The sequence below is a fragment of the Accipiter gentilis genome, chromosome 14 (genome assembly GCF_929443795.1).
Source record: "Accipiter gentilis chromosome 14, bAccGen1.1, whole genome shotgun sequence".
Taxonomy (NCBI): Eukaryota; Metazoa; Chordata; class Aves; order Accipitriformes; family Accipitridae; genus Astur; species Astur gentilis.
Window position 1 is genome coordinate 2,689,051 of NC_064893.1, and position 478,251 is coordinate 3,167,301.

Here is a 478,251-nt window from a genome sequence, read left to right on the forward strand (position 1 = left end):
TTTTGTTGTTCTTATTAATAACTTTGATTGGCATCTGAAGGACAGCTTTCCTTTGGGAACGACCTGAAATGTTTTGCTGCAGTAACATATGTTTGGGGCAGCAGGGGGGAGGTATTTGCTATCGACTATATGATGGGAGAATGCTAGACAGTAAAACAAGTTATAAAGAGCTATGCCAGAAGGAACAAAAACTTTAAACAGATTATTTAGGTATCCCTTTGGTGAGATTTGAGATGACTCAAATCACATTGGGAAATTGTATGTTTGGAGTGTTTGATATTGGGGAGTCTCTTATAGGCTGAAGGCATTTGGTCTGAAATATTAATTTTCTTCAGAAGTAGTTTTTTGGAGAGGTGAAAGAGCTATCGAAATAATTCACTCTCCAAGTGCAAAAGGAAAGACACAGAGGTTAAGATTAAAAAAAACCCACAACCAAACTGGTCTCCTCAGTCTTCCTTATTCTGTTCTAAGACGGATGACAGCTGACTTACATGGAAATGGGAATTTTTTTCCTACTTATGTGGAAATAGGAATTTTTAATTATTATTATTATTATTGCAGCCACTGAAACAAAACGAAAAGAGTTCCCTTAGGAAGCCAGAGGAGTTCTCTGGTGCCATAGCTCATCTGAAGAATTTCCCTTGCTGATGGAAGCCAGTTGAAAGCCATGAAGATGTACAAACATTTGCTCTGCCCCAGACCTAATGTCCATCTTGCCCACCATCCTGTCTCCAACACTGTCTAGGGGCAGACATACAGAAAAAAAGAGCAGGTAAGTGGGGACTGACATTTCCCCAGTACACTCATTGTGCCTCCAGTGCAGAAATCACTGGGATTTCCTGAGCCAGAGATGGTCTATTTTCTTTTAATAAGCATTAGTGGATTTTTCTTTTATATGTCAGTTGGTTTCACATTGAAAGCAAAATCAATGAGGTAAAGTCTGAGTATCTTCCTGTGTATTCTTCATACCCTGGACCTGTCCCAGTTTACATATACATGCCCTAACCACTGAGACCAGGCCTGTTCTGCCGGTAGAAAGGTGCATACATTACTTCTTCATGAGAATGGTAGGATTCTGTACTGTTGTAAAAGCAGTTTAATCCATCTAGAATTCTCCATACCAGGTGTTACAGAAACATCTCTAAAAAATCTATAGCTATAAATATAATAAATATATAAATGCAAAGCTGCATTTAAATCAGAGTCATAGAGGTCTTAGTTAATTGAAAAGTCATTGAACTAGAACAGTTCGAAGGGACCTACGATGATCATCTAGTCCCACTGAGTTAGTAAATGGCACTTAAGCAATTTCCAAAAGCCTTAGACTAAACCCAATGCTACTCTTCCAAGGAATAACACCATCAAGAATTAACTAGTGAAAGAGATTAAAACAGAAAGAAATAACTCCAGATTCTTTCATGGTACTTAGCCTACACCATTCTTTCCTTAGAAAATCTGTGGGCTTTAGGACCCATTGACACTTTGACCATTTTGTTTTCCATTTTATTGAAGAAAAGGTTATTCCAAACAGAAATGTTTGATAACAGTGTCCCCTTCATAGTATATGTCAGCTCCTGTTACCTGTTGCCAAAATAAGGCATTATTTTTAAAAACACTGCTAAGATATTTCACCCTGTTGTAAGACTATGTTCTCTGTAGGGTACGCCAGCACTCAGAAGCACGTGACAGCTATTCTATTTAGAAAATTACCCAAACAAATAAATTAAAATAACATTTCTGGTGCATACTAAGATAAATTAGGCAGCATTCAGAGAGAGAAAGAGGAACAGAACGTTCAACAGGCAACATGCTCATATGCCAATCTAAACCCTACTGCACACACACAAAAAGGGCCATCTTAAACGAGCACCTACTGAAGGTGACTTCAGCACATCAAGTACCAAATACCTGTGTGGTTGTGAACTTTCAGATAGGCAACATCTGGGGAGATATTTATCTTGTTAAATAAAACATGCACCTGGCCCCTTAATTATCAGCTATAATTGACAACTTTACCATCTCAGAGCACTTTTTTTCTGCCCATGCCTCATTGCTGAAAGTAATTAGACAATAATTAATGGTGCTTTAAGTGCGTGATATCTTAGGAAAGTCTCCAAGCATAAATAAGACCAGTGGGTGTTTTGGTTGCCTAGCATGTGGTCAGCAATACCTGGGAACTTTCTGATGAAAATACTCACTGAAGTTAAACCACTTTATGCATTTTTATATCAGTTTCAGTTACTTTCTGTCAAAATACAGCCAGAGTCTCCCATGGAGAACATCTCTGATTCCCTTCCAGCTCACCTAGCAGGAAGGCATACTCTGAAGATCTACAGCTCCAGACACAGCCATGGGATGGTTCCCTTCATCTTATAAGAACCTTCTTCATGGGGCATCTACAATATTTGGGTTCCAGACTCCACAAAATGGTAGATTAAAAGGTCTACAGAAAGGTCATTTGTGCTAGGGTTTTCAATGTCCCTAATCGTTCAAGACATCACGTAGAGAGCTGGTAACCTTCATGGAGCCAGAGGAGCCAGTCTTATGTACAGGTGATGTACAAGGCATTGGACAAGGAATTTGGTACCTCACCTGGAAAACAGGGTCTTCTTCTGGTCACCTATATTCAAGAAAGATCAACTCAGAAGAGGAAGGAAGGAAGGGATCTATTTAAATTAAAAGAACTTGTTGGCAAGAGAACAAATTGGGATGAAAGTGACCATTAACAGCACCATCAAAATGAGATGCTAGAATAGTCTTTTAGCAAGAATATTAAAGAAATGAAATTTAACTGGTTCTACCGGACTTTGTTCAGTTAGTTCGTGAAAGGAAATATATGGAGTAGCTGCTAATGAAAATAGGAGACTGGACTTGAGGACCTTCCAATTCCATGCTCCTGATTGCATTTCAGAATTTCCAAACAGAATGTTTACATTATTCTGAAGGGCTGAGGCTTTGGCAGGCTTGGCCGTTTCATATGATTTGTCCGCTTCCAAAATAAGTTTCAGTCATATACATGTCTATCTATCTACCTATCTATCTGCCTATTTACCTACCTACCTCAGATTTCACATTCATTAGTGTTTTGGAAGGTGCACTTCAACCTCGCTAATAGGTTAGATGAAAAGGAAACTGAGGAAAGGACCACAGTGCCCGACACAACCCCCCCAAGGCCCCGGAACTACTGATGTAGTTGGGAAAACTGCCAAGTTTTCAGGAAAAATCTTTCTTTGGGTCTGAAACAAAAGCGACATATTTCAAACTAATTGGAAGTTGGGAAAAAGCACTTAAATTTAAGTTAACCCTTTTATTCAGACAAATGAGAGAAAAGGGTAATAACACTTATGAAGCAGAGGAGAAACTTAAGAGGAGGCCAGGTGAAAAAGTTGGTCGTGTCTGTAGGATGGGAGTGAGACTGAGACAAGAACAGCTGAGCAGGCAGTGGAGTATGGTACAAGGTTATCGTAGGACGACATGCGCCACCTGGTCAAGGTGAAGCACGGGTCTCTTCTTTGATGAAGCCATGTCATGGACACAGTCTTGAGCTAAGAAACAGGGCAACGCACTACCTTGATATTGGCATTTGGCAATCTCAAATTGTATTTTCTTACATTGTAAGATGCAGTGTCTCATGCCCCACCCTGAAAATGAAAATGGAGAAAAGTATTTTACTCCATTTCTATCATCTTCTATCCAACCCTATATATAGACTTCATGAATTTAATACTGAGCAGGTGTTCTGATCTCTTACTAGGTAATCACTTCATTGCCAGCTTCCTATTCTGTGCCATTCTCCTAAAATCAACACAGCAAAACACATAATAGGAATTTTAGCCATCAGCCTGATTATTCAAGTTGGATAAAGGTAAGGGGGCAGATTGTGTCAAGTTCTTAATTGTCCCATCTCTATTGAGAGACTGATGTAGGACAGACTATATCCTTTCTATGAAGTGGTCTCTTTGCTGAATAAAGTGATCACTTTTTTACTATTCCTTTTCTCTTTCTGAATATAGCACAGAGCAGCATCATTAGGATTGAATTACACAGCTCTCAGATAGCAAACCCAGAGGAATACTGTTTAAATGACAGAAATTACTGTACATTACCACTTATGCAGATTAGTGCAAAGCTTGTCTCATGATGTGTATCCTTCAGCTTCAAGGGAGCCTGTTTGAGTCCCTTCTCACTTGTGTTAGTATAAATCTAGAATAATTTCATGAAAGTCAATACATCATATCTGAATACATGTCTGCAGCAGGGAAATCTCTGCTCAGGGTTACTACTTCATTAATTTCTGATTCTTTACAGCTGTTGAACTGCTGGTTAACTTACCAAAACATAGCACATCTAGAAGTTCAGGCATTAAAACGACACTAACCACATCAAAAGCAAAGGAGAAATGAACTGGAAATCCATGAATTAATCCTTTCCGACAGTCACAGGAAATTATAGCATGGCTAAGACATGAAAAACTAATTTCCATTGCTCTTTTGTTAAGATGATTCATTTCTCCACTATCATGCTTTACTTCTGTCAAAACCACTTGCAAATAAAATCTCCATTTGCAGCCATTTAAAATGTTGAAACCTTGGATGTGCAGGAGCGAGCAGTTGTATGACTTTAAATCTGTGCATTTGAATCTTCACAAAATAGCTGGTTTTGTTGTATTTTAATTCTGGTAGCAAGCCAACCGGGGCCAGGGGACCATAAGATCTACTTTGCATCTTTAATGACTCCCATGACACTCTCCTTAGTCATTCTGGGATGCAATTATCTAGTGTGCTACGGGCACTCAAAATTTTAATCAAATCAAAACATCATACCTAGGACGACTCAGGTCAGTATCCACCCCACTATACCCCAAAAGTGTGGGAAAAAGTCATTTCTCTCTTTCTCGTGGGGCATTTCACTACTAAAGGAAAAAGATCTAGCAGAGGAGCTCCCGTGACATCTGATGCTAAGAGCAGGCCAATGGCCAGCATAGGAAGCCAAAATGTCAGACCAACTCCAGCCCTACACAAGAGCCAGGCTGAGCAGCACGCTAACAAATGAGCTGTTTTTCCCAGGGTGAAAGAACATCTTCTTTTTCTCAAATTTTGATCTAGTTTTCATCTAGTTCTTCCCTTCTTGGTGAAACCGGAAGAAACAAACCTGCAAAGGTTTTGGGTTTGTTTTCTGAAACAAAGCCACGTCATCGTAGAAGTCCTAAGAGGTTCTTAAAAGCTGCTTAGGAGGAAGACAACACACAAAATCGTGCAATGTACAGGCTGCTGTTCTCTGCTCATTAAAAAGAAGAAAGGTGAGCGAGCCCCGCAGAGGGCAGAGTGAGCTCAGCAAGCCTGGGACAGCCACTGCCTGCTGCCACACTCGCACTCGTACGGTAACAAAAAGGTACTAGTACTGCCCTGGTTTCGTCTGGGATAGAGTTAATTTTCTTTCTAGTAGCTGGTATAGTGTATGTCTTGGATTCAGTATGAGAAGAATGTTGATAACACACTGATGTTTTTAGCTGTTGCTAAGTAGTGTTTAGACCAAGTCAAGGATTTTTCAGCTTCTCATGCCCAGCCAGAGACAAGGCTGGAGGGGCACAAGAAGTCAGGAAGGGACACAGCCAGGACAGCTGACCCAAACTGGCCAACAGGGTATTCCATACCATGTGATGTCAATGCCCAGTATATAAACTGGGGGGAGTTGGCCTGGGGGGGGATCACTGCTCCGGAACTAACCGGGCATCAGTCAGCATCAGTGGTGGGCAATTGCATTGTGCATCCCTTGTTTTGTATATTCCAATCCTTTTATTAGTATTGCCATTTTATTATTATTATCATTATTAGTTTCTTCCTTTCTGTTCTATTAAACTTTTTATCTCAACCCATGAGTTTCACCTTTTTCCGTCCGATTCTCTCCCCCACCCCACTTGGGTAGGGGGGGAAGTGAGTGAGCGGCTGCGTGATGCTTAGTCGCTGGCTGGGGTTAGACCACAACAAGTACATCTAAAAGTTTCTGGTTATTATTTTAGCTGATGCTGCACTAAAGCTTCCACTAAGGTCTAAAAGCAAACTGTGCATCGTACTCCTCTCGGCATCCTCCTCCTCCTATTTTCCTACCACTTTTGCCCAACAATGTTTTCTTTCCCCTGAAGGAAGCTTTCCTGACTGAGAACATTTGCTTTTACTTTGAAGGGTGCTACCTACATGCCAGGACCCACATCTGCTTGGAGCTTTCCTAATGCCTTTGGCTTTGTGGTACACAAAGCCATGGTCTTCCACCGGTGCAAACTTGCTCTGAGTCACAGGTTAGGTCCTAACTCTGCCCAGCCTGTTCGTAGATATTTATTTAGCTGACAGCCTAACACAGAGAAAATAGACTGTTTCCGTATGGCTGGAGAACATTTAAACACTTAGACAAAGGGTCTCCACAAAAAGCAGAGAAAGGAGCTGAAGATGAGGAAAGGGAGAGCCTGAAATTTCAGGTTCAGTTTTTTGGTTTTGTTTTAGAATGAAGGTTCAGGTCAGTTCACATTTTACCACAGGGATTTCGCCCATCCTCAAAATGATGAGAAAACTTTGATGGGACCTCTAATGGTTATTAGAAATACAGAGAGGTACGCCACAGCCATAGAAATCAATCAGCTTTTTTTTACTGCTTCTATCCAGCTTCTACTCTGACAAAGTAAGCATGGGGATGCATGGAGTTGAAGAAAATCTTTCAAATGTATTATTTAGCTACTCATGGACTATAAATCCTTGCAGAAAAAAATGCATGAAGCTGAATAATTTGACTTTCACTCAAACTCATACAGACTGAAACAGAACTCAAGTTATACATGTTGACATTCTCATCACAGGGCAGTATCACCACCATGTGGGGTTTTACATCATGTTGATAGAGCAATACTGTTGAAATATAAATAATTCCTACTAGTATTTTATTTCCATGGTTTTACAACATTGTAGTCAAGCTATTTAAACTCTTAGTCTCAATAGCTTGATTTTATACAAGTCACAGAATTACGATAAAGTTGTCCATTATCCACACGCAGATAAACACATGCACATACCATTTAATTCAAACATACATGAGAAATCGTCTCACCCGATTAATGGAAAAATACTTGAGCTGGACAGGGACAATAAGTGACCAAATGATATTATTAGGATAAATTTGCAGCCACTCTTTATTCCAAAAAGTTGTATTTCTGTAAACCTGACATTTCCAAAACAGTGCAAGTGAATTAGAATACAGGTGAACACAAGCTTCTAAATACAGGTGACATCAATAAGAGTGAACACATTCTTCCAACCACAAGTTCACAAAAAGTAACATACAATTTTACAATACATTAGGAGTGACATTCTAAGAAAGAGGAGTGACAATGGTGCAGGTACCCTACTGGTATGCAAACCATGCTCCAAAAGCAATTATAGTCTTCATGCCAGTTTAATCAATGTACACTAAATGAACCAAATCCTACTTTCATTTATAGCCAAGAAATGCAAGCAAGTGGATGAGCTTGGACAAAGGTAGAAATTAGTTCCATGACTCCCTTTATCCTCCAGTGGAAGCAATACTGCATGTTCCCACGCCACACGGATACTATGCTTGACACTTGTGCAAGACTGCAAAACGTGTCTATGAACAGAAGACATTCAAGAACGTTGATACTAAATATTGCCGAAAACCATCTTTGTGCAACTGTTGCTTTCAGCAACCTGAGTCACCTGCACATCACTAATTTCTACATAGGGTCCTTCCCATTCATGTACTGAGGCAGAGAGGGTTGTCCTCACTGGTATGCTCGACTTTGCAAAAGCCTTTGCCACTTTGAGATGAAAGGATTGCTTAAGTGGTTTACAGGGTTGGGGTTCACATCAAGCACAATTTCTCTCTCACATAACCCAAGTGATTTGTGAGGTGACTTCAATTCAGAGGCTACTCCAGTGTTTTCTACAGTTTGCTGACTTCCTCATTGTAATTGGGCAAATGAAAAACTAGGTTTATTCAGAAGAACATAGCTAGTATTTTTGTTAGCTACGATGGCCAAATACTAGAGCATACTAGTGACGGCCTCAGAGTACACCAGCCCTGCTGCTCCTTGGGGTGAACTGATGGAAATTCACCTCCAAGAGCAGACCTTTGGTTTTCAAATGAAATGGTCACAAAACACGCTGTGAATAGTGGCAAATACTTCCAGCTCTTGGGAAGTGAAATTCACCCCTGTGCTGTGGGCCACCAAAACTCTGAAATGACTGTGATCTTCTTGATGTCAAGCTGGAAATTAAATGGGGTTGCAACAGCATGGGCTCTGCATTAAGTGATTTTTTTCCATAATTATTTTCCCCCTTTCTTCCTGATCATATTTTTCTGAAATTGTTTTCTTCCTACCCTAAAAGCAACTTCAAGGGTGTCCTGGTTTCAGCTGGGATAGAGTTAACTGTCTTCCTAGTAGCTGGTACAGTGCTATGTTTTGAGTTCAGTATGCAAAGAATGTTCTTAACACTGATGTTTTCAGTTGTTGCTCAGTAGTGTTTAGACTAAAGTCAAGGATTTTTCAGCTTCTCATCCCCAGCCAGGGCACAAGAAGCTGGCACAGGACACAACCAGGGCACCTGACCCAAACTGGCCAACGGTGTATTCCATACCATGGGACGTCCCATCTAGTATAGGAACTGGGAGGTAGGGAGGCAGGGAATCGCCGCTCGGGGACTGGCTGGGTGTCGGTTGGCGGGTGGCGAGCAATTGCCCTGCGCATCATTTGTACATTCCAATCCTTTTATTACTACTGTTGTCATTTTATTAGTGTTATCATTATCATTATTAGTTTCTTCTTTTCTGTTCTATTAAACCGTTCTTATCTCAACCCAGGAGTTTTACTTTTTTTTCCCCGATTTCCTCCCCCATCCCACTGGATGGGGGGGAGTGATTAAGCAGCTGCGTGGTGCTTAGTTGCTGGCTGGGGTTAAACCACGACAAAGTGTACTATCTGTAAGAAGACACCCTGCACATTGCAAGCTTCAGGGCTTAATCAAAAGATCTCTTAGGTGCCAGATAATGCATTTAAAAATGCTACTGCCCCACTTCTAAGCTTCCACTTGCATATCTTAAAGCCAGTGCAAAGTGACCCCGCCGCATAAAAAAAATGCAATGCCAATTCAGCAAACCTTTCAATGAAGTTATCCAAGACAATTGACGACTTTGTCCCAAAATGGATTAACTGGAGAGAACTGGTAAAATGACTTCCCCCAGCTCTGCTGTGCAAGCAGTACAGCACAAAGGAACTAACATGCAGCTGACAGATGGGAACTTCCAGAGCCCTAGAAGCAATTTCCAATGTAACCACATCTCTAGATTTTGACACAATTACATTTATTACGATTTCTTAGTTTAAAAAAACCCAGCAGATCTATAGCACAGCTATTTTCTACACATTCTTGAAGTATCTTACGGTTTCATAAGATTTTTGGGTTAGAAACTGATTGCAACCAACTGATATTAGTGGGTTTTTTTGTTTGGCTTGTTTGGTTGCTTTTTAAAGAGAAGAAAGGTGCATCTACAGGATTTTAATACTAAGTATTGACATGTTTCATTGTCAAGTCTGACTATCTTAACTGGAAACAAGCAAGAGCCACAATGGAATTTGACCAAAAAAAAAAAGACAAAAAAAAAAAAAAAAAGACAAAAATTATGAAGAGTTATACATATAAAAACAAAACCACCTGTGACAACAGAACTACTGAGTACCTAACAGTGATGATACTAAGAATTAATGGATTATTTCAAGAACATGTCACTAATCTGGCCAACAACTAGATTCTCACTGAGTTGACGACTTGTGCTGGATCAATAGTAGGCAATTCAAGGCAGGTATCAAAAAAGTCCAGTGTGGGATCACTCAAATGGGGTTTACTTTTTTTTTTTTACTTTAACCAAAAAAAAGAAAAACATTTTTGCCTTGAGACAAAAAGAAAAAAAAAATTGTCCAACACAATATGAAATGCTTAATGGGTATTTTACTTTAAAAAAAGTCAGTTAAAAAACCCTCTTTTCTTCATATATTTTAAAAAGACGTTTCAGAGGAATAACTAATGTTGATTTTTAAAATATTGTAAAGAAGCAGTTTTGACAGATCTGAAAGTAAATTTTTATTTAAAAAGTGGAAATGAGGCATTTCCACTTTTCAAATGGAATTTCCTCCTTTTTTGGATGGAAACTTTCAAATTCAGTTAAATTCACAAATAATTTCATTTGTCCCCTGAATTATTTTTTCACCATTTTTAAATAATTTTGGAGGGGCTCAGTTTTAGAGAGGACAGATACTGAAAATTCTTACAGCTAAATAAATGGAATTCTTTTTTTTTCAGCAAGTATTCTAAGCAATTTCATATTCAATGCATAGTTGTGAATCAACCTCATGTCCAACTTCTATCTGTCAGTCTTAGGTATTTTTCAACAACAGAAAAAATAGATACTTTCAGTTTAAATACTAGCAAAACTAACTGATGTCAGAAATATCCTACTGTGAGGAATTCAATAGCCTCTAATATAACAGTGCAGTCAAAGGCCATCAGTCTTTTGTTTTTGCACTCTGATGAAAAATCTGCAGTCCACTATATGTGGTTATAACAGGATTTTGCCTCAGCAGTTTTTTTCAGATTCTGGCTTTAATGACCATTTGTTATTTGAAATCTGTCAAATCACCAATGATTGTTTTAAGAAAGATAACTGAATAGACTAATAGCTTTTCTTGTCAAATGTTGAATCAACACACTTCATTCACTTAAAAACCATCTTCTGCCTAATGGGTGCAGATAGTTAAGTTAATAAATATTGATCAATACCATAGTAACAGCAGGCACTTAATGCCAGTGAAGGAAAAAAGCAAACAGGAATATGGACGTGGTAAATTTTTTAAAGTTTGAAGCTATAATGAATTTGGCAAGCAAGAGCAAGAATAAGACCTGTTCTCATGCAGATATCCAAAGTTCCAGCAGTTCTTTTACCTTACCCTTATGGAAGGAGACATCTTGCAGCCATTCATTCCTGTTTCTCCTTCACCTTCTACCACAGAGCTCGACCCTTCTTTCCCTTACATGGATTTTATACCAATGTGACATTTACTTCTTATTTACACAAGGTGCAAAGTACAAGTAGAATCTAAACCCAAGTCTTACAGAGTTCCACCATTTCTATTCAGACATCCAAGAGCTTTTTGAAGAAACATGGTTGAATTTATTACAACTAAGTTTCTTCTAATTCAACAAGTGATTCGCTAAGGAATTACCAGGGAACAAAGTGGCAGTCTGAGATCCAGTAACATCTGCACCTTGACTAAACTTCCTTCTTGATGCTTGAGGAAGGATGACATTCAGTACTTAGAACACACGGATATGGAATCTCAAGATCCAAACATTTTAACCCTTGCATCTACTTATCTGTCTTAAAATTATCATATAAACAAACTGATGACTCGTGTATAAAACTCACAAGGCAGGCATACTGCTCATAGCTTGTAGCAATTTATCACTTGCTTTGATAGCAACAGATCACAATCATTAACAGTAGCTTAAAAACTATCCTTCTTAACATTAATATGGCTCCATTTCTTTTTTTTTTTTTTTAATTCCAAGGAATTTGTCAATGCCATAGTCGTTGGCCCAATGATATCCTTCTGGTATCTCAGTTGTATAGTCCTAGACCATTATCAAACTACTAGAGACTGCAGGAGAAAAATTCCCAAAGGACAACATTCTGTGATGCTTTCTTCAGTGAGCCAAAGTAAGCTACAAGTCTTGCTACATGTCCCCGAGGAAGTGTTTTCATCCTCTCCCATTCAGGCCAGCAAAGGATAGACTCAGATACAGAATATCACATCTGTGTAATATTTTAGGTTCATTAGTTTATAAATCAAACACCAAATTAAACTCAAAAAAAGAGATAATGAAAAGACTTTGGCTTATTGCCATTAAATGGTCTATATACAACATTACCAAGCCTTGTGAATTAAGCATATGAGGATTTCAGCTACTTTAATCTGCAAATGTCTCTCTTCTCTCTTGCATTGAAGTTTAAAAGTACAATAGGATTTATATACAAATATGTATTTCCAAGGATTTAGCCAGGTATCAGTGCTTGAGTGAACTATATAGCTATTCAATAGAAACTATAAAACATTGATACAAATATAAAGACATAATCAATATAAAAAGCTTATATTTATAAAAAATATTTTTAGGTAACAGTCTTCCCCTGAGGGTATACCACATAGTTGGATTCATAAATATTGCTCTGCACTGCAGCTTGGTTACCAAAGTTCAAAGTTCAGCTCTTAAATGAAGTGTAAATTGCTCCAGTCACCTGACATGGCTGCAGTGGATGCCTCAGGATATGTTCCCTAGCTTGTTGGAGTGATAAAGACACAGCATCAATGGGGTCTCCGAAAAATCTGGAGAAGATTCCTTCTTCCACATATGGAAGATACGAGAGCAGGACCTATAGGCTAGCAAGCGCGTGTCACATGACTGGGCTTTAGTTTTCATGGGCAGTTCACTGATTTTTCTGGACCCAGTCCCAACTATCTTCATTCTCCTTTCTGCTCTTTTCAGCCTCAATAATTTCTTTGTACCTCCGGCGGAAGAAACCCATCTGCAAATCAAGAAGAGATGACAGTGGTAAGTAACAGTATCATTAAATTGAAACTTACTTTGTCAGAAAATGGCATGCAAAAAACAACAGCACAGGTGTTAATATCGAATTTCTCCTAGTGCCAATCTGGAATTATAGCTCCTTGTTTACATGAATAGAAATGAGATCAAACTGGGTCCCAAATCTTCATGAGTACTCTGCTCCTTATAGATGAACTACTCTGAGAGAAGAGTCCTCTTATATGAAACATGATTAAAAAAAAAAAAAAAAAAGCACATAAGGCACTTCTAATAAACACAGACCAGAAGAGGCAGATACAGGTTTATTGGTTTCAAATATAGACTAAGGTGAAACCTGGATCTGAACCTAAAGCCAGGCTAGCACTTGGGTCCTGAGTAAATGCTGCCAGAGTTTTAGGAACTGTGCTCTCAGTGTCCACAACTGCACAAAACAAGAGATCAGAGGAATACAGTATGCCCACCTCCCAGCATCCAAATTCCAATTATCAGCCTTTTTTGTAAGAAACCCTCTTCCAGAAAAGCCAGCACTGTCTATTATCTATTGCCGGTGCTCCACCACCATGCTGAAGAGCTTTGCTGCCATTTCGCATGCCTGTCCCCACAAGTATCAGCCCATTGCTGTGCACCCACAGGTACTTCTCTTCCTGCTGGTAATCACTCTAAGGTCAGGTCTCAAATTTTCTATTTAAGGGTCATTTATGTTAACATGCTTTGGATGAAACTGATAGGCACAGACTCTTCTTTTTGCTAAATGATTTATATTGTCCCATTGCTACCAGTTGTGTAATCTGCAGTTCAGAAGGCAAAATACAAGCCTGATCCTACAAAATGCAGAGCATCAACAATAATTCCTCCAGAAGCTTTCAAGATGGTGCAGGGCTGATTATCACTTTTGCATATCTTCTTGTTTCCTAAACCCTTGTACTTAGTTAAAGTAACGCAAATGGTTTTCATTTCAGTTTGGATAAAAACCTCTCATATCTCTGGCTTTTTAAGTCTTTCAAATAAACAAAAGTGATTTTAATAACAGACTTTGGTAAGCATTCAAGAATAACTCCTCAAACTTAGCAGTGCACTATTGAGACCATTGAATCAATATTTTGTTTATCATAATTAAACATTTATGTAATTCCTACCACTCTAAACCTGTTTTCTTACTCCTGCTGGGTAAAACATGATGCTTTAGTCTTCCTTTATCAACCAGTTATTGCCATCCTTTATTCCCAAACTGGCTATATGTAGGAATATTTTGTGCTGTTTTATCACTACTAAGTTTCTGTTAAGTTAGGCTTTTTAGTTTGAGTTCTTTAGCAACTTTAATTTTCTTCAGGTACATTTTTACTCACAGGGGTCTGAAAGGCAGCTTGTCCAAACTGCCAAGGGTGCTTTGCCAGCAGAGCTTCCTAAAACCCAGGTCCTTGCCAGCGCCCCCAGCTACATCCTGAATTCATGGCAACATGAGACCAGACACACACCATCCTCTCACCACCCCATACCTCCGCTGCCTGGCTTCTGCGCAAAGGACACAGAAGCTGCTGCATGCTCTAACAAGCCCCTTTTTTGGGTAACTGTGGACCACAGCCCTGGGGCATGCCATTAATCTAGAGATAGGTGTACCCTCCTGAGTGCAGAGATGTACATTACATACACACCTATAACCACTTTGTGGTTTTGCGTAGACGTACACATAAAAGCCTATGATCTCAATTTTACAGAGGTCCCATGACCTTCTGGAGGCCCCCCTCACTAACTAGAATTAGACCTTAAAAGTCATTTGTTCACAGTCTTGTGCACAGACTATAGACATAGTCTTCTCCCCATCTATCCTAAGCAAAGCTTTATCTGCTGCTCAATACATGCAAATGTATGGATAATGGTGGTTCTGTTCTGAAACCACCTCACAAAAGGGACACTATTGAATTTTGGAGGGCCATGTCTCCCTTGCCTCCTACCATCTTTCAGAACCATGTATGCAAAGGATTCCGAAAAAGAGAATTAAAGAAGTGTTTTCTCTAGTTCCCTATTCTTCAAACTTGCTCTAGAAGTCTAATCAAGTTCTTCCTTTAGCAGAAAAATATCATTACTAGTTATTTTTGTACTTGTACCTACAAGCTATACCAGCGCGAAGGATGCGCTTTGAGAAGAGATCCTCAAGATAGCACGATCATAAAATCCCAGTGAAATTTCACCATTGATATCAACATACTTCAGCTCAATGGAAACTTGAAGCCAATAGCACAAGTTTGCCTAGATTTTCACAGTCTAAAAGGGAGGTGAATTATTTTATTGATAATGAAAAAAAACCCCAAACCAAAAAAGTATAAGAACCTACTACTCCTCCATTGTTCTGCCCCAGTAGGATTAATTGTAGGTACTTATTTTAGTCAGAGAAATCTGCAGATACTCCTTACATATGCTCAGGGAGCAGAGGGTTGAAGAAGCCATTTTTGTATTACCAGTTTTTATAACAGGCCTACATGGGCTGCACTTTAGAAAAGAAAATTGCCACAGGACTTTGTTTCCTGAGATTAACATGAGAAGTTCAATTTGTAGCTTTTAAAAACAGGTTTTAAACCCTTAAGGTTTCCATCCTTCATGCAACCACATCCTTGGTACAATAAAATTCTCTCTTGAAGTTATAATCAAAATTATAGAAAGGCTTTTTAATTTCCTCGAGGGCCAAACAAACAAAAGCAAACTCCTTCCCACTGTTATTTTAATAAAAATTGTCTGTTTGTGAACATCTGCTTCAGGAATTATCTTTAAAAGTTGGTTATGATAGTGTTGGTATTTTACTATTTTGTTAGTGGATACAGAATGCTTTTGTATAACTTTTCAGTAGGGCAAAAAGTGAGCTGAAGACTTTAATAAATATTACTGAAGCATGAAATCCTACATCTAGAGGTGACTCCACTACAAAGTTATGTATGTTTACTTGCTGTAAATGATGTGGATAATCTAAAATTATGTGGAGGACTTAATTTAAGTGCAAGCAGAAGGAGAAACTGGAACTTAAGGAGTTGGGTTTTTTTTACATTTTTTAAAATAGTGGTCAGGGATTATATATATATATATATATATATATCTATCTTTCCCATCCCTGAAAGGCAAGGGTGTGCTTTGTTATGAGGTACTGTTCCTTAGTGTTAACAGTGCATATTCCCACTTAACGTGATAGAGTCCCTGCCATCACCAGAAAGGGTTTTTTTGGTAATGGCTGTGAAGAAATCACAACATAGTCATTGTCTCACAAGAGACCACACAACCCACATATCCACTTCCTTACCATAAACTGATTTCATTAAAAATGACAGCAATATTAACCCATATGGTGAGGGCTGATAAGTGCCTGTGGCAAGCTGGAGAGAAAAGTGAATTTAACATACAGTGAGGAGATAGAGGGCACTTGGAGCAAAGCAGGAGAATTGATGCAACATGGGGCCGAGTAGATACTGGCTCTGTTGTCACTGGGGCAGAAGCGACACCACAAGATCTCTTTTCTGTGGCTAATGCAAAGCCCTTAATAGAACTCAGAAAACCCAGTGAGGACAGCACTGCTGGGACTCAGTCCTGGATTTCAAGCAGGGAGAGGAGGAGAGATCTTCAGCTTTAACAAGAGTATGGTCGTGATGTCACTTGTGGAATGGGTGTTTACAGTGGGCCAATGGTCTCCAACCCATGTTTCATGGGCAATGAGTCTCTAATATTGTTCAATTCTCCCAAACTTTGCTTTCCATATACAGACATATAAATCTGTGTGTGTATGTACACACACAGCTGTATGGATATGGCAAAGGAATACCCAAGTCCAGAGCCGTGATCCCATCATGCAGTCTGTGAGTTCACACCACCACATCCAAGGAAAGGACTTATGACAATATTTTGATCAGTAAACCTCTGCCTGGGGAAGGCACTCATGAGAGGAAGAGCAACAGGGGAACATATTTACAGGCGGCAAGGAGAGATTACCATGGGAAGCAGAAGGGTTATAATGGAAGAAGAGGCATCAGCCAACAAAGACAATGCGGGAAATGAGAAAAGCGAACTACAGTCAGCATTTCGCAGTTGGGTGAAAATTATTTGGGAAGGCTGAGGAGGGCCTCTTGAGTTATGGGCCTTTCAGGTCTGTGTGGCTGAAAGCAAGGTCTCAGGAGCAGGACACTGCTCAGCATACACCATGCTTTATTCTTAACCTTGGCAGACCTTACCAGAGGGGAACTGCTACGCCACGGGTACCACGTCTTACTTCATTTCTTCCGTGTGCAAACACAGAGGAGAAAGACAGCCATTGAAGACTTTGGGAATATAGGGATAGTCCCAAAATCCTGGGGCTATCAGTGTCACTTACAATGGATTCACGCCCCACGCCAGGGAGAGAGTGTCTGAACTGTCTGTGAATTCACAAGCTGTCACGTTTCACATCTGCTATGATAAACTGCAAAGATGTCTGCTTGCTTTTAAACAAATCCAAACAAATTCAGGCAGAACCAAACAAAATTAAAAGAAAAAGCTGGCCTGGTCTTTACCAGAAGTGACAAACAATAACCAGTTCTTTCTGGAGGTGCTTCAAGTAAGTATTAGAGCTGCTCTAAATAGGTGGCTTAGATTCAAAACTGAAACACCCCATAGGTGTTACACACATTCTTTAATTTAGTTCTTCCAGCCCATGCACCCTCTTCTAGCATAGCCTTACTGCCATCTACAGTATACACTGAGCAGAAAGCATGTTCCTGGCAAAACTGAACAGTGGAACAACAGAAATTCTGTGTTACTTGTAGGCTGGGGAATTATACCTGTTATTGTGCAGTTATTTCTTGCCATGCGACAGCACTGTCAAGTCCTCTATTCAATCTTGAGTATTTAAAGTCTCTTTCACTAGCTCACACAACTTACTTTAGCTGTCATGCCAGGTTTAAATCCCGTAAATATCACAGATAAGTCATATCTAACAACACTGACATAAAATTGCATTCAAGCACTCGCACAAACTGAAAACTTCAAAGTGTTGAATTAACAACACAATAAATTGTCTTTTTTTCTGCTGCTATTTTCTGCACATCCAAGGGCTGATCACTGAATTACTGGACTTTATATTTTTCTAAACTGCAAAAGTATAAACATTTAGCCAGCATTTCCTGCAGTACCATCCTGTGGCTATCTCTCTAGGGTCACAATTATAAGTATGTTTGAAGAGTGACGATATTACAAAATAAAACTTAATCCGCAGTTAGGAAAAAACAAAGCTGATCTGAGGGCAAGCAATATCACTGCCTTTGTTATTTTCATCGTTGGGTAAATATCTAAAGCATTTTTATCATGCCCAGTGAGGCTTATTCTCCCAATCAAATAAAACCAGATATAGTTTGAAATGTGGATTGTAGAAGAATGGTTATGTTTTGTATTTCTTTAAAGAGTCTTTTTCCCAATAACATCATCCATTAAGAAACAAGAAAAAAACTGATAAGAACAGTTGCACACTGCTGTAAAAAAAAAAAAAATTATGTCTTGATTTACAGTAGTGTTTCAAGACTATAACTGAGCTAGGAATAGAGTTTTGTGAATGACAATGTTCAAACAGAATCCAAAACTGTATCGGACACTTTTGCCACTTTTTGTACAATTTTTTAATTAAGTTTCTCTAGTATATATACTGAGGTACTAAGCTGCACACAAAAAGTATTGATTTTTATCAGTATGGCTCTGCTGACAAATGTCTTCTAATGGAAGTCACTGACCACAGTACAAGCCAACAATTAAAAAGAAGAGAGTGAATTAAGTACTGACATAGGCGTAAGTAAAAAATAACCCCAAATTTAAGAACCACTGAAGAAATATCCCACTGAACTAGGCTTTGACAAGATACTTTGGGTTCAGTGCCTTAATCACAAGCTGTCTTTCCTCTATTATACAGCTCCTTCATCTACTGTAAGCACTATCCAGCCATACCTGATGAACAGTCTGGACTTACATCATGAATCTTTTACTGCCATATCTCTTTAATCTAGGCAAAGGTCCCTAGCCATTCGCCTTGTGGCCCTTCAGAAAGAATTAGCATACTCTTCTCCTCACCTTTTTTGGGTGCGTGCCCTTTGGGCACTTCTCCCTTCTCATAAATAGTACCACAGCTGGAAAAATATGCACCTTATCATGGCTCAAAGCAGGGCCAGGAACCTCACCCCAAGCAAGATGCCACCAGTCGGCAGAGCAGCAACACCCCCTATCTCTGCAAAGCAGTGCTACCGAGATGGAAAGCATGGAGTGTTTCCCCCTGCAGAGATTGATCACTGGTTATTAAGTGCATCTTACTTTACTACTGCCAAGAAGGCAGGAAAAAATACCTTGCACTTGGGTTCACGTGGCCCTGGATAATTCTGGCAAGCCACCAGCTCCAAGAGGATGCACTATTTCCTTCCTCCCAATTAAAGGACCCTTGCCACAGTACAGAGGGGTCACAAACAGATATTGTGTATCAGCTTTTCCATAGAGGACTGGCAAACTGCCACAGTCTGGGCCCCCCTGTAAGGAAAAGGCATGTTTGGAAAGAAGCCACGTTGTCCTGCCTGTAGTTAAAGGAGAAACTGTATATTTAGGAGGAAGGATGATAGTGTGGCTAAGGTAAGCTCATGAGGACTAGAGTGGTCTGTTTTTGATTATTCAGTCTTTTCATTGACTTTTTGAGAGGCAAATCCCTTAACTTTGCTGTAATGTAGGTCCTCATTTGCTCAATGAAATACGTACAAGAAGATAAATACATATGCTTCAACCATCACCGTTCCACAAATGGCTGGTGTATGTGTGTATGTATAAACATACAATATATACTTTGTATATATACACAATGCTTATGCAGCTGGGGAACTGAGACAAAGAGAAGTTCAGCAGCTTGCTCAAAGATAGTTCTCCTCTACAAACACTTTGTTTAGCTACTATGGAGGAATTTGATACCTAGCATCTGTATCTGATCCCAATGTATCGCAACAGATAGACATTGCTATGGCAGAAAAGAATTAGTAATGTACACAAAATTGCACTTAACTTTTAAGTTACTTTCATATAGCTGGGCTAAGTGACTTAAGATACTACTGTTGGTACCTAGGGTGAAGATCTGTAGTCCTCCATAGATTTTAGAAGGACTTTTATTTTACATGCTGTAGTAGTAAAACAAGCATAGTTTTTAAACACACATTTTATTAGGCAGTTACTTTGTAATGTTGAAATAATATGAAAAATCTTTAAGTGCTCTTTTTTTGCTAAGAACAGTCAGTCAATTCCTAAACTTAGCTTAAGTGGTAATTAAATAAACTGTTAATTTAACCAAATGCTATATATCTATCTCAAGGGCCAAATTTTAAAAAAACAGTCATGAAGGCTAGGTACCTCAAAGTACATACACAATTCAGACTAGCAGCACGCATGGAAAAGATGCATTTAAGTGTGTGAAAGAGAGAACTACACACAGAGATGGACATTGGTACGGACAATCTAATTTAGTACTTCAGTTTTTTTTAATGTAACATGCCTTGCTGTTTTCACTGTTGCTCGAGTGTCACACCACTCTAAACAAAAAGCTTAGTCATCATTAATTTCTTCTTCTAGCCACATCTCATGCGACTTTTCTCCAGGAGTTGTTCAGTTGGCTTCAATGGACCTCCCTGCGATTGCAGTGAATAAAGCTGGTAGTTCTGGTGTCTACCTTTGGAATATCTTTACCATGTAGCTAAGATCTAGTTTGCCTCAGACAAGACTCATTCACCTAGCACTTGATTTATTTGTGCATACATAATATATTTCGTTAAGGACTTAGTACTTACACTACTTTAGAAATGAAGACAACTCCAGTGACTGGACTTTTAAAGTTCTTTCAGTGCTGAGTTCTGGTAACTTGAGTTTAATGAATGCATGAACTTCTTGTAGGACGGTAACTATGTACAGTAACTTGCATGACAGATGTTACCAGTATACTTGTAAGTGCAATCAAAAAGCGAATTAGCCAACATTAAAACTTATAAACACTTCCACATAGTTTAAAGATTTTTTCGTATTGCAAAATTTTACTAAGTAGTTTGTTTTTTAAAACGTCATGGAATGAACACAGCCATCATCCAAAGTTTATCTCTGATTATCAGTCTCAAAAATTAGAAAGAACACAATGTCTACTGCAGATATGTCTAGACAAATTACTATATACTGATTTCTTAAATCTCCACAGGGAATAGGACAGTAATTAGATATATCATTCCTGTAACTGCAATTAATTTAAGACACATCTCAGTCCATATTTTCCATTTCCTCTCCAAAGAAAAAAAGAAAAAACTACTGAAATATTTCTGGCTTTGTTTGAAAACCAGAGACTAAACATTACAGACTATTTCTGGAATCAATAAAAAGTAACTTTACAATCGTATTTTGATATATTTGACCTGCCAAAAATATTTGAATGAAAGTTGTACTGTGTCCATAATTATCAGAATAAGTTACTTTCATGGGTTTGGCTGAACCAGGAGGAAACGGCTATGGCTGGTCTAAGTCATAATACAGCATTTCCCACTGTGACACCAAGCCTAAAGAGAGAATTCAGACTATGTAAGTCACGCTTTCTCTGCTATTGGCATTTGGGTCTGAGGGATGCTAATGACTTCCAATAAATACACGTTGTGTTCTGGCAGTGGGGAACCTTGGAATCTTAGGTACTTATTTGTAGTTTTTCAGACTACACACGTATTCGTTTTCTGGTTTGGGGTCCTGAAAATGACAGCTATCTTTCTTCTTTTCAGAAAGATGTTTTGAACCGGAACCTGACCTCTCTCTTGCCAGTGGATTCAATTTGTTCACATGGTGCTGGGATGAGAGCAACAGAGCTGCAATGACTGTGACGTTCTCAAAGTGCCCTGGCATGCACAGCTCCCATTTGGAGGACACTGAGACCTGAGAGAACCCTCAGCCACAACATTACTGTTGTACATTTACATAGCTCATTTTATCCAGAAAGATAACAAAGGCATTTCACAAGTGCTGGACACATACCACCACTGAAATGTTGCCAACCTTGCTCTTGAGGGTGGTGAGCAAATATTACATGGCAGCCAGCAAACTCACTGGGGAAGGCAGTGCTTTGGCTACAATAGCAGCATTACCCATTTACGTGTGTAAGAACAAATAAAAGATGCCCAAACTCAATCTTCCTGTAACATTCAGACAGAGTTCAAAAAGCACAGCAAGTCACCCAAATAATCTACTGTAGAAAACCCAACATGTGAGTGACTTGCAGGAATACAAACCTTTTTGGTCTTGGGAAGCCAAGGGTCTACAAACATTTTGTGATGCTCACTTTGGTCCAGGAAAAGGAAAAAATGAAACACAGTTTTGACTGTTCTTTAAGAAAATAAGCAGACTTCAAATGATCCACCTGACTTCTGCCTGGTGAAAACATCGTTATTTATACAGACAACCAACCACTTCCACTGCCCCATTGCCTTCTCAATGTTTCCTAGCTGCTATACATAATGAAGATCTATCCACGTTTGGGAGATAATATGCGTTTCGTTTTGAATCACAGAAGTTAATTATCACTGGACCGCATTTTTATTATTTGTAACAGGATAATATTGAAAAAGCCTAATTCTAGGCCTACTGAACCTAGAATCTGTGTCAAAAAAGTAGTACCTCTGAGAAGCCTACACATGAGATAACAAGTAACAGCTTACTTGAAGCAACTATATAAATGGGTAACAAAAGCAACAGAATTAAAAGTTTATCAGAAAAACTCTACAGAATGCAATGATTTGAGGACTACAGAAAGAGGAATTTCAGAGAACACAAATGAAGCCACAGTTTTTGCAGTTTTGATGGACAGACAGGACAGGCATGGGCTATGTAGTTCCTACAGGTAGGGATCATACTTCTGTAAGTGAGACCAGCTGAAAAACGAGAGGACAAAGCTGGGCAGGAACTTGGACAAAAGTGCGGGAAACTAGTGTTGACATGGTTTTAAACTGAGGAGAGATGGTGGAGGGAAAAAAAAAAAAAAGAAAAAGGAGAAGTATAGACTTATTCTGAGGCAGCTGGTACATCCATCTACATCTCTACAGGGAAGACCTTTGTGAGCTGTGAAATCCACCCTTCCCATCACTAGCCCCTAGTAAGTGCTCTCACAGCAAGTTGAGCCAACTGCCTTGTTTATCTGAACATTAACTATGATTCTTATTTTTAAACCATCACCATAGTAAATAATGGTTTATTCTTGGAATTACATGTACAGAAAGGAAGAAGCATGTGAACTCTGAATAGGCACAACAACTTTTCATCAAAGACACGAAATGCCACTCAGTTTCAACAGGTTTCTCTCTCCCCACCTCTAAACCCAATATTTGAAGCTAGACAGCTGTGATAATGGGTGTGTTACACTCAACTGGGACACTTTTTAATTGAAAAGTGTTCTTCCTGGAAAGATTGTATATATAAATAGATTACAGATAGATACATATAGATTATAGATATATAGAGACAACATAGAGAGGGAGAGAGAGAGAGAGAAAAAAAAGCCGGACTTCTCCCCTACACTGAAATCCAGAGAGGTTTTGTGCCATAACTGTATGTGCCTATGCACCTCTGGCGGGGAGGGGAGAGGGGAAGCAGTTTCATTTCATTGCAGAGCTACTACTCCAAAATGCGGCCACCAGGAAAGGGGGTCGGTACAAGGACTGGCCAGGAAATGGTAGCTAGCCACTGCCACCTGAGCTGTAGAAAAAAGGGAGAGAAAGTATTTTGGGGCTTGTAACACAGGATACAGAGCAACCACTGGCAAAGAATACGCACAGAGGGTTTGGTTTTTTTTCTTTTCCTCCGCTGGAAAATGGTGAGCTGTATGTTTTGGCCCATTCTAAAAAGACTTTATGTTTGAGGCCCTAAGTCTCCTTCCAAAATGGGGAAAACAGTGGGTTTTGCTACATAGGTGAATTTCAAGTTAGCTTTAGCCTTGGTTAGCTTCAGATATTTTCTGAATGCTGAAACAATATGTGAGGCAATGGCAACTAGTGCATGTAGGGGACATACACGTGTTCTTTCAAAGACACTTGTGCAGTCACAGAAAAAAGTCATAAGGCTTTTCCAAGCAAGAAGCCCAAATGCACCTTGAAACCCAGAGATCAGTTCTTTGTCCCAGGAATCCAAAAGCTATAAAACAGTGCTAGAAACCTCATTTTAGACAAGGCAGACCTTGGATACCACAGGCACAGGCTCGGTTCAGAAAGAAGCTTGATGTCCAGATAAATAAGAAGTTTAGATAAAAGTCCGACTCCTGTGTTAAACATATCGCAAAGAAACAAAATAATGCTACTGCAACAAATATAAAATCTTTGTTTTGCAAATCATTTCCACAACTGGCTCCACAGATCACACAGCTGCCCAAATGTCCAGACTGGTGCTTGCTTACACATCCCCTCTTTGACATCCTCTGGCCTCAAACCATTTTTTTTTCCTTTCTCTGCATTTTATCTAAAATGATATGGATTGAATAATTCACTCCACAACTCAAGCCAGTCCAAATGCAGAAACTTCAATCCAAAGCATTGTAAAACACTACTATTATTAATAGAATATTTATTGTGTTGTAATAGAATATTTATTGCATGGTGAATGCCAATTCTCCCCTGGTTTACACGTGTATAAATCCACTATGCCTGAAGTGGACCTTGTCCCCATGCACGGCTGCAGTCCTGACAGCTGAGGGAAGTGTATGTGAGACTCCCCAGAATAATCCAGCCATGACCCCCTTTCCCTCTTGAACTGTTGCCAGTGCTTGTGAAACCACCGGCTTGTCTAGCACATGGGTAGTTGGCCTGAAGCAAAGTGACCTCCTCCCCTGCTCCACTCTCCACAAGCATCTGGAGGCCACCAAAGAGGTGCAGGCCAATCTCTGCAGTAAAAAGCAAGATGTATTGCTGTGGGCAACAGCAGGAGAGCCCCTCCTGCTCCTCTTGCACATGGGAGATCACAGGCGAGGCGCGAGCGGGGAGAGCGAGCTGCGCTGCAGAGGAACCGGCTAGAGTGGGAGCACCTTCCCATCAATGCATGCGCAAAGGCGTCCAGAGGAGATGAACAAGATACGAATAGCCACAAGTGTCTGGGTAAAACTGGGCTATCCAACAAAATAGGCAAAATTGGGGTAACTCTTGCCAGTCTGCCTTACGTGGAAGTCAGGGAAAACTGCTCACCCCCTCTGAATCTGTATGCTCTTAAACCAGAGGAAACACAGTGTCTACATGAAATACTAAAATAAACAGAGAAGCAAAGCCAGTCAAAAACGGATCAAGCTCAAGCTAAAAAGCTTGTTATGTGTGTTCTTGCATGTGAATAAATAAGCTCTTATTTGAAGTGAAACAACCAGGTATTTAACATCACTTTCATTGACATGGATGCCTTAAACTGTGCAATTTTAGATCTACAAATAATGAAATAATTACCATCCTCATCTTATTGTATGCACACTAACCTTATTCTGATTCAAAATAGGATTTTGGGCTGGAATATCCCTGAGATCTCAGTCCTGCCATTCATTCTAGCAGTGTGCAATGTGAAATATTTACGTGTTTTCTAGTATTTTTCGGCAACATTAAGGAGCTGCTTACTCTGTCTGCAAAATACCAGTGTGTTCGAGGATTTGCCTGTTGTGTTGCAGCACTCACAGTGCAGCTGTGCACACAGTGAGAGTGTACCTTCCACACAGGGCTGAGACACAGGCGCTGCCAGTGCTCAATTCCCTTGTAATGAGTTTGATCCAGCTCCTGCTCTGTTTTGTGCAAACAGCTGCCTTCCAGGACCACACTTCAACTCTAATTAATTTCTTAATAAAAATATAACTTAGTTTATACTCTAGTCCTAATATTTGGGTTATTTCTAGTTCTCACTAGTGGTTCTAAGATGCCCCAAATTCCCATCTAATTCAAATCTGTTCTATCACTTCACAGCTAAAGACTAAAACACTTCTAATATAAGTGGGGTTTTTTTTCTTCTTCACACACAAACTTTAGGAATGACTATAGGATATACTTGGCCAATTTTGTCTAACAAATATTAACAATCAGACAATTAAGATTCCTTTCTAGGACTGCAACTTTCCCATGTCAGTTTTATCTCAGACAACTTTAATATTGCCAGTAACGTTAATAAATATAGCAACTAGTGAGTGCAAAGTATTACTTATGTATGTTTACGTTCCAGACTAAGACTTAAATAAAAATACTGGCTGATATTAGCAGCTACACATTTTTAATCACTTTTCTCTAAAACAAAACCTTAAGTTATCAGTTCCTTTAGTAATCATGCAACTCTGTGGATAAAGCACTGGAGTGCAGCTGACAAAGCCTGGCTTTTGCTGCCATCTCTGCCACAGGACTCTGGACAAGGCATCTCACCTTGCTTTGCCTCAGCACTTTTAACATCTGTGTGCAGAAAGGACTATACAAGCCTGGTGTTAATGACAATTATTTGTTGCTGTCACTCAGAATTTTCCTCAAGGTTTCATGCAACAAAACAGCAGCTTCTGCATGTGTATGTGAATGATCCCTATAAAATTTAAAAGAGCTCAAGTTTCAAGATTAAGCCAGGAAGCAAATGACTCTATTAATTTCAATAGAGACCGAGACTTGAACTTGTGTCAGATTCTCATGGAGACTCACAATGAAAGGTGCTATTCCTCTTATCTTGCACATTTTCCAACAGTTCATCTACTGCCTTTTTACTTTCAGGAAATGAGCCATATCAAATCAGTCATATAGGTATTAGCAGCAGTAACTCCTTTTTCAAAACTGTGTGTCATTGGGACATAAACCCTGGGCCTCTTCCAATCTCACATTTTCCGTTCTTATGGTTATTCTACGATCTTAATTGCACAGACTTTTTTTTTTTTTTCTTTACTCTTTCTGACACATAAAGCAAAAGCATTTCCCGCATGCCAGAAAAACAGAACAGAAATTATAAGATATTCTAAACTGTGGTCAAACATTGTTTTCCAAATGGAAAGCACAGTCAATTTTGACCTGGCCATTATATGCTTAAAAATCTTCAAAACTGACTATAAAAATACTTTACATCTATAACCCATATAAAATTCACATAATCTATGAAGTAGAGGTATAATCTATAAGAAAGCTATACACACATCTGTATAATCTATAACAAGAATTGCATGGCCAGTTTTTGGCCTAGGTTTGTAAATCCATTTTACAGCCTCGCGACCTGCAGCGATATGTCCTTTCGCAGCACATCGGGGCTGCGACCTCCAGTCCCGGCACAGCCGGCGAGCAGAGCCTGCAGCGCACATGCTGCTAAACAGTGCAAATCGGGCTGCTGGACCTCCGCCACGGGAAGCAAAATGAGGTTGGATTTGTTCCCATGTGTGCATTTGAAATGTACTTCTCTCAAAGACAGTCCCTGACCTTGACCATGGCCTTTTAAATTTATGGATTGGTAACAGGGAACTGAGGAATGAAAACACTTGAAGCTCCTTACCCTTCATATTTACCACACCAGATGGCTGCTGCTAAGTGTCAGCATCAGCCCAGTTCTACCATGTAACAGTGTCTGGGTACAAGAATTGTATCTTATCTTAGATGGTGTGAAGGCTGGCTTTTAACGGGTCCTGGCACTTCTTGCTCTGGTAATGCATTTTACTCATCTGGAACTCTTTCTTTGAGGGATCTGAAGAATTTATTGCTGGATACTCCTATCCCCCAGGCATTTACCTCTTGAAAACAGTAGCTACTGACTGTTTGTTGCTAGGCAGGCACCCAATCTTTTAGCTGGTCAAGCAAAGTTGACCTGATTTTCAGGAAACACTGTTGAAATCCGTGAGCCTCAGTCATCAGAAAACCATAGAGATGTACCAAGTATCTAAGTGTGAGAGAACAGCAGGTTTCTAAGAGGGATCCTCATTTGTCCTGAAATGGTATCAGAGGTTTCAACTTTTAATAACCAGGCCCTAAAAAAATTTCCACTTTTCCACTTCTTCTCTACACCATGAGTCTCTCCCTGACCCTCACAAAAGCCTGTATATGAAAATATTTTTGCTGGCTGACAGCTTTTGTAATGGAGTGGACAATTATTTGGTTCCTAAAGCAAATGGATGTTAAATAGAAGGATAAATTCAAATTTTTTTCCTGGGACTAGCCTCGGTGTTTATGTTGCATCTGTTACCTTACCTTCCATAAGAGCACAGCCAGCAACAGGAAGATGAGAATTCCCACCAGCAAACTGATGGCAATGATCCATCCGACAACATACCCACGAGGCTCCAGATTGTGCAAAGCCTCAAAGACCACCTACAAAGCAATTAGAAAAAGATCTTTTTATGATTGGAAGTTGTATTGTTTTCTCTTGTACTCATCTTATTAAACACATTGCATGGTGGCCTCAATGATCATATTTCATCTGTCAAACAAATATGGAACGCGTCCTTAATTTTGTGCTTTCCATCTATTTTTCGCAAGGGATTTAAAGCTTTCAAGTGGAATTTGAGTAGCCATGCACTGGATCCAAAGGATATCAGCTTCCACTCCAAAATAACTCTTGCCCTGCCAAACCCGCACCCCACCTCAGACACTGAGCTTGTTCTGGTGCTGGGCCACCAAAGGTGCACAAAGGTTTGCATGAAAAACGCCATCCCTTGGGCATTGGCAAGGATTGCCATGACATCTTGCGTGATTTGTCTCACTCATCATGTTTCTGGCCCTGCCAAACACCCCGATGCTTCCCACGAAACACTCATGTACGCTGAGCTTGTCAACTTTTTTTCACAAAAAATGGGACAACTCACATACAGCCCTATTGAATACAAATTGTCCCTGCTGTGCTGCACAAGACACATTGTGTGAAAGAGGGAAGGGCACGTGCAGGCATGGGCTCTTCTGGGAAGGCAGAAAGCAGTCCCCTGCTGTTCTCTTCACTCTTTTTGTATAGCATGTACGGCAGGGAAATACATCCTACAAAGAGCTTTCCTTAACTGTCTCCCTTAAGAAGAAAATGGGAGCAAATTATACCACTCGTATACACTATGTGAATTTCCAGTCTCTTATTTCAATCAAAACCAGTTCCTCAGTGGAAAACTCAAAACCAGTTCTCCTCAGTGAGAGCTATTTCTATGTTAAATTTTGCAATTTAATATCCACCAAATGCAGAGAGGAAACAGAGATTTTTTTAAAGGTAATACGTTTGCTTTGTCTGGCTTTGTTTTGGAAGGCAAAGTAGTGAGTTTTCCTCCCTCCTTCACAAACCACTTTCATCATCTTTGCTTAAAAATGTCAAAACTCTTTTCTAGATATGAATTGTTAAATCAATCTTCTAAACAAAACAAAAAAAATTGGTAGCTAAAAGTGGGCGAAAATCTGGGAGTTTGAGTCAGATACAATTACACAACCCTGAGATACTCATCTTTAAGAGGCCCATGGAAGATCCATGAAATACCTCTACTCACTGGAGACACCATTCAAACAGCATCGTTTATGAGACAGCAAAGGGAATGCGTACCACACAGCCCATATGGATGTTGAAGGTGGGCATTCAGGAAAAGGTTGCCACAGGGATGTGATGGCCGCACTGGAAAAGGGGCCAAAGAGCATCTGGGTTCTCCATCCTTGCAGGTTTCCTTTGTCCTCAGACAAAGCCATGGGGATCCTGAACCAGTGCAGGTAACAGTCCTGCTTGGAGTGGGAAACCAGACAGGACAGCCTCCCAAGATCCCACTAATGAACATTTCTCTGTTTCCGTCAGTATATGCAGCCTCAGCAAACACCCACAAAAATCACAGGCACAGATGAGAGAAAGCAGGTTAGTAGGGCTATATTTTGACATGGTGTTCCCATAAAGAAGTACTCAAAGATCCTTTGTCTCAGTTTCACAGGCTAACACTGGTTAAGACCACAGCTTTTGTGGAGGAAGAATTTGAGTACAGCTGATTTACACACGCTGTTTTTTAATATTGATGAGATATTATCAGGCATTTGATGACGAGACATGAAAACAACAAATGGACAGGAATGAAGCTATACAGAGGTAGCGTTATCCAAACACATTCCCATAACTAGTGTCACAATGCTCAAAATAGCTCTTGAACATGGACCAGTTCTTCACCCAAGAAAAAAAATAATTTTAGCATTTCAGACATTAGCACAAAGCCTTTGTCAGACTTTTTAAGACATCTTGCTGAACAGAGAAAGTTTCCTAAGGAGCAGAGCATCCCTCATAGCCAAGATGAGTGTAAGGGAAATACCAGAAAAGAGAGATCAAACACAAATCTTGTGCCTTTTTCATATTTCTGAGCCAGCTTGGAAAGATGATCTGATGTGGCAGTCCATTTCTCAAGGAGGCTATGGTTAGCATCCATCTTGCAGACACAAGTCAGATGACTATTTCTTAGATGATAAGGCACTGATGTTATTTTCCTTTCTGACTCTAAAACAAAAAACCTCCCAACATTTTAAGTATCGCCAACTTCAGCGAAGAGACCTTTCAAGCAGTCCCTGGATGCAAAATGAGGTGGTACCTTCTCTCCACTACTCAGAGAGTGAAAGTTAACACAACCTCCAGCACAATAGATCTGTGTGTCCTTCAAGCTGCCAAAAGACAGAGCCAGGAATAGCTGCAGAGATCAAATTATACATCATCTCTACACCAAGAGCCCCACATTTCAGGTTTGAAGCACGCTGGCTAGAATAGCTTGGCTGTAGGTTTTGCAGGCACAGCTCAAGCTGTAAGGGTAGAGAGCAACAACAGCTTCTTATCTATCCAGTTTCTTCTAGCAGTCTGGAATCAACATACAAGCATAAACCCCCCCTGTTCATGGCTTTGTGGTTTGGAGAGGAGCAGACAAGTTGCACATGTTAATGTCCTTATCCCTCTCAAGCCCTCAAAGTCTGCCTGCATTAATACGCAGCCACTGCAACGAGTTTCGGTGAAGAAGCAACCGATAACAAAAAACCCGAGCCAAACCCCAATCAAACCAGCCTGAGCAGACAGTCAGTGTACATCACACATCAGGAGTATCAGCAAGAACCAGTACAGTAATTGGTGGGAGGCCAGGGAAGCAAGTCATCCTAGGGGGGAGGTTCGAGGCAGAGGGTGACGTTACTAAAGAGAAGTGTGCTATCAGCCGCCGGCCGCTTGACCTGCTGGCCATTGCGCAGTCTCTGAAAGCCAATCTCAAGCGAACCTGGAACCCCTCGCCCCATCCACCCCAGCAGCACAGCCCCTATAGGGCAGCCAACACACTGGGGAGCACAAGGCAGCCCCCAGCCCAGGGCACTTCCCACAGCCCTGACTGATACAGAAGACAGGAGTGACAAGGGTGACTGATACAGAAGATAAGGGAGGGGGGGGGGGACGGGAAAGCATCCCGGCGTGGGGGGGTGGCAGCTGTCTGATTCAGAGAAAGCACATGCAAACGGAGTGGATTACAGGCTTGTTTTCAGACTCTGATGAAACACCAGCCAAAGGCCACGAAAAAGACAGTTGTCTTGACAATGTATGAGGAGTTTTAGTTTCGTATTTATCTTTTGCATTTCACACTGTACTTGTGCGATCTGAAAGTGGGAAAACCTGGGAGTCAGCATAGCTTGTAGTTTAGTTGTTTGTAGCTCACATGTCAATCAGGTCTTACACAATGTAACTGCCTTTCTGTAAAATAAGAGAGATCTGCACCCTACCACTGATTTCTGAAATATTGAACCCACATGGACAAGGGCACCTACCAGTTCCTCTTCCACCTGTACGAAACACTTGCTAATATTCTGATAGTCTTAGTGAACAGATTGAAAAGAATCAGAATTTTATATTTTTTTAATGCTTTTAAAACACCCTATTTCAGTAAAGTGTGTAGGCAAGAAGTTAAGAAGTTGACCGAGTAGGAATTTTGCAAATACTTAGAAGTTCATAGTGTGCTGAAGCCCTTTGCAGAATAGGTACATGCTGCTGCACTGGGACTCAGAAAGACAAGAAACATACTTCAGCAAAATCTGGTGAGGAATACATAATTGCAAAATTTTAATTTCTGTTTGCTTACTCACACTAAATGAATTTTATGCACTTGTATCATGAACCACAGCACCATGGAAGGCACGGGCTTATAAAAAGATCCTATTTTATTTCTGTATTATTGCCCAGAATATTTCTGGTGTTTCAAACAACATTGCACTGCTGGCTGACTTGTCCATTCAAGTGCTGTTATACTTGGGGGGACTTGCAGTAAAGACACTATTCTCCTATACATCTGTACACATATGTATATGCACCCCTTTTTATATATATGCATTTATTTACATATACTAAGAAAAACCTTAGAAGTTCTTGAAAACTACAAACCTGAGGTATCCACGCTACCTGCTTGTCTCTATCCCTGGGAAATTAACTGTATTTTATTGCTGTTGTGTATTGATCTATTCCTTTACCCAAGCGTGTGTTCCTACCTGCCAGACTGGACTGTAAAGACAAGAAAATCTATAAAGGGATTGTTACAGCAACAGATGGAAAGGTAAAACAACGAAATGAAAAACAAAATGTGGTGAAAAAAATAAGGTAGCAAACAACCCACTGGAAAGGAGGCCGCAAAGCTGCTGGAGGAAGCATGCATCTGGCTCCAGCCAGGCTAGGATGTTGCGCCCATCTCAAAGGTAAGCTGGAGAGAACAAGTGGCTTAAAATGCTAAGTGTTTCTAAAAGGCAAGAGGTGGGGTGGGGTAGGTTGCTGAGTGGAAGAGATATTCCCACATGCATTAAAAAAAGGCTGGGACATCATGAGCACTGTCTAGTACCACAGGCTGCTCCTTCCAACGCAGACATGGAGAACAGGTCAAAGTCAGGAATCCTCTGCGCTGCAGGCAGATGGCTAAAAGCTTAGGCATGTGAATATGCATTTGAATCTCTCTGCATATAAATATGCATATAAAGACCTCTCAAAAACACCTTGTAGGTCTTTGCAACAATAAACTTAATTTTTTAAGTTTTTCTTTTGTTGTTGTTTTCCCCCAAATATATTTGTTTATCATCACAAACACAAACATACCTAAATCCTGAGCAAAAAACCCCAACCCTGTAGGGCAACTACTTGCCTGTGTGGAATGAAACCTGGTGTGACTGGGCTGAAAATGAGAAAACAGTGATCTCTACCCAGGAGGAGGGAAGGGTTCAAAGGCTTGATGAAGCCTACCTGTGCTGACCTGACAGCACCAGACAGCTATACGGCAGCCTTCAGCTTTACAGGGCACTTTGTTGCAGGAGCTGTGTGCATTTTATCTGGAGTTCCTCTTTCATCTATTCAGCTTTGCATTTCCTCACTTTCAAGACAGGGAGACTCAGAGGCATTCAGCTGGTTTTGACACAGTGAAATCCAGCCTCTTCTTCCCTCCACATTGGCACTCACAGAGGAAAGTCCTTTTGCTCCGAAAGAGCACTCCGCCTGCTGCACACGAGCAGCGAGCACGGAATGCGAATCCTTGGATCTGGTATTTGACCACTGGTCTCATGGAGCTTATTGCTGGTTTTGCCTCACATGCAGAGAAGAAGGGAGCCAAACCTTCAGAGAAACCCATATGCTAAAGAAAAGAAAGTATGCTTCCTGAAAATACCACGCCATAAGTTTCAGCCAATATACACTCATGTTAATACAACTGTCACCACAGAGCCAAATCCAAACTCTGCTCACCTTCTTCATGTGATTTGTCCAATATAAGAGTTCAAACAGTGTATTGTAACCAGAGACAGAAAATATATCATTCCAAGTCACATGAAACCATATCCAAATCCAGACAAATGATTTCTGAAAATTGCATAAATGCTTCTTTTTAAAAAATGGGTTCATTTCAAAGACAGCCTGCTACCCAACTTAGAGATATTTACATAAGCTTTTGCATCTCCCTTACAAATCATCTACTGGAGTTTCTGACATAACTGATATTTATGTGGGTGGTCCTGCCACCGCTGGTACTCTTACACTAGCATCACAAATATCAATCTTCCTTTTCCTTTTGTCCTCTTTATAGATAGTTTGCACTTTGATATTGTACACCATATTGCAAAAGTGCCCAGTGAATTAAGGGCACCTGCTTCTAAAGAACCATTTAAACGTGCTAATAAGTCTACATTTAGCTGTAGAAAGCAAAAAGGCCTTTTCAAATTTACCATGATAAAGTGTCTAAGAAAATGTTTTTCATTGTTAGGGAACGCTTTCATAAACTCATCGACTCAAAGGAAATCCATGCACAACTGTTCAGAAGGAGCTGTTATCCAAACAGATATGATACAGCAGTCCATGGTCAACGAAAAGTACACAGGATGAGCTTTAAAAAGGAAAGGAGGAGTATGAACAAAGATATTTTCTCTCTCCTGTCTCTGCATCCAGCTGAATAGCTGTGGCTTGCAACAAGTACTATTCCCTTCTGCATTCCACAAGAAAAGAGAAGGGGGAGAAAATGAATACCTTGAGCCAAACCACATGTCTTAAATTTTTCCCTCAACATGACCCTATGCAAAACATACAGCAATGGTGAAGCCAACAGACATATGAGAATAGCATAAAGGAGAGAGAAAATGGCACTCACATTAGAAAAGACTTGAAATTACAAATTGTTGTTACATGGCTACAACGTCAGGCATGCTCCTTTATAGCTAGGGCTTCCCAGGAATTAGGAGCAAGCTCTTTTTTGAAGATTTATATACACAGTGTACTTTATAATCATTGCAACTTAAGGCTTGATGAAAGGCTTTCTGGGAACAAGAAAAGGACAAAGTTGGGATTTTTTTTTTTTTCTCCAAGCACTAGATAACAATTAAATACAGCAATGCTTGCATTCCTAGATAAAAGCATTTCTAAATTTTGAACATTAAAAAATAGTAATCCCATGCATTTTACATTGTGCCTATCATTCTGAGAGATTCTAAACCCCTTTACAGATCAAAATATTTGGCAGAGAGATCCTGGCTTCTTCTGTTTCAGTTGAGGCAGGGGTATCACAGTCAGGTGTTAATTCAGTCATTAATGAAATTTTGCCATAAAATTGCAAGGATTTGCTCTGTGCAAGCTGTAGAACTAAAGAGAGATCAAGTAATGTATTAACAATCAGGGCTGCAGGTCCCTTATAAGGCACATTCCCAGGGGAGGCTAGCTATGTTTTTTATTTCAGCTGCCAAGACTATTTTTTAATGCTCTTCAGAATGGTCCAGAAACCTGACAAAGAAAATAAAACAGAAGGGAAAAAATGGGGTCCTGTCATATAAAAGAATTTCTTTTTCTGACAGGTCCAATAAAATAGAAAGTTAAGTCTAGGGTCGGAGACATGATGGTGGAGAAGACGGTACTGTCCTGGTGTCTCTACTTTCAGACTGAAGGTAGCAAGTAGATGCAAGTTCAATTCTTTCTTTGCCCGTAGGGTTTTAAATCCTGTATCTCTGAGATGAGCGCTTTAATTTGGGACATCAGTGTCTTCCAAAAGTGTGTTGGACTAAATGCTCTCACACTCAAACCTCAATAGCACTCACTGAAACAGAGTCAATGAAAGAATAGTTGCGTGGGCTAGTGGTGATGACAGTCAGGGATAAAAAGATAACTGAGAAATGGGATCTAGATCAAGTTCCAAAAATATACAGCAAGAGGAGAAATTGAAAGTATTCCAGATTACCTTTGATTCTCATGTGAGAGAGAAATAAGAAATGAAATTTTAAAATTTCACCAGGCAAAAAGAAAGCTGAATTTGGGTGTGGCCCCCTGTTCAATTTTCATGTGTAAGTATTGGGCAACTTGGTAGTAGGAAACCAAAGACATCACCTCCTTGTTCTCCAGTAGACTGTACTTACAGCCAAAACTATACAGTGAATTCACCTTGAACTTTAATATTTCCCCTTCAATTTTCAATCCAGCCTCACGGAGATCAACACAAAATGCAGTATCAGATCATACATGAATTCCACCAGCTCAGCACAACTGAACAGTTAAATGAACCTCTGAAAGTTTAGACCTCCTTGCCCATTTTCACAGCTCCCAAAATATCATTAACACTTCTAAATATTTCATACTGGCACATCTGAAAAGACTTTGCTGGGGTTTCAAGTCTCTGCTAGGTTTTCAAGGAAAATCTGAATTAGATTAAAGCGGACGTTGACCCTAGAATGGGAAGCTAAACCTAATTTTTGCACAAATACCTCAAGGGTATTACAATTTTGGCTAGTACAACACAGAACCTCCTGCTCCACATAACATCATTCACTGTGATGGCATGGTTATCACAGACAGCAAAATCACAGAAGCACAGTTCACAGCACTGCTAGTCTAGCCAAAGTCTGAGCACTCTCATGGGCTAGCCCAGACCAAGCCCAGCCACAAATTCCAGTTTGCGTATGATCTCCAGCCCACTGGCATCAGGAAACCTTTCTCTTCAGGTTCATTTACTTACTGGTTTTTCTTCTGGGCTCCCATTGGGCACCTCCACAACTCTGAGGTCAGGGTCCACCTGTACCCTCGCTCTTGTGACAAACTGGATGACCGATGAGCTGTCCTGAGAAGTAAAAAGAGGAAGAATTGGATTTGAGGGTGCAAACAGAAGCACCAAAAATACCCCAAACAAAAACATCAAACATTTGCCAGTGTAATAAACACACTTAGACAATGCCCAGTGGAGCTTGGGCTGAGAGTTAAGTACTATCCTGGTTAAAACCCTGCTTTGAAAAAGATAGCTTACGCTCATAACAAACAAAACCGAGCACATTATCTCAGAATAAAACAAAATCAGGTATGTTGGACTCTAAACACACCATTTGTATTTGGCCTGTTAATGTTTCCCACATGTACCGCAGACGCAAAAGACAGAACATTGCCCATCAACACAGGTAGGCTCAATATTAACCATCAAAGAAAAGTTCCTATTTGTTTTTCAAGTGAAGAGAAAAAAGATATACAAAACCTGGGATAAACTCAAGTATTTCCCAAGGTGAAAACATCTTGATTAGTTGAATCTGTACACTGCAAATATCTTAAATATTCAATCTACACCTCCCCTTATTAATATATGTTTCTCCTATATTTTACACAGTGCATTTTAATAGGCACATTCCAATAAACTGCCATTTCAACTTATAGGTTAGTCATTTGTATGCTGTTCACCATGGGGAGGGTAGGACATAAGTAGCAAATGGTATGCATTGGTGATACTGACCCAAAGACTCGTGTAAGCACTGTATGTCTCTTAAAGGAATGTTGCTAATGGTCATCTTGGAAAGGACCCAGCAGACAGGATGAATCCTGGCTTTTCCCAGGACTGAGTTTCGCAGAAGCACATTTTGTGTGCACTTAGTTACTTGCTTACATATTTCAGCATTTCTATAAGCATGTAACAAACCCCTGAAACTTCTGGCCTTGCCTATATTTCCTGTTTTCAGAGATGAACAAACATTAGCAGATTGGTTGGTTTCATCTGGAAAAGCTCAGGGCTATCAATTGCTTTAGGAACTGCTTTCTAATAAGGGCTCTCTCCAATGCTTTCAATCTAGAAGCTATCAAAGACAGGTTTATTTAGTAGGCTCATGCTACCAGCTTTCTCCTCTGATTATCTTACACCCTCATAATCTTATAGCATCTTGCCACAATTACACAGTCAGCATCTTTTAAGTAAAGGAAAACAGGGCAAAATGCAGTAAATCACTAGAAATTTAAAAGATTTGCTGTCTCATTCAGTGGCTTCAGAGAAGACAGGAATTAACTTGCAACCATTTGTTTCTTGTCACAAATGTCAAGCTCAGCATTAATATGGTTGTGATGCATCTTCTTTGAATAATAATAATTTGAAGTAAAAAAATTACAAAAAACTGCCACGTCTCTGTTTACATGGAAGGAATGATAGATAGTTGGTCACAGTTTACATGCACTTACTCTACTTTTCATTTTTCAGAATGAAAACTTCCAGAAATCAATTTAACTTTCAGGAGTCTCTAGCCTTAACACCATGCATAAAATTAGGGGCCTCATTTGTTGTTTCTCAATGTATAAATTTCTGAACTTAATTTATTTCTGTCTTAATGGGTAATGGGTAAGAACTAGGATTAACACCTCCATACATGCTGTTGATAAATAGATCTGTTTTCTTTGACACCATGATTTTTTTTAACACACTAGTAAAGAGAGGAACGAATGCAAGTTTTGAGTCCATTGGTGCACATAAGCATAGTTAAATTGGCATTTAAGACAAATTACAAAGGAAGCACATACCTTCTTCAGTATCTCAGTATTCAGCAGCGTGTAGATACTTATATCACAGGACTCTGCTTTGGCTAGTGAGCTTAAGTTGCAGCGTATAATTAAGCAGGACCTGCCTGGTCTTTCACAGTCCTACAGGAAATACAGAAAAAGCTGTTAGGCAAAGGAGGAAAAAATTCAGTGACAAGTTGTGTAATAGCAAACACACCAGCTGACCAAGTTACATAGTAAACTGCTAAAATACAGCACTCCTGCATTGAAATAGCAGCAACTTTCAAGACCTGGAGACAGCTAGAGAGACCTGCATGAAAGCAAGCCAGGTAAAATGCAGCCCTCTACAGAGCCACGGAGCCAGGTGAGTGCCCGGGGCTGGGAGGAGCAGGGCTGCTGCTGCTGCACATCAGTCCTCGGCGGGAGTCAGGCACCCAGCACGGTGCAGGGCCCCGCTGCCCCACGTGCCTTTGAAAAAACATGGGAGCGAGGGCTCTGGTCACCACGTGTGCGCTGCCATGTCAGGCAACTCCCTCCCTGCTGCACTTCCTGAAACTTCTTATTTCTGTTTAAAAATCAGATAATTAAAATCACTAAATACCCCCCACAGCACAACATCAGTATCAGTATACATGCACCAAACAGCTGCTGTATAATGAACTATATGCTTGAGTACTTCATGCTAAGCCACACAAAATCTTTTGTAAGATACAATGCATGTTCAAGTTTGCCATAAGTGGACTTTCTTACCAATACTTTTCTGCCAGACTTTGTGAAAAAAGCAAATATTGTGTGGAAAATATTTTCATTCTCTTGAGGAACAACGCATGGGCTGGGGTTTCTGTGAAAAGAACAGCTTCCTTTGTCCTGACCAACCTGCAAGCACAAATATAAATCACAATTATTATTCTGAATTAAACTAAATGACACAAGAAGGTGGCATTAGCCTGTCCATAAAAATACACCTACATCTGAGCGGGCCGTCTGGACTCCCTTTAACAGTCAAAAGAGAGAAACGAGCACTTCAGGAGTCAAATAATCCTAAAGAAGTATCTAAAGTAAGCCAGACAGACCACAGTCTGGAAATGCTTGTCTCTCTTGACTGGATATGATATGAATGTATCTAACCTAGCTCACAGGTAGGTGTCTGTGTTCTACAAGTCTGGAGACAGAGACAGAGGAGAAAAATCTCAGCAAAAGATATAGATCACCACATAGCATTTTAAGTCAATAGTGTTACCCTGTGTATTACCTTTTTGGTAACTATTATTTGGTGCTTTGGCCAACTTGGCTGTTTCACATTTTATATCAGAACTAATGAGATAAATGAAATCTTTGTGTAAATGCACAAGCCTGGACTCTAAAACTTCTTTTACCTTCACCATAAATAGTACAAAAATAATCTTTTTGTATCATTAGCTTCTTCAGTTGTGCAGAGAAGTAGATGCTTGAAGCAAGTGAAATGTACCAAGCTTTGATAAAATGTTCTTCAGTCAAGACAACCTCGCACAAGAAAACCCTTATCACTTTTTGCAGCTTATGAATATTCACTGAAGAAAATCTATTGGCATTTAATACAAACTATGACAACAAAGTATCAGCAAATTCATCCTGCCACCATCCTTAAAACCTGTAAGAGTGAGAGAGAGGGAGATTTTCCCCCAAACCACCAAGTGACGTTCTTACACATCCTGCTGTTGACCTCCCTACATCCTCTACTCTGAGAAGATGAAAACTTGTACCTTATTCAAATCACAAATCCTTGAAAGAGGGAGAAAAAAAGTTGCTATAGATATGAAATTACTGCATGCCCTGAGTCTGATTCTGCATTAAACAGTTTATAGCTGAGTTAACCAACGTATTTCCAAAAAAGGCAAAGGTCTATCTGGATGTTAAATGCTTCTTCCAGACAAGTGACGATGATGTCTCTTCATAAGATACATCTTTTCTGCGTCACTGGCCCACAAGCTCTTCATAATCTGTTCTTTGAAGTACATATTCATAACCTGTCTACATGATCTGTCCTTACATTCCCAACAGATACAGGCACAGGTAGCTACCCACAGTTTACAGTTTCCTTGGGATCAACTGAAAATTAAGACTATCATGTTCTCCATTTGTCCAGATCACCTGGAATGAGTTTTCATTATTTATTGTAGGTAAGAGATTAACAAAGCCCACTGACATTTATTTTCTTTGAACTTTCACATGGGAATTAGATCCAGATCAACCAGAAGGTTTACGTTAAATCAAGAACAGCAGAGTCAAGATCTATTCAGTACTTGCTCTTTCTTCCTGAAAGTTTGAATTACCAGACATTTGGACAGATGTCATTAGATACATGCAAGAGATACAGAAAGGAGCTTCTGCGCTATCCCAGCTTTTGGTGTACTCTCCAAGTAGTCCTGCTTTACATCCTGTACAAATACGATGTAAGAACAAACCAAAGCAGAAATATCTCACAAGACTAAAAGGAATTACCTGGCATGAAGCAACATAAATCTGGTCCTTTCTTCTCCAAATGATCATCTTTTCTTAAACTGAAGCTTGGCTACATCTTGTCCTTTTTAAAACACTTTCGCTGAAACAGAGAAAGGCACCTCCAGAGGACTAAGTCTGAACTTGGAAATACCCTTTCCTCTCTGCCAATTGTGCAGCAATCCCACACAATGCGGCTACTAAATTCAGCGTTAGGAGGGACACGTGCAAGGACTGATCACCTCCTGTCACCTGCACTGCTCTGAACAGACCATCAGGTCACCTATAGCTTGTTTTAGTAGCCAAAGGAAGATGCCACTTCCTAGAAGAAAGCAGAAACTGCTACTTGGCCTGCAGAATTTGGGGGAATTCAACCAGGCAGAAATTAGGTTGTATTCATCTGTGTATCTGTGATCTATGAATGTATGCTGACAGCCGGTAGGCAGGAAAGGATGCAAGACAGCTGAGAAGCACTCAAGTTTCTTTTAGCACTCTAAGAAGCAGCAGAGCCACTAAACTCAGAAAAAAGTAACAAGAAAACTCTGAAATGGATCGATCATACTGAGATAGAAGAAAATCCAGCCTTTCCAAAGGCCACAGTTGGGTTTTAGGGTTTTTTTTTGTTTATTTGTTTTGTTAGGGTGACTGTCAGACACACACCATCTTTTATTTTCCTCAATTTTTACATGCATAAAGGGAAGATTCAGCCAACCAGTCAGACAAGACTATGGTAACTTTTCATTAAGCTTTGTTTTCAATGAAAAATTCAGCTGTAAAAAATCAACCTGCTAAATAAAATCTTAGCACAAAGCTCCTGCCTGCATTATGCTGAGACTGAACTACGTCTGAAATCCAAATCAGAATTTGGCCTCATGTGTGACCCTCTCCTTGTTCAAACATGGTGCTACCCCAGCCACCTGTTTTTCTCCTTGTGACCAACCCCATAATCTGGTACACAGAGAAGAAAGTTTCTGGCAAAGTTTAAGGGCTTTGCATGAGCAAACACAATTTACAGATGCAAGAACTGTGCAAATCTTTGAAATGGAGTAGGTAGCCAGGCTCTATGACAAAGTCTTGGAGTTTCAGGGTACGTGACATACTAGAGCTTTTTGGAAATTTCCATGTGGTCTCAGCAGCCTATAAACAGAAAAGGACTACCCCCAAAGCGATCTTCCCAGGACCTGGGTTCTCACATCTCACAGAAATAGCAGAAGAGAGCTTTTGGAGCAGTGCAGAGGATGTGGAAAGAGATGTGCATTGCTTTTGTACTCCATACAAGGACTACACAGAAGCCACAAAGAAAAATCAACGTCCAACTGCTAACACAAACAAACCAACAAAACTGGGGCAGAGGGAACAGGAACAGAAGGCAGGCTCTCTTAAATCCTGCATTAAGACTGCAGCTTGGGAAATAAAAACCCTGTCCTGAGTGAGGTACCAAGCAGGATCAGCCCTGCAGCATCCCAAGGAGAGGCTTCCAAGGAGCTGCGTTGGAGCTGTTTCTGCTGAGGGTTGTTTCATTTTGTTTTCCAGAAAGTACTTACCCATTTTCAGTCCTTGCGTAAAATCATCTGCGATCTGGTGCGCTGGCAATACAGTTAAACCTCCTGTACTGGAAGTGTACCTAAAATCTGTACCCAGACAGATGTAGACAAAGTCTACATTAGCACATAATGTAGGCCAAATAAAAAAGTGAACCAGGCTAACTGCATGGCATCCTCAGCGCCTGATGTCCATAGTACCTACTTTTCTAACTTGCTCTGACTCTGGTCCTGTGGCGTGAATGTGCTGCAGCCACAAGTAAGTGTTAAGTGCGCTCTTCAAGTGCTCCTTTGTGTTTCTTTTGCCCCAAAAGGAATCCAGTTTGTGCACTTTACGATGTGAACCACAGCTCCCTGCATAGGGAGGGTTGAGGATTTTGCTTTAAAAGCTCACTTCTGGACTGAACTATGACGCTAGTAAAGAAGCACTCTAAGGCACACTTTGATCTTCAGTCCAGCAAAACTTCTGCAAAGGGTGATGACCCTGAAGGTGCACAAAATACACCTTAAGCATGCTTGCTAAGAACAAGTTTACAATTTTTTCACCCACAAGTGTGGATATTACATTAACTCCTATAAGCAGGACTCCTGGAATTCATATTGTTTCTTATGTACAAGAATGGTTACATTTCTACATAAGCAAACCCTTCTGGAACAAAAAAGCTACAATCAGTCTTGACCAAACAAAATTCCTCCAAACTAGAATGTGTATATATATATATATATATATGACCTAGCAGATTTCATTGAACAGCTTTACGTTGCAGAAAAAATGGCATAAAAATCATTTCAAAGGTTTTAAATTATTTTCTACTTTTTCATCTTCTCTATATACAATAGTCTATGCTCTCACATATAGTCAAGACTACTACATATGTAATGATTTTTTTCAGGATAACAGGTAAAATATTTCTAACATAGAACAAAATATTACCAGCTACTGATCCTAGCCTTCAACTCCTGGAAAACCTTTTCCATTAAAAAAATAAAATCAACTTTTTGCAAAGAAATTACATTTTCAGATTTTCAATTCTAAACTGAAAAATTCATAAGGGAGTGGTTTTCTGATGGAAACCCAAACAATTTTGAAAAATTTATTATGATTTGTCATTGTTCTAATTAGAATGAAGCATGCTTTGACCATCTTGAATAATGCCCTCAACTTTCATGTGAGGCAAACCAACATCAAGAACAAAAGTAAAATTTTCCCACACAACTTTTTACTGACAATGGTTTCTTTTTACCAGGCTATCCGTATGTAGGGATGTTCCCATTCTCTAGGAACATCTTGTCATAGACTGCAAAACACCTAATATCAACGCATCATGTGTATTATTTTTTTCTAGTTTTTATCTCAAGTTCAAAGGCACTTTTTGTCAAACTTTAGCCCCAAGGTGAAGAGAGGTAAATAAAAATCACTCTGATATTCCCACCATGGAATACCAGAGTGATTAAAGCTAGCACAGCCTGCATTTGGATCTCACCTGCATTCTTGAACATCACTGGATGCCAGAATAGCCATCTACAATTTTCAGTAGTGAGATGTTATTGTTGGGTGCCTCACTTCGACACCTAACAGGCCTGCTTCCAGAAGGTGGACATGTGACACTTAGAAATCACCGTCTTTTAGAGAGTTTTAGCTGGACATCCAAAATCTAAGGGACTGAAAATCATTACTCACTCATGAACATATATACATGTATTCTCCTATTGTATTCAACACGTGTGCATATACATGCAACATGCATAAACACATATAAGCCAGAACATTTGTACTACACAGACTGTAAATGTCACCTTGCATAACAGGCCTCTAGGCCTCTAAAGGTCACCGTAACTTTGCAAAGGCTAATAGTATTACTAATCTGTCATCATGCAGAAAGGCAGAATATCCCTTATGCTGCCTACCTCACCCATAAATGGCCACATGTTCAGAGACAAGTTTGTCTCTAGCTTTGTTAATTTACTGGAAGTTGTCCCCTTTAAGAGCCCATAAACATGCTTGAGAGACAATGTTTAAATAGGACAGCCTATACAATGGGTTACTCTGCTAACTTCTTGTCGTCAGCACAAACCACTAAGCTTCTCAGAGACAAGACGTAACCACTGGAGAAAGCACATGCATTACTTCATGCTTTAAAAATGCTGTATCTGCAACAAGGAAGAAATTCCACAGGACAGCTTTAGTGGACGCTGAATATTTGAAAAGTCCTATGGAGCAGGGCAAATCCATAAAGTAGCAATGAGTTTTAATATTGGATAACACCACCCTTAAGGAAAAGGGGAGGAGAGCATTTCAGATTGAAACAGTTGTATGTAAAACATCATGTACACTCCACACATTACATCCTAAAAAACTGCAGCATATTTAATAGGGCTGTATGGGAATAGCATGCTGGATTTACTATGTACACAGGGATCATCTTCTCTGACTTTCCCTGCACATGTATGGATTTATGAGAATACTTGGGCTGGGCTTGGCACTGCAACAAGGTGGTACCAGTGCCAGGGGGACAATCACCACACATTCCCCTGGGAACACAGAGGATAACCCCAGGCTGCCAATGAAATACTTCTTGCATTTCTAATCCAGGTCAGCCATGGGTTTAGGGGGTTTGGAGTTTCTAGGAGAAATAATACACCTACTGCCTAAGCACATTCCCCTTCTACTATCAGCTCTGTCCCCCACCTTCAGGGCACTTGTAACAACAATCCTGCTCATCCGTAGCTCTTCTCAGAACGTGGTAATTTCTAGCAAGCCTTTGGGGCCTTTAAGAAATTGCTGCGCTTTGTTAGCAAACATTTTAAGGTTTCCTGCCTGTAACATAAACTTCCCAAGTGGACTGAAAGACAGTGGCCCCTTCTAGACTTAACCTCAACCTGTTTAACATGCATCAAAAGTGAGAGCCTCCATTTTTTCAGAGCCCTGTATCCTGCACAAGATGTCAACCTGGGAGAGGGAAATGAAATACTGCGAGAGCATAATAATGGACTCAATGACAGATCAATATGATCATAGTTGAAGACCCTTTACTAGAGCATCAGACATCATTTTTATACATTGGTTTCCTCCGTACATGCGTTTAGCTATTTTACTATCGGTTACACGCATTATTCACGCATTGTCCACACGCCTAGTTACATTTAATGATTGGTTGTATCAACTCTGTACACGCGCATAAACATACGACATAACTGGTTATACCAACTAAAACATGCGAAACTTGTCTCAGTCTAATTGGTCAAGATAAACTGCCGAATTGAGGTTCTTTGTGCCAAGTTCCCTTTATCGTGGAATGCGTACCTGTGTTCTTCTAATTGGTATCTTTCTTTTTTTGTCTTCTTGTTTATTCTCTTCAAGGTCGCCTAAAGGCGTCTGGAATGCTCTTGCAACTGTTAGCTAAATATGTGTCCACAAAATACAATTTCCAAATAGGGGGCTGGGAAGGTCAGCTGAGGACCAAGCACAGGGAATTGGAAATTAGCACTTGGCATGGGGTTAAATAGGTGCATGTGATAGGAGTCTCTTGGAAGAAAGAGACTGAAATCAAGAGAAAACTAGCTGTTGCTTCCAACGAAGCATTAAGTACAATCTCCCTGCTGCATTGCTGCATATAAGAAGCCGAGGGCTAATCCCATATTTAATGATTGGCATTTTACAAGATAAACAAGCGAGCAAATGCGTATCTTCAGCTCATTCCTTATAGACAACATTAGACTCCCACTAATGCAGAAGAGTTCATTATGGTACTAAAACTTACACGTTTCCAGGCTCTTCCAGTAAGCCTGATTCCCCTCTTGAGCTAAATCATCACATCACCAGTTATTATTGACAGCCTGTAAGCGAGCAGAAGCAAGCATGAAGGTGGAATCCAGCCATGATTGCTTGTGATGGAATCAAACCCACGTCCGATCACAGAAAAAAGTGCAGGGGCAAGCTTAGGGAAAACATCATGAGACACAAGGTATTTGGAACAGCAATTTTAGCTTCAGGAAACACGCTCAAGGTCTGAACACAGGTCAGTCTTTTCACAAAATTGTTAACATTGTTCAACTCCGAAATGGAAGCCTTTCTCATCAGACCTGGGGTATGCTGGCTCCAAGGCACAGGGCCGTAGGCTTCCTAAAACTGCTGGCAGATAGTTTTTACATATTTCTCCTTTCTTATTAGTTTTTTTAAATTGTTTTATTTATGTACGCATGCCTAACGAGTGGTTCAAGTTTGCAAACTGGATAATAAATAACAGATGCACTTTTGTTTGTCTTTGTTGCTAACCATAACACATTCATCCTAATATTAGGGAAAAAACGTATACGTGTGTCCTGATTCAAAGACACTGATTCACCCTTCAGCAGGTGAATTGATAGGCATGGTTAATCTAACATGTCAAACTGAGAAAAAAAGAGTACTGACAAGAAATTCCAGACAAGGTCAGACTTTCAACAGTAGACAAGTAAGTTATGTAAATATGTTATCTGAGTACTTGGTCCATATGCCAAAAATGTTTAGTATTCACAGATAATGAAACATGTTTGAATCAGAGCAGTTTTGTTGATTCTGGCAATAAATTTAAGAGCCACTGAAACAACAGAAAAGAATTTAAAATATTAACCCATTTTACACACCCCCTGAAAATTTTCGACTAAAACCAGTTATTAGTTACCGTAGTGCTGAAAAGCCAGCTGTGCTTGCATTGCAAAACCAACTGTAGACCTACTACTGACCAGCAAGCATAACATCAAGGGGCACCATGCCTCTTTCAAGAAATCACTCTCTTATGCTCTGCTGAAAAGCTTCAGTAAGCCAACTTTCCGGTATAGAAAAGGAAAGTTCTAACAGGAAAAAAGTATCAAAGGCAGGCCAATGCTGGTAAGGAAAACCAGTACTCCATAGATCCAATAGGTAAACTTACATGGCCATGAGGAGATGCAAGATTTAAACAGCAAATTGGAGATGCTGAAGCATTAAATCAATGTAGAGAAGAACTCCACTGTAGCTCTGGCTTGTGCCGAAAGGAGAACACCAGATGCATGTTTGGCATAAATCTATGCTAACCTGGTTGCAATGCCTGTAGATGTTTTTCTGATGCACTTATCCCTACAGTTTAATTAAATAACCTGTTAACCAGGTTTGATCAGCATAATCCTGCAACATTTGCCTGGTCTTGGCCCTGCAACCACTTTGCACGTACTTAGCAGCAATCCCCAGAAGTACTACCCTCAAGAACTAGTGCTGCTTACCCAGTTTAGTAAGAAAAGTGAAGGTCTTCTGATTTAAAGTTCCTGACTTACAAGACAGCAGCTTCGTCCCTAGACAGAGAGCACTGCCACATGTACACATTGAGAAAAAAGACTGACCACTCCTATGATTTAACTGCGAGGTTCACAGAAGGTTCAGGCCTCAGAATGAACGAACACCACCTTGCATGGAAACCAGTTCCCCTCTAACATTCATGTGCTCCTTATATATCAGCCATTAACATTTGAAATCCAAGACAGAGTCACAGACAGGTACATTTCCTCTCCCTATGAAGAACCATGAAATGCTTAATCAACACATGAGGTGGCAATTAGATCTCAAGGTACGTCGCTATTTAAAGAGCTGCTGAGATCACTTGGAGTTCAACACTCCTTCAGCTAGGTTCCAGCACATCCCCTTCTACAGCCTTTTCTATGGTGCATAAAACACAAGTAAGCCCATGGTTTTTCTTTATCTAATTGTTAGACATTCCTCGTGGGCTATGTTGATGTTAGAATGAAAAGTTCTGAAGACCGTGCAGATAAATACATTCCCTGTAGGGCTCAAACAATTTGGGTGGGACGTTTCGCTAAAGCAGATATTTGAATGGATCGGAAAGGTATCCAAGATCAGCTCTAAGATCTAAGCTCTCTTTAGAGGCAGTGGAGAGAAGGTAGGACCTCCAAGAGGATGATTTTGCTGACCTATTGTAGACACTTGAAGATTAAATAAGTCATCCTCATTAAAAAATCCCTCCCGAGTGTGGTGTGGTGGTGGGATATTTTAAGTTAGGCAGAAGATGTCCTTTGTTTCCAGGACATCCTCAGACTTCTCATTCCCCCAAGGAATGGTTTATTGATAATTTTGATACTGCCTGGTACCTTACACAAGAGTGGAGTGATGTACTTTCAAAGTCAGGAGAGAAATCCAACAGAAGATGCTTATTTCCACTCTGACACAGGAACAGGGGGGTAAACCCTTCTTCCATCAAATGGGAGCTAGAGTTTATACTCTTCCTTTCTTGGTTTACTGGATTTACATTTAAACCACAAATCCTGTATGTTATTTATAGAAGAAAAAGAGTAGTTTATGAATCAGAATTTAAAAGAGGCATGTATGTTGAAAGAATTAATCAATCACCTCTTTCCTGAATTTTCTTCTTCATTGTTTTTTAGCAGGAACAGCTTCACCAATGGGAAAATGGTGAAAGGATGCAATTCTTACACTCCTTCAAAAAGAAATAAAATAAAAAATTAAAAAAAATCATTTATAGACTCTCTTCTTTTCTCATTCAGTAGTTCCTTCACCAGGAGGAGCTTCCTTCTCTGGTTGGGAAGCTTACAAAAAGTCTACTTTATGGTTTTTTCTGTATCTCAGTAAAGCTCCTGATTACTGTGGTATCTACCAAACCTCCTTCTTCCTTCATGAATCTGATAAGAGCTTATGTGTATACCCAATTCACTTCATAAGACTTCTTTCTTTATCTGAAATTCACTTTTATAAAAAGGCAAATCAACTATCTTTTTCAAAATTGAAATTTCACATATTCAGCCGAGAAAACAGGAACTATGGGCAGTTCACAAAGTAGCAACGTTTTCAGTTGACCCAAAATATTAATCAGACTACCACATCATATTGACAGGTCATGAGTTCTAGGGGGAGAGAGTGTTGGAAAATTTCAATAACTAATTAATTTGACAAACTTCACTTCTTTAGTTTAGAATCTAATTGTGAGCAGGCCACAAGTGAACAGGTTAAGTGTTGCCATGGTCTGATTTAATACATAGGTCACAGTGCATTTTTCCCATGTTTTGATGGCCTTGATTTTTATAGTACTAGTCTTTTTTGAAAGATTAGAAAATCACTTTTCTACATTCAAAATGTATTTTCCATGAACATTCTCATTAGCATTTTCAAAAAAAAATCACTGCTTATGCAAATACTACAGCACTCTCATTGCTAGATTTGGTCAAAACAAATAGAAAACATCAGAGGAGTTGTTCAAATCTGGTTTCACCTAAAAATCCAGACTAGGAAGTCATAGAAAACTTTCTGCCATGTTAAGTTTTGCTTTATCCTCAAGGCAATATTCAGCAATGCCTGAAGAGATTATTTTGAAACACTGTAAATGCAGTGAACTCTAACCAAGGCACAGCTTTTGTATAGTGATTCAGATGGCTCCTGTAAAGCAAAAATGCCATGATTTTTTTTCCACTTTGGATTTATTTTAAGGTCCCAACTCAGGAAAGAACTTAATTTTATGGCCAGGCAGCCTTTCCTGTATAACTATGAAAACTTAAATGACAGCTAAGTTCCTCTTCACTGAAAGAGCTTCAGTTTATCATGCTGATATTAGGAAGAAGTTCATGAGAGCTCTTTCTGAGCTCTGGGATCTTTCTGCTTTGGGATCCTGCTTCCCAGGTCTAGAGGTGACTGTGCCATGCTGCACCACGGCATACAATCCTTACTCCCCTCATGGCCATCCTGGGACCAGGCAGATGCACCAGTTTCTCCTGCAAGTTGACAGGGCTTCCACACAAAGCCAGATTCAGTTGCCATCACAGAGATGCTCTAGACTGGGGGTGGGAAGAACACCTCCAACTGCCTAAGCAAAATGTTTTGGAACAGCCATTTAAAGAAGCAATTAAAGTGAAAGAGGCAGGAAGGTCAGCAAGGTTCTGTACAATACACTCCCTGGAATGAATAATTTCCTCCAGCAATCTAGCTATGCCTTTAAATATGGTGCCAAAATATGTGTGTGTCAGCATGTGTGTAACAATCACTGAAATGAAGAGACTACGGGGGGATGACTAGTACAAAGAGCTAAAATAAATCTTGCTGAAAGTCCAAAATGTTCCTATACAATCCTTCTATCAATGGTGGCAACCAGCAGCAGCATAAATCGTTGCTGGAGAAAAATTTTGCTACATCAAGTACTATCAGCAAACATTTATATCTTCACATGCTGGGACTGTGTATATATGTTTTCAGAGCCAAGACTTGAAACATCAAAAGACAGAAACTAAACAATTTTAAACTAGCTACCAACAAACGAGGGGTTTTCCGCATAATGATAACGATATACAGGTTTGCTTCTCTATGTGGAGTATGCAATAGTAAGCCGACCATCTTAACATATGCTTCAAGGAGCACTCACACACTACCAGCACTTTAGAGAGCTTTGACAGTCCTCCTTTGCTTACAGTTTTAAACATTAGCAGTGCAGTAGCCAAAGCATCTTATTCCTATTCTGGAGGATAACAACCTACAGATAATAAGCAGAAATTACATTAAGGTTTTAAAATTGCAAAGATTCCTTTTCCATTATACAAGTGAAAAAAACCCTCAAGGATCCTGGGACCTTCCATGGGGCAAGACAGCAAGCTTTAACTCTTCCTCTTAACGTCTTTCTGCTCCTTACAGACATTACTTGTGCAAATGTCAGGAAGAAAAATGACATGAGTGCTACACAAAACTGGCCTTAAAAATGTAACCTGTCATCAGCCAGAAAGACTCGTGGCTTGGGGACTGACCCTATTTTACTTTTTCTGTTTCAACCTTCACAGGAAGAGAATAATGTTTATTTCAACAGTTTTCCTTATTGAACATGACAAGCTTTTCTACGGTCTCATGCTCAGGCAGCCATTAACTTAAAAGGCAACTTGGAAAAGGAAATTCTCTTCAACTCCTCCATGCTGTTAATTCATTTCCAATTCAGCTTTTCCTTAGTTTTTTAAATCTTAATGGCACCCAGCTTTCATAAAGGCACAATCCAGGTCTCACTCACTCAGACAGAAGAAAGAAGTGTGAACTGAATGCACCAAGCGTAACAGGACAACTGGAGGACTTCTGTTTGTCCTTCCAACAAAAGGACTTCTATCCTGCTTCCTAACCAAAAAGTGATGGGAACCCTGGACCAGGAACTAGGGGCTTGAACTAACTGGCACACTCAAGGTTATTGCGAACAGGACTCACAAGACTGAGATTTAACCCGTTTTTCACTCTCTGGAGATAATTCTCAAAGTCTAACCTTAGACACCTAGGGAAACTCAGGGAGACTAGGTGGCTTTTGTATTGTCAGTGGAGACTGGCAAGTTCTTCTCCGGAGTTGCTTCTATGCCTCCCGCTCTCCATTAATTACTAGAGTAAGAGGACATAGTAATTTAAAAATATTCTATTACTAGTAATTACTAAACCAGTAATTACTATGCTTAGATTTCAAAAGTTACATGCAGGGAGGGAGTTTCTCATCAGAAAATTGAGGACAGTATTTCCTTCCTTCTCCCTCCTTCCTCCGAATTTCCTTTTATTTCATCACCTAGACTGCAAATTCTTTGAAGAGACTGTCTTGCAAGATGTGCATCTCACTTTCCAACAAGATTCTTATCTCACTGATGATACAAAACACAGTTCTTTATATCCTCAGTATTAATTCACCTAAGCAGACTTAAAAAATGCCAGTGCTTGCTGGCCTGCACAATGCATGCAATAGAAGAAGCAATAGCTCCTTCCAAAAGCCCACAAGTGTGCATGGTACTTGATCTGGGTTAACACTGTGCATCTTTGATTCTGGTGACAACTGTCTGACTGGAGTCTAAACAACTTGGCAGCCCTGCAGAGCTCGGTCCCTCCAGAGGAGGGGTGAGGATCATCTGCTTGCACTGCAGTTGGCTTCCAGTTCAAACAGACAAACTCAGTTTCCAACTGTTAGCCCCTCGTTCCTCTTAACTGTGTTTACCTTTGCTGGAAATAAAATAAATAAGAAGGTAACAATCTGATCCAGTTCCATAAAGCCAGCATCAGAGTAATCCTGGACACATTGCTAATTTATCAACAGCTTCAGGAAATACCCTGGTTAATTTGGTAGGAACTCCCATTGTGAAAATCTTTTTGGATGCCCCGGAAAGCAGCTCCTTGGCTGGCAAGTCAAGTAGCGCTTCCCTTGCCCTCCAAATTAGCTGGATACCCAAAGGAAATTACTAATCTTTCAGTTCAAAACCAAAACACACACAAGTATAATGAGCACTGTTTTCCTTTGTGGAAGAATGTATAATCAATGGCTTGAAGAGTGGAGAATACACATTTCTGTTAACACTAACTCTACTGTACTCTGTTTGGGTGAAGCTCTTCTATGTCGTCACCTATACTGTTCCTATCACAACACTTTTACCAACAAGCTGAAGTATTTATTTATTATGTTTTTAACCTGGCTTGAAGTCTCTGCAAGAAAGCAAATATAAAAATACATAAAACCAAACAAGTACTAATTTGTCTTATCTGCTTCCAAAATATAATTTACGACTGCAGAATTTGAATGTCTGCTATGTAAAATCAACGTCAATGGTGAAATTCCCTGGTTAAAATAACTTTTAAAATTTCTAGCATTTCCTTTTGGTTTAAAGTTTCTGATAGGAAGGGAGTTCACTTCCCCCCCCCCCCCTAGTTTTCTTTCAATTATCCATTTTCTTTTACTTCTGGCTTTTACTGTTGACTTGTTTCCTTTATATATTGGGGGTTTTGCTGGGGGAAGTGCTGCAGAAACTCCCAAGACCCCTTGAAGAGCATCTGAATATCTCTAAGGCAGAACTCCAAATGTCAAAACATCTCTGTGACCTGAATTTCTCTGGAAGAAAATCTTAAAGCAGTTTCTGCAATAAAGCCAAAAGCTTAGAGCAACAGGAACAGAGGAAGCATGAGGGCTGTCATTTCCTCTAAAAGCAGTAAGATAGTAGTTCCTATTAACACCTCCCAGAGATACAGACCGTTCCAGTGGGCCATATGTGACTCTCTTCCTTTTATTATTTTTTGTGCCTGAAAGACTAAATCAGTCAATATGAAGGAATTAGCTCCTGGCACTATCCTGTGTGGTATAGAGACACAAACTCTAGAGTTTTTACTATGCATTTTCACCCATAAATTTCACTGCTGCATTGTATATCAGAGAAGTGGCAAAAGAATTCTTGGCTTTAAAAAACCAAAACCATGATGTAATCAAATCCCAAATGCTGTATCAACAGTTTCAGTTACAGATAAATGACAATTCCTAATCCTCTGTATTAATGACAGCTATTCTGAAAGGTCCAGCAATGCTGACACCTAGAATGGCTGGATTATAGGTATGAAGGTATAATTACAGAAACACCTGCACTGCCTGAAAGGATACTATCACCTTTACCGCAGTCAAGATTCTGGAAAGCTCAAAATAGGCAGAAGCTGGAAGTATTTAATGACTATGCTCACAAAAATGCTCTTGAAAAGCAGCTGTTCTAACCCGTTTTCCAAAGTCCATTCCAATCTGCGGCTTTTAGGTTTTGTTTGTGTGTTTGTTTGTTTAAATATATTTGGTCTGTGAAAAGATGAAAAGTTCCATGATTTTAGTTCCCTTTTCAGTCAATAAAAACTCAGTGGGAGAGGGGCAGGAGGAAAGAGAGGAGGATGCTTTTCCTTTTACAGTAGTAAGACTTGGGAGACATGGGTTCAGTGCCTGGCTCTGACACAGATTTCCTGTATGACCTCAGGCAAACCATTTGGTGTTTCAAATATTTATCTGTAAAGCAGGGATAACCACTATTCCAGACAGGATTTGCTTGGATAACATTTATTAACATGTCAGAGGTGTTAAAAAAGTCATGTATTAGACTCCTGCTGACCATATACCCAAAATCAGTGGTTGGAATGACACCCAGAGTATGCCAGTGTATCATGCAGACATCCCTCATAAAACCATACTTGCCTACTACCACTCTCCAGCCTGCAATGCAAATAGGTCTCACAACAGCAGTTTGAAATTTTTACAAAGACAAACTGCAAAATAGAAGAAAGATGTCAAATAATGTGGGGGGAAACGCAACCTATTGTTGGGGAAAAGGGATACAAACCTGCAAGTATTTATTAGCACAGTGCCTAAGACCACACTACCCAGCTGGACTTTCTTTAAGTAAGCCATCAGAGGTACAACAGCAATGAAAAACAAGTGAAGTGCAAGGTTCAAGGTTTTTGCCTTGTTTTTCTAACAGCTATTCAAAACCACATAGCCCATCCCATCCTTGTTAGTGTAACTTAGGGTCTTGTGTAGAAATGATGACAAACTATGCCTGGAAATTAGCCCTTGCCCACTTGGTGGGTAGTGTACACCTCCGCTAATTCAAGCATGCAAACCAGGTGTCTTGTCTAAGACAATTTGCCCAGACTTCTGGAACAGTCAACACAGAGAAACAAGCAATGCCTAGAATGAATTCATCACACCCTAAGTTAGATGGGCTGAGTTTTCTATTCCTCTCTTCGCCATATAGGAATACATAGGATGACTGACTTTGGAGAAGGCACCAACATCTGGGCAGACCAAATCTCTTAAGGAGACTCCCACCTCTCTGCTGCTGCTGTGAACAGATGCACACCCTCTCCCACAGCACACAGAGACCAGGGAAGGGACAAGGAAATGGGTCATGATCCTTTGACAGGCAATGTCTCGAAGGAAAGGTGATCTTCTGCGTGTAAGGTTGGGCTAAATAAAACATTAAAATATGAGGCCATGGAAAGTGAGACATAGGCTGGAGAATTAATTCAGTCTCGTTGGAGAATTGACTCAGTCTCTACAATACTAGTGCCTCATACAATATCCCAAATCTGTTTCTCAGTGATTCTGTCTTTAGTGGCCATCTATAAGCCATATATATATATTTATCTCATACCTTTCAACAGCACAAATCTTGGAAACCTGCTTAGAAAGGTCTTATTGCATCTATATTTACACAGATTCAGTGACACCATTACCCGCGTATGAGGGATGGTAATACTTTTCAGCCAAAAGGCTAGAAAACTAGCTAACAAGAAAGAAAGTATACTTCTTTTCAAGTAGCCTCACAAAGCCAGATTAGTCTGAATTTCAGCAATAAATTTACCTCAGTATTGAGGTTTCCCTCACTTGGCCACCACAGTATAAATGATGGTATTTTAGTGGTTTAACAAAAGCTTTGAAAGTAATGATTAAATATTCAAAATGAAATCTAAGAATGTGTCTCCTTTACCACAATTCATTTGGATTTTCTTTGTAGTTGACACAAAATCATCTTTTGAAAAACACTGCATTGAAAGAATAAATTTCTCTGTTACTTACATTTGTTAAAAGAACAATCAAAAAGAGCAAATTATAAGAAAATATCTATAGAATAATAGATATTGATAATGTATTCAAACCTAGCTAGCATTTTTGCAGATAACCACAGAAAAAAACAGGGAATGTGAGTCAGCTTGGTAACACATCCTGCTGATATTACATACACCATTTATTCAGGGAGGACTGATTAAGACTCAATCCTCTTTGGAGGTGTGACTCAGGGAAGTGTTCTCAACATTTCCTTCAGGATTAGCCTGACCTAATTTCACACTGCATTGTAGGAAACCAGGAACACACAACCAGCTGCTGGCCCTAGGTGAGGAACAGCAGTCAACAGTTGGAGGGGCTCAGCTACTTATAATGATCTGGCCACAGATACAAAGGACCTTTTATTATCTAAAAAAGCAACTGACTCATCTAGTTCTGCTGGACTTCTTTTGTTTCAGTCATCAATAGCTCTCAGTGCCTCTCTGGGCTCAGAACACATCATAACGTACTCACCATCATTTGCTGAACATGAAATATTTCAGCTCCAGTGGCAGAGAGGCGGTTTGGAAATGAAATGTCAACAAAAGCTCCAGGGAGACTGCTTGGTCCAGCATTGTAAACCTATACAACAAAGTTGAATATAAATGTATAAAAAAGAAATAAAAATAAAATTACATATATGACTGCTCATAAATGGGAAACTACTATAGAACCAGAGCTAGGAGTATAGGTAAATCTGAAACAAATTCAAATACTATGCAAGCTTTTCAATATCTTCAGACTAAGACTTCTTCTGTAAGGATCAGGATGAAGTCAAAGGTTTAGCTTATCTAACAGTCTTTAGGCACAGCTCATATATCAAGTGAGAAGCAGTTTTGCAGGGTAATTGCCAGTCATCAATACAAATAGCATGAGACTACTACCTTATATACAGAGACACTGTTAGTACTCTTTGAGTGTTTTGGTAATACCATCCAGAAGACTCTAAGAAATATTGCTGTCTCAGTTAACATTCTCATTTCCATCTGGTAACCACTGCATTAAATTCTGCATATGTTTTCCTTATGGAGCAGAAGCCAAAGTAATGATGATTGTGACTACCGGACTGCGGGTTTGCTGAGTGAGTTGCCAGGAAATGCATGTGAACAACTTTCATTCAAATTCTGGGGTTTCCAATTAAATGAAACTCTTAGTGGGAAATATTGGCTTTCTATCACCCCCCGCCCCCCAAATTTTCAACAAAAACTCAAAGAATTTCTAGTCCACCACTGAAGTATATCAGGTGAAAAATCAAAAATTTGTGGGTTTTGCTGAAAAGAAACAATCCATGGAAAAATTTCAATGAAAATAAGTTTTCATGTCTATCTACATTTTTTTATTAGGAAAAATATTTCCTGGTTGTTTCTAAGAACACATATATAAGTGCATACAGTAAAAACATTAAGCCCATTACTCAGACAGTCTGTCAAAAGTTGTAGCAATCAGTTGTTAATTAGGTAAGGTACAAATATTAAAACCAACAGGTTTTAATTCTCCAAACACTGTTTAAATTTGAAGAAATGCCTGACTCATAAAGGCAATCGGTTCACAATGCCAAATCCTTACAAAAACCCTAAGGCTCCAGACAGGGGAAGAAATCCTACTACAATGGAGCATGATAAACGCTGCGTGAAATACTAATACAATGTTGCGTGTTAGACATTTAAAAAAACTTGATTATCTCACTGAGATCAGATATAAGAGTTAATGCAGAAAAGACATTTTCATTGCACATCTTGTTACTTTCCCAAAATCATGCATAGATCTGTTTCCTTATTAACACTGGACCTGGTATAAATTTTCACATATAAAAACTGCTATAAAGCCCCATATTTTTGTAAATCATCTCTTTTTCTTGGTTAAGAAACTACTACTTTTCTCTGCTGGAGAAGTTTAATAAATGACAGGCAAATCATTAAAAACAATTAAGCAGTGATACAACCCATGCTTTGCCCATTATGAAACTCTACCCTTTCTCTCTGACACACACAGTTATGAGGTTTACCACGTTACTGAAGAGCAGATCTGTGACTTGTTACAGTATAATTTTCTACTTCTATATGGAAAAAAAATCATTAATGTTGCAACTTGTAAGGGTGTGCATGAGACAAGAGGATGGGGCAGGACAAATGGTGGCTCTGCCAATATAGAGATTCTCTCTCCCTTATATGTTATCACTTTGTTTTATTGAAAATATGCATCTAGTCAAAGCATCAGTACCTGTGTTCTTTATCTGTTTTTAACCAATAACTGGCTATGAGGGGGAGGGAGGGGAAGACTTACAAACCCTCAAGAACAAAATCAGAATCACAAGAATTAATAGCCTGGTTCACAAAAGCTTTAATGTCCCGAAATCCTGCTTTCACTCCTTTTCGGTAAATAGCTAAGGGCACTGCATGACAGTGGGGGCTTAATTGCTCTGGACCACAGCCTGTCCACGGAGGCAGACATGTGTTATTCATTATGAGCTGAGTGGCATCCATGCCTAGGAGAACAGAAAGGGGGAAAAAGGCGAAAGACTATTTTTCACAATAAATGATTCCCCCACCACTGCATGATTTATCATTCCCTAGTTCCATCTAGCGGTCAGAAAGGATTTGAAGCGCTTGCAATAGAGTCATGGTAGTGAGACAAGTTCATTTTGGCTGCATCACAAGAGTTTTTTATAATAAATCATCCATCTATTTTGCCACGTCAGGAACCCATCTAACTGCCATGTGAAGTGTAATCTATAGATAATACTTGAATAATACTGAGATCTATGAGACATTTAATGAAACCTTCTCACACCTGTCTTTTTAGTGTCACAGTCTCTTGCCTGTACTGTACTCTTATCATTAGTGCTATAAACGTTTTCATACCAGGGCATTTAGCAAGTCTGAAACCCTTGCACGGGTATGTGTTTGTTCTCATGGATAAAAGCTGCCACTCCTCTGCTCAATGACCATGCCACTGAAAAGAATTACTCCTCCCTTTTGAACTTGTGACTGCATCCAAGATGTGGCACTTGAATAACTAGAGCTCTTTACTTAGCATGTGATGAAAGGTAAAAGAGAAACAAATGGTAGCAGTTTCATTCCTATGGAGGTGAGATGTCCTATTTGCAATTCTTGTTATAATATATTCAGATAAGGAAATATATACTATCCCTGCATGCTGTAAATATGGCATCCAATCAAGAATGCATTGCACAGCGTACTGTGATTCAGAAACATGCGCCAAAGCCCATACCACACTCAGAATAAAAGAGATAGAAAACCAGAATGTGCTGTCAGGCAGGAAAGCAGTCAAAATAAGCACCAGTTTTACCTGCAGTGTGAAGTTGAGAGACTGGAAAAGGCATTCGTGGTTTTCCAACTGAACAAAGTTGGATGCTTCCACAGAATCACCGTAGAAAAATGAAGTAGGGAAGACTTCTCTGAAAGATCAAGACACAGATTTAGTAAGCTGCATTTGTCACCAAAATTAAATATATTTATGGCAAGCTGAATTGCACCCCTTGCTTTCTGGTCATGTGAGATTCTATGGAACCTATTACTTGTGATTTGATTTCCTCTTGACAGCACTAGACTATACAAGCAGCATCTCAACTGACCCGGGTTAACATCGCATCTTTGAAATAGACTTCTTTCGATTACTTATCTTATTTCTTTTTCTCCTTTCCTATCACAAAACCTCTTCTCCAGGGCCCCCTGCCATGGATGATTTGTGCAAGTCCTATAGCTTGTGTAACACAGGAAATCATTGCACTTCCAAGTTAATCTGAAGGAACAGTTACTAATAGGAATACTTTCAGTTACATATTCACTAAAGTAACATTTCAATTTTATCTACCATTTACAGAGCATTGCAGGAATAAACACTTCTTTAATTATCTGAGCTTTACTACCTTTATGATTAGCAGATGGTTGAAGGGAAGAGTAGAGAGGGATATAACGTGCTTTCAACTACAGTGGCACAGGCCAAGTCTCCTTGACTACTCTTATCACAAAGTAAAATGCAGTAAGGTTTTATCAGAAAGACTTGGAAGCACAACACAGTACCTGGAAATTCTGCAGAAGAGGACTAAGAGTGCTTTAAGCATCCTTTGTGCCTCCTTCTAATCTCAGGCTGCTCCACTGGCTGGAAAGGGTCCTGGTGTAATTTCAGACAAACCTTGGTGAGGGACTGCCTAAAACTCTGCTTCCTTCCCAGTCTGTCCTTTTGAGTCAAAGTTTTTTGAGACAGGATTTTAAGCCTGTTAGGGTTATATATATCCTATACACACATACACATCCTTTTTTCCCGCCTGCCTCCTATGCCAGGGATTGCTAGGGGGAAACAGTGAGAGACAGATTTATTTCTCCCATTTACAGCGTTGTGCCAGAAGGCTCCTCCCAAACATGGTACAAGCCCTTCCAAGCTATTTATGACTAAGGATGAAGTTTGCTCTTGTAGACTCAAATGCAGGATAGCTAATAAAAATCAGCCTTAAAAATACACTGTCCAAAAAAGAGTATTACTAATATTACCATGCCTGGGAATGTTGTGCCCTCCAATAAACCCAATTTTTCCTTGGTAGTTGGACATTTCTGTGAACTTGAATTAACTAAGCCTTTTCTATAAGAAAGAAAAAATAATCCACATAGTCAGTTGGGTGGAGCTTATAAATTCAGAGACCTTGTGCTTAAAAAAGTACATTCTGAAGAGAAAGAAAAGAGCCCAATTTTTATCAGTTTTTTTGGCATGCAGTATTCTGTAGGTGACAAACAGAGATCTAAAGACAGAGAGGAAAGCCTTAGTATCTGTAAAGCTGTACAAAAATCCATCTGTATCAAAGCATCAAGAAGCAAGGGATACAGAGTTAAATTTCTACACTATCTGTAACAATGAAAGCATTCAGAAACTTCCAGAACACACTGTTGAGACTGTACTCTCAATATAGAGGAGACTTTTGTCCTTGCTAGTCAACTTGTGAGGTCTGACAGTGCTCTCCTCTGAGCAGGCTCAAGCATATCTTCTACCGGTTCCAACTATTGTGGCAGTAATTAAGAGATTTTATTTCTATGCAACAAGAGGGGAAGTCAGCCTTATGTGGTAAAACCCAGACTAGGCCATGCATCTGAGTTCACCCAGCTCTTCTTCAGCCAAATCACACGTCAGTGCAGGTAACTTTGTTCCTACACGTGTAGCATGCTGGTCAAGGGCATCTTTGACTTCTACTGATGCCAACCTGCACTGGTCGTTTAGACAAAATGTATTCCCTGGGGGTTGCCATAAATGGTGGCTAAAACAGACACTGACCTCTTGGGGACACTGCTGATGAGTTTTTGCTTCCCCAGCTCAGGAATGAATGTCAACTTTTCAGTCTACACGGATGCTAATTCACCTCCAGTAACCAGGTCCCCCAATTGCAACTCCAGCACTGTCTATGCTAGAGGATGGTCTGTCTGGTGGGACTGACCACAAATCTTTCATTCTAGACTTAATATTGTAATGCAGAAGTGGAAGGGAAGACCCCTGGGTACAAAGGCAGGAACTTGCACATGTGCAGCCCCAGGGAGAGGACCACATCTATGTGTTAAACAAGTATGCCAGTCAAAGTGTGAGTGATGTTCCTCAGTTGGTATTCAGACTCCTTGCAGATGAGGGAGCAGAGGGAGTGGGAAAATGAACAGAAGCAGAAGCGAATTCTGATTGTGAAATTAAACAGAAAGGCAAACAGCTAGACTCCACCAAGCTCCTTAAAATCCCAGAACATTTGACCCTGACCTTTGGCCCGGTGATTCTCAAACATATCCTTAAAGACATACCCTAAGGAACAAGATGTGATTTCTCTTTTTATTTTAAGTTCCATCATATCTACAGAATCACGTGCATTCCAATATGATCACTAAAATACCTACTATAAATGTGATGGTAACTAATTAGCATTAGCTAGACAGGAGTGAGAAAGAGGTACAGTGTTGGAATGAAAGGCATGACAAATAAAATTCCCAGATAATAAAGGAGGCTGTCTGTATTTCCGGAGTCTGGGAAACAGGGAAAAAGCAACAGTCTGGCTACATGTAAACAAAGAGAAGAATTCAGTTTTTCACTGGAAGAGACTCAAATGTTATTGTTAGGTTTATTATTATTTGTGTTGTTTTCATTTGGTGACTGGTACTTACCCATTGATAGATGAGTCCACTTCATGCATCAGGGGCACCGAGAGGGTTAGAGTATTATCATGCAGAGATTCAGCGTGTTCTAGGTTTCCACTGTGCCAGAAAGGAAAAATAAACATGCTGTAAATTGACAGCCTTTGCAATATATCACACAGTTTCACAGCTACCATCTCTCTGCCTTGCACTCTTAGCCTCTCTATTTGAGTGATGTCAGCTCTCCTTAAGAAGCCTCTTAAAGATTAAGAGTTACATTTGTTCACCCACATCGGAGAGGGCACACACATAAAGCATGTGTTTTGTGGCTGCTCCTCTGTGGCTGTGACATGAGCAGGCTCACACCAAAAAACCTATCTTGGAGCAATGTATGAATTCAAACGGCAGTGCAAAACTACAGCAGCCATCATACGTAGTGGAGAGAAAGAAGGACATTTAGACTCCAATGCAAGGGTTCATTTTCTCCCAGCCTGACTGTACATCAGTTTGGGAGGGATACGCACGACCCACAGAGCGTCTTGACTCAGTAAATGAAACTGTGCTTTCATTGTACCTGCATTGTACCACAGCACCAACTTGGTGCCACTACAAGCAGCTTTTTGGGTGAGACCCTCCTACTGAACTGGCCATAACCTCTCAGCAGTTGCAGCCCCTCTTCCTCTACTTAGTTGACAAAATGAAACGACTTCTACTTTACATTTTCAAAGGCAGTTGCCTCAACTGGTCAAAAGCAGAAGGAGGAAAGAAAAGTGAGCAATCATCTCATTTGAGTCAATTTATTTCAGTGTGAAAACTTATGTACGAAGTCTGGGAAAGGTTCCTGAAATGCATGTCCAACACGCAAACTTGTAATTATTCTAATTCTGATATGGTGAGTCTGCTTGGAGGGTGACAGCTCAGAAGACCAATTCTGAAGGATATGTTACATAAATTTCCAATTTCTGCAGCAGTGACTCTGGAATCACTTTTGCCTTGCAGTTCATTGGATTTACTCACAAATCAAACTGGCAAAACAAAAGAGAGGACCCTATTGATTTAAGGACAGTATCACTGAGGCAACAGCAGGCAGTGACATCCCAAGTGATACCATGCAGATGATGAGTTACTCAGATTACAAAATCAGAGCCGGCTGGCTACATACATGCATAGATACAGCTCAGCTTTCTGCAACTGACACATTGGCCATGTCTGCTAATAAAACTATGGCCCAAATGGAAAAAACCACAAACTTTCAGTCCCAGGAAAAAAATGCTTAATAAAAGCTTTTCCTCTGAATAGGCTCAAAGAAGAGTCCAAAATGGAGATGTTTCTCATCCAACACAAATACTAAGATACCACAGTGGCAAGCAGAATAAGCAAGTAGATTCTGTACAGGGTTCATGGGTATGTGCTTATCTGATTCAAATGGAGCAAAGGTACTGTCAGAAAAGGGGAATATAGCTCAGTGAACCTAGCTGTAGAAAAACAGTTCATGCCAGGAAGCACAGAAGGTTTGTTGGGGTTTTTTTGTAAACAAAAAGACTAAACGTAACATAATGTTTAGTTCTTTCTCCAATTGATCTCTCCCACTACTGAACCAGTCTCTTGTTACAGATGCTACTGCCAAGTTTGCAGCTTCAAGGGACAGGCTTAAGTGGCCACTTGAAGGGCAATACTTACTTTCCCATGACAGCATGGCATAGCTTCTCTGCATCCAGCCATTTCTGCCAAACTAGCTCCAGTTTTGTGTGGAAACAATGTGCCCACTCATTGCAGTCTGGCCACAGCACAGACATTTCCTCTGCATTTCCTTATCACTCGCTTTACCCCAGGGCTTCCTGCAACTCTTGTGGTAGAAAGATTTTATTACACTTACTTGACAGCGAGGGAATTGAGCAATTTGCCCAAAGTCACAGAGAAAATGAGGGAAATCAGCACTGGGACCTGCACGGTTGTCTTTGGAGGTTCAGCTAAATCCTTCAAAACACAACTGTCCTCCCACCCATCCTTCTGAAATGAGAAACTTTCTCTTAACTCCTCTGAGCATTCGTACTACGTGTACAAACTACTATTTATTTCTTTGCTCCATCTAAAGGCATTGACTAACCCTTCTCACTGGTAGGGCACAGAAATCTGGGGAGTGAGGTTACAGAGGAAAGCCCTGTGCTATCCATGGCAGGGAAATGAGTGGTACAATCTGGAAAACACTGGCCGGACAAGTTTAAAGTGGTGCTGACCCATCTTTGCACCAGCTAGCATTCACCTAGCAGATACTGATGCATCTTCCTGACCTAGAAGCATCATGGAATCATGTGAACACACAATGAACTTCTCCTGGAGAATAGAACTTCTCTAACATGCAAGACATGGTCTTGCCTCTGTGATGCGAGATCTCACTTTCAGCCTTTCATACCAGCCCCACATGCTGCAGGATCTTGTTCCCACCTACAGCTGTTACTGCAGGGGAGGACTATGCCTTATGAGACCAGTCACTCAGCAACTGCTGCATCTTGTCTCTCATATCCAGCCAGTCAGTGAGGTGTGGTCAAATTGGGAAGGAGAATTCAGGCTAGAGATCCTGACTTTGACACGGGAGGGTATGAAGTTGGCCCACTTACACAGTAAGTGGAATCGGGAACCAGTCACCCCCCCAGCATGTCAGAGCAGCAGTTCATGGCCCAGGTTAATGCAGCTGTGCTACCGTCAGTTCCCATACACACCCTGACACTGCTTGTGACTGAATCACCTGCGGAGTCTGCTTCTTTTTGGCACATCATCTTAGGAGGCACAGAGCACGCGTCACACCTTCTACTCTGCCCGAGATAAAATCCCTGTGCATGCATATTTGGCATCACCCTACTTCAATGCCTGCTCCAAGTGCCCTTGGGGAAGTACCCTATTCAGCTGTTTCACGCAGTCTGTCAGCTCACTGAAGATCCAGAGGAGGCAAAAATAGACATGCAACTTTGGAAACTGTCAGTGAGATCCCTGACCATCTGATGAAAGCATTTCTCTTTTTTGGTTTGCATCCAAGCACGCTTATTTCATTCAAATGCTGGAACAAATGGGTCTGCCTGGTGCTGACTGTCAACTGCAGCTGAGCTGAGCTTGATACGGGGCCCAAAGGGATGGGCACAGAAACACAAGGGCCTTCCAACTGAGAACACAAAATGCTCCTTCAGAATTGCAATTGCCTGGCAAAGAAAGCCTAAGTATCATCCTACCTCATTTTTCAGGAAGCTGGATCACATGGTTCCTCTGTATTACCAAAATATATGCATTTAGCCCCAGTAACTTAACCTCATTTACTACACATACACCTGTCTACAACTAATACCACATCACTGTCAAGCATATGCAATGCCCACTTCATACGACAAAGAATATCCAAGTCATCAAGACATACAAAGGTTCCCTTACCTTTGGGCAGTGACAAGGAAGGTAAGCGTTTCTTCTTGCCCAGACAAGTGGCTTGTGTCAAAGATCACACTGAACTCATACTGCGCAAAGAAAAAGCGGTATTTAGAGACACTGTATATTGCTTTAAAATGTATTTATTCTGAAACTTCACATATATTTTACTGGCTTAGCTGTACAAAAGTAGGGTATTTTGATACATGCTAGAGAGCTTCCTCTACTGTAGAGTAGCTTTTAAATCTTTACAATTGTGTCTCTGTTCAAATACTGGAGAGTCCAATTTTTCATTGTGAAAAGGCCTTTAGTAGAATTGCCATTCAAAGATTTTCTTGAGGAGATTATCTGCCAGGGGAAGAGGCTTCCAGTATAATGGGATCACTACCTAAAACTACCTCAGCACCAATCTGTGTGTTACTTGCTGGTGAAGAGATCGTTTGGAGGAATAAAGATCACACCATAAACCTGCACAGAGACTTGGAGCAACCAGCACAAGCTAAAGCAGCATTCAGGCCACCCATCATAATGGATAAAATCAGGTCCTAATTTTGAAAAGAGAATTTCCTTTGATGACCACTGTAGCACTACATTAACTTCTCCATGAAACAACTTTTCTACCTAACTCCAAAACAGTTTTTGGCCAAGTGAAACAGTTTCCAAATTCATGCTAATTTCAATGGCTTGCTGAAAAAAACCTGAAGATAACCCAATGATGTTATTCTGAAGCAAAACTCTGAAATTCTTACATTACAGATACTATTTTGCTACTGCATTTATTTTTCCATTCCATTTAAAATCTTTTTAAATATTTCAAAAAAGCATGTTACAGTCAATAAAACACATAAACCAAAAAATTTTATGTCAGGTCAAAGGATATGTGAATTCAAATGAAAAGGATTAGTTTTTGAAATTGAAATTTTCTGAAAAATTTCAGACTCATTGTGTTCAGATCATCCTGAAGTTATTCCTCATCTTCTCACCTTTCTGGGTTGGTCATTTGTACAGCTCAGTTTAGTGACAGACAGAACCCAGCTGGATTTCTAAAAATTATGAGAGAGTTCATCTTCTATTAGTGAACAAAATCGTCTTTAAAAGCTACCAGGAGACCATAATATGAAAAAGTCATTGAGACATTTTCATTGTAATTTGTACAAATTCAGTTGCACTTTATGTGACAGAAGACAAAAATAAAACCAGAATAAGGCAACATAAATAAGACAGAGAGCCCTTTTCTAATTTTCTGCAGAGGAAATATGTAAGTTTTTCGTAGCTGCAACTCTTGCATCATTTTTCAAGAGCATTGTATTTCAGTGCACAGGGTACTGTCATTGGCTCTATCTGGTGAGAAAGAGGACAGCTACTTTCTGTAACTGTGAAAGGCTTGGATATCTGGGCTAGAAAGCTACAGAAAGTATCACAGACGTTTAACAGAGCAGTTGCCTTTCCAGCCACTCCTTGGAGACAGAGATGAACGGACCATCACTCTTCAAATGCAAGTATCACAACATTACCCTAGATTTCGATCTCATGAAAGGAAATCCCACACTGCACTTGAGGAAGTCTGACTCCAGCAACTCACAGGCAATGCCCAGCTCCTCCTGTAAGAAAATAAAGACGACCATGAGATGATAGATTTGGGGAGAAAAAGGGGATTACTAAGAAATACCATTGTGACAAAGTGTCGTAGAAAACTAAACATTTCCCACCATAGCACTGTTATTTCCAGAAAACTAGTACTCATTGAGTAAGGAAAAGTGCAGTGTTGTACTTCCTTACTCCACCTCAGTCAGACCAGCACTGCAAAGAAGACAACCATCAGAACATTGCTCCAAGAGACAGACCACAGGGAAATACTGCATGACTAAACACATTAGAGTCAGGGGATCAGCCCAAGTTCTTGGATAACTCAGACCATCAGTTGCTCCCTCTGTTTATTAAAAGACAGCTTTCAAATGGTCCAAAATACAGGTTCTCCAAGGTAGTTTTTCCAGGTACCAGTATCATAAAGAGAGAACTGTGGTGGGTGACGGTGACCAAACCATGCCATGCACAGATGCTGGAGAAAGCGTTACTCTGGTCCTGGTGTCATTCACTGCCCTGATCTCTTTCTCTGGTCCAGAGGATGAGCCACTTTGGTATGGATCCCATCTTTCTTTAGTGATACAATGGTGGCATAGATGAAGTAGAGGGATGAGCCTCTCCTCATGCTAAACATTGACAGATTAAGAACACTGTCATTAATAGAAATGAAAAAGGCTAGAGCAGCCCTATCCTGCTCAACTGGTGACTCCACTACAACAACAGAAATACTTCTGTTGAATGGAGAGTGTTTCATTGCTCCACAAAACAAATGTCTGGCTCCAGGTTAGCACGTTCTCATCTCCAGATTATCAGGGAACATTTTTATAGTCTGTCACTGTGGACAAGTTCATCTCACTAAACTTTAGGAATGGGATTCAGCTCTTGAATCTGATATGCACTTTTAGTTGCCTACACAGAAAGTGATTGCTATGTGATCTAGGTGTCACTGTTCCCATCATAGTCAATGGATGTAGAAAATGTTTCAGCAGACCAAATGCAGATGTTTCATTTAGACTGGGCTGAATACCTCTCCAGGCCCTGGTATTGACTAGATCATCACTGAAGCTATGGTATTGATGTTATGCAGCTACAATATGAATGCCTAAATTTAGACATCTGAATCTAGAAATTAACTCTACTCTTAAACATGTAGCTGAGAATCTCTTAGCTACAGGACGTATGATTTATTTGACCTGTTTTCAGTATCTACAGCAGTTTGCGAAGGCCAGGCTCTGTCTCCTTACGTACATTTCCCAAATCACTTCAAATATGAGTTCTGCTTTAAGTATGCACTTAAAATTTACATGAGTACCATTCTCAACTGGAACAAGCACATGTGGAAGTAGCTTCCTAAACCATGAACTCACTGTAAGCATCTCCAGGAAATGCCCCTCTGCCTTTCACATTCTGACCCAAGCACAACATTAGTGCTCTATAGACGTTACTATTACCCTAATTATGAGTCTGACAGCATTCAGATTCTTGATCTTTTAACTGTTTCCTGTGATTTCTGAAAGACAAGGTCTCCTTTATCTTCAAAATCATCGTTCAAAATCAGGTTCAAATTTCATTTATAGAAAATTATAGACCTAAAGCTACCTTTCTTATCTGACTCAGACAGTATTTCACTGGTTTCATATGAAAAGAAAATAACGTTAAGGAGAAAATTAATGCATGCTTGGAGATGCTTGATGGCATGATATTACTCCAGTACTACTCAAATACCAGAGCAGTTGCCTCCACATTCAGCTTTTTTATGGATTTGTTTCCTTGCAATCTTCAGTAGGCTTCTATTTCCAGAAATACAAAAGATGGCACTGCCCAGCAAATCAAACATCTAGCTTCAGTTGTACAAAGCTGCTGTTCTCATATGCTGTGTTAGATTTTCTCCTCCATTTAACACAAAACAGCAGAACAAGTGCTTCATGGGTGAAGCATTGCCTTCACTTGATTTTTCCTCTTGGCAATCTGGGAGGTTCTCCAGTTTTATGAGAGTGATCAAGTGAACACAAACTCTGAGCAGCTGCGTAACCAAATGAAAAATTTCATAGCTGTTTCCTCTGGGAACATTCTTGGTTCTGTGTTGTTCAAATGTCCCTTGCTGTCTAACTGTGGCAACCTATGAACTCTCTTTCATCAACTCACAGCCTCTGTTCATTCAAGAGGGGTTTCTATTTACATAGCTGTCTGGTGGTGACGGTGACCAGACAGACCCAAGAGGCTGCCTCCTCTCCTCAAGGCCATATCCCTTCAGAGATCTCAAAAAACCAGGATAATAGAAAGAACTCTCATCTTGATAATGGAAGAAGTGCAGTACTTCTTCATTTTGCATGTTGCCGGCTGCCGCTGCCTGCCTTTGCAGCCCTGATAGCAGGCAGGCAGATGGCAGTTGTTTTATAATGGGCTGTTAAGGAAATGACAGATAATGTTGCATTGGCTGGTTTTGCTGTTGTTGCTTGCAACAGCTTAATGGACACAGTAAGATTGACTTGAACGACCTTCTGGCTTCATTAGCATACATTCAGTTTAATGACTAATATTAATACAACATTATTGAAGTTTGGATTGGACATTAGGAAAAGGTTCTTCACCGAGAGGATGGTTGGTCACTGGAACAGGCTCCTGAGGGAAACCTGTCAGAGTTCAAGGAGCATCTGGACAATGCTCTTAGTCATATGATTTAGTTTTAGGTAGTCCTGCAAGGAGCAAGCAGTTGGATTCAATGATCCTTATAGGTCCCTTCCAACTTGAGATATTTTGTGATTCCATTAATGCTGCAAAGTCAAATTGTTCAATGCTAGGGAACAGCAGAAATAGGTTTGCCTGCACCACACTGGTTCAGCCTTCCACACATTTCTAAATTACACAGGCTACCCAGAAAACTTTTCCCATGGACCCCTTGCCTTGCTCTGTGATTAGGATGGAGAAGCTCAGCTAACGAGTAAACATTTTGTTTTTCCTTCACTGCTCACTGTCTGGCTTCAGGCTAATTTATTTGCAGCACGCACTGTTTGAGAGAGAGAAAAAATTGTTTCTTCATGGGGTTTCCTATGGTGTTCAGCTCTGTAACATGTGGGCACTCTGTAAGCACTAAATAAATTCAATCTTCACACTATTCCAGCAGGCTTAAGGGTTGGTGCTGTCTTATCTAACAAATAGGGAACAGAAACAGCGCAACTCAGGGCTTACAGAAATTTTGGATGCCACTTCTCACTGATGTTAGGTAACACTTTTAGTGTGCAATGATTCTCTATGACAATATAACCCAGCTGAGAACCCAGCTTATTGCATGAGTTTCCATAGCATTTTCTAGTCTGCTTAGAAAACATAGCCAAAGGGGTTGAAATCTTCCCTTCCAATGAGACAGCGCGAAGCTTTATCTGGAAAACTGTTTTCTTTCTGAAACATTTCACAGCATTTCATATTCTTAGGAGAGTCAATCAGATAAATAGCCAGCTAATTAGCCAAATAGCTGTTCTATTACTGCATAACAAATGCAGACCTGGGTATGAGAAACATGAAGCTCAGGCTGGCTCACAGTCTGTTTCTCAAAGTCCTTTATCACAGAAAGAAAAGTTCCTGATAATTATAACACGAGCAATGAAACAGTCAAGTTTGAACTCCATTATAAGGGACACATGGGAAACAACTCAACCCAAATTCTGCAGCATAATCCTGTCAAACATAATCTCTGGCGTATGTGATTGGGGGTATAAGCAGAGATGTAACAAAATGGGCTTACTTCCAGACATAAGTGTTTTGAAATGTAAATATTATGCATGGTTTCAACCAAGTAGTGCAGGAAGTTGGTAATGATCATATTAATATAGTGCCTAGAAGCAGCAACCTGGGAATGTTGCTATTTGCTAACTTTGAGACTTGAGAGAGGAGAAATTTCAGCAATGGTCATGTTCTTCCCCAGTTCTTCCCATCTCTCTGCTCTTTCAGATATTCACCTGGTGCACCACACAGTCTGCACTGGGGGACACCAGTTGTTTCCTCCATGGGCAAATTTGGTCAGTAACTGTCTCAGCAGAAGCAGGCAGCTGCTGAACACGGGAGCTCTAGGTATATCTGACTACAGGCTGACAACATGGGATGTGCCTAGGAGCAATGTCTCCCCTTATTCTTGTCCCTAACCCACACACTACATGATGTCAAGTCCTTACTGCCCAAAACAAGTCAGATACCTGCCAGAAGAAAGTAAGGTGCTCACAGACTAATTTTTTTAATAAAGGTAAACAAGCTAGATCAAGCTGAATGCTTAAAACAATGCATTCGGCTTGGTCTAGAAAGCATTTCAAAATGAGTAAAGCATTTTAACATGGATGGAGTGCTGGATTATGGGATCGTTATCTTACCCTGGAATAACTCACGGGCAGTACCCTTTTGCTGGCTTCACCTAGCTGATTATCTGGGGATATAAAACATTGAACTACTCCAGATTTTGCTCTTTTCCTATCACAGAGATCATGACTGGACTGCAATTGAACCACACGTTTTTCAGGCCACATAAGGTAGGTCATCAGTAAGAAAATAGCTTGTCAGCACTAGAACAGGTCATACCATGTAAGTCTTTCACTGCATGTATTTTGGCATTTAAAAAGCCTGTCTTCCCTTAATAGCATTTGATGGGCCCAATTTTCTCATGGTACAAGGGCAGGACCAGTGCCAGCTGGAGCACTAGACTAGATTACTTCAGGTATGATCCTGTAAAAGGCCCCTTATTTGAGCTGAACCCTGCTCCAAAACAGCTGCTTTTTGTTGCCCCTCCTCCTGAAACAAATATTTTTAGAAGATTTCTTAAATATCATTTACTATGACCTTGAAGGGTCCTTTTCAACTTGGTTAACTGTCAAATCTAAGACTTAAGAAGGAAAAGAGAATGTCTTAAGAAAACAGTAAGCAAGAACTGCTGGTGGAAGAAAGGTTGCCTGGCTCTGGGTCAAACACAAGTCACAGGTCAGAGACTCTGCCTCTGGGAAGAGTGTTCATGTTGACATACCTATGCAACATGTTGCTCCTAATTGAGCTCCCTCTTCCTGAATGCAGATGACCAAGAACGGCCACCATCTGTGAAATGGCATGGCCCAAAGAAGGACATTGAAACTTCCTCAGCTTCACCTTGACTTCACCTGATTTTCAAATCAGATCACATATGTTTTTTTTCCCAAGGGAGTCTTGCATAGCTTGTATGTGATGACAATGATCAGCCGATACACCCGAACCCTTCTCTGCCTCACTTATGTCCAGCCAAAACCCTCCAACCTTCCTGAGCCTGCTCTGGCAGCTCATATAATCATGTTCTGTTTTTATTTTTCCCCACCCTTAGGGTCATTCATTTCTTCCCCAAAGGTAGAACAGCTCTTCTGAACTGATGCTGGCGTCAACCCAGAGTCATCAATACGCTTCCTTAACTTGCTCCCACCCCTCATCTCCACCCATGACTGGTTGCAAGCTCCTTGCCTCAAGCATCTCCTTAAGTAATCTCCCCCAGCCTGTTAACTCCCCGTCAACAATCTCCAGTACCAAGCTTTTATCTATCTGACAACTCTTCTATCAAATTATGACTATCAGCAAAAGCAAACTAATATAAAAGTATAGGTCACTTGTTAATTTTGCACTCACCAGTGCGCTCTCAGAGAAGGTGTTAATTCAACTATCCTAACACTCATTTATGGCCTGCTAGCTCTCTGCTTTTCTAAGCACATAAGCTACTAGCAGATACTACATCTGAAATGTCAACAGGGAGATGCAAAAGAGCAATACTAAACTTGCAAAAGGATGTGTCAGATATGGCTCTAACTTAATTTTTTAAAATAAATTCATACCAAGATAGTCAACAGAAAGTTATATTAACTTCTGAACTTGGGGTAAGTTCAGTACTGCTCTCAATACTGTTGATGATGTGTGCCAGAGTTGACTTCACCCTTTTAAATACTCTTCTGATTAGCTGTTATTTTTGAATGGATTAAAACCACCAACGAAAGGCACTGAAAATATCTTCATTGCAGAATCACTAAGATAATCTCTCTATTTTTTTACAAGGAAAAAACCCCAACTTGTTAGAAAACACATTTACCAGCAGTTTATATTTCTCTTTTCTTTGCTATACTCAAATTAAAGGTTTTTGTTACTGTTTAGACAGAAAAAAGTCTCCCCTGCAAATCCTGGCTACTAGCACATATACGCCAGAACAGAGGAGAAAATGTCCTGGAAGCCCTGATAATATGTTGGCAGAACACTCCTGTTTTGAAGATGTTGAGAATTTATTCAACTTTTTTTTTTTTTTTTAACACTGCTTCACATTTTCCAAAGGGTACAAAAGAATAACGACAGGAGTGAAAACTGAGGAACCCTGCACTTGTTGCCAGAGCCCATACTCTTGTTATTGCTTTTCTTGTTACTGGTTTTCTTGTTCTGTAACGCCTGTCTGTGAACTATTACACTTGACATTACAGGGGACCATGAACAGTATCCTCATCTGAGATGTCCTAAAACAAAAACACTAAGAAAATATCTCAAAGGAGGGCTACCTGCACTGTCCACTTCATGCTATGCTAAGTCTCAAAAGTTAGATACTATGCATCTATCTACTATATACTCTCCAGTATATAGAGTTTACAACTAATTCTCCCCTCTAGTTAATTGGAAATGTGGGTTCTCTGACCTGCACCAGGGTTAGAGACTTACATCAGGCACTGGGAAAAATACAGTTTTGCTAAATTTGTACAGTTTTTCATTCTCATCATGGACTCTGACTTCAAGCACATACTTCTGTCTCAGTAATTCCAATTTGTACTTTTGGTGAAGAGGGACACTTTCCCAAATGAGAGTTTAGATGAACATCTGGATGTTTTGTTCCACCCAACAGGACAATTACATAGACCTGACCTGCATTTTAAGAGCTTCTTACTTTTGGGAGATATCATTGAACGTATGTCTGTTCACAGCTGGTAATCTGCTTCCTACACACTTAGCTAGCGCAGCCGGGTAGCACAAACACCTCCCATGTCAGGAATCTAAAATTAAGGCTCACCTCTTTAATGATGATTGAGGTGTCTTCTTCAAATCACTCTTCATAACGTTGGTCTAAGCCCTTCAGTCATACTAGCAACAACTTGTGGGTTTCCCTAGGGTTTTGAGAGCATAATTTTTATTTTGCTTGTACCCTTATCTCTCCCTGCCTTATAATCCTCTTAATGCCTTCACTGAGGCTTCAAGGATATGAAGATTTGTCAATTCATTTAATAGCCACCCCTTGAGCACACCGAGGTGCTTTCTTTCCGCAGCAACTGAAGTCACTAAAGAATGTGGGTCAGTTACCCACACATACAGAGCAATTAGGAATGCCTGAGCTCATGAAAGCTTGGGGAATTTTTTTCAAATAAAAAGACTGGCTCAGGCTGAGTTTCCCTATGACTGAGAGCAAGTGCAGCTCAGAGTAATTTAATCTTGGAGGCCCCTTCTTGTGCATACAACAGCTTGGTTTTTCTATTTCTAACAGAAAATTCCACAGATACCACACTTTCCTCCAAAATGGGGCTTCACTGGGTATTTTAAAGCTGCAAGAACACAAAGAGGATCAGTGGTATTACTGACTGGAAACTCTTCCTGGCACTGTACAATAATTCAAGTAAAAATAATCTGAAATTACTGAAATGGTGGGTGTGGTCTACCTTAGAAAACTCTTAAAAGTTGCTCTGATTATCATCCTTGAAAGCCCTTTGGGCCTCTGTTTTCTTTGTATAACAAGCAGTCTGATGTCTGCTTTGCCTCTTTGTCAGCAGTACTCTCTGTTCGCTGAACAGACAGCTAATATTTCCTCTGTGTTTCTGGGCCAGACCCTGCCAGGCACAGACCTTCCCCAACTCCTTCAGCCCACAGCCAACACCGAAGGCATCAGCAACTCGCTCACGTTTGGAAATCTCAGTATCTCACAAACTGAGCCCGCAGGTTTAGGGTTTGGCTTTCCTTTTTTTGCTCACGCACTTCAGGAGTTACAAACGCATAAAGCATTCAAACACCCATTGTCATCAACGCCCGGCTCCCAACACTGCACAAACCAGGGGTCGGACAGAGGAAGGCACAGGGAAAGCTGGTGTGGTGGCAGAATGCACTGCTTCCCTGACGCCAGCTTCCCAGGCAGCAGTGGTGCCACACAGTGGTGGCTCTGGGCCACCTGGGAAGGCCACAGGGCCTCTCGTGAGCTGCAAGTGTGCAATGCAACCTGAGGGGAAAAAAAAAATCCTGTTACTTATAGTAGCTTTGAAAATGGACCACAGTGGTCTGGCACAGGTGGCCACGGCTTCAAAAGCAATCAAAGGTCCAGGAAAAATTCTCTTGTGCATTTAAGGGAGTTTCTACTCTCAAGAGGAAAAATCTCATGAGTTTTATTCCTTTTTTTTTGAAATGTAGTTTACTTGGCAACTTCAAGCCAACACCTTGCATTCAGAAACTCTTCTGCGTGCACTTCTCCACTTGCCAAAGCAAAGTGTGTGACAGAGACACTCATAAGGAGGAAAAAGATGTTCATGATGGAAAGAAATTAAGATGGCTTTACTCTTCTAACATAACAGCTCTGTTGCGTGAGTTTCACAGGTTTCTTCTGCTGTAAATAATTTCCAAACACAGGTGGAATGCAAGTGACAATGTGAAAAACATGAAGGACAAGTCAATGATAAATCAGGAGCAACAGCAACTATAGCGTGAAAATTATTGTTAATCATTACCTGCTAGGAAAGATATTAGAGAGGGAGATACAGCCTCAATATGGACTTGCCCAGCCAGACATTGTCATGAAACTAGCATCTATCTAACCTCTTGAACGCAATGATTGAAGAATATTGGATATCCAACCAAACTATACAGTGGAATAAACGGATTTTGTGTGTGCATTGTGAAAGTCTGTTTTAAAGATGTCACAGGGACTGAAAGTTTTCCTTTACTTTTCAAACACACAGATATTCCCCTAACAAACCAAATCAGCAAATATGAAAGTTGCACATCATAAATTCTGCAGCTCCACAAATTGCTGTTTCACCGGTAAAGACCCTCATCATCTCAGCGCTTACATGAGCAAGCAAAACAACATACCTGAGCACGCTGACATGCACACAGCAAAATGTGCATATGAGGATCTGGAGGCATGGGGTGTTTGATCTGAATCAATCTTTTGATTCATTATCAGAAAATAAGCTTGAAAGGGAGTTGGGGAACCTCAACAGTTGTTTCATAAAAAGAACTAGGGGGAAAAAGAAAGTTTTCTTTGGCATTAGGGAGAGATTTCCTGTCCTATTCCATGATCTCACTAGCAAATGCTGTAGGCACACCCCACCCCCAAGCCCAGAGAGGCTGGCTTCAAACATCTTGGAGTTGCTGCTTATTTTGTGAAAACAACTATTTCTATATAATTAATTAGAGTCTCCTGCCTCTTCCCTCTCCTCCCTGGATGGAACCTATTTATAGATCATGAGCTCACCAATCCCAGCCGACACAGCAAATCTTTGAGTAAAAAGGGAGAAAAAAGACAAAAACTTTTCTATTTACTGGCTGTTCCCAACATTCTTATTTCTTCTTTCTCTCATAAACATTTATCTTAACTGATGAAAAGCTAGTGCAGCAGATTTTTAAAGCACACTGTCTCAGAGGCTGAAGAAGCAGCAGAAATTGCTCACATAAGTGATTAAGCCCCAAAACAATTTCAGAACCGGTCAACAAAACTGATTGTGTTTTTGCTTCTCCCATCTTTTAAGGGACATGCAGGGCAGGTGGATGAAGCTATAAAGAGAAAGGAGCATTTGGTGCCACGCTGAGAAGTTCCACCTCCTTTGCTGCCATACTAACTCTCATTTTTAATAGACCAACTAAACTTACATCAGCTTTCACTGTACTACACAAGCTAAATCTTTCTTTTCCCTGATTGCTGAGAACCGCTGAACTTAATTTCTTCAAGGTATAGGAAATAATCCAGGGAACATCACCAAGATCCACCGTCCCCATAGAGCTGTAAGGTCAGCTGTCCCTCACTCATCGTGACGTTGGCCACATTTCAGCTATGCTGTTTGGTCAGGCCTGACGGTATGACCCTTTTCCATATGTGTTAATGTATGGCTACACACACTCCGCCAGCAGAGCAGGAGCAGCTTCAAGGTCAGACTTCCACCTGGCCACACAGCAACACTCATCCACTGGAGCACTCTCGGGCATGACCTGGGTGTTATTAATAACATAAGGAATCCCCTTTAAATTTGGGCACAGTAGGTCATATGACTAAGTTGCGTAGACCTTGTTATTTAGGATAAACTAACAGAGTGCCCCCAAGTACAAGATGGTAGCCTATTTTACAGTGGTGGATGACCAGTGTCCCCAGCAGAGTTGTCCAGGCCAGTAACAGCTGGACACACCAGACTTTCCCTGTGATGTCTTTATTATGTCTCATAAAAATTTGGAAGAGAAATGAGAACCTTATTCTTCCTTTTATATCCTTTCCACAGACAGTGGTACAAAAGCAGTCAGAGGAAAATAGTTCTCAGCAGAGCAAATATGTATTTTTTGGAATCTGGCTCTTAATGACAAGTTTGCATTTCTGAGGCCACTCCTCTCCCTACAGCAGCAATTAGCCTCTGAGAAGTGACTTCATTGCTGACACCATCAGTCTGGGAACTCATGCTGGGGCTCTGGCCCCCGCAGCTACCTCTGTGCCCCAGGGAAGACGCGTTAGCTGAGGCTTGGCACTTGTGCCTCTTTTCCCAGCGCAGGGGTCTGCCGATCCAGTCAGGATAACCTCAGGCTCCTGAAGGCCTTTCTAACTCCTGAACACAACCCAAACCAAACGTTTTCCCAAGGCCAGAAAGCTCAAGCTGCCCTTTCCCTCCCATTCTCATGAGCCTCTAACGCTTCCTAGATCCCACTGGGGAGGAACCACCTGAGCTGAAAGGCTGCAAGAAGACCAGCAGCTACCTTGACTGCAGGCACTGGAACCTTCCCAAGGAAGCCTCTTGTCATGCCATTTTCTGGCTGTTTTGCTATCTGAGGCTTTGGAAGAACACTCAAGGGCTTGAGAGCTTCCCCTAACCACTTTCTGCCAAGGCTCTTCCTTGCTTTTAACACCTCTCTCTGGCTGGGAGCGGCTTTGGGATGGGATTTGCCTCCTTCCACAGAAGAATGATCCAGGCAATGTTGGAGGAAAATCAGTACCAGCCCCAAAGTCAGTTCATTCATTTTCTACCAAAAAAGGAAGCACGTTCTTTTCACGGGAAGGATTCAGATGAAATCCTCTGTCCCTTGCAGTATTTAAGCAAAATCTGTCTTGAGCAGGTCGTGGCAGGGTGCTCCACTTGCACTTGCATCCCTTTTTGTTTTCTCCTCTTGCATATTGACCTTTTCTTTCATTCTTTCTTCCTTTAAAGGATGCTAAGCAATGACAAGGTACTTTTAACAAGGCAACTTCATTTAAGACTGTATTATGATCAGCTGTCTCTCGAAAGTGTCCTTTCTTGTTCACTATGTCTCTTCCCCTCTTTAGAGAACCAACAAAAGCAAGGACAAAAAGGCAGCCTGCTTGTAGGATGGGGCAGTTACTCCTACTCCACAATTAAAAAACTACTAAAAATGCAAAGTAGTGAAGGATCAAGTTTGGAATACAAGAAAGTTTCACAAGCTCGAATTACCTACTCAGTAGTTTAAGGTAATTCATGCCTATCATTACCAAGAAATTACTACATTTCTAAGCCTGTATGAATTAATGTTTAATAAAACCAAACAAAAGCCAGTGATCCAGTTTTCACCTGTCCTTTGTAATCCTCATTAAAGAATCAGGCTCATACCTTCTGTTGAGACACAAATGCCTTTCACATAGCAAGTACTTTCTATAGTGGAAAAATGTAATTATTGGTTGGAATAGAAACAGAAAGAATTCCTAGCTTGGAACTCTCTGGCTTAAAACAATAAACAGGCCCCTTTGCTCTTGCTTTTCTTTGCATGCAGCATTTCAAAACTATGTACAGTCACTGGGAAAGCAAGAAAGCAAGAAAGAAAGCAAGAAAGAAAGCAAGAAAGAAAGAAAGCAAGAAAGCAAGAAAGAAAGAAAGAAAGAAAGAAAGAAAAAAAGAAAAAAAGGAAAAAAGCTAACATCAAACATCACTTGAGGTCTACTGCTCATACTATTTTCCAGCTGAGGCAGACAGGCAAAAGTATACTGGTTTCAAACTGGGATTAACCCATTGGCTCCACTCATGGTGATAACCTAATCATTTTTATTTTCTCCTCTATAGGCAGTTCAGATGAGAAATGGGAGAAAGGACATCATGATTGTATCAAAGCTGGTAAGATATCACACTATGTCAGGTACCTTCGCAGATATCTAACCCTGCAGATATTTCCAAAATATGTGTTGCTCCTATTGCTATACTCCTTGCCCTGTAAATACATATGGATAGATTTATGGCTGCTGCATTAAAAGACAAAAAGACAGTAAAAAAAAAAAAAAAGACAAAAATCAAAGAGGATAATAATAAAGCTAAGACTTCTTTTTCCTCTTGGATCAAAGAGCTGACACAACTGGAAACACCAATCATTCAACTTCCGGAAGTTCTGACTATTCCATCAATTGCACTGAAAGTTTATTTTTTATTAATAAGACTGCTCTGCCTTAGTTGGAGAAGGATTAGGGACATACAGAATCCCTGAGTTGACTCAGTGTTGTCAGAAGTATTTATATTTTTGGTGTATTCATATTGTACCATTTTTTGAACAAATTCAGCCGCTTTCTTCCACACATTCACACATCCATGCACACATACATAGCCCCATTCATTAGCAAGGCACAAGGCAAAATAAAAAGGTAACTGTATACTTGCAGCCAAGCAAAAGAAACTGTTTCCTAGAGCCAAAATCAGTAACACACACACAAACACTTCAAATGACCCAAACACAGCCACTTTACAGCAGGTATTTTGTACCCCACAGGTTATTACCATCAGTAGATATTATAGCTGAGCAGCCAAGCACATGCAGGTTATGCTTACGTTTGCAGTGCCTTTTTAGCAGGTTTTTATACATGCCATTTACTTTTGCATGAGTTTTACAGCTCGATGTTGGAAACAATGGCAACCATCACTTCTAACATGAATTCTAATCACACAGATCATTTCATATTCTTGTTTTTCAGGACCAGTGGCATGGGTTGCACAGACCAGACATGGTGCGAAGCAGCCCTTTCTTTTGTTTGCTTTCTACCATAGACAGCAGGATAGCAGAAAAAATTCATTGCCCTCCTAAATCCACCCAGCTGATTTACTAGATGCCTTCCCCAGCTACTGTCTTAGGTAGCCACCTTGGAAAACAAATCTTTTGTTACCATCACTTGAAATACTGTTTTTCATTTATTCCAAGAGATGTAGAGCTCTCCCTTCTAAAGGCACACTGTCATGTCCTGGCCTGATGCGGGCAACAGCCTTTTGCATCCAACAACAGGACAAGTAAACAGGAACAAAATAACTGGGAAGCAAGCTGGCCAGCTGAACTCCCACCATGCACAAGGCAAATGGAAAATGGATGCAGCAACCTTCTCTCTGTTTGGAGCACTGGTCTGGACACTGCTCTCCAAGCAGGATCCCAGTGCTGGCTGTAAGTGCCACAGCATCAGGAACAGTCCCTGAGATACTAATGCAGCCAAATACAAAGCTGGAAATGTGGACTAAATCTAATCCAAACTCCATTTTCCCCATGTACTTGCACCTTATTTTAGAATTTGTACCTTGACTGGTCTGGTCCAATGATTCTGCCAAGCAGCCAGAGGCCCATGTGTGGATGACCACTAGATGGTGAGCCAACTGTGACAGGAAATTCAACACAGACCACACCTTGCAAAAGAGACACTTAAAAACAGTTAACATGACATACATCTGTTTCCTCTCTGCATCCCTGGATTACAAGTCTCATCTTACAAAAGAAACCTGCAACAGGTAACCCAGTACACAACTGCCAGTCTTATGAATCATGCATTGCCACAACATTTTTCAAGTTGGACCAAAGATTTCATGAAAAATGAAGACTTAGGTGCAGAATGGGAAAAATCCATGATCCACACTGTGATGGGTTGACCCTGGCTGAACACCAGGTGCCCACCAAAGCCATTCTATCACTCCCCCATCCTCAGCTGGATAGGGGAGAGAAAATATAACAAAAGGCTCGCGGGTCGAGATAAGGACAGGAGGGATCATTCACTATTACCGTCACGGGCAAAACAGACTCAATTTGCAAAACATACTCAATTTATTACAAATCAACCAGAGCAAGGTAATGAGAAGTAAAACGAAATCTCAGAACACCTTCCCACCACCCCTCCGTTCTTCCCGGGCACAACTACCCTCCCGGATTTCACCACCAAGCCCCCCCAGCGGCACAGGGGGACAGGGATGGGGTTTATGGTCATCACACGTTATTTTCTGCCGCTTCACCTCCTCAGGACGAGGGCTGATCACACTCTTCCCCTGCTCCAGCGTGGGGTCCCACCCACGGGAGACAGTCCTCCACGAACTCCTCCAACGTGGGCCATTCCCACGGGCTGCAGTTCTTCACGAACTGCTCCAGCATGGGTCCATTCCACGGTGTGCAGTCCTTCAGGAGCACACTGCTCCAGCGCGGGTCCCCCACGGGGTCACAAGTCCTGCCAGAAAGCCTGCTCCGTGGGCTCCTCTCTCCACAGATCCGCAGGTCCTGCCAGGAACCTGCTCCAGCGCGGGGTTCCCACGGGGTCACAGCCTCCTTCGGGAACCCACCTGCTCCGGCGTGGGGTCCTCCACGGGCTACAGGTGGAGATCTGCTCCACCGTGGACCTCCCTGGACTGCAGGGGGACAGCCTGCCTCACCAGGGTCTTCACCACGGGCTGCAGGGGAATCTTCGCTCCGGCGCCTGGAGCATCTCCTCCCCCTCCTTCTTCACTGACCTTGGTGTCCGCAGGCTTGTTTCTCTTACATGTTCTCACTCCTCACTCCGGCGGCAGTTTTTCTCCGTCCCAACTTTTTCCTTCTTAAAAATGTTATCACAGAGGCGTTACCACTATCACTGATTGGCTCGGCCTTGGCCGGCGGCGGGTCCGTCTCAGAGCCGGCTAATATGGGCTCGCTCTCTCTTGAACACAGGGGAAGCTTCCAGCAGTTTCTTACAGAAGCCACCCCTGTAACCCCCCCCCGCTACCAAAACCTTGCCAAACAAAACCAATACACACACATACCAAAGCATTACAAAATGGAGCCTACTTAGTAATGCACTATCAGTTTGCCAACCAAGATAAAACCTTTGCTCATAAAAATGTGAAGACACACCTTTTGAAAACACTACATTGGCTAGTATGTACACTAATATACTACTAAGCCTAAGGCAACTTGTAGATACTCGCCATGTCTTTCAAGTTCCACATAAAAAAAACATAGTAAAACCCTGAGGAAAATGAAGAGTAAGGGAAAATCAGGTTTCTGACTCCACAGTGATACATTTAAAAAGCAACCACAAAAACTATTACACAAAATATCTCTGACACACATTCAGCTAAATTCAGCAGTAATTAAGATTGTGCTATTCCCCCCCAAAAGCTTTTCTCTATAAAACTGCAGAAACTTGGTTGGATTGAATGCCTATCCAGACACAATGCAATTACCCAGAAAAGGAAATTCAGTCTCGAGAGTCAAAAAACCCTCCTTACTTCATATTTCTTACCATTACATGTACATCCAAACTACATATGCTGTTGTAATCTGTCAGCAGTGTATTGCATTTGATTATACCTTTATTTCAAAAAAAACCTGTGGATGAACACGTATCTTTTTATCTTTATTATTCCCTCATGATCTGTGCACAGGAAAATTAGGATAAGCTTAATAACAGCAGTGCATTCTCATGCATATGAGTCCATGCTCTGCAATAACCTAGGGAAAAATCAGAGACAAGGAAGCCATTGGGAGGAGAAAGGGCTCTGGGGTAAGCTTTCCTTCATCTCACTTCACATGTAGATGTATGTATATTTGTGCTCACACACACATGCATCTCACATTACTAAATCATGGTTGCATGGTAACATTAACAGGGGAATTGTTTTTTAATTATTATAGATAACCCATGGGTTATACACATTATTATTGTATAATAACAAAAAACATATCTTCAAAACATGGTCCTCCCAAAAGCAGAAAAAAAAAAAAAAAAAGTGGCAGAAATCGGATAAATGAATCAACATTCATTTCCTAGAGGTATTTCTGAAAGCATGGATAAAGTATGCCTACATATACTGTAAGACAACCTTCTGTGTGTAAGTTATTAATTATACTGAATATTGGTGTATTCAACTGCAACACAGCTCTTCACTCTTAGTATTATAATGAAATGTTTAAATTAATAATGAATTCAGGAAATAAATTCAAATGTCGTCAACTACACATAGTTCAATAAAAAAGCAAACGGAAAACCTCACAGATAATAATAAAGAAAAAAATTAAAACCAAACTGGATGAGGAAACACAATCACTAAAACCAAGCCTTACCCCCGCTCTCCCTCTTCTTCCCTGGTGGTAATTTTCAAGTGTAAAGAATAATATTAAGGTAATAGCAATAATAATGAGTTTGGCACTGGGTATTTTTCCTGGAATTAATAAACCTTAGCTCATCCTACAATCCCCATCAATCAAAGCCAAATCTGAAACCCCAGGAAATGCCTTCTGCAAACACATACAGCTTTGGGGGTTTTGGTCTTGCTCTTTCAGAAACTCAAATACAAGGCGCATCAGGACTTCTTCACAGAAAAACTTGATGACATGATAAATACTACATAACCTAGGAACACTGCTGAAATGCAAAGGTGTAATCCATTACCTACTGCACCGGGAGAGAGAAACAGGGTTTTTTTAATATATGCAATTTCTTTTTTTAAAACAGAAGTTTAGCAGTTCACTTGTAAGGCTTTACTTTAAGGGGTGCCGCTCTACTTCATAGAGCAGCTTGTTAGTGCATTCCTCCTTTTTCCCTTGCTAAGTGGAAATCACTGCGTTACTCTTCTGCAGATGGTTACGGCCAAAAGTCAAGCACAGTTTTTCTGGCCTCCTCCCAAAGGCAGGCTGCGAAATTGCTGCCGGCTGGGAACGCGCCTGGCTCGGCGTCCCCTGCAGCCTGCCTGGGCGGGGGGGTCCGCTGAGACGGCCCGGACAGGGGGTCCCCGCTCACCCCTGGAGCCTGCAAGAGAGCCAGCTGAAACGCTTCTTGCTCTTCCTCCCTGCCTTGCTCAATGACTCTGGTTTTGATGAAACGCCCCAGGAAGCTCCCTCTCTGAAAAAAACTGAGATTTGGGGCCCACAGGCCTCCTTTGAAGGGGGGGTTAGCGTGCCTGCTTCTGCTAATAGGAAGGCAGACGGGTGCCAGCTGAACCTAGGGTTACGTCGCTGGCTGTCAGCTGCTCTGGGAGGAGGGAGCCTGCCTCACCTAGTTCCCTAGAAGAAATCGAGGCTCTCCTGAAAGCTCTTCCGTCATGTTTTTGGAGGAAGGGAGAGAGCAAAGAATGAGCAAGAAAGAGGAAGAGGTAACTGAAAGGGAAAAAAAAGGCTGTGACTTTCCTTTCACACCAGAAGAAACCAGGGAGTTCACGAGAGTCAGAAATTCCCAGAGCTCCAGTGTCAAACTCAAGGAAAGGAAAGCTTGTGATTTCTTCACCAGCGCTGGCCCCTCCTTGGGTTTTCAAGCTAAAAACTCTTCACACTCTTACTCATCTTTTTGACTGTGCAGCTGGACTTTTTTAAGTCTTTCTACAGACAAAACTGCTGTTGACTTCAGAGAGGCTATGCCTGAAGTATAACTGCAGGATCATGCCTTGCACTTAATAGGATTAATTAAAAGGGGCTTTGTTTTTATTTATAGTTCCTATCAGCACCACAGGAGAAATCTGAACAACTACGTGAAAGTGAGCAATTGCCACCACTTCCAGCCACACAGCACTGTGACTACAACATCCCACAGGACTTGTATGCATGTATATTACACATATCATGTAAAAATATATTTTTTTGTTTATATAGAGAGTAAACATATTTACATTTGTTTACAATTCTATTAGATTTTCTGCTCAGGGTATCATTTATCTTCTGGCACCACCTGCAGCTGCCTGTCTTAAAAGCGACCAAAAGAAACTTCTGCCAGAATAGAATTAACCTTTCATACCAGAAACTTGATAAACTTTAAGCTTCAAGTTACAACAAAAACAAACCCCCATTTCTTGCTGTAATGAAAGCCACTGAAAGCCATGCAAATCAATTCTTGAATCTTTTGCAGAGGATGTCAAAGTGCAAACAATTTTAAGCCTCATCCTAAGACCACAGGAGACAAACCCTGTCCCATAGATTTCTCACCTCAAACGTTGGCAAGTCTCTCTCCACTGAGTTTAAGAGCAAAATATGATAATGAAGAGAGACACTGAGACACAGGAAAGTCTCAGTGGTGCTCTTTCCATAGTGACAGCATAGCCTTTAAATAAGCACATCCAAGATAAGTGTATTGAGCTTGCTGTATACTAGGCTCTACCCTCTGCGAAGGGTTTTTCCCTTTCTCCTAGCAATGCAGTTTATCAAGGTGTCCTGGTTTCAGCTGGGATAGAGTTGATTGTCTTCCTAGTAGCTGGTACAGTGCTATGTTTTGAGTTTAGTATGAGAAGAATATTGATAACACACTGATGTTTTCAGCTGTTGATCAGTAGTGTCAAGACTAAGTCAAGGATTTTTCAGCTTCTCATGCCCAGCCAGCAAGAAAGCCGGAGGGGCACAAGAAGTTGGCACAGGACACAGCCAGGGCACCTGACCCAAACTGGCCAAAGGGGTATTCCACACCCTGTGACGCCACATCTAGTGTATAAACTGGGGGGAGTGGGGGCAGGGGATTGCTGCTCGGAGATTAACTGGGCATCGATCGGCAGGTGGTGAGCAATCGCACTGTGCATCATTTGTATATTCCAATCCTTTTATTATTACTGCTGTCATTTTATTAGTGTTATCACTATCATTATTAGTTTCTTCTTTTCTGTTCTATTAAACTGTTCTTATCTCAGCCCACGAGTTTTACTTCTTTTCCCGATTTTCTCCCCCATCCCACTGGGTGGGAGGAAAGTGAGTAAGCGGCTGCGTGGTGCTTAGTTGCTGGCTGGGCTTAAACCACGACACAAGGTAACAGTCTGGATTGGGGTGGCTGGATCTCAGCAACCAAGGCAGCCAAATCCCTTTTCCAAAGCCCTCTTCCATGGCCAACACTGATGTGACCATGGCAGTGGCTCCCAGCTCTGCACAGCTCCTGAAGATGTGCAGGGGGAAGCAGCTCAGCCAGTGAGCTATGGGCCACACAAGGACTGAAACGGGGTGGGCAGCTACCACCTGCAGCCCAGGGAGCCCTTCTCCACCCCCTCAAGCAAGTCTCATAATTTCAGTGCTTTGGATCTCCTTTTCCCTCCCTCACCTGCATGGAAACCATGACCTCTGCTGGTGCCCAGTCATGGTGAAACCCCAGCTTGGCTGGTACACCAGCAGGTAGGTCAGGATTTGCTGTAAATGGGCTTTGCTATAGCACAGAATGCCTTCTAGCCCCTACAAAAAAATACGTCTCACGTGACTGTATTCATCCGTCCAGCTGTTCTTCCTTTAGAAAACCATTCCCCTCGCAGCCCCAAGGGAAGAGCAGGGCTAGGCAGTCAAACAAAACCTCCCTTAATAATCTGAGCCAAACAAAGCATCCCAGGCTATTCCTCAAAACCGCTATGTATATATACGTAAACAGTCAGTCAGATTAAGAGTCATGATGAGCTACTTCCAGGACACTTTCCACATCATGTAACCCAGAGCACAGCCCCACCTGATCAGCATAAAACTTCTTAATGTATCTGGTCGCATATGTTATTCCAGGACCATCAAGTCCTTAAAAACAGAGATGTTTTGTAACAGCTTCCTAATCGCAAGCTGTTTAAAAACAACCAATCAACTTTGCCCTTCTCAAATCCTCACAAAAATTTATATGACATTTTTGTACTGCAAAATAAATTTTTACTCTGCCTAACCTCACCCAACAGAAACAGGGATATCATCAAAAGCCCTGTCTTCTTGAATCTGAAGTTTCTGCTGCTTTCTGTGGAAATGCTTAGGGCGATCCCCCACTGCAACTCATTGTTTCCCTGCAAGTATGCAAAAACTTGGATTTTTAAAGCTCGTTAGAGTTAGCTGCATTCAGTTTTGCAAGGCTAGAGTCTTTTAGGCTTTTGGAACCTTATACGCTATCAGTCTCCAGTGAGATTTCTAAGCGTTAAGCTGCTCCTGAAAACAGGATTTAACAATCAAACTCACATAGTTTCTTTCAACAGTGAGCAGAACAAGATCTGAAGTCCTGCAAAATCACAGCTTCTGAATCATTTATTCCAATCCGGAATTTGCCAAAAGACTTTAGAGATTTTTCATTCTATTAATCAAATTAATTTGTTGGGAAAAATAACAAAGACTTCTTTCAGATATACATCATAAATCAGAGTATTGGAGAAAAATTTACAAGACTCCGATCAGTACTAATTACACAACTAAACCCAGTCTCCAATGCCCATTCCCTGAACGTGGGAGTGATACATGAAACCCAAGTAGAAAGTTTGGATCAAAGGTTTAGCCTTCAATTCCTACCTGCTAAGAGCTGGGGGATATTAGATGGCTCTAACGGCCCCTGGCCTGAAAAAGGTGCTGCTCCTTACTTACCCCTAGAGAAGCATAAAAGCTGAGGTTTTCATTGGGCATTCACAGAAAAAGAAAATTAAAATAAACAATGAAGTCAGATAGCTTAAACTGCAGGTATTTTTTTCTTCCCAATTAAGAAATTGGGCAATTTTACTCAGGGATGCAAAACATTTTGGTGCACTCTGGAGAAAAGTTAAGCATTAGATTTGCAAAAATGGAGAGGCAGCATGTGGTGTGGTTACTACCACACTACTCATATTCCCAAGCCCTGGCTATAAAAGCTCTCCTGGAAAAAGGGTTTAGATCCCTTCATGTAAGTGATATATGGCTTGGGCAATCTTCTGGGTGCCCTTGTATCAGCGCAAGGGGTCACAGCTTCCATGCTACTTGGCATCAGTCCCCTCTGACCCTCTGGCAGAGTGGCTTACACAAGCAAGTCCAACTCACTCCATGCAAAATCAGCTGGATTAAATCAAACCACTAATTTCAAAGGTTTCTTCTAACCAGCTGGATGTGAATTGAGACTCATCAGGTTAACTTGTCTGCCAGCGGATCCAAAGAGGTAGTAACTGCTGGAAAAAGAGACATAATGAATACCAAGGAGGTAAATTTTCTTCCAATGGCACAGCTGGATCCAAAAGAGGGCATGTGTCTTTGGTGTTTGTGCCCTATCAGTATCCTGCCCCTGCCAGCCTTAAGACTCTTAGAAAGTATGAGCTGTATGGGAAACCGGGGTAAGGGAATTTCCAGTTTGGAAAAAATTAAACTCTGCCTGTGACTGTTGCTCTTCTGGGCAATCCTAGTCAAGAGATGCCAGCAAGTGCTCTGGGAGTGAGGAAGAAAGAGTTCATATCCAAATTGCACAACCTCCCCGCTAATGCTGAAAGAGACGGTACTGCAATACTCCTCAGAAGAAAAACTCCAGAGCCTGTGAGCAGCATGACTCTGGCTATTGGCAATATTCATACTCGACACCAAAGTTTCAGGTACCTGCTCGCAAAGGAATCATGGGAAATTACTGCACCTGAGGAAACCATAACCTCGCTGTTCACCCTGCCCTGGCCCGGCCCCGCTAACTTCACTCAGCTGTTGCCTGCGAAAGCTGCTGTGAGAAGCAGCAGGAATGTTACACATAACTGGCTTTGGATACTGGGAGCCTGTCTGAAATTTAGAAACAATCCACAGCTGGAAATGATGGCCAGCGATGGGATTTCCTGACCTACTCTCTCCATAACCAGTGCTGAAACGGGGTTAGCTGATAGATTCCCGCCAGCCCTTGCACGGCAGTGATAGATTAATGCTATATATATTGGGTTATTGCTGTTGTTTTTACTATTATTATGTTACATATGCTATTTTTATACTATTACCATAAAATCTCATGCCATGGCCGAGCTGATTTAACGAAGATATGGCTCTGCCCTACACCACATTAACTGCCACTGCCAGCAAGCTTACAGTGCTTTTTCTGCAATAGTACTGAAAATACCCCTCTGCGCTGAACACCAGCTGACAAACGGTAAGCAAAGTGCCTATTGCTAATAAGCATTTTCAGCAAAACATCACAAGCCAGGAGGCAATTCCAATAGATGCAGAATGGTGTAGAAATTAGTAGCAATAGCTTTTTATTCTTTTTCCAGACTCAGCACACAGCAGTACTCTACGTTCTTCTGTAGGAAAATAGTATCACCTTTGTTAAGTGGATTTTTCAGACTCTGAAATAGGATGCTTTCCTGAAGCTGAATTAAGATTATGGGACAATAATCTTTAAGATTTAAAAAAATAATAATAATAAAAATCTACTCTACACAGAAGAGGGGACCAAGATTTCTTTGTCAACATAATAAAGAAAAAATCTAAGAAGACAGGTGAGGTGTCTTTCCCTCTGTCTTCTTTCTTTTTTAAAGAGAACATGATTAAATCTTTCTGTATTTCAAAAGGAACATTTTTCTTAGTGGACACATTTTGAACTTCACTGCAGTGCAGTACTTTCATGCCCCTGTAAAACAACCCGCTCTCACAGAGTGAGAGCTTTAAACTTTGCACAGGAGTTGTATCAATCGATCTTCACCAATCGCTCAAAACCACACATAGCCGCAGCCCAGCCCTGAAAGGACTTTGTCATTTTAGCTGAATGATTTTTTTAAATAAGCAATGTGAGTTGTAACTGGCTTCTAAAATCTCATCTCAAACAGTTTAACCCCACCAAATTTAGGAGTTGAAAAATAAGGTTCATAACAAAAGTGTTGTAATGCCCAATAAGAGGTACAGTAATTGGCATAACCGTCAGGCAGTAAATGTAACATAAAGGAAAAGAATATGCACAGTAAGCTACTGGAGACAAACCCCACAGCTGTATCCTAAGTCTTCAGGAATTTCGCCACTTAAAAAAATTTGATATTTTACAGTTACATGAGCATTTCCCCAGAAAAGTCCACCTGTATTTAAAAAGGGTGAAGGGTTCCTTTGAGTGCAGAAGGACAGTGACACCTTGGTGAAGACAGCCCCTTCAAAGGGCAGTAGTGGTGAGAGAGTTAAAAGCACTACAGGGAGCACAGGCAGGAATGAGAAGTCAGCCCATGCCACATATTGTGCCTCTCAAGAGAAGGACTGTCTGTCAGAGCTATGGAAAGAAAACGCTGCGTTTTGTCCATGGAGACGGGGAGGACTGGCAGCAGGACAACAGGAAAATCAGACAGTGGAATAGGTGGAGTCTCCTAAATATCAGTTGGTGAATGCTTTTTCACCTCGCAAAGATGCGGCAGAGCCTTGCCACGTATCACAGAATTATAGAATACCATGTTGGAAGGGACCTCAAGGATCATCTGGTTCAAGCTTTCTTGGTAAAAGCACGGTCTAGACAAGATGGCCCAGCACCCTGTGTAGCTGAATCTTAAAAGTGTCCAGTGTTGGGGAATCCACCACTTCCCTGGGGAGATTATTCCTATGGCTGATTGTCCTCTAGATAGCATCTCTATCCACCACGTCTCATGAAATCTCAGTCTCCAAAAAGGAAAGAGGGGCTAGCCGCACTCAGACCCTTCAGGGAGTGCTACCGTCGTCATCCCTGAGCTAGGCTACCCCATTTGTTTTCAAACACAAGATGTAGCATTTTGTCTCAATAACTCTGTTGAAAAAAACCAGCACTAAACTTTTGCGCTGTCAGGTCTCATTGTAACCGATCCATAGAAAGAAACAAAACCGCACTGAATCTCCTCGAAATGTCCCTAGTGGGGACACAGGGAAAAAATACAGGGTACTCACAGCATCTTGAAAGGACTCCAGAGATGGGTTATGAAAGCCCACCACGCGATCATCATTCTCAGAGTCACCTTGCAGCAAAAGGATCAGGCAACCCCATGAAGAGACCATTCTCTTCCACTTTAGCGTTATTCATTAAAAGGCAGTTTCTGCTGAAAGTTTCCCACAGCAAGAAGCTCTTTTGATTCCAAAATTCCTCCACTAAGGGAAATCTTAGGAGCCGTCATTTTTATTCTGGCTTTACATTCTGGATTTTTGCCTGGGCAACGTTCAACCAGGAACAAAATCTATTTAAAGTACATGCATAGTACATATTATGCATAGATGTCAAGGGATTGGAGTAGGTTATGAAACATGGAGGCTGTGATATTTTACAAGAAAATCATTGTTCAAAGAGCTTAGGGAAAATGCAACACTGTAATCGACCCTATGAGGTCGTAATCCAGTTTCCCAACTGGACAAATGGTGAGGCCAACAATATATTAGTTTGTCCTAAAGCAAAAGCTGACTGAGAGGAAGCAAAATAGCCCAATACAACCCTGTGAATCGTTTTTTCAAAACTGTTACTAAAATAATTATCAGGAAAAAACCCCAAACCCTATCAAACCAATCACAAGAACAGTGGAACAGCAGGAATAATAGCAGTCTATAACCTGATCCTGTTTGCAAGAGCTGAGGAAGAAATAAGCCTATGCTTCCTTGATGTGTGTGGGTTTTTTCTGGGGCTTTTTTTAAAGATATCCTAACTTCTATTAGCAGAAGACACACTGAGTAGTGAGATAACCCTACAACAATGTCATCTGCTTCCAGAAACTGCTCCTTCTAGGCAGCATTCAGCACAGATGTTTCAAGTCTGCTGTAGACCCTGGCTCAAGGTGAAATACCAAGGGAAACAGCACATCATCTTCAGCTTGTTCCCTCACAGTGTTGGCCAAGAAGAACAACGAAGGCAACTGGTGTTCCAGTTAATCCATGTGTGTAAAATACTCAACATGTAAGCACAGAAGAAAAAAACCCCACACCACAGCAACCTTTTAAAAGAGCATGCATTAAGCTTTGTTTCTTTTCCAGTGCAAAGGAATGGAAACCCTCTCACTGACTTCAACGGGAGCTGGGCCAGACCCTGAAAGTCTTCACATAAAACTTCCATTAGGGCAAAGTTGCATATTGGCATAGGGCATTTCTATTTTATCCCCTGCTTTTTTCCTCTTGATAAACGGCACACTTGCAGCACATAATATCTGAAAATGAAGTTTATCATACAAAGGCAACTTTCCGAGGCTTGCAATTGTATTAAACATAATAGTCAAAACTGAACACTAAGAGAATTAACGTATAAGAAATTATCATATTTTCTTTTATTATGTAATGAGTTAATTTAAGAGGTTTATACTAACCAAAATCTTACCATAAACCATAGCAAATAATGGCAAAATGTCATTGGTTCAATGGAGCAAGTTAATCCCATACTTTGCAACAGTTGTATTACTGGTTTTAATACTACTCTTACAGCTTACAAAGCAAAGCAAAGCTCCAGCAGAGAGACAAACAACTGTGAAAAGCAGGAAGAAACAGACAGAATGTTGTTACGATTGTACAGCTCCTATTTTGCACAATTATTTTCACATTACTCACAAGCAGACATCTTTTGCAGCCATCAGTTTGCAGAAAGCTCAATTCAGTGTTTGTATTTCAACACCTTTATCTCTAAATGAATTCATAGTAATGAAAACATCCAAGTATTTCAATCTAAATGTAAAGAGACTAAACCTCAAAATATTCACCTAACTCCATGCAGGAGAAATTAAAAGCACTTTTGAGCTCTTGGATTTAGTGATGTGCCTTGGCTACAACCCAAACTTGCACCAGGACACGAGCAAAGAAAAGCCTTGTATCTTGGTTTCAATGAGGAGCTCAAACTAGAGGCATCTTTTGTATTTCAGCACCATTTGGTACCCTACTGGTTTCCAAACCAGTCTCCCTCTACCTCTTAATACCTCAAACAAACAGTCTTTCTTTTTCATTAGTGCACCCCAAATAACAGTGCTGTGTCTTCTCAGAAACACAAGGGGTGTAATTTACGTAATTTACACAGATCAAAGCCACAAAAGAAAAAAACTCAGTACATGTAGAGCCTGGAAGAAATTCAAGCCCAGCATAACCAGAAAAAACTTCCAAATGTCTTAGCAGTGTGGACCAGGCCACCCCCTGTCGCTACATCTTGCAATTATGTTGGCTTAAAGTTAAAAGACTTGCTCACAGCAAGATTGGCCTTTCTTACCTTTTGCCACATTTTGATGAAGAAGAGCTCCCCGGAAAAATTGAAGAAAACATTGGTGTCGTAGGCGTCATCCCCAATGTTAGAGATGGAAATGTTAAGTGAGATGTTCCTCACCGCTCCCAGGGCCAGGTAGGCAGTTCTGTCATCAACACTGTAGGCAGAAACAGTTACACCAGTTTAACTCTGGGCAAGTTTCATACTCTGGTCCTTCTTTCTGTCTGCTACACAAGTGTCACAACTCAACTGCTTAAAAGCTCAGCAGTTGGTAATTCAGGAATGTGCTGTACGGCCAATGGATGGATGGGGGGGGGGCATACTGGGAATGAGCAGCTCCCTAGTCCTGGTTCTGACACTGGGTTTTGTGACTGTAAGGAAACCCCATGATCCTTGTGTGGAACTATTTCATGTGACTTATCGTTAGTGTGGTTTTAGTGAGAATAAAATAGTTGAAGACTGTAAAGTAACTGGACAGGAGAAACGCACCAAGTGCAAGATATTAAGCCCGCATTCAAATACACAAACTATTTCAGTTTCTCTCTCAATAATTCAAAGTTATTCTAACATTCTAGTAACTTTCTGAAAAATCTTCTTAGAGCTATGCTATGGATAGAAAAAATGGAAAAGAGGCTCAAATAAAATCCAGAAAGTGGGGTAAGTGGAAAAATGTAGGAAAATTACAACAAATGTTCACGGAATGTGACTAATCTTTCTTCAGGTGTTTATGCTGGACTTAATATGATGGGGTCATCTTCTCCAAGTGGAATACCAAGGGAATGGTTGAATTAAAATAACAACTATATATCATGAATCAATACACTATTATACTATGGCATCACAGACTATGAACAAACACAGACATGCACACACAAAGGCAAATATAAATATTCATACACACACATTTATTATTTGATTTTTAACCATACTAGGCTGTCCAGAAGATGAGCTAACAAGTAGGAATAAAGGCTAAAGATAAATCACAAGAAAATACAATATCAACGCACAGATCTGCAGATCTAGGAACTAAAACTACAATAAAAGGTAATATTATACCAAGTATAAATGTAAAAATAAGCAAATATAGACAACATATAAAATTTGCTACAGTTATCATAATGGAATCTAAGACCATTCATACATGCCAGTGAAACAGAGACAGTGACACAGAGAAAACACTAAGTAGTTGGTCAGAAAAGGGTGAGACCTCCAGCCACACAGCAGGTAGATTCTCTCAATTATTTCCTCTAGGGGACAGCCAGCTGTCCAGGTTTTGGCTGGGATAGTGTTAATTTTCTTCTTAGTAGCTGGTGCAGTGTGTTTTGGATTTAGTGTGAGAATAATGTTGATCACACACTGATGTTTTAGTTGTTGCTAAGTAGAGCTTATCCTGTTAAGGATTTTTCAGTTTCCCATGCTCTGCCAGCAAGCAGATGCACAAGAAGCTGGGAGGAAGCATAGCCAGGACAGCTGACCCGAACTAGCCAAAGCGATATCCCATAACATAGAACACCATGTTCAGTATATAAACGGGGGAAGTTGGCCGGGAGGGGTCGATTGCTGCTCGGGCATTGGTCAGCGGGTGGTGAGCAATTTGCACTGTGCATCACTTGTCTTTTCTTGTTTTCAGGGTTTTGGGGGGGGTATTGGGTTTTTTTGGTTTTTTATTACATTCTTTTTCATTACTATTATTATCACTATATTTTATTATTTTTAGTATTACATTTTAGTTTACTTTAGTTATTAAATCATTCTTATCTCAACCCATGAGTTTTACTTTTTTTCCCCCAATTCTCCTCCCCATCCCACCGAGGGGGGCAAGGTGAATGAGCAGCTGCATGGTGCCTAGTTGCTGGTTGGGCTTAAACCACAACACCAGCCCAAAAGTAAGAAGGAACCACCTCTGAGGACACGTACTGTTGCGCCACCCGCCCTGCCAGACGTGGCTGCACAACACATGTGCACACAGCAGCATGCAACGGCACGGAGAAATCCGTGGCCAACCAAGCCGCCTTTCATTTACCCAATTTCCGTGAAGGGTAAGGCTGTGCGAGGGACATACACGTTGGCACACACTGCTCCTCTACATATCAACAACTCTCTGAAAATGGCTGGGGTGCAGGATGTGAGCTGTGTTTAGAGGTAGCCTGTCCCTCCATTGCTGCCAGCCCTCCTCTGCCAGCCTCACTCATGGTACCACAGGCAGAGCACCTGCAAAAAAGTGAGGCTTCTGAGACCACGGTGCTTATTAACCCTTCAGCATCTTCTGCCAACCACAGCCATAGCAGACCTCCAAAGGCAGAGCTTGCTGGGCTCCATCTCCCTGTGTTTGCCAAGAAGTTTCTAGACCTGGGTTTCTCAAGGTACGTACCAAAGCAGCCAGGGGCTCTGGTGAGTGAGAAGTTAGGAGGAAAATGGTCTAGACTCAGGCTTTAAAGCTGATGGCTGCGGACTGCGAGTGTAACTCTTCCATGTAACGCAGACCGTATTTATAGCATATTTGTTTCCTGTACTTAATTCATTTATGATGATCTTCATTTATTAAGCCCAAAATTACAGCTTACAGTTCAATGACAGCTTCTTATGAGGCAGATATAAGTCTCCAGGAAATGAGCCTGCTTTCTCACTCTTACCATCAACTGCAGACACCAACCAATCCTACCGATAATTGGACACTTCACTTTCTAAATGTTGTAGTTTACTCTCATGGTCAACTATCAGTGCAAATAAACATTTGCAAAAGTGTATGCAGCACAGGATCAACTGCAAAACTAGTTTGAGAGGTCCAAGTCATTTGAGCTGTTGCTCCTTATATACCAAATTAACGGCACAACTATATGAGAGTACTTGGAAGCATTTAACCTTTTGGCCCCAACTTCAACGCTTACTGTTGAAAAGCAGGCAAATTATGAAAATGCGAAACAATCTTCTGGGATTTTCTAATGATCAAAAGTACATATTTGGAAACAAATTAATAAAACAACCATTTATTACTGTGAATTATTTCTCATTAACTTTATAATCTCACTTCTTGCAATCACTTCAAAACTTAATCAGCATCTATCAAACCCATTAGCAAAATCTGGAGGTATCTCTTCAGTAAGCAAAAGAACATTACAAGATACTTATTTTATGCAGCGTTGATACTAAATGCAATGCACACTACACAATCCTCTCTGAATCGGTAGTAGCAGCACTTTTAGATGTAACACAAAGTCAAGATAATCAAGAATACTCTCCTTCCTACTGAATAATAAAAAATACTCAGAATCAAATCCTATTTAAAACTAAACCCACAAAAGATACTGTCAAAATAAACACCATTGGGTTATGTTACTCCTTTCTAAAGCTATCACTCCTCTGTTAAAAGTGCATCATACCAAAATGATGTTTATAACATTTTCTTCAGCAGAGAAAGAAAACCCGCTTTCTAAAAGCACACTGTAGTTGCTCTTACACAAAGTTCACACGCTAATAAACTCTGAAAAACCTCGCTGATTTTAGGCTGGCAGAGGAATTCTGTTCTTCCTCTGAAAGGCTATATGAGATTGTGCTGTAAGTCCCATTTTAAGAGAGCAGCTTTCTGAGTCATTAAATCTGTGTACATCTGGAATGAATCAGGTTCACTTGCAGTGAGAAGAGGATTAGGAATCTCCCCGTTCACAGGGGAGCTCCCAGGCCCTGTTTGCTTGCTTGAGAGAGTAACGTCATGGGGTGTGGACAGCCTGCTGCGGTGCTGGAGCAGCTCTGCTGCCAACATGGTGCCATCCTCCTCCAGCGCCTGCCGCACATGAAGCGACCTAGCTGCCAAGTCAAAATATGTCAAGTAAAGAACTGTTGTCACCTGCCAGAAGCAAGAAAACAAACTAAAGCCACCCCTTCATCTTGACATGGTATGTCAAACAATTTAAGAAATGTAATCAAGCAATGGATTTCAGTTTATGTTTTGTTGGATGAGAACTATAAAGCTGCCAAATCCTCACCACAGTCCTTGTAACTTTGCTTATATCAAGGAAGAGAGGCTAAAAATAAAAACAGACGAAAAAAAAGGAAAAAAAAAAGAGAAAGAAAAGAAGGGGAAAAAATATCAAGATATAATCACTTAATTGGACCAAACACCACCATCTCATTACCTCGGGTACTACACAAAAACAATGAATTGAGTAAAAGTTCTAGGTAGACTGTTGACATATATATACATTATATATAGGCAACCACATTTGTACACACATACGTACAGGCACATGAAGGATCTCACAAGCTATCAATGTTTGCATGGAAAGGGAAAGAAGTTTGACATTTGGAAGTACTAAATACCTGCAGCTTTCATTCACATGACCCGCACTTGCAGGTAACAAGCAATTCTGAAAATCAGGCTCCAAATTTCTGCCACAGTTGAATTCATTGGTCATGGTACTACACATCAAATGTAAATAGAAATATTTAACGTTTTCCCCTTAAGTGATTAAGAAAAGTAAACTAAATTCCAGGATGAAACAAGTATAATGTTTTTTGCATGTTTTAATGTTCTTTGTTAATGTCTGTGGCACATCATTGCACTATGGTCAGTAAGGGAAGAAAGACCAGCTGGGAAAGGCAAACTGAAAAGATCTGCTATTTTCATTTCCCCACCCCCCAAGATGCTGGTGTTTTTATTAACGTGGGTCAGGGGAGACATAATTTGCATTCCAAAAGGTATGCAGGGACATATTTCTCTATTTCATGTGCTAGAGAGAATTTTTTAAAAAATTGAAAAAGCATTTAGCACTTCCTCTCAGCCTGTGGAGATCATACATAGGGCAAGGAATGTGACAGGATCGCACTTACCCTGTTAGTCTGGGTCACCAACTTTTCCTTTTATATTAGGAGCCTTTCTTTCCTTAGAGCAAATCAGCACCTACCTGGATAACTCACTGCTACTGCTCGATGGAGAGTGGAAGTTACAGCTGGGGTCAGTTAGACTGCAAGTGGGCAAAAATGCTTCAAATAACTGAAGTCTAATCTGTCCTCCATCTCCCTCCGATGAAATCAGTGTCCCACCTTTTGCTTTTAAATCAGTAAAAGGTATAAGTGACTCAACAACACTGGTCCTGTGACAGATCCAAACAGATTTCTACCTTCACCAACCAGTGTTGCAGTTGATCTTCATAGTTACTATGATATTTGAATATGAATTTTGTCTCCACAGACTCTTTACATCAATGCTGAAAACCTTTCTCCTGTTGCATTTTTATCACAGGCTCCAGGGTCAGTTGAACTTTGGAAGGAGTTTTGCAAATTCTTAAACCTCAAGGGCAAATGAAAAGCTGAAACCCTCAGCTGATCTGGGAATTCATTTGACATCTCGGTGCAAAACTGAGAGGTAGCAGCCCCATAAACAAATCCAAGCCAAGTAAAAATTTTAAACACCCATAGGGAGCAAAGCCATTGGATTGTACATTGCTTGGTTACACTGTCCTGCCATCGCCTGTGTGTCCAAGGTCAATGCTCTCTGCAAAGTTCACAGCCAATCTAGACTAAGGACTCAGCCAAACGCTCAACGTTATCACGGCTTATTCTGCGTTAGCTGAGCTGCTGCCTTCCCCCTCTTGCACTGAAGACTATGCTAGCAAAGGCATTACGAGACCTCATGCAGCTGATGACCACAGCCTATCTGAGATGCACTAAGGCAGCTATGGTAAACTAGTTGTGAGTCCATCAGATATTTCATTAATGATCTTTTCTACTTCTATTTCTCAAGTGGAAACTTTCCAGTGTGCTCTGAGTAGCAGATAACATGAAGTGATGGGAAAAACATAATAGAGAACTCAAGGAGTGGTCAGCCAAGGTTCTGTGTCAGCAAAGCACAGTTTGGGAGTAATATCATACCAATATTGCTCCCTAATGAAGACTGAGTAACAATGTGCCCGGGTCTCTTCATAGGAAGGGACTAAATGCCCTGTATGAAAAACGCACTTACTGCAGTAAGCCCAGGGCCAAGGAGGTGGAACTGCTCGTGCCGGTACCATTCCGGAGCAGAGCTGTCATCTCTGGCGCTTCAGTTCCCATATATATATTGCAATTCAGGAACATGGCACAGGGTGTTACCTTTTCCATCTTTCCTACACTTTCATTTTAAAAATGAATGCATTTGAGTACTAAACAATGGGGGGAAAAAACCACTCTAGGAAATAGTTTTTGCTCTTTATTATGGTAGTGAAACAACAGAGTGATTTCTAGTTACAGCTAGTTACCATATATTCAAAGCTTCTCTGGAAATCGTCCTCTTTTCCCCAAATGCAGTTTCTCCACATAATCCCCCATAAATACACAATAGATATAACTCCCAGCCACCTATGTTTTCAAACTTTTAAGTAAAATGGACAGAGCAGGGCACAACATCCACATAAAAATACCCCTTATCTTATCACCCTACAGAAATCTGGTGCCTTTTATCAGTAATTTCAATTGTACCTAGATGTTCACAGCCCTTTATAAACAGGAGAATCAATGGGGAAGGAGCCACCTCTGTTTTCACACAGTGTTTACTCCAGGGAGCAGCTTTCGATTTGAATGGAGCTGCCCTGGTTTATGGAACTGCCACGTGAAAGCAAGATGAGGCACATGCACAGAAGCTTTAATCTAATCTTTCACCCTTGCAGACACGCATACAAACCAAAATCTTTTATAACCACAAGCAGTGTCCTTGAAATCAATGGTACTGTGTCCCCACGACTAAGTTATCCCTGCATGCGTGTGTAAGACAGCATCCTAAGGTTGGAACACAAACAAAAACTAGTTACTAGTGGCAGAAAGAAATGCAAAAGATAAATGGTACCGGGCAAGTAGATGAAAGTTGCATGCACCAGCCTGATATGAAAGAAAAAAACCCCCTCTGTTTTCCCTGTTTGTTAAAATACTTGAAGAATTCTGTTAAAATAGGTGATCGTTGACCATAGATCTGACCCTGAAAATTGAGGATGAATCAGTAGCACTTTCTAACGTGCTGTTTCTAGGCATTAGATCATTAACAAAGTCATCATGCAAATCATGTATTTACCATAGAAATTATGCGTTCAGAAATAGATCTCCTATTATTAGATAGCTTTTATTGCTTGTCCTGCTTCTGGGATGCTGGGGTACAAGATGTCATTTAAAAAGCACAGTCTACAGAGCATCGATGAGGGAGAAAAAGACCAGTGCCCTATCCAGCAATCACATTCAGAGGTCAATAAAAAGACAGTTAATCAGAGATGAAACATTAGAAACAGTACAGGTATGTTACTTTAGGAAATTTCTTTTGCAGTAACAGGTGTTATACATCAGGAGTAAGCTATGTCTAAATGTCAAACATGATAATCAACATATACCCATATCAGCACATTTCCTCTATAGCTCATGGAAAACCAGCAAGACGATTTACCCGGTGACCTGTGAAGAAACCTCAGCCTTACCAGACTTTGTAATTGCAGGACATACTACAGAAAAAGTTCATGTAGCTGCATCATAAAAGAGTATGTATATAAGTATGCGTATATATATACACATACATGCATGTATGCATCAGCCAAGATATATTCTGCAAATACAAAACAACGGTGCATCTGCATCTCATTGTGGTCTGTACAGTATCAATAACTTCCACCTCCAGAGGCAGCTAATGTATGGCAACGCTGCCTGAGGTTAAGCTTTTGTTTTGTTACCTTTATATTTTGGTTGCTAGAGCAAGAAGCAATATGGTGACTTGAACTATCTTAGGTCCATAAAATACTGATGTTGAGATGTTCACAGGGAGGGCCAGGTTAGACATCAGTTCAGCAATGGATTCAAACTATATGAAAGAATATCTCTTTAGGGTCTAGTTTAAAAAACAAACAGCAAAATCCTACTCCAGTAGATAGAGTCAAGTGATTCTTACAAAACAAAACCAGTGTTTAAGAAATGACAAGACTGGTTTGTACAGTACTCCTGACTGATCATCAGTGGTCCATTACCAGAAAACAGAGATTGGGAATCTGTATACTTGCATGAGATGTGTACTACAAGAGGTTTGTTACCACTCATCACTTGATGGCTCTATTACCATCCATATGTGTTCAATCACCGTAAGTTCAAAAGGAACAGGACTGCCCACTGCTATCAAACTGGACTTATTTATTTTGGGAGAGATTTATGAAGCTCTGAGTGCAACTAACCAGATGGAAACCAAGAAACCATTCCTTCATCCTCATTCAGCCTTAACAAGGGAAAACATTCACTTGTTCCTGAGATGATGCTCCCACTGCAATTTGTACTACATCCTGATTAATTGCGGGCTCTGCTGGGCAGCCCTTTCAGGAAACTGCAAATCCGATCCTGGATGAGCTACAACAAAGTTTTCCATGGGCCTCACAAACGCAGCATTCAATACACTAACAACTGTCTGTAGGTAAAAGATAAATAAAGTAAATATAAATTAGAAACCAGAATTCTGCTTCCTGGATTCACAGAAAAGAATAAATTCCAAACAGAATAACAAATGTACTAATATACATGAGATGGTATAAGCATTTTTTACAGTGCAGCAAATGACTTTGAAATAACATTAAACTACACTATAATTTCTGAAATCACTTAAATCACAGTGTGAAACTTGGTATGACTTTTTGAGAAAACAAAAAGCAATCTTCTCATATCCATTTTCCCAATATTTTGTCATTCCTTTCCTCCTGGAAATAACTCTTTTGGTACTTTAAAAGATCATGAGTTAGGATAGCACCAGGGTATGACCAAGTAACCAGCAGGCAGTACATGACTGCAGTCGGGTCAGTCATGGCTCTGTATTTGTGCCTTGGGAGCCGGGAATAGCCATGTTGGTGCACACAGCTTTATAGACACAAGGTCTTGACCGAAAGCTCAAGACCACTAGAAATGCTAAACCATACCATTTGCTCATTTTTCTTTGGTTGTTTTTTGTAAAGCAGAAAATTAGCTCCATCTGAGCAGCTCGGCTATTTAGGGTAGCCTGTCTAGGGTAAACAGAACACCAAAAATATTTTTGAAAAAAGTGTTTGTTCAGTGAAAGATAAAATAAGTGAAAACAAATTCTCATCTGCTATGAATGAAGAGGAAGGGAAAAACAGATATTATCAGAGCATGTAATTAAGCTCCAAATGAAAGGATATTGTTTTTCCTCATCATGACTGTTTTGTTAAGATGCACTTCAGGGGCATAAAACCGCAATGGGCATGCCATGAAACGTGAGGCCTCTCTGGAAACAAATCCCTGTTGTGTGATAAAAGGAAGATAAGTGCTGAGGCGTGAGCCTGGTCAAATTTATGAAACAACTTTGCTTCCCACATTAAAACACAGGCTTGCAGCAATTCTCCATGGGTTTGTGAAAGCCTACGATCAGTGAAAACCTTTATTGATTTTTTTATAAACCACTATATATTAATGAGATATGCTCCAAAAGTTTTGAACTTTCTGATCAAAATTTTGTGTTATTGCTCCTTCCTTCAGAAGATACTGACTTTCTGCACTGTTACTGCACTAACCTATATTCTGTGCCATTACATCTTGTGCTGGTGAAAAGCAAATTGGACAAATCTGTCATAACACATGTTTCTATCGATGATTTCTGGATTCCTTCAGTTCAGGTTCTGTAACAATTTGACAAGCCAATATGAAACTGCTGAGGTTCATTTTTCAAATTCAGGTGCCTAACATCTGATGATATGGTCAGTGAACCAGAGGGAGTCCTTCCACTGATTTTAATAGGTCCATGAGCATATTCGTTCTTCAATCTATACATAGCATTTGCAAAACCACCAGTTTTGCAGTTGCACAGCTAGTCACCTATGTGAAATTATTCACTCTTCACTAATACAAATGACATGGTTATAAACTTCAGAGTTGTAAGCTCAACGGCTGGGGCCGGGGGGGGGAACGACGCACAGGGTGGTGGTGCACACTCTCCCTTGTCTTTTCAGTGAGGCCTGCCTTAAGTACTTTGAGATTACATCCCAAAACATCACATCAAATCATTCACCTGCCTATCAAATACAGAGCCATGCATAAGACAAAAGAGATCACAGAAACAAAAGGAGTGTTGGCAGAAAATGTGTTAATCCTTTAGTAAGTCACAGAAGGAATATATTTGGAAAAAAAATAGCCTTCTGTGGAGCTGACCAGAAGATACTGGAAAACACTTTTTCCTCATAAATTACCTTTTCATTAAAATGAAACATTTCAAACTCAGTGAAATTTTTGACAGACTAGGGTTTTGTCCATTCCCTGGCTAACTCCAGAGGGACCAACAGAAGCAGAAACAGCCCACGTCACAAACTTGACCTTTCAACTAGAAAAGGGCATTTCTCAAAAATCCCACTTTACAAGAGAACTTTTGAAATCATTGACTCCAACTCAACCCCACAATTTGAAAAACCTTGAAAATTTCTGCAAAATGCACCTGTCACCTCTTTGACTTTCTATGACTTTTGTTTCCAATTTCACATTTCCAAAATAAACAATTTGCAGCAGTATGGGAACCCCAGCCAGTCGGTAGGGGAAGAACATAAATTTGAGGCTAACGAATGGTGGCCATTAAGGATGCTCTCAACCAACACATAAAAGCAAGCCGCTTATTCCAAATAGCCAAACATACACTCAGAAGCACTCCAATGGGTGAGTAATTCTGTTTCTAATGACAGATGAAGGGTAACCTCACATCACATAAATATATGGAAGACAGACTTCCTCCTGGAACCTTCTCAGGAATAGGAATATTTATTACAGCATTTTCTATTGCTATAATGTTTATTACAGCAGTATTTATTACTGCATTTTCTATCCAAGGGGGCTCATAGTCCTGCGCTTACAACCTGATTTACATACCACGCACACAGCTTGTGCTGGAACACAGCAGCTACATGACATGCCGCTACATCATCTTTCTTCTTGTATTGTTTGTTTTCAGTAAAGCTGCTCTATCCACTGCGACACACAGGCTGTCAGTATATTTACACAGCCATACAGGATTTCCTTCGTGGCTACATCTCGCAGGGAAGCCACCACCCATTCTGCTTTGGTCTTTTTAGCTGGTTTATTATAAGCTGGAAGAAAGTCTGCTTTTTCAAACACCCTCACTGTTACTCAAATGTCTTCTCCATGGTTTTCACTTGGTTCCCATTACAGCATAAACAGGGCTTGATAACTACTGTTGCCTTTGCAGAGTGCCAATCAGACAGATAAGCATCAGCTCAGGACCTGAAACTGCCTTTGTATGTCAGACATGTGTGTTCCTGTCAACCCTTCTCCCTCAGTACTTTCAGGTTCTTCCTAAAAGACCAGAGCACTTTTCTCCCATATAAAGTACAAGAGGAATGGATTAGCAGATTTTAAAGGCTAGGGAGGTCTAATCTTCTACACAATACCTACTTCAGAGTTTCCTCCAGCACATCTCGAGGAAACAGATGCAGTTCAGCTTCTAAACAAGTAGCTGCGGAGAGGCTCAATAAAAATGTGCTATTTGCTCAGAAACCTGATGGAAAAGACATTTGCTGTGCTGAGAAAACAGCAAGACATTGAAGTCAAGCATGAAATGTATGAATATGTAATAAATATATTTTTAATATTAAATAATATTTGAAAATAATAGCTAACAGAACAATTTAATTGCATTTTGCTTTTCAGTATTGGATTGCTGGAAAGGAAAACTGGTTTCCTATTGCTGTCCCAAAGCTATGGCCATAAAAATAAAGTTTATTGCAAAATATTCTATTCCTATTTCTCTTATGGTTTCACGTTGTGTCATTAAAGTCACCCACATGCAATACCTAAATACCCTCTTTACACTAAGGTACTTTTAAGTGTCTTCCTTTAGAGATACCCCCTCCCCAACAGGGCATTACTGCATGGATAGGGCCAGATTTTGCTGTTCTCCTATGACAGCTGCAAGATTTAACACTGGAGACTCTTTGAAGGGGAGGCAATGAGTAGTCTCTCTGCTCTGTGCTGCCACAACCTCACGTGTTTATTCTTTAAGAAAAATCGATCTGAAAACAGTCATGACTGGAAAGATGAAACGCCTCTCTTCTGCTCCTTCAGTTTCTCCCAACGCTGCCTTCACCAAGTCCCCAGTACACTCCATGGCTCCATTTTTCTTACTCTTAAGTTGTAATCTGTAGTTTTAGGCTAACAACACTCATAGTCCTACGAGCAAGTCCAGGCCAACCACTAAAAAGACCATTTGTAGTAATACTAGCACACACCACTGTAGCTGTTTCTGCACGCTATCTCATAATGTCTGCCGTAGAAAGTTAAATCCCCACAGTTTGCTTTGCCAGGTCTAGCCTTCGATATTACTGTCCCCTCTTGTGATGCTGCACGTTCTCGCTGGCAGAGGTTGGTGTCAGCGCGAGGCGAGGAGTCCCACAGGCAGGTTTCCAGCCACAGCACTGCAAGACACTCATAACCATCCTAGGCAGGTGTTTCCATGTTGGTGAAGAACTGTTTTTTGTTGAGCCAATTTTGCTAAGGTTACAGAGAGGATTTACCTCGAGATGAGTCAGAAAACTGCAGAAAAGTTGGTTGGAAGGGACTTCTAGAGGTTGTACAATCCATCCTCATCCTCCTTCACACAGAACTATTGCCAGCAACAGATGAGGTCAGCAGGGACCTTATCTAGCCAAGTCCTGAAACCCAGGATGGCAGAGCACCCTGTCTCTGCACACCTCACTCCTGTGCAGCATGAACTGCCTACACAAGAAGGTTTTTCCAAATCTCTGGTCAGAACCTGCCAAGCCACAGTCCATGACTCTTGCCTCTCTTGCCATCTGCCACAAGGAGGAAGAGTTTGGCTCCTTCGTCCCACAATCCCTTCAGGAAATTGGGATGGGTTTACATGCAAATTGATGTCAATGAAGGTGGATGAGCCTTAAAGAGATTAATCTGTTAACTGAAAACAAACCTTTTTCTTTCCAGAATAAATGCATTCTAACTCTTCTTCACTCCACACAGCATGTTACCCGCATGTTACCCTGGTCTTCAGCCCAAGTCTCCAAGGACTTTCACTATAACGGAAGTATTCAAAAAAAAACAGAATACAGGAATCACCATCGCATCCCCCCTCCCCCTCCCCCCCAAATCTTTGCAAAAGCTTCCAGATAGAGTTAGAAGGCTTTAAGGTTTTTTATCATTGCCCAATTTCAAGCAGTCCTACCCTGCCCTCTTCTCCAACTTCACAGTGGAGGGTTTCAGCTTGCCCAGCAGCACTGTTTCCACATGCTGCAGCACCTCGACAACTGCAAATAACGAGGCAAACCCAATCATACCTGATCAGAACAGCAGTGAAGTTTCTAACTTACACATACAGATTTGCTTGGTTCAAGCATTTTGATATATGGCCATATATTAGGTCATTACCAAGACTGAGTGTTAATATCCCGGGCTGTCTGTTTGTTATTTATCAAAGTGCAGTACTCCCAATTTGAGGGCACATGAGTAAGTTTTCAGAAGAGAAGGAGGATCCCCAAAAAAGAAAAATCAGAGCAGACCTCGTTAGCTCTTGCCAGCACAGGCTGGTTTTCCTATTAGTCATTTGGTATGTGGGTTTGGCATCTTTAAAGCTGGGTGCAATCTTTTAACTGGGTAATTCTAGTAATTCAAATGCATCCCAGGTGAAATCTGTATCAGAGTAGCTTGTACAGTTCCTGAGCTCATAAGAGTGACCTCAACAAGCAATTCTCTTGATGATAATGTAATCTTAGCTAACTTCCTATGCACATATACGCTCTAACCAGCACACATTTGAAAGCATGTTATATATAGTGATGGACAAAACTATGTCTTACAATATATAGCTCTCTGCACAGCTTTTGGCTCTAACATGTTACAAATTCATGAAAAGTGTGTAGCCAAACCAAGACGGCCCATCTAGCAGAGAGCCCTGTATCCAACCATGTCTACAAGCAAGAGACCTATGGAAGAACAAGGCAAGCACAGAGTGTTATTTTGTTGATATATTTCTGCAGCTTCCAGCATTCTTATTTGCCATTTCTCTACCATGTAAACTCTCAGCATTTACAACATCCCCAACAGTAAAATTCACAGAGTAATCACATGCTTCATGAAAACATACCTCCTCGTTTGTTCTTTTCATTGCTTTGAATAGTTTAGTATGATTAGCAAACTTTATCACCTTGCACTATTCATTTCTAGCAGATTATTTCCCTAATCATTTATGAATATGCTGAATACCACTGGTCCCAGCACAAGCACTTGTGGACATTATTCAACCAGGAAAACAAACTATTTACTCCTCCTCTCTGTTGACTAGCTTTTAATTAGGCAGTAATGCTTAGGTACCATTCCTCTCAGATCTGGGCAACTTACTTTCTTTGTGAACCTTTGCTGAGAAATCTTAATAGAAGTTTTTTGCAAGCCCAGGTAGATGATCTTAACTGGATCACCCTATCCACATGTCCAGTGACATCTTCAAAGAGCTGCAGCAGATCTGAGAGACAGCACTTACCACTGCCTTCCCATAAACATCCTGTTTATTTCAATCCAATGTATCGTTGTGTCATTAATTGCATTCTTTCCAATAATAAGTCCACCGAATTTAGTCAGACATGATTATTTAGACAAAGGCATTGCCATAACCTTGCTAACAATGAAGTCAATTGTTTACTGCAGACAGTAATAAACAAGTCACCTTTTTTGCTCTTTCTACAAAAAAACCTGCTTTCTACACAGACTTAGCATAAACAGGAATAATGTGGAAAAATGCTGATAGGGTTCTTTAGCACAAAACACATGGGGCTGGAAAAATTACCATATTCTTCAAGACCAGCACTTCTTTAAAATCAGAATCCATGTCATGTTTTTGTAGTTTTACATGCAAAAATAATAATAATAAAAAAATCTTGTTTTCTTTAGAGATCCCCATTGCATTATGTTTCTTAATAACTGAAGCTTACACAGCTCGTTAGCTAAAGAAAACCCATTCTGTGCAGACTTGATGGATTTGACGACTTCCTGTTTATTTCAAGCAGGAGTTCAGAGTGTCACTGGATAAAGAAGATTTGAGAGCATTTGTTCAACATTTTGCTATACAAATGTAGAAACTGTATTTGAATATCCTAAGTGGTTTTGACAGTTGTGGCTTTTAAATTACCAAGATAACATAAATAACAGCCATAAAAATAAATAGTCTGATGCTCCAATTGCAAATACAGCTTTTACTGCTGTGATTACTATACACTGACTGACAAGTTTTTAGGACTTGTCCCTTGCTTTTTATTGATTATTCCTCAACCGCAGGACAAAATCCCTTGCTGGCTTCCCTAGTCTGCACAGACACATCTCCAGCTCTCAACAGATTTTGCTCACCACAAAGATCGAGAGAAAGGTCAAAAATCCAGACTAATCGCAGTCAAAGCTCGGACTCTGCAACCTGAGACCTAACCCTGCTCCCAGCCAATCCCCCGAAACATTCCTGTGGACTTCAGTCGTGTCTGGAGAAGTCCATAACTTCTCAGACTTGACTCTGGTTCAGTTTTGTCTCCAAGTACGGTTACAGCATGCTGTAGAGTTATATAATATGTGTGTATATCTCCTGATTATTACTTCTTCCTTTTTTTTTTTTTCTCCCCTAAAGCAGGGGAGTCTCTTCCCCTCTCTTTCCTGACATGAAAGCAAAGCATTTCACAGAAAGCATCTCCATTGAACAGCAAAACCTCTGGCACACAATTAAATAACTTGCATCAGCACTTCCATCTCTAAAAATGTGCTAAAAATGCTGATAAAAAGGAAACAGAAGTGATGTGTAAAGTTCACCTTTAGCTTGATTTATCCCAAAATTGAATAACTACATCCTGGCAAAACAATAGGCATTTTCCTAGGATCACCAGTGACAAGGGATAGAACATAACCTTAATCTCTGGTCTATTTGATGAGGTGTATTATCCCAGAAGAAAATGAAATCAGACACCCCTCCACAAGTTACTAACAAGAAGAACCTGACAAAGGAGAGCAGTATTTCAGGAAAGTTAGCAAAACTAAAAGTTCAGAAACAGAAAAAGATAATTTGAAGAAGATAATTAGCCACGTGCTGAGGGGTTTTTTTAACCTTCCATGTGACATTTTTTCTGGACAAAACTGCTTTTCTGCAGACAGTTTTACTCCTACCATGTCATAAACAGTATTTTGTTGTCTTTGAAAAATTACATGGTCCATATTGGTACTTGATTTGGGCACACATATTTACTTTCCCTGCTCCTCTCTGCTATGCTATTTTTTTCTCCAGTTTTGTCTATTGTGATTGGGAAGGTGAAAGTGTCTTGTCCTGTGCATGCACAGAGCCCACCACCACAGGAGTTCAGATTCTGTGTACATCTCAAGACCTTTCTGCACTAAAGATGATATCACTGTTGTCATCCTTCCAGTCTGGATATAAGACATCTGTATTTGTATTTTGATTTTTCAATGCCATCTTACATAAAATGAATGGCATACTAGCATATAAGAAAGAAGAGAGAGGAAAAAAAAAAAGTTCACCTACTCACCTAGACAGCAATAATTTACCCTGAAGTTTCAAATCGGCAGCACAGTCATCAGATTGACAGTTCCTCTCAAAAACAGTCTGTGAAAAACAGAGAAAAGAACTGTTACAGCATGAAAAGAGTAAGATCAAAATTAAAAGAAGGATGAAATAAAAAAACACCAAAATCTGTGATACAGGAATATATGGTGTGAGTGTTATGAAAATTCAAGGGCAGGCAAATCTCATCATTATCAGAGCCATTTTTATTCTCTTCTAACTGAATAAGCAGCTTCACCAAAACCAGACTCTCTCAGAGGTTTTCCTCAATCCATTCCCACTTCTCATCTGACAAGAATTACTGCTCACACAATATTTCTGGCACTCTTATTTCTCTTACGAATGCATGTGCATGAAAATGAAACAGAAAATAAACTATTTATGAAACTATTTTCAGACCTAAGAATTGCAAGCAAGGAAATAATGAATCACATATTCACTAGCCTATATTAAATATAAGGAATTAAACCTTTTTTCTTTTTTTTTTTTTTTTTTTTAGATTTTATGCATGGTAGGAAACATTTCTGCCATCCTGCAAGCAACAGAAAATTATAAAGACTGTTATGTACCAGTGATACCTGGTTTGATACCTTCAAACAATGGAACCACTGTCAATCTTGTGAACTCTGGTAAAGACTATCATTTAGGAAATTTAACTTATTGATAAAGCTAGGAACTGTGAAAAGACAACACACCACTAGACACGGGCATGCTATTTAAGCAGCAAAAAGAAGGGGAATACATGAGAAGTCTATGAGCCTATGCAAATCTCTATAGTAGTTTGTCATGGCTAAACAAGGCAGCCACCAGTGAGTGAAAGAGGAGGACAGGAACATGTTCCTGGCATCCAAGAAACCCAGATGCTGTCAAGATCATGATTACTTTCCCCTGCTGTTAAGAATAGAGACCAATACCTTTCTGAACTAGACTCTTCAGGCTGGAGGATTCATTCTTTCAGAGTTGTAATGCTCTTTCAGCTTACCAAATATTCAAAGGACAAATACCCCAAATGAGGGTTGCCAACAGTGTTCAGCTAGGAAACCTGTCAATCCACTGATTTCTTCATTTAGTATGAATGTTCCTTTCTACAGGCTTGGCTTCATGACTTTTATTACCAAAGTAAATACATTTCAATCATAAATGCAAAGACAGAGCAAATCTGTGCAGGACACACATAATGGTCAGATAGGGTTGGAGAGACTCAGTGGGGGGAGAAGATACAGACTTAATACATTTTTTAAGAGCTCTGCCCAACTGTATCAGGACTGGAGAAAGACTTTGAATCTTAAGCCCAGAGGGCATAGATATTTCTAGTCCGTGTCTCTCCAGGAAGATTCTTGGCTAAGGAGGCAGCTTGCTTTCCTATTTCAATATTGTCAGAGCTCTCCAAAAAGTAGGGACCTCTATGAAGTTAATTGGTGTTGGACTAGCAGATATCGAACTATGCTGTAGGCTGCACTGATTTGCAAAAAAAAGAAAGATGGGAGGTGGCCAGTTCATTTGGGGCTATTTACTTCATCCTTCCACTTTCCTTTTCCACCTGTTGCTTTCTCAGAATCTCAGAAGTGGAAATTGTTGAGGATTTAAACACAAGGGCTGAACTTACCCTTCCTCCTTAATAAAGACTACCACACCAAAGGACAAGAATAGCCCTGAGACAGGAACCAGCACAAGGTATCCCTCTCAAAACATGGCACATTTCAGAGGTATAGTCTCAAAAGTCCTCAGAATTAATCCTTAACCACTTAGTAGCTATATATAGGAAAGACCGTTTGACCTTCAGAGAAAGAAAAATAAACTGTAAAAATATTCTTGCCTGACAGTTTCCCTATTTGCATTGCAGAAGTCTTGGCAAAGAGAAGAGTGATCAAAGGTATGATCCGCACGTTTCAAAGAATAAAGTACTGTAAGTACATTTAAGTAACTACCTAATAATCCTGGAATTTTATTACTAAATCTATAGTTGTGGTTCTTCAGAAAGAACGAACAAATACCTCCTTTTCTAAAATTACTGAGCATGTATCTCTTCCAACATATCATGCACTAGACAGCAAGCTACTTTGAAATACATCGGGAGTATTTTGTTATGTCATAGAAAGGCAAGTTCCTACACAGCACTGGGATGGGAGAAAGAAATTAGGATCATGAGTCCCCAGATGCATCACTGTGTAGGAGTGAACCCTTTGCTTCTGTGGAGGGTGTTGAACCTGTTCAGGTTTGGAGGAAGAAAGGATTTCCAGTCCAGCCAGCTGCTAGGACCTATTGATGCTGCCCTGGGTGGTTCAGCGGCCCACTTCCATCGCAAGCTAATGACATCTGTGGATTATTTTGCTATTTTCTGCTATTTCCCTGGTCGGGCTAGATGTTGCCATAACTCTACCTCCCCTTTTTGTGTGCCTGCTAGAGCCTCAACCCTGTAGCTTCTCACGGTCAACCTACTTGGTCCATTTTCCTCTCTGCTATCTTGAGCCTTCCCTTCCCCAACCTATTGCTTCTTCTGCCTTTCCAGTTGACCAATTCCTGCCTGTTGGAAACCCTTCTAAAGAATTAAGGGGTAAACACACTTTAAGTTGTCATAACATTTGTGAACACTGCTTATATATTCTGTTACTTATATATTCTGCTTATATATTCTGCCACTTATATATTCTGCTTATATATTCTGCCCTACTTGGTCTACTTGGGCTGTGATTTCTTTGGGCCAATAACTGTACTTACCTCAACACTGCATGTTATTAGAGCAGGAGTCCATTCCTGGGATATGCACAGGCCCTACTACAATATAATCACTAATTTTAACTCCAAGCAATCTTTAAAGTGGTTTCAGCTTTACAATACTAGGTTTAGGGATTTACAGAGCTCTTTAAATATTAAAAGCATTGAGCAACGTAACCAATGGGCTGTATGTATTATCCAGAACTGGAAAAAGGGAAGCAGGACAAAACAAATTCATTGCACTGTGGAAACACTTAATGATTTTTGCAGTTACTGTTACCCAAAGTGAAGAGGAACAATTCTGCACACTGGTTTTACTGAAGTCCAAGTGATTCTTACTGGATTGCACTTATATTGTACCAAGTACCTCACAGCTTTGAACATGTGTATCAGAGATGGTCAGGAAGCTGCTTTACATAAGAAATACATACAAGAAAAAATTCAAGGGGCAAGGGTGGGAGAGCACGGGGAAGGGGCAAAAAATTGTCCTGAATAAAAACCACAGCTGCATCTCTTATCTCAAGTCCACCACACTTTTGTCTGGCATTTCCAGGAGAAAAACAGGTGTTCGTGTGCTCAGCAGCAGGGACAGGATAACCTCAGTGTTTCTAGGACACATCTTTACTGTACAAACACAAAGCTAATGTAAAGTGCACGCACAGCGAGTCTGTCAGACTTCCTGCAATCACCAGATCTACAGCAAAGCATAGAGCAAATCCAGTGTTTCCAGGGTTCACAATTCCTTTTTGTGCTCTCCAGGTCACCAAGCTTCCCAGAAAAACGGTTTTCTCAAATTCTGTGTGGCAACTTTTCTGGGCAGAAAAGATGATGCTTCTTGGGAGGTCAAGGAATGTGGCAGATATACCCTGAAAGGTTTGCAGAGATGGATGTTGCCCATGTCCTCCAAAGGGTAAGTCAAAAAGCCTACTTTAAGATATACTAATTATAAAGAGTGAATATACACATCTGTACACAATTAAATGTACAGCAAGGAAAGACCTAGAGCCAGCTGATAAGGAAGGGGATATGTCTAGACAGGAACTCAGATCAGGGCCTCAAAGCAAGTACCTTTGTGTCCACTCTGCCTCATGAAGAGAGGTAGTGGACTAAATTCCACACTTGGTGGTAAAGGCCAGGGGTAAATTGTACAGTCCTGTGCCTCAGGAAGTAGAAGGAGGATGAATCCCTAGTTCCTGCATCCTAAGGCATCCTAAGCACAAAGCTGCTGGCTGTTGGGTGTGAAGATATTCTCCTTTTCCTTCCTGTTGAAGGTGGATGCTAAAGAATGCTGCTAGGAGGTAAAACAAGCAAGAAGGAGCCTGACTTCAGCCTAATGGTCAGAGCTCTCTGCTCAGAGGAAAGTGATCTGGGATTTCGAACCTATCTCACTAAATTGCTTCACTTCCTTTCAATGGCTATCTAAAATTAAACACATCTATGCTTCTGGGAGTAGGGAAGAGAACAGGAAACAGAGAAAACCAAACAAACCTGTCTTTATGCCACTTCTGCCCATAGAAAATAGAGGAAATCATCCAATAAACAAAGAAAAACCCCAGTATTTCAAGACATTCAACTTCCCAAAACTCAGGGAAGTATATGGAAATTCCAGGTTGTAGCCAAAACGTGCAATCAAGACTTTGAGAGGTTGCCAGTACTGTGTTCCAGTAAGAGTTGTGCCCATCCTTTCATACAAAAGGGAAGATGACAGCTGAAGGACAATGCTTGAAGAAAAGGGGGAGAAATGAGATTCTCAAAAGAACCCTTGAAAACAAGTTGGGTTTTGGTCTGGATAAGAGAAGTGGTTCACTCTGGATCAGGCCTTTAACTACTTCCTCACACATCAGTCTACAAAAGGTTCAGATAGCACCTCTTAAAAGGCGGCAGGGCTGGCCTTTGGTAACTGAGTATCCATTCCTTTAACTTCATAAACTGTACTTCAGCAGCATAATTTAGGTTATGCAAAATAATCTGGGTTAAGAATACAGTATTCCAATGCCTACATCAATTTCTTGTAAATTGTCACCATACCCTATAGTATGTGCAGCGATGACTTAGTGATTACATCATGCTAGTAACACAAAAGCAATTCTGTTTAAAGGATGCAGGATAAGGGGGCTTGTCAGTCTAATAATTTTTTACTTTTTAGATCTTGATGCCATTACCATGGCATTACCATGGCCATTACTTATGGCCATTACCATGTTATCTGGTGAAGCTGAGTTCCTGGGTCCTTATTTAGGGACCAGGATATGTGATCCAATTTTCAAAAGTACTGATCTGTAAGCAAATCTCACTGCCTTTTCTAGGAACTATTTCCTGTTCTACAGCTTTACAAATCAATCACTTAGATATTAATGTGCCTAAATATAGATATGGGAGCCTGATTTTAGACCTTTATTTATTTTGTCTTTAAATTTTCAAGCTTCCTGCAAAATAAAGCTATTACTTACAGATCTATTGACCACAGAAATAGAAATAGTGACTGACTCTCCCCAGACATCCTATGCTTCCCTATGCTACTTATGGAAATGGTCCATTTGTATACCCTACTGAGCCAAGTACAAAATGGCTGATTTAAATTCCCACTAGAAAAACAGTTAATATTGTGAAAAACTATGCAGGATTTCATCAGATGTGCTGGCTAAAATGAGAACGCATGATTTCCACAATACCCCTAATGAGAGGTGGAGCAAACACATGACGAAGGCAGGAATACCGAGGGAGCGATAAGCATTCAGTAGAATCTTACTACGAAGCCAAAGAGCCATGCCGGTACTGCATGGTGCAGGGGACCAAGGTTAGCTAGCAAGCTCCCTCAGCTCCATGTAGACTTCATTAGAACATGTCTTCATGCAAAGAAAACAGATGCTCATTTATAGTGCATTAGCATAAGAAAACAGAAACTGGCCAGTAATAATTATTTTACTACACTTGTAAGGGCTTAACCATGTAAATCGAAGTTCTCCAGGTGGGGAAGGCTACAGGGAAATTCATCACTTTATTGAGTTGAAGACTCTGGGCCTATGGCTCATGACTAGCACATTGCCACTTGTCAAGCCATCTAAGGCCAAATGCAATCATTTTTCCTCTATTTCAGCTGCATCCTGCTTTCATTAAGTGTTAAAAACTGGGCTTAAGTACCAAGCTAAAAAGGAGAGAGGACACTCAAATATAAGAGGAACAGGAATTCCCAAATGAAGTCAGCTGTTTAGAAAAGATCAGGCATGAAACCTGTTAGCTATTGAAGGCAAGCATAAATTAATAAACATATGTATTAGTTATTCCTCACAGCAGTGAGTGGATTTAACAACGCAGTCTTTTGTCCTCATATTCTCCTGGGGTGAAGAATTACAATTGGTGGCAACAGAAATACGCCCCCAGCCTTTCAGACCTTTATTAGATTTCTGGTCTGACTCACTCATTTTTCAGGCTGAGGCAATTTTTTCTTTTTTAAATCATTAACAGTTCAAATCATCCAAATAGTGTTCTCATTTTACAAGACTTCAGACTTTATAAATTCATAGAACAATAGATGGGAAAGACCTATCGGGTTAATTGTCCCATCTCCCCATACCATTATAGGATGGATTTCTGCAACACATTTCTCAATATATTTTCCTGTCTTGTCTTAAATGGTCTTCCATTTATTTTGGATGACTACAGAATAATTCAATTATATCCTCTCAGGAGGGTTCTTTAAAGATATTCAAGAACATTTTCTACTCTAAAGCTCCTTATTCCTACTAATAAAAGTGGAACTGTGTAAGATGAATCTTTTTCACGCAGGATGCTTTCATACTTAAACATTTTAACACAAGAGTCAAAACCTTTGTTACTCATCACACAATTGTGTAATTAAAAATATAAAAGCATAATAACAATGACAAATGAAAAACAGATGTGGCAGCTGTTTTGCCAGCTGGAAACACACAAAAAAATCTTCAAATCATCAGGTATGCAATTTATGTCTATCTTTAGCTCATTTAGACCCCCAAGGATATGTGAAAGTCCTCTCCTATAATCCACCTGCACTTCAGTGCTTTTGCATTTATGAATGCTACTCTGAACTGACAAGGATTTTGTGGCACTGAGGTACTCTGAACTGAATGAACTAATACTATCATATTATCTCCTCTCAAGATGCTAGGTATTCCAATTAAGCTATACTGATCCTTCATACAACTGCTGAAAAGATACGAACAGAGCTAATGGAGCCTGGCTTCCTGAAGTCTGTCAACTGTCTCTGTGGCTTTTTAAGAATATTACAATTTTCTTTTACAGCTCCACACATAAGCAGAACTCCCCCTTTCTTACAATTACAATTCTCCATCCACAGAGGAATTTGGAAATGAAATGCATGCTGTTATGCTGAACGGCAGAAAGTACCCAGTAGGATTTTAAGTTAGGTTCAGCTTGCAAATGCTTATGTGATCATCTCTCCTTTCTCTACCTATTTATTTGAAGAACCTGTAAAGTAAATCAGATAATTCATGTCCTATCACCTAAGAGAGGATCACCCTGTAGTCTGACCCTCCCCTAGCACATATACCAAGACATGAAGGTCTATATATCTGTGTTCATGTGCATATTAGCATATGATATTGACTATTGTTCTTTAGGAAGCCCATGAGATCTAAACCTGGGGATTAATCCACGTCTTACACATTCTCAGTTGTGTTGTTTTTAATCTGTTGTTAAACAGGATTATGAACAAGTTGGACAATTACTGGCCAAGCCTGTCATTGCTTAAGAACGAGCATATAGAAACGCATACCATCTGAGGCACTGATTTCCACTCGTTCTTACTTCAGCGAGTTTGCTAATTATAAACATTTCAGAGGTACAATACATCTGGACACCTGCTGTTCTTGTTCAGTTCTGAATCTCTTCCAGACTTGTAAATCTTTCCTCTTTATTGCCATTCAACAACAACAACAACAACAGCAACAACAAAAAAGGCAAGCAAATGTAATACTCAGCCTAATTCAGTACATGCTCAGGGTGGGATCTTTCCAGATTTCCTGGCACAAACAGCACCCAGTCCCTGCCAGTTTAGCACCGATTCTGACCAAACTTGTCTAGAGCAAAAGACAGACACCACTGAAGGGATGGCAGAGGAAGGAGTAAAAATCATCACTTTCAGCAATCCCACTCCAACCAAAGGGTAAACAATGGCAATTAAACAGGAAGAGTGGCACATGGTGGATCTCTGCAAGAATAAATGCAGACGATAATTTGGGAGCTTGCCCTGCCCAAGGAGCAAAGAGTTTAGTGGCAAGACATTTCATCTGAAACATGGCAATTATGCTGACTCCTGCAGTCTCCCAAAGACTTCCTATGTGCCTGGGTTTAAGTCAATTAATCTTCAAACTTTCCACCTATCCAGCTACTGACAGGTATATACTAAGGTACTGAGGCTTCAGCTGTACCAGTAAATTAAACTGCCCTCGCCTCTAAGACAAGAACGTCCTAACTCTTGACCCATGCCTGGGAATGGTTTGCAGTAGTTGGCACAGGCTAAAAACATGCCAAGAACCATTCCAGCAGCTTACCATGATACAGATGTCACTCTAATGCCTAGAAATGCCCCAGGCACAGCTCAGCTTGCTGGCAGAGGTGTGACCTGACTCAAGCAGACACACAATGATCTCTGCTCTGGAGAAGGCATCACTGACAATCCTGGACCACACTATGTGTATGGACACTACATTTCAGCCTGCCTAGATCTGTCATTGCTTTGTCCCAGTATGAGACTGGGGGAGGATGTGCATATTTTAAAATAGAGAATGGCATTATTTGTGCAGCAAACCAAAATCACTAAAGGTTTTCAGAATTCAGCTCCATAAAAATCCTCCTATACTTTTGCATACCTGTCAACTAAGCTAATTTATGTGCAAATACTTAACCAGCTTTTCCAACACAAGTATTTCCAAACAATATTCCTCTGCTTTAAAAAGGTGAAGTTTATCCCAGAGACTCGCAGCCTCAGTCACCTGGAGGTGCAGCACTGTACGCAAATTCTCACTGCAAGTCAGTAGCATAGCTCAGAACAGAACGTTCTAAACGTTTTCTGTCTCTTCTTATAACTTACAAGCAGTTTTATGGCAGACCATTCACGAAGTCCTGAAGACACTGACGCAATTAAATCTCCTGAGAACATTTTCCTATAACAAAATGGTGTCTCCATCCACATAACAGCAGGTGATTTTATTACAGTATTTAGAACAGGCAGAATTCTAGCATACCACATTTTGAACTCTAAGATATATTGTTGGATACTACTAGGAACAAATCCCCACTGTATTTGGCAGGAGATCTTTCTCCTCCTTGGTTGATATGCATTTATACAGTGGGTATACAAAAATAAATGTTATAGTACAAACCACTCACGACGAACTAAGCCAAACCAAGTTCTAAATACACATGAATTTCCCTGAAAAAGACTTACTAGTTTTTTCCAGTGGATGGAGGTAGCAACTGGATTTGGGAGGCAACAAAGAAACTAATGGAAAGTCATCCTCAGGGTGGGAAGTTTTAAAGTTCATAATACACACTCAAAAAGTAGAATCTTTTTTTCCCCCACCCAATCTTGACCCATCAGAGATTTTCTGTTTGAGCAAAACTGAGCTGGCTAGCTGCTTACAACTTGGAAAACTGTAATCTTCTCCACACAACCAGTCTCCACCCAACAATTGTACAAGTTGCCAAGGCATCCATCAATAGACACGTACATATAAACGTTAAGTATTTGCTTTTCCTACCACAAAAAATTACACCAATCTATAGCACCCATCGTTTCTGGTAAGCATATACAAGAACCAAGAAAATAATTAAGTCTATGAGAAACCAACTGTTACTGCATCCTGGGCCAAATAGTCCCTCAGACCAGTTTAATGACATTATTACTTAATTTTTAAGTATCAGAGCCTCTTTCCTTACAAAAAATGGCCAATACATCAAGTCCCAAAATTGCCTGTCTTTCATTAGGAAATTTCAGTTAAGATCCTTTTCTTCAAATCAATCAGATGTTCAAATTATTTATCATGTTTTTATTGTTTCAAGAACAGTTCATTAGGGCAGGCTCCTTCACTGAAGAGTCAACATTTGGTTTTGTTTTATTTTTAAACACAAGCATTTTGCACTGCCTTACAGTAAAGCTGCATTCTTTTAAAATACAGGTGAGCAATAAATAAAATTAAATAAATAAAATAAATAAATAAATAAAAGCATTTTGAATGATATCCCACATCCATCCAATCCTTTACTACTGTAGCTCTGCTTTGGTTTAAGTGATTATTACAAGACCAGACTGTTCTCTCACATATAATGTAATACTGATTTAAAGGATGAATATCCAACAAAATCCTTTTCTGTGATTATATCATTAGGGAGATGTCACTTCTGGTGGTGGGTGTCCATGAACAGTATTTCCAAGCTGACTCCTTAATGCATTAGAGCAAAGCACCATGAAGAACTTCATATGCTCAATATAATCTTCAATTCTCATGTCAAAAGGCCTCTTGATGGCTTTCCTACCTCCTTGTTTGTGAGCCATAGGGCTGTATACTCTTGTTGGGAAGTCATGCATGCATGCAGGGAACATCTGGTTCATGAAAAACAAACTAAAATCCCAGTGAAAGTGATCACTTCAGCTTTAACATCACTTTAGTTTAAATAAAAATCATATCTAGGTGACTATAAAACCCACATGTTTGCAACATGTGTGGCTTTTCAAGTAGGTCTAGCAGAACTTGATCTTGAAAGAAGTCTACCCCTTTCCTGCCCAATCACAGCTCCCTCCCATTTCTTCAGCTATTCACTACTTCCAGCTTCTTCTCCTGCATTCATTCACAAAAACCAGCCACCTGGGCTTTTTAGAGAAGTGTCAGTCTCTTAACAGTATCTTAATGGTGCCTTGAAGCAACAGATGCAATATTTCTGATTTCAAAATGCCACTTCTTACCAGATCAAAAGGATCTAGGGCTTTTGAAAACCACACACAACTAGCTATATTTAAAGACTTCAGTACTAGCACTAACACTAAGCTTGTCTACCTGCCCTCACCCGTGCTATCTTCTGAAAACAGAGCCCGCTAAATCTGTGTTGAATTGGACTTCCAGTATGTAGAGTCCCTCCATAATCATTAAATTCTTTGAAAATGTAAATCCTTTATTATATAAACTTTGCTTTTTGCTATCCCCCTTGGGCTTTTAAAACAATTTCTACTTGTGAGATAAGAAGAATCCCAAACAAGAACACTACGTCCTGATTTTCCCATGAAATCAGTCTTTGAGGACCCAGCCACCATGCCTCGAGGCTACTCTGTCAGGGCTTTGCCACCATGACTGCCACACTAACTCTGAAGCTCTTCCCACTTCCTTAGCTGAAAGCACACTTGCAGGCACACCCCATGTCAAAATCCTTTTCTTACTAAGCTAAGTGAACAACATCTGGAAAGCAAATGGAAAGGGATTGTTAAACTGGCTCCATCTCATCCAAATTACACAAGAAAACAAGTCAGGGAAATTCCCAACATATTTTGTTTCTGCTCTATAATCTCAGCATTTAGGTATTTTAATATTGATCCAAGACTATGCCTGCAGGGCAAGATGTGACCTTTTGAGTTTAAATCCAGTGGTAAAGCATTCAAGCACTTTCATTCATGTAATGCTTAGCATGCTGCTCAAGTGCTCAAGTTCCAAAGTTCTCCACAAATTCCCGTCATATTGTTGCAACAATACAACATTCAGAAATGTAACAGCCACACAATCCCTCTTCATAAAAATAAATACTTCTTAGATGCATCTTTCATTCATACATTTATAAAAATAAACCATACTTGAATAAATACTCATGTCTCTAAGTACAATGACTATAGTCAAATACAGTTCAAAACACTTGGATACATGACAAAGCAAATCTCTTTAAACATTTTAGTGACTTTTTTTTTTTAGTAGTTGTAGCATTCAGGGACCTGCAATTTCAACAAAATAACATATCCTTATGAGCAGCATCAGAAAGTAATGTTACAGATGATGATGCAAGCATCACTTAATACACATGAACTTCCCAGGATTAAAAACCAGATCTAACAAATGACTGCTAAAAGCCTCAGACTCCAGACAGACTTTTCACAGCTAAGTTTCCTATTCACAAGCAATGCCAGCTCATAATTCTGTAAGCACGCTTTGGAAAATAAACTTGACTGGATGCAACCCCAAGCAACTCAATCTAACTTTTAAGTTGGCTCTGCTTTGAGCAAGGAACTGGATCTACAAAGCTCCCTTCCAGCCTAAATTATCCTGCAATTTTGACATACAAGAAGTTTTGCAAGCCACAGAAGAGGTCTGATTTCCCTGTGGAGCCTCAAGTTTCATGGTTGGATGCTCTGGTGCCAGCACGGTGGGAGGCTGAATTGTCCTGCAGGCTCCTTCCTTGGCAGATTGTCCTGCACCTACAAGAACCACGCTCAAACTGGAGTCTTTCAAAAGGTCACTAACAGGGTCTCTCTCCTCCACATGAGTGCCTGCTTCATGAACCCTGAAGGTGTTTAATACCTTCATAAGCACTTTCTTGATCGTTCCTGTCAAAACTTGCCAAAATTGGCCAGCATTTTCCAAAGATACTAGTGAGGTCGAGACAGACAAACAAGAGAGGCGGGATAATCACATACACTTCAACTCTTTTGGGAACAATTTTGAAGAAAAAGACAAAGAAAGAAAAAAAGAAAAAAAAAAGATCTCTCTCAACGAGAAGTGTTTCAAAATTAAGGGAATTCTCTTGCTCTCGCCAAAATTAAAGACAAGAAGGTTTTCTGCACTGCAGTGGAACAAAATAGGATCCTAACAAGTACATAGCTTCACTTACTACGCTCTACTTTCTCTGAAAGAAAACCATCCTATTTCAGCATGGCATGTCCTGCAATAACAGCAGGGGCAGGTTTCTCTTGCCACATGACGAGCCCTCAAGAAAACAGGGCAGTTGGGCCATGCAGATTTTTTTTATTCTCTTCACCATTCTCCCCTCATGCAGAGGGCCAAGTTCCCGTGTGCCCTCCTCGAGCCAGCCTTGTCCCTCTGGCACTAAGAAAGGCTCAGCCTGGAAAGAAGGCCAGGGACAAGCCTTCAAAAGAACCTCCTACAGAAAGGGAAGAACCAGAAGGAGCAGAGTCTTTCTCATCCTTTCTCTTATTCAGTCTCCTTCTTCCCAGCACAAACACCCTAAAACAATAAAGTAACCTCACCTTGCCCAACCTTGTCAGCACAAGTCTTTACTATGTCATGGAGAAGCACTGGTGTCAGCAACAGTAGTTATTGTACAAAAAGTCTACTGTGTGCAAATGACCCAGGGCTTGGCAGTCCCCTTTTATGTCCACTTCTGCTGTCAGTTCACCCACAGGCCTTCTAGGGAAAGAACAGAGTCCAAATCTGACCTGATTCCTTTGTGCTATCTTTTGTCCTTTCTTCCAGCGGAGAATGGGCTTGAGAGCAGGTAGTTCTTTGCCCTCTTTTCCTCTTTCTATCATGTGTTCCCCAAGGCTGTATGCAGCTTCAAATACAATTGGAGATATGACATCTTTGACTCTTTTCTGTAAAAGAAAACAAACAGCTATTTCACCTATGCATATAGGAAAGCAGATTTTTATATGCAACAATTATATATAAAATTAAAGTAGATTTTTATATTCAACACTGCTGGCAGGAAGCAGGCTTCTCTACTTCCTTTATTCTTCTCTGTGCCAAATGGGAATAAGCACATTATACCAAAACAAGTTAGAAGATTAAAAAAAAAAAGTCAAGAAAAAACCTAGTTATTCTTTTGGGACCTACTCTTGGTTCCACAGAAGCAGGGGCATATTTGGCACACCTATAAATCAAGTGTTTTTCAATAAAACCAAGATGTTTTCTTAAAACATAAAATAAATTAGGAAGTCTTTCCACTAGAAGCAAAGAGCAAATCATCTTCATCTCTGGGGTTTCTAAATCCTAGACTTCGACCAAGGTGATCTACAGTGTGCTGCACTCATTAAAAGAAAAAAACCACTCCATCTTGCCTTGTTGCTTTGCAATATCAATGAAATGAATGGATGGGTAAAGATACCAACATGGCTATAAAACAAGATTACAGACATGCAGGGGCAAGACAAGCCATCTTCCAGCACAGTTCTGAAAGCAAAACTCACAGCTCCACACCCCCACCCCACCCCCCCACCCCCCCCCACCCCGCCTCAGCACAGTTAACACTTGGAGTATGTAAAGAAAATAAGTTTTTCAGTTTCTTTATTTGCTATATTCTAGGCTTCATACCAGATGTATTAAATGGTGCCACATTATTGGTCTGAAGGGACGAAAGGATTGTGTTTTCTTGTTGTTGGAGACCAAGCCACAAAACTCATACCATTTGTCAGAACATGTGATGCCTAAATCCAGTTTGCTGTATGAGGACAAAATGTTCATTGTGCTCTGTTCAGTCCTGACTTCCAAAATCCAATTTACCAGAAAACAGAAGTGGCAAATGCTCTACCTTTTCATAGGCAAAGATTCCTCTTAAATTTTACTTACTTAAAAAATTAGCTCAGATGAAATTGAGGCAATAAATACCATAAGTAAGCACAACAAATCTTCAAATGGACCAACTCTCAACTTCGCCTTGCATCAGTTAGCAGGCTTCTCTGAACACAACCTGCCAACCACAACAAGTAATTGAGATGCAATGCAACTTAAATTGCATCTTCCAGATGTGGGAAACCTGGGCACTAACTGGCTTTCTGACCACCTTGTCTGATCTGTTTCATGGCAACTGTTTGCTATCTCTAATACGTTCACTGGCCACAGGTCTCTGAAGTCAGACAAAGATGATTGGCTAACCAAATGCCCAAATCATCGGTTAGCCGGGTGAATAATAGCAAAGACCAGGTTGGATGACATTTACCCTCCTGCATCTTGAAGCCTCCAGGCAGCCCGTGAATTCCCTTCCCCGTTATCGATGTCTGCCATGGCCCCGTGCCCAGCAGCAGCCCAGAGCACCCGAAATTTTAGACTGTGCATTGCTTAGAGCAGTTTGTGTGTTCTTGGTAATGGACACCGATTGACAGCGGACATAGTGGCAGTAGTAATGGCAGCTCTATGACCTCTTCCCCATCCCATAAAAAGGACCATGCACACTCTGGGGCACTGCTAATCCCCTCAGCAGAAGAGACACTGATGCCTTCAGCCCCCTCCATAGTCCCACCCTCGAGGTAGGAGTTGTACCATACTGAGATTACTAAATAACAATACTACAACTCACAGAAGCTACTAGCTTTGCTCTCACAGAACATCACATGTATTAACTTAAGCATACAAGACCACGTATACAGAGAAACAAAACTATAGAAGAGCATGCCATGCAGCAACAGTCAAACACAATAAATCATCAGGCAAATCGCCACCTAATCCAACTGTATGCAACCACTGTGTAAACATGGAACTATTAAAAATGTAGGGAGTGGGTTAAATCAAAATCCACCTATAGTTTTTCCAGCTCTGCTATTGCAGTATGGCAAGAATAAGTGCTTAATGACTTCTAAGTGTTTTAATATGATCTTGCAGGGTTTGGTCCCATGCCCTTTGAAGTCAAAAGACAAGTTTCCCATTGACTTCAATGAATATTGGAGCGTGCCCATATTGTTCACTGGTGTCTCTTTCTGCTTCATTTTAGTGGTAAAATTGTGACTTCCAGCAGCTAGATTAATTACATGTGTGGATATTCCCTCACCACAGCCCTGGGGAAATACATTTCACATGCCCACTTGTCTTTAATTAAGGATGAAAGCATGAATGCTACCCAGTTATTAATTTTGCCACATGTTCAGTCCCTTCTGCTCACAATCCTACAAACACGAAGGCAGCAGTCTGTGGGATTTGTCCTCAGTAAGACAGTTCTGCCTCGCAGGTACACCACAGACTGTCTGGGATGTGAGCACGTAAAGAGAATAATGAGTATTTGCCCAAACACAATCTGGAAAAGTACTATTTTAGGTTGGAAATACACCCAGTTTCTTTCTCTTTCAGTCTACCTAAACGTACCACTTCCAGTCATTGAATCATATAGTGATGACACAGCCCACAGATTGCTTTTAAATATTCCTGATTTCTAAAAGGAAGTCAAAAGATTCAATGACAATCAGGTTTGAGATAGACTGAAAAATCCTTCGAGTCAAGGAAACTGTATGTGTTGCTTTTTGTATCTGTTACATGGCCCTAACGAAGCAGATTTGCCAAGGGAAAATTTCCACAAACGGCTTTTATATGTATTCAATGTTTTTCACCATGACGCTGCTATGCTGAGGAAGTGTCAAAAGTTAAAGACACTTCTGCATCATGAGAAAGCATCCTTGGCAAATCATAGCACACAGACAGCACAGCTTCATTAATGGAAAAAATGTCTGGAGGACATTAAAACAAGTGTAATATCCAAGGAGTTAACATTATCAACAGAAACAACCATGTAACACGGGTTCAGTGAGTAACAGCAGTAAATATCCAGTCTGTACAGATTGGATGTCACTAGACTGCTGCAAGTTTTCTTTCACTGTGCCTGAATTAGATTGGGGACCTGAAGCTGGGTTTCCCACAAGCCATGAGCTATCCCATGTAGTTTTCTTGTTCTTACAAGCAGTTTCTCTAGGGTGGTGGGCTTTTTTCTTTCTCTCTCTTTCAGACCAGATTTCATTCAGGACATAAGAAACTTTTGCAGCAAGGCTTTTGCAGAAATCAATAGACTTCAGTCCCAGTAAATTACCCTTCTGCCAGTATCCCTTCATGCAATGGAAACAGCCCTAGTCAGCTGTATTGTTTCATTGGGATCTTTTATCTTTTCCTGTGAGGCATGTTGTGTGACATGACCCTGAATTGAAAAAAAAGCTGGTTTTGTATGAACAAGCTGGGGTTTTATCAAGGGTATTACAGGATGATCCCTCACTACTATCTAGCAAAGGCAAAGAACTCCATGTCCAAAACCCCACACTTTTAAGAATATCTAAGAAAGCAATAAGGCACTGAGGGATGTTTCAAAAGACACCATGGTCCTGAAAGCTCACCCTAACAAAGAGCAGGCTTGCCACCTCCTCCCCCAAAACAATCACCTCAAAGAAATATGCATTTTTTAAATGCTGTGGTAGAAGCTGGGCATAGCCACATATTTCTTCCTTTTTGTTTTCTGGCATAGCAGGGGAGAAGAAACCAAGCGAGCAAAACCTCTGCCAGATTTATGACTGCATTTCTATTTGGCTCTAGTAGCAAAAAGTCCTAAAAATCTGAAAAGTAATCACAGAGCAATGATCAAATGTCGGACCTGTGATTCTGAACATAATTTCCAATTCCCTCTCGAAGATGGAGTTTATTGTAAGAAATCATTTTCTGCGGTTCTCGTAGGCACAGCCTAAGGCACACCATGACAACACAAACACAGGCACAGATTCGAACATCCTAAAGGCACGCTGACTTGGCAGGCAGCCGCTGCCTTCTCCAACCTTAACTTTGTGCTACCAAGAACCCACACACATCAGGAACTTGGGCAAATTTGGATGGAACAAGAAAGGGTTTTAGTCAAGGGATTGGATTTACTCTGTTCATGGTGTGAGTGGTTGCCAGAGAGGACTGGATATCATTTCAGCTTTCTTTCAGCTCAGTGCCATGGTACAGTCAGGGGACTGTACATAAGCCCAATAAATCATCACATATAATCCACTTTCTTCTACAAGGTGAAAGTCTCCAGCAGGGGCTCTGGAGAGTGCCAAATTCCATTTTTGATTACGGCCGATGGGCTGAAAAATAAATTGAGATGTAAATAATCCCCGCAATGTACTGCAAGAGTCCTGCAGGATAAAGGATGAAATGTGGTCCTTTAAAACAATAACTATGAAGTAATTTTCAACAGCTTCAAGTGAGGAAATACAAGTAACCCTCAGGGTGACTTCTATGGCTGCCCTTTGCTTTCATCCTTGTTCATGTCCTTCTGGAATTTCTCTCCTTCTTCTCTGTGGGAAAGTTCTCTGATATGTCGGGCCTTTTTTCTACTCCCTCTGACTTGATCTTGAGGACATCAACCCATGCATAGATTCCAGAACTTTTAGTGGATTCAGCACAGCGTTTCAGTACTTCTGAGAACAAGCTCTGTTGAGTTTGATGACTAAGAATGAATTCAAGAACCTAGCTTTTAAAACACTCGACTTGAAACTTTTAGTCTAAACATATTTATTTCAAGTTTTAAACAAGCACTAATAATAGACTATATGAATTTTTAAAGCCTTAAAACACAAAATAAATTTGACAATCCTGATTTAATAAATAAAATATTAACACTCCAAAATGTATAAAAGCCATTGTGCTAATGCTAATCCAGCATAACACTTTAATCAGCTCTCAGGTCACTACCACATAAATCCTCAACTCATTGCAAAGATATAAATAGTTCCCTGTTCAGTAATATAAAAAATGACTCAAATGTCCACCAGCCTTCAGAGACAAAGGCCACTACTTCCACAATTTATCAAATGAAATATCAGCTGTAGGTCTTAATAAACGTACATTATAGCTTATGAATCAATAAGATGACAGCGCTTGACTTCAAAATTAGTTACCTTCTCCTATTATCTCAGCCTCCCTCCCTAAACCGTGAGTCATTCAGGACGCAAGGTTTAAGTACCATGCAGTTCAATGAAAATATCAATTAGACAAATTGGCTTTAAACTGGAAGACAGATTTCCATTCATTTCAGATGAATTACTGTACACATATCATTCTTGTACCTGAAAATGAGTAAGGAGCAACTTAACTTCCTTGCTCTGTTCCTTGCAACACTTTCTGAGTCCAAGTTTAAATCCCCTGGTGTCAATTCCCAGTGCAAGTTAATACTTTCAACCCTCTACTAATCCTGTGCAAAAGAAAACCACCTCTGTCCTCATGAGAGCTTTCCTCTGTCCTGCATTTACTTTGATAAAGATATTCTGGAATTTGTAGTAATTTATTTCAGGTTGGCACAATTTTAGCATTGGTATCTCCCCACTGCAAAGGCAGACAAAACATGGTCATGCCAAAATTGTCTAGAAAAGATCTAGTTTCCATTCCACACACAAGCTGGTTTTTTAAAATATATTATTTTTTAAAATTTTTTTTTTTAAGATGTTACTGTAGTTAAAGGGGGGCAAAAACCCAACTGCAAACTCTTTTCCAGAGAAGAGGCAGAACTACAAGTTTACTTGGTTGGTAAAAGCTCATCTACAACATTATTGGTGATTTTTTTTGGTCAAATTAATAGCATATGAATGCAATCAGAGGCCTGATGTTTCAATAATACATGCTTCTGTTTTCTTTTAAGATCTTGTGACAGCTACAATTCAACAAGTAGGCAAATACTCTTTGTTGCTAAACTTCAAACATTACAAGGCTTCTGAAGAATCCTGAAGTTTAGAGCAGGGGAAAAAAAAAAGAGCAAAGGATTTGCAGGGTGTCACACCCTTGAGTATTCTTTAGGGTTAGAGTTTGAAAGAATGGGAGTGCTTCTTTTGTCCTATTCCTAAACTCATTACTCCAGCACACAACTGTTTCTATCAGGCCAGCAACCCCTCTTGGCAAACACCGATAACTGTAAAGATGTTGTGGGAGAAAAAAAGCAAATCCTGGGGGAATCTGGTGTTAAATAAACACCAGGCACCCATGAGCCTGCGTGCATTAAGAGGACACCCTGAGACAGCGAGGGAAGAGCTGCGAGTCCAAACCCCAGCTGGGTAGAGTCACACTCTGAGTTTAAATAAGTGCTCAGCATCCCTGTGTATCTGGCTTCCTGCTATCAGCTGTGGAGTGATAAAGGTATTACTGATGTCGGCACGGGAGAGATTGCGATCAATAGCATAAATATTCCATGTCAAAGGTTACAAAGGCTTAGCAGTAATGTATCACTGATCCTTTCATGGTAATCAGTAAAAAAATGTCACTACATGCCACCCAAATATGATATTATGTATTAGTGAGCTCAGACCTTGATCTTTCAGCTCAGTACTAAAATGCATTATGACAATATTGTTTCACATCCTATGTATACATTTGAACATTGAGTCTTTTATTGGACCAAACGTTTTCAGTTAGTTTTTATCACACATTCCCCTTCTGTCTTTTATAGTTCACTTTCAGTCTTGCATGGGTTTTTTTTAGATGAAAAGTAAGGAAAATTCCTCAACTATCTGAAATCATGTTACTCCTCTCTGAAGAAAATATCCCTGCCAGGCTGAGTTGCCCAGCTTTTTCCTGGTACCAGGCCAGACACAACCAATCTCCGTAACATATGACTGGATACCTGCAATACCAACAGTACAGAAATACAAACAGTTAGAAAGTCCGGGAGCTGATGGGTATTTCTGAAATGAACACCTGAACTTAGGTGACAAAGAGAACCCAAGAAGGAAGAACAGGGGTAATAATTCAAACATTTATTTATTTTACTCTCTTTCTGAAAATATGATCTATTTCAGCAGGGAATTACACACAGAATAGAGACAATAATTAAATCCAGACTCTTCCTGCACATATGTAATTCTATCACATACTTTTCCACTGGAGTTACCACATTTCATATTCTGCTGATACGAGATTTTATCAAAACCAAGCTTTAAAGAGATTTGTGTCTTAAAATTCATTGGGTCCAGAATATGAGTTAATTCAACGACCTGCTGGCCTTTATACAGCACTCCCTCCAACGCTGGTGCAGAAGCAGAACACAGGGCTCTCTGTGTATGAAGCCGTTCGAGAAGGAGTTTAAGACCCTTGGCTCCTGGGTCATCGTATATGCTAACAGGTCTGCTAAAAGTTTGACACGTCCATGGACCTGGGGGAGGGGTGTTTGGTCAAAACATCACGGTTAGCTTTCGGGTTCATATACTGTATTTGCTTGCTCATTCTCTTGCTTTCTTCCTGTATATGGACATCTAGCTAGGGATAAAAACAGCTGTGTGTATGTGTCATCCAACAAACTTCCAGTGCAAAATCTCACCCACAAGCTGTCCTTAGAGACAGTGACCCCCCCAGCCCCTTCCCAAAACCACAGCCTGTCACAGGGGTGCTCATGAGCCCTTCTTGCTGGTCCTATACCCCTTTTGCTGTGTGTGGCAGCTCAGACTGGAAGCACAGTGCAGCCTTGCAGCTGACGGTAGCTGGTCGGGGGATCCTCCAAGGCACTGTGCCCCTTGGTCTTTGCATGAGCTCAGCCTGCTTCTACACAGCTGTGAGTAAACCCCTGAGCTGCTCTATAAGAGAAAGCAGCCATCTCTCCCTCATTCCCTTGCTCTCCAGACAGATTTTCTTCCTCCTTTTGTAAAAAAATGGCAGAAGCACCTTTCCGAGTGCATCCTAAGAGGCAACGGTGAAGTAATCAAAAGGCTTCTCCCAAAATCTCTGTAGAGGACACAGAAGCCACAGGGAGGGCTAAGACATAGGACACGTTCCTCTCCTCAGCATTTCCCACTGACCATCCCACAGTGGCTGACTAAATTCCTGCTCCCATTTGGAGGTGCCTGTCACTTCTCAAGGGGAGTAAGCATCTTACACAGGTTTATGTGAATTGGGACAGGATCCACACCCCTTCTTGGATCTGGGTCCTAGGGTACATTTTATCTCACACTGTCATAAAGTATGTCTATCTCGTATATAGCAGGTCACCTTATTATCAGTAAGTCAAACATCTACGGGCTGAATGAGATTATCCTGCTGCATTCCCTAGATTTGCAGTGGATTTGTTTGAGAAAAGCATTGGTCTATACCAACTGGCAGATGTCCAGATGTCCCCTCAGTTCTAACCCTGGTATCTCAAATGGTCAAGGTGCCTGAATATCTGCTAGAAGAGTCAGGACAGAAGACAGAAAGCCTGGATGGCTATGAAACATCACAATAGCAGTGGAAAAAATATTTTGATGGATACTTCATTTTAAGGTGCCTAGAATTGAAGGCCTGACAATACACTGTTATGATCCTTTCAACGCTGTTGTGACAAAAAGCATTTCATCAATACAGCTTTATAGGAAACACATGTATGGAACAAAGAAATGTTCTGCTTAAGCCCAGTATCCTACAAAAAACAGCTAAAGGGGAAAAATAGGAGCACTGTGTCAGGATTGAAAGTAAGCAGAAACATCCTCAGTAAAAGAGGATAGATAGAGATGAAAGAAGGTTATCATTGACATTTTTACTGACAGTATTTTAATTCAATTGATCGGAGCTGATAGAAGCGGTCCTTGGAAGTCTTGCAAAGCAAGCAATGCACTACTCAGCCTGCCCGCCCGCATGCATGCATCTGAGAGAAAGGCTGAGTGCGTGAAGAATGGTGTTCATTTACTTTCACTGACATACTATTGAGAGGAGAACAGTTTACTTAAGAAATCTGGCGGTATTTACACACAAAAATATAAATCCTTCCTTCAGTCATGGGAGAATGGATAGCTCCACAACGTGGGCCTGGGATGAGTGTTGCAATAATGTGACCCAAGCCTATTCTTCCACTAGTAAATAGAGGAGGTAGTATTTATTAGCCTAATTCTCTTGACAGCAGGATTTAAAATCAATAGGGGTAAAAGGAAAAAGTGTTATGATTGTCTACTTTGCCACATGAATTTAAAAATGTGAACGGAGCTCCTCTGTGACATCTACTTCTGTTTAATATCAATTCACGTTTCACATGCTAGGTACCTGCTAGAAATCTTCTGAAACCAGGACCCTCTTTACTCCCCTGCGCTATGGCTTCTATATGCACATGAGCTGTGATATCTGAAGAGGGTGAGGGAAGCATATTGTTCTGGCAACAATGAAATCTCTAAGGATGACAAATTCCCATTCACTATTCTGTAACAACCTAATTAATATTAATTAATATTATTAACCAAGTAATGTTGAGGAGAAGAGCTGAAGGAAACTTATCCATTATATAGCACAAGCATTACGGATGACTCCAAGGACACGTCATTAGCTTCTAGGTCTCCCATCCTGCACATACCTACATATAAGCACACCGATGACCACGCTGCCTCTGCGTCATCTCCCTCCCCACCACTTTCCTCCCACCATTCTCCTCTGATCATTCAGACACCACTTCACTAACACCCTCGTCTCTTGAGGCTCCCAGCATCTGCTCACAACCAACACAAAACCAAAAGGAAGAAGAGGAAGGAATCAGGACATATTTCAGGAACCTCACAGTCATTTTAGACATTTACATTTGAAATCATGACTGAATGGAAAGCTCGCCATTCATTTCACCAAGGATAAGGCTTTTCCCCTTGTTTCACTGGTCATTCACAAAGAGGCAGAGCCTCCCACTCAGCAACAACATCAGCGGATACGGCTGCCCGGCTCTCAGACATGGCTGGGCTGGAGGATATTGTACGATGACAAAGGGCAATTGTTTAAACCCCCGGACGGGAGCAGGATGAATGTGTGTTTCTCAGGGGAACCAAGGAAAAACAAAACTTCCCCTTCAAGTTCCACTGGCTTTAAAAACAAACAAGGCAAATGTTTCTGCAAATAAGTGCAAACCATACAGTTCCTCAGATTCAAGCTGAGCGCCCTACTCTGAAGCTGGAGGTGCGTTCATACGGGATAGAAAAAATGGCCCTTTACAATGGCAATACTGCATTTACTGTAATAAGCTTTAAACCGAATATGAAGTGGCAGGTATTGCCACTTCACAAATCTGCAGCCTGCATATGATTACTTTTGATTATTTTATACATTAGCCAGTGGGACAAGAGTGCTTATCCTAACAGCAGCACTTCCTCAAAGCCCCGTCTCTCATTTCCACAACATATAACATTTTGGTGGCAACAGAAATTTATGGCCTACGCAGAAGACTACTCTAGACGATATGCAATGACTCTAAGTAGATAACTGGAATATGCTGTGGTTTGGGACAAGGGAAGAGATGCCAGCAAAGCTGGCAAAGGGCAGAGTTAGCCCCTACCCAGCTGCAGGCTCTAGCAGCTAAATACACACAAATCCTTGGGGAGAGGTCTAAAAGAGATGATAACCAATGGGAGTAATAAGGGACAAAGTATCAGGGGGGGCGCGGGCAGTTGGGGATTGGCTTTTTTAAAAATTCTGGGTTTAGGAAGACATAGTGTAAGAAAAATTCATAAAAACACAAGTTTATCTGCACTAGATATTGCCTTGTATTGTAGAGCTGTAAAATAATCTTCATCTGTCCAGATTATTCTTTTGAATGGAAGCATCTTCCTCTTACCTAAGCCAACCAGACTCACCCTGAGAGCTGATTGTTTTGTGTGTGTGTGTGTGTTCAGCACATCAGACTGAGATACAAAACTACACAAATGCCAGAATGGAGAGAGGGTGAAATGTTGTCTTTATCAGTCAACAAAAACCACTTCCAATGCCAAAGACAGCAACTTTGTCTGACTTCCCAACCACTTCATCTGTGAACAGCTCCCAGTATACCTAAAAGCACATACAGGTAATAGCTGCCAGCACCCAAGGAGCAGAAATAGCTTGTGCTGTATTTCAGCAACATTCAAACTGTTGGAGGCTCGGTGGCTCGGTGGTTTCACCTGCTAATTCTACTTTTTTCACAGAATAAAGTAACTTCACATTAATCTCAACGAGACATGACAGCACACTGCACTGTGTGACATTCTCAGGAAACTCATCTCTTCTGCTCTTCCTCTTTTTGGCTAGCTGCTCTCCTGGGGTGTCCCAGAAATAACCACTGCTTTCCTCCCTGTCATCATCATTTGCGTGGTACCCTGACCACACTGTACACTTTTTGTAAAGGCTTGTGATACAAAATTACCTGCTCCACAAATGGCAATCCATTAAAAACCAAGAGCCAATACTGTGGAGAAAGGCATCTTTCCAGGGCTCAGGCATAAGCCAACTGGAACCAGTTATGTGGTGGGGGCCAATAACACCTCTGACACTGACCATGGCAGACCTCTGCCAGGAGGTAGCTTTCAACATCACCAGCCAAAGAGGTACCGCTTCAACCCTCGTTTGCAGCTCCAAAGGGAACGAGAGCTCTTCACTGCCCTGCAGTTTGGGAGTATGTAGCACAGCATCACTGCCCTTGGGCAGCTCACCTTTCAAAGGCTGCATGCTCGGCAGCACCAGGCTTGGAAGTGGCTTTGTTACAGCACACAGCACCAACAGCAATAAATGTGCTTGCCCTAGGTATGAAACTAGGTCAAAACTGAGGTTGTTTCATTTTAAGGGGTGAAGCTTTTCTTTAATTTTCTTACTGCATGAACTTTTGGAACATCTTTTTCCACGGTCTGTTCATTTCCAAATTGGCTGGGATGCAGCGCTGAAGTAAGAGCAGATCAGAGAACAGTAAGCGTGTCGGAGGAAAAACATCAGACAGTGCAAGGAGCAACTGTGGAGGCCAGGGAGTACTTGGAGAGAGCTGCAAGCACATCAGAAGCATGGCACTCAGAGCTTGGGAAAGACAAAGCGAAGGGGAGATGGAGAAGAAAAGGAAACCAAAGTCACAGGCCAGGATGGCAAAGCTCCAACCCTAAAAACAGCACATCCTAAAAATCACCACCAGCCACCTCTAAATGCTTAGTGATAGCTAAAGAAAACAGAAGAAAAACAGCTGTGGAGGAACCTTCAGTGGTCAGATTCAAGACACAAAGAGAGTCACAAAACAGTCACAGGTGAGAAGCATGCATCAGACTCCCAGCACAGCCTGCTCAAGCACCAACTCATGTTGCATGACTTTGCCTAGACTTGGACATTTACTGGCAGCATGTTATATTCACAGAACTACGCTGAGAATGTATTAAATACACACCCACTGCACTGGCAAAATGTAATATTTTTACCTTTATCTTAACTTCTGTATTACTTGTTCAGTAATTGTATCTTCAAATCCAGACACCTTGCTCTTTTTTATCCCACTGACTGTGGGATTTTGTCCTATCTCTCTGCTGTGGTAGTGTTTCAAGAATCCAGTACAGAGAAACTGATATTGCTTTGTTATAATTTGTCACTGTTTTATCAACAGGAAACTCTTATAAACAAACACTGGGATACTAATGATGCTCCTAGAAATTCTCCTTTTTGTAAAAATAAATGATCTTAAGAAGCAGTAATAGACTGTATCATTTAGTCTGCGTACTTGTATAGCCCAGACATTACATTTCATTTGTTAACCTTCCACTACATTAAATCATTTGTTTAGTTACAGCATATATTCCAGAAATGTATGTAGTTAGGTCCTATAGTAATCCCTCTTGAACTTAACAAGTCCTGGGTCTGGTTTTTAAATGCATGTGGCATCACCTGTCAGTCACAGGTTTTTGTCACGCTTTTCTCTGCTAGATTACAAGTAATTTCTTAGGTGCCTCTTGGCCTTCATTAAAATAAACACTGAATAGTTCAGATTTCTAAGTGAGACCTTCGCTTGGACACTTGAACAGGTTTTACAGTTGTTTACAACTTCATCTAAACAGAAAGCATCTCATCAGTGAACACACAACTCTAGCCCTGGCCAAAGCAGCGATCTACACAGAAGAATCACTCCAAGTTACCATTCTCTCTGTTTGTATACCCAGACAATGCATTACTCCTTTTTGCCAACCATCATGCTGGCAAGTCATGTTAAATTGTTGGTCTGCTATGACCCTGAAATCCTTCTCAAGGCCCCCGGCTTTCCAGCAGACAAGCCCCTTCCCCCTTCGTAGGTGTGACCTGCATTCTTCATTCCTGGATGTATGACCTCACACTTAGCTGGATTAAAATAAACTTTGCTTGAGTGGCTCAGTTTAGTAGCTCATCCAAAGCACTTTATAAAAAATCCCCTATCCTCCCCTTTTAACCAAGTATTTTTGTATTACTTGCAAAATGTAGAAGTAATTTTGTATTTATTTTCAGATCTTTAATGACTATATTAATTTTAAGCTTTCTGTTGATCCCTGAGGAATGTCACTAGAACTAACCCCACTTAATAACCCTACACTGACATCTCCTTTTCAGATCAGTCTGCTGCCCAGGTATTAACTTTTATATATACAGATTTTGTACAATCCTTTTTTTTTTTTTTAAATCATAGTGCCTAAAACACCAAGTAAAATTGCAAGCCCGTAAACCTCTGTTACATCTTCACAGCTATCTTCACTGAGCAAACTCATTACTTCATTACTCAGGGGTTGTTTTTTTTTTCTTTTTTTAATCAAACTGTATTTGTTCCTTTAATTTCTTGAGCAATGACATGACATATTTGCATTTCCATTATATTGCTTATATGGTGATGTCAATCTACAGCCCTTCAGATCAGCTTTCCTACCCTTTTTTGGTATATTGAGACTTTAAAACCCTTAATGCTTGCTGGAATTTCCCTTGCATTGCAAGAATTGGGAAAAGTTAACAATATGGAGCCAGAGAGCTCTTCAGCTGGTCTTTGGGACTTTTAAGTTTCCAGACCATTTTAATGTGTTTATTTCTAGTAAACAGTATTTGACTCATCCATATTTACAAATGCATTAAAAGCACAGTATAAACTTCATGAAATATGTATGAGTGCATTCTCCTCCTCCTTTACAAAATGTGTAAGTATTTAATGAACCACTTTTGCCTTTGTGTATGAACAGTTTTATTACCATCATCAAATGATTGGCCAATATTATTGCCAGGATTTATTCCATTAATGCATCACAACTTTATTCTGAAGAGGCTATAATCACAGAGGAAAGACTCCCACATAAATTCTGAAGGGACAAAGTACAGCTGCTCTACCACAAGTAATGATGGCCCTGTTACTGATGCCATGGAGTAGCCAGGCAATAGGCCAGAAATGTTTTATCATCTTAGAGAACAACATAGGAAGGGACGTGAGTTGAGAAACCTCTCTAAATAAATGCACTGCATCTCTTCCTTTTCTCTATAAAGATATATGTATGTGTCCAAACAACTACTCTCAGCTTCCTCACCGTCCAGACTGATTTCAAGTGTGACAGCTTGAAATCTCTGTAACCTGAAATCATGAAAACACCCACAAATAACAGCATGAAGGCAAATTTATACCCTAGACTGACTGGTATAGTACGGTTCAATAGACACAAAGCTTTTTAGTAAGAATGGAAAAATGTCCTGTAAAAAGCTCCATGCAACACAGTAGATGTTTAAACCTAGATGGCAGAAATGATTTACGGCCACCCACAGGTGATCTGATTCCTTTTAAAAAGACTTCAGTCAGGCAAGGAAGAATAAAATGAGACATCACAAGTGACAGGATGAAAAGAAAAGGCTTACTTAGCTCTGTTTTGTTAAAAATATGGAACGATTTTTAGGTTTTCCTTTTATTTAAAGTGGGTGGAATTCTCTTTCCACAGCAACCTGTTTTTACCACTACTCATCAGTAAAGAAGAGGCTTCTCTCAGCGTATGACATTTAAAAAGGAAACAAAAAGGGAAAAATAAAGATCATGTTACGGTAGTAGGTATCCTCCTCCAGCAAGTTTTTCCAAGGCCTCTGAGAGGAAAACCCTTTCCGTTATGTAGAAATAGCCTCAATTGACTTTTCCACTCCTTTAACTGCTGGTCTGCAGCACATATAATCTCGAAGGTCCACCTTTAGAACTGACCAAATTAACAACCACATCGTTTCCTTGGAAAGGGCATTTAAAAAAATAAACAAAAAGCCCAAAACAACATAAAAATATATTACAAATCCTCCTGAGGATCTGAAAGTAACAAGTGTTCACTGCCAGCAATTCCCCAGTGCGTTGTAAATGGATGAAACATTTTACTAAAACTTTAACTACTTGGACAAGACAGATACACAGTGCTGTTAAGCCTTAATGCTTTAGGAAATAATAATTGAGATATTTGGTATTCTCTGTATACTACATAAACAACAATAATGTTATCTGCTTTGCAAAGATGAAATTATATTAAGACTGAAGGTTTGCCAGTTTACATTTTCGGCCAATGTAAATGGAATTTAAAATGAAAATTGGCTACCCAGGAGAGGCCACGACTACCCTCGGATTCAGAATAAGAGTTATGAAGGTTTGATAATCTCCTTCCCTGGAAACCTGAAGAGAGGAAAATTGTCCTTTTCAAACAAAATCTGTGTTTCTCAATGCAAAAAGTCCAGAAATCATTTCTATTGCAAAAAAGGCAAAGAAAGAAGTGAAAATCTGTACACTTAATTGATGAAACCATTGCCTCAGAGTTGAAGTGCAGGTCAACACCACTGTCCCACTGCAGCTGTGCAGTCCTGAAACACACTTGTGACATGTCACAACCAAAACTTACACACTTTGAAAGTGGTATTTTACACATCCTTCATTCCCTTTCACCTTTAATACTTATTTTTAAAGCACTTGGTCAAAGAAAACTTTTTTATACTTTCCAACTTGATGGATAGAAATTTACAAAACTCCTCAAATAATGCCTCCTGCAACAAGAGTTTTCATATTGATGTCTCGGATTACAGTCTTCAAAGCAGTACTGTGACACTCAAACATTGAGCCGAACCACTAGTCAAAATCAGTTTTCTCTGAAAATCCCTGCCTAAATGGCACCTGCCCATTTGCATTCTCCTTGGACCTCTGGGTACATGAGTGTGCAGCCTGACACGTAAATCAAATTATTACTCTTCCAGCTGAGCATGCATATAGCTATTATTTTGTTCTTACATGAAGGCAGATGAAGTTTGCATCCACAGTTTTCAAAATCTGCCCTTGGTCTCATCATTTCTCCGCACTGAAAAATCCTGGGTAGTATCCTCAGCTCCCACTCAGCCTCCAGCCAACAGAACAAGTTATAAAAAGTTTAACAGTTCAAAACAGGCCGCTGTTTTTCTTTCCATTTAATAGAACTGTAATACATGCTGCTTCTCTTCACTGTGTTTTACAGTGTACTGTAACGTACTAACCATTTATTACAAAAACCTGACACCTGGAAGTTTCTGGAAGACCTCTACTCTATTATCAATCATATTCAAACTTCAAGCTTAGCCCCATTAGGCTTGCTTCAAAACTGCTTCTTAAACACACACACATACACACAGATCCCACATACAATTCAAATTGGCTTTCTATCAAGACAGACATAGCATATGGTTTGAATGTAAGGTATTACTTAGGAATTGATTTAGGCAATCCCCCAGAGAGTAAACAGCATATTACCAAACAGACCCCCAAATGCATGATAACCTAAAAATACAGACCATCTGAAAATGATGGGATGGGAAGGGAGAATATCTTAGCTGGTGACAGTGAAGACTAGATATATTTCTAACTAATAGTCCTAAAACCAAAATATCCATTCCACATCTGTTAGGAGCTGAGACTGAAGATGCAGTCAGGAACTCCTGTTTTCACATGTAGAGTATACACAAAACCCCACTTCTCTGAATATGGCAGTAACATACAGCAAGAAACCATTTTCAAGCTCCTCTCCACAGCACTGCTTGCCTCCAAGCTCTTTCAGTTTATTCTTACAGTAGACTTCAGACCTTCCAGCGGTCTATGGTGCTTCCCTGCCACCACTGCTGCCACTGCCTGCTGTGAGCCCCTTACCGGACCCTCTGACTACACTGCTCAGGTTTGTGTATAACCTAGACCTGTCACAGAGACTCATCTTTACATCCAACACTGCCACTTGAATAAAATGCAGCCACAATATCCAAGAATTTTAAGAAGGCAAAATGAAATTCCTACCCTTGTATACTTTTGGGGGGTAAGAATATATGTACACTCTTAAGAGCAGAGTGTGGGCTATACCAGTCCATCCCATAGTACCTCAACCCACTCTTTGTTCATCAGCTCGGATCTTGCAGACCTCACTGGAGAGAAGTGAGTGTCAGGAGGCCTTGATGAGGTGTGCCATGGAAGGGAAAGAGACCCAGAGACAGCTGTGGGAAAGGCAGACCAATGCCATTTTTGCTTTATAAAACTTCTGTGGCACTTCTGGCTTAATGAAAGCACTTGGCCTTTGGTCAGCCTGAAGAACACCTCCACAGCCATTTACAACAACGCTATCAGAAGTCGTTTATATACAAAGCAGTCAGACATACACCGCATAACTTTTAAACCAAAAAAGGGAGACACTATGCATTCTCGCTTTGGAAGTTATTCTTAAAAACTCTTGGTGCCGTTTTTAACTCTCCTTACTTTCTACCCATCTGCTTGCTGGAAAATTAATATATTCACCCTCCCCCCACCCTCCTCCTCGCCCTGCCAGAAGGAGGACATAAAGCAGTCTAAAACTAGATCACTGGTCTCTTAACTAAGTGTAAAGTATACCCTTGCTTTCCTAAACCTACCTATTTCTATTAATACAATACAAATATCTGGCTAGCCAGATAACAAACAAATACAAAGTGCAATGGAGGAAACAACTGGTTTTGGAGAGAGGACAAGTGGAGGCAGTGCATGTGAAAAACCCAGCATGAAAAGCAAAAGCAGCTTTCTCAACAAACTTGAAGAGCAGCCCCAGAGCCCCCAGCATGGAACCCTGCTGCAGACCATCCAGGCACCGTGCAGACAAATCATACCCCTCTGACCACGGCAGCTGTATTTCCATGCTACACAACATCTGGCTGTAACATTGGTATAACTCTTACATCCAGGGCCACTCTCCTGGCTGTGCTGGCATGGCTCGTAGCGCAGCCAGGCTTTAGGGCGGGCTCAGCTGCCTTCTAGGTAAAAAGTTCATTTTTATGATCTAGTTCAGAGTCCTGCATAATAGAGGGTACAACGTGCAATGGTGTAAGAGTAGAAATAGGGCTACGGCCCAGGTACCTGGTCTGTGAATCGAGCACAGATTATGCCAACTAATTCCAGCTGCGTGAATAATGAATCAAATACTTTTTATCTAGCCACAGGTTTCCCGAATCTTTCACCTCACCACCACCTCGGGGGTAACTGCGTATGGGGAAAAAGCAAATACACAAATGGGATTCTGCTTCTAAGAAGCAGCACTCTTGGTAATTGCCTTGTTCTGCTTTTGTTGTAGTTATAAAGTATACCTGCTCCACCATCCTTCTCTGGTGGTAATACCTGAAGATTCCAACTCAGGCAAAAAAAGCTCAGATTAACGTCCTGGTAGGCCTTCCAAGCTGTAAACAATTGGAAAGAGTATGTTCAATAGGTGACGCCTGCAGGAAACCACCATCTTCACATTCAGTCTATGTGCTGCGAGCAATACAGAATGCACTGGCAGTCACAACACTACGAAGCCACTCTGGAGGAGGACAGGTTTGTATCTCCAGATTCACCTTTTAGTCTAAGCTGGATGTGTACTCCTTCTCATTAATCTCACAGTCAATTACCAGTCTCACCGTGAGTCAGTTTAAAGACCTCGATCTCTTCAAAAACCAACTACCGGCACTTTACAATCTTAGTTGGGCAATGAGGATTTAAAACAAACACACAAACAAACAAAAATCAAGCAAAAGGATCCCTTAAAAAAAACATCCCAAAGGCCCCATAAAAGCTCATGCACGGCACTGTATGCCATCTCTACTTCCCAGTCAGACCCACTGAAGTAGTGCTGGGTATTGAGCTCTCAGCTTCAGCCTCAAGTCAGGACAGTGTGCTTGGCCTTGGGGCTTGCCCCGACTTTGGGTGATGGATTTCCGAAGGGCAAGTTCCCCAGGTGTGCTGTCATGCAAAGCTGCAATGCACCCCTCAACAGGGCAGTGGGCTTCCCCACAGGAGCTCCATGTGCCAGGATAAATCCCTGTTCTGAGGACAGCCTGTTATCAGGGATGGAGGGACAGCTTACCTGGGAATTAAGCATCAAGATGTTAACTCTTGCTTTCTTCTCAGATACTTTTCCTTTTAAAATACATATTTTATGATCTACAGTTACCACTTCCCCACCCCTGACAGAATGGGTGCTTACTGCAGCTGCTATTCAAAGGTTGAAGGATTTTACTCCACTGTGGTATCTTCATCTCTTTCACAGATATTCCCCAAATCCCAACAGGATGGCAGCTCTCTGCTGATTTAGAAGAAGATATGGCTGTCTCTTCCCACCGCCCTGTCCCTGGGGCGTCCTCATTGCGTGGTGTCAGTCCCTAACTACAGTTGGTCACAAAAAGGACTTTTCAGGCTGTGATTGTAAAAGTCCTTCCCTTGAGAGCACTAAAAAACCTTTTAGACCTTTATTTTATTACTATGAGCTCACTAGTAAGCACTTTCATTTTTCAAACTTTTAAAATATACTCCTTGAGAAAGACTATTTTTGTCTTCAGCAGTTGCATCTACACATCACGTCAAATGCAAGCTGTCTGTGTAGACATTAAAAAGACCAAAAAATAAAATGGCTCAAGCATGTATTTTTCCAGTCTTGCCTAAACCCAAGGACTAGTAGAGAAAGTCCCATTTTTTCTACTTCTCACAGCCATGCCACATGGAAAATTTCATTCCCCAAAAAGCAGTCTACCAAAAAGGTATGATAGTGTGAAAAAAGGGTGCTATAACTGAAATCCTTTTGCAGCTGTAATTATAGCAGTTGCTGTGAAGCCAAGGCTGTAATTTTTGCAAGCCAAACTAAAGCAAAAGGAACAAAAGTACTGTAATTGTTTTGGAAAGCTATGAGGGAGGTTTTCTTTCCTTTCCTGCTGTTTAATCAAAGTACTGAAGGGTGGGGTCATGAAGACACATGAAAGCCATATTAATGTTCTCCGCTGGGATCCAGGCCTCTCAGTTTTTTTGCAACATAATGCAATTAGAGGATATTTGTAAATTATCTGGAACATTACCCAGATTGAATCCTCTTTCTTCCTAGTTAAATAATCAATGACCTTAAAAAAAAAAAAAAAAAAAAAAAAAAAAAAAAAGGCAAGTCCCAATCCTGCAATTGGCTCCATAATGGATTATATTCCTATGGCCACAGCTATTAGTTTACATAAAGTACATCAGAAGAGTGTCGCAAGTTAATGGAAAAGAGAAGAAGCAGGCGCAAGAACTCCACCCAAGTCAGTCAGGCCAACCACAGCTGCAAGGGAATGTCCTCACTGAAAAATACAGGCTGAAGGATGCATACAACCAACCTGACCTCCCAGACCTCCATTACGGTCTAGAGAAACCCAGCAACTCAGCTAAAAATCAAACATTTGGAGAGGAAAATAGTTTTTGCTTTGTTTGGCTACTGAATGTACACTGATCTGCTTTTTTTCTAAGATTTCATTGTTGATTTTCAACACAATAAATAGAGCACCAAGAAAATTCCTGGAAATAATTTGACAAGGTTCCAGTCCTTCTTAGGGTGAGGGGATATACTAGTAATCCAAAAACCTCCGGCTGTAAACAAGTTATCCATGTCTGTATTACCCAGTTTCAAAAAGGACATGTTTTAGCTCCCGTATTATACACTGACAGAGATCAGAGGGTATGGGATATGCTCAGCTCAAGCAGAAGCAGAATTCAGGGAAGGGCTTGGTCTCATGTTTCTGCTTGCAGCTAAAGCGAGCGGGATCAACTATTTGCCCAGAATTCAGCACTGCTGCAAGATCAGGTAGCATTTTAAATTTGAATAGCATTCATTCAGCTTCTGAGCTCTGAGGATTCCCAGTTGTCAAAATGGCAATCATATGGAAACATCACACATGATCATACTTACTTGAAACAATGTTTTTTAAATGTACTACCTTAGTTGTTCATGTACCTTCTGCAGCTGGTTAGACAGTTTGTGGTTTGGGTTTGTTTTGGTTTGTTTGGTTTTTTTTCTTTTTCAAACTATAAAAATTCTATACAAAGAGAATGTGTTTTATTTTTCCTGTATTTGAGATAAATTTCTGGTTTAGCGAACAAATAAACCTTCGTAAAAGCATCCATGTGTTACTTCGTACCATGGCCAAGCATCCATTTTGCAAAAGCAGCAAAGTACAAGTTATCTTTCTGTCCACATTGACAAGAGAATAAAGAGTGCTATTTTTGGTCACTTGAACTTTAAAATATTACTGCAAAGAACTGGTTGACCTCTTCCAAACCACTTAATTATCAGCCAGCTACTTAAATACAAAGCCTATATTCCTTGCTTCCATAGCTTCTCATTTCCCTTTTTAAACCAATTTTCTTTGAGATAAAAGGTTACTACAGATTATCGCTGTAATTAAAGATAAGCAGAACTCTGCAGACTGCTTCTCTTTCTCTTGTGATAGAAAGATAAAAGTTGTTATATTCAAGATTCAGAAAAATCTTCTGCTAAACGGGAAGAGAAAAATTGTGAGTTCTTTTGGTGGCAAAAAAAATCTCAAAACTCTTTGTGACTCTAAGGTAAAGTTTGAAAGGACTTACAAAATTAAAAAAAACCCAAACCCTCTATTTAGAAATAATTAATGCTGAATTGGAGGGGACAAAAGTGGAAATAAAAATTAGGAACATTTCACAACCATTTCCCATAGAAATTACTACCCCAAAGAGAAAAACACTTTGAGCATAAGGTGATGAAAAAAACCCACCAAGTTGAAGGACCACAAAACAACCCTTTTGTTCTAGACTGTCTCTTCCCACGTAAGCATACAAACAGAAAAAAAAATATGCTTTCTAATGTTGTAGCATGAAACATCCAAAGCTTGAAAAAGTGAATTTTTCTGATCTTCAAACTTCTGGGTATTTATGTAACTTTATAAAAAGCCTATCTTTTCCACTTCTACATAGTGTCTGTTCTCAAGACCACGTCAATGTCTGCATATAACTTGTTCTTTCCTGGAAACCCCAGTCACTCTATTCCCTGTACCTTTTAGGCATAACGTCTCAACTTTGCTACACTACAATTTTCCTCTCCCCTTGCAAACAACATTCACCACACGGAATATAACTTGACTCAGCTTCCATTTCTGATAACCATAGAAAAAATTCTAACCCAAAGTTAAATGTTACGATGGATAAACATTTTTAAAGTGTATTTCAGGAGTTGTAGAAATTCACAGCAGAATTTCATATGGAAACGCATTAGTGCTTATTGGCAGTAAAAGTGACCGCTTACTTGCACTTGTTCAGAGTTTACATAGCTTTACTAGACTGTGAAATTCCTCCTTCCAGGGGTCTGAAAGATGAGAAAATGCTTATTTCGATTACAGCAACTTGTTCAATCAAACCAAGCCCATTTTTACCCAAACTAAGTGTCTATAGAAAAAAAGCTTTCTTTACAAAAAGTAGTACTAGAGTTTCTTTACATCTCTTCCTCATGCAAATCCATTTACACAGAATCATCCCACTACTACCAGAAATTTCCTGCTATTTTAAGCCATACAAATGTCTGCCTCACACATTTGATTATTCTTGTCCCCAAAGCAAAAACTGCCATGCAATGCATCTTACACAGCAGAGTAAGAAAAAACACATTTTCTTGTTTGTGCCAAACTGACCACTATGGGACACCGATTCGATTTTTTTTTTTTTTTGTATGCCACCATTCTTGCCACCAAAGCTTGTGTTTAAATCACAATGTTATCCCACCAAAAAGTCGCCCAACCACCCAATGCTGATCGATCCAAATGACATAAAGATTGCTCCCAAAGTCATCAGATGGACAGGACACACAAAGGGCTTGGGTTTGGGATAGTTTCTCCAATTTATGTTTTTTTAATTCTTCAAGCACATTCCTGGGTACAGTCTTGGCTGCTGCCAGCTTCTAGAAGGGATGCACAAATCTTGATTTATTGACTGAAAGAATCATATATTATCTCAATAAACCCATCCCATCAAAGAAGGACACACTGCACTGCAGGGACACGCTTGTATCAGCACTCTTTCCACTACTGTCCTTCCCCTCTAAAATTATCAAAAGGTCATTGCAGTCTTCCACCCTGAAAGCCTCAAAATGCACAGACCCAAAGCTTCCCAGGGACTCCTTTCCTGCCCAAGGATAAATGGTGGTATCTGCACTTTATTAATCCCTAATCTCCACCAGGTCTCTGGGGACTGCGCACTACCTATATGTCCCCTGAGGATTATTAAACCGGTTGGAGGTTTAAATTAGCGCCAAGTGCAGCTCCACGGACAGGGGTGGCTTTCAGAAACTGTGCAGCAGAGGGGTTTCACATGCAGCACCAACACGTGGAGGGGACCCCGTTGCCCGATGCCACTGGGGGTCTGCTGTGGACAATGGAGTGCCTCCCTTCTGGGTGCAGCTCCATGCTGGGACGAGGGCTGGGTGGAACTGCTTGTGGAAAAATGGGTTTGCTAAAATGGAAAAAAGACTTTCACATGTGATCTGGAGTAGCTCCAGACAGCCTCCCCTGAATGGAAAAACACAACTTGGGAAAATGCTCCTGCTTTAATGACCAACCTCACCTACAGTATTATAAATAAAGAATCCAAATGCAGCCAGACACTGAAAACGAGTTCCCCTGAGAGGGGTAGAGGGTTTCCCTGCACTGGAGGAAGAGGGGACAGAGGGAAAAATCAGTGTGGGAGGCCACAGGCCTTTGAGTCCCCACATGGATGCAGGTGGGCACCCTTGCAAACCACCTCAGCTATGTTACCAGCCTTCGCAGACCTGCCAAATCCAAACCAAAACGCTCCACTGATAAATGCATCTCTGTAAATTCTCTGCGCCTGAGGCTGTCACACACCGTGGCTGCATGTGCCTTGGGACCACGTAGAGCAAGCTGCAGTGCCAGTGTCGCGCCAGTGTTTGGCTGCAGGGAGCACATGCCATTTCTGCTTCCCTTCCCGCCGCCCCCTTCTTTTTTAACTGCAAGGGTGCACAAACAAAATCAGTCCCCCAGGACTCCTGTAGCTGTCTGAGCTTCTGTTGGGGAATCATGGTATGGTTTGGGGGAAGTTTGACAGAGAAAAGGAGACGGCAGAGTGTCTGCTAATGCTGTTCCCAGTGTGAAATGCCCCACAGGCTGACATGGAGGCTCCTCTGGGGCTAAGTCACCAGCAGAGATAGTATAATGACTAGTTTTAAACTTGATGCCTAATTTAAAAAAAAATAAAAAATTAAAAAAATCACTTCAGAATGAGCCTGGATCTCTGAAAGAGCTATTTTTAAGAAAAATCAATAACAGAAGTAGAGCTTTTAATCCCTTTAAATATCCTTAATAGGCCAAATTCATCCCTGCTCTAACTCTAGAGGCTGAGCAGCCCCCCCGGAGAAGTCAGATAAGACCACAAGCAAACACATCTGGCAACTCTCTTCCCTCCCAGCCTCATGCACGCGACCCACACCGGGAGCTGTTTGCAGCACACACCAGCTCCCAAAGTCTGCCTGGGAATCATCGAAGATGGCTAGTTTGGTCCAAAACCATGCCAGGAGCTATGCTACACTGTGGCACCACAGGTGACTGAACCACAGCAGCCAGTAGAGCTTCCTAGTGATGCTTAATTCAGTAGTATGGGCACAGCCATAAAAACTAAGCCCTATGCTTAAATTCATAAATATTTATACATCAATCTCCAGCTACGCAAACCGCCTCAAGGCTGGGAACCTTGATCTGCAAGGCAGCCAATGCTGAGAAGAGGATGATACACCTTTGTAGTCACCATCTCTTTCCAGCGACACTTGCCATTTTCATTTAAAACTGGAACAAAACCAAGTTTCAACATACCAAAGGTATCGCACATGAAGTAGTTCTCTACCAACACCTACCAAAACCTACTGACTGGAGGCAGCCTACACCAAGGAGAAAGGCAGCCACAGGAAGCTTCCAAGTCTGGGCAAAATACTTCACTGTGTTCTCTCCTTGTCTGGTTTTGCTTTCAAACCTAGACTCCAATTTCTTCAGCAGTCTAGTAAAGAACAAGAAAACTGAGAAGAAAGGTCAAAAATTACTTCCTTCAAGAGATCTGTACAGTTCTGGAGGTTACATAGCCTCTTTGTCATGTCTAAATGGCTCAGACAAATGCCAAACAGAAAACTCCTGCAACAAAGAAATTCCACTACATCCAACTAACAAACATTTCAAGTAAATAAATATAACTGATTCTCATACAGATTACCTCTGATGAACCCACCACTGGGGACCTTGGTGCTCGGGTGCAGCTTGCACAAGGCGTGATGAGGCCAAGGTCCCCCCATTCACCACCTGATCTGGCCCTGTTGGACCTTACCTGAAACGAAGCCAAACCTACATAGTTTTAATCCCAGGGTTTTGACACTTATTTCCTTGGTGGTTTTGAGCAAATGATTTTGTCTCGCTACCTCACTTTCCCATCTGTAAAACAGAGATAATGCTATTCACCTATCTTAAAGGAACTTGCTTGAGACTTATTAATTAATGTCTGCAAGGCAGCCTGAAGAAAAACACTTTACAAATACAAAGCAAAACATTTCTCAATCTAAATTCCTATGGCCATCCTGTTTATTAGCAAGAGGAAAACTTCTGAGCTAGAAACAAGGCACAAGGCTATTGTTTCCCATGAGGCTCACAGAAACACTAAATTGTCTCCAGGGTAATCACACGTCATTTAACTCGTATCACAAAAAAAAAAGAGCAAACTGCACTAATAAAAACATGGCATTTGAGTGAATAACACGCAACCCCGCTATATATTCAGCACCACATGCTTCAGAGGCAACACCTGACCAGTAGAAAAATGGTCTTGGCTCTTGGACATCGGTCCGCTGTGTCCTAACGGCACCGCTACCAGTACAGCTGACTTACTGAAACCCAGGTGCAGGCTGTTTCAGGAGATGGGAAATAGGATATGGGTTCCCCCCATCCCCATGCAATGTGTTGTCATTTCACAGCAACCCTGCAAAGGCAGGGAGGAGGTTAACTAGGACTTACTCCTGATTTAAAGTTGTGGGGGTTCAAGGTGCAAATCTTAAATGTAGTTAGCGCAGTAACTGCAGACAGGCTGTGCAATGATGACACAGAGCAGCAGGGCACTGAAGGAGACCTTGCACTTCCAGAGCCTGTGCTGTACTAGAGGATTTCATCCTGCAAGATTTCCCAGACCAAGAGTTTTCAGAAATACTGCAGCTCCCATTAAAAAGAGGCCCAGAAGTCCAATGATGCCAGTTTCAGATTCAGCTGCATAATGGATGATGCAATGTTGGCACAAGATTTGAGTGCTGCTATAGAGCACAGGAAAATCACCGAGATAAAAAGCAGCTAAACTAGAATGGTTACTAAATAAGGCAGACAATTCCAAATTAGAGTTGCAATGGGACATTAGATCAGAAAGAAACATAGGACTTTCACCAGATCATCAGCACTGTTGCTAACATGAGTGGAAAGAGCATTTCTACAGGATGGGTTGTGTTGGGGGTTTTTTTAATACAAAAAACCAGAAAACATTTCAGATGAAAAAGACACAGTTAGGAAAGATTACAAGTTTCATGAGAAACACACCTTTGATATTTTTGCCGTTGAGATCAGAAGCTAGTCAACAGCAAGGTTTAAGAAATACAATAGCTACTGATATCCTTTTTTTGTCCAAAAACCTGAAAGAATTATTTTAATTGTATTAAATATTTGCAGTTCTACAAATCATCCATCTCCCATTGACTTCTTCAGTTTATTTCATCTAAACAAGAAGCAAGTTGAATGGTTAAAAGCACAGTAGCAGTAGTTAGATTTGTCCCAGTGTTACCTAAAGTTAACGAAAATCAATGAGCTCCAGTATACTCTGTGAACTTTCTATAGTCAAACACGGAAATGACTGCATGTAGCAAACTCTGGTTTACATGACTGGGGACTATGGACTATTCAATTTTGTAATGTTTGACTCTTGATGCAGTGCTTTAATTTGCTAATTCACAATGTCTTTTGAGTTACGAACCCTGTGCTTGATCCGAACCTCAGGTGAGAAAGGGGCTTCATGTTGCATCTGCATCCTGCAGAGAGTTGGCATCTGACCTTAGTCTCAGGAAAAGCAGTGTACAAGCATGTAAGTTCAGTGACTGAATGCTGTGATAGGACTGCATAGTCCTTGTAGCACTGTTTAAATCAAAAAATAAAAATAAAAAGGGGAGTGTTGTGGTTTAACCCCAGCTAGCAACTAAACACCATGCAGCTGTTCACTAACTCCCCCCACCCAGTGGGATGTAGAAAGGTAAAACTCATGGGTTGAGATAAAGGCAGTTTAATAGGACAGAAAAGGAAAAAGTAATGATAATAATAATAGAATATACAAAACAAGTGATGCACATGCAATCGCTCACCACCCACCAACCGATACCCACTCAGTTCCTGAGCAGCGGTCCCCGGCCAGCTTTCCCCCCAGTTTATATACTGGGCATGATGTCATATGGTACAGAACATGCCTTTGGCCAGTTTAGGTCAGCTATCGTGACTGTGTACCCTCCCAATTTCTTATGACCCTCCAGCCTTCTTGCTGGCAGGGCATGAGAAGCTAATATAAACACTATTTAGCAACAACTGAAAACATCAGTGTGTTATCAAAATTCTTCTCCTACTGCATCAAACCCACAACACTATACCAGCTAAAAGAAAAAAGAAAGAGAAAAGAAAATAAGTATATTAACTGCAAAATTAGCAGATGAAAACCCAATTGTTTCATTTTAGAATGCATCCAGAAGCGTGTTCCATCACCCCCTCATCTTGAGACTTGGTCTTTTAACCAAAAGTTTGACATTTTTAAATTCCTGGCACAAAGACACTACCTCTCTGTTATCTCCAAATTCCAGTAAATCAAATTCTTATTAGCTAGATGTTATTTGCTTTGGACTGCAAACAGCAAGTTCTATCCCAAATGTCAGAGGAAGCATAAGGATAGCAATATAGAAGTGACTGCTCTTTTTGCTCAGTAGCCTTGCAATTTCCAAGCATCACCTTGTCTGGTAGCTGGCCAAATCAGTACCGAGCACCAAACTAACGGACCTTCATCTAAAAAACATGTCAATACTTCAATTATCAAGGCAAATGGGTAAAAATGCATCATGTAAGACAGCAGGTGGAATCCCAGGACAGTAGCAAGGAGACTGGACATCTATAATGTCAGTTTAAATGCAAAACTGAAGTTAAATGGAGCACATTTTCTTGACTGCATTTACAGCATCTTTCTTTCCCAGTGGACTTACTGCATTTCATCAGAAGAGGCGGATGTTAACCAGTAGCAGCCTAAAACCAACCCAGTGAGTCCTCACATCAGACTGGGGCTTTTTTAGTAGCAAAGTCATTAAGGGAGTATATCTTCATCCTTCTTTCGTTTGTTTCCACTGAAAAGAACCAAAGCACCAAGACCACCATAGGACTTCATTACCAAATCAAAATATATAGCAGTGAAACCCCGGGGGCACGATCTGTTTCAATTGTAAAGTTTTCCCACTTGACAATTTTTGGAAGACTTTAAACAACCGTGTTCTTTTGTGTAAAAGAGGGGCTGAGTCATCTTGTGTAGGAGTAACTATAAATACTTAATGCCAAGACTTCTGCGCAAAAACTGCAGCACTTGATATACAGTATTTTGGAGACACCAGAACGCTGGAGAAAGAGTACAGCATGTCCTTTTTAGGAAGGAACATCTGTTGCAGTCACTGAAGAGCAGTTGGCGTGACCTCCCGTCCCCTAAATAATGTCAACTCACCGGTGTTACTTTTTACAAGCAGTGTCGCAAGATTTCCTCACAGTTTGAGGGGGGAAAAAAGTGTTTGGAATGGAAAAAGAAGCTGCCGCCAGAGCATTTGTTCAGCCACTAAAACTTTGTTCCTTTCAGTAAAACATAGTTATTACATTATCTCATAATGATGCAAATATCTGGTTCTCTTTATTCTGACATTATATTCTGCAGTTCATCTTGATACAGAAGTGAAACACACAAAGTCTATTTGCAACCCAGCTGTCACCGTGCTGCATTCCCACTCCCACTCTCCCATAGTATTTTCCTGAATTCAGTGCATCTAGAGATTAGCAAATACGAAAGCAGCTATTTTTATACACACCAGCGAAAACCCACATATGTGAGTTTAATTCGATGTTAAGATTATCTTTCCCTGCCATGAGCAGGTGTAGGAGTACAACCTAACAAGACAGGCCTGAATCAAAGCATGAGACCAAAACAGTACCCAGCCCTGGAAGTCTCATTTGCTTTACAGCTGATACTACAGATAGGTAACAAAGCCTTCTGGCTCCGTCTTTTTCTTTTCTTCTGTAGCCAGCTCTGCCAGTTCCTGAATATGTTTGTATCAATGAGTTCTGCTGTGTGGCTCTACTGTAAAGTTCCAACACTGGTTTTATAAAGTTAATATTTGTAACTACCTCAAGCAAGGGCCTGAGAACTTCCTACCCCCTGCAGATAAAGCAAAGAATCTACTCTGAAATCCCCTGCCAAATACTACAACCATATTTCATGCCTGCAATGTCAACGGACGGTTGGAATAGGGCTTGGGTCTTCACATACATACCCACTTTTCCCTTTCACACGCACACTGGGGATTTTTTGTAAACAAAACTTAGCTTTCTACTAGTTTAGTTTGCTAACTGTTTCATTTTGGATCCGTAATTAAGATCTTTAAGAACATGTTACCAGGCTTTTTTTGTTTGGTTGGTTTGGGGATTTTTTTGTTTTGGTTTGGTTTGTTTTTTCATTTGGTTGGTTTTTGGTTTGTTTCCCCCTCTCCTTTAAAAGACCATAAACAAACGTGAGCTCCTTAGCATGTTCTGCCAGGACTGTGACAAGCATCACAAGAGAAGACTAGATGAACAAATCAGTATGAAAACCTCTGAGAAGCAATGAAGTCTTAGATACAAAGTAGGAACTCTTTCCTGTGACCAAGAGTGGTAGCCAATTACCTTCCAACACATAGAAATTAGAGGGAACACTCACAAGTATTTGCACAGATTTTTTGTTCCTCCCCGTTAGGTTTATAAAGCACTCAACGCTGCAGTGCTCTGTAGCCTCCTGGGGATCAGTCGGTCCCAAGGCACGATTTCCTAAACCTTTCCTGTGACGGTGCTTTGCTTGCACAAAATACACGGGCCCTCCTAACTGCCTTTGAGGGGGTCTGACAGTGACTATGGGCCCTTTGCCTCAAGCCGGGATGTGCCAAGGAGCGCAAAGACCCTACCGTAAAAAGGGTGAAACAAGCTGTCACTATCTTGCTATGAATTCAACAGGAATACTTTTTTTCAGCCAAAACTACTAAGGGAAATCTCAAACTGCTCCCCCAACCTCCTCTCTCACGAAGTACCCCTATTTCTGACACAGGGCAAGAGTAACTTTAGCAAGCCAGGTTTACACCCACTCTCAGCCTGATTCAGGGCACAGCGTCAAGTTCGTGATTTAACTGTCAGGTTTAAGCTTACTTTTTTGCCCAAAGATTACAACACTTGATAGGAAGTGAAATAGCATTACTGGACTGCAAAGCCCAGACCAAAACAGCACAGAGCCAGCCTTGTGATGAGGGTCCTCCCATAGCCATTGAGAAATGCAGCTTCAACTAGGAGCCCAGACTAGCTGTACAGGATCAAACCAACCAGGAGGTATGGCATATACAGGAATCAATAAAGGACAGTGAGGGGGAGACTACAAGAGCCGAGACAAGACAGAACACCACTATTCCTGCTATATACTCCCAAATTCAGACCCTTAATTTTTTACCTAAAATTTTTGTTATTAACCCTTCATGACTTTTCTTCCTTGAATTTGCCCAGTCACCTTCTGAAGTAATCACGCTCCTCTAACTATCCTGATTTCTCTATACTTCTTCTAGCTTTTTCTGAAAGCAGAGAAAGATGACAGTGCCCAGGATATGCACACACCACAGAGATATCCTGAATATAAATGAATTTTCAGTTTGGCTCTCTACTTCTCTGCTAATAAATTCTAATCAAGAATTTACTTTCTGGCTGCCACTTGCTCTGATGTTTTCAAAGAGCTAGTCATAATGTTTTCAAAATTTTTATATTGAATTGTAGTAACCAGTTTAAACCCTATAATTGTTTGTATACATTTACAGCTGGCTTATGCCATGCGAATTTAATCTGCCATTTTATTGCCCATTCACTGAGAAACCTTTCTGCAAACCTGGAATAAAATATTTTGGGTTTTCTACCCTACTACCATACTATTGGCAATTTTTTTCCTACCCTGGATACTATTGTATCATCAGCAAACTTTTGTCACCTCATCATTCATCCCTTTTCTGTACCACTTATGAAGCATGGGCCTAACACAGTTCTCCATGACACCCCAGTAATCTTCTTCAACTACAAAACCAGACTATTTATTCTCACTCTTCAATCAGCTCCTAATTCACAACAGTACCTTCCTTCTTGAGGGCTTCATTTCTACAAGGCTACCTAATGAAAGAGCTCGTAAAACCTTTTTAGAAATTTATTTACACCATATCCAGAATAGTATCTTCACTGACCGTTTCTAACGAACACAAAGATTTGTGAGAAATGGATAACCCCCTAAGAGAATCACACTGATTTTTCCTCATTCTATCATATGATTTATGGATATAATAATTCTATTATTTTTATACTTTCTATCAGTTTCCCTAGTATGTAAGGAAGACAAACAGTGTATCAGCTTTGTGTGGCAAAAGTTTTGGTAGCGGGGGGGGTTACAGGGGTGGCTTCTGTGAGAAGCTGCTGGAAGCTTCCCCTGTGTCTGATGGAGCCCATACCAGCCGGCTCTAAGATGGACCCGCCGCTGGCCAAGGCCGAGCCAATCAGCGACAGTGGTAATGCCTCTGTGATAACATATTTAAGAAGGAAAAAAGTTGTGGGGCACATAGAAACAGCAGCGGAGAGAGGAGTGAGAACATGTAAGAGAAACAAGTCAGTGAAGAAGGAGGGGAAAGAGGTGCTCCAAGCATTGGAGCAGAGATTCCCCTGTAGCCCCTGGTGAAGACCCTGGTGAGGCAGACTGTCCCCCTGCAGCCTATGGAGGTCCACGGTGGAGCAGATATCCACCTGCACTCCAAGGAGGACCCCACGCCGGAGCAGGTGGGTGCCCAAAGGAGGCTGTGACCCCGTGGGAAGCCCGCGCTGGAGCAGGCTCCTGGCAGGATCTGCGTATCTGTGGAGAGAGGAGCCCACGGAGCAGGTTTCCTGGCAGGGGAACCCACGCTGGAGCAGTGTGCTCCTGAAGGACTGCACGCCGTGGAAAGGACCCATGCTGGAGCAGTTCGTGAAGAACTACAGCCCATGGAAAGGACCCACATTGGAGAAGTTCGTGGAGTACTGTCTGCTGTGGGAGGGACCCCACGCTGGAGCAGGGGAAGAGTGTGATGAGTCCTGCCCCTGAAGAGGATGAAGCAGCAGAGATAACGTGTGATGAACTGACCGTAAACCCCATTCCCTGTCCCCCTCTGCCACTGGTGGGGGTAGGTAGAGAATCTGGGAGTGAAGTTGTGCCTGGGAGGAAGGGAGGGGTGGAGGGAAGGTGTTTTGAGATTTGGTTTTATTTCTCATTACCCTACTCTGGTTGATTGGTAATAAATTGAGTTAATTTTCCCCAAGTTGAGTCTGTTTTGCCCGTGACAGTAATTGGTGAGTGATCTCTCCAGTCTTTATCTCGACCCATGAGCCCTTAGTTATATCTTCTCTCCCCTGTCCAGCTGGGGGTGGGGGGCCGTAGGTGATAGAATGGCTTTAGTGGGCACCTGGCATCCAGCCAGGATCAACCTACCACAAACAGTATTTAGTCTCCATGAAGTCCATTAAATTTGTATCACATTTGCCATTGTTCTGATACCAAAAAGCAAATTAAGTGAATGGGAGTTGATAGTTTGCTATTTCCTATTTGAGTTCCCTCAGAACTGTTGGTGAAAATCAGCTGGTCCTGGAAATGCAAACACAATTACTCACTGCATCACTTTGTCACACAACCTCTTCCACTGCCACTTCAGGGGAGACAACTCACCTGTCTCCCATAATGAAAGGATCATGTAGGAAGCCTTCTAAGCATTTTGAGAAGGAACTTAAATGGAAAGAATTAACAGATTTTTCTGCCGTGGCTTTGCTATCTGTGAATCCTCATTTGAGGGCCTGCTCCTCTACAGATCTTTCAGTTTCTCACCTAGGCTCCTTCTTCTCCTCAGGCAGAGGGACACTAATACTCCTTTCATATCCAGGATGAATATCCTACTCACTGTCTTGGTTAGCAGCTGTTACCACCAGCCCACCACCTACCTCTGTTTTCACTGGTTTTATAAATGCTTTTGAAGTTTAATTCTTTGTTTCTACTACTTCCCTTCTGTAAAAAAGCCTTTCTAAAATGGAAAAGAAACAACCATTTCTTTCACCAGAATGAAATATTTAACTTGAAAGTGTCTGAGGTTTGTCTTTGGGGGTTTTTTGTGTTTGTTTTTTTTTTTTTTTCCTTTGGACAGTTTTGTCAAGAACACTCCTGTTCAATCCAACCTTTGTTCTCCCTTTTAGTTTTCTTTCCCCTTTACTTCCTACTTTTTCCAGTGTAGGCCTGAGCCACAACTCATTTAGTATTCACATAGCCTTTAATTAATCAATGCTCATGAGATAAGGAAATGACATACCACTGTAAGTATTGTTTTGCAAATGAATCAGAAAACCAAAGTCTTCATTAAAGCCATAGAGCGCTTCCTCTCTGCCCCTGAATAGGTCCTAATGGGCTGTCCAAATCCCAGCCAGCCTCCACCTCTGCCTATTTATGTTGTTCTGGCATCCTTTCTGCTTCCAGCCATCGCTCTTCAAGCCTGGTAAAAGTTAGCTGCCTCTTTTCAGAGCAGCCCCTTGTTTCAGCCCCTATACTTTGTATATGGCTACAAAGAATCAGTCCCCTTGGGACTCAAAGCCTATACAGCATTTAGAAATGGTAGATACCATCATTGGGTAGGACACCTCTTTATTTTGGAAGGTGCAATTTCTGTGATGTGGAAGGATGCAACAGTGATGACTCCAGGCTACAAAACTACTAAGATCTCATATCTTCCTCCCCTGTGGCACTGTACTTCTTGAAATAACCTCTGGAAGATTCACCACTGCTCTTTGCTCATTTCACACACCCCCCCTTCAAACTGACCACACAGAATCAAACTAGTGTTCTTCATCTGCTGTCAGGCACACTTGCCCGAGTTGAGGGAAAATGCCCCCATGACTTTTGCCAGGGTAGACCTACAAAATTTCAGATGAATGCATTGCGAGTTACATGGGCCAAAGAGCCCCCACAGATGCTCTCGGGATTCCACAGATGAAAATAATCAAAGCAGTCTGAATCCCTAAGATACTGGCATCTGTGTTTCTGTGTATACCAGGAAAGGAGAACATTAATAATTTTAGCGTAATCCAAGAGGGGACCAAACACTCCCAGATGTTTGAGCATTGCCAACTGTCACTGTATTTCTTCCCTTCTAAGAAGTAGATGAACATAGCTGTCAGCTGTAGCTGCTCATTGCTGTCCCATATAAAAATCACATTTTCTACAGCACTTCTCAGCTGCCTGACCCACCACACAATGCATCTGCCAGGGCTTAATGATATCATCTGTAATCACACAATCTTCCCCAGGCCAGTCACTTCCCCTGGAGTTCAGGTTTTCTCCTTATTTTTGAAAATGCTAGATACTAAACCACAAAAGGCTTCCAAAGTTGCTTCAACCTCTCTTTGGGACCCTTTCTTTCCCCTTTCATTAAATCACAGGGCTGCTTTTAGATCCAGCAATAGAAAAGACTTTGTTTGGTTTGTCAAGGAACCTGTTGACCAGACACAAACACAGCCTCTATTTTTAAAACTAAAAATAAAATCGGAGAACAGCTTACATATTTGTTCATTCTTTTGACAATTGCCAAGATATTCAACCTGGGCCTCTGCAACAATAAATTGGAGAAGAAAAAAAAAAAATTAAAACAAGAGGTGGTAGAGGAAGAAGAGTTTTCAAGCCAGCTTCACTTTCATGTCACTTGCAACCTTATGAAATACTTGCTGCCTACTGGGTTAATAAGAGCACTTCCAGCTGATTATGGAAACAGGAAGCAGTGCAAAAAGCTGATTTCTTAAAAACAAACAGTGATAAAAACTAGGATTGTTTAATTACAATGTAGTCAATTTAGAACCTTTCCCTCCTCCCTCATGGTATCTGGGAACAAATACACACCTGCAAAGGAAGACTGCAGAACTGTTTGCCACCACCTTCTTTTTATTATATATGACATTTATAGAAAACTGGGAGGGACAACTACAGTAAGAGCAAATGTCCTTTCAAATAGCCTTCTGGCTTTAACTCATTCATCCTGACACCTCACATCCCATTGACAATTACTTCTCTGGGCTATAAAACTCTTTTATTCCTTCCTCAGGTTATAGCACAGATTCTGTCTCTTCTCCCAGCTCAGCCCCTGGCCCTTCTGATGCCAGAGCCTACCTGTTTGCAGGTTATCCTGCCTGTAATGTGCCTACAGGCACAGCTTTTCTGTATCTTTCTACTTGTCACTGTAAAATGCTTTGGGTGCAGCCTTGGATGAAGATACTACTTGTGCAACCAGTTACTGAAAAATGGCTGTCAGCCATCTGAAGCACCAGCAGACATGTTAAATTCATTAAAACCCTGTTTAAGGATCTCCTATGACCCTGGTATTTCACCTATAACTTAAAATATTCACAAGGATGAGAATATGTGGTAAGAGTACTGGGTAAGACCAGGGGACTGTCTCAGTCTGTGCCCATTCCCAACCATGGCCAATGGCAAATCCTGTCAGAGAAGAATAAGCAAAGGCCAAGCATGCAGTGATACCCCCCAACACACTGTCCCAGCTTCCAGGAATACGTAAAGGCCCCCTGAGTCCAGGGCTGTATCTTTGCATTTATCTTTGAAGTATTATGCCATGGATTCATGTGATCACTTTTTGAACCCAGGTAAACTTTTGGCATCCACAAAGAACTCAATTCCAGCCAGCTACCTTCTGCCATACTCAGGAGCTCTGATTTTCCCAAAACACATCCCCCAGGTTACTGAGAGTCATTCAGAGAAAAAGCTGTGAGATACATGCCTCCCAGGCTCATCGTTTAACCAAAACCTCATCTCTGCCTCCCTTGGTTGTTCTCTGGGGCTAAGCTGGTGCCAGCTGCTGGAGGCAAGGAAGAGCAAATGAAATATTGGCTCTACCAACATCTGTGATACTGATATCTCCTGAAAAGTAGGCCTGAGATATCCCAAGGTCAACACCTTCAGATGAGACTCATGACTGCATGCTTAGGTGTCTTCTCTGTCTTTTACACTCTCTCTGGTCACCAAAACCCAAAGTCACCTGCCTCCTGGAGGTATCTGCCTCCCTCATTTAGCAACACAGCCAGACTGCACCAATGAGGCCATCACTTTACAACAGTTAACTGCCTTAAGTTGGAAAGGATAATCTAAGCCTGAAGTTTTTTCGTCCATTTGAAATAACAGCAGGTTGTATCATACTGGGCAACTGGCTCATCAGTAAGTCAGCCAAAACACAAAGCCCCATACCCACTGTGCTACAGCTTGTCAATCTTCAAGTTTTCCCACGCAGTTTCCCAGCTTGTTAGGCCTTGTTTTTCTAAGAAGATCTATCAAGGTCACAGCTTGAGGTGTTACAGCTTGAGGCCCTCAGTGCAATTCTTTGCTATCAACAGGCCAAATAACAGCTTATTCTGCTTTTGCTGGAAAAACATCAACAGATATTTGTAACAGGGCACACAAGGTTTAAACTGTGGCTGTATGAACTGCTAAAAACCATTTGAGTGGAACAGCCTAACAGAAGGTGCCAAATTGAGAACACGATTAAAAGTATTGTGAAAAATATATTTACAGAATGAGACTGATGTAGCCCAGCTAGCAGATATGTGCACACACACAAAATGTGTGGAAGATAAGAAGAATTTTAAAGCAAACAACCAATGCCTCCAACTTAAAAGCAACTCTGTGATCTACTGCCTTGGCCCCTGACCTTGGAGTGCTCCGTCTCTTACAACACTGTTGGCAGTTGTGAGTAACCAATCTGCACACTTTCACCCAAGCTCTCCACACTGCAGTGTATGGCAGCGAGATCTGGCAATGTTTGCCTTTGCCAAAACACCCAAAGGAAGGGAAAATACCAGAGTGCAAAGGAAAAAGAAAAAAACCAAAATGCAAATTAATTTGTCTGGCAGAACCGCACTGAATTCTGAGCTGGATTCAGAGAATTAGTGTTCCAGTAATACACAAATACATAAACCAAGTGATCACCATAGGAACTGTAATCAAGTTACAGACTGTCCTCAAAGTGCAAAAAGCCTGTGGAGCAAACAGGCATGATGACTCAAGGGCAAGAGAGGAGGGGGACATAAAGATCAGAAACTGAAAGAAAAATTCTAAGTGCCTTCCCAACTTCACACTAGATTACTGCTTTACAGCTGAGAATTCAACTCAGACTTCTGAACTCCCAGCCCAGGACTTCAAACATACAACAATATTTCCTCTTAGGGAAACAATGACAGCTCCAAACAAAGCTCTCTAGGACATGCCAAGTTGGGTGGTTTTGGTGGTGGTGCAAGGGCCTGGGTTTTTTTTAAACTCTCTGGATTATTTAAACAACAAACTGGGTGGTCAGGAGTGCTTGTCATACACTGGCTAGTTGCTGGCTGGTTCACAAAGGAGATGGTGACTGCTAATGGCAGCAGCTAATAAAGTGATCCCTTCAGTTCAAATGGTAGGGATGCATGCCTTGGAGATCAAACACCAGGATTTCTTTGCTGGAGATGGTAACTACCCAGACATGTTTAGTATTGCATTTGTCAAACAGGGGATGCTTGGAATGTTACTGTCTGTCTCATGGGGGGCCCATGGAGGGACCACTGAACACTTCGGAATCTATTTTTATGCTGAGGGAGACCAGGCAAAGAACCAGACCAGACCTGAATTAACCCAAAACACGGAGACAAGCAGACACTTCCTATCTTCAGATGTTCAACAATGGCATTTCAGTGCTTCCAAAGTAATTTATAAAGCATGGAATATGTTTGAGAGGAGGAAAAGGTGATTATTACACCATTTCCTTTTAAGAAAGTAACTTCTTTGTTAAAAAAAAAAAAAAAAAAAATCTTAAAACTTAAGCCTTTACCTGTACCTCTTGCCTTTTTATTGGCAGACTTTTGGTTTTGGTGGGGGAAGGTTAATGAGGGCAAATTCCTAGTGATGTGATACTGTTTCTAAAAGCTTTAATTTCTATAACTTCCATGCTCCAGGCACTGTCTTTTGCATGAACATTTTCCTTCCCCAGATGATTCAAGTCACAATTTTTATCACGTTAAACCATTAATAGAAGTGACATAGCAAAAGGTTAAGAGTGCAGTCTGGCATTCAAAGAGTAAGGACACTGTTTAATGCAATTTTAAATGATTGGGAAAAATAAGCACGCACTGAAGAGGCAAGTGATGCCGAATTATTAAGTTTAGCCAAAACTAGAAAAGACCATGATGAAATTCAGAAAATATAGAGAATGGAAAAGATAGCCAGGGCACATGAAATCTAATTTTGATAAAGCTAGGGTAATAACCACTTTAGAGAAATGATTTGATTTATATTGTTGGGTACCATTCAAGAGAAATAGGTGAGTAGCCCTATGGACAGTTCAGACAGACCCACCTCTCGCGGCATGCAAGGCAGTAACCTGAAAAAAGACACTTGAATTAAATGTTCAGATTCTGTTAGATATGAAAAGCACAGATGCTTTTATCTAACATGAACCAGTTTGCTCTGCTGTGTGGAATGAAACTGGCTAATACAGTCTTCTAGCTGAAGAGCTGGCCAAGGCTTCAGCAGTGAAGCATGCATTATGGCTCTGGCTCTGGAACAGAGAGAAAGTAGTCCTGCCTCAAATGTCCATGCTCGGGGAAGTTTTGGTTCAGACCTAATTTCATGTAATTCTTACAAGGTTTCCTGCACTACTTGGTAAAGTATTTTTATACCTGAGAGAGCTTATGACCTTCCCTATATCCTTAGCTTCATGGTCTCTGCCACAGAAGGATTAATTTTTAGGGCTGTGGATCACATCACCCGAGGGAAGCACTGGAAACCCTAATAAAAATAAACCCATACAGCAACATGGCTACTGGCTATGAATATACTGACTCAGGACTTCCAAAACTACATTAAACATCCCCCGTAGCCCAACATAATGAAAGATTTATGAAAAGCGAGAGCAGCTTCTTTGGGGTAGATGAAGCAATGAATTAAAGTTTGGGTATTTCATCCAGAAGGTCTTTTTTCCCCACCACACTTTGAGATACAAGCAGGAGTTACTTAGTGTGTTCTGGAAAGCTTTTCTTTTCAGTGTATTTCTTATTTGGTAAACAAACAACCAAACAAGAGTTCCACATGTCCTAAAGCTCACATTCCTGAAAAGACAAATTCATTTACTTGATGAATAGGCATTTTCAGCAAAATAATAGAGCACCATTTTCAGAAATTATTTCAGACGCATCATCTGTGCTGTTTCTGATCAAAACTGTACTAACACTGAGCAAACACCACTGCCACATTTCTTTACACACAATGCCCACCTTTGAAGCCTTTTAAAAATTCCATGCCTCGAAAATAAGGCAATGGATGGGCAAGCTCCTCAGAGAGCCCACTCAATAGCCCAGGAAAAGTAAAAGGCTTTTCTGGAACACAAGAAGAAAATTAGAGACCAAGAATGGTTTCTAGAAAAGGGAGCGCTCTGGAGTCTTCAACATACTATCTGCACACGTATACAACCAAGATTCCTGCAGAAAGATAAAAACTGTTTCATTTACAAACCACCACTGAGTTATAGATGTGAAAAATACTGAAAGCATTTATCCACATGGTACATACAAAAATTACAGTGTTGTGTAGATGGACTCACTTGAAGTTCGACCCGATCACACTGAAAACCACCCACAGAAACAAACCCCGGAATAAGTGCCCAGCAGAAACACAACCTTGCCCATTGATTTTCATGCAGAATTCCCCATATATGCTCATTTTGACTCTTCTGTAAGGGGAAGCAGCAGGCTGGCTACTTTCCTGAAATTTTCTTGGAACTTGACTTTCTACCTAAAGCAAAGTTCAGGTTCCCACAAAAATCCATGGGGGGAAGGATCATAACCCATCGCTGACATCTGGAAGCAGGTCTGCTCTGCTGAAAAGATGCAGGCCAATCCACACTGAGCAACATGTTGCTGCCTGCAGTTGTATCATCTCCTGTGAACAGTTCATGCCAACACTGCTCTGACCTGACTGAGCAGCCCCCTCAGCTTTTAAGCACCTGGCTCACTGCTTCTCCCACCCATCTCAGCATTCAAATCTCCTGTGCATCTTCCCCTTTCAGAAATTCATTCAAATCAAACCTTTCTTTCGACCCACGTACACGGCAGCATGACTGAAATCTTTCTTAATCAAGTAGAACAATTAACGTAGTTTCTTTAGAATGGATACTTCATCCATCATCTACTTCTAAATGACAAGAAGCTGAAGTTATAGGTGTGCTACTCCTATGCAGTCAGAGCATCCTTGTGTGTCCCCTTATCTTCTGATGCAGAAAACCCCCTCTTTGGTATGTCTAGAGTGCATCCCCAAATTGACATCTGTAAGTCTAAAGCCAACATTAAGCATAACAACAAGAACCTGTGTCTGCAGCTCAAAACTAAAATCAGACACCTGAGGTCACAAAAGGAATGACCTGCACTAATTCCAAAAACAAGTGAATTTTTTTTGTTGAAAAAGCTATGTTAGCAAAAGACTAGCTGAAGAGGTGCCTGGCCAGGGCTCGCAGTTATTTTATGTCCTGAGTCATACTGTTTACACTATGTTGGAATACGGTGGACTATGTGCAGTATGCCCACGGGATTCAAAGGAAAACATGCTGTGTAATTAAATCCCCAAATGTATTAGTTTTGTGTGGCAAGGTTTTGGTAGCGGGGGGGGGGGGAGGGGGGGGGGGTTACAGGGATGGCTTCTGTAAGAAGCTGCTGGAAGCTTCCCCTGTGTTCGAGGGAGAGAGCGAGCCCATACCAGCCAGCTCTAAGACGGACCCGCCGCCGGCCAAGGCCGAGCCAATCAGTGATAGTGGTAACGCCTCTGTGATAACATTTTTAAGAAGGAAAAAAAAGTTGGGACAAGGAGAAACAGCCGCCGGAGAGAGGAGTGAGAAAAGGTAAGAGAAACAAGCCTGCGGACACCCAGGTCAGTGAAGAGGGAGGGGGAGGAGATGCTCCAGGCGCCGGAGCAGAGATTCCCCTGCAGCCCGTTGGTGAAGACCCTGGTGAGGCAGGCTGTGCCCCTGCAGCCCAGGGAGGTCCACGGTGGAGCAGATCTCCACCTGCAGCTCGTGGAGGACCCCATGCCGGAGCAGGTGGGTTCCCGAAGGAGGCTGTGACCCCGTGGGAAGCCCGCGCTGGAGCAGGTTCCTGGCAGGACCTGCGGATCTGTGGAGAGAGGAACCCACGGAGCAGGTTTTCTGGCAGGACTTGTGACCCCGTGGGGGACTCACGCTGGAGCAGTGTGCTCCTGAAGGACTGCACACCGCGGAATGGACCCATGCTGGAGCAGTTCGTGAAGAACTGCAGCCCGTGGGAATGGCCCATGTTGGAGGAGTTCGTGGAGGACTGTCTCCCGTGGGTGGGACCCCACGCTGGAGCAGGGGAAGAGTGTGATCAGCCCTCGCCCTGAGGAGGTGAAGCGGCAGAAAATAACGTGTGATGACCATAAACCCCATCCCTGTCCCCCTGTGCCGCTGGGGGGGGCTTGGTGGAGAAATCCGGGAGTGAAGTTGTGCCCGGGAAGAAGGGAGGGGTGGAGGGAAGGTGTTCTGAGATTTCATTTTACTTCTCATTACCTTGCTCTAGTTGATTTGTAATAAATTGAGTTAACTTTCCCTAATTGAGTCTGTTTTGCCCATGATGGTAATTAGTGAATGGTCTCTCCTGTCCTTATCTCGACCCACAAGCTTTTTGTTATAATTTTCTCTCCCCTATCCAGCTGAGGATGGGGAAGTGATAGAATGGCTTTGGTGGGCACCTGGTGTTCAGCCAGGGTCAACCCATCACACCAGAATACTCTTGACCCTGACGAAGTAAACTCTGATGAAAATGAAGAATTGAGAAAGCAAATGCATTCTCTGCCACTGGTGGCTCAGGACATACAGACACATGGCCAGGATTAGATCATTGAGCAAGATTTTACCTCTGCCTATCCAAATGTGATGTATAGATTTTCTTTTTATGAGAGTGGCATTTTTCTTCACCATGTATTAACACAAGTAGAGAATTTTGAGACAGTTTTCACCTTTGTCTGGAGCACTGGCTAAAAATTATCTCTGCTAGTATTACATAGGAATATGGCACAGTCTATAATTACTATAACTGAAATGCAACAGATGAGAGGAGCAGTGGAACAAAAGGAGAAGGGTCGACTTTCTGGTCTTACATTTCTCATTATTTCTTTTTAATTCAGTACCTTAGGCTCTTAGGAATTCTCCTAGAGTAACAGAGTTTAAAAAAAAAAAAAAGTAAGCACTTAACTGTTACTAAATATGTCCAAAAAAAAAAAAAAAAAAAAGCATCTTTAACTCTTTTTTCTGGGCAATGCAGAAACTGGGCATCACCACAGGATACAGAATCTCATTTATAGTAAAAGAAATGATGCTGTCCTAACACAAACAAGGAAGACAGCCCCTGTGCCAAAAGCACAAAATTTAACTGAAGAAAAAATGGTAAGTAGATGATGGTAGTTCTTGGAAATAGCAGAACATAGTATTGTGCTTGTCTCTTTAAGAAAGGTGCTGAAGTAATTTGTAAGGTCTCCTGACTTGACCTGCTAGCTAAATCTATGAGCATGGAAGATAACTTCACATAGCTTTATATATGTTATTGCACAATAGCAGTCCATGATTTCAAGAAAGCCACATAAAGCAAAGCTTAGACATAAGGAAAAGTGCTTCTGATTACACTGTCGTCTTTGTTACATAATACTATCAGGACTGTGCTCCTAGATAACGGGACATAAAACTATTCTTCTGCAACATTACACATGGTGGCATAAAATGGTTAATGAATGTCAGAGAAATCATATGACAGACTGTGAGTTTGTTCAGTCATTAAACAAGGCATTTTCTAAGCTCCTGCCTAAGGAGGACTGGTGACAGACCAGACACAGCAGCCACATACTGTGAGAAAGCAGCAATGCCATAAAAACATCAAAGATCAGATCCTCTGTGGCTCTTGTGGAGAAAAAGAGGAACAAAAAGAAGGGCTGTGAGAAAGCAGCACAAACAGACCTGCAGTAGAAAGCAGAGGAAGATGAAGCCTGGGGCAAGGAGAGCTGCATCTAACACACATAGGGATCCCCCAACTGATAGCTTCTATCGTACCTCATAAGAGTCAAAATACAATCCTATACAGTATGTTTGAGCATCTTGGAGAGCCCAGACTCCCTACAACATCCTTTTCATACCCTGGGTGATACTGGTAGGTAGAATTAGCTGGGTACAGGCAATGCAACCCACCACACTGCTTTATGAAAAAATATGAAAGAGGTCTATTTTCTTCCCCTCAGGGGCCAGGGAAATAGCAGGTCTGCCATCAGAAACCTTCAGGGACAGTTTTGCCTTTTACAAGCTACCTTATGCCACAGGTTATCACTGAACACAAAGTTGTGTGACTGCAAGGGCTGTAGTTGCAGGCATCCAAGTTTATCTCTCAGCTTCCTGCTCTGTCGAGGTTTCCTTCACACACTGATGCAACTCTGGTACCTAAAATGTCATCGTGCTAATCCGGAGGAATGTTTATTACACAGCTATAGATCTTCACACAAAAACGTGAACTCCTTGGTTAGAAGCCATGGGAGGAGGTTTCCTCACCTTACCTGCGCATACAGCTACGCTCCCTTCAGCAAGGTTACATGCAAGAGTAGCAGAGAGCAGAGCTCAAGTTACTTTAGTAAACTATATCGTAGAAATGACAGTCCAGTGCCTGGAGATAATTTGTTTAAATTAACAAATTCCCTGTCACATTTTAATCCTAAACTAGAATGTTTGGATTATTCTATGGTTTGGGGGGATTGTCTGCATTTTTTTGACTATCACTTGGACACTGCTCCCTAAGCTTCCCTTCCTGTGAGTGCTGGCCTAGAAATCAATGACTGTGCTTTCTCATCACCACTTTTCACGCTCACAGGTGTTGACAGCCTGCGGAAACCTGCCCCACTGAGCCTACTACCACCAGTTCAACTCCCCCTCCCACTTTCCTACAAAGTTACATGGCAGCATGTGAATCCCAGACCCTGTAGCAGTGGGGTGGCCTCAGACTGGAAGGAGAGGAGGAAGGAGAAGGTGGGAGAGCCACAGCCATGCTACAGCAGCTGCACCATGCAGTGAGGTGCAAGCCAGATGCATGTGGGTGAGCAGAAGCATGGGTCTTGCAGGACAGTTGCGGAGCCAGCAACCACACAGCACCTCACTGCAGTGAACAAGGGTGGCCAGACCACCCTAGGGGGACCAGGGATGAACAACGTGGTGAGGGCCACCCTGTGCCAGCCAGCCCAGGAGAAAGGGGGCATCCCTGCAACAGATCTCGGAGAATAACGTAGCACGAGCAGCATCTTCAGTAATGTCCCTTCTCCCCTAGGAGTCCTACTCTGCAGCCCCAAGGCAGCTTGCTGCAGCAGTATTATTTGCGATGCCTGGTTTACAGATCAGATGAGGGCTACAAAATTTTACCAGCAGGGAAACATCAGCCACTTCCTGACACTATAAAGCTTTATTTAGTTTGTGTACGGTTTTGTGTTGTGTTTGGGGTTTGGTTTTTGGTTTTGTTTTTTTGGGGATGGGGGGTTGGTTTTGGGTTTTGTTTTAAAAAAAGTAAAGTTCCCACTATTTTATTTTTATTTCCTAAGAAAACGGTTAAAACATTCATTCACATGGCAACATGCCATGGCCGATGAACTATTTTATTCCGTCTTATTCTGCTGGTAAGTCTAACAAAGGGGAAAAGAAACATCTCCAAGGTGTGAGTTGAAACCCCGGAATAAGGCCAAAGCCCAGAGGCAGAAGGGGAGCCTGCTGTCATGATTAGGACCCAACTCCCACAAGAGCATCTCTAACATGCTGAAACACTTCTCCCCACGTCTCCATGTGCAGGTCTGGCATTTCCTGGCTGCTATGAAAGTACTTACAAGAAGTGCTAATTCTGGCAGGTTTTCTGGGCAACCATTAGGAACGAAGAGCCATCCCCACAGGCAGCAGGCAGGAAGGCCCTGCAGGCAGGAACCAGGACAGGTCAGCTAGCTCCCTGCTTTGTCAGAAGCTGCTGGTATCTGACTGGGCCTGGTATTACCTTCATTCCTCTCAGTTAGCACATCCCTACCTTACAGGCTGCACCCAGCTGGCTACATGGCAAGCAGGCAGAGCAAAAAAGACCTCTGAGGCTCAGTTTCCCTCACCTGCAGACAGAGGCCACAAGTCCTCACTGATGTCAGCAAGGATGCAGTGAGGATAAACTAACTCACCAGTAGGAACAGAGTCATCTCGGATGATGCAAGGTCAGTTGTTCTAAAGCGAAGTTTAAGTCGAGTAACTACATGTAATTCAGAAAGTTTTGAGTTTACTAACATTAAGGTGCTGATCTGAACTTCATCCCACAAATAACTACAAGTATTTTTTCCAGGTTTAGAGGAAATAATCGCTACAACCTGAACTAACTCTCCCTTGTGTAGTGTGTTACAGGAATAGCATCCCAATAAGCAGCAGTGAGGGTCTCTTAAAAAATTAATCTCCTCTCTGCAATGCAGCCAGGGATCAAGATCCTATAGCTTAATCATGCTGATGATGCTAAAATGAAGCAGAGATCTCTAAAAGGAAAAGCACAAAAGATCATTTCAGTGCTAAGAAAGGAGAAGGAATTGTTCTTACGTTATAAGAAGCAGTGTTTACCATAGAAAGGAAAGAGTGAAAATAAACTCTGAAAGTCTTCACGCTACACACAAATTCAGGCTTTTAAATACACCATACTGTGAGGCCAACTCTGCTTCTCCTTCATTTTACTTTTCTGTAGACTAACTAAAAATAAGTGACATTATTGAGATGAAGTTTTCCATTCACAAGGTGGCAAATTACAACTGTTACGTGTGCAGTGGTGGCCATATAAACACAGAGTACACTTTGCTTAAACACAAGCTGCTACTGGGAGGAATGGGCACGTTCCCTTACCAGCTCCGCTACATCCTCTGTCATCACTACCTAATCCCTGCAGATTAAAATGTCCTTTTGTTAGCAGGAAAACTGCTTGACTTTTCTTGACTGCTGACACATTCTTCACCTGACCACTTGTTTCCTTTGAAGTTTTCCTCGCTGTTCATTTAAGGCAGGAAACACAATACTAATTCAGCAAAAGCAGCAGCTTGGAGAAAGTTTTAAGTTTCATTAGAGAAGCCAAAGGGTTACAGAAATAAAAATTGAAAGTGCCATCATTTTCCACCGAAAGCAGTGCTTGAGCAGCAGAAAGGTAATTATTTTTATCATGGCAGCCTGGCCTTGAAAGAAGCTGGCACAGAAGGAGAGAAACTCCATCTCTGCCTCTCTGCACTTCTAAAGCTTTTAAGATGAACATTGTTGGGAAGGAAAGAAACAGAGAGCATGTTTTAACAACTTCCTTATGGTGCATACAGGAAGTTAAGCAAACAGGACAGGTTGAAGTCAGCCAAAGTCAAGTGAACTTTTCCAGGAGTCATTTTCACATCTGCTACCCAGTGATGGAAATGCCAGGTCTGTGAACGACGGGGACTGCATGACCCCTCTGCCAGGGGCCCCACAGGTAGGGGATGCTCTCTCCAGGGAAGCGGAGAGGAGCCTGAGAGCACACAAGCTGTGCAGCGCTGCAAGTACATGGGTCCTCAGAGATGGTGGGCAGAGATGGTGCTCATCACTGGCAGATTGGTAACCACTAAGGCAGCAGATTGGTCCCTCCTTATATTGCTGATAACCTAAAATCTAGGCTGTTGCAGATCTGTAGTTTGGACCAGGGTGCATGGGATGGTAGCCATAGTAGGAACATACTTGCCTAGACCAGAAGACGCTGCTGCAGCTTATTTATTATTTTGCTCGCCTACTGACAGCAAGAACAACTGCTCTCCAGGCCTCTCTTCCAGCTCTCTTCCTTCCTCTTCTCCCCTCTTCCCACAGTCAAGGCAACCTAGACTTTCATTTATGGGGCAAGAAAACTTGAGAAAGAGACTGAAGTACATCTGTTGCAGCAAAAATGTAATTTCTCAGCAAAAGTGTTGTTTGCTATAGAACAGCAATGATTTCTCATTACTGCCCATAATGCCTTCCTCTCCACCACCAAGTACCACCACTTTGTAACAGTACTCAGCAAACACCCTTTCAGATTAGTACAACTCTTTCCACTGACTTCAGTACACTTTGGATCAACACTGCAGCTTTTAAGAGACAAGCCCCGCATGTTCTTTTGCCTACACATGTAGTACCAATATTACTTCGGTCTTCTGTAGGTGTTTTAATAGTTACTCATTTCAACTCAACAAAGGAGGTGACAATGATTCAACAAGAGGGTAAGTAAAAACTTTACTGGGAAAAAGAGTGGATTTTGTGCAATAATGTTTACTTTCCATGGAAAACTGAAAATTTCCATGAAGAAAAGCAATAAACTGGCTGAATGCTAAGTTTTCTACAAGGAACTAATATTTTTCATGAACATAATTTACTTATTTATTTATTTTAATCTACAGAGCAGGTAAGCTAGGCATTCTCCAAGTCCCTACTACATGCTTCTGTACAGACAGTCATTTCCTACCATAGTAAATAAAGGTCATATCACTGTTTCTCCCACTCCAGGAACCTCTCTCTCAAACTAGAGTTTGGTCTGCCAGAGGGACGATGCTGCTCTCTATGTTCCAATCTCTTTCTAACAGCAGATCTAAAATTAGATGGTAAACTGTTCAGGGACAGATTAAGTGAGTTTCATGATTTATTATGTCATGAATCTAGTTAATTATCAGGCAGTAAGAATAACCTAAAACAATTAGACCCAACCAGAACTTTTTAAAAAATCCAAATAAGGGGGGAGAAGAGAAGAATTTTCTATGGCTCTACTTAATAATTCTCATTCACATGTTTTAGCTTTTTTCACTATTTTCCCATGACTGAAGACAGAGATCTGAAAGATCTTAGCAGTAAATCCTATAAAGCAAGTGAGTCAGCAAAATCTTGACATAAAATCTCAACTCAAATGTTTAACACTGCAACATGAGAACAGACATTTCATCAACACCTTATTTCTTGAGGGGCCAAGAAAGTGTAATGCAACTTTCTAGAGATTTATCTAATCACACAGCAACAGAGAGAGAAGAATAAATCTATTCATTAGTTCTCAAAGCCACACTATGTATCAGTTATGAAAATCCCAAACACCCTGTGTGTGTTTTCACCTCTTGCTTAAGCCTTACATTACCCGCCCCCGCCCCCCCAAAAAAAACCCAAACACACACACACACACACACACCCCCCCCAAAGGTTTTATTCCCATCTGGGAGGAAAAAGGGTTTTCACAGAAGAATAAAAGAAATGTATCCCTCTCCATACCAAGCTGGAAGCATCTTTGAATGCTTAAAGCAGAAGTAATGCCTGAATTTATTGTGCCTGCAGTCCTACAGGTTTGTTCGCAAAAGTGTTTAATACAGCTGTGGACATTGCTAAGAAGAAAAAGCTGGTGGCACTTGTGGCACTTGATCCTGGCAGAGTCTGAACACAAACCTCAGCCAGCCCCTTGCCTTAACATTCCCATGCCACACTGTCTGCCTTCTACACTCCACAATCTGATCTCCAAACTCCTAAGTGATGACAAAAATTGTAAGAGAGCTGTACTATTGAATTGATGTACATCTCATTTCCAACAAAGCATATTTTACCCATATCCCCACTCAATTTTCAAAAGATGAGGTGTAAAATATGACTGGCTTCAAACACAAGGTAACTTTACAGGCATTTCAAACATGAAGAAGAAGTAGACCATAACGATGCTACCTCTAAGCTCTTCAGTGAGAGTAACATAAACTATTTAAAACCATTTAGCTAACATCTTTCACAGCTGTTGGGTTGTTCACTGGGGCTCTGGTCCAACTGTTACTACAACTACCAATAGAAAGGCTATGACAAGGTCCCACACGTGTTGGTTGCCATTTTAAAAGCAAGGTGGGATACCCAGCTGTAATAAAGGAATACAAGTTTGCTCATTATGGATAGCCATCACATCATATTTCAGTGAAGCCGAAGAAAATTAGTAGGATTTGGACATATAAAAGACTCCTATATCTTTTACCCCATGAGCAGCAGACAGAAAAGATAGGAACACAGGACAGCAGTTGTGGTCTGCTCACTTTCATTTCTTTTCACTCAACTAGACCTTGTATGTCCCATGTAGAGTTCAGATTTGTAGCTGAAAAGCCTGATTTTTTTTTGTTATTTGAGTGTGAGCAGTGGGGGAGTGGAAAGTGGGGTTTTGACTGTACCACTTCTCTATTCCAGTCCTTTGGCTAAAATTCAATCTGATTTACTTAATAAATAGAATATTGGAAACAGATCAGTGCATTGTTACCAGCTAAACATTTTTCCTTCTTAACTTGCAAATAATGTCAGACAAGGCTGGACTGGATTGAGTGGGATTAATTTCACTAAATGTAGACATCTGGAATACAGATGTCTACCTCCAATGAGTTGCCCTTGGCTTTCTTGTGAGCCAGTGGAGACCTAGTCAATGGAGTCTGACTTGTCTCACCCCAACACACACATGTGGAGTGGGCCAACTGAATCGTGCCCTAAAAATGCTTATTTCTTACCATTAATTGTAAGGGCAACCAAAGGTGAATAGCTACACACATGGAAAGTGTGACAAGATGAGTATCACCCAGTCATGCACATCAGCCTCCTTTATGCCAGTGCTGCAGTCACTTTTTCTCTCAGATGACCACTGTTGGCATCTCATTCCAGAAGAACTCCTCAAAAGTGTCTTGGGTCATGCTACCTTCCCCTGCAGTAGAATCATTTATTTCTTCCAGGGGGCCTAAAGTGCTATGGAGTAACAAGCTGTAATGACTGAGTTGGAATGAAATATGCTCTTCATCATAGCTTAGTCCCTTTGCATTAAACGGTAAAGAGATTACATGGAAAAAAGCACTTTCTTGTATGCAAAAAAGGAAAATTGCATTTGTTTTCAGTGCTTCAACAAAAACCTGACAATTGTCAACTGAAAAGATCCATTTGCAAATGCAGCATTAAAACATCACCTTTTTTTTTTTTTAAGTCACAAAAACATACAGAACGTAACAAAGTTGCAATCAGCTGTAGGTATAGACTTAACTGATTAAACAAAATTCATCCACAGGTATTCTCCAGCTACAACAGGTCCTGTGGTAAACTCTGCAGCTGCCCTCTCGCTGAAGGGCAGCGCGGACTCCCAACGCCATGCTCACCTTTTTGCTCACCACTGCCTCCATAGGAAAGGGCCTGCTACGTTGTTTTTGCATGTGGTAGTAAACACTTCTAGGGGGTATGCGCTAGCGCCACTGGCTGCTAAAAATCATGGATATTTATCCCTTTACCCCTTGCAATTGTGTTCATAAAACCCAGGCCTGAAAGAGATCTAGCCTAGATAAGTATGGAATATAACACACAGTATGCAAGAGCTGAAGCCATTTCTCATTCCCTTCAGTAACTTCTCCTTTGTATTACCCAGCAGCAATTCCCAAGCAAAAGGGGTAAGAGCAGTCCTGACAGCTTATCACATCTGGAGGGTAAAGGACTGTTCCTAAATGTGCTTTTGTTCATGACTAGCACAGTAAAAGTTCATGTCTTGTTAGGAATTTGTAGACACTACTATAATATATCCTTACTGGTTTTTCTTTTCCTAGGAAAGATGTCTTACAAGCTTCCTTCTAAACAGGCCTTTTTTCCAAACAAATTTTGATTAGGGGTGGTTTCTGTAAATATGATTAACATGAAAACCAGCATCACACTCCCTCTTTTTTCATATGAACAAGACTGCTCCAAAGTAAGGGAACAGGAAAGGAAAACAGCAGAAGGCTTAGTTATGCAAATGACTGGAATTTATTCCAGCTCATTACTCAGAAATATATGGTCTGTATAGAATGAAGCATAAGCTGAAAATGCATACTAAGAAGTTGCAAATATTAGTCAAAATATTAGTAAATTAGTGGTAATAATAGTAAAGTAAAAATAAAAATTTGTTTGTAAAGACATTTTATGACCCAAAGGCCTTTCCTAAGGGCATGAAATAAACTTGCATATTTTTAGTTAGTTTCATCCATCTGTCTAGTGAAGTAATCTTGTGGGTCAAGACTTCCATCATCTGTGTTTACTGTATACATAAGATAATAATTTGCAGCCCACAGCTTGATGTAGTCCTGTCTTTCATACCCAGATTCAGTAGTAATCATCCACAAAAATAACTTCTTGCAACACCTCAAAAGGTGAAACTTTTCTGAGAGTGAAGCACAGATCAAATGGTGAGGACGAAGCTGAATAAGGATATTCCACCTGCTCAAAATTGCAAGTGGTACACGAATGAGCAAAACCTGATCATACCTCTCCTTAACTATGTTATTACCAACTAAATACCCATTAAGGAAATTAGCACACTCATCTGAAACACTGCAAGCTGTAGTTACAGACACAGTTTTGACAGTTGTCAGCTGACAAGAAGGTTTTAAAAGAGAAGAAGCAGTTTACAATAGAGGTACACTAAATTCCTCTGCCAAAGCCTAAAGTCAGCTGTAGGTCCAGCACAGACCAGTGAGCTCCTAGGTGGAGTGTAAGTTTGGCAGTACGCTTCTTGGCAATCTAAGCTAACCTACATGCCATGCTCTCCAGGAATCATAAATCAAGCTCTCTTTGGATAATGCTGAGCTGTTGGCAAAGGAGAACTGCTACACAATGCTTGTCTCATGGCCTACACCTACCATCCAGCCTGGCACTGGAGGAATGCATTCAGCAGAACGAGAAGAAATTTAGTAGTAGGAAAACCAACACGCTAAAAAACATGTTTTGTTGTGAAGAAGATTCCCAGGTATCAATCTATTATATTTTGAAACGTGTCCTTTGCAAAATACATGGCAAAACGTAAGCATTTATCTGGCTGACTAGACTTCCCTCTACCTCACAGTAACAAAGATCTCCAAGTTCTCCAAACCTACACACAGAGAATGTGGGTGGAAAAAAAAAAATTAAGCTGAAGAGGAAGATGAGAGAAGTATGACAATTAGGAACACATCATCATATCCTAAATTAATTTAAATAGTCCTTGCATATTGACATTAGAAGTATATGAGCTATATATATATTTAAATATATACATCACTGATGCTCTTCATTTCTTCTTCATACCCACTTATTTCATTCCCTGCTTCTCAGCCACCAGCAGAATACTGCACTTCTCAGATGGCAAAAACTGTAGCTATATCAAAAAGAAAACACATATACAAAGCTTTACATGAGCCTTTTCAAGGTTTGGATTGTTTTTTCTTTTTCTTAATAAGATACTAATTATTTCTGACCTTTCTTTTCTTTCTGCTTCAGACTGGAACTAGAAGGATGAGAGCACATACATTCCCAGAAATGCCCCTACGAAGCATCTACAGACAAACAAGAACTGGGAAGTGTAAGAGAGAAAAACCTTCTCTGATGGGACCTCCAGCCTAAACTTTGCTTTCTCAAAAGCTTTAGACAGCTTATATACTATTTTGGATTATTTTGGGGTTGTCTATTTTAAGAAAACAGCTCCTCAAATATCCATACCTTTTAAGTTGCTCATCCATCACGGTGACTGTCTCCCTGGCTGTTTATAGCCATGACTACTGCTGCTGCTTATAAAAGGGTCTGTAGCAAAGGTGGTTCCTGATCCTGACTGCTCGCAATCCAAAATCCTGGACTGATGCAACCAGTCACTAAAGAGACAAATAGGTCTTTGGAGGTATCATCATTAAAGGCAGATGTGTTGCTGTGCTTCAGTAATCCCATTGACTTTGTAGGACAAAGTCAATGAGGAATCGTGGCGGTTTCTGTGCCTCTGACACAGGTGGGAGCAGTGGCTCCCAAACAGTACTGGTAGTCAGAAAAGCAATAGGAGGAGATCTACAGAAGCTTATTAAGCAGCTTTTTACCTTTATTGCCTTTGCAACATTTTCAAAGGTGACAATAAGAACCACTGCATTAAAGAATTAGGGACAGACGTAAGGTAAACGCTTAAAAGAGTAAGAGATTAACAGTAATGATACATAAGTATTAAGCGTTAAGCTGCCTGCCCACCATGCAGCTCTCCAGAGCCGCACTCGGGAATATTCCTTTCAAGATGAAAAAGACAGTGTTAACACCAAAAGTAAGATACATACATATTATGCAGCCAGAAAAGTTAGATTTTTAGATAGCTGTCTTGGTGGGTAGGAGGAGATACAGCAGAAGCCCTGTAAATACATTCTGCTCGTTCCCTGAAACAAGCAACCTTGGGTTGAATCCACCAGCCTTCAGTCAACACAGGACATTAGATCATTTAGTTACAGAAGGAGAGAGAACCAATGTAAAAAAAGACCAACAGAAACAATGTAGGGCAAAATTAAGACTGTTCCCAAAATAGTAAGGAAAGAAGAATGAGCCATCACAAATATTTAAGTTGCTTATATAAAGTTCAAAAATAAATTCTGGCATTTGTCCAAGTTCTTGGAAGGGACAAATAAAAACCAGCACTTTGGATAATATTTATTGCTTGCAATTGCTATGGTGTCACAGCACAGTTTCACGCAGTATCTCCGTTTCAGGGATGCATTTTGCCACAAATGACTACATATGGACTGGTCAAACAGAGATACAGGCAGCACAACCCGCCCCAGTGCATTTAGCAGGAATGGAAATACCAGAGGTGGAAGCACAATCCCAAATGGCTTAAACACTCACCCATTCCCCCATGCCAGAAATATTTAGTGGGTTCAGGAAAGGCTTTGAAAACGTTGTCTCGTGAGTAGGGTCTGCTCTGGCCTCCAGGTGAGGTCCTCACCCCTCGCTGAAGCCTGGGATAGTTTTTGCCATTGATTTCTATTCCCAAGGTTGCAGTGCTTGTGTTTTCTCGGCACAGACTGCGGACTGGGCTCCCAAACCTGGCTGCACTCCAGGGCTCAGCCTCTCAAAGCCAGCTCATGATTTTTGCTGCTGCAGTTCAAGAGTGGACAGGGGCAGCTTTCATCGAAATGATCACATGGGTAATATAAGAAAATGGAAACCACCTCCTCCAGCTCCCTTCCTGCAATCGAGCAGTGGATTGGATGAATGTTTGCGTGTGCCAGGGCCCCCACCAACATCTCCAAGTCACAGGGAGCTCATGGGTTGCCAATTACAGCTGGAGGGCTCAAGCCTCCTCTTTCACCATGTACTGCGGAGCTCACTGAATGGGGGCAAACCAGCAGCTTTGCCTGGGCAAGCTCCTTCTGACACGGCGGGGGAGGTCATGCACTACAAATGGGAACTGGACTCGCTCACTTTCACAGGGGTAATATTTTTCATACAAAATTGGTTTTGTTACCATGTGAATTTGTCAGGCTTTTGTACTTTACCAGGGCATGAAGCAATGGTTTTCCCCAGTGGCACATAACCAAAAGAGTGATTCAGAACCACCCAATTCAATGATTTAAAAGGAGTAGTTTATAGCTATTACAGTTGCACAAAACCACCTGCTTTCTCTGAATAAAGAAAATCCTCATGAGAAAACAATAACAAAAAAGGTTCCACTTCACAATTTTTCATGCTGGTCTCAAAGACTTTGTGCCTGAAAGACAGAGCAGAGCTTGAAGAGCAAAAATCAAAGTTTACAGGTTGTGCTGCTCCAATAAGGTTGCTGCTTCTGCACTTGCAGGAACATTATTTTTTTATTATTATAATTTAAGCACTGAAAACCTCAATGGTTCCTAAAAACATTCAAGGTATCTTACAGACAACCTCAGCTATCCAATCAGTTCTCAAAGCATCCATGATCCACCACTGCCTGTCTCCAGTGAAGTGGGGAGATGCAGGAGGGTAAAAACTTTACATATATTTCAACAGGGGTTTTTTTTGTTTTCTGGGGTTTTTTTCTTTCCTCTTTAGAGCATGACGAGGTTTCTGGCTTTTCAATTTTCACATGCTTTCTAGCTCCCAGAGCAAGAGCACAGAAGCCAAATTTGCATGCAGAGTAATAGAGCTTAGTCTCTTACAAGGAAGGGATTTTAAAGGCCTTTCCATCAGACCGTTGTCCCTATACACTTGGACTTCACCAAACCCACTTTTTCATGGCTGATAGTACATTTCACTTGGTGCTTTCTATACCCTAGCAGGTCAAAAATATGTGAAAGAGGTTATAATTTATATAAGACATACCCTGTATTAACTTACATTCTTTGTTAGTCGTTTCTACTTTTTACACTCTTTTCTTCTCACCAAAGTTACATTAATGTCAGTTCCTTTATAGTCAGTCTTGCCAAATGAGAAGCTGCGTGTCCACTAATAGAATAAAAACTACTAAGTCATGACAAGTTTAACCAGTTATATTTTTAACTTATTTTGTCATCTAAGGAAGTCTTAAGTGATGCGGCATGTGCGCCAAAAGAAGGAAGTAGTAAATCTACTTTACTCTCACATTAAATTCCTTTAGATTTACAGCTAACTCTTCACATTTCAGTCTAGAATTTAACACTGGCCAGGGTCTTCTCCCAGGACAAAAAAAAAACCCCAACAATATAAACTATTGCAGGATTTTCTTCATTCTCATTATTACTTGTTATTAAAGTCAGGCTATCACTCAGTCCTAGCCTCATGGTATTAGGGGCATTCACATATCACAGAGTAAGACATATTTGGTGCCTTGAAACCTACACATAAATGGAGATTAAAAATGGCTAGACTGACAAGATAGCAATAAAATAATACAACTTGAAAAAAAAGCATGCAAAAGCCATTCATTGTTAGGTATTTTTCTGCTTTTCACAGAGAAGATAAATGTTCACAAATAGTTTCAAGGAGGACTTTAATTACAGGAAAATGCTCATGTTACACACATGAGAAATGAACACCAATAGGTACAACTTACGCAGAAAAAGCGGTCAATAACTTGACAATAAAGGCAGAGTAGAAGATCCTCTGGTAAAATTTTCTGTGAAACAAGTGAAGTTGCTACGTTATGTTCTTGGCAGAATTTGATCAGAGAAACCTCTCTGGTGCAGTAACACTGAGGTTTTGCTTAAGAATCAATCAGTTAATTATGTTCTATGCAGCCTTTACAATATCCCCTTCTGAAAATTGTTCTTTTAAAGCTGTGTAATTCACATGCAGCAATACAAAATTAACACCAGATGAAAACAAATAGCACATTACACTGTGAGCCAGCCAACGGAAGAAAAAAACCCCTCAAAATTAAATTGCACATATTCCTAAAATCTTACTACTTCACTGCTTTGAGAATAGCTTTCAAAACTACACTTAGTTTCAAAGATGATCCTTTTTTTTCAAAGCAAAAATGACCACTGAAAGCAAGCACAGTGGCCACAACCATTTGATGGGAGGGAAGACCATTGTAAAATCATGACACGCCAAAGTGGAGAAGTGCAAGCTAATTTGCCTAATTATCCAATCCATAAGAACATCTTGTATATAAAGTCAGAAAACCATCTTAAGCATATGCTAGCAGGTCAAAGACATTGTGGGCAAGTGGAAAACAACTTGAACTCCTGGACAACTACCTATTTCAAATCTCCGGAGGTGCATAGGTAGCATATGACAACATGCAGGTTCCAAGTACAGAATGCTAAACATTCCCTATAATAACCGGGACTCCAGGAGAAGTCACAGAGCTCTACAAAGGGAATCAATAATTAAAATTACGCAACAAACTGGAAGCCTATGACCAGGAATGTAACTTTTGATCACCAGCACAACAATAACATCTGTAACAACCTCATTGCATATGGAAATGCCAGCGGGTGCATGGGGGTGAGGGTAATAGCACAGGGCCTTTCCTTAATTGTTTCTGGACCTCAGGTGTTCAAGATTAATTAAGTTCTACAAGTGAAGTTATATAGTGGGGGAGAAAAGGCATTTTCTGCCAAAAAAGCTCTATCCCTGCAACCTGTTAGTCCCACATTTCTTCAAGGATATTGTCAGGTGCTTTTGATATGAATTAGGGCACTGGATTAGCGTTATGTGTTGCCATCCAAACCAAACCAAACACAGCATCTGTAAGAGTCTCCCAGGAGACTCAAGTTTGTTCTGACTATGAGGAGGTTATAGGTTTGGAACACACCCAGAAACCACAGCCAGCAAAATTAATTGTTTTCTTTTTAGCCTAGAGAGGAGTTTTCTATTGGAAGTTGCCTCCAATGTTTCCTGATGAAGTGCCCTGCTCTTTCCTTCCTAAAGGTAGCAAAATGAAAGCGTGATAATTTTAGGCACTCCCCAGTTTGGACAGGATAAGCTGACCGTGTACACGTGTGTGTCTGAGATTACCGCACAGACTGATATTCCTCCATGTGTTATAAACAGGAAAACCACTAAGACAAACAAGCTGTTCCCTATTGTAATTTTCTGCAGCAATACTCTAGCATTAAGCGTATTCCCCCTAAGTGTAAATTTGTCCCAAAGAAGTACTAATAAACTTTTACGGCACAATTTGCCATCATGTGTTTAGTTTATATCACTCTGTACAAAAAACAAGCTTAGAAAATTTCTAAAATGGTAGTGTTGCCTTCTTTGTTGCTTTTTTTCCACCTGAGAAAACAAGCTCTTTGGTTAACCAGGAGTGCCAGAGAAAGCAAAAATATTCCTATATATCCTTACCTGCCTTTTGAAATGACTTTTCCTAGCACAAAGTGCAGCACTTCTTATCTCTGTTTGGCCATTCACTTCCTAAAAGTGCCATCACTGGGAAAGACAATGACTCTTCTCAGATAAAAGCCCCATGGACAGACTCTCCAAAACGGTGGGTTCTGGTATCCTCCTCCCTAAAAGAGCCATGCTCCGTCCAGGCCTAAATCTGTCCCTCCTCGGTCTCCAAAAGGTTTAGTCTACAAATGAAATATCTTTTTTTTTGAGGAACTACAGTATCAGACAAATGTATCGGTGGCCAGACAGTAAAGCCAGGCATATACCTGCTACTGAATGTCTAAGAGCAGCAGTGAAGTGTCACACTTCATTAAGACCCTACATGCAATAAAAGTAATTCTCAACCCTGTTAAAAGTTAAGAACTCTACTTGAAAAATAAATTGTATTTCTTTCCCATTACAGAATATTTCAAAGGGACAGGTTTATCAAAGGGCTCAAGATTAAAGATTTGGATCCCTTTAGGGTTTAACAGGGAACATTACAGTTTAAAAAAGGCAGGTAAAAAGAAATACAAGGCAGGCAAAGCAGAAATTCAGCAGCCACTGTGCTGTAAGCCTACTGACTGAGTCTCACTCAAGATTATATTTATTTCATTTGGGGAGCATAAAAATCTCTCTCCTTGGATTCATGAATATGGTTAACCAGGCACCTTGTCTGACAGCAGCTCCACCGGAGCAACCAAGTTTCTGCCTGTGCCATAAACAACATACTTGGCCTTTTTCATGCATGCTGGCAAAAGTCAAAAAGCAACAGTGAACTAAAGTAAAATTAGTTACCTTGCTAAAACTTGAAATGGGATGACGTTTTTTGCTTCATTATTTTTATAATGGACAAGCGTTGTACACAGCAGAAAGCACTCAAAGATGCTCTCCAACCAGAAGGGAGGAGTCATTTGCCAGATAGTTATCTATCAGTGTAAGGGGGGGGGAAAAAGTGATTTCTTTGAATACCTGGGAAGATGGCCAGAGGAGGAAATCTGGACAAAACCTCTGCCTTCAGCTTACAGCTGAAAACCTCCCACTGGCCTCAGGACACAAGACCCTTCAGGTTACCAAACAGCCCTACTAGCTACACTGCCTAGTAAAACACTTCCATACAGTTAATAGCACAATATCTGCTACAATTTGCTCTCCCATGTAGCTGCACTACCAGCCCTCCCAGATCTTACAGCACTTAACTACTTGCAGCACAGACCCCCTGAAAGGATGCTAGCGCCAGGTGTATTTGCACCTTCATTTTAGCCACACTGTGTAGGACAGTTTCGAACTTAAGTATAAGCTCATCCTTGAAAGACAATCTTACTTGCTCTCGGTGAACCTTGCAAAAACCTTTGGAAAAGCCAAAGGCAACTCCATGGTCATTAATAGTATTTAAGTCTTGATACAGTTAAAGCTCAGCTGAAAGACGTCAGTCTTCCCACCAACTCCTAATACTCTTTCTGGTACATCTAAATCCCTGTACTTAAGAGGCAATGAAAAGGAACCCAGAGTTACGCAGCTAACAACTGTTCTTCCCTTGCCCATATGAGCTACTCCGGAAAAAATGCAGCTTCTTTTCTCCCTGTCTTATTTTTCAAGGTGAGACAGCTCTACACAGTGCTGGCCAGGGTGTATCTGAAAGGAGAGGGCTGATCACTTTACAACTGAGTAAGGCAACAGAAAACACTGTATTTATTTTGCTAAGATTATATTTATATTGCTCTGCTGGAGGGGAGACAGCCTGTGCTAATAGATTATGAGCACACTTTGCGCAGTTTTGGAAAACAGAATTGTTCCAGAAAGTATGCTTCTGTAAATAAACTTCTGCGCTTCATGATCACCCAACCTATCCCAGAGCCCTTTAAAGCTGAACTTATGCTATGACTGCATCTGGCTCAGCCTCACAGTTTCTCCAGTTGGCTCATTAAAAGGGGGAAGAAAAAAAAAAAAAAAAAAAAAAAGATATGAAACTATGAAACAACAAAAAGGAACAAACCCAAAGATATCAACTCTGCTCTTGGTCTTAGTGCTGAATCTCACTGCAGTCATCATTCCTGGCAAAACTACACAGCAGCTTTCGTCTTTCTTGCAGCAACTATAAACTTCCTGCTGCAAGCTGGAAAAGGTCACTACTCACTTTGCCCAGTGGTCCAAACCTTGTGAAATTCTAGATAACTGTGACTAAGTTTTCATAGCTGTTGCTGCTGTGGAAGGAGTCTCTGATTCAAGTGTTAGCCGCTGACTTGCTCTGATTTCTCTCCTCTCCCAAGGAGAGGTGAGCAGAACCAGATAGGTCACTACCAAGAGGAACTGCCCCTGCTGAGGGACTGGTTTTCACCTCTTCCTCCTCAAAGCAGTGGTTATTGTCCATGTCCAATTCGCGATCCATCACTTGCAGCACCAAATCCCAGGAAAGACCTCGCCAAATGTGAGCAACCAAATTTGAGTGCTTCAACAGTAAGCTCTGCTAATAACCCCTCCCCTCCAAAAGGCTCCGCATTGACAGTATGGGAGAAACGAGCCCCATTTAAAAAAAAAACCAACAACCCAACAACCCGAAACCCCACAAAAAAACAACCCCACACTTCATAATAAGCTCTGGAGCATCTCTGGCTGTCTCTTTTTATCCTGTAACACCACCAGCCAAACCTTAACATAGACATACTAATTCACAGGCAGACAACTTTCAGAAGAAAGTTCATCTTGCAAATGATCAAAATGATACCATCTCTGCATCACATGTGATGGTGAGACTGAATGCTTTGCTACCCAGACTCTAGAAAAAAACAGGTTACTATAATACTAGATACTAGAATAAAAGACTTCAATACACACATCCCCCTCAGATAAGAGCAAACAGCTACAGAGGCAGAAACAATCGCAACCACAGACAGTGACTAAAATTGACAAGCACTAGAGATGAAGTTGTGTAAGATCAGCAGCCCAGAGCATCTTTACACACCTGAGGTAACAGTGATGCACAGCAGACAAAGGCCAGAAACGTACTTATAAAAAGGCAAAATTTTGGCTACAGAATTCAGCAGCGAACAGAACATAGCTGTGCAATTTCTGCTGAAAAAGCGGCATTTTATTCCAAACCTGCCTGTACAAACACAGCATGAGCTTCTCACCTACACACAGTTATGAAAAGTCTTTGGTATCACCACTCCTCTGTTGCTTCTCAGCACCATCCTCCCCATAAGCTATGACTGGATCCATTAAGAGTTAATACGATGAGCAACATGAGACTGCTTAAAACAACCAGACAGTCACCAAGATAAAGATCTCTGGAAAATATAAATGCTGTGTCTGGTTTAATCATGTGCCAGGACTGCTGATGGTGTTTGAAGCTATTACAGCATTCACTCTGCACACAAACAGCAGTGACTGGTAGCAACAGGCAGCCCAGCTGGCTGGCCCACAGTGGGGTAAGAAACCAGGCAGTGCTTCTTTAATAAATGCAGGAATCGTACAATGGGCTTTCACTATCATCACCATTACACCTTTGTGATAAATCAAGGAAGACAAGATATGACCCTGCATAAGTCTGCAGGCACAAGGTGCTTTGCTGTCTGCATCAAATTCTCTCATCCTATCCACAGGCAAATCTTTCATAAATATTAGGGGAGCCCACATGAGCAGGAAACAACCAGGGCAGTTACTGGAAATGGGAAACTATTTCCTCAGAGCTGATGCCCTGATCACAGCAGGTCTTAAACACACAGCTCAAGTCTTCTGAGCACCATCAAATGAGTGTAGATCCCAAGAGAAAACTTTACATTTCAGCTGTGGGCCCAGATATCAAGATTAAGGAGATATTTGTAAAGCCTCCAAACTCATTTATTTTCTTTGTCTTTTCTGTTTCTACCGACTTCTGTGCCTCTGCTCCTTAGTACCGCATTCCATTTTCTCACATTTGTTTGCTGTTCCTTCTACCAAAAAGCAAATCCATTAAAAAAAAAAAAAAGTTTATCAGATTTAAACTTTTGCTTCATTTTCCTCCAGCAAAATTGATGGAATGTTACTACATAATGTATTTATCTCCTGTTACTAGTTTTATCACCGATGAAGAAGACCAGCAGCACCATGATCCCTGGGTAGCCAGAGAAGGAACTGTCCAGCAGCAGAGCACCTCCCAGGAGACAGTGGGGATCAGCTATGCACCCACATAAGAAAAGCAGCAATGCTCCTGAACTTCACAATTAATAGCCACTTGCACCAGCTGTCCATTTTCTACTGCACATATCCGTCAAACCTGCAAAGGTTTTTAAATTAAAACAAATGCAGTTTTTGCAGATGATACCTGAGGCGGTGAGTATTGGAATTACTGTCTGGGTACACTGAAGAAATAAAGTTTCTTAATGAGAAATCATCAAACATGTTCCAGGGGGTGGAGGGGAAGAATCAGAAAACTGCATCTCTCCTCTACTTCCCCGTGCCCACTACAAAACCAAACTCAAAGCATTTTGAAGTCCCAAAGCATTTCCATTTCATTCTCTGTTCTCAACCAGAAAAACACACTTTCTCATGAATTACCATAATTCTACTAACTTGAACTGTAATTCAGTAGCCTGCCTTGTACAAGATCAAGTTCTGAGCTACACATATCCTACAAACCTTCTGAGATCCATTTATATCAGTCACGCAGTTATGAAGAATGACAGACTTTAACACTCAAATTCATTAGCAGCGATAAGAACAGTAGCTCCTGTCCTGAGAAGGGACCACAAACAGGAAAGGAGTCAAGCTCAAAACATTGAGATTTATCAATTGCAAAACAATATAATGATTATGTCTATCAGTTTATTTGCAGCCTGCAAATCTTTCAGTGCTCTGTTTTACTGGGGTCTCTTGAGATCAAATCTATCAAAAGAAATTGCAGCAAGCTTGTATAGGTCTAGTGTTTCCATGACTTTTCTCAGTCCTTCTGTTTTATGCCTCCACCATGCTAAAACTACATGTTTGTAAGACAATGTCATCCAGCAAGTCATGGCACAGGTTTTCGCTTAACTAACACAACCTACAGAGCTCTGCTGTGTGCCATTTGGACTGGACACCTTGTTTACCTAGTAAGGTTTGTCAAGCTAGCACATGAGGTCATGCACAAGTCCAAACAGCTTCTCTATCCTTGATCACAGGCAGTCCAGAACTGACATCCTCATGTAACCGTATAAACCTGTCACCGGGGATTCAAATGAACAATAATAAAGTAAACAGATTAAGGATGCAACTGTAAACAACCCAATTTGCCATGGAGGCGAATTCATGAGGCGTACAGTAAAATAAAAGGAAGGAGGAAAGCCTAAGTGAAATACTTCATATATTTTAAGCCCACGTCTTTTATCACCCATTTCATCACAAAACTATGCAATCAAGGAGATTTCCGCTTGGAGTTTGGGAAGGTTTTTTTGTTTTTCAGGGTTTTTGTTTTACTAGCTGTTACTTAAGGATAGCAGTGAAAGATCATGACCCCATTGCCACTCCTCCAAAGTCTGCAGGGCTCTCTTTGATGTTTCTAATGACATGTAGCCTCGTGGATCATATCACCTTTCCCATGAAAGCACAGGGATTATCTTTCTCCACTACTTCGCATTCTCCCTTTCACGAACAAAAACCACTTCCTGCTATTCTTCCAACTGTGAAAAATAGCTGCTTATATCATATAGAAAGCCAGCAGCCTTATTTGTTAACCAGCTGTTTTGCTTTAAGTTGTTGGTATTTTTAAACACATTTAAAAGTTTCTCTTGCCTATAAAAGTCAAATTTCCCAGGAATTCCCCAGAAAAATAGTTCCTACCTTTGCATTCCCAACATCAGCTAGAAATGTTACAATAAATAAAATAGTTTTCTGGGCATGTGTTGCCCTTTAACAAATTCTGCACAGTACCCAAAAACTACAACAGGACTAATGTGAAAGAAATCATTATTGGGATAAGATAGAAAGGGACATGTTCCTTTTCATCTGAACTCAATACATTAAAGCTTAACCAGATGTGCTCATTTGAGAAAGACCAGAATTTGTAAACTCACAGCCACATTTTCTAAGTAATGGTAATCTCCTATGTCTACATTTTATTTAATGAACATTTCCACAGCAGAAAGTAAAGGTTGTTCCAGAAACAAAAAACCCACAGAAGATACCTAGACTCTTCCCAGAGATCCACACAATTTAAAAGAACATCATTTCCTGCTTGGTGGTCCCTTTATTTATTTTATTTTCTCTCAACAGCCACGCACAAAATGTTGATAAAGTCAAAGGATTAATTTTATCTCCCATTCCCACAGTTTTTAGGTACAAAGAAGCTTCCTGGAAAAGTTTATACATTTAGGGATGTCTGGACCTGCCTGATTCTCAAAACAAGACAGTGCCAAGTGATATCCACTGCATTTAGGTCATACTATGGGAATACGTCCTTCGGTAAGGAGGATATGCAACTCAGCCACACCACCATATTGCCTCATACTGCCATCTAGATTAGTGATACAGATTAGTGCTTGTGAGACATACGTGGTTTACAAGATAAATCTCCTTCCTATATAATTTTCAAATCCATTCTGTAAATTTCTCAGCTGAGAAGAAAACTATTGTGCTTACTTTGCAAACAGAATGGCACCTGGGCAACATTTCTTCAACAACAGCTACCAAGCGAAGATAACTACAGTCCTAGCAGGCCCTGGACCAAGAGTTTGTCACAGGAAGAAGAGACCCTATCTACGTCCCAGCACATCTGGAAAGCACTCTGTATCCCTAGGACCATGACACATGTGAAATTAAGTTATCCCACTGCTATTTTCAAGCCCAGATGAAATCCAGGGTGCTCTTTAAACCCAAGAGCCCAATTGCTTCAGGACAGACCCCATGTTATCCTGCCATTCCCATGCAGATTGCATCACCAGCCCCTTGTGCAGTCAGACCTTACACAAAACTAAACACTAAACCTGTTGCTCCTGCCAAAACAAAGCTTTGCTTCCTTATTTTGAGCATTACAAGTGTAGCAACAAACCAAGACAAAAGAAGAAAGAAATCCCCTGCAAATGTGCCTGATCAAAACTAAATAAAATACATATTCCTGGCACCAGGTGTTGAAGGCCCAATGGTACTCAGACTGACAAATCATGCCAAGCAAGAAGTTCTGAGCTTCCACCCAAAAAACTTCATCCACCTGTCAGGAAAACAAAGAGCATCTGAAGCCAAGCAGCACCTCTGTAATTGGTTGAATATTTTTAAAAAAAAAAACAAGAGTGGAATTGCAGTGAGGCCAACGTAAGGACAGGAATGAACCGACCTTGACATACGCTAGGTAATGCTCACACTTTTCCTGCATGTACGATAGTTGTAACTTCTCTGTGATCTGCCCCACTGTCTCTCCAGAAGTCACAAAGTAAACTCTGGGTTGCTGGCTCTTTTCCTTCTTTGCCACATCAGCAGTCAAGTTATAATTCAAACCTGTTTTAAAAAGGAAGAAGAAGAAAACAAAGGATGTCAGTGAACAATAGTTATTTTCTAGCCACCTATCAATGGATCCTGTTGCCCCCGGGGCATGTGTGCTTGAAGAAAGGTCAACTCTTGCAGGCCCTCAATCAATCACTACATTTCCTGTGGCTGCATGAAACCAAATCCAATTGCTAACATACTCCCAGATTTCGTGTCACTATGTTCCCCAGCCCATCCTTTCCCATAGGAAATGATGTGTAAAAATACATTTAGACACACACACTTAAAAAAAGAAATAAAAGATGCTTAAACTATGTTGCTAACAGAAAAAGCAAAAACATAAGATAAACAGCAGCAGCAACCTCAAGCTTTGTTTTCCTACTAGAACAGCACAAACCATGCAAATGTCAACCAGGATGTGGCACTTCCTGACAATTACTTTTGTTGATTTGCAGTCAGCTTAGCATTTAGACCTTAACTAGAGATCGCTGCCTTGCACACAGTATCCCCCCTCTTAGATGTTACACATCCCTGGCAGTTTATAGAAGACATACCCAAAGACTAATGAGCTGTATCTCTGTAAATCCTGTTTCCTGCTGTTCTGCAGGATAGGCAGCTTAACACAATCAGTTGGTTTGTGACTGGATGTATCTGTGCCCAAAAGAAAACTCATTTGTCACCTGAAGTAGTTGTACAGTGATGGAATAAACCAAGCTGCCTATACCTTTCCTGTTGGTAAATGCAACAACAGGAGCAATGAAACTGCAATGAAGCATGAACACTTGTTCTGCTGCTGTCTACAGACAAGGGAAACACTGGCTATGAGGTCCTTTCACTCATCACAGACCCACCACCTGTAATGATTTCAGCTCCTATCAAGGCAATAATGGGAATACCATGAGATTGGCTCACTATAAATGGCTTAACTAGTTGATAGTCTTTGTAAACAACAGCCAGCACCAGCTCCTGTGCTGATTTGTTACATAAGTAGGGTGCTTGCCAAATTACTGCTTTGGCTTTTATTTGTGTTTTAAGTCCTAAATGATTGATACCAGATAAAATGCTCCTGATAAATGTCAACTTTCTTAAAGCCAGAATTTTATAAACAATCAATGTAAATGTAACACATTCCTGGACTGAGTTCTTCAATACCAAATTTCAGCAAGGGGTCTTTGCTGAGGTTTTTTTGTGGTTTTATTTGGTTTTGTGGTGGTGGTTTGTTGTTTGGGGTTTTTTTAAATCCATGAAAATCCTAATCTTGCTAAATTAACACTGCTTCCAATGCTATCACCTGCAATCATTTCTCCATCAAAATTTTACTACATTAAAGAATTTATTTAATGATATGGTACAAAAGTCTCTGTGAACGTTCACAACCCACATAATTCAAACAGACCTCGCTTCCATTTGCAGTGTGTTGCATTCTGATGAAAAGCTCACTCACAAGTTCACGCAAACTAACTAGAGACATACCCCGGGTAGTAACAAAAGCCACAGCTGAGGTATCAACCTAACTACCATCACAGGGCTCCACCTGAACTTTCTCCACTTGCATTGGCAGCGTTAACTTGCTTAGAAGGACAATGCCTTGAAAGCATTGCAAATTCTGACATGCTCAGCACCAAAAAACTCTCACTGAAGTAGTGTTTGCTCAGCCCCACTAAAGAGCGCCACCTAAACAGAAACACAGGGTTTAGTCTGTTTAAAATCCCAGCAGTCTCTCTCAATTTTTTTTTTCTTTTTTTAAAGTGTGCACATCCCACACCCATCCCCAATTGTCTCCCTTCCTCTTTCAAGACCTCACATGCATGCACACATGCTGAGATCTGCACCGCATCCCAGGAATAAAGACAAGAAAACCCGTTAGCAAACCCAGGCCCTGCGTAGGCAGAGGCAAAAAGCCTCAAGGGGAGATGGAGCCCTCTTCAAAGGAGGAGCACCAAACTAAGGCAGGGCTGCAGAGCTTGCAGGGGCACCTCGGGAGGCTTGGAGGCTCTCCAAAGGAAGTACAATGTATTCCTGACACTGAACAATTCCTCGCTGCAGGCGCAGAGACGCATCCCAATGTGCGCCCTTGTACCAGGCCTCCAAGTAAAGCGATCCCAGCTACTGTCTCTCCAAAACAGCAGTGGATGTTTTCAATCAGGCAGCACAGTTCCCGTCCTCCCCTGCCACCTCCCCTTTATTTTGACAACTTGTTTCTATGTTATATCCAATGATGTCACATCAGTGGAAAAACTGAAATATCACGAGTAAGTTTTTTTCGGTTTGGGGTGGTTTTTTTCCCCAGCTTCATTGCTTCCAAAAAGCAACCAGGGAGGGGAGATAACTGGCCAAACTTAGCACTGCTGGTGGTCTAAGTTCCTCCTGCTGACTCCAGTAGGAGATCAGGAGACAAGTTTTTGCTAGCAAATTAACTCTTGCAGGTATTGCCTTCAAATATTTGTCCAGTAGCTTTAAGTAGGTCTGGTTAGAAATTTGTCTGGGGATCTGCCCACCCAACTTCACATGATCAAAATAAAACTCTGGCATGGATTTCATGAGCTCAGATGAAGGGCTTGATTTTTCTAATGACTATTCCTTTTCCATAACTGAAGTTAAATGCCTAAAAGCTTTGATAACAGCTGCCTCTGAGAAATTTTTGGTCATACCTGCAAGAGGACCACCAGCCAGCAGACCAGGCAAGTTACTGCAGCCAGTAACAGACAAACCCAGTAAATGGCAGAAGGCATTTTATAATGGATTTTCATCCTAAGTGGCACGTACGTACTCACAATGCAAGAGTCATCCCCTCACAGGGCTAAAGGCAGCCCTGAAGCATAGAGGAGTGAGGAGGGATTGAAATTGAGCAGCAGTATCCTGTGAGCTAGAACAGGAATAGCAGCTGGCTGTGCTAATGGAGGGGTTACACACCCTGAGCTGCCCAGCGCATCCCTTTGTCTCCCACTCAGTTGATGCTACAGCACACAAAAAGCAGGCAGCAAAATGCTCAGCAGGAATAAGCACATCTGTAAGTGCTTGTTAAACTACTAGCTATAGTACTGATTTGTGGTGTTGGTGGAGCGGGGGGAGAGGGAAGGCACCACATGGAGAAAATGAAGAACTTACTAAATAATAACAAAAAGGTATTGGAAGAGGAATGTGTTTCTTTGCTTTCTTATAAGGAGAAAATGATTCGTGAACTTTGCTTGCAGAGAAAATTATTAAGTAACAAAATATTAAAAAAAGTTGCCCTAGCAAATGACAACATACATAGGACATTCCACCATCCTCTCCCAAACAGCTTTCCTTTTCCCCTTACTTCAAACTTTGTTTCAAATCCTTCCTTATAGCGTTGTCCCTAGCTTCCAACTAGGGAGCCATCCTCACTGCTCCAGGCATACACTGAACAACACATCCCTACGGCATCCCTGCTTCTGAGGCATTCAGAGGGTAGCACTGCCTTAGGTCCGCATCCAAGCGGGCTGGAAAAGTGAGAGACAACTAACACTCCTGCACCAAACTACACCAGGATACAGATAAGAGGAGCACCCACTTTAATCAGGTTTTGGATCAGGCATGTTTCTTCAGTCCTAGAAATGTATCCAAACAGAGCAAAAATGTAAGCAATCCATTATCCCACAGTAAATCTCACACCAGTCTTTCACGCGTTGGGACATGAAGACTACCCTAGAAATGGATCAACACACAAGCAATGCACACCTGAAGCGAATAGTACAAGAGAAACTTTCAAGAAGTTTCAAACGCATCTGCCTAACTCTAGCCAAATGCCCAAACCCCTTCATTTCATAGCCACTTAACAGTCCCAGTGTAAGAATTAGGTGAATTTTATTACTATTGTTGCTGCTGTTGTTGAAGAAATTATCCAGGCCATGGGCACAAGTTTATTTCCATTCTCCTGTGGGGATGAATGCAGCAGCAGCGCTTGATACACAGCCTGTTTTCTTGTCCTGGTCACCCAGAAGTGCATGGTCTGAACAGGCTGAAGTCTGTTCATCCAGGCTATGAAAGGCCTTTCTCTAATCCCTGCCTTTACTGCAGATACAGAGACCCCAGGAGAGACAAAGCAGTGACCCCTCAAGTGAGGGAGGAACAGCTTGAGTGAGATTCTGAGGTGAAATACTGGAAACTTAAAAGCTGTATTTCTCACACATCCAAGATGTACTGGAGGCTGTCTCTGTCAGAGTGAAGAGTCAGACAATGCCTGGCATACACTGTAGAGCACATGCTTCACTTGGGCATGGCTCTTTGCTCAGATGAAACCATTTCAGCAATAAATTCATACTTCTGAGGACCATAGTCTGCACACAGTATCCACAAAATGGATGGGAATTATACTATCATTGGCAGTATCAATAAACACAGATCTTCAGATAGCTGTTACATGACCAGTAGTATTGCAACTATGACTAGATGAAAAAAAAAAAAAAAAAAAAAAAAAGGAAAAAAAGAGAGGAAAAACAGGAGGGTGGGGAAGGTCTATATGCAAGTGTGAGGCAGTGCTAGATGAAGACAACATTCCTTCACATGCCCAGTTAACAAAATAAGCACACATTCAAATAAGCATTGAAGACACACATTTCCCATAGAAGAATGCTGCCTGTATGTTCAGCTTGACTTGGCTTTCTAAACATTGTGTAGTAGGTGACAAACTTCAGCTGCCCAAAAGCAAGAGCAACTCCCAGCTTTTCACCAGTAAGCAGCAGTCTTAAACATCTGCACTCACAAGCCTTAGGGGAGCGGCATTCCCAGTCAGCACTATGTTCTCGTCATCTGACTTAACAGACTGCCCCCAGACATCCGAAGACGAGACGATCCAACACTTTTAGCCACAAAACTTTGACATAGCACTTCAACACACTCATATGCCTTTCAGAGTCTGAAGTGGACAACAATGTACTTAGAGGGTTATTCTATCCACCCCCCCGACCCCCACCCCCATTTAACCACGCAGGAGAGGAACCGTTGCAATACTTCCATGAATTGTTCCACCCTTTATTAATTGATACTCTTCAACTGCAACATAATTAAGATGGCCTGACTGTTAAGATGACAAACTGAAAGCTTATTTGAGTATTTTATCCAAATCATATCCCAAAGGGGTTTTACAGTCAGATAGTTCTGGCTGCAATGTTTTCAAGACAAATCACTTTGCTAGAAGCATTGTATAAAAGGACAATTGTTGGAAGTTTTATAATCATTTACTTAATAGTAAAAAAATTCCTTGTAATGAGATGGATTTTACTTGCCAAAGAAGATGCACATGTGCTTTCACCACAATAAATCATTGGGAGTACAGTTTGTATGACAACACAGAGGAACTCAACTGGCTCTTACAAGACATGATGAAGCAGGAAGATAGGTCTTTTGCAAACAAGGGGAACACGTATTTAGATTTGGAAAAAAAGCAGCTCACTCCCTAACCACAGGTCCAAAGATATGAAATTAAAGCAAAGGAAACATTTTAAACAGTACCCCCAGGAACATAAGAAAACCCAGATATTCAGAAAATCTATTCAGTGATTTTCAGAAGGGAATTAACACCCCTGGAGCACTCGGAGATAAGTGTTTCCTTAACTGACAGAGTAGCAGGCAGTACAAAAAATACTTTATCAAAGCATGTATTTGTGTGCTGAGAGTCGTCATTTACACGGAAGGAAAAAGTGCAAAAATAGAAGTCTCAGTTGCACCAATATGTCAGAAGCCAGAGGAATCTTAAATTTAGCAACTCTACTTTTTTGAGCTGTTCAGGTGACAAAGTGATAAGCTGCAGAGAGCAACTTCAACAAGCATCTTGTAGTTCTCACTGCATGCGAATGGCAGGAGAAGTGGCAAGGAGCCTTTTTCTTCACCGACTCATTTAAAATCCAAATACTGCAGCAGGCTCTGCATACTGGGATGCACAGCTGCAATTCTCACCCTTCTCAATTAGCTGCTCAGAAAGGCTGGGGCACAGAGCAGGAGAAGGCACTGCTTCTCCCAGCTCCTCACCAGACCCACTGCAGAGACAGAGCACACTGTGAGGCTAAGGTATCTTCCCTGAGCAGCACACTGCAAGTCCTCTGCCATTCCTAAAGCATGGCAAAGGTAAAACATCATGGCTGAACTAAACAAACCCAGACTTCACAATATTTAGAAATGCTGTATCTATCCCATACCACTTCACAGAATATCTAAGATTTGTAAACATTAGGATGTAAAAGACAAGTAATATTTTAATGCAGCCAAGTTGTAAAGGCTTGCACAATTACACACCTTACACAATTCCATTCATCAGAGAAACTCCATGTGGTTTAGAGAGACTAACTAACCTGGAAGATATTCTTGCCATCAGTAAAATCCTGGGCTACTTATAATCATTTTTTAGACAGGCAAACTGATGCACAGAAAAGGATTTGCTCATGTCTGGTAGGAATTCAGATTTATAGTGCTCTGTTTCAAGAGCTCCTTGTTGACTTTCAAAAAACTATTAATCCAGAGCAAACAACACCTGCTTTCTGATAACACTGATAAAGGATATGGATACAGAAGTGTGTTATCAAGAGGTAAACAGGGAATATGAACTTAGAAAACATCAACTGCTTCTGCGTTCTCTGTCCTTGCAGTAAGCCCAAGGACACATTTCCCTCCTTTCACTGAGGAAGAAACTGCCCCAGTAAAACATCAGCCTCATCAGAAGGCAAAAAAACGCCCAAGAAAGTTCCCAGGGAGCCTCCAGCTTTCTGAAATTGTATAGCCCAGCTCACCCTGAAACAACTTATTTCATATAAAAGCTCTGCTACTGACTTCAAAGGGAGCCCTTGACTCCAGGTCAACCTGCCAGGGCTGGCACAGATACCTTACCTATTTCTCCAGGAACACGCTTGCCACTGAAGCGAAAGCATGCTGTGACATTGAGGCAGTTCACTGGCTGCAAGCCATCATGGCACTGAGGAGCTGTGATATTGATGGATGCAGGCAGGAAAATGGAGATGTCCATGGTAATGACAGGCCTGGATCTGGAGATTACAGAGAAACGGAACTGAGTGATCATTCAGAGGGAAGTTCTCAGCCAAAGGAAAATAAAGTAAATTTGGTAAACTACACAATTTCAAGCAGACATGAAAAATAAGAGAGTGCATTTGAACTGTAAGATAAATTAGCACTTGACCTAGCTGGCAAGGACTACTAGTGTCCAAAAACCGTAACGTCAGCTTGAAGTTCAGTGCTCAGATACAGACTGCAGGCAGGCAGCTGGGGAAACTGGTAATATATAATAATAACCATCTCCAGTAAAAGTTGCATAAAGCCTTCCTGGTAACAGGGTAGCAAAATTAGCACAATGGCAACCAAGGACAACAAGCTCATGCAAGTGAGACTGCTTGCTAAGCAGCCTGGATGGTGAGGAACAGGTAAGCAGAGACCTTAGGTTTCCAGAGAACGGTCTACAGTCAAATTTGTGACCTGAAAGTCAAGGAGGGAACACAGGGGTATGAGATGGATTCACACGTAATTTTTCTGACAGCATAAGAGGGACAATAGACACCACATTCATGTTTTCTGGAGGAGGGAATGTTTGGCTAATTCCGTCCCAATGAGTGGTAAGGATTGAATACTCTTTTCACACTGCTGAACTCTGTTTCAGGAGTTACTCGCTGCACTATGAAAGAAAGCATTCCACCCTTGCAACTCCAGCACTGGATTATTGCTATGACTATTCCTGGCTGAAGAAGACCTCAGCCAGAATTGCAGAGCAAGCCGAGTGCCATCAGGGCCCAGGTGAGTCTCTTCTCCCACACAACACAGAAGCCCCACCAGCTTGGTTGGGAAAAGCAGCCCAGAAACCCAGGCTCTCCTGAGCCGTCCTCAGTGCAGGACTTCAGCTCAAAAATTCACCGAGTGTTATTCTTTGTGGTTTCAATTCTGTACATGTTCAACATGAACATGTTCTTCCAAAAGCAACTCCAGTAGTAAAAATATGTGCAACAACCAGCAGATTCACTTCTAAGGTAGTCCCAGCAGCTGTGCAAGGCCAGACCACGTAAGTAAACCACTTCAGGACTCTCACTCTACAAGCCACTTAATTTAGAGGCAGGGGAGAGGGGGGAGAAGAGAGCGGGGATTGTGGTTACACCTAATTCATATCGACTGGAACAAGATTCACATCAATCTCCGAGACAGCTGCTCAGACTCTTTTACCACAGCCTGAAATAACAGTGCAAGTTTGCATTTTGAGATGGAGGATGAAGATAAAAGCTATACCTAGAAATATATACAGTAATGGAGGGGGAGTGGGGGGACGGAAGAAAAAGAGTGAGCTTCCTAGGATCACTTCACACCTTCGAAAAAAACTCTTTGCAAATGCTTGGGGAGACATAAAAGAACAAATGCTATAACTGATCTAGAAAAATATTTCTCCTAGAAAAAAAAAAGTATTTTCTCCAGCCATGAAGCACTGTGTGATTTTTCCTTAACGTTAGCTCGCTTGGTTATTCACTAGAAAAAAAAAAACAATGTGCTGTCAAATGGCCATACACACACGCGAGCAATACAACAATGACGATCTGCCCCAAGTCACCGCGGCTTCCACCAAAGCCTTTAATATCACTTGGCAAAACATTCGTTGGTTTTGGCCACAGGACTTCTCAAAGGCTTCTGGAGGGGTAAGGGGAAAAAAAAGAAAAAGCTGATTTCTTTATCCTAATCTGGATCTAAACAGCAAGAGGGATATGCTGTAAATTGGCAGTAGCAGCAATTAATCAGGCTGCCCACAAAGTCAGTCGGTAACGTGCTAATTTCCCCTGAAACACACAAGCATGACTGAACACGTGGACAGAGCTTATCACGCTGTTGTGATGTTTGTTGTTTTAAACATCACAGGAAGCCTTTCAGATTACCTTCCCCCCCCCCCCCCCCCCGCAAGTAACAACAATGCAGGAGCAAAATGCACAGTTTTCTGTCTAGTGGTTTCGGAGATGTGGGGGTGCATGATCCCATCTGGGTCATGGCATACCCTTTCACAGAAGCAGCTATTGGTTTTCCTCTGCATGCACGATGAAGGAACAGAAAAGTCATCAGAAGACTTGACCACCTGCCACGCTGATCATCAAAAGCATTTCTTCCCCCCTCTCCTTTTTCTTTTTGCTTTGTTTAATTGATTCAAATGGAAATAAAAGCCAAGTTTTTTTGTCTTGAACAGGAAGCAGGAGGCTGGCACCTCTGTTCTGCAGCTCCAGCATTTATCTTGCCAGTCTCACCACATCTCTGTATCTTCCATTAAGATGCAGGAGTCCCTAGTGACTTCTACTTCTAATGACATCTAGGTATTGACATAATTTTTCTATTAAATATTAACAAGTGTAACAACGGAGCTACTGGCAAAATTCAAACTTCCTATTCTCTTCCCCAAGTCTGTCCATCTCAAACCCGCTCCTACTCTAACTCTCCCACCTGCATAATTTGGTGAACCAAGCTGTCATACCTCTCTCCACCAGATGAAACAAGCAATTGCACTTAACTCATACAATCCAAACAGCAGCCCAAATCCTGTGTGCATTTAAAATGTCTCCATATTTCATTTCCCTGAAGACTCCTATTTCATTCTGTGTCCCATTATAAATTGCAAAATTACATTCTGGCATCATACACCGCTGGCATGTTGCTCAACTGTGTTCCCTTAAATCATAATTTATTTACTTTATGTAAATGTAAAAACAATTGAAAAAGACTTCTCACAAATTCAGAGCAACCTTTCTAAAGAGGCACTGAGATGCAACACATCTTCTGGCTCTAACCCTTTGTCTTCTTCGGAGCCTTGGGAGTCCTACGTATTGTCATCCCTCACTAAGCTGTTTAAATCAGATTGTGCATTCTTTGACACCATCCATGTCTAAGGTTCTGCTTAAAAAGTAATCCAGCTTGCTGCTTCTGACCACAATAAACTAGGGAGAAAATTGGTGTGGGGGAGGACTTAGATGACACAAGATACAAACAGAAAACAGACAAAAAGAAGACAACTGCGTATGAAAAAGACATTCATCTCACCTCAGAAGTACCACATTGTCTGACAAGAAGGCTCCAACAGTCATATCTGAAATTTTTGTAACATTGAGACAGTTACAAAGGAGGCATAGAATTCAGTTCTTCCAAATCAGTTCCTAAATTACAGAGCATATATCTAAAAAAAGCATTTTTCTGATCAGCCAGTTGGTCCCTTCAAATAGCATTACATCATAAATATTATATCTGCAGGATTAGGCCTGTGATGTTACTTCACTTCTACTTCATTGTTTGATTTTTATTATTACTATTGTATTATTGTCTAGTTTGTTTGGGGTTGGTTTTTTTTTTCCCAAGATTGTCAGCATGACTGAGCAGCTTCCAAGAAACTTACAACCTTGGACAGATACTGAAATCCTCTGCTTTAATATCTCAATTCTTCATCATAACTGCCCAAACACCTGAATTCAGCAATCGGCTCAAATTCTTATTAGGAGCTTTGAATAACAGAGGGGAAAGGGAAGAAAATTCTCAGCTTCATCAGCCTCCTGCAATGGCAGGAACCAGCAACCTGGAAACGATCAGCTCTGCTGTTTTCTCAGCCTGCTGCTGTGTTTCCCCAGTGCTCTCACTGCCAGAGTAGCGGACGTACCTGGATAACCATTGCCATCCATATCAACTCCCCCTGATATGGACTGGCCGAACATCCGCAGCATCGGGTTTATTGTTTGCCCAGACAGCTTCTGCAGTGGAAAACACATGAGTGAAATCTGTCAGTAAAACAAAGAATCCTCTAAAAAAAAACCAAAACAAACAAAAAACCCAAGAAAAACACAACAACCACAAACCCCCAAAAACCTTTGAGCCTTATTTTCATGGTCACCAGGGCTCTTTTCTATGGGCTGGAAGTGCTGCACATCTGCAGGCTCGCACTTCGCCCACACAGCCCTGAGCAGGAAGGCTGTCGACTGCAGGAAGCCCTTCTGCTCTGGGCTAGGAGGCAGCCACTGTTGACTTGGATTAAAAAACACACCTGCATTACAATCCTCATGCAGACCCAAGCAAAACAAAGAACACATCAAACAGCTTTGGGGGGGGGGATGGAGGGAGCAGAATTTAACTGCACCCTAGAGATTTTACCTTTTATTTTTTTTCTTTCTTTTTTCTTTTTTTTTTTTCGCATTACCTTTATTTCTGTAGATAAAAGTTTTAAGCAGCCTCTTAACAAAACTGATGATTAATTGAAACAGAAAATCCTGCACAACCATTCCTTTTCACAAAGTTTGCCAGCATACTTAAAGTCAAAATGATTAATTTTCATCCCACTTGGAAATTCTGGTTTCCATCAGCTATTATGCAGTATTTTGTGTCAGTTTGGAAGCTGTATCTCATTTCTGCCTCCCCAACACAAAGATTAATTAACTTCTAACATAGCTTTTTTTTTTTTTTTTTAATTACTAACACAAAAACTTTCTCTAAACATTTTGAATTCTAAATGCCTTTGTCTGAAGCAAATTAATATATCAAAATCTCATTTTCTAAGAAAGCAATCAGATGTCTCCCAGCCCTCATTCATTTTGCTGGGCCACCAATGGAAGACCTGAACTCAAACCAACATCTGAATGCAGAAGTTACATAGAGGAAACCTACCCCACAAGGTAATTTTGAGGCTGTTGGTGGTGCTTCACAGCATGTGACATGCGACCAGCTTTTCCTGACCCTCCCATAAAAGGACATAATATTGAACAAAAGGTCAGACAGGAAATTCATGGAAAAAACCCCACAAGTTGAAGGGAAGAAAGATATCCTGCAGTCCTGACAGCCAGTTTAAAGGGAAACCAGTGCTTCGCTGTGTACAGATCTCCTTTTCCTACTCACGGGCAGATAAGATTAAGAAAACTGGAAGTAACTTCGTTCCCACATTACACTTGTATCACATTTTTTGGGGGGGGGGGGGGTGGGGGGGGGTGGTGTCCCAGCTAGGGTGGTAAATCCCGCCTGCAAACTTCCCAGAGGACATCTGCAGGCTATTACAGCCTAGAAGGCAGAGGTATAATGCTACTCTGCTTTTAAGTGCCATGAATGAAAACAGCAGGCCACAAAGCCAATTAAGCTGCTTCTGCTCATAGCCACCACTAAAGGTGCTGAAGGGATGTGAGGGAATGACATTGATCAGAGATTTAAATGAAGAAAAGGGGTGAGGAGGAAGCTAACAAAATGAAACAGGTGAAAACATATACCCTGCAGGCTCCCCCTCCACCTCTCTCAGCTTCTTTAAAAATGGAAATCCAGGGCACGGCTCTGGGCTCCATGACATGGCTCAGGGATATAGCAAGAAGATAACAAAAAGTCTTTCACCTCTGGGTTCAAATCCAGGGCAGGTAAGTAAAGAGCTGAAGTTGTTACACAGTTTTTTTGGTTACAAGGGGGAGATGAACTGGTGGTATGTCTGGTGCCCTGCAGCAGACTCTGGGAAGATTCAGAGAGACACTGCCTGTAAGTGATGCCCATTTGGCTGCCTCAGGACATGGGACAACGATAGGAATGGTATCAAGAGTCAATGACCACAGTACCCTGCCTCCCTCTTGAGCTGGGCTTTGTCCCACTGACCAAGCAGAGTGGCACACGCCATGTCTGCTGGCCTTGCTCTAATGAGGAGGGAGAGATCACAAGCAGGATGTTTTGCTTCCCACCCTGCTGATCTGTCCTCTTTCAAAAATGTAAAATTTTCCCATGAATGATCAAAAAAAAAAAAAAAATCTGATCCTTTTCAGCAAGAGCTGGAGAGCTCCATGCTTTTCAACAGCCAGAGAAGAACCTCCCAACCAGTGGCTCTCAGCAAGAAACAGGCAGAATCCTCCACATGCCACACATTAGTGCATTTTAGAAGTCTTCATAAAGAGTAATTTAACTTCCTTTTTTCTAAAAAGCAGTGCATGGCATATACATGGTAAAAAGAAAAAGGACTAAACTTCTATGGTCTGTTAGAAGAGTCTCCAATATAACCACTAAACTCTTTAATTCTGCTTAAACTGATTTACTGTGAAGGATCCCACCCAGCAACAAAACAACCAGAACTTCAAACACATGAAGGGAGGGAAGATTCAGGCTCTCTGAAAAAAGAAATGTGCTAGACAGAGACTAGGGGACACATGTTCGGCAGCATGAGCATAAATTTGTCTTCTCTACTGCCTGGCTACAGTAGCTAAATTGCACTGTGTCATCTCTGCACAAGATGCTATAGCATATCCTAGCTGAGATTTTATTTCATAATAATGGTCAGGGGGAACGGCACCCAAGAAAAGCCATGTGATAAATTGCCACATCACAAGGACAGTGCCAACAAAATGGGTAAAGAGATTTCTGCGGGGTACAAAAGAAAACTTAGTACCTCTTCTTCCTCGCTAAGCCTGTTTCTGCAGGAGGAGAGTGCAACCTCCCAGCTCCCCACTGGCTTCTCCATAATTTGTACGCTCAGCCCCTCCAGGGTTTTAATTTCTCCTCTGCAGTACTATCTCTAAAAACTGACATTCAAACCCCAAGCCTTCATTTGCTTCAAGAAGGAAGCTACAGCTGATAACTGTAACAAAAGGCAGTGGAAAATATCTCCTAACATCATTTTACCCAACAACATAGATATGGACAAACTTTGGGAGAAGCCATGTTCAAACCGGGACTGAGAAAACAATGTAGGGCTATGATGAGGCCACCTACAAAGGGACTCCTACATATGGCTTATTTCTGCAGGCCCTGTGAAAGTGACTTCAGATCGGTATCATAAACGATAGTGTCACATACCATAGAGTACTGAGGTACAATACCATTGGCATCCCCATGGTAAATGTACACTGCTCCTATGTAGTTATCCTCCTTAGGCGCTCCAATGGCAACATCTGTAAAACAGTACGGATTATAAACATTTCACAACCCATTCTATTAATCCAACTTTTTCGCAATTTCAGAAGCCAGCAATCCATAGGAAAATAGCTCCCCATAATGAAGATGATCAGCGGCTCATATGAACCTGGCTAGAAGGAACTTGTTTGAATTAACGAAGAGCTCCTGTTAAGATAAACTTAAAACACACAAATGTATATGAATTTGTACATGCATGTGGCTATGTTGTGCCTAATTAGAAGCATGTGCTTGTTATGAAAATGTGTTTATTAACCAGCAACCATGCTGAAAAAATTTAATTTAGAATCCTTTCGTATAAACATCTCCAACCCAGCGGAACATCAGTTTTGTGACCCAAGACAGCATTGGCAAAACATTTATTATAGCACTACATTAAGTTTGCTTGAAAATTCAAGGCTCCAAAGTGAGGCTGGGTATATAAAATAGACAGGCAGGAAGAAAAAAAGGCTGCTGAGGGTGCACTTTCAAATTACATTTGATCCAATTTAGATGCAAACTCCTGCAGAAAGAGTGATCCCACCTCCCACTCTGCTCTCCTAGTTAGCTCTAGTGACTACACAGCTGCTAAAACTAAACTCTTCCAAATGGCTTCATATCCATGGACTGATACAACCCTGCAGTCTCTCCATCACCACAACTGACCCACAAGCAGCAGCAAGAACACAAAAATGCATGTCCAAGTGCAGAGGAAGAGCAAGGCAACCTGCAATGAGGTTGGGTTAAGCTTACTTAATGGAATAACATGCCCTGAGCGGCCTAAATCCAGGCACAGACTAAGTCAGCCTTTGTTTGGAAGTCCTTAATCTGCGCTGCCAGAAATTAGGGCAGAAAAGGTGCCAGCCTCAACACTTCGCTCTCACCTATTGCTATCACAGCATGGGGCCTCACACTGAGCAGCCTGCAAAAGGAGCAGGGGTAGAATAAAGCAAAGGAGAGAAATTATTAATAGAGTACATGCTATCAGGAGCAAGAAGCTACTTCTTAATTACACTTCATGATAAGAAAACGTGATTATGTCAACAAAACTGGAAAGGCTTGAAGACATAAGGAAACGGGAAAGAAGAAGTCAGACATAGGTTTCTGTTTTGTTTGGGGCATGGGTATCTAAAGCTTTTCATAAATCATACACGAAAAATAAAATGCAAGAGCAAGGAAAGTAAAGCAATGTTAATGAGACTGGCATGCAAGTTGCTTGGCCACGGACTAAACGCACATCAAGGACAATCGGCTACAAAAGGCTCTAGCAGACAAATCCCACACAAGTGTATTTAGCACAAGCCCAGGTGCTGGCTGGGTCCACAGGAGCAATAGATGCCACATGGCACCCAGCCATGGAAGGAGACTGGCAGTGCTGCCAGCCCCGCTGGTATTTCCAGGGAAATGGCCCAGGAGGAAACGGCACTGACCTGAGAAGCCATCATCATCGATGTCGCCAAGGGCGGCCATGCTCTCCCCAAAGTGTGCGTTGTATGTGCTATCACCATCCAGGACAAGCTGCTCTTCCAGCACTCCCTAGCAAGTAGGAAATAAAACAGGGTCAGGGAAATGGTGTGAGCCCTGGATGAGGTGAGCTCTCCCCATGGGAGCTGCTGGTAGCACCAGGGGCAGGGCTGCAGTCTGACTCTCATCCTCACTGCACACAGATCGCCTGGGCACCAAAAATCTAATTTATTTGGTTTTTTAACCATCTTCTCTCTTTTAGTTTGGGGGGGGAGGAGCACATGAGTGATATAACTAAAATGCTAAATTAACTAAAGGATAACTCAGTGATGTAACTAAATGCAGTCACAGGGCTTGGGCAGCTCATGAAGGCTTCCGATGCCTAAAATGTAACAGCCCAGAGCTTGCTCTACTGGCAGATTACATCCGAGGAGTGAAATCCTCAGTCAAGGCTTATCCAGCTAAACCCCAGTGAGTTAAGAGGAATTTTCCCCTAAGCAAAGAACATTTGGGCAACTGGATTTGAAAACTTTTTAAGTATTGGACAGAAGGATTAAAGCAAAGTCCCCAAAAAGCCTTCTGAAATGAAGAATAAGGAAAGGGACTTAATGCAATAAAGAGACAGAGGAAAGTTCAGAATAAAGTAGCTTTGTACTCCTATGCCATGAGAAGCCTTATATGGATCTGGTATTTCTTGCCCACCCACTTTCTGGTCAGATACATAAGCTTTAGTTTCTTGCAGCCTTCCCTCAAGGGGAAAGAAACATTTCCACAAGAAAACAAAATTTAGTTACGCAATCCAACTCTGTACCCACCTCAAGGGTTGTTTTGTTTTGTTTTTTGCTTGCTTTGTGAATGAGAGTAAGCTGCCCTCTGGAACATGTAATAAAATCTTTTTCTTGGCTGCGGGGAGCTGCTGACTTTAAGAAAATCCCACATAATGAAATTGAAACACAACAGAGAGGAGACAGGCAGGCCTGTATGTGCAACTCACTTCTTTGCAGTCCTCACAGGAAAGGGCAAAATATACGTGTATTAAATCCAGCATCACTACACATGCTTGTATGCAGTTGTATGCAGTTTTCTCTGATCCACTGCAATGACCTCTTAAGCAATGGTGCTTGCAGAATGAAACAAAGTTTAAAATGTCCAAACACCAAAATAAAACCCACAATCCTGCAAGCTATTGCTCCTGCAAGTAATTCTTGAAGCAGGAGTATAAGAAAACCCCACTAGGTTCTCGACTGTTTTATAAAAAAATAAAACTTAACTCATGCATACTCTCACTGTGAGCAGGAAATGTTGGCTATTATCTGCTTGGCATTCTGGACCCTATCCTGAGGACCCAGCAGCAACACTGCAATGTAAGTGGGACAGCCTGTGGATCAGACTGATAAAGTAAAGCTCATTTAAAGGAGGAGTGATTAAACTTACACGAAAAGCAATTCTGAAGTCTCCCAAATGCTGCCTATAGGACTTGTGGTGAATGTTAAGTTTAGCATAAACAAAATCCATACATTAAAGCCCACAAAATACTGATGAAGAAAAACAATTTCATTTTAGTCCATAACAACTCCTCCTTTGAGACAGCAGGTTTGGGATCTGAATATCAAATATTTAATAATATGTAAACAACCATTGTTTTCCTATAAATACAACATAAGAATGATCTTGTTTTGCCAAAGCAAGAAAGTTCAGACTTTTCCAAGACTGTTGTTGGATCACATGAAATCCAATGGCATCGGCTGATAAGAACTTCCCCTAAAGTCTATACATGGGGCATAATGCAAATACAACATGATTTCAATCTCTGGTTTCTCTTCACAAGGTCTTCTAAATCCCCAGACATTTGTGATCTAATTTGTAGGTCCTAGTGACTACCCAAAACACTCAGCCAAAGCTGCTGACTCTTACTTGGTTTTGGCATCAAATTCATGTGAAGCCACAAATACCACCAAGTTTTTACATAAAACCAGAAACTTTCCCAGACCTCCTCGAAAGATTCACAGCTCTGTGATGAATGTGGGCTGGTGTCTGGGAAACCATGATACCAGATGAGTTTTCCGTGACTTCATGCTCTGCTAGAGACATCCAGAGCCCCTCTATTTGAGACATCGAGTTTCACCATGCAGTGCTGGAAGGACATTAGCACTACCCTGCCCAGACCCACGGCCTCATCCCTTACCAAGTCATCTCCTGTACATACTCACGTTTCCTCTGTTGATATAGACTGTGACTTGACCCTCATCTCTGATCTCAGAAAACATAGGTGCTCCGACCAGCAGGTCTGACAACCCGTCAGAGTTCAGATCAACTGCACATAAGGAGGAGCCAAAGTAAGAGCCCATCTGTAACCAAGCCGAGTCACAACAAAGCATTCAGTATCTGCCCACACACAGGAGGAAGTCATTTAGGCATTTGCCTTTTTTTTTTTTTTTTTTTTTTTTTTTTTTATTTCAAATGATGACTTGCTGCTTTATCACTCACAAGCACTCCTACAGAGAAAGCTTAGGGGATAATTCTGGCAGGAATTAAACGCTTTACTGTACAGTGTATCAGCTTGGATAATTTACCAACAGAATAAAATTTATACCCTGGGACATGCTTCAGTGAGGCACTAAAGAGCTTTCTTAGACTAGCTTTCACTTGTCAAATGCTTAAAATCAGAGAGGGGTGAAATAAGTTTCCCAAACCAAGACCTGGCTAGTAATTACTCATGCCCAGTGCCAGACTTCCTAAAGAGACTTCAAGTTGGGTACCACAGATCTTCTGGGGATACCTTAAAGAAATAAAGAAAATAAAAAAAGAAAAATAGGCAAGGGGTAGGGTATCCATGAAAAAGAGGCATCTAAAATTACCTCTTGATTGTGGCCTATCTTCCCCTGCTCTATTTGTATCTATTTGTATCAGTCACCTTCAAATAGCAGTACTGGTTGTGGGTTTTGATCACAGCCTTTCCTCTCAGGTACAGGCAGCCGAGTTGACACAGAAAGACGACTTTCAATAAAAGCTTTTCAGTTGATACACAAAAAACCTAAGCCACTTTCAGTCTCCAGTTATTATTGCTTGATAAATCTTAATTGCTTAAATTTAAGAAATACATTAATCTCATTACATAATTTTTTATACAGGTTAACATTAAATGGTAACAATCTCCCAGCTGGCACCCACATTACGAATTTCAAAACACATTTAAACACAAAAAGGAAACCAAAACCAAGAATGATGTTCCACCCTTACTTCATCCACTTCTGCTTAGGTACCACAAGGCATACTCTTTGAGACCAACTACAAACCATAGTCTCAAAATTAAAAGCAACTTCCAAAGGAAAAATTAAAAGATACCACTTCTTATTTGAAATTGAGAGCTGTTTACATAGTAGGAAAAATTGTGGTTACAGAAATAATTATTTAGGTTAAAAAGAATGAATCACATTTCCCGCATGCTTTTACATCAGAGATCTCTGACCCACAGCCTTCCATGCCTAGTAAGTTTAGGTGCATGAGCCAGAGCTCCTGGGCATGCTAAGAGATGGGCAGTAGCAACTCTATTCCATGCAGTGCATAAGATTTAAAAGCTGCTAAATATAGCGGGGTGAGTTAAGGATAGAGTTTCAGTTTGTAATTCAGATTTTTGTGTTTGTGTGGGTTTAAGGTCAGACCTCAAACATCATTTGATTCCAGTTATTTTGTAGCTTAAGTTCCCTTGTGGATTTTTTATTTGTTTATTCTTTTTTAATCCACTAAGGTTTTAAAACAAATTTCTCTTGGGTAAGGAGCGAAAGTTATGAAAAGCATTTCACTATGTATTCAGGCAGTTTTCAGGGAAAGGCTATTATTTACTTAACTGCAACATGGTACGTCTGCAGCGTGGGTGAGTTCATGATGCTGTGAGAACCTGAAGTTTGTGCACTTAACGTTTTTAACAAGGCACCGCATTTTCTTTTTTTCTTGTCTGCATCCGATTTCCTAGTTCAGCCTCCAGCAATAAAATAGGGAAGGAAGAAACTGGCCTGCTTTTAATGTCTGTCTAGTAAGAATGTCAGAGCAATGAACTTTCACACCACTGGGAAGGACGCAGCATTCTGTGAGAACTCATTTTGAGGCAATGCTCATTGCTGAGCATGTCTGGTTATATTTCAATGACAAAACAAAGAAAGGGTGATTTAGGACAGCCTTCTCTTTAAAATAAAATTATCATTTGGATTTTAGAGAATTTGTAGAAGACAGATGCTAATGGGGAAAGAGGAGATGACAGCCTAGAAGTACTTGTAGGATGTAAATATTTTATTAGTTAAGTTATATACAAGAATAACACAATTAAATTGAAAAAGGAAAGTTTTGGCTGAGATCTGGAAACTTCCTGATAGTTTATCAGGCTGAGGAATAGTTCTCCAGGAACACATCCTTAGGGACATTTAAAAGTCAACAGGGAAAGAAATTAACAGGAAGCAATCAAACACAGGAGGTGCCCTGGATGAACTGGGAGGTCTTTTCCTTTCAAGATGTCTGCAATTCTGCTAGCGCAGAGAAAGACAAATTTTGGAGAGGCCCTAAAATACAAGTCACACCATCCATCTACACACACTTGCAGTTTTCCCCTATACCAGGCATGTTTTTAAAGACTGCAGCTGTGTTTTGATGGGAAAAAATAGCAAAACATGCTAACACTCCTAACTCGATACCATCAGACACTTCAGAACCTTCTGAGGGTGTCATGTCTTCCTAGAGCCAGAAGCCACCAGTAACCTTTTTCTTCTGTATTTCCTCTCCTTCCAGGAGAGCACAGGCAACCCCAGGTAAGGGCTATTGTTTCCTCACTGCAGTATTTGAAATAAGACATCTTTTTGTTGTTACCTATAGTTAGACATATTGTCCACTTCATTTCCCCTGCAACATATCTCCAGCAAGCCACCAGTAAAGAACACAAGCTGTTCCCCACTTAAACACAACAGCGCATGAGGGGAGCTGGATCTCGCTAGCATTCACTAAATTTCAGGGGGGGGGGCAGCGGTGGTGTGGTGTGGTTCAGCTCTAAGACACCAGTCCTAAGAGCAAAACGCAGGACTGATTCATGGTGGGAAGAGTGAAATCGTCATCTCGAAGTAACGAAGCTGCTCCCCCACATGACAGCATAACTGTAATATCCCCCCATCACATCAGGACACAGAAAAACAGACTGGGGCTTTGTGTATTAAACTAAGCTCCAGGCTACCCACATCTCCCAGTAACATCTACTAAGAGGAAATGTGCATCAAGGCTCACCTGGCACCCCACTTCCCACATCTCAGAAGGCGCTGCTACAGTTGCATAATGCTAAAGAGACCCACTAGTAGATTTTTCAGCAGGACCTTTAATTTCAGTCACATGGGCACTGAGCAGACTTTGCAGTCACGACTGCTACAGGAGAAAGGGTATACAGCCAGTCTGTACAACAGGTTTAGGTCTTCTGGGAGGTAAAAAGAAGCAGAATTTGCCTGACAACTCATGAAGCAGTGGAATGAAAGTGATGCTCTGAGGTGACCCTGCCATTATTTCCCACTTCTCCATCCCTTAAAAGAAAACACGCATACATAAAAGCTCACCTTTTTTCCTGAAGCCTGGAAAATCTTTACTAGAGAGCCTGATCGTCTGTCTGTTCTGAAAATATAAACCTGAAAAGTGAAAAAAGAAAAAAAGTTAACCAATACTAACTATGAAGCACATAATGGTACAGCATTGATGCTTCCTAAATAATATCTAAATCATGATCATGGCCATGACTATTGCCAAGATCCAATTTCATGACCACCTTATTGCTCAGTCTTCTTTTAAAGGACAAAAGATAGAGTTCCTCATTTTTCTGATGAATCACAGGGCTCTTATGAGAAATGCTTGAATAGTATCTTGTCACCTACTTTTTTTGGTGTGCATGTGTGTATGTGCACATGTGAGTATTTAAAAGCACCTAGTAAAGGAACTTTCCAACTCTCAAACAAGTGGCATCTGGAGACTGCCTGGAAATGAGCAGGGCAAAAGGCTGAAAAGGCATAACCCTGCTCCCCTTCCCTTACCCAGCCTTCCCTTCTCAAGGACATGTGCCTGCACATACTGCGCTGCAAACCTCACGATGCTTTAGCAAAGATCAGAGTAGAAATCCCAATCAGACCGCCCAAGACATTTGCACTGTTTCTGTCTGAAACAACCTGTAAATCAGAAAACTATTCAGATGTAGTCCACTCGTTGCTTGTTTCCACAGGAGAAACTGTTTAACCAGGAACTCTCAGGGATAAATTTTTGATACGAGTTCAATAATGGACCTTGTACCAAAATTTAAGACCTAAAATGCATGGCTTGTAGAAAGGGACTCCCTTTGGCAGAACGGCTGACTCAGTCAGCCTTTGAGACTCCTCCAGCACTTGACAGGCTCCCTCCTAGCAGGTGCTCCTGCAGCTTGCAGGACAGAGGATCCCTTACTTCCAAGGCCACGTGGCGGAGCCAAGCACTTGACATAGTTGAATATGTGTCAAGTTATTAATACTTGGTGAGACAGAGTTCAAAGCTGTTTTCAGCTCAGAACACAGCACAGATTTACTGTAGACAATTGCTCTAGCTATAAAGGACTCCCTAGGTTTTGCAGCGGCACGTTTAGCAGCAAAAGCAGCTTGCCAGGTGTCACAACTTCAAACCCAGTCTTAACTAATGACACCCTTGGTGACTTGGGAAATATTACTCTGTCTCATTAGGTATCTTGGCTCTACCTTCAGTGAAAAGGGTGTGACAATGCTAATCACTTTCTATCAGGGAAGTAAAAAGGATTAGCTTATTGGAGAGTGTGGAAAGCACAACACGACTGCTCAGCGTAACAACCTGTACTCAATACCTCTTACTGCTCCTTTGCCATGTGTTCCTGCTACCCACATACCATGCCAGGGGAGAATAACAGGAGCTTTTGCAACTAAAGCAGTAGCCTGTACACTACTGGGCCAGCTGCTTTCTCATGGATCTCATGTTAGCAGCTGGTTTTTTCCCCCTCCTTGTACAGAAATTAAATCTTTTCCACAGAGAAAACAGGTTGGAAGGAAGGTGCATTGGAGCTGCCATAACATGGCACCTAGGATAAGGAAACTATGTCTTTCCCATGCACACGTCCTCTCAGTAGCAACTGTGCTGCTGCTATATCCCATATGTCCTAGTCAAGCCAGGTGAGGTATACGTACAAAGTTCATCCTCTACTTTTATTCCGTTTTCCCCACTTGTGCTGCTACCCCTGAGACATGGTTACTACCCAAAATAATCTGCCTAAACCAAGGGATAGTGTTCCTGGTAGTGGAGACCTTTTAATCCTTACTGTTATGACTCAGCTATAACTCATGTCCCTATAAAGCATGAAGGGCAGAGGGAGGAAGATGGAAAGGGGGCTGCAGGACATCTCTGCTCAAGCACACGGTGGCAGCAGGTTCTGAAAGGATTGGATTTTGAAGAAAGAGGGACAAAAGTGGATTCTTTACATCCCTTCCCTCCCTCTCCCCATTCCCACTTTTCTACCTTTGGTTCAGAAGTATATAAGAGTCACAGCACTCACCCTCAACCAGCTCCCCTGATAGCAGACAGGCACTCGGCACAGGACCATCAGGTACACCTAACTCACCAGCCATTTCCATCTAGCCATTCACTGGCTTACATCTTTGGGACATCGAACATACGTATGCCTACAGGAACACCCCCCCCTTTTTTTTTTCCCTTCTCAAGAGACTATCACCAACACTTCTAAGTAAAGCTGGCAGAAACCCAGATTCTAATCCACTAAACATTACAAAGTTTTAAGACGGACATCAAATTGCATAGTAAATGGCTTTTCATGTTAAGGGAGATACTAACCTGAAGTAAATACTGAAACAGTCAAATGTATGAAGAAAACAAGCATAAGACAAATTCTTTTTTCCAAGTTTTGTCATTTCCAGGCAAGGTTTAAGGGATACCTATATGTTACAAATCCTAAACAAAAGCAGTGTGAAAGAAATGTTACCTGTGTCTCGTTAATATAACTATTGTAAGGATTGAGTGGGAGAGAGAGGAAAGAGAGGGGTGAGGGATGTGAGGCACCAAGAGGGACAGGTCAAGAAAATTTGATGACTTCATCAAACTATCTCACCTCTCCCCTGCTCAGTGCTCCAAAACCACCCTGTAGGCAAAAATCTCTTGGCTTCTCAGACACATGGGAACTGCATCAGTATTACTTTTTTGCCCCGTTGCATCTGACCACATTATTGTTTGACAAAAAGCCACACCTTTCCGATGCCTCCATCCTGGGGAGCTCCTCCTACAACGTCAGTGGTAGTCGGCTGAGAGAAATGACCTGCTGTCACTGCATATCCTGAGCGGGAGATGGGGTGGCGTGGGAGAGGAGAGAGAACACAAATAAACAAATAATCATGAAAGGGAAGAGCCTGAGAAACAGGTCAGCCAGCTGGATCAGGCTCATCGGGTTTCACTGCTCCTCCTGGGCTACACATTGTTAGTGTTAACAACCATCCTGCTCAGGATGCACCAATATTCTGCTCAAAAGCTCAAAGCGATGGGAAGTGACAGTATGCCCTCCAGTGCTCTTCCACAAGCTGAGAGAAGAAAGGTGTGTGCGAAGCTGAACGAGGCACACATGAAGCAGGTACAGGGAGCAGTCTGGTAACCATGAGTCCAGAAAGGGAAGTGGGTAAAACAGGAGCAGGCACACAGAAACAGAGTAAACAGACCACACTGCTGCAGAGGAAGTATCATGTCAAAGAGCAACAGTCCCACATTGACCAGACAGAAGCATCCTCCTTTGGCCAAAATCACTGCCCAGGAAGTCTTGGAAAATTACGTGCCTTTTTGGTCAAGGGGGGCAGAGCAGAGGAGAGTAGGCAAAGAGGTCAGAGAAGTTAATGGCTTAAAAAGATTTTTGTTTAGGCAAGAAGGAAAATGGGAGGATAGATCAAAACAAGAAGGAGTGTATTTGAAAGGAGATCAAAGATTCAGTCTTATTTGATATATTAAAATGATATACAATAACTAAAGAAGAGTGCTTTCCTTCCAAGACAGCCTGGGATTTGCCTTGCACTTCTGCTGTAAATTATTGAGGCTCTTGTCTACATGGCGAATACTATAATTCACGTCTAGCAGTTGCAAAATCTGTTTATGTCCTTAAATATGTATATATACACTTCTCATTTAGCTATCACCAAGCAGCATCTTCCAAGTGGTATTTTTTCAAAGACTAAAGGTTAAGGGGAAAAAGCGAGGCCAGTGCGAGTCTTTAGTCAAACAATATCAAACTACTGACTGAAATGCCTTCTAGGTCTCAACAGTCTTAGGCACTTGGGACTAGGTGGAAACCTTTAAATATTTTGGGGACATTAGCTGGTTTTAGAGCAAGTAAACCCAACTGAGTTAAAGATGTACTCAAACCTACAGCCAATCCTTTCACAACTTCCTTCTGCTGCCAATGACTCATTTATATGGTGAAATTTTTGTTGAAATAAATTTGTATCTGCAATATACAGTCTGTAATTATGTGTTGTACCCATTTTAAAGACAGGTATAAGCACACGTGGAGCCTAACCAACAACAAATAATTTGTCCGTCACAGGCAAAAGCAGGAATGTAGGAGGCCCATTACCATCCAACTTGCTTTTCAGTCAAAATGCATTTTCTGTATTAGTCCAAAAAAATTACAGCAACTTTTTTTTTAAAACACGCAAACAAAAGTGGAATATTCTGGCTGCTTATTTGCTTATATTTCTTTCCAGGCAGATAACCCTTTAATTCAGATGTTTTTCCTTTCACGCTTTTCATAGAAATACTCTACGCCATCAAAAAAAAAAAAAAAAAAAAAATCAGTATTAACTTTATAGCATCAAAGCCTTGAAATATGTTGTTGGACTGATCCATTCTCACAGTGAGCACCAGAGAGCTGCTTACCAAGGTATGTGTACCGTCTGGCTATCACAGCATCATCGTTCAGCTTGTAATATGTGTTGTCAGTGAGATTCAATACTTTGACAGTTCCTGTCCAATAATAAGATCCTGGTGCCCCCATGATGACCAACTCCTGCAACAGGAAAAACAGAAGGGTATGGGGGAAAGGATGGGGAAAAAAATAAGTATCAAAACTGGACAAAAATTCATGCTTTACACAGTAACAGAGAAGGGACAGAATATTAACTTAAAACACCAATTGTAAGTCCATCTATAACAATCTCTATTCTGCGTGCATGTAGATAGTATCCTTCTTCCCAAGCATTGAGGTCACTGCACACACCCTAGAGACACATGGTCTCCCCTTTTATGGCCCACTTCTGCTCACTGTTCTGCCACTTCAATGGAAGACCTTCTTTGCCCTTACTAACCATCAACCTTATCCCTGACAACACAGTCCTCCCAAAAATCTCTATATGCCTGCTGCCTTTCCCAACCATCCTTCAGAAGACCTTCACCAAGTGGCAGAAGAGTGCCAGCCCACCCAGACCCACCACTCAGCTACAGACTGTGCCCCAGTGCTGGCTGACATGCTACACCAATCTGTGTCATGACGAACACAGCACAAAGGATTTTGATTTTACTACTCTGAAGCTAAAGAGCTGCCATGCACTCAAAAACCAGGGTGTGTGTTATGTCATGGTTGGAACATTTTGCCTTGTTCTGTCCTCAGATATGCTCTGCTCTTTGAGAGACAATCTGGTTCAATTTCATTAGAGACACCCAGCATGATTCAGGGTTTTAAAAGGCTAGAAATCAGGCAAAGTTTGATCCAGCATTCAAAGGCAGATGCTCATGGATAACGCTTTTGAATCAAAATCCTAGGTACATTTGCATGCAAGAGAGACTGAGAAAACGTTGCCCCAAAACATTCAGCATCCCTGTGGGGAAACCTTACTCCTGGATGTGGTTTTAAATACCTCCAGCAAGGGACCAAATTAAGCCTGGGGAGCATTGACCCTAGGTAAGTTCTCTATCCCTGGGGAAGACAGGATGACAGCTGCTTTGCCTCATATCTCCGTTCAATGCAAGGCCACGGGTGGACTCCATCCTTGTGGGAAAACGGTCCCACGCCTGGGATCCCTTTCAGGTGACCAGTTCCAGTTGGGGCAATATGTTAAACAAGGGATTTTTCTAATAAGACGATGGAGACAGGATTGCAAACCCTACCAAAGAGCAGGATATGCTTGGCAACAGCTTTTTTTCCTTGGGAGGGGCCATGCCCTTGAGGTCAAGGGATCATTTACCGGCAGGAATGACTACCATCAGCAGCACTGAATATATGGTAGGGGCTTGCCTGTTTGACCCAAAAAGCCATTTATCTGTGTTTCCTGCTCAGTGAGCTGCCATCAGGCTGAAGCAATGAAAGTTCAAAGATATCTTTTGAACTAGGGTAGCAAAGAAGGATTTAAAGCATGGGAACAAAAATAGGCTGGAAAGAGCAGACAAGCCAGGAAACAGCTGCTGCTGGCTGAACATCCAGTTATCAAGACTGCCACTGTAGCAACGTTGCCTGCCATCCCAGTTTACTCGGAAATCACCTTCTGCCATTTCAGAGATGACACCTTTATTCTGCTTTTATCAGCCTGGACAATAAATTCTGCAAATTACTGCATATATAATTAGGAGTGAGTATATACTTGACATGACAGTAACGAGGAGCCTGACACTGAAATAGCTTTTTAAAACAAACAAACAAACAAACCCAGCAAAACAAAACAACAACAAACAAACAAACAAAAAAACCCCAAAAACCAACCCTGAAATGTTACAAAACCTCATCAATTCATATATAAGGGAACAAATTCATCCTTGACATAACTAAAACATGGCTGATAGACTTCTGTCAAGGAAAGAACATGCTCCAGTATTTAGAACAGCTCTGGAGCATGTATTTTACCACGCTATTTTTTCTCCATCTTTTTGCAATAAAGAACTGAAGCAGTTTATCTTATGTACATATATGTATGCGCATACAGATATTCACATACGTACATATGCTCACATGTACACATACATAAACAAAACCGTTCAGGGAGGACTGTTTTACATGATCACTTAAAGTAAAGTGCTAATGTTAGACACAGAAATATCTCTATGCAAGTTTTGGGATGTACAGAATAAAAACATTCCCTGAGGGCATTTCCCAGAGTCAATTCATTCATTCTTGTTCACAGACCTTGAGAGACATATACACCTACATACAAACCACTGGGCAGGGGTGCAAGATGCAGGTACCCGGGAGGCTGTACGAGGCAGGAGGGTGTTTGCTGACAGGAAGGGACCATGCCCAGCTCTCAGCCCGCTGTCCAAGCCGTGCTCGGGAGTCCCCTCCTGGGGCATGCAGCAGGAGAGCCGCTCATCAACCCCATCCCTTCGTGTGTACACTCCTGCTCACCTCAGTGAAGAAGCCTGCGATCCCTGCCTGGCATGAGCCATGCTCCTCTCCGTACTTCTTCTTGTACTCTGGATGGGAGAAGAGAAGAAAACAAACCATGGTCATCCCTGGCATGGCACACGCTCTCTACCTGAGCCATCTGCATTGCCACATGCACAGCCTGGAGAGACACCAGCACGCAGGGCTCCTGGGTTTATCAACGGATCTGCCACCAATGTGCACCATGGCAGCATCCTCGCCCACGTCAGGGGTTAAAGCAAGGGGCCTGAAACCAGGGGGACAGCCAGCGTGCTGCCAAGAGAGATGCTAAACAAGCAGTATCACAGTAACATGATAACAGCAGCAGCATCACCCCAGTAAAGGTGCATCAGAAGTCTTCCACTTCTGACAACCACATCAGCACAGCTGGAAAGGGGGCAGCAAAAGGTGATGCACATGCCTGCGTGCCACCAACCCTGCACTAGGAGGTTTAAACCTCAGGCCCATCACTACCTCAGAGAAACAAAGTGATTTTCCCCTACAATGACAGTCACCAGAGCCCCCCACATAAACATTTCTTCACTCACTGCCTTCTCCCCGAGAAGGGAGGCAGCGAGTGAGGAGAAGGCGCTGCATTCCTAAGTGATCAGACAACAGTCTCATTTGAGGGATGCTCAGGTGTGCTGCTTTTCACAGCCACCTGCTCAGAGGTCCCAGTTCACAGGGGAACCAACCAGCATCACCACAGTTTTTGTTTCTGTATTTTATGTAGCAATTGTTTCTCCTATCAAACCTGAGGAATTTTTACTTTATCTTTTTGCAGAAGAGGAAAAAAATATTTCTAGAAATACATTAAGTTTGCGGTGGGGGAGAAAAATTACTTTCCACCCTGCTTTAATCCAAAAACTTTCAGTTTAGGAGCATTTGAAACTTTGAGCTGGGTCAGAAGCATTTGAAACTTTGAGCTGAATCAGAACTTTTGCAGGTTTGTTCCCAAGCATTATTTTCAAATATTTACCATAATAACAAGTGCCCAGCTTCAGCATACTGCTACTTCCTGTGTATTACAGCAATTCAGGCTCCAAAAACACTCACCATATAGCATGGTAATTGTGAATTATTTTTTTAAGCACGATTAACTCATTGCTAAATGATAAAAATTTTAATGAAATCAATGAGCAAATTGCCTCTTTGGAACCAAGCACATTCCTTTTGAACTGCATTTTATCTTATTGAAAAACAAAAGGAATTCATCATAAACTGCTGCCTTCTCACAGAATTTTTTCAAAACATCGTATGTGTGTGTATATACATATATATATATATATAGACACACACACCCCATTCCCCTTTTATATATTATATATAGTCTCTTCCTAACATCATAAAGATGCTCAGATTTTAAGGAATTTGCTGAGGTCATACCAGTTGCAGAGGGGGGAGGTTTAATTGGAGAGACCATGCAGAACAGTGACTTGATCCACAAATTATCAAATGCCTAACACCCTTGGCTGAGGCAGGGTCCTGCCAAAGCAGATGTGTGTCCCAGCAGAGCAGGAGGCCCAGAAGCACACTTGGGTTTCCTAGTGGGAATGCACGACAACAATTCCACTGAGAAATGAAGCCCATATTTGCTCACGGCTATTCAGAAAATGCTGGGGCTCTGAATTACTAGCTCTCCATGTACAGTCTCTCACAGAGCCAGGCACTCCTTGCCTGGGAAAAAAAAGAAATCTGTTTATCGATATGAACATTTTTTTTATTCAGAGAGCCAGGGAGATAAGGTTTCTCCCTCTGTATTTCCTGAACAATAATGCTGTGCATGTCCTAAAGACCCTGCCTTCGCTACAGCTGAATTCCCATCCTATTCAGATGCTTTCACTTCCAGCCAAGGTGTTCCCTACACATGATGTACTGAAGTGTGAACAGACCTTGCCTCTCCCCGATTTTGCACTCAACATACTGTAATTTGAAACAAAATGCCACTAGCCACTGTCGCCCTGGAGGTCTGGAAGTATCCTTCTGCCTTACCTACTAAACTTGGCAGGAAGCTTTTGCAATGCCAGAGCTCAAGGCTTTAGAGACTGCCTTCTTAAATCCCACTTTACAGGGCATATATATTTTTTGATGGAGGGCTAGAGGGGCTCAGGCTGATGCCTGAAAAGCCACCCCAGGTCCGCACAGCCATGGCCAACCCGACCTGCCAGCCAGGCCCCCAGCCCACCAGGAGACCACAGGGCTCACCTTCCCTGTAGGAACTAGAGACCATGGTCCCTGGTAGATCTTACTCACAACCCTGGCCAGGGTATGGCCTCTTAAAAGCCAAATGAGCCCATCATCTGGGACATGAGGAAAGAAGATTTCTTACGCATACATTTCTTTTCAGAGCAAGCCTCGATGGCTCTCTGTGTCAGGCCCGTAACCAACTGCTGCAAGTGGGCCCTGCTGACAATTTGATGGATTTAAAATGTTGTATTTCCCTATAAAATTGTATTACACTTGGCTCACAGTTTCTTTAAGTGTCTCCTTCAAAAAACACACAGCTCAATTTGCTTTAAAATGAAAGAGGAAAAATGCCATAGGATATTTAACTTGCGCAGTGAAAGATTTAGGTCAGGCGAATAACAACATGACTGCGGGCAATGCTTCAGCGCGGGATGGGAGGCAAACAAAACTTGTTTCTTGTTTTGGATTTTCAAATTTCTCCTTCTCTCCTTTTATAAACAGGCTTTCCAGAACTTTTTTCACGATTCAGCAACACCTAAAAGCCTCAAGCATGATGGCGGCTTCTCCAGCCATCACAGCTTTGCCATAGACTTGGGTGAGGCCTGAAGGTCTCCGAACCACCGCCCCGCATAACTCCAGGCGCCTGAGAGACCCCATCCAAAGGCGCCCACGAGCCATCCCCTGAATTTGGCTGCAAAGAAAAACCAAGGTCATGCAAAATCATAGGGCGGCAGAAGGAAGGGTAGCAGCTTTAGCAATGGAACAAGACAGTTACTGAAGAGTGGTGGGTGGATGTGTAGCCTCACGTGGTTGTGTTTAACAAACATGCAAAATTGCTTCATTTCTTAGGGTAAACAGATTTTCTTCCGATAAAACAATACATGCACAAAAATTAAACCGTTTCTCATATCAAGTCAAAAAGCTTACCGAATTCACAGCATTGTTTCATTATAATATAAATTTAGCCTACTTTAAAAAAAAAAAAAAAGACAACCAAATTCAGATCTAGGAGTAACTTGAAACAAGAGTCCCAACATCAGAGGACACAACACAGCTGATGAAAATCAGCAATATATGTGTTAGAATGAACAGAAACACACACATTATTGTTTTCATTGTCAGGCAATGAAAAACAATTACTTTTTAAATGAACCGAATTACTACTAACTGCAATGCATAAGGAATGGGAAAGATTTGGTGGTTTAAACAGTTGTAGAATAAACCAAGTTGGTACGTCCACTGAAGCTCATACTTTCACAGACATTGTTCATGGCTTTATGTGTTGTTTGGTGTTTTTTAAGTCACTTATATTGCCAGTACTATCTGCTCAAACTAATGGCCCTACATTTCACTTAAATAACTAGTTACGCTTTGGTTTTAACAGTGGACAGATGGGATTGCAGCAGTTCAAGTAAATTCAGAGTTTGGATACAACAAATGCTTCTGTGAACTGAAGAAAAGACATCAAAACTTTTTGACTTGAATAAACACCTGACAATGCTTCTCAGAAAAAAAAAAAAAAAGAAAGGAGCTTACAGAAGAGGAAGAAATTACAGTAGTGTGGCATGGCACACAGAGACGGTGCAAAGCAATGACCGTCCTTTCCTCCTTATAGGTATCAAGACTCCATCGCATCATTATGGGGTCTGAGAACATCACACGCCCCGATTAACCTGTTTTCCTAACACCTCTGAGAGAAAAAAATGGCTTTAGTGACATTTCGCAAGAGGGAACAGAAGCACAGAGGCCCAAACACCCCAGACACTGAGACTATTTGAGCGTTTAAAGCTCCACTGACACAGAGCAGAGATCGGCACATTTTCAGGGGGATCCAGACAGACACAGTCCTCCTCAGTGGGCCAGCAGCCTCACCTGGACAGACGCTGGGCTCCTGGATTCCAACATAACCCTTTCAGCACAAACCCACCCCTTCTCCTCGTCAGCCCACCTAACTCCCATCTGCAGCAGCATACCCACCCCACTCCACGCCCAAGCGGGGCTCCTTTCCAGCCATGGGTCACAGCCCAGCACAGCCACCCTGTCCTGGACAGTCTCATCCCAGCATCACAGACTTCTGCCTCCTCCCTAAAGCCAGTCTGCCTCTCCCAAGCAGCAGATGAGCCCAAAAGGCATGAAAACCAAGACTGCTTCTACCTCCTCTCCACTTCAGTGCGCACTAGTGACGCTTGTCACTTGTACGACGCTGCCATCCATCCGTCCATCAATGCAGTGAGATGACCAACCAGCAGGAAATTGTGCAGTTACTGTGTCAGCTCACCACTCTTGCACACCTGAGTAGCAACATTTGCGTGAGGCTTAGACAGCGCATGCAGTGGATTCGGTAGTTTCCGCGTAGCTCCAGGCAATAACTGCTGTCATGAACAGATCCTTTTTTATACTTTATTATTCTTTCTTGTCTGCCTGCAGACTGTTGTGCACCCCCGATTACACAGACCACAAGACACTAAACTAACTGCTGCAGCAACAGCTGATAGCAAAGCAGCAAGATGAGGCCAAGTCTGGAAGAGGCGTCTTGCCTCTGCGACTTTGAAGATGTGCCACGAATAAATACATAAAGCAAAAAAGAGAAGAAGGTGGTAGTGGTTTGTAGCCGTGATGCTCTCAGGTTATAAGAAAAGAAAGGCTGAGGAAAAGTAATTGGATAAAACAATATACAAATAAAAAGGATAAGCTGGGATGTGTGATGATTCTGAAGGTAAATGCTCCTCAACTTCTTCTCCGAGCAGACCACTCTAAAAGTCTCTAAGCAAACTTCAATGCCATAACATAGCATAAGCTTCAGGGTGCAGTAAAATCCTGTATCTACCATCTTGACAGATGGAAGCAAAGTGGACAGTTACAGTAAATTATCATTTGCATTGGAAGTCTCTTCCTTCCTATCTTACAGTGTTTCACTACTCTAGGATGCAACAGTAGTAATCTTTCTGACCTAGCATTGTGGTAGTGGGCCTGCACCACAAAGCAGGGATGTTTTGATGGCTCCCAGAAAACCAGATGTGGTCTGGACCCTGTGGGAAAAGTTGCTTATCCTTTTGGAGGCGAGGCATGTGAGCATGTGCTGTTCCCCTCACTTACTAACCAAAGGGTCCATCAGTCTTCCCCACGTCCGCCACCAACTCCTACCGCAGAGGAGTAGGAAACCACCCCATCTCTCCCCACCAACTGGGCTGCTTCTCACAGTAGACACAGCCACCCTTCTTCTTTGCAAACTGAATGCATCAGGGGAATGAAGAGGCAGCTCCCTTTTTTTGGAAGGCCATTAAAACTATGGGGAAAAATAACCAAGTGAAAGCACTGCCTGGAAGACTGTGGCTCCATAAGCCAGCTATTCCACAAAGGACATCCAGCTCATATAAACCAGATTAGTTCCTACTCAGAGAGATTGCATTTAACTATTAGGCTTGCTGCTGTTCTCATTAGCTCTCAATCGCTTCCAGACTTCTGTCAGCCCTTTCAGGGAAGCCGAACAAGAATAAGATGGATTGAGACTACTATGTTGTTGCACCACTACCATCCAGTCAGGAAAATTCCATTTCCTCCTTTATCTTTAATTATTAAGCCTGCTTTATGTGGAGAGAAAACATACTGTATGCATTAAGTATGTCTGTCCCAAGGTCAGACTCCTCTCCCTTTCTGGCACAAGACTTTTGTTATACAACTGAATAATCAGTCTCCAGGTGCGTGCACACACACACACGCACACACAGATGGATGGAGACTGCTGATGTGCACTCGACTGGCCTGCACCCTTCGCCAGTTAGGCGACAGCCAGCTCTGGTTGTGGACCATGCAGCCACACCAGCCTCTCACGGGGCTTATTGCCTTAGCTGTGCTAACGACGGGGCTTCTGGAAACGAGCACGCGACTACCTGCACCCGTGCACACATGGCAAGTCCCAGAGAAGGCCGAGATGCTGGGATCTCAGCGGGCAAAGGCACGCTCCCGGGTGCAGGGTTTGCAGCTATGGGTCTGGCAGCCTCCCGGCAATGGCCGCAGAGGCTCTTGGTGTAGCAGCACTTCAGCTGCATTATGCACCATGCTTATTATCCCTATCAGACTCGCCACTTCTCCCCTTTGGGCTGTTCCTCAGTGTCAGTGGAGGCGAATTGCTTCTTCTGCTTCCAGAAAGTGAAGGAAAAAAGTTACAAGGATGACTGGATTCTTATTTCACAGCAAACCTCAAACAATGAATCCCTCTGCATGACGTACCACAGCTGTCTCTCTCTTTGAGCTTATTTTACTGAAATCTAAAAGATCCAGGAGTAAACAAATGCAGCCATCCCTCGTGATACTTTGTGATTTCATGTCTGGTGGGGGGAGAGAAAATCAGCCCCAAACCTCCAATTTTCACTCTAGCATGGAGTGAAATTAAGCCAACATTGTACTGCACCAACCCTGCCAACTTTCCACTGGCTGCTCTGCATGTACTAGGCCCACACATTTCTATTTTCTAGCAATTCCTGGCAAATATCCTGTCAGATTAGCAGCAGTTTTACTCCGAAGACATGACGCACAGAAAAACACAAGCGGTTCATCTCTTCCAGAAACCACCTCCCCACCACAGCTTCAGGCGACCCACTTTTAAGGCAGTGCAGGAGCAGTGCCACAGGCTCAGAAGTAGCAACGGCAGCGTCACTGCATGTGCATGTTGACCATAAAGTTAATATCGGATGATTTGCAGCTCATTACCTCAGTGTGAGGCCTTATCCCAATTTTGCTGACAGGAGGGGGGAGAGAGGAAAAAAAAAAAAAAAAAAAAAAGACAGACAAATACAGCAGGACAGTGCTCACAACAGGAAGACTTAGATAGTTTAGTTGTATTCTGCTGCAAAGCAGCTGGCATAGCTGGGTCAAGAGACACAAAATCCCTCACATTTCAAATAATGACCAATTTCAGGGCTGGGAAATGCCCAACGCATGAGTGTCTGCCATCTCCAGAAGGTGCATGGGTTTGCGGTGGCAGGTCCCGAAGCAAAGCCCAGAGGAAGGTGAAGAGCCGTCTCAGGAGAAAGAGTAGGCATGGAGCGGACCCAGTTCTGCCACAGAGCTGGCTTCGCAGGCTGCTGAGCTGGGACACAGCCGCTCGCCAGCAGCTGAGAAACTTGCCGGGACATCCCCCGCCTTGCCTTATCCCTTTCCCACTTACTAATGTCAGCAGCAAGCCTGCTGCTGGCTGCTGCCAACTGTGGATGGGGGGAAATGAATAAAAGCAAGTAAATAAATAAAATCAGAGGTCTTGCCCACAACAAACCCTGCTGTGTCTTGGCCTCCGAACTCCCACGCTTCCTCAGGCTCCTACAGCAAGAGGGGAAAGACAATGCTCAGGACAGACAGGAGAAACCAAGAGGGTGCTTCCCCCCAAATGTTTCTCTGAAGGCCAAGATATCTTAGGAGATATCCTATCTTCTTCCTAAAAACACACTCATGCCTCTGGTTTAGTTAATTGCTCTTGGCTGAGGAGACCCAAACCACACTGTTCTCTGAAGTCTTTAGGCAAGGAAACACGATACAAGTCTCATGTACCAGAGAGCTGGAAAACTAAAACATTGACACTCGGGATTTGGAACGGAACCAACAAGGCACAGCCACCCACTGCTCAGAGCTGGAGCCCTCCCTCTCTGTGCACCCCAAACCCAGACCTTCGGAGGATCCAAACAGCACCCGAAACACAGCAGCAGTTTAATATAAACTGCTGCAGAAGTTCCCCAAAGTGAGCAAGGTGTTAAAGCAGCCCTTTTTCTCCCGCTCTAGTCCTCTGAGAAATCACAACACAAAAATGAAAGTGGTTCCACAAGATGAGCAGATTGGTTCCCCATTGCAATGTAATTCAGGATTTTTGCTCTGTGCCACAGCAAAGCATGAGAGGCAAAGCTCAGATCAATATCTACTGATTATTCACATAAGGGAAGAGAGAGCTGCTGTCTCAAAACCACAGTTCAGAGACGTATTATTCCTCTAGTAAAGTGTGACCATACACAGTAACTCACAGCACCCGTTCAGTCATTGTGCTACTCTCTCAACTTCATCCAAAACCCAACCACCACCCCAGCTGTGCTCCAAGGCAGCCGTATGTTACCAAAAACAAAAACCAAAAAGGAAAAAAAAAATCAGTAACGAGCGTTAGTGCGGATGGCTTTGGAAATAAAGGGAAAACACAGCAGCTGTAAACAGGGTGCAGCAAGGGAGGTGAGCCCCGCTCCCAGCCCCCACACTCCTTACCTTCGTAGCAGGGCAAGAGCTTCCTCCCGTTGGGCTGGAGGTTGGGGGGAATGATGTTGCAGAAGCCATGGGGCAGGATGTACTCTGTCTCGTAGTAGATGTTTTTCCAGCGGTGCGCACATGCCTAAACAGATCATATCACATGCGTTATTGACCCAGAGTCACAGGAGAGCCCTCTGACCAAGGCAGAGAACGCACAAACAGGACCTCTTAGCATCACCTTCCCCCCACAACCCCATTGTCCTCTCCCTACATCCCACTCTTTCTAGATAAAGTATCTTCTCACTTATCTTCTGCAGCTCATGACACAGCTCAGATCTCACCTTCACAGGTGCATGACTAGGAAAACAGCAGGTCTCACAGCAAGACAGAGCTCATGCTGCAGACTTCAAGATCTCTCACTGTGTATGACTCTGTGCAGCCAGTGAAGCTCTTCTAACTAAAAATGCACGAACAGAACCCAGCCAAGCCAGAAAAGGGGGAAAACCAGCAATGAAGACATTGAGAATACACGTAAGAGGATCGGAACGGATGCTAAGACTCAGAAGGTTACTAAGACCATATTAGAAGGTTATCCCACCAGAGGATGCATGTGCGAGTCAAAGGCTTGTCTCGCTGGGAAAGGCAGCCTTGTTTCTGGCGACAGAAGAGCTGGGCTTTGCTTACTGGTAATGAATTTAAGTGAAAATGCCAGAGGTTTGTGGCAACAAGAGTGGCAACATCAGTCAAGTTGCAGATGAGCTGCAGAGATCGGGGTGCCTTTCTCTTCACAGTGAAGAATAAGATCACCCTGCAAAACCAGAGCTAAACTAGTCTCACCTGGACGCTTGCTCAGTACAAGTGCCACACACAGACACAGATACAAGCAATGCAGAGCCTGGTTCACATCTTCCTAGAACCCATTTGCTTCAAAAATTAACACTGCATTGCTGCCAGGCAAACCACAAGTTGTCTGATGCTCAGGGTTACTTGGAATAAAAGGAAATGAAATGTGAAACAGCAAGGGCTTTGAACTTGAGCACATGCTGGGCCATATCTCCAGCTGGTCTAAGTCACTGAAGTCAGTGTAGATGTGTCAATTTATATCATTTAAGGCTTGGTCCGATACGAACAGAGCAGCCTCTATGCTACAAATCATCTCCTCCGCATACTTTAAACTTTTTGTGGAAACTTTGCATCAGCCCCATTCGTGATCCCCACATTTGACCCTATCCTCCCCAGACGAGACACCCTCTGTCTTCCTTCCCTTTGTGCTACCCCACTTTTCTGCTTCAGCATCTCAGAGCTGCCCATGGGGGCATCTCAACATCATTAAAAAACACATCCATAAGAGAGGCACAGTTGTGTCACCTATCCAGTAAAGGACCAGGGAAGCGTATCAGCCACCGGGAAGCTCAAAATTCAATCCAGCAGTCAACACAGGCCCCTTCCCATACACTTAACACCAGAAAGACATGAAAGGGTAATACTACTCTCATTTTTTTAACTGAAACAGAGCAAAACCGATTGTGCAAAAACCTGCTCTGCTGTTAGCAGTGCTGCATTTGGACTTTGATATTTATTGCTTTCCTAACTTCCAGCACTCAAGGAGAAGCACGTATCTCCTGAAGATGGCTATTACAGAGGGATAACAAGGGACTCCAGGGGCCATGGAAAGCTCTGCACCGCACTGCACGGCGCAGGCTGCCACCCGTGATGCGAAGGATCCTTCTGATGGTGCTCTGCTCAACAGCCAAATGCACGTGAGGAGTCCTGCAAAGAGCAGCTTTGGGGACTCCCTTATGTGCTTTAAGGAAGCTTAGTTATGATTTTAATCCCCATGCGCCACTCATTCAAAATTCAACAGCAACAAAAAGCCAGCACATGAAACGCTCGTTTTCAGAGTAACCAGGAAATAGTTTCTCTCCTGACAGATCTGTGCTGCGAGCACAAATATACACATGCACAGCCCTTTTAAAGACAGTACAATAAAGACATACACCATTAAAGCAACAGTCAAGTCAACCCCAACTCCGGATATAAACTCAAACAGAAACAGACCAAGAGTATTTTTTAAAATTATGGAAAGATAAATAAAGGATTGTGATACTGTAAATTCCTTGACATTTTATATCTCAGAAACTGCAAGGGACCCACATAAATTAACCTACTAATCTCTCCCAGAGGAGCACAAATGACAGAGTCAAGGAGAGCAGCAGCATTTCATCACAAGCAGGAGGCTTTGCCCAGGAGTGAGGTGCAGAGGCCAAGAAAGACAGAACAATATAAGGAGGAAAAAAAAAGGAGCTGGTGCATAAGAAGTACATTCAAAATCAACTGGAGGCTATGGGCTCGCTTCAGCAATTCTGGGCGCACTTACCTAACCTGTTAGGGTTTAGGTTTTGGTTTTGTTTTTCTTTTTAATGATCACTTTTCTGTACCTTCATCATGCTGTGTATTCAGGCACACTAAAGTTTACTGCTGACTCCCTGAGTTTGCAGACAGCTCGTGCCCATAGCTCCAAGAGATGAGCTCCACCTCGGTTCTCTCAGCAGGGGCTTCCCCAGCCACCCCCATGCCACAGCTGCAGAATTTAACATTTTCCCAATGGAGAGGAGTGCACCAACTCCTCCTGCTCCCTGAAACTCATTTCTCTGCAGCCAGGCAACCAGTACCTTTGTCTTCCTGCCACAGAGAAGCTCATCCACAGCAAAGATCATCCACAGCTGCTTTTGGTTCTCCTGCCTTCCCAAAAATGTTTAGTTGGATTACAATACGCAGTCCCTGCATTTTTCAACATTACTGAGGCAAGATGATGTGCTACCAAAGGTGGCCACAGCCTTCCTTCTTTGATGGCACATGTCTGAAGAGGTCTTGGGAACAGAGATGGGTCACCTGAATTTGATGCTGTAGATAAGGTTTCTCTGTGTTGTTGTTTTTTTTTTTTTTTTTCCTAAGGTGACTGCAAACAACTGACAGCTTACACACCCTTTTTGAGATACAAGCCATAGGCAGGCCCCTGTGCAATGCGGAAGCCGTCAGCACACTTTGGTGCTCAGCAGCTGCTGCCAGGGCACAGGGTCCAGCTCCACAATGGGACAGGGGAAAAAGGATGCAAACCTGTGAAGCAAAATAAAATGCTTCGGGGCAAAGCACACGGAAGTCTCTGTTGACAGCAGGCACTGCATTACCACAATGTAATGAATAGGCCATTTCAGAACTGCAGCCACTTTGCTCTTTTGCCTATTGAACACCAGCCACAGGCTTTGCACCGTAGGAAAAGCAACATGAGACACCCAGGCTTCACTTCAGAGGCCAAATGACCCACCTGAATGCATGGTCCTTATAGAGCCCTCCGCTGACTCCTAAAGTCAGAGTCCAAACAAGGGACTTGTTGAACATGCCACTGTCAGACCAGTTCTGGTTTGCTCTTTCCTAGGACTTTGGCTTTGTTGCAGTGATGGGGTTTTTTACAGACACACGCACAATCACTAGATGCGCCAGTAAGTCAGCTACTTTAAATGAAAAATAGCAACATTTGATAAAAACCAGAGTAATGACAGATGTGGTGGGTATTTAGGAAGAGCAAGACTGAAGGATGTGGCTTATCTCCAAATCATAATGCACCGTCCCTGGTTCCTCTCTCAACAGAAGTAAAAGGAGGACTTTTGCCATTTCAGTTTGGAAGGAGCTGGCAACCTCAGCTGTATTATTGCAGCACTTAAATTAATGCAAATATTGACTGATAGCATACCTGAAAACAGGAAGCCACTGAACTGCAAACTCAGAGCTTTTTTAGCTAATCTTACTTCTTCATTTGTTTAAATCCTCATTGCTTGATGCTTTTCCATTTAGTCCGTCACACAAACATAGAACTCTGGTTCAGTAACATCCTGGCACAATATGGGTTCAAACGCAATCCACTTTTTACCAAACACCAGCTAAAGCCCCCCTGCACACTCCTCACCTTCCCTACCACCCCTTTCCACTGGAGCTGGTACTTTTATCAGGCAATTGGGGAAGGCTGATAAGACAGAAATTTAAGCCACTAAGCAGTTTCAAAGCAAAAGCAACAACTTCTTTGTAAAATCCACAGTTAAACTGTGGGATTAATTCCTCTAACACAGGACATCAAGAGCATGAATAGTTCACACAGGTTTAAAAAGCAACTACTCTTATGTATGGGGAAAAAAAAAAAAAAAAAAAAAAAAAAAAAATATCCATCCAGGGCTATTGACCACAAAGATACAACTCTTAACTTAAAGGAATCCCTGGAAGAGATGCAGTAAATAGAGCTGTAATGCCTACAATATAGACTGCACACACTCCTAACTACAGGGAATTGCTCCTGAGAGTTAGCTAGTAATTTCATTTAAAAGCTAAAAATCAGCAGATAGGGCCACAAACACGCATACAGACAAGTCTCCTCAGAATACCAGTTTCTCAAAGAGGCTTCAAAGAAGAGCTGCATTTTAAAGAAATCCTGATCTTTAAAATTAGAGGAGCACATGTATAAAAACCCATCTGCTTATGGGAAAGTCACAAACCTTTTTCATTAAAAAGTTATCTCAAAACAGAGTAACAGTCCCCTGAAACAGCTAGGTATTTTCCATCCACAAGGAATCCATATGCCTTCTTCATTTCAGGCTCTGTCCACACACAGGTGTGCACAGATGTATAACTACTAGTTTAAGACCGAGTGCTTTGGTGATAAATATCAATAGGAATTAGATATTTAAACATTCTTGAGCATCCAGACACAATATATTTGGGGAGGGCAATATAATCTCATCAGAGGGCTGGTTTAGGACTACCTTAAATCAGCATAACTTGTGGAGACATTTTACCAGCTTAAGCTGCAGCAGAACAAGCACACCACCAGCTGCACGTTTTACTTCAGCTACATTTTGCTTTTAAACCTGCTTTATGTCTGAAATTTCTATCCCCTCAGCCCCAACCTAAGCCCTCACAGCCTGCCCATGTCTTTCACCCTTGTAGCCTCCCCTCAGCCAGCTAGCAGCCCGCCCCAGCCTTGGTAGTTGCCCGGCTTTTTCCCCCGCCAGCTTTCCCTTCCTTTGCTGCTTTTGTCTAAGGAGATGACACCTAAGCATCAGCTGCAACCTGTTCCCCTTTAAACACACAAAACCATTATTCTTAAGGTATCATTTTTTCAAAAATGTCTCAGCGTTGCCTAAAAAAAGCGTATGCGCTACCTTCTGAAAACGGGACAAGAATTTGTCTAGTTCAGCCAGATGACTGGAAAATCGAGCGGATGCTGTCTTGAGGTAGTGTTATCCTGATCAGTGCAAGTTACTCCTCAGTTGTCACGCAGGACTCTGAGCACACATACAGATAAGGATATCCCTTGAAAACATGAATTGCTTACACTACATGAATGGCTTAATTTTGTGGTCTCCTGTATGTTTACAGTGTATTTTGTTTATGCCTCTCTTTCTTCCCTCCTCCTCTACTGCTGAACACATTTAAGACATCCAAGAAAAGTAAAGCATCAGCCAGCCGCTATAGCACTAACGAGCTGTACACCAAAAGAGACAATCATACTATTGCAGAAAGGTATAAAATCCACCTGCCCCTCCACGGGGAAGTTGGTGCGCAAGGACTTAGGATGTAAGCATTTGGACTCTAAGCTCATATTAAGAAAAATGCCTTTGAGTGAAGCAGCTTTGTCCACTTGCCTTACACATGTCGTTGGCACAGTAATCATTGTGCAAGACCTTTGTCACTAGCAGCTTTGTGACAGTTTGATGCCAAGTACCAGGGCGATCCCCTATTTCATTGGAAACATGGGGTCATACTGCAGGTTTCCAACACCCAAACAGCAGTCTTTAGAATTAGATTGTTGTCAGGGTTACTCTGATAAGAGCTTGAAATCTGCCTGCCACATATACTATGCACAACATTTTACTGCAATTCTTTTTTTATTGTGGTTAACATTCCTGCAGACAGACTCAATCAGGTAGACAGTCAGAACCCAACCACGGATGTGAACACAGACAACTATTGATCATAATATAACCATGAATTTTAGAAAGATTTTTGCCCAGCTCTCTATGATTATTTTTTTTCCAACACAGGAAATGTTGTTTTGCAAAGATAAATTCCTCATCCTAAGGATCACATCTGCTCTCCTTGACCTGTCTATGAGCATGGTAACCATATCAAAGACAACAAGGCCACCCACACACAACTAAGGCATCTCTACTCACAACTCTTCTGCCTCATTAATGAAAAATTACTATACATAAGGAAAAAATATTGCCACAAAGACTCATCTTGCATTTTTGACTGTACGTTCTGAGAAGCAATACATACGCTCAGGGAAAATGGATGCACACGTATTCCCTATCTAAACAAAAAGAACAAACTAGCAGGTACCTCCCAGACAAAGTTCTATTTATTCGGTTCGAAGATTTAATCCCTCAGATTTAGGAGGAAGCCCTTGGGTGACACAAGTCAGGTGTGACAGCTTTGAAGTCCTCCCTCTATAAATAAAGCTTTATGGCTGGGGCTCACTTTTCCTTCCGCTTGAAGAAAGGGGCTACAGAACATGCTGCCCGTAAAGCTGGACTCCGTCAGTCACTGCCGAACACATTAATCCTGACGTGTTTAGCATTAGAGTCAGACAGCAGCAACGGTTTTCATGAGATCAAAGAAAAGAGTGGACTTACCAGCACACTTCCACCAGCCTTCGGCTGTCTAGCCAGGCTCACACCCATCCATTCGTCATCTCTGTCTTCTCGGCAGGTCTTTCCACAGAGTGTGCCCCTAGAATTGCCTACAGAAAGATCAGAAAGGCAGCAAGGCAAGGAGACATGAGTTTTAAATACCAACCAAAGAATCCCTACAAGAAAAGAGATTGCCCATCAAACATCTGCCTGACAGTGCTTTTCTTTTCCCTTCCATCCTGATTTGTTCGAGTTCTTGTAGGCATTTTGAGTTCTTGTATGCATTAATCAGGGCGATGCTCTCACTCTTACTAGGCATCATACAAATGCATACTAGAGGACAGACCCTGTCCCAAACAGCCAGCAGCTGTTACAGCATCTCCACAGCTCTACTTGCATATCCATCCAAATGGAGTCAATGGGAGATATGTGGGATTGCCTGCAGAATGCAATCAAAGCAAAAATTACTCTTGAAAATGAGTTCTGGAGCATTTAAAAAAAATTGAGGCCCAAATCTTTAGTCCTGTCAGGCAGTATTCACAAATCCTTAAGAGACAGTTTACATTACAGTAGCGGGACAAATCGAACTTGGCCAAAATACTGTTTTAACACATGTAAGCTTCAAAAAAATAAATTATACTTGACTCATTCATGAAAAGATAACAATACTAACATGCCTTTTTCATAGGCAGAGAAAGCAGTAACATGCATGTCACCAAGAGCAAAATATTAAAAGGCCTCGGTTCTCTCCACTGGAATCCAGCATGAGATTTTAGATCAGAGTTTTACTTTAGGACTCCCCTTCCCCCTGAGTTGGGACAGGACATCAAAGAAACCAGAGTCAATCCTGGTCACGTGCAATACTGTACAAGCATGGGTCTCACAAAGAAACTTATTTCCTTTAGCACAAGAAGCGAACCCAAGGAATAATTTGCTGCATTGTGAGGGAACCCACTGATAGCCACGTTGCTAATAACACCACACATCACGGGCCCACCACGGCACTGCCTGGGGTCATCCCACGCACCCCTACTTCAGCACTGCCTGGAGCAGGCAGCAGCGCTCCCAACCACTCACATACCCACCGACATGCTGCAAAGCCACACTGAAGCAGGTGGAGAAAAGACAGCAGCTTAGGGTAAGCAGGGAAAAATCCACCTTTGCCTGGTTGCTTGCTGGAGAGAGAGAGAGAGAGCAGGGCCACTGGGAGAACACCAGCCCCAGGTGGGATGCTATTTTGTAATGTTGAAGAGAATATGACAACTTTACCACCAGTGCTCAAAATCTGTCAGGAGAGGCTGACGAATCCCTCTCAGTGTCTTGGGGCCTCTTTGAAGCTGTCAGGAGGATTGCTAGCCATTTGGGGTATGGTTTGGTTTTTTTGGTTTCCCCTGTGTCCCTCCCCCCAAGCATCATAACTGCCTACCTCGACCCATATCCAGTTCTGTGCATCTTCTGTCAGGATTGGTATGGACTCGACATTTGAACACTGCTCCTGGGGACTGAACAGAGGTGCTGTATTTAGATTCTGCCCTGGGAGCACCAACCAAGACCCTGGAAACCAAAAGCAAAGTAACAAGCGATTAATTTCAGGAGAAAAGGGGAAAAAAAAAAAAAAGAAGAAAAAAACCCCAAAACAGCAAGGTTCACTTTGCTAGAGCTTCCTCAGCAAAAGGACTTCCTCCAGCAACCTTGTAAAATGATGGCATTGACTCACAAACTGAAAACACTACACACAATAAAGACATTTTTCCCCAGCAAAGCCACAAATACTTCAACAAGTTAAATTTCCATTAGGATTGTAACACATTTAAAGCACCACACCCCACCCCCAAAAGCATTTAGGAAATTATTAGGAGAGACAGGAGCAGCTGCACCCATTTTTCTTCAGTTTTAACTACATCCCTATCAATCCAAGAACCCACAAGAGCTAATACACACACCCATAAGAGGATAAAATCTGAACCTGCGTGCTTGCCAGCTAACCAAAGATTAATAAGCTTGTTTAGAAAGTTGAGGCACCCCATTCTCAGAACACTTTATGTAACTACAGCTTTAAAAGACAACAACAAAAACACCCAGCCAACAACACAGGAGCAAACCTCTTCCACAGTGCATTGCTATCAACCCGTGTTTATCACTAAAGCTGTGAACACTATACCTGGGCTATTAATCCTGTGTGAGAGTTAGTGTCTCTGGGAAGCACCAATGCACAAGCTCTGACCATAGGGTTCCCCAACGTACCCTTGAAAGATGATGAGCACTTTTAAATCACTTGTGTTACAATCCAGTTAACTGTTTAACAAGCTGGCAGCTGCTCATGCCCTAAGGGGTGTTTTTTGCAGAGGATTACAGGGGAGGCACAAGTATTAAGGGAGCCCTTTTACCACCTCCTCATTAAAGGGACAATCTTTCCCAGCTGATTGTGAGCCCAGATCTGGGCACAGGAGTGTGAGGAGGGAAGCTAAGCAGGAGGAAGGCAGCTCCAGGGAGGGCAGTGGGGAGCACCAGGTAGTTCAGTACCAGTTCTGCAGTACCCTTGCACTGTGAGGCAGGGCAGAGCTTCTGCATGTAACAAAATCCTCTCTGAAGTTAAGCCCAGGGCTGGAACTAAAAGGTGATCGTCTCTAAGAGACTGAGCCTCCAGCACTTGCATGCACAGATCCAGCCTGCTACTTGGGAGGCAGCAGCTGACAAAGGAGAAACTCTTCTTGGTTTACCCACTAAAGGGATAAAGAGCTACTAGTGCAAAGTCAGTCCACATACGCAGCCCACCCACAGCACAGATGGACAGCCCAGCACAAGCCCCAAAACTGAAGCTTTCCCTGTTTTAAGCAACCTCTCCCCCATCCTCTAATTTAAGGTTCCATCCCCAACCACCACCCATCCCAGTAAACACAGGGAGACCCAAGCCACAAGGCATGCACGTGTCCAGGGTCAACCTGAACCACCTGGAAGAGCTGCTCCTGCATCACTCTGGTCTATATGAAACAGCAGCACGTCTCCACTGCCTACAAGCTTCCCAGGATGCGACAAAACTGTCCTGTGGCACTTGGAAATACATTTACAAGAAGAAGAGAAACCCCTACATTAAGCGACCGTTTTCTCCAAAGTTTCATGAGCTAAGCTGTATCATTTGGATAAGTTTGATGGGGCTGCACTCTACAATGCACATCATGTTTTCACAAGTGAGAAGAATTAATGTCCGAAATACTTAGGTTGCTAAAACCTACAAAGCCTGCACACATTGAGGAGCAAGCGCAAAGCAGCCTGAAATAATAGCTCCAAATGGAAATCCCAGCAGGCAGGCGGCAGGCAGAAAATCAAATGCCAATCATTTCATTTACACAGGCGATGAATGTATGTCATTCACTTATTGACATTCATGAGGTCTAACAAAAATAAATAAGGGGGGATACTAGTAGCTTAAAGAGTTAGGAGTTCAAATTGCAAATGGCAAGAAACTGTTTCTATGACCTGTTATAACAATAAGAAAATGTAAGCCACATTGACCTCTAGTTTAAAAGAAGCTTTGCTCTAACCTTATAAAAGTAAATGTTTCGGCAATTAGTGCACAAGTTACCTTGGGCAGCAGAATGCAAGATGGAGATGAAGGAGCCTAAATCACAAAGACTCTTCAGCTCTCTCTTAAAAAGCTGAACGGGAAAAACTGATAATTAATGATCCGAGTAGGCTACTAGCACAGATAATATTGCTATCTTGAGCAAATATACCTTTAAAAAAAAAACCACATCTGTTGCCCTTTCTTTGTGTGGACTGAGCAGAAGGAAGCAGCCAGTAAAGGCAACTGGTGATGTGTGCCAAAAGCAAATCTATTTTGGATTGTCCCAAATACATTCAAATTCAGTACATTACCTACATCACATACTATGTCATATTAGGATCTTGTCTCATTCTTTCACTCTTGCACCTAGACCCCAGCAGGTGAAAACTTTGCAAATCTACTGTTCTATCTGTCATGAGCCATGCTCCTCGCCTGTGGCCTAAGACAGTCACCTTCAGGGAGATGGGAGATTTTCTGTTGGTTCACATGCTTTTTGCTTGGTCAAGTTGGTATTTGCCACATACCACTTATTTCGGTTTTATTCAAAGGTTTGACACTGGAATATTTCTTTTGTCAAGAAAAGAGTCCTCTGCTCTTTCATAAAGTTTCTGTATGTAACAGCTTAACTGTTGGAAGAAAGCCACCTATTTAATTGTCATGAGACTTTTCAGCAGACCTGGATAGAAGACTCATTTACATCCAAATATTTTGGGACTCATAGAGCAAAACAAACACCTGTTTTGTATCCATTCCCTCCCCCCCCCCCCCCCCCCCCCCCAATATTAAAGCACCTTTGAAATCCTTTGCAATTTCTGTGAAACAACGCTGCAACCAGAGAAGGTGTTTTTCTCTGGTACCATACTGAAACAGAAATATATTTCAAACCAAAGCCTTAGAGCCTAATACAGCCTTCTTGCATTTCAGTGCTGTGGAGTCTTGCCTGGCATAAACACAGAAGATATTTAAACAGCCAGCAGAAGTAGAACCCTGTCCTCTTGCTATCATCATGCAACCTTCCAACGTATTCCAACTAGTTTAAACAACTCTCATTTAAAATAGCCTAATTTTGTGGCAGAGATTTCCAGTGCTGCTATAGGACTACCTGGATTGTCAGCAAGCAAGCACCAGCAGTTCTCCAGTTTACGATGTGGGCAGTACCCTTTGCAGAGATTATCAATGAGTGCTGGCTCTCACCACAACCATAATAGTCTGCAGGAAGCCCCTAGGATATTTGTGAGTAGCTGCATGAAAACAGCTTGAAGGGGAAACCCCATCAAGAGAAAGGGATTACTTCATCAAAGAGAACCAAGGGCAGTAGGAGTGGGGTTTGGGGCCATTTTAAGGTCACTTTTGCTTGATGTGCACAGAGCTTTGAACCAAGTACTGGGGTCTGAACTGACATGAGGAGCAGCAGGTAGAGAGACTGTTTAACCTTCTGTTCTTGAATTCATGCTCACATGACGAAGGACAAATGCCCTCATCTGTACGGAGACAATTACGCAGCTGCGTGGCCAGAAACCATCACATTGCAGGAGCCACAGCAGCCAGTATTAATGGATGACAAGAAGCTTTTTTGGCCATGTGGAAATCCACACCTCCTTAAAATTACTTCCTGCAGAACAGTAACTATCACTTTGCTGGTGATTGACCCTCGGGAAATACAGATTTGGAAATTAAGTGCTGCATTTAGCAGAAGGAACAGTGAACGAAAGTGGAAAGTGACTGATGGCATGGAGAGAGATGCCAAGCACATTAAGCATCAGCCTACAGCACGCCCGCAACGATTAGGCAATCACAGCTCAAGGACTGCGGAGTATAGGTACCTCACCTCACTGCAACGTTAAGTGGCAGAGAGAAAAAGTCTTTAAATATCCTCGCATACCACAGCAGACTTCAAAAGCAGCACCAGAGGAGGGTGCACCATCAGCATATCCCGGCTGAGGTTCTTCCCTTCAGAAAGGTCTCTGTCACATGCTAAGCCCTCGAAATAAAAACCTCAGTGATTCATCCACTACGTGCAGAGCAAGAAGGGGGGGAGGGCTGTTATTTGGACAGCAGATGGATGACCTGTGACCAACAACAGGAAGCCCAGGTCCCCTGAAATGCCATGGCAGCACCTACAGCATCACTACATCGCTTTCATGCAACATAGCATTGCTAACACAACACCCAGCCTCTACATGGTCGGTCTGTTCCCGCACCTTCCTTCTGGTTGCACACAAGTACACCATGCGCTAACAACACGTATCCTTCAGCCTGAGATGCAGAACAGCCTTTGTTATTTCAGCGGCAGCTCAATCTGGTGAAGAGCACGGCCGGAGGAATGAAGCAACAGCACAGAAACCAGACTCGTTCCTTATTGTAAAACGCACAGCAGGACACCATGCAACTAAACCGACTGCATTACTTTTTCGTGCCAGATCATGTTGCCAGAAAGGATAAAGTTGTTACCCTGGACTTGCTGAGGGATTTGAGGGTGTCAGCAAGAAGGGGGCATAGGGAGGGGAAAGGAGAGAGATAAAGTAACATCGTATTTTAAAAACGAACAATCTGAGATGTCACATTATTAACATTTTTTCACTGGGGCAAAATTGACATTTGTTTCTTCTTAAACTGTCTGAAGGAGAGCAAAGCAAGCAACATTCTTGGTCACTTTGTAGGGTCTTTACTCCAAGCTTCAAAATCATATCCAGAGAACAGAAGCACTTCAGCTTGTCTCTGCTCCAAATGCAAGTAGCCACCTGGTTCCTTACTCGACTGAAAATGGCAATGATGGGGAACCGGGTAAATCTTTCAAGATTTACAGTCACAAAACCCACGTAAGGAAGGAAAAGGAGACGTTGTCAGAAATACAATAACCCCAGCGCATCTGTGATGACAAACTTTTCTTGAGATGAAAACCGTGCAAAACCAACTCCTAAACAGAAGCACCATTGCAATTAACCATTTCAGACAGGTCAAAGGCACTGACTTACTCCACTGTCGCAGTGGAGGCTGAATAACCGTATTCCACTATCATTTCTGTGTCAAGGGCTGTGTGGCAGCCTGACTATTCATATTTATCTGATGTGATATTTCAACCCAAATATCCCCCTTTTCTTTCCTCCTGCAAGAATATAAATCCTCAAGAATCACCAAACCCCGAATTGGTTTACCGGATATGAGCAGATATGATCAACCACATTTTTGCAGGCTCACATAGTGTACAGCTCACCAGGCAAACCATGAATGGCCAAAACATTACTGTCTAAAGTTAACTTAGCTTAACTACTGCCCACTGTAGTGTACAGGCCAAACAGGCATGAGAAACTGAAATCATAACTCTTCCTTGGGTAAAGAAAAGCTACACAGCTAAGAAGAAAGCTGATGCACAAAACCAATCGATAACCCTATGACTATTAAGAGAAGCTATATACTACAGTGGGATGAATGGAAAACATTTTTATTATATATTCTCTATATCATACCTCAACCTTTCAACAGAATATCACATCTGAGTGAGAAGGGGAAAAAAAATAAAAATAAAAATCACCCAGCCTGTTAGGGAAATAGCTCTATAGCTTTGCACACAAAAACCTGACAAATCTGAAAAACGTCGTCACCTCTACTAAACACTTCCCTCTACGCTCATCCAATAACTGGGATTGTTTCTTGTATTTCAATAACCTGCAACGGGTAATCGCTTTAAACAGGAAATCAGAGACTTTTATGCTCCAAAGTGATGTCTGAAGGCAGAAATAAGATTCTGTACAGTATAAATATGGGTTTAAAATAGTACTATATAATACTGCAAGCCTTCATGCCCAGTTGAAGGGGGCATAGCTAAAGGCACTGACAGGGGTTCAGCCCTTTGATGGTCTGAATGTCAAAGAAGATGGGGCAGATCTTTCAAGCTTTCCAGAAGAAATATGCTAAAGGCTTAAAATTGACACTATGTTGCACTGTGCAAAAACCCTGCCTGCACTCAGAATATGCCCATCCAGTACAGGGGATAGCATCTTCAGAAAACTGGAAGAAGGCTGCATATACTTTTAAAAGCAGAGAAATTCATTGCTGTCCCTTGACCTTTAGGCTGCGGGCACACAAGCATATAGCAAACTAGAGTCAAGGAGACTGTAAAAAACACATCTCCCAAATTTGTTATTCCAGAGTCTGTCGGGCACAGGATTTTGAAGCACCCGTGAAAACAAACTCCCTGGTTCCAAAATGGAAAGAGAAGCTTTCCCATCAGTGGTGATAATCCCAACCTTACAACTTTTGACAGTGCTGACGCTGACCATATTAAGCTGCTGTTAGCCCTTCTGGGTGTTCAGGCTAGCAAATTATTTATTTAAAAAGACTTCATGGGGTTTTTTTTTCTGGGTGCCATAGCCACAAAGAAGCTCCATTTTCAGAAAACTGGAGATTTTACTTTTCCAAGCACCAGACTTCTTAGAGATGCCTGCCTTCCAACAGACACCTAACACGGCAAGCCCAGCATTGTTTCCAAACAAAGTGGGATATCTGGGAGACTCTCCTCCCTGGTCCACCTCCCCTTCCAAACCCCCTCCCCCCCAAAAAAAAACCCCAAAATCACACTAGCAGGTGCTATCTGAAAATAATTCACATTATGATAGACACCTACACAAGGAGCAACAAATAATGTCATTTTCATGCCACCATACCCCACTAGATCAGTATTTCATTCACACCACCGTGAATCCCCAGCAATTTGTGTTGAACACAAGTCGCTTTCAGCCTTTCTATCTTTTGTCGGTTCCTGCCCCAAGTTAAGCATTGCTTTAAACTGAGAGCTCTTCTTCTCCCGGAACGCTTTTCCTCTATGAAGTCTTCTGATAAGCCTTTAAAAATGGATGCTCCATGAAAGCCACTATGCAGAACGGCAGAGCATACAACTACTTGTGAACTAAGGGGTGTGAAAGAAATTCATTTTTAAAGAACTGGACGCCGGCATGAATACATTTATTTATATCACAGTGCACCATAGTTCCAACATCAACAGCTGAGTAATCGGGCCATATCTAAGCGTAAAAGATAAAGACAAGCTTTGTGGACGTTTATTGGCAGCAGTGGCTCCTACTCACATTAGAAGTGCACCAGATGACATCAACTCGGTCCAATTAAGAGAAATCAGTTTTAATTCTAACAAAGAGCCTCTGACCCAGACAAGAGAGAGACAGACTATGCTCCAAGGCTCTTTTCAGTCAACGGGAAAAAACAAGCAGCTTGCCAGTTTGCATAATTTTTTGAGATGTAGACAAACTTTCTATGGTCGTTCTTTTTTCTTTTTTTTTTTTTTTTTTTTTTGAAAGTTACACAGACATTTCCTCTACGGTCCCCCACGCCAAGAGCGGGCACACAGAGGTTTGGAAACGTCTCTCCAGCAACCGGCGGGATTTTCTTCCTCGCCGAGGGGCGCACGGGGAGGTCGGCACTGTCGGTGCCGAACGCGCCGCTCCCGCTGGCGGCGACCGCTGCTAAAACCTCTCCCGTTTAACACGGCGTGACCGATCGCCTCGCGTACCCCGCGCGTCTTCTGCCAAGGAGGAGACGGCTTTGCCGAGCGCTCCCCGCGATGCAGCGGCGCCGCGCAAAGCGCCGAACCGCCGGGCGAGGGACCGCGGCAGGACAGCGAGCCCCCGACGCCGAGCGCCCGCCGCCAGCCCGGGATGGGCACCCCCGAGTTAAAACGCCACCCGACGGGGGGGGGTGTGTGTGTGTGTGTGTGCGTGTCGCCGCGTTACCGCACGGCGAACCACCCACCCCCCGGCCCACGGCGGCCCGCAACGCTGCCTCCGCCCGCACGACGGGGCGGAAGGAGCGCGGGGGAGAGCCCCCGGCGGCCGGGGCGCAGGCTCTCCCGCTCCCCGCCTGCCGCGGGGGGTGCCCCGGCGGCGCCGGCCCCGCCGCCGCCGCCGCCGCCCGCGCCCCGCGGCTTGACCGCCCCGCGGGCGCGCAGGGTCCGCGCTACTCACCACCGCGTGCTGTCGTGGTAGTGCTGCAGCACCGAGTACCCGAAGAAAGAGCCGTTGGGGCCCTGGAAAACCACGGGGCGACCCACGTCCACGTTGTAGCAGCGCGCCAGGGCCGCCCACAGCAGCGCCCACAGCACCCGCGCTCCGCGCCGCCGCGAAGCCGCCGGCATCCTGCGAGCCCCCGGGGAAAACGCCCGTCCCGGCGCCGCTGAGCGCTGAGCCCCGGCCCGCCGAGCACCAGCGCCGACCCCGCCGCCGACTCCCAGGCGGCGCGGCCGGGCGCGGCGCTTTTGTGCCCGCCCCGCGGCTTTCGCCTCGGCTCGGCTCGGCCCCGCCGCGGCTCCGCTGCGCCCCGCGCCGCGACGCGCGGGGACTGCGCGCCCCGTCCGCCCCCGCGGCGCCGGCGCCCCCTGGCGGCCGCGGGGGAGCGGGAAGCGCCCCGCCGGTGAACGCGACCCGCTCCCCCTCGGCCCGCCCGGCCCTCAGGCATCGCCCCCCCCCCCCCCTCCCCGCTCCGAAGGGCGCGGCGCCCGTGGGCGGCCCGCGCCTCGCCACCCCTCAGCGTCCCCCTCTTCCGGGGAAGATCTGTGGCCTAGCCTCGGTTTTAATCTCATTTTGTCCGGCGAGAGTCGACGCCTGGAGGGAGAGGGGAGGGAAGAGGCACCAAGGCCGAGGGCCAGAAAGGGGTGCTGGAGGGAGCGGTCGCCCACCGTTTGGGGTCGTCGGCCCTGCCCGGCGCTTGGCACCCGGAGAGGGACGAGGCACGTCCAGGGTGACGGAAGAAGGGCCTGAGTCGCGTCACGCTGAAATGAGCAGGAGATGCTCCTGGGAGAAGGGAAGCTGTGAGGGGAGGGGGTGTCTTTTATCAGGGCAACAGGAATGAAACCACGTTGGGGAAAAAAAACCCCAATCAATCAGACCTGTGTTTTCCAGCATAAGCGCTTGAGGTCTGAAAAAGAAACGGCAACCTTCGCGGCTAAGCAAACGCTGAAAATAATTGCTCTAATATTTTAAGAGTTAGACTCTCTGAGAGTGAAAGTAGTCAGTCAAACATGCAATAAAAGATGAGCAAGGGCAAAGGCAAGAAGAGAGTCTCCTCCAGCGGGTAAGACAAGGGTGACATGTCACTCTGCAAGGAGGAGGGGAGGGGAGTTACGTGCTAGAAAACCCTTGGGCCCATAGAGCCCGTCCTTTCACAATTCAGTAAAAAGCAATACCTTTTAGTGCTCAGGATTCATGAGAAACCGTGCTTGGATCCCTCTTGAGGATTGAGACCAGGATCTCAGAGGAGAAAAGCTCCCTGAGAGGTAAATGAGAGTTTCATCTGTTGTTGTGAGCCCTGGCTTTGGCTGGGTAATTCCACCTTCTCCCCTCGTGCACGAGGAGGTGCACTGGGAGAAGCAGCTGAGCGGATCCTGGGAAACACCAGAGCAGAGGGGCCGGGAACTCTGAGACAACGGGAACTGCTGCTTCTGGCAGGCAGCTGGAGATGGATGGCCAGGTCCAGTACTTCTTGCGTAGGCATGTGACGGTTACTGGGGAATTTGCCTTTGATGACAAGAGCAATCTCGGGGCGGAGTGCCGGAGGTTGGGGCTGTTTGAGAGCTGGTGTGGGAAAACGCTGTTGCAGGTCGAATTGTCTTTCAGCACGGGAAGCTCTTGGTGAAAGTCGCGTCATTTTCTGCAAAGGATTTGCACCAGGATGTGTGTTTGGCAGGGAGGGAATGTTGCGGTAAGCCGTTTCATGATATCCATGTGGCTCTTTCAAAAGCATAGCCTGTTTCTGCGGGGGAGCATCCTCATCAGGGAAAAGAGTGTCCATAAGCATCACCCTTGAGCATCGCCCTCACAGCAAGCGCCCTGGTGCCATATGTATATGTTGCTGTTTAGAAACGGCCATTTTTGATGTTGACTGTGATACCAGAAAGTGGACATTAGCATAGGCATATTCCAGGGACAAGTTTAATAAAGAAGTAGTAACTACCGAATGGTGCAGTGAAAAAAAAAATCAGTGGAGGAAGGGAGGGGTTCCAGCTGTGTAAACCCTAGCGGTACAATTATTTCAAGCTCTTGTTCAAGGTGGTTTCTAAGATGGTTGGCATAGTGCAAGTCTTCTCTTCTTCATGTAAGTATGCCCAGGGATATGGAGAAGTGAATGTTGCCCAGTCTTAAACGGAAGTGGCACAGTGCTCAACATCAAATAAAAAGGAAAAGTCACTTATCAGTAACTTCAGCCTTCAGCATATGATCAAATTGAAAGAACTGCTTTGCTTGTTCAAGCACCAAGTGAAAACAACGGGGCATTTAGATCATATGAGCAGGAAGATTTATAACATTTAATGAAAAGATTTTCACGGGGGTTTTATAACTGTGCAATCAATATGGCTAAAAGTAATCTGATTTAGGCAGAAAGTCAATATGCCATGATTAAGCAAATTCCACAAATGACATGCAATCCCATTAGCACTACCAAGCCAAATGCTCTGCCTTTTGAAGCAAGAAAGTGATGGGGCTTTTCAATTAATTACTCGGGCACTGAACAACGCTCAGACAACTCTCTGACAAAATTAAAGGAAACGTGAGCTGACGCGCTGGAGAGAGCGACAAGTTCACCCATCTCCAGAGGGAGGAGGGAAGCAAGGCGGCTAGATGAGGTGAACGAAGCACTTGTCTCTCACGTAGTGGAGTGCTCTCGGGAGGACTTATTTCAGCAATAAGTGATACATACAGAACTGTGTCAGTCCATAAAAAATTTTAGCTCTCCGTTCTTGGCAAGGAAGACCATCCAGAGAAAGGCCAGGAACACTGCACTTCCATCCATTTCTTTCTTTTGCTGCACTTCCAAATACTGAAGTCATCTCACCACATTTAATCCAATGGGAATTCTGTCAGCCTGAGCAGAAAGAAAAACTGCCTGTCTCAAAGGCGTAGGTTTAGCTGATAAAATCCTGGCGTGCCATTTACGAAACCGATGGGAAGCATCCAACTGCAGCGACAAGCATCGTAACGATGGACTGTTAAATGAATACGATGGTAAAAATAAGGGCTGAGAACAGGGACTAGTACATTAAATCGTGTGCCAACCCTTTGTGAAGGAACCAGACTAGGAATAGCTGTATCTGCATTTCTATATCCCTGTTCTCACTCCTTGAACCTTGATATTTGCATCATCTAGAGAGGCTCCATACCTGCACCGTAGGGCTAATTTGTAGTTTACACCCACCTAGATTAATTAGGCACTTCACTGGAATTTAACATGCTGTATTTTGGCAGGCCTCAGTCTCCAGATTACTTTTTAAATTAGAAAAGTTATCTGTAAATTGAGGACCATCAGTGAAACAGCACCCTTGACAATACTTTTTAATTAATAACTTCAATTGTAGAGCTCAGGAAAAAAAAAAACCCAACACAATAATATTCTGACTGTGGAAAGAGAAAGAAAACAAATGCCCCATGTCTGCACTGCTCGCAGATTCAGCTGTGGACAGACCTGGTTCATCAAGACTGAGTGTTAACAGATAGTTTTCCTCCTGGATGCCTCTCTTCCCAATATGTCACTTCACACACGATTTGGGTGTTGGTTTTTTTTTTTGGGGGGGGGGGGGGGGGGGGGGAGGGGGGGGTTTAATACATATTATTTTCTCCTGTGCTGCACATATTGAACTCAATATAATTTTCCTTATTTTTACCAATACCTTTCTTAATTTTAAGACACTGCTTTTTGGTGTGCTAACCGTTTGCCTTTCCTCGCATTTGTATCAAAGTGGTGCTGTGGCATTCCCACGGTATTATTGTGGTTGAGGTTTCACTGTCTGTTTTAAGCCAGTCTATATCCACAAGTAACTCTGTGTTTTCACTGACTTCCTGCAGGCACCCGTGACTTAAGCTTACAGCAACTGTACTCGTATTTGACCATCTTTTTTGAGCCCCATCTGTTCAGGTGTGGATGTCTCTAACCTGGCCCCAGCTCCCTCCCGCTTGCTCCCAGCCACAGCTGGGGAGTGGCTGTGCTCCTGCATGGGGATGGGGCTACATCCCCTTCTCCTACCGTGGCATCCATCAGCAGGGACATGCTAATGATGGGAAGGCATCCCATAAACTCATTAATAGGAAGGCTGCTGCCTCTCCCAATCATTATTCATACATTTATATCAGTATGTGCTTAGTGAGGAGGTTTAAAGTGAACTTGTGTTAAAGCTTTCCCATCGCGGCTGTGAGACATGCCAATTCTTCATGTGCGTTCTCCATATTTCTCTGGCAAGTGCTCAATACAAGGAGATAAGTAACTATGTTTGTAAATCAGGTCTTAATGATAATACTGCAGTTTATGGTTAGTCAGTTCCCGCAGAGCTGTGTGATCTGATCCACCTTCAGACTCAGCTGTAAGGAGCTCAGGAAGTGGAACTTCTTTAGTCTTTCAGTGGATGAGATGTTTTCCAGACATTTTTGGTAGCTCTTCTTGCCTAGCAGGTAAAGAACCACCTCTTCAGTTCCTCTTGCACTGTAGCTTCATGCAAAAGACTGATTGTAGTTGCCTCCACCATTGAGGGAGAGAGAAGAGCACCGCCACCTTTCATTGCACTGAGAGGAAAATGGAAGAGACTTCTGTTTCCTCCTTTCTTTCAAGCTCTCATCACTGCTGAAGCTGCCAGAGAGCATTGCTTTATAACAAATATATAAAAGGAGTAAATACAAAAGACCAAAATATTAATATATATACATAAAATATGATACATATCACATATTTTGGATAAAGAGGGAACTCCCCACATTCACTTGCCTCCCAGAGAATGAGGTAGGAAACAGTTGGATTGACAGGGACGGAGCTCTGTGCTTCCAAAATGACTACAGTCACACTGAGAGGAGCTCCCCACATTTCAACTCCTACCACTTCAGCCTCTCAGACATCAAATCACTTGCAGCATCCAGGCTTACTGGCAAATCCAGATTGCCATGGTACAGACTACACCTTCCTATGTTATTCCCATTAAATTAAGGAGATGTCGCCCTCAATTTTTGCATCAAATGCAGGGGGAATTACGTTTGCTAGGTAACTTGTTCAGGCTGATTTCCCACTGGAAAAGTAAATGAGGTGCCTACACTGATCTCCTCACATAATATACTAATGTAATTCCTACTGGTCTGTCCTTTCATTTGGCTGTAGCTAGTTCTCCAGCTGGAGTAAATAGGAAAGAAGGAAAATGATTCTCTTGCTGGTACTGTTATTTGGTGGTTTTAGCTCTTCAACCATTGTCACCTTTCTTGTAGAGCTCTACTAGAGTTTTCTAAACAGATTAAGAATCCAAAAAGGTTTATCTGGCTAGAAGACAGAGCCAATGCAAATCTTAAGTGATACAGAAGCTGATGATTTCATCAAAAAATCATCTTCTTGTAATAACAGCCAAAAGAATAGTGCGGAAAGCCAGAATTTTCAGAGCCTCATATGCAAAAATCAATTGTCCCTTTTTAGGTATTTAAGGGATTTCTTTTCTTAAGCTGTACTGTTTCAGCAGCAGTCCAGTTTATTTAGCAATCCAGCCCCTCCATTTTTCTATCCCCTTGAAAACTATGCATTAACATTGCACTTAAACACTTGCCCTGGCTTTCAATAGCGGGGCATATTTCAGCATGATTTATGGTCAATTTGTGCCCAAATGAAAATGCATCATATAATGTAAAACATATTTCTAAAACATTTATCATACGTGGTATGCCAGTAACTGAAAGAATTTACCTGAGCCAAGTAAGATAAAAAAATCCATCAGGTAAATTTTTCCCATTTGATAAAGGTTTTTTGGGTTGGTTTTTAGGGGTTTTTTTTCTTTCTTTAGTACATCCAGATATCTGCATTTTCATACTCATGCAACAGACCTCTACTCAGCAGTCTCTATTCATCTATGCTATGTACTTCATTAAGTATGAGTGCATGCTTGTGCTTTATTGGCCTAAGAGGAACTGAATGGCAGGCCTAAAGCCAAGTATGTGCTTAGGGTGCATTGGGACTCAGGCTACATTTCGGATACACTGCTAACAGCAAGTGGTCGTCACATTTTGCACCTCTCATTTTCTGACAGCCATCATATGTTTGTTTGCATGTGGTTTTTTCCAACCTTACCGTACATATTCATATACTATGTATTTAAAAATGTACACACACACATTGCAAACCAAACACACGCAGGCTTCTTTTGAATTGCTTTGTGTTCACTAGAGTTGGTCTCGCTAGTAGGCCTGTCACTACGTGGTTTTATTTCACACTGACAACATTGAGATCATGTACGCAGTCACTCAGAGTTGATTGAACCTCACTACCACAGCCCAGGGATCAACAGATCAAACAACTTTTATCATCATAACAAGAGGACACGTACTTCTATTTGGCAATATACTGTAATCAAATCCTCTATGTGCTATTTATTTTGATGTATAAATAAGGAAGACCAGTGAATAAAAATGTGTAAATGCAAAAATAAGCCATGTTGCAATGTATTCCAAAAGCATGTGCAAGGTGACTCAGGTAGTTACTCGTAAAACAGCTGCGCCAGGCCCACGACGCCTTTCTTAAGCAAAATGATGAAGAAATTCTGTTTCCTTCATCTCCACTGACAAATGCCCATCAGGACCACTATGAGAACAGGTTATCAAGGTACAAGAGCTATGGTTAAGGAAAAGTGAAGCTCCACTGGTGGACGATCCAGAGCACCTGAAGTTGGACTTTCAAAAATGGTCAAGAGATAAAACCCCTCTCTCATCCATGACTACAGAGAAACTCCAGAAATACTAACCTCACTACACCAAAGCTAGCCTTTGTCAGTATCTTCTAAACAATCACTGAAACACAACCAAAACTATGATAGCCCTAAAACATAACTCATGCATATCCCCATACTTAAGAAGGTTGATACGCTCTTAATTGAACTTGCTTGCTAGCATTGTCTTAGTCTCGCCTAACTTAATGTTTTTTGGCTAACTAGCAAGCTCTCACCCATGGCTGAATTTTAAAATCAGACTAGATGAGGCTGTTAAACGTATCATACAAGTTGGAGAAAAACATGTCACTAGCTTTCAGAAGGCACTGCCCCAGCCTATAGCTTTTCTCCATAATCTTCTTAATAACCTCATGGGGATTATAAGTAAAGGGGGTGAATACTGAAATGGTGGCTTTTCACAAAATAGCTCTTTTTCCCAGAAGACTACCTCTTTACTGCTAGCCCTGGACTTCTGGGAAAAGTGCTAGGCTACCTGGAGAAATACATCAAAGAGAAATGACAAATCAAATCCCTCTACTGATTACCATTCTTTGTCCAGCATCAGGAAGGGATTAGACCTGCCACAAAAACTGCAGTTTCTACATCAACCTCAGGCTGACAAAAATTCAGGTATCTGAGACAGAGACACAATCGATCCTTATCACAGTTTTCTTAAGTAGCTTAGCCCTACCCCCAGTCTGTATCTGAGTTGCAAACCCCCAGCAGCTCTTCCCCCCTTCTCCTATAGAATCCTCAGGACAACGGGGGGAATCTCATAAGGAGAACCAACATGCTGCAACGTTGCAGTGAAAGGATAAATTGTAAATGAGTTCTGCAAGCATCACCTCCCATGCAAAAATTCCATTGATTTCAACCTGCACATTTCAAATGCTAAGCACAGCTAGAGTCAACTGTTCCCCAGGCTGGGGAAAGCCACGTTGCAGTCTGTATTTCAGCAATGCTATCACAGCAGCTTATCACAGTTAGCTTTACAGACAGCCAACACTCCCCACTAGCTGCGCTGTGGCCATACTCAAAGGACTAGCTGATGATGAGACCCACAAAACAAACCCAGTATTATAAAACCAGAACCTATACTATTTTCAGAAAAAGTTTTAAATCTAAGTGGAATTAACTAGACTTAAAGATTATACTAACTTAAATGCCATTAGATTTACATGTCTTAGTTTTCTATAAAATTACAGCTCAAGAAGAGATTTTAGTTGTATAATTATAGACTGTTGATTGTCTCCTTCATTTGATTTTCACTTTTTAGTGAACCTCCAGTGATAGAGGTCCTTTTCAACAGCCTGGACCTAACCAACAGAAACCCAGGGAAAGGTTCCCAGAAGCTTTAATGGAGCTGGACTGTTTAGAATTTATGCCCAATACAAGTGGATTTTGTCTCATTTATCACATTCCCCCCAAAACAAAAAACACAAGCAGGAAACACATACTAGGTATGAGAAAGTCATGAAATACTGACCACACGGTGGATCCTGTGATCCACCACTTTTCTAAAGGATACCAAATCTCACCGACTTATACATCGAAGTGGTGTCTCTACTTTCCTTTTTAGCCTCCATTTCTACATCTATTAGTCTGAGACCCTGGTGGTCACATGAACCTTGGCCACTTGTTGAAAGGTCCACTTTACACCACAGCTTTCAAATGTTTTGCTTGGCATTCTTGGCACATCTGCTTTCCATTAGCCAGCCACTTAATGTTTATTATTCCACATGTTAACTATCATACACTCCTTGTGTGAAAAGTTCAGGTGAACAATAACCTATTTATCATCTTTGAAAGATCCAAACCTGTTCTCCCCACACAGCAAAGACACTTTTTGCAGTTGTCTGCATGGGCACTCAGAGCTTGAGCCCTTAACCAAATAATCTGGGATACACAGAACCTTTCTGTGACCCAGGTATTCCTAAATTGTCTACTATGCTATGGCTTAATTTGGTGTGTGCTGCGCATACACAGTAGCTGAGAAAAGTAAACTGTGGGACTCTGTAGGACTTGTTACTGGCATGAGATATGCCAGAAGCAGCATAGTTATCCAGCTTAATAACATGAAAACCACTGAATTTGAGCATCCAAATAGCAAGAAGGATGCTGTGTTGATGCCAGTGATTTTAAAAAAAACAAACAACAAAAAAGAAAAAAAACCCACAACCCCCACACCCCCCCCACACCCCCCCCCCCCAGGACAAAACTTTTTTCATTTATAATTCAATTTAAATCAGTGGAGTTAAGGCAAGGGATTTGCAATCCCCACAGTGATATTCACTACAAATAATGTGAAGAAAGAAGCACAGCAGTTGTGATAACACAGCAGGCTCTCTTGTTTATGAATGACATTATTCACAGACCTCAGTGACTGGCCCTCGTATAAGAGAGGTTCTGGGAGGAATTTGGCAGTTACAACCCTGTCATCCCATAGACCAGCAAAAAAGTAAGACAAATTTGGAGGTCGATGTGACAGTTTTGTGGTTCACCTGCTGATTTCTACTGAGTTGCTTCTAGCATCGCTCTGTTAAAACAAAGTTGCACACCCCAAGCCCTCTTGCTCAGTTGATGAGGACTGACCAGGTGGCACTAGCAATGTTAGAAAAGGCTTGGGATGTCTTCCAAAATGGAGACGGCGACTGTTGTGCCCAAGCTGTGAGACTGGGGTTTTCGTAGAGGCTCCTCCCTAAGAAATAAATAATTCAAGCTCAGCCTTGTCTCCAACTTCAGAGAAAAGCAGAACCTTTGGAAAAAAATTAAAGAGTACATGGTGCTTCCCCACCATCCTTGTGCGTGCTAGCAGACCTGCATGTCCCAGGTGAAAGCAAGCCATGCTTCTGTCCTCAGCAACATCACCAACAAAACTGGGACCAGCCTGGTTGGGCTGGTCACAGTGCACATGAAATCAGAAGAGATGTTTAATTACTTTGCCTTCCCTGACACATGATAAATTAGTCCAGGCATCCCAGGGCGATACATTAAACAAAGTATGCTCACAATTAGTTCACAGCAGCAGTGACATGAGATACAAGCAAAGTTTAATTGTCACCTTGTCAAAAGGGCATGAACTGAAGTTATTTTTACCTCCTCTTGTCCACCACGTTTATTTGATTCCCCAACTATAGCACGCCATTACCGCAACCACAAAGGGCTTTCTGAAAACCATCAGGATCCTGCTGAGGGAGGTCTATAACAATACATAAATTGACTGCTATTTTTAGTCAATGTTAGAGCTTATCTAAAGTAAACATTAATTTTGGCTTCCCCTATAGTCAGCATCCCTCCCAGAAATACACACTCTTATTCTCAACCTAAAAATAAGCCGGTGACTTCATGCATTTGCCTCTTATGCTCAGTCTCCCCACACTACATAAAACAAGCAGTGGACCCATGCTGTCTAGCAGCTCACTGTAAGTCACCCTCACCTTCTCCCTGTTTAAAAACTTATTTCCAAGGAAACACTGATGCACAAGCCCTTGAAAGGGTCAGCAAAGACAAATGAAATAAAGTGTTTAACGAAAAGTGTTTAGTGAATAATTGAATATAACCAGCACATAAAAGAGGAGCTGAAGAGACCACCTGTGCAATGCAACGCTGGCTGTCACCAAACAGCTCTCTGGCCTGCAGTGCTCTTGCCTAGAGGAAGCCGCTGGCTCTGCCAAAACTTCTGGCTTGCCCTGCCAGTCTATCAAGGTGTCCACATGCGTCCATCCGGAAGGTGCAAGGTCAAGTCTAGCTCCCCAAGCGGAATGGCTCTCTCTAAAGGTTTCATACCACTACAAGTAACTAAAGCAGTGTATCTGCCTGTGCTTAAAAACCTAAACAGAGCAGGTCCTACGCACGCCCATGCGCAGCACATTACAAAAGCAACCACACATCTCCTTGTAAGATCTTATGCTGGCCATTGCCACTGGTGCATTCTCCCCTCCTCCTCTATTATTATATTAAGCAAGTCACATTAAAAAAAAAAAGCCCTACAGATGTACATCAGACTGGCCCATAGATAAAGGTGCCTCCCAATTCCCAGGGACTGGCATGGCAGTTCTGTATTTATTCACTGATTGAATAAGGTGAGCACTGTAAGACCAGCACAACTTCCATAGTATTTTTAGGTAGCATGGTGATATCCTCATCTTGAGGAAAAGTACAGGCAACCTGGATCTCTCCTGCCTACCCTGTATTTATAGCAACATTTCTATTCATCCATCCTAGAAATGAGGTTGCCCCTTGTTAGAACCTGGATAAAATACACAGAAACTGTGCTTCATCTCAAAGAATTTAGTACCCTAAGAATCATCACATCCTGAATGTGCTACCTGAAGCGGAGAGGAAAAAAAAAATCCACTTGACTAAGCTAGACACCTCTTGTACTGAATTTGTGGTTGGAACAGATTTTAATTCAGTGAGTAACAGCACTGGAATCCCAGGGCTGAAGCGTGCTGTGCTTTAAATAACACGCAGATAACACTCACCATGGCTGCAGGGCTTCAAGGTGAGGACAGTTTCCTTCTATGTGGAAACGCTTTTCGGGGAAGACAAAACTAGAATTCAGTGTGGGAAAGCAAAACATTAGCTGTCTGAAGATAGCTCAGCCTACCTATTTTTTTCATTACTGTAAAGGAAGACCCTAGTCTTTCACCTCATTCCCCACCTCCCTCCCTTATTTGATCACCATTCTAAAAGGGCCACATAACTCTGGTCCTAGCCTAAGCTATGAGGGGAAATAATCTCCGTTATTTTTAAGGCATTTTACTCTGTATATTATAAGCCCCAGACAGACATCACAACAACATACACCAATAAGAACTGTTGGATTGGCTGTGTCTTCTTTTTGTATAGTTTGCAATTAAGTTGTTTCAAGCTTATAGACCACCTCCAGTGGGATTTTCCACTTCTGGCCATAGGTAAGTACTGCCCATTCTGTTAAGGGATAAAGAAAGTCTGTTATTTTCAATCCTGCAGTTCATCTCCAGAATAATTTGCTGCACCAGCAAGGATGATAATTTGGTAGTATCCATAAAGATATATAGATGTGTAAGTGAACCAGAATATCCAGTTACATTAACACAGGATATTCCATTCCAGCAATTCTCATGCATTGGGGCACAAAATCTCATGGGCAGTGGGGAGGTCTACTTCTAGACAGCTTGTGCCAGCTCATCATTGATTACTTCTACCCCCTTCACAACAGCTGATCAGCTGCAAGAACAGTTGGAGTCTTGCTCAGAGACATGGCAAACATGGTGAACTCAGAACTTCAATACAAAACCAGTAATATATTTAATACTTCTCATCTGATCTGCCACAATGAATCTTGTATCTCAAATAACTTCACTCTGTACTTACTTCTCTTCTCTCTTCCTCATTCAGATGTTCATTCTCTTAGTTTTCCACTTCAGCTGTTTCTCCAGACCTTGTGGCTTGAGTGAGAAAGACTGGCAAGACTCAGCAAAAGCAGCACCTTACAGTTAAGGAACCACAGAGCACATGTCACGTTGGTTGCACAGAGAAATGTCTGTTCTAAATTTATATGTACTGTTTGGTTGATCATTTTGATTGATTTGCAAAAGATACACTACTGCCTCATCCAAGTTAGAAAACTTTTAAAGTGTTGTCCTTACTCCAATAAAACCAGACAATGCATAATGCTGCTAAATGCAACAGCTATTTTTCTTGCAGACATCAGCACTGTAACAAGTAGGAATCATAGATCTAAATAAGAAGACTAAATATGTTCTTGGACCACTAAAGTTTCCAAAATATAAACAGTGGCAAAGATTACAGCATACACTCTGCTATTCATCCCTTTTCCTTTCAGTGAAGTTAAACGCTTACAGAAATGCTGGAGATTCAGGCTGCCCGGGCACAAAGAGAGGCTCGTACAGCTCAGCAGGCAAAGGCGTCTCTGCCACAGGCGTGCTGACCTGCTTCAGCACCGGCCCCCAGTGTCCTCCAGACCCTGAACCTGGTCAGCCCCCAAGAGCCATGCAGGCCTTGGTCTCCATTTGGAAAAGCTACTTGCCAAATCAAACTGGCTTTGGTTAAGGCAACACAGCTAATTAGAAAAACCTACCTTGTTCATTTGCCCAATGGCCACCAGGTGATGACATGACCTGGACTGCTCTAGAAGCTGCAACCAAGAGGAGCAAGTCATGTGTCGCAGCAGATGTCTGCGCCACACTTAACTCCATCATCATCCATTGCTGTACCGCGATGTGCTAGCAAAGCCATAAGATAACATGTAGTTACCATGGGCTTAATTGCCTCTTCTCTGAAATACCACATAGTATTCAGCGGCAACTGTAAGAAATAATAGCTGTCACTGTTCTCTAGAGACCTGCTTACTTTCAGTCAATGTGCCTTTAAAATTATTCTAATACATACAGGAAACTAACTCAATGTTAAGACAGGAAGACTAGAATCAGTGTAAACGAGAGCCTGAGAGAGAAGAGAAAATGAAAGGTGGCGACTCCTAGATCATGGACACCATGTAGAATTACATGCAACTTACTGCTTGCTTCTGTTCTAGCATCTCTAATTTGCAACATTATGAACATATACAACCAAACAGAGTTGGAAAATCCCATGCTAGCTATGCTTTTGAGGACCAGTGCCTAGAACAGCCACAAGGATTCATATATAGCTGGGTCTGGGTATCCCACATGTTGGGGAGAGGTTGCCAGTTTCTGCTTATCTTGATTTCCACAATGAATCAGTAATGGTGTTGCGAAAGAGCTGTCTTTTCTGGAAAAGGCAAATGAAAAATAAGTTTCTCAATTTAACAAACTCCATAGAGGGAAAAAAAAAAATCTTTTCTGTAGCACACATGGATGGACAGTAAGATTGTATGCAAGAAGTACGAATTACAAAATGAAATCAATCTTCTCAGTATTCATCCTAGTTTTCTGAGAGTCTGGAATTCTCATTTTAGAGGAGAGAACCAGATACCACGTACTATGTAGGAGAGAAAATAAATTTTAGTATGGCTCACAGAAAGAGGGACTATAAATGGCAGAACTGGAAGTTGGATGGATTTATAGAAAATGTTTTACAAAAAGTTTTAAACAGTATGTTGCCAATAAATATCAGCCTAGGCACTGAAATAATACAGGAATTAAAATCTTGGTATTTTTAATCTGAATTAACAATGTTTAATCCTTAGGACACCAGAGGATGCTTGATAAACATTTTAAGTCTTAGCTTCATAAACAGATCTACACTTTTTCTATGCACATGTGCATGGGTCCATAAAATTATAAATATGATGTATATTGCATCTAAGAGTGGGGGAAAGTTCAACATAAGACAATCCAAATACATTCTCTTGTAGCAGCGTCTTTTAACAACCCAGTCTGAACAAGCTCGGGATCCTCTAACCTTTGCTAAAAAGACAGCCAAAACTTTTATACAGCCTCGGGCTTTTAGCTACGTGTATCTAAACAAGGATATTTTATAATCAGAAGTATTTGTGGCCTGGAGTGTATTAGTTTTAGTCACACTGGCACTACTAGCAGTATTTTATGACACTCCAACAACAAAAAAACCACTACTCAAAGCGAAGCTCTCATTTTCATGCTTTCACCCCAACTCATTTCCTTTATTTAAACTCTAAAGCAATGCCTTATTTACATATTCTCTTTAAACAAAAATCTAGAAGCAGTTAAAACTTCAGTCTGGCAAAACTCGTACTTAACACACTTTCCTATTATGTTAAGGAATAGTTATGTGATTGCTTGTGAGTTATATATAGAAGAGAAAAAAACATTTAATTTTTTCAAAATGTGAATTTGGGGAGTGGTTATCTGATTTTCATTTAAAAAAAAATCAAGGATAACTCTATAATCTCCTTTGTGTTCTTTAATTAAGTCACTTAAGGGAAAAAATATTATTTACTCTATCCAATGTTGTATGAATATTACACAGACTATTTCAGTTCGCTCCACTGCACTTAGGTCATGCTTGACAAAGTCCAGTCCATAACCAGTATCTTTCATGGAAAGGGAAAAGAACAAAAACAAAAAATGTGAAAAATAGGCTATCTGTGAGGACAAGAGAACTGTAAGTGATCATAGTGATACTCACTGTCAAAGTAACAGATCCCTGCATTTAATTTCCCAAAGCCTAAGACAACATATACCTTACATGGAAACCTGAAACTCAAATCTACATTTTTAGATTGCTGTAATGATAGCGGTAGCAAAATCCTACAAATCCTCAGACAGCTATGAGAGGAACACACATTTTTCAGAGCCAAACATACCCATGTCAAGTCTGGTCCAGGCTGCTGCTGTGTCAGGCAACATCCTGGAGGATGCCATTCTGCTGCGCAACATAAGCAAAGAGAAACTCTTACAATTGAAACCATTGCGAAGAATATTGGTTTTTTAAACCACATTTGATACATTTGATGTTTGATAAAAGGAAAAAGCTCAGAAAAAAAAACCCTAAAAAACCCAGAAGCTACAAATAATAAAGTAGCAGAAGAATTAAAAGATTTTGACAGAGACAAGGCAGTGGGAAGTAAAGATTTAACTCTGTGTTCTTAACTATCAAAGGCAAGGCATGTCCCTTTAGACCGTAAACAATAATTTAAACCCAGATGTATCCCTTAGACAGCTCGTGGCCACAATAGACCTTGCAGCACTCAAATTGTTGCACTTCTCCCAGTTTCATTAGGATATAAAACTGTGCAAATAAATTCAGCTTCTTTATTTTTTATGCAGATGACAAAAAAGGTGAATCCCAGTGCATTTGCAATTAAAAAAAAAACAAAACAAAACAAAAACACAAAAACACCCCAACCAAACCCAAACCCCAACTGTATCAAACATGCCACATCATTGGCCTCTGCTTATTTTTGAGCCACACACAAATAATAGGCTGCTATCTGTGCCCTGGCCTAAGGGTAAGCTAACTGAACAGGACATGGAAAAGCACTGCGCATGACAAGAGAAATGGCTGAACTGGACATGTAACGGTATGAGAAGCTGACAGAAGGGATAGTGTTGGCAGGAATGGCTGGATCTCACAGGTGGTTATGGGGGAGTTATGTGAGAAAAGGCTGCCAGAGGCAAATAAGTATTGGGGATGCAGAGTCTTGAAATGCCAACGATGCTGAAGTAATCACAACTCTAATACTGTATGAAGCTGAGAATATCTAGGTAACAGTATGAGAAATACAAAATTTGGGTACACAGAGATACAAAATTTTGGGTAGTGCCCTTGGGCACGACAGCTGGAGCAGGACGACAAATCAAATCTGCCAGTTTGGACCACACCACACTAGCCAAACCTGTTTCTGTGGTCAGGAAGACCTGCTGTTTTCCTTGGCTAAGAGGAGAGCACCCAAAGGAACAGACTGAGCATTCCCATAGCAGGATGCATGTTCCAGGCCTGACAGCATCAGCAACTAAGCATCACTTCCTAACAGTACTCATAAGTATCTTGCAGGCAGGCAGGATATTTAGAAGGCCTGCTTATGTTCAGAGGTGGGCTATTTAGAGGACTGCTGCTCCTTATAAACACTTGTTAAACACTATATTCATGGAGGACTGATCACTGTGAACCATCCTGGCAAATGAGCATACACAGTACAGATGACAGTTATTGATATGGTAAGTATCAAAGTAGCTGGAGAATAAGTTAAATGTATTCATAATTGCATATCGTTTCTGAGGATCACAACTAAGATGCCAAAATAACCAGACAGGCATTAGTTAAAAGAACAAAAATACATAATTTAAAACTCTTACAAAGCAAACCTCCTTACTCTTTATATTCTCACACCAGCTTTTCAGGTCGCCATGTGTCTTTTTTCACAGGTTGTGATCCCTTGAAAATCTGAAGGCCTCCACTGACTTCTTACAGCTCAATATACTTGAATAGCTCTTCTTATGAGACAGATTTCAGCCCGGAAACATCTCAGCTAAGGATGTCTTGAACAGGAATAAGAACAAAACTGGTGGACCCTTTCAAAAGAAAAATCATACCAAAGAAGTTCCAAAATTATACAGTAAATAAACTTTATTTCATCTCAGCTCTTGTCAGATTAGTGCTGTCAACAGTCACAGATCAGCATATGATACAGTTATGTATTAACTATTTACAATTTACAGTAACATACTATTTCTCCAGAAAATGTAAGTACAAAAGCTGGGAGTAAACAAATGAGGTACTGCAATTTGGATTTATTGTAGGCAAAAAGCTATAGAAGTGACCTTTCGCAAACAATCATAAGATAAATCGGGAGAGAGTAGTCATCAAGAGTGCCTAGTTCATCAGGAAAATCACCTCAACCGCTACCCATCCAAAAGTGTATTGCACAATTCATTCAAAAATAAATAGAAGAAACAAACCATTTATTTCAACTCTTAAAAAGCACCCAGTAAAGCCTGTATAGAGATACAGTAGTGGGCAATTCCTTCCTAGGATAAAGTCTTCTCTCTTCTTTAAAAAAATAACCTTTAACACAAAATAGAAGACAGTGTTCAATAGAAGAGAAAAAAAGACTCATCACCAGATAACCCCTGATTAGCGTTTCTTGTCAAGGCAGTTTAAACTATATTCATGGTCCAAAGATGGTGCTGAGTTTTGGTTCTTGCTGTTCCGTTTTTGACCTTGAATAATAGCTCTTCTTCTTGTCCCTTCTCAAGGGACAATAGAGATATGAACATATTTCTAAGCAGCAGTGTCATGAGACATTCTCATCACAATTTCTTCATGATGGTCGTAGCCATGACTAGAAGAATGAAAAGTTAGAATAAATGTTACTTTATTGAAAGCAACTTAGAAGCACTTAATATTAAAATAATAATGATATTTATTGATAGGAATAGGAGATGGAAGGTTTTCAGATAAGTCAAACTGCCAAATTAACTGATTTCAAGCAAGTAATTCCATTCCAGTATCTGCAAAACAGTTGAGAAACTGTGATGAAAATGAAATAACCTGTAGCAAACCAGTCAGGAGTCCCACTGGAAATAGATAGTTTACTACATCATTGCATCTTAATCCAATGAAAAACAAAGTTGTCCTCTCTGCATAAGGCCTATCATCAAAATTGAAATTATGAAGTAAAACTCTGGGGCCAGCAAAAAAGCCTCTTCTACCAGGAAAATATTTACTGCTTTCACAATGAAGACAGCATCATATTAATTTCTATCTTTCATACATGTAAGAATATTATTCCATTTGCTGGCTATCTACTGACAAAAGTCACAAAAATACTTGAAATAAAGTAAGAAACTACAATCCAATAATGAGGTCTGAACAGTTTCCACACATATTAGCTTAAGTTATGAAACTATAACAGGCGATCGCTGACATTAGGGTCAAAAATCAAGCCCTTCTGTGATAAGTTTCAAATGCAAGTGAGAACACCTGCACTTTTCCCACCAGCATTACACACAGCATGATGAGAATTTAAGTTTCAAACATGCTTTCTGCAATAGTGTTGTAAATAGCTTTGTCCTATCATTACCAACAATTCAATTATTTTCAATGGAGGGCTAGAAAAAACAGTTGCTGATTTTGTCAAGAAGTGATCAAGGCTAGGAGGCAAACAGTCCAAACTCTATTAACTGCAATAAAGTGCATCCACTATTGTATTCAAAGGTTTAAAAGAACACAAAATAAAGTGGAAAGCATGACTGTTTGCTAAGATGAATAGATTTTTTTCCTTTGAAACAGATATTACTTTGTATTGAAGGCTGTATTTGCATGACTACAATTGAGAGAGATAGCCTGTCAACTGCATTGTGATAACTGGGAGTGGAAACAGCCTAAGTTAATCCATTTTGCTCCGGTGGTGGTGCAGGCCAAGCACTGCATTTCAGCCCACAGATAGTGATTGCTTCACATGCAGTGAATCAATTCCTGGCAACTGTGCAAAGCTTTACAGTTGCAAAGGAGAAAGAGGAAAGTTGGGCTGACCACATCCTGTAGAATTCACCTGAAGAGTTTATTAAATATCATACACCACTAATGACTCAAATTATAATCTTATCAGGCAGCACAGAAAGTTTTACCTGTGTACTTCCATATCCTCCTCCTCCTCTCAACCGCTATTGCTTGTGCGTTGCTTGTTTAGCTTGGCTAGTCTGATGCAACCTGCATCTTTAGGCCCAAATCAGCTGTTGCTTTTCTGTAACACTACAATTAATGTTGCAGATTCATAATGAAAGCAGCTTAATAAAACCTGAAAAAGGGCACAATACACTGAGAGCGTAAAGCTCCCCAAATTGTTCTCCCTAATCTGCATGCTCTAGCTTCTCTTGATACCAAGCCAAAGCTCCAATTCAGAAAGGTACTAATGTTTAAATGCAATCATATCCTAATTCCTCTACAGAGGACATTTCATCAATCTTTTTTAAAATAATCCATTCTCATATTTGTAAGATGTCATAACTGAAGTAGTATAGCACGTCTCCCATGAACCTGACTTATTTGCCGATTCAAAAAAAGCTCGGAAAGTGAATAAAGACAAAACAAAGCCAAGTGCAATAAAATTCAATATTACATGTTAATTGATTTAAAATCTGATTAGCTTTTTTCTACAACTGAGATTTTTGTAGCTCAATCAACATTTGAAGTTATGCTTGTAACTCAAAAAGATTGAGTTTTAATCATTATTTACCATTTTCAAACTTGGCTTTGTTAAGCAAAACACAATCAAGAGTAGAACAAAGTTTATTACATACATATAGAACAAAAAAATTGTATTTTTTTAACAAACAAAAGCAGGCAAGAAAAATAAGCAGAGGAATGATTTATCTCATACTACAGGTTTCATTTTTAAATAAAAACAAGTATGTATTAGGCTTCACTCACCCACATGCTAACTAAGCACAGACTGATGGGATATTCAGAAGATACCACTGCGAGGTGAGGCAAACTACAAAGCCAGGAAGAAAACAGCTTATTTGACTACTTTGTTAATAGTGTAGATAAGAACTCTTGTGGTCATCTACTGCTTACAGATGAGATTGCTGCAGTTAGATCACAATAGCTATGTAGTAAAAGCTAGATTAGTGAAGGAGATGCATTGATCTAGCATATGTTTATAGACCTAAGAGTTTGTTAAAAGTTCTCAGAAACCTCTTAAATATATGCCCACTAAGAGGGTAAATAATTACTTACAGCTACTTAGTGCTACACACACTTATTCTTTTCCAGTAGCATAGTTAATTAACAATTTACACATTAAAATTAGTTATAGATGTTTTGGCCATAAACTGAAATACAGAAACAACCAAGCTTTATGTTAAAAATGCACATTTGCGTAGTTCAGAACTTCACTGCTCATAAGATATAAATACTGGATATTTTCAAATACCAGCATCACTCCAATATTAAGCGTGGAGAAACACTATTGCCATGTTAGTAAATGTCAATAAATAAAAAACAAAATCCCAAGCATATTTCTTGACAGAATAATTTATGAAGACCCCTCCAATGTTTTTGTAATTCTGTTTAGGACTAAAGACTTGCCCCCCAAAATAATTTGTGCTTCAGTAAACAAACTTAGGAACTTTGAAAGTAAAGAAAATTACTACATCCTCCATAACATGCCCTAACATTTGAGTTTCCATTAGATGTCTAATTTAATCTCTTTGTGGATTTGGAAACGAGAAAAGTCATAGGCTAGATCTGAGCCAAGAAGGGACTGCTACGTGAAATCCAAGAAGTTTTTGATCAGGACGTGAAGCTCTTTGAATGACTGTATTCCTAACCAAAGCACTTGCAGCCTGCAAAAAGCTCACTGTATGTTCTAGCCAAAATTTAATAGCAAGGACCTTTAATACCAATGACCAAAACTTGTTGGATGAATTCAAGTTAAAGTTTTATTTAGTATCAGAAGTTGAGAATTTATGTTTTAGGAAGACCAGGTTTCAAGTATCAAAAAGCTGAAGGTACTGCAAAATAAGGTCCACCTCTCTAACCTCACTTTTGGTCAAGACAGAACTCAAAATGTTTCTTAAATAGTGCTCTAGCTTGCCAAACAAAAAATCCACCACACCAAAAAAACCCCACCAAACCAAAAAAACCCCACCAAACCAAAAAAAACACCCCAGCTTTCTACTTGGAGATCAGAGAGAAAGAGAGCAGTAAGAGAAAATGTTTGGGATGCATGATACTTACTGGAGCTGCAGTATTATCAGCATTTATATCATTCTAAAAGTGTTTTAAATATTAAAGATTGCAAGACACTCTCAAAACTTAAGTGTAAAGGAAAAGGTTAAATACTTCAACATTTTCCTCAGATTTGATACTTCAAGCAGATAAAATGGTAGAATTTTTTTAAAAATTTGTTTCAACGTATCAACAGGACTTTAATTCAACTGAAATGTAAAAATGTTTAATTTTTTATTTCATTCTGGTTTTGCAAGTGCTAAATAAATATATATGGAAGGCCAGTGACAGAAACAGATGCAATTCTTCCTCTCACTTTAATTCCTAAATATTTTACTAAGCTGACCCACAAAGAGAGGGATCAGTGTGTTGACTCCAGGTACAACACAGAGAAATCTATTACTGTAGTTCTTATCTTAATTAAAAATACCTCCAATACACAGAACAGTAACAGTAAAAGTAAATAAATGTTTATGCTCATATATCCTTCTTTTCTTTCAGGTCTGCTTCTCAACCCCAAATTCACCTTTCTGGTAAATAGATCAGCTTGTAAATACAAAGCAACCGCCACATAACAATAAGTGCATCAAAACTGGGGAAAAAACCAACCAACCAAAACCAAAGTGAACTGTTTAGGACCCTTATTTTTGATCTGTCCTGATCCAGAGTGAACCTGACATATTTTGATTGTTCTTCAGTACAAAAACAAAGCAGGCTCTTAAAAAAAACAAAAAACAAAAAAACAAACAAACCAAAAGCAAACCCCCCAAAAAACTTCCAATCTTGTTAGAATACTCACTTAAGATAAAAACATACATATTCTCATTCAAACACACATATTCCAGTTGATTGAACTAATCAGTTTTCTATTCTACAAGCTAAATGGCTTGGTTTTGCCAGAAATTTTATCCCAGGGCTGAAAAATGTCTCTCAAAGTATTTTTCATGAAAACTGATATGACTCCACAGAAACTTCTGAATTTAAGAAACATGAATTTTCTGTCAGATTACTTTTTTGATTAGAAAATTCATCTGCAGAATAGTAGTGATGACTGAACGTGCTTTGTTCTGTCGTACCCATAACTATCAGAAATCCAGCTTAACTGATGATGAGAAATACTAGTTAAGAAAATATGCTTGCTTTTTTTCTCACTTCTGCTATAAACTCAAACCTACAGCTGGAATTTGACATTCCATTGAAGAAGAGGGAAGGAGGGAGAAAAGGAGTTTCCTTGAATGCAGACACAGGGAAAAGAAGGCTTAAAAGAAAGTTTCTACTTCCTTATTCTTGCAACCTGATCTCCTGAATAAACTTGGTTTATTTATATAACTTACCAATGGTCGAGAATCTTCTCGTTCTAGTATCTTCTGAGTCTGATCGGCTGGGAACTTCAGCACTGTTGTTATAACTTTGGCCATTGTCTAAAAAGAAATAGGTCATCTATAAGTAACTTCAAATGCACTAAAATGCTTTGTAATATTTTAAAATGCATTTCACTTAAGAATACTGGATACTATTTTTAGTAATCTCAATGGAAAAACATAGTGAAATGAGTGAGATAAAATTACTTGTTTCACATCATATATGCGTGACATGTTATGTGAATTATATGAAAACCACAAAGGGTCTTCATTTCACATTGTCACAAACTTCAGCTGCTGTAATACGATGTAAGCTCTATGGTATCTATGCTCAAATAATTGAGTCCATTAATAAGACAGCATACTGTTATTAATACTGGTCCTATCACATTTGATCTTAACATGGCCTTTCTGAAAGGCACAGTTCGGGTGAATGGCACCTTAGTGCTTATGGATTCAACTATATTCATGTCATCCAAATATTTTGTAAAGAAACGAAACACTGAGAAAGCGGATCCAAATGTCAGATGTGGAACTCCAGTTGTGTAAATATTTTTAGGGGGTATACAGTAACCCCATATTTAAATAGCAAATTGCTTTGACATCCTCAGACAGAAGATGTAAAAATAACAAAGCTCTGCAAAATAAGCAATGATTATTTCAACTTTAAAACAGATCAGCAGGAAACTCCAAAAGGCACAAAACAAGGTCCAGGTGATTTTTACAAGAGAGGTCACAGTAAGAGGTGCAGTGCAGCTCAATCCAAAGGTGATTGCTACAAAAGCAATAACTGCTGCTCTTAAAGAATGTGGATGAGATAAGATTGCTGCTCTGAATGTCTACTGTTTATTACCAGTCTCACATGTGGAATGACAAAGGAGGCTGTAGCAACAAAGCAGCTGCAGGACAAAAGTGGCTGCAGCTAAAAGTGAGAGGTAAAGCTCTAATTTGCAACAATTGTTTCAGTATATAACTTAACTAAGGATAGAAATGAAAAGAAAGCAAAACAAACCAAGCCCTGTTGAACACTTTCAGCTGAAAAAACTTAATATTAACAGTTCTATAATTAAGAAGCACATGCCTCTACTGCAGTTCTCAGATATGTAAAGGTATGTGCTCAATGCCACAAACTAACATCACAGTCTTCCCATTTCTTTTGCCAAAATCCTCATCACAGTTATTTAGGACCAAAAGATTAGAAAGCATTGAGCTTACAATCTATTCAAACTCATTTTAACAGAGCTATCAAGAAAGCCCTCTCTTAAATTTTCTACAGGACACAATGGCATGCAAATTTTAAAGAAAAATCTACAAATACTGCAAATACTCCATGAAAGTAGATACTTATGTGCCAACTTTAAAAGGGGCTGCCTAAAACCTTCTTTCCTGAAAATGTCCATTTTGTAATTTATCACTAGCAATGACTTGAAATTCCCCAAATTTTTGAGGCCACTAGGGATATTTTGAAGCACAATTATTCAACACTATTCACAGTTGCATAGTTATAAAACAAAGTTACAAGGATTGCAGAACTTAGAACAGTATGTTCAATACAGGCTTACCTTATCGTTGTAACAGTCTATTCTACTATTAAAAACCCCTAGTAATTCTAAGTGTGTGAGTGCAGGTACATATGTTCCTCTGTGTGCATCTCTACATCCACCTATACAAAGGCCCTGAGCTTTTCCAAACATAATAGCTAGCTCTGCTATAAGAGATGATGGTTTGCATTCCCATTTCTTTCTATGGGGTTGATACATTTAAATATGTCATCTCTGAAAAAAAATAAATTATTCTACAATTATACCGATCAGTCCCCTCAATTCAAGAGCTGCTGGTCAAAGGCAGAACCTTCAAAACCAAAGTTTTCCCTTCGTTTTATACCCCTTGTTTTTCTGCAATGCACAAGAGCATGTCAAGGTGCCAGAAAAACATCTGCATAAATTTACTATCTCTGACACATATGTATTCCACTACATTCTTCCATGCACCTAGTTATCAACACACATGTTTATTACAGACATACAAAACTCAGACTGATTTTCTGGCCTCAGAACAGACTCCAAACAGCATAATGAATTTACAAGTAAAGCATCTAGGATTTCTGCAAGACTTAAGATTTAGTGTGCAGTACAGCTCGACAGTGCAACTGTTCACGTGTCCATAGAAAATATTTTATTTGACCTCACGGTGTATGCCATTTATTTCCAGGTTCAGATATTCTGAACAAAGTGCATGTTTAGAAAAAGCTGGCAACCTCATTTCATATATCCTGCCACAGAAAAGGCAAAAAATAAAGCTGGACTGGAGGGCAAGACAGTAAAATCCCTTAGCGAAGACACATGCACACCTTGGTCAAGCAGTTTACAAAGAATGTGACAGGTTACAGGTTACACATTATGACCATAATGCTTGACTCTTAGAAACTGAGCCACTATCAACCCTCAACATCTCTTATGTCTCTAGCACTATAACACAACTGATGTGTTCATTAATGTCTCTAATACAATTCCAGGATCATTTACCAGGCTGCATAAATGGCAATTCATCCTAGATAGTTTGCACAGATTCTCTTGAGGTCCTTTCAATATAGAGAAAATAACGTCTATAAAGATCACCAATTCCACTGCTGAACTACCTTTGAGACATGGCGTATGTATTTGCACTACAAAAAGAAACCTTGCACAGAGAAAGGCCACCAGAATGATCTTACAAGATAAAATTAAAAAAGATTGCCTCATCTAGTCCAGGAAAACAAAAGCTGAGAGAAAGTTATGTCTGTACCAAGGAGGTAAAGCTCAATACAGATCTTAACTCAAGGACTGCTGGGGGGAAAAAAGCGCATGTTAATACTTTACTAACACACTTAGACTATGTATTGAAAGATTTTATCAATCACATTGCCATTGCTCATGGGTTTCCAGTCAGTGTAGCAGGATGAAACCAGTTTTCAAGTAAATTTAAGATTATATGATACAATTCCTATAAGAGCAGACACTAAGCTCAGTGTCTTCTAGCAACACATCTAATGGTTGAAAGAAAACCAGCAGATGAAATCAGCTTGAAAGTACTTTCTGAAGCAAAAGTGAAGTGACTGAAGTGTCTTCATATTTAAATCAGCAAAAATGCTAGCCTTCATTTCAATTTTCCATTAGTAAATGCCAGTACAGCTATAATCTTGATCAGCTAATACGAGACTAGACAGTACCAGAAATTCTTCCCATCTTGCAATACCTCAGAACATTTACCCTCAACTAAAAATTGCTAAGCAGCAATCAAATTAGTATGAAACCATAATAGAGAAGAATATAATCACATTCAATTTTAAGAACTCTGTCTTCTCCCTTACTTATCTACATCTAACTTCCCAAAGCTAAGAATTGTAGTGCTTTGAAAATTATTTCTGCTGGTTGTTTGTTTAAATATATTTCGCCTTTCAATTGTATCAACTTTCAAACAATGCTTTCTCAAGGTATTGTCGGAATCAGATATCTATCTTTTCTGATCTAGTTTTTCTCCTTCCAATATTCATCTTTTTTTTTAGGAGCCAGTGTGCAGGCAATGTTGTAATGGTGTCTTCTGGTTAAATACAATGTAATCTCCAGGCAAATAAATACAAACACATACATACATATGTCTACAAACATATACATACATATAAATGCATACTTACATAAATTTATTATATATATTTATTCATATAGCTTTTCAAAGCACTTGAGAGAGACCTAAAGTCAATTTACTTTAGCACTGATTGTTGTTTGTTGCTGTTACTGAAGATAAACTGCAAATTTTAGTACATCACTTAAAAAGGAAAAAAAACCCCTTACAACTTTATAATCCAAAGATTTGAGGCATGTATAGTAGTGTTTTGAAGATCCATAAGAAATAGCCTTAATGAGTAAAAAAGAGGTTTCAAATTAGGTTGTCTTGATGCAAATTTGCTACGTGCATCAGCTATCTGCAATAGTCATCTACAGCTGTCTCAAAACTTGTTTGAAGCTGAAACATTGCCGACATTTTTTAGTATCTTCACTTGCCTAAATCCCTCACAATTCAAAATCATAAAATACAGTAATATATGTATTTTTCTTTAACGATTTCAGTTGTTTGTTATTGAAGTAGGAGAGCCATCCAGTGAGCCACAGGCTTATGAACAGAAGGTAACTAGTGATTCTGGGTTTTTTGGATCAGGGGTTTGTATTTTTAATAAAAAAGGAATTAATATTAAAGTGAAAAATGGGATAAAAAGAGAGAAAAAGAAGAATCCCATAAGGACAAGATGTCCTGCACAGACCAAGTTTTATTCTGCACAGAGCACAATAAGAACAAAGCTAATTAACATAGAAACCTACGTAAAACCTCTTTGCTTAAGAGTAGTCCAAGTTGAAAGCAGTGCAACAAAGAACGGAGGAACTCCAGGGAGAAAACAAAAAAAAAAAAAAAAAAAAAAAAATTCATCCACATAGCATTTATCATCCAAGAAAAATGTCTGTGTTATGACATAGCTCTTTTGAACCCAGTCAATCTCTAAGCATCACTATTGTTACAAGGTAGTAAAATTCCAGCTTAAGAATAATTTCAAAAGCTTGCAGCATACAAGCAGCCTACTGTGCAGCTTTTCACTACTTTTAAGAGTAAATTAATACTATCTAGAGAAGATATACAGATTTGGGAGCCCTAAAAAACATCTTTAAGCAACACCTAAAGAGATATTTCACTATCTTCAAAGCCACTAACAAACTATTATTTAATCCAACCGTTACTTCTCATGTCTGTGTCAACATGACATCAAAAGAACACTTTTCCTAATATCATGCATACCAGCTTTCACAGTACATTAACCTTGACTGAAAACAGGACTTTTGCTAGTAAAACCATACCTACCTATAAAGGTTTTTGTCCTCATAGGTACCTTGGTGAGACATGTGACAACCCCCATTCCCCCACCAGTCATCTTGGCACACTGACAAAGTTTAAGGTATGCATCATGCCTCTTAAGAAAAAAAGACATGAAAGCCTATCGAATCCTCTGTCAGTAATAAACAGCATGTAACGAATCACAAACACACAGCACTTCATATCTACACAGCAAAGACGTTAAACTGTATTCTAACCTGAATCACGTCACAATATACATCTTTCCATACCTTTGTCTCACGACCCATCATATATTCAAACAGCACTTTCCTCAAGTATTCAAACTCAGTAGGCTCCCCAAAGAGGGAAACATCAGTATGGTGAAGACTTCCATCTGTGTAAACAAAAGTAAAAGAATATTTACACTGACAGTCACTCATATGAATCTAAGTTTCACCAATGGTATGAAATTGGACAAGAATAAATGCTGGAATCTGCACCTGGAATGGAGTAGTGCTGCCGGACACAAGTCTAAATTGGGAGAGGAGTGGCTGGAGAGCAGCCCTGCAGAAAGGGGTCTGGGGGTGCTGGTTGACAGGAGTCTCCACAGGAGTCAGCAGTGTGTGCCCTGGCAGCCAAGAGGGCAAACCACCTCCTGGGGTGCATCAAACACAGCGGAACCAGCCGGTCAAAAGGGGTGATTACCCAGCTGTATTTAGCACTGATACAGCCTCACATTGTGCGCAGTTCTGGGCCCCACCGTTTAACAAAGGATGGGAAGACACTGGAACGTGTCCCACGGAGGGCACCAAAGCTGGTGAAGGGGCTGGAAGGCATGTCCTCTGAGGAGCAGCTGAGGACACGGGGTTTGTTTGGTTGTCATGCTGAGGAAACCTCTGATGACATGTCTACCCAGCCCTGCACTAGCAGAAGCCATTGAACACCCATAACCACATCCCAGCCTAGGCATTGGCTCTGTCATGTTGTGGGAAGGAGGCACGTGCCTTCTGGTGGGGGTGAGAGCTGTGGATCGTCTCGAGATAAGTGGACCATCCGCACAACTCTGCAGAAAGCAAGTGTGAAGTGTGGTTTTTGAAAGTCTTCTGTGTTCATCCAGTTTAGTTTGCCACAGGATGGCAACCCCCCGCATCTCTGACACTCGTGAGGCTCAGAGATCAAGGCCTCAGTCTGAAGCAGGACATGCTCCTCAACGAAAGGGTTGCAAACCTTTTGGAGGTGAGCAATACCTGTTCATTACCCCTGGGTTTTATTTTTGCTCCTTGGACTCATTTTTAGAAGCGTCTGACCCGTTTCCTGTGCAAAAACATGCTAAAACACACGAGCCTGAGAACAACAGTACTCCACCAGAGCAAAGGTCCACCTGGCCCAACACTCTGTCTCCAAGGTGGCCAACCATCCCTGTCTAAAGGAGGGCGTATGAGCCGTGCAAGTCTGCTTCCGTCAGGGTCCTGGGGGTGCTCATAGGCCTCAATGGCTGGGCCCGGCCTCCCCTGGGACCCCCACCCTGCCCGTCTCCTGCCAAGGGCCCAGGGGACATGTCTCAGCTCAGCCTGGGGCCTTCAGTCCCTGCCTGAGCCATGTTGTAGGTGTGCCCGTCCCTGCCCCTGTCTCCTGGATGGGCCTGGCACCTGCGCTGCAGAGAGCTGCTCTCCTGGATGGAGCCCTCAGACCTAGGTCAGAGCTTCTCACGCGGAACTCTGGGCACAGCACAGCATAACTGTTCTGTTCTGTTCCCTGCCATTCCCTGTGCTCACCATGAGTTGAGTAATGATGAGACTGTTATTTGCCTGAAATGCCAGGGGATATTTCAGCTCCAAAAACACTTTCAAGGACATGTATCACACAGGCTACAAGTGGAAAGAGGATTTTATTTTATTTATTACTGTGTCAGCACAGGAGATCTTGCATAGGAACTCTAATCACAAGAATTTACTAATGCCCAGACATGTAACACAAGAAAGATCCATAAAATCTAGTATTTGTATTGTTAAGAATTTTTTAAAGAGTCATAAAATGTGTATTTAATTAGCCAAAACAAATGGTTGATTCCTCCCCACCCACGTTTGAGTGCCACTGCCTATACCACTTCCCCTGGGGATACAGAAAGCTTAAGAACTCCGATATAGAGCTCATTTAACTGTATGACACAAAAACGAACATCAAACAAAATGCTGTGTGATTTTCTCATCTGAAATCACACACCAGCTCTATTATAACAAACAAAACAACGATAAGATGTCATAAAAACATTATACAGGTGTTTTAAAGAGACTAAAGTTTTTAACAAATTGTCTAAACCAAAGCATATCTTTCAAACAAATGAAAAACTTCTTAGTGATGGAAACTGTGTACTTACCTCTGTATGGTGTTCCAACTGATGTGACGTACATATTCTTCTCATAGTTTTTCAGCCGATCTTCCAGTATGTGAATCTAAATAGAAAGCAGTCAAAAAGATAAATGGTGTTCACAAGTAGTTAAAATAAGCTTAATTGAAACAGTTTTCAGCTAGACATCACCTCCTTCTGTGAAAGCAAAATACATTTGCTTTTTAAGGAAGGAAAACATTAAAAACTGTGTTATAAAAAAACTGTTCCTAAGCTACTTGAGGAAATGTGTGTACGTGTGTATATACACATAAGAATATCTATAGCAAATATTACGCATACATATGTATATAAATACATATACACACGTCTTTTATACACATAAGCATACATAAAGTGTGACAAAAATTGTACTTAACATCAAAAAAGTTTTAGTTCAGAAAAAGAAAAGATCCGTAATTTCATGACATGCATTGCTCCGTTTTTCACTGTGCAAATGTTTTCCTAATCTGTATCACAAGCATGTGGTATTTTCATTCTCAGGGGATAGAGGAGTACTTTGAAAAGTGCACAGATCTTCTGAGAGCAAGTCTGAGTCAAAACTATTTTACATGCAAATAATTTCCAGTACCTGTGTGGAGATGTTCTACATTATCACTTGAAAAGAATAAACTTTTTAACACTGCAAACAAAGTATCAAACAAGAACACTTTTTATTTGCCTGAACAGCACCCTTACCTGCTCTTTGAACTCCTGCTCTTTCAGCTTTGAATCATTGACTAGCGTTGTCTTCTGTGCAAGCTGTGCCTGAAAGAACACCCACATATGGAAATCATCAAGAAACTGCTGAACATAGATCATAGGTACCTTTTCAATAAACTTCTTTCTCCTTTTAACACACACACACACAAACTTAAGCAGTATTTCTGCTTTCAAACTGCTGTGAAATAGAATTATCTAGAGAGCAAAAATCAATAAAATTTAAGACTTACCTGAAGTTCTCTTATTGTGACCTAGAACAACAACAAAAACTTTATATTAAAATGCATGAAAAATACTGAACATATCAAGCACTGTACATGGGTAAAAAAAAAGCTCTGATACAGTGTGTTAAGTGAGGATGATAAATGTTGGAATGACCAAATCACACATATAAAGATAAGTAGTCCCATAAATAGAGTTTAACTTATTTGTATTGATAGTATATAAGGCTTATATTTAAATTCTCTCGTTTAATTCTGTAAGACAATTATCACAAATACAACTTTAAGAACCTAATATTTCCACATCTTTACAAAATGCTTACTGGAGATGAATGATAATTGAACGAGTATGAAGTATGAATGAGTATGCCAGAAAACCCTAACTACTATTAATACTATTCACAATATTGTATCTTTTTCCTTAATTCTCCAAGTTGCATTTGGAAATGTGAACATTTATCTGAAAACAGCTTCAGCTTAGGAGCTTTATGAGATCTACATCTTGCAAAGAGAGCAATGTTTATGAAGTACAGAAACAATTCTAAGCTGAAATTTCTATCTTTCAATGTTCCAACCCTAAGGAAAACAGTGATTTAGTAGTCACAGCTATAACTCAAGGTTGTATGATCGTTTTAGCATCAAATAACCTGCATGTGAAATTTTTTTATTATTATTTTTTTTTAAAATAAGGTAACCTAAACCTTAACACAGAAGCGGCACATACTACTTGTTTCTTCCTGAGCCTCTTTGGAATTGTGTTGAAAAGGAAAGCTATTCCCCATCTCTGTAGGTTCATAAGACCTGTAGATTTTCCTGCACTCTGCAAACAGAATATAGTGGAAAATCATTCCTCTATGGATCTTAAACCTCTAAGTGTAATTCTTGCTTCTGAAGAGCTCAATCATCTGACCAGACATTTATTTTCTCATGAAGAGAGACAGTTTCTGGTATTTTGACATCCCAACACTAACACTTAAGGATGCCAGTATTTGCTAACTGTTTATCACAACTGGATGAATATTGTTCAAATGTATAGTTACGCTTTATGTCTAAGTGTTACATGTGATGTTTGGCCTTGGCTGACAACATGCAGCATAGGAGGTTTTATAAGACAAACTTCTGTGACTTGGGAGACTCCAACTTTAGACAACATGTATATCAATTGCCCACAAAAACTTGCTTCCAGTCAATGGAAGACTTCTGAGCTGTTTTACTACTAGCTGAAGAAAAAAGAAAAAAACAAACAAAAAACCCAACAAAAAACCCAGAACATAAGAGAAAAATGTTACAAAGCAACAAAATAAAAAAGAAATAAGGTGAGACAAAAGATACCACAGCAGATAGAAGATGACAGAATTCATTTGAATGCACCTGTAAAATCCAGATATGGATTTGTACACTTCTGCTCAGGCATGTGGACAAGGTCCACAGGCCCTGTCCAATTTTCTCACCTAGCTCTGCAATGTTGCACACATGTGCTATTGTAGCCTTTGCAAATATATGCTATCGTACCAGGTAACAGCAAAATTACTTTCCTACAGACATATCAAGCACAGGCAATGGACAAATTAAGACAGGTAAGAATTAAGAAGAACAACTCTTTATTTTCTAAGGAGTAAAAAAGAAAACTACCTCCTGACCCCATAACAAACTGTGTCAAAGAGAGAATCCAAACCTGAAATACTGATAAAACAAAGAACTGGAAGCCCACTTACAGCACTCTAAATATTTGAGCTTCGACTGGACCAGAAGATGTACCAGGAGCTATCTGCACGTTCAATAGCATAATCTGACTATTAGAATAGTTATATTGGTTTTAGATGAAGTCACAATTGCAAATAGTATGAAATATGAAATTCATATTCAGTTAAATCAGATCTATGCAAAAGAAAGCTTATGAACAATTTGCTAAATTTGATTTTAGTTGGAATTCTCAAAATTACTCAAGAAAGCTTGATGCCTGTATGCCAGTGAATTCATGGATATTTAACTGCCTTACACTCACCAAAAAAATCCCATTCTTATTCTGCAAGCACTTTGAACCTGGATGTTTTAACTGTACTTAAGTACATACACTAACATAGAACCTGGTTTTCCTCCCCTCCAAATGAGACACCATTTATCCTTTAAAACAAAGCTATTTACCAGCAATGGAGTTCTCTCAACTGGTTTATACCCACCACAGATGGAACAACTCCTTTGAGTTTCTCCAAAGTCTGCCATGGAAACTCCAAGGAGTGGAGAACTGTGGACAAGATTCCAAAGACAGGTAAAATTAGCTGTTTATTTTGTTTATTGTAAGCAGATTCATCTTCATGTAAAGATGGAGTATTTGCAACTCCAAGTATTTTACAGCTCTATGCTACCATCGCAAATCTGCACGATGCATTTCTGGGAAGAATTGAGAAATACATGAAATACCATTGCTGGTATATAGATTTGATATGACTTTTGTGTCCTATCAGTGAATATGTAACCCTGAAGATGCATGTATAATATGATGCTAAACGACTGCCTGTATTTATAGCAGGCTTCTATACCAAATTAAGTAGTGAAACAGTTAACAAAGAAGTCCTAGAGATAAAGTACTCCTCGTGCTTTTCAGAACCATGTTTTAAGGTTTACGAGTCTTTTAAAGAATCTTCCTCCAGATAACAAGGTTAAGAAAGATTATCATCCATGGGTGGACAAGGGTTGATTAAGAAGGCAAGGCAGTCTGATACAAATACTTCTGCTTTCCTGTGATGAAAACACTACTCATGTCATGGAATAGTTAATAAAAACAATATGAAGGGTGTTGTAAGCAAGTGCAAGGCAGAAGGGACAAACATTAGGACAGTGAGGTAATTTATACTGTAAGTTTGTGGCATCAAATAAATATATTTAGTATGCCCATTGCTGCCTGTTGTCAAAATTAAAAATTTAAAAATAAGATTAACATGAATTCTCATCAATGACTCAACACATCATACACTTTTCCTCTTCTCAGTATAATAGTAACTAGTAACATTTTCGTCAAATAATTCCTCAAACTATAATGTGGTCTCAGAAAGACAAAAGCATGCACTCAGTCTTCTTTCAGTGAAGACCCCTCAGTCCATAATTTATATATTCAAGGCACTATTCCAGAGCCCTTTGGAATTTGGATTTAAAAAAAAACACAACAAAAACAAACAACAAAAAACAAACCCACCCACACTAAAAATGACCCAATGTGATTTCCTTCCCTTCTAAAGGGCTTCCAGTAAAATCAACATAAACACAGAGGGCAAAAAACCCCACCTTAATAATCACAACACAAGTGGGCTTTTTAACATGCCGTTAAAAAAAACATACCATCAAATACTGCAGATTCTAAAGAGGTTCACTTTTGAAGAAGTTAACATCTAAAAGAATAGAAACTGTATGGGAAAATGAAGACCAGATCTATAAATAAAATCCAAGTAAGAGCAAACTACATAATTTTACGAAGACTAAGCATTTCACACCTAAAGATATAAAAATAAATGTTAGTGCCAGCTCACTTTTTCACTGTTCCAACGTTCTTCTTCTGCCATCCTTTGTTTGTATTCCTTTTGCAAGCCTTCTAGCTGTGCCTGCAACTCATGAACTTTTGCTGTCATCTCTTCTTCACGAGCCTTCATAATACAAGGAAAAAAAATCACTTATACAATTAATCATCAAACCACTCAAAACCTCAACTACAGTGCACAAAGCAATCAACAAAAGAGTTATGCTATACACGGAAAAGAATATGCTTGAAATCCAGTAAAAAGGCCAGTTACACTACAGGACTACAGAAAAGAACAAGAAACAAACATAGAAGCTTAACAAGATTTTGCAGGCCTTCAACAACTAAGATTACATAGTTAGGATTACAGTTAGATTTTAAAAATTACCAAAAGAAGAGCTATTTCTATTGGGCACTAAAACAGCACTGAAGTGTAATCCAGTAAGTGTATTACTGGAGAGATTGTGCTTGCTTATATGACCTTCATGGAAGGGACACATGATACAGAGTTACTTCTTATACTCTGGAAGTGACAAGGACTTAAATCCTTTCCTCATTCACTCTTACAAAGATGTTCCTAAAGCAGCTTTAAGCGTATTTTCAGAAACAACGACCTCCTGTTCACAAGAGTTTGGAGGGCATTGTGCAGTGTGGAGGAAAGAAGTAGTGCAAGAATGGTAGGGGGGAAATGAACTTTTCCTGTATGTTTTATGACTGTGAAGAGTACATTTATAGGAGAAAAAACATTATGACCTAGCCAAGTTAATCCACTTATACGGCACTTCACAAAAATAAGTATTTTTAAAAATTGTGTCCCCTCTGGCCTCTTTGAGAGATGACATGTTAGGGAGCTTATAAAACAGCACTCAGATTCAAAGTGCATGTCTCCACTGCTGAACTAAACTAAAACTTCATTTTCACTCATGCTAACCACTCAGGGCAGTGAGCTGCCCGCTCTGCTATGCAGTAGTACTTCAGATCAGATTAGTACAATTCATCAACTGTTATCAAGAACAGAACTGCTAATAAGAGTTTTGGTCCATTCAAAATCTCAGGAGTACAAACTATACTGATACAGAATATTCACTGGAAAAGTAAGAGCAGAACTAAAGAGCTGGTCCAGGCTTAATAGATTTAGGGTATGCCATAAGTTTAAAAAAAAAAATTATTTTGTTGTAAAGCCACTTTTTAATGCGTTCCTTGCACCCTACTTAAAACACCCTCCCCACACAGCCCCTTGGCCCAAAAACCACCACCAAAAAGAAACAAAGCAAAGCGCGCTTCCCACCCCCCACCCCACCCCACCCCCCCTGCAAAACTAGTGAATGGGAAGTCACAGGATCCAACCAAGTTTTACAGCCTAGATGTTTTAAGAATATCCATCTTCAATAAAAACCTTGCTCAAACATCATGACATCCAAAGAGTGTTATTTTTTATTCATTCACCTGATTTTTCTATGCCCTCAAAAATATATCAACAATTAACCTTTTCTAAGATTTCTTAATAGCTGGTTATACTCCTCTACTTAAAAAGCCTGAACACCTGGCATATTCACTTGCTTCTATTTTCCCTTGTTTGTTTTTGGGTTGGGTTGTGGATTTTTGGGGGGTGGGGAGTGGGTGGGGTGTGCGCTTTGTGGTTTTTTGCTGTTTTTTGAGGGTTTTTTACATCAAGAATTATAGAATCTTACAATTTCTAGACTACTGTTCACCAAAATTAATCAAAATTGCATGCACATCATTCTTAGTCATAGAAGGTAGCTGAAATACAATAAACTCAACTCAAAATGATGAGTGACACTTCTGTAAAAGGGACATACCTGTGAGCCATTATTTTTATAAACCCCTGAATAGAGATTATAATTTAAAATTTGAAATAATTAGAGATCACATGGGGTTCCAACATGCTACAGAATCTGTATTTATAATAAGAACTTATCATTCTAAGCAGCATCTGGCATACTCGGAAAATAAATTGCATGCTCTTTGGATTTAATTACAGTTATATACTAAGACTTCAATAAAGTCATAATTTCCCAATCTTAACTACAAGGCCTATCCTGTATTCACATGGGAAGCATTAGGACAAATGAAAGAATACACACCTGCAGTTAGATATTTTATTTTTAGCTCATAGATAGGCTTAAAATAAGCTAGCTGGAGCACAACATTCAATTTTTCTTTAATTATATACTTTAGTTGAAGAAAAAAAATACTTGGGTCTCAAACTACAGGCTATGCTGATTTACAGATCCTTTAATTAGGGAGAATTTCATGAAAACTTATGTGATAAAAGTATTTATGAAAGATAAGAAGACACCAGATAAAGCAAGAGAATTACCAGGGAAGCACTTCACAAATAAATCATATTAACAGACTGAATGATTCCTGCTCATCTTTAATGATATATACTCAAATCAAGTTAGACTAATTTTTAGCATCATTAACCATGTTTAAAATGCAACTAAAAGCTACAAAGTTATATGAGCAAAATTCATTCTTGCAATTGGCATTATTTTTGCTTCCTCTTCTTACCATTTATGACAGAGACAAACCTCTCTGCATAAATATTGTGGTGTGAAATTTCTCAACCCTATCATGAGCCAAGTCAGGTGTAAGTGGAGTAATAACTGGTAACATTAGGCTAAACTGAGAAAACCTATACATCTGCTAATGCATATGTTCCTATTTCTACCAGAAATCCCAATGAATATGACATACCTAATTTAACATAAATATTTCTTAACTTTTGAGATGCTTGCAGTACTTTTTCAGGAAAAAAGGTAACAAATTCTCTAAACTTTTTTTTTCCTTCCCTAAAATAATAGAAATAAAACACTCACACATATACCATTACCTAAAAAAGAAACATGTACTCTGAAATTTAAAATACCAAACTACAGCTTATTGCAGTTCCAGGCAACTGTCATTACCATCATCAATGAGATGAAAAAAATAACAACAGTGTTCATGTCCTCCAATTGCACAGAAGTCAAATTAGCCTAAACCTTCAATATGATACATTAAATACAGCATGCATGTTTCTGACATACGTACAGAAAACAGAGAGGAATTACATCTGCATGACTTCAAATCACAGACCTATTTGGGCCTGTAAAGTAAGTACCTAAATGGCAACACAACACACATTCAGGTAAGAGAAATATAAATCCTCCAGAAATGTAGAATTTAGACCTGTGGTACAAAACTCAAAAATCTCTATTGTTTTGTATCATGCAATTTTTCTAAATTAGGACACAAAAGAAGGGGAGTCTAAATTTAAAACCCTGCCATCTCCATCCAACTTGCCAGAAGTTAAAAAATCAGAGCGGAACACACCAACCTGCCTACAAGATTGAAATCTGTAGTATTAAACACTCAGTCATGCTCAGTACATAGTTCTTTGGGCTGATAACTGAGCATAAACAAATAGAAGTTCACTTACAGTTATTACTACTGGCTCTATTCAAGGGACATTCTTTATTATATTACTTGTGCAAACAGGACTAAGATTAGCAAAATTAAAGCCTGCATCCCAATATGATGTACTGTCTAGCACTGAAAACCATTTAATGTTTTGTTGCCATACATGTGGGGCTGGGACAATTTACTTTGCTATGACAGGAGGCATCCAGGGAAGGTAAAGTATCTTTAGACTGAAGTTGGCTTCTAACTTCTGGTTGAAACATCACTGGACCACAACTATGTCTATCTGCAAATATCATGCAGACAAACTGTTCATTTACAAATAAAAATGAAAGCTTTACTAGCAGAAAAACTATGCAAACAGACTGCACCCTGCATAGAACTGAACCTGACTTTAAGGGCTGTGGTACCAATCTGGACAGAGCATCAGAGAAAGGAGCTAGAGAGTGAAGCCAACTCATAAACACTGTGTTTAAATCCTTAAAAGAAACAGCACATCACCACCACAACTCTAGCAAAACTTAATTTAAGTCACTCACTTTCCTCATTTCAATCTAGAACACAAACTGCTCAAGGACATAAGGACCTAACCTTATGATTTTTTTTGAATTAGCAGACCTGGGACTTAATTTTTTGTGTTCTTTCATGTTCATAAAACACAGAAACAAACATTTTAATTGCAAGCTAGGTCACCACAACATCAAGTATAATTCAAGCAGTAAGATCTTTACTAGAAAGAGTTATAGTTTTTCTGTCTAGTTGTGCAATGAAAAAAGGGGAAGAGTTATTTTGAGATCTATGTACTCATATCACTTTTCAGAAAGATACCTCAAGGATTTCTTCGTATTTTTTCACAGTTCTTTTTAGATCATCATCTTTTTCAGCAATTTTTTTATGCAACTGTGTTGTCTCTATGTGATGATTTTCTATCAATTCAGTTTCCACCTCCTGGGCTTTACCTATTAAAAAAAAAGCATAATTATTTTGTTAAATTATGTCAAAACAGTATTAAAAAAAAAGTTTAAAGTCAACTGTAGAAGGCATCTATAAGGAAAACTTGTCAAGAAACCTCATTTTTCCACACTGTCAGTGATAATTATGTCACTTGATCCTAGTATGTATGAAGTTTGTTGTCTGCAGTTCGGTATCCAGAGTAATTTTTTCTACCTGATGCTGGAACTTTTCTCTAAAAGTTAAGATTACAACCAATATTTATCAACTAATTCTACCTCCTACTCTATCTAGAAAAGCAATTGAAACATCTGGAGATCTTCAGAAATTCCTCACTTGTAAAGGTACTTACAGTAACTGTGGAGTCAATAGATACTTTCTTTTGCTCACTTCTCTAACCTCCAGTAACTGTGGAGTCAAAAAAATACTTTCTTTTTGCTCACTTCTCTATCCTCCAACTTACACTATGGTGGCAAAAGACGGACAGAGAAGAGAAGCTGAAATATGTTGTACTGTAGCTATAACTACACGGTATAGCAATCAGACATCATATCCAGTTGGCATCTGTTAGTAGTTACAATGAATGAAGTCTGCAAGACACAGCTAAGAAAATGCAATTCTGGTTCCCAGATGGATCCAAGTTTCTATATAAAGCACCCTTCGGTGCCATATATTCAACAATGGAGTGTTAAAGGTTTTGTAATGCTGAAGCCAAAGTAGTATTACAATGAAAACTTACCAATGTGCTTTCACCTCCGAAACCTTAGTCTCCTTTTTTTTCTTTTGTACATGTGATAAAAAGATAGGTACCTATGGCTATCATGGGTAACTCTTGCCATGACAGATGCAGACAGAGTGCTAGATCAAAGATCCATCCTGCAGCATAAGGAAGAACAGCTACATATGTGTTTTCCTAATTGTGCTACAATTAACATTTATATGTTACTTCCTGAGCAGAAGTTCTTTCCCCGAGTTCTCTAGGCAGTCAAAAAACACATGTTGTCTTTATCAGAGTCCCAGGTAAAATCCCTTCTTCAGAGCATCTGAAAATTCAGTTTTCTGGCTATGTTACCGATCACAGCTATATTAGTATTTCACTTACTGATAGTCTCTTTTACTGCTGTTTCCAATTCTCTTTCTTTTTGAGCCAGCTGAGTATTGAACTCTCTCATTAACTGCTTTAAGGTGGAGTTGTGCTTTAACTCTATGTCTTCTTGCTCACATCTGCACAAAAAAAAAAATACAGTGAGGAAATAAAATGTTTAAAGAGAGTGTGAGAACGGTTTAGCAAGGTAGGAGATCTCATAATTTCTCCAAAACTATTTTAGAATGGGATGGTTTTGTATTCTACAAGTTCTATGGGATTCAGGGAGGCTTTTTGTTCCCCTCCTACTGAACTGATCTGAAAGGCATAGTGTTTCATTTAAAAAACAACCCAGAATTGAACTTTTCCAGAAGATACGGAGCTTTTGCTGAGGAAGATGAAGAACTGGAAGTAAAGAATGTGCTGCATAAAAGTAGAATTTTTAGGGAATTCCTTGCTTGAGAAATGATTGGAGTGCTAAGCAGTATACCACATTTTTGTGTAGTACATATGAACAATTCTTGAAATCATTTGAACATGAAGCTTTCAATACTAAGTTTATTAAAACTTTATTTCCTGTTTGAGGAAAACAGAACTATATTTTACATTCTGGCAATGCTGAAAATGACCATCACTAAAACAAATCAAAAGTAGTATTAGTTTGCCAAAAGACAAACCACTTTTTAAACTGATGACTCAAATAGTGTTTTATGTGTTCATGAAGTGCTACTTTCAAGTAGTTCTTTTCTTGCTGTTCCTCTAGTCTATTTAGACAAATGGCAGAAAAATACCAGTCAATATTTCATTGTTACAAACTGAGCTTTAGAAAAGTATTCTTGGTGTTTTAGTGGTTAAAGATAAAGCAAAGAAATGGTAACAAGACCAGCAACAAAGAATTTACCTGATCTTCTGCTCCATTTCTTCTAGGGACTCCTTCTTTACTATGTCAAGTTCCTGCTGATGTTCTTTTCGCAGAGTACGTAAGTCTTTTTGAAGATTATTCACTTCTTTGCGTAGTTTCTGTTTCTCCCTTTCAGTCTCTTCCAGTTTAGTCTGCAAGTCTTTCTGCTGGTTTTGCATATCACCTAGTAACTTCTGCAGCTCCAAACCAGATTTAGCTTTTTCTTCAGCATTTTCCTCAAAGGCTTTCAGGCTTTCATTTCTTTCATCCAACTGTTGCTGTAAACTTTTAAGCTTTTCTTCATATCTCAAACTCCTATCTTCCATCTCAATCTTATGTACTTCATTTTCCTTCACTATATTATTTTCCAACTCTTTTATCTTCTGTTCTAAAGACTGACTGACTACCTCCTTTTCCTGCAATTTTTTCTGGAAATCTCCAATTACATTCTCCATATCAAGATGTTTTTGTTCTTTAGCTTTTAATTCTTCCCTACTGCTTGCTAAATCACCACCACAACGAGCATGCTCATCCACTAACAATAAGTATTTTTTGGTTTGTTCCTCAAGTTCCTTCCTGAGGCTTTCAGTCCTACTCTGCTCCTCCTGATGGCTCTTCTCAACACATTCTAGCTTTTTAAGGAGTTCATCCTGTTTCTTTTGCAGTTCTAGATGAGAGTCATTAGTCTCTCGTTGTTCCTTTTCATATTTTTGCAACAAGTCATCTTTTTCAGTTAAGCCCTTCTGTAACATGTGCATTTTCTCTTCATATGTCTGTTGGACACTCTCAAGCATTTTATTTTTTTCTTGTTCTACAGCAGCTTTTATACTCTCTACTTTTTGCAGCATTTCTTTCTCTAATTCTGTGGAATCTCTCGTTGACTTTATTTTTTCTTTTAAGGACTCAATTTTGGCCTCTCTCTCCTGCACTTTTTGTTCCAAGTCTCTTAACTGATTTTCTCTATCTTGCTTACATTGCTGCTCCTTTTCTTCCATCTGAGACATTAATTGCTTTTTAATAGAACCTATTTTTTGCTCTGCCTTCTTTTTCAGATCTGCCAGCTTAGTGCTGTTCTCTGCATTCAGTCTCTCTTCTATTTCTCTCAGTTCTTCCTCTTTGCTTTTAAGTATCGATGACTTCATTTGATCAAATTCCCTCTCCCTTGCTTCAAATTCAGCTTTCAGTGAACCTATTTGCTTCTCAAGATTAAGCACTTTTTCTTCAGCCTCCTTAAATCTATTGTCCTTTTCAAAAGCCACCTTTTCTGCCTGCTGGAGTTGCCAAGCTATCTCTTTTTGCTCTGTCTCTTTTTGTTCATTATACTTTTTAAGTTCCTCCACCAAGGAATCATTTTCTGAAGTTTTCTGAGCAATGTGCTCTTCTAGTTCAGCAATTCTTGCTGCCTGGTTTTTTAACTTTGCCGTTAACTCATTTTCTTCCTTTTCCCTCCTGTTTTGCTTTTGTTCCAATTCACTTTTTAAACTATCGAGACTCTTGCTTTGTTTAGCCAGCTGTTCCTTCAGTTTATTTAGCTCTTCATCTTTTCGATTGGCTTCAGTATTGCTTAATTCAAGTTTGCTCTGCAAATCTTTAATAGTATCATGATTTTGTGTAAACCTGGTTTGTGCTTTCATCTTCCACTCTGACAGCTTGGCCGTGCAATGATCTACCTGCTCAAGAGCTGATGCTTTTTCTTGACTCAGCATCTCAACTCTGGACGATAACTCCTGTACCTGGTTTAACAACTGCAACCGATCCTCTTGATGTTGCTTGCTTAACAGAGACATGGCTGCTTCCTTCTCCGTTAAACTTATCGTGCTTTCAAGTCTAACATTAAGGTCATTAATTGTTTTGTTGAGAACAGAGATCTCAGATTCTTTTTCCTGGAGTTCCTCCCTCATTGAGGTGACAGCATTGATATTTTCAGATAACTCTTTCCTCAGCTGTGTTATGCACGTTTCTTTTTCTGATGCTGCTTGCTGCTGATGCCCTCCCTCTTTCTGCAGTTGTTCCTTTTCTGTTACAAGTCCTTCGATGTCAGCTCTCATGGACATAATTAAATTGTCCTTCTCTTGCAGCTGTTGCATTGACTTTTGCAAAGAAGTGCTTACAGCAGAATGATGCTCTGTTACTTCTCTAAGCTGAGCTTCTAGTTCAGGAATCTTACTCGTCTTAATTAATACTGCTTCTTTAACTTTCGCAGTTCGGCGCTCGCAATCTGCAATTTTGCATGTTACTATGTCGATTTTTTCATTGCATTTTTCAATTAATTCATTGCTTTTTGTTTGCAGTAAAGCTTCAGCATTCTTCCAGTAAGCATCTAACTGGGCTGCAAGTTCTCCTGACTGCCTTTTAAACTCAGTTTCTTTTAACTGAATTGCCTCTATTTTTTTCTCATAATTTTCATGATCTTTATACTGAGAAGACTGCACAGTTTGGAGCTTCTCTTCAAATGTTTTCAGTGTATCAGCTAGCTCAGTAATTTTGGCTTTGTCCTTTTCTTCAACTGCTTTCTGTTTACTGAGCTGCTCCTGAAGTCCTGACTGCTCTTTCAGGGACTGATTAAGATCACTTTCCAATTTTTTCAACTGTGTTTTCAGGTCACTTTCCCTATCTGACAAAGCGTTCACCTTAGCCACTGACTGCCTTAGTTGTTCTTGCAGTTCCTTCAGGAACTCCTCCCTTTTCACCTGTTCTTCCTTCAGTTGGGTTATTTCCATTCTGGAGCCTTCCTTCTCAGCACTAAAGGTGGCAAGTTCCTGTTTCAGGTCTCCAACTTCCTGCTCTTTCACTTGCAGTTCCATTTCATGTTTTTCCTGGAGCTCTTCAACCTGCTGATTGAGTTTCTTTTCCCAGCTCTGGGTAGTTTCTTCCAGCTCCTTCCTATGAGCTTCAGCAAGACTCTCTAGTTGCTCTTTCTGATTGGATTCCAGTTTTGACACAGCATCATTGATTCCAGCTGAGCTGGCATGTGCCATTTCCAACATTTTAGCATTGAATTCGCTCTCTTTCTGACTGAACTCCAACTGCTTGTTTTCAAGCTCTTTCTTTAGTTTAGCTTCCTGCTCAGCAAGTTTCTTTTTGAAAGCTTCCTGCACATCTTTTGATTTCTGTTTAATTTTCTCCATTTTGTTCTCCTGACGTTTCAGTTTACTTTCATACTCTCCTTGTAAAGCACTAATTCTCTCCTCTGCAGCTAACAGTTTCTGTTTAAGCTCTTCCACTTGCTTGTTCTGTACCTTCATGTGTTCAATTTCATTGTCCTTCTCGGTTAGACTTCTCTTTGTTTCATCAGCCTCTCTTTGTAGATCCTTCAGTTGACATTCATATTGTTGTGTTAGAGAGGTTACTTTTTGTGTATTTTCATTGCTTTGCTCTTGCAAATGCTGCTTCAGGTCACGTACTTGAGAGATGTACACCTCTAACTCATTCTTGACTTCATTCAGCTGGGATTCAGTTCTTTGGAGCTGCTCACCAAGTTGCAATTTTTCACCTTCAAGATCTGTCAGCTTTTGCTGCAGCTTTGCTGATTCCTCTTCATAAATCTTTGCCTGCTCATTAGAAGTACTCTGATGAGACTCTGAAAGCTCCTCTAGCTTTGTGGACACTTGGACAAGTTCAGCTTCAGATCTTTCTGCAGAGTCCTTTAGTTTCTGTTCACGTGCTTTTAGTTCCTCCATATGTCTGTCTTTCTCCTCCAATGATTGCTTGAGTTTGTTGAGTTCCTCTTTGAGTACCTTCTCAACACCTTGAATGGACATTTCATGCTGTTTTAACATCATTTCAACCTCTTCGTTGTGCCGTTTCCTCTCTTCTTCCAACTTTCCTTCCAATTCTTGCTTTGTTTCACACACTTTACTACTCAATTCTGAGAGCTCTTGTTCTAAATCCTGACGTATTTTTAGTGCTTCTGATAGCTCAGAAGACAGTGCTTCTAATTCTGTTTGTTTCACATCAAGTTTTTCTAATGTTTTTTCATTCATCTCTTCAATGTGTGCACGGAAAACTGTTTCTTTCTCTTTCAAAATTGTATCTATCTCTTGTTCTTGTTTCTCTCTCATTTTTTCCATTTCAGTTTCTTGTTGTTGCTTTAAGATTTGAAGTTTTTCTGTCCAAAGCTTTTCCTGCTGCTGTTTCATGTTCTCCAATTCTTTCTTGTGTTTTTCAACTATATCATTGATTTCCTTATTGTGCTGCTTTTTTTCAGACTCCATCAGAATACTTAATTCCTCTGATTGCTTTCTGTCATCTTGCGAATACTTTGCAAGAGAGCTTTCTAGTTCAAGAATCCTCTGTTAGAGAATACAGTTTTATAAAGAATATGAATACTCAAAAGTTAACAAGTTGATTAAATTCTAAAAAAATCTCACCAGGTTCACATAACCACAAATCACTTATTCCCTTATTTTTAGTTAATATCAACTTTTTATATAGCCTTTTGTTCATCTAGTTTGTCCTCAACTTTGCTTCCATTATGGTGAGTTAGTTATGTAATAAAATTTTTCTATTTCACTCCAGTGAAAATAGTAAAATTCTTTCCAAGTTCTTATTGTATCTAATTAAAAAAAATAATTCACATGATATCTATGAGAGACATGTTCACATTTTCTTATTAACCTAAAGCACCAATACATAGGATGAAACATATCAGGAGTCTACACAAGTATTACGGAGCTTTGTACATATTTACTGATTTATCTTTATTCCACCACTCATAGAAATGCTACTGTAAAGTTAAAATGCTTCTATAGGCAAAACTTCCAAACTAATATTTGGGAGTGGTGGAATAATGTACAAACTTGCATCAGCAGATAATATAATCTTACCCATTATGGAAAGCAAGGGACACTTCAAAAATTTAAGCAAATTTTTTACTTACTCAAGTATCCTTCTAAGTATTTATAAGGTAGCAGTACCCAGAAGTTAAACAGTTTAAAGTTTAACTCTCCTGTATAACATACATAAAAATTATGTAGATGGATACAAATTCATATCCCACACCATGATATCAAGTGAATGTATTTCTATATTTTGCCATCTGATCTTGTAAAAAACTAGGCACTGCAGCATACCATAGCAATACATTAAATTTCTGCCACTACAAGAAGCATTGAGAGATTAAACCAACTCCATCACAATAAATCCACAGTATTTGTAAACCTGTCACAGTTAAATAGATACTGAATGGAATTCTTGTAAATGTTTACCCTTTTGGAATCTTTACTCACAGTTCTAAAAGTCTCTACTTCTTGATGCATCTTCTGAACTTTCTTGTCACACTCTGACTGTATCGCTTTCTTCTGCAGCTCTAATTCTTCTAAGGCTAGGGATTCTTGCTGCTCTTGTTCTTGAAGGGTTTTTAAACACTCACTCTGATTTTTTTCCTGTATTAAAAATGATGATTAAATAAACTATAAATATAGTCATCACACCTTCAAAAACAGTATACTAGGACATTTACAAACTGGTTAGTAGGAGTCATACACTAATCACCTGTATTTCCTACACATGCAGTTTGTATTTCATCTGTGAAAACAAAATTGTTATAAATCACTTCCATTTTCTCTTCTTGGGAACCATTTGTCTTCTACTTCCCTTTGTATGAAAAACATAATGCAATCCAGCCGTTCCTGTTGATGTGTTTACCACAATTAATTGAGATTTACACCTTAGAGGAACAAAGGTCTGTCCTTACTTGATTCCACTGCTAATGTATTTTTAAGCTTCTATTGCTTATATTTAAAAAAATAACCTGACAAACAGGTGGAATAATACAGTCAGGAAGGGACTGTCAAAGTCCCACAGTCCTAGTCACCAACACCATGGAGAAGCACAAAAAAGAACCTACTATTTGTTAGGTAAAATTATGTGATTATCTAAAGTGGATTAGAGCTTATGAAAAACAGCAAAGAATTCCGTTGACTCCTCCCAGCCTGACCTAGAAAAAAACCTCTTTTCTGAGGTCAAACACTATGAATAGTTAACCCTGTTCATGTAACACAACACAGACAGAATGATGCCAACACTTTTCAAGTAACAGCCTCATTCTTTTACTTTAGTTGCTGTGGCTAATTGCCAACGATCCAGAGGAAGAAATTAAAAAACAGAAGTCTAACAAAAAGTTTAAAAAAAAAAGTCGTCTTTCCCACAAGAAGCAGCTGTTAATTAATCACTATCACTGCTCACTGTCATTATTCAGTCTGGATCATCGCATCTGCTTTACTTTCATGTTGCTGAAGACGCTGAGCTCTTTGATCTTGGAGGACACTCACATCTTTGAGTGCAGAAGGACTCTCACTGTGTAACAGGGTCAGATTAAGACTTCTAGTCCCACCTCACACTTGGAGAAATGTCTTTCTACACATTTTAGGGATACATACAAGAGCTGCCTTCATCTTCTCCTGGAACGCCTTTTCTTGGGCCTGTAATCTCTCATTTAGCTCCTGATCTTTGGTAGCCATTTCTTTTTTATGGAATTTTTCTAGTTCAGCAACACGCTCCTCTGAAGACTTCTGTGTATCAAAGTCGGAAAAAACTAATTTCAAAATATTAAATAACAAAACACTTGGTATTATTTCTTAGTAAGAAAAGCAGTGCAACAGAGGAAACCAGAACCATCTTTTTGCTCCCTTCGAATAAGTAACAAACACTTGGAGCGCTTAATATTAAGCCCTGACAGTTCTTATTTTCAAGCCTGAAGTTATCCATCTTCTCAAGTCTTTCCCAGTTTCACAAAAAGAAACACCACATTTTTTAAAGACTCTTCTACCAAGGTGAACTTAATGTTTTCAGTTCAAATGTGATAAATTGGAAAAGGAACTTGTCTGTGGTTTTCCCTGTATTCTTGTTATTTCATGAGCCAGGAAGTCAAGTGGTGATACTCTATGTAGACAGCTATCTACAACCTACATACATGCTTTATTTAAGAATAATGTAATGCAAGTCAGTCACCCCCTAAAGCATCAGTGTATTCTCTTAGAAAAATAAATAACATATGTCAAAACAAGAACTGCAATTTAAAGGTATTGAAATTTACAGCTTTGCAAGGCAAGTGCAGTTCTGCAATTCCTGCCTAAATACGACAGATGAAACAAATCTTAGCAATTCTTAACCAGCAAACAGTTTGACAACAAGTTCTTAAATGCTTACACGTACTGGGCTAGGATAATCATTAAAAGTACTTAGTATTAAAACCCAAAATCCTGGTGGCGATGTGTGAGCTGACTGCCATTAACTTCTTTTTGACTCCCTTTAAAGTCTCAAGTGTACTTCACGTAAATGATTTTATTAAATACAGTGAGACAAAGTGTAATACTGTTCATTTTTACATGCCTCTAACATACTGATTTTAAACTGCTAGAGAAAAAAAATATCTATATGGGGAGTTTTCTGTTTTGTCGTAAGTAAATCTTTAATCCCAGAAATGATTTTTTACAGAATTTATGAAATAGCAAAAATTTTATAACAAAGTTATGATATACTAATGTATTTTACAACTATAATTTAATTGTAATTGAATGATTAGATTAAAAGCCAATAATACAGGGTGAGTTTCAGCTTTTACCTTCATAATCTCAACCACCTCTTGTTTCACTCTGGTTAACTCCCGTTGAAGATTTACCCTCTCTTCCTCACTTGCCTTTTCTACTGCTTTGATTTTTTCATCCATTTCTGCCTGCAATTTTTTCCGGGCTTCCTCTGTCTTTTGGGCAATACTTAGAGCCCTCTCAAGCTCTTCAAAAGCTGCAAAGAAAAAAAATTATATGATAGTCAAGAAATATCTATGTCCCTTGATAGAACAGAGTTCTCAGTAACTGTAAATTACACAAGTAACAGAAGAATGAACTTAGGAATCCATCAAGAATTCACACGGGTTTATTATGTAGAAAGGAAAGAGAACTGACAAATAGCTGTGAATATCTTCCAATACATTCTGTAGCTTCTATTTCTTCCCCTAAAATAACTATTAAAAACATAAACCATATAAATAAACTATTGCTCCTCTTCTGGCTATATGTGCTGAGTAACTTTGAAGAAGAGGAAAAAAAGCTGCATGAAGAAAGGCAATTCTACAAGCTGTTCTTCCACTAAAACAAGCAGACAGAAGCACAAACCAGGAATGACTGCTATGCAAGTCAGTTTTTACTGAATCATGAAAGAGTTCTTCCTGAATACAACACAAGTATAATACCAGGCACTTTATTTACCTAAGAGTTGTTCATTTCAAACTGTACAACCTAGATAATCTTCTCAAACTGTGGGTTTGGTGGAGTCCATACAGATGGCTTAGCTAATTTATTTCACTATTTTCTTTTAATGTAGACTACTAACAATGCAATTCAGAGACACTGGAAAAATGCTTGTCTGTTACGAAGACTGTCCCGCGATTCTAGACTTCACAAATAAAATGCAAGAAAAAAATATTCAAATCTTCAGGGAGTGAACCTGAATGTCTATAAAATGTTTCAAAAGAACACTTAAGCTGCAGTCACAAAATTTATTCACATTTGCATAAGATGCACAAGTCTGCTGAAACACATTTTAATTTACAAATCAGAAGCAATAATTCCATGGCTTCTTCCCATGCTAAGGGGAAGTATTCCAACATACTTGATTAATTTCATAGATGATCATTTAGATATAAACAGAAAGCAAATAAATTCCTGTGTTGTGAGCTGGTTTTTTATTATTATTATTATTCAATACAAGTATCTTGAGTTACTCACTGAAACTGATGGCAGAATCTATATAGAATTACACAAGACTAAAATTTGATCACTATTAGGGAAACCTCTTTTCCTGAAAAGATTATGAATGTGGAAAACCCCTGCTGCATATCAAAGGAAAATTCAGTCTCAGAACAGTCTACTATGTGGTTAATTTTTTGCATACAAGATCTTTGGCAGAACACCACTGTAGAATTCCAAATCACAGTGCCAATGTCAAGACACAATTTATCAGAGCACAAAATACTAGAAGTATGTTATTCTACTATACCCTGGACTACTTGGATACTACCCTGGGAGCAGACAGAACAAAATAATTTTGAAAGTGTTTAGTATGCTAAGCTTTCTTCCACTAGTTCTATCCCAAAAAGAAAATCATACTAGACACATACATCTCTAATTTCCTCGATTCACCATTACTTAGGAGGCATTCACAGCAATTCTTGTAATCCTTTTTTTTTTTTTTTTTTTTTTTTTGGAAACTATCTTTAATAACATTCAGGCATGAGTTTGAGAAGTGAATAATAATTTCCATACCACATCTTCTGATAATATTCAGAACTGAAGCTTCTGACGACCACAGTCTATACTTCGGAGGCAATGCTGCAAATATGTTTTCAAGTAACTGAATTCCATAAAATTGCATTCACCCAAATTCTGACCTTTTCCAGAATTTATTCTGTTTTCTGAGGAAGCCTTTCTCTGACTACTCATGCCAACAATCATGTTTTAGGGCAAAACAGGGCTGTTATTGACCCTGGCAATAACAAAGCACATCATTGTATCCACTGTTTCACTCCTGGTTCTACTTAAATAATGAATACAAGAAGTCACTGCAAAAAATCAAGAGCACTAGAGATTATTTCAAACACGAAAACAGTCTAAAACATAATGCAAGCATGCATGAGGCTTATAGCTCCTTACTTTCCAAGCACAGATCTTCACAGTGCCCATCAAGGCATTTGCCACCTGGGACCTGCAGGACTCAAGTCCTCCCTCCTTACCACCCCAGGTACAACTCAGTCATGAACACAGCCCGCCCAACTGCATTTGGAGAACGGCATTGACTTCCCCGATTCTCCTCTTAGCCCTAACAAAAGCACGCACAGCCAGCAAAATTGGCCACATCCTTCAGTATTACAGCATCGTAAATGGCTTTAGAAAAAAAACCCAAAATCCAAACCCTCCTCCCAAACCTATAGACCTTTACAAAGTATAGCTTGAAAACAAACCCTGCAAGTAAAAGATTAAGTTATTTCACTTTTCCATACATGTTTTCTGATTATTGCTCTGAGCAACGCATACTTATTTTCATTTGAGAAACCTGTTACTTCTGCAAAAGGAAAGAGAATGCATTTGCCATAGCCCACAAATCCACCAAAGAGAAGATCCAAGTTCACACTAGGATTGACTACTGATATGTAATAGCAGAGCAACATGCAGTACGACAGCTGCATCACCGTAATTGCAAGCAGGATGCTAATACAAAAGCTAGATAAAAGCTGATGGATAAAACGCCAAGGGGGTATGAAAGCACAAAGAAGCAACACTTCACAGGAACACACTTAGCTCTCTAAAAGTTAAATTATATGCATCTCAGGCACTTTAAGCATTTAAGCAAAACAGAAAATTTTTATTTAAAGTAGTTAATTCTAGTGTAGCACGACACAAGTGAGTTTCAAACCAGCAGAGGGCTAAACTATCATCGAGTACACAGAACATGGTCTATATTATTATTATTATTACTTTTGATCTATGGGAGATTTAAAATCTACTGTTGATAAAAGCCTGGAATAAAAGTCCATGTTTTTACCCAAATACATCTATTCTGAATGCACAGAGTAAAGGCACTGCCTGTGTTCTTCCCCAACAAGCAGAGCTACTGTCAAGGGAAGACCTTTTAACTGAGGTACTGATCAAGTAAAGTCTCACAAAGGCACAGTGGCAAATCAGAAACAGTAACACGCACACCAACAGATTCTCAGGTGAGTCTTGCAAAATCCCATTCATGTGACCAAGCCAGACAAACCAGAAACCTTCCTGTGCAGTATATAAATTACACAAAAAGTGCCTGAGCAGAGTTTAAGAAGTGCAAGGTTGCAAAACTGATTTTTATAAAACGTGTGCTAGAGAGTTGACTGCTTTATCTACACTACTCCAGTCTCAGTTCCCTTCACCTTGCCTCCTACCAAGTATATCACCAGTCCCTACCGCAAAGACTTCTTGCTTACTCTCCTGGCCCTGCAGATGTGTTACCTTCAACTACAGTGCCATCTACTGCTGAAAATTGTGGAGAAAGCACTGAATAGGATAGCAAAGGGGGGATTTACATATTTTCCTACTGAAGGCTAAGAGCAGGCATCTTGTCAAAAGTTTGAGAAACAAAGCTCAAATTCATTTCCTACAGTTGATTTGTGCATCTAGGCAGGATTTTAAAGGCACAGTTCAGGCTTTTTGTTTCTCAGTAAAAAGGTGGAAAGCATACGTTTATTAGGCTTGCAAAAGAAATATCGCCTACAAAGAATGGCAAAGTAAAGCAAAATGAATTTGCTTTCTAAAGACTTTTTGTTTACTGTACAGAATATAAGTCAATAATCTGCATCCTGAGAAGTCTAAAGGACTTACACCAAGTATTCTCAGGAGAAACAACCAGTTCACCAGTAAATTTACAGTACTATAAATAGCTTTGTTGAAGTAAAATGTAAATAATCTATGTATACTGCAAAGCATTAAAAAAAGAAAAAAATCAGTTGCAGTTACTTCAAGTAAAAGTGCCTGAGAAGCACAGAATTTACTTTTCAGAGCCCAGTTCAAGCACCCAGTGTGTGATGTAAGAAAAAAGAGCCCTTACCCCAGTCCTGTTCATACAAGGCTTGGGAAAGGCACCATGATTCACTTATTGGCATGTGTGGATGCACAAAAACAAGATGCTCTGTGAGATTTCAACATAATGTACCTCTAACTACAAAAAAAAATGAACTTCAACTGGGGAGACCAAGTTACAGTTTACACAACACACACAAAATAAGCATACTTATCTTTTCACTATTTCAGTACACAAAAATGTATTAACATTAAATCAAACACTGGAACATTTCACTAAAGTCACTGAATTACAAAGAAAAAAGCCAGACACACAACTCTAGACAAGTTAAAAACATGAAGTGGAAAAATATACCACTTTTTAGTCTACAATATAGCACTATGAAAGTAAATTCCAAGTAAGTGTATTATGCTTATCCTTATTTTGCCATAACATAAATGAAATTACCATTTCTACAAATACAATATGCCATGAAGTCAGTTCTTCACTAAACCATGATATAGAATAAGAGAAGTGTAGAATTTTAAGTCATCTCACACCAACTATTTAAGAAACAGAACTTTAAAAGTTGTTGACCTCAAATACATGAAACTGCCCAAATCTTAAAACTGATACAACTCAGAGGCTGTGACCTAGAAGTAATTTCAGGCTCTCCCAATATCGATGGTGGTTTTCTCAAATGCCTGAATGATTTAGTTCAACTGTATTGAACTACAATTCCATTGTACATCACACCATTTTTGGAATGCATAAAGCCAAGGAAGTAATAGGAAAACCTAATAAAGGTCACTTTACAATTTTGCCTACCTCAGAAGTAGTATTAATTAATTTTCCAAGGGTTCCAACATTTATATATGCGTGCTTAACAGAGTACAAAAATAAATGCACTCAAAAGTAAAGTGGATGCTTATGCACCATAGAAGTTACCAAAAGTACTTGAAAATTTTATTTAAGAGAGAACATATTTAACACACAAATCTCCCCCTAGGAAAGTACAGTGTACTCAACACATTTTTCGTAGAGTGAAATTACTTCTCACTACAGTAGTTAAGTTTTCCAGGTATCCAGAGCATCATCTCTAACCCACTTTCAGCTTCTGGCTATGTAAACCTGAGGAAATTACTGCATTATCACAGCGTGTAGATACTAGTCCATAATTAAGAGGTTTCTACTGCTTAAAAAAAATGCTGTTTCAAACAACTATGACAATAATTTCATATCTACAGAAGTATTATAATTTTCTTCAGCTTTTTTTTTTAATCATGAAGAAAAGCTTCCTAGTTTTCAGGATCTGAAAAAAACATCCAAATTCAGCAGGACTGACTGACTTCTGAAATATTAGTTTCCAGAGCTAAAAAGACACATGCAACACAAAAGGGTAGAAGAAGGCGGCACCTAATCAAAATGCATGTTACTTTCACAAGATGGATGTTCCAAGCTGCTTTTCTGTATTACAGCAGAATTATCTATCCAAACTAATCTTTGAAATTAAAAGTTGTGATCTAAATCTATGTAGATTTAAAATAAACCCCTATGAAGTGTATTGTTTGAACTTACCACTTTTTAGAGGAAGAAAATATCCATAATGTTTTATGCAAAATAACCATATCTGAGCTTCTGCCAAAAGAATGAACTCCTTTAAATGCCAAAAGGAGTTCTAAAAGAGTTTTGATAGATATAGTGCAAAACAATTTCACTGTTTAAAAAACAAAGGGGGGGGGGGGCAGATTGACCTTTTAACTTAGTTTCAAGCAAAAAGAGAACTGCAAGCACACATAATTAATGTTACCTAATTTCCATCAAAAGCAAAACTACAGCATGTAATAGTTACATAACCACTAGGTTCCAAGGCTGAAACAAAAGCAATCATCACTGCTGTATCACTAAAAAGAGATCAGAAATGCTTCCGCTATGATTATTGAAAGAAAATGCTTATTATGGTTTTAACACATCCTCTTGTTTCTACTTCTTCGCAAGCTCTTACATACTCACTGCTACATTCTCTATGTAAAATACTGGTGGCATTATAATGATAATTTATGGATAGTTGCAAGTTTCTCTCCTGAAGTTATACCAGCACAAAACTCTATCAATCTTTTTTCCTACAAACCAGAAGGTACAGCTGCCCTTCAGCAGTTTCCTTCCCAACTCCAGCTGAATTGATAACAGAGACAAACCAGTCAAACACATCCCTAAACTCTGTGACCAGAAGTTAAGTTAGTTATGATGCTAGCAGGGGTGATATGTAGAACATTAGGAAAAAGAGCATCTCTTAATATCCATTCCAAACAACAACTGATAAAAGAGTGCAAAAAAACCACACTGAAGCTTTCTCATGTTTAAATGTGAAAGCTAATAATCTCCAGAATTTCTTACCAGCTCTTTCAGATTTTTCTTTCTGTTCTTTTAATTCCTCGCCTTTTGTAGTTATTTGTTTGATACGAGCACGCAGTTGGGCTATCTCTTCCTCCTTCATTTCCAAAGTTTCGTGCATTTGTCGCTTTGTCTCTGCAATTACCATGCCCTATGGAAAAGGTCCTTGTGATAAAAAGCTAGCAAACAAATAAAACATATAGCTGAAACAATTTCAAGCCAGGACACAATCCTTGTCAGGAATAAACTTTAGTCTATTAATACAAGACCAGAGATCATGGTATTTTTTTATGTCAGAAAACAGAAAATGATAACAAAAAGAAGATAAGAATAGGGATTATTTTGAAGAGTAGCCAAAATTTATCTAGTGGTGAAAAGAACTCCTCCAGCTACTAAGGACCATCAGAAAACATCCTGCTTCTGGTACAGATATTCTTTATGAAATACATATTCTGTAAACAAACCAAGACTAAAAGCATTGTAGTTTGTGTACTTCTCCTTAAAGAATATGCACTTATAATAAGTGTTAGTCATGCTGCTTATTACACCACCAGAAGTTACTCCAAGTACCAAGACTGTGATAAAAAACAACAACAAAAAACTTTTAAGGAACAAAAACCCAAGAAACTCTTCATATTCCTATGAAACTACGGTTACTTTTCCTTCATTGGACGTTTTTTGTCATTTACATTGTATCTCATCTTCATTAGTGTTTGGGGGTTTGTTTTAAAGCTGGCATTAAGGAGTGTATTCAGCATAATTGCTCCATCCCAAATAACATCATCTTCCAGTATTAAGCATAACCTAACAGACAAATACCCTAAAGTATCTACAGAATAAAATTTTCAGGTAGCTTACATTATTTGCTTGTTAAAACATAAACCAAACACATCAGATGACTAAAAACAGCTTCTAATACCAAGAAGCCAGATCTTTTGAGCTTTAAACAATCTTCAAAAACTTCACAGAGTTTAAAGAAAATTTTTTTGGTTACCTTGTCTTGTTCTAGCTGCTCAATCAAATTCTTTGCATCACGCAGCTGTGTAATCAGTTTAGTCTTCTCAGCCATGTGAAGGTCCTAAAAAAAGACCCCAACCACAAGTTTAAAGCACTGCCATCTGTAAGAAAATACCTTCTTCTGACAGACAGCTTAGGTTTGGCTTTGACTCTGCACTATGCTTTGGAGGAAGAGCACAGAACAGAATCCAGAGAAATTAAAGTAGGCAGCTTTAAATTACTTTTAAATCTCCCAGTGCTAGGCTGCCTCATGGCTTCCATAATAATTCAGATATCTGAAGACTTTGTTACAGCCTCCACAGTTCTCTCATGGATGTCAGAGCTGCTACAGTAAAACAAGCAAGAAACATGCCTAGGGCACCTGCTCTATTACCTGCATCTCAGCTTAGGAGAGGATCTCAACACTGCAACATAATTGCTCATTACTGGAAAAGGTCCTTAAAATACTCAAATCTTTCAGAGCTCTTTCAAACTGGGCTAGTGCTTAGAGACCAAGACAGAGAAGAGAATATGATCTCCAGAAATGAAGTTGAGTACAGATATACTTATCCCATTTTCATATTTTCATTACTATCAGCCACCACACTTTTACTCCACACTTGGCATTAATGGCCTTAAAAGGAATATCAAGCAAAATATTAATTTAGCTTTGAGCCTGCACTTATGTTATCTTCCCTATATTGTGCTCTCCGCTGTCCTGCATTTCTGTATTTTCTGTTCATTTACGTAACCAATGCCTTTTCCACTACGTCTTAAAGGTTTAGCTCTGCTCCACTTTTCTTACTTTACCGCCTGTCTTCTGGGCAAGGACAGTCTTTTCCTCACCCCAACTTCCCACTTTATTTCTGATACCATTTTGATGGTTATTCACACAGTAAGGCTTCATACCCTTCTTTACAGCTTTCTGAGTAGTTGCTCAATGTGTTCATCCCAGGTGGGTTTTGCACCTTTAACTCCAAAACAGTACAGGGCAGTTTGTTTAATGGTCTGCCCTGTTAATAAAGTTTGGAAATACTGGAGTTCTTATTGTGTTTTAGTAGTTACCCATAAAGTTAAAAGCATTTTCCATACCTTCATTTTCTCCAGTTCCTGAAGTCTCTCTTCTAACTGTTCTTGAAGTGCCTCCTTCTCGTTGGTTAATTGGGCGCAGCGCTCCTTATGTGACCGAATCATCTCCTTACAACGTTGCAACAAGTTCTCTTGGCGCTTCACCCTCTGATTAAGAGTTTCCAGTGTTTTAACAGAATCTTCATTACCCTCTACAAGACAAGATACCAACATTATCATATGCACACAGTTTCCAAAATGTAGATCTGTATTCATCACTCACATTGTGGGCAACTCGCAGGTCTCTAAAGAAAGTTGTGCAAAGTCTGCAAAACTTCCTAGTGACTACTGTAACTGCCAGAAACATGCTACACATACACAGAATAGTAAATACAGTCTTTTACATCAAATTAATTTACAAAACCCCAGTTACTATACAAGCTTCAAAACCATACTATTATTCAACAAGGTTTTCTATGCAATCAAAAAGTCCTTATGATTTATAAACCTGCCTGCTGCTACTAACAGAATATTCACAGGCAGGAAAAAACATGAAACAAAGCAAATAACCTCTCTCAAGTGCCAAGCACACAGATTCCTGCTTTCCCAGGGCTGGGTATGACATTAATTCTAAAATATCCAGGTTGGCAATACTACAATCGGCAGGATAAAAGCCACATTTACTGTCTTTGAGCTGTACTCCTCTCTGTATAACTAGCACACTGGGTAATATTTTACTGTGTGTTCTGCTCTGATGCTGTGGAGGCTGTAAGAGTACTTGGCATGAAAATAGGATCAAATTCAGAGGTTCAGTTCACAGCCATAAGTCTTACACATTATTGTCTGGAAGCAGACTCCAACACACGAAACATCTTTAACCCTGATTCTTAGGGACTGGATACTTACATTATTTCCTAAGCATTACAAAAGACATGACACTGGGTAAGAAAATCTCCGATCTAAGCCTCATATCATCCTCATATACAAAAATCATGGCAGATGCTGAACAAAGAATATTTCAAGATGCATGTTCACCTCTGTCTGAGCCCTACCTTCTATGAAGGATACCAATGAATGACACTTTCATTATATATCAGCATTATAATGTCCTTTGCTCAGTAATCAAACATACACAATACTGGGAGTTCCATAACTCAAATAACCTCTTGATGTGAGGAACACAGAATATTCAATAGCATAAATATCAAAATTGATCTTTGCTTTTACTTTTTCCTGAGGAAGGAGGACAAAAAAAAAAAAAAAAAAAAAAAAAGACTGACAACCAGTCTCCTCTCTAAACTCCAGGGATAGGTACTTGCTTATGGGGGACAGAATCTCTTAATCATATTAAGTGGGGATAGTAACAACATCTACCAGAAAAAGCATTAATTACAACACTATCATCATTATTGACAAAGGCAAGATGTATCAAATTTGAATTCTTACAAAATTTAGTATCTTAAAGGGTTATCCTGTCCCCTAGCTGCCACACTGTTTTCAAAACAATTGTCTCCTAGAAAATACATCCTTACCACAACATGTTTAGCCCTAAGTATTGTTACTCCATCATAAATAACAGCAGGCTTATTCCCCAAAAGTCAATATTTCTTGAAAAAGCCGCAATACCTACCATTGCTTCCTGGTTCCACAGTATTTTCTGTACTGATTTCTTTTGTTGGACTTTGAATGTGTGGTTCAGACTGGACATTTGGATCAGGCAATTCAGTGCCTATCTGACCATTCTGCAACCTCTGTTTCAGCAACGACACCTAAACAAAATGTTCTTTTTGTTAAAAAGCCCAATGATTCTAAGTAGATAATGTTTTCATCTTCAAAACTAGAGAGTTAAATAAAACTGGTATCGGCAAGTAGAGAAAGGAAAAAGCCTGTCTGTATTTTTTTAGCATTTTTTAAAATCAGAATTATGTTTCCAATTAACAAAAATATATCATTATGAGTGGAGAAACAAAGACCAATTAAGCAAAACACATAAATTTTGCCAAAGCCGTTTTAGCTCAAACATCTGCTAATGTTATGTTCTTGATAAAAGACATTACAAAGGTATTTAAGCGCAGATCAAACAATCATATTTAACATCAGTGAGATTTTACAAGGGTATCCTCTACCGCAAAGATACACTTAACTTCTAGATAATCATAAGTTCTCAAGAAGCTTTACATCATCGCAGCAATTGCAATAAAACGTGGACATGTATTATAGGAAATACATAATTTACAAAAAAATAGTAGGAAGAGCAGTTTTAAAGAACATCTGATGGGTAAAGTATCTTACCTGAGTTTGCAGGACACTAATAAGTTGATCCTTTTCTTCTAAGGAAGCATCAAATTCCTCTTGGAGATGTTTCTTAGCTTGTTGATCCATCTGGAGCTCCTGTGAATCATAAATAAATGTGTCTCAAATGAAAAATGAAATGTGAATTTAAAAGGCTTATCAAAATATCATGAAATAATATTAAAAATACCACTTTGCAGTTGCGACCCCAAAATACAACCATAAAGCGAGAGTATTTCTTTTACTATACAACATTCCACACAACATAATAAGAACATCCCATTACAATACCAGCATTAAAACAGCAAGAGTCAACATTTGATGCAAAATTATCAAGGATTCTTTATTCCTAAAAATAAGTACGTGTAGGGATCACTTCAAGCCTGCTCCTGAAAACCGATTTCAATGCACACATTTCTCCTGGAGGTTGAAGACTGATCTTTTGTTAAGTAGATTCTTCATTTAACGACCAGTTTACGTCAACATAAACAGTAGAAATGTAAATTTCTTATACTTATTCAACACGCGAGCATTCTAGTATGACAAATGCCATTTGTAAGAGCAGAAAGTTGGCTTCTTCATTCCTCAAACATGTCTCAAATGAGAAAGCCAGAGAATGCTGAAGAACTTAACTATGTGGATTTACTTGCTATTTACTTGCATTCATTTGGCTGAACACCTTTAGAAACTTGTAGATGTTGCCTAAATGTATTAGTAGCATCTACATAATCTTATAAAATACTGCCTTAGGGAGGTTTCTTTTATTTACTTCCTATGCTTTTAAATACTTTTATTTCTTTAAATAATTATTTTTCTAATAGAAAATAAATGTATTTAAAGTTAAATTAATTCACATCTAACTGCTTATTGAGAGAATCAGAACCATACACATTTCATGCATGCACTGTAAATAATTTCCCAAACTTGTATTTATTTATTTATTTTTAATTTATATATTTACTTCATCCATGTATATCTTCCCAGTGATTTACCCCAGGAAACTAACACCTCCATGACCGTTATTCTGCAAAGATCACTTATCTAAAAGCAAGCACCACCCATAAACACCGGTTCTGTCAGCCAGACAAACATAGAGGATGATAGAAAGAAAGGATGAAAAAGCTAAAAAGCCAACAAGAGACAAAACACAGGGCACTGGATACTTTCCTCCAACTCTGAATCTTGCTCTCATGCTCTCTTGCTGCCTATCCCTTGCCTCCAACAGTGAATCCCGGCTGACATAGCCAAGCCTGATACCAGCTTTGAGAACCACAGCTGTGTGAGCTGAGCCTGCCCAGTCATGCACAGGCAGGACAGTGCTGGTAGGTGTCACTGGGAAAACTATTCCTCTCTTCCCAAGTAACTATAACCACTTTTTAACCCTGCATTGCCTCAGGTTCTCAACAGCTATCGATTACACTTCTGCCTTGTGCTTCTGAGCTTTAGAAGCAATTCCTTCTGAGCAAAGCAAAGCAGCTCAGTGCAAGAACAAGTGTGAAAGAGATTTGCTGAAACCAACACAGAAATAATCCTCTTTGGATCTCAAAGTCCGTTCTGATCCTTCTCTGAGAAGGAGAACACTGAAGACTGCTTGACGACTGCTGTTCACGAATTACTCTAACAGGAGAAAACAAAGGTAAGCAAAACACACATTAACTTCCAGAGACTACGTCACACTGTCAACTTGGCCTCAAAGGAGACTTTATTTATTCCTACATGGCCTTCTTAGCAGAGACTTGTCTGATTCAGCATTTATGGGGAAAATGGACTGCATGATGAAGAAAAGGATTTTTAAAATTAATTTCTGAAAACAACTTATTACATCAATTAATAATCTATTTTGTATTATTTTAGCTCCCACAATGGAAATGTACCATTTTATTTGTTATTTTTCTTTTAAGTCTGTTTTACCTAAAGCTATAACACTTGGGCTTCCAAAAGACCAAAAAACTACTTTTTGAAGTTTTTCAATTAATGAGAAGAATTGCAGTGTTAGATTTGAAGGAATCTTTAAATCTACAAGAATCTATAAGAATAAAATTAAATTTTATGCCAAATATAAAATTGTATATATATTTCTGATTTTTATATATATGTAACATATATGTATATATATGAATCGGAACGACTATGACAGAAGAGGTGAAAAGTAAGTATGCACATGTCCAACTCTTTTTCACAATCCAAAGATTTAATTCTGGTGTGTGTATATATATATATACACACCTTCCAAACTTTACCAAATACCAGTAAGCTGGAAAACTAAACCCACTGGAGCATGCAGATATTTCACTTAACACACAGAACGAGCTTCTTTCATTTGACCTTGTAGCGAACTGGAAGAAAAATATTGGCAAGCCACCTCTGTCAGTAATGCTGTGACTTTTCCCCTTGTACGGGCTGACAGTTTAGCTTAGGACAGGGAGACAGCCCAGGCAGGGGCTCCAGCTCAGACAAGCATGACAGACCCAGCACTCTGGCCCACTGTTCTCAGCTTCTGCGGCAGAAGCAGCACGGATCTGAACCAAAGTGCTACCCTCGTGGCACACACAAATTCCCAGCCCACTCACCTGGATTACACCCCGCAGAGCTGAAGAAGAGTGCCCCACAGTTTGTCAGTGACCTCCTTTGGAATGACTGGCTGCCCAACTGGTCGCACAGGGGCAGCCCCTTGCGGGCAAGCATGAGCCTTGTGTACATGCACGTCCGGATGCTCACAGTCACCATCCCTCACCCTCAAAGGACAGACCCTGGCTCCTGTCTGCAGGCAAGACACCCAACTGCCCGGAGCTAGTCTGCCTTCAGGCAAAGGTGGGACCTCGCCATGGTCTCATGGCTCTTGCAACCTCCACGCCAGCGCTGCTGCTCGGCACGGCGCATGCCAAAAACAGGAGTGCAGCCACACAGAAAGCCTATGGCTATGAACGAGCTGGTACTCAGCTCCCAAGCAAGATAAGAACATAGACAGAGAGGCTCTTGCACACCCGCCTCCAAACCTGGTGCTGCACCAGCTCTTGGGACAGTAAAAAGGCTTCAGCTTCGCATTCTGCTTCACCAGGGTTTGACAGTATGGCTTTTGTGAACTTGCCCTTTTAATTTACTCTGCCCAATAATTTGTACATGTCTTTTAATTAAACCTGTGTTTAGTATCAATACCAAATACATTAGAGCTTCTCCTTTTAATTTCACTGTAACCTAAGGGAATAATAATCATAAAACAACCTACCTGATTTTATGATTGAAATCAAACTATACTACAAATCCATAAAAGCAATGTAAATATAACTGAGATCAAAATGAGTATTTTTTAAAATTTTATCCTAATTTTTTTTACTGATAGTCATTAAAATCTTTATTTTAAAATTGTCTATTGCTTGTATTTACCTAGCATTAGTATTTCTCAATACTAGAAGAGCAAAAAATTGAACAGGAACTTCGACTGCTGGGCCCAACAATACCGCAAGAACCACACACATATCTACCTATTTCACAATGAGTTCAGTCAGTACAATGAACTGCTCTGTCTTGGAGTATGACAATAAGCTGCTGAATGGGGAACAGAAGAAATAACCCCATATAAACAAATAAAAACAAACAGTAAAAAAACCCTGCTGTGCAATAGAAAACATTTTGTAAGGTGAACAAAAAAAATAATCAAAAGCTAGGCAGAGAAAGATCCTATGTATGTGTGGTATAAAGTAAACATTCAATCAATAAAGGAAATTACCTCTCTCAGTTCTCCAATTCTGCGAAGTGCTTTATCCTGACTTTGACTCAGAATGCCCTTTAAAAAAAAAGGAAGAATAAACATCACATGTATTAAATGTAACTTTTATAAAGTATAAATAAATTCATAGAATAGTATTTCAGCAGAAGAATTAATGATTTGTATTTCTCCTTCAACTCAAGCTTGATGTGTAAGTATTATCATAAACTGTCAGCTGTGGGTTAACAATCTATCACCTAAACTCAGACGATGTGCTCCAGCCTTTTTTATTGCAATAGCTTCACAATTATATTGACAAACCATAGCTTAGCTACCTTAAAAGCCCCAGCTAAGAAAGTCTTTTGTTAAACACACACACATATATATACACAACCTATTGTGTAAACACACACACAATACGCTGAAAATTAAATCTATTTCCACTACACATTTTAAGATTCAGAAAAGCCTTGAGGTAAGAGGATGAAAAGTAATGCTTACCTGTAGCTTCTTCTTCTCCCGCTGGATAACTTGATAAGCAGACACTAGCTAAAATACAGAAATCAGGTATAATGATGATAATGAATCTGCTTACAGCTATCAAAATAATTTGCTTAGTTGTAACACTATCTGCATTTTCAAACTCTTCACTTGAGAAAGCTCTTCTGACAGAAACGTACTTAAATTTTCTCAATGTTTCCCTTTTCCATCTATAAAGTATCTCCAATGTGTTAAAAAATAAAGCCTTACATAACAAAAGAATGAGGTTACTCAGCATTCATGCACAGTTTTCCCTTCACTGAAAAGGCCTCTAGGAACAGTGCTTCAATACAGGCAGTCAAAACCCAACTGTATCAGGAAGTTACATCCCAGACAGCTACCCCATAGGGATGTACATTTTTAAGGGTACATGTCCCAGAGAGCTTAAGTAAAATTAATTTTACAATGAGTATGCATTAGAAAATAAACACAGAAATCTAACAAAAAAGGTCTGTGTAATACTGAATGTTCTCATGCCATGTGCTTTGCATATACCCATCAGACAAAGAAAGACTGGAAGTGGACAATACTTCTCATTGTAAGCTGACAAAAGGACTTCATGAGGAACTGTGCAATTTAGTTCAATTAAAAATTTGATCACAATTGCCTAAGCTGTCCAAGGCTGAAGTAGCATAATGGCACTTGGAACCAGAATATTCCATTTTCAAATTGCTGAAAAATTAAAAGGAAAACAAATCCAAACTCCAAAACCAGAAAACTTAAAGTCAAAAGATATCTTCAAATTCTTATTTAAAAGAAAATAGGATTTTTCATAATTCAAAATTACTTTTAATTTCAAAGTCATACTTACTTTGTGGTTAAAAGAAAACTAAAGCTACTATGGATTATTTCCCTTACCGTATTTTTGAGATGCTAACTTTGTATCCTACTTTAAGTAAGAAAAAAAAAATTACATCTTAAATACTCATTATGTATTGAAACTACTTTCTTCCAAGGTCCAGCAAAACAATTCTTTCCAACTGGACTAAACTCACAAAAACAGAAAAAAAACCCAAGCCGTTTTCATAGAGAAAATTAAGACTTGCTGGACAGACCACACTAAAACAACCAACCAACCACAAACCCACCAAAACAAACCTACAAACTGAAGAATTTTCATTTTAGCAACACTGTTAACATAAACTTTTAAAAAAATATATCTTATACTAGCTGGAAAAGAACAATAAATTAATGGGAGACAACAATTACTGAATTAATGGAAGACAACTGTTTTTTCAAGCATATGATGAATACTGTAATTGCTATATACATATTTTAGATTCCAGGGATTTTGACACTAATAGCCAAAAATCTGCAGAGGAATTTTTGTATTTGAGGGCAGCAAACGTTTAAAGAACTGTAAAAACCAGTGCAAATGTCCAGTTTTAAATACAACACACACACACTTTAGAAAAAATAAAAAAATCCAACACCACCACTTGGAAAGCTTTGCTTTTCCCAACAATTTGGAAAATGAGTAGCAAAACTACTTATATCCTTGGTTTTCACTGAAATAGCAAAAGAAATAGTCCTTGAATTAATTCCTTCCAGGGAATACCTGGAAATTATGGGGAAAAGAAGTTATTTATTGAAAAAAAACCACTTGCCTCTAGCACGTGCAAAGAATATATACTGTGCACTTCAAGAACAATTTTTAGAACAAAAGAAAATTTGATGTCATGCAAGTATAAGCCATGCTCACCTCTGTACTGAACGCCACCCCTTGCTACGGGCTTTTAGCAGAAACCTTCATTGGCCTACTTTGTGTGAGTAACCACTAATTAATCTCTACTGCTGACAACACGAAATTATTTACAAAGAAGAGAAAAGGATTTCCATGTTTTATTACCAGAAAAACGTTTGACCTATCTAGGCCAAAAATAACTAGACTTCGAATAATAATTTAACTTCCACATTAGCTGTAAGTTGATCCATTTGCTCCAGATAAGAAAACAAAGCAATTATCCACTACTGCAGTATTTGCTAGCCTCATCTTTTTCCCCTCTCCACCCAGGTAAGTCAGTAACAACATAGCCTACCTCTGAGTATTTTCCCCTATAGTTGCCCAAACTGCGCTCCATTCTGCGCAGTCGCTGCAGCAACTGCTCTTTGCTGAGGCTGTCCATGTTTCCTGAAGGCTCTTCTGTTTCACTTTCAATGTCGGAGGGTGGATCAAAGGTGGGACCGGCTGTGTCCAAGTCCAGTCGATTCAATGAGTCTCTTGAAGAAGTTCGTACCAGAGACTCCTTAGAAGAAGAGCGGAACAGGGACTCTTTTACTGGGCTTCGAAACAAAGACTCCATGGAGGGAACTCGGAGTTGAAGCCTCTGGGCGAAAGACTGAGTGTCACTCAGCTGCAAAAATTCAAAGTAATTACTTCGGCACTGCTTTAAGGCAGACAGACACACTGAAGCCCAGGAAACAGAGACCTGACCTGGGCAAAGGAATGACTGTTGCCTAACACACGCATGACACCAAATAGCTATCACTCCCTTAGAAGAAGAATCTCGTGCAGAAAAATCAAGCATGCAACTACCGCATGTGGGCAATTTCAGACAGCAGCTAAATCCAATAAACTACAGCTGTGATTTAAACTTCTAAAATAATGTACTTCTGTGTAACCCCTTTAAAAGTGAAGAATATGTAACTAAAATAGTTGCATTTACTGTTGTCCCAAACTTATAAAAAACAGTGACTCACTTCTTCATGTATTAAACAGACAACTGTATTTATCTCAAAGACACAAACATATTTTCCTATGATTAAGAGAACAAACTTATTGTAAAAGTCCTTGTACAATAGTTAGTTCTAGTATGCCATCTTAAACAGTTCTTTTCTTATTTTTATTTTATTTTAAATGACTTTATGATTTTTACATAAAATGCAGTCATTGATTTATGCCCCTAAAGTACTTACGCTGGTCTAAACCAAAACGTTCTGTGCTATGGTATTGTATACTGCTGGTGCTACAGAAGTGATTTGAAAGCATTACTGCACAATGTTGCCCCTACAATCAAATGCCGGGGGACTTGCTGGGAGCCAATGCTAATCCCACTTCAGCAAGCTATGACCTCCACCTTTATCACTAGTGACAATTTTTTTAAGCCTATCAGTTCTTTTCCTTCAGCTAGAAATCAGCTTTCTAGCCATACAATATGCCCTCTACTTTTGAAAGCGAGGTTAACGCTCCATATCCCATGCTGGCTGTGTCGGTGAGCAATGAGATGCACCTCAATGCAGGCAGCCTGCACCACGCTGTCAGATACTGCTAACCTGTCCCTACAAAAAAAGCTCCACACATCAGTGACAACACTTAATACCAACTAAAGGGATTACACACAAACAAAACAGCCTAGTATTCTGAAAGGCAAATAGTTGTCATCCCTATTCCAGCATGAAGATATATACCGGGCACTTAAGCCAACATAACGCAAAGACAACACGGCAGTGAAAGAGGAAACAAATCCTCCATATCCTCCTCATACCTGTGGGGAGGCTGGTCCACTTCCATCATTTTCTGTGGATCTGGGAAGTGGTGGTTTAGTTAAATTCTAGAGGAGGAAAAACAACTGTTAGAAGGAATAGACTACAAGGACTATAATTCACCGATTCCTACAAACAGCATCTGTGCTTTTTCCTTGCCTGTGTTTTTAGTACTTTCTTTTGTATGTTTATTAAGATGTCTTCATGCAAACAAGCTAGTTTGTTAAATTCAAAACAGATTGCTGCAATATACATAACTACAAAGCAGCTATGTGTGCATGGATTAGTATGAGACATCTGAAAATGCTGACATCTCCAGTTAAATTATTCATAATGATTATTTATGTAACATTTATGCACAAATCAAAAGAAACACCAAAAAGACAAAATGATAGCAGGAAAAATCTAATTGAGGACCGGTGTTGTTTACTGCCAACATGAGTAACAGTGGAATCACACCATCTTGCTTCGTTTAAGAACATTTTGGGTGGTGGGGCTGTGGAAACTACCTGGAAAAAGGTGCTGGTAACAGGCTGTTTAAGACTCCCAACAAGCACAGGAAGAAAATTAAGACTTTCAGAAAAAACATCCTGGGTAAAATTTCACACATACATTCCTCCGCACTCCCAAACAAAGAAAAACAAACAAAAAAACCCAAACCAACACCACAGATAACAACAGTTTTGGGGTTGGTTTGGTTTTTTTGTGTTGTTGGGGTTTTTTTGGTTAAGTTTGGTTTGCGGTTTGTTTTGTTTTTGTTCTGTTTTTAACAGAGTTCAGACATTTCTGTTCCTAGTCTGTCTGTCCTGCTTTTCCTATGTCCTGTGTTCAGGTGTTTTCTAACATGTACAAATCCAGATGGTTTTCCGGTGTTTAAACCAGGTCAAACTGAAACAGCAAAAACATGCTAGAAACCATCTTGGATATGAATTTTTTCCAAGAGAAGCAAAGCACTGTGACCTATCGAACAAAGTATGAAGAATTCAGCTAAGAGTAGCGTAACTTTTCATTTTTAATCAAGATGTACCCTGATAGTTATATGCAAGCTGTAAAAATCTAAGATGTATATACAACTGAAATATCAATCAGTCATCCACGTATCTGCTACATAATTACACCCACAGCTTCTACTCTGTGTGGATACGCAGATAAGCATACATAAATGTAGAAGAAAAATTATGCAGTGTAAAAGGGCTTCAGAAAGGTTTGACATGGAGCAAACTTAAGGAAGTACAAAAATACTGTAGAAGAAAGAAACCCAGACAGTTAAGGAAGCCATAGAAATCAGCAGTCACCCAGATTCAGACAAAGTGAAATGAGCAATAACCAGCCATACAAGAAGGCTGTGTGGATTTGGAAATTGCACTTCACCTGGCTTGAACAAAATCTGCATTCTGCTTCAGAGCACTATCCTGTGGAGGTGGGTTTATTCCTAGTAGATTAAGAGCTCTTACTGGTTTTTAAACTAAAGCACTCCTACATGTTATTCTCAGCTCCACTACCTGTTCTTTTTAATTTCTTAACTGGAAAGTTAATAATAAAGGTAATCAAAATAAAAATTTATATTCACAATTTACAAAGCGTCTACTATGCTAGTACTGGACTGACAACAGAGGAAGACAAATACTTTACCAAGAATTAAAAACTAACTTATTTCAAAAATCATAAATTCTGATACCCATTAAAGGAACTAAAGAAAACTATGGAGGGTTTGTACACAAATTCATAAGAAAAATTTAGTAATATTTAAGATCTATTTTAGAACACAAGATTAAGTAGATTTAATAAATCTAATGTGGTGTTTATGAATATAAAAACCATGAATGCTGTTCTTTTCTGTGAAGATCCTTAAAAAGCTCCCATTTAAGGATCTATGAAAATCCTTAAAAAATGCCATTTCAAAACTAAAACTCGTGTCACCACTTAAAATTTTCCTATTATTTGGGCTGATGTCTTTCTATTAGATCTGTGTGAACAAAAGTGGAACCTATATTTGGGATTAGACTTTCTATTGGCATAAATCATAAAAGGGATACACTGGTAATTTTTTATATAAAAACTGGACCACCACAGGTATCTAGCTGCTGCAATTCTAAGTCATTGTGCTCTAGGGCAAAAGGATCAGATTCTGGTGTCCAGACAGTGAAAAGTAAGCATGAATCAAAGTTGCTATATATAAGTACAGATTCAAGAAGCTTTGAAGAGCTTAAAAGCCCCAGCCTTTCATAAGCCTTAAGAGATGTTTCAGCAAAACTAGAATCACAGAGCACAAGCTGGCATTTTGAAAGTCTTAAAACCAGCAGAGTTACAGCAGGGTTTCTGGAGACCAACACAAATCTTTCCTCCACGAACCCACAGAACATACACAACTATACCTCTATCCAAAGAGAGCTATACTTACAATCTCTAATAAAAATGTTGCTTTTTGTTATTAAGATGTATAAACCAGAGCTCAGTTTTAACTGGAGCACATTAGGACATTCTAGTGACACTTATGCTTCCTTACCTCCCTATTTCTGAAATGCAAACTAATTAATTTTATTTATTTTTCAAAGGTATAAACAGATTTGTAAGCCTAAAGAGTAAAAAGCTTAAATGTCTGCATTTAAAAACATTTCACTCTCCTTCCCCCTTCTCAGGTATTCCTGAAATTGAGTAAATTACGGAGGAAGGAAGGAGAGCTTAGTACGCATTTTCCTCCCTGTAGACATTCGTCTGATCACCCCGTGGGACTCGGCACAGGGTCCACCATACCCTGGGCCACAGAGCACTGACACCAATATGAGGATGCTGCAAATGGCGTTTATTCAACTGCGTCACGCCCTTACATACTGTCTGTCGGTCATCCCGCCTCCTTTAACCCTTCTCTTTCCGTACATCGCGAGATCTTCCGAGCGCCAATCCCTACACCTCCCTCATTTTCCTTTAATTTTTCTTTAAAAAAACCTGTCTGTCCAAGAATATTTGAACTGTTTCTTCAAGCAACAAAACCCATACAGCTTAGTTAGCAAAGAGTTTATACTAACTTCATCTATGCCAAAAATTCCACCATTACAGCCATTTCTCTATGATGCTCACTCTCTTGGATCACACTTCACTTGCACACACACAGCTAAAATACTGGTCTGTTTTAGCAGAATTTAAACACATTAGTGTGTGTTGATGAAACTTTCCCTCTCCTGTATTTTTAGTTTACCTAGGTTTCCCAAATGTATATGATGGGGTTTTTTAATATATATTTGTATATAATTGGCCCTCCTCTTCTTTATAAACTTTTATATCATTGTTTCCCCCCCCCCCAATTCTTACTGTGAGAGTACGGCTCTACAGCTTTCAAAAAGTCCAGAGAACAAAATCTGTTTTACAGGTAATGTATTATTAATACACATTGGTAACACATTCATAGTAACTCTTACTTTATGATTATTTGCTATGCATGCAGCCTTGCATATAAATACACAAGTGATTCCTGCCACTAAAGTATACAATAAAGATAATATAAAGACAACATTTGAGCATTCACATAAATATGTTTTTCAAAATGCAACTGTACTAGGAATATTCTGTAGTGTAGTGAAAAACAGCCCACAACTATTTACTGCTGTAAGTGTAGAAAAGCGTAATTAAATTTGCAGTGAAACTTTTAAGTAGTGATGACTGGACCTGGAATATGGTCAAAATACCTAGAACTGGGGAAAAAAAAAAAATCTTGTAACTATTTCAAAACTACAGATTTCAGCACAGTCTGAACGTCCTCTTTGCTCCCCATCAAAAAGCTCAATATCAAGAACACCATGACTGAGCTAGTAATGATTCTGTGCTTTCAAGGCATACTCTAAACAAGCATAACCCTTTACAACAAATGAAGACTTTCCACAGATCACCTTTTTAATCACTGTTTCAATCCAATCTTGTTTAGCTTGACAGAGACAAGTCCAGCACAACATGGTGTGTTGTGCTATGTCCATCTGCTTATCAAATTTCTACCCTGTTATAGCTTTTGGTGACTTGTAGTTTTCAGCCTCTGCATGAGCTGCAAAAAAGCACTTGCTAAACTGGAAAAGCAAAGTAATCATGAAATATGAGGATGAGCTAGGACTCTAAAATAAACACTGTGTTTTGAATCACTATGGACTCAGGAATGTCATGCCTCTGAAGCACGTGAAAGATGCCATCCCAGTCCTGTGACAATAATGAGAAGAATACAGCATTGTATGTGCATACGTTAGCACGTAGAAGGCTGCTTTCCTCCCTATGCCTGCTTCTTCTTCTCCACTACTTGTTCTCTTCCCACTGAGCTTCTCCACTTGTATACTATGAAAAAAACCACATTTCCAGGCAAAGAAATATATATTTTAAATAAAATCTAATTTTTAAAAAGACTGTTTATCCTCACAGTAATAGCTGCCAGGTTACCAACTAGAAGTAGCTGAATTTCAGTATCTAGATGAAATAATTATTTCCTGCTACCATTAGTAGTAAATGACATTGTGAGGCTTTCACTGTACACAGCAAAAAGCACAAAATTTTTAGACAAAAAACAATCTCAATGTTTATCATATCCATTTATCTTGAAATACATACAGACATACATAAAAATGAAGAGGAAGACTTTCAACGGCATTAAGGAATTCTAAGCAACAAACGTACAAACTTGTGCAACAATTATTCAAAAGTTGTGTATTGTTACCTGTGTAACAGAAAACGTGTTAATTTTTTTAAGTTACAATAAATTCACATCATACAGCACACCAGCCAGGAGCTATCAGGTACTACCTCTGTGAAATTTAGTGCAGGGTTAGCAACAGAGTAGTTAAGATGCCTTTGTGAGAACAAGCCACAAGCAACACAAGGTTTGCCTTCTAGTACAGTACTCTCCTCCCCCTGCTAAAGGCATCACTAAGAGGGGTGGGAGGACTCACCACACCATCACTCTGTGGCTTAGGTTGTTTGGTGGGATCCAAAGCAAAGATAGTATACTCAGAGAGAAAAGCAGGTTCTGCTATCATCCCGGCTAGCAGCTGTCATTCAATGCAAAAAGTAGGAAAAGGGAAATAAATCAAGTAATAAGGTAAAGAATGTTGCACAACTTTACTCAATTTTTCCACACTATTAAAAACATCATAAAACAACAGATACTGATAAAGGCAAGACATAAGTCAGAAAATATGCATTAGATCATTTCAGAACAGCCAAAATACAGTTTTGGTCATTTAGAAGTAAAGAAACTCACAATTTAAAAAAAGATCCTAGTTTAACCAAAGATAAAGACAATGTTTCAGGCACTCATGTTGTAATTTTTTTTAAACTTCTGTGGATGACTTATCTTCAGATACCACTGAGCCTTCTTTGCTCTCAGTTATGTGTGAAAAACTCATTATTCTAAAAATTCTATCAGTATTTCAGTTATAAACAATATAAATTGCATGCTTTTGACTATTTATCTTCTAGTGCTCTTATACACTGGAATTCTAACTACCTTAAAAAAATTTCCTTACAAAATTTTTCAAACTACTAGCAGACTATTTTGTAAAAACACAAGTTGAATTAACCATTTTATCAAGTCACTATCAAAGAAGAGATGTAAATTCCTAGAAATGAAAAACATAAAGAGCAACTGGAATTCCAGAAGACTGAAATTTTTATTCAAACTGGATTTATGCATGTAATGTAATGCAATCTAATGCTGTTAGGATGCTGTAACAGATTTTAAAAAAAAATTCCTCTCATGATTTTACTCACACACAAAAGTTCAAGGTTCAACTGTCTTATAGCGTGTGATTTCAGAAGTGTGCTGTCTGCTGACTGAACCTAAACACGATATGTTTTTTCCTTTCTCATTATTTCAGAACAATTTTGTTTTATTTCAAGTTACTAAATAGTATTTTTAGGAATCAAATCTATTACAATATAATTTACAGTTTGGGTGGGTTTGGGGTTTTTTTGTGACTGTTAAATGACTCCAGTGCTCTAGTAGATGAATTACATAAATTCAAATTGGAGAGGAAAAGTATTCTCATCTGTAAGATCTGGAATGCTACATGACTTGCAATTTGTCCCAATAAAACCCTTTCAGAAAGTGTATTAAGTGCTTAATGTTCAATGACAGCCATACACAATAGCCTCTGAATGTAGGTACTGATTCCCTATGTCTTTTCTCTAATGTATTTCTACAATGAAAAAACCCAAGCAATTACTGAAAAACCTGAGTAACCAAGACCCAAATTACCAATCCTGCAGAAAACAAAGCAAAATAAAAACCTAAACAATGTGCTTTTATTGACTGCTATTTGATTCACTATACTATATACATACATACATATATATACACACACACACACACACTAGTACAAATGCCCATTGCTGGAGAATCCTGTTAATTATATCAGGCCTTCTAGAGCTACAAAGGGAAAGAAACTTTGGTTCATGGTCAAAAAAACCCAAAACAAACCCAAAACCCAACAGCTACAAAATTGTGACCTGTCTTTACAGACAGGGTAACTGCAGAACACTAATTCTAAAACTTATGCCCAACTTCTGCTTCTCAAACTGGTAGGGACAGTGACAATTAATTCTGACTTCTATTGTTCAGCTGCCCTTGTCATGGCATTCCCAAAGCTGGCATGGGACAAGAACTCCAATAGTTTACTTGCTTTGCCAAGAACTAGCTAGGTCCAAGAAACTCAGGTGAAACTTCTCACTTTTAAGCTATTACAAACAGGAGCTGCTAACAAAAAAGATGGTCCCATTTCTCCTGCTCCCAATCTTCTTCCCCCAAGCCTGGACACACTTGCCCAGTGCCTCCACCATAGTTGCAACCACATGCTGAGTTTGGTCAGACTGCTCACCAGTCCCTCTCAGCCTGTTTGAAGTACAATTCCTAACAGTAAGCTGTGTTAAAGCTCCTGCTATAGATTTATTCAAGTGTGTAAACCCCACTAAGTTTCTTTCCGCGTCAGCTTTTAGGCAAAACAAAAATAAGGAAGCTGACAAGTGTCTGATTCCAGAAATTCTTCACCAACTGGTGATGGTTGTAGAAGGTCATAGCCTTAACCATGCTATGCATTTTGTACATGAACCTCTTGAAAGGGTATATGCCAGAAAAAGAAATGGCAAATACTATGTATACACGACTGTACAAACATACAGCAGCAATACTACAAGCAAGCCGGATGGCCTCATGAATTAGAAGCATGCAAATTCTCAACCACAAATAAAATAACAAAATCTTTAATATAAAAATGACTTTGTGTGTTTAGAAAAGATCAGTTAAGATGATGAAACAGTTTGCAAAGCACTCATAAATGGATTATGGCAAATACTGTTAACCAAAAGATTATGAACATTTTCAACATGTAACATTATCTTCAGCTTAGTTAAATCACTTTTAAAACATGACCATCAAGAACTTCAGGAATCACAGATGGTTCAAATTATCTCTTCATTGTAACAGTATGCTAATGTTCGCTTCTCTAAGTTGTGACATTTCACGATAGCATTATCTTGCTTAATCCTAGAAACTCGCATTAAAAAGAATTCCTATTTAATCTCTAACAAGTTATTATTCTTCACCTGAAATAAAAAAAACAAACAAACCCTGGACTGTCAGTATGTTCAGCATCCATGAATTGCTATATTTTCAACCATCCCTTGAAGTCCATGACTGTGTCAGCACAGTCAAGTTCTAACAGGAGGCTTAGACAGTAAGTCTTTCACACAACGTTAATTACAAAACCCAAAAAACTTACCAGTAAGATGACAAAGAGCTTTAAACAATGGAAAGAGCTAATTTAAAAAATTCATTCAAACTACCTGGTAGGCAAACGATAGGGAGTGTAACTCCTTTCCAGCAAGATCAGAAGATCCAAGCTATCCGCAGCCTAAAATATGCCAATCCACATTACTGTTACAGTTCTTAGAAAAAGAAAGAAAAAAGCTTATGAATATGAATTGACGCAGTACTGCTTAAGTTTGCAGACATATAACTCCAGGGTCTCTATCAGAACTAATAGCTTACACAAACAGCAGAATGCAATTAACAATACTGTTGAGTTTCACAGATGTTAGTCAGAACCCTAATGCAAGAACATCACTAAAACATCTCGGCTTCACCCTACTGTTGCTTGAGTAAAGGCAAGCACGAGGGAAGGAGCCAACCCTACAAATAAAGAAGGGCAGAAGACAACAATACTGAGGCAGAACAGTAATCACTGTATTAAAATGAAATAGCAAAATATTTTCTTCCCAGTAGCCAAGACAAGTTTCACACTTCAAATAGCTACCAAAGACAGAATATACTCAGTCATGGTCCAAGAGTGGTATCTCCTTAGCACATTTAGAAGTGGCTGCATCTTCTCATTAGAGAGTTCATCCTCCATTCTCAGATGATGGGTTCCCAACAATGAAAATAGTTAAGTACTTGCTCACAGTATTTTTGTTACTCCAGCAGCTCATTACCGGCTATGTTTTTACAGCTAAATTATAGGCAGAGTTGTCTAATGAGTCCTATAATTATACTACCTAATGCTTTCCAATATATACATGTGTTTTTATCTGCACTTCTTAATTTTTTAATCAACTATTCAGTATGGCTTTAAAACTAGCTGTCTAATTAACTTGGCGGAAAGGGGGGGTATTAAAAGTCGCTAAAAATGATTCACCTATTCCTAGAAAAAAGGCAAGAAACAACCTGCTAGTCTGCCAAAATTAAACAGATATAAAGATTTCCACAATGGATTCTTGCACTTCAGGATCTGGTCTAAAACCCACTCTGAATTATCTTAGCAGTTTCAGAAACATTAAACATCTCTGGTGCTATACTGTCTAACGTATCACTAAATACCACATTAGTGCTATGCCAGTAATGTGATCAATAAAACTAGACAAGCAGGGAACCCAACTGGGCTGAAGCATACTAGAAACAGACCAAATGTGCAAAGATGTAAATAATCCTTTAACTAACCTTCTCTAATCCTCTGAAAGCCATCAAATCACACTTGAAGCTTGCTATAGAAATCCTACTAAGATCTTCCAACGTTCTGTTTCAAACATACTCCAGGGTAAATGAACTCGCTACCCCCTATCGACCTTCATCTCAGGCACCAAATTAAGGCTGTGATATTGCTGAACTTTTGTCACAATATTTAACTCCTGCTCTTTTTTTGCAAGTAAAATCTTACTAACCAACAAACATTTCTGTCTTGGGGAGAAAATTACAAATGAGGTAAATTAGGCAATGAAGCGACTCACCAGACGCTATGTTTCCTTCAGTATTACCAAAGAACAATACATAAAGTTATTTTTTAAATAACTTTTGTATTTCTAAAATTCTGAACAGTTTTTGTAGCCCTCAAGTTTGGCCTAAGCAAAGCAGCCTTACTTGTTCTTTATGGACTTTCTGAACTCCAAAACCAACTGTGTTCCTATTATCCTTGCTATTCCTCCTCCCTCTGAAGAATTACCATGATCAAATCTTCCTTTTCTAAGATTTTAATAAGTGGGGCGCAAAGGCCAAAGTATGCGTGATCCCTAGATCAAAGGGCTTCTTTAACGTGCTGTGAAACAAAAACCAGAATTTAACAGGGATTAGAGTTTGACCCAAGTCTTGTTGCTCTGGAGATGGTAGTAGTTGAATCAATGCATGTTACATATGTATAATACATGTCTGATTGCCAAAGGCAGTCATTATTCCCTTTCAGAAAAAAGGAAGAGAATCAGTGGTTCCAAACTTCAGAATAACCCATGACCAAGCAAACTGGAAAATTCATACACTTTGTTAGCAAAGGGCATCATGGTATATGTGCATTTGTACTATGTTAATGCTTAAAAGCTTCTATAACTCTATGTGGACTGTTTTGCCATGTTGTATACAAACACAGTAAGACAGAGAGAAAGGAATCAGACTATAAGCTTGTCTAAGAGACAAGCCAGTATTTGTTCATCTAGTTCAAGGAGCTCGGGGATGTCAGCTATCAGGCTAAAGGTTTAGAGTTTCAACACTTACTGACAAGTAACTCATTCCCCACTGTAAAATAAATAAAGAAATAAATTTGGTTATTTGTCGAAGTTGGGCAATGCCAGAAAAAAGTTGTGAATAATTCAGTAATTTGCTGATTTACACAAATATTTATTTATAGAAGGTTTGTGCAATTTGCAACATAACCTTTTATGCCTCATCCTTACTGTGATCAGGAAATAGGAAAAACTGAAGCAAGACCTGAAAGTTCAAGGGTTCTCTCTGCAATTAAAAAAGCCCCAGAATCTAAGAGTGCAGAACTGCATTTTCATAGAGGTAGTACAGAAATCAAACACATCTCTTTTCTGGTTTGTTTTTCATTCTGATGAGCAATCTAAACATGCTGGTATACACATCAGGAGTTTTAAAATCCAGGCTTTAGATACAAACTAGGTTATACAGCCTCCAAAATTTAGTTTTAAATTTGCATGTCAGAAAGGAAAGAGATATAGACATATGTGAACTACTACTGTCTTTGCATGGAACATCTATTTAGAAGTATGTCAAATTAAGTATATGAATACAGGAAAGATGCAGCATTAACAAAGGTACTAAAGGAATATTATTTCAGCTTTACTTGTCCTGCTTTAGCATCCACGCTAGAAAAACATTTTAAAGACTTTAAAACCACAGTCATTATATAGCACTAAGGTGAGACAGAAAAGTGCCTTGGCTACTTTATCTTTAGCTCTAAGAAGAGCTATATATATTGTGCTCTGCTGTCACTTCCATAACACTTATGAGGATGTTAGTGATATTTGGATCTGCGTGACTGGTAGGTCATCCACAGCAAGCTATCGGCTGTTTGCTCTCACATGATGGCTCCAAACTAGCTTTGCTATCTTCGGCAGGTGAGCCTGATGTGTAAGTAAGTATATTATAGAACAGAAACAAAATTTTGACCTTCTAGGAACTAGACTGAATATGATTAATGTATTTCACCTCAAATTCTGTTCAAGAGTCAATGCATTTAACAGTTTGAAAACCAAACACTGATCTTCCCTAGAGAAGAATGGAAGCACCAAGTAAGTATGTCTTAATCATCCAGGGCTGTTTCAAATGGCACCAAGACCAACTCAGAAGGCATCTGATATGCAAATTGTCTGAAGAAGTTCTATGGAAGTACCAATATATGCTTTTACCTCACACTGTAGTCATATTTTATGGGCTACTTGCAAGAACAGAATACAGAACTCAACAGACATCTGCTTTTTCCTTACACTTGAAAAAATCATGAGCTTCTCTCTAACGCTGCCTCTGGAGACCAACAGCTCCACTAAAATAGAAGAAACTTACCTAGTGTTCCATGAATGGAGCATACAAGGGGGTTTTTTTGTTGCTTTGTTTTTGTTTTTTTTTAACTGAGAATGTTTTGGAATTTTGATAAACAAAAAGATCTTGTCATTGCAGAATATAAAGCAAGAACATTTGCCAGTATGTTTTCTTATACTTCTTCAATCAGACTAATGCTGTCATTTACAATTGTAATTCGCTCTGAATTTATTTTAATTCTAAAAATATTCTGAGTTTAAATCAAAACTTTCACATGCAGTACTTGAAACTTTGATACTACAGCATTAAAAATCCAAAAACATGATCTACTGAAGACATACGAAAACATAATAGGACAGAGGGAAGACAGAGAACGTACAAGAAAACTACAAAACACTGTAATTTTGCTTAGCTTTCAATACCAAGAGGGTTAGCATTTATTCATGTATTCTAAGAACGTTTTAGCATATGATACTCTTCAAAAACCAAACAGTCTCAGTGTATTAAATGTTGTCCAACTTTAGTTCATTGTGATGCCATTGCCATTGACACCTGCCTGATCAAATGAGAATGCTGCAAAAAATACCCCCCAAAAGACATAATGTACCCATATAAACGGGGCATGTATTTTCAGACAGTATGCAATATCTGCATCTTTTTTAGGCATAGTAATCCTACCGCTGAACTGAATTTCATGAAAATCTAATCCAACAAACAAATTTAAAAGACAATATGCTTTTAATCATTCTGTTAACATTTATGAGAAATATTTGGAAAAAGGAGATTTCATATCTTGATCACTTAAAGTTATCTTTATTTTAGTAAAATTTTCCCTTTGACATAAAACCAGTCCTTACAAAAAAAGAAGAGATATTCATTCCCTTAACAGCTTCACTACTTTCTGAATTTTTAATTACAGGATATATTTTACAAGTAAAATTCTCACAGCAGCTCCCTAAGCCCAAGGATAACTGTAAATCTGAGGTCACTTTAGTATTCTGTTTCCATTCTTAATCATATTTCTCCTTCTGCCTCTCTTATGATTGCAGTGTAACCACTGTATTTAGAGCATAACATTCTTCCAACATAACTTGGTGTGTCCTGTGGAGAATTCTTTGCTTCTCCTGTTTGTCTGGAAAAGCAGTCTGAAAAAACAGCCTGCTGGGGGGCAACATAAATCTAATGAAGCACTACAAGACAAAACATAGTTCTCCACAGAAATGACAACCACTACAGAAAGCATTGATACAAACAGGTGACATATCAGTAGCACCCAACAACATTTGAAACGTATTTTTTAAATATGTTATCCAAATCATGAAGAGAGCTAGTATTTTTTATTAACTCAATTGATAAAACTGAAATAGAAGATAAGCTTTCAGGCTCACAAACCTTTTTCAGATCTGGAATAACAGCAGACATCCTCAAAAATAAATGCAAGTTAAGGAAAAGTATTCTGCCTCTCATGCAACGTGCAAGTTACACTATTTGAGCAGAAAAGCAGTTGGTACTTGTATAATAAAAGGGATGAGGAGCGTTACTACTTATTCTTTCCCTTTATTATTTCCCACTGAAAAGAGAGAGAAAAAATTCTTCCTTTTGTGTAGGCAGGGCCAAGCTAATGACAGACAAAAGCAGCAAATCAGTCACATAGAAGAACATCACTGTGTCTCACGGCTTCAATATTTCACATTCCACTAAGCTTTTGCTGCTTAAAAAGTCTGAAAACCTTGGCCAAAACAGTCCTTTAACGTCTAGCACTTTCCACAATGGGTACACATAGCAAAATAAAAGGGGGGGGGGGGGGGGGGGGGGGGCAATATCTTTATGTTTGCAGTAGTCACTGATGGCACCAACTCATTCCTTCTAGGCTACAGTGGTAGTTTCATGCGGCAATATGCTACTTCTATACTCTGCATTAAGAATAGAAATGCAGGGGGTTTTTCCTGAAAAAAATAACCAACAACAAAAAACCAGCAAACTCTCCTTACCAAAACACTTAATAATTTACCCTGGGTGACACCGCTTGCTGACATTATGGAGCATCAGTTAACAGAAAACCTCTCTTCAAGGACAGAGAGAAGTCTCACATCTATTTATCTCTCTCTATATATAGCAGTAGACCAAAAAAAAGTATTTATTAGAAAACTCAATACTGCATTTCCAAAATACAAAACAAAATCATGAAGTACCCTTCCCTTCATTACTATTATCATTGCAGGAAGCAAAGTGCCAAGCTGAGTTCAGTTCAGGGGTAAGATTTTTAAGACCTGAAGAAGGACTTAAAAGGTTTCCTAATCTGGGGGTTTACCACTACAGCTTAAAGGGCTGTTTTACGAATATTAAACTCTTCAGTATTTAACTTAAAAATTAGACTATTTGTATCTATAAATGCACAGAAAACAGTGAGATTGAGGAATCAAAAAAAAAAGTTAAAAGACACGAAGTTAGATTTACTTTTTAAAGTTAAAAGTTGAAAAATACAGAAAAACAGTTCTCAGCTGACCTCTTTGTCTGGTGTTAATGTGCCTTCATCATTCTGATCTGTAAACGAAGATGTCCTGCTTCTGTTGCCAGTTGGTGGAGGGGATTTGGAAGGGACCTACACAGAGATCACACAGATCAACAAAAATATTAATTCCAGAACTAATTATTCCATATCATAATTCACTTCAACAATTACTAAATGTAACATCTCAGTAAAGCCTCGTCTAGATCTTCCTTTTAAAGAAAAGAAACCAGTTCCATGTACCATCTACCTTTCCAGAGCAGATTATGTAATCAATCAGCCACGAGAGCATGCAACAAAATTAGTTATTTTGATTATTTCTGACAATGGTCCTCTTAGACCACATTTGAAACTCAAGCCTTCTAATACTTTAGGAACATAGTACAGTTGCTTAAGGTTTAAAAGTTTTGCAAACTGACAGGGATTCAAGCATTTACATACAAAATACCATCTGATTCCTTTAACAAATTAACATTAAAAAACTGACAAAGAAAAAAACACATATAAAATTGAATCTAAACAAAGAAAAAGGGCAGAAGAAAATGACACATTTTATGAAATTTAATATGAACTTGTTGTTCCTGTCAGCACTGAACATCTGTTCAAAGAAATTTCACAACTTCATGCTGAGTGAGGTTGCAACAAGCCATGCCAACCCAACCCAAAAGTAGCTTGCCAGCCTCATACCTCAAAATTCAAATATAAAATTTCAGTATAAATGTAATGAACATTAATATATCAACAAGCTTTTATGTATGAAGAAAATAATTAGTAAGATCTCTTATTAGGTATATTCTACCATATGACCAGAATGAACAGTGTTGAAAAAAAAAAAAAAAAAAAGAAAAACAACTACCACAAATCCTTTAACACTGTGTTGCACCACCATCATTGAGGTTGCATACATAAATTCTGCCTTCCACAATGCCTGTCTCACAAGACGGAGTTGGATGTTCCAAAACATGACTAACAGACTATCACACCACTGAAAAGATATCACCAAAAAAGACAGTTTTTCAGAGCATTACACTCACTTTATAGCCTAAATCTGTGGGTGCATTTTGTAAAATTTGGATACTAGTGAATTAACTACAATATCAAACAAAACGCAAGATTATTCTAGTCAGTCACAGTTACAGGTTTGACCAAGTGGACCCAATGCTCCCACTTGAAAATACAACTCTAAAACCTCACCTACTACATTCACCATAAAAGCTCTATGTCCTGCTGAAAAATTTCACACCAAAAGTGTTCATAGGTTTTGAAGAACAGTAACGATCTGTTCATGCCAGTAGCCTACTCTCATTTTATTCCTACTCCCTAACCTAATGCCAGTGATTTAAAGATCGCTTCTGGCCCTCACCATACAAAAGGAAAACATCTTCCAAATATTCATCGCCACTTTGCTACTTTTTAGGAGGATGAACGTATCTCTTCATTCTGCTCTTAACGGTTCTACAGTTTTCACTGCTTCATTCAAACTTCTTGTCAATTTACAGCCATTTCTGTGGCACTAAGCTCTGCAGAACGAATATTCATTGATCTTATGCAAAGAACAGAAAGATGATGTAACTGAAGTTGGACAGAACAGACGAGATGAAACACAATAGCATAGTTCAGCTGGAAGGGACCTACAATGACCATCTAGTCCACCCGCCTGACCAATTCAGGGCTGACCAAAGTTAAAGCATGGTATTAAGGGCATTGTCCAAATGCCCCTTAAACACTGACAGCCATGAGGCATCAACCGCCTCTCCAGGAAGCCTGTTCTCAGGTGTGTCCACCCTCTCGGTAAAGAAATGTTTCCTCATGTCAAGTCCGAACGTCCCGACAGACGCAGCTTTGAGCCATTCCCACGCGTCCTTGCACTGGGTACCAGGGAGAAGAGATCAGCACCTCCCTCTCCATGTCCCCACCTCAGGAAGCTGTCGAGAGCAGTGAGGTCACCCTCAGCCTCCTTCTCTCCAAACTAGACAAACCCCATGTCCTCAGCTGCTCCTCAGAGGACGTGCCTTCCAGCCCCTTCACCAGCTTTGGTGCCCTCCTTGGGACACGTTCCAGTGTCTTCCCATCCTTTGTTAAATGGTGGGGCCCAGAACTGCGCACAATGTGAGGCCGTATCAGTGCTAAATACAGCTGGGTAATCACCCCTTTTGACCGGCTGGTTCCGCTGTGTTTGATGCACCCCAGGAGGTGGTTTGCCCTCTTGGCTGCCAGGGCACACACTGCTGACTCCTGTGGAGACTCCTGTCAACCAGCACCCCCAGACCCCTTTCTGCAGGGCTGCTCTCCAGCCACTCCTCTCCCAATTTATATATGTCTGGTGTTACTCCATCCCAGGTGCAGAATCCAACATTTGTTCTTGTTGTATGTCATGCCACTGATGATTGCCCAGTGCTCCAATCTATCCAGATCCCTCCGCAAGGCCTCTTGTCCCTCAAGAGAGTCAACAGCACCTCCCAGTTTAGTATCATCAGCAAGCTTGCTAAGGGTGCATTCAACTCCTGCATCCAGATCACTGATAAAAAGATTGAACAGAACTGGCCCTACAATTGAACCCTCTGAAGAACACCACTGCGGACCGGTCATCAGCCAGATGTAGCCCCATTCACTGTAACCCTTTGAGCCCTGCTGCTCAGCCAGTTCTTCACCCAGAGCACTGTGTACCTACTGATCCCACTGTCGGACAACCTGTCCAGAAGGATGCTGTGAGGGACAGTATCAAAAGCCTCACTAAAAGCCAGGAAAAATACATCCACTGCCTTGCCTTCATCCACTAGGCGGGTGGCCTTATCATAGAAGGGTATTAAATTAGTTAAACAGGACTTCCTCTTTGTGAGCCCATGTTGGCTGTGCCTCATGATTGCGTTGTTCTTTAAATGCCTTTCAGTAGTACCCAGTATGACCTTCTCCATAATTTTGCCAGGTCCTGAGGGTAGACTAACAGGCCTGTAGTTCCCTGGATCTTCCCTCACACCCTTTTTGTAACTAGGAATAATGCTGGCTAGCTTCCAGTCAGTGGGGACCCACCCAGACTCCCAAGACCTTTGGCAGATGACTAAAAGGGGTCCTACTGTAATATCTGCTAGCTCCTTCAGTACTCTGGGATGAATCCCATCAGGTCCCATGGAGTTATGAACATCCAACCGATAAAACTGGTCCCTTACAATTTCAGTGTCCACAAATGGAAAGTTACTGTTCTGACAGCCACAGTCCTCTGACTCAGGGGACTGGGCAACCCAAGGTCTATCAGTATTATTAAAGACTGAGGCAAAAACCATATTGAATGTGTCACTTTTTCTTCTTTCCTATTTGTCAGGTACCATCTTCAACAAGTATCAGTGCAAGAGACACCTGGAATTGCAGTAGCTTTTTTTTTTTTTTTCTTCCTTGTCACCGATTAGAAACTGATGTGTTCTTCAGCCTGTGAGGGGCAGAGCGCAGGTATTCTCAATGTGACAGATGACGTCAGTTAGCTAATTGTTCATATGAAAGAAACAGGCCTAAAGACCTCCTCAGAAAAAGTGTTACACTTGAGAAATTTTATCTCTGGATTTAATCTATCTTAGATCAGTAAATTTAGTCTCAGACACTACAAACCAGAGTACAAATGACAAGTTCCAGGTCTCAAAGCAGAAGACATGAATACCAGACGTGGGTATGGTGAGTGAAGTCTCCCTACAACAGGGCATAGGAAAGAAAAGAGCAAAAAATGAATGCAAACAAAAGTCTCATAAAACTAAGAAACGTTAAGCATTTGGAAAGTTCAGTTTGAAAATACCTCGACAGAAAGCAGCTGATAATCTCTATGATGACAGAGTACCCAATAAATGGAGTGCATTTTAAGGATCTGAATTACTGAAAGCAAAGTAACAAAAGTATATTCCACACTCTCTGCAAGACTCCAGTACATTTTACAGACCTCAAAAGCTTCCTGCTCCTTCCTCATTTACAGAATCTGTTTTCAAATGAGATACAAGGAGTAAACAGACCAGCCTATTTTACTTGTAAGATCAAATTTAACTCCAGTTTCCCTCTAGTGTTACTTGAGAACAACTGAAGAATAAGCAATACTGCAAGACAACTATCTACACAAAAATAAAAACCTGTTCTCATTTTCTGCTTCTGCCTTTCCATTCATGTCAACCCTTGAATTACATGATCTACACTATCCACAGTATAGCAGACTAGGTGAAAGTATCATTTATCATAAGCTCTTGTATTAGGTTTTATGAAATTTGTCAATGTTAATTTCAACAGCCAAATAAAGACTGCAATATATTATGCTGTTGGATGCCCATGTGCACTCAGGCCCAAATTTATTTACAAGGCTGGTTTTCAGCAAGCACTGACCCTTTAACACACACACACCAAGTATCCTGAACTAAGTGGGTTACAATATTGTATGCAAGGTATCATAATTTAGCTGCTGCTTATTGAAAATAGTAAGTGCTGCAACTCAATCTCTTTACACTGTACTGAAAGTTCACCACATACGCCAATTCAGGAGAGCACTCCAAACTGCTGCTGACAAAAACGTACTTAACTTCACTAACTAGAGAAGACCCAGAGTTAATAACTATGAAAGGGTTTAAAATAAAACTCAACAAGCTACATAAAGCTTTTACAGTAGCTCCATTTCCAAAAATACTGCCCCTATTTGACAAATGAGTGATTTAAAAAATACTACATCGCTAGTGTCAGCAGTTTTGAAACCATGGTCTAATACTGAGACTATGCAGCATCAGATCTCCCAGTGGTTCAAATTACATTCAGATCAAGCCCAGGCAACTGATGGCCTATTTGTAGAATTAAACCAATTATCTGCCTATGGCTTAACATTCATACGATACAGAGTTTATACCAGGTTTATTCTTTTAGATTCCAAGATGCAAAGGATACTTAACCCGGCAAAAAGCCAGAGAGACATAGGCAAATGTTATCTTTTTCAGCACAGAGTTTGCCACTACAAAGTTAACTTTTCAAAGTCTTTCTACCCAAATTTAAACTGGTAGAGAGAGTTTGTTCTGCTTCAACACATGCATGAAATCACAACATTTTTTTTGGCCACTGTCACTTTCAGAAATATTCTGCACCCATATTGTATTTAACATGTGTTATTATCATTTAAAAACAGTAGTTTCTAGAATCCAACACTAATCATAATTTTGTTAAAGTACACATAAGGGAAAAATGGCCAATTAAATTATGGCCAAAAAAAGGAAAGGGGCGGGGGGGACGGGGACGGGACAAAGGGGGTGGGGAGCCTTGCTCCCACCTTTATACTATATCCCCAATTTTTCCACAGTTAAAAAAAGCAAACATAAGGCTGAGGTAAGCAGACCAGCCCTCTAAACGATGGAAACAGAAAGGACTTAGAGGAATTGAAAAAATAAACAAAAATACGAGAGAAAACGGTAACTCGCGATCCCAATGCTGGATTGCTACCCAGTGCACGTGAAGTGTCATTCCCTCAAACGCTACAGACGAAACCCAACTCTGCTACATTCCGTCTGATGTTCGAGCAAGAGCTGGTTTTTACGACCCTCCAAAAGACAGCCTTTGTAGGGTGGCCAAAGAGAAGAACCCTCTCGGAAACCTCTGCGGAGGCTGCCCGGACAGGAGGCGGCTCGCTCACCACAAACTTGTCTTTCGAAGTTACAGCGAAGCCGCCCCGCGCTGGCAGAGAGCCGGGGCCCGGCGCTTGCCCGCTGGCCCATCCTCGGCCGGCCACCAAGGCCTGCGCTGCACGACCCTCACCCGCGGCCGGGCCGGCGGGACCGGGCCGACCCGCTGTCAGCGGGACGCCGAGGCCTTGCCGGGAGAAGCGTGGCCCTGCCCCGCCGGGCACGCCGCCCTCCGGGCGAGAGGCGACCGGCGCCCGCCCCGACACTGCAAGCGGCCCAGGGCTCCCCCCCCACCCCCCCCAGCGACCCGAGGGACACCTCCGCCCCCCCAACGCCCGCGGTACCTGCGGCGGGAAGGGGGCCGCGCGCCCCCCCGCCCCGCGCGGCGGCGCCTGCTCCTCGCTGATCTTCTGCTTCAGCTTCTTGAACATGGTGGCGGGAGGGGGCCGGGGGTAGGAGGTCGGGGGGCCGGCGGCGAGGGGAACGGGGTACGGCTCCCCGGCCGGTCAGTCAGCGCCTCCCGCGCAGCTGGCGAGGGGCGCCCGGGGTGAAGGTGTCGGTGGTGGTGCTGAGCTCCGCTCGCCCCGGCCCCGTGGAGCCGCCGCCGCCACCTCTCCTTCCTCGGTCCCCCCCCCCCCACCACCGCGGAGCAGGTGAACGCCGCGACTACTGCGCTTGCGCAGCCAACGTGGAACGGAGCGCTCGGGCGGGTACGGGGTGCAGCGAGGCACAAACTTCCCAACGGAACGCCAGGCGCCATTCCTCCCTTCCTCCCGCCCCGGGGGCGGGCGCCGGCTCTCTGCCGCCCGGCCGGGACTGAGCGCCGGACCCGCCTCGCTTCGCTTCCCGCTTCGGGGCGGGAGGCGGCGCCGTGCCGGGAATAGCGCAGGCGGAGGGGAGGCACTGACCCCCCGCGGTCGAGTCACGGCTTTCCTGTCAGGAGAGAGGGAAAACGGGGCAGTAACGACAACCGCAACAGCCGCCGCCTTGCTGCGCCTTCCCGGCGCTGAGGGAGGCGTCGGGGCCGCCGTAACCGTGCGATCGGCTACCTTAACCTCGCCACCGGCGGGGCAAGGCCGCCCGGCCCCCCCCGGCTCCTGCGCCCCACGAAAGGAGAAGGTGCACCCCGACCCCTACGCCTTTAGGGGCCGCCGGCGCGTTTCTGCGGGCAGGGGCGTGCGAGGAGCGGGCGCGGCGAGCTCCACCCGCGCCTGGGCAGCCGGAGGCGATGCGGCTCCGGCCGCTTGTTTTTCCTCTTGTTTGCTCCGCGTGTGGCTGGATGAGTGATTACAGATAAATCCTTTTCAGATGAAGGGGGCACGGCGGATCAGTGCAAAGACTTGATTTGCCGGAATGCTGGTGATAGGGGGGTTGTAAGCCCTCAGGTGGCACAAACCCCTCCGTGCCGGTTGGCGACAAGGTGCTCGATTCTTGGGCTTGTGAAAGCTTCCGACTAAAAAATGCTCAGAAGTTGCTTCTTGAACCTGTCTGGAAACCTGCCTGCTGATAAGAACGTCACCTTGTTTTCATTTAGTCCACCCTGAAACCTTTCGAGTGCTCTTCTATTTGTAAACCAGAGGTATATTGTTCACAAATACAGTACCATTAAACGCGGAAAGGCGGTGTTTGCCACAGTTGTTCTCTCTCTGAAACCAGGGCGGAAATATTCTTGGCTGCTTTAGGTTAAAACCTATGGCTTTAGAGCCCATGTTGGATGAGATTTGCGTGTGTGTGCTCAGTCCTGTCAGTGCAGATGCAGAGAGCTGTCAGCAGTAGCTGGCATTCATTTTCCAACAATGGGACTATTTTGAAACTTGCTGTGTTGACAGTGATGTTGTATGGAGGCTAGAAATACATCATGCTGTTTGCAAGAAATGCTGAACCATGTGGTCTTCTGTAAAGCACCATACTAAGAAGGCTGTATGCAGTAATCGCAAACGTCCAGAAATGTTTTCCCTGAAATACACTCCGGTCATCTTTAAGTCATTTGACGAAAAACGGGGATAGGAAATGGATTGTTTGCTGTACACTGACCAAAAAAATAACCGAGCTACCTCTACAGCAAACATAAACTGCTCTTAAGTTTTTCCTAATTTTTTGCTAAATGTTAAAAATAATAAAAGTAATTTTCAGCAGTCTGTTCAGCTGCAGATAAACTGAAACTGGTAGCGATCCTTTTTTTTGTTGTTGTTCCCATTAAGACTACGCATACATCGGATGGCAGCAGTGACTTGCACACTCTACTGATTTCTAGTGAGAACAACTGTTGATTTGTAACACCTTCAAAAAGCTAGTCCTAATCTACAAGCCACAATAGATAAATATTTTGAAAATTTTTATGTTCTCTTTTCTATAGGCGAGCTTGAAACAGAGGTATATGAAAATGTCGCCAGGACTAAAGGGGCAAAAGCACCTGAAATAGCAGTCCATGAGGTAATGAGATAAAATGGGCAATTAAGTTTACTGTAGCCATAAAAAGCAAAAATCCTCTACTTCAGTCAGGTAGCCTCTGTGCCCTCTAAATATGACATGCAGCAGCACAGCTGTACAGTTCAGAGGTTAGCAAGCAAGAGGGGCATTGCCTGACGAATGCTTTGGGAAACCCTTTCAACAACCTTCAGTCTCAATAAATCCATGATTCTGTCACACCTGTGTGCTCTATTACAAATGCTAGCTCACATTCTCTTCTTTTCAGCATCTACAGATTACACTCTAATCTTAAACCTAAATCACTAAATGTAGTGTGTGAGTTTGATGGATAGATGCATAATTGAAAGGACACTACCTCCTACAGCAATCAAATAGAAAAGCAGAGCTTTGTTAATTCTTTTATGAAATGCGTCCAACACAATAATAATGCAAGTCTGTATTATTTCCTTGGAAAATTCAAAGCTTGAGATAGTATGTTCTGGCTGTTTCTCAAAGTGCAGATGTTTTCATAGGACTAAATGCTATGCGGAAGAGAACAAGTACAAGACTAGAAACTGATAAAAGTTATTTTTCCTACGCCAAAGTATTAGTTCCTACAGAAAATGCTAAGGTGATTAATTAATTGGAACTCTGTTAATGGGTTGCAATAATACTAACCCAACATGGTAATCATATGGCAGTTAGGTATTTTCCAGGGTTTTTTTTACTACAGCAAGGTCTTCTGTTGTATAAATTCCAATGTACATAATCACCTCCTACCTGGGTTTTAGGAAGAGGTGAAGTAGTATTTGTATGTATCATTTAATCATCTATAGATTGGTGGCATTTAAAAAAATCAAGGACAATGTGAATTTCTGTACTTTTGAATGGGTACAAAACAGTGATGTTTTGTGATACACAGCTATGTGTCTAGTGTTGCTCAGATAATACAAAGTGGTATCCCACATTAAGTAGTAGTATAGAAATTCTGAAGATATATATGGTAACTCTGCAAAATACTATCATAAGCCTTCTAGAAGGGCTTTAAGTGTTTTAGCACCTGGGCAAGTTTGATTAAAACATTGCAATATACAAAGCATTTACTCTAAACCCCACAGAAATGTTTGGAACCATATTCTTAGACACACACACACAGAGAGTGTTAAAATCACTTACTTAACTGAATAGTACCTTATTTCTAGAAGGTAGATCTGATCTTAGTTGACTTCTTTGTGAAGTTAAAAGTAGTAGTTCAAAGTGAAGATTTGCCCCTCCTCTTTTATCTTCCTTAAGTATACCAGTTAACATAGGCTAAACAAGAGAAATACGACATTACAGTACGGTCTGTGAAAGATAAACGTGCATCTGCAAACAGCACTGGTTATGGTAGATAATTATGAATAAAGGTCTGTTCAAAATTAAATCTGTAGCAGTCGTTAATGTATTTCTGCGGGAAAGGGAATAGAGCATTGATGTAAAAGACTGTGTTTTCATAGCAGTTTAGACTTCTCTAATTGTCAGCGACAGTGGCCCGCACATCCCTGCAGTCCCATTCCTTGCCTTGTGCTAGCTCCAGTGCTTTTCAGACCTCTTCCTTAGTCATTTCTGTGTGTTGAGTATGCAGAAAACTAACCTGACAAAAGAGCAAATAATTGTCTGCTGACTTACTGCGCTGAGTCCCCTGAGTACAGGAGCTGCTGCAAGAGAGAGAGAGGCAGGCAGGAGCTGGCTAGCTTTATGTTGCCAGAGTTACTTCAGATTGCTCAGGAACATAGTCTTTGCTGAGCAATTTGATTCACTTTAAACTGAAGTAATCCCACTAAGTGCTACTTGAAGTTCAGCTAACAAGCAACTCTGTTACTGAAAGAATTGATACTATCTCAACCACTAACTTAATTGCTAATGATGGTTGAAGTATTCATGCGTATAGCCTTCAGCCAGTCTAATCTGATTTTTAAAATGCTGTCTTTAAGTTACTGCAGCTTTCTGGAAGTCACAAAAAAAAAAACCCATGGGCATAAATTATGAATATGGCTTTCAATACTCTTTTTCCACACCTACAACTCCAATTACTTTGTGAAAAATGTATGAATTTGCTAGCAGCTAGTTCTTTCAATCCAGCCAGCCATCACAAATATGAAAAGACATAAAAGAAAGCAACATAACATATGTAGCATTCCTGATAACTTTTTAATGTTGGTTCATATTTTGTTTGGAAAGGAGGTTTGCCATGTTTGAATTTTTCTTTACATCATCATCGTGCTGTTAAAATAATGTGCAATACAAAATATTATTCCTACTGGATAATATTTGATATTGAGGGATTTACTTCAAAAATAAATGAACACGAACTGGTGATAGAGTAAACAAAGCTAAGCAGAAGGCAGCACTAATCATGTAACAGGAGTTACTGTCCAGAGCTTATATACACACCACTGTTTTTATAAAAGACAGTTTATGGAAGGTTGCATTTGGTAGTAATTTTAGTTTTTACTCCTACCCATAAAATTCAAAATACTAATGTTGATGTTAAAGCAGTCAGAGAGTGTGCCATACACAGATGCAGAGGCAATCAGTTTCAGTTAGGAAGTATTTTGATCTTTACTTCAGCACAAAGGTTACAAACGACAGCACCTTATCTGATAGTGCAGTGAAAACTGACAACTCATTGTACCTGCAGCCTATGGAACGAGGAGAAATAGTTGTGCAAAGTAAATCCTCTATAGTGCTGTGATTAGAAACCGAATTTTTTTAATGATTAATTTAAATTTTTAAAATTATTTATTCATTAATATGAATATGGATAATCAGAGCATTTGTCTAGCCTGATGTGATTGCCATTTTTACTTTTATATCCAAATGTTGTGACTTAAAACCACCACCAGATGACAGTGTTCTAGAAGCTTATAACTGCCTCTACAGAGTCATTGTCAGTATTATAAATGCAAAACTATACCAACAGTGGGATGAGAGTTTAAAAACATTCAGATCAGGGAACTGACAAAAACCAAAGTTTCTAAATCAGCTGTATAATCCTTCTGTGTACAAAGTACAGGCTGCTCTAAGTAACTTGCTGGATATCAAATATTAAATTTTTTTACCACGTGGCTGACTTCCGTGGTTGCTTACCAAACAGTCTATTTATTTGCTGTTTATTTGTGTATTCATATATTCACCCGTGGTGCCCAGATATTGGTAAAACTGAGCAAAAAGGTTAATAGCTATCTGCATATAGTGAGTGAGTTGAGGGAAAATTCTGTTCAAATGCACAAGGCTATGAAAAGAGAAAGGGCACTGTCTAAGAAAGCTGAAAGGTAGCCTAAAGGCTGAAGTTGTTCAAGCTGACAAGAGGAATTAACTCACTTTAGAGTGAAGAAAAGCTGGCAGGCATTGCTGCTCTGCACCTTGGGAGGGAACGGAACCTCTCTCCTCTAGTGGGAAAGTTGTTCAGAGATCACATTCCATGCCACACACCTCTCTTCACAGAAGTACAAAGTGCAAGCTTAGGCTAAGGTCTACTAAGAACCACTGCGGTAAACTGGCTCACTACTTAGGCCTGCAGGAGGAGGAAATTATTTGGATTTGGTCAGCTGAAAGATCATAAGCCATCTTTTTCTGAATGGGAATATAAGGCATGGAAAGATTTAAAAGCAAGTGACAGGATTTGATCCTGCAAGTCTTATCTTCCTAAAACAAAAATCTGTCATTTCATCAATAAATCTGTCATTTTATCAATACCTTGTTAAGTGGCATTTCCTTTCTGCTTTGTCTAGAGTGTCAAAACCTTTCTCCTAACTTCCACTTCACTTTAATTGTACTTTAAAAGCTCTGGATACCACAAAAATGGAGCCAATGATGCTATGAAACAGCAGATTCTTTATATCAACAATGATGCTAGTCACGAGTTTGATTTTAAATTAGCTAGCAGCAGACTCTCACTTGAGTACTTTCATTCTTATTTCTGTAATCACAATACAAAAAAACAACCCCCCCCCCACAACACCCACCCCCCCCCCCACTCCAGCCCCCCCTCAACAAATCTATAAGAGCAGGGATCTTGTATCTAAAAAGAGAAAATAACTTGCTCCTGAAGGCAGAGCTTCTTCATGGCAGAGGAGTGGGCTGGTTTCAAGGAGACCTGCATTCTATTCCCAGATCTCCCAGTGCCCTGGTCACCCACGCTGGGCAAGCTATTTTGCACCTCAGTGCTTCTATTAGTATTTTAATCAAGAAGAATGATGCTACCCAATTTCCTGCAAACACATGGTTAGTTTTCCTGTTTGCTTGCCCAACTGCTGATAGAAAGGTCAAAGGAATGACTACTTACATAGAGGCTTCTTAAGAATACTGAGATACATATTCCTAAGACACAGTTATGTTCCTGCTGGGATTTTTCTGATTCTAAGACAGTATTTTTGCCTTAAGAACTGTTGTTAAGAAACAGCAAATTATTTTGCTTAATCATTTCTAGTCAGCAGGGCTAAGAATATATGCAAAGATCTTGAGACACTGAGGTTACTCAGTTGGGAAGAGCTAAAAAAACTAATTTCATTTGTGTGATCCCTTTAGCTAAAGTGCAGAACATCTAAAACCACATCACTGGAGATGATACAGCCAGCAGAATTCACTGCTGGGGAAAGTCACTGAGTCATACCATGACAGATTCTTAAAGAAGTGTACTGAATCATATTTGCAACTATCAAGGTAAGCAACTATTTCAAGGAGAACCATGTTTTTTTCCCAATTACAATACTGTATAATTTGATAGGTCATTAAGGAAAACATTCACTGTCCTTCTACAGAATCAAATTTATGAAACTGACGGATGCAGAATACAGAAAACAGTGATTCAGGAATAATTATACTACTTCCTTGCATCCCAGTTTCTAGAATCTACAAAACAGAACAAATAAACATCTTTGTACTGTGATTACACAAAGCCATTACATACAAAAGCACAAAGACAATAGTTTTATGTAGCTAGATCTATCAATTATTGCTTGAATTCAGGACATATGAAGGTTATGAACGTAACAGATCTCTAAAAACACTCAACCAATTGCAGATTAGGAATTTGTCAGCATTCAAGATAATATCCTGATACTGCTACATCGTAGCTTGAGTACTGTCATACTCTAAATTCCCTACTACTCTTACTTTTCAAATGTTTTGGAGGGAAGTGTTTCTCAGCCTCCTTAACTCCTTTTTCTAGCTCCCAGGATTTACTACAAGCTTTGCCACCCACTGAGTAGTGTGGAATATCTGGCTGAAGAGACTGAGGGCTTTAGGCCTGAAATTCCTTTCATGTCTGACCTACTTCCCAATGACAGGCCCATAAGGCACTTCATAAAGAAGAGTAACTTACCTTTCAGTTGAAAGTAGCAAACACTTCATTACCTCTGCTGAACTACTACAGGGGCAGAGTTAGTATTCAGTATTGATTTGCATACATGATATCTGGCTTTCTTGAAGTGCTTTAGAAACACATGCATGGTAGCTCTGATGGTATGCCCATAAAGTAAACACAAGTCATTTTACAGGCAAGTAAAGTGAGTTCTGGAAAACTCAAGATACTGCACAGCCACTTAGTGGTGGATATCGGATTGAAACATGGAACATTTGATACTGTTCCCAGATTTATCATGTAAAATGCTTTTAACCCTGGGGTCTAGAAGACATCCTTACTTAACTGCATACACACATAATGAAAAGAGATGCTCCCCTTGTTGTATTCTCATGCTATTTCATGTCTTTAGGAGCTCACCTGTATGTAAGGATGACATGCTGACATGCTTCCTCTTTATTATCCCCCTTGTCTGCAAAGAAATACTGCCAATGCAGAATCTTGAGATGTGAAACACTTCTCTAACTTGAGAAAACTATTATTTAAAAGGAAGCAATTACAAAACTGCTCAGAATACTCCAGGTATGTGATTTTGCATCTTCATCTGTTAACATGCACTATTTCAAATTAAACTCAAATTCTAGTCATCAAATTGTTCTCTCTCAGACTTTGCTCACCTTATTTTGTCACTTTAATTCCACACTCCTGTCTCACACACATCAAGTTTTTTCCCCTGCTTATTTCGAAAAGGCCACAGACATTGGGTTTGGCTTAACAAATACAAGGTACAGCTCACAGCATAGTTATGCTTAATTATTAATATAAAATATACTTTATTCATTTACTAATATAAAATATTCCTTATTGAATTCATAATATGAAATACTCATTGATTTTTTAATATAAAATATTCCTTATTGAGCAAGAAATGTTATTTCTACATCATATAGCTCCCTAGACCTCTGCTCAACTCATTCTTCAATATAAACTGCTACAATCCAAAGCACCAGGATAATCTTGCAGTTAGGACACTGAGAGAAGACAAGAGGAAAAAGGCCATTATGGTCAGAAAAAGTGTTACAGACAGTTAAAATTTCATAATTATACTATAAATATGCACACAAATAGTCAGAAGGAAGGCATAACTTCCTTTTGGCTCTGTTCAGATACTGTAAGAAAGATAACACTTCACTTGCTGTCATAATGCATTAACCACCATCATGCTATTATATAATTCCAGTTCAAAGCGTACTCTAACAGTTTGCACTAAAAATGTTTCATGCAGTATTTTCTCCTCTTCCTCCATGTACTAAAAATTACTTTAAGTTAATCTAATTAAGCACAATATGAAGGTTCATACATTCATTAATTTTATTATTAAAAATATTTTTCTACATATTTAATTCTTTAGTAGTCCAAACTTTTGCTAGTCCATTAGGGACAATACTAAACAAGTACCATACTGCAGGTAAGATCAAATTTTGTTCTTGCCAATCTCTGTTACAACCTTTTAATTTCTTATAGCTATGAACAACGTCAGAAAGTCTCAGTGGGTAACATATAATGCAGAAACTGACACTAGGCCTAGTAGATGTAGACAGAAACTACCCACAAGCTATGTGGGGCTTGAGGTCTTCTGGTATAGTCCATTGAGCATGTGCTCAAGCAGGGAGCCACACAGGAAGGTTAGTTTTAGGGAGGTAACTGTGGACTATTATGAAATAACAAACCACCGTGAATGAGGCTTCTTTAGCTTCTGTGGTGTCGGTAATCTAGAGTACGTACTTACAAAACATTCTCCTGTTGCCATCACCTTACAACCTGCAAACCAGCCATGAAGCTATTGAGAAGTTTTGGAAGTGATTTCTCTTACCTAAGAAGCCTGAAATACTTCAGAATCAAGGTGGTACTTCTCTGGAGTTCAAAGGAGAAATTGCTGCTTCAGGGGAATACCTAGCCTCCAAAACCAAAACTGGAAAAGCAGACATCATACAGGTAAACACAGTGGTTGCTCAACACAAGCCTCAGAGCAAAAAGAACAGATAGGTGGTAGACTGCAAACACAATCCAGAGCAGAGAGACAGGTACAGGAACAGCCTCCAAATCACTCTTTGTCCAAAAGCGAATAAAATTTCTGAATTTTAAGTTTGAAGATTTGCAATTTTATGTGCAGTTTTGTCTTTTTTTAGCACTGATTTACAAATAAATAAATCCAGTTGCATCATGCATGCAGAGACGCCCTAAGAAGACAAAAGCAGAAAGGATCAAGTCAAAAGCTTTGTTATATGGTGCAAAGGAAATAATGAAGGGGGAGAGAGTTCCCTCATGCTTATTTGAGGAGATTACCACTGCAGACAAGAAATTTAACTCCTATGAAATAAACTCCATTAATGACAACTAGTAATTTTACTTCTAGTTAGTGAAACTGATTTCGTTTTTGCTGCAGTGGAAGAATTTTGTTGTTTTGTTCACACTAAGACAGCTCAAAGGTGAAGGCTGCTCAAAGATAGAAATACCGAAAGCACAGAAAACTGAGGTTTGCCTCCAGTGTTTCCAGAGAAGATTTTTAGGACGGGAAGGAGGAAAACGTAAACACTGAATACACTTAAAAGGCTTGCTTACTGAAATGAAACGCTTCCTTTAAGAATGAGAAACTTATTAAGTACATTAGTTAACACAGAAAATATTTCTAATTTTTAAATCAAAATCAAGAATTGTTTGCTTTTTAACATCATCTTCTGACTTCTATTTTAAGTACTTCAGTATATTTTTGTTTGTTGACATACTTGGAAATCGGGCAAAGTATAAACACTGCAAATACAAACCATTAACAGAATTTGAAACATGGAACCCAAAATCAGACCTCACAGTGCAAATACAGAAGAGACAGAGGATCACAAAATGGCATCGCTTGTAGGGGTAACAGCACAGTATTGACAAATGAGGGCAGTGCTACTGCCTAATGTTAAGGATACAAATATCAGGTCTTCAGTACACCCGTGTAATAACCTTCAAATCTTTGTGATTCTGACCTTCCCAGCGCTTTAATTATAGCCACCTGCAGCAAGAGCCTACTCGGTGCCAGCGAGAGGCTGCAACCAGCAGCAGCTTTCATCAGCTGATCAGGGATAACAGCTTAGACTTTTGCACCTATTTCTCCCTCTTCTTAGCTTTACTATGCCCCTGCAAACTCCACCCCTTTGCCTTTCTGTGCTAAACCGAAGAGTTCTCGGTCCTGGGTTTCGGCCAGCTGCCTGGCTTCTGGTGGGGGAGCAGCTGCTTCCCAGGTGAGCGGCCAGAGAGAGCTGCAATGCACCCTCAGCCTCACGCTCGCTGCTGGGACACCTGGCAGCCCACGGTGCCTCCCCCCCCACTGCTGACCTTGTACAGACTTAGCACCATGCCAGTCATGGGCTGGCATCAGAGCAGCTGAGTGAGCTGCTCGTGTTACTTTCCAGGCTGTATGTGGGCCTCTGAACTTTTCTTACTTGTCATTATCAAGGGAATGATTTCAAATTAAAAGCTTCTGGAATTTTTACAAAATCTCCAATGGAAACTCTCACATTTCTCATCTTAACCTAGCACGGTCAAGGGCAGATGTAAAATAGTTTAATTCAGTTTTGTCCTTTCATCTTATATTAAGTTGCCCAGAAATAGAGCCAGTAAGTAAAATAATTGCATCTAAGAACAGCTCAGATGAGTTTCAGTTCAATGTCTTCCTTACAACTTTTTTCTTGATCTCAATAATTTCTGGGGTAACATTTTACAAAACATCTCTTAGTAGCCTTTCTGGAGGCTACTCCTTTAAATCTGACAAATACGAACAAGTGCAACCCTCAAAAAGCTAATTTGAAATAAGCATTTTCACTGCTTTTCCTCATCCAGCATGAAAGTTTCTTTTTTTTTTTTTCCTGGGACTTGTTTTTTTTTGTTTTGAGGAAAAGGTGTGCATGTTTTACCAGTAACAACATACAGATAGAAAGCCACTTTTTTGCTGTTCTAGGTTATACTCCAGACATTACTTCTACACTTATCAATGACAAATTATGAGGAACACAACAACTATTATGTAGTTTCAAGCAACTAAACTTTAGTTGTATCAACCCATATTTCTATGTTTAGATAGCAGTTATCATCCTACTGGTTATGTCTGGTACCATCTTTTACAAGCAACCCAGCCAAATGTCTTCTCCATAACATACAAAAGTAGATAAATGCACATGCAGAACTGGTTGGTCTAAAAATGAACGTGGCTGTCTTGCTTACTAGGATTTGAGAACTGTAGTATTTCCCCCAGGAAACAGGCAAAGCTTGAAAAGTCAGCACACATCTTACTTATGCTTGTCTGGTGACTATTTAAATTCCTTCTCAAAGGTTTTGAAGTAAAGCAGACACAGAGAGTTAGGAGAATACTGTGACATCTTTGGTGAAGGAGTAACATAACAGCATGAAATGGTTATTTAAATAATTGCTTGTCATTAGACACTGCAACCTGAGATTCCATTTAGCCTAGTTTTAATATTTTTTAGTACATGATGTTCTGGTTTATACACATTGCATGTATGTGTATTTCATATATATAAACAAAAGTTACAATTTCTGTTGGTGATTTGAAGGATTCATAAATTGGTGAATTAACCCATTCTATTTGCATTAATAAATCCTAGAAGTATTTGTTTTCAACCTTAAGTGATTAAATAATCTGATGTCTATAAAGAAGTAGCAAAACTAAGTTGTTGCATAAAGGCTTAAGGTATGGTTCAAAGTATAGCTTTGCTCTGAAAAATTACTGTAAAAACAGTATGAAAAAGAATCCCTGTTTGGTGTGCCTCGGTTCTGACACCAGTTATGCTTTATGTAGTCATGTAGAGAGTTTGGGTTTGGGGTTGGTTGTTTTTTTTGGGGGGGGGGGGGGGGGGGGGGCGGATTTTAGGGAGGGGGGTTTCCCCAAAAATCGCCAGGCCCACAAAGCCAACCCTGGCTCCTGTAGTCACCCAGCGTTATTTCTTGCTCATGTCTCACTTCCTGTAACAAAAGTTCTCCCTGCCAAACAGTGTCCTCATTACAATTGTGTAATCCCGCTTTTTAAAAGTGATGTCCTTGGTGACACCTGTGCAAGCTGAGCTGAGGTTGCATAAGTAACCAACTGGCTCTCTTAAATGGAAGCTAATAAACAAGCCTGCACAAGAAACTATTATCCAGTTTGTGTGTGCTCTCTCTCTCTTTTTTAGCTGAGCTTGTCAGAACAGTTAATGAGTGTACAAAATATTCAGCCATTAATCATCACAGAAGTTACTGAATCTCTTTTCGAATGCTACAGAAATGTTGCACAAGACTGTCAGGTCACTATTCAGAAATAAATAATGCCTGGAAGTAGAATAGCCCAGTATATATTTGGGGTGACATCTGCTTGCTTTTATACTTCTTTTACATTTGCTCAGCTTACAAACAGTAGAAGACAGATTCTTTCTCTTGCATCATCTATAGCTTTGTTTACTCTGTTTCAATCAGTTTGACTTTTGCTAATATAATTCAAGAAGTCTGAGTTACATAGGTATCATGTATAGGTGTCATTTGGGACATCCCTTAACAATCATGATTATTTGCATGATCATCTTAAAAAACCCTGAAAAGGCAAACCAAAACCTTAAAAATTGCAAGTAATCTTCTCTTGTTCATGTGTCAAATACAGAATTCTACAGTGTTAAAATTTTTTAAGATCAGAACTGCACATTACATACAGAAACATACATACTTGCTTTTTACTCCTTCTAGGTCATAAAGGTTAAGCTGCCATAACCTTCAGAAGAGTCAACATGAAGTATGTAGAGATAAATTTGCTACAAAATCTAAGTAATGCTATATTCAGGCTCTAAAATACAATATACATTTAAAGGAATATTATCAATTTCATTTGTTTAAATATTTTCAAATTATATATCCACTTTTCAGTTTGGCCAGTTCTAGTGTTACAACTAGACATGTGGAGTCTTCTAGTAGCTTCACTCTCTAGCTGAATAAAAGAGTCACATATTGTCATAAGAAAAACTGAAGAGGGATATGCTATTTTAAAATCCTGTATAAAGTAAATGATTAAAGACAAATGTCAACAGGTTAGACTTTACAGAGAAGTAAGACAAGGTTTAAACTGTATTTAATTTAAATGAATTAAATATTATAAACATTTCTGTGATGTTTTCACATTTTTCTTCTTCCTTGTTATTTTCTAGTATTTGAATTCCATTAGGATACAATTTCTCTAAAATGTTAAGAATATGAACTTACCTTTTTTAAAAAAAAACAAACAACATTTGTATAGTATGATAGTCCTAAAATTTCAAGCACTGCAGCTACTATCTGCTCTAATCATGACCTGGCAAAGCTGGTTTTGCTCTAGATCTTGGGTGCCTGTACCTTATAGACAAATATTACTTAATTCCTAGTCTTCTGATTTTCAATCCAGTGAATGGAATTATTAAACCCAATCTGCTTAATTTGAATGGTCTGTTTCTGTCAGGAGTGCTGAGCGTCCATAGCTGCCATTGACTGAAGTAGCAGTGTCTTCTGCTCAGGAGCTGTAAAGACACTGGACCAAAAGTGATGGTGATTAAGTCTACAAAGGAGATACAAAGTTACCATTGACCAGCTTCCCCGAGCAATATACAGACTTGACAATCTCTAAAGTGCAATTTAGAGCCTGACATTTAAAATTTAAACTTCAGTGTCCTTTTGCTTCTCCAGTTTAATAGTACTTGCATGTAGGAAACATCCACCTTCACCTTCAAATAATGATGCAAATTAATGTCAGACGTACACCAACAGAGAAGAAGCGCACTGAAGCAGTGAGCAGCAGCATGCAGGATATGGGCTCAATGCTAATGGTAAAGAAGCATCTCTCTCAGTTTGGCTTTCAGTTATACTATTTGATTGTTTATTTAAATACATTAGACAGGGGATCAACATTGTTGGTGGAGAAAACGAGATGAAGTCTCAGTGAAAACTGTTTTTGTTATATGGAGAATCTGTGCACTTTGAAGAGAATTGTAAAGAAGGGGTTCCTTCAGGTAGGAAACAAAAATAAGAGAGTATTTTAATTTTCATTATATTTTCTAAAGAAGACAAAAAAATCGTAGTAGATATGTCTTAGTTATATTCATAATTTGTTCACCTTTGCATAGCTGGTGGGAACACTGTTAGCAGGTGAAGATAATTTGGGTTGTGGGGATATCAGTCATAGGAGAGTTCTGATAAATGCCCATTAGATTCTAGCATGTTATAAAATCTAAATGTATTTAAAAGCCATATTTAAACTTCACATTCTAATGACATTTCTACATTAAAAAAATATAACAGGCATCAGAAAAGTGACTATGAATAACATGTGAGTACATACTAAAAGATGCACGTGTGTACTCATGCTTAATATAGACACTGCTTGTTAGTTTTGCAAACTCAGCTATGTAAGAGTGAGGTGATTTCCTCTATGTGGCTTGAGTGTCATCATTAAAATCAAGTGGCATTTACACAATCTTTTGGGGGGGGATACATAACACACAAGGAATAGATCATGACTTCAGATTGACTTATCAAAAATGATATTTTGCATAGGAAATCATCAGTATTTCTATATATATCAAACTGAACAAAGACATTTAGAAGTACATCTATCAGGTCTCTAAGGATGACAATACTTGGATCTCTAGTTGTTTTTACAATAAAATAATAATGAAAAGCTCTCTATGAAAAATAAACTTATGACTATGTATAACATAAAAACCTTCAAATTTTAAAGTAGAACTTTAATTTTTAAATTCATTTGTTCAGAAAATAATTTCATTTTCTTAAAAAAAAAAAAGAAGGGGCTTCTCACTAACTCTCAGTCCACAAACCTTGTTAAGATATTTCATAATTTATCTATATCTAAATGGGATTGATCGAAATAATGCCAGTATCCTCTCCTTATTTCTTATTTAAGAAGCTGATCTTTGGACACTGTTCAGAGCACTCTAGTGCTTAAAATGTTACTGTATAAGAGTGGATACTATCCCACGGCGATTAAAAAAAAATCTTCTTATAAACACATTCTAAACATAAAACACAATATTCTAGTGCTTACCTTATTTCTCAAAGACTTACCCTCCCCCTCCCCCCCCCCCAACTAACGACCAAAACAGTGAAAATAAAAATCTAGGAAGTGGGGAGCATTCTGTTTTCAACTGTTTGGTCAATTAACAAATCTGTGTTAAAACATAAGTTTTCTACAAAAGATTGCATTTACTTTGAAATCTAGATTTCTGGGAGAACATTGGAATACAGATTTTTCAGTTCGCCCTACCCACAGCTATTCAACAGACAGTCTAACCATTTCCCTGCTGAGGATGCAATGGATCTGAACCAGAAGAACTCATGCAATTCTACTGCTGGAGAGCACCGAAAAGATTTGTGGGTGCTAATCCCCACCAAAATGCATCGTATAAGCATAATTCCTGCTATACCTTACAGATTTTTGCACTATTAAAAGTAAATGAGGTAAAGGGAAAAACTAAATCTCACTGATTCCGCAGTTACCTAGCTCTACCAGAAACCTTCTAGTCTGTATTAACCCCTACAAGAACTGCTGTGAAATGAGCATATCCCCACAACAAACAGCCAGGAATTTTGAATGCTTGGTTTCTTCCACTACTTGATAAATGTCGTATGTATGCAAAAACCTTACAGAGGAAGCCTGATAATAGTCCCTCAGTACTCCAATGAATTCTACGAAAGATTTAAATAAAGAATTTCATTATTACATTCAGCATACAATCTGCATGCATTCTGCCTTATAACTATTTCAAATATTCTCTTTCAAGTCTTAAATTGTTTCCCACCATTTACATTTAAGTCATCCAACCCTTTGCTTATTGCTTTGAATGTAACTGAAAATCAACATTACTTTGAATAATGACAAGTGCTTCAACAGAGCTGGTACTGAATCATTTTAAAGATCTTTTGACTGTGCCACAGGGTTACTCGTTCTTTTGCCCTATCTATTTAGTTTTCCAGTAACTAAAAATACATTTTACTAGTCTAGTAACTGAATTATAAACTGCCCAGTGTCTGTGTATGTAACTTTTACATTTAACTTACAGTAGAAACTGTCTGATTGCTATGGTTCCCCAGACCTTATATTTTGTAGATATATTCTGGGTCCTAACAATTTCTGAGTTAAAAAAATTGGTGCAGAGAAGATCACAGCAAGACGTCATCCAAGGAAGGCAATACATCTTTTTTTCTTCTTGAATTTTTAAAAAACATCTAAATCCTGAGACTGAAAACATTACTTAATATGTATTAGCGTCTGTGTATCTGATGACAGAAATGTATCTCCAGCAGAAACTAAACTCTTAAAAGGTGGGGAAGGACAGGACTGAAAGGGCCCAGCAGAAGCCTCCTGTAAGCATATCCAATAACTGTTTTGAAAAACCAACCAACCAATCAAGCAAAAGTTGCTCCCTGCGTTACAAAAGGCGTTTGCGCTTATTTTACAGTATAGCTGCACAAAGTTCATTTTCCACCTGTCACAAGTGAGTAGTAGAGCAACCTTTTTGTGGGGACTGGGGGAACAAGCAGTTACTAACAACATTGGGAATCTCCAAAAGAGCATCTACTACAGCTAGAAAAAAAATGTATGTTCAATTGTGCCACATGAATTGTTGAGTAATGGTATCTGAACTGAGGAGATGGAAAGTATAGGAAAGGAAGGGGACAAAATGGGAAGGAGAGAAATAAGTGGATGGAGGTGGTCAGAACTTCTTAAAATGCTATGTTAAACCAATCTACCAATTAAACTAATAGCTGGAAGTTATTATTTCCATAAGGGGGGGAGGGGTGAGAGAGTGAGAGAGAGAATAGGAAGGACACAGAAGGGAAAATACATGGGATGACATCAGGGATTAAGTTAGACTATAATCCTACATGTGTGCCGTCACTACTACATTCTTAACCAAAAGCTGCAATAATCACAAAACAAAAGCTTCATGGGAGGATTAGAAATGCTAAAGAGAGGGACAAAAGAAAAAGATATTCAAAACTGCACCAATAGCAAACATTACACAGGAAAACACATTTTTCTCTCATCAAAGTTGTTTCAGTAACAAAATCTCTTTAAAACTGTATACAAATTATTTCAGGAAGTTGACATAGTTGAAAGTGTCCCATACAACTGACTGACAGATTCATCCTAGATATACTTTCTTAGGTGGCCATTGCTCTAAAAAGAACTTAGAATTCACCCATGGAATGCCTCAAGTGAGCAAAACAGTTTGAGAGATTTCTAGAGAAACAGGAAAGGAGAGAGGTATGACAAGGAATCTATACTAACCTACTGTATAAAAAGACAACAGTGAAGAGAAAATATATTCAAAGGCAGATCCAGTGATACTTAGTTCATTCATTCATTTATTTTTAGCAGAAACTCATTATTAACAAAGCAAGCTTTATAGTAAGAATTTGTTCAAGGCAGATTCATACATAATTGTGTATTTTGTAACTGCAGCCATTTCACAGCAAAAGTTCAAACAAAACTTTCATTTTCTGACTTCTAATTAAAGGTTGATAATGAAACTGTATATAACTTGACTGTTTTACTCCTCATTAATGATGCTGAACTCAGAATTGCTACTGTGACATTCTGTACCACTGCCTGTAATAACTACACTGTGTATACACTGCACTGTGCATCACTTTTCAGTCAAGTAAACAATTGCTCTTTCAAGCCATAAAAACGCACATCTGCTCTCAAGGAGACATGCATTTTGCTGCATCATTAAAAAAAAATGTGCAGCCTGTGATATCAAAAGACTAAACATATGCAAATACCAACACCTCATCGGAGAAAAATGTACAAATGATTGATAATATTTTCCCCCTTTATATAGCAACATATTAACAGAGGATGATCCCACACAGGTCTGGGACATCCCACATTTCAGAAGATTCCACACAAACCTGCCGAGACTTCTCCTACCAGCTAGACCAAACCAAAATGACCCTAGATGTTTTTAATGAAGACTCTCCATAAAGCCCAGAAAATCAGCAGGTGACTCATTCTGTAAGAAGAAACTTCAAATAAAAATGTAGTTTTTAAGCCAGTACTTTTTTTGGTCTTTCCTACTGCTCTTCCATGAGAAACTTTCTACTTCATCTTCCTGCGGTGAGATCATCAACTATTACAACAGAAATTAATGCAATGTTAAAAATAAGCATGGTGAGGCTATGCTGTACGATCAACTGAGGAAAAGAGATTGAGACAGTATAAGGTTTCTCAGACAGAAAGTTATCAAATACTAATGAAACTCAAGGAAGTTTTTTTTATGCCTACTGTAATAGATGTAATTCACTTGCATGTCCCTTTTTCTTTACTTTGTGCACACCCACTTGAGCTTACTTTAGTAAGACAACATTTGACCTCTGCCAAGGGCTCTGGGGAATGTTCTTGAGTCCTACCACTAGGCTTGTCATTTTAACAGTGCTTTTTCATTCCCGTGTGATTTCTGACATATGAAATGCTGTCTTCTCCAGACCTCTGATCACCTTTACGTGCTTAGATGCCCTGCACTTACTGACAGAGGTGCTGAAAAGCACAAATGACTATAGATCTGATCCCAAGTCTATTTCACAGGAGAGTCTCATCAATACTTTCATGAAGGTTAGCTGGCTCTTTGTGTATAAATTGGAATATATTTAACGGTATAGTAATTTCTTTCATTTCTATATGTTATCCTTAGGGACTCTGATGCTTGCTTATATTTAAATTTTGATAGTATGTTAGGCTGGTTGCGTGTGGGCCAGTATAAGGTGTAAATGCTTGTACAGGATTTTTACCCACAAACCCCGCCTGGCACCCATCCACTTAAATCTTCTGAAACCCTTGTGTGGCGTGCCATGTGAAAACGGTGGTAGCGGGACGCACAGCTTGGTAGGGCGCGAACGAGCACGGCGGTTTGTGCGGGCCCGGCCGCGGCGGAAGCCGGCGGGTCGCGCTGCGGTTCCACCGAGGCGGCTGCGGCCTCCCGGGGCTCTAGCTGGGCGGTTCCCCCGAGAACGCCACTCCATTAAAAAGAAAAAAAAAAAAAAAAAAAAAAAACCAAACAAAAAAAACCCCACCAACAACCCAAAACCCCTAGCTAAAACCGAGAAGCAAACACAAAGGAGAAGGCCACAGACCTACCTCTCCCCGCCACAGCAGCGAGCCAGCCGGCCTGCCTGGGGATAGGGGGGGCCGAGGCGGAGAGCCGGCCGCCGCAGCCCTCCTCACCACAAGGCGCGACCCCCCTCCCTTCCCTACCTGCTGAGGAAAAGAGAAACGGGGGGAGAAGGGCACGCTTCTCCTCCGGCAGAGCACTTAACATCAGGCGCTGACTGCTACTGCCTCGCCTTCCCTGGGCTGCAAGGGGCGCCTCAGGCCGCAGGCACCCGCCATCCGCCCCCCCCGCTTCCCCACGACGGCCGGCCGGGACCCCATCAGCCGAGCGCCGCCCGCCAGCGCCCCCTCAGCCGCGCCTACCCGCTCCGCGCATGCGCCGCCCCCTCCCTCCGCAGCAGCGAGCCCGGCACATGCGCAGTGCGCGTCGCCGGCCTGTGCGAGGGGCTGGGGGGGGGGGGGGGGTCGGGGGAAAGCGCGGCTGTGCGCCGGTCTCGGCGGCAGCAGCGTGGGTCGAGTGCCGCTCCCGCTGCGGCGGCCTGCCGGCCGGCCGCCCTCCCCTCCCTCCTTCCGCAGGACCCTGCGGGCGGTTTGAAATTAACCGCTGTTTCCTACCCGGGTTCTTGATGTGGCCCTAACCGCCCGGCATTGAAGGGGAGGAGGCAAGAGGGCGGGGCGGGGAGGGTAGGGGAGGAGGGCGGCCTGGAGTGGTGCGGCTCGTCTTTGCCTAAAGCTTCGGTTCCTGCGGCCCCTCACGGGGAAGGGGGGGAACGGGTGAAGTGAGATTGCCGCTGCCTTTGCCGCGGCCCCTGGACGGTCTGTGCCCGGCGGGCAGCGCGCTCGCTGGGGCGACTTCTGCCTCTGTTCCTTGGGCTCTGGGCGTGGGGAGTGAGGGAAGGAAAGAGCCTGAGGCGATTCCGGGACCCACGGGCTCCTCGCACCCGTGGAAGGGGGAGGAGGGGAGAGTGAAACAAATCCCCCCCCCCTCCCTGTTAAGGCGTTCCGGTACTGCGGCAGGCTGGCCCGCAGGTAAGGCTCCCTGGGGCCCGGGAAGAAGAGGGTGAGGGCCGGGGGGCGGGGGTGTCATATGCATACAAACCCGGACGGGGCGGGGAAGCAGAGTGGGAACCCGGTTCTTCGGGTTTAGAGAAGCGGGGAGGGCACGGCGGCTCAGCCGGGGCTCCCTCGTCAGGTAGGTGAACAGAAAGGGAAGCGACTACGGCGGCGGCGTGGGGCGGCGGTGCGCGGCCCCTGTCTTTGTGGCCGCTGTCAGACGTGACGCGGGCGGGCAGGGGGAGGCCGGGGCCGCCCCGAGCCCTTCCGCCGGGCTCGATGCCTCGCCCCCGGCCCGCAAGGCCTGTGGGAAGTTGCCGTTCGCGCCTCGGTTCTGAGTGGAAACGGCGGAATGAGGGGGAGGGAGAGAAAGGAAGATGTCCTGAAATCACAGCTGTGTGTGTTTCGGTGCCTTTCTGTCTCGCACTTCCTCGAAGCACGGTACCGCAGCTTTGCTGTTCCCCAGAGCAGCAGGGCGTGCCCCCCTCGGTAGAGAGTTGTGGTAGGGTTCAGTCAGGCCTCCTGATGCTTACTCGGGCTTTTTTAAATTTTTCTTATCTCAGAGCACGTTTATTTTTTTATTCTTAGTATGCCCTGCTGCTATAATTGTAAAGAGACTGTTGCTGATGATAAGGGAGATGGGAACATTCATGATTTTGGAAGGAGCCCAAAACCAGCTCTGGGCTGTGATCAGCTCTGTGTGTTCGAAGTGGTTTCCAGTGTGAATCCTAGCATGACACTTTGAAGGGCAGTGTTATGTATTTCACTGATAATGAAAACGTTTTGCAGATGAAGTAGTACTAGGTTGAATTTGTATGATTTACTTAGTGACTCCCTTGTTTTAGGCAGATTTACAGACTTTTTTGGCTTGAAACTAGGAAGGTCTAGGATCAGTTTTATCCCTTTAAAGTATCAGTATTGGCATCAAACACCTTTGGAGATGTGTGGGGTGTTTGTGTTACAAGTTTCCTGTAAGATTAAATCAATGCTTGTCTGGTGAGTTCTTTAAACGTTCATTGTGTCTTGAATGTAATTAAATGTATTGGGCCCCAGAAACAGTTATCTTCTTAATATACATCTGTTTTTTTGCTTAATGTAATTGCTTAGTGATGATGTAAGAACAGATGAAAGGTGCTCCTACAGTACAAAATAGTTTGATGTACATGACATGCTTTTTCCATTGTTTTGTGTTACTTGGGTTTGGTGATGTTTACCTTAGCGTGTGAAGTCAGTCTTACCTGAACTGAATTCCTGGCTGTAGCTGAGAACTTGTGAATAGAAGACAGTTGTGTGAAATGTGTCAGGTTTAAGCCTGTTGCCCTAAACATTGGTACTTCTTATGAACTGACTCCAATGGAGCTTCTTTTTTCTTTTTTTTTTTTGTAATGACTCTTCTTGTCTTAGAAGATGCCGTCATACTTTAACACCTGTGAACTTTTAGAAAGTGCTGTTTAAAATGGACTCCAAGTAGTAGGGATCTGTAGAACATGTTAAGGTCTAGACTTTCACATAGTGCACAAGCTGTCATGTACATGTACCTGCAAAAACCTAGATTGGTGTCATATATATGATTGAATATCTCTGGTATATAATGCCAGCAGAGGATTAGAAAGCAGTAACAGATTTGGTACTATGTTGTTGTTTGTGTTTCTAAGATCCCCCATGTGAAGGTGTGGTGATAGTTGTGGGGCAGTACAGTCCAGTAGTGCTACAAAAAATGATTAGAGATGCTTTCTGAGAAAGTAAGCCAAATTTATTATCGTGAATATCTGGAAAGTAGATACCATGTAAGTGTATGTAATGGACAGTTTGTGTTTATGCATCACATGTCCTTGAAAATAGTTCATGTAAATAGTGCTGTCTGCTTGTGAAGATGATAAAGTTGATGTTTGTCTGTATTAGGCATGCAGAGTTAGAGCTGCTCCAAGGGAAGAGATGAAGGGACACCTCCCAGCTGGCCAGGTCAGAAGAAGCATTTCTAAGCCTACCAGCCTGCTACTTCAGCAGAGGGCTAGTCAGCAGGAGTGATGTCAGCTGATCGAAGAAACAGCAGGTGGAGAAAGCTCTAAGGGGGTACCCAGGAGAATTTGTCCTGCTTGCTTCAGTAGCTTTTCTTTGTTATACTGTAACTGTAGCAGTAGCAGAAAAGAGTGTAGGAGTGTATTAAATTGGTAATGGAAAAATATCTTAAATAGTTGCAGCTTGTTACTGAACGTGGGTTGTTACCATAGGGCTCTCTGTTTGTTTCATTAAAAAATGGAGCCTCAATATAGTAGCAGTGTTTTGATTTGGGTTTTTTTTTGATGAGTAATGAATCATTCTTTTGCAAAATGACAGAAAGGATACTCAGCTTTTTATTATGCATTCCTGTCATTTTTCCTGGTGCTCATTATAGTACTGTCATTTCCTCATATTTTCAAATCGCGCTTGATTTCTTAGTTTGTTCCTGGATCTTCAGCATTTATGGCAGCACTGATTCTAGAAAAGTCCAACTGTGTTACACTCCTTTTCTGAAACCTAGATATGCTTTACATTGTGCCCTGAGAAATCCTCTAGGGAGTGACCGTTATAGGAGCTTTGCAGATGCTTCTTGTCTCTGATGATAATATCTTGTAGGTAATGTTTTATTTTGTGGAGTAATGGTGTCTCTAAGTGCAGTTCATAGCAACTGAATGGCAGAGAACTCATACTTCGTAAAGTAAGTGCCACTACGTGAAGCTGCATCACTGCATGATGTTGTCTTGGAATTTTGGTAGTTTGCAAAGACTGAAGAAGGTCACCAAAGATAGCTAGGTGTGGGTCTGGAGGTGCCTGGTGGTTCTACAGGGCTACAGGATACATTTGTACAGTTACTGGCTTGCATTGCTTTCAGTTTACCAACACTAACCAGGCATGGCTACACTTTATGGCTTCATCAGACAGCACTTTTGAGGACTGTGTAATGGCTTTTTGATTCCTAACTGGTGACTTACTGTTCATCTACAGCTCCATAACACCAACAAACTGAGGGATTTCAACCCCCTCTAAGGAATTGTCTTTCTATTGCTAAACACCATGAACTTGTAAGAAGTTGTATTTCTCAGATTTTAAAAAGGCAAATAAACTGCAAATATACTGCCTTAAAGGGGTAGATTGTGCAGTTGTCAGCTTGTACTGGATTAACTGTCGATTATACAAAGCGTAACTTTTTCTTGAAGAAGCTGACATGAGCTTGTCCACTCAAAGCAGAAACTTTGTGCCAACGGGTTTCTGAAGGGAGCTGTGATTAGAGATGAACAGGTTTTTTTTTTAAAATGGAAACACTATTCATAAACTGGAATAACTTTGCCTCCATCATAGTGGTAAGAACAGTAATCTTTTGGCAGACAGTAATTATATGTTCTTCCCAGTCTTGCTTTTTCCCTTTGATGTTAGGCTCTTTTACTCATATTAGCAGCTCTTTTTTGCAATAGCTCTAGTTTCAGTTAATCTTTTTCTGAACAAGGTTATTCTGAATGAAAATTCTAAATGAATCCTTAAAACTACTTGCATTAAAACCCTTTTTACTTTCCTTTCTCACTCCCCACACACTCCTTTGTTGGGTCATGGTCACACTGTGATCATGCAGCTCCTTTTCTTTCTTGGGTGCTTTTGAGCCCATGGACAGATACGCTAATTCCAAAGAGCATAGCCTTGTATAGGGGCATTCTTCTGGGGAAGACTTATGTTTGTCTTGTGTATTTTTAACTCAAGTCATGTATTTTTATTCTATGTCCACTTATTTCTGTGTCTCCTTTAGAGTTTGCTTTGACAAAGCACTGAAGGTTAAGCAAATAGGATTGTGATTTCCAATGTGATTCTTTCTGCTCCTTCTCAAATATGAATGCTACTTCTGCTGTTTTGCAGTAATAATACCTCTGGGTTGTTTGTAGCTTTGTGTTGCTAGAGCTGCAATTTCATGAGACAGTTCGTTAAAATAGCTGGATTGGGTTTTCCACCGTTCTTCTGAGCACATTAACTTTTAGAACTTTGCTCTAATTGCAGGTATGGTAGCTTCCATATTTTCACTCATCAGCACTATTCATTCGTTGAAGTAATGAGCAAGTGTTCAGTTAACTTATAAAGTATATGCAGATTCTTCAATTTCAACTCCATCATCACTGCATAGCACTCCTGCTTCTTAAATCTTTCTTTTTAGTTAGGTATTTGAAAAAAGCTTTTACTCTTTTTAGTATATTTCACAAGTATATTTTTCTAGTATATTTCACATTTGTGGAACTGTCAAAAATGAAAATGATTACTACTGTTTGTACTTTATCAACAATCTGTGATTGGTTTGCTGGTGAGCAATGTTTTCTTTTTTTCTGGCTTCTTACATTCACCCTCCTTATTTATTAATGTGTTTCCAACATTATTTGTCCAAGTAAACCTTCATTCAGATTCTTTCTTTTAGGTTTTTAGGCTGTTTGATGTCAAGAAATTCCAGCCTTCCTCTGTGTTAATGTTGCCCTCTCCCACTGGCTTCATTGCCTTTTTGTTCTTATGAAATCAAAGGATCTAGCCACTACATGGAATTGAATCAACTTATAACTGAAATTGATCACATGGACTGTTACTAAGTATTCTGTGAGATTTTGGGGGTTTGATGAGAAAATGCCTAGTGCTACATCTTGGTTGTTAAGAGACAGATAAAATTCTGTGACAAACCTAGGTATTTATGTACTCTAATGTTGTGAAATTACACTCAGATGATATTTTATAATGAGCAACTTCCCAGTAGCGTTTATCTGTCTTATTGCATGTCAAAGATAACACTTTTCAGCAGAAGAGGCAGTTAGTGCTATTGCAGTATTCTGTAGAACCTCCTTTTATGGTCCACTCAATTCAAATGTTTAAAGGTCTGTAGCAGATAAAAATGTTAACTTTGCAAGTGGACAACTGAAATAGCAAGAAACTTTGCTTGGATGTTATGGGCAAAAGGAGCAACTCCTTAGCATTTAAAGAATTTACTTTAAAGATATAAACTACTGTGTTTGTGGCTTTGGACTTCAAATGCAGGGGCTGCTGGCTTATATTCTAGTATTAACTGGGAAAATTGTTTCTACACAGGTGAATTTTAATTGTCTTGTAGTCTTTCTTGAAAGAGAAAAAGAGAGTTTCAGTCTGTTTATTTATAGCGTGTTCACACTGTAGTATCTGAATGCCTTGCATGTATGTGATGCCAAATACACTGGCATAGACCCAGGCATCAGAACAGGTGGTGCCATTGAAGGTGGTGAGTAATAGGGCCTTAAATTGTAGTGTAGCTTCTGTTTTATGTAAGACAGGTTACACTTTTTTTCTAGGAGGTGAAAAAGAAACAAACCTTTTTCCTACCTTTAGTCAGAAGGTAGGAAGAAGAAGAGTAGACAGCAAAGACTTGAGGAAGAGATAAAATTTATATATGTCTGAAGTGCCGATGGGTAAGAGGGAACTTGAGGGATTTCCTCACAGATCTTCTTGTTTGTTTGGGGGCTTCAGTTATTTCAGGTTTTGGGAATGAAATACAACAGGATATCACTTCATCAGTCATGTAATACAATGTGTAACCCAGCCTACAGTAAGAAATAAACATGTAATAGTTGTGACTCAGGAATTCTGAACTGTAAATGCAGCAGATTATAATGTACTTTCCTTTTATTATCTTTTATAGTTTAGGAAGGCCAGTGTAACAAACTGTTCTTTGTGTGGTCGTATTTTGTTTTGGGGTAGTCTTTAGTTATTTTCTGTGAAAATCGTAATATTACAGCATATGTTAAATTCTTTATAACTTGCATCAAAATAATTTTTCCTGTAAATAGCAAGTAAAGCACCTATGAAATATTTCTGCATGTATGTGAAATATTTGGCACCTTACATTTTTCTGAGAAGTAACATAATGATGCATTTAGTATTAGACTAATTAGTCTGTTAGCAATAGGACTAAATCTCTTTAGTACTGAACTGTATAGCAAGACATAAAATACTCTGACAAACATCAGCTCAAAAGTTAAATGGAATGGAAGAAATTGTGACAAGACCCTTGAAGACATGTTAAAACATCTTATTAAAGAAAGCTTATATTGAGATTTAGTTTCAAAGCTGGCAGCAATAACAACTATAGAATCATATAGTCTGTTATTTTGGAAGGAAACTCTTGAGGTCACCCCTTGTCCAAAGCATGGTCAATTAGAGCAGGTTTTTCAGAGCCTTGTCCGGTCAAGTTTTGAATATCCTCAGGGCTGGATGTTTCACAACCTCTCTAGGCTAATGTTTAACATGCCTCTGTTCTTCAACTTCAGGGTCCCCTATTTGCACATGATTCCTCTTGGAGATGTGAGTTCTCTAGATTTGTGCGTACTTATGCTGTTCCCTGCAATGTCCTAATGGATGTGCCAGTGAGAGTGCACCTCACAATCTTGGGTTCGTGCACCTAAGGTGTGGGTTATCCTCCCTTGCTACACCCTGTACGGACCACCTGCCAGCTGGAGTGCAGGACCTTGCATCCTCTGGGAGGGGTGCTGTGCTGTCTGGCCTGGACAGATGCCATGATGGAGTTAGCGGGGTGACTTCTGGCAGTGTCAAACCAGGGTTTGACTGACGCCATTTCCTCTCCAAGGTCTCTCCCACTGGTACAGACTTTCATATTTTTTATGCTTCTTTTCAAGAGGACTGCTTTATTTCAAACATTTCTTTCTAATTCCCTAGTTACTGTTTAATCTAACTGATGATCCTCTTGCTCTTCAACATGACCAGTTTTGGGCAAAGGTTCTGTCAGACAATTTTGCACATTTGATTCGCACACACAAAAATTCTTATCTTCACATTTGATATTATCCAGTCTATTTTGCCAAGGGTGGGCCTTGCAAGCACTCCCCACTCTGTGCCCCATGTCGCTAAGCAATGGCCCAACAGTAGCCTTCCTCTTTGTCCCTGTCAACCTTTGCTGGTTTTGACTTCAGCTGAGCTTTGGCTTGCCTAACTTCTCCTCGTAGGCAAAGACAACGTGTCTGTATATCTTCTAAGTAACGTGTCCCTGCTTCCTGTTTTTTGGGTTTGGGCTCAGTCAGGAGTTCTGTGCTCATCCTAGGTGAGAAGCGTGGCAGATGGCTGACAGGAGTGCCACACTCACCTTCCTCCACAGTGACTTTGGCACAATTATGCTACAGCAAGACTGAGATGAAGTGCTTTTTACTCATTTAAAGCATCAGCATCTATTTTTTAAAAAATTCACTACATATATACGTTAGTACTTACTGTCAGTCTGAATGTAGGTATACTAAAAATAGCTATATAACCTATTACATTCAATTCCTTGCATCTGTCTGCCAGCTAAGAGAATCTCACTGAATTAACAAACCAAAGTTAGTTCTGTATTAGAAGTGGTATGTTGTTTAAAGGATGTCCACAAATGCAGTTCAGGTCTATGGCAAGTGCAGTTATTGTGCAGTTTTTACTAATGTGGTAATAATTTAGTTAAGAAATATAACCCTCAACATACAAATTAAAAAAATTTCATTTCGCGCTTAGTGACCTTTTTTAGTAGCTAGGTTTGTGTTCTGTTGTTTACATGAGCTGATCTATTGTGATAACATAATTTCCTGATTTTTTTTCTTTTTTTTTTTTTTTTTTTTTTTTTTTTTTTGGCTAATATATAACCTTGTGAAAAAACTTCTGTAGTAAGGGTGTATTATTTTGTGTTGATGCAACTTCTGCTTTGGCCCCTACATGCTTTTCTTATTTGAAGTCAGCCAGAAAGAATTACTGAAAAAAGATGCAGATTTTTGGAGACATTTCTTCCGAAGATGGGCAGCAACCTGTAGCTCTGAGCTTAAACCTTTGCCACAGAGATCTCCAAACTGCTTTCTGCATGTATATGTTGAAATTAATCTGAGTATAACATGTAAGTTTGCTTGCTTCTTTTTAAGACTAAAAAGACAGACTCTTACGGAGTGGATTAAAAGTGGCAATACTTGTCCCAGGCCTTATCTCAGTCTCCCTTTACCCTGAGTTTGAGGTCTGCTGTCCTACTTCCAAGACCCATCCCAATCTCTGATACAAGGCCGGAACCTTATATTTCTTCCTGAAAGTGTGCTGCTACCTAGTACCAGAATTAAAGCCAAAACAAGCAAAAAAATCGTGTTGCGGGGGAGTAAAAAAATAAATTGAACCATGAGCCAGAGGCAGATGGTGAAAACACTTCCTGGCAGGCGAATCCTGTGTGTTGGTCCAAATGCATCTATTTTATCCAACCACTCTGCGCTACAAAATTAATGAGCAGCCTGTGGAAGAATGGATGAAATCCAGGGGATACTTATGTCCGCTCTTCTCCATCAGGAGTGGGTTCATTACTGGACAATAGAACTGCATCTTCTCTGGCCCCTTCAGATACTGTGGTTTTATTCCTCTACTGCTTGTCCGCAAACACTGCAAGCTCTCCTTTAAGGTTTTTTACACAATGGAGTTGTTGTGTACCTGAAGTATTGAGTATATTTAGTTTTGGTCTCAGAATAGCAACTGGGAGTAAGATTATTGCATAACTGCTACATCTGTCCTATGCAGGAGCTTTTAAGAGGGACATCCAGTTTCAAGTCTTTGTTGTCTTTTCTCTCATCAGCAAATATTCTATTTCCCTTACCTAAGCACATAAAGAGTAGTAAAATACCTGCAGAATTTGAAGCAGAATAAAAAACTTCCTGCCTGCAAGGAAAAGAGAGGACTAGTGGGATAGACTTATGGAGGAGGGAAGAAGTGTAGAAGCTAAAATTTAAAAAAAAAAAAAAAAAGCTGTGAAGCTACTTGGTATCTTTTAGTGCCAGAAAGTACCCCAGTGTATTTTGGCTTTGTGATTGCTGTATAAAAATAAAAGTAAAAACTGTGCTCGCACAAGAATACCGCTGTCACTTTTCTCCCTTTGATTAAACTGTAAGGAATTCTTGAATGTTTGCTGGTTAGACCCAGTATGAAAGATGGTTCTTGCACCAGTTCAGTTGCAAAAGGATAGCCAATAGTAGTTCCCTTCTAGACCTTTTCTATTTGCGTGAAGAAAATTTTGTTCTAAATAAGGCATTTTCCCTGTGTGGGACACTTACCTCATTTATATCAAATAGCTGGACTACCACCAAATTCTGATCTGACATTTGGAAAGACCTGGATGTCTCGAAGTAGGGTTTCTTTAGGATATTTGAAAAAACTAATTTAGATTATTTTTTGAGTAATGGTTTGCTGTCTGTGGCTGTATGTGCTATGTTTTGGTTTGGTGGTGATTTTTATATTCTTGCAATTGATAACAGAAGTTTCTGGAAGAAGACTAAGAGGGTACTGTATGTATTAATCTGGGTATATGATGTTAGTATGGTTCTCCATTTCCCAAATTAGGAATCTCATTAGGCAAAAGAATGTTTGACTAGAAATGTCTTTACTTCTACTATAGTAAAACTTCTACTTTGGAAGACGACTGCTGTTCTCATTCAGTTGCAGCTGAACGAGAACAGCTGCATTAAAACGTAAATAAGCCTCACCTCCCTGCTTTGGTGCTTTGAAAAGTTTGCTGAATCTATCTTTTCTGTTTTGGAGAGAGCTCTTATGATCCTGTAAGTTTAATTCTTGAACACATTGCTGCCTATAGGTTTTCTTCACGTTCATAAAATTATATGGATACTTACTTTTAGGTGTTGTGAAAAGTGACAGGGTACATAGGTATTGTCATTGAGCAAGGAGCGCTTGACAGTTGTGTATAACTTTGAAGCTGTAGGTAAACTGATGGGTTCTGTTCAGTAGAAAAATGCTGTGTGTGCGCCTTGTAGGATGCAGTGGTATTCTATAAAGCTGCTGCAAGTTTTTGTGATAAAGTTTTCCCAGAAATAGAACTACTGGAGAAATTTGTGCTAATGGCATGTAGGTTTCTGGAGTATCATATAGCTAAAGAATTGGAAAATTTATCACATCTTGGGGTGTGAATTGCTTGTTTAGTTTTAATTCTAGATCTGAAAAATGAGCTTTTTCCCATCTGTTTTTGCCAATACAGAACCAGAGAATAAAAATGGGAACTCCTGGATCAGGACGGAAGAGAACTCCAGTGAAAGACAGGTTTTCGGCAGAAGATGAAGCTCTGAGTAACATTGCCAGAGAGGTTTGTTAATTTCAAATTGTCTTAAATTCAGAAATAGAGATGAAAGCAATCTCATTATCAAAACAAAATTTGAATTTTTTCAGCTGTGCATTAAAATGTGTAATTAGCCAAAAATATGACAATTAATACAAACTAAGAGTATTTTTGATCAAAAAAAATCACATTTACTGAAATGTCACAATGATGTATTAATTGTATGATTTGTGTAACTTAACAGGATCACACTTAAGCTTAGCAGATATTTCTACAGGTAGGTATATGCTTAGCTAAAGATAAATGAGAAATCCAATTGCTGTCTCAGGTCCACAACTAAAAAAAAATTCCAACATTTATCCTATTGCATTGTGTATTCTTAAGGTAGTAAGTATAGTGTATTAGTGTTGAATGAGTAATAGTTATTATTAAAAGGTATTTATAATATATTTTATTTCAAATGTGAAGTCACGTTTCTGTCAAAATAAGCTTAACATGTATGCTATACCAGGACTTTCTTAACAGAGTCACCACCTGAAAAATAGAGAGCTGGAGGTAACCAGCCAAAAATGCAATAAACAAGAAGTTGATACAAAGGGGAATTTTGTCCCACCGGATATAGGAAGGAGGCAGCTGGAATTTAGAGTCTTACAGACATCTATTTGGACTTGAGTTTTTCTGAGAGGAAACGCTGTGACTTGGAAACAAAAGCCTTAGTATTGTTTGTATACAAGTGTATACAGAAGCTTTGAGCTACACTATCTACAAAGCAGCTCACCCTAGTTGACAAAATGAGTCCAAAATGCAGATTCTAATTGGCCTTGTAATGTAAACTGTTGTCTATGTATGTGTGCGTATAGTATATATACGTATATGTGTATGCAAGACAAAAAAGGTAGGTGATAGGTCTTTGAAAACACAGCTTCTGTATGCCTTTTCAAATGTAGCTGTCATAGACTGCAGGCTAAGGAAATGCTCTGTCAGCAAAAAAAGTCATATTCATTTAGTTAGTTACTTTCCAGAAAGCTCTGCTCACACCAAATGTAATGGAAGTTCTCGCCCTACCGGATATGTTCTGTGTGGGGCTCTGGGTCATGTACTGTCTCACTCATCAAGTTCCATCTCCCAGTTTTGGGCAAAACAGTTAACAAAGGAGAAGGAATCTGGCTTTAAATTTCTTTCTAGTATTCTGTGCATGGTTCCAGTATAGTAACATCAGCTTGCAACTTAGCCTAGAGAAAAGGGTCTCTATAGCGTGGTGTAGTCAGTATTGTCTGTCTTAAAATTACTGTGGTGCTTTGTTCTCTTACGTCTTTTACTTGGCGCTGGTGAGGCCACACCTTGAATACTGTGTTCAGTTTTGGGCCCCTCACTACAACAAAGACATTGAGGTGCTGGATCCTGTCCAAAGAAGAGCAATGAAGATGGTGAAGGGTCTAGAGGACAAGTATTATGAGGAGCAGCTGAGGGAACTGGGGTGGTTTAGCCTGGAGAAAAGGAGGCTAAGGGGAGACCTTATCGCTCACTACAACTACCTGAAAGGAGGTTGTAGTGAGGTGGGTGCCGGTCTCTTCTCCCAAGTAACAAGTGATAGGACAAGAGGAAATGGCCTCAAGTTGTGCCAGGGGAGGTTTAGATTGGATATTAGGGAAAATTTCTTCACCAAAAGGGTTGTCAAGCATTGGAACAGGCTGCCCAGGGAAGTGGTTGAGTCATGCCTGGAGGTATTTAAAAGACATGTAGATGTGGACTTGGGGACATGGTTTAGTGGTAAACTTGGCAGTGCTAGGTTAATGGTTGGACTCAGTGATCTTAAAGGTCTTTTCCAACCTTAATGATTCTATGATTGCTACCCCCCTCAATTAAAATTTGAGCATGAGCATAAATTAAACAAAAATGAAAGCATTTTTTTCCCCCCTTAATGCTAAATTAAACTGATACTAGGTCTCACAGCTAGAGGTGTTATCTTGCCAAGATAACCAAGTTGAATATGTCTATTCCAGGGATTAATGTATATTAAGTCTTTCCTCCTCTTCTGTCAAAAATGAACTGGAAAATAACTTGCTCAAAAGCTCATAAAGCTTATTCAGTATTATGATATTAATCCAAATCTGCTGAAGATAACTAAAATTTTTATGCTGATCAGCATATCATTTAAGGGGTAGGCATTTCATATTGTCTTTAACAGTTTTATGTCTATTAATAATTCTTAAAACCTATTTGAATTAAATTGTTCTAAATGTTCCTTCTGATTTTCTTACTAGAATTATTTTTTTCCCTTTCTAATATTCTGGCATTTTTCTGTATTACGAGGGTCACTTTCATGGCTTGTTAGGGAGAAGAGAATTCAACGTATTTCAGAATAAAATGGTTTATTAACTTTACTACATGTTTTCAAAGTTGTATATAGCACCATTTCGTCTTTTGTGTGGCCATATCCAGGTTTCACTTTAAGTCTTAATTTAAAACTGTTATCCAATTTTAAAATAGTGTGAAAAGTTGTATGTCATCAGAAATACAGTATTATCACAATATGTACTACTGTCAGGTTGTTAATCCCTTGGTCTGTGTAGGAGAAGCTGGCCCTTGGATCCCATGTCAGCAGCTGTTGTCATTTAATTGGTAGCTGTAATTCATAGTATTACCCAACTTATTCTAAAGAAAACTTTTACTTTAAAGGAACAGAATGCATTTCTTGGGATATAACAGCAGAGGAACTAAGTTCTGTCTTTAAATAACATCTGATTTTACTGTGCCATGCATATGCCTTATTATTTGAGGCTGTGGAAAAGTTTTCAGTTACTGTGGTGATATAGGGCATGTCAGTTCTCAGCATATGAATATATACAGTAGGTGTACTTTGCCATTCTGAGGCCATTATCTCAGCAACATGGCTTGCTTATCTTTTTATTGTCAGAGTGTTTTGTTCCTCAACTTCCTCTTCTGAAATTACCTTTTTAGCAGATGTTACAACAGTTGAATTGAGTCCCGTAATCCAGAAGTCAGATGTCTTGTGAGGAAAACGTTCCTAAAAGGTGTTCTAGGTATCGAGATGGTAAACAGAATATGCTGAAACAAAAGGCAAGCACTCAGATGATCTGCATGGAAAAACTGCATAGAAGTGTTCTGGGATTCAAAGCAGTCACAAAATAGCACGAGGAATTATCAGAGTTAGTAATACTAGCAAAGACTTCTAGTGTAGCTTATGAAGTTTCAGGGTTTTTTTCTCCAAAAGTTCAGATTTCAGAAAGCACTAATCTTATTCTTTCTCACCACTCTAATTTGAAAAAATTGAGATTCCTTTTTTCTATGGGACATGTCCAAAAAATGTGATATCTTCCTTTTGGTACTAACAAACATCTGCTTTCTAGGAAATTTTGTGTAAAGAATTCTTTGGTACTGATCCAATAAAATCATTTCTATATAGTCATTTTTCTGCACTGGTTGAATCTGATGTGTCATATGAAAATATTTAATGGAAGACAAGGGTATTATCATAGGATCTGAAGGGCTTGGTCTAACTACTTCCTCCTTGTGAGATTTCTTTCATGTTTTGCATCTTTCCTCTGCATCAGAAAACTTCTGTCAGTTGTTTCTCCTCCCCTTTGCTTCTTTTAGCACTAGCACACTTATGTAGAGAGTTCTTTCATATCTTTTCCTTGCTGTGGGAGTTTGCATTGAGACAAGCTCTTCTGCAATGCTTCTGCACTAAACAAGGCACAAGTATGCTAAAACATCCACACTGGAGTGAATTACTGCCTTATTCCAAGAACTTCTGAGTTACCAGACCTCTTTCTTTGAGACCTACTTTGTATTCTGTTGTGTTTTATCCTTCCCAGTGCTGAATTCCCTTGTGCTCACTGAAACTGAGGAAGAGTAAAGGTGATTTACATATCTAGGGACAGGGATCTACGCATCCTTTTCTGGAAGCAATGCACTCTCCATATTATTCAGTGTCTTAAGTAAGAGTAGTTGCAGTTGCTCAGTTTGGAAGTCTTACCTTGGTACAACAGAGAGGATCACCAGTTTATAATTTTTGTTTCAGAAACTGTGGGAACAGGTGTAGGTATATTGTCCAGGTGTTTCCTGCAAGGAGAAAAGTGAGAATTCTTGAGTGTAAATACACCCTACTACATTAAAGTGGAGTATTAGCCAGTTGCTTTTCTGATTATAGCAAGGTTAATCTGAAGTCAGCTTATCTCTTATTAAAAAAAAAAATAAATTAAAAAATGCCTCTGTCCTGAAAATATGAAGAGTTCCTTTATACCACCTTCTGGTTCCTTCCTTAGCTGTTGTAACGGATTCTGAAGCTGTTAGCTTTCTCAAATTGACAATAAGCCAGCTGCTATGGAAGACAGTTTCTTCTGTCTCGTGGAAAGTTCTGCCTTTCCAAATAACAGATAGGGATTGTCTAGTGTGACTTCAGGTTCCTGTCAAGATTAGGTTCTTATGTGGGAATCCTTTTTGTTTAACAAATAAATAAAAATTGAGGTTCATATTCTCAAAGTTATGTTCACAGTCTACACTGGATACAGCTGATATGATCTCAAGATCTGTTTTCCCTGTGGTTTTGTTGTGGAGATTCTCTGCTTATAAAGTTGTGTCGTGGTTTCAGCCCGGCCGGTAACAAAGGACCACGCAGCTGCTCGCTCACTCCTCCGCCCCGCTCCGGTGGGATGGGGAGGAGACGGAGGAGAGAAAAGAAAAAGAAACTGGAACCTCGAGGGTTGAGATAAAGGCAGTTTACTGGGACAAACACAAAGAGATTACAACAACAACAACAACGGTACTGATGAAAAAGTATACAAAAAGAGTGATGCACAGTGCAACTGCTCACCACCCGGGACTGACACTCCGCCACTGCCCCCACCGAAAACAGAGACCACCCCCCGGCCCGCTCCCCATTTATATACTGAGCATGATGTCCCATGGTATGGAATAGCTCCTTGGCTAGTCCAGGTCAGCTGCCCCGGCTATGCCCCCACCTCCCAGGTTCCTGTAAAAATTAACTCTATCCCAGCTGAACCCAGGACATTATCCACCCCTTATTCTATACCATCTACATCATGCCCAGATCTTACATTTTCCAATCAACCACTACTACTTTCCTTGTCATATATATAAGTATATGGACTCCACCCCCCAACCTCGCACACACACACACACGGTGTTCCTTTAGCCTATGGGCTATCCCTCTAATGTGTCCATCGATTCTGGGGCTCTATCTGTTGTAACAGTTCTTCAGGATAAGAGAGAGATGGTGTGAGATGTTGGGTTGTTGTATGCTGCCTCTGGAACTTGTGGCTAGTACATTTGGTGCAACTCATGCCCTTGGTCTGCAGGTCGAAGATGTTGATCTTGAGGAAATTGCTGGGTGCCAGTTCAAGTTCTGTCGCTGTTGTACTTGGCTCAGTTTCAAAAGTCCATCCTGTAGTCATTTGGATAATTCTCACAATAATACCCTTGATATGGCATATAGACACTGTAGATACAATGACATGCATTGGCAGGTTATTTAGCAGTTAAATATCATACAGCCCAATTCACCGGCTATTCTCTCCCAAAATCAAATCTCCCTGAGGTACACATCGAACCTCCCCATCCTTCTGCATCACCCACCAGGTATACCCAGGTCCTTGAGCAAAAACAACCCCTTGAATGGGTTTGCCTCTGCTTGAGGGAGGACTAACCCAGACTGTCTTTCCTAACATACTCCTCATGCGCACTACAGGGACTTTATCCCCTTCTACAGTATGTGGAAGTCTTGGTTGGGCGGGGCCAGCCCGACTGGCGGATCCTCTAGTATTAACTAACCAGGTGGCTTTTGTTAAATGTGTATCCCAATGCTTGAAAGTTCCACCCCCCATCGCTTTCAATGTAGTTTTCAGCAGTCCATTGTATCGTTCAATTTTTCCGGAGCCCAGTGCGTGATAAGGGATATGATACACCCACTCAATGCCATGTTCCTTGGCCCAGGTGTCTACGAGGTTGTTTCGGAAGTGAGTCCCGTTGTCCGACTCTATTCTTTCTGGGGTGCCGTGTTGCCATAAAATTTTCTCTTCAAGGCCCAGGATAGTGTTCTGGGCAGTGGCATGGGACACAGGGTATGTTTCCAGCCATCCAGTGGTTGCTTCCACCATTGTAAGCACATGGCACTTGACTTGGCGTGTTCGTGGGAGTGTGATATAGTCAATCTGCCAGGCCTCCCACTGTTTATATTTCAGCCATCGCCCTCCATGCAACAGGGGGTTTTACCGCTTGGCTTGCTTAATTGCAGCACATGTTTCACATTCATGGATGACCTGTGCGATAGTGTCCATGGTCAAGTCCACCCCTCGATCTCGAGCACATCTATATGTTGCATCTCTTCCCTGATGGCCTGAGGTATCATGGGCCCACTGAGCCATAAATAGCTCACCCCTACGTTGCCAGTCCAGGTCCACCTGAGACACTTCAATCTTGGCGGCCTGATCCGCCTGCTGGTTGTTTTGATGTTCTTCAGTGGCTCAACTCTTGAGCACATGAGCATCTACGTGACGTACTTTTACCACTAGCTTCTCTATCCGAACAGCAATATCTTGCCACAGTGCAGGAGCCCAGATGGGTTTACCTCTGCGCTGCCAATTGCCCTTCTTCCATTGCTGTAGCCACCCCCATAGGGCATTTGCCACCATCCATGAGTCAGTATAGAGATAGAGCACTGGCCACTTTTCTCTTTCAGCAATGTCTAATGCTAGCTGGATGGCTTTCACCTCTGCAAACTGACTCGATTCACCTTCTCCTTCAGCAGTTTCTGCGACTAGTCGTGTAGGACTCCATACAGCAGCCTTCCACCTTCGATGTTTTCCCACAATGCGACAGGACCCATCAGTGAACAGGGCATATTGCCTCTCATTTTTTGGCAGTTTATTATACAGCGGGGCCTCTTCAGCCCGTGTCACTTCTTCCTCTGGCGACATTCCAAAATCTTTGCCTTCTGGCCAGTCCGTGATCACTTCTAACATTCCTGGGCAACTGGGGTTTCCTATGCGAGCTTGCTGTGTGATCAGTGCGATCCACTTACTCCACGTGGTGTCAGTCGCGTGATGCGTAGAGGAAACTTTCCCTTTGAACATCCAGCCCAGCACTGGCAGTCGGGGTGCTAAGAAGAGCTGTGTTTCAGTACCAACCACTTCTGAGGCAGCTCGAACTCCTTCATATGCTGCCAAGATCTCTTTTTCAGTTGGAGTATAGCGAGCCTCGGATCCTCGATATCCCCGACTCCAAAACCCCAGAGGTCGGCCGCGGGTCTCCCCAGGTGCTTCCTGCCAAAGGCTCCAGGTAGGGCCATTCTCCCCAGCTGCAGTGTAGAGCATATTTTTAATATCTTGTCCTGTCCGGAATGGCCCAAGAGCTACTGCGTGAACAATGTCCTGCTTAATCTGTTCAAAGGCTTGTCGTTGCTCAGGCCCTCATTTAAAATCGTTCTTCTTCCGAGTAACTTGGTACAAATAGGCTTACAATTTGACTGTAATTTGGAATATGCATTCTCCAAAAACCCACAACACCTAAGAAAGCCTGTGTTTCCTTTTTATTAGTCGGTGAGGACATAGCTGCTATTTTGTTGATGACGTCCACAGGGATCTGACGACGCCCATCTTGCCATTTTACTCCTAAGAACTGGATCTCCTGCGCAGGTCCCTTGACCTTACTTTCTTTTTTGGCAAAACCAGCCTTCAAAAGGATTGGGATTATTTTCTTCCCTTTCTCAAAAACTTCTTCTGCTGTGTTGCCCCATACGATGATGTCATCAATATATTGCAGGTGCTCTGGAGCTTCACCTTTTTCTAGTGCAGCCTGGATCAGTCCATGGCAAATGGTGGGGCTGTGTTTCCACCCCTGGGGCAGTCGATTCCAGGTGTACTGGACGCCCCTCCAAGTGAAAGCAAACTGAGGCCTGCACTCCGCTGCCAAAGGAATGGAGAACAATGCATTAGCAACGTCAATTGTGGCATACCATTTAGCTGCCTTTGATTCCAGTTCGTATTGAAGCTCTAACATATCTGGCACAGCAGCGCTCAGCGGTGGTGTGACTTCATTCAGCCCATGATAATCTACTGTCAGTTGCCATTCCCCATTAGATTTCTGCACGGGCCATATGGGACTATTAAAGGGTGAGTGAGTCTTGCTGATCACTCCTTGGCTCTCCAATTGGCAAATCAGCTTATGGATGGGGATCAGGGAGTCTCGGTTGGTGCGATATTGTCGCCGGTGCACCGTCGTGGTAGCAATTGGCACCTGTTCTTCAACCTTCAGCAACCCCACAACCGAAGGGTCTTGGGAGAGACCCGGCAGGGTAGACAGCTGTTCAATCTCCTCCGTCTCCAATGCAGCTACACCAAAGGCCCACCGGTACCCCTTTGGGTCCTTGAAATACCCCCTCCTGAGATAATCTATACCAAGGATGCACGGGGCCTCTGGGCCAGTCGCAATGGGGTGTTTATGCCACTTATTCCCAGTTAGACTCATTTCAGCTTCCAATACGGTTAGCTCTTGGGATCCCCCTGTCACACCAGAGATACAGATGGGCTCTGCCCCTTTTATAACTCGATGGCATTAGGGTACATTGTGCACCAGTGTCTACTAGAGCCTTATATTCCTGTGGGTCTGATGTGCCAGGCCATCGAATCCACACTGTCCAGTAGACTTGGCTGTCCCTCTCCTCCACCTGGCTGGAGGCAGGGCCCCTCTAATCCTGGTTAGAATATCCATTACTCACTTTCTGCACATGTGAATCAGAAGTCCCTTCAACGGGATCAGAAATGAGATCAGCCCATCTACCACATCTGGGGGACTGCTGTCGTGGTTTCAGCCCGGCCGGTAACAAAGGACCACGCAGCCGCTCGCTCACTCCTCCGCCCCCCTCCGGTGGGATGGGGAGGAGACGGAGGGGAGAAAAGGAAAAGAAACTGGAACCTCGAGGGTTGAGATAAAGGCAGTTTACTGGGACAAACACAAAAGAGATTACAACAACAACAACGGCACTAATGAAAAAAAGGTATACAAAAAGAGTGATGCACAGTGCAACTGCTCACCACCCGGGACCCGACGCTCCGCCACTTCCCCCACCGAAAAAACAGAGCCCACCCCCCGGCCCGCTACCCATTTATATACTGGGCAGGATGTCACATGGTATGGAATAGCTCCTTGGCTAGTTCAGGTCAGCTGCCCCGGCTATGCCCCCACCTCCCAGGTTCCTGTAAAAATTAACTCTATCCCAGCTGAACCCAGGACAACTGCTCACAGGAAACTGGAGCAGCAGTTTTCCAAGAAGAATTCTCTTTTCTGGTTGCTTTTTCTCACAACTCCTGTACCCGTGCATCCAAGACTGAGGTAGGTTTTCCATCCCACTTCCTCATGTCCTCTCCATGGTCACGCAGGTAAAACCACAGATTAGCCCGTCGAGTGTACTTTCTCTCTCCTCTCTCTTGGGCAGAGGAACACTTACTCCCAATAACTGCGATGCGGGCCTGTACAGGTGAGGAGGAGGACAGATCCACTTTGAATTGCTGGAACTCTCGGGACAACTCCTCTACAGCTGAGACACAGGCCCGTAGGGAGGAAGAGAGACTTCCTTCGTATTGCCAGAGTTGGACAGCCAATTCATCCACCCTTTGGCCATAGCCTTCTCTCCAGGACATTACTGCCAATGAGTTGGCATAGGTTGGTGGTGCACTTTGTAGGAACTTCCACCACATGGGTTGTGTGCATTGGACTTCATCTGGATCTGTGGGTGACTGAGCATTTTCTGGATCATTATAAATCACCTCCAGCATGGCTAATTCTCTCCGGTACTGGATACCTCTCTCCATGGTGGTCCACTTGCCTTGGTGACATGTAACTTCATCCCTGAAGGGGTATCTTTCCTTTACACCTAACAGAAGTCGCCTCCAGAGGCTGAGGACTTGTGTTCTTCTCCCAATCGCCTTGTCGATGCCCCCTTCCCTAGACAGAGATCCCAACTGCTTGGCTTCCTTACCCTCTAATTCCACACTACTAGCCCCGCTATCCCAGCATCGGAGCAGCCAGGTAACAATGTGCTCACCTGGGTGGCGGCTAAAATCTTTTCGCATGTCACACAACTCACTCATGGATAGAGATCGGGTAATTATTTCAGGTTCGGCCTCTACCTCCTGTTCTCGCGATGACCCTGATTCATCTTCATCTCTCGCTAAGCGAACTGATTTCTTTGTGTGTTTCTTTTTCTGTACAGGGGCGACTGATACTGGCACAGGTTGGTTCTCTGGTTTAGCTGAAGTGTCTGTCACCGGGGTAGGGGTAGTCACGGTGTCTGTTGTCGGGGTAGGGGCAGCCACGGTGCCTGTTGTTCTGTTTTCCATCTTTTCTCCCTGAGGGTGCTGCCTAGTATCAAGCAGTGTTTGGTAGATACTGGCCAGGGCCCAGCACAATGTAGTGAGTTGTGTGTCTCTGGGATAGCCACAGCATTTTTCTTTCAAATATTCTGTCACTTCATGAGGGTTCTGTAGTTGTTCGGGAGTGAACTTCCAAGTCACTGGCGGTGAGAAGTTCTCTAGATACCTGCCCATATCCTCCCGCATGCCGTGCCACCCATGAGTATCCAGCTTTGGGGGAGATCTCTGAGTGGTACTCTTAGAGCCTTTTTGTAGCCCTAAAGAAGACCTGAAACATATTCAGGAGGCATAGCACTAACAGCACACTGGCTTGTGCATCCCAAGGATATTCAAAATTCTCAAAAGCTGTTGTAATTAGTCGGAAGGAGAAAAGGGAGGTGAACGGACGGGGGGAGGTATCCCCCTCTAACTTCCCCATGGATTGGGTGTAATTACCAATAAAATCCGACAGAAGGCGCCCAAAGTATGGAAATGTTATCACTGCCTCATACAGATACCAGCTTAACCTCATGACCAGTGATGTAATAATTTCATAAGTTGACATTGCCCAGTACAGCAAAATGATAATCCCAATCACTCTCCCAGAGATGAGATACGCAACTACAGGCAATGCATAGAGCATATAATAGCTTACAAAATGCCACCATGTAAACAAATGAAACAACATTGTGACTAACATCTATTTATCCAAGAAATGCGTTTGGCAAATTTGTTTCAACACGCTCTGGCCAGATCTGTCGTTATCTCAACCCTTCTGCCCCACGTTGGGCGCCAAAAAGGACTGTCGTGGTTTCAGCCCAGCCGGTAACAAAGGACCACGCAGCCGCTCGCTCACTCCTCCGCCCCGCTCCGGTGGGATGGGGAGGAGACGGAGGAGAGAAAAGAAAAAGAAACTGGAACCTCGAGGGTTGAGATGAAGGCAGTTTACTGGGACAAACACAAAGAGATTACAACAACAACAACAACGGTACTAATGAAAAAGTATACAAAAAGAGTGATGCACAGTGCAACTGCTCACCACCCGGGACCCGACACTCCGCCACTTCCCCCACCGAAAACAGAGACCACCCCCCGGCCCGCTCCCCATTTATATACTGAGCATGATGTCCCATGGTATGGAATAGCTCCTTGGCTAGTCCAGGTCAGCTGCCCCGGCTATGCCCCCACCTCCCAGGTTCCTGTAAAAATTAACTCTATCCCAGCTGAACCCAGGACAAGTTGTTTTGTGGACAGTGTATCTTCAGCTGACATCTGCATTGCTGTTTCGCTAGTCTTTCTAATTTGCACACAAGTTGTTGTGTTCATCTTACATATGCAGCAGTAACTTGTCATCACCAGGCATCTCTTATGATTACTTGAGACCTCTTTCTCCAAGACCAGCCTTACATGCCACAGCAAAAGTTTTAGTCACTTCTGTGTTGTTACATTGACTTCAGTTCAAGCTCAGATACAGTGAACATCATGCCAGAAAGTGAGAAGAGTCTGACTCTTGTCATCTCACCAGCCTCAACCCAATAAGTAGCAGTGTGAAGGGACAATCAGGATTTACCTTTTATATCCTTTCTTTCTGTGCTTGCATTAGCAACCCTTCCATTCTTCAGGGCTGAATAACTCTTGATGACAAAGAACTAGAGCTTGTGGACAAGGATTGCATTACTGTTCATTTCATTTCCTTCTTGTAGCATCTTCTGTGTATTTTTTCAGGAACCATTCTCATGACTCTCCTCTAATTGTATAGCAGGAGCCTGGAAACTCTTAAGAGGTGTTTTCTCATGGGAGAGAATAAAGATTCATTTGGATTTAAAATTCACTCTCTTTGGGTAGAGTGCAATTGTTCTTACTTTGGTAAAAATGTTATGTTACTTAATTGCCAGTGTAGAAAAAGCCAAGAGTTCAATATTTCAAAATGTTTGAAGGCTGTATCATGAATGGTTTCAAAATGGTTAACGATGTAGTCTTTGTCGTATTGAATCTATTCAAAGTTCAGGACATGTTTCTCTCATCTTCAGCTTTCATTAAGAAAACAAACAAAACCCCAAAGAACCCCACCCTCATACAGAGATTGTCTTTGTAGATGCTAGATGATTTTTTAATTTATGTTTTAATAAGAGATCACTTAAATATTTTTCCATCAGCTGTTTCTACTTCAGTATTAATTAAAAACTTTGCTGCTGTTTTCAATAGTGGTTAAGGATATTTTATAGGTGATAAGGTATTCTAAAGATTTTCTAATCTATATATGGATCTGTATAATAAATGGAAGAAGAAGAGACATCAGAAATAAAGAATTCTAAACCTGTAAATCATGTAAACATTAAGATTTTGTCGATTATAGTGTTTGCTTTGTAGGCAACTGGAGAAAGAGTAAGGCACATCAGAAATAAGTGCAAGGAAGACATTTCAGAGGAGCATAAGAAATACATTTGGCACAAGTGGTAGTATTGCCTTGGGTCCTGGAGACAGTAAGGAGATAAGGAGGGCAAAAAGCGTGGAAATGAGAATACAGACAAAATGAGCAACAGAAGAGAGAAATAATGCATGTTCATTTAATAAGAAATGATGAAATAAACTTTATAGTGCAGTGTGTAAGTAGCGTATTAAGAAATACGGTGAACATTTTTAAAATGCTCATCCTGGTGCTTTGCCGGAGCTAGCAGAATGTACTGGTGTAGTTCTGTCAAACACCCTGCAGCAGAAAGGGAGCCGGGTACCTCGGCAGGGGTAGCCAGTGCCCTCACCACTGCTGTCTGGTGGAAGAAGGAAAACCTTCCTTGCTTGGGCCTCCTGCATTGGAAACTGCAGGACTGTAAAAACTGCATATCCCTTGACAGAGAGGGGAATGAGTTATATGTATTGTATGTAGCCCGTGATGACAAAATAATTCTGATTTTTCAATGAAAAGCATTCATATTTTTTTCAGAGGTGAATAGCATATTTTAGTGTAGCCTATATTTTTTCCTTATGAAGCTTTTATGCTGAATCTGAACTAGTTAATGAATGACCTCTACAGTATGAAAATAAAAAATAAAATACTGTTGCTTTCTAGTGAATTCCTTCTTGCAAGCAAGGGGAAGGAGAAAGATGCCTGTCTACACTATGGAGACAGATGTTATGCTTCTCCTTGCTCAACATGTAGGGCAGCTTCTACCATATCAATTCTGTGCACTAGTATGCTTCTTAACTTGGTGAAGAAGTTGATCATTGCTGTGAAGAGACTAAGAAAAAACACATCAGAAATGAGAGACTACAGACTCATTTTCTACAGAGGCATTCAAATTAAAATCTGGTCTTTTTCCCTTTCTCCTTTCTTTCTTGCCAAAAATATCTTGGATTTAACTGAAGTACTACATTTTATCCTTCAATGTTGAGATAAAATGGTTTGTAAGGTTTTCAAAAGATTGTGGCAGAATATGTATGGAAAAAAAAATGTTAAAAATGAAGTAAGCAGAGATGGTTTTCTAAATGACTGTAAGTAGTTGTTAGTAATCAGGGTTTAGCTGAAAATGAGGAAACTGACCATGTCACCTGTAATAGAAGGAGAATATTCTCTTGCTACCCCTATGGTTACTAAATGTATGCAATAAAATAACCAAATCAAAGTGAGTACTGCTTCAAGGTAGTAGCTTAACTGCTTGAAAACAGCCAGAATCATCATATTCCTCTAGAATGAAATGCTGTTTATGCAGGTGCAAAGAAACATTACCTTTTTCTTTTTTTTTTTGCATGTGAAGCTTTTTGGTACCTATTTTGAAATGAAGAATTCCAGAACTCGGCGATGAACAGATGGCTTTGTTTTGTTATTCAGAGCAGAGCTAATGATCAAAGAAATGCAGATATGGCACTTGGTTTAAAATTGCGTATTTGTCCTTAGGGTAGAAGGTAAAAGTTAAGGAGTAGTATGAGTGTGTTAATATACAAAAAAAAAATTTACATATTTAGTTAATAATTAACCCTTTATTAATTAGTTCTTTTTTTTTTCCTATCCAAAGTCTTGAGGGCTTCTTCCTTGTCTTTCTTTCTACCCAATCTCTTCTGTTACAAAGATCTTCTCTGTAGTCCTCTCTCTCCTTTCTTGGTCACTTCTCTGAATAAATTCCATGCAAAATTGTCGCATCTATACCTTATGGCTCCTGTTTGTCCTCCAGAATATATAACCAAGAGGTTTCTTTTCATTTTAGCCACCAGTATAAGTGTACTGGTATGGTGCTAACATGTTTGGATACCTCATCTCTTATTTGCAGTTGAAGTGTTCAAGAACCTTCAGCTACCGCATTTCTTTTTAGCAGTTGGAAGTCGCCTTTAGAAACTTCTAAAATAGTGTCAGATTTGCTAGATCTTGGACCATCCACACACAGTTTAATTTTTATTTCAGGAAAATAGGAATTTGGTATGTTATATCACTCTTTAACAAGCTGTACTTCAATTAGATGATACTGTAATATATTTATCATAAATAACGTATTTTATTTATGTGTGTCTGGTCTAAAGACTGTACAGAGAATAATGAGCGATGAAACTGAAATCAAGACTGTAGTGGCCAGTCTGTAGTTTTCCAAGACTGGAATTTGTTTAATGCAGGCTGTAGAAAGCAACCTGGACTGACTCCCAAGCTCCTATGAGCAAGCAATAGCAATGTATTTGGAATGCTCTTAAATTCAAATACTAATTGAGCTAGAAAAAGCATTATAACATGACTGCCTGTCCTTTTGCTGGTTTTTTTCTAAAAAATAAACAGTAGTCTAGATTTTCTTTCTCTGCTGCTTCTACAGTCCAAACAGCTTCATCTTCTCAACTCAGTTCTCTATTCAAAGCTGTTGTGGCACTGTATTTCCCTTAGCATATCTTTAAAGACTTTATTTCAACATAGCTGAAGAATTTAACTTGTGAAGAGTTTGTTGGTGGAAATTTGTTTCACAACTTTTATGGGCCTTCTTCAGTAACACAATAGAGTGAACAGCAGCACCCTGGAGGAAAACTGTGTCCTTTTGAATTATGGTTATTTATTAATGGTAATTTTGAATTTCAGAGTTACCAAGATTTGTATGAGTGCTCTATTAATAACATGAGGTCTGCTCTCTAACAATTCTGCTGAGAATAAAGAAATATTCAGTATGATGGCTTTTCAAATGGTAATATGATTTGTCTCATGATGTAAGGTTTGGTGAAGGAAACCCAAGAACTGCACTTTCAGTCAACTTGCCATCTTCTTTGTCTTTTTGAAATTGTGTACTTTTTCAGAGGAATCTAGTTGCTCAGATTAATAATTAATGTAATACCAAACTGTTTTTTGCTAAAAAAATTCTCTTAAAAGGCAAGATATTTTTTTTTCCTCAATTTCAGACACCTATTTTATGACAAATGTTTGTAGAATTCTCCTGTATTTTATGAAGGGTTTAGTAAATTGGAAAAAAATTTGTTTCCCCTCTACTGTAGGAATGTGAAAGTTAGGTCTCTGGCTGTAGGACTAGAAGAAAGTGGGGAAATATGAATTGATTTTTAGCATGAATCTGTAAACAAATGCACTTTCTAGCTTTAACAGTAAAGCCTTGCTGGAGTCTAAAGGCTAGATGCATGTATCTGCTGATCTATAGACAGAACTAAATCCAGACATATCAGCTGTCTGAGTCCTTTCTGTTCTGCATACATGTCTATGTGAAAGTTTATATGTGCAGAGCTATGATTACAGACAATTACAAAGTGGGCCGGGCTGCAAGTGAGAAAAGACTTCCTGTTGCATGGGAATTCCCTTGCTTTTCTTGTGTGCTGTCATCAGGTAAGAAGAGCAGCAGCTTTATGCTGCTATGAAAAAAGATTATATTGCGGCAGTCAGGAGTGCTGACACAGACTTGGAATCATTTCATCTCAGTATGCAAAATATAGAAAAACAATCTTAATGAGAGTAATTTGAAGTTAAGACAAACTATTTTAAGTAATAAAGATATAATGTGTTTGCCTTCTTTCTTGTCACTATTTGATAGATGTTTTTGTACCTGTAGTTTAGTCATAATTTAAAGTTAAACCCTGAGTTAAATACTCCTTCCTTTTTCCTGAAGCACAGTAAAAGATAGTTACTTGCAATTGTCATGGATTTTATAGGTCTCTAATATTTTACATAAATCTATACTGTGATAGTGGCGAAAGCAGAAAAAAATTATCCTTAACCAAAGGCAAAATTCCACTGAATTTTACATTTTTAAGAAGCTCTTTAAAATTAAATGGTTTGGATATTAGGAATTCTTAATTTTTGGCTGCTGGTGTTTCTCATAAGTTTTTAATTAACACTAGATAGACAACTGGAATTTTTGGTGGAAAACTTGTCTTCAGTGGTTTAATATTTCAAGAATTTAAGAGAAAATATTCATCAACTCATTATTTGAACATGAAAAAATTGAGCTTGTGTTTTCCTCAACAATTAGCTTCATGTCAAAATTATTGTATGATGTAATTAATTAACTGATTAAATTTGAGGAAGCATTTAAGGTCTTAAAGACAATGTGTTTCTTTTTGGTTGAGACTAGATAGAGAGTGTAGGAAATACATAGTTCTATCTGCCAATAACCAGGTTTCACAAGCAGTGCAGATGTAACAGCTTTTTGCCACTGAAAGGGGGAAGGTCTTGCTACTGGTTGTCCCTTCTGCTGGGTCTGGTATTCATAGGACCCTTGTACAAGCTAATTCATTTCACTAACACAGCAGAAAACTACTTTTTTGTTGTTGTCATTGTTAACTTTCTGCTGTGGTAGTTGGTAAAATTGGCTTACAGCAGATTCTGAGTGTTGGGAGTATTAAGGGCTTGAATGAAAAGGTAGGGAAAGTCCCTTTTTGGTGATGGTGAAGGTTTAAGTTCATTCTGGAGGAACTGTAACCCTAAATTTCTTGCATTTGGTCCAATAATGGATTTGATTATGATTGCTGTTTGAAGTAATTCAACTTTTTAGTGATGTTTGCTTTTTGAAATAATTCCAAATTATAGAAGAGCCTTTAAATATGACATGAACAGTGGTGGTTTAATATCTTTGTTTTGATTCTTTCTTTTTTGTTTTAATGTCTTCGTGTGGCCAAAGATTCTGCAGCTGCATACATGCCTATTTAAGTACTATGCATAGGCAAAATCCTGTTAAAGTCCGCAGGACATGGTTTTTTAGATTTAGTGATAGTAATACTTTTGAACTCAGTTCTTTTATCAACATAATTCTTTCAACTAGTAATGATATCTGTAAAGAGTTAGGTATATATCCCTTCTGAAATTTAATTCTGAGAACTCTGATTTCTTTACTAATGTATTGTGATGTTAGAATCTTAATGTGTTTTTGTGAAGAGATTATTAAATTGAGTACTCAGATCATTATACAAAAAATGTGGGTTTAACTTCCAGTATTTTCTATTTGCTTGTAGGCAGAAGCCAGGCTTGCAGCCAAACGGGCAGCTCGAGCAGAAGCAAGAGATATACGTATGAGAGAGCTGGAGCGACAGCAAAAAGAGGTAGTGTAAATCATCAGGAATTATTGCAAACCTTTACTAAAATTCTTAATGTATTTTATTCCTGTATTTGCATCAGATTTTGTCCTTTAGTGTAATTCAGCTGGGTGCTAGTATTTCAGCATCAGGCAACTGTTAGCCTCTCTCTCTCTTCCCCCTATACCTTTCTCTTTCCCCTTAGGCTATATACCTAAAAAGATAACTTGCTTTGTATTTACCTGTGGATAGCACCTCACAAAATATTAATCTGAATGTTCATTTTGAACTTTCTTAATAGTTACACTTGTATTGTGGAAAAAAATCTGCTATACAAAATAGGCTATTAGCACTCTTGCTTTCAGATGAAAAATAAAACTGTTTTAATGTGATTTTTAAATGCTAGCCTTACAGGCAAAACAGATGCTTGGATGTTTTACCTTTAACAAATGCAGTAAATTCAATGCTAGCAATCAAAATTGGATAAAGATTAATCTAGAAGTTTAGATATTTAAAGGGCTGAGGTTTTCTTATTACTGCTTATTTGATTTTTAAATGAGCAGAAGAGAGAACATAATGACAATGTCCAGAACTCAGGCTTGTATAAATAATTTTACATAGAAAGAAACAGTTTTCAGCTTCTAATATGAAGTTTAATATTGTCTGGATTTGAATGACTAGCTTTGTGGCTGAGTCAGCTGGTGACTTTTGTGCTTTTATGAGAACAATTACTTAACACATAGCAGTTTCTTTGCTGCTTGTTGCTTTGCAAAAGATCCATGTAAATATGGATAACTGGCAGAATAGCATAAATAATTAATATGAATGTACCCAAAACGTACACTGCTTAAAGTATAGGCTAAACAAATATGAAAAAGTGGAGAGAATTATTTTGCTCTGTTTTTAATGTGTTTATACTATACTTAGTAACTGACTAATTTGGATATGGGACTGTACATATGCAGTTTTCAGTCAATTTCTTCCCATATGGATTATACCAAAAGTATGCACAATAAATACTTATTGTCAGGACCTTTATTTTTAAAAAATTAATAGAATTGGGATGATATTTACACATACGGTTTTATGTTGCTCCACACATTTCTCGTAAAAAAAAAAAAAAAGTAGTGAAGATTACATGGCAATTAATTTAGATTTTTCCAAATTTTTGATTTGGGAATCCAGTCTTGTGTGGTGACTAATCTGTACTGTAAATGGTTTGTTTGTTTTTGTTTTTACATTCTGTAGTTTTCTCAGCATTCGTATGATAGAAAATGGGCTCATATCCAGAAATGGATGGTAGGCTAAAACCACCTGTTGTGCATGTTTTTGCCACTCGGAGAACTAACATAGGATTTGGAGGAAGTAATTTACTAATGGTTTGCTGTGTGTCATTTCAAAGTGTTCTGTTACTGAAAACAAATGTGTATAAACTCTATATAGATGTGGTATCGATGGTATTTTATAGCAGCAAAAGACAAACTATGAAATCAGATGCTTTTCTTAAAATGAAATGTTGGGAGGTTTTTTTCCACCATGTGCTGGCTTGTCATGAATCTATTTAAAATTAAATTGCATTAGTTTCAATCTAGGTAAACATCTTTTCAATAGTAAATGTTCTTATTTCAGTTAATTGCTGGAGTTTGGGGGTTTTACTCCTTCTTCTTAGCAGACTTACATTTATTTGTTTCTTCTTTGAGTAACGTGTGAATGCTAGTATTTTCACTGATGATTAAGTCACTTCTATGACTTACAAAAATCCATTATAAAAGATTGAAAAACCCCAAACCCTAAAAAATACCCCATGCATCACTTGCATCCTTTTACCCCTTGCCTATTGTTTTGAATTAATAATGATAAAATATTTGACTGTTTATTTATTTAGATTAAATCCACCAAGTAGGAAGGAGTAGAGATAGTTGAGTTACAATCCAAAAAAGCTTCTGTTCAATTTATAATAATTTAATGCAATGTTTGTTTAGAGAGTTCTTTTCACAAACTTCGTGTGCCTCTTAAAAAGGCAGATTGGAGATGTTTCTTCTTAGGTTTTTAGGGAAGTGTTCACTGTGTGAATGGTTTGAATCAAGAAGATTTAATTAATACATGCTGAGACTAACCATAAATTCAAATAGTCAAAACTTCCATTACAGTTAATCGGTCCTTCTGTTGAGAAATCCTAGGATTGTCATTAGAATTTTATTTGCAAAATTGTGCTGCCTTTATATTGTCTCTTTGCCTAGCTGACGTTTGTGTGTATATTAGTTCTCATGTCACTTAGAGAACAACAAAGGTTTCTGTTATCTCTTGCTGGAATGCACATTTGAATGCTTTTATGCTGGAGAGCAAGGATATCCAAACTGTGGAATACAGATTGCATTTGTGAGCCATCTCACTTCAAAAATAATGGCACCCAACTGAATGCCACCTTCTTTTTGCACTCGTAATAGGCATATCTACTGCAGGAGGTTTCTGAGGAGATGTGCACTCTCTTCCTGGATTGGGAGACGTAACGTCTGTCTTAGATAAAGTGCATATTTCAATCTTAAATTCTTAGAAATCAAGCTTTATAGCTACCAGCAGCAGCTATCTTTACAATATGTACTGTAGTACTTTATCCTTTTGACCTGAATATGCTGAATGCTTAACACTGGCTTTCTATTTTTTGAGTCTATGTCAGGAACAGACTTGTTACCCTAAGTAATTAGCAACAGAAATGTACAGAAAATTGTATCAGAAGCTGAAGATTTGCATTATAGGAGCATATTATTAGCTGGAGTGTTATACTGGCAATTAAGAGGAATCTTATATAAACAGCAAACTGTCTGCTTGCAAGCTGCAAATGTTATTAACTGGTATTTGTTCATTTAGACCACAGGCACGAGGTATATTTAAAATTGGCAGTGATCTGACCTTAACGTGTTGAAAAGTTATATAGCATAAATATTCACTTTAAACCTCAAAGTAGACACTATAGAGAGGAAGACTAAAACGTCATTATGAAATGAACCTCTTTGGGTTTTTTCCCCCTCTTTGGGAAATTATTTTTCTGCGGAGTATTAACTAGGCCTTTTGAAATGTCACAAAATAATGTTAAACAAGTTAATGTATCCAATGATAATGTAGAAAATAACCATGTGACCATAAGCAGTATAAAAGCCAGCTTTAGAGTTTGGATATCCATCTATGATCTGATGGCTGAACTTTTGACTGTAAAGATAACTGGTTTACAATCTTTAGAATAGTTTGACATTGAAAACTGTAGGATGTGAGTAATTTAAGGAAGGATTCCTAGTTCTAGAGCCCTGTTGTAGTCTTCAAATGGGGTAGTTGAAAACTTAGGTTGTTATTAACATGCTTATCTACTGTAACTAAAAATTTGAGAAACTTAAGGCACGTGAAACATTTTAATGTTTTATTTTAAATTAGTTCTATTTTTGTCCTGCTGCTTCTCACATATTCCTTTGTGTGAGCCAAAATGAACATTCTCTGATCTTTCAACAGAACAAAAGATAGTAAGGTGCCTTAGCTAGTTGTCCTCCCCCAAATTTTACAAGTTGGGTTTATTATTTTCACTGTCATTGTAGAGCAGAACTGCCTATATAACTTAAATTGATGAATTTGCTTAAGAAGCTTTGTTCCTATGATAGAGGAGAAAATCTGAAGTATGTATGAGGTAACTTGAGAATAATCATCTCTATTAGGGCTAAAGTAACTTTGTAAAAGGTTCATAATCTGACTGTAGTAATTATATAGTAAATTTCTTACTGATGTACTTCTAATTTTGTAAAGCTTTTAACACTGTAATCAGAAGAAAGATTGACTACTGAACACTAATTATTAATTAACCCCCCCTTATTTACATCTCCTAATGTAGTGTGTTGGCATACTTACCCAAATCAGGTGAAATCAAAGTAGTTCTGACTTGAATGAGTTCACTTGCCACAATGGAGTATTCAAAATAATACATAGCATTAAAAGTACTAACAGCATGTTGCTCATCTTTACTTGCTTTTACTTTGTCGTCATCTTCTTTCTTTTTTCTTTTTTTTCTTCCCCCTCCCCCTCCTATGAAATAACTTTGCATTTCTTCTTTCTCAGGAAGATTCAGAGAGGGCCAGGTATTCTCACCAGTCCAGTCGACATTCATATTTGGTTTGTGTTCTAACTGTATACTTTCCTTTTCCATCATGGCCTTTTTAAAAAAAAGGGGGGGTTTGGTTTCATTTTCTTAGGAAGCGGATGATGCTTTAAGTCTTCCAAGCATTAGCAGTTTTAGAGTCAGTATTTTAAGTCACATATAAAGTTAAAGTTCATCTGGTATTTTATTTCCATCAATGTTAACAAGGTAGTTTATTTTTATGTATTTCAATCTTTGCATTTAAAAAGAATCTCAGTTGCCACATTTTAATTCTTTTACTATGTTTTTACTATAAATACCTTGTACTTTTTTTTTCTGTTCTACGTATATTTATTTACGGTATATTTTTGTTGCTGAAAAAAATTGAGTGATGTTTGAAGACTGGTTGGAAATATATGTAGTTCAACAATTAGTTATTTGGAATAAGATATATAATGACAAGTTTTAAGTGTCATCTTTTAGTGTTATTCCAGTCTAATAAGTTTTATTTCTTTTTTATAAAGCTGAGTAATTGTACTCGGGCTTCAGATATTGCCAATAGTAAGAATTAATTGGCTCGTCTTGAAGTGGTAGAGTGTTAAGATCTTACATAAGTTGTCAGTTGGCTTATGATTACTACTACACATCGCATTTCATAGTCACATGTGAAGGTTCTATTAATGATCAAACACTGGTCAAGTTTAGATAAGTCTAATGGGGAAAAAAAAAATCTCTTTCCCATTTTCCCTATCTGTCTCAGATATTTTGCAAAGAGGCAAATTTTATTTAATAAAGTAAATACTACTGCTGAGTCAGAGTCATCCTGAATCAATGCTACTTACTGAAGATGAGTAATACTGATTTGTAACTTGGGCTTTCATTCCAAACTGATGCTGATGGTCATCTGTTCACTGTTGTTTCTTTTCTTGCACTTTAAGTATTATTGTGTTTCTGTAATATTTGTGGAAGAAAAAGTAGTAGCACCTTAGGATACAATTTGAAGAAGTTCGATATGATGCAGGGTTATATTTTCTTGAGAATGTGTGGATATATTATTCATTAGTGGCCAAGGCTTACCTGAGTAATACAAGGTATCCCAAAGACTGCTAATAGAAGTATTTCTGGTATTGTACAGGCTCTCCTATATCCTCTTTAGGTCATATATGGTGGTAAAGAATAGTTGTATTGAGGGTTTGTAAACATTTTCCTGTTTCTAGTAGATTTGCCTAGAAATCAGCTTGTCATTGATGTGGATATATAGGCCAGGAGAAAGACAAATGACTAAAATAAAAGGGTTGATTTTGTTTGGAAGGTGGAATAAGCTGTTTCTTTGTGTCACTTAAAAAAAAAAAAAAAGTTATTGTCACTTACTAAAAGGTTTTGGCAATTAAATGTAATCTTGTGTAATGTCTTGCGAGTCCTGGTGTTAAGTGTTTCTGCAATTTCTCACACAGGTATTTTTACCAAATCATTTAAATCAGGTAGTGTTGACTACTTTGCAAACAGTAGATGGTTTACAGAAAAAGCATGTAAAATATGCTATGTGGCAACACTTATAAACTTGTGAGCTGATACAGGTTTGCTGAGATCTGCTCTTGCCTTGGTTAACATACAGAACATCCTAAGATGGAGATTAAATAATTTACCCTTGACTAAACAATAGGGTTTGAATTTAGCAGAAAAAAAGAGCTTATTTGGGGGTGGGCTTACCCAGAATTTCTTCAACTGCCTTCATTATTTTATGCTTTTCAGTGAAGATTAACAGTTACCATTAGAACTTTTAAAAATTATTTTATGTATTGATATATTTTTACAATTTTATTTTTAAGAATTCTTTGGATGTCAGTGGGTCTCACAGGAACAGAGCAAGTACCTCCAGAAGGAGAGATTTTGTGGTGTGTAGCCTGGGATAAGCATGCTCTGATGTGTTCACTTTATAACACTTTCTGTGTCTACTTACCACAGCAGTAATTTGGTGAAAGCATGCTTCTTTATAGAAAACAGTATTAATTGTACTGCTGCAGTGATTGATGTAATCAAACACTTTGTGATAGCAAGTTTGAGGGCTCAAAGAAAGTGTGAAGTGGTAAGTGTTCTGTCTTGAACATAATTTCAAGTCTGAAGGGAATTAATGTCTCCAGTTTTTCCTCTTCTAATGTGCCCAAAAGAGAAGTAAAATGAAGTGGCAAAGGTTGTGCATCAACCTTGACAGGCACAAAGATGTTGCTAAAAGTTATGGCAAGAAACCTTTTTTCTCAATTATGTTGCGATGTTAGTCCTACAGTCAAGGATTGAATACAAACAGAAATTTTACTTTTTCAGAAATGGGTATTTCTGTATATTTTGTGGTATTCCTAGTTTAGGCAATTTAAATATTTGTTAGTATAGAGTGTTAAGCTGTTAATAGTTAAGTAAAGCTGTAAGTTCAGTGCTGTGTTGATAATGATTATCTGAGTGATCTGTCTCCATTCTCTGGTAGCAAGGTTGCTTATCTGTAGGTAATAATTAAAGATAAAAACACTTTTAAAAAAGAAAAAAAAAAAAGTTAAGTTGGTTGAAACTGGTACAGTGTCCTATGGGTCCTGTATGGTAATACTTTTAGCAATACAAAAAGGTACCGTAGTCTGTAAATTACATTAATAATATTAAATTATTATTTAATATACTATGAATATTGGCTATATTGGAACTATTGAGATAATATGAAAACAATATGTAATAATATGAAGTAAACTTGGCCTATATTAATTGATAAACAAATATAAATTCTAAAACCAGGGAATTTTTGGTGTTTGATGTCTAGAAGGAATTTTCAGACATCAATAGACAAGAAGAAATTTTTTTTTCTTGTAAGCCTCTGAGTACTCGTTGAAAATTACACTGGGTAATACTCTAACATGCTATTAATATATCATCTAATGTTCTCAAACTACCTTCAATTTCTGTTTTGTGTTTTAAGAAAGCTTAGGATGATACTAGTAACATTTTGGATTACATATTACCTACAGTCAGAATTGCTAAGTTATACCTGTGGAATTTTAAATGAACTGGAAAAAACAAGCTTGCTTTGAAAATGTAAGATTTGTATTTTTAAAAAAAAATTAATATATAAACTCTACAAATTCTGCTGTTGTTGAGTGACAAGAAACATGAGGACACTGGCTAAGCTATTATTGCAAAGCTGTTTTCATAAGTATTGTTAAGAGTTGTCAAATTTGGTGGACCAGAAGTCTTTTTAACACACAGGTGGCCCTTTTGTACTACTATTCTGCCTTTTTCACACACTTGCTCCTTCCAAAAACACCTCTTTCCCTCCATTTCCCCACCTTTGATTCCTCCCCTGATCCCAAGATGCTATTCCCCCCTATCCCGTAATGTCTTCCATGCCTTGTAGGCAGTAACCTCCCTCAGTCTGTAAGGTGCCCCAGAGAGCCCCCACATCATGATGGATTTCACACCTGCACAGGGGGGCTGACTGATGGTCCTTTGGGCTTCTTTGCCTGTGTGGAGATGAGCCTTTTACAACATAACCTAACAAATACTGACTCAGTTTAATACAATCTACCGTATGAGACTTTGCTTAATTATTTAAAGTTTTGTTACCAAAACCACATGAAATATTTCATGTAACCTACTGCTGTCCAAAATTATCTCACTTTTTAGAAACTGGAATGCTGTTGGGGGAAATAAAAATAGTTTTTATTTAAAAGTGTTCCAGCCTCAGAATGCCCTTTAGATTGTATGAATGGCAGTCCTTCATGTATAAGTTGTCATAACTAGTAGAATGTTTTCTTGTAATTCCCTTTTAAGTCTTTTTAGTCATTCTTTGAAAAAAGCTAATTTTTATATCCCTTGGTTTTTTAACTTCATGATTTTAATTTCATTTTCTCTTACTTCAGTATGACAGTGCTAAGGATAGATCTACAAGATACTCAGTCCCTGTATGTTAACATTTTGCATGTCTTTGAGTGAAGACTGCTTTTGTGTTTTGTTTTTAGGGTGTAATGGCACTAACTAGCTACTTTGAAATATTGACTTTAAAAAGTATATAAATTTGTACTATCTCACTTTCAGACCTAGAATAGCAGTACGATTCTAACACTTGCCATAGAATGCATGTGTAAGCTTTTTCTGGGAGAAAATCTAATGAAGTCACGTATTACAGACAGCTGTCTTTACTGTAAGCACTTTTTACTATTTATCTGTTATTTCTGAACTTCGTAGTGAAGTGACGTACAGATTAGAATTGGAGGACATACTTGGAAAAAAGTCTGTGTATGCATGTGTTTGTATTCTCCATTTCCATATAGAAACTTTAACTTAATCTAATGGAAAATTATTTCAGTCCTGACAAAAAGCAGGTGGTTTGTTATAACTTCAAAAAAAAATCCTTCTTATTTGTTATGAAGTGGTAGTAGAGTGCATCACATTCTCATTGGTATTATGCTAAGTGAGATTTGTGTGTGTCTCCTTAAGCAATGACAAGCACCAAGTACCACTAAAAGGAATATGTAAGCAACTTAAAAAGCAGAATTTATTTAAACAGCAGTGTTATATGAATTAGCTACAGATAGGCAAACACAATATAGTATTTAAAATAGCCTGTAATATTAAGCTTTTTTAGTTATTTATTGGTTTTACATTTTTTTTTGTGAAATGTGAACTCTGGCTTAAGCCAAGTCTGTGTTAATCAGGGATAAGGTTGGTTATAGTTTCACTTGCCAGTCTTTTTTTACACAGTGATAGAAGTATGGCCTATTATTCTAATCATGTAATTAGAATTTTCTGTGGTTCTGTTGTAGATAATAAAAACCTTAAATCCTTATGTTTATCTCCTTTATATTTTAAGATGCTGTTATATAGTGGTATTAATTTTCTAAATTTCATTCTTAGAGTCATGCTTACAGTGAATCCCATAGTTCAAAGAAGAAAGCTGCTTATTCCCGTAAAGATTTGTTGGTTAGTTTTCTACTATAATATTTATTATAAATATACTAACTGTATAGAGTTACATACTGATACAGTTATGGATAAATTTATTAGCTTGCTGACATATGCATAAATGTTTTCAGGAAAAAAGAAACCTCTAGTATTGACCAAATTCTGACCTGAAGTTGAGTGTTTGAAACCCTTCTCATGGCAGTGGAATCCCATGAATAGAACCAGCTTAATAGAAATTACATTCTATTGGAGGCCTGGGGAAGGCTTTTGGAAATATTTAACAGTGGCACTTCTCTGGATTAAAGTTTATTCAGTCAGGATGGAGATATGTGTTCTATTATTTACACTTTGTCTCTTATCAGTTAGAGAAATTTTAAATGTAGATGTAAAGCAGATTGAATTTACCATAAACCTTGACATTAACCCAGTGAACTGTTAAGAAAGACATGTGGATTATTGTGGTCTTCCAAAAACTAATCTAGAAAGTTCAGTGTGTAATATATGTGAATATAATGCCAAGAAATTAAATATTTTGGAGGTAATTTTTCAGAGGGTTTTGGCACTGATGAATGAACAGTTGCATCAGGGTTTGGGGGAGTCAGAGCAGCAGTGGATGCCTGTGTTGAGACAAGGCTGAAATCTTTTTTGTATTTAATTATTTGTATTACAGCACTTCTCTGTGCGCTTTTGAGGTGCTATTTTCCTGTTCCCTCAGTTCTGAAATGAGTGATATGAATCTTTCTGCCTCCTGCGGCCTATTGAGATACAAAGTGCTACATGCTGAAAGCACTACTCTTTGCCATGTCTTCATCTCTCTGTTTTTCCTTCTTTATATGTGTATATAAATTTTTTCCTCATATATGCATATATATGCAATTTATGTAGGAAGTGTCAAAAAAAACCCCAGAAATAAGCCAAAGTATAATTGCCAGGCTTTTAGCATGCATGTTAGGTATAAAGAACAGTGGTATGGTACAAACTAATGCTGATCACATAAACATCCATCCCGCATTAAATTCTTAGGAATTTGTGTACTTCTGTCTCCCCAAATGCTCTCATTCAGGGTGGTATCTAATTGAAAAAAAAGATCAAGCAAAACATTGTACTAATTATTAGCAAGTTTTGTCGAGTATGTTTTTCATGTATTTCATGCTGCACTTATCAGGGTTTAGATAAACTTTTCAGGGTTTTCTTATTTATTAGGGAGGAAAAAAACCAAACTATTTACCACTTTGGGCATGGCATTAAAAATACAGATAATGCTGATTTACAGAGTTCATAAGTAGTTCGGAGGGTTTTTATGCTTTACTTGCTTCAGAAGGTTATATTGATTTTGGGTCAACATAGGGAGGATTTTTACAGTGTGCTGTACAGGTTCTAAGCTTGGGAATGTTTGGGCAATGTTGAGATAGGACTTTTACTTACAAGATCTACAGATGCAACCTTTGTTTTCTCCTTTCTTTTTTCCCCTCACAGAGTGGAATTTACTATGATCAAAGAAATTATAGCAGCCTTAGATATAATAAACCAGTTCCTTCCTACCATACTCGGGTCTGTCTCCTCTTCCTATATTAATTTTTTAACGTCTGTAAATTACATATATTTGTTTTCACTTACTTATGCTGTATGATGCAAACTTTTATCTATCTTTCTATAACACTGCAAATTATTACAGCTAATAGTGGTTACAATTGTATGTCTTTTAAGGGTTGCCTTTTATAAAATGTATGGATAACATGCAAGTTACTCTGTTCTGCATATGTGGGGTTTTAAATTTAAAATAACTTGTTTCATGATTGCTGTATGATATAAAGAAAACAACTAGCAACTGTGACAGTTGCTTTTTCAAAGTCCTATTTTTAAAAAAACAACAACAAAAAGTCTTAAAAGTTTAGCACCAATATACTACTTTCTTTACAGTAATGTAAATGATAAATCAGTGGTCTGTTGTGAGAGGGGTAGCATCTTCTAGTACAGCAGCTACTGTCATGGTCAAGTTTAAATAGGTAGCTAGAGGAAATTGATGTGTCTTTTGAAAACTACTTAATTTCTTATCATTCTCTTCTACAAATCTTCTGATAAAAATACCAGATAGCTTTAGTTAATGTTTTAGATTATGATTTCAAAGATAATGGGTTTTCTTGGAGTGTTTATCCACATTTTTCTTAAAGTTCCTGTCTATAATAGATGTAAAATTCAGTATTTCAATCTTTAGAACTTTGGGGGAATATAGAGCAATAGATAAAAGAATTTAACGTATGCAGAAAAAGTGTTTCTAACTTTTTTCTATTCTTCACAATACAGTCGTCTTCTCTCTACAGTGATCCAGTGGCAACAACTAGGAGTTACAGGGTTAGTACAATGTAAAATAACATCTTGCTTATCTTTAGATGTTTGAATGGCCCTGAGAAATATAAAATTACACTTTTCTTCATAGGTGTCTCCTTCTGTAAACACTGGTTTGATCAGAAGTATCAGTTTGGTTCGTAAGCACCATTTGCATGGTTGCCTTAAATTTGTATTGTATGGCCATGAGGCTTGGCAGTATTACATGTGCATCTTTTTCATATTTTTAAATAATCTGCAGCTTGTGTGTGTCATTTTGTGGAGGCATTCAGTTTAATGTTTTTAACATTGTTAAATTGCCTCTTTAAAGTATTTCAGTTGTTGCTGTTTTACTGGTCTTTTTACAGACAACCATAAAGTTTATGAACACAACAATGATGTTGAAAGACACTGGGGTTAGAACAAGTTAATCTAAGCATACTAAATAACAACTGCATGTATAATACTAAAAAAAGCATTTAAAGAAGTTAAGCATTTGAATGGGAAAAATCATTGTCAGGAGATTACAGAAATTTATGGCAAATACATTTTAAATACTTTCAAATAAGATGCCATATTTAAATTTAATAATCATATAGAAAATTAATAGGATGAAAACCTAATCTGCATCTTTACCAAAAATGTAGCTAGAAGTGCCATAAGATTGGCTCTCTACAAAAAGTTGTCATCTTTAGAAAGTGACATGCATGCCTGAAACTTTATGCCTTTTGCTGCTATAGTTGTTCAAATCCAACCTATGCTGCCATTTAGAGACATGCTAAGCTTATGTAGAAAATCATCAAGTATTTTTATGTGATGTTTTTATGTCATTAGTGAGGTCTTGTTCTGCACTTGGATTACAAACAGAGATAACTTTTTTTACTTTTGTGCCTATTCTTGAGAAATCATTGGAAGATCCAGGGAGAACAAGACCATAATGACTGCTATTACATATAGTTCTAATTTCTACTAGAGAACTCTTCATAGGTAGGGGGAAAGCAGCATGAGATGGTATTTCTTTTTTTCTTTTTTTTTTTTTTCAATTGTGTTGCCCAGAGCTGCTTTTATTATACACTGCATAAATACATTACAGCTTTGCACCTTGAAACATTCTCCTTCAGGAAAACCTGCATGGGTGAGCACAAAGTAAAACGGATAAGTGTAAAATACGGCTTCGGTTCCCAGGGTGGATTAAAACTTCTGAAGGCTTCAGAACAGTGAAAACCAAATTGCAATTTAAATATTTAATTTAATTTTCTTCTGAAAATAGTTAATAATTTATCTTTTAAAAAACTATTTGGCTATTTTTCAAGGCAATACTTAGATTTATAATTGGAAATAGACATCCCTAATAATAGGAGGAAATGCTGCTGGACATTTTTAAAAATTGTTTGTCCTTTCAAAAAGTATAATGTTAACTGGAAAATGCATAGGTGGGACAAGATAGAGAACATTAAAGTGTGTAAGAGTGTGGCACAATTATTTCTGAGACTGATTATAAATGGTATTTCATTCCCTCCTTCTCAGGCATCTTTGTGCGGTGATGGATTATATAGCTCATATAGTTCTCGCACTGTAAGTGCTTTTGGTTGTTTCTTTCATTATCTTTGTTTTCTGGAGACAAAAATTATGAAAATTGTGAAAATTTCCTTCATAACTTTTCTTTAGCCATCTGAATACAGTTATTCGTCAAGAGCAAGCTCAATTCGAAATAGTCCTGTGGTGAGCGTGCCTTTTGCATGATTTGCTGAATGCTTTGATACTAATGCACAATGATTATTAGTATTTACAATGACTCAATTTTTCAATTCCGCATCAAAAAATGTAATTTGCCAGAGATATGATTCTTAGCAAGATGTAAAGTTTTAGCAGTAAGACAGTAAAGTGTAGAAGCAATAACAAATTTTTTTTTCTAAACATCTATTAAATGTTTGTAATGTATATAATTGGAAGCAATTGGAAACTGGAGTGCAGTACATTGTTGGGGTTACTACTTGATGTCATAGTTGGGGCAGGCACATGAAACTGTTACTACAATACATGTGAAAAAGTCTTTCTTTTGTGGAAGAGGATTAATGCAAACTTTGTTATATTGTGTAGTAAGAAGCAGCTGGCCCATTTTTATTGTGACTGGTATTCAAAACAGAGAAATTAGTTGCTGGATTTGTATTGTGTTAAAAGTGTCATTCCAAAGATGGCTTTTCATGCTGCAAAGTGATTTTAAATAGTTCTGCTCTGTTTCTCCTTCAGAACAACTGTCTTCGTTTCATTGGTACAGCTGCTCATTTGTCATGCTGCACAAAAAAAAGTATATCAGCGTTCTGGTATGGGTTAAATTGAAAGTTCAGTCCTCTTTTCGTTTTTTGCATATTCTTAATGATGTTATAGAGACTAAACAAAACCAGATTTGTCAGAAACTGGATGGTTTTAGCTACAACAGATGTCAGAGTGAATTTTGAGGGTGTAGAAAAAAGGGAATTTTGCTGTTGTTTTATGAAGTTCCAAAACCTAAGAGGTATTAACATCCATCTGTAAAGTCTCTTGAACTGTGTAAATACTACTTGTCTCCTTAATTTTTCTTAAGATTAATTTCTTAAAAGTATATACTTTATACGTATATAGGAATATATACATACTGAGATCTGATAGAGATATATGTGATACCAATAATGCCAAGGTACTATTCATTCACACTAGTGAATGGTCAATAGCATTCAAAGTATTTGTTTAATGAAATAATTCTGAAAAGCAGATGAAGTAAAAATCTTATTCATAACTTTCTACTGTTTCTATGGTTAATATTTTAGTTTTACTCTGGGTAGTGCCTTGGAAGTTAGCTCAGTACTCACTGGAAATGAAAAGAGAAAGTAAGAGAAGATAGAAATGCAGCAGAAAACTCTGGTGAAAAACTGTATGGTGCATCTCCATCTTAAACTATATCAGTTTTGATAAACGTCTTGAGAAAGATACTAGAAGTGCAAAAGGTATAGAAGGAGGAACAGTAAGGTTTATCAGAAGTATGGACTTTTCATCAGCAAAGATAAGTTGGTTTTGAATGAAAAAGAGCACAGTGTTGTCATAGATTGTTTGTAGCCCTTGACTTGTTTGTTCTTTTGCTGTAAGCATAATACATATAAGCAGAATTATGTTCAGCATCTTTATAATTTGTCAAATGCAAGTGAGATAAAGTTTAGCCAAACTTGTGACTGAAAATTGGTTATTTTAAAAAAATAAAGATTATATTTAAAATGTAGATATAGATGGAAAACTCTTTGTCAGAGAAATAGAACATCACCTAGCAGTGACAAAAAATACAAACTCCATAGTCCTAAACATGCATAATCTGAGACAGGTGTTCATCAGCAAACTATTTTATACGTAGCTGGTCACATTTGCATAAAAGACATCTCACTGTCTTTTAATTGGAGTAAGATGAGGCTACATCAATCATGGACATCGAGTACAAAGAAATTAAGAATTATTGTTTTAAATTGTGAAAATTGGGTAGATAATATATTTTCAAACTGTTCATTTAAAGATTTTTCTCTCATATAATCACTTTTAAAACTAAATATAAAGTTCACAGTATTTTTCTGCCTTTTGAAGTAGAATGTTATCAACACAACACTTATGATAAACTTACTCTTCTCATTAAATGCTAGGCTTAACATGGATAATGTTTTCTCAGTTAAATATTTCACTTGAATTCCCATGGCAGTTGTAATTACTGTAACATGGTTAGATATAGTTTGCTTTTTTTACCAGTGATGTGTAGCATTAGCATTTTTTAGGTGCCTGTCTGACATACAGCTTTAGGGAGCAAGCTTGTCTTCTATTGTAAGGGTCTTCTATTGTAAGGCCTCTTAAAATTATGAATGAGAAGCAGCCCAGATCATATTCATAATTAGTAGTGTTGGGATTGTGTTGATATGAAGAAAAGACAATATTCATGGAGAAAAATAACAACTTTTATTCATCAACTTCTGGTTATATAATCTGTTTTTATGCTCGACAAACCTTTTTTTTAAAACAAGATAATTTTTTATAGCTTGTGTTTGGCACTATATTAGTACTAAACCCTTTCGTATCTCTGATTTTATTTTTTATATTGCTCCAAATGAGAAAAATGAATCAATACTAAATGTCCATTGCTTTTAATTTTGGATAGAGTAAACTATAAGAGTAATAAACATGCTAAGAGAGTGTTTAAAAAACAATGTATATGCTGACTAAAGTATTCACATCAGTGTGGCACACATTTTATTCATGTAGACACATTTAAAATAGCAAAAATCTAGAAGACTAATTAAGTTTTTATAGCTGTTAAACTGTTAGAAAAGCAAGAATAAATTGCAATAATGGAGATTTAAGTTTGGATTTCCTGTTTGTGTTTGGTTTTTTTAAATAAGCTTTTGTTCATTTTGTGGTATCATCTTCAGTGCTCTTTCACCCTTCTTATCTTTTGAAGTCCTCTGATTTTTCTGACCAAAGTGAAACTGCTGCTGACTATTTTAGTCGTTCCAACCGCAGGGGAAGCATTGTTTCCGATGCAGATGATGTCCAAGGTTTGAATAGCGTGAGTGTAATGCTTGTTGCTATACTGTGGTGAATACAGCAAACTGGCTAACCATGGATTTTCTTTTCATACTCTGAAAGAGTAAATACTGTAAAAGCATTCAGAGTTATTTAATGGGAAATAGGTTTGTTGAGAGGTTGGGGCTGTTTTTTGTATAAAAATGTCTGGAGTCTGAATTTTTAAAAAGCATGCTGATTTATTTACTCTAAAGGGGATTTTGCCTGTTGCTAGAAGCATGTGACAAGTGTTAACACTTCACATTTTTTGTGTGTGATAAGCTTAAGCATCTCTTAAATATAAAATGTTGAGCTTGTTTTTTCTTATGGAAATTAACAATGTCTGGGGTTTTGGTGTATTTTTGGAATACTACTACTTGGTTCAGTGACAAAAATAAATACTTACAACTGCACTCTTGCTAGTGCATTTTAGTGTTCATTCATCCTAGATGAGAATTGGTCAGGATCCATTACTGGAGCACTCATTATTGGCTACACTTCTTGAACAGAATCCCAAGTCAATAGAGTGTGTTACAGGAAAATTATCATGATGGTTTTCCTGTGCATCCCTTTACACCAAACCTAGCTGCCTTCTCTTTATTGCTGCTGTAAGTTCTAGAAATTCTGTTCTTGAGCATGTCTTTGAAGTAACAGTCAGGGTTAGCGCATGTGGTAGGAGAAGAGGTTGAGAGAACTGGGCTTATTTAGTTGGGCAAAGGCAATGCTACATGGTAATCAGCAGCCTGCAACCGCTTGATTAGGTAACAGCCGAACTCTTCATACCCACGCCAGGTAGTGCAACAAGGGGCAGCAGTCTCACACTGCACCTTAGGAGGTACAGAGTAGACACTGCAAGAAGCTCTTCAAGGAGGTTAGCGTTGCAATCTGACAGGTTACAGCAAGGCTGGAGAACCTCCATCCTCAGGAGCTGGTGAGACTTAGCTAGATAAAACCACAGCTGACCTGAACTGTTGGCAGCAGTTCTGCTTTGGATGGGAGGCTGGACTAGGTGACTGCTAGAGTACCCCTACAACCGCTTTCTGTGATTCTGCATTTACATGATTTAATACTCTTACAGTGCTATGTAACTTGTATTGTAAGAATGCATGGTATTATATTGTCTGTACATGCTCAAAGCATGAAAGGCCAATCATTTCTCCAGTTTAAATTTTAGCGCTTTTTTCCTCTTTAATAAACCTGCTTTTCTGAAATTAATGCTCTGCTAAAAGAAAATGTGGTGGCTGACACTGGCAATTATGCTACCTTCTCAGTTGCTTTTATTACCATCATCATTACTATGTATTACTAGTTTGCAAATTTATATATTAAGTTATTCCAAATGGATACTTCAGATCAATTGGATTCTTCACATCATTTTATTTTCACAGTGCTGACAAATATTTGCAATTTACAATTTCAGTACATCATTGGAGGTGGTGAATTTGCCATGGAAATACAATGTTGCTTCTAAAGAAACCACAATAGAAGGAAAAAGAAAGATCTCGTAAAGTAACATCTGTTTCTACTGTGATTGTAAAAGACTTCCAAATCTCTTCTCCCTGGGCTGGGAGAAAAACAGGTGTTCTCAGAGAAGCAAGATGTTTGAGATACCATACGCAGTATATATCATACTTGGTTTTGAAAATATGGCAACACGTTAATGTCTTAATTTAATTCCACCTATTTTGATTCATAAAAATGTAGAAAATATGGAAATCTGCAATATAATTTTGCAATATCAGAGTTTCCTAAATAAGGAGGAGGGGTGTGGTAGGTTTTTTTGCTTAGGCTTCAATACATAAAATATAAATTGAAATTATTTTTTAGGTTACTATTAACTAGTACACTTTAGTTATGGGCTTTTACCTGAATTGGTTTTGTCCTGATATAATTGCAGGTTTCACCAAAGAGATTGAAGGAACAAATGTGTTTTCTAATAACTAGGACGTTCACACTGGTGTCACCGATTGAAGTGCACTTGCATGAAGTTTGTGTTTGTTATGCCACCAAGTGTTGTAGTCACTACTGTGTTGAAATTTAAAATAGTGAAATATGTTTTATTGTTCAGTACTTTAATATTGGTAATGACTTTTTAAAAACTTTAAAAAGAAGTTTCTGGCTTTTTCTTTACAAGCATTCATTTATTTTGCAATTGAGGTAAAAACTACTTTTTCAGGCTGAATATTTTTTTCCTGTCTTGATCTATGCTAAATTCTGGAATTTCATTGGGTTTTTTTATTTTTATTGTTTCATTTTCCATTCTTAAATATTTCTCAATATCTTTGAACAGGAGATGGTGATTCAGTAGTCCCTCATTGCAGAAGATGTATTGTGATCACTTTCCCTTTTTTTTCTTCCAGCTGGAAGAAAAGAGTGAAAAATCACATTCAGAAATATTTTCAAGGGTAAGATTTTTTAATTTAAAAACTATTGAAAGTCAGTGTTCATCCACAAATTTGTAAGTATTAAAATAGTTCAAAAAGTATAATGCTGTGTGGTTTTAGTAGATTTTATTTTAGTTATTTTTAAAAGCTTGCAAAGAGATATTTTAGACATATTTTTAATCTCCAAAATTAATGCTTTCTGTCTTTTATTTCCTGAGGAAATAATTTTGTTCTTTAGTTTACGTTTAGCAAGTATTAGTTTCTCACAGAATTTATTTTCTGTCACAAATATTTAGCAGAGAAGGTTGCATTGTAAGAGGCTAGGGTTATAAAAATTCATGTGCTAAATTCCACTGGAGACTTTCTTCTGAATCTTGGGTGACAGAAATTATAATTTTTAGAAATATTTTAAACTTCTCCAGTTTTTCAGCACTAACAGCCTCCTTATGAGAGTCTTCTGAACAGATGACTCGAAACTGTAATGTTGTAATAAATGATAAGTCATCAAAGAGAACCCCAAATTTCCTCAAGAAGAAACATAAGTGCTGGAAAATAATCAATAGAAAATATTGTCTATAAGCTAATATTAAGAAATGGTAAAAAGAAGAGAAAAAAGTGTTCAATGACTGTGAAGAAATTCATAAAGAGTAATGTATGATTCCTGATACAATGTTTTTGCCTTTTTAAGCCATCATCTCGCAATTCAGTAAGTGCAACTCCTCTGAGTGGCAACTCATCTAGGAGAGGAAGTGGAGACACAAGCAGTTTGGTGGATCCTGATGCATCCCTCAGTGAATTACGGGTAAACTGCATTTTCAGATAATTTGGAGCTAGTTTAAAATTGTATTTGTGGTCCGGGGGAATTTTTCTTTGCTACAGAACTTCTGGTTTTTTAATAGTAAGAAAAAGTTACAAGGAGATTTCTGTACTTATCTTGGAAATTGTATTTGTTGTGTTCATAAATATTTATAGTGCTAAATTCAGCACTATAAAGTTCAGCTTATGTTAAAATAAGACTTTGTTTATGTCAAATTTGAAACAATTCTGTCCTATTTGAGATGCCTTGGATTCACGGATATAAACAAAATTTTAATCTCCATCAAGTTGTGAATTAATTATAATTTCTGTGAATTATTGCAGGCTTTGGCATTTGACAGAAATGCATATAAACCTTTTAATGCTTTTTCGACTATAAATTCTTTCCCCATACTACTTATGCAATGGTTCATTCCTATGTCCTGCAGGATATCTATGATCTTAAGGACCAGATACACGATGTAGAAGGGAGATACATGCAGGGACTTAAAGAACTAAAGGTATCAGGGCTCCCAAGCATGCATTCTGTATGGGTATTTTTGGGTAATGGAGATATTGCTGGTTCAACTAACTATATAAGGCTTTACTAACAAGTTTTTGAATTTCTTTAAAGCATGTATCTAACTTTTAATGCATAGAGAGCATCAGCTTAAATTTGTCATGTAAGTAAATTAAGATATGAGTTAAATGTACATGAGATAGTATATGTTCATTATTTGGCTTATGTTAAAATAGTATTAAACTTTCATATTTTTAGCAGGTGTTTTCTGTTAAGATAATGAGAGGTTTAATTTATATTTTTTAGAGTTTTGTTGGCAAATAAATGGATATTCAAAATAATTAGTATGTATTGAATAGGAAAGAAAGAAATGGGATATAGTTATGACAACTTAAGAATTAGTCTTCCAAGTTTCAGCAAGTACTACATCTTAGAAAGCAAAACTAAAGTAATAATTTTGAAAGATGTGCTGAAATGAATCTGAACAGGCATATTGCTTGCAGGAGAAGATTAATTTTGTTTTAATACTTTGCCATTAAGAAAGATTTTATTTTTTTTATGCTTATGGTTTACATTCCCACTATCTTTGTCTAAATTATAGGTTGGTGTTTTCAGCATTACGTTAATGAGATTTGTCTGTATTTTGACTTGTTTAAATTAGTATGTATACTTTTCTTTTTAAGTTTTCACACAATTAACAGTTTGCAGTTAATTTAAAGTATGATTATTTTCCCCTCTTCTGTGTTGAAGGGAAACTGAATACAACGAATGATGTGGCTTACAAATCTTTTTCAGGGTGTTTGTTCTGTTCTCTTTCCTGTTATCGAATTGGTTCCATGTAAAAGTAAAGAGATCTTTCCTAATATTTTATATACATGTAGAGACTGAATTTAATGAATGCTGCTTGATTTCCTTGATTAAACAACATATTAGATGGTATAGTAAAGGAAAATATGTAATCTGAGATGCTCAGTGTAGCAAAAATTATTTCCTCTTTAGAGGTTAAGTAACTTTCAATCAGCCTTATGCTCAGAAGTATGTCTGGTTTTAATCATATTGCCATATGAATATTAAAAGGACTTCAAAGAGCAGTAGATTACAAGATTACTAGACATAGCTGTGATTGTACTAAGTTTGAATAAAACATGAGATGGCTTCATGTTTTCAGAATAAATCTAACTCTGTTTTGCATGTTTTCCAGCATCTCATGACTACTGTTCTGAATCATTACTAATGCACTATTATTTACTGTAATCCGTTACAGTTACCAAAGACCACAGGTGTGCAATAGACAGTAAGATCTTGATCTATGCTTGGCTTACGAAATTGGATTGCATTTTATGCTATTGTTAGCAATATGTTCCTAAGTTGATTTACCTTCCGTACCGATTCTTTTGAGCACCCTGCTTTCTAATTAGGAAGGTATTGCCTTTCTCTCAACTTCTGCTTTAGTGGTTTTGTCTTGTGTACATTAGAAGTTAACTAGGATGACTGCTTTTACACTTCTTTAAGGTTTTTTTTTTCAGTGATTGAGTAACAGCGATTTGTAATCACGCTATCTTCCTATCTCTGTGGTTGACCATCTCTCATGCTGCCAAGAGCGTGGTCTTTACCTGGCTACAAAACTGCTGGGTGTCAGCAGAATAAACTCTAATGTGGATAGTTCTGATTTAGTTAAGTCTTCAAATCTTTTCATGTCTCAGTTTGATTCAGTTTTGTTGATTCTTTCTATATTCTCTTACATCAGCTAGAAAGGAATCCTTTTTTCTTTCCTCAAAATTTTTCTTTTATGTAGTTAACAGAGTATTCTCTTGATGTCTGCTGGGTTTAATCACCTTGTTCTAGCCAAGTAGGCTAATTTGCATAGCCCTTTGGCTTTACTTTATAGAACTGTGGGTGGTATTTCTTCATAGCTTTAGGTTATGTGCAGAGCCTTATCGCCCATTTTTATTCCAGTCTTTTCCCACTGCTTCATCCTTAGGCATCCCACTGCCTCATTTGGTGTTTTGGAAATTCTTCCAAATCCATATTACTTATCACCAAAGTGGAAGATTACTGAAACTACATGGAATTCTTGAACCATAGGGAACATGTAACACTTAAAAAGAAGGAACAGTTCCAAAGAAGTCTTAGCAATGTTCCAGTTTTTTTAACTGGTCAGACACTCTTAGGCATGGCTTTGTTTCTTTCTCGGAAGCAATTCTCTGTCTTCTCTTTCAAAATCAATTTATTCCTGTTCCATAACTGCAGATTTTTTCCCCCATTAACTTGCTGATTAATGACATTGTAATCCAATCTTTTAAGCCCTAACCTAGTCTCCTCTTTAAGGCTGGAGTCCTGGAGCACATGGCATACAGTAAGAGGCTGAGAGAACTGAATTTGATAAGTCTTGCGGGGGTGGACTGCACTATCATCACTGTTTTCAGCTGCCTGATAGGAGGCTGTAGAGAATACAGGGCAGACTCCGTTCAGAGGTGCACAGTGACAGGGCAAGATGCATCAGACAAAAGTTGCATTGCAAAGGCAGAAATTCCAATTAGACCTCCAGAAAAAGACTTTCACAAGGAAGGCAGTCAAACACTGGAGCAGGTTGTCCAGCCAGGTTCTGCAGTCTACATCCCTGGAGATACTTAAAATGAACTACAGTTGAGCTGTGAGCAGCCTGATCTTGGTTGGCCCTGTTTAATTAGGAGATTGGACCAGATGGCATCCAGAGATCTTTGCCAACCTAAATTACTATGTGACTCTACTCATCACATTGACAGAAACAATCAAACTGGAATTTTTTTTCCTAGTTGTACTTTTTGTTAAATTCTGTATCTCCCCATAAAAGGACTATGGCTTTCATTTTAATCCTAGTATTTTCCTTTTTTTCTCTAAATTGGATTATTCCTTGAAAGTCTTTGGAAGGCTTGCTTTCTCTGATATTTTGTTTTAACAATCTTTACAAGATTTGTGATGGTTACCCCATCACAAAAAATGTTTTCTGTGGTTTTAATCTTAAGAATTACTTGAATGCACTTACATGTATTCTTTATTTTTTCATTATTTTCTGCTCTCTTATCCTGAATCTTCTTTGCTGTCTGTTTAGTATTTCCAGATGATAATGTTACCTTTCTTATATTTTTCACTACTTATACTGTCTTGTCTCGTCTGATCTGTAGTCTATCAGAGTATGTCTTAAGTTATTTTTTCTGGGGTTTCTAAAATACTGTGTTTCTCCAGCACAAAATTCCAGAATTCAGTGAATGGAACAGAGAGGTATAAATACATGTGATTATGATAAAATTATAAAAGCTAAAATATGTGTTTTAAGGACAGCTTTCTCAAAATGGAGATTTGTAACATGGAATAGCATTTGGGGGTTGGACTTTTGGGGGTTTTCTTATAATGGAATATTGAACTGTGACTTGGTATCTCTAAATAGAATACATGAACATAATTCAGAAACAAAAAAGGTTGCATAATTTTATTGTATAACAGATAGCACTCTTCAGTGTTTTCTTAGGAAACTTAGATTGTTACCACCTTCTCCCCTAATATCTTAGTCGTTAGTCCTACTGTTCTGTTTTCGGGAAAACCCAAGCCTGGTGCCCTTCCTGTGCTAGTACTTCTACTGTCATAATACAAATAATTAAAAATTGACTTTTTGCTACTTATGCCTTCAAAGAACAGATTACGTGTAGTAGGGGGATTTGTAGTAGGGCACAGACCTACTTCGGAAAGGGAATGGCTTAATAATTCTTTTTCAGTTCTGAAATTAGGACTCTATGAAACTCAATTTTTGTATTTTTAAAAAAATGTATATTGAAATCATTGCATGTTTAAAAGTGCCTGGAGTGGTAGTTGTTCTACTATTTGAATAGTTGACATTTGTTACTGAGAAAAAAAATAGCAAGGCACATGTGCACTTTCAGGTAGAGAATCAAGCATGTGAATCTTTACATGAGCTTTTGTTTTTTAAATCATAGTAAGAAATAGAAAGACAAAATGTCTGCTTAAACAGAGAATCATTATTACTGAAAAAACGTGACTACCTTTTGAGTCTGAGGTAATAGAGCACTAATTAAATAATGAGCATTAAGTTAAAGTTACTCTTAGAGATATTTCTGTGATCTTTTTTAGTCATTCAATCGTTTGAGTTCTCTGTCAGATTTGTTGCCTCATTCTGAAGTGTCTTCTAGTGCATGCTCTGAAAATAAAATAAACCTTTCATATATACTACTGTATCTCTGTGAGTTAACTTGTGAAGGTGGCAGAGCAGAAAATGCAAGTGTAATATTATCTTGTAATTTTCATAGTTTTGTAATGATAACTTTCAGTGCTGTATATGATCTAACCTGAATAACCGAAATTGAACTGTGACTTTGTATCTCTATAAAGGAAGACACAAATATAATTCAGAAACAAAAATGGTTGCATAATTTTTTCTGTATAACATATAGCAATCTTCAGTGTCATGGTGGTATTGTAACATTATAACAATACATCAAAAAGTTAGACTAATGTAGGCCTTTCTATTAACTATAGGATTCACTAGCTGAAGTTGAAGAGAAGTACAAGAAAGCTATGGTGTCCAATGCTCAACTAGACAATGAGAAAAACAACTTAGTTTACCAAGTGGATACTCTAAAGGACGTCATTGAGGAGAAAGAAGAACAGATAGCAGAATTCTACAGGGAGAATGAAGAGAAGTCAAAGGTACTGATTTTTAAGACTTTTTTTTTTTTCCTAATTATGAAGATAATAGAAGTCTTGTACAAGATACACCATAAAAGCCTGGACTACTTAGTAAGAACAGTTGAAGACTTTTGGATTAGTAGAAAAGTCCATCTATCTCAGTGGCCAAAGATGTTTTGAGTATTGTGTTGGTTTTTAAAAAGAACAAAATGCCACTACCACCCTATCCCTCCGACCCCCAGGAAAAAGTAATTTAATTAATGCGATACACTAAAGATGAAATACGTATTTAAATCGAATAGGACATGTTCACTCCCACTTTCTTGGAAAGGGAAGACCTATGTGGCAGCTTTTTCCAGCAATATTTAGATAAATTCAGTATCTGAGCTTTTATCATCAATACTGTGCCTAAGACTTTATGGCACCTATTCTCTCTACATTTTATTAAATAAAATCTTCTGTATACAAAGTACCTGGAGAACCTACCTGAAACACTGATTCTGTGATTTTTAGCCACTTGGTAGGTAGAATTTCTCAAATTTTTGCAGTAATTTCTTAATAATGTTATGTTAAGTGATATTACTAACTTTTTTAAACTTTCTATTGAAAATGAGTGTCAAACCCAAAACAAGTAAAAATAAATCACTAATTTATTTAATATAGGAATTGGAGAGACAGAAACATACGTGCAGTGTTCTGCAGCATAAGCTGAATGAACTTAAAGAGGGTCTTCGACAGAGAGATGAATTGATAGAGGTATGTTCATATGAGATAGTGTATGATCGAACTTGTCCAAATAAATATGGTGTAAGATTTGAATGGGAACAGCCATCATAGACAAAATGAGCTTAAATATTTTCTCAGATTTTTAAGGAAGAATTTATCTTTTTTTAGTGGGAAGAATTTAAGCTATCAATCTTTCTAAACTTATAAAGTTGAAAATGTCTCTGCAAGGTTTTCAGATGTGTTACATATTGTAAAAATCCTTCATTCGTGTGACAATCATGGTTCAATCGTGAATGTTCTTGTATCTTTTCTTCTTTGTGAGGGCGGAACTAATGTTTGTATGGCCAAAATCTTTTTGCATAGCCAGAAATTCTGATGCATGGATAATAATGTTATTCTTTGCCTTTCCCAGAAGTTTCCGTTTCAGTTATTTCAGAGTTTTGTAAACATCAACCACCGAAGTTTGCAGTAGTGAATGTTTGTTTGTTTACCAGTCAAGCATAAATATAGCAACACTGGTCAGCATGTGTTGGGTCATAACCAAGTTGCTGGGTGTGTGGTGCGTTCTTTTCCCCTTTTCTTCTGGAAACAAATCAGTGTGTCCTAAAATCCTAGAGCTATTATCAGTCTTCATTTTAAAATGGTCCACAAAGATGTATATTGTCAACAGTATGCGGGTGTCCATTTCCCGCTGATTTTACCTCTAGCACTGGAAGTTGTAGTTCAATTAATATATCATTTTCCCACCACCTTTTGGTTTCAGTACAGTACCTGATTTCTAAAAGCTATATAATACTGCATTTCATTGATCAATTTCTTTCCCCACTAAGTTCTTGTGCTGTCCAGATAGTAGTACAGCAACTCCGAAAGACTTCTGAAAAGTCCCAGATCTGTTATGGTTACTGAGAAAATGATACATTGTCGTGGTTTAACCCCAGCCAGCAACAAAGCACCACGCAGCCGCTCACTCACTCCTCCCCCACCGAATGGGATGGGGGAGAAAATCGGGAAAAGAAGTAAAACTCATGGGTTGAGATAAGAACAGTTTAATAGAACAGAAAAGAAGAAACTAATAATGATAATGATAACACTAATAAAATGACAACAGTAGTAATAAAAGGATTGGAATGTACAAATGATGCGCAGGGCAATTGCTCACCACCCGCCAACCGACACCCAGCTAGTCCCCGAGCGGCGATTCCCTACCCCCACTCCCCAGTTCCTAAACTAGATGGGACGCCACATGGTATGGAATACACCGTTGGCCAGTTTGGGTCAGGTGCCCTGGTTGCGTCCTGTGCCAACTTCTTGTGCCCCTCCAGCTTTCTCACTGGCTGGGCATGAGAAGCTAAAAAATCCTTGACTTTAGTCTAAACGGTACTTAGCAACAACTGAAAACATCAGTGTTATCAACATTCTTCGCATACTGAACTCAAAATATAGCACCGTACCAGCTACTAGGAAGACAGTTAACTCTATCCCAGCTGAAACCAGGACATATATGCTTCATGAACTGGAGTTATTTGACTTACTAGCAGAAGAAAAGGAATAAGATTAGCCTAAGTGGCAGCATTTTTGCTTGTCAGAATTAATCTGCCACAAAAACTTAGCAAATGCTGGTTGTAGCTCTGTCACTTGCTCTGGATTCTCTTTGACTTTGCTATGAATTAAAAAAAACTTTATGTTTTCTTCTTTGGCTCTTGTTTGAGTTTTGGTTTTGGGGTTTTTTTTTAAGTATGCGAATCAAGAATATACAATAGATTTGTCTGGAGTGTTCATTTTGGTGGAATGTAGCATGTGTTGAATATTCACCAAATGTATGCAGTCCCTTCAAAGTTTTGACCTACATTTACCATTTATTTGAGTAACTTCTCCATCTATTAACACTAACAGAAAATCTAGCTGAAGTCGTTTGGCTTTTTGCAGAAGGGCATTGTCTTCCATTCCCAGATATAAAATCAAGTTCGCCATTGGGGGGGGGGGGGGGGGGGGGGGCAAAAAATTGTCTCTAGCCCTAAAAATTCTTATTTTGTCTTCATACATAATTATATGAGCATAGCAAAGAATTTTAGTTATGTTTGCAGGGCAAGCAACAAAATGCAGTGTTAGGTAAAAAATAGGACCACACTTGATATGTATTAATATAGTATCAGAAAGCAGTCAGCAGCTGTATTTCACTTCCTGGATGCTCGATTAAAACTTCCTTCTTTATACTTTTAAGAAGATTTTCTGGTTTGTAAAATATTAATAAAACCACTTTTTGACATTAGCATTCACTTCCAAACGGAACTTGAAGGTATCTGGAAACTACAACAGGGTAATTACTTGCCTATAGGAAGGATGTTATCCCCAGTCTGCGGTGGGAACTGTTCCTAAAGAAAAGTAGCTCTAGCTGCACTAAATTCTCCCATCAACATTGGTAGAATAAAATTAATTACCGTTCTCTAGCGTGAATCCATAAGGAATATATTATGTTAAGTTGCACCCTTTTTCTTTATCTTCATGTTCATAAACTCTTTGGTTGACTTTTATTACTCAATTTCCTTTATCTATTTGAATGGTTTTTTTTCCATTTCCTTACTTCTCTTTCCTCTTTTATTCTTTCCTCATCCTATTTACTACAGGAGAATCAACGCATGCAGCAGAATATAGACTCCATAACCAAAGAGGTGTTTGATCTCCAGGAGACAATTAATTGGAAAGATAAAAAAATAGGGGTATGAATCAAATATGGGGGGAAAGGTATCTTTTCATTTTAGAAGTAGATGGATGGCCCCCCACACCCCAAGGGATGCTGTGTACCCCAAAGAAATGAAGGCCACTCCCAATTTAAATATTTACAATGTTTTGCAGTCTTTCTTTTCTGTAGAAAATGAGCTCCACTTCATCTTTACTTGCATAATGATGAGTAACACTAATTAAATTTGTAACATAATAAACTGTCCTGCATATAATTTTATAACTTTTTTACAAAATATTTTTACCTGTATTCAGGGCTTGAGAAAGTCATCGTTTCCTTATTTTTAACAAAGGTAAAAATGGCCTGAGTCCGTATATTGATCCATAGTGACATAGCAGTACCATAATTTTATGCAGATTTGAAGTTGTTTTTAAAGCTTTTAATCTCCTTAGAGGCAAATACAATTTTCAGAACTTGGAACAGTTCAAAGCTTGCTTGCCATTTTGACTCCTGCCTCTGTAGTCATCTTAACAATTTGCTTAAGAATTAGTGGATTTTAAAATAGTCTGCTTTACACTACCTGGGATAAGAAAGATGAAATACCCCAAATAATGGAAAACCTAGAGAGCTGCAGGACCTACAGGTCAAAATGTAGAGAAGCCTCAATGAACATTTGTAGATCACGCTTGCATTTGGCATACCTAGTGCTAAAAAATATGATCTTGAATTGACTTCTGCAGCCAACTTGAGCATTCCTGTATTCACTTCTGATCCTTCTAGGGCTGGTGAGCTTGGATGCAACACTGAACCAAGCTGATTTTGTGATACCACACATAAAATACCAGTGTTACCAGCTACTGGAATTGAGACTTGGAATTGAAACAATGGTTGTGTAGGACCTTTTGAGGAGCATCTGTAGGGCTTCTGTATAGGAAGGAAGGTGGTACAGGAAGAACTGTGTTGATATTCACTACACAGCTAATGTATATCAGGCAGGGTTTGTCAGCTTTGCTTCTGGGCAGCACAGAAGTGGTAAAACTGTCTGAGTCAGCCTTAGCCTTGGTGATAATTACATGACTTTGAACCTGTGGCTGTTCAGGGCTGCAAGTAGATTGCCTGGTGATGAGAGGGAGTTCACTGGAAAGCCTTTAGAAAGGAATTTTCTGCCTTTTAGTAACTCTAGGGTCATTTCTCTTAACTGAATTTTACACCAGATTTTGACACATAGATTTCTTTGAAAATTGCCATATTTGCTGGAGTTCAAGTCACTTTGAAAAGTTACCTTTTAACCAATGGTGCTCAGTTAAAAAAAGCCCTGTTATACTGTCTTTTTTTCAATGCATATTTCATGTTTCAGTCCTTCAATCCCTGTTGCAATCTTCCCTTCTATCATAAAATAATATTTCAATATTTTTAAGTTTTTAAGTTTTTTCTGAACATTCTTCTGAAAGTTTTTTTTTTCTCTTTAATTAACCATATTCTTTCCATACTTACTCTTTACCTTTGTGTACTGGACTGTCTCAATTTGTGCATTTTTTTTTGTGCAAGCGCTTTTTTCTCTTTCAAATATGTTGCCAGAGTTAGTACAGAGCATATAATTTATCTAATGTTCAAAACAATAGCTACCAGACAGATTGACAAGAAAGGTATTTTTTTTTCCTTTAGCCAAAATTTTCCTGCCAGTTTCTGTGTTCTTGTAAACACCATAACTGGATTTTTTTTCTAAGTGGTTTTTTTACTATCTTGGAGTTGAAATCTTAGTTATTAAAATGTAAAAATGCTGCTGTCTCTTCTTTCTCACTTCTGTTACCTAAAAACATTTACATACTTTTCTTAGCTCACAGTTTTTGAGTCTTTCTGCCTGATACTTAATAGCTTTTCATTAATTGCTAATTTATACTCTATTCTAGCTTCAGAAGTCTCTGAGAAGCTTCACAAAGGAGTAGTTTATAACTAGAATTGTAACCTAGTTTTACAATGTATGCAAGACTGATGCTGTCTCAGAGGAAGAAAGGGAGGCAAGCAAAACAGAGATAGCATGAGTTTTTTACACCTGCCGTCTTATATTGTCCTGTTTCTACAAAGTGATTGAAATTTGCAGTTGTATTTGGTCTTAAATTAGATCAATTTGAGGACACTGAACTATAACTTCCAGGTTATATTCCTGAAATATACAGTTATTTTACAGTTCGGTGTCTCCAAATTGTACATGCATTGCCAATTTGAAATTAGCAATGGTGTGTCTGAGTTTGGTATAGATTTTGTGAAGGTTTTGGGAATATTTAGAAAATAGGACCTCAGAAAAATCTGCTTTCTGGCAAGTGATCAGATTTTAATCACAGTGCTATGTTAACACGTGCCTGCAGACCTCAGTTGTCCAGATTTCTGCCCCATCCTGCCCCAATAGAAGAATTACAGAAGTAGATTTAGTACAAAATCCATGTCATATATCATAATCCCTGAGCATACAAACACTAAGAGTTTTACTGAAGTTTTTTAACATTGAATAACGATTACTAATCTCTCCATAGGTAGAGATACATGGTTATATCAGTTTCACTTCCTTCCCCATCAAAATTTTCTGATTTCCAACACTTGTGCATAGCGGGTAAGGATAGAAAGGATGTTTTGGGAAGGTCAGCAGCATCACAGGGCACTGCCAAGCAAACAGGATCTGTGTCTGCAGTGTGATTCTGGGCCTCTGTGTCCTTTTTCTCAAGTGGATGAGCTTACTTCCACCTCCATCTCTGCCACTATTCTTCAAAAATGTCAAAGGTGTATGTATCTTTAAGTGGAACACAAAATGATGTCATGATTAAGGTTCTTCATACTGTTTATAATGTAGTTAGAGATCTAGTATGCGTTAAGAAATAAAAGGACATCTTATGAATTGTTAACCTATGATGTGACAGCTAATGCTTTCACACATGTTGAATTACCTGTATTTTAAATGTTACATTTACATGCTAATAAATCAAGTGCAACAGCACTTAAATTTTTCTGTTGAAACTGAGTAATGCATTAAAACATTGCTCTAGTATACAGATTCTAGGTAACTACTGAAATTCAGCACACTGCAATTGTTACGTGGGGCAATTACGATACAAAGTATACACCTTCATTTCTTTCTTGGTATCAGTCCCTTCCTAAACATTCATGCATGACATAAGGTTTAGTTGGGTAATTTTTGTGGCAAAATGTGTGTACGCTTTTGTAGTTGTTGTATGGTCAGGATTATTTGTAATGCATGCAGTATTGAATTTGAACGGAATACTGGGATGCTGCCCAGTCAAGTGAAAGTGCCAGGTAACACAGCTCCAGCATAAGTAGGCAAACCCATCTATGTCCATATTGCGCTTTTTTGTGCTAAAATAGTGCTGCTAGTGTTTGCTGCTTTTTTTTCCCCTCTAAAACTGATTGCTTTGGATGTAGTAAAGGGTAGTTGTAATACTTACACTAGTTTATTTACTACTTGCTTTTGTAAGTGGATGACAGGCTTATATATCCAACCTTATATATCTTACCTTTTGAGGTAAGATTTCTACTTCTACACCCTATAAAAGGCAGAGAAATTAGTTCAATGGATGTAATGTTTTAGGATCTTTGCCAATGGAGTTTCAGCAAATTTTATGTCTGGCCACAGAGTGCCTGTATTGAGAATCACTTACTCTTTGGTATTGAATTTAGGTTATCAAAATCTACCAAAAATAGAATCTACTAAGACTTGCCTGGGAAAAAACTATGTCATGACAAACATGCAGCAATGAGGCTAGATATATGACTTGTAAAAGGTAGTTATCAGAGATGTATATTTATATATATATTAAATACCCCTTTTAATTTCTTTACTTTTATTGAGCTCTTTGTATTTGGTTGTAGAAAATCTCTCTGCTATCTGTCATATGCTTTTTCTCTGTGCCATTTTTTTTCTTGCTATCTGCCTGAACCCAGGCCCTAGAAAGACAGAAAGATTACTTTGACTGCATTAAGACTGAGCGAGATGAGCTCAGAGAGGAGTTGGCTGACCTGAAGGAAACAATGAAGAGAGGAGAGGTATGTTGGTAGTAGTTACTTTACAGTAACAGAAATCCAGGAGTGGGGCGTGAAATCGTCAATGAAAAAGAGGAAGAATGGTTACTCTTCTTGTGCAGTCTCAAAACCTGACCTTAGGGTAGGATAAATGGTGCATTTCGTTGTAACTGTTTCGATCAACTTGCAAAGCTTTTTAAAGACTTTTCTGTCCAATTATGTTTTAGCATGTATGAGTAGCTTTTTTTTTCTTTTATATTTTTAGAAACATGGATTAGTTATAATTCCAGATGGCACACCAAATGGTGATGTAAACCATGAATCAGTGGTTGGTGCAATAACAGTTGTATCACAGGAAGCTGCTCAAGTCTTGGAATCTGCAGGAGAAGGACCACTAGGTAAAAAATATCCTAACATACTTTATAGAGTGTTTGAAGTCTTTGTTTCCCTCCTGTTCACAGCGGGTTGTAATTTTACAACCACAGAAAGATACCTGTGATGCTTCTGGAATACATGCTTACACAACTTTCAAGACTGACTTTTTTTTCCCTTACACTGAATAAAAAGACAGATGTATGTTTTGAGTAAAAAACCATAAATAGTATGCGCTTGGGTGTTTGTAATTAATTAGATCTCTTGATCCAGTTTCTGGTTTTATTACTGTCATAAAATATCTTGCCTAAAAGTGTAGACTTTTGCATTAGTATGTTTTCTGTTGTGTTTCATGAAAAAAATGTTTAAAAATATGTATAATCAATGAAAGAACTTCTGTTATAGAAAACAATGCATTGTATATTCTTTCCCCTTCCTTGAAATACTTATGCCTTTATTAGTGTAAAGCAAGTGCAGTCTTTCATCATATCCATTAGGAAAAAAAGTTTAAAAGTATTCAAAAAAATGACATAGACAACAGAAAGATACAGGTTTTAAGGGCCTTTATTTTAACTTGGTTTTATCCTTAGGTTGAACAAGTTATTGTATGCATAGTCAATCCACTGTAAAAACGTTAATTAACATGCAAAGAAACATCTCTATAGACTTGCATTATATTTGTACATAATATATAATAGTTACATATTTTTGTTTTGACAAAGATTAGATTTGATGCATGTTTCTGCTGTAGCTCCATCATGGTGAAATACAGATGTCTTTATGCTTTATTACTGTCAAAGGTACAATTTCCAGGATACCTGCTCTGATCTTAGCAGGGTGTTGCTTGACAGACTGTTTTGTAGCCATTACTGATCTTCTGACTGATTAGAGAAATTGCAACATTCCTGTGGGTCCTTTCCCAAGTACTGTTTTTCTGTGGTTTGAGAACACTTTCTACAAACTTTCTAAACATATGGGGAAGCTTATTGTCTTCCCTGAAGAGATAGCAATCTTTAAGAATAAGACAGGGAAAAGAGTATACAATCAGAAGAAAATTTTGTTGGAAATGGCTGTTCTAGGTATTGGGACAAAACTGTGTTTTATTACTGAAAAAAAATCCTCAGTTGTTAATCTACTTCGAAGAATTACTAAACTCAGAGGTCTTGCTTTTAAAATTGTTATACAAATAAACAGTGTGAATGAAATACTTTTCCTTTTTTTCTGCTATTAATTGAAGGCAGGTATGTTGTTATTAGTAAGATACCAAAGTTTCATGCTCCCAGTTCTATTAGCCTTAAGTTTGAAGAGCATCTTAGTTGAAAATTTACAAAAAGTTATGAAAAATATCTTCTTGGTTACAGATTTCTCTGGTTTTTAATTGGGTTCTTTGGTTTTAGATGTCCGGCTACGAAAACTGGCTGGAGAAAAGGAGGAATTATTGTCCCAGGTAAAATAAGCTATTCTTTTCAGAAATAGACCATTGTGTATCCTTTTGAAGACTGTTAATATATTAGCAGTAAACAAATACTAAGCACCAAAGGTGCTTAATCAAATAACTTAAGCACTAAAGCAAAATAAAATATTCAAGTTTTTACCTGGCTGGCTACCAGGAATTATCAGCTCCTCTCACTAGTGTCCTTATACATGTGACTTTGACTGTGGTTGGTAAAGAAACCTCATTTCACTAACTGGTTAACTGAAATCTAACTGCCTGCTGACTCTACTGTTAGTGCACATACTTAAAGTTGTTCTTTCTTTCATTTTGTTTTATGTGGAAATACTGCAATGACATTCTCATGAGCTCAAGTGGCACTGTCTTCCAAATTTCTAAGTGGTACTATTTCTTTGATCATTTCAGTTACTCAAACAGAAAATTAATATTATCACAGCAGTCATATTTTAATACAGTTCAGTATTGAGAAGAGAGTACTCAAGAAAATATTGAACACCCGTTGAGCAATTGTTAAGAATACCATAGTTTTTGTGCTTCTAGTTGAACTCATTGCGCATTTAAAGTGGTGTTGTCAATATTTGTTTTTGCTGGAACATACCTTAATTTTTGTATAGATACTTGGTTTAGAATGCTAATAAATTCTAATATTGAATTAAGGCTATTAAATATAAGTATATAAAGATATATGTGCATATTTATCACCATATAATTGTAAAAATCACTGTTAAAATATTTGATTTATATCACGAATGGAAGTTTGGCAAGTAGAACTCCCACGCCGCTAATCTATGGGGGTAATATTTTGCTAAGAGAGTCAGAAAAGTAGCTCCCACTTCTTTCATAAACTCCAGACACAGAGGACGTAGCTGAGGATCTGCATTCCCTGACTACTGGAAAAATACCAAGGCAGCTGCTGTAGCATAAAATGGAACTGTTTAAGACTAATGTGCACTACAGACTTGCCTAGGACCATTGCTTCTAGGTGGAGTAAAAGAGGGGACCCCAAAAAAGCTGTGGATTATTCTTTCTGTAAATTTGCCAGGATGTTGTTCATTATCTTCATATATGTTTCGAGTGTAAAAGGTATACTATACAAGAAATGCATAAACAGAGTTTCATGCCACTGCCTCCCCTGGAAAGGCAGGTCTATTAGAGTTACAGGGTACCCCTGCATTGCACAGAGATCCCTGCAGCACTGACCAAACTGGTGGATTTGTCGTGTGCATTGACATGCAGAGGGCACTCACCCAGCAATGGGGACAAGGGACTGCAGCCGCAGGCTTTGGGGACTGGCTTCCCTGCCTCCCCTGCATGGCTCTGCTACTCCTGCTTACAGAACCGTCTCAGCCAGTGGCATCTCAGGACTGCTTTGCCTGTTTCCCACTGAATGTTTAGATACACGACTACTGAACTTCTGGGAGTCTCTTTTTCACAGAAGAACACTTCTTTTTCAGGTTAGAAAACTGAAGATGCAGTTGGAAGAAGAACGACAGAAATATTCTAAAAGTGATGGCATGAATCCAGATATCATAGGCTTAGAGAATGGTTCTGACTTGCAGCTAATTGAAATGCAGAGTAGGTATATGGTTCCTGTTCAAAGATATTCTTACTGGGGAGAGGAAACAGACTCTTCCAGCTCCTTTTCCTATACTGTTGTGCAGTAGTAGTATTGTGAATGAATATATTGTTGAGCAGCTAGTTTTTTGTCAGTGTATCTCCTTGCAGGAAATTTCTCACTGCAGAATAGCTTAAAAATCTGCTTCTTTCATGAAAGAGTGTTGAATAACAACATTCTGGGAAGTTCTTTTTCAGTTGATGACCTTGACTAGAATGGGTGCCACTACTTGAACAATTTCAATTTTTAGATGATAAAATTTCAGCTGAGATATTTCATTAATATATTCTAGCCGATTTTTTTATTTTGTTGAATCTTTGATACAGAAACTTAATCTAAAAGATTCTCTGAAGCAAAACATGAAAAATTATTAAAGTTTAACACAATATCCAGTGTTGCTTTATAGAAGCGCTAAGCTACTTTCCATTTCAAGCAAGCTGTTTCTTTAGCTGAAAACTTTACTTGTTTGACAGATTCGTTTAATGCGCTTGTGGCAATGAAAGTGAACAGATCACTGGCAATGGCAGGGCTAAAATATAACACCAAAATAATTTGCAAAGCTCCTTTGTGTTTGTCAGGCAGGTTCAAGCCTTGTGCTCCTTATTATTCAAATGTTATTACAGATATCTATGCTAAATGCTGCTGGTATTATGTCTATTGTGATTCGACCCATTTTGCAGTGTGTGTTGGTTACTGCATTGAGTCTCTTTATTGAGAGATGAGTGTGCTGATCTAAATATGTGTGGTTTAAAAGGTGTGTATCTCATTATACATCAGAGATTTAATGCGCACACACAGAGGCAGTAGTTGTGTTCTCTATTTAACAGGAAAATTACTTCCTTTTCATATTCTCAAAAAAGATTTCTGAAAGAACATTTACCTCTTTATAATCCTGTATACAGGCTTCTCAATAAAATGGTCTTTTTAATGAATTTTAATTAAAAGGGAAATGGGCAGTTTAGACAGTTACTTTGAGTAACATATTCCTGTCAATTTTTGTCTAGGAGATGCCAACAGACAAATTAGTGAATACAAATTTAAGCTTTCGAAAGCTGAACAAGATATAACGACCTTGGAACAAAATGTAAGTGTGTCTGTCTTCATATTTGTTGTTATCATTACACTTGCTCTGTACACTTCTACAATACTTTTTTCAACAAAAACTATGAAAACATGTTTCATCATTTGCTTTACTGTTTGTTTTTTAGTTTGCACAGAATGTCATTACATTTGTATTTTCTGCAATTCAATACCTGTGCATAGTCTAACCATAAGAGAAAATAATTTGGAGTTAATTTACTAAGATGTGAATGTACAGCAGAATATAAAGAGGAACTGAAGCTACTAGTTCAAGAAAATCAGTTTATGTAGCTTAATTACTTGCAAGAAAGTTGTATAGACTGCGGAAGGTACATAATTTACTCTCTGAAATTCAAGAGTTTGATTTTATAGATATACATACATATCTCACACTGATTTACTCACACTTTGTGATTGTAAGTCAGTAATGTGGCATTATAGTTCATCATCTCTGTAGATCACCTAAAAATCATGTAAAGGATTATAATTTGAATCAGAGATGCGTAGTTGTACTCTCTTGCACAGCAACAGGCTACTAGCCCATCCTGTGGATTTGGGGGCAGCAGGGAGCTATAAATATAATAATCCAGCAAGTGGGCTTTAACCCCTGCAGACTGCAACTAGGATTTGTCTTGAGCCCCTTTTTTACTGCAGAATTCTGTGCTTGAGCTCCAGACGTTTTGCATCATGTCCTGATAACAAGTTACAGTCTCCTCCCTACTTTGCACTTTTTCATATGGTCTCTGCTTTTCAAATTTCCAGCTTTTTTTTTTAATCCCGTGTGTTCCCCAGGTCTTGATTTTTCTTTTTCTAGCTCTTCTCTCTCTGCTTAGTTCTTTAACCTTTTGTATCTTCTCAGCTGTGTCCTACGCTATGTTGCATTCTCTACCGTTTCCTGTGACCCTCGCCAGGGAGGGACAGGCAGTGAAGGGTATTCCAAGTTTCTGCCCACAATTTATTTTACTGTTTTATTAGTTCTCTTAAACAGTCTCTTTGCAATTATGGGTGCTGCTAGCACAGTTAAACCTCTTTCCAGAGGGAGATACTATGGTTAATTCATAGGATGCCTTGTGTTACGGTGGCTTTTCAGGAAGGGAAGAACAGCTGGTGGCAGGTGAGCTCGGTGGAACACCTGAGTAATTGTTCCTTTTGTCTTGTTTGGGTTTGCAGATTGGACGACTTCAGGGGCAGGTTGCAAGGTATAAAAATGCAGCAGAAAATGCAGAAAAAGTAGAAGATGAACTCAAAGCTGAAAAGAGAAAGCTTCAGCGAGAGGTAATTGACTTGATTTCCTTTTCAGCTATATACTCCTTTCAGTCTTGAACTGCTCTGTCTTTTGCCTTCAAGCTCTGTTTTTTGTAATCTTCAGTTACACCTTTTAAATGTTTTTTGAGGAGACCTCTGAGTCTCTCAGTGTTGCATTCAGAAGACAACTGTAGCACATAAAAGTAATACTAACTACAGTTCAATGCAGTACTTTCTTGAAAGGAAGGATCTAAAGTTGTATTTTCCTCTAAAGGTAATGACTTGTACTATTTTAAACTAACCCTTCCATAAAAATTACTGGGGAGCTGAATACTCCCTATGTCAAGTGCCAGTCTGGGAAGTTTCCAGCATATACCTCACAGGTTGCGGGGAAGAAGCTGTATTTAGTTGAGCTGTTGATTGTGCTTGCTTAAGAGCTGCTGCATGACTAGCATGATGCCTGCTACCCATGGGAATATATATCCATCAGCAAGTAATAATGGTGGAGAGGACTTTACCTTTAAATAGCGTGTAATAGAAGTTGCAGGCACCTAGTTCTTTTGGAATGAGTATGTTTCATGTTTCAATTGCTTCCCAATATTTTTTTTAACAGTTGAATTCCAATTCATCTGACTGCAATAATGAAAGTGTTGTGTCTTAACTTATGTGGCACTCTTATAAAGCATATAATAACTTGTATTCCTGATTTAATTTCCTCTGTCAAAGCTTAAGAACAGCAGAAAGTCCAAGTAAACTTAGTGATCATAACTTTTGCTTTCATTTTACAGTTAAGAACAGCACTGGATAAGATAGAAGAGATGGAGATGACTAATAGCAACTTAATGAAAAGGCTGGAGAAGATGAAGGCAAATAGGACTGCGCTTTTATCTCAACAGTAAAGTGGAAATTGAAAATACAATGCACTGCTCCTTGAATAACTAGCCCCTAGCTTGTTTTTAAATACAGACTTTCACTGGCACAAACTATTTGAACACTGAGCTGTTCATTGATGTTTTAGTTTCATAATTAAATGGCATACTTCTTTTTGTAAGTTATGAGAGAATGAAATGTAGTTTGAATTCCCATGTGAATGGCAGCAATTTTTCTGTAGCGTTTGATTCTAGAGTCAGAGCTGGAGCACAATGCTGTATGTTCGACTTAGTGATAGAAAATGTTTTTACAACTGTGGAATCAAGTTTACTCACGATCTCTTTTGGCTGCTTTAATGATGCTTGATGCTCAGAGACAACTGCATGAATTCAAGAAGACACTGTATTACTGTATTATAAACTAACATATATTTGCTCAAGACATCACACAGCACAAGTGCCTTTTATCTGGTGCAATTTAGACTTCATTGTTGAAATAACCTTTGAAATCAGATAACGTTTTATTTTAAGATACATTTGGGGTATTCACTAAACTTTATACATTTTGAGAATACATTTTTGTAAAATATTTAAATTTATAAGAAAAAATAGGGACTGTATATAAAAATCTGCTTTTTTGCATGGGCCTATCTGAATTCTAGGTAATTTTGTCAAATACTAGCCCCTGATACTCTTAGTATTAAGAGTGTGGATTTAAAAACTTCCGTTGTACACCATCAAATTATGTCATCTGCTGCTTAAGTGTGAATTGAAATTTTAGGGTGGGAGGAAGGGTGGGAAATGTGGCTAAGGAGTTTATTAAATGGACACTTTACTGACCAAACCCAGATGTTTTGTGTTTTCTTTTAAATACTGAGATACCAACAGGACAGAGCAAACTCTTTGCAGAAGAAGAAATTCTGATCTCCGTATTCTTGAAAAGTATCTTTTTGGCTTTGGAATAGTGAGTTTGAATTTTTTTTTTTTTCTGATTTCTTATCCTGGTCTGCTACTCTTTGACAGTACTGCCATGGAGGAGGGGGGCAGTACAAGGAAGAAGGTGCTTTCTGGAACAATGGTTTCTGTCTGTAGCTTACTCTCTATGGACAGTGAATGCTGTTAAGAACTTCCACTCTTTTCAAGCTGGCACATCACAAGCGGGAAGTGAGCAGCAACTGCAGTTGCAGTTCTGAAGTATTTGAAGTGGCACTGCCCCTGTGTTGGACTTTCCTTGAGGCCAGCAGGAGCCCAACATTTGATCTGAGAGGAATCATTCCTTTGGACTTGTATCAGATGCTTTTCTGTTGCAAATTGCTACACTTCAGGAGTATTTCTCAAAGCAAGGCAGGTTTCAAGACCTTTGCAATCCAGAGCATTAGTGCTTCTGCTTGTACCAGAGCTGCTTTCCAAACAACAGCCATCTTGACAGTGCAAAACTGAAGCTTTCTGTCTCTTTTGGTTTGGATGCTTCTTGGAGTTGGAAAAGAAGATGCCTTCCCTGTTGAGAAACCTCCTTGTAAGTAGTAGATCTCCTGAGGCCTGCTCATTAAATAGGAGACAGTTGTAGTTTGCTGATCACATAGATCATTCTGTGCTGTTAATTCTTTACATTCAGTTGTGTACTTCTTCAGAAGAAACTATCGGGGTCTTGAGTAGTTGTTCTTAATGGTGTGTATTCTGAAGATAAAGGGATACTTCAGGGGATTTGAGAGTGTACATATGTACAAAACTCTGATAAAACCTTATTTGACATGTGGGGAGCACATCTTTTTAGTTCACTTCCTCTAAACCACCCCATTGAAGCTGGACATTTTATGGCATGGGGAAAACTGATTTCAATATTAAACCATGACAGTCAGCTAAGGAGTTACTAACTCAGAGTCACCAGCCTACTGCAAAACTTTCTGGAGCACAGGTAAAGCATCAGTACATCCTTTCTAAAGATGAAGGTTTCTAGTAGGTTTTTTAAAAAGTTGTTTATTACAGAGTTCTGTTAGTGTAGCCGTTTTAGTTGTAGAGCTTCCCCAGTTCTTGCTACCAGAAAATCAAAACAAATTCAACAAAATACCCAGAACATGTCCCAACGTGTAGACTAACTGAATAATACTAGATTATGTGATCCAATATGACTCTTAAGGCAACTGAAACAGCTAAGAGGGAGGGAACAGCCGTAGGAAAAATTGGTTGCAAACCTTCCACCTTTTTCCAAAACATAACTCTTACCAGAAATAAGAATAATGTTGCACCAGATTCATGTGAACTCCTTTCATGCAAGTGGACAGATCCAAATAAAAATGAAAAGCAAAAGCAGTAAATAAAACCAACATGATTATCAAGCCTGTCCCATTATTAAGTTTTCCTTATAAAACTACTTCAGAATCATGCAACTGAACAAAATTTTTGTAATGACCATATCATATCTGACATTTGTTTGAAAATTAGAGTGACTTTGTTTTTCAAGCTGTGATTTTTACAGTGGTGTTAGTTATAATGCAAGTTAATGTTGCAAACTACTTTGAATGTATGAAAGGTCTGTCTACTAATAGGGTATGCTGAAGTTTTAAGAACAGTCCTCCAGTATGGTTGATGCTAATTAGTAGCTGCCTGTTCAAAGTTTGGCCCTTGATGTTTAACAAACTTTTTTTTAAAAGCTCACTTAGCAGCACAGTGGGCTTATTGGCCACCTTTTTAGCAATTTATTTCCCCTCAGCAGTCTAAGCAATCATATTTAGTTGGTGTAATAACAAAATCTTGAGCAGCAAAATGCTTGTTTACTTGCATGTTCCTGGTGACTCTTCAGGAGGAAATTAGTAAATACAATGGTCAAGTCAATAACTGTTCTTCTAGGGGTACAGGCAGCAGTTGTTTCCTTTCTGGTGTCATCCTTCTCTATTTCTATGTCAGTGTCTTCCCATGGTTTCTTTCTGCAGTATGGAAACAAAACCAAGGTATGTTTTGTTCTCCTATCACTTAGGCAAAACAGCCGCAGCTGATGGGATGCTCGATTCATGTGCTCTAAGTTAACACTGAAAACACAGAATGTTTCCCAAAGCTTCCTAGAAAGAAGGTTTTGGTTTTACTTCCTAGGCATAATTTATTAGAAAAGGGTGTAGTTCATAAGGGAATTTAAGACTTACTGATCACACCAGGATTCTAATCTTTAAGCACCAAGTCAACTGGGCTCTAAAGGACATGTTACAGAATGTTGATATTTCTAAGGATTTTTTTTCACTATAATTTTTCAGTAATACTGGGGCGGGGGGGGGGGGGGAGGAGAGTCTTTCAAAAGACTTCTGCCTCTAACATCTTCCTGGAGGAGCTATGAAAGATTCTAGTGCTTTTATCTTTATAAGGGTAATGTCTACAAGATTCAGTAATGGAGTTTATCTTTCTATCCCCCTTAAGAGAATGATCTCCAAATAGAGATAGACCAGCATGATCTCACTAAACTGAAGTCCAAAAAGAACAGAAAAGTCTTCAATTTCAGGGCCATGCTGTGAAATAAATAGGTAGCATTGCACAACCTCAGGAAAGATGAGACTTGCTGAGGAGGCGCTATCTCAGCCGCCAAATGTCCACTGTCACTCAGCCCCTCCAGGCATCACTGTGTCCCCCTGAACATCAACCACTTCAACTAGACCACTGTCATCTCCCATTTCCAACACCCTGTGGTCTCACTGCACCCTCTGGAGGTCCTGCATTAATCTCTGTTGTCCCCTCAGTGAGGCCTGTACTTAGGGGTTGTTCAATGGCTGGAGAAAAGCATACTGTTCCTGCTCTCTGGAACCAGTGCAGACTGGAATTTAGACATTTACAAACAAAAAAATTGTCTAGAGAAATATCTCAAAGTGTTCCTGAGATTGTTGCGATGACCTGGGAGGTACCATGAAAAGCAGTAACAACGGAAAAAAAAAAAAAAAAGACAAGAGGTTATTTTGTCTTGATACAAGTATAGGCATGAAAAAAAATTCTAAGTAATAATGACTGAGACTTGGATAGCAAAAGAGAAAGCTCTTATTTTAATCAAAGCACAGTCCATTTAATCAGAACCAGTGTATCTGTGATAGGCAAGTGAATAGTGGCTACATGACTTTACCAGCATTGCTGGAGACCACAAACTGCTTGTTGGCCAAATGAAAAACAAGCGTTAGCTGTAATTATGGAAAGCTTATAGGGAAAGTTACTATGTTTGGTCAGACCAACTGGGGTTTGGTTGAGAAAAAAAGTGTAAGTTGAATTTAATTTAATTATACTAATCAGGTAATTTTGGAGATGTTTGCAAGGGGACAGAGGTGGTTGTCAGTGCCTCTTGCACACAGGGTTATGCCCAATCACTGCCCGCAGAAAGGTGCAAAGTTAGTAGAAAGGGGGCATAAGCATAATTGTAACGTGGCATAATGCCAGTGGTTTTTTGGAGGGTGTGATTTTTAACACCCAGTACAGTTCATTCCTCCCTCAAGCTTGTGGGGGTTTTGTTTGGTCTGTGGGGTGTTGCTGGGGCGGGATGGAAAGGCTCAGCAAGTGTTTTTTAGGGGACGGGTGGCAGCACCAAAAAGGTAAAGAGAAACTCGAATTTTCTAATTTGTCTTTTGTGGGACATCACATGCCAAAATGCAGCCTCTGGGGTGCCTAATGCGCTCATGGCTTTTTCTACCACGCTCCACTGAGGCTGTGAATCTCCACAGCCTCAGCTTGTGTGCTAGGGGATCTTCACACTTCCCTGCTCAAAAACAGGAGTCCGCTAACTGTGAGCTGTTCATTTAATGCCTCCCCCCCCCCAAAAGCTACACAGGTGAGGCCACTCAGGCTGAGCGCAGAAACACTACCACCCTACTCACACGCGCACACACACACAACCCTGCAGGCAGGCGGAGGGCTGAAGTGCCCTGTGGCAGCGGCTCGGGGTCGGCCTGCCATGGCGGTTGGGGCGGTTGAGGTCTCCCGCCCGGCAAGCGGCGGGTTTCGCGTGTCGGCCCCGCAGCCGTGGGGCCAGCCGGGGCTGCCGGGCCTGGCCCGCTGGCGAGCGGCTCCTGACAGCCTCGCAGCCCCTCCGCCTCTTCCCCGCCCGAGGTGCCCTGCCGCCGCCGTTGCTGTGAGTGCTTGACCTCCGTTATCTGTGAAGGGAGGAGACGGCCAGGCCCTTGCGAAAGCCGTTCAGGAGGAGTCAGGCCAACTTGAAAGAATGAATGAAAGAGAAGCAAGAAACGGATGGGGCTGGGGAAAGCCGACGAGCCCTCATCTACAAGTGTCATCGGCCCAAGTAAGATGCTTTGGTTGCCTGTGTCACAATTTGTCCAGTGCTCATTCTTCTTAATTTCCCACATGTAATGACAGACCAGCAGCCTTGTGCGACTGAAGGGCATCCAAGCCGACAGCAGAGCTCTGGCTCTGGCTTTGCAGGAGGAGAAGCTCAAAGTGAGAGAAGCCTGAGCTGCCTTTCTGTGTTTAAAGGGAGAGAATCAATGCCTGAAGTTTCAGATGTTTTATTTACAAACATTGCTTCAATCACGGCAAGTGCCAGCACCTGCTGAGGTATTTTGAACACCACTTTTGTCTTGCAGTAGTGGGGAGTGTCAGAATTGGCTCCAGCTAAGCCTGAACTTCAGTGACTCCTGACAAGTCAGTCAGCTACACAGGAGAAGTCTTGGGCTTCCCCCAGTTCTAGTCATTAATACTTCCTATTTTTTTCTTTTCCTGCTTCTGTAGGGAGAGTCAGTGCTGTCCTTTTAATGGACAGTCTGTGACACCTGATTTACATGTAGTTCAGTTTTCTCATAACATGATTGTGAGATATGTATATGTGGAGCTGAAAATAACTACACCAACATGGTTTGCACTGTACCCTCATTAGGCAAGTGTGTCAGCCTTGTTTGGGCTCCCATCTTCAGAAGCTGCTTGGAAATTACTGTAGTCAGTTGCTGGGCCAGAAAGATCAAGGGGTTTGTGATGTGGTGGCATCCCACCTTCCCATCTTTAGTCTGGACCTTTTCTGCTGTCTGCCAGGGAGGCTTCTGTTTTCTGAGTTTTCCCCTCCAAGTACCTCCGTTGCTTTCTTCCTGCAGAGATCCACACAATTCGCCTGTGGAGGTGAAGGAGAGGGCTGGCTCTAAGCATGGCAGAATTTGGGTTTCTCTTCTCTCCTGCCAGTCATCTGAAGCCTTGCCCTCCAGGGCACTGTTAGTCTTGTTTCAGCTACTTAATCGCAGTGAAACCCTTCTTGTTGGCAGAATGCAGGAATGTTTCCTTCAGTGCCTGTGATGATTCCTGTTGTCACTGGGCAAGAACAGTATGTGTAAGTAGCTCTGGTTAATTTGTCACTTCTCTTATAGTTTTCTTACAGTGAAGGGGGGTGGGGGGGGAAGTGGATGTAATGCAAAAAATAATTCCTTGTCCTAAAAGCGGTGTATTTTTCTCCTCCCTAGGGGAGCTCCACAACGTATCCTTGAACGCGAAGAAATCCCTGAGAGTGAGACAAAGGCCACAGCAGATGACAATAAGCCAGCTGCCTGCTTTTTGGAGGACCACTGTGAATCTGCCAGTGCCAATGCTGTAAAGGAAACAGACCTAGAGTGTGGTAAGGAAATCTACTGGGCATTGCTCCCTGCTGAAGTAAGGCAGAGGACTGTGTGCCTATAACTGCGTCATGAACATTCCTTTGTAGTAATGGTGAGATAATACAAGAGAACGGAGAGATTCTGTGTAGTGGTAGCTGTGGTTGTGCTAGCTGTGGTGGGGAGCAGACTTGATTATCGGCAAAGGCTAAAGGTTTTGAGTGAAGATGCCTGGCAGAATGGGGAACGAATTTGAAAGGTCTGACTCTTGTATCCTTGCTTCCTAGTGACCTGATCTACTGAACAGCTGACTAGAGAAATCTGCTTTTCTGTGCTCTGTTAGTGTTTATCATGAGCTACTTTTTCAAAGCTCCATGTTTGAAAAAGTTAATCGGAGAATAGGTATGAGCCACAGCTCAAATTTCTTGCAGTCCTGCTGTTAGGACTCATGTTTTCCTGTGAGGAGAATACCCAAACCATAGCCTATTTCAGGATGCTGTCTGGAGACTATTCACCCAAGCTTATCTTGGTGACCCCACACTAGATCTTGCACATCTTTTTAGAAAACTGCAGTTGGTCTGACTGATGGATTCAGAGAGTAAGCAAATCTTCTCTGGGTTGTTAGTCAGTAGTTCACTAGAACTCTTTGTTCTGAGTTGATTTTTATTTATTTATTTAATTTTATTTGTTTGTTTGCCTTGTTAATGTAGTGCCAGAGCTGGAGACTGTTTCTTTAGATGAACAGTGTGGACTATCTGGAATGTGTTGCACAAAAGTATGTCCATCAGGCAGTGCTATTCAGAGATAAGGGCTCATGCAGTGTGTCCTTAGAGTTTTGCCCTTCCAGAGACACCTCATTCAGCAAGAGCCTTTTCCAAACAGGAGGAAGTTAGACTTGAGGAAAGCCTAGAAAAACATAATGTTGAAAACACAGATCTCAGTATTTCTCAACAAAATGATAGCATGGGAGAACTGGAGCTGGTGTTGAGGCAGGTAGATTCTGCAGCTGCTCTACTGAGTTCAGACAATGTGTCTGACCTGAGGGAAGTTGTATGTAAAAGGTTCTTAAATAAGGAGGGAGCAGTATCAGGAGAAAAAGCTGGAAGGTGCTGGAGAAACCTCCAGACCAAGCCTAGCACAAGTGAAGACTTTCCAAGGTGCTGGCTAAGTCCTGTCATGGTAAGGGCCACACTTCTCAGAAAGGACGTCAGGTGACAGCTTTTTGGTGGAACAAGGTGACTGACTCTGCTACCAGTGGGGCTGACACAGAAGGTGTATCTGAGTCCCGGCCACAAGTTGGGCAGTGTTGATAAGGATTCACATGATGGCCTCTACATGCCTCATCACCATAAATCGCCCTGGAAGAGCAGCTCAGTGGCCAGAATGCGTGCATGGGGAGAGCGTGCAAGACCTGGACCTGAGAAGTGTCTGGCAGAGCCCAAGCAAGAACTCCAGAATGAAAGAGAGGTGGAGCATCCTACACCAAGGGCAAAGCTAGTTGGTAAGGGGAGTTTGGAAAGGGTCCTGATCGATTTCTGTACTTCTTAGACTGTTTTAGGGAAGCAGACTGTTTCAACCTAGCTTCTCTTACAAATGCAAGTGAAAAGGTGCTGGAAACCCGAAATGATAGTGTCTTTTATCCAACCGCTTGTTTTGTCAGCACACAGGTAACTGAAGCTGGATACTGTTTGAAAAACTGCTTAAAACCAAACTATACTGTGTTGTTTGTGTCTCACAAAGTTCTAAGGATGAAGGGAAACAGGAAATCAGAGCTACTAACAAAGAGCACGTTGCCAGAGGAAGCTGGACATTCTTTTTTTAATAGCATGTCAGGACTTGAAGAGGATCAGCTTAAGTATTTCGTACTTTTTCTTGAATAGAGAGATGAATGTCATAGGTACAGCTGGTAGCTGCTTAATGTCTACTAGATCATTTGTATATATTGTGCCTTAAGATCCATGTTTTCGTGAAGTGTTAGGTATATAATGAACTAACCTGCCTTGAAACACTTTGAACAGGGGAATCTTTTGAGCCTTCTCGTCGATGTCCTCGGAATGTTACCAGCATGGCATGCTCCCGCCTCAGCACTGGGATAGCAGTTGTTCACCCAGCACATGAAAGGCCACCACCTCTGAAATGCAGGCAACATGATTCCGGGAACCATGTATGTGTCCTACGTCACAGCTTAATGCAGTGAAGCACTGTGGCCTTTCTTAAAAGGCAGGATGTGGTGGGGGTTATTTTGGGCCAGGATGGCCTTTGGAGAAGGGTCTGACATTAGTAGTACAGAACAGTTCAAAGCAGGATCTAATGTAGTAGCTGGGAGTTGAACTGTTTTGAATAGAGGAGGGAGTGGGAGATGAAATGGAGTCCAAGCTTAGTTTTGCTGCATTATTTTTGCAGGAATTTTAGAGGAGATGCATTTGCAGATGAATATTGTCTGACAGCTCCAATTTTCCAGCAGAAAAAAAGAAGAATCTCTTGAAATAAAGGAGAAATGTTTTAGTTATCAGTGAGTTTTGCTGTCATTCTTAACACCTAGGCAGTTCATGATGCGTGAGAACATCTTCTACAAATACAGTCACATCTGGGCATCTGATTCTAGGGACACAGGCAAAAGGTTCTCTTGTTTTCTTTAGTCCATGGAGTGACTTGCTTTTAAGGAGGTGGCTGTGTAAAGCATAAGGTGACTTTGTAACAGAGGTGATTCTATTCAAACTCTTGAGAGTTTGTTATTTCTCATTTTAGAAATGTCCCATACAATGGTGGTTGAACATTAGAGGTTCACTTTGCTATCGTGTTTGAAGTAGGACTTCGGTTGATGTGGCTGGATTTGGAGTGCCTAGGGTCACTTAATGCTGAATGTTTGTGTCTCTTCAGGTCTACTTTACGCCAGGGTTAGTGTTTTATATTGATGCTTGTAGTAAATGCATTAGGAAGTACAATGGAGATCTGGGAACTGGTTGGCAGTCCTTGCATGGCTTCAGGGGTTGCTTTAATTGTCCTCTGCCAGGTACTAGAGTCCAGTCTCGGCACAGTGCCAGCCAGTGCACTCTTTTCCCCCCTGTTTTATCTGTATAAGCACCTGTGTTAGCCAGTCTGTCAGCTCTGGTTTGACTGCCCAGCAGGAGCTGAAAATCATCCAAATCAGTCGGCACAGCTACAAATGTAGCTTGAGAAAGAGAATCCAGGTTCTGCCTTGGTTTGGTGCCTGTCTGGCTTGCTGTGAAGACTGTGAGAGGCACTCTGCTTTGGGGCATGGGAAGGGGGATATCTGTTGGCAGCAGAGAGCTTCCCTGCTTTGCTTTCATGGCCTTGATGCATTTGTCCCTGATAGAACATAACCTCAAACAACCAAGGAAGAGCCCTCTGTGAACTGACACTCTCAGTACTGCAGTAAGTGGTGTGTTAGGGGAACCTCTGAAAACTGTTAAACGATTTTAAGGCTGTGTAGTACTGGCTGTTTTTTCTTTGCCTGTTTACCTGCCACTTTCTGAAGTGGCTGCTTCTGTTGTGAGGACATGAAGAAGGCAAGTGCATCTCAGGTTTATGGTGGCAGAGGACAATTGTACAGCTTCTGTCTCTACTGGAGAGATTCCCAGCCTCACCTGTCCCATGTGAAGACGCATGAGACTTCTCCCCTTCTGTAGTTTGTAAACAGCAGTCACTCTTATGCTCGCTTTGTCTGTGATGGTCTCAGTATTTCAGGTGAAGGCAGTGCCTGCTGAATGTTTTCTAGTGTTCTGCCATAATACAGTGTTACAGCTGTTGACCTAAAGCTTACAGGCTTGCCATGGGAGTCAGTAACTCCAGTGGGAAGTGTAAACTTGATGTTGCTGTCCCCTTCTGTAGTCTCAGAAGGATATAAGCAGGGTGAGGTCTTCCCTCCAGGTGCTTTTTGTCACCTTAGCACCCCTGCAGCGACTGTTTTCTGAGGCTAGAAAGCTAGCTTTGTATGAAGCCTGCCTGAAGCATAGGAAGGCTTCTGAACCTGAGTGTGCTGCTGCTTCTCACTTCTGTATTGGCGTGCCTAGGGCTTGGGTTTTCTCTGGAAACTGCTGCATGACCTCTAGCAAACGTAAGTATATTTATCATACACTTTCTCTGCCTTAGGTGATGGAGCCCCAGACTAAGTCTTAATGGATAACAGCTTATCCTTCCATGTTTTTTGGAGTGCCTCTCTAACACTGAGCAGATGGAGCCCTACCCTTTAGACGGTTTTCTTCCAGTGTGCCAAAAATAACTTGTATGCCAGTAGATGATGGTAGGTAAGTTCAAACTCTAAAGGGAGAGGATATTGCTTCTGTTCATTGTGTACTGTTACAAAGGGGCATTTAGTGGCAAAATATGCACCTAGCAAAGACCATGTGTTTTCAGAGGAGAACTCAAAACCTCTGAGCAGATAAAACTGAGTTGCTTGAGGTGTTAAGTTTGTGAGGGGTTAGTACAATTTGTGACAAGGTATGAATGTTATGTGGGATCTTCCCTGCTCTTCCAGTAGAATTGCTGGCTGGGTGCTGCTTGGGCTAAGTGGACCTATCCCACAGAGTTGGTATGCTTTGTGAATAGTTCTTGGGGCCACTGAAAGGGGAAGTAACTTTTGCAGATTGTGTGCTCAGTTGTGACATAGCAGCACAATCTCTCTGCCCAGAAACATTGAGATGTCCCATCCCTGGACACATTCAAGGACAGGTTGGACAGGACTCTTAGCAATCTAATCTAGTTGAGAATGTCCCTGCTCATTGCAGGGGGCTTTGGACTAGATGACCTTTAAAGGCCCCTTCCAACCCAAACCATTTTATGATTCTGTGAACTATATGCTGAAGGCAGACCTAGTGAAGTAGAAGTCCAAAGTAATTCAGGCTTAGTTATACTTAAGTTAAACATCTTCTGTACCAGTATAAATTATTGATTTGACAAATATGGAATTGGTCAGCTGTTGAAGCATTTGCTAAATCACATATGGTACTGTGACTTCATTGTCCAATATCTTGAAAACTTCCAATTTTAAAACTGGGGAAACAGTGCATCTCTTTGAAACTGAAAAGGGAGACACTTGGTATGCTTTTTTAAGATTACCAACTCTCACAGGCTAAAAGCTAAACAGGTACATCTAGCCAGTTGCAAGATGATTGTAGTATCCAACTTAGCTCTAAAGCAGTTCTGTCTGTATTTTAGTACTACACCCAGGTGTTGATCAGTCTTGTTACACATTAAGTCCTGAGCTAATTCTAACATGGGCATTTTGAATGTCATTTTTGTCACTGAGAGTCCTTCTAGTTAGTTTCTGACGTGTCTTACTGAATAGGCCCCTGATTTAACACCTCACAATCCTCCCACAAATTTGTCTTTGTCACAACACTGGCTTTTTTCAGCCTGGTACCTAAGCTTTACCTGTGGAGCATCTGCAAGTATCAGCCACCAAGAATGAAATGTATGTTTTGGTTTTCATGAGAGTGGTTTATAAATTTTAACTAGAAAAAAATCAAGTGATGAGGTTTTTTGGCCCACATTCATTTCTGTAGAGTTAGAGTTACGTCTGGGATGTCATGGAAGCAGGAATATGTGTGTATCCGTATTCAATTTCGTGCTGTATGATGCTTTATTCAGTAGTCATCTCTGTCCTGGGAGAGTTAAAGCATGTATCAGTGAAGAGTAGGATATGAGGCACATCAGAAGTACATCCAAACCTCATCCTGTTGAAGCCACTTAGATACAAGTCTAATAGGCCAAAGACATTCTCAAAGATATTTTGGGTTCTTATGTCCTGCATAAACCAGATCAATGTAGCATGAAGTATCTAGCCAGGCACTTTTCTTCATATACTGGTTTTGAGACTGCAATTTTCATGTGGAATGTTTGTCAGGCTCCCAATAAGGCAAGTTTTACTTACATTGGGATAGGACTTGATAGAAGATCCATGAAATTGGTTTTTTGGAAGTTGTTCCTCTTCTCTCACCTGAATATTTCTTCAAAAACTCTATTAAAAAAAGATAAAACTTCAAAGTTTAAACTCTTCACCCCCTCATTCATTATACCATTTTCTAGTAAAATAGAATGGGGAGGGGGGGAGAGCTTTTTCAGCCTGATACTTCATTAGCTAAACTGCCTGAATAGTCATCTTATTTCTAAATGTGCAGTTTACCATGTCCTGAGGGATTTTGCACTGCAGCTAATAAAATGTTACATGCTTACTGTAACCAGTCATGAAAAAAATCTTCAGACATCAAATGAAATATAAGTAATCGCTTTAATAAAATAAAATTTCTGTATCTTTTGTATAATATATTTGCTGAAAGCTGAAAGAGTTTTTAGAAGTGCTAGTGATTGAATAGGGAAGTTTCTTGAAACACTAACTTGTGAGAAACAGAACTGCATCCCTAGCAATAAAACAGACACACTGTTTGCAAGAAAGGCAGCCTCACTTGTCAATCACACTTGCTTAAATTATGTATAGAAAAACTTCTCCATTACACTGGCACATTTGTAGAATTTATTCTTAGTGTAGTTTGTGAAAAGTCACTGAAAAACATTATGAATAATTTGAGACACATAATAACTGCAGCTGCTTAAAAATGAACTAATGCTGTGTTGAGGATGTGGTTCAGGATGTGGTGTGGATAAGGGAAAGGCAGGAGAGATACTTTGAGAGAAATGGAATAAATAGCATTTCCCTGTGCCAGGGAATAGTTGCTTTTTTGTTGTTTTAATTGCTAATTAAACCACGAGGAGGATCAAATTAAATGTTTACATTTTCTTGAATGCAAGATCTATGGCAAGAGGTACAGCTGGGAGTGAGTTCATGTCCAGCCCAGTTGCAGACACTGTCTTTTAAAAAGCCATGCTTGCTTGAATTCTCTTCAGTGAATGATCTAGTGAGCGTTAAAGCTGTCTGAACAGGGGAAGCTATTGAGCCATCTGGTGGCTGTCTCTGGGATGTTTCCATCAGGGCTTACTCGGCACCCGGAGTAAACTTCTGGGAGATGAAGGAGCAATAGGTGAAGGTGAGCAGAGCTGTCCTCTTCCTTTGAGCTCTGAAGAGCCATGTATTGAAGGGTGGGTGTCTTTGTTTCATCTAATGGAGCACCATGAGTGTTCTTTTAGTGGCTGGTGTGTATTGGTGGAACACTTAAATACAGGAAATAAGCTCTCACTTTTTAAAGAAATGCTAATATTAGTAGAAAACAGTCTAGGTAGCTGATCAGCTTCTCTCTCCTGTCAGTGTCTACTTCAGTCGCTTACCTGTTGGCAAAGGAGGTCTTTCACATTTTCTCTGTTTGTACATTGCTTTGTGTTTCTGTTTTCTCTAGTGCTTTTGTCAAGTTTGGGAAGAGAAGGAAGACGTGGACCTGCAAGGGCTGCTCTGCCCAGACGTGCAAAGGGAAAATCTAAATGAGGGTGTTATTTCATGGTGGCTTCCATAGGTGTTTTAGTGGCCAGTGTGGAGGCAATTTTCTTGGTGGTACTGGAATGTCCTGCTAAATTGTGAGCTTGCTGGCTTCCCAAGGCAAAGCACTAAAATTCACATAAAGCACTGAATTTCACTGCAACCCTTCTAGGGGATTTGGGAAAAAACCTTTCTAACTCAGATGCATGAAATTAACAGTAGTGAGAGCTGCTTAGTCTTTCATGGATAGCTCTTGAGGGATGAATTAAATTCTTGCACCATGAGGTGTTTACACGATTTTGAAAACAGTTATGCTCCTGAGCAGTTCCTTTTAAGGTTTTTTATGTTTCCCCAACCTCAGGCTTTGCTTTTAAGTGGTGAAGTAGTCTCATTGTTTTGGGTTTGGTTGGGTTTTTTTTTTTTTGAGAATAGTCTGAGGTCTTTAGGGCAGGAGTGTTGTTGATAATCATCTTTTTGTCTTGGTGTATGTCAACAGAGGCTGTCACTTGTAGCACATGAGCATTAGGTGCTGTTGGGATGAATATGACCTGAGCAACCTTAACTTGGCTGCCCTGTGTATTCACACCTTATGAAGGGCTTGTTAATGGTATAGTTGCAGGGTTTTTTTGCTATGTCAGGAGGTCACTGGTGGTTTGGGAGCACGTATTGTGATCCTTGCAGAAGATGCTGTATTTGAGGAGCTAGTCATCTTGAACAGACCATGTCTGCTCTGTTGCACCTCGTATTTAAGGCTTGAGAAGTCTGTATGTTCTTAATACAATCTCTAATATCTTTGGGAAAGGTAAACTGCATGTGGATCAAGGAGTGGAATATAATGATCCTGACTGCTGTACATTGTGGAGTTAGTGGTCCACATAACACTTAAGCTGAGCAGGTGCAGGCCTGTGAAGTCGACTTCAGGCTCAGTGTGCTGAACAGATTCCTTGGCTGCAGGATCAAATCAGCCAGCTCATTGCAACAGAGGAGCCTGCAGGCAGCTCCCACTTGGTAGCAGTGGTTATGCCACCTGCATGGCTTTGCTTTTATCTAAAAATACAGCAAGACATTATCCTGTGAACATCCTTTATGAATAGAGTTGTTTTCTTGTAAGAAAATTATCAGTTAGCTTAAATGACTCTCTCCTGTTGACAGGGTCTGTCCAGCATGCTGTGTGTGGATTGGAGGCCTGTTCAAAGCTATAGCACCATCTCAAGGGATGTAAGATTATCTATAATATTCTTTCCTTATAGTGTTAGCGGTAGTAAAGAACATTTTCAATGATAGTTACAGAGCCTGAGTGCCTCTCTTACTGGATTGTAATGGACTAGCACCTTCTGCTGCAGAACAGAGGGTGTTTACCCCCTTGGCAAGTGATCCATTTCTGGAGTCTTTTTTCAATATGGAATTAGGAGTCTACAGTTAGACTTCTATAGTTTTAACCTGTGATCATACATGAAGTCTATTTTCAGTACCCTCCACAATGTATCAATATAGAGCAGGTTCATACCGTTTTCATATTAAGAGCTTTCATTCTGTGGAATCCAGGGTGTCTCAATTTATCAGGAGGATTGTCCCTTACATCTGTTGTTTGTGTTGCAGCAGTGCTCTAACATCCATGAAAAATCTTCTTGAGGCAGAGAAGATTCGTTCTCAAAATTGATTGCAGAGTGACAAATATTAGAAAAAAGCTATTGTGAGATGATAAGCAATTTGGTATGCACAAGGAGACTATCACCTATGTTCAAAACTTTCCACACCTCTTTGCACAAAAGAATACCTTTATTGGTTTTAGACCATTTTTACTATTTTGCAGGTTTAGCCTTATTAGAAAACCCCATCAAGTACTGTAAGCTCATTTTGCATGTTGTATCAATATTTACTAAGATTTAACTTGCCAGCTGTGGTACCTGCAGATAGTAAGCTCTGCAACTTTGCAGAAGCATTTACAAGAATTCATAGATTTTAAAATTGGGGTTTGGAAGGACTTGTTTAGCTACAATGCTTTAACAAATATTAGTGTCAAAACTGTAAGAAAGGTCAAATTTTTCTAACTGTATAGCAGTACTTAGTTACAGGTTCTTATCCTTCAAAGTGGAACTGTTACTTGCTGAATCATTTATTCAGATGGTTAGCAAGAGTCTGTCTAACTACTGAGGTTAAGGAGAAAAGTATTTGTGTTCTTAAATACACAAATGGAAAGAAAATGAACTGAAGATCTGAACGGGTCACAGAAACAAAAGCCTTTGCACCCACCTACACGGCAGAGAAAGAAAATGGCAGCATGTGAACCTAAGGTTGCTTTTTATGGTGGAGTTGTTGCTATATCCAGTGAAGTACACGAGAGACTGCAGGTACTTAATGGCTTCCTCTACAAAAGGAGGAGAAAGAAAATGTATTCTACAGCTACATTCAGAAACAGCAGATCTTGGAGAAGCTACGATCAGAGGATCAAAGGCAATCAGCAATGGAGAATGCCCTGACCTCTCCTCACAGTAGGCCCCTTACAGCCCCCCGCTACCAAAACCTTGTCACCTACACCCAATATGCCTTGGCTGTGGCAGGGTTTGCTACATCCTTGTTTCTCAGCAGAGAGCACTCTCCTGATAGATGAGAAATGTGTGGAGGTCTATAACCACTGGACTCCTCAGAAAGCAAAATACAACCAGCCATCGATGTTGAAGAGTGTCAGGAACGGGAAAGACCAAAGAGCTCATTCTCCAGCAAGGCTGCTCCAGGCTGGAGAGCCACGCTGGGCAGAAGCCCTGAGTCAGCCACAGAGCAAGGGAATGGGATGGCTGGGAGCCCCTCTTTAGGTTAGCTCCTTTCTCTGAGCACTGGCTGTGTCAGTCCTCACTCTCAGACAACCAGTTTTCCTTCTGGAGTAGGTAGGACAGGGCCTTGGACTCTATGCCAGGGCTCTGCACTCAAATGCTGAGCACCTAACCTGGGTACACAGGGCCTGTGCAGGCCATTTGCTTCCCCTGGTCATCCTCCCAATAGTAAATATTGTACCAGAAGAGCCATGTACAGAGCAGAGGTGGGGGATCGACGGTGTCCCGACCTCCCTCTGGTGGAAATGTTCAGCTGAACTGCTCTTACACATGTTCTGAGGCTGTGCTTCGTCTCTGCATTTGCAGGCTTTTAAATTTCTGATTTCTGTGTGTTGAATAATCCACAGATTAACACAGAGTAATCCCCATCAGCCTCATTGGGACATGGTGTATTAAAGTAACCAGATAATATTTTCCACAGAGCTCCATGACAAGAACAGTGGAATCAGCTGTGGGGCAAATTGAAGCAAAGCCCATATTGCAGGAAGGAGCAGCTGGCCTTAACATTTCGGTGTTTGGGGCACACATGGCTTGAACAGCTTTTAGTGAAGTGTTGTAGAAGTTTGTAACAGAAATGACTGGTGTGGACACAGTAAAAAAAAGAAACATGCAGTGAGAGGAGGGAAGCTGACCTTGTGCTTTCGGTTGTGACAAATTAAAGGTGGCACCTTTCAAACATGCAGCAGCTGTTGGTCTCGTATTACATGTCCTCTATGGTCCTGTCTTTAGTTGGTGATCAGATTTCTCTCCTTTGGGTGGGAGTGACTGGTGAGTGGCAGTCAGGAGTGCTGTACTCTCTCATCTTTGGAGCAACCACCAAAGACTAAAAGTATCCTTTGCCATCTTATGTTATAAATATTGGCGATACTTTGCACAGCTTAATTGCTGCCTTAACAGTTTCTGAGTGCTTTTTTTTGATAGCACTGTCTCATGCCTTAATGATATTCACCTTGATTGTTCACCAAGGTTTCTTCCCACTCTTCGTAGTGTTGGGTGGGAAGAAAACCAGAACGATTGGCCCTGTGTCCTGTGGAGAGCTAGCATGCCAGGAGTCTGAGCTGCCTCTCTTGTTATAGTGTTGGAGCTGCTGGTTACCTGGCTTCTGAAACTCAGCAGCCCCTTGCTTTCTGACCTGGCATTTCACTATGATGAGCTAGATGGAAGACCGTTTGCTGAAGAAGGGATTTCTGTTCCTGCCAGACTTTTGTTTCAGAAAGCATCTTCAGAGTGGAAGTGCTGTCTGGCAGGTACTCTGCACTTGAGCTTGTCTAAAGGAGTGTGCCAGAGTTCAGCCATCGGCCTTTCCCAAAGCTTTCTGAAGGAAGAGGATTCTTTGTCCAAGAAGTAGAAGGCAGCAGAAGCAGGATAGCCAGCCCTGGCATGGAAATATTCATAACCTTTCATGGCCTTTGCGAGCCCGTGGACACATTCTGTGTGGTTTTCCTCGCATTAAGGAGTTTGCTAGCATTTATTTTGCAAGCTTATAGGAAGGTGAGCAGGTATGCTCTGTACCTACTAGGAACTGGAGTATATTCAAGACAGATGTTAAAAGCTTTCTCAAGAGGAGTTAGGACTCGATAAAACAGTAAGAAACCTTGCAGGGTCTTGGCATAAGATGTAACTTACAGCTCCATCTAGAGGTGATGAACCATCAGGACAACGAAGAGTATAATGCTGTGCTGTACCAGTGCACTGCAAATTAAGGTCTGTTTTTGACACAGGAGAGGGAAAACTTGGGTTACAGAAATACAGGTCACAAATTAAATACCCTGCTTACCGGGCAGGCTGCTGGGGCTTCAGGTACTGTCAGTCTTTTCTGCGTGGAGATTCTTGAAACCTTATGCAGTGGCATGATCCCTGGGAGTACTGTGGACTGAGAACACACTAATGACTCAAAAGGATAATGTATTTTAGTTAAACATAACAGAGGCTCAGTGATCTGGTTTTGATTGCTGGTGGCTTGAGGAATGTTGGTGGAAACGGTGCTTTCACCAAAAAAAGCAGATTGAAACTGCAGAACAAAAGCTGTTAATATTTTTAAGAGGAGGTCCAGCCTTTTGCTGTGGGTATAACAGTGAAACCTGAAGATTCAGAAGGTTTTGAAAGGCTATCTGCTCACTCTGGAAATGCTGTCCTTTCGTTCCTATATTTGTGACCGTACTTGAAGATAGAAATGGCTGATGTTTCTCACTCCCCGTCCTATTCCTTCTCTTCCTCCCTATCCACCTGCATGAGTTGAATGAGCTAATGTGTTGTCCATTGCAGTTTAGCCAGGTTAATGCCACATGTGCATTCAGCTGCCATGCCTCATATTTCATGTGGTGGTGAGGGGCCTGTGACTGGCATTGCTTCGAATTCAGCGAGCTGCCACTTAAGCCCCAGTAAATGCACAGTTTGTGCATTTTCTTTCTGCTAGTCTGCCCCAGCTGTCAAGCAAAAATTGTTGGTTCAAACACCCTTTATGGGTATAAGAAATGAAATTACATTAAATTACATGAAAATAGCTAGAGACTTCATATTAGAGGTGAAGGGAGTAGATATGCAGTCTTGCTTGCCAAGTAATGATTCTGCTAGTAGCATGTAGAAAATCAGCCTGGAAACAGATTATTCCTACTGTTATTTTACAGTTTGAGCCTCAGAATGATCAGCAGTTATGCTGTTCCAGGAAGGGAAGTGACTAATCCATCAAGCCACCTTCCTGCAAAGCAGTGCCTACCGCATGAGCTGTCTCTGGGCATGTAGCCCTGTGACCACCTAAGCTTTTTTCTGGGGGCCTTCAAACACTTTGTCACAGCAGAGACCTGCATCTTTTTGTTGGGTGCTTTGGTTGAATATGAGAGATGATTTCCTCATTTTGGGAATGACTTCATTTTTTTTCAGGATTATCTTGCCCCATGTGTTCATTTTGCCACAAATGGGAAAGTGCCAGCTGGGGGAGGAATGAAATCTTCTTGAGAAGCTGAAGCTTCTGATTTGAAATTTTCTAAGTGCTCATTGGGAACAGTGGGTGGCCTTTTCTTTTGAGTCTCCTCATTTTCAATATCTGTTGATTTGACTCTCATCTTCATTCATCCTGGCTTCTGTAAAAGAAAATCCCTGGGGGAAGTTGTGGGGACTGGCAACTGTGGCAACAGAGTCTGTGGCTGACTTGCTGCCGGAGCTGCTGGCAGGAGAGTTTATTCATTAGAAAACAAAGCGAATGGTTCCCATGTGCTGTAATATCTCACACATATGTCAAGAAGATACATCTTTGTATTAGGTTACCTCCCAAGTGATATGAAAATATTTGTCCAAGACCTGTTCAGTAGTTCCTCAGGTTAGCTTTCCAAGAACTAGATAATTACTGGAAAGTGTTGTCTTGTGTACCTTATCAAGAGACTGGTACTACAATGAAGTAAAACTTATCCATGGTGGAACTATATTTAATGATTGTTTGGACTCACTAGGTAAAACTTGTCAATTACTTGTTAATTATCATTCAATCTATTTCCCTGTAAATATCTATAGGTGCAGAGGAATGAATTCTCAAACTATTCCACTGAGATTTTTTATTTCTTTAGCACTCTCTAAGTGTGTGCTGGTACCCCAACAGTTTCAAAATCTCAAACTGAGTAGTCCACTATTTGAATCTCTCTTAAAATTTCTTAGTGTTGGTACCTAGTATCAACAGAAATTAGCTGTTGAAAGACTCCTATAATCCTTATGCAGTTCTTTCTCATTTAAAACTACATGTGAGAGGAATCCATGGGTAGTTTTCTGTATCACCTGCTGTAGGTTATTTTGATAGTTGAGAAGTCAATATTCTCAAGCATATAAGTTATTGTACAGTATAGGACACAAAATTATTCTAGCAAGATAAGGAATACGTTACAAATCCCTTTCCACAAATAAATTCATCTGTGATGTTTACTTCTTTGTGCTTTCAGGGCAAAAGTTGATCCCATTCTGTCTCTTCCTTAGAAGCACCAGATTGCCTGTAACCACCTTTGTAGTATTTGCAGTAATTCTGCTACTCTGTAAAAGGAGTAGAGCAGCTGTAATGCTCATGCTTGTAGAAGCTTGAAATCACTGAAAATCAGTCATGGTAAGATATATACTTGAGAAGACGTCTTTCAAGTGTTAATAAAGTCCTGACAACAGAATTTTACACTTAATAGATAACATCTAACTCTGTCATGCACTCATGATAAATAAGACTGCAAGTCCTGCAGACATCCTGCAGCACCCATGTTTTTGTGGTAGCAATAGCCCCTACACGTACGTATCACAAGCATGACCAACGTGTGTAGCGAACAGTGAATTTCACTGTGTTATTTACATGTAACTTAGGCATGTGGTTTTTATCACTTTGTATTTCCATTAGAAGGAAATGGTTTAGAAGTACACTGTGGTAAAAGGCAGGATGGCTGTGGTCTAACTGTCCTCAGCTTATCACTCATTCTCATCGCAGCCCACCTCCTCTGAACCAGTTGTGACTGGTTCAGCTTACAGGGTTTTTCCACTAAATAACCAAGCCTTCCTGCAAACAAACACCCGAGCACCCAGAAGCCTTAAAAATCCATTCATCCTCTTATTGTGCTAAATAAATAAAAATTGAAAACTTAGTATGAACAGTATATGCCTGTATAAATATCCTTCAGGGACACGTGAGCTATTGCAGATGTAAAACCTGCAACCATGTACTTGAGAAAGCCCAGAAACTGTGAGGTGATAGCTATGTTCAGCATGGTTTAGGGTTGCATGTAGGCAGGGGGGGTTGTGCAGAAAGCTTAAAAAGCTGTGTTTTCTCTCTATTTTCCTGTGCTGTGTGGACAGCATCTTTCAGTTTCGTGTATGAGACATGGCAACTGGATTTGGGCAATCATTTTGGTGAAAGAGATCTTGGTTCATTAATGCAATCAAGCGTTTCTCTAGCAGGGATAAAGGTAGGGGAGACCAGGGCAGTAATATCAACGATGCTAGTGAAATCTACAGTAATGGCATTCCAAAAATACCTTTGTAGCTATTTTATTTCACTTTGATTGGAACCAAGCCTTAACAAATAATAGCATGGGATACCAGCGGTTTCTCAAAGAGAGTTTGACTGAAGACTAGACATCACATCTTTCTTTGCATTGAAGAGTGATGTGACATTGAAGGCAGTAATTAGTTGCGTTGGCTTCAATACGCAGATTGTGAAATAGCTTGTAAGATATGCTGTTAGTAAAATAGCTGTGGTCGTTAGAACTGAGCCTGACTTATGTTCTCCTTCCCTTGCGCTGGCATGAGCCCTAGAAGGCAGTCCTGTTGGAACAGCACTGCATTTACCCCTGGCTTGGCTTAGCTCTTCAACAGAAAAGATGTAAGAAGCTAGCTTTTATTGTTCTGTGTAAAAGTGTTCCTCTATGCTGAAAAGCAGAAAACTGATGGTTTTAAGGATCTTTGATTTCCTGAGGAATTTATACAAACAGAGAAATGAATTCAGGTTTTCTAGCCATCTTGGTACATACTGTGGAAATGCTGGAGAACAAACACAGGCCTCACAAATGTCCCTGGAGGAAAGCTTTTATTGCCCTCTACTTCATTACAGATACAGTGAGGGTAAATGCTGCAGGTACTTATCTCCAAACTTAGGCAGTGTTTTGCCCCAAACTGAGCAAATGCTTTACCCCAGTATGACTACTTCCAATTTTTCCACAGAAATTTGAAAGGAACTGATTTGTGGAACTTGGAGATGAAGAATTCAAAGTCCAACATCTGAGAATTTTTCCTCTATTGTGAAAACACTTTCTCTAACAAAGCTTGAGATTTAAGGTTTTGCTCAACTCAAAAAGGTATCTCTAAACAGGATGATGTTCATGATTATTACAATTGTTTTCTTTCTTTAAAAATCCAATGTGCAGATTTTCAGTCTGTGCCACAGTGCTGATGTGGGGCCTGGTGGATTTCTTCCATCTCTGTACATATGCACCTTAGAATTGCTTTTATGCTTGTCTGACTTCTTAATTCAAAATTATTATGTTCACTTTTTAAAGTTGTGTTTAATTGACTCTTAAAGCACACATGACTTCAGAATATTTAAGTCCTGATTTAGTGGATACATGAGTTGCAATAAATCATTGAAAGTAAAAATGAACAAATGCCTGTGAATTTACAGCATAGGAATGCTCCTAATTAAGCCTTAAGTGCAATGATAAAATGCATCTGTGCTTTATATGTCAAAAGCCCAGTTACACCTCTAAACTTCTTCATGCATAACTACTTTTAATATGAGTACCTTCCTCATTTTGCAATATGGACTTTGGATTAAAATCCAAGGTATGTAACCTTACTCCTTTTGCCCACTTCAGTTCAATACTCAGAAAAATTAGGAAAACCAGACAGATATAAAAACACTAGCAATAAAGCAAAACAGCCCTATGCACTAATGCCAGAAAATTATTTTGGGATTTTTTTGTTGTTGTTCCATCTAAAACTGAGAGCAGGGGAGTCTATTTGGATAAGTACATAGCAAAGCAAATTGAAGACAATTTTGTAAGCCTTTCCTAAACCACCATTTATGCTTTCTTTCCTTCGTGCTTGGTTGGAGCCCACCTTCTGTAGATGAAGAAGAGTACGATGAGATAATATATGGAGCTCTTCAGAAGAAGGACAATGTACACTAAATAAGCTGTCCTGTGCATTAAGTGATCTGTAACAAACATAAGACAGAAAAGTCTTGTTTAATGTCAATATTGTACAACCTCCTAAAAGATTGGTAGAACTGGGACTGTGTAGTCTGTTTACTGCTGCAATTACATTGATTCCAGTGGACAGTGTATAAACACATACAACATCTGACTGTCCTTTGAGTGAGTTTGCACTGCTAATAAATTCTATATCAATCAGGTTTCTTAGCATTAGACTGCTTCTCAATGCCACTGGGTTATTATTCCCAGGAAAAGCAGGAACATAATTCTATTGCTTGCAGCACTGATCACCAGTAGCATCATGTTTGCTTGAATCCTTTGGTGTTGGATTTTTTTAACGTAAGTGTTCATGATTCTTCCTAAATCCCTGTTCAAGCTGAAATAAAATTTCTTTGTCCGAAGTGCTGGGCAATTGCTAGGCTGATGGAGCATCAGCTGAAACGTTGAGCATTTAACTACTTCAGGTACTCAAAAAAATGGCACTCAGTGCAGGCTAATAATCTAATAGCCTGAATGGCATCTGTAGCATTGTAAGAAAGCTCCTAATAAAGCTACCTAATAAAGGTAGGAGAGCCCCTTCTTATAATCCACAACAGAAGTTAATTCAGAGTAGCACTGAAGCATTTTTAAGTTACAGACCCCAGACTTAAAAGATTTCCTGTATGCTATCTAGAAAGGTGATTTTCATGATGATCTGATGTAGCAATATCTAAAGTCTTGTATGACATGCATCACTTTCCCACATTTTAATACATTTTAATTACCTCTATTAAAAACTGTGCTGTTCCCAGGATATGTGCTGCAGTCCTCTTCCTGAGAAGATGACTTGTTAAATTCTAATAGAAAGAGAGTTTAAATGCTGCAATTAGGCTTTTATTTAATTTTAACAAACAGAAATTGAGAAATAGGGAAAAAAAGAGGCAGTACATCAACGGTGAAATGGGAAGTTAATATTAAACAACAAAAAAAGATGTTCAAGATCGGTCTGCAGAGCAGATGTTCATCAGTAGGATTCATTTGCAGAGAGAATTGGAAGGGGGTAAATGCTTGTAGAGAAGTGACTGTGTATTTGTTGCTATAAGTGGGAGGTTTGCCTTTGCCCTTTCAGGAATGTGTCCATTAGGCTGTTCCTTGGCAGAGACTCTTTTATTTGGAACTGCAGTCAATTTGACCCCTGACCTTTAGCTGCAGTCTCTTTGCCTTCACAACGTACTATTAGAAATGCAGAATAATTTACATCAGAAGGGACCTCAATTAGTGTGTTACTTAATGGTTGCTCAACACTAAAGAATAATCCAGAGGAGAGTATGATATAAGGTTCCCCTATTGGGAATTTTCTGTTTTGGTGGTGATTGTCCTTTTAAAATAAACCCTTTTTGTGCTTGAAACAGCAAATTTGTGTTTGTTCTTGCTTATGGTGTTTGTATGCATTGATATGTGGGCTTAAAGACATCTGTATTACATTCCTAAATACATCCTCCACCTAAAACTTAAAAGCATGGTTTTGTCAGAATGTATTTTGAAGGTTGAAATGTAATGGTTATTCATGGCCATGCTCTCATGCACGTTAATTTATAGTAAGTTGAACTGAGGTAGGTACTGAGCAAAGATTGATCTAAACTAATATAGGCAGCTTTTCTTAAAGATATTACCATGATTTAAACAATTTGGATTGATTATAGGTTACTTTTTCTTTAAAATTGCATTGTCTTTCAGATTTTGCTTTGCATAATCAATCTTTCCACAATTAAATGAGATATCTTATTTTCATACATGGTCATTACCTCACTTTTGCTGGACTATGAGTAAGTAATATATTTAAACTTTGCGCTACATCCCCAGCAACCTTGTTTTTAACTCATTAGTTTTTTATAGCTGTGAGTAATGTCAGGGGGTGTCAGAGGGACTTACACCTGTAAGCCATGGGTAACAGAGAGGTAATATTGTTTTCAGAAACTTCTGTAGACTGGAAAGTAACCAGCATGGCTCAGTGCAGCCCTTTTGGAGCTATGCTAGTTTATACCTGATGAGGTTCAAGAACTGCTCTTTACCTATTACAAAGGGGCATTCACTTGGGGAGCATAGCACAGGCTGGGCTGCTTTTTGTGGGGAAACTTTGGATGTGTATTTTAGCTATTGTTGCACCAAGAAGCACAGATGCTTTCAGGAACAGTAATAGAAAGCATTATTTCTATAATTTTATTTCAAAGAAAAAGTGAGGTCTGTAATAATACGTAGAATGAAATTTTTAACATGTAGTATGTACCTTGTGTTTGCAGTGAATGCTCTTTGCTTTCATGCTCGTATTTGCAGTGATAGTTCTTGTCTTTGTTCGCTGCTGATACAGTTAACCAGGTGCTGACTGAGTATTCACCCTCTTCTGTGGCCTTCCAAGGGTCTCCTTGTACTACGTTCTCTGTTACCTTGTTATGTGCTTCATCGGTCCATGTCACCCGAATAAATTCTGGGTAGAATTTCTCAATAAGGCAAACATACGTTGTCTGATTTTCATGGGTTTTCTGCAGGATTTCAGAGTGTGCTGGTTTAGAACTTACTTTGCCTGGATTGATTATTGGAAGAAAAAAATTAACAAAACAGAGGGTTTGAAGATCAATAGTGTACAGTAAATAAATATGCAGCCACAAAATATAAATTCTGAAGAGCAACAACCTAAATGTCTTATTAACAAATGTTTTAGCTCTCTAATTTGTTGTGAAATACTTAGGATGCGAATAGAAATGTCTCATGTATAAAAGGAATTTTAGGTAATAGGATGGATGAATTACAGCTGCTTCCATCCTTGAAGTAAAAATAAGTTTTTGGCGAGCTGGATGAACCTGGCATTCAAACACACTTTATGTTAAATATTATTTAAATGGACCCAAATGTCAAGTTTTAATTTTCAGTCAAAACCAATTACAATACTATTTAGAATAATTTGGAATAGAAAATATGACTTTTAACCTTATTTTTAAATGTGTTCTTTTATGGAGAACTAAAATGAATAGAAGTTTCATGGGTACGGTACAGAAAACCAAGCTCAAAATCAGAAGACAAGACTCAATTCAAATATTCTAAACTCATTTTTGTTTAGATAATATAGAGTCTTCCAGAGTCTGGAGAATCTTTGATGTAAGCTTTGATACTGTGCCATGTGCATGGAGAAACATTATTTAAGTCCTAAACTGTTTAGTGAACACTAACATCTAGACTGCTTTGTTCATGCTTCTTGTCAAGCAACACATCTGATAAAGACTAGAGTAGACTAGGTCTGCTCTTTAATACTCTAATACTAGAGTAGATTAAAAAGTATCTCACAAAAGATTTCTTGAGTATTTTATTAGAAAAATAAATTTAAGTCTGGTTATCTAAAACCTTAGAAACCTACTCAAAACTGTTTGAAAAATTATTTTTGAGAAATATTAAGGAACTGAAATATTGGTGAAGATATTAATAATCTCCCTTGAAACTGAGTTAGAAAACTTCAGGTGACTACGTGAGAGCCTATATCCCACGGCCTTCTGAGCAGTACTGCTGTCAGAAAGTGTATTTGTCTGCACAAGTCTTTGACAATTATTAAATAATAGTAATAGTTCCTGAAAAACCTTTGTTCATTTATTTTATAAGAGGAAGTTAATACTGCTTTATAATGATTATGGAAAAACAACTACATGAAAAGTTTGTCTACAGAATGTTAAAGGTAGACCACCTTTCAAAGCTTTGCAGTTTTATGTCCCCAGTATAATTAATTATATATATGTTATTAATTATATATATGTTATAATGTTATATATATGTTATTAATTATATATGTTATAATTAATTATATATATAATTATTATATATATAATTAAATATATATATGTCCCCATTGCTAATTAATGAACATCTGGTATATCTAATTGATTTTTTTAAAGCTAATATTAATTTTGTGACTTTTGGGGGGTAAAAAAAGGCAACAGAAATTTATTGTTGCCGTTTTTTTGAAGACCTGCTGTGTATTTGCCAGGTGATGATCTCGATAAAGATAGGAAAACGGAATCACAAAATGCTCTGGACCCCAAAGTCTGGCAATGTGGTTCCTTCAATACTAGATTTGTTTAAATGTTTGAATTAACACATCTGAAAAGAAAAAAACAAAACTAAACTAAAGCAGAAGAACATGCTATATCTAGATAATGTTTCTATATCCAAATAGCATATCCATCCATGCTACAGTTGTTGTAGGTGATGTGCTTTGTGAAACATGCTCACTATGAACATATGTGAATATATTTTAAATGAAAAGTGAGCTGTTTCCACAAGCTAACTGTAGGTAATCTCCATTTTATTTGCCTCTCTGGATTAAATCTTATGTTATTAGGAGGAGTCCAAATCATCCAGATTTTGTCCACAGAGAGAAGACATTTTGGTATTATAAAAGTGGATAGTAAACCTAAAAGTCTGTTTTAATTAAACATGAATGCCTGCAGTGCATGCATAGGCAGTGCTCATGGGCGGTTGTTTTTGTCTGTGCTTAACTGAAAGCGAAGACTAGATACAGTTTTCAGAAGAAGGTATGTAGAAGGTACTGCCTAAGATATTTTTTTTAAGGCAGCAGAGACATTTTGGTTGTCCATCTCCTTACACCACTCTTTTTCTTTAGATTCCTACGTAAATTTCTGCCACTGAATTTGAGCAGCTAGATGCACAGGGTTTAAAGTGTGGTCTGGCTGAGTGTTGCAGTTTTCATGCATTGTGAGAGAACACATTAATATAAACATGTATTTTTGCCAAAAAGCTTCCACCTTTCTTTAAATGATCTGGCTGTTCTAGAGCAATCTTCTACATTGCATCCCCCCTAAAACAACTTAGTGATTCTCTGAAGTATTTCATACTGAGTGTTTAAAAACAAAGGTGACCAAAGCATAAGGCTGTCAACCTTCAAAAAGATAAGCCTTATATTATCAATTTCCTTCATTTTGGAGATTTGTCATTGAAATGAAGCTGTGGACTGAGTTCTGTTGTACCAGAAATAAAATTGCTAACAATTTTATGGTTCTTTAACATTCATTTAGTGGTTAATTTTATCTTCGTTATGCATCAGTCCTCCCAGGGATGCAAGATTAAACTAATTTCTAAAATAATTTATTTGTTCCAGAGTTGTATATGTTCAGAAGACCATGATGTAGCTCCTGTCCCAGTGACATTGCACTCTGCAAAGCCTCATGACTATTTTAGGTGTTTCTTTTAGGTTTTCAATGCTTAGTAAGTTACACTGACTAATTTCAGTAGGCTAAAATTTACTTGTCTGGTTTGATGTTATTCTCTTGGATTATCAAATCTAAATAGAGAGGCAGAGAGAGATGCTTCCAGCTGCTAGTTCATCCTGCCCATTTTAGGGACTTCTATTAAGATGGAATAATTTCCACCGCTGGAATTGCCAGTGTCTTTCCATTTACCATAAAAAGACCCTAGGTGCTTAGCTTAAATGAAACTCTTAAATCATATCACAATACTGAGGTAACATATTGCTTGAATACTGTGTGCATGCATAGGGGAGTCTCATGTACACACATAGGTAAATGGATGACAGTGGAGAACTGAACAAATTAAGTTTTGCATATATACATGTATATATATGTTTGTGTGGGGAAAAAGATATATATGTATCTCCATAAGCTGTTGGTATGTTTATGGAAAAAAGGATGAAAACTTGTATAATTGGCTGTAGCTTTTGATGTATTTTCAGGCTGATCTGTAAAGTCATTGAAGTCAACAAGACAGTTTACACTGGCTTTTCTGGGCAAAGGATCTGATCCTTTCTGAAGGATTTTAAAGTCATGAACTTCCATTCTGCTGCCTTTTTTGGTTTAGTTAAACTTTCAAAAATGTTGCTGTTTACTTTGTTAAACAGTTTTCTAAGGCAGGTTTTAAAAGGTACACAGGTCTTACTTTTTAAAATAATATATAAGCACGTTCAGGTATTTCTTAAGCTAAAAACTGTCTTTTCTTTCTTGTAATAATGCAGTGAGCTTGAAAAATATTGTGCAAATAAAATTCTGGAGTTAGGCTTGTAATCAATGAGCTATTAATGCATTTGGGTTCAAATTACATGTTTTTATAGATTAGCTGTCAACAGTTTTCATAACGAAACTCCTCTACAGTTTCTTTGTATGTATCTATAAATAAGATCTATAAATAAAGTCAATGTGTTCTTAAGCTGAAATTTTAATTCTCATTACTTGGATGATCCCACAAAATGCAGTAATTTTGTCTGACACTCAAAGCTCCTCAGTTCCCCTTCAAGCCAGTGGGAGCTGAGAGCACCCAGCACACTCGGCTCAAACAGCGTTCTTGTCCTGCTTGCCAGTGACTTCAGGTATTATCATTTATAATAACATAGTATAGTCCTGAACTACTGTGAGCCTCCCCAGATACCTTAAAGAGCTGGCAACCTTCACTTCAAAGCTTTCCCATTACAAAACTTCAAAAAAAAAAAAAGTAGTTGAAAACACTTACTGGAGACGATGAGTTTTGTGCCAGAACCAAATATCTTTTCAAACACACAGTGGTTTATTCCACTACAAAAACTTCTTGGGACCTTTTGGCCAGACAAGGACCAGATTTTAAAACCATCATATGAACAAGAGTCTATTCATCTGGCTAGATGAATGTAGAAAATTTTAATTCAATCTCAACTAATGCTGCTATTCCCAAAGAGCCTTTAGTCTTTAGTGATGCTCACTTTAAATTCAGTTTCAAGTGCCATCACTTGTTTAAAAAATATCAAAACAAACCAAAACTGTTGTTGTCCAGGGCATTGATTAAGCTACCGTATTTCCTCTAGATTTTTTTTCTAGATTTTTTTTTTTTTCTGCCATGGTGAGTGTTTTTGACCACACGATTTAAAAATACACACATTCTAGACCACTGTTTAACTGAATTAATGAAAGGCAGTCCTGAACAGCCACAGCTCCTCTCAAGCCTAGTGGAGGGGCATTTACTCATTTTGGGCCTAATCCTCTGCATGTTGAGGTTACTGTAATCTGCTTAAATGGGTGCAGGATCAGGACTGTTCACTCTCAAATCCTGCGTACTTGCCCGTGCAGTACTGTTGCAGGCAGTCATTACCAGAAGGAAACATCACACATGCATTTATGTATGCTGTAGAGAAGTATTCACTTCCATCATTCCTATGCCTGTCCTTCCCCAGGGCCTTCTGGCTTCTCCCCAGGGAAAACCATGTGCACCTCAGCTGAAATCCTGCTGACACTGAAACCAATGGCAACATTTCCAAAGGTCCGGGATTTCCCCCCATGTTTTAATCTCTTGATTATCTCTTGATTTATTGACTGCCTGCAGCTAACCAGTACTACAGTGCGTCCAAGAGAGCTTGTTTTCCCTTGGCTAGAATAAATCAGCTTTGTTAGGACAAATCCATGGGGAAAGACCTTCCCCTTGACCAGAGAGATGCAGAGCTTCAGCCACGGTTTAGGGGATCTGTTGGCACTCACAATATTTTCCTGTATAGCACCTCAGTTTCCCCTGCTCTGAGGCCAAGGGGCGATCTACAGCTGCATTTCTGGGTTACCCCGATTCTGCTGCTCTGGGCAGTAAGCTTTGCACAAGGGAATGACCTGATGTAGCCCTAAGTATCCAAAAGAAGTTATATTTCAGGAATTTATGGCTTATGTTAAGTCCTATAGTTTACCCTGACCTCTCTTATACAAGCATTTGGGTGCTAAAGAAATTAATTCTGCTACTTCAAAGTCCACATCACTTTTCTGTATTATACTTTTAACTCTGTATTTTAATCTATTATAAATATTTTAAAATAGCGTATCACATTCCCTCTCCGCTAGATTTTGGATTATCAGAATAAGGCATATTTTCTTAGATACTAAAAATCTTACCAGAAACAATAAGCTTTGTGCCAGTTCTGAAGACTGTAATATTCACTGGATACAAGTGTTTTGCAAAAACCCACCTAGTCTTAATGTTTTTAAAACCTCATTTTGTGTCCCAGCCTAACCTAGTTTTCCTATTAGAAATGCACCGGTTTCTTTTGACACTCTGATTTCTGTAGTTAACTTTCCTTACAAAATGGCGCAGGGATGAACCCATGTTTCCTCATACAACGGATTTCACTTACATTAGTCTTTCAGGTTTAAATAAATAAACTTGCATGTACACAAAAACTAAGGATTTGGAATACTGACAAAATGGAGGATGGAGCCCTAATTTAACAATAGGCATTCAAAATCACAGAAATATTTAAGCAGATCCTGCGCACCTGAGATTTCTAATTTTCTAGACTGAGACTACTTAGCATCCCCTGGGGTTTCTATGGAAAACATGAGGAACAGTAAAGGTTATCACCTTGACAACATGGAAAATAATGCATTTATATGTATATCTCCATGTACCTCTATGTACAAATATATATCTACAACAAGAACCTAGCACTGCATGCTGTCACCAGTTCAAGCTGATCTTTTTGGGCCATGGCTTTAAGATAACAGAGACCATTATGAACAGGGGAATGTTCACACTGAAACCTGTTGTGAACATTGCCTTAGAAGAATTGGATACTGAACTCATCTTCATGCCCATGAAATCCTTGACATTTTATAGCTGTTTGGAAATGTTCCTATTAATATTAATCATGGTAACAGGCTTTCACTCTGCAGATTTCTTTTGAGTGGCCACATCTTCCCTTATTTATGTCTTGCAGGTCCGTCCTTCTGTCCTAACACTCATTTGGACTTCCAAGTCTACTAGGTTTTGATTCAGGGCTTCATGTTTTCCCTGTTAAAAAAAAAGTACTAATGCAAACTAATGCATACATTAATCTTCACCATTTTGATTTAAAAGGGTAGAAAGTCAGTTTAATCCAATTTCAGGTAATGTGTAAATAAATTTAAGTATAATGTACCTTTAGGCAATGTATATTTTATTACATAGAATTACAAAAATTTGTAGCTTTTTGAACTCTGAACTTCAATGCATTTGATGAAAACAAGGTAGATACTTCAGTAATATGTAGAAGAGAGCATTTAAAGAAATCAAATATTGCTGCCACAATTTCTGCTATGAAATTATTTCCTAGAAATGTTAGTAGATTGTTCTTTTTGTCACTTCAAAATCAGTTAGCAATATGCCTGTGAGTTGCCAGGGAGACCCAGCTGCAGCTGTAGCACAAGAGATAGCAGAGACAAACCAGCCCCATGCTGGCTGAGCAAGCCACTCTTCCTTCTGTGCTGAAGGAAAAAAACCAGGATTTGGAGAGGCTGGTTCAGTCTTCAGGTCAGTCTTGACTTCCCTGTTGCAACCTTGTGAGTGCCTAAATTCCCTGGAAAGATACTTACAGAAGAATCCTGTATTGCCAGTTTATGTTGGATTAATATTCCTGTTCTGCTGTAAGCTTCTAAAAACTCATCTGTTCCACCAAATGCAAATGCCAAACAAGTCTCTCAAATCCCAGCCCTTCTGTTAACCTGTGTTATTTTAAGTCTCAAGCAACTTCCTTTTGGTCAGAACTAATTAAAAGAGACCAACAAGAACAAAATCAAGTTCATTACAAGTTGATGGGAGTTTGGCTCTTTATATTATTGTACTCTTTCACTACAGATCTGGGAAAAGATTCTGTCAAACTCAAACCCCGATGATTCAACTGAATTAAGGCTACTTATCCTAAGTCCTGGTTTTCTCCATTTCTTCCCGCGAGGAGTAACTTACTGAACTAATGTTGGATAGTCACCTCTGAAAAGACAAGCTGTGATGAAATGCCTGATCTTCAGTGTGAGGTAACAACAGGCCTTTTACTCTATTAATCAGTCAGAAGCCTTGGCCTCAAAAAGACAAAATCCTACAGAATTAGAGTGATGCTTGTAAAGAATTTATTTTACACTGTAGACACTAAAAGCATGTCAACTACCTGATTAACAAGGTAAGGATTTTCAGTAAAAACAAAATGCTTATCCTGACACAGGTATTTCTATTGAATTATAGTTATGATTTACTTAATCTTTCTGATATAAATAATTAAAAACAATCTTTGCTTGATATGCTGATGTAAATTTATGTATTTAACCAGGATTAAAACATTTGGTAGCAATAGTTCCTCTGCCTTCTGTTTGTGTAGTTGTTTACTCCAGGATTATGGCATTTAAAGCATAGTTAATAGGAAAAAGAAGATTTTTGCCCTCCACTTTCCACTAAAATAAATGTCTCTGCAGGAAAGGCAAAAAAATGGTTCACTTGTTGATCTGCGTGTTATTGAGCAATAAGAACATTTGGTGGTATTTCTACCACCAAAGTGCTGTGTACATGGCAAAAACGATTATGGACAAGTTATTTCACTTTTGTTAGCCTAATTAAAAAAAGGATTTTGGCAACAGGCATTGCCTATTGCTCTTTGTATCTGTATTGGGAAGAGGTTTTCATTTTTTATGCTTAAGTCACAGCTGCTTGATTCCCTTCTTATTCCTTCAGTACAGCTGGAGGAAAGAATGAGGACTCTGGAAACTACTACAGGTCATTTTCCTCCACATTTCCAAGGATGAGTATGATCAAAAGTGGCTCAAATTAGCTCCTTTTCAGAAATGTTTATGAGCCTAAACCGCTGCATTACAAATACAACAAGGCTTATTTTAGGAATGACAAGCTGGGGAGTGGAATCCTGCGCAAGGATGGTGCCGACTGAGGCTCTAAGCAGGCTGAGTGCCCTCTGGGACACTATAACACTCATCTATATGACCACACCAAGCTCCTATAGCTTATTGTATGGAAAATAGCATGTAACTTACCTGACACAGTGAGTTTTGTACTGGAGCCAAACACGTTGGTGTAATACCCCATCACAGTGAATAAAGTCTTTGCGATAACAATGCAGCTCTGATATCTTTATACGGGTAAATAGTATTCTTTAAAGAAAATCAGATTTGCTGTGTAATCAATATTTACACCCTAGAAAAGTAAAAATGGAGCAGTCGCCTAAACTAAACTAAAAAAACAAAAAAAAACCAACCAAAAAAAAAGTTGTGGAGGTTTTCGAGGGCGTGTATGTTGTTAAATGGACAGGATTCATCTCAATTAATTTTAGTCTTCTGAAAGTTTAGATGGATGGTGCAGATTGAGCACCTTGGCTCCGTCTCTGCTTTCTGGAGAGAGGCAGCACCAACAGAGGCTCTATTTGATCAGATAGTGGCCAAGTAATTTGCTCCTTATACATCCCCATAAAATCAGACCTAGAATTGGTGAACATTATGCTGATATCGGAGCACCACAAGACCCCTGACCAATATATTTGTTGTCAGTAACATGAAGCAAAACTGTGCATGGATTGGCATTGAGCCTCTCACTAACCAGATATACAACATTTTCCAATGGTCAAAATTACGCAAACTGTTTTCATCTCAGGTGCTTAGCTGAGCCAAATCACAGGCAAGTATTAAAGCACCTGAAGTTTACCTGAAGCAAAATAACTTTGATAAGTATGTCAAAACATTTTGAGTTTGCATTCTTCCTTAATAATAGTAATAACTGATAATAAGCAGTTTCTGCAAAAGCTAGGAAGAGAGAGCAGCCTTTCAACTATGCATATCTTCAGACAGTTCTGGGCATATCTCAGATAACTTCTTTAATTTGGTATAGTCAGACATAGCCCTAAAGGAAAATGTTTGCTTTTCAAAGAATTTGAGTAACCCAAAGTTTTGACACTTTTCTATCAGAATGAATTAGAAATATCACAAAGGTTGAATATGCATATTTAAAGACAAGAAGAACATCTTTTAGTTCTCTGAATGCTATCTTTGCCATATTTAAATTCATCTTTAAGAAGAAAATAATAATAATGGACTTAGTTATACATCTGTGCTGCAATAGCTGTTGTGTTTCCCCATTTCATATATAAATACAAAACAATTATGTTGTGCTCTGCCTATGGAAATGCTGTTTGAGGAAAATCCTGCAAAGCATTCAGTAGAGTTAAAACTAGCAGGAGCTAAAATAGCAGAGCACTTCACGCAGCCAGTATATAACTGTACTGAAAAGCATTTTAGAAGTAGTTAAGTTTTACATTTTGTACTTACTTGAAACAATAAGCTTAGTTCCAGTTCCAAATATTTTGACATCAGCATCCCACAGTCTAATCATGCTTAGCAATATCTCCTGCACTGCACTTTTCTTGCATGGGCTGCAGAAAAAGTCTATCTGATTTAGAGGATGGTGATAAATCTGGCCCAGTGCAATAGCTGAAATTTTACCATTGACTAGAGTGCCATTTTTAGAAACACTTCCATTTTTGTAGTGAGGAAAATGTTCAGGTTTTTAAACCCATCATTTTCTGAGAAGAAAGCAGTGCTGTGCTTATTTCATAACTATGTTCTAATCCTTTTAAGCTCTGGGATCTCACTAATAAAAATCTGTTGCCTCTGGTCTGATAGGTTTTCTCTGAAGTAACCCCTTTCTGCTGTTTTAAGAAGAAATGTGGTTACATTATGATTCCCAAGGAAATTGAGAAAGTTTACTAGCTATTTGTTGATTTAAATATACAGGTAAACAATTTTTTGTTCCTAAGTGTCCTAACTTGCAAATTACTTATTGTGTGAAAGTCCCTTAACTAAAGTTTCATCAAACTCATATTTTGAAGCCTGTATTTTAAATGCAAAGTCCATATTCTAAACAAAACTTGCTGACGCCTGTAACTAAATTCATGCCTTTGGTAAGTGGTTACTCTGTCTTTTTGGCAAAAGCAGCTGCCTTTACACAGCCACAGTTTAATTGCAAATTGCACCAGAGAACATTTTTGGTCAGAGGCATGGATAACATTTTAAATTTCTCCGTATCTCTCCTTTGCTTTTTATGATTTGACTTAATTATAGTCCCCCTGATAGTATCATATATTTTCTGAGCAACATACTGTAGGCATTGCTATATGCTTTATACTGAAAACAGCATTCATCTTATTGATTGCATAGCTTCACCACAATTAAGATTAATACAAATGCAGAAGTAAACCAGTTACTTTCAGTAGGGCCAGGAACTAGAAATTTATTACATTCCAGGCAATTTTCCTTCCCAATCAACTTAGACTGAACCACCTCTATCAGTAAGAAACTTTTTGCATTTCTCACTTGCTGTTCTGAGAGTAAACTATCAAGCGCTTCACTTTTCTTTCCCAGAACAGTATCGAATCCATGCCAATATTTGAATTTTTACCTCTCCTCATTTTTCCATTAATTGTTCTAAAGGTGAACTTTCTATTCACGAGATTGATATATTTATTGCCCATCAACCCACCCAACTGGGTGGGAATGCACAGTTCACAGACAAAATGTGATTTATCAGGCAGAAATTAATTTTCCTACAGTTTTTCATTCTTAATTATCTGAGAACCTGAATGACTCCTCTGTGAAAATCAGATCAATAATAATGGTACTTACTGGAGACAATTAGCTTGGTTCCCGTGCCGAAGTATTTGATCCAGGTGTTCCACGCTATGTTCCGACTTTGCAATAAGCTAACATGCTCTCTTGCTATGCCATTGCTGAAGAAAATCCCATTTTTTTCCCAATCAATCAGCCCCAGCAGACTGAGTGAAGGCCTGGCCCTTGGCTGCTGGGAGGACATCAGGAATTTCAGACTTGCTTCTGGTTGTGCAGCTGATATCTAGTGCCCTTTGGAGCAAATCTCTTTCCTAAAGTGTTGCAAAACCCCTCCGATTAATGCATAAGAATTAGGTGAAGGTGTCTCTTCAATTTTAGACACACAAATAGGTGCACAGCATTGTGCATGTTAAGAAACACATAATTTCAGGTGGTAATCCTGCTCTTTCCCAAAGGGGTACACCCCCTTTCACCTGCAATTAAGTGACATCAAGTACTACTAGCATGGAGTTCATTTTTAGTTGTCTTAATACATTTCAGCAGAGGGAAAGGAGGGAGAGCCAGCACCATACGCATCGCAAAGGTGTCCGTGTGCTGCGGGTTGCATTTTCTGTCTCTGGTACGTGGTTATTGTGTGCCCATCCTCTGGAATCACTCCTGGCTCTGCAGCAGCGACTTACCGGCAGCTTTCCATCTGTTAGCTGGTGGGAGAAGGAGGCTTTTCCTTTGCGCCTGGGTTTCTTGTAAAACAGCCCAAGATAATGTATCATTAAGAAATTACGGTTTGTGGCTAGAGGGAGGAACTAGACTGAGGGTGAAGGTCTCAGCTGAAGTAGGTGTAACAAAAGCAACCGTCTTCTTTGAAGGCTCCGGGGCAGGAACATCGTAATCGCAACCACAAAGCAACAGCAGGAGCGATGTAGACAGAGAATGGTGCCGACTGGTGCTTTTCCTGCTGTGTCCTCAGACAGACAGCAAAGGAGGCCACCACCATCTCACCTGCAGTTGCTGGGACTATTGGATTACGGTCATGACAGTGAGTAGCTGGGAGGTCTCATTAGAAGAAACAAAGTGAAGCACTGCATATTGCAGACAGCTTGTCTAACTCCCCTGTATGATCTGGGCTTGCAAGTATGAGGAGGACAAAACTGACGTGTCACCATTTGGAGACCTAATACACATTCTAAATTGTTATGTCACTTTTTCATCCCGTCAGACTAATATTCTTTAATGAGTTACACTTCAGTGAGCCAAGTGATGACAGTATCAGGGTACCACAGTGAAGGAAAATTTAAGGAGAGGCTTGATGTTAGAGAAAAACCTCTGTGGATGAATTTCTCAGGCTATGAGGGTCAGCATGCACCTTGAGGCAACAGCTAGGAGGGATGCATTGCTCAAATAAGGAAAGCTGGTCTTAAATATGGAAAGCTCATTTCTTTGGTACTGGCTTTGGTAACTCTGTCTCCAACTTCTTGGGTAATTCGGATACGTCACTACTGCGATGAACAGTAGTGAAACACAGACATTGATAAGCAAGAGGGAGGGGTAAAGGGGCTGATACAGCTCAAAAAAAAAAAAGAACAAAAATTCCCACCTCCAGATCTCAGGAGGAATAAATAGAAAATCTTCCTCCTCCAACAGCTACTGATTTTTAAGTGAAAATAACACTCCTTTTTCTTTGCTTAAAATTTTACAAACCTTCAGGCTAAAGTTCTCTATTTCAGTTTTCTTTGTGAGGCCAAAGTCTTTGAAGAGCTCCAGTACAACGTGCTGACCTATTTCCAGGATCAACCAGTACGGAAAAGTGTCACTTTCCGTTAAATAAATCCTTGCAACCAGTTCACGTACATGCTTGAGCAAAAAGGAGGAGAAGGTGCAATGCAGAGGATGGGTTAGCTATTGGGCTTTCACCATTCCCTTTGCACTTTGCACTTGCTCAGTTGAAATCTCTAGCTTTTGGCAGCTGATGCTTCCAAGGCATCAGTCAGCACCAAGCATGTCCTGCTTCTCCAGACCCTGCACCTGAGGCCAGGGATCTCACCCAAACCAAGGCAAGTGAGTCGGGATCTTTCAAGTTGTTTGTGGTTGAGACGCTGAGGGAGTATTTGTCTAGGTGAGCCTTGAGTTTCCACCACAGTGACTGCGCCAGTAGGCGCAGTAGTAGGTAGCAGTGTCGTCTGGAATGATGTCGTTTATTGTAAGAACACACAGTTTCTGGCGAGAAACCTTTTCAACAATGTACCTGTGTGCTTGGAAACCGTCATCTACTACTTTTCCATCTGAAAAATACAGAATCCTCTTTGGAGATTTATTCACCTTCTGTTGATACCAATGTATGATGGTGGTATCAAAAGCTTCAGAGACATCTTTAAAGTTACATTGCAGACGTACACTTCCTTTAGACTTGGTGATGAATGTAGGGCTCTGCATGGGAATTTCTTGTGCAAATCCACCTAGGAAAGAGAAAAGAAGAAATGATGTCATTAAGTGGAATTCAGAGATTTGGGAAGATGCCTGTTAGCAGAGCACGGGTGCCTGTGAGGAAAGATAAGAAAGTAAGGAAGGACTTACAAGACCAGGCGGCTGTGGCCACAAGCGCTGCCAGGAGTAGCATGATTGCTCGTCACGCTCTGCTGTTGTTGAGAGTCAGAGGAGGGTGAAAGGGACCCCAGATGGGGACAGTGTTGTGTGGGAGGAGGAGGTGACTCTGTTGAGTGGTCTCCAGTGAAAGGTCTTCTGTGCACAAGCAGATGGGGCACATTTACAGAAAACCCTCTCCAAACTGGCAAATGCTAAAGTTGGTTAGAAGGCTGTAGTCCTGTCTGCTTTTCAGGCAAATACAAAAACCATTGGTAAATCCAAGGAACGTGGCCCTATAAAACTCAAGCTAGAGCCCCTGAGAAAGTGTTGTGAGTGAGGGCAGCTCCAGCTGTGTCTTGGGACGCGAAGGTTTCGGCCTGGAGGTCACCCAGTGGGCGGTGAGTGCATGCCATCACCCAGAGGAGTGCAGATGGGTGCACAGTCCCTGAGTGGGTGGGAGACATTCCCCCATCCTGTTAAGGAGCTCCTCCTGCTGCTTCAGCTTAGTCACCCAGCTGCAGCATGCCAAAGTGCCTGGGGTGCCCCCATGCTGGTGCTGCCCTCCATCGAAGCAGCTGGAGGCCATCAGCCTGCAGCGACCAGGGCAGCTGCAGCACGGGGATGTGACTCCGCTTTGGTTTTGAGCGCGGGAGGAAATGCTCAGCCACAGGTCTTCGGTTTCAAAGTTCAGTTGAGATGCAAACACTTCTTGGAAAGGAAGACTGGAAAACAAAAGCGAGCCTGGTGAGGGCTGCCATCAACAGCCATCGCAGAGGGGCATCTCGACGAGTGGGGCTGGTGTCACAGGGCATCTGCCTGTGACCAGTGAGCCCGTGCTGCAGCTCAATGGGCATGAGGGAGATGAGCTGCTTCGGCCTCCCTCCTGCTGGCAGTTGGCCACATGCAGCAGGCTGGCAGTAAGCACATGTTGCTAACTGGATTGGAAAGGTGCCCATCGGCACAGGGCTCCAGGGAGAGGCAGGCAAGGAGAGATACCTGCTTCTTTGTGGTGGTAATGGAATGGGTCCCTCTCTTCCCAATAAATAACTGTGGGAAAGTCTGTTTAATTTTATTTTAGGCCACCCTGAGGGGGATGAGAAGGAGAAATGACTGAAGGACTGGCAGGCATAACAAAGTGACGAGGAAGAGAGAACTATGAAACAGACTTTAAAATGAAGGGAGGGAGGTGCAAGAAAAAGGTCACCCATCCCAGCAGCATCCCATGCAGTCGCTTGTGTGGGCAACTATAGTTAGAGTGAAAACTGCGTTGGCAATTGTATGTTGGGGACCTGAAATCAAACCCCTGTTGCCAAAAATTAGCAGGACATGTATAAAATAGTACCAGTAAGTTGCTACTCTTCTGATCACACAGCAGAAATCTGTCAGGCACCTGATCCCAGATGAAGAGTAAAGGCATATGGTAGCGACTGGATCTTACACAATTTAATGTCTAAATTACAGATACTGTTTAGACTTTGTACAGTAGCTTTCTAACATAGCAAGTCTCCCAGTAGGAATAATTACAGATCAAACTTGATGGTGTCTATGCCAAGAGGACACATGCAGTGGCCAGAGTCTTTTTCAGCAAAATACTCTTCCAGGTTCAAATTATCACCAAACAGACTTGTCACTGATGACATGGCCAAAATCACCTTTGCAGAGAGCTTCATTATCTAAAGCTATCTAAATAGCTTTCCCTTTGTAAATCCATGCTGACTACTCCTGATCACCTTCTTCACCTTCATGTGTCTGTAAATGGTTTCTAGGATTAGTTGCTCCATCACCTTCCCAGGTATTGAGATGGGGCTAACCTGCCTGTAGTTCCTCAAATCTGCTTTCTTGCCTTTCTTGAAAATAGGAGTGACATTTGCTTTCTTGTAATGTTCAGGAACCTGTACTGATTGCTGTGACATTTCGAAGATAAGTGAGATTGGCTCTGCAAAGGCATTGGCCAGCTGCCTCAGCTTTTGTGTCTACATCCCATCAGGTGCCATGGACATATGTATGTTCAGTTTAAGTGCTCACTAACCTGATCCTCGTCCACCAAGGGTATGTCTTTCTTGCTCCAGGCTTCCCCTCGGGTCTCAGAGGCCTGGGATTCCTGAAGGCCAGTCTTACAGGTGAATACTGAGGCAAAGAAAGCATTGAGTACCTTGGCTTTTTCCATGTCATTTATCACCAGTTTCCCTGCCCTATTCAGCAGCTTTACCTAGTCTTTCTTTTGCTGCTGATATACTTGTACAACCCTTTCTTGTTCCCCTTTCCATCCTTTGCCAGATTCAACTCCAGCTGGGCTATTGCTTTCCTAAACTCATCCCTGCATGGTCAAACAGCAGCTCCATACTCCTCCTGGGTCACCTGTCCCTGCTTCCACCTCCTGTACATTTCATTTTTATGCCTGAGTTCAGTCAGGAGTTCTTTGCTCATTCATGAAGGCCTTCTGCTGCCTCTGCTTGATTTCTACTTTTGGCCTGGACCTTTTTTGAGATTGGAGGAGATTCTTGAATATCAACCTCTTCTCTCATGGGCTGTATCCGATGGGATTCTTCCAAGCAGATCTCTGGAGAGGTTAAAAGTCTGCTCTCCTGAAGTGCAGGGTTGTGGTCCTGCTTTTTGCCCTGGTCCCTCCTCTCAGGAGCCTGAACTCCACCAGCTCACGGTCACTGCGGCCAAGGCTGCCCCTGAGCTTCACATTCCCAACCAGTTCTCCCTTGTTTACGAGTAGGAGGTCCAGCAGACCATCCTTCCTTGTCGGCTGCTCAATCACCTGTGTCAGGAAGTTGCCATCAACTCACTCCAGAAACCTCCTAGGTTGGTTGGGAGGAATCTTCACATCCCACAATGTGAAGACAGAAGGCAGGCTGACTGAAGTGAACATGTGAGGTCACATGTACTACAACCTATTTTTTCAAATAACTAAGAAGGCCAGAAACATCTATAACAAGGTGTTATATACTCAAATTGTAGCAAAAGTTTAGCAAAAACAATGTTCAGAGCCTGTGGAACCATAAAACCACCACTATGAAGGTATTTGTGCTCATTTTTGAAGATCCAGATGCATTAGAGGAATAGCTCACAGGATATTGAGCATGTGCGCTCTGTCCTAATTCAGGAACTTTGTTGCACAAAACTATCTCAGTTTTCTGACTTAGCTGTCAGGCAAATGCCAGCTTCCCTAAAACCAGTCTTTGATCGTACAACCTGATTTGTAAAACTCAGTACTCTTAACCCAAAGGGTCTGGGAGTCTCTGCTTGCCATGGATAAGGATTTCTGTTCTGTCCTGGACACATCAGGTGAGAAATAGTGACAATACAATTAGGTTTTCTGGGCTGCTGTAGGAATTTGTAGTGACTCAAATGCAAAGGAAGACAAAAGAGAAATATGAAGGAGGATGTGCAAGATCACCTGGTCTTCTCTCCTTTTATATTCACATTTTTTTTTTTCCAAGAGAAAGCACTGAGGGGGTGGAGATATGTTTCTCTGCTTGCTCCAAGGATTCTAATAGAGAAGAGAAATTTACAGCTAACGTTTGTTCATGCACACAGACTGGCCGTGTTCACTGTCAGGTGAGTGCTTTCAGTATAATCAAGCTTTCATTTTAAGAGCAAGGTTTCATATATTTACCCTAAAGTGACTGGAAGTCTCCAGTTTCTGGATATTACAGATATGTGTGGTACTGAAATGATAGACGGATTGTTAACATCATATATTTAACAGCTGTCAAAGGGTACTGTTGTTTTTCCTATCCTGCTGAAGAGAATCTTGAGAGAGGGGTGGAATAAGGAAGTATCTGAATTTTTAGCAAGTTCAGAACTTGCGGTTCAGAGCGCAAAGCACCTTTTTGTACAACTTATCTTCGCCCGCCTAATGCTGTGGTGCCTTGATAAAACCAATAGGCACAGTAGTAAGTGCCAGAATCCCTTGAGGTTAAATAGTTTATCGTGAGGACATAACGAGGCTCAGTGGCATGTTTCCAAGCTTCAAATCTTCTTCTATCACCACTGTCATCAAAAACAGGTGACTGTCCCGACAGGTACAGTATCCTTTTTGGTGGCTCTCCGGAAAGATGCTTGTACCAGTGCATGATGGCATTGGTGCTCACTACACACTCCATGCGAGCAGAGCTGCGCTTCACCTGCCTCTGCAGCTTTGGGGTTTGCACTGGCACTGCCTGTCCATCTCCACCTGGAAGGAGAAGCGGAGAAATTGTGTGAGGGGAAGAAAACACTGGAGTTTGGAGCCAGGACTGTGTTGTCCGCATACAGGAAAGAGAGGGGAGAGGAAAAAGGTCTTACAGGACCAAAATGAAGTTGCAAGAAGGACTGGAAGAAGCAACATGTTGCCCGTGTGTGTTAAACCTGGAAATGAAATAGAGACAGAAATGTTATAAAGCCCTTCAGGTGGAGAAAGCATCAAATGACTGGGAGGAGGAAATGACTCATTTGGCACATCCAATGGTCGTTCTTCAATGTGCTAGCATGGAGGGGGTTAAATTTACCAACAAGCTAAACCACAGGAGTAACAGTGTAGAAAGGACCTAAAATACTCAATCTGAAATAATTTTTCTTCATCTGTCTACTACATTCCTCTCAGACTTACCTGCTGAGCACACACATAAAAACTCATATTGTTCAATCTGGCCCTTGCCAAGGATGTTCTCCTCTCCTCAGACACCCCGAAACTGGCCCAGAAGCATGCTTCACCAGCCTTTCCTAGAACATACTGCCTGCTTTGGTAGGACAAATGGGATAAGTCATAGTGAACTATCATCTCTTACTTAAAATGTCTCCAAACCGTCTGGTCAGCCTTATCCATCTATCCCAGACATGGTTCGTCTCCAAGACATCCTTCTGGGACAGCACTCCAGCTCCTCAGGGCCGGTTCCTCCGGGAGTAGTGTCCTGCCAGCAGCAAGGTGGTTGGGCACATACTGTGCCCAAGTGCCTTCCTTCCTTGATGATAGGGTTGTAGCAGCAGATAGGAAAAATACAGCTGGCACCTCTTTTCCAAGAGAGCTCTTGCAGCTGTGGCAAAGCCAGGGTGAAGCATGCATGTCTCCCAGCCAGCTGTTTGCTGCCCCCTGCTTTTTCTTCTACTTTCCCTCATTTCAGAGCCCTGAAAATGTGCCCTGCAAAGACTTCATAGCAAACGGTCCCTTGGGCAGCAGCCACCACACACCACGCTCTTCCCTGAGAAAGATTTCTCATTTTCTGACCCCAAAGAGATAATCTACTCTGGATTTTTTTTTTAGGTCTTTGTCAGTAGCAGTGTATACAACTAAGTCTCATCTCACAACTAGTACAGAAAGTTCATATTCTTCTGTTGTCCTTGTGATAGATACATGAATTTGTGTTAGGGCCTGTAGTGTAGACCTATCTACAATGAAAGAACAACAACAAAAATATCATAAGCGTGGAGTTTACTGACTTGAAGACTCTGTCTTCATTATTAGTCCACTTAAGTGTGAAAGCCAGAGAGGAAGATATCTTCCAAGGCCAAACAAAAGCTGCAAGAAGAACCTGCAGCAATGATGTTTTCAGAGAAGATGTCTGGACCTGTAGGAACTTAGGTAATGAACCCTGGATGGGGGATGGACTGCCATTGAGGAGATGAAATGGTGCACTTGAGTTCCATGAAACACTACATGGCCATGGGGTTGTGAATACTCTTGCCACAGAAGTGAAATTTCCCTGTGGCTCTGCTCCCAGCTGTCTGGCTCAGCAGTGCTGTGTCACCATTTCCATATGTTCCCTGCTTTAATTGCAGCTCTCTCCTGTAAACAGTCTTCACAATCCTTTCTCAGGGCCATCTTAGCAGGTGTTGCCCAGTGTAACAGATCCTTGCCTATAAGAAGGGGTTCTAAGGAGTGTTGGTGTTAAAAGCAGTCATTGTCATCATAACCATTAAGACGGGAGCGATTGGTGATGAGTATCACCGGTATCTCCATCGTGACCTGGATCTGAAGTCTCCCAAGCTAGATCTTCAGTGCAAAATATCCTCCTCCTGTGCTCCTTCCCTGCCATTGCTTCATTTTTCCTAGCTCACACTGTATTTGTGAAAGTATCTCTGTTATTCAAAGATGATCTGTGTTACTGTATAATGAATTCAGCTGTAATACCATCACCCACAGGAGTGCTCCTTTTCCCCAGCACAGCACATTATACCAGTTTCTCTTTGTTATTTATACTTATGTACTCAGCATAAACCTGTTGGGATATTTTAAAGGCAGGAAGGTGCAATTGTGGTTCTCTGCATTTGACAGAAAGCCTGCTGCTCAGGGTACAGGCAGCTTTCTGTACAGACTGCCTGTGGTCTGATAGTTCTGTGGGACTGCCAGTAGGCACAGTAGTAGGTACCTTCATCATTGGAGTTGATGTCATTGACTGAGAAAGCACAGGTGTTTTCTCTGGTCTTCGAAGCAGAATACTTATTTCTATAGGAGCTGTCATCATAAGAAGCTTGTCCTCCTCCGATAAACAGAATCCGTTCGGGAGCTTTGGAAGGTATATGTCGGTACCAATGTATATATTCAGACTGGAAGTTAGATATGCCCTCGGCTTTACACTCAATCCGTGCAGTTTTATTTTGCCCTTTGGTAATGGATATTGGACTCTGTTTCAGAAGCACTTGTGCTCGTCCATCTGGAAAGAAGGAGAGAAAACAGAACAAACACTCTTAGCCCGCTGTTCATTCACACACGTAAATATGGGGTGCCTCCTGCCGCTGCCCCGTGCCGTGCGATGGTGTCAAGGGGAACCTACGAGACCAGGTTGCAGCCAGGGCCAGGAGCGGGAGCAGCAGCATCCTGAGGGCTCTTGCTGGCGTCTTGCCTCCCAAGGAAGGTGACAGCTCTCCTGGCAGGGGCTGAGGAAAGGAAATGACTCACTTGGGCATCATCCGGAAAAGCGGGTGATGTTGAGATAAAGCAGCCTGACTTATCCCCGCTAAACGCTAATAGTCACATTATAGCTTTTACACAAGTGGCAAAAACTCACCTTCTCTCTCTCATGCACACCCACACAATTACTTTAACTAGTTTACAAAGTAATTTTGTAGTCTGAAGCAAATTTGCCACTGCTTTTAGACTAGTTGAAAGCTGCTAAACAATGCATGGGGTCCTACACTTTACCTGAGATCCAGTGACAATAAAAGGGAAAAAAAAAGAATATGGAGCTTAATGAATTTGAGGGGTCTCAAATTACTGCTCATCACACAGGCTGAATGCCAAAGACCAGGAAAATACACAGCAGCTATTTGGGAGCTCAGAAGTAGTATTGCTGCGCTTGTGGCTACTTCTTGTCACAGGTAAAGTGAGATGCTATACCCCAGGGTGGCATCTCCAAACGCTGGGTATTATGCAAAGAAACACAAATGCTTTACAGCCCCCAACGTCTTAGTTTGAACTAAAGATCATTAGGGCAAACAAAATATAGAAAATATTCTGTGCAATTCACAATCATTCTTCAGAGGCAAGGTTGCTGCTGGTTCCCTTGGAAAGAAAACCAATTCCCCTTTCTCTGTTGTCGTAATGTTATTTTACTTATGTCAGCCATTTTTTTCTTTTTTCAAGGATTTTCATGTAGATCCAGTAACTGCTGTCCTACAGTTGTGACAGGAATTCGATCTTTCACTCTTCTGTGAAATGCAACCACTACCCCAGTGCTCAATGTGCTCTGGACACCCCATACTGGAGACAGGTAATACTAGGTCCTTTGTGGTCCTGTGACTTTATCTATCAGTTATTTGATCATAAAGAGAAAAGGGGTGAAATAACTTAAATTAATGTCTTTCTGTTTGCAAAAACAGAAATATAAATATGTGTTGTACAGTTGCTGTTTGTTTTGCAGGTTTGCTGCAGTGTTGGATGAGAAGCCTCACTGAAGTCAATTAAAAGACTTGTGCTTTAACCTAAATGAAGGTCTGATCAACTCCAAATGGAAAACAAAGAGAAATTAAAACAAGATTCTTTACCAGCAGAGAAGTACAAAATGGGTATATTACATCTGCAGTCCTGAGCGGTGCTTCAAGTTTATTTTCACTTATATCCTTCTATTCTGCCACACAAATGATGTAACTGGGGATTTATTCCAAAGATGTAGCCTGAAGGGTAGTAGGAATAGAAAGGTTTTTTCTTCTTTTAGCTAGCCCACCCTGCTGTTCTGTAAACCCACCTGGAGGCAATCCAGCCAGACCTATAAAAACACCCTTTTAGTTGGTAAAGTGAAGTAACAGCTCTGCCGGTGCTGGCTGTAGTTGTGTGTGTCTGCAAAGCCTGCACTAGCCCAGCAGAGTCTTTGGTATCTGGCTACCTGTACAGTGTGTCTGATTCAGGGCTGATAGGGAAAGTAGGGTGGGGATGTTCCTGTGTGTTTTCAAACACTTCAGAATCTGGTTCAGAAAGCAGAGCACATCTTTGTGCGGGTCCCCTATGGCTTTCTACTGCTGTGCATCCCACCTAGCACAGTAGTAGGTAGCAGAGTCTTGCAGAGTTACTTTGCTCACTGTCAGGGTGTAGACAGATTTGGCAGCGTCCTTCTCGATAGTAAACTTCCCCTCGTCGGACTTGTTTTCGAGGAAGATCCTGGAGGACATGTAGGCAATGCGCTTGGGAGCTGCGTTGGGCCTCTGTTGGTACCAGTGAATGAAAACATTATCAAAATCAGTATCGGAGACGTGACAGTTGATTAGCACCGTTTTGCTTTCTGGCTTGGTGACGGATGTGGGGGTTTGCTGCAAGACTTGTGCAGAACTGCCTGTGTGAAAGAAAGAGCAAAATTAGAGGCATGAAGCTGAGATAAGAGAGGGTCCGCTTTGCCACTGGCGGGCATGCAGGCAGCGGGGTGCGCAGGGCACATACAAGAAAAAACAGCTGCCAGGATGAAAGCACTCAGCAGCCACATTGTCACTGCCCTCCTTATAGCTTCCTTACGGGGACAGGGTCAGGGCCAGACTCAAGCAGGGGTGAAGCAGATCTGAGCAGCAGAAAACCATCCAATGAGGCTGTGCCAGCTGTGGATGTGTTTGTTAAATAATGATGCACAAGACATTTCCTTTGACTAAAACTTAAATAGAAGGCAAACAAAAAACCCAAACCAAACCAAAACCAAAAAAACAGCCTTGTAAGAAGAGATCTCACTACTGAGGCATTTTTTATTATTATTTATTTTTCTGCGGGGAATTTGTTTGGATGATGAGTAAAGAGTCACTTTTTTTTTTTTCAACATATGATTACGATGTGCTAGCTTTTAAAGTCAGTTCTTCATATCTGGATTTTTAAGGTACATCGGCTACCAGAGGATGGAAGAGCAGAGATGCCCCTCGAAAGCAGGCAAAATTGCTGCCCTAAATCACTGAGATCAGGAAGCATTTCTGGGAAATTGCTGCTGTGTGTTTCTTCATTTGGTCTCCTCTGGGAACAGTGTTGCCTGCTGCTGGAGGCAGAGTGCTGGGCTGCACCCGGCAAGGAGAGACGCAGGGTTAAACTTTGATTTGATCTCTCACAGGTAGTGCAACTCCCTTCTCCCTTTCCTTCCAGGTTAGTGATCTAAAGCAGGCAAGCAGCACTTGTATGCTATTTTTCACAACTTGTCACCCTAAAGAGTTCCTGCAGGGAAGCCCAGCCTGCCAAGCAGGACCCTGGAGTCAGGTGAGTTTTCCAGCCCTTGGGAGCACAGAGGAGATTCCTCTGGCAGCTGCCTGATGGTTTTCTAAGGCTGTGCGGCCCCGGGAGCCACAATAATAGGTAGCCTCTTGCTGCTTTGTGATTTTGTTTATTGTCAGAGTACAGATGGACTCTGTCCTCGCCATTTTGGCCCAAAAAATATCTCTGTAAGATTTTTCATAAAAATAAGGAACCCCTGATTGCACGTACAGAATGTGCTTTGGTGCTTCTCTGGGTTTGCGTTTGTAGCAGTGGATGAAGGTATTCAGAAAGTCCGACCCAGAAAAATGGCAGCTGATCCACGCAGTCATTTGCACGGCTCTGCTCGTGGAAGGTTTTGGCTGCCTGAGAATTTGTGCAGCTCCATCTACAAGGGGAAACAGAGAAACAGCACTGTTGTGACAGCAGTGACCAGCCCCAGTCTCCCAAGCCCCTGTGACTCACATCTACAGCAAAAGGCTGATGCAGCCAGAAGCACCTGCAGCAGCAACATGTGCATCGCACGATGTCAAGCCTGCCTTCCTGAACCAGCCAGGAGCAGAGTCCGTCCCCAGCAGGAGAGAGCAGGGACCTAAGGAGGAGAAACGAGTGGCTCGGGTTCCTGTTACCCAGTGGCACCTCCTTTAAATGACTCAGGTTTTTGGGAGGGCACAAGACATCTCTTCCATCCACATACAGAAGTTTCTGCAAGTGGTGGTACCCTGAAAATGGATACGACTACCCACAGCAGCTCCCCAAATTAAGCCCTCTGTGAGCAACTACAGCTTTTCTTTAAGAAAACTGCCTTGTGATCAGCAACAGAGGCTGTAGTACCACAGTCATAGGCAAGATGCTTCAGCAGTTCATTGCCCCACTAAAATAAAGCCTTATTTGTTGCCTGAGTTCCCCTTGCTTCATTTCCGCCTAGATATATCTTTGCTTGTTGTAGTGAGAGCCCTGTTCTCTGAGCTTTATCCCCCAGATATGGTACTAGACAGAGATCAGCTTCATTCCTTAAATCTCTTACTGACTGAGGTGTTGGAGGCTCCAAGTGTAGGATCATTTTTCATCCCATGACGATACCTCTGAAGCTCTTAACAATTTGTCTCATTCATTTTGAACATTGAACATCAAATGGGATCCTGTAATATAACTGTCGTGGTTTAACCCCAGCCAGCAACGAAGCACCACGCAGCTGCTCACTCACTCCCCCCAATCCAGTGGGATGGGGGAGAAAATCAGGAAAAAGAAGTAAAACTCATGGGTTGAGATAAGAACGGTTTAATAGAACAGAAAAGAAGAAACTAATAATGATAATGATAACACTAATAAAATGACAACAGCAATAATAAAAGGATTGGAATGTACAAATGATGCGCAGGGCAATTGCTCACCACCCGCCGACCGACACCCAGCCAGTCCCCGAGCGGCGATTCCCTGCCCCCACTTCCCAGTTCCTAAACTAGATGGAACGTCCCATGGTATGGAGTACACCGTTGGCCAGTTTGGGTCAGGTGCCCTGGCTGTGTCCTGTGCCAACTTCTTGTGCCCCTCCAGGTTTCTCGCTGGCTGGGCATGAGAAGCTGAAAAATCTTTGACTTTAGTCTAAACACTACTGAGCAACAACTGAAAACATCAGTGTTATCAACATTCCTCGCATACTGAACTCAAAACATAGCACCGTACCAGCTACTAGGAAGACAGTTAACTCTATCCCAGCTGAAACCAGGACAATAACTTCTACCTGAAATCCCTGTTCCTACAGCAAGTGTGTGGAGTTACCCAGTACTGCAAAGGAAGCTCCAGTGTTTTCAAACTTTTACTGACAGCTCCAGTAATTAAAAATCATAAATATGTATCAAAAGCATGCCTGTCCAGCAAACATCATCCATTACCTGGCCCTACAGCTGCTGGTTCCCACTTTACTGAGAAGGTGGGATTTTCCTCTGCCGGTCGGGGGCAGCTGTCTTCATACTCAATCATTTCCCATGGTCTTGGTACCATTACAAATTTTAGCAGGCTAGAATCTATGTTTAGCTCTCCAGCTTAAATGGAGATGCTTCTACCTTGACAAAATATTCACCTTCAGGGCTGCTGTCTTCTTCCTTTGCTCAAAACTTACAACTTATTGAGAAGACATGAAATTTCAGGTCAGCTATTTCACCAAGGCGAGGAGGTGTGCCTTGCAAGGAAGGAACTGTAAAGAGGTGCGTGAAAGCATTATTCAAATTTTAGGACACTTTAGGCCTATCTGGAATACCAGGGCCATCTCGAATAAGGAAAAGTCCACTCCACACCTCAGTCACCCTAACCCATTGCTCCCCACTGCATTGGAGACACCTCAACGCAGGTTCCTTCCTTCCTCAGTGCTTTGACTGTGGCTTTGCTTCCTTTCTATCTTTCTCTTCTTCCTCTCATTACTTGTATCTGCGACCATTCAGGTCAATACTCAAGGTACTCCTGACTTCAGCAGAGTCAACCCAGCCCTTTCCTGGGAGCATAAACCACCCAAGGTGCAGGGAAAGCCAGTCATTTCCACTCTAGCAAGAGCTGAATGGAGCATGGGCGAGCGCTGTGGCTGTCTCCTGTACAAACCCTACCAAAGTAAGGGGCTCTTCCTCTCCTTTCTGCTGGGCTTTGGCTGAACAGTTCACCTTGCAAAGTGCTGAGCACCCACACTGACCGCACGTCAAGAGGGAGTCACAAGAAGGGGCTCTAGCTCCCACCAGCAGTGAAAATCCCGTTACCAATATAAAGTGTGGGAAAAGTACCTTCTAAAAGTGCAACTTTAACATCAAAGCAACTCTTTATCATTTCATGGTGTAGCACTTGCCATTCATAGCTGTTAGATCTTTAAACAGCATTTTGTTGGTTTCCTGTCTTAATGGTAAAATAGTCAGAAGTGAAGGCCTGTTGCAATGGAAATGATGTTTGTGGCTTTCTGAGTGGGATAAAAAAAAATAATTATGTGAGTTTATTTTGTAAAACTGCAAAAAGCTGCAAGATCAACAGCAGTGCTGCACTGGCCCAGGACTTGCACATCACTGACCCTGGAGACATACACGTCAGAAGTTTCTTACCTTGCCCACTCACATATGAGGTGTAAGAGGCAACACAGCCTAGGAAAGGAAGTTTGGCTGCTCAAATATAGATCCTGGTCCACCCTTCGGTGCTTGCTGGAAGGTGTAGACAAACACAGGACAAACATGGGAGTGGAGTTCTTCGCAATTCAGTGCCTGAAAAATATTCACCCTCTGACTCAATGATTTTTTTTCCCCATAAATCTTTGCTTTATAAAAATAATATGCAATAAAGTACCAACTGCTTTGTTCAGAAAACCTAAATCTATATAGCCCCGAGCAACTTCAGAAGCACTGACTTTCTCTGTTTCTCATTAGTGTTAGTTAAAAATAGTTTTCAGAAAAGGACCCTTTCTTGTGAATCTCCCGAAGTGCTTTGCATTCTTTAGTTGTTGCAGGAAAAAACGGTAAACCTTTTCTTCTGTGACCTAGAAGAGTAAGTGAACTCAGTGTTAGTAGCCCTTGCTAGTACAGCAAATTCAGGCTGTCAATCAAGACAATGTCCTGATCTTGAGGTAAGCCAGGCTATAGCCCATCACTTCCCCTTGGAGATGATGGCAGGTCCGTTTTGGGGGCTGCTAAAACTAGATTTCCATAGAAATAATATAAGAAATAATCCTACATGGAGAGCAAGGTGGACTGCAGGATCTGACAGGTGTCTTAAAGTTTCACTTCTAGTCCTAGAAACCTTTGATACAAGTTCATAAAAACTGCTGAGACTGTATCATTAAGTACCATATTTCTGTAAATAGCTCTTGTTTGTGCTTGACTTTTATCTGATAAATAAACTGTAGCTTAGCAGCACCTCCCAGCTACTTACCAGCTGTGTGGCATACCTCACGTCACTCAACAGCCCAGGAAGGAAGAGTCAACAACCTAGGAAGGAAGGACAAGATGCTCAGCATCGTGCAAAGTAGGATACTGCTCATTGACTCTCCCAAAGACTGCACTTTTATTGAATTACCCTGGGGTAGCTAGAGGGCTCTGCAACAGGCAGTGCTACATGGCTCCCAGGATGGCCCCTTGGAAATCACAGGCACTACGCAGCCCCTCCTGCCTTGGTCTTCAGCTGAAGATAGTTTGAAAAGGAGTCTAAGATGGAGGCGGTCTTCTCCCATAAGGATTCGCCAGCATTTACTGTGCCCTTCCCTATTTACATCTGGAAAGCATTTTGCTTCTTCAGCCCTCTGGATTTTGCATCCGTAAACTTCCTTACCTGGGGTAAAACTTGAAAACTGCCACGGGACATGCAAACTCGGCAGTTTCATCCAAAATGCCCTCCTGTTCCCTAGTCATTTATGATAGCACTTCTCCCTTCCTCGTTGTCTCCCTCTTGGATGCCCCTAGTCCCCTATCAAGCACTTCCTGGCCTTTGTCTCTGCTGTTCTCCCATCGACAAATAAGCTGGAATGTCTCTACACAAAAAGTTCGCAGCCTTGTGGGGATCTTTCCTCTGCAAACACACCACTGCCATAGTAAATGGCCAAAGGCTAAGGGAACAGCTGTGGGTGCAGTCCCATTCAGGCAGCGGTACTACCTGCTGACTTGCTTGTCCAGCTCGTGCACCAGCAGCATGCAGGTGTCTCTGTGTGTGTGTAGACAAAGTATTTTCTTTTGGGGAAACCCGTGTCCCAGTTAATATCAGACCCAGAAAGGCCGATACAGACCAGCCTCTTTGGGTGGGGAGCGGGTCCCAGGTGACATTTGGAACCAGTGTATGTAGGTGAACCGTGACCCTCCAGTTACTTGGCAGGTAAATTTGACAGTGTCTGCTGGAAATGGCTGGGCTGTGATGGAGACTGGCTCCTGGTCCGGGTGGAGGGCCCAGAGCACACCTGGAGGGAGGGAAGGGAAGACGCAGCAGAGGTGAGGCTGCAGCAAGAAATCCTCATCCCTGGGGTCATGGGGGTATTCTCAAACCACAGGCACCCCATCCATGAGGAAGAGGGACTGAGGCGTACTCCCTGCTTCTGCTGGCAAAGGCATGTACTGCTGCACAGTGTGAGGAGGGGGAGAAATGGAAAACCTTATCTCCAGTGCAGGTTGTATTGCACATGTTTCTCAGCCATCACACAGGGGAATCAAGATATTTGTCCACAAGTTATCTACCAAGTGTCATTTGAGCTTGGGACTTGGTTAATAGGATATTGCTGATACCAAACCACATAATTAGGCTGCGGGAAAAATGGAAGTGTGATGTAAAACTAAGAAGAAATATATTCTGACACCATTAAGAATAAGTAATACATACAAATTCCTTCCAAGGCAAGAGACTAACTTGGATGGTTTTCAAGGGGCCTATAATTTTTTCTAGTTCTGCCACAGCTCCTCAGAAAAGAAAGTTCAGACATGCTGGGATAGTTTAAACCCAATGAGAGAAAAAAATTAAAAAATATATATACTGATACCTTGCCCCCTCAAAAAAAGCAAATGAATTGGTGAAGAGACAAGTGATGTTTTTTTTACAGTGTTGGCTTAATTTCCTGTTAAAAAAGAAGCAGAGAGGGGGGTGTTGATGTGAAAACTTGGTGACACCATTGGCAAGTGCTGCCTGTGCCTGCAAGCTTCTAACCAAACCAGGTCACTGCACTGTTGTCCTGCCCAGCAGGCACCAGCATCTTTCTCTGTTCTGCCCTTCTGTGCCAGCATACAGCTAATACCAAGTCTCCTCACTACTCTCCTGGATAATCACAGACAACTGGCCAAGGGACAGGTTTTGGAGAACTGGGGAGCACCCACGTGGGTCTCATTGGGCAGAGACATGCTCTGCTTTCCTGGCACCCAGCCCCAAGCCAAAGGCAGCCACAATCACCTTTGTACAAGCACCATCCTCCTCCCTTTTCCTCCAGCCCTCGCTTGTTGTGCTGCCTGAGCTTGTGAGTGCTCAGACATACAGACAGCTAGCCTGGGCATTTTCTAACATACTTAAAACTGACTTGCAGGTCAGTTTGAAATTGAGTGGGACAACATAACAACGGTAAGACATTCAGCGCAGCAGGACTTGATTAGGAGAACATAAATAAAAATAGGAACCGTGTCCTTCTACCCTGTAAGAAATGTTTTGTGCCCAAGATCATCTCTTTTTCCACAATATCGTTTCACCTCTTCCTGCGCATACTGCCCTGCCTCTCAGCATAGGCAGGGAGGACACAGCTCCTGGTAGCTAATATTCCTCCCACCTTGCCGTATAAAGCGTGGGACAATAAGTAGATAGGGCTTCCCCTCACCCCTATAAAACTCCTACACCATCCAGTGTCTGGGACATCAACCAGTGAAGACATTGATGGTGTTTTGCTGTGCAGGCCTAGTTTTCTGTAAAAAGTAGTGGTCGAGGGGGTCACACACACTGTGTAGCTGTGGTCTCACCATCGCATGCATTGTGTAGGGGTAGTTCTCCAGACATCTCCTTCCTCCAGAGGAATGGCTTCACGTTCTGGCCGCTTTGTCTCTGCTGGCCACCGGCATGTCAGTGAGCAGCCTGGTAAAAGGGGACTGCCGGGGCCTGACCTCAGCCCCCCCTCTCCCTTGTCTCAGGCCAGCAGCAAAAGCTTGGGCTTGCAGTGGTGGAGAATGCCCATCCCTGCAGCAAGCTCAGCTGGGCACATAAACGCTTGGAGATACCCAGCCAGACACCTTTCTGTCCTGAAGTGCCTGACTGGAGTAAAACAAGAGTAACTCTTCACCCTTTCCCTAGTCTTTGTCTGTTTTGCTCATTGATTAAGAGCATAACTCCCCAGGGGTAGAGATGGTTTCACAGAGCATTCTTCTGAAGCACCTAACACAGCAACGGGTCAATCACAAGCCAGATATAAACACGACAGCAATCGCAATAACTGAATTAGTTTCCTGCTAAATGTTCATTTTACTACATGGGGGATCCTGATTGAGAGAGTAGTCCTGAGTTTTGTTCAGAGAGGAAGAGCAGCCTGGTTCCTGCCTGGAGTATTGGTAATCAGATTGTATCTGGTAGGCAAATGAGAAAGGGTCAGATTAAACATAAAGGAAACATTATTTTCATTGATTGGAAAAAAATCTTTAGGAGAGGAAAGTTTGGACATTTTCCGGACTGAAGCAAAATGTCTGATGAGTGCATGTGCTATTCACTTTGATGCAGGAAAAATACTATTACACCTTTAAGCATGCAAAAGAGTGTACCAAAAGCTTATGCGCTTATTTCCAGTCACATTCATAGTTGGGAGGAAAGATGGTGGCATCCCATGTTAATCTGGGCTCGTTAATAGCCACGGGCAATTGGAACTATAACATCACTGCCAGGTCCTCCATCAGTGCTGAAAGCAAAGATATTTAAATCTGCTCTCTTCAAAGTGAGCACAAACCTCTGCAGCCTTCAAGCATTCAGACTGGGTGAAATGAGAAACTACCACAACATTCCCTAACGTGCTACCCCCTGAATCTATCTCCAGAGTCATTGCATTTGGTGGCCATCTGGTGATGGACTCAAAGCAACTGACCACACAAATAAACCATTCAGTACTTCCAGAGGGCATGAGGGTTTGCTAAAAAGAAAGGCATTTCTGTAAGAGTAAAATCTTTGACTAGCAGAAGTAATGTTATATAAAACAGATGCTGTTCATCTGCTCATTCATGATGCAAATGTAATTATATTAAAACTTCAAACTCATTCCCCTTCCTTTCTTTATTACGAACAGTTTGAAATCTGTTAAAAAATGGTACTGTGTCACAAACACTAAACCTGTCAAGCTCTGCCAAGAGCATTTATCCCTGGAAATCAAGTAACTTCATCAGAACATCCTCTCCTGTGCTGATAAAACTCGCTGCCTGTTGTCTACCAATGTTCCCAGGGCTGATGCAGAGCAAAGAGAACTGATGTCAGGCCGCATCTGGGAGTCTGATAACCCTAAGGGGAGCCAGAAGCCTCTGGAGCTAACAGGAACCTCCTGTGTTGTAGGTAAAAACATATTTATACTACAGAATTGCAATTGGATTGGAGCCAGCCTTGCATTTCAACAGCTTCCCCACTCTACATATTCTCAGTGTGCAGATTGTCTCTGGGTGGGAAATAGGCTGTGACCTTGACGGGAGGCACACTGGTGTCCTGAATAGGACCCGGGTTTGAGGAGAGGTAAAGTGGTGGCCCATTGCCCAGGGCTTGGTACCAGTGGATGTAGCTGGAGCTCGAGCCATCAGCCCCTTGGCCAATGATGCTCTGCTGTGGCTGCCGGCTGATAAAAGCCAGACGCTGATCCACATGACGGGCTCACAGCAGGTCTGGAGGCAAACAGGAGAGAGAGCGGCAGTGAGGAGATGCTGGCTGGAAATCCATTTTTAGTCTCCCATCCTCCTACCAGTCTCAGCACCGTGGCTTTCCCTGGCCTGGAGAGACTGGGATGGCTGTCGGGACAGCAGTACTGATCCCTCCCTCTGGCCCCAGCACAGAGGCTGAGAGCTGGGTGGGAAAGGGGGGGACATGGCCCCAGGGCTGCCCCAGTGAGGCTAAGGGTGATGATGGGCTTTGCTGAGCAGGAGGAGACATGCAGAGGCAGCCAGAGAGGCATCCCTTTGGGAACTGGTCCCTGTGGGTATGTTTGGGGGGGGGGGGTGTGTGTGTGTGTGTCTGCTGGCTCCCATGTCCCCTCTTGCTCTTTCTTTCATTCGTATAAAATACAGAGTAATGCAGTCCTCAGGTACTTTAGTATATTTAAATATTGATGGGACCTTTTGCAGAAGCAGGGCAAGTTACAGAGATCCTGAAGGATAATGTGCCTCACTCATGATTATAATCAGTTAGAGCCTGAGTGTGTCTGGACACTTAACGTTCATTAATACCCATATGTCCTACACCATTGCATATCATCTAGTCATTATGGTTACCTATATTTGGTTCAGTTTTGGTTGGATACTGTACATTTTCTTAATTTCTTCTCCTCTATTCCTACATGCTGCCATTGAATTTCATCTCACAGATAGACAGCTGCAGTGACCTTCTGTCTGAGGACATACTGTTTTGTTACAGGGACATGCCAACATTTATCATTTATTTCTCCAGCTTGAAGTGATATTCCTCCTGCTCGATCTCTACATTGGTTCCTATGGCTAGTCTAATGGCCAGGGCTGAGGGGAAGGAAACCCGGTGGAAGATGCCCACAAACCATCCCTGGCAGGTAGGGTTTGCAGACTGGAAGAGGCTTGTGGCTTGGTGCCCACTCCCACACGGCACAGGAGCAGCACTTGCTGCCTTCCTTCTCTCGCTTGAATCCTAACAGGACACAGGTACCTTCTCACGCAGAGACAGAGATTTGTCTGTATGGAGATGGCTGTTCCCCCAGTGAGGTCAGAGCCTCAGAGATGGAGGTGGAGCTGCTTCTCTGGGGCCTTCCCTGGGAGGACTCAGTGCCGACTCAGGGCTCCGACCTGGCCATCACGTTGCAAAAGACTTCAGCATTGCTGTCCTTGTGTCCCTGGTTTATAACAGGGTCCTGCTCCAGGCTAATGGCCCCCAGCACATCTGGAAAGTGAAAAGAAAGCAGTGATGAGGAGGCCATAGTTAGAAATATGCCCCTACCTGGGGCGGCAATGTCCACCCCTAACCTGGGTATGTGCAGCTGGGGTTCATAGGAGGTGAATCTGCCTCCAGAGCAATGCGCATTGCTGATGGTACAAAGGAGAGAAGTCTCACACTGACGTCTTACACTTGCTGAGGAGTACCTAGATATGCCACAGCCTTGGCAAATCAGTGCACGGGCTTGCTGCGCATCCATACTTCTCTGACCACCTGTGGACTGTAATTTTCTCTTCCGTTCCCTAGTTTCTGCACAGTAAAGCAATTTTTGCTCTCTGGAATATAACATTACCTTGTAGGGCATCAGACACATGGCCCTATATAAACAATGACCCGGACCTTTAAAAACTTTAAAAAATATGGAAAGAAATGTGTACTTACAGGCAAAGAGACAAGCTGAGGAGGCTTCCACGTCCCTGCTGTTGCTCCTCAAGGGCCAGCAGCATTGTGTGCTCCCAGGCAAGGAGTATTCCAGGGCTGAAAGAGCAAGATGAGACACAAAGTCCTAAACCCTCCTATAAGAAAATAAGGAGCCTCAGGAGCTCTTGTTGCTTCAAGCCTATTAGAAAGTTTCAGGCTTTGACAGCAAAAGAAAGGGGACATGGACACACAGCAGGGCTGAGAGGGGATGTGTGGTCAAGTCCTCATGGTGTGAAAGCCTGTGAAGGTGGGGGTTCCACTGAAAGGGAGCTCTACAAAGTGTTTGGTATTTGACAGAGGGGAAAAACCCTGGACAAAATGTCAGAGTAGTTCCCATTTGGTAAATCGGAAGAGTGAAACAGTCTTCAGAGTGTAAAGACTGCACATGGCATTTCCTTGAAAGGCAGACAAGAAGCATGCAAAGAGACCACTGCGTTCAAGTCACTTCTGACTCCCAACACTGCACCGTTGGACTTCTGCATTGCCTCGTGCTGATATCTATTCCCAGCTTTAACTCACCTACAGCTCGGAGAGGAAATCCTATGAGAATGATGAAAACCATGTGTGGGCTCTTCCTTATTCTGGAAAAAGCTGGGGTAGGGGAAATGATCATGGGATAGGCAGCAGCATTCGGCCAGAGACGCTGCATGGCTCAGATCTATCTAGAAACCCTCATCTCACATTTCCTGGCAGTACCTTCCCCCTTCCCAGCACTCTCAGGAAAGGGCAGAACAAAAAGGTAGGAATACTATGAATTTGTATGGTATTTTGCAGACCTAAATCGAGCAGGTGGTATAGAAAAATGGTGGAGTATTTTGCTTACTGGTGTTATCCCTACAAGTCTCCTCTCTACCTCCTTTGTTGTTTTAAGGACTCCATTTAGGGGAGAGGTGTTTTAGTGCAGTGTTTTTGTAGCCTCGAGAGCCAGTGTCAGGTAACTGAGGACTGAATGGCTTGCTGGTTTTGAGCACTCCAACATTAAAGACTGCAAACATTCATTTATCAGTGCTGTTTTGGCTGAAAATCAAATACTGCAGCACTAACACTTAAGAAACACAAGTCGAGCAGGGTTTTCAGTCACACCAGTGAAACCTGGACAAACCACGGGTAGGTTGAACATAGAGAGATGGAGACAGGAGGAGACATGTAAGAAAATTATGAGGGAAACTGGTTTTACAAGGTCAAAATAGTGTGAAGGAGCCGGAAAATGAAGACTTTTTTTGTTTTAAAATGTTTTCCCATAGTAAATGACTTTTAGCTAGTTATTTAAACACAGGTAGACTACAAAACTATTTTAAGCAGAGGTAGCATATAAAATTATTTTTTTCCTCTTAAACCAGCATTATCTCTTTGAATTGAATCAGCTAACTTGTTGCTTGGTGCAGATTTACTGTGTTTAGTATACAGCATGACTTTTAATACATATGAGATGCAAGGATATGTTGCTGTAACAACGTACAGTGCATCATGATAAGGTACTTTTCATTCTTTGTTTGCCTGCAGGACGAAGTAGCCAGTTACAGCGAACATAAAACCGGTTTTGCTTCTGTTATTGCACTGAGTTTGCCCTGTGTGTCTGCAGGTTTGAGACAAATTCTGATAATGAGAGACATTAATGAAACAAACTCATAGCTGAAGATTGATCCAAATGATAGCTAATTTGGCAAATGCAAATTCTACCATTTACCACCCTCTGCTGGGTATGAAGGAGTAAAACCCTTAGAAGTCCTTTCTGAGCAGGTGTGTAGATGCTGTATAGCATCCATAGGCATGGAAGGATGCTAAGAATTCCTATAATACTCTGAATTTTTAAGAAAAATAGTTGTGAATCAGTAATTTTTATTTTCATAAGTACTTTTTAGGTGGACAGCAGTGTGATGTTCTTTCTTGGCCTAGGAGATACCCGAAGATTCTCAGCACTTATACAGCCTCTCCTGTAAAACATCTTATAGGCTTAAGATAGTGTTTTGAATACCTGCCAATGACTATGGACAATTTCCACTTTCATTTATATCTCTACAAGATCTTAGGAGTCACAGCACTGTGCCAGGTATGAGGTCTGTCAGATTTTAGCCACAGAGAGAGAGAGAATTTTGCGTGACCTTCCCATTTGGCAATTTTGTCTTAACCCACACAGCTTATTTCTCAGGATTACATGTTTTTTATTTATTCACTGACACACAGCCAGATTCTTCCTTCCATTGCAGCTCAATGCATTTAAATTTAAAAACTTATATAGAGAATTTGGCTTTCTTATGAATAATTACCTGAAATAAATGAAGTCTAGGAAGGCTGGAGTACCTTCACCTTCTCCTTTGTAGCATGTGCCTTGGAAATGTAATAATTCAAGTATGTAACTATTTACCTTTCCAGTGTTTCGATGTGATGTTCTTGGTCCAATTATACCTTGTACTACATGCAGTCCGTCTAGGCAAATGTAGAGGCACTATTAGCAACCTGGGGTTAGCCTGGCTTTCACCAAAGCCTGTGCTCTGACAGCACTAAAAGAGACCCCAGTCTCTTTTCTCCTCTAAAACCAAGTTGAGGACATATGCATTTGCTGACCCTCTTCAGCAGATGTGGGTCTTACTGACTCATAAAGACTCCGTTTCTGGTGGCTACAAGCTACTTTGCTGTTCTCAGCATTTTATTTACTGCCTGTGGCTGGGCAGAAATCATGTATATGCACAGAGCTGCACTTTTACTACTGTCTGAGTATTTTCTTTCATTAAAGTTTCCTTTAACTGCTGTTAAGCATCTGAATATGCAGCACAATTTCCTTTGGGATAATTTTTTTTTTTTTTTTTTTTTTTTGCTAAATTAATGCTAATTATGAGGTATGAGGTCTTCCTGTTGGTTACAGGAGACATTTACATTTGGAAAGCACTGCAGTTTTCCCCATATGATGCTTCTGTGCTGATTAAACAGGTCAGAGTAAAAAGATCCATGCCAGAGAAACACAGATGTATATCAAATGCTGCTGGAGACACGGTACACACACAAAGATAGCATCAGAGCTGCAATCACATGGATGACAATCTGAGAGAGGAATCTTTGGAAAGTGACTGTCTCATCATACATCTATACATTTAGTGAGATGCTGAGTCCAAAACCATAGCCCACTTCATACACATCCTCTAATTCTGAACTTGGACTGAGAACATGCCATTTCCTAAAATTCCTCTTCCTAATTAAACAGGATTTCCTTACTCCAGAAAGAGCTGGGGTTTAAAACAGAAGCAAAGTGGCAGCCATGTAGTGTCACTGGCTTGCTTGCACCAAGTCCATTGCAGTCCCCTGGCTTGCAGCAAACGTCTTGCCACCAGAGAGCACATCAGAGCTAACAGTGGCACTACTGACTACAGCCGGCTGGAAAAACACCTTCACGCTCTATTGTGTAGCTTTCAGGAGTGTGACCTTGCCTAATTAATCGAACTAACTACTTCGTGTAGCCGGGGGTTGGCTTACTGGTCGGTGTTTCATCAGCTGTCACCTTAGTGTTTTAAATACAAAGAGACAGGTCTTTTAAATCTGTTTTAAAAACTAACAGGAAAATCAGATTTTGTCGTTCAAGCAGCAAACTGCGGTGATTTGGAGGCTACTGTGGTACTTCCAGCTACTACAGCTCTAATACTTGCTCATGCTCTGCCTGCACATGGGCGTGCAAGAGGGGAGAGCCTTATAAACTGTTCCTACAGCCAGTGGCTGCTCTTTCCCAACCCCACCCATCTAACCTACCCATCCTGGTGACTTTCTTTTGATGCCTTTGTGTCAGCAAGACACTAAGAAATTTTCATTAAGCATGAGCTTAATAAGACTGTGTTTTATTCCACGTCTTTCTGGCATTAGGGCATCAGTAATGAGAGCATCCTGGAATCAAATGCCACGCAATCTGTGTAGGACCGTTCCCCCCCAGCCTCCCCTCCCTCTTCTTGCAGTGGGGACAGATGCACCCAGCTGTGAGGTCTGGAAGAGGTGGAGCAAGGTGGGGAGAAGAGGAGGAGGAGGAAGAGAAAAGGGACAGAAGTGTCACTCAGCTTATGCATTTTTCATTAGTCATGAAAGGCTGTAAACCAGGTAGATGAGCTGCAAATACACAATTTATTTGTTCACTCTCATGAGCTGTTCCTCCATCTTCAGTTATTTTGTCTTACTTCCAAGGCCACACCATGCATAATCAGCCTGCAGGATCAGGAGATTGCATCCCTAAATCTTTCAAGGGTAGAATTAGAAATTATAGGTGCTGTACAAGGTTAGTAGTGTGTGCTGTCTTAGGCATAAATAAGTCTTTAGAGAAACCAAGATACAATGGGTTATTGTTTTACAATCGCTCCCAAAGCATGAAATTTGGTAATTTGCCAAGACCAATGTGTTCCTCAGAAAAATCCAAGAAAAGGGAGAAATAATTCTGGGCTAATATAACACCAGGGGGGAGGGTATCACTGGTATGTAACAGCAGTACATACTGCGAAGAATTTCCCTTGCTTGCCCTAGAATAAGCTTCTATAGATCACAGAGAAAGACACTTATTTTACGCTACTCATCTCAGGAGCTGCAGACATCAAAGTGCCTGAGAGGTAAGTCTGACTAACTAACAAAACTAGAGTAAGACAAAATCGAATATGAGAAACAGCTGTTAACCCAAAATGATAAAAACATTTCTATTAATGAACTCCTTCTTTAGAAGGGAAAATTAGGAAAATTATCATTCTGGCTAACTTATCAACGTCCTTCCTTTAATATCTATCATCTGAGTATATGGAATTTTGCAAGGAATTTTGAAGATATAACATTAATAATTCTTCTCATCCTTCCTGCAAGACATCTATTTGCTTTGTGGCTCTGGGGTGCGTGAGATATGAAGACATACTTAATGTCAGAATGATATGCTATATCCACAGTAACCTGCAGCACTTAAATGACACAGGCATTGTGTAATAGCATGGCTTTGGGGACATTATCAGTACATCTTCTTATTGCCAGCAAATAACAACAGTCCTTGCAGCAAGATGTGGACATTCGATGGTTTTTGAAATTATACTTTTCTTTATACTGAGGTGGAATTAAGAAATGACAAGTAGAGTCAAGAAGTATTTCTGAAGAGCATGTCAGAAGAAACCATGAAAGGTCATTGCTGTGGACCAGAGACCTTCTACATACAACCTCAAGTGTGCTGCAAACCCCTTACCAGTGGATTTGGCACGTTGACCGGTATCAAGGACATTAGAAGAATCAAGGCCAAGGGTGTTGACTTTGACTTTGGTACTTCTAGCACCAAGAGAGCATAAAGGTAACTACACACAATCAGCACTGGGTAAAAAATGCTTTGGGCTGATCATAGCATCCTCTGCTTCTCTAGGGTTACAGCTGTCACACATGACAGTCTCACTTGATTGTAGGCCCCAGTCAAAGAAGTGACATGGTGTCCACAGGGAAACTGAGGCTCCATTGTCCAGTACTGGTCTGCTGCAGTGATCTGTAGAGGAGCTATTACTGAAATGCAAGTGTTGAGATGTAGTTAAGCAGGAAACTGTCCTGGAGATCATCAGAGTCT

The 478,251-nt window shown here is 40.3% G+C and overlaps 3 protein-coding genes, 3 long non-coding RNA genes and 3 gene segments (V, D, J or C); 2 read left to right on the forward strand and 7 right to left on the reverse strand.

Moving 5' to 3' along the window:
• Positions 1-10,072: 10,072 nt before the first annotated feature.
• On the reverse strand, positions 10,073-240,758 carry ITGA9 (integrin subunit alpha 9). The gene is made up of 28 exons (XM_049817094.1): positions 240,522-240,758; positions 232,408-232,535; positions 230,985-231,091; positions 224,317-224,440; positions 215,872-215,939; positions 213,417-213,546; positions 211,748-211,833; positions 209,063-209,131; positions 205,688-205,825; positions 203,444-203,549; positions 201,918-202,012; positions 198,772-198,862; positions 198,165-198,210; positions 194,985-195,139; positions 187,993-188,153; positions 122,379-122,534; positions 109,197-109,273; positions 92,677-92,827; positions 66,326-66,412; positions 64,821-64,900; positions 61,431-61,520; positions 58,591-58,699; positions 55,756-55,863; positions 38,631-38,756; positions 37,902-38,021; positions 36,094-36,195; positions 27,860-27,979; positions 10,073-12,642 (listed from the first exon to the last, which is right to left on the reverse strand). The coding sequence occupies exons 1-28, from the start codon at positions 240,689-240,691 to the stop codon at positions 12,544-12,546; spliced, it is 3,099 nt and encodes a 1,032-aa protein (XP_049673051.1). The 5' UTR covers positions 240,692-240,758; the 3' UTR covers positions 10,073-12,543.
• A 3,359-nt stretch (positions 240,759-244,117) lies between these two features.
• Positions 244,118-253,495, reverse strand: LOC126045487 (uncharacterized). Its single transcript, XR_007508101.1, has 2 exons — positions 253,356-253,495; positions 244,118-245,166 (listed from the first exon to the last, which is right to left on the reverse strand). It is a non-coding gene; the product is annotated as an uncharacterized LOC126045487 (long non-coding RNA).
• Positions 253,496-253,614: 119 nt separating this feature from the next.
• On the reverse strand, positions 253,615-257,287 carry LOC126045409 (uncharacterized). Its single transcript, XR_007508079.1, has 3 exons — positions 257,052-257,287; positions 255,543-255,604; positions 253,615-254,026 (listed from the first exon to the last, which is right to left on the reverse strand). It is a non-coding gene; the product is annotated as an uncharacterized LOC126045409 (long non-coding RNA).
• On the reverse strand, positions 257,288-327,054 carry GOLGA4 (golgin A4). Of its 8 annotated transcripts, none has more exons than XM_049816529.1 (25): positions 326,612-327,054; positions 320,638-320,733; positions 311,767-311,865; positions 306,847-306,912; positions 305,401-305,715; positions 303,323-303,370; positions 302,843-302,899; positions 299,116-299,214; positions 298,454-298,592; positions 296,848-297,035; positions 295,754-295,837; positions 294,763-294,910; positions 288,401-288,579; positions 287,217-287,348; positions 286,065-286,220; positions 280,837-285,128; positions 279,954-280,075; positions 278,729-278,859; positions 274,488-274,601; positions 270,973-270,993; positions 270,719-270,787; positions 270,011-270,086; positions 267,924-268,027; positions 262,747-262,833; positions 257,288-258,020 (listed from the first exon to the last, which is right to left on the reverse strand). In XM_049816529.1, exons 1-25 carry the CDS (start codon positions 326,696-326,698, stop codon positions 258,000-258,002), a joined length of 6,930 nt encoding a protein of 2,309 aa, XP_049672486.1. In that variant the 5' UTR covers positions 326,699-327,054; the 3' UTR covers positions 257,288-257,999. The 8 variants fall into 8 exon arrangements, with proteins under 8 accessions (XP_049672486.1, XP_049672478.1, XP_049672482.1 ...); XM_049816521.1 differs by lacking the exon at positions 311,767-311,865 and adding an exon at positions 260,111-260,174 and having other exon boundaries at positions 326,612-327,053; XM_049816525.1 differs by lacking the exons at positions 287,217-287,348; positions 311,767-311,865 and adding an exon at positions 260,111-260,174 and having other exon boundaries at positions 288,476-288,579; positions 326,612-327,053.
• Positions 327,055-349,197: 22,143 nt separating this feature from the next.
• On the forward strand, positions 349,198-436,166 carry LRRFIP2 (LRR binding FLII interacting protein 2). Of its 5 annotated transcripts, XM_049817537.1 has the most exons (29): positions 349,198-349,219; positions 357,282-357,386; positions 375,167-375,253; positions 376,475-376,525; positions 379,325-379,378; positions 381,173-381,238; positions 383,243-383,284; positions 384,237-384,302; positions 385,761-385,835; positions 386,589-386,636; positions 388,137-388,184; positions 388,278-388,331; positions 391,078-391,185; positions 393,542-393,586; positions 394,254-394,367; positions 394,810-394,881; positions 399,411-399,581; positions 400,224-400,316; positions 402,911-403,003; positions 406,918-407,019; positions 407,261-407,393; positions 408,765-408,814; positions 410,275-410,395; positions 411,440-411,519; positions 412,686-412,790; positions 413,549-415,145; positions 420,052-420,203; positions 434,325-434,482; positions 436,078-436,166. In XM_049817537.1, exons 2-26 carry the CDS (start codon positions 357,297-357,299, stop codon positions 413,657-413,659), a joined length of 2,079 nt encoding a protein of 692 aa, XP_049673494.1. In that variant the 5' UTR covers positions 349,198-349,219; positions 357,282-357,296; the 3' UTR covers positions 413,660-415,145; positions 420,052-420,203; positions 434,325-434,482; positions 436,078-436,166. The 5 variants fall into 5 exon arrangements, with proteins under 5 accessions (XP_049673494.1, XP_049673490.1, XP_049673492.1 ...); XM_049817533.1 differs by lacking the exons at positions 349,198-349,219; positions 376,475-376,525; positions 379,325-379,378; ... (9 more) ...; positions 434,325-434,482; positions 436,078-436,166; XM_049817535.1 differs by lacking the exons at positions 349,198-349,219; positions 376,475-376,525; positions 379,325-379,378; ... (10 more) ...; positions 434,325-434,482; positions 436,078-436,166 and having other exon boundaries at positions 420,052-420,194.
• LOC126045890 (T cell receptor gamma constant 1-like) lies at positions 435,927-453,546 on the reverse strand. The segment is given in 6 exon segments: positions 435,927-437,068; positions 437,831-437,902; positions 439,333-439,626; positions 449,141-449,182; positions 452,572-452,889; positions 453,008-453,546. Coding segments are annotated over 6 exon segments (903 nt in total).
• Positions 453,547-454,379: 833 nt separating this feature from the next.
• Positions 454,380-463,015, forward strand: LOC126045891 (uncharacterized). 2 transcript variants are annotated; one of them, XR_007508162.1, is made up of 6 exons: positions 454,380-455,136; positions 456,466-456,583; positions 460,587-460,713; positions 460,864-461,008; positions 462,295-462,662; positions 462,927-463,015. It is a non-coding gene; the product is annotated as an uncharacterized LOC126045891 (long non-coding RNA). The 2 variants fall into 2 exon arrangements; XR_007508161.1 differs by having other exon boundaries at positions 454,384-456,583.
• Positions 457,292-459,852, reverse strand: LOC126045888 (immunoglobulin lambda variable 3-9-like). The segment is given in 2 exon segments: positions 457,292-459,657; positions 459,778-459,852. Coding segments are annotated over 2 exon segments (465 nt in total).
• Positions 461,002-462,296, reverse strand: LOC126045889 (probable non-functional T cell receptor gamma variable 10). The segment is given in 2 exon segments: positions 461,002-461,769; positions 461,874-462,296. Coding segments are annotated over 2 exon segments (360 nt in total).
• Positions 463,016-478,251: the final 15,236 nt, after the last annotated feature.

Bases quoted from the DNA above. Each gene is read 5' to 3' on its own strand.
- ITGA9 (XM_049817094.1), bottom strand. From the start codon at position 240,691: ATGCCGGCGGCTTCGCGGCGGCGCGGAGCGCGGGTGCTGTGGGCGCTG. The intron at 198,863-201,917 runs GTATGTGACACT...TTTCCACTGCAG, and splicing joins TTGTACCTCAGTACTCTATG to AAGCTGTCTGGGCAAACAAT. The intron at 12,643-27,859 runs GTAAGGTAACAG...CTTGATTTGCAG, and splicing joins TGGCTGTGCTCTTATGGAAG to ATGGGTTTCTTCCGCCGGAG.
- GOLGA4 (XM_049816529.1), bottom strand. From the start codon at position 326,698: ATGTTCAAGAAGCTGAAGCAGAAGATCAGCGAGGAGCAGGCGCCGCCG. The intron at 311,866-320,637 runs GTCAGCTGAGAA...ATTGAATGACAG, and splicing joins CATTAACACCAGACAAAGAG to CTGCTAGCCGGGATGATAGC. The intron at 306,913-311,766 runs GTGAGTCCTCCC...TTCCTCCTCTAG, and splicing joins AGCCACAGAGTGATGGTGTG to AATTTAACTAAACCACCACT.
- LRRFIP2 (XM_049817537.1), top strand. From the start codon at position 357,297: ATGGGAACTCCTGGATCAGGACGGAAGAGAACTCCAGTGAAAGACAGG. The intron at 394,882-399,410 runs GTATCAGGGCTC...TATTAACTATAG, and splicing joins AGGGACTTAAAGAACTAAAG to GATTCACTAGCTGAAGTTGA. The intron at 407,394-408,764 runs GTAAAAAATATC...CTTTGGTTTTAG, and splicing joins TGCAGGAGAAGGACCACTAG to ATGTCCGGCTACGAAAACTG.